The sequence below is a fragment of the Brachyistius frenatus genome, unplaced genomic scaffold (genome assembly GCF_029030835.1).
Source record: "Brachyistius frenatus isolate BFR_SWC_R1_liver_20210118 unplaced genomic scaffold, ASM2903083v1 Contig_49, whole genome shotgun sequence".
Classification (NCBI taxonomy): domain Eukaryota; kingdom Metazoa; phylum Chordata; class Actinopteri; family Embiotocidae; genus Brachyistius; species Brachyistius frenatus.
The window spans coordinates 1265776-1842491 of record NW_027210648.1 but is presented as its reverse complement, the minus strand read 5'-3'; the positions used below and the strand labels follow the sequence as shown (position 1 = coordinate 1842491).

General features: G+C 41.5%; 26 protein-coding genes and 2 non-coding genes across 62 annotated transcripts; 8 read left to right on the top strand and 20 right to left on the bottom strand.

Moving 5' to 3' along the window:
* Window positions 1–2532: 2532 nt before the first annotated feature.
* On the top strand, window positions 2533–18775 carry bcl6aa (BCL6A transcription repressor a). Of its 3 annotated transcripts, XM_069704061.1 has the most exons (10): window positions 2533–2707; window positions 10410–10502; window positions 14338–14509; window positions 14644–14865; window positions 14948–15907; window positions 16251–16432; window positions 16515–16682; window positions 16802–16932; window positions 17227–17364; window positions 17459–18775. In XM_069704061.1, the coding sequence occupies exons 1-10, from the start codon at window positions 2680–2682 to the stop codon at window positions 17600–17602; spliced, it is 2238 nt and encodes a 745-aa protein (XP_069560162.1). In that variant the 5' UTR covers window positions 2533–2679; the 3' UTR covers window positions 17603–18775. The 3 variants fall into 3 exon arrangements, with proteins under 3 accessions (XP_069560162.1, XP_069560163.1, XP_069560164.1); XM_069704062.1 differs by lacking the exons at window positions 2533–2707; window positions 10410–10502 and adding an exon at window positions 12077–12124; XM_069704063.1 differs by lacking the exons at window positions 2533–2707; window positions 10410–10502 and adding an exon at window positions 12637–13016.
* A 2322-nt stretch (window positions 18776–21097) lies between these two features.
* smx5 lies at window positions 21098–22967 on the bottom strand. Its single transcript, XM_069704068.1, has 5 exons — window positions 22908–22967; window positions 22662–22729; window positions 22262–22292; window positions 22092–22151; window positions 21098–21248 (listed from the first exon to the last, which is right to left on the bottom strand). The coding sequence occupies exons 1-5, from the start codon at window positions 22908–22910 to the stop codon at window positions 21123–21125; spliced, it is 288 nt and encodes a 95-aa protein (XP_069560169.1). The 5' UTR covers window positions 22911–22967; the 3' UTR covers window positions 21098–21122.
* A 3768-nt stretch (window positions 22968–26735) lies between these two features.
* inpp5d (inositol polyphosphate-5-phosphatase D) lies at window positions 26736–41051 on the bottom strand. The gene is given in 28 exon segments (XM_069704060.1): window positions 26736–27439; window positions 27508–27944; window positions 28072–28272; window positions 28359–28422; window positions 28506–28652; window positions 28736–28823; window positions 28910–28989; window positions 29075–29185; window positions 29267–29356; window positions 31148–31229; window positions 31592–31680; window positions 31857–31965; window positions 32199–32337; window positions 33026–33122; window positions 33219–33336; window positions 33411–33607; window positions 33691–33793; window positions 33910–34016; window positions 36547–36670; window positions 36776–36853; window positions 36944–37021; window positions 37106–37196; window positions 37289–37337; window positions 37340–37428; window positions 37761–37893; window positions 37997–38132; window positions 40163–40226; window positions 40714–41051. Coding segments are annotated over 28 exon segments (3300 nt in total). The 5' UTR covers window positions 40872–41051; the 3' UTR covers window positions 26736–27398.
* A 701-nt stretch (window positions 41052–41752) lies between these two features.
* On the bottom strand, window positions 41753–49705 carry gpr17 (G protein-coupled receptor 17). Its single transcript, XM_069704058.1, has 2 exons — window positions 49470–49705; window positions 41753–45038 (listed from the first exon to the last, which is right to left on the bottom strand). Exon 2 carries the CDS (start codon window positions 45028–45030, stop codon window positions 44023–44025), a length of 1008 nt encoding a protein of 335 aa, XP_069560159.1. The 5' UTR covers window positions 45031–45038; window positions 49470–49705; the 3' UTR covers window positions 41753–44022.
* Window positions 49706–51838: 2133 nt separating this feature from the next.
* Window positions 51839–79045, bottom strand: LOC138624117 (unconventional myosin-VIIb). Its single transcript, XM_069704056.1, has 46 exons — window positions 78947–79045; window positions 78699–78851; window positions 77970–78154; window positions 76600–76721; window positions 76366–76508; window positions 76164–76277; window positions 75903–76056; window positions 75720–75796; window positions 75524–75643; window positions 74105–74244; window positions 73810–74020; window positions 73591–73726; window positions 72616–72791; window positions 72390–72527; window positions 72130–72288; window positions 71947–72039; window positions 71091–71185; window positions 70921–71005; window positions 70614–70832; window positions 69514–69723; window positions 69219–69431; window positions 68959–69123; window positions 68563–68862; window positions 68322–68482; window positions 68115–68241; window positions 67897–68016; window positions 66003–66176; window positions 64415–64642; window positions 64161–64328; window positions 63940–64057; window positions 61425–61551; window positions 61151–61317; window positions 60870–61051; window positions 60644–60759; window positions 60383–60537; window positions 58867–59020; window positions 58146–58301; window positions 56400–56505; window positions 56181–56294; window positions 55967–56054; window positions 55770–55876; window positions 54581–54766; window positions 53528–53641; window positions 53265–53348; window positions 53051–53170; window positions 51839–52962 (listed from the first exon to the last, which is right to left on the bottom strand). The coding sequence occupies exons 1-46, from the start codon at window positions 78992–78994 to the stop codon at window positions 52867–52869; spliced, it is 6624 nt and encodes a 2207-aa protein (XP_069560157.1). The 5' UTR covers window positions 78995–79045; the 3' UTR covers window positions 51839–52866.
* Window positions 79046–80830: 1785 nt separating this feature from the next.
* Window positions 80831–91567, bottom strand: sap130a (Sin3A-associated protein a). 2 transcript variants are annotated; one of them, XM_069704054.1, is made up of 21 exons: window positions 91455–91567; window positions 90696–90824; window positions 90335–90600; window positions 89298–89465; window positions 89089–89215; window positions 88848–88963; window positions 88627–88751; window positions 87961–88108; window positions 87779–87869; window positions 87558–87662; window positions 87300–87441; window positions 86535–86650; window positions 86087–86386; window positions 85814–85985; window positions 84877–84975; window positions 84428–84789; window positions 84088–84333; window positions 83877–84002; window positions 83680–83783; window positions 83095–83208; window positions 80831–82205 (listed from the first exon to the last, which is right to left on the bottom strand). In XM_069704054.1, exons 2-21 carry the CDS (start codon window positions 90805–90807, stop codon window positions 82047–82049), a joined length of 3198 nt encoding a protein of 1065 aa, XP_069560155.1. In that variant the 5' UTR covers window positions 90808–90824; window positions 91455–91567; the 3' UTR covers window positions 80831–82046. The 2 variants fall into 2 exon arrangements, with proteins under 2 accessions (XP_069560155.1, XP_069560156.1); XM_069704055.1 differs by having other exon boundaries at window positions 90696–91567.
* Window positions 91568–101707: 10140 nt separating this feature from the next.
* Window positions 101708–109928, bottom strand: amotl2a (angiomotin like 2a). 2 transcript variants are annotated; one of them, XM_069704052.1, is made up of 11 exons: window positions 109739–109928; window positions 108027–108830; window positions 107750–107903; window positions 107177–107321; window positions 106992–107084; window positions 105410–105705; window positions 104706–104896; window positions 104492–104593; window positions 104227–104387; window positions 103768–103926; window positions 101708–103525 (listed from the first exon to the last, which is right to left on the bottom strand). In XM_069704052.1, the coding sequence occupies exons 2-11, from the start codon at window positions 108752–108754 to the stop codon at window positions 103449–103451; spliced, it is 2106 nt and encodes a 701-aa protein (XP_069560153.1). In that variant the 5' UTR covers window positions 108755–108830; window positions 109739–109928; the 3' UTR covers window positions 101708–103448. The 2 variants fall into 2 exon arrangements, with proteins under 2 accessions (XP_069560153.1, XP_069560154.1); XM_069704053.1 differs by having other exon boundaries at window positions 107750–107900.
* A 26441-nt stretch (window positions 109929–136369) lies between these two features.
* On the bottom strand, window positions 136370–142853 carry cep63 (centrosomal protein 63). Its single transcript, XM_069704049.1, has 14 exons — window positions 142769–142853; window positions 142445–142622; window positions 142155–142250; window positions 141869–141985; window positions 141696–141776; window positions 141418–141591; window positions 140136–140281; window positions 139829–139972; window positions 138984–139080; window positions 138693–138890; window positions 137733–137819; window positions 137404–137597; window positions 136994–137330; window positions 136370–136901 (listed from the first exon to the last, which is right to left on the bottom strand). The coding sequence occupies exons 1-14, from the start codon at window positions 142807–142809 to the stop codon at window positions 136707–136709; spliced, it is 2085 nt and encodes a 694-aa protein (XP_069560150.1). The 5' UTR covers window positions 142810–142853; the 3' UTR covers window positions 136370–136706.
* A 703-nt stretch (window positions 142854–143556) lies between these two features.
* Window positions 143557–143628, top strand: trnap-cgg (transfer RNA proline (anticodon CGG)). Its single transcript has one exon. It is a non-coding gene; the product is annotated as a tRNA-Pro (tRNA).
* Window positions 143629–144052: 424 nt separating this feature from the next.
* trnap-ugg (transfer RNA proline (anticodon UGG)) lies at window positions 144053–144124 on the top strand. The gene has a single exon. It is a non-coding gene; the product is annotated as a tRNA-Pro (tRNA).
* A 316-nt stretch (window positions 144125–144440) lies between these two features.
* Window positions 144441–146392, top strand: LOC138624053 (tripartite motif-containing protein 3). Of its 2 annotated transcripts, none has more exons than XM_069703923.1 (4): window positions 144441–144532; window positions 144880–145417; window positions 145815–145919; window positions 146016–146392. In XM_069703923.1, the coding sequence occupies exons 2-4, from the start codon at window positions 145044–145046 to the stop codon at window positions 146059–146061; spliced, it is 525 nt and encodes a 174-aa protein (XP_069560024.1). In that variant the 5' UTR covers window positions 144441–144532; window positions 144880–145043; the 3' UTR covers window positions 146062–146392. The 2 variants fall into 2 exon arrangements, with proteins under 2 accessions (XP_069560024.1, XP_069560025.1); XM_069703924.1 differs by having other exon boundaries at window positions 144441–144536.
* Window positions 146393–148660: 2268 nt separating this feature from the next.
* rab6ba (RAB6B, member RAS oncogene family a) lies at window positions 148661–203014 on the bottom strand. 2 transcript variants are annotated; one of them, XM_069704050.1, is made up of 8 exons: window positions 202744–203014; window positions 179691–179749; window positions 169559–169612; window positions 169012–169138; window positions 166708–166819; window positions 161676–161769; window positions 159222–159288; window positions 148661–151069 (listed from the first exon to the last, which is right to left on the bottom strand). In XM_069704050.1, the coding sequence occupies exons 1-8, from the start codon at window positions 202811–202813 to the stop codon at window positions 151005–151007; spliced, it is 648 nt and encodes a 215-aa protein (XP_069560151.1). In that variant the 5' UTR covers window positions 202814–203014; the 3' UTR covers window positions 148661–151004. The 2 variants fall into 2 exon arrangements, with proteins under 2 accessions (XP_069560151.1, XP_069560152.1); XM_069704051.1 differs by having other exon boundaries at window positions 169012–169117; window positions 202744–203012.
* A 1894-nt stretch (window positions 203015–204908) lies between these two features.
* slco2a1 (solute carrier organic anion transporter family, member 2A1) lies at window positions 204909–225111 on the bottom strand. The gene is made up of 14 exons (XM_069704047.1): window positions 224901–225111; window positions 218816–218953; window positions 217489–217651; window positions 216729–216941; window positions 213312–213410; window positions 213061–213200; window positions 211279–211351; window positions 211024–211188; window positions 210583–210787; window positions 209418–209565; window positions 207304–207467; window positions 206638–206702; window positions 205740–205860; window positions 204909–205637 (listed from the first exon to the last, which is right to left on the bottom strand). The coding sequence occupies exons 1-14, from the start codon at window positions 224958–224960 to the stop codon at window positions 205517–205519; spliced, it is 1875 nt and encodes a 624-aa protein (XP_069560148.1). The 5' UTR covers window positions 224961–225111; the 3' UTR covers window positions 204909–205516.
* Window positions 225112–228122: 3011 nt separating this feature from the next.
* On the bottom strand, window positions 228123–268155 carry ryk (receptor like tyrosine kinase). Of its 3 annotated transcripts, none has more exons than XM_069704044.1 (16): window positions 267473–268155; window positions 252707–252828; window positions 252510–252609; window positions 251653–251784; window positions 250170–250235; window positions 249387–249528; window positions 248246–248346; window positions 246021–246104; window positions 242063–242188; window positions 238457–238543; window positions 237103–237172; window positions 235698–235830; window positions 233558–233667; window positions 233255–233414; window positions 231176–231312; window positions 228123–229406 (listed from the first exon to the last, which is right to left on the bottom strand). In XM_069704044.1, exons 1-16 carry the CDS (start codon window positions 267741–267743, stop codon window positions 229295–229297), a joined length of 1953 nt encoding a protein of 650 aa, XP_069560145.1. In that variant the 5' UTR covers window positions 267744–268155; the 3' UTR covers window positions 228123–229294. The 3 variants fall into 3 exon arrangements, with proteins under 3 accessions (XP_069560145.1, XP_069560146.1, XP_069560147.1); XM_069704045.1 differs by having other exon boundaries at window positions 249387–249525; XM_069704046.1 differs by lacking the exon at window positions 246021–246104.
* Window positions 268156–269814: 1659 nt separating this feature from the next.
* sned1 (sushi, nidogen and EGF-like domains 1) lies at window positions 269815–297038 on the bottom strand. 4 transcript variants are annotated; one of them, XM_069704040.1, is made up of 32 exons: window positions 296422–297038; window positions 289554–289841; window positions 288538–288678; window positions 288252–288414; window positions 288039–288164; window positions 287629–287742; window positions 286946–287059; window positions 286287–286400; window positions 285173–285220; window positions 284969–285076; window positions 283472–283564; window positions 283200–283331; window positions 282715–282834; window positions 282270–282386; window positions 281072–281215; window positions 280486–280659; window positions 280257–280370; window positions 280052–280165; window positions 279844–279957; window positions 279162–279278; window positions 278757–279044; window positions 278423–278606; window positions 278087–278199; window positions 276487–276765; window positions 276116–276257; window positions 275926–276008; window positions 274469–274567; window positions 274127–274243; window positions 270924–271011; window positions 270744–270823; window positions 270602–270629; window positions 269815–270498 (listed from the first exon to the last, which is right to left on the bottom strand). In XM_069704040.1, the coding sequence occupies exons 1-31, from the start codon at window positions 296638–296640 to the stop codon at window positions 270604–270606; spliced, it is 4173 nt and encodes a 1390-aa protein (XP_069560141.1). In that variant the 5' UTR covers window positions 296641–297038; the 3' UTR covers window positions 269815–270498; window positions 270602–270603. The 4 variants fall into 4 exon arrangements, with proteins under 4 accessions (XP_069560141.1, XP_069560143.1, XP_069560142.1 ...); XM_069704042.1 differs by having other exon boundaries at window positions 283251–283331; XM_069704041.1 differs by having other exon boundaries at window positions 283200–283328.
* Window positions 297039–297801: 763 nt separating this feature from the next.
* On the bottom strand, window positions 297802–328579 carry crocc2 (ciliary rootlet coiled-coil, rootletin family member 2). Its single transcript, XM_069704039.1, has 36 exons — window positions 327663–328579; window positions 326777–326930; window positions 326503–326618; window positions 318179–318346; window positions 317996–318079; window positions 317089–317192; window positions 315873–316017; window positions 315328–315434; window positions 314584–314790; window positions 313651–313747; window positions 313379–313468; window positions 313145–313279; window positions 312851–313050; window positions 312277–312459; window positions 311732–311876; window positions 311484–311630; window positions 311173–311400; window positions 309533–309726; window positions 308932–309059; window positions 308411–308580; window positions 308119–308298; window positions 307710–307844; window positions 307469–307612; window positions 305307–305545; window positions 305035–305194; window positions 304776–304943; window positions 303100–303484; window positions 302880–303010; window positions 302660–302780; window positions 302390–302553; window positions 301862–302302; window positions 301144–301293; window positions 300866–301057; window positions 299634–299765; window positions 298629–298808; window positions 297802–298499 (listed from the first exon to the last, which is right to left on the bottom strand). Exons 1-36 carry the CDS (start codon window positions 327717–327719, stop codon window positions 298416–298418), a joined length of 5865 nt encoding a protein of 1954 aa, XP_069560140.1. The 5' UTR covers window positions 327720–328579; the 3' UTR covers window positions 297802–298415.
* A 36-nt stretch (window positions 328580–328615) lies between these two features.
* klhl30 (kelch-like family member 30) lies at window positions 328616–333397 on the bottom strand. Of its 2 annotated transcripts, none has more exons than XM_069704037.1 (8): window positions 333181–333397; window positions 331562–332409; window positions 331274–331475; window positions 330619–330705; window positions 330324–330479; window positions 329855–330043; window positions 328999–329144; window positions 328616–328865 (listed from the first exon to the last, which is right to left on the bottom strand). In XM_069704037.1, the coding sequence occupies exons 2-8, from the start codon at window positions 332333–332335 to the stop codon at window positions 328617–328619; spliced, it is 1803 nt and encodes a 600-aa protein (XP_069560138.1). In that variant the 5' UTR covers window positions 332336–332409; window positions 333181–333397; the 3' UTR covers window position 328616. The 2 variants fall into 2 exon arrangements, with proteins under 2 accessions (XP_069560138.1, XP_069560139.1); XM_069704038.1 differs by lacking the exon at window positions 333181–333397 and adding an exon at window positions 332954–333131.
* A 757-nt stretch (window positions 333398–334154) lies between these two features.
* Window positions 334155–358541, bottom strand: espnla (espin like a). Its single transcript, XM_069704036.1, has 11 exons — window positions 358089–358541; window positions 356588–356778; window positions 353717–353903; window positions 353452–353634; window positions 353176–353307; window positions 346690–346851; window positions 346454–346595; window positions 346159–346331; window positions 345887–346051; window positions 336591–337546; window positions 334155–334793 (listed from the first exon to the last, which is right to left on the bottom strand). The coding sequence occupies exons 1-11, from the start codon at window positions 358380–358382 to the stop codon at window positions 334262–334264; spliced, it is 3117 nt and encodes a 1038-aa protein (XP_069560137.1). The 5' UTR covers window positions 358383–358541; the 3' UTR covers window positions 334155–334261.
* Window positions 358542–358954: 413 nt separating this feature from the next.
* On the bottom strand, window positions 358955–365580 carry scly (selenocysteine lyase). Of its 4 annotated transcripts, none has more exons than XM_069704033.1 (13): window positions 365490–365580; window positions 364739–364840; window positions 364467–364576; window positions 364187–364287; window positions 363896–364073; window positions 363626–363753; window positions 362437–362592; window positions 362243–362349; window positions 362108–362144; window positions 359896–359979; window positions 359687–359786; window positions 359451–359526; window positions 358955–359348 (listed from the first exon to the last, which is right to left on the bottom strand). In XM_069704033.1, exons 2-13 carry the CDS (start codon window positions 364831–364833, stop codon window positions 359195–359197), a joined length of 1326 nt encoding a protein of 441 aa, XP_069560134.1. In that variant the 5' UTR covers window positions 364834–364840; window positions 365490–365580; the 3' UTR covers window positions 358955–359194. The 4 variants fall into 4 exon arrangements, with proteins under 4 accessions (XP_069560134.1, XP_069560132.1, XP_069560135.1 ...); XM_069704031.1 differs by having other exon boundaries at window positions 365044–365576; XM_069704034.1 differs by having other exon boundaries at window positions 365331–365576.
* Window positions 365581–366429: 849 nt separating this feature from the next.
* Window positions 366430–404820, bottom strand: kif1aa (kinesin family member 1Aa). Of its 18 annotated transcripts, none has more exons than XM_069704011.1 (50): window positions 404658–404820; window positions 397397–397470; window positions 397085–397267; window positions 396914–396979; window positions 396642–396820; window positions 395511–395622; window positions 395179–395256; window positions 394943–395008; window positions 394834–394851; window positions 394651–394729; window positions 394488–394566; window positions 394102–394244; window positions 392658–392696; window positions 390859–391061; window positions 390190–390269; window positions 389271–389346; window positions 388575–388654; window positions 388304–388410; window positions 388105–388185; window positions 387830–388010; window positions 387532–387604; window positions 387013–387103; window positions 386774–386922; window positions 386496–386674; window positions 386046–386183; window positions 383710–384006; window positions 381508–381626; window positions 381317–381423; window positions 381085–381220; window positions 380666–380828; window positions 380471–380561; window positions 380261–380379; window positions 380090–380145; window positions 378248–378356; window positions 378052–378118; window positions 377876–377960; window positions 377695–377800; window positions 375829–375855; window positions 373919–373942; window positions 373344–373458; window positions 373096–373229; window positions 372943–373004; window positions 372718–372863; window positions 371554–371742; window positions 371290–371361; window positions 371069–371190; window positions 370739–370882; window positions 370458–370650; window positions 369693–369811; window positions 366430–369594 (listed from the first exon to the last, which is right to left on the bottom strand). In XM_069704011.1, exons 1-50 carry the CDS (start codon window positions 404761–404763, stop codon window positions 369552–369554), a joined length of 5505 nt encoding a protein of 1834 aa, XP_069560112.1. In that variant the 5' UTR covers window positions 404764–404820; the 3' UTR covers window positions 366430–369551. The 18 variants fall into 18 exon arrangements, with proteins under 18 accessions (XP_069560112.1, XP_069560113.1, XP_069560120.1 ...); XM_069704012.1 differs by having other exon boundaries at window positions 381317–381402; XM_069704019.1 differs by having other exon boundaries at window positions 390859–390992.
* Window positions 404821–410854: 6034 nt separating this feature from the next.
* Window positions 410855–421350, bottom strand: LOC138624102 (tetratricopeptide repeat protein 39C). The gene is made up of 14 exons (XM_069704010.1): window positions 420645–421350; window positions 419818–419866; window positions 418085–418213; window positions 417576–417690; window positions 415425–415785; window positions 414813–414981; window positions 414422–414515; window positions 414216–414323; window positions 414026–414135; window positions 413805–413928; window positions 413598–413695; window positions 413402–413506; window positions 413265–413303; window positions 410855–413139 (listed from the first exon to the last, which is right to left on the bottom strand). Exons 1-14 carry the CDS (start codon window positions 420788–420790, stop codon window positions 413050–413052), a joined length of 1737 nt encoding a protein of 578 aa, XP_069560111.1. The 5' UTR covers window positions 420791–421350; the 3' UTR covers window positions 410855–413049.
* Window positions 421351–422497: 1147 nt separating this feature from the next.
* On the top strand, window positions 422498–428521 carry LOC138624101 (allantoinase, mitochondrial). The gene is made up of 11 exons (XM_069704008.1): window positions 422498–422682; window positions 422836–422987; window positions 424034–424148; window positions 424246–424392; window positions 424508–424553; window positions 425138–425231; window positions 425340–425526; window positions 425642–425780; window positions 427964–428136; window positions 428216–428248; window positions 428332–428521. The coding sequence occupies exons 1-11, from the start codon at window positions 422536–422538 to the stop codon at window positions 428479–428481; spliced, it is 1383 nt and encodes a 460-aa protein (XP_069560109.1). The 5' UTR covers window positions 422498–422535; the 3' UTR covers window positions 428482–428521.
* A 2827-nt stretch (window positions 428522–431348) lies between these two features.
* On the top strand, window positions 431349–436593 carry agxta (alanine--glyoxylate and serine--pyruvate aminotransferase a). The gene is made up of 11 exons (XM_069704007.1): window positions 431349–431608; window positions 433104–433296; window positions 433804–433868; window positions 433949–434049; window positions 434127–434197; window positions 434318–434402; window positions 434483–434581; window positions 434698–434767; window positions 435881–435976; window positions 436058–436186; window positions 436277–436593. Exons 1-11 carry the CDS (start codon window positions 431450–431452, stop codon window positions 436382–436384), a joined length of 1176 nt encoding a protein of 391 aa, XP_069560108.1. The 5' UTR covers window positions 431349–431449; the 3' UTR covers window positions 436385–436593.
* Window positions 436594–437378: 785 nt separating this feature from the next.
* dtymk (deoxythymidylate kinase (thymidylate kinase)) lies at window positions 437379–439618 on the top strand. Its single transcript, XM_069704006.1, has 5 exons — window positions 437379–437629; window positions 437796–437904; window positions 439011–439101; window positions 439191–439388; window positions 439470–439618. The coding sequence occupies exons 1-5, from the start codon at window positions 437500–437502 to the stop codon at window positions 439578–439580; spliced, it is 639 nt and encodes a 212-aa protein (XP_069560107.1). The 5' UTR covers window positions 437379–437499; the 3' UTR covers window positions 439581–439618.
* Window positions 439619–439702: 84 nt separating this feature from the next.
* atg4b (autophagy related 4B, cysteine peptidase) lies at window positions 439703–447853 on the bottom strand. 2 transcript variants are annotated; one of them, XM_069704004.1, is made up of 13 exons: window positions 447803–447853; window positions 445799–445900; window positions 445593–445664; window positions 445376–445474; window positions 444896–444997; window positions 444721–444793; window positions 443943–444022; window positions 443290–443486; window positions 441775–441853; window positions 441509–441654; window positions 441312–441368; window positions 440516–440609; window positions 439703–440424 (listed from the first exon to the last, which is right to left on the bottom strand). In XM_069704004.1, exons 1-13 carry the CDS (start codon window positions 447810–447812, stop codon window positions 440351–440353), a joined length of 1185 nt encoding a protein of 394 aa, XP_069560105.1. In that variant the 5' UTR covers window positions 447813–447853; the 3' UTR covers window positions 439703–440350. The 2 variants fall into 2 exon arrangements, with proteins under 2 accessions (XP_069560105.1, XP_069560106.1); XM_069704005.1 differs by lacking the exon at window positions 439703–440424 and having other exon boundaries at window positions 440519–440609; window positions 441312–441354.
* Window positions 447854–449093: 1240 nt separating this feature from the next.
* boka (BCL2 family apoptosis regulator BOK a) lies at window positions 449094–458811 on the bottom strand. The gene is made up of 5 exons (XM_069704003.1): window positions 458640–458811; window positions 458022–458355; window positions 456267–456395; window positions 453849–454012; window positions 449094–450593 (listed from the first exon to the last, which is right to left on the bottom strand). Exons 2-5 carry the CDS (start codon window positions 458233–458235, stop codon window positions 450468–450470), a joined length of 633 nt encoding a protein of 210 aa, XP_069560104.1. The 5' UTR covers window positions 458236–458355; window positions 458640–458811; the 3' UTR covers window positions 449094–450467.
* Window positions 458812–463409: 4598 nt separating this feature from the next.
* On the bottom strand, window positions 463410–493345 carry farp2 (FERM, RhoGEF and pleckstrin domain protein 2). The gene is made up of 27 exons (XM_069704002.1): window positions 493266–493345; window positions 492444–492666; window positions 485932–486036; window positions 484174–484216; window positions 484013–484091; window positions 483500–483597; window positions 482717–482831; window positions 478557–478704; window positions 478365–478460; window positions 478082–478245; window positions 477882–477950; window positions 477678–477735; window positions 477254–477527; window positions 472208–472392; window positions 471834–471923; window positions 471525–471658; window positions 471338–471419; window positions 471004–471241; window positions 469697–469827; window positions 469538–469606; window positions 469349–469438; window positions 468615–468697; window positions 467642–467760; window positions 467277–467440; window positions 464976–465083; window positions 464724–464875; window positions 463410–464632 (listed from the first exon to the last, which is right to left on the bottom strand). The coding sequence occupies exons 2-27, from the start codon at window positions 492642–492644 to the stop codon at window positions 464539–464541; spliced, it is 3189 nt and encodes a 1062-aa protein (XP_069560103.1). The 5' UTR covers window positions 492645–492666; window positions 493266–493345; the 3' UTR covers window positions 463410–464538.
* An 8253-nt stretch (window positions 493346–501598) lies between these two features.
* Window positions 501599–520268, top strand: hdlbpa (high density lipoprotein binding protein a). 2 transcript variants are annotated; one of them, XM_069703999.1, is made up of 28 exons: window positions 501599–501704; window positions 503803–503874; window positions 508832–508946; window positions 509043–509209; window positions 510254–510469; window positions 510577–510783; window positions 510896–511111; window positions 511199–511405; window positions 511486–511593; window positions 511704–511808; window positions 511925–512003; window positions 512848–512987; window positions 513071–513175; window positions 513275–513388; window positions 513523–513609; window positions 513696–513827; window positions 513917–514135; window positions 514573–514794; window positions 514893–515111; window positions 515238–515376; window positions 515751–515902; window positions 515986–516090; window positions 516180–516314; window positions 516582–516725; window positions 516954–517133; window positions 518376–518492; window positions 518614–518754; window positions 518842–520268. In XM_069703999.1, exons 3-28 carry the CDS (start codon window positions 508871–508873, stop codon window positions 518929–518931), a joined length of 3822 nt encoding a protein of 1273 aa, XP_069560100.1. In that variant the 5' UTR covers window positions 501599–501704; window positions 503803–503874; window positions 508832–508870; the 3' UTR covers window positions 518932–520268. The 2 variants fall into 2 exon arrangements, with proteins under 2 accessions (XP_069560100.1, XP_069560101.1); XM_069704000.1 differs by lacking the exon at window positions 501599–501704 and adding an exon at window positions 501997–502015.
* Window positions 520269–576716: the final 56448 nt, after the last annotated feature.

The following is a 576716-nucleotide window of genomic DNA, read 5'->3' as shown; positions in this document are numbered from 1 at the left end:
AAACGACCTGAACACGCTCCAGGAAACTGCAGCGAAACGATGCAGCAGGTTGTTTACAGTAAGAGGGCTGTTGTTTCAAATCCATAAGTGTTGGAAACAATTTATGTGGCAGTTACACACTTGATAGATCGATTGATATATAATCTATACAGGCAAATTGCTTGACTCATTTCACAAGTTCCCCGAAGGCCCTTTTACTTCAAGGTTTTGCTTGGAAGATAAAGTAGGTGTTAAATCCATCCGCAGACAGTGCAGGGTCACTGTTTTCAACTTCCTGATAATATTTTTTCCCAGACTCCGCTGATAAGAATTACTACTCGGCATGAATCGTTGGTCTTCTATTTCCAAGGGAAAGGCTAGAAATATGTTTTAAGTTTGTCTGGACTTGAAAAAAACCTCAAATAAGCACTTCATGAAATCAAATCAAGTCTGCATCTAGAAGGTTGCAACAACAACAACAACAACAAACAAAAATCTGTCCCTTTTAAAGAATTTGGTTGATCCCTCTTTTGTTAATTTGACGCAGGCCGAAATTACATCAGATGACAGCGTAATCCGACATCATTATCAACATCAAAATGTGTTTGACGCTGCTTGGCCCGGGGCTGATGGCAGCGCAGCCTCCGTAACGGGATGATATGGATTACACTTTGCAAACCGACCTTGCCCCCCTCGCTTCTTTTATGCCTGCCAGTCGAACGCAGTGATGACCGCATGCGTTGCATCGCTGCCAAATAAAACCCAAATATCCCTCTGATGATTAAGGTCACTCATACACTGCTCTACAGACGTCATCCCATAAGCCTCACAGAGTAGGAGAAGAGGGGGGCTGATGGGAGGTGGGGGGGTAATGGGGTTTGACCATTTGGACTCCAGTGAGTCTTTCTGTCTCAATTGTTTCCGTCTCGTCAGCGCTGTCCAGGTTTCTCTCCGTCTCGCCGCGGCTGCCGGTGATAGGATGACGAGAATGCAGTAATCAAAGTTTTCCTCCGAGGCTGTGTGACCTGTTGTTGGCTTTCATTTGTGTGTCAGTCCAGAGGTATAAGCTTCTTCATGAGAAGTTTATCCCGGATCACAGGGATCTGCGGGGCTCACCGGTCATTTGCTGTCACTATCCCAAGAGCTCAGATTGTTAGGGGCTGCTTTATTCTGAAATATGATGGAAATGTGTTGGACTAATTTGGCTTTAGCAGGATTGGCTGAATATTAGTCCACTCATCCAATGGATTATCCCATGGCCGCGACGGACATACTGTACATGGACAGATCTGTCAAACACCCATATACGTCTCATTTCCCCCTCTGATATTTACTTTCCTCTCATAGAAGTGTGCGTTCTGGTGCGTTCATCTCGTGTTTTTTCCGAAACGATGACAGCATCTCTATGGTGGCTGGTGCTGACACAGTAAATCTGTGCGGCATGTAATGCTGGTAATGGTAGGAGCTTTGGGAGTTCTTACCCGCCGAGGTGAGCTTATCTGCGCAGACAGCATGTGTATTCATTTAATCTGAGTTCAACATCAGGTGTCAAGTACGATTACACACTGATGCACATGCATTTGGCAAAATGCTTCAACATTATGGATTCACATGCACACAAGTACTTTATCAGCAGTAATAAAGAACGGCTGGTGTTCTGCTTTTGCAACCACATTTTGATGACGTGCAAATCCACTCAAATTAGTTGATATTTCCACAACAATAATAAAAACAAAACAGTAATTTAACATTACTATTAGCTTTTTATCCAAATACTGCTTCATGTTGTCAGGATATTCCCCCTAATTTCCTCTCCAGCAGCAACATGACTGACCTTCCTATTGGCTGTGCCAGGTTGAAGTGACAGCTGGTGTGATGTAATAACACCCCCTCCACTAGACAAGTTATAAAGAGCAATATCTAGTTCCATGGATTGAGATAAGCTTATGTAGATTAATGCTCCGGGACACTGAAATGTTTGTTGTATAAAAGCTCTGTTTATAAAACAATGTGTCATTGGCATATATGAAAAACTCTGATCTGGCAGATGGCCTGAGCGCCAAGAGTTCCTCCACGTTAAAGGCACTGCTAGAATGGTTTGTGCTCCTGTGGCTTAATGGGATTTTAGACTCTTCATTGAAATGAATTATATATAGAGAAACTGGGATTATTTTACAGGCTGTTTAATCTCTCCTTTTTTTTTTTTTTTTCAAAAACGGAGCCTGCCCCACGGTTTTAGCATTCGTGGAAAAGTGGAGCGATTGTGAGTGCTACAATCAATGAACGCTAGAGTGCAGGCGGCCTATCAGCTCAGAGAGCCAGAGAGATGCCCTGTGGACCATTTCACTAACATGAAGCGTGCTCAGTCGATTTGACTCACTTCAGCCCCGCTGCCGTGCCCGCCTTTCCAGAAGCGTTCCCATCCTGCTCGACGACGACAGACACGAGGCTTCACCGGAGCTGCTCCGCCACCGCGAGATACGGACTCAGTGCCCTTTTGCACTGAAGAAGCGGCTTCATCCCTCCAAGCTTTAACTGCCACTCAGGGGACGAGCCCGGGCACCAGTCAAGCCTCGGCATCCCGGATCATCCAGCTAGTTGCCAGACAAAGCTCTGGTGAAAACAGCAGGAGAGGCCCCCCTTTTGCATCCTGTACTCAAGATTCAGCGCCGCCACTTGACTACCACTACAGATCCCATAATGCCTCACTCCTTCCAGCAGAAAAAAGGTGAGACTTCTCTCGTCTGTTTCTCAGCTTCACTTAAAAAGACAGGAACTCAGTGCTGATACAAGATAATGAATGTGGATGGCAGCTTTGCTGCAAAAGAACGAACATTTTAACAAACCCTTACTGAACAGAACTGTGTTTAAATTTTTGAAACTTGACACATGACTTGATGACTTTTGCAATTCAGAGAGACACAAAGTTTTGCCTGGTTTGTAAAATGTTTTAACAAATCATATCAACCTTTGAAACACTGCATTATATTTGTTCTATTGTTACTGTGAGAGGGATTATTTTGTCTTACATTCTTCAGGGAGATAAACACAAGTGCACGTAATTTCGTCTCTGAAATCAGACAAACAAAGCTTAATTTCCCTTCTTATTGCAGTTATTTAGAAGTTCTAGTGGGAACCTCATACCTCAGGCGAGCACTCACGTCATCCGAAGGCCAGAAACACCTGCATTGATAAATCTGTATATTTCCATACAGCTTTTATGTTGCTCAGACAATCTATGAGATCAAGTATTGCTTGCTCTGTCACTACAGTAACAAGCATGCAAAGCAACAGTAAAGGACACACAGTGGGCACAGGTCGTGATAAAACAAACTGACATCTGATAAGCAAATAGGAGTCCAATAAATAATGCCCTCACAGTTTTTATCTACCATATGTAAAATCATGTAAAACAGACATTTAACACCAGCCAAAACACGATAGGAGCAATTTGAGAGAGCTTCTTGGTTCACTTTTGATTTTCATGCCAGTTGCACACAACATGACACTAAAAACAAAAGAGTGGTTTGGTTAAAAAAAAAAAAAAAAAAAAAAAGCCTCTTTTTTTTTTATGTTTGAATTTAGTTAACACATCGTTAAAGCTCAACGTGATCCTCTCCTGGGTTGGAAAATTTGATCGTTTGTTTTTCTGTTGAAGTCACACACTCTGAATCGCTTTGTGGTCCCGTGCATGCAAAGCACAACATATTTCAAAGTGCAAGCGGATATCAGAAGTGGTTGTCTGCGTGATGTAGACCAGATAACAATTATGTGAGTATGTGGCACACGGGAGCTGTCACAACCTGAACTCCCACCTGGCATTTCCTGGGCTGCAGAGATGCTTTTAATGAAAGCACAGAGGGACATGGTGAGTGTTAGTGAGGCGATCGAAAAACACATTCACTGCGGAAAAGTTTCATTTTCAACTTGCAGGTTAATGAGGCTTGATGCTTATATGACTTGATTTGTTTCTAGCAAATATAAACCGTGGGAGGTTTCCCAGAGTTTAGAGGAAGAAAGCGCTGTCAGGCTTTATGTATTAACTGGAATAAGGGTGTGTAGGCGCTGATGATACAGCTTCATGAGAAAATTAAATCAAAACAGATGCATTTGAAGTGAAATCGACACAGATTATTCAGGAATCGTATGGGGGAAAAAAAGAAACAAAAACGGTGTTTTCTTTGCTTGCAAATTAACAATTTAAATGTACTCGTGCATTTAGCGCATTATATTCTGCTTGATATTTTATTTAAATAACATGCTACAACTATCTCCTCCTCTTCAATCCATGTCAGCACCCAGAGTTTGAGGTTGTTTTGGGTTTTTTTTTTTTTTACTTCTGGGGGTTGGTAGGATTGCTTTCATCCTCACCAATCCCATGTTTCCATGTTGGATTTAAATCCATTTACTACTTTGGCTGGAGGAAACCAAAGGAAGAAAAAAAAAGCTGACATGAAAATGCACCTATATATTAATGCAGGCTGGGAACGTTTGATACAGATGGAATCTCCTCTGAAATCTGAGGGCTATTGCCAGATTTCTGTAAAGAAAAGCTCATCTTCAGCTCCTCATTTTAGCATTTTGGAAAACACTTTTATATTTGTAACTGCTGTTAACCTGACCTCTCATATCTGGATGTGAGATCATTAAAAATGTATAAGTGTTTAATAGAATTTTAACAATGCTTTACTCAGATTGCATTCATATTTTAGGGTTTTCCTAGCAGACTGAGAGCAGACTGCAGCGGTGGATGTGCCGCAGCTTTTGTGCGCGGCTCTTGTCGAACCATTGGCCCGGAGCGAGGTGTGTTTAGTTCCTGTTTAACGAGCCCTGTAGACCAGTATCAGCAGTTGGTATTAGATGCAGGCAGCGACTTTGACCTGGCACTGGAAGCAGTGTAACATGGGAGAATTTGATATGGTTGAAATTGGGCCACAGCATGTCGGAGTGCAGGGGCAAGAGAGAGAGAGAGAGACAAACCGGCTGTAACGTGGGGAACGACATGAGAACTGAGACCCCCACAACACTGCATCTGTGTGGAGGGAGTGCCTGCTAACTAATAATGTGAACATCGACTGAGCACTAGAAAATTCACTGTGCAGCTTCCAGCACATGCGATATCCAAACTGGTTCAGCAGCTTCGAGCCTTGACTGTTTACATCACCACAAACTTGTTGATAGGAGCAGATTCCACCAGCACGCATGGAGACGCACCCCAAATGTTACCTTTATTGCCTATACAGTGCTAATGGCAGGCTTGAAAGGAATTCTTCACAGTCTGCAAGCTCATTTAATGCACAAAGCTCTATTTTCTTTTCTTTTTACGACGTATCGGTGGTCATGCGAAACACTCAAATCACTGGATGTCATTTATTGAAACAGCGTGGTTGTGTTTTCTTACGTCACCAAAAAAGGCGGGCGATGTCGTAATTTTTACCCGGTCGAAACGCCAGTTTAAGTCAAAGCAGGTGTTTTATAGAGCTACAACTTGTACTGTGCAGCAGCGCTTCCTTTTCGTCTGATGTCCCTCCACATCTCCGTCACATACATTCAAGTCCCTCTTCATCGATGCTGCCTTCAATTCTACAAACGTCTTAATTTCAGTCACTTTTAAAGTGAAAGCAACACTGGAAAAAGTGGATATTGTTGTTGATTAGTGTCAAACAACCGAGGTGTCACTGTTATAGTCAGTTTACTTTCATAATTGTAGTAGCTAAAGCTTTTTATTCATTAATGTCTGTTTTAATAATATATTCCACTTTCAACTAATAAATTCAACTGTTGTTCATTACTGTTAAGTCTTTACACACCGAAGGCTTCTTTTCTTTTTTTTTACGTGTAATTAAATCGTTCGTCAGTATATTTAAAAAAAAAATAAAATTGTTACGAGTACGTTTACGCAGAAGGTGAATTTTATGCGGCAAGAAAGCGACTTACTTTTTTCTGGCAGGAGACAGTTTTTCTGAGCCGTCTTACCGCGACTAAACGCATCAACTGACACATTTGGTGGAAATGAAACGGACATCAGATCACAACCAACAGTGCTGATTGTTTGTGTCTACAGCCACACCGTGTTGTATGTCAAAGGTCACAGAAGTTACAGACAACAATCTCAAGGACGACGTACGAAGCAGCTAGAAGAGTAAAAAAATCTCCTATTCTCTTGTCGAGTGAGGAAGAGCAGGACAACATCTTCATCACTGGATGATTTTGAATTTTGAATTAGGTGACGCGAATCTATTCAAAACTTTTTTTAAACAACTGTCGCAAATTCGTACCGCTGCCGGTATGAATAAGTCTGGTGTTACCAGACCCAAATTCATTGCACGAATATATGTGTGTCTGGACACGCTCCATAGGGAATCGTCTGCAGTCGTGGCATCCTACTGTACGTCGACCTCGGGGGGGATTCGGAGCAGCTTTGAACAGACAGTGTGCGCCGAAACTGGCCAAAACTCTACCGCCGCTACATTTGCAACAAAAATTCTTGACTAATGTTGTTCCTAACTAGCTAACGTTAAAGCGAAGAGGGTACCCAGACTGTAATCACAAAGAAAACTGTGAAGCTGTGAGTGGCGGTGTGGTGGAGCCGGGCGAGGGATGAACAGTTTCGATGCGAAATATTCGCAGGCGAGCATTTTGTATTTTCCTGTTATTCGTCACATCCGATTCGTTACTTTTAGCTAGTTATTTTAAGACTTTAATCAAGGAACTTCAGCTTAGTTTTTAAAACTGTTTCTTCATTACTTTTTGCGAATCATTGTAACACTAGAAGCCTATTTCCTTCATTTATCCATTACATTTAACTATTAAACCATTACAATTGTCTAATTATATCAAATGCTTATAGTCTCTCTTAGCCAGCTACAGTATTGCTTCTGTTTTTCCTTTACTGGTAACTAACTATCATACTTCCCAGGTACCAGTACCCTGGTTGGGAACCCCTCCTGTGCAGTATGGCTACATTTGCAATTAGCAGCATGCACGCTCCTAAAGTCAAAGGCAAAACCAAACTGCTGTGATATGAGGAAGGAGCCTTGCATCATTTACAGCACACACCGAGCATATCAAGATGTACAGACTGATGCTAACTAATAGGTGTTGTGACAGCACAGCGGAAAAAGGGGGTTGATTCAGACACTTGATTCTTATTGGATCATTATTGAGGGTGGTGCAGAGAAATAAGAGCCACTTGTTTACCATCTGAATCCCTGCAATAAAGCTCCCCGTTAGAGAGTGGATACCTCTGTTAAAATACCAAACTAAACCCACATGGAGACACATAACGAGGCTTTGAAACTATTCGGTGCACAAGTTGTCCCAAATTTAACAACTCCTCCTCATGTGCACTTGGAACTCCTGCGTTTTGCAGCCCTGGGCGTGTGAAAGAAAAGAGGAAGGCAGAGCAAACACGGAGATTGTGAAGATTTGTGAGGATGGTGGCGATTGCTGCTCGCTTTCACTACATATCCTTGTGTTTTGGTGGAAGAAAAGTGACCCGTCATCCAGCAGATGGCACACTAGTGAGGGCCTGTTTGTGGTATGCGTGGAATATTCCATCATGTTGGGCTCTGCAGGCTGCATTCCTGGCTCCTCTCAGCTGGCCCTGAGAAAGTTCTGAATCTACATGCTTTGATTCGACGAAATTGGAATTCAAGCCCACTAACACGCCTCTGCGCTCACTATAACCTTAGCATGTCGCTCCAACAGGCAAACCGGCGAACTCAAGGTTACTCCACACAGGAGTGCCGCACAAACTTACTCCAAAGTTATTTTTGTGAGTGCGGTTTGGTTTGTTTAAGAAGTAACTGATGATAAAGGCATCTTTAAAAACGCCTGCACGTGTCCAGAGTATAGCTCTGAACACTGAAACACATGCTCAGACTATGAATACGAGTATTTAGCAGAGGACCCTGAAACCTTTTGAATAAACCGCACTGCCAAAATGATCATACTCACTTTTTTATTTTTATTTTTATGAACACACAATCATAGTACTTCTTTTGGATAAGTGTGAAGCTCTGCGAGCTCCTTATCTCTATTATTCGGAGCTGCTGGTAATCTTCCTGTGTGTGTGTGTGTGTGTGTGTGTGTGTGTGTGTGTGTGTGTGTGTGTGTGTGTGTGTGTGTGTGTGTGTGTGTGTGTGTGTGTGTGTGTGTGTGTGTGTGTGTGTGTGTGTGTGTGTCTCGGTGCTCACACACTCCGGTTGAAAGTTGGCTTTCATCCCACTTGACAAGGTTAAACACACACACACACACACACACACACACACACACACACACACACACACACACACACACACACACACACGCGCGTGCACGGCATCATTGTTGCAAAACAGACACGATTTCGCGTCAGAAAAAGTCTCGTCTGCCTGTCTGTTAATTAAAAAAAAAGCAGGAGGCGAAGCATCCATCATCACCTGCACTGAGGAGCTTTTGAAGTAAATTTTTCACTGCATTTATTTATGACACCTTATGTTCTTTAACAGATCCTATAAATTATGCACGCCGTATTGTATGTTTTCAATGATCTTTTCAAATAGATGATCAAGGAAAAACGCATGAATACATATAATAAGACGCGGAGAACAAATCTTTTTCTTGACAAACTGCAGTTGTGCCATAATTCAGACCTGCAGTTGTGATGCTGTTTAACAAAGAGCAACTTTAGTTGTGGACAAACGCAGAAGAAAAAAAAAATGCTTCTGGGATGCATGGAGTTAAAAAAGTGAAACTTAACAATATGAAAAGAAATTCTCTTAGAGAAAGGAACTAAAAAGACCTCTGTAGCTAACAGCATTATCTGTTTGGTGTTACAGCGTGGTTGCATCATGCCTCTCAGAACAAAACTCCACACTCACATCTTTGCTGACAATGAACACTGAAGTTGGCAGAAATTTGCTGTGAAACGAGACAAAAGTGTGCAGTTTATGAAAAAAAAAAAGTGAGGCAACCTCCGGGCCTCGGGCTTTTGTCAGTGGGCATTCCTATTCAATGACCTATCATGCACCAAGTAGAGGCAATGATACGGCTCAGAGATGTTTCACACTGTGTCAGAAGTGTACAAGGAGGCTTTTTTTTTCTTTCTTTTTTTTTTTTATGTGCAGCTGTTTCTGGCCGGCAGAACTTGAATCGCTGTCACAACCTGCTTCGGCTCTGATTGTTTCTGAACAGCGTGCCACTGAGACAAAGAGACAGAGAGCCTAACGTCATGACCGGTTGTTTAATTATACAGCCTGAATGGAGATCAAGGATTAACCGATAATGTGATAATGTACCCCCGTCAGTTCAGACGGGAGCATATTGATCAGCTGCTCGGCCCTCTTTCTCTGTCCTCTATTAAGTGGGTCATTTATTTTTTGCCAGGAATTGGTTGAGTAAAAGTTTGCCAAGGATTTGCAGCAATTATCTCCTCTTTCTATAGCTGGGCACAGCGTGGGGCCTTGGTAAATTACACATCTCTCTCCCAACTCCTGGATGGTTTATGGCCGTGCATTATGCATAACTGTGAACTGGAGCGCCTTAAACATCCCCCAAGTGGATTGAAATAAAGTTGACGCTGCTCTTTGTTTGGAGCTCAAGATAGTCTTTATTTGGCAGTGCTGAATCGGAGATTGCTGTAAAAGCGTGCATCTTAATTATTTTGGAGACTTTTTTTTTTTTTTCCCCCAATGGTTTGTGAACACCTGGAGTGTTTTTAGTGGGATGCCGGATCCAGATGGGCGGATGCTCGTACAATCCACAGGGAGATGGTGGTTATATTGTAGCAGTGTGTCGCCACACAAAGGGTTAAAAAGAAAGAAAGAAAAAGAAGCGCAGGCTGTTGTTCTCTGAACGACAAAAGTAACAAGCTGCTCTGAAGCTCCTCGTGTCGATTCGTCATTAGTGTGTAATAACTACGGTATCAAATATGTTTTTAAATCTTTAAAATTATTTTCTCTCTCAAAACTGCGACTCGTGGAAGATTACAGAAACATCTTTATCGTGCTCATAATTTTAGATGAAAGTATAAGATCGTGAGAATTTGAGGACTTTAGCTGCGGGTGTAGAAAAGAAGCAAAATATTTCAAGTCTTATTGGGAATAGCTTTTCAAAATAAAATACAAATCCACAAAACTGTATGTTCCAACACCAGACAATTATTAACAGTAATAATATTGAGTAGAAAGGCTTCAGTCACTGTTTGCCCACTGATCTTTACAACAGTCGGCTTCATTATTCAAATATTGAATTGATACTCGGCCACCGCCTGATTCAACACAATAAAATCCGTATTTTATCTTGAGAGCAAGAGATTTTTTTTAAATATTCAAACGGCTGAGGAAAAGGAACGAGGAATTTGACAAGATCTGAGCTGACACTTTGACTCTTTGACGCAGTCTAATTTATCATGTCATTCATTTCATTTTGTTGTTTACATTCTGCAGCGCAGCAGATGCTCCTCCTGTGCCAGAGTGTGAACGGGATGAGAAAGGACGGGGAATCCGTGGTTTGGAATCACCACAAACAAAGTTTCCAAGGTGAGTCACTGTCAGTAAATGCGTGCCTACAACTGATTAAATGAATACAACTTTTCAGATGCAGTCATACACGTCCTCCAGTCATTTATTAACCGGTTAATGATGTGTAAATGCACACCAGTTCTCCCCTCCATGCAGCCACCAAGCAAAACACAATATCACCGGGCTGAGGAGTAAGAAAGACTTAGTTTATTCTTGCCCAACTCTGAGAAATGATGCAACGGGGAGTACACATGCCTTAAATTAAATGGCAGAGTGGAAAAGAAAAAGAAAAGAAAAAAAAAAGTCAAGGCAATGCATTCAATTAATTTTCCAGGAATCTTTCACTTTGCATTTGTAAGTGTGCACATCACCTGGCGTGGACAATTTCCGAGGCATCCTCCCCTGTTCCAGTTCATCACAGTAATCCAATCAATAGGATCATTTTCAGGAAAACATAAGAGGCCGTCCACATAACAGGCAGGAGTCAGCCTGAACCGAGCTACAACAGGCACATTATAATATAAAACACCCAGCCATGACCTCGGTGTTACGTTTTGCAACGTGTGCACTGAGTCTCACAGCATTATTTTAACGTGATTTAAATTCTAACAGGAAATAAGTGCAGTCACATTCACTTTTTTTTTTCAAACTACACCCTCTGCTCATGTTATGGTTTTGGGTTCGTGATGCGCAGCTTTTTAATGCAACAAGTTTTCTGTGCGATCCTGAAGTTGCTGTACTCAACGTCACACCTGCAATTAACCCACATCTCTGTGTCAGCGACAACCAACTAAAACCACCCGGTTGTAACGCGCTGACGGCTGAACGGCTGACGCACAAGACCGTTACACGCGCAGATGAGAATATAAAACAATGTCTCAACCTACCAAGTGCTCATTATAACGTGCACTGAGATTAACTGAGAAACCAAAGTCACATCCGAGCGCTCAACTGACTGCCTACAGACACGTGAATAATAAATCTATTAAAGCTTTCCGTTTTCAACAAACCCCCCGATGGTGATTCGCAGCACTCTCCGTCTGTGAAGTCAGCACCTGCAGGAAAATGTGGCTACAAAAAAAAAAAAAAAATGAAATTGTGGATGAGAAGAAAAGCGAGCGTGTCTCGTCGACCTGTCCGCCTGGGCCTAATTAAGAGGCGACCCTGTGTGCTGTACATGTACGGTCTGTGTGTTAAATGCGACGAAAGGCGACCAAACGATCCATTTCTTAAGTCATGGAATATAAATTAGTTCTGAGAATTTCGGGGGCAGGGTTTAAGGAGCTGGTGACGTCGCCGGCTCGACGTCCTGTGACTGCGGATTCAACCAAGAGCAGGGGGATTCGGATCCTCGTGAAACAATATAACGTGTTATTTTTGCAAGTTTGACTTATTTTTGCACTTATTTTACCATCGTGCTTTCGTTATTTTTACTGTAAAAGTTGCTGTACGTATTACTTGTCGGAATAACCGCTTTTGAGAGCAGTTGGTGTCCTCGCTGGAGAAACAAACATCTCTCCCCTGCTGTGGGAAAGTGGTACGGTCTCGGGCTCAAATTCCGAGAATTGTGCTCGTCTGATTCTTAGAACTGGGGTTCTTAGAAGTGGTGATGCAAGAAGTTTCTAGGAAAGCGCTACCAGGTGATTTTTTAAATTCCTTTTTTTCCCTTTAATTTGGCGCGAAGTTTGTTATATACTATGTGTTGCTTGTGTTTTTAGACGAAGCTATTTGTCCGTTTATGCTGTTGGAAGTGTCGGTGAAGCCGGGGCTGTGTGTGACCGTGGCGGGGCGAACCGGGGAGAGAGTCGGAACTCTGGAGCTGCCGGCTGCGGCGGTGACAGCCGGAGCGCCGCGCTCTCTTGACAGATACTCCGCCTCGGCGAGCAGCGGGGAAAGACGGGCAGCCTCCCTCCCTCCCTCCCTCCCTCCCTCCCTCCAGCTCGGGCTTCCCTTGAGCGCTCTGACACCCGAAGTCATGTCGCGAACGTGTAACTACCGCTCGGGGGTTTCAGATCGCCACAGCGGCGACTGCGGAGGCTTTCCCGAAGCGCTCGTCCGGAGCCCGGGCGGCGGTGCTCGGGCGGACGGGTCGGCCGGTGTTGGATGCGCGCTCTGATTTAATGTCAACACACGGCGCTGTCACCCCAACTTCGCCGGCCCGCCGCTCCGGGACGTTTTCACTTCGCGCTCGCGGCGACGGTCATTTTGCTCCGACGGAGCGCAAAAAAAAAAAAAAAAAAAAAAGGCTGCGCCGAAACGAGCCCTCCTGTTACCGCAACGATGGAGCGGAAGTATCAGTGTTGAGGGGTGTGAGTGTTTTTTCCGCGGTAGAGGCTGCAGAGCGCGTCGTCACACCAAGTTGTCCCTGTGTTTCCACTGTGACAGCAGCGTGCTGCTGCGCGCCGAGTTGAACCGAGATGCGCGGAGTTGTCTTTCTGCTGAGTGTCGTCTCGTTTCTGTCGCGGGCTGAGAGTTTCGGTCAGCCAGCATTTCTGCTCCGAGACCGTTATGAGTATCAAGGCGGCTCATAAGGTGAAAATAAAATTGTGTCCTTGTCATCGAAATGTAAGACACACACACTAACTCGGGCATACTTGACCGAAGTTGTGTAGTCTTTGTATATTTAGTTCCACGTAGAAACATGACGTGAGTCATCAATAGAGTTGCCACGACTGGTTGTTGTCGTTACGCGCGGGAGGTCCAAATTCGCCATCAGTCACTTTCAGGTGCATTCTGTCCTGCTTCTATTCTCGGACGTGTTCAGTTACAGACTCGAGTCTTGACATGGAGTTCAAGATACTGTCATTAATCCGCCAGCGTGCTGCGAAGCCAATTCTGCCTCGACTTGATGAAACGTTAGTTTGCGCTGTGACCAAGTGATTGACCCGTCACAGAGTTCACGAGCAGCGCTGCCGGGCTTCCCAACAACCACGCGGTCTGCGCGTCTGCTCCTCGGCCACCAAGGAGAACCGTTACTTCTGTAACTTTGTCAGCTGCGACGGGTTATTTGGTAGATTGTGTCATCACGGGGACGTTTCGCGGTTGAAATAAAAATAAAAAAATAAATAAATAAAAAGAAAAGTGATGGTTATTTGTGCACCAAAACAAGTCTTAGTAATAAGTCAGCTGCTTGCCGAAATAATTTCCCTTTTTCTGTTGACCGACAGTGAAGTGTTTCAGGATCCGACCCGCCGTGCTGAATGCGGACTGAACTTTCCTTTGTTGCATTTTTAGTCAGAGCTGCAGTTTATTTTTATTGACATGTCACTAATTAATAATATTCAGGTGTTGATTACTTAAACATGTGATTTTTGTTGTTTTATTATTAATAAGTCGCGACTTAACTTTTTTTTTTTTTTTTATTGCTGAAAAATATATTTAGAAAATAAGACAATAACAGAATTATATCAATGTTTACGTCTGCTCCATTCAGGCAGAATGTGCTACACATTTTCTAATAACCTAATACTAACTTCATCTGCTTCATTAAGCTGTCAACCAGTGGTTGAGACAGACAGACAGACAGACAGAGAGAGAGAGTGTGAGGGGGAGAAAAATGAATCCAAAGGTAGAAATTTAAATGTCTAGACAGTGTTTATTTAATAAATGGCGCCGCCTTCTGGTGATCTGAGCATCTGTTTTTTTTGTTTTTTTATTCTGCTACCTTGTGAGGATCATAAATAACTTGAGCCCAGTCTCACTAGCAGGTTACTTGTACTCCTGTTAAAACGGACCAAAAAAAACCGTGTTACTTTGTGGCGTAGCAGCAAAACATCAGCGACAGTCAAGGCACTTCTTTTTCTTTTCTTTTTTTTTGTAAAATAATCTTTATGCTTTTTCTTTCTGTTTGCAGAATTTAACAAAATGGCTTGCGCAGCAGACAGCTGCATACAATTCACACGCCACGCAAGTGATGTTCTGCTCAACCTGAATCGGCTGCGTAGCAGAGATATTCTCACAGATGTCACTATCCTGGTGAACAGACAGCAGTTTCGGGCACACAAGACCGTTCTCATGGCTTGCAGGTGTGTGTGTGTGTGTGTGTGTGTGTGTTATTTAAGCCAAGATTTAAGCCAGTTTTTCTGCTGCTGTTTGAATATGAAGTGACTGATGTTTGTGCGCTCTTGTCTGTGTCTCTCTTTGTTTTCCTTCCCTGCAGTGGGCTGTTTTACTCCATCTTTACTGACTCCCACAAGTGCAACCTTAATGCCATCAGTCTGGATCCAAAGGTGGACCCAGAGGGCTTCGCCATCCTGCTGGAGTTCATGTACACGTCCCGTCTCACACTAAAGGAAAGCCTGATCATGGCTATCATGAATACAGCCATCTACTTGCAGATGGACCATGTTGTGGACACCTGCCACAGATTCATCAAATCCAGGTCAGTACAAAAAATCACGACTCGGTATGAATCCGTGATAATCAGCGTCCGCGTGTTTGTAACCGTCTCGTTCTCCTCGCAGTGATCCGACTGTCAAGCTGCCCAGAGATGAGTTTTTGGTCAGTCCCTTGGTTTTACCTCAGGATGTCCATGCCTACCGGCCGCATGATGTTGTTGACAGTTTGCACAGCCGCGTAGCTCCGTTCAGGGATGGGAGGCCCTACGGCACGAACATGTTCAGCGGGGTCAGCAATCCCAGCAACTACCATCTCTACGGGCAGTTTCCCATGCCAGGATTCCCTTTCCCTCTCTGCAAGCTGACTGATACCAAAAACACTTTTGCTGACCTCTCAAAGAGTGGTATCCACCACAAGCATTGTTCTCCACACGACAGCACCAACAGCATCAGGGCAGAGTACGCCAGGTCTGTGGGGCCGAGCTCCTCCAGCATTATTCACTCCACCACCTACGCTTCCAGGGAGGTAGGGAGAGATGACGAGATGAGGAAGGAAAACCACGAGGGGCTCAGCCAGTCCGTCGTGCTCGGCACGAGGAAGCGTGCGTTTCCCGTGCTGACCCTCGAGCACCAGAAAGATTTGGGCAAAGAGCACGCTCCTCAGGCAGAGGAAGACCTCATACATCAGCACCTGGGAATCTCTTCTGCTGGACGCAAGAGCCTCATGAGCAGCCCGCAGAGTCCCCTCAAATCAGACTGCCAGCCCAACTCCCCAACGGAGTCCAGCAGCAGCAAGAACGCCGGGCTCTCTCAAGCCGCCGGGGTGCAAGTCCCGCAAGGTACGCAGGATCCCAAAGCTCGCAACTGGAAGAAGTACAAGTTCATCGTGCTGAATCAGAGCGCGAAGGAAGACGAGGTGGGAGCGAGGGATCCCGGACTCCGCTCGCCCCAGCGCCTCGGCCTGCAACCCTACCTCCACCCCGGCGAGTCGGAGAACCTCGACCCGCAAACCACGAGCAAGAGCACCGATCACAGCGAGGATCTACCGGTTCCGCAGGCGAGTCGTCTCAACAACATCATCAACAGGTGAGGTCGCTCTCAAAAGCACGGCTGCATTTTTTTTTTTTTTTTTTTAATACAAAAGGAATAATTAAGCTCGATGTGTCAATAAATCGACGTGGCACGCTGGGTGCCGTTTATCATAATCTGTGAGCGGTCGGATTTTTATTCATTTTGTTGTTGGTGTTGTTGTTTTCTTAAAACTAACCAGGCTTGAGTTGCAACTTTCTGTTAGAAATTGTTGGACATTCTGCAGGTTCATTTGTTTTGTCACTGTTTTTTATGAAATGACATTATTTTGACATTTTTTGTTCCGTCCGAAGTCAAATGTTTGTTCACGTCTGACTTGAAGTATTTGTTGTTTGTCCAGTGCTCTGGAGGGGTCACTGAGGAACGGCGACGGCCACCCTCCACACTACCTGAACCGCCTCAAGTGCTCGTCCTGCGGCTCCCAGTCGCCTCAGCACTCAGGAGTCTGTCCCAACACCTCCAGGTCCCGTCTGTCAGAGGACATGACGGAGCTTCACTCAGAGTATTCAGACTCCAGTTGTGGTGAGTTTGAGATTCACATGAAAAATGATTCTGCGTTGTTTGGGACCGGACGTTAACTTCTACTCGGACTTCTCCCGAACAGAAAACGGAACGTTCTTCTGTAACGAATGTGACTCCAAGTTCGCCGAAGACGAGGCTCTGAAGCAACATATGCTTCAAGTGCACAGCGACAAGCCATACAAGTGTGACCGCTGTCAGGCTGCTTTCCGCTACAAGGGCAACCTCGCCAGCCACAAGACCGTCCACACGGGTAAGAACATTTTAAATCAACTCCTCCGATCCAACACACTCATTTATTGGCTTTTAAAGTGTGCGTCTCTTTGTTGCTGGATTCTAAAAGGCTTTTCTTTTTTTGTTGGTATTTTTCAGGGGAGAAGCCGTATCGCTGTAATATCTGTGGTGCTCAGTTTAACAGACCAGCTAACCTCAAGACTCACACTCGCATCCACTCAGGAGAGAAGCCATACAAATGTGAGACGTGCGGAGCTCGTTTCGTACAGGTAATGACGCCCTTACGTAAACATCTGATTTGGCCTCTCGGCTATTTACGGGATAACTGCGCGACCGCTTGATTGCGAGCGACAACAACGGGTTGCTGTAGCTCCGTTCAGCTGGACAGAAGGAGCTGCGAGAGCATTTGGGCTTTTTGTACAATGGACACGTACGCTGTCTGAAAAGCTCCACCAACGTGTGTAATGGCGGTTGTGGTTTGCGTCGCTTCGAATGCTGCTTTTTGTCCGTCAGAAAGTTTTGATTCCTCCTAAGTTGTGCTTCTTCGTCCGTTCACGTTTCAGGTTGCTCATCTCCGCGCCCACGTGTTGATCCACACGGGGGAGAAGCCATATCCGTGCGAGATCTGCGGAACGCGCTTCCGTCACCTACAGACGCTGAAGAGCCACCTGCGTATCCACACGGGGGAGAAGCCCTACCATGTACGTCGACATCTTTCAGTCCGCAGAATTCAGTCAAAGCTTCTGAAAGGTGGTGAAACGATTGAAAGTGACGTTGCTCTGCTTTGCTTTCCAGTGTGAAAAATGCAACTTGCACTTCCGCCACAAGAGTCAGCTCCGGCTGCATCTTCGACAGAAGCACGGCGCCATCACTAACACGAAGATCCAGTACCGTATGTCTACGGCCGACATGCCCACTGACTTGACGAAGGCATGCTGAGTGAGATGAAGCGAGACGGTTTCGACGGAGGCAATCTTGACCTTGGCATTTATAGACCCCAACTTGTACAATCATCCAAAATTGTAGTGCCACACTGTGTTCATTAGACAAACAAATTGGCTGTGTGCCATTCTAAACGGGTTTCCACTACATGTGAACGTAGAGCCACATACGGCATCTTAGTCACTTTATTGTTTCTATATAGATATAAATATATATATATGTATGTTGGGAGTGTTTTTAAGCTTTGAAGGTACGTATATAAAGCTTTATTTTGTTGAGAAGGATGGAATGTAAACAATCTGTTTTTTGAAAATACAGTATTTTATATCAGAGAACTTAACTTTTCTGAAAGTATTGAAAATTTTGATTGACGGGTGGTACATATATTTTAAGATAACGAGATTTGCGGCTGTATAGAGTTGTCTATACATTTTTATGTAGATGTACGTACATGTTGCACCATGTCAAGTTGCCATATTCACGTGAAAGGAAAAAAAAAAAAAACAAAAAAAAAAACCGAATTGGATTTAGTCTAAATCATATCAGATGACTGCTGCTGTCTGATGAGGATATGCATGAGGAACTCTTACCGTTGCCAGCGTACACAAAGTGGGCAACTGCATAAATATTGTGACATATTGTGTAATTATATCTGTGGGATTGCTCTCTGCTGGCAGAGCCAATCCAAGTGTTGAGATGCATTTCAAGGTACTGCTTTGTAATGACCAAGAAAACATTTTGCTTCAAATGTATTTGTATAGATGTGACTTTTGTTTGTTAATTTGTTTTTCATAAGTGAAGGTTTACAGTTTTGCTCATTGTTCTAGATCTTACGGTAAAGTTGTGTAAGTGTCAAGGTTTTTGTTTGTAGATACACTGTGTATTCAATGTGCCTTTCTCTATGGTGACTGAATTCCTCTCCGTTCAGCCCAGCTCTATTAAGGTACAACTCAAGGACACCACTTGTCCCGGATCCCCATGTGTGTGTGCGTGTGTGTGCGTCTATATATTTTTAAATGCTTGTCACCAACCTTAGACCATGCAAAATTTCATCATTGTACATCTTCAGGACTTGTTTTGGATTGGACTTTTTTTAACTGCATTAAAATTATTGTACAACGTTATAGATGTATGAATGTAAAATAAAGGTATTGGATTTCTATGTATTAACAGCTGAGTGGGCGCTTTTCATTTTCGGGGAGCTTATCGTTCTGAATGTGAGAAATGACCCTCCCTTTACGGAAACACAGTTATACTATTTATTTTCTTGAGTCTAAATGGCCGTAATACAAAATTTGAGAAAAGAACATCAAGATAAAAAAAAAAGAACAGAATTTACCAACTATTTACAGCAATACACAGAGAGATATGAGTCTGTTTGATCTGCAGCATTTTAAAGAGTTCAGGTCAAATTTAAGGCTTTTTAAAACATTTTAATACCACAAAGAATAGTTTATTACCTGTTTTATACCAAAACCAAAGTATGAAAGACAATCAGGTCTGTGTAGCAAGTACATAAATCTACGACGTATTTATGATGATTTGAATCCACACCAGCTGAAACAGTTAGTCAATTATTCTCTTGTGAATTATTTAAAGAATTTACAATGTTTATGTAAACATGTCAAACATTTGAAGGTTCCAGTGTCTCAAATGTGATGCGTTTGGGCTTTTTCTTGTCTCACATTAAAATAAATTGAATATTTTGGGGGTTTTTGTACTGCTGATCGGAAAAAACGGGGCATTCGGTGACATCAACACAACATCGGCTTGGAAATAGCAACGCGTTACTAGTTTGGATGTTTTCTGAAGTTGATCAAACAATTGATAATGAAAAAAATAATTACAGAAGACATTGTATCCTGCAATGTTGTGATTGTAATTTTTCCAAAATATTTTGACATTTCATAGAGCAAATGATTAATCAAGAACGAATATGATAATTCTATTAATCATTAAACACGACCGGATAAGCCGCAGAAAGTGGACGGATGAATGAATGAAAGGATGGATTAATTAGCAAATTGAAAAATATAACAAATAAACTAAAGATCCATATATGAATTATATATATATCAGTCTGAGGTCTGGAAAAGTTGCACAGCAGTTTCCCCGCCACGTTTTGCTGAAATATTTTATAACCGTTACTCCTACAATGAAAGAGAAAAATATTGAAGAGCTTTGTAAATGAAATTTCAGACTTTTATCAAAGCTTTTTTAAGACCTGCAGATACTCAGCCGCAAGAGAACGCCACCTTTCAAAATCGAAATTGTAAAAAATAGCCCCAGCTCTGATCTGTAAAACTACTTTTAATTCTATTTTATTTTATTTCCATAAAGCCAAGCCACAACACAAGTCACCTCAGGGCACTTAAGATCATAAGGCCCTTATAATGTTGTAGAAACACCACAACTCCCACATGTGCAAGAGTTTGGGGACAGCAGAGGAAAAAAGTCCCTTCAAACAGGAAGAGACCTCAGCACGCTGCGAGGCGGGCGGTCGTCCTGCCTCGGATGGTCGGTGTGGGAGGAGAGGGGAACTACAACAACAGAAGAAGAACTACACTGTTACTGCTCTACTTCACCGTTTACACCGAGAAAACCTTTTACTGTTTCTGCACACTCGTATCACCTGTTCCAACAACCCACAAAAAGACCACCGCCCACGAGAGATCCACCTACAACACCTTCAGATATTTAAAAGATAAATAAAAATCAAAGCAACCCTGTGTATCAACTCAATGATGGAATAATAGACACTGTGGCCACAAGTGACAATTACAGGATGAACTGTAGAGTAACTGCAGCACAAACGCAGCAAACTGACTGCAAAGTCGGCCTCCATGAGTCATAACAGACCAGTTGTTAGGATTGTAAAAAAAATGCAGTAGACTGGAGTCGTTTGTACTTTGATGACCTGCTGGTTCTGTATCTAAAGCTTTCAAAATCTATCAATCAATCTTCCATGCAAATCCAGCAGATAACTTCATTTAGTCACTTAACGGCAATTTCTCCAAAGACCTCAAATCATGTCACCAGAAAAAAAACCAAAATAATCTTTACAAATCACAAAAACAGCATCAAAATATAAATAACTTTTATTTCCAAGTGGCATAGAAAAAAAGAAAAAAAAATCCAAAAGTCATGACTTTGACAGGTTTAGCAAACAGTGCTTGTTGTAATGAATCATAAACATCACAGCAGATCTTTAGCTCTCCTCTCTATTCTGTGTAGTTGTATTTCTCTTAAACAAAACAAAAGAGAGGATGAAATGAAGACTCCTACACAGCCGGGAGGCAAAGAAACGTTCTAATAATTACTGTTATGCTAAATATTGACCACTAATGTCAGGAATGCAATTAAATCGCCTGTGATAAAGTAGAGGCTAATGACCAATGCTGTTCAACGACAAGACCCTTGTCATCTTTAAGTGGACTTAAATCCAAACTTCTCATTACATCCCCCCCACCCCCACCCCCCCACCCCTCCCCAACTAAAGCCCATCCCAGCAGCCGCGTCACTGCTTCTGCTGCATGGCTTCTTTTCGCGCCGCGTCCTGCAGCAGCTGAGTGTCCACTTCATCTGCGGGCAGCTGAACATAACGGACCACCGATCCACGGATGAAGCAGTTCTTCACAGACAGCTGCAGCAGATTGAAACAAGACATGCGGGAGTTTGAGGACAATCATCATTCAAAGTGTGTTGGAGAAGATGCAAATCAGTTTGAAGAAATACAGACCGTGTCTTTACGTTATCAAAGTTGATTAAAACAGTTGTTGTCTCGCAGCTTTCAAATTAGTATCAGAAGTTTCGCGGGTCGTTCGTTGACATTGTTTGAAGAACAATAATAGCAGTCGCAAAATGTTCACGTTTTCATTTTTCACCCTCATGACCTCATTAAAACCCAGAACGTACAAAAGGGTTGAAGTGGTAACTCTGTTTGTACGTTTCATATAATAAGAAATAAGTTTAATACAATTACAATATTCATACATCAGCAAATATTACTTTTAGAAACACCTCAAATGTGGTTATCAACCACTTTTGGCAAATATATGTAATGAAGGCAGAAGATATTACAGTTCACTGACATCAGTGTAAACTTGACTGGGAATGTGATCATTATAAAAACAAATGGAACAATTGAGAATTCACCATCGGCATCTTTATATCGGCCAACATATCAACAGATCTATAAAAGGCAAATATCAGCCGATTGATTATTATTTGGGTGAGTTTAAATCAGGTTTATGAGTGAACCACGAAGGTGATTTGAACGATTATCATGTTTTCAGAGCTGATAAAAAGGACTCATAAGCAGGAAATGCCTGAACCAAGACGGTTCAACAACCCTTGAACGGACAGAAAACGTTCATAAAAGGTTTCTTACGGAACAATCGACAGAAGATACGTTAAGTATAAACTATAAAACGACCTCAGAGCGAGGACAGGCCTGCGGAGGACAGGCTGACGGACAGAAACTTACCATGTGTGGATATTTCTCCGGGTCGGTGACGCTGATGTCCGTGAGCTTGATGTTCAGGTACTGAAACAGACAAGTACAGGTGATGAGAGGAGGACACGCCACAGGTGGGCAGGAAGTACAGCAGCTGAAGGGTCACTTCAAAATGAGACCCGTAGATTCGTATTTCCAACCTGGTCGACAGAGTGAAGAGTTCCACAGATGCTGAAAAGGAAGATGTGAGAATAAAAAATGAGGACAAGCAGCAGGTGGACGGACAGACAGACAGACTTCACACCACCAGGAGAGATGGTTGTTTTGGTCATAAAACAGACTGTTGTTGAGCTCTGTTGTGACACTGGTTCCGTTGTGAGTGTGATTCTGTACTACAATGAATTTATGAATGAATATATTTACACTTTATTCAGTTATTATCGCGATAACATCATTTCAAAGGTTTTTTTTTTTTTTTTAAAGCCTCGATAGCTGACCACCATTCACTCCTCCTCCTCCTCCTCCTCCTCCTCCTCCGATGCTTAGTTCCTTTAGTCCCTGAACCTAACGCCGTGCCGTGGTTGGGTGTAGCAGACGAACCTCAGGTCGTTCTTCAGCTCCACCACCACGTCCTTCCCCACCAGAGACTTGAAGAACGAGTAGAAGAGCTGCAGCAGGGCGACATGCTAACGTTAGCGGCGGGCTCGGTCAGCGGGAACAGCCCGAACTCACCCACCCGCCGCCGGACACCGAGCTCGGAGTCCGGCGGCAGCTCGCTGGATGCTTCGTGTTTGTTGGGTGTAAAACGCGAAAGCAGTTTTATTTGGTCACAAATATATTTCTTACCATTGTTGCCGCTGCTGTCGTTTGGTGGCGTGCGTGTGTCTGCTGTTGATGACGTCTTGCGCCTGCGTAGATATTGCCGCGCCGCGCCGCGCCGCGCCGGGGGGTGCAGTACCTAAGCAGCTCCGCGCGGGGGAGCCGGAGTTGCGCTCAGTGTCCACAGGTGCGTAAACAGAAGAGAGCTTTCCAAATTGAGGAAGATTTACTGGAGCTAATGATGTGAATAGTATGTCAGTAGTGGGATATAAAGATATTACGTCATAATGCGAGATATAAAATGTAACATAGTGTCACATAGACCCCGCGAAATGAGTTCAGTAGGATTTCTAGGGAGCCTTTCCCAGCTCACTTTGGGCAAAGGGAGGGTCCACCCTGGACAGATCACCCGTCCATCACAGGGCCAACACTGATAGACAGACAGAATCAAAGACCAGTCACGCTCTCATTCACACCGAACGGCAATTTGTAGAACCACCAATCAATTAACCTGAGGTGCATGTTTTTGGATGGTGGGAGGAAGCCGGAGCACCTGGAGAGAACCCACGCAAGAACAGGGAGAACATGCAAACTCACAGAAAGGCCCCGGGCCAGATTTGAACTCTGAACCTGCCCACTGTGAGCCAACAATGCTAACCACTGCACCACTGTAGTGGTACAACTATCCAATATTTTGAAAGATAAATTGGAAAGCTGGTAACAAAGGTAATCTCTTGTTCTGTGACCCCTCACCTTAATCCTGCAACCCTCAGGCTTGGAACAGCAACACCGCTACACGAGTGCCCAACATAACCTTCTCTGTTCCTTGATGGTGTAGGCTACGAACTGGGCTGGCAGTGATGGCAGTCGCTGTTGTTCCATTCATTTCAAAGGGAAAATATGTGCAATTTAAAAAAAACACGTGCATTTATTGAAAGTGCATGTCAGCATCTACGCAACCTCGACGATGACCAGATCCTAACAAACCAAATGGCACAGAGCAGGAATTGTTTGAGTAGGACAATGTGGGACAGATTACAAATACTGAGAGGAAGTCTAACATTTTCATATATCAATCCAAAAAACACACACACACACACATAACAGACTATGCAGGTCACAGGTTAGGCCTTAAGCATTTAATTTAACTTTACAAACTCTCATGCTAAGTAAATACAGGAAGCATAAAAGGAAGTTAAAGTTTCACAGTAAATGTACACTCACCGGCCACTTTATTAGGTACACCTGTTCAACTGCTCATTAACGCAAATATCTAATCAGCCAATCACATGGCAGCAACTCAATGCATTTAGGCATGTAGACAAGGTCAAGACGACCTGCTGAAGTTCAAACCGAGCATCAGAATGGGGAAGAAAGGTGATTTAAGTGACTTTGAACGTTGCATGGTTGTTGGTGCCAGACGGGCTGGTCTGAGTATTTCACAAACTGATGATCTACTGGGATTTTCACGCACAACCATCTCTAGGTTTACAGAGAATATTACGAAAAAGAGAAAATATCCAGTGAGCGGCAGTTCTCTGGACCAATATGCCTCATTGATGCCAGAGGTCAGAGGAGAACGGCCAGACTGGTTCGAGATGATGAAGGCAACAGTACCTCAAATAAACTCGTTACAACGGAGTTATGCAGAAGACCGTCTCTGAACGCACAACACGTGGATGCTTGAAGCAGACGGGCTCCAGCAGCAGAAGACCACCGGGCGCCTCCTGTCAGCTAACAACAGGAAACTGAGGATACAATTCGCACGGGCTCACCAACATTGGACAATAGAAGACTGGAAAAACGTTGCCTGGTCTGATGAGTCTTGATTTCTGCTGTGACATTCAGATGGTCGGGTCAGAATTTGGCGTAAACAACATGAAAGCAAGGGTCCTGCCTTGTATCAGTGGTTCAGGCTGGTGGTGGAGGTGTAATGTGTGGGGGATATTTTCTTGCCACACTTTGGGCCCCTTTGTACCAATTGAGCATCGTTGAAACGCCACAGCCTACCTGAGTATTGTTGCTGACCGTGTCCATCCCTTTATGACCACAGTGGACCGTCTTCTGATGGATACTTCCAGCAGGATAACGCGCCATGTCACAAAGCTCCATTCAGCTCAAACTGGTTTCTTGAACATGACAATGAGTTCACTGGACTCCAACAGCCTCCACAGTCACCACATCCAATAGAAGCTTTGGGATGTGGTGGAACTGTTTCCAGCACCTCGTTGAATCTATGACACCAAGAATTAAGGCAGTTCTGAAGGCAAAAGGGGATCCAACCCGGTACTAGAAAGGTGTACCTAATAAAGTGGCCGGTGACTGTATTCTTATGTGATGCCAGCTTCCTACCACTAACACAAGCTCATGATATCAGCCGGTCCTGCTTTCTTCACAGTGACAAAAGCACGATTTTAGAAAAGCATCCAGAGACAATCAGAATGTGGAACATCGTCTCATTATGTGGAACACAGAACAAAAAAAACAGACCGGGTGTCCCACATCTGGTCTAATAGAGTTGATGATGATACATACAGGATATAATAAAGTCGAGTGTCTCCTTGGATAACGTGACTCTGAGTCTGCCTGCAATTCTTTTCAGCAGCAGAAGATGGAGGCAAATGACTGGAGGTTTCTACGTTGGTCTCCACATCAGACTTTGGGCCTGATTTACTGAGATCTCAAATAAAGGCTACTAAATTCGTGTTCCTTTCAAAAGTTTGCACATTTTTTTTGCACCCGTTATGCGGGGGATTTACTAAAAGTAATTGCTTCATTAAAATCAGGTTCAAATCGCTGTTTTAAATGAGGGGTTTGTGTGTTAAAGTGATTCCAGCAGTGGAAAACAGAACGACTGCAAAAGGAAAAGGAAATCTGATCCCATTGAAATTAAGAAATATAAATATAACGAGAACAAAACGCTTTATAGGAGATTATCAGCAAGAAAGTCAAAACTGTGGGAAAAACAAAAAGGCCAAAAAAAAGGCTTAATAATAAAAAGTCAGCAAATAAAACTGGAGGGACGATGGATGAGATCCTCCAACAAACAGCGATCAGCAGGTCCAGATCTTTCTGTGATGAGCAGGTGACTTTTCATTCAGTGCCTCGATAGTGTTCGTGAACCTGATGAAGCTACCTGTGAATTCTGCGGGACACATTCAGGACCTGTGACAGCTCACCTGAATAACGGGACTGGGGGGGATATCCAAGCAGAGATACGCTGGAACGACCCAGAGGCAAAATGCTGAGAAGTTTTGACATTGCTGGTATTTCGTGGCTCCTCCTTGTTGATGTTAATCATCATTCAGTTCATTCAATAACTCAGAAATGTCATCGCTGGACAAACGATATGTCTGAATAATTTGTAAAACCACGTTCTCGTATTCTTTAGTTTCTCTGCGTCTCCTTCTCACCACAATAAGAGCAGCAGTCTCTCCAGATTTGTGCATCTGATTTAATACGTTCCTTTCAGTCGTAGTAAAATAAACACGCAATCACTTCTGTTTCTACGTTCAGGTTTAGTAAATATCGTTGCGGGTGTTAAATGTACGTATTTGCAGGTTCCCTCCCAGGATTTTGCACCTTCAAGCAGAAACGCTCAATATGACATATGCATGCAGGCAAACACACAAAATGGACAACGTGTGTTAAATTGCACATTTGAAAGATGCAATCCTCACTGCACATCATTAGTAGGTCTGCTTGGATATTTTTTTGCGGGTGGTGTGGAGTTTCACGTGATTTTACACACGCAAATGTTTAGTAAATCAGGCCCTTAGTATTTATTCACTGCTTCACAGGAAATGATTGTGACATGAGGGAGTGAAAAAACCCAGAGAAAAACAAAGCCTGATAAAGCTTTTAATATTTGAATTTATTTAAGCATTTATTGTACATCTTAAAGACAAACATGTAAATATCTGTGCAAGATAACACTGTGTGGTAAACATTCATTAGCTATTGTATAGTGTGAAACTCAACATGAAATGTAAGTTGTTTAATCTCATACCAAAGTTGTAATGCGAGCTCAGCGGAAAATAAGTCTGGAAAAGTGTTTGACTGTTTGACACTTCGGGATGTTGGCTCATTGACTGTCTTTGTTAGACGGTGATCTGTTCGTTTAATATGGAGCTGCAGCCACCGGGCAGTTAGCTTAGCTTAGCATAAAGACTGGAAACAGAAGGAAACTGCTAGCCTGGGCTCTGTCTCATTACATTCAATTTGTTAAATAGTGAACTTCACGGGGTGGAAGGTGGATTTTTGTTACTTTTACACAGATGCTAAGTAAAGCTAATTGTTAGCCGGCTGTAGGTCCATATGAAAGTACTGAAATGACCTGGATAAAACAGAATTCTCCAAAATGCAAACGAATGAAAAACAACTCATCAGTGACCACACATTGGGGGGAGGAGGGGGGTGCTGATTGGCAGAATGAAGCATTTAATTTGACTTTATTTTCTTTCAAGAAATGCATGACAGGAAGCTGCAGTCAGTGCTGACCATCGTTGCAGACTGATCTCACTTGACAGGACGACCCATCTTGGGACCTTCTGGATGCGCTGCAGGATAAACAGAGTTAGCGTCATCGTGTGTTGTATTTGTCTAGAAATCGAGGCGCGTTGCTTACCGTCTTTGTGCGACGGCGGCTGACCAGGTCTTGCCGGCAGTCTGTGTTTGCCGGGGAGCTCGGAGCTGTCCCTGTAGTCTCTGGGTTTGGGGGTCTGCGGCTCCGGCCGGGACTTAGCGGGCAGAGGGGGCCGGATGGGTGCCATCCCGCCCTCGGAGCGCGAGGGCACCACCGGCTTCTTCTGTACCGATATTTGCAGGTTGACGGCGGCCGGAGGCTGAGGTTTCTCGGAGCAGGTGTAGGAGCGGTTGCGAGGGGTGGGCACCGGGGGCCGATCGGGGTCTCCGTCTGCTGCTTTGGAGGATGCAAACTGTGGGTCTGGGGGTGCGAGGTGGTCCTTCTGGGGATGGTCTTGGTCCTTGGCCCGACTGTGTGGTTTTTCCATCGAACCATACAGTGGATTGTCGAACATCTCTGACTTCTTTTCATCTTCACCCCTACAGACAAATTACCGCTTAGCAAAGACTTAATTTCACTTCCTATTAAATCATATAAGCTACAGATGTTATGGTATTTTTAAAGAGCGGTTTTCCTCATTGCTGAAACGAAACAGACATTATTTACCCAGAACAAGCTTTCCCTGTGGGACCGTGAGCGCTCGCGTCATATGCACCCTTCTTGGAATCTCGACCACCTTTGTCGATGGTGGGAAGGTTTCTTGGTGGCATGCTGTAACTCCAGCCCTTATCGGTCACATTCCCACTTTTGAATGACACTCCCATGTAATTGGGGTTAGAAATATCAAGTGCATGGGCGACGGACGACCTGTCAGCCAGAGGAAAGGATACAAGTCACACGCTGGAGTCATGTTTGAGATGTTTGAAGTAGCAACCGGGTGGACAATATCTTACTTGCTGAAGTCTCCACCTTTGCCTTTCGAGGTGACGGAGTCATCCTTTTCAACTTTGATGAAATCTGAAAATGGAGTAAAATAAAACCTCAAGATCTGCAGCAGAAAGTGTTTCATAAGTAAATCCTGAGCTGATTTCCAGCCTCACCGTATAACTTCTCAGTTGGTTTGCCCTCAGAGGTGCGTAACTGGATGCCACCCGTCAAAGTGCCCGTCTTCTCTCCTTGGTGAGTCAGTGTGATGTGAAACTCTGTGTAGCAGAACTGGGCGGCTCGCAGCGCAACACACCCCTCTCCTTTTGGGAGAAACACACCGGCAAACTGTAAGCGCCGCTCAGCTCAGCGCATCTGCAAAACGAACTGTCTGGGAGGTCATTACCGTACGACTCGTCGCAGTCCGTCGACTTCACACAGATGAGGATGTGCTGGTCCAGCAGGTACTCGGGGTCGGAGATGATCGGGGTGAGCTTGAAAAGACAGAAAACATTAATGATGACTGACTGACGCCACAAGAAAGTCATCATTCACACTGAAAGCTGCGTCTTTATTTTACCTCAACTTGGTTTCCAAACCAAACCTTGATGGACCCGTTGGCGTTCTCTGTGTTTTCTCCCTCTGAAGTCTTCACAGTTTCTGTTGGAGATGTTTGTTTTGATCATTTTAGCCCCTTTAGAGCAGAATCAAGCGAGCTGTGATCGATCAAAATGATGCAACCTACTTTCCAGCCAACTGGAGTGGAATTCGATAAAGAACTTGGTCTTTGATTTTGTCAACAAGGTGGCAAGACAGTTCATGATCTGTATTCCACCCTGAGGTGCACTGTTTAGATCTGAAAAATAATTTGAGAAACCCATCAGACTGCAGTTTTGAAGCAGACTACATGTGTGCGAAGGCTGACTGGTGGTCTCACCTTGTTTGGAGACAAACTGTGAGGCAACTCCGACTTCAAATGAGGCAAAAACCGGCGAGTGGTCACTGGTCATGATGTCATTCGTGCACCCTGCAAGTTTAACAGTTTGGTCAAATGGGGCGTCTCATCATGTTTTTACAAAACATAATAACACTGTCTGTAATTACTCCATAATTTACTTGACAGAAAACCTCCGTTTTTACAAAAGAACAGTTTCATTCATTTCAGGGTTTTTCTTCATTCTAACAATTTTCTAGTGTAGAACAAAACTGAAGACATCAGAAGTATCGTAATATGATAAACAACAAAGTCCAAACAAATTCAAATTTCTAGAAGTTGCCACTGCTTGTGCAGATGACAATGTTTTTCTGAATGTATTTGAGACCATCCGTTATGTGTGGAGGTAGTGTTATTATAGAGCAAAACGTTTCATTCAACGACAGCGGTAATCCATATAACTTCAAGAAGTGCTCATCTAAGTATAGAGAAGCAATAGTCTATAATCGCTTTAAGACATGAAGGTCAGTCCGTCCAGAAAATGCCAAGAACTCTGAACGTTTCTTTGAGTGAAGATGCAAAAACCAACAAACACACTGAAGAAACTGTCTCTCATGAGGACGGCTGCAGGGAGGGAGGACCAAGAGTTCACTTAGCTGCAGAGGAGAAGTTCATCAGAGCTACCAGCCTCGGAGACAAGCAGTAAACAGCACCTTAGATTTAGTTGACAGCCTACGTCAATGCCTCCCAGAGTTCAAGTATCAGACACATCTGGCTAGCTGTTTTGAGGAGACTTCTTGATGGTCAAATTACTGCAAAGAAACCAAAACTTGGGAAACCAATCAGAAGAGGAGAACTGCTTGGACCAAGAAACAGTCTGCAATCCTGAAATCTGGACTTTGTTCTGATGAGTTCAGAGGTGAGATTTGTTAGATGTACAGACCGATACTGTCTGTGTGTGTGATTCCCACCATGAAGCCTGGAGGAGGAACTGTTGTGTGTGTGTGTGTGCTTTCCTTGTGACACTGCTGGCAATAAATTCAGAATTCAGGGCGACACTAAACCAGCGTGTCGACAAAAACATCCCGCAGCAACACACCATCTCATCTGGTTTGAGCCGAGTCAGACCATCATTTGTTCTTCAACAGGACAACAAGCCAAAACACCTCCAGCCCCAGTCAGAGCAGTTCGACCAAGAAGCAGAGATGGAGAGCTGCATCAGATCACCTGACCTCCACAGTCACCAACCTAAACCCAGCTCAGATGGGAACTCCTTCAAAAGCTACAGGAGATGACCTCATGAAGCTGCTCGAGAGAACAGCGTCCAAAGCTATCAAAGCAAAAGGCGGCTACTTTGATCTAAAATTTCTGACATACATTTTTCTTTGTTTACATTTTGTTTGCTCAATATATAATTCTGTATGTGTTATTTCAGAGCCTTGATATTTGATATTTGATATTTTGTTCTACGCTGTAAATAATGAAGAGAAACCCTTGAATGAGTGAGTGTGTTCAAACTTCAGACTGGCATACTGGACAGAATCATTCATTATTCATTACTGTTTATTTATTCAATTATTGGTAACTTTCCTGTCGGTGTTTGTTTAACTGTATGCTCTCCTGACTGCAAATTTCATACGACAGCCTGACAGGTACTGGATTTCTGAGGCAGTTTCTGGTATAGATAAACACAGTAAATTGAGTCCTTTTTAAAAACATAAACAAACAGCATAACACAAAAGATTGCAATCAAAATGTTTTAAACTAAATTGGATAGTTTTTTTTCTAGGCCCCCCTTAGATACAGTTAGTGGAAATTTATCCAGGATTTATGGATTTGTCAAGCAAAGAACTTGCAAAAAAAGATTAATGGGGAATTACTCACCATATGCTTGGCAGACAACATGAACCAGAGGGTATGACTTCCACAGGACGCGATCACACCAGGAGGGTAAATTATATTTGGTCTGTAAAGGTAAATTTATCACAAACACATAAATACTGACAAGTTTTCACAGACAAGGCTGTAAAGCAATTACATTTTGGAGAGCTGAACCAGAATGAATACATGTTTGCTTGTAAACAGATTGCTGTTTGTAAATAGTCCAACATGAGGCGGTCACGTAGTTCTTGGTAGAAACACAATCAGACATTCTTTCTGGTTTGGATCCATTCAAGAGATCAAACGTGTGCATGAACTTTTCAACCTAAATGTCTCAAAACAGGCGTGTCAATTGAGATTTGTGTTCATTTGCTTTCACAGTTTCTGCACTATGGGGTACGACAGGAGCCATACAGGGAAAAGACACCTGACTAAACATGAGCTTACCCCCGTAGCTTTGGCCTTTGTGTAGGCATACTTCTCTCGCGTGTCTCTCTCAAAGCGGTATGTGGGTGCGAACGTGATTTCCTCTTCATCTACGATCAAAATAAAGATTTTTTTTTAGTTTCGATGTTTGCTGACACATGCTGAATGAACGATGTCATGAACAGAGCACATTCAATGTAGAAAATCCCGTTCTGACCAGCATAGGCAGAGTTAAATCTATTTGCTGTGTTCTTGTATTGATCTGGGTTTTTTTTCCAAAGCTCACCAAAATGCAAGAAGATCTTTCCTTCATTCCTCTCCATGCTGAGCTGGTCTTTATTGAGGAGTTCCTGGTACTGCTGCTGTTTGATCTTCGTCACAATGTACTCAGCTTCCTGTGAAGGGAAACAGTGTGACTTTCCCTGAGAGAAAGAGTCAGCAGCTGAGAGCTGAGAGCCCTGACAACCAGCGCACTCGTTTAGAGCACTGCTGCATATCTGATTCAGGAGGAGATAAATATATAGTTTTGAAAATGTATATAAAAAGCAGACAGAGCTGACAGAGGTCAACTATTCCTGTCATTATTAGGATGGTGAGTTTATAATAACAAATATTCTGTACAACTTACTGTACATGGGAATTCAACACGGTAGTTCAGATCTCCCAGCCAGAAGAGGTGCGTGAAGCGATGAGTGATGTCAAATGGATTCAGCTTCTTATCTCCCAGATTCAGAAATCGCAGGATGTTGGTGTAGTTTTGATTACGTCTGCAAAAACAGAAAAAAAAAAAAAAAAAAGAATTGCAGAAACATCAAAAATATGATTTCAGGAATTGATAAGGTTTTCTACAGACTACTTATTGCTATTTTGAAACAAAAAAGAATTAAGCACCTAAGATTGGTTTCAGTAATTGGGTGATGGGTAGCGGATCATCAAAACACACACACAGACCAAAAATCCCCAAAAACAAAAAAACCTACTCCAATTAATGTCACATTAGGATGACATTGGTCATGCTCTCCATAATAATGGTAGCACATAAAACATTTTAACTTTATGTTAATATCAACGGAACTTAAACATCATATTTAATGGTAGAAAATGTTGTACTTAAGCTTCATCTTTGAAGACTTAATGAGTGGAGGTATATTATTATTATTGGTGTTCATTATGTAGTGGGTATAGTGAAGGAGTGAGAGGATGATTTAGGACATAGTCATAATGATTACGGCAAAATAAGGCCTGAGAGGCCGTCTCCAGGGAAACAAGCCCAGTTACTCCCAAAGCTTTGGTGTATCAATTTACCTTATAATGAATGTGATCCACATTCATTCTCAAAACATTAGCATTTTGAAAAGTGAGGGGAAATATATCTCTCAATCCATCATGGAAATGACACCATTGGTTATAATAGTGTATAGTGTTACTATAATACTGATGTCACATGCTGCTCACCTGAGCTTCTTCTCACTTCCAGAGGTCAGGTGACTGTTGACGAAGCCAAACGACGTACCGTTGAACATGAAGGACACTCCCACTGCTCCCTTGTTTCCTACATATCAAACGTCACAGTGCGCCGATGGGTAACTGCTCAGTGAACTCTCCTGAGAAGTCATCAAATGCTTTGTGCAGAAGTGGAACTGCTTACCCAACGTGTTGGCGATCCCCGTCTTCACGCTGTCTGAAAAAACATGTGAGATCCTGTTTTCGTGCTCGGGCTTGACCAGCACCACGATCCGAATGTTCCACAGTGTGTGAATCGCCACCTGGAAGTTTGGAGATGAACCGTTTGATTTGTTTCATTCAGTTATAACTACTTTACTTTGTAACGGTCACTCACCTGTTTAAAGCTAATGTTTGTGATGTTCCTCAGGGCGCCTTTCACCGTGTCGGCCCACTCCCTCTCACCCAAAGGATCCTCCTGAGTCCCGATGACATAGAAATCATGTGGAATATGATCTGCGGTGTCGTCTTGGGTCTTCCCTTGACCTTTACACTGAAACCAGGAGCTCATGCTTTGGGAAGGACCGGCATTTCCTGCGGGTTTGTGGATAAATTGTTAGATTATAAACTACATCAATCCAATTGTAGAGAAGCACTGGATATGTCATCAGATTTACCCATGTTCCAGGTGCCAACAAACACCGTGATCATGTCTGGTTCAGGCTTCTCCGAGTGTTTGTTCTTCATTTGTTGAAGCAGTTGACAGAAACCTTCTCTTTTCTAGAGTGACAGGGGAAAAACAAACAACACATGACTGAGGACACAATGAGAAGCAGGCTCTTGGACAGATGTTTGTCAGACAAAAACATCAGCAACACATTTATGAAGATAATTACCTTTGTGTCATCAAACACAAACTCCTTTCGCTGAATCTTCTCTTTCTCTGTCTCCACCACAACAACAAGTTTGGCGTGCATTTTCTGGGATTTCACCAACTGCAGAACTGAAACATAATCACAGTAGAACTCTTATATATAAATATATATATATATATATATCACATGCTGCCTGTCTTGGCCAGGTCTCCCTTGAAAAAGAGATTTTTAATCTCAATGGGACTCTCCTGGTTAAATAAAGGTAAACAAAAATATATATATATATATATATGACCAGTGCTGATGGTTTACAGCAGTTAAAAAGGACAAGAGTTTACAGCCATGCTAGCAACATGGTAAGGCTTTTAGGTACAGAGCTAAATTGTGCTAAATTGAGTTAAATTGAGCTAAATGCTGGTGTCCACATGCTGCTTACAATGTCTTTAGATAGATAGATAGATAGATAGATAGATAGATAGATAGATAGATAGATAGATAGATAGATAGATAGATAGATAGATAGATAGATAGATAGATAGATAGATAGATAGATAAATAGATAGATAGATAGATAGATAGATAGATAGATAGATAGATAGATAGATAGATAGATAGATAGATAGATAGATAGATAGATAGATAGATAGATAGATAGATAGATAGATAGATAGATAGATAGATAGATAGATAGATAGATAGATAGATAGATAGATAGATAGATAGATAGATAGATAGATAGATAGATAGATAGATAGATAGATAGATAGATAGATAGATAGATAGATAGATAGATAGATAGATAGATAGATAGATAGATAGATAGATAGATAGATAGATAGATAGATAGATAGATAGATAGATAGATAGATAGATAGATAGATAGATAGATAGATAGATAGATAGATAGATAGATAGATAGATAGATAGATAGATAGATAGATAGATAGATAGATAGATAGATAGATAGATAGATAGATAGATAGATAGATAGATAGATAGATAGATAGATAGATAGATAGATAGATACTTTATTAATCCCTCAAAGGGAATTTTTTTTTTTTTTTTTTTTTTTTTTTACACAGTACACATGAGGCTGAGGGAAGGGCTTTTATTTTTTCAGGTAATAAACCAGGTAACCTTTCTGACAAACTGAGGTTTTGACCAGATGTTAGCGCTAACTAAATGAGTATTCACATGACTGTGGTGAAATAGCTTTTCCATTTTCCTCTTCATTTATTGAGCATGTGGCCTGAGGAACAACACTGGGATCTGCCATTTTGGTTAACCTAACCTAAAATGCATTACCTACTTCAACTTACACATTTATCACTAGATGCACACAATCATTGGAAAAGCAGCTTCTGTTAAACCGTAAATAAAAAATGTTGAGCTTCACAAATCCACAAAATTACTCTGTTTAAAATAAAATCAGAATTTAGTCCATTTGGTCCAATAACATTTTGAAAGTCTTGAAGATCTGTATGAGTATTTTCTTTCAGGCGATTTGTGTGTGCAGACAGCCAACAGGAAGTGAGCTGGCTCAGTTGTGCAGGCTGTCTACAAGCTTAACGGTGAAGGATGTTAATGCACACGCTCAGTGGGCCCAAATAGAACATTCAGGGTTATTGTACCAAAAGCTTAGAGAACCTTTTAAGGGTATATGCACTACCGAGCAACTTTCACTTGAATGGATGATGCACTATTGTGTAATCCACTATCTAGTTCCCTTTAACACATCCTTAGTTCGTGGTGTTGTTGAACCAAAAGTTAAAATCTTTTTTGAGCACAGCTGTGCTACCCATCGTGGGCGGACCACTGTTTTAACATTCACGAAAAAACTATGAGCCTACTTTGTTTTTTGAATTTTCGGAGCAACACAGTGACAAATGAGATGATGTGTACTATATTCAAGTGTGGGACAAGAAGAAGTCAATGAAGGTACAAAATAGTGTCAGGTCACCAAATTACAGCTCCCAAAAGAAACAGCATTTCGAAACGTTGTCTTATTGTAGTCTGGGAACTAATCCTTACATCAAGACCACACACACACACACACACACACACACACACACACACACACACACACACACACACACACACACACACACACACAGCCTAGAACTGTCTTGGGGAAATACCAGCTTGCAGGTACAGATACCAGGTTTGTTACAAACACACTGTGAGAGTCTCTGAATTGGAGCGATTTACTGCTAACGCCATTAGCACTGTAGCCAAGGCGGCGTGTAGTTTTGGAGTGAATACTGCGAAATACTGCAAACATATTGCACTGCCCAGCACATAACATGCACTGCAAGGCCTTTGTTCTTTTGCTGTTATGTGAAAATTGCTAAAGAAGCACCGGGTTCACCAAATTGGCTAATCCTGAGGATGGACATGAAAGTCTAAACCGAATTTTGTGGCAATCCATCAAAAAGTCGACAAGACATTTCACAAAAAACAAAAATGCCAAACTCATGGTGGGGCTGGATGAAAAGCTGTCAGAGGGATTCATCCTCTGGGGATCATGAACAAATTTATTGGCCATCCATTCAATAATTATAGACATTCAGTGGTGGACGGACTGACTGAAGGACCAATGCTCCAGTCATATTGCCAGCATTGATAAAATACAAAGGAATAAAGGTATAGATTGCTTACTTTTATTGTGCACAAAGTATTTGTCTTCAGGTCCGTCTTTTGACTTTTTAAAGAAAAGCTTCCCACTTTCAACATCCACTTTCAGGAACATCTTTGTGGAAATACCGAGAGATTCTTGCTTGACCTGCCAGTGAAAGAGGAAACCGATCAGATAAACTGCAAGCCACCAGACATTATATGTCATTTATTTTTCCCGCAGTGTAATGTAATAACTACTTTAGGGAAGTACCTCAAATGTAAAAATCGGTATGAGAGAATTCCTGTGACCTCCTTCATATCCGACTGACTCAAAGATACAACTTTTAGCCTGAAAAAAAGAAATAGAGATCTGCGTTTTAGTCTCAAACCGACATCATCTGTTGGTATGTCAAAAATCAAACACGGGTAAGTACTTTACCTTATCTTCTATTGAGTAGAGCAATTTTGTCAGTTGCTCAAGCCTATAGGACACAGATTGACCTGAATCGACAAAACTCTGAAAACAAAGGAAGTATTACATGATGAGAATGTCTTTTTGTGTGTGATTATAATGCTGAAAAGGATCGAGGGTGCTACTCACCTGCTTTGAAAACTGTCCAATCCCTGGGGAGAGCTGCTGGTCGAACGTTCTATGAAAGACCTCCAGAGTTGGCAGGAGGCGGGAAACTTCACTGCCTCAGAAAAAAGGTCAGAGCACGGTTAAATCAACCGTGTTCAATTCTCCCAATATAACAGTATCTATTGAGTCGACTGGTAACTGTACCTGTTTAGATTTTTGCAGATTGCAGTGGTTAGCTTCCTCAGCCCGGGGGGTTAGGGTTACCGTTCTGTACTTGTTCAACATCAAAGCAGATTGAGTTCCTGAAATATTCTTGGATGGCCACTTGATGTTCCTCCGGTAATCTGGAAATATAAGACAAGAGCACTTTAAACTGTCAAATAAATCAAATCACCATCTGAAATCGTAGGTATTATCGCACTCTACACAATGTAACCTGCCACGATGTCATGAGAAACGATAATTCAGGAATCTGCAACTAGGGTTGTTGAAAAAAACAACATGATAATAAAATTCTACAGATGTGTTGGTACTTGTTTTTCTATAATGCCAGAGGTACCATACATGAGGTAGGTACTGGAGATACTGGATTATAACATCAACATATGGATTGGTAACCAAATTCCTGGTCTTGTGACACCCCCAGTTAAAACTGGCTATGTAATGTTAAGCATACATGGCCAGGTCCATATGCTGCAGTCTCGTCAGGAAGGTGTCTGATAAGGATTTGCAGGCCAGCTCTGAAGTCTTGGAGTCACTGTCGGCTGTGAAGTTCCTCGGTGGAAGCTGCGGTGGAAGATTGTTGGATTCTGCAGCACAAAGATATAAAAGGATGTTTAGGATATTTTTAAACAGGGAACTTATTCTGTTTTATATCGTAGCCACAAAGCAGATGAAGTGAAGGTTTTTGACCTGTGTCCTCGTCTACCTCCTCCTCCCCCTGGACGGCGTACTGCAAATGTGTGACCAGACCCATGTTGGGACTGTAATACGCCTCCACCAGCTCAAGCAGCATCGTGAAGAACCTGATAGGAACTCCTTCAGACGCCTGCAGAGTAGATCACATCAGAAGCATCATTTTCTCATGTTTCTGAAGATCTGAAATGTCACGTCTTCCTGTTGTGCTTAAAGAGGTTTGTTTTGGTCTTTTGTTACTAAACAGGTGACATAACCTTTACATGTTACTTCACATGACGTCAGACGTGTCTACTTGCTCTGTCTGTGGCTTTCACAGCTGCAGTAATGTCATCAATCTAGTTCCCTAAGAAGTTCCCTTCAGTGCTGTTTTTTAGTTTCATTTTCTATGCAAAAGAATATATCATTACCCATATATTTACCCAGTTTTTCCCACATTCAGGTATTTAGGAGTCACTTGCTGTACCTTGCTGTAGAGATTGTTCATACACAACATTGAGGTGGTTTTTGATATAATGGTCCTTTGATTCAGCTTGTTTTCTTTTTTTTTTTCAATATTTGACAGATCATTGGAATCCTCTCTTATGACTATTTTCAAACTTTTATTCTGAAAGTCAAAGTTCATGGGCCTTTACAAGTGAAGTGATCCAGCTCACCAATACAACTGTTGATGTTACAGTATACATATGTAGAATTGGGAGGATACAAAAAGAATAGCTATTAGGTAATACTGATGTTAAATAACAACAGAAATGAATGTGCACAAATCTGGAGGGACGAGCTTTTAGACTGAACAACACTACTCATTGCACCTCACACAGTCGCACATTTTTGTCAGGTTTTTGAGCAGGAAATGGGCTCCTTTTGCCTCACACATGCACCATGAGTACTAACATGAAGTAGAAAGTGCCAATGCTGACTTATTATCACTCTTGTTGCTCAGAAGTCTGAGATTCTGCTATTCCATACAAGCTCCAGCACTCAGGACATCTTTACCCTTAAAGGTTTCTATTTCAAGCCACATTCTGTGCATATCAAATGAGCTTATACAATTTACTCAAAACACAAACCATTTACTTAAAAACATGTTAGGATGTGGAATATGAACATACTTCCATATAATAACACTTTATCTTAAACAATGTGCTGTTGACACTTTATATCTTCCTAAACTCTAGTATATTCTCTCAAGCACAACTTTTCAACCGTTGCAATGATGACAACGAAAAGATATCAAGCCTCAACTAATCTGCAGCATGAAGTAACCCAGTTTGTTTGTTTTTACTTTTGGTGGTAATAGGTAATAGGTCACTGTGACTTCACATCTGTCCGGTCCTTGTGAATGTGATATCTCACCAGAAAACCTTGAAGGGATTTCTTCAAACTTGGTGCAAGCATTTACTTTAACGATGTTGGGGGTCAAAAGTCACTCTGATCTCATAAAAAAACCACATTTATTGCTAAAAGTTAATGCTAATTATGAATACATTTCACACAAATGTCTAACAGGATGAAATAATGATGTGATGACATTTTATATCCAAAAGGTTAAAGGTCAACTTCACTGCCATGCAAAAACACACTCCTGGTCATTATCCAGTGTCATAAATCAGGAACAGAGGATGAGAAGATGACCATGTTTCCTGCTGTTTTTCTACTTTGGGGATTGTATAGATCTCACGTGCTGTCAGGTTGAAGATGTGCGTGAATCACCCACGTTTTAAAGTTTATAGCTTCATTACTTAAATGTCTATATCTGAAGCCATGTTTACTGTCAGTCAGCTTTAGTGGCCGTAAAAGGATTTCTTAACACGGACACAAACAAACAAACAAAATATGTGTATATTTATATATGGGCACATGTGTGTGTGTGTTTGTGTGTGTGTGTGTGTGTGTGTGTGTGTGTGTGTGTGTGTGTGTGTGTGTGTGTGTGTGTGTGTGTGTGTGTGTGTGTGTGTGTGTGTGTGTGTGTGTGTGTGTGTGTGTGTGTGTGTGTGTGTGTGTGTAAGAGAGTCAAGACAAGACAAATATAACACATATAGATGTAAACTGCAACTTGACTGTTTGGCGGAAGCATTCAGCTGCCTGGTAGTAATTACACATAATTACTCTTCTGACTTTGTAGCCAAAATAATGGTAGCCTGCGTCAAACTGTGGACCTACCTGGACTGAGAGCTTCTTATCCTCATTTGGCAGGATTCTGTATGTGTACACACAGTTCTGGTATCTGTGGTCGAAATAAAGAAATGCAAATATCTGTCACAGGGATATGACATGTATGAAGTGTAGAAACACATATTTGCAACCGCATTCATTGTGTTGAGTATGCATTCAGTGGCATTTTAAATGGAGGTTATGCAGAGCAAAGGGTGGTGCTTTGTATAGAGGCACAGTATGCAAATAAAGAGGAACTAGCGTGTTGCAGTGTGCAAAAAAATGTGATGTGATACAGTGTAAGACAACAGGGGGAGTTTTAAGTGTGTTATATTATTTATGCATAATGATGATGTTTGGAAGATTTTTTTCTCACGACTGAAGCCCAAAACATACAGACATCTAACATCAGTTTTCTTTCCCTTAGTCGGGGTCCAGAATTCACATTATATGTTATGAAGGTCTAATCGACAAGGAACAGGAATCAATATTAGCAACAAGAAAATGAATTAATATCAACTGCTAGCTTGATGTGTAATAGTTAAAAACAGGTAACTTACAGTACACAGAGGGCGTACGCTCCCAGTATGGACTCACTGGCCCGGATAAGGAAGCTTCCATCTCTTGCTGCTTTGGAAAGTAGATCCTCAGCTTTGGATCGAGTTATATTGCCATGGTACCATGGCATCCTGTTTGTCACCCAGGACCCCAAGCTCATAGTTTTGCGTCCGCTCTCAAAAACAATATCCCAACGAACTAAAGTAGACTCAGTCTTTCTTTCTGGCTATTTCCATTTTTTGACTGTGCATACTTTTAAGTCCTTTCTCTCACTTGTTCATCCTCTGCCTCTGCAAGCTGTTAAAGGAAGCTGCGACTTGCTCGGCTCTGAACTTCCTCATTTTAGAACTTCAAGTACAGCCTCCACAGAGCTGTTCAATAAGAATACAGACTGCTGCTTGCGCAGTACAAATCTTTATAACATTAACGTAATGATTAACCAACACACACGGCTCTTTAGTTTTTGTATACCTTTTTGTCAACGTGAACTGTTCAGAAAATAGTTAAGTGACATAGAAAAACTTGAGCTGAAAGAAGTGAAAAGAGGAAGTACAAAAACAAAACACAATTATGATAACTCTTAGTTGTTAAAGTGAAAGAATGCACTGCTTGTGCTTAGTGCATTTTTTTTTTTATGTTCGAATCGTCTTTGTACTTTGACCTACAGTGAAACAAGCCCTCCGGACCAGCCAGAGTGTAACTGCTACACTTTTAATGATCGCATGAGTCAGAAGAGCTCTGGGCTTTTCTCAAATACATATGTTCAGGAAATGCACGTTTAGAATGGCTCACCATGTTCATGTGATGGACAGGAAGTTTTGCAGAAATAGGAGGAAAAATAAGCTGCCCCCACAAACCACAACACGGGTCACATGATATGAAAAGAGAACTACACGGTGACAAGTCACTGCAGCCTCGAAGGTTTCTGTCCTTGTTTCTGCGCTTGAAATAGTTTTGACACTTTCACAGAGAGCGTGTCAACGCCTCAACACAAAAGACGTAGAATCACACTTTTGCTTTCAGAACACAACAACTGAAATGTTGAGTTCATGTTTTTGTGTAAGCGCTGACGAGAAGATGTTATCAGTACAAAAAAGAAGAAATGCGAGTCAGACATTATCATGTAAAGTGAGTCAAACGGTGGTCCATCTTTATAGTTTAAAAGGGAGAAGGAAACATTTTCACTACAGAGAATAACTGAATAATTATTTACAAGTTAAAACCGCAAAGTAATCTGTGAGCAGCGTGTCTTTCTGTCTCAAACGTAAGCATTTTTCGCAAATCACGTTCGTGCTGGCTCTCAGTAAAATAGAACAGCAGTTAATAGTTTGTCATACTACAGTGCGATAGAAGTGCATAGTATAGGAAAGCGGGATAATGAAGAATACATGGAGAATGGAGATTTGTCAAGCACATAAAAAGTAAACATAATACTGGTGTCATGCAGCAGTTTAAAAAAAAAGTCATGGGTGTGTCCTCATTCGCTCATTCATGGCCGCCTATGTAAAGAGCAGTAAATTAACATTACAGATACTTACAAATAAACATTCGCTTGCACCATCACTTCTGACGAGATCTATGCATTGCATTGTGGGATTTTTAGCAGAAAGTGTATGTGCCATGAACGCTATTTTTGGTTCCATTGTAGATTTTCTGAGGGGGTCTATAAATTAAATACATGCTGCATTCAAATGGGGGTTGTTTTCACTCTGTTCACATGAGTCCATATGAACTTGTATTCACGAACCTCAGAATTTTCTAAAAGCTCTGATTTCCTGAGTTGTGACGTGTTTGCTGATGTTTTCGGAAATATCGGAAGATCTGACAGTTCAGTTTTCGTTGGATGGTTTGTTAAAAAAAAAAAAAAAATTTACATCTGGAAAACGTTGATGTTCCCACTGCTTCATTTTCCCTCTGTCATTCTGCCTCCGTGGTCCCTGCATTACGTCACCCACCTGTTGGCGGCGCTGTTCTTACACCCAAGCACACCGTGCACACGAGTGTCGTAACCTATCGCTCACGAGTCCATTTGAAGGCAGCAACATTTACAATGTCAGAATTCAGACACCGAAACATGAAGGCTCAGGGCAAATATAGTGCACTCTGCTGTGTAGCGTGTGATTGTGGACAACACTAGTTTGCAGCCTTGCTTGCAGCTCTGAGGCAGTGGTGCTTTGACATACAGTGATGATGCAAACATGCTGATGTTTAGCGAGTTAAATTTTTACTGTATTCAGTGTCTTAGTTTAGTGCATTAGCATGCCAGCATTTGCTAACTGGCACTGAACACAGTTTTGAAAGCAGATGGCCACCAGTATTGGACAAATAAACATTTGGACTTGACGGCAATTAACACTTCCGGAAAATGAATATGATAACCAAAGTTATTACAGTTTCTATAGAGATCATGGCAGACACAATCGAAACTAAAAAGGTTGAACACGGAAAAATGCTGCTCGCACAGCTAAATACACCTTGAAAAAAAAGCCATACACCTTAAAAAAAAAAAGCAATAGTACTGACAATGAGTATTCTTCATTTTTGGTGTATATGATACAAAACAGCAACAGGAAATATACATGAAAAGTTGACGATGTACTTATTTTGTTCAGTCTTTTGGTGTTTTGGTTTCCAACCGCAATGTGAAATTGACGTTGGAAAATGATTCCCACCTCCCACAGGCACTGGATGGGAGGAAGATGTTGTCAATACACAATAGAGGGGGAAGTTAAAGAATAAATTGGGATAGTCGGGTCCTTTCGGAACCACTTGGGTTATTGGATGTATTGACACAGACCCGAAACCCACGACAATAAAACGAGACCCTTTTCAAACCGATTAGACTGAGTAGACTTTGGACACAGTTGGACCACCCGGGTCAGTGAACCCATGAATGCCTCGAATGAGAACTACCCACAATGAATGCAAAGTCAACGACGATGGCGGTGGAATTTCAGAAGCAAAGACAAAACATGGAAGAAGTCACTAACTAGCACAACTTGTTAGTTTAAGGATGGTAACAACAGTTACTGATAAATATGGTGATTCCATCCAAAAGTACCTTTTTGCTTTTAAACTGTTAGAAACTGTCTTTCCAATTCATTAAATTGCTCAAAGTGCAATCCACTGGCCGCATAGTATACAGTATTAGTCCTGACACCTTCCTTTACACACAGACGTGATGTTTCAGTCTGTGGAGGTTCAGTGAATACGGGGAAGGTTGGACGCTGGAACTGGGTCTTGGTCTCAAACTTCAGCCACCGCTCGTTTCGTCTCCACAGTTCTCGTGATCCACTTCGAATCCCTTTTCCTCAGAACTCAGACTTGGCACTCACAGAGCTCTCGTGTGTTCCCTTCAACTCTCCACTGGTGGCTCCTGACACCCCCAACTTATCTTTACAAAACAATCGCCTCAGCGTGCCGCGGAACTTCTCCGCCCCAAACAGGTAGACCAGCGGGTCCATGGCGCCGTTCAGGCAGGTGAGGGAGGAGGTGAGGCGGTTGGCCAGACTCAGGCCTCTGCGTATCTGGCAGGAGAGGCCGGGGTGGCTGTAGCCCAGGATGAAGGTGGCCCTGCTCATGTGATAAGGCAGGAAACAGACCACGTAGATGAGCATGACCAAGCCGATGGTGCGCAGGGCCCTCAGCTTGAGTGCCGGCTCCAGCCTGGAACCCCGATGGAGGCTGTGGATGATGAGTAGGTAGAAGGACAGGGTGGCGAGGAAGGGCGGCGTGAAGGCCACAGCCAGGGAGATCAGTGCATTGCGCGAGGCCTTCTCTCTGTACAGCTGCAAACACACCGTCACGTTGTCCACCGCCGCAGTCTGACGGGTGACGAGCAGCGGTGCCATGGAAACAGTGACCAAAACCCACAGACAGAAGCTGATCACGTGAGCGTAGTGACCACGACGAACTTTCAGCGACCTCACAGCGTGAACCACAGCTAGGTAGCGATCCCCTGCCACACAGGCCAGGAAGTACAGACTCGCATACATGTTGATGTAAAACAAAAAGCCCACCACTCGGCAGGGAACCTCGCCTAAGGGCCAATGGCCGCCAGTGAAGTGGTAGACGGCCCTGAGCGGGAGGATGATCACGTATGATAAGTCTGCCACAGCCAGATGAATCAAGAAGACGTTAGCTGGAGAGGAAACCCCACGCTGGTGGCAGAAGATCCAGAGAGCCAAACTGTTACCGCCCAGCGCCAGGACAAACACCACCATGTAGAACCACCCAAACAGCTGGTTCTCAAGCGTCGCCTCCACTGCAGCACAGCTCTCTGACGACTGATTGGACAGCTGCTCCATAACACGCTCCATTTTAGTGGCTAAGGAGACAAAGAAATTGTTACAAATTTATTTTACAAGCATTTTTTTGAAGTACAACTAGAGATGTTTTTGTATCTTAATATTGTAACATATGAATGTTTGCAGGACAGATATGAGATTTTTTACATGGCAGGCGACAGAGCGGCTCTAATTTCTGACCTTCGTTTGAGTCGAGTACTTTAGATTGAAACCCCAAATAAATAGTTCACTGTTAGTATTCAGACAGCAGACTACTCCAGTGACAGGAAACCATGCTAGCCCAGCCCAACCCAGCCCCCCCCTCTCCCCCCCACCACACACACACACACTGAACAGACAACAGGCAGGGAGAGTGATTGTCACAGTGCCAGTCTCTAAGGTAACAATGGAGGTCAGTGTAATTTCTATGTAACACAGTAGATTTCCTGTGTTAAGTTTAGGACTGTCTTTAGGTCGCTCTGGGAGTGAATGAAACACGGCAAATGTTTGCAGTTTAAAACAAGGAACTGAACTGCAATTTATTATAGTTATTAACACACAGAAAATCAAGGGAACAACATAAAGAAAAATAACAAATTCAAATAATAACCCCAATACCAGTATTTCTCTCAGTCAGTCAGTTTCAGTCTCTTGTCTTCCAGTCTACTACCCGGTAGTTTATGTCTGGAGGCTCTCAGACTAACTCTGATCTCAATCTTCTTGCTCGTCGGTTCCTCGGCAGGAGAATCCAAGAAGCCCAAATGCAGCTTCACCCACAGAGAAGATGATCAGGGGTCACAGGGTCACTCAGCTCCAGCTCTGTGGAGGTTTCTGGGGATCGCTGTCTCCATCACAGATCCATACAAAAAAACCAATCTGCATGCAGCAGAATTTAATACGATGTCAGTACTATAATTTATAAACTCTATTGTTGGTGTAACAGTAAATAACCAGTAATATAGTATTATACACACTATATAATATTCACTATGGTCAATATTAACATATATTTCACACACACATGTCCTCATGTCTCAGTGACATCCATCACTTATACCTAACAGACATTATTTAAACGTCCACCGTTACTAAGCAACACAGTCAACAGCTGTTCTCAATCTGACCGTTAACTTCTGGCGCTAAAAACAAGAACATGACGTCATCGTTCCCGCTCGGTTCAACAGGTCCCGACGCATTAACCCCTCAGCGCTTAGCTAGCGCTTAACTAGCCCCGTCGGTCACATGTAGCTCCACAATCACAGATATCAACCACATAAAATAATATTCATCAACAATTTAATATTTATCTCCGACTGTTTTTTTTTCTGTTCTCTCCTGATAGGTATCTTTAGCCCAACTAAATAACTGTGGCTGTACCGCAAACGGCTAACTGTTAGCAACGCATCCGTCACTCACCGGAGATTCTTCTCAGACTTAAAACAAACTTCTTCCTTCGGAGTCGGTCTGGTTAACGACCAAATAAATAAACATCCTCAAAAGCATCGAGCAGAAATCAACCAAATGAGATTCTTCATGGAGATCATGATGCTGTTTCCTAGGAGACGTAAAGGCTCGTCTCCCGGGAGACGGCTTTGATCTCCCGACGTGCACGAGAGCGCCCCTCTGGTGAACGTCGGTACTGCATGTGTGAGTTAACCCTTTAGTTGCTGGTAAAACTAATGTGGGTTACATCAGTGTCCCTGGTTAATGTGCAAATGCTCTCAGACAAATAATTACCTCATTCTGACCTCTACAAGATCTACACTTCCTCTACAAGCTCGGGAAGTCAGACCTATTCATTCGATCGTCAGTCTAACTGGTCTCGAGTCTGGTTCATCAGCAGGTTTCATCTGGGCTGAAGGGCAAAATCTGTGGTGTGAAACTCACAACAAAACATAAGCAGCAAATTTCAAAGTTACTTTGTAATGCTAACGCAACAGAAATGAATTCTGATGATGTGCCTGTTATTTGTAACACTTGAAACGGATTTGACATTCAAGGAAATTTGTTTTGTTGCTTTGATGCTGATAGTTAAATGAGAGAATTGATACTTTTACGTGAGCACATTAAATGTGACGTTAGAAACAGGAGCTGGTTATCTTTTGGAAGTGAGAAAGTACAGACTTGCCTATGAGAAAATACACGAGTGTCCTACAAGGAGAGTGGGAGGCTTTAAAAAGGTCAGAGAAGGAGAAGTTGAAGTTGTTTGTCATCTCTGTATTCTGACAGCAGAAATTGAGCACATTTTCTGGGAGCTGCCATGTTTCCTGTTTGTGAACGCTCACAACTCAGAAATGGGACTTTCCTAAATAGGAACTTTCCCAATTTCCAGCTGCCTGAATGCACAATTAGCCAAGCAACAACAAAAAAACAAAAATACAACTACCAGCAAAGCTAATTAAAATATCCTTTCTTGTTTGTTTTATTCCTACAACTGTACAACCTTAAACTGTTATATAAAAATGAGAAGTTGTGGGTTTTTGTTGGTTGTGTGTCAGTCAGTGATTTTTTTGGGGAAAGTTCCAGGCTTGTTTTTCCGCTTTTCACCAGTCTTTGTGCTGAGCTAAGAAAACCGTCTTTGGCTTTAGCTTCACACAGAAAGGACCGGCACAACAGTATCGATGTGCTCACCTAACTCTTGGCAATAGTTTTAGACCTATTTCACAAAATGACCAACCGGCGAAGGCACATACAGTCAGTGTTGTCATTTGCAAACCAAAAAAAAAAAATCATACTAAGACTCCAGAATAATTGTATTTCAATGAAATTATCTGTCAGAATCCAGACTAAATGAATCGTAGCGAGCATTTGAAAGTGTGTTCCAGTTCACGGTCCATATGAGAGGTTATCAATAATTGCAATTGGTCTTAGACTACAGCGTTTATAAGAGGTTGTGATTGTCAATAATGTCTGACTCACAAGATGTTAGCAGAGATCTGATTGGATAATTATTTCAGCTTCAGAATCAGTTTATTACTGACATGGTTACACACGATGTGCTGCTTTCAAACCAGCTCTTAACCATTCTCATGGAAAATACTCTGCAACTATGACACGTCGACATAATCGTACAATTATTGATCATATGTTGTGCAAAGAGCTACATTATTATAAAAATATGATAATCGGTGTACATCTGGTAACACTGCAGGACAAGTCATAAAAAGTGTCTATGGACACGCAAAGCACAAGAATTTTGGACAAATAATCTCTCTGGTTTGTTTCACTTCATCATCACTAAAGTTTTAGTTTAGAGGATGAAATTAATCAATATAGTTTCCCACATTCCTCCTTGGATTTGCTCAGTTTCCCACTATTTAGACAATATTATGATCACCCACACCCCCGTCCAACTCTAACAAGCTCCAAATGTCCACTCCTCTTTTCCAGTATTTATATGTTCTTCTTCTTGTTGTTTCAGCCTGACATCTAAACACATGCATCAGCGGGGCGTGAACTGATAAAGTCTGATATTAATTACTTTAAGGCGAGGATTCTCTTTGTCTTGCACTTTGGTATTTCTGGTGTATCCAACACAAACAGTGTGTGTACATGTGTAACTGGGATGAACTTGACATCCCACAGATGTTCCTGTTGTTGATGGGACACTCCCAACACACGACATAGAGACAGCTCACCAAGCAGTGAAATGCGATTAAAAAACGTTGCACAATTGCAGGGCTGCTTCACAAAAAGAAAAAAAAAAAAGCGAAGGTATTGTCCATCTTTGTGTGACTGGACTAAATCTCTGCTGCGCCAGCTCACCAGGCTTATGGCCCATTAGGAAGCAGCCAGATGTAGCAGCGTGGCTCTTTTCAGTGAGCGTTGTGAGACCCGCATGGAAGGGCATTTCTCAGCCAAAGCTTTAGACTCCGAGCGCTCGGGAACGCAAGTCCCCCCCCCCCCTAAAGAAAAGAGGTTTCAGTCCCAGCAGGGATAACAAACCAGGAGCAGAGCGGCTGAATGAGAAAGCTGCCATAAATACGGATTCCTGAAAGATTATCCTGCAGGGAGACAATGGTGAAATATGCCTTCATCGCAGGGATCTGGTTAAGCAGCTCTGTGTAGGCGTTCCCACGTGTAGAGGAGAGCGAGCATCCTGGCGTTGGTCCTTTACACATAATAGCAGTGACATTTGTAATGTGTGCAATCTTCTATTGTTAAATGGGATGAAGTAAATGTGAAATAACAGAATTAAATGAGTCCACTTGGTGATCAGGCATCTGAGTTTAAAAGCTGATCAAAGTTTGCCATCACGTCTAAAAATCAGCAAAACACAGATCTGTTTGGGTTTACATGAAAAAAAGTGACAATAAAAAAGAGGTTTACTTGATAAATACTAACTACACCTATCAAGGCAGTTATTTATTTAGTTTTCAGCTACTTTACACACACACATACACCCCTCTTCTGCAAACAGACTTTCAATAAAGTTACCAAAGAAGGAATAATTAAATGCAAACAGGACTTACCACAGCTCTTGAGATGAAGTTTGGCTGCTCAAAGACAAAGTGGAGAACAATCAGCGGGAGCGGGGAGTTGTGTGTGGAGCAAAGTGAAGACAGGGAGTTCGTCTGCCACTCTGTGGAGGGACTAGTGCTCTGACACGAAGAATGCCGTCCTATAACCCCCTCCAGTCTGCCTCAAGATGTCCTTGGGAATGAGACTGTAGCTCTTTTTGTGTCTCAACAAATTTGATAACAGAAAGGGAGTCCCGATGGGAGCCTTTCGTTTGAACCCTGACCCCACCCTTTCTCTCCATCCCCTTCTCCTCAGAGAGCCACTTGTGCGCCCCACAATAGCCTGAGTCAGAATAAGTGGCGCATTTTAGCAGCGGCAAGAAGAATGGCATGCCTCAGTCGCAGTCCGTTGTCGGGTATGACTCCATGGAAACCGAGCCTAGCGGTGCACCGAGTGCCTTTAACGTGAACTCCCACCCTCCCACTGATAGATAGAAGATGGACTGTGCTGTTAATTGAGAAGTTTAAGACTAAAGTCTCAGAGATGATCCTTTGTAGACACTCTGTTGAGTTTCTACAGAGGGCCCCATGCCCTATAGGGGAGCCAGTAAAAAAACAAGAGCAGCGGGTTGGAGGGGGTGCTGGGAGGAAACAGAGGCCCTTGTTGCTCTCTTGCCTCCTGGGGCCATCTTCAATTGGAATGCCCAAAATAATCAGTCACATAGCCGTCGGACAGATGTGGAGGGAGGACCCACTGGCCGAGGGGGGATAATATTTCTTTCATACATGGACTTCACAGCTGTGTGTCAGACACATCGGCCCTTTTTCTTCTCTGTATATCGATATGCAAATGGTATTCTGTAGACTTGAATGGCGCCACTATCTGCGCAGGGCTGTGGAGAAGCTTTGACATCACTACCTCGTTAATCTACTGCCAACCGCTAATTGGGACGGGCCACACTGCTTTTGTTCGGCTTCTCCACTTTGTCTGTTGTACGTCTTGTAACCCTGAAGCGAAAACATTTCTTGTGTAAGTGCTTACTATCATAAATATATCATTCTTCTTGCTGCTGGGAGGCATCGGTGGAAAAAAAAGAAGTCTTTCTGCCAGCTGCAGAAAGAGTGCGAGAGAAAATGAGATGCTTTCATATCGGAGGATAATTCTGCTGTTGAATTTAGCTGTTGGGACTCACACATGTAAACAAATCGGTGAAAGTATCCTCAGATCGAGTTCACTCATTCAGCTCGGAAAAAAGGGGTAATTTCTGTGTTTAACTTTCGCTCAGACTCAAAACAAATGTTTGAAATGATTCATGTAAAAATCACGTATTTTGGAAAGTTGATGGGAGCTTGCGCTTATTGCCCCGGATATTAATGGCCTGTTTTGTGCGACGGTGGAGAGGTTACATTATGCAGCAGGTTGAAATAAAGCAGATTTATTCTGCAAGCCAGGGGTCTGAATTTAATCACATAGCTGAGCTCCACCCAAACCAGCTGAATAAGCTTCTTTTATGTGAACAATAAGAAAATTCGATACTCAACACATTTTGTATCACAACAATGTAAATTGAACAGCATGCTTTTTCCTGTTTGCTTTTATTTTGAAAAGTCGTGTCAGTAAGCCGACCAGCGGTGTAACTTTAATCTCTCACTGACTCAGTGACAGACAGCTCCGGCCCCGCTGCTGCGGTCCAGCCAGAAATATTGTATTCATGTTTTTTTTTACCTAATTTATGAGCACTCGTTGATTTCCAGCTCAGTGTGAGAGTCTTTGCTGTGTTTATGTCCTCTGATCTCTGCGTGTTTCATGAAGGGCGGAGCTCCACCTGCACCGTTACACTGGCCCGGTGCAGAGCAGACACAGGTGAAGGAGAGCGATGGGAGATTGTTCACTCGTTAATCGATCGCGTTGATATCGTCGTTCTCTCGGGCAAGTTAAAAAAATCTATTTAAAAAAAATCCTGAAACGGATCGCCAAATAAACTTGGATGTACAGCCGTGGATGTACCCGAGCAGCCCGGCCAAGTAAGTCTATGTGGGAAACACTGCATATTGTTTGAACCTTCAGTGAGCTAGCAGCAAGCAGTTAACCTCTCCAACAGACTGTCACTGGGAAAATGTTTTATTTGATCATTTTAGCAGAGAAAAAAAATCAACAATAACTTTTTAAATATTTTTCCCTTGTAAGAGCTAAATCCTTTTGAGCACCAACTTTTTACATCTTTTCTAAAGATGGGCTCACAATGCGGCTCGATGTTTTAATAAGTGGGCCTCCAGTTTGTTTATGGAGTACATGAGCAGAAAGGGGGATGCAGCTCACATCGTGCAGTCGGGTTTCACATTATAGGTAGGTAGGTATTTACTTTATTAATCCAGTTATTCCAGTAATCCAGAGTTGGTGGCAGCAGCACCAAGAGAAGCTTAGCGATGCTCCGACAAAGGCGGTGAAGACGGCAACATGCAAACAGTAAGCTGGCAAACAGATGTAAATAATGCACGATTTAAAATTGACCAAAAAATGTCTTTATGAGAAAGGAAATTAGAGAAACGCTAAATGTCAACATAAGTTTTGTTTACATAAAAATTCCACTGGGCACCATTAATGTCGGGTAGATTAAAATGCAGAAGAATTATTCTAAATCGTATCTACACATTTAAATTTGTGGTGATCCACAACATGATTTGCAGATGTATATGACATTTTAAAAATAGATTATGTTCTCAATTGAATCTTTTTTTACCCACAAATTCCACCAAACTTGAATAAATATCCAAAACAATGCTTCCTGTGCATAAAATATCTGTGAAAATGTCTAAATGTTTAAATGAAAAAGTCTTTTTCCAAATGGAACTTCTGAACGTAATGAACTGAGTTTTACCACTCAACATACATTTGTGGATCAGAAGAGAAAAATAGTCTCAAAACTCCACAAACAAATGTGTTGCAACATTTCAGGAGCAAATATTATTAGATTAATGATCTTTAAATTGGACATCGGAAACTTTATCGAATTTGAGTTGTATTTATTTGAAACTCTGGTTTACATGACAACTGCGGGGAGTTTCGGGTCTCGATAGGAAGACCAATTGGTGAACACCATTTAAAGATCCTTAAAAAAAAACCCAAAGAGAATGTTTTGTCTCCGTCGGTCAAGAGCTCCAGTGAATGTGTAAATATTTCTCTCTTCTGATTCTGTTATTTGAATACACACCGAAGGAAAAGAGCTTTAAATAAAAAAAAAAGTGAGAAATCCACAACCACTTGAAGAAATAAATCGACGTCTTATTTTTGACAAAGAACAGATCAAGTTGATCGCTCCTTCAAAAACAGACAACTAATCCTGCCCTGTCTCTTTGTGGATACGTGCTTTAATCTGCACGAGTTTGAATCGCTGTCACGTCTCTGACTTCACATGTTGAAGTGCTGGTTCCTGGTTTGCGCCGGCCTCCTCTCTCTGAGGTACAGGTTGACATACGAGGTTATGAGATCATCCATCTTATAGCCCTTTTAAACAAAAGAAGACACACAGGTAAAGAAAAGTAAATGGCGAGAGTACACTTCCACTCAGCGCGTGTCTCGTGACAGATCTCACCAGTGAAGTTTCACACAGGAATTTGCTGCCCTTCACTAAGCTGCCCACAGTCATGTGAAAGTAGGTGCTTCCACTGCACCAGTTAGCGATGCGATTGAACGGGTGATTTTCCAGAACGTCCTACATAAATAGATAAAAAAAAAAAAAAACATGAGAAATATGAGCAGGATTTTAAATTGAATATTGCTACTGAAAATATTTGACTCAGTCCAACCTTGGTTCTGGGGTGGATGATCGTGAGCCCTTGCTTGCTGATGGCTATTCGCACGATGTCTGGGAAATTGGGCTCTGACGTTTGCTGAAAAGAAAGTTGAAAAGGCAAAATTAGGAAACTGTTCTTCAGCGTCGTCGCGACTATTTGCTTTCTGCAGCTGGAGTACGCAGGTGTCGGAGGCTGCGAGGGGCGGAGAAAGAGCATCAGATAAACACACCAGCCTGATCACAGACGGCAGCATAAACGCTCGCTGCAGCTCTTACCTTCACGTCAAAGAAAGCACAGCCGAACGTCGGCCAGCGGCAGACCGCCTTCAGAAATGCCACCTTCGCTTCTTCAACAGTCACAGCTTGTTTGTTGAACGAGGCCACAATACTCTGAAAATGAAAATATATATATATCACACTCCGATAGAGGACTCTTGTTTCGGGGGGAAAAAAAAGGCTCGGCACCCCTTTTAATGAGGGTAATGATTTTCTAACACCCCCGCAGCCCTCTGGGTAAATTCTAATCGAGCCGAGACAGCGATCTGAAGAATGCTATAATGGTGATATTGTTCATACGGGCCATTCAAAGGAGAAGTCTCATGATATTCTATATTTTTCTCCCCATAAAGAAATCCCCAAAACAGATCAAATCGAACAACGGATGTGAGCTTCTTATTTCTCTTTGCCACAGAGCTGCATCAAACGAACAACTATCAGAACACATCAGTGAGCATCATCACCAGTCCTCCGGCTGACATGTTCCTGTATTACCATGAATACACACTGAAGTCAGTCCCACATAAACTGACCTGCCACTTGTACACCACCTGTTTGTTTATTCATCCCAACAAACGCACCATTTCTACTTGTTTGAGTCATATTTTCTAAAACCTACAGTGCACTCCAGTTTTAGGTTAAATACTTTGGATTTTGTTTGTTTGTTTGTTTGTTTGTATTATACTGTGCACAAACATGCATTCTCACCAGAGGATGAAGCCTGATGACATTCCCCTCAGCCTCAGCTGTACTTTGTGTTTAGTCCAAATTAGCAAACGTGAGCATGCTAAAGTATAATTTTGAGTTTGGTGAATATCACCTGTCAGACATGAGCATGTTAACATTTTTATTGCGTTAGCATGATGACATTAACATTTTTGTCAAAGTGCTATTTAACTATTGCCTAACTGAGCTGGAGATTTACATCTTCAGAAAGGATGAGGAAGTCTGAACATGGACAGTTGTTGGTTTTGGTGTTTTTATGAATTTTCTTTACAAAACGACAACAAACAACAAAGAGTAATTTGAGTTTTCTCCTTTAAGCTTTCCTACCTTCTTCCACTCATTTTCAGACATGGCCTTCAGTTGGTCAGCCGGCACCAGCTCCTTCAGCATCTTGGGGACTTGGACTAACTGGCTCTTGTCATTGTTGACTTTTATTCTGAAGAGCAGAGTCCCAATGTTGACCATTTCCTCTTTGGTGCAAACATGATAGCCTCTCAGGTACTTGGGCAGCTCCTGGAAGGTAGAAAGACATATGAGGTCGGTTTTTTTGTGGCGTTTTCAACAGATCTGGACCCCAGTTTGACCTTTGAACCTTCGACGTAACGCCCCTTTTTACTGCCTGTTTTACTGCTCTATTCTATGCGACTCTATTTCCTTTTGGTACCCGGCACTTTTCTGGATGTTGTTTTCAACTGCAGATAGTACCGCCTCAGTGTGGTATTGTTGCCATAGCGATGCTGCGTGAAACTACCACAACTGCTGGATAAATGGTAAATGGTCTGTACTTATATAGCGCTTCATCACCTTTGCTGTCTCAAAGCGCTTTACACGGTTTCCCATTCACCCAATCACACACACATCCTCACCAGTGGTGGTAAAGCAAATTCAAGGTGCTCGCCCTGCCATCAGGAGTAACCTGAGGTTCAGCATATTACCCGAGGACACTGCAGCATGCGGACAGAAGGAACCAGGGATCCAACCGTCAACCATTTGATTAGTGGGCAACCGGATCGCCCGCTCTACACAGCTGCCCCGATCCTTTGGATCCTTTTTGTCGGCAACCAAACAGAGGAACGCCTCTTCAACGGATCTCTGCGGTTTTGCTGGTTGCCCTTAATAAAGTTTATCCAGTGAATAAAAAAGAATTGTGGTCGCTTTGATAGCTTGGCTCATTAATAATGGCAGGTTTGTGACAGTGATGATTTTTTTTTCTAAATAAGCAGTTCTCTGCAGTGTTTTCACATCAAAGGATACCAAGACTATTAAGTATGTAAGTATGCAGTAAGTAATATCCACAACTTTTGCCTCAAGGGAAACAAAACAAAGCAAGTAGAGTTCAGCCAAGCCAGTAGCAACAGTAGAAAAGGGGCTTGTAGCTTAAATTTGTAATCTGCAGCATTGATATCATCTCATATACTGAATATGTCGGGAAGAGCTTTCTTTATGGAAATATTTGACTTTCGTTTAGGTGGATGAAACTAATCAGCCTGGAAAATGTGATGTCATTGAAATGCACCTGTGGGAAATGGAAGATGAGATCGGCTTCCGTGTCTCTGCCGGGGGTCACATTGAACCACAGCTTCCTCATGAAAAACACAAGGTAGGCTATGTTGACCGCCCCACCTGCAGAAAACACACAAAGAAGTTTTTATAGGTAAATATAAACAAGCATCTCCAAGCAAGTCCTGCTGTCACTCTGATCATTGTTATCACCGTCTTGGATCCTCTTGGCTTTCTTGGACCAGTCAGTGATTTGTCTCAGACTATCGAAGAAGTAGTCAGTGTCGTTCAAACTGAGAACCTGGAATAAATAAACACAAGAGACTAGTTTTAGTTCATTGCAGATGGTGGAGAACTGATGCAGAGCCAACATTGCAAAATCCCAGATCAAAATTTGATGTTCAAGGTTGTAAAACGCTAAATGAACCTTGTCCTGGGTTTTGATAAAAAGGCTGAATCCATCTGCTGAAGACAGGCTGAGCTTCGTGGAAATGTTCTGGATGAGGTCCTTGATCTTGGTGTTCGTTGCCACCTCAAATATCTGCAGGAGAATGAGAGGAATCACTGGTTTTACTGGAAGAATACGGATGAGCCAAACACACCGTGACACCCCCGACCCGGGTTCGTCTGAAGTCAGTGTTCATACCTCCTCTGTGTCGTTGGGGAAGTGGATTTTGTGGAAGATCTGGGTGCTGTTCTGTTGGATGGCGTCCACCTCCACCTGGTGAGGTGGCAGCTTTCTGGGCTCCATCCTAAACCAGAACATCAAATACTTAATCCCGTGCTTTTTTTGGTTTCCTTAACATTTTGCCTCATTTGAACAGATGCTGGAGCGGTGAAGTGTTTCTAATCCACACTTGTGTTGATAATTGTGCCCCGATTCGGACTCCTTCCCTCCCTAATCTCTTCTGGAAATAAGGCTTAAGTGCAAAATAAATGATAAACAAGCTGAAAGAAAAATGTAATCTTGAAAACCAGATGGACTGAGGGCATCAAATTCCAGATGATAAATGGTTTGAAGCAGAGGTTTCCAACCTTACTTAAACTCACACCATGTACCAAACCAAATTTCAAATGTGCCACATCCCACTGCAGACCAAATCATTTTCATAAAGTAAAATTCAGTTATTTAAACATGCTACCGGCTCAGAAAGGCTAAATACCAACAACATAGGCTTATTGTTTCAAAATCAAAGAATTTACATTTACATCTGGTTGTTAAAGAGACGCCGCTCTGAGGCTCCACTGACGACTGCGACTCCTATTCAGCACAGACAGGTTTGTCTGACCTGTTACTTTGCTCTCGACTGTATTTTTGATCTTGTAGACGTTTATAAATTCCACTCATTCTGCTGACTAAAATCAGCGACTTGGTACGAACCCGCTAACGTCAGTATTATGCTATGTTGGACATGAAGTCACTTCACCTTAAGTGGATAAGCACCCAGATTTTATTTCTAAAATATTCAAATGTTTATATTTTGTATAATAATAACTGTTATTCATAAATTAAATGAACATTTTTGGCCTTAGCCAGCTGCAGTGCAACTGTTCATCCTTTAAGCGAGGCCCTTACATACAACTGGAGGAGCCTTGCGTATATATCATAGTTTGGAAATCACTGGCAAAGAAAATACTGTACACGTCATCAATCTGTCTTATACATGTTGTTATTCATTCACAACTCGTTCATTCCACCAAAGTCAGATTGCCGACATTTGACAGAGACCTTGACGTAAACAGTCTCTCGCTACATTACTTCAAATGTTCTCAACACGTCCAAATTTCCAAAAATGAGTTGCTTTCATCACTGCATATGATTATATTCAGGGTTCCCATTGAATGGGGGTTTGTTTGTAATACAGTCCATTATTTTAATTGTTGGCCATCTGTGACTTAAGAAAAAACGTTGATGAAAAAAGCCTGTTAGAGGCTGTTGTCATTTTGTAAATAACCCTGAATGTAAATCAGATGTATTTATAGAGGCCATGCAAATGCTGCCTCCGTGTGAAGGTGGTGCAACATGTGTATGAAGAGATCTGCTGTTTGTTGTGCAGCTGGTTCTGCTTCACTGCACAACTTTCTCTCAAACAAAGAGGATGTCTTTAAACCTCAGTTTAACTTTCAGAGAGACATTCAGACAGCTCAGCATGACATTTCCTTTTCTCACCACACCAGTCACTGTTTTCTGTCTCTATGTCGTGTCATTGTGGCTGGTAACCGGGGAGGAGTGATGCGGCATCCTTGAGCCTTTCAGCAGGCGACATTAGCAGCGCTGTAAATGGTCTAAGTTTGCACATGCACTGAAATCAGGGAGGAGCAGAAACTATCAACACAGTCTTCATCTCCTACAACCGACTCCTCGTGTGTTGGTGATACATGTGACACAAACCTCAGAGAGCTCTGCAGCCGCTGCAGACAGTCGGAGGCGAGCGTCTCTCTGCGCCGGGTCTCCAGGAATCGCTGAGTGTGTCTCAGAAGAGACTGGCTGGGAGGAAACAGGCCGCAGCAGAGCCACAGCAGCTGCCAGCCCTGCTCCAAGCTGAACCTGGAGGACGGACAAAAAAAACAAAACAGATTTAAGATGTTGAAATTAGACTCAGAAACACACAGAAACAAAGTGAGGTATCACTTCAGATCCAACACTTCTAGACAGAGGTTCAAATTTCTCTTGTTTTGTTTAGGGACATAAAATATGAAAATCCTTTGATTGAAAAAGGCTGAAGCACCAACATTTTCATCATTAATCAAAACTGTTGCCAGTTACTTTTCCAGACTTTATGTTGCAGCTCTACATTTAAGATGAAAGTTTCATTGCAATAAGAGAATGGGCCAAAATGTTCAACCTTTAACAGCTTTAAGTGTCCTTTTTTTAATTCCAGTGGGTCATAATAAATGAAAATGTTACTAAAGAAGCTGTACAATGGAGGAAAGCGATGTATATTCATGCCCATCATACAGTATCATACAGATGTTGGGTTGCACATACAAAGATAAATCAGAGAACCTCTCTGTAAATCTGAGATGATTTATGTTATGATTTGGCTCTATATTAATAAAATAAAATAAAATTGAACTTGTGGTAGTGACAGGAGGAGAAACAACATGTGTACCTGTTGTTGTTGCTGGTCATCTGCTTCATGATCTGACAGTAGATCTCATCTCTGAGCGTCTCTTTCTGAGTGGCGGGGCCGAAGATCTGGTCGGTGAGCTCGAGGGGACTCTGCATCTGCTTGGCAGGGTAATCTCCCATATACTTCAGGATCGGTATGCAGCAGTCAAGGAGGAACAAGGATAAACATCCTGGTTTCATAAACACTCGGAAAGATTAGCTCGAGCCGATGTTGTTAGCTGGTGGTGTCTCAGACAGAACTGATCACAGATATATATTGGTATCTGCGTTTATGTTCGCTGATATGAAAACTTTTTGTTACAAAACATAATAAAGAAAAATATCCTTCAGATAAATTTGAAATCGTTCTATTTTTTTTTAGTTATTTATAGTTATTTCATTCCCAGTGAGGTTCAGTTTCAGTGCTCTGAGTCGCAGAGGACAATACGCTGTAAGATGTGCTGCCTCTATCACATCTTTGTTACAACTGTCAAAAGAGGTATTTCAATATTGGACTTTTCTTTTTACTCCCTAATATTGGTATTGTCATCGGCCCCAAAGATCCAGTAACGGTCGGGCTCTAATAATGATGAACTTTACATGACAGAAAAATGTCTCTTTGAATTTCCAGACTTTTCCTGACTTACTTACTGTAAAGGATGATTCTGACTGATCCTGTCTCCATGTTGGAGATAATGAATCACAAATGATGTAGCTGCTGTGCCAACATCTGTAAATGCCCTCAACTCTCTCACTTTGGAGACACACATTTGGATCCTGCTGCTGTATGTTAGCTCTGTGTAGATGAGTTAAGAATCCTACCAACGTCTGTAACCAATAAAAAAAACTCTCCAGTTCCTCAAAACGTTTTGGCAAAACCTGGATAACGGTGTGTGTGTGTGTGTGTGTGTGTGTGTGTGTGTGTGTGTGTGTGTGTGTGTGTGTGTGTGTGTGTGTGTGTGTGTGTGTGTGTGTGTGTGTGTGTGTGTGTGTGTGTGTGTGTGTGTGTGTGTGTGTGTGTGTCCTAAGACGTGAAAGTGTGCGTTACGTGTCATATTAGAGTCTCAGTGTGTGACAGTTGACAATTTTCACTTTCCACACGGCGTCTGAAGCCTGAAGCAACTGAAACCATTTGTTTTTGTAAGACGGGTCAAGCGACATGATTGATGTGTGAAAGGTTTGTGACACCAGAGAGGTTGGATGAGTTCGTCGACACTTTGTGGGCAGCCCAGTGTCTGGTCTCTGCTTGGTTAATAGTAGAATTCAAAGACACTTAAAGGTACATTAGGTGCTGCCTGTCATACAGTCCCAAGAGATGTATGACGACAGAGTCTGATAACCACTACAGTAACAAACCTCCTTTAACATCGGTGCTGGTCTTCCACGGGGAGGCTCACTCTCCCTCTGGCACGCTTCACCACGTGTATCAATAAATATTTGTTTCAGCCAGGAGACACCCAAAGCTGCATCGGTGTAAAACCCAGTAAAAAGTGCTGCTTCCAGTGTGTGGAGGATATAATTGAAGGCCAGACAGGCTTTGTGGCTGAGCTCTGAGTTGCCCACCAGCTTCTTGAGGAGGGGCTGTCTGATTGGCTCTCTGGAGTTGACCCACAGCTTCTCGGGAGCAGCGTTTCTAGAAATCACCTGTTGGTTCACATCCTTGGTGGGCTGCCTGTAGGAGACAGGGAACAGGGTCGGTACTGCTGTTGTCAGAACTTTTCCACTAACCAAGAAAACCATGCAGACTGCAGTAAAATGAAGAGGACTTTTGTGGCTACCTAAAATACTCGATAGAGAATTCTCTCAGTGTGGCGAGAGTCAGTCTCTCCACTGTTCCTTTCTGATTTGCCTCTATGATGTTCTTCCTCTGGTTTGGAGACAGGTTGAGGAGGCTCTGGAATAAAAAAATAAAATAAAAAAAAAAACACACCCACCATATTTAATACTGCACAGAAGTGGGGCACAATAACTCATCTGTCGAGGATGTCGCTGACAGCTCCGTACCATGACCTCGTTGGTGGGTTTGCTGAGCGTTGGCAGGATTTGAATGGCCTCAGTTGGGACGGCTCCGATTTTCTTCGTGCTTTCGTTTTGGCCCTTTAACCAGCCGCGCTGCTGAGAGAACTCATCGTCCTTGATGATTATAATGAGCTCTCCTTTCTTGAAGCTGAGGAGTGTGGGGTCATCTGGAAAAGAGAGAAAGACAAGAGAATCAGAAATCGGACACATTTTCTGAAGGACAGATCAGCTGTGACGACGAGAGAAAGAGAAATCGGGGCTCTGACCTTGCCTTTCCGCTTCCTTCAGGGTCACAGCGTACTGGGAGCGCTCTGTCAGTCCACTCAGGAACTTGGTGATCAGTTCGACCATGTCCTCTGTTGTGGATCCACTCAGAGTGAAGTCTCCTTTCAGTGTCAGCAGACACACAGCCTGGCTGGACGCTTTACCCTCCCTGAGTCACACAACAAAGCAGGAAACATAAGATTAATGATTAATAACATGTCCCAGTAAACTTTCTTCCCTCTCTGTTTTTCTTGGATCAATAAAAAGCATCTCTACCTTATGGTGTTGACTGCAGCGACTTCTGGGAAAGAGAGTTGCAGCAGCCTCTTCTCTCTCTCGTCCAGGAAGGTGATACCAGTCCAGTTTATGGCCACGATGAACTTGCTCTTTGGCAGTGGAGGACCTAAAAACATAAAAACAGGTAAGGAACCCAAGAAATTAGGACTCATGGCAGACATGATGGGAATCATGAGATATGTTCCGGACCAGCAGAAAAGGGTTATTTGCACTTTCTGTGTCAATCCTTTTCAGAGTTTCTGCAAAGAGTTATATTTCAGACTTTTTTTTAAGGCATTTTAAACATTGCATAAACTAATTAAATAATTGTTTTTATACCGGCTTATTTATGAAAGATACAAATGAAAACCACATTTATTTTATTGATGTTTGTTCCCATATTCTTCTTCCGATCATTATATAACAATATCAGGACATCAGTAGTCAGCTAATTAAACGATTAGCTGTTTGAAAGATTATCGACTCTATTTTGATGACCTAAGTACAAAGTCTAAAGCACAGTGCAAGAGTGCATTTAGTGTGTGTAAGAATCCACCTCTGTTAGTTTAACAGCAGATAATCAGAATTTTTAGACTGCAGTAATTTTAATTTTACTTAAAGAAAGAACGTGAAAACTTTTCCCATCACTGGCAGGGTGGAACTTGTGTGCAATAAATCCTGGAGTATAAACAGGGTTCGGTTTGGGTCAAAAAAGAAAACATGGCAGTCGTGGTGCAGAACAGAGTTACATTATTTCTTACAAGATGTCATGACATCAGAATGAACACCGTGTGTTTAGGTTGAAATAAAGAATAAACAGCTCAAAATGATTAAAATGAGTTAACTTCATTATACATGTTATATTGTGACAACTTCCTGGCAACGAGTAAATACTTTCACCTTCCCAAAATGTTGTAACTTTAGCCAATTAAAAACAGGAACAAATATAAATAAACTGCAGGTTTAATGTGTTTAAATAGACCCCCTGTGTGATAATGACATCAGAGCTCCTCCTTATTTAACAGCTCGCAAGACTCAATTTTACAAAGTGGTTGTTCCCAAGTAAACAGAGAAGTGAAATGTTGTTCCTCGCCCACTTATTCCCACATAATCAACTACTTTACTGGAGTCTCAACCCCGGCGGTGTAGAGCGTCTATAAATATCTTGTATATTCCAGTCTGACATAGATACAAAAAGCAGCAACAGCTAATTGCTCGGAGGGCTCTGGTTAAAAGCAGCAAGGCTTCACTCCGGATTATTCACTGTCTCCATCTCACCGAGGGAAATGGAGAAATGTCTGTTAGACAAGATTCAAAATCAGCTGTGTAATTCAGAACTATATCATACTCTGTGTAATTCATTCAGTTTGTCTTAAGCTCCCTATTATTCCTCTATATTATATACTACATATATTCCTGAAATATTTTGCTTTAACAGTATTCAGCGTCAAAATGTAAAAAATTATAACAACTCTTTGTTTTTCTAATCTTTCTATAAAAAACAGCATGACTGAATTGATAGAGGACAGTGTTTTAATTTCCATTTTGACCTCAAGGTGGGAGCGTTGCTATGCCTTAAACCCGACACGATGATAAAGAAGCGTGTCTCGTTGGCTTTGGTCACCATGATGTTGCAGCAGCTGGGTTACACGTTTTGCTCAGAGCAGCATTCTTTGATATTGGAGGGTTTTGATGACAACAACTCCGCAAAGGAAGATTTAATTGAGGCTGCTGTTGATGAGGAATTACGTTTTGTGTCAATCATGCATGAGCATGAGAATGACCATCAAAAATGAGTGGTTAACATGAATCTAGTTAGCAGTCCAAAGAGAAGATGAGGAGATCTTGTTACCTAAACTGCCTCCATTATGTTCCTATAAGCACAAATGTAGTTTTCAAGAGCAAATTTCCAACTTGGGAAGACAGTGGGACATGCTGGTATATCTTGGAACACCTCCTGAGAGGTGATTTAAAGACCACCACTCGACCAGACAACCTTCTTATGACAGGACTTTTGCTGATTGGAGTTTTACATTCTTTATCTGGAAAATTCTGTGTCTGTGATGAAGTTGCTTTGTTATCTCTGAACAAATCTTGATGTATAGATCTCATCCAGTTTCCACCAGGAGTTTCAGAGCACCATCCACTGTCACCTTAGAAACCTTCAGTTGGGCATCATTTAACACTGAAAAGGTCCCTCTTTGCTCAGAATAACAATCTGACTTCTGACACTTTCACTTAGTTCTGATACCATGTTTCTTACTGTCACAATGCTAGAAACCTCAGGCACGACCATATAGATATATATATAACAGCTTAACAAGAGCTGCTTCACTAGAAGGTACTTGGAACTTAAGGAAGTAAGACCTTTTCTAACAAGAAGTTAACATTTTGCAAAGTCCCAAAGAAGGTCTGATAAACTTACAGTCCAATATGGAGAACACAATTAGTATCACAATTAGTCAAACTATAAACTTACATACAAAACAAAAGTTTCCTGTGAGCAGATGCCTACCTGACACTTTGACAACCTCGAAGAACCTAGAGAAGAACATGGGCCACTTGTCTCGGGCGTAGTCCACCATCTCTGCCTTCACTGAATCTGCCTTCTGTCTTGAACTCAGATATGGACCCTTAAAAAGAGACACATAGATTAGATCTCTTTCAGGCTTTGTTAGAGCTTTTTTTTCTTTTATTCTTTCCAAGCTGCACAGTCTGATAAAGGATGTCACAGACCTGAGCATGAGCAGTGCTGACAAGCTGCACCCATTTGGCCTCTGACTTGGCCTCCAGCAGGGAGCTGTTAAAACACTCCAGTACAGCTTCCTTCACATGTTCTGGACTGCTGTCTGAGTTGTGCTGGATGTACAAATGTTTTGCAGCAAGCTCAATGACATCATCCTCCTGAGAAAGTGAAACATGGGGACAGCAATAGTCAGTTTTTTTTTTCCCCACATGTAGACACTTGTTTACAACCAATGCAAACCTACCTTTCCACACTGGTACTCTCCAAACTTCAGACCGTGGATGATCTGTTTGTAAATGAGGTCTGTGCTGATACCGTCCTCACTGCACTCGTGCCAGGGGGTGAAGACCTCCTTGCGGAAGAAAAGACGCCAGGGAGCGTGCTGCTCCTGGCCTCCTCTCCTCTTCACCTCCTGCTCGCATTGGGAGATGGCGTCCATCACATGCTCCCGGCCGCTGCCCAGAGCCCACACCTTCAGGACAGATCAACAAATCAAGTTTTAGTATGTGTTCATCTATCCAGTCACATATCTCTACTAGAATCTACCCAGCAATATCATCAGGGAGGCATCTGGTCATTCTGTAGCAGGATCCTGATGGAAAAACTGTGTATGAGTGTAACTGGAAGAAGGACGCTCACATCAAATACTGATTTGATTCAGGTTTTTTTTGTTCAGTGACTGCAGATGGTATAAAGTTATTTGATTAATGTGGGTGTGAATGCAGTCTTGTCATAAATCCCTCTTTCATGTAGGTTAACATGTTAAAATTGTTCAGAAACTGTTTCAGAGAAGCGATGATTCACCTGCAGGATAATTTTACATGATGCAGTTTATGGTGTTCTTTAAATCAAAGTGTGTTTCTCATATTTATCCCAACCTGAGAGATTTAAAAGGGATGGACAAAATAACAGAAACATCAGTCAGTCTAAAACCTGCAGCCTCTAAAACTTATTATACTAATGTACTGTATATTTTGCTGGATGAGTGCTGCCCCCACAAATTTGTTTCGTATAAATAAGTAAAGATCAGTTAATACATTCCAACTCTGAGCTGCTGTTCCTCCTCTGTATATTTGAAAAGCCTCATCAAATATGTATATAAATGAGTACATATGTAAAAATTCAGTCTTTATGCCAAAAGGGGCACACGTTAGGAATCTTTTGGAGGTCAGCAGCATGTAGAAAGAGCATGAAAAGTTAAGTGACTGTAAGCTGTAACAATCTCCACTGCACCACACACATCTAAATTAAAAACATTTTAGGATCAGTATATGTTTTAGCTAAATAATTAAACTACTTGTTTTTCCATTTTACCCAAAGAACAGAAAACAAATATTTTTCTTTCTGTTCATTTAAACAAAACCAAACTGTAAGTTTCATTATTAGATTGTTTGATCTTTCCTTCTGCTGTCATTATAGCACTGACACCATCAGGCACGGCGGGTACAGGTTTGCAAACCTGGTGCTTTGCGCGGCTTTGGTCAGGAGGGTGAAAAAGTCCTCATTTTAAAACCCATTTTAAAATATTTTGTGTGTTGTATCTTCACCGCAAATCATGTGATTTATTGCAGAAGCCTCAATTTGGATGCTGTGATTACCACACGGGGTATTTTTCCCATTTTAGAGAGAAAGACTTTGGATTTGACTGTTCTAGTGTAACTCCAGACTGTAAGCCCATCTTGGGATATTGGTAGTGTTGCTCCCGCAACAACGTCTGTGGTAAGCTGTGTACTTGTATTTGCTTGTAAACACTGATGAAGAAAATGCAATTTGTGATAGCAGATCTACTTATCAACTGTTATACAATACGCTTTAATGTGAGAACTGTGTACCTTTTCATACAAGGCGACATAGAGAGAAAAGCCAAAGGTGTCTTTGAGTTTGACTTTGTTGGAGAGGAGATGGCAGATCTCTTTGGATGTAGATGCCGAGTCGACAGGAAGGTTGATGCAGCGACCGTCCATCAGAGTCACAGACACAATCATGGGCTTTTTTGTTTTGGTTGCCTATAACAGTGGAGAGAAATCACCATGTTTATTCAGTTGGAGAGACACATGTTGTACATGTATGTTTATTAAAAATCTACTCACAAAAATATTCTCTCACCTTTAAAGGTATCTACACATGCATTAGTTTAGGTTCAAATGCATCTCTGAGATTTCAGCTGACACCTAAATACAACTCAGGCCAAAGGAATTTTGTTTGTGGTGCTTACAGCATAAAATAATTACATCAAGTTTTCATTTCACTCTGAATTATACTTGTAATTATAATGTACCACCAAAGAAATAGTCACTATGAAAACTGTGGACAGTGAGGTCTGAGGGTTATTCTGAGGTCTGAGGATTATTCTTAGATAGACTGTTGTTGCTGTCAGAATGCTTTAAATATCATTGTTAAATGTCTTGAGCACATTAAATCAAATTGTACCTCCACTGAACCAGTGACATCAGAAACATTAAACCTCCTACACTTAAATATACAGTGCATTCAGGAAAAATTCTTTCCACTTCATGTTTTAAACACTTAATTTTGTTATAAATGTAATTCTAAATTGATGCAATTGATACTTTTGTCCACCAAGCTGCACTCAATAGCCCATAATATAAAAGTGAAAACATTAAATTTATTAAACTTTCATTGACTAAAGTAGTCTGACTCTGTGGGGTCTGTGGGGACTCCAGTCCACCTGAAATAAGCTGAATAGACTGGACAGGATTCAGGAGGGTACACACCTCTGTTTATAAGATCCTGCAATTCCCACTACATGTCAGGACAAACACAAAGCATTGAAATCTGAGGAAAGTCTCTGTAGACCTCTGCCATCAAATTGTATGAAGGGAGAGATCAGGAAAAGTTTTAAAACCATTTCCAAAGCTTCAAGTGTTACCGGGAGCACAGAGGCCTCAACAACTGTGACATGGAGGACGTTTGGAACCACCAGGACTCTTTATAGTTGGCTGATTGAGGAACCAAGCAAGATGGGCCTTTGGGATGTGACCAAGATCCCAGCGGTCGCTCTAACAGAGAATCAGACACCTGCCAGAAGGACAACCGTCTCAGCAGCAGTCTATGAATCTGGCCATCATAAAAGAGCATTTAGACAGAAGCCCATATGGAAGACCACTTACCACACAGTGTTTTAAGGACTGTGGGAGCACGAGGAAAACAATTCTCTGGTCTGATGACACTTTGTCTGGCAAAACCCAGGCATGACTCATCACCAGCTAATACTATCCCTATGGTGAAGCATGATGGCGGTAGTATTATGATATGAGGGTGCTTCTCAGGAACAGGGAGACGGGTCAGAATAAAGGTGAAAGATGAATGCTGCCAAATACAGAGCGGTCCTGAAATAAAACCTGTTGCAGAGAGCAGGTGACCCGAGACTGGTGCAATGGATCACCTAATGAGAAGCATGAAAATAACCTGAGGCATACATCCAAGACAATGCTGGAGTGGCTTTAAGATAAGTATCTCACTGTCCTTTAGCCAATCAGAAAAATCCAAGACTTAAACCCCAACAGAACATTTGTGAAGAGACCTAAGGTTTGCAGTTCACAGACAGTTCTCCATCAAAATACTGATTCAGCTTCCGTTTTAGATTTTTAATAAATTAACTAACAACTTAAAAACCTCTTTTTTTACTTTGTCATGAAGGGTTATCTAGTTTAAGATTGATGAATTCAGAACACACTGCATCATTGACAGTGTCAGTCAAGGTACCTCCAGCTCCAGCCAGGTCGGAGGCTCCCCTCGTTGTCCGTTCATTGCGGTGCGCCGCAGCCTTTCAGCACAGTAGGTAGCATAGCCGCCCGGAGCAGAACGGATGAAACTTTGGAGGTACTGTCGAGACAAGAGATGAAAAGGGGATGAGTAAACCATCACAGCAGGCCGTACACTGTTAATGAGACAGAAGCAGGCAGTACGACTGTTGTACTTGCCTTCATGAAGCGCTCACTGGGAGGAAAAACACCCAAACAGAGCGACAGCAGGATCCAACCACGGAAGTAGCTGTTGCGAATGTTGTTGTCCTGAAGCTGCTTGCAGATTTGACAGTAAATCTCATCCCTGGCATGACAACACTGTATTAGCAGAGGCTCAGACAGAGGTAAGCACAGCAGAGCAATGTGATTTGAAACTCCTTTAACCTGAGGTCACGTCTGACGATCGCGTATTCCACGATGATGTGGAGCTTTTCAAGAGCTGTCAGCGGCCTGTCCAGGGTGGGTCCCTCTTCGGTCATGATATCACTGTCCTCCTTCACCATCTGCAGGGTGGGAGGCTTGGACACTTCGGTGAGATCCTCTGACTGTGAGACAAAACATAACATTTCCATCAGTGTGTTAAAACCACAACGAGGCTGAAATATTGTCTGGAGCTCCTCCTCACCTCCTCCATGATGATCGAGGGCTTCCTCAGGCTAGGGTTGGATTTTGGGATTACATTTTCCTGAACAGAGGATGATTTTCTGTTTCTGGACAGCAGGTCAGTGAATGTGGATCCCTTCCGTGCTCGGGGGCTGCTCTCCGGTACAGTATAGACGTTCGGGTTTTGAGCTTTCTCGCCGGGAACGGCAGAGGCCTTCCTGTTCCTTGTCAGAATGTCGGTGAAAATGGAGCTCTTCCTGTTTGGTGTCGGCTCCTCGGGAACTGTAGAAGGCTTGCGCTCTTTTTTATTCCTTAGCATCCTCTAAAATAAACAAAGACATTTAAAGATATATTATAAATTAATGTTAATATAATACAAAATAATCTAAATTCATCACCTTCCTGTGAGGATATTTACCTGATCCAGGCCCACCATGTTGCTGAGACGTCTGTCTTTTCTGGAGATCAGGTCCTGCGGCAGAAATCGTTCCTGTATGGAACTTCCTTGAACTTTAACCTGCTTCTTTGGCTCCGGGAGGTCTCCCATGAACCTCAGGATGACCCACCACACCGTCAGCGATGCCTGGTGAAAATCCAACACAAATGCTGTTGTAATTTTATGAAACTTTAAGATCAAAACAACTAAAATTAGGAAGTGTAGTGGTCTAAGTGAAGCACCATAACATCTCCCTCGTCCTCATGGTAGAGGAGGGGCTGTCGAAGCCTCTGACGGATGTGGGTGGGGGTTGCGGCACCCTGGAAGTACATGGAGGCAAATTTGGAGAAGGAGTACTCGTCCAGGTCATCGTCATCATCTTTGGGTTGTTCTTCCTCCATGGGGAGATCATCGATGTCTATCTCTTCAATAATTGTTTTTTTCCCCTCAAAGTTCTGGAAACACATACAAATATTTGTGATTTATCTTATCGACTCTTATCAATAATCCAACAACACAAACTGTTGGTTCTCGAACCTCAAATCCCACAGGCGCCTGCCCCTCCTGCCCTCCCACGATGTCAGGCAAGAAGTCGAAGGCGGTGTCCACCACCTCCTGCTCTGTGATGGAGTCAGACTGTGCTTTGGCCTCCATCTCTCTCTTCTGCCTCAAGATTTCATCCAAGTGTTTCTGTTTCTCCAAAATGGACTGCTGTTCTGCTTCTTTCTCTTTGGCAGAGAGATACAACTGAGAGAAGACAACACAGAGGATAAGGAACCAGAGAAAAAACAAATTGTCAAAAATGTTTGTCAAAAATTGTACAAAAATGTTTGTAACCTGGGTGCTTTTCTTGATCAAGTAACGTATGTTAGAACATTAACATAAAAAAATTTCCCTCTGAGGGATTAATAAAGTATCTCTCTCTCTCTCTATATCTATCTATATCTAATTCACAAAGGTTAGAGCTTCCTGCTGCTCTGTGCACATTAGAGTGCAGTGCTTCATTTGCACACAACAGGAGCAGTCTCAGAAAATTTTGATCCACCCTCAAAGTTGGTAAGTAATAATTAAACAATTAGAATGATAGCCTAAAATTAATCAATGAACATGTGACATAATGTGATCAAATGAATGGATAAATGGTTGAAATATTGTGCGGAAAGAGATCGGGAAAACAGTTGAAAAAGAAAGCTGAAATTAATGGATAAACAGGTCATGTGATCATCCCTAATACACTCATATTAAATCCAATATCCAAGTCATGGATAAACAGTGGAAATATTTAGCTAAGAGTTATGAATAAATGTTTGCGAAAGAATAGCTAAAAGTAATGTATAAATATTTGATGTCATCAGCTACAAGTACCTGGTTCAAATAGCTAAAAACAAGTTAAATGGTTGAAATATTAAGTTGAAAAGAATAACTAAACAGGTGACTTAGCTTCAGTAATTCATAAACAGTTCAAATAATTAGCAGAAAGCAATAGTTGGGCAGTTGAAACATCTAAAAGTGAACATTTAGAAGATGACGGGTGGTGTTGATGGAGGGCTTCTGTTATTATACTGGGAACAACTCTCGAACTTTCCCTCAGTTGTTACAAAGAAAAGGTTCCTCGTTGTTCTTCCAGTCAAACTTACATCTGTCTTCGTCTTTCTGAGAGCTTTCCTTGCCAGCGCTCCCCTGGTGTGTGCCTGCAGCAGGATCACAGCGTCCCTCTTGCGCTTCCATTCCTTCCTGGCCAGGTATCCTCTGATTTGGGTCTGCAGCACGAGGGCCGCCTCCCGCTTCTTCTTGTACTGGAAGTGGAGCTGACGAGAGCGAACCTGAGCCTGCAGCCTCGCGAAGCCCCGCTGCACCTACAGTCAGAACATAAAAGAAGGCTTAGCGCCAGCCGGGCCAGCACTCTCCTTTCAGTAAATACTGATGTTTTCAAAAGAAACTCACCACTCTGTACAGCTTCCTGCCTTTGTGTCCCCTCCAGCATTTCTGAATGACGAGTGCGGCTGCTTTTTTCCTCAGGAATTCTCTCCTTTAGAGAACATGAATCATACAGACATGAGGCAACAATTCACATGAAAAAATAAAAGCTCATTTTGAACGTTTTTGTTACATACCTGTATTTGTAGCCTCTCAGGACTTTCTGGATCAAAAGTCCTTTCTTGTATAGTTCTTTCATTCGCTCCACTTCCAGCATTGTGTCATGGTTGTCCTGCGAGAAGAGCAGCGTTTATTATTTTATTGTTCATTATATTATTATTAGTATTATTATTTACAGTATCCTTTTACAGACAAAACACAAGCTTCCCATGTTTTCTACATGGGCCACATGTGAGCACATGTGCGACACATGTGGCAACATATCATAAGATGGGGAAAATATATGGAAAAGTTGTCGTAGGGGAATCTACATGGGCTTCACACATTACGAGGGTGGATGGATAAATTCAGAGACTGCTCCTGTTGCGCAGCACTGTGGACGTGCACAGTGGAGGAGGAAGGCATAATCCGAATCACTAATTGTTACAAATTTACACGTTTTTGTGAGCACTGGTCTGTGTGCATGCCGATTTCTCAGTAGACATGGCCAAATTCTCGGCAACAGAGACTCTAAAGTGCTTCAGTAAGCCTACAGCAACAAGGTAATGAGCCTGTAGAGGTGTTTTGAGTGACATTTGCATTTCCGAGGGGCCCAACGTCACTGTCAAAACCCAAAAGAAGCTGTCTCGGAACATATTGATCCACCCTCGTACACCATGAAAAGGTTTCAAAACCACATGTGGTCACGTGATAACAGGAGTTTTTGCACATGTGAAATTCACTTGGTTTTTCTGTAAGGAATGTTCAGTATATCAATCAGAATTTATTTATTTATCTATTTGCTCACGTCACTCATATTTCTTTGGCTTTACATCCTTCCACACATATCCCTCACCACAACAACAGACTGTACATTCAAACGCGAGGCAGTACCTTTAGGAATATCTTTGTCTTGCCCATCTTCCAGTCTCCCTCTCCACCTAGCACCGATTCACAAATGCTTTCACAGCACTTCTCTTTGCTTTCCTGTCAAAGCAAAATCATCATCATACAAACAGGAGATGCAAGAAAAGTTGAGAAAAGGTGAAAGCTTTCCGTTTATAACGTCCATCTCACTGTTTTGGGATCGCAGATGTAAGTCTTGAGGAGGACGCGGTAGCGACCCAGAAACTCATCGAAGGTGTAGCGTACGGGATATCCAGCTTTGCGGATCCTGATGGTCTCCATCATACCGGAGTAGCGGAGCTGGCGCAGGCACAGATCTCTGTCAAACAGCTGAGGCATAGAGGCATGACATGAGCTTTTCTTACAGCAAACTGTTTCAGATTTGATACGGTCCTGGTTTTATTCAGGCTGAGTGAATCTTCTCCCCTCACCATGGGCTTCTTGAAGTCATTGGGTTTAATGCAGCGAATGAAATAAGGCTTGCACGCAGTCAGGGTCTTCATCAGGGAGTCTAGGGACTGACGGAACTGGCCGGTCAGTGTTGGAACACGCTTCTTATCAACTTTTTGCTGTCAGACACAAACAAAGGTCACAGTGTAAATAATTACATACAATATTGACTGATTAAAGTTTTGGGTCTTGAAAAGCTGCACTCACCTTCATGCTGTTCTTGGACATGGTGATGATCATCTTGGGGTTGATGTTGCTCTTGATCGCAGTGGAGTCGGAGGACAGCATATCATGAAACATCTGTTTGAGGAGTTTGTTGGTGGAGGTGTTCACCAGCTGAATCAGGTCCGAACTGAGGGCATCTCGATTCTTTTCAAGGAAACCTGAAACAAAACAGAAGCAGTAAGAACAAAACGAAAAATTACAAAGTTGGATCAATATATTCTGAAACTGCTGCTGCTTGGTCAAAATCAGCATTCGAGTATAGCATGTTTTCATGTGCGCTGATCCGACACGTCTGCGATTTCCCCGTGGACATGACCAGAGGGCATACATCAAATTTTGTGTACAACTCTGAAAATCGGCAACAGAGACCCTTAAAATGCTTCAGGAAGCCTATTTCAAAGAAGCTATCAGCCTGGGGAGGTGTTCTGGGTGTCTTTTGCAATGCTGAGGGGCCGAACGTCACCGTCTAATACCAAAAAAAAAGGTGCATTTTGCATTTGTGGGATTGTGCACCATTCATTTTTTGGCAGACTGTCAACAGCGAGTTCGACTGTGATTTTTTGAGGCGTCTGAGGGAAAATGTTTGGTTCAAATGATCTGAAACTGTGGTGCGATGGCACGTGGCTGTAAAAAAATGACAATGCATCCGCTTATAGCGAATTAAAAACGCACCATTTCTTTGCCCACAATAACATAATCAGAACTCCCCACCACTCCTACTTGCTGGATTTGGCTCCCTGCTGCTTCTTTCTATTTCCCAATAATATGTCACAAGTTTTGATGTGGGCTCTCTGCTCAAGTTTCAGGTGCATAAAACATCAGACGCACCCCCATCACTGTTCACAACAACATGTGTAACTCAAGTTCTGACTTCGATCAAGCAACAGTATGGCCATCCAGACTTATATTAAAGCACGCTTGTATTAAAAGAACGATGTGTTGTTTTTAAAACGGCACCTTTTGAGTCGTAGTAGACCACTCCTGCAAAATGATGGATTCCAAACTTTGTCTCATAGTTGTTCTTTGGGGGGATGTAGATGTCTCCTTTTCCATGGACCTGGTTCATCTTTTGGAGCATGGTGGTATCTGTGCCCTGAAAATGAATTAAATTACACAAATTAAATCTGCTTTGCTTTGTTAAAACAGGAAGTAATGCGGTACATTGAGGGTAGAGACCTTCGGGAAGTGGCTCTCCTCGTCAATAAGCGCCAGCATGTTCAGAGGTTTGTTGGCCAACAAGTTCAAGGTCTCCTGGTTGTCCTTGTAGTCAATGCGCTTCCAAACGATGTTTTCACGGGTGTACTCCTCCTGCTCAAGCTTGAAAACGTGCTTGACGAAGAACTGCTGCAGCTGCTCGTTGGCGTAGTTGATGCACAGCTGCTCAAAGCTGCACGAAGCAGAAAGATGGATTTTAGAATTAAAAGAGCAGCAACAGAACTCTGAAGTCATGAGCACTGCTGCAAACACTGACCTGTTTTTGTTGAAGTTCTCAAAGCCAAAGATGTCGAGAAGGCCTATCGACTGTCGGACATCACTTTCCTCCTCAGGCGGCTTGTAAATGACAGTGTTGATTTTGTCCACGACCCAGATGAAAAGTTTTCCATACATAGCCTGGACAAATAATACAGAGAATAGCAATAAAAGCACCACACAACAGATGATACTGGTCATAACTCGGCTTTCTGAAAGGGGTGGGCATGAAAATCAATGGCTTCAGCCTCCACCTCGTCAGTCGTGTTTGATTTTGATTCAGTTTTTCAGAACTCTCAGACATTTCTGTTCAGTTTTTATAAATAAATATGAACTCAATCAAAGATAAAACTTCAGGTATTTTCCTGTGAAGCTCCCAAAAGTCAAAATGTCCCCTTGACCAACAATTTAGTTAATATACCATATGTCAGAACACCCTGCACGCTTGTTAGCCTAAGCTGTATTTACATTTTTAGATGTGCTGGTAAATGGATTATGTTTCCATTGGTCAGAGCCAAGCTGGTTGTTTTCCCGTTTCCACTCTCTGAGCTAAGCCAACTGCCTTTTAGCAGTAGATTTATATTTAATGTACAGATATGAGAGCAATATTAGTCCTTTTAAAGAAGCATATTTCCTAAAATACCTTAATGCAATAACATTTGTACAAACAAAATGATAACATATCAACATAGTAATGTGCTAAAGGCTATTATAATAACGTGCTAATGTTGACATTGCACCATGCAGCAGAATTATTAAAGTCCCTCTCCTGGCATGAACTAAACCCCTGAAAACGATCCCAGAAAAAACATCCCTTAAAGTGGCTTATATATTTCTCCAAACCTTTGCCATGATTTAGTACAGGAAGTATGAATATGTAAATGATCTCCGCCTCTATCTCCACCCACGCTCTGTTGCTACTCAAGCTGGCAGCTCACTGATATGGAAAGCTCCACCTCGCAGGTTGACAGGATTGGTTCCTTGGGTATGTGATGTCAGAAACCCTGGATGTTGGAATCGGTGTATCAGTTGTACACAACAGTTACAAAGTGGAAACGTTAAGCTAAGCGTTTTAGCTTGTCATAGTAGGAAAAGCAGAGGCGTTAAATTAGTCGTGGCTCTGTTCTATTCAAATGAACCTGTATGCACAACACCAGGACCCTGAAACCAAATCAGCTTTATGGAATTCAGCCATCATTACTTCTATTATTTACCCATACGACATGTCAAAATATCTTCCATGTAAATGCCTTTCTTTCTGTTTTCTTTCTCCTTTTTCAGCATTCTCACTATTTGGTTTCCTGTTGTGTGGTGAGCATTACAGACTCACTTCGCTAAAGTCTTTTTGTACATTAGCTGTTCAAATAAGCTTAATTTACTTTCTTTGTTAAATGTGTGTGCCCAGTGTGACTTGTTTTACTTTGATGAAGGCGTCCCTGCCGTCCACAGCTTGATCCGAGGTCAGAGACTTGATTACGCTCTCTCTGGCGGTCATGAAGGATTGCTGAGTCAGACTCTTCTCCAGCGCTTTGGGATCCACCTGAGGTAACGAGACAAAGCGGTCAGACGAAGTCATCTCTGCAATCTGTGTATCTGCAGAGAAAAACTGCACGTGCCTCCAAAAGCTGGCTGGCCATGTTGAAATTGGAGGATTCAAGGATGTCACTGCCCTCCAGGTTATTTACAATGGTGGCTAAAACGAAGAAAATAAAAGTCATCTATTAAAAAGATGCAATTATTTCGAGCATTTGAGAATAATATCAAAATATACAGTACATAAATCTTATTATTGCCTTTACCCTCAAAGTCTACATTGCCCAAATGAAGCATGGCAGCGAGCAGTTTGGAGATTTCCCAGGAATCATTCTCTGTGAACATGAGGACCTTCAGAGCTGAGCGGAAGTGAGCGTACTGCTTCACATCATCACGTCCTTCACAGCTGGTGCACTTCCCCTGGTGATATGGTTACATGCTTTAATGCTGCATATAATAAGCCCTCATTATGATTCACACTCCATGAATTTAATCAGTACAGGCAACTTTTTATTCAGATTTCACACCATGGTCAGAAACTTGTACTCCACAGCGTTGCCGAGGGAGAGAATCTTCTTCTGCTCTGCTGACATGCCCATCAGCATGCAGTAAAAGATGTGGTAGTTTCTTTCCTCTGGCTCCTGCATATAGATGCACATGTATTTTAGTACAAGAAAAATTTGACTTGTACCACATTACTGGAAATATTTAGTTGACCGATCTCCCCACCTGACGACAAACTCTGGACTTCTCCAGCAGGTACTGCTCAACACGGGCCCCTTCAATGGCACCGCTCTTAGTGAAGTACACGTCAATGTATTTCCCAAATCGACTGGAGTTATCATTGCGAACGGTTTTGGCATTACCAAAAGCTAAAAGGAAAATGTATGTTTTCATTAGAGCAGATCAGGTAAAAAGGGGGATCAAGGTGATTAAAAAAAAACTGCCTTTTAATGCTCATACCCTCTAAGATGGGGTTCGCTTCGAGGATCTGCTGCTCTATCCAGGAGTGCTGGCCGCTCACTGCTGCCAGGAACTGCAGCATCAGCTTGGTGTTTTCGGTTTTCCCTGCTCCTGATTCTCCACTGATGGGAAAAACAAAGAAGTAAGCAAGTGTGAATGACAGGTATTTATGAATGTCTTTTGTGTTGCATGTTTTATTTTCATTCTTGCATGGTTCAGAAATTACTTGAAAAATAGATCTCAGTCTGTTGTGGCTGACGATTTGTAACCTTAATCTCTCAAAATGAACAAAGGGATTCCACAAGGATCCATTTTAGGTATTGTTCTCTTCACAATCAGTGTTAATAACCTCAGCCTGTATGTTAATAAATGCTGACTTCCTTTCTTTGCAGATGACACTACTTCTTGTGCAGATGTCCTGTCTAAATTTCTCCCAATGGTTGACATGGTGATTTAGTTTCATGTGATTTATAGGCACAAATCAGCTTCATTTCTGATCTCCTAAATGACATCCCCACTAGTTTCAGCAGTGTCACCTTTACAAAACTGTAAACTGGACATCGTTTCTTGACAAAAGTAGGATTCTTAATCTGAATTGCCATCACTTCTTTGTTTCTTTTAGGCAATCTGTTTTTTGTTTGTTTCTTAAAGGAACAGTTTGACATTGGACCTTCCCTGTCAAGACATTGTCCAAACATAAGTGTGGAATAAAATGTTCACATATGACTCTGCAACAGAGTGAATAAGTGAATGTCGCAGAATTATAAACTATGCCTTCAAATACTAGCTTTAATGCTTTATAACATAATTCCAACATGTAACACTCATTAATATAAAACCAGAAGGGTTTTCTGAGTGTAAACCTCCACCAAGACCAATAGTCCACAGTTCTCAAATCTGTAATCACAACCATATAGTTCTGGATACTGTAGTTCCCAAACTGCTTTCTGTATTACATTTGCACGAGTACACTACATGTGTATCCCAGAGGATCATTGGTACCATTGAATGTGGGTTGTAATATGGAGTCATCTATCTCCACAATGGTGTTTTGTCATTATTAAACTTTACTACCATTTTCTGGATTTTAAGATGTATGGAATTCATTACGGGGAATTGCATCTAAATTTTTGTGAAAATAAAAAATTATTAAAGAACACGCCGTTTGTTTTAAGATGCACTTCATGACTTCATTTTTCTTTGTTGATTTCCAGTTATACTGCTGACAGACAAACAAGCAAACTGCACTGAAAACAGCTTGAGTTTGTTCTTTCCCTCATTTGAATAAAACTTTCAATCACATGACAGTCTAAATGAACAAAAACAATCTGGAATCTGCCTGAGTCTCCTGCTATGTGTCAAAAGCACACCTGATGACACAGCACTGGTTCTTTCGGTTGCGCCGCATGTTGAAAAAGCAGCTGTCTGCGATGGCGAAGACGTGCGGCGGCAGTTCACCCAGCCGTCGGTCTGTGTACATGTGCACATGGTCGGTGGTGTAGAGGGGCAGCAGCTGGTAGGGGTTCACTGCCACCAGAATGGAGCCTGTGTATGTCTTAAAACAGAGAGGGATGTTATCACACAGTGGCACACTTCTTTAATGTGTGTGTGTATGCGTACATACATGAGCATAAACAAGCTATTATGGTGGGAGTATGACCTCCAGCCAGTAACCCCGAATGACCCCGTGTTTGGTCAAGGTAGCATTTAAACATTTCACGGATTAGTCAGGAAAATCTGTGCTAAATGCTGACGCTGATAATGATTGCAGAGTGTAAAACAAGAGAATAACCGTTTGTATTTTTTGCCCTCAGCATTCAGCAGTAGTATTTTTATATACTATAAAATATTTCGATTCATAATTAGTCACACTGTTGAGCTTTAATGTAGTGACGCAGAAACACCGAGAGTATTTGTCAACAGAGGCTCATTTGTCTCTATGGAGACAAACAGCAGTGTGATAAACTGCAGGGCAAAGTCTAAGACTGAGAGCAGCTCAAAAGCGAGGGATGACACAGGCGAGAAAGCAGTTTCACAGCCGGTTATGGACACCATAAAACAAGGCGGTTCTGCATTGTGTTCAGGGAATAGAAACCTACATAGATGATGCCTTCTTTGTGCCGCACCAAAAGGTTCCTGAGGAGCCCGGCCTCGTTGAGATCACCGAGCCTTATCATGTCATCCACGCCTTTCACGGAAGTGGGGTGCATCGGCCTGATGCTACCTTCGTTCTTGCTCTTGATCTTGTGCCCCTGTATGTGAAAAATGTTATTAAAGAATTGACATGATAAAAATGGATAACACTGAATTTTTCTGGATGTGAGAGAAGTAGTAATCAGTTGTGTACCTTTCCTTCATCGTCGATCAGCTGAAGCTGCCCCGTGTCTGTCACCATAACCTCTGCCCCGATTGGCACTCCGGCACCCGTGTCCACCCATACAAATTCCCCCTGGTGAAGGAAACCAGAAGTTGTGATTAAAAAATGTGCCAAAAATTGCCAAGCAGTTCTCGATATGACTGTCCGAGCTTCATGAATTTTAGAAATGATGTGTACATATACATACCTTACTCAAATGCAGCATTATAGAAATGTGGATTAATTCTGCATAGAAAATGAAAGCAATTATTGTAATTCAGATTCAGCAATTTTAGTAGTTCTACTCAACACACACACTTGTTAGCAAACCAACGTAAGTTTAGTTAGGCCTGCAGCACACTTCAGTAGGTGTTATATGTGTGGACATGCTTCACCTTGATATTTATAGAGTAGTAACTCTGTAGAGAAGTTAAATAAGCCCTACTTACAGGGTTGCACTATACACAAGCTGTTAGGCAATTAAAATTAAAACATGCGAAGTGACAAACGCTTGTTTGTGACTTGATCACCGATTCAAATATAATTTACATTTTCAAAGGACATGATGTCTGAATTTACTCCTCTCACCATATGAGCAGGACTTCCATGAGTTTATACTGAATGTCATAAAATTAAAATGAATTACTGACATTTGCAAAAAAATAAACAAAATATCCTCTTCGGGGGACATTTTGTAGTATATTCACCAAGTTGAAGACACCGTCGTGTGTGAATTGTGTCAGCTCTTACCTGAGAACAGCCGTTTGTGAGGTGGCAGCCCGTGCTATAGCTCAGGGAACCTTTTTCTTGGATCACTGTGAAGCAGGAAGTTCTCCCAGCACAGCCGCTTTATGGCTCTTTGACTTTGCTCCTGCAAAGGTAGAGCCACCCAGTGTCACTAAATACCAGACTCTAAAAACCATCTACTTATATCACAGAGCACCAGTTCCAGTTGGGTTTAAACAACGACTGCCTCTAATCTGCCATTGAATATGATGATAATTTGACAGAAGTCGGATAACTGAAAACTGGTTGACATGTTAAAACAAGGCTATAAAAACACCACTAAAGTATCCACTTCAAACAATTACTATACAAACACAATATTTCCAGTATAAAAACATCTTACATAATCATATTTGACATTTTTAGTCTTTCCCAAACATAGATGGTTGAAAAAAAAGAAAAAAAGTATCTATTGAATAAACCTGAATGCAGGAAAAAAAAAAAAACATTTGTTGGCTAAACCTCCAGTAAACTGGTGGGAAACGTTGTGCTCAAAGTAGAAAGTCAATTACCCAAATGTCAGCAACTCACTTTTCCTCGTCATGGTTCATGTGACGTACTCGGAGGCAATTATGTTGTAAACAATAGTAAAGAGTAACAGCTGCGCTCACACAGGAGATGTTGGAAGGTGGATAACACAGCTCATACCAACTGTACCAGCTGTATGACAAATTCATTACAGACAGATCAGACTGAGCAACATAACTACAATGACTTCTACAAGTAAAACCTTAAAAGGAAGAAATCCAAGAGTTTTGGTGGCTTAAAATACCATCAAGACTCATTCACCCAAGAGGATAAAAACAGGGTTGTATAATAGGTATCTTTTCTTGGTTGTGCTGTAGCTTCTTCATATTCAATAACAATGAAATGAAACCACATGATGTGAAGGTCCTTGAAGACCAACAATGAGAAGACTGACTGTACTGTGTCACTATCTGCCCTCAGGTGTGGTCTGTTTATGTTTGCTTGACAGAATGTGGATTCAGTCTAATTGGATGCAGACGTCGAGCTGGCAAAAGTAACGGCAACAAAAACAGACAATTAGCAGACAGTAAAAATACAAAGGGAAAATTACAGTGTACCCTGTGTTGTTTAGGTATCTTTACTATAATTACACAGACAAAAACAATGTACAATGGCTGGATGTTTCAGGCTCGCTTCATCTGACTACGCCAGTGTCGTCACACTCTGCAACACAAAGCGGCACAACACACAGCACACATGTCCATTGAGTACAAAATGTGAAAAGAACCCGGTCAATGGAAAAACCAAAAGCACATTTACAGTGATTTACAAGAATTCAATCGGCCATTGTGATCACGAGGATAGTCACTCCTCCTTCTGCCGAAGGGAAATCAAAGTGATGTCATCGCTGTCATGACATCCATTCATTTGGGATTAAATGGTAAGTGATGGCAGTTTTGAATGTAACGTTGACCTCTCACTCTCAGATCAAAGAACATGGTTTATTCCTTAATGGCATTTTTTTTAATCGTAAATTCAATCCATTTTCCCACACTTAGGTTCTTTTATTTATTGCAACCTTAGTACTTCTCAGGAACAAGTACTTTTTCGATTACACCTAAACTTGGGGCTGATAAAAGGTAATTATTCATCCACACCAGTTGAATGAAAAGAAAAGGGGAAGGAGTGAAATTGACCTGACACTTTTCTTTGAAGGATATTTTAAGAGTATTTCGACAGCATGTGGAACATCGTTCAAAGTATTTGTCCATTTCATGTACACTGACAAAATGAAGGCACAGACTGATGAAAAGAGCACGACTGAGTTAAGTCTTTATACACAGTTTGCTAAAGGAATCCTGTTAAATGACTATGATTTACTCCGTTCGATAACTCTATGGTTGCTCACTTTTAACAGAAATCTCTCTTACGGGACGTGCTGAGATTCAGATTGACTGCCCCAGCATTTAGTGCCAAATATCACACATACACAATGTGCCAGCTTCCAACTGTCTTAAAAGAAGAGGCAGATACTAAGTTAGTAAAAATGGTCTCAGGGGTCTTAAAAAAAAAAAAAAAAAAAAAAAAGGAGGGGTGGGGGACTGTGGCCGTCCACCTACAATGTTCCACGCTCAATGTGTGCGTTGTGTCTTCAATGAGACCCTGTTCCTTATCTGCTTCCTGAAGCCCTCCTGCCGCTTCTCTCCGTCCGCTCTCAGGCAGATAAGGAGGGTGCGTGCGATTGTATGCAGCAAATCATAGCACCAAAAATTCAGAGCAGCTCCTTCACCCCTTCGTGGAGGGGGGCAGTGGTGGTGGTAGTCGACGGACGTGAAGCTCATGCCCGTTCTTTACGCTTCAGTTTGGAGGACTTCTTGACGGAGCCGTTCTTGTTGAGCAGCTTCAGCACTTTGTCTTTGTGGTCGAGCACTTTCATCATGGTGTCTCTGGCCTCGGTCACCTGGTCCATCACCAGCTTGCAGCGCTGCATGTTACCCTGGCAACCAAATGCACGCATTACTTCAGCGGTGGAAAGCAAATTATTGGGAATAGAGGTTACCTGTTGGATTGTACCGAGTCTGCTGAGCATCATCAACGCTACTAAAATGAGTTCCGAAAAATAAATAAATTAAGGCAAATTGACAACCTAAAGAGGAGAAACTGTGGACTACAAGTTGTACCCAAACTGATACATGGCTCTGCACAATCAGCCCAGAAAATGTGTGCTTAGAGTTTACAAGAGACCCATTGGTTTCAATTTATTTTAATAGGCTACCGAAACCAACACAGCTGATGCATTTATGCTGGTTTTTATTAATGGTATTTTATTTCAGAGCTGCATTGATTTAAAGTCTTGGGAGTGCTCTGTGGATTAATCTTGAATGTGCATTCATGTGCTGAAGTAAAGATCTGTCCACAGACAGGGTTTCCTCAGGAACAGAGCCAAGTGCGCTCTCACAGCATCTAACCTGAATGAGAGAGAGCGAGTGGGTGTGACGGTGAGGTGACTATGAAATTTGCAGTGTAGCTGTGTGAATGTAGCAGTGCCGTGTGTGCAGTTTAGGCTGTTTTAGTAATTAAATGCAAAACCTCTTCAAAACCAAAGCCAAGTTCCTGTGTCTAGCTGGCCACAAGAAAGGGAAGGGGGTTCACTCTGAAGTTAGCAACAATGCGTTAGCCTAATCTGACCAGGCTCACTTAAGGTGGACAGGTCTTTAAGGTGGACCAACAATGTGACAATCTCAGTCACTCCTAAACAGAGAACAGAGAAATATCTGCCTGCTGAGTTCAGTTTAGTCTGTAAAACATATTAAATTATTGTAAACGTAGCTGCTGGCTGAAACAGCAGCCTCCTCTCTCAACCCAGCCTGCAGTAACAACCTTACCTGTATAAGTTCGTTGATTCGGTGGAGGTCATCATCAGCGCCCGCCCTCTTCTTTGGGATCAGGCCCTCTTGGAGGGTGGAGAGGCGGCTGTACACATCATGCTCTAAACTCGACTACAAAGCAAGTAACAGACAAAAACTATGTTTACAAAAGTTCAGTCAAGACATGTAGGAAAAACAAAGTGCATGAGAACGATTTTGTCCCTTCAGAGCATCACTTGGAGACACGAGTGGAGTTACTGTTCAATTAACATTATTTTAAAGGGGCTATTTTTGTCTAATTGAGTTGATTTGGTTACAAAAGTCAGTGAAATGTAATTGTAAATGTCACTATACAGTGTTTTAACATTATTTTTAAATGTTTTTAATCTTTTCTAAAACTGTGGCTCTTTATGTCCTCTAGATATCTAAGAGTTTAATCAAAATAATTGTCATTGCTCAGTTCGATGCGAATATGACTCCACTGTATCATGCGTTATTGTTTATATATTGCAGCACAATGTTCAGCGTAACCTCTCTACCTTCAAGACTAAACAGTATTAAATGGGCCAATGTAAATACACATTTTTGCCCCCCTGTACTCACCAGCTGCCTGAGCTGTGCAGCACACAGGTGAATTTTCCAGCCTTGTGCTCGGCATGCCACTCCTCTCTGATTGGCCATATCCTGTAGGGTGCCCTTCTTCTCCTCTGAGAGAGAGAGAAAGGCAATTAGAGTTAGAAACAAAAAGCCACAAGCTGTATAAAACATGTGTTTTTGCCTGTAGGTAGTAAGATACTGACCTTTGACCCGGATGTCGCTGTACCTCTGGAAGTGGTGGTAGGCAGCCTTCCAGGGGTTTCGGTAGTGCCGCAAAAGGGTAACAGGTGGCCGAGGTCTGACTGGCACGTAACGCACTCCTTCTTCATCTTCAACACAAAAGCAGGCATTAAACTGGTGATACTGCCGACAACACACATCGTAATCCTCACGGCAAAGGTTGGCATGACATACCAACATATTCCCTTGGTGGAGATTCACGCCTCTCGGCCCTGCCGGTGATGGGCCTGCCTGGGGCCTTCTCTTCATCTGTGCTGTTGGTCTCCATCATCTCGCTCTCTTCAGTAGAAATAACATGCTGCTGCTTGCGGGGCTTTTTCCTTGGGGAAGCTCCAGTGATCAGATCCCCTGTGGCAGGAGTGTTCAGGCTGGAGGCCTGTGTGGTGAGGGCCGGTGCTGATGACATGTTTGCAGTTGAATCTGAGAGGATGTAAACAACATTCATGTGTGTTTTTATTTCCATTTTCATACAGATTCCAGATCAGATTACCGATATATGAAACATGCTCCTCACCTGGCTGGGAGGTGTCCATTGTCTCCACCTCCTGCTTGATTTTCACATCTGGGCAGGTGGAGCTGGCAGCACAAGCTGCAGTGCTACTGGCCGCAGGCTGAGTGGGCGAGGCCACAGTGTTGGCCATCGAGGCAGGAACAGGGGGCGTCACTGCCATGGCTGCTGGCAGGGATGAGAGGACAGTGGAGGGCTGGGATGGAGGTACAGGGCCCGGCGTGGCGAGCATGGTGGGGATGGCTTGGGCGAGGAGCTGGTTGTTAGAGGCCACGACCTGTTGTTCTCCTCCCTGAGAAGGCAGTGCTTCTACTGTGGCCATGACAGGAGGGGCCACTGCCATGTGCACCTCAGCTTTGGCTTTCACACTGAGGGAGGAATCACAAGCGTCAGCTCATAGACTCAAATCAGAACAGGAAGTGAACATGGATGAGAGCGGTGTGACACAAGCTCACCCTGCAGGTCGGGGAGATCCTGCTCCTCTCACACCACTATCAATTCTGCCCCCACCGGGTTCACTGGGCTGAGCGGGGATCAGGTTCTTACGAACACACCTGAAACACCAAGACAGACAGAGGCTGTTTGTTAACAGAAAACATTTAAGAACCTTGTAGGAACTTGTAGAAGTTTATGAGACTGTATTTGGATAATCGACTGCTGAAAGAGTCCGTGCACTATGACTATGTGCCACTGTAAAGCCTAGTTTTGCAAATAAGTGCTACATAACTGTACACAAAGCCATGTCTAATTTTAGGGTTGGGATAAGTTTGAAAAATTACATCATGTTTAACGTTACTAAGGTCTGGAATTATTCAACAAATTAGCAACAGTAATTTAAAGAAAGAGGGTTTGCCTGTATGGTGGCACCAGCAAGTGAATTATGATAGATAATTACTACATAATATTTTACTAATTAAGCTCCATGACTGTCAACTGCTTCTCATCCAAGTCATTGATGGTTCACTTAATTAAGTGTTTTTCTAGCATCTATCTTGTACATTTCTGTCAACAGTACTTCTCTACTCTGGTGGCACACTGTTAGCAGCGGTTGTTGATATTAACGGTTTCAAGTCCCCTGATTCACCTAATCTGTGAAATGTTTTTTTTTGTTCATGTTGACAACCTTACCTACTCTGTTTACTGTAAATTCACCCGTTCAGCACTATTTTAGGTAAGGTGTTATTTACACAGTCTATGCAGATGCTCACATCTCAGGGACAAGCAGCTATTCATAAGCAAGTGTATTAACCAAGTTGAAACTTTTGTGACGTTAAAGTTCGCTAAATCCGATTAATAGAAGCAAACCTTACGGAAAAGGTAAGAAAAGAGAAGAGGAATATAGAAACATCATTGCATGAAGCCCACTGCTTCATGTGCCAGTGTTGTACACACCCCTCATTTGCAGGCTTCTTGCGGAGGATGCTGGGTCTCGGGGAGGAGACCAGTGTGGGAGCTCCTCCAACTCCTCCCTGGGTGTGCGCCTGCACCATGGTGGCTACTGGCTGGGTGGTGCTGAATGTGCTGCTGATGGGGCTCGCTACAAAGCCATCAGCCAAAACAACCCCTGAAATGAATAAAATGTTCATTAAAAACAGCCCAAGTCTCAGTTTAGTATTCATCAACACCATGTTGTTGTTAATGAGGTAAAATCAGATCAGTAATTACCAGGTTTAGCTTCAGACTGCGATTGTTGCTGCTGCTGCTGCTGCTGAGTGACGATCGGGGCCTGCTGTATTCCTTGTGTGGTGATCGGTGCAGACGTGTGTAGGCCCTGGACTCCTATCGGTGCAGGCTGAAGGCCCTGCGCAGTGATTGGTGCTGGCTGGATCCCCTGGGTGCTGATTTGTGCAGAGGGCAGACCAATCCGGTCCACTGCCATCAGCTGCATGTGGTTCAGATGGACAGTGGTGGCCACGCCCACTCCAGCCTGAGTGGGCAGTGCTGAACTCGGAGCTTGAGGAGTCACTTGGAGAGAAAAATTAAAGTAAAATGAGTTTGTAAATTCTACTAGATTCACATTTAGAAGACACAATTCAGCATTTTACCAAAATGTCAATTTGTCACAATCCAAGCAGTGACTGCCAGTGAAACAAAGTTGGTTAGCAGTGTTTACCGGGATACTGGCGGATGGTGGACACAGAGCTGCTGATGGGGGTGTAGGTGTGTGTCAGAGGGTATGACGAGGAGTAGGCTGGCAGGAAATACTGGAACTGCACGGGCACGGAAGGCCTTGAAAAGAAAACATGGACGATGAATAAAAGATTCATATTCATCTCAATAAAGTATTGAGTTTTAAGGTTAATTAATTAAATTTGTCTTCATTACCTTAGCAATAGATGCTTTTATATAATATTTTTTTCATAATCGCAAGAAATAGATTATAAACATCCTTAATTGTCATATTCTTGGTCAGTCTACCATGTTGGTCTGAACCAAAATAACTGGACAACAACTGGAGGGATTGCCATCAGACACTCATGTCTTCACTCAATATGTTAAGATAACTTTAGTGATTCCCCTACTTTCCAACTAGTTCCATCATAAAGTCACTGTTTTAAGTGATAAAATCCCACTAAAATAAGATGGGGAACCACTGTATACAGCAAAAGAGCTGCAGGAGGGTTTAACTGACATGGGAGTGATGGCTGACTCTAATCTGGCTTCATAAACTATTTGCACTTAAAACAATTAAGGTTTAAATTAGTTTTTTGGTTCATGACATTTAAAAAAAAAAAAAAGGCTCATTTGCTGTTCCCTGCAGGTTTTGTACTGTATTTACTTCAAAAATTTGCTAAATATGTAATTTGCTCAACGTTTGCATCCAACTGTATAACTGTATCAATGAGTCACACTAGATTCACCACCACTGTGCGCTCACCTGTTGTCACTTCTTGCTTCCATGGTGACGGGGTTAGGAGACGACCTGTGGCCTGGGATTGGGATGAGGTTGGCTCTCTCTCCTGGGTAGTCAGGCTGCACACGGGATGAAGAGTGGGCGATGGGCTGAGGGACCACTTTAGCTGTGAACAACACCATAGGACAGTTAAGACGACACACACTGATCAAAGTTAAGAGAACATATGCACTGGCAGCACACACCAGTTTCAAGGCAAGTGAAACAAAAGAGCCAACTTACCAACAGGGATAGCAGAGGTGGTTACTGCTGTTGCATGAGAGGAGTGTGAGGCCATTGTCATGGTGACAATGGTGTTACTGGCCATTTGGGAATGTGGCACAGCTCCTAGAGATAAATGAAACTACTTTAGAGATATTTGTGTAAACTACTTCAATTTTAGTTGATTTCTGGAAAGTTTTTTTGACAAGCTGATACAGTTTTTCTCTACAAAAAGCTGGTACCTATTGTGGTTGTTGATGGTACAGTGTTAGTGGCAACAATTGGTGCCACAGTTGCTGCAGCAACTGGTGTCACAGTACTGAAGATGGGCTTCTGTGAGAGGAAAAAAACAAAACAAGGAAGAATTAGCCAATGTCTATAATTACAATAATAGTTTTGCAGGATGTCATCAAGAAGCACTAACCTGTGCCATGGTGTGTGGAGGCTGGGGCTTTTGAGCTCCAATTGCAGGGTGTGATGGCAGAGTAATCCGTGTTGCAGTGTCACGGGATGTCTGAGGCCTTTGAATACTGACGGTGGCAGGAGGGGGGTGAATGGTCAGGCCTGGACGCCTGAAACAGTCAAAGAGTCAAATTACTGACCTCAGGGCACAGTTTTGATAAAAGATCAGAGTGCATCCTCATTTCCACACTACACTCAAGTACATTCATTTTTCTGACTTATGGTTGCTTTTTTTAGCGTGTAGTGTACTGGACACCTTTTCCAGCCTCAACGGGTCGACTCCCACTCAGCGATCCGTCCCATGCTCCGGCACGTTTTACCCCTAAAGTCCAGTTCGTACCGTGCCCAATTGAAAAGGTGCTTCTGTTTCTGTTGGACTTGTGCACAGTATGCTTCTAGTGTGATTGCTAACTGAACTAAAACATGACATCAATGATGCAAATGTCCCATTTAAGAAACATCTATTACTAAATGACAGCTTATTTGAGAACATTTGGGTAAATAACTGGTCTGGATTTCCTTTTATGGATGAACCTGAATTATAGTGTGGTTAACTGGTTAACTGAAAACCACTGCGTTGCATAATGAATCGAGTTAATATCAACATCATCATTGCATTACTACTTACCCATGTGCTACCTCTGCAGAGTGTGTGACCGTTGGACTGATGACGGGGGACTGAGTTCTCGTCGCTGAGATCGGGGCCACCACAGTTGGGAGCACGGCTGTAGAAGTTGTTACAGTAGGGCGGGACTGCAGACAGAACAGCACAACACAATTTATACACAATGCTTCTACATTTCTAACTCAATATTCACATTCCTTTATGTTAAAGTAAATTTAGAGCACCTGAATAGTCTGGTGGATGATGTGCTGCACTGTGGGCTGGCCGGGGCCCGCATTGGTGCCGGTGGCTGGCCGCAAGACAGTTTTGGAGCTGGACATGACAGCTGCTGCAGCCGCCCCTACAGGGCAAAGAACACACTGATATAGGAAACTACACTGCAACAAGTGAGTGAGAAATGGACTACTGTTTCAAAGACAAGCAAACATCGAGCCTGGCAAACTGTTCTTGTTACAGCATGCATACCTCGGGGTAAATGGGATGTAAAGGTCTGGGGAGGGACTGCAGAGGCCCCGATCTGCAGAGCAGGAGCACTACCCCGGATGATCTGAATGTTAGCTGGCATCAGGTGGTGCAAGTTGCTGGAGTGACCCTGAAACATTATGAAGGTGTTTAGTAATCAGCAGGAAAAAGACAGATAATACACACTAACAGCCCATGTACAGTGTTCTCACCTGCTGACCACTGATGGTTGCCACAGGGATAGATGGGGTCGGAGCAATACTGCTCTCTATGGTGACTGTAATGTGACTGGGGACCTTGGGGGGGATGGGTATATGAGCCTGGTTGGATGCTGGTGCTGGAGCAATAAGACGACTTGGCATAGGTGACTTCAGGACAGCCTAAAATAAGACACAAAACATAAATGTTTCTGGGTTTCTTTTTATCTTGGAGGGAATAACAAGGAATGCAATTTAAAAAAAAAAATTGCTATATGAAACATGGCACAGTAGAATCCTGCAGAATTTTTATAAAGGAGTTTCTGACTGATTTATTTTAAAAGAAGAAATGATTTGTGGAGTTCAGAAGGTTAAGCAAAAAACAGTTAGCTGTCAGAGTCATTTCAGATTAAGTCCTCTGAAATTATTTATTTTGGATTCACTACAAATTAAACAAGTGTGTGCATCCATATAAAAAAAACAAAAACAATGCTTGATGTGATTGTCCAAGTAAAAATTGGAAACCTGACCACTTAGCTCTCAACTTGGGTCTTTAAAAAAGAAAGAAAGTATTATATACTTACAAATGAAATTCAAGATTAAAAAAAAAATACATTAAGCTAGAATTACCCATCAAGAAATGTTCTGTTCATTCTGTTGTCTAACCTGCCCCTGGCTGCTGCCAATTTTGCTCTCAGATTATAAAACCAAACATACTAATAAACCTTGTGATATTAAGCCCGCACATGAAACTGTCCAACAGTTTCTGCAGGGCATGAGAATGAGAAAAAGCGGGCAAATCGTTACGTAAATGTTAAGACTACCGGTGCAAACTATGAACCGTGGCTTGTCCCAACAGCAGGTTTACCTGAGCATTCAACATCTGAAAAGTTATCTAAAATAATCTGCGGGTGAATAAATATACATCAGTCAGGGACCATCTTGTGTTCATTTTACTCTGGAGATGGTGTAAAAAAAAAAAAAAAAAAAAAAAAAAATATATATATATATATATATAAAGCTCGTAGAACAGTTAGAGATGTAAACGTCACCTTCATCTGTCCCTCAGTGAGGACTGCAGGCTGGCCCTGTGGGAGGTGGACAGAGGGGGCAGGTACAGTCACAGGTGTGCCCGGCTGGATGGACACGGTTTGGGGAGAAGCTTGCGGCTGGCCGTGTGTCTGCACTTGTGGATAAGGTCTGACCACCATGGTCTCCTGTTTGTCGTCTCTGAACGCCAGCGTGCCTCCGCCCCCCGCAGGTTGATGATCCTGAGGACCGCGGTCAGCATCCCGACCGCTTTCTGCATCTGCACCGGCTGGAGGAAAATAGTTTGACTCAACATCAATTCACGGTCGTCTTCTCTGCCACGTGTGAGGTCTCCTGAGACCGAGTGCAGTAGCGGTGTGTTACCTGCAGCGTGTGGAGGCTGATTGACAGGCACCAGGTTCCCAGCTGCAGGGATCTGTGGTGCTCCCCCGCTGGAGGCAGGCAGTCCGTGTCGGGGGAATTGCTGGGAGCTCATTCTTGACTATTTACGGCCTAGAATAGAGTTAAGCTTGTACATTAACACCAGAACCAGCCGTGTTGAAGAGCAAGTCTGTATGTTTCTAGTCCTGACGATGATTGTGAACGAGGACTAACGGTTAACTCGTACCGGGCAGCGCGCGGACAGAAACCGTCACAGCTGCTAGAAAAAGAGCCAGGAGGGACGAGGTGACGGAGAACAACCGGTTACATGAAATAAACGGGATGCAAACGGCTGCGTTTGATCACAGGAGCACGATGTGAACCTTTGTTTGACGTTAAGTGGTCAGTAATCACAACAACAGCAGATATCGAGTGAACGTGCAGAAACAGCTCGTTGACTGCCTGCGTCAAAACGACCAAACGCGGTACCGGTCCGGTCGGATAGTGTTCACCGCGGTACCGGTCCGGTCGGACAGTGTTCACCGCGGTACCGGTCCGGTCGGACAGTGTTCACCGCGGTCACTGATTTCGCTTCGGTGAGCTTAAAACTGAAGGCTACCTTGTTAGCCAGCTATCCTAGCTAGCAGCAGGCTAACGTTAGACTCGCTTTCATGTTAAATCTTCAACTTCCCGAAGAGCACGAAGGCTTCGTACGGAGAAACAAACAAGCACGTTTCTGGATGTGTGCAGACGTTACCGTACCGCTGAGTTACTAGGCAATGGTCGCTTTTTGGAGTACAATTTTTTTCCATTCGTCTTTTCTTTTTCTTTTTCTTTTTTTCCAACATGTAAGCCGGAAGAACACTCAGGAAGAGCCAAACCTCCTGGCTTCAATCCACCAATCAGACAAAAGACTGCCGGATCGCTGACCAATCGGTGCTCCGCAATGTTTCGCCCGACCCGAGCCTCGCTCCGGGAGGGGCGGGGCTCTCAAAGGCGACCGCTCCGAATCTGCAGCACCGCGGTCACGTGGTTGACGGAGATAGCCGAAGTAACTCTGGAGCGAACCTGCTGACATGTGGAGGACCAGCTGACACAAGATTGCGTCCTGTGTCTCAAGATATAGTGGAACAACTTGCAGCTGAGCAAGAAGTCTGCAGGTTCTCCAAAACATAGTTTTGCTTAACGATTTATAAAATGTAATAGTCAATCAAATCCTTCACAAAATATTAAAAGAAGAGTCAAAAACACCAAAACTGTCAAGAATTCAATGTATTACAAGATTTTACTTAATATCAAAGGTCAACACAGTGAAACCGGGGACTGTCCATGGAGAGTACCTAAGTATGGTCTCCTTGAACACCTTGCAAAGTCTTACTATCAGGAATGTCTCATGAGTAATACAAATAAATGACTCGTGGTCTCTTGGGAACTTAAATGACTCTGTCTTACTGTTCTGTCTCATAAAATGATTATCATTAATTCAAGAAAAATATAAGCCAATCTCATATAGTCCATAACTCTGTAAGTGGAGGAACAACTCAGATCTTTTGCATATAAAAAAAATAACAAGAAGCATTGTTTTCAAAAGGTTTCAAAAGGTACATACAGAAGCACGCCCTTGTCCTTTGGTTATTATTATAGATAATGTGGGAAGCATTTCAATTATTAAAATGTTTTCATTCTACTGTAAGATAAGTGTAGGCAGCTTCCAGTATTACCCTCGGTGCAATAAATAGTTGGATAAGTTGTTTATTCATCACTTATACAAGTTACTCCAAGTAGCCGACTGATGCCATCGATGCCTTCGGCTCTTTCCGTCGATCACGTGACAATCGCCTGGCAAGTCATGGCGGTCCGTCGAGTCTCCCGCGCTTCAAACTGAAACCGGAGCTGGCTGGCCTCCTGGTTCACTCGTGCTACGGCAATACCTTCACTGAACACTAGAGAGCAGCAGCCAATCACAGAAATATATGTGGACTCCACAGGGTGTCTTCACCTGCAGGTCAAGTCTATGTGGAGGTATGGCTTCTCATTTTTTGTGTCCAATAAGGTACGAGAGGTGTCTCTGAAAGTATTGCACAGATATTATCCAGTTAATTCAGTTATTGTTCAATTGAGATTGAATGTTGACCCTCTTTGTTCTTTCTGTCACCACACTCATCGTTTCTGGGAGTGTACCTTGAGTCAGAAACTGAAGAGGAAGGCAGGAGAGGGAGGCAGAGGCTGGTGAAGGCCCGTGGTTGAGACCCATTCAGGTTTTTGTTGTTGCTGGATGCAAATAGGAGGACATGGGTGGTGCAAGTGGTGGATAAATCAGGTTTGGGACTGGAGCTATAGTGTTTTAAATACTGACACTGCAGGTGGAGGCTGTCAAAGAATGAGGCTGCAGCTGGAGGTGGAGGCTGCTGCTGGCTGTCTAAAGGATGGCTGAGGCTGGGTGGAGCAGATGGATAGTAAGAAAGCAGATCGATGGAACCTGCATGTGGAGACTGTGGCAGAGGCTTGTTTGTCCAAGAAGCTGCAGGCTGATGTTGGAGTTGCTGCTGAACGGCAGTAGCTGCAGTTTTCTGCTGAGACTTGGTGCTAAAATGAACAACAGAGACTCGTGATCCTGCAGGTGGAGGTTGTTGTTGTTTGTTTGAAGATTCGAGAAGAGGAGGCTGTTTTTAATCCTCTTGCTGAGGCTGGATCTGAGACTGAGTGAAGTCATGAAACAGTTCAGACTGCAGCTGGTTGAACAAAGCTGTAGGAAGACCGACTGAGTTTGAGAGTGGTTTTCTGGAGGCAGTAAAGGCTGCAGGTGGAGCGTTGTGGTGGACTTTCTGAAGGCTGACGGTGGATGCTGCTGGTGTTCAGAGGCTCTATTATGGAGGTTGAGGCACCGATGGGTTCTTTGTAGTTTGTAAAAGGACTTTGGATTTGAAGTAGAAGAATCACAGTAAAGTAAACTAAAAGTCAGAACTATGTACAGTTTCATTTATTTACAACGATTATGTAGCAAGTCTGAGCTACCGTGGGGGTTCCTTTGAGGCAGACGACAACACGCTGAGCCACAGAGTTCGGTTTATGGTTTTGTTTTTATTGTTCACTCCACACTGCGGCACACACTCTGCTACACACAGTGTTGGCGCTCTCCTGCCCTGCCTCCGAGCGTCCGTTCCCAGGCTGCTTCCTCCTCCCCTCCTCACCAGGTCCTGCTTCCTTATCAAAGGAGAGAAACCAATTCCCCCGATTCAGATCAGCTGCGCCAATTCTCCTCCTTCCGGCACCGTTCCCTGAATCACTCTCTCCCCCCTGCAGCTGACCTAACCACGCCCCGCCACCACAGATTACTTTCCCAGTAATAGTATGGACTTTAATTTCCTTCTTCTCTTAACTTGTTCATAGGGGCCCGGTTTTAACGAAGGTGTCCACATCTTTATGTGATGGATAGACTTTTTTCCCCAGAGACTCTTTCTCCCAGAGTCCCTCAGGGTTTTCCACCGTGGTCACGCTGCTTAATGGTTCTTCCAAGCTGCAGGTTGTAGGGGCGAGGTCTGCCATTGGTAAACCTGTGAGGATAGGAAAACACAAAAATGAAGTTATAAAGATAAAAGTTAGTGAAAGCTGCCTAAATTTGAATTTACATTAATTTATCAGTCTGTCTGTTTGTAATCTCATCATAGTGCTGGAGATTTCACTTCTCTAATTTCCAAACATACTCCAGCATGTCATCCACCACAGAGTGGTAAATTGTCTGGTACTCGTCAACAGAGTAACCGTGGATCCTCAGCGGAGCGTCACTGACAGACCCCATCAGGACTCAGCTCAGGGGTGGAAGACTCGGACTTGGGGATCAACTCGAGGACCTGGGTGGGGAAGGGTTGTTGAAGACTGACAACTGTATCTCACAACCTCACAAGCTGAAGAAAAATGTACATCAGAGCAGGACTACTCACAGACTGTCTCCATTTTACAGGTTTACAGGAGAACTGCTTCTTCGTCCCTGAAAAGTGCCTGATTTAGTTTTTTGACAACTTCTAACAGCAGCAGTGAGACCCAGTAAATACTGAACTGGATTTGGGAAGCAGGTCTGCTTTACCTGGTTTCTGCAGACTTCAGTTCTCACCTGACGGCTGCTGGTCCTCTTCCTCTTCCTCAGGTTGTCAACAGGGACTTTGTCACATTGCAACCAATCAGTGCTTATCCTTCTAAACTCTCTTGTTTTTATTTCATAGTTTGACTTTATCCTTCAGCGACCTCTGGTGGTCGTTTTGGACAGAATGTGTCACTTTGGCCCAATGTCCCAACACAGCTTATGATTATCTTCCTCTAATGATAGTCACTATGACAGAGGCAAAGGAGGAAGTCAGGTGATGTGAAGGGGTCTCTAATATGAACCCACAGAGAATCACCTGAACCTGCAGCTGCAAATGTTAGCATGTAAACATCCTATAAAAGGATAAAGACTACAGTATATCTGCAAAACATTTTCAATGTTAGATTTGACAAAAGTACAGTCTCACAAAAACTGTAGCTTGGCTGCAGACTTTGTGTCTTATTTGTAAACAACAAATATTGAAGCAGTTACATTTATAGGGCTCAAAATTGTCATTTATTATGGTTTTGCCATCCATCCTTTGCACTATTTATTTTTGTATTTATTGTTGTGTGTTATTTCAGTTGTAAATTCTTAGAAATTCTTAGAAGATTAAAAGAAAAGAAAACAATTAATTTCTTAAAAGTAAATGTAGCTTTTATATGAATGTCCAGTCAATGTTTATGGTAAAAGTCAATGGAAGTAATGAATTAGGCCTGCTCAATAACTTCCCTGTTTCTGGTCGTGTATATTGTAGCAGAGTAAATGGCTGAAAATATTCAGTGCAGAGTTTTATGCTGCAGCTGCATTCACTGTACGAGAGGATACAACCAACAGTTTCCATCCAGGAACGGAGCTGCTGAGAGCAAACAGTGACGAGTGGTGCCTTTGCTCCAACTGCTCTCCGATGCCAACAGAAAGAAAAAGATTCTGCTGCAATGAATTTCAGCGTGTGAGGTTTTTGTTGGATACCGTCTTCATCCAACTGCCAGAGCCGTGTTAGTATGCATGAAAGTTTACTCCTCACTTGAACAGAGGGATAGTGGAGATCTTCAGGACACCGAACTAAAAAAGACAACCTAAACCAGCAGGACCGAGAGCAGATGACCACCGTTTGTCATCTAATATGATGTTTTGGCCGAGAAACTGGGTGAACATGGTGACACACGGCTACGCTCTCTTCTCAACACATTTTTTTTGTATTTACAGTAGCTGCTAGTTATACAGTAAATTATCAGTTCTAATAGCTTCCTGATGAATTCCTAAGAATTCTTTCTGTCTTTTGCTCTGTGTGGACAAGATCATCCTCCTGTTTGTAGTTTTTTTGTTGAGTGGATGCTACAAGGGAAGAGACCTGGCAAAGACAACTGAAGGGTTTGGGGCTTCACAAACTCACTCGCAATGCATTCTGGTACATGTAAGCACTGACAGCACAGCTCCTTTAGCAAGAAAACCCAGCTTTCTCAGTTAATATAGCTCACATTGAGGAATTCATTGCTTTAACTGATTACATTTACCATTAACACTGAGTGGACACATAAAACACGGCAAATATTTCCTCTAATATCACTGATTGTTCCGTACCTCAGTGCCCAAGTGCTATTCACTCCACAATCCCTCAGATTGAGCACATCATCATTCACGCACATACACCTGGGCCATAAAGGCTTATATAAACCATTCCTCCACGCTGAGGCATGCCCACTAAATTCCCCAGCTGTGCTCACTCACTCACTCACTGACACACACCTGATGGTATGTTGCTTTAACTGGGAGCTTGTGAAACCCTCATGACAAACATTCTTTGGATACTATTGCTGACTAGTTAAGAAAATGGTGTGGGCTCCCATGAAATGCAGATTCCAGGGAGTTTATTTTCACTGAGAGGTAAAGACGCACGGAAATATTAACAAGAAGTTTTCAAAGGTGGGTATGAATTACACAGGAAAGACATACAATACACATGGCTCTCCTACCTGTGCAGATTTAATCTTCCATTAACTCATCTTCTTAATCTGCCGGTGCCCAAATTATTTCTATTATTTCACAGACTAATTTCCCACTTACTCACATTGTTAGTCACTCATTGACATTTGTAGACTTAAAGTAACTGACTTTTCACAGTTTGGGTGGTTGCACCTGGCTGTACAGTGTCTGATTGTTACCACTGACTCAGGTTCCAATTGTTTTCAATCAGCCTGGAGATTATCCTCTGCTCTCTCTGTCGCTCCAGACATCAACTGTTTTGACTCATCTACTCATTCCTCTCCTGAAGTGAATCACTTTTTCTGGATTGTAGAGTTGATTCACTAGAAACCACAAGCAGATGTAGACTAGTGAAGTTCTGTGCCTAATGCATTTTTTACTGATGTACACTGATGTATACACTGATTTTCCTCTGGGGGAGGCCTGGGACAAAAATGTGTCATTGGTCCCGGACTGACCCCTTTTTTATATTCCAGTGTCTGTATCTCCCCGGGAACCCAGGAAACAACAAGTAGTGTATGGATTAAATTTAGTTGATTGATACAAAATATAGTTGGCAACAAGTTTGCTGAAAATGAAAAAAAATCCTCTGGTACTAGTGTTTTATATGTGATTGTTTGCCAGTTCTCTATGACAATGAAGTCCACATTTGAGGGTTTTTGACTGATGAAACAGCAAAAAAAAAAAAAATAAATAAAAAGCTATTTGAATATGTTAACTTTAATAACGGGCATTATTTGTACTATTTTTGTTATACACTAAACCAAACCAACCAAATGAGTATCATGGAAAATCATCTTCTGTTCGACTGCAGCGCTGCAGTTTTCTTATGATGGAATAATATTACATTGCTCCAAATTTTATCTCTTAATTTGTTTACAGACAGAAATGTAATTTGATCAAATACAACTATGAAAATAAACAGTATATTTTAAAGTTGATGTGAAATAAACAATATAAATTAAAGTAGAATCCCTCTGCACAGCCACAAGATGCAGGATAGCAGACCTGTAGTTGTACATTAGTGGGGGAAATTATTAAACCTGATTTTGTTCATGAAATGGTAACATCATGTAAATTAGACTTTTGAGGTCTGGGGAAGTTGCCTGATTTGCCCAGTTAGTAATACAACCTTTTTTCAAGAAATGGTTCATTTTAAACGTAAAAATAAAATGACTGACAACACTCAGACATTATATCAGAATAGTGCACTTTTGGCATTGAATATGCCTCTTTAGACCCAGATATAAAGTGATCTGTGACAATGCCTTAAAGATAGAGTAAGGTGTCCCAACACTTGAAGGGAGCTCAGAGTAGAGCCGGTCCTTCATGTAGAAGGAGCCAGTTGAGGTGGTTGACCATCTGATCCCTCCTGGGTGCCTTCCATTGGAGGTTTTCCAGGCATTTCAAACTGGTAGGAGAACCAGAACATGTTGGCTCTATCATCTATTTCTTCTGGCTTGCTACTGCTATGGATATGTCAGGAAATGGATGGAAGGAACAGTTGTTGAGAAAAAGCACTAATGCAAACTTGTCTGTCTCAATTGTCAGTCACATGACCCGGCTCAAGGTCATAGTTGTTGGTCCAAGAGTCTTCCATACTTAGAAATACTTCAGTCAAGGCCAAAACAGTGAATAGAGAAGGGAGGATGTGGGATAAAAACACACTCATAATCTAGGTTACTTTTGTTGGACATGCGCAGTTGAAGTTTCATGTCTGTGGTGCAGACAGTGTGTACAGAATGACAAAATTTAGGTCACACAGACTTATGTCAAAATCATATTTCTTGGTCACAGGAAAACAAATGAGTATATTCTAAAAAATGTTCAACTACTCCTTTAATTACAAACCCTAAATCACAAGGCACACATGAGCTGATTACATTTACCACATGCTGTATTGTCCTGAAAGAAAAATAATGGGAGGTGGATGGGCGAGAAGTGGTAGAAAGGTGGCAGAGGAGCAGAACAGGTGTAGTGCTCTTTGTGCTGTTAGACAACAGTCAACCTTTCAAGCAAAACACCCTCATACCTTTGGCCTGCCAGCCACCCAATGCCGCAATTGACACAGACGTAAACATTTTGCTGCAAGTGTCCTCCTATGAGAGATTTGCGTGGTCTCGGTAACGGCCCTAAAATTAGAAGACGGTGCCCTGATTTATGTGGAAAACTTCAGGGGGCGGGGGCGCATTCCTTCAGTGCTGTAGGCAGGAAGTTTTGGAATCTCCATGGATATTAAAGCAAAACACAGAGCGCCACAGTTATTTTTCCAAATATTTCGCACAGGCTTTTAGTATGAAATGTGCTCAAGAGCCTCTAAAAGGAGACAGTTGATTTGTTACCAACTGTCCCCTCTATCTCATGACATGTTGATTGTATCTCACATTGTGACATACATCGTACATAACTTTAAAAGTGCTTAAACTGCAGGTGAAGCATATGTGAACATGTGGATAAAATACAAAGAATGCATACCATTTCACATGACTGGAGTTAATTGACCGTGTAAAACAAACAACAATAAACAGAATGAGCTAGCTTCATTGACATCTGTTCTTGATCCACTATGACTGATGTTGCGGCTAACTGAGAACCATTCACAGTTGCTGGGAGTCAAAGTGATGAAATCATGGTGATAAATGCAACAGATCTGACAACAATCATAGTAATTCATGCAGTTGTCCACATGAGTGAGGAATGCATACATGTGGATAGAGTTTTTCTCCATCCCAGCTGAATGATGAGGAGTTCAGGGCACTTGAGAGTCACCCATTATTGAATCTCCCTCTGTGAAGCTGTTCAAACTTGGCACCGTCCGGAGTAACGTAATTCTAACCTTTATGTACACAGGTCGTGTCTCACATCACTCACAGTCTTAAATGAACTGACATCATCAGAGGCAGGATGATATATCTGAAATGTGATCTGTGTGAGCACAGATAGGCCCAAAATAATGGGAAATCACCCCGCGGTGCCACATGTGTCCCAGCTGAAAACGGTAATCAACGGATGGAGATATATTATCGCAGCTCTTCTTGGCTGAGAAAAGTGGCACTCGGCTACAACAAGTAAAGGCAGCAGGAGGAAAATGCGTGGCAGCTATGGAATGTAATTCCAAGCTCACTCGGGGGAACAAGGAGGGCAAAAATATTTACATTAAAATTCAAAGTTTACAGAGGAATTTTTACACATAAAGACTTATTGGAAACATACCAGTAAGAGTCAGACATAAACTCCTACAAAAGAAATACAAAACAATTAATGACATTTGATTTGATTTAAACCAGCACAGGGATCATTCACATTTAATATCTGAATTTACATTTGTATTTGCGCCCTTCTTGAATTTGTGTGACATTGCAGGCTCATAACAACATTCTCAGAATTCATACTTCATCACAGTCAGCAGAAGAGAGGCTGTTGTGAGTCTAGCAGGTCTGAAATTATACATCATGTGAGACAAGATCTTCGGTTGATGATAAGACAGGCAGAAAGTCTCCAGAGTTTCTTCATTTTCTCAGGATTTGATGCACAGAGCACATCAAAGCAGCACAACGCTGCTGATGTGAGTCTGTCAGAGACTTGTTGGCCCGATGACTAATGAAAACCAGACTATAAGGGCCATACTGTGGCAACAGTAAACCGAAGGTAGTTTTTACAGTCACGCAGCACAAAGATTTTAACTATTTTGGAATTGACAGAACATGCAGCGGTACCATTCAAACATGCAATGGACAGCTCTAAACATGTAACTTCCAAGATGAATCCATGGATTCTTCGATGGATATCATGGATATCTTATAAGGGTTCCCAATTAGTAGAAACCATCTTCTCAGCAGCGGTTAAACCACTAACAAGATCTTTCTTGTATTTTTTTTAAGAAGCCTAGAGACTTAAGTGTAAGTTAAAGGACATATCCTGTTCCAAAATTACTCCAAGGTTCCCCACAGTGGTATTAGAGGCTGGCAGTGCCAACCAAAGTAACTATATGGTTGGATAATAAGTTTCTGTGGTGTTAGGGCCAATAATCATGAATTCAGTTTTTTTTTTTAAGTGATTATCTCTGTTTGTTTCAATACGAGCAATACAAAGGTATTGCAATGTCTTTTTAACTACCTATTAGTGCATTGAAACTTTCTAAATTTCAAGAGGTGAACCACAGTTTTGTTTTGAAAATGTTACATTTTGTTAATTACGTTTATTCCAAACACTCACGTCTTTGTAAAACTATCACTGAAAACTCTGTCTGCGTCTCTGTTGAGACTTTTGGCAGCACAGACTGGTCACAGATATAAACTGGGAAGTGGATTTTGCTTCAGAAATGCTTTATGGAGTTTCTGTGGAAATGCTGATACATCTTTCCAGTATTAAAACGGGTCACAATAAAAGTCGTCACATCTACCATGCTTTAAGTCGACCACAGTCTCCTCACAATGAAAGAAAGAAATTCACAGTGGCTGAGCGTTTGACACTGACAGACTGAGGATGGACTTTAACTTTAAAATTAGAAATAACATATTCCAATTCCTTGTTGAATGGATTCTGCTGGTATTGCTTTACTTTGTCCGGTATGATCAGCAGCTTGTAGCAGATAATGTGAGCAAACTTTAGCTGACTGTGTAGCAAATGAGTCATTTCATTTATTTTGTGACTCCTTTTCTACTGTAACACTGTTACAGTAGCTTATCCTGTCTTTCATCCTTAAGCTTCATAGACTTGGTGTGAATATGTGGTTCAGATCACAGTGAGTCTGAGGTACTATATAATATGGTTACTATGGTAAATGATGCCTAAGTTAGCTGTAGAATAGCATTCCTTTTATGTCTAACTTTAGGACTAATGTTTTCTTCAGAGGTTGTTTCTGAGTATTAGCACTTCACATTATGCTATACAATCCATTTCCAATGCATATACAGTTTTATGTCAATAATAGAGTTCAGCAAATCAAAAGAGAAAAAGGCTTTTATCAGACATATATTAAGAATTTTAATCTATTATTGTGAAATGTTAAGGCATACATACAAATGCTTCCTTTACAAAAGTTCACAGCAACATCAAATGGGGTCAACCAGTCAAAGCAAGGCACCTCAACAGAAGCTCTTGTATTTGTCATCACTTATAACTTAGAAGTAGAGTACATCTTTGGCACCAGGAAACAACACAATTACACACATATATAAATGAAAAAAAACAAAAAACAATACAAAATATATTAACTTCTCTCACTTCAAATGGCCATTCATGTAAACACATTCCAAAACAAGTGAAGGGCGGTAACTCAAACAAACATGGTGCATTGTCCAGCAAATGCATTGTGACGGGAAATATGGTGAACAAGCTTGAAGGGGAATGACAGTCAAATCCGAGGTTTCGTGTGCTATGTACACTTGAGACAATACACCTGTTGATAATGCTGTCAGTGCTAACATTTCAAAACTGGATGATCTCATTTGAGCTTCAGAAATCCATTGGTGTTGAACTTCAGCAGCCTTTCCCTCTAAAGAGCAGAACAAATCTGAATTGTATCACATTCCAGTTAAATAAAAAGCACATTCCTTGAAAACACGAGTCTACATTCAGCAGTGTTCAGTGATCTTACATCACGCAGGGAGAAATAAATAGAAAAGTCCATGTTGAGCATACAAGTCTGCTCAGAAATACGAGATACTGGAGCAATGGAGACAACACAGCTGAATATAACAGTGATGGGGACAACAAATAGAGTAGCAAATGCTGGCCAATTATAGTTGACCATTTCTGCGCTCATGGTGGAACCAGCCTTCACGGCTCAGAAAAAAAATAAACCAGCCCCAGAAAAGGAATCCTGTGGAGAATGCCTGCCATTTTAACAAGGGCGAGGGGTCAGACTTTAGATAGCCTTTTTCTTTAACGGGAGCATTCCCTCAGGGAGGAATGTGAGAAGATTAGCTCCGGTGTGTCGTCGGAAGGGGAGCGAAAACGCTGGGCCGTCGCCATCTGAGGCCCCCAAACATTAACCCGGGGTCTGGAAAATTAGACCTCGAATGAAACGCTGTCAATCCTCGCAGGCTTTTTTAGGAGAAATGAGCAGGCGTTCTGCAGGCTCCGCATTCAAAGGAAGATTCCAAATCCTCTGCTGAGCTGTGAGCAGGGCCCCCAAATGTATTTTAAAGAGAGGAACAACTGTTAATTTAGGTTTGAGTGTTCCTGCTAAACAGAATAATCCTCTAACAGGGCATGAAAGCATAGAGAAGTTATTTTAATAAATATTCCCATTCATTTTGGAGGGCATGGTTGTAATAGGAGTGCTACTGGAAATTCAAAACGATCTAAAACAGACTTCTCACAAAGATAATTCTAAACACTTGTATATAACTTAAAAAGTGGAGCATGCACCTCTGAAACAGTCACATCACAATATGAGCAGCATTTACAAATATAAATATACATAACTGCAAAAAAAAAAAAAAAAACACATGCACAACATATTTATATGCACAATCAGCAGTCCAGTTCCTATCGTAACGCAGAATACTGTCCAGGTACCTTGAAGAATCGCAGACAGTAGGAGGAAAGCTCAGCTCTCCTCAACACACTGTACTCTTTCTGGACTCTGACATCGAGGAAGGCTTTTAACAACTCAGCCAAATGTTTCTGTCATCGTTGGCTGTCACTGTTCAGTGTTCAGTCGTCTGAGCCAGGCTGAGCGCTCAGATCAAGATTTCAACCACCTCTGCATCTGAGTTGTTGATGCTCTTCAGCGGTGCCTTCGGCTCCTCCGAGGTGTCTAAAGTAGAGATAGAATTAGCAGATTAGAAAAACGTGTGTATACTGTGAAGTGCAAACGACCTTGTCTCAATTTTACAGACAAAGTTTTAACTTATTAGTATCAGCTGTACATCCTCAGTCTGCTCTGGGTCTGGTTACAGTTTAAATAATGATCAAAGGACAGGAGTCTTAAAATGAACAGCACAGGAGGTTGTGTGGTGGTGATTGGGTGTCAGATGCTTAACTAAACAATAAACCCACCGGTGGTGGCTGCTGAGATCGTCTTTAGCTCGCCAGGCTCTGCTGTGACCTCCGGGTCCTGCGGGGCCTCATCACTTTGGGTGCTGCAGTCTCGGCGCGAGACAAAGGGCGGGGCTTGCAGTGCAGCAGCACCTGTCTGGTCATCCGAGAGGCTCTTTGCTGCAGACAAAGAGAGAACGCTGCTTAATTGTCCGCTTCCATCCACATTTACACACTCCTGAACATCTGCCCTGCCGACTTCTTCCCATGACTATTCTGGATGGGGCTATTCTGGAGTGAGAGATGATATGCATTCCAGTTTAAAAACATGTTGTCTATTTGAGAGAGACGAAAGGCTTGTCTCTTGCTCCCTACTTTTTTTTTTTTTAGGATGTGTACATTCTGTCTGGCGACACCAACCAGTCTGCCAGTTGTCGCTTGATTGCATGTGACATTAAAGATGTCCTCGGTGGGACTCACCTTTGTTCCCCGTGCTGCCGGTCACGGTGTTGATGGAGGGGACGGATCGGGCTGGACGGAGCCCCTGTTTCTCCAGTTTGCTCTGCTCCCATCTGGAGCGCTGCTGGAGGACTTTGATCACAACGTCCTTCTCCAGGAGCTGAGAGTGAAGCGCGCGGATCCTGAACACATGAAATACATCATGAATTCACAACCCTCCACACATCAGGCATTAACAAACATAAAAGGAGACAGAGATATCAGAGGGACATAGAAAGGCTGGTACCTGTTCTCCATCTCCTGATGTCTGTGATTCGACGAAGGCAGGTCTTCATTAAAGCTGTTGTTCGGTGAATGCCTGGGTGAATGATTGATGATGGTTGTATCTCTGAAAATTAAACAAAAAGCTGTTGAAATACTTCATCCATCCCTGAACTTCACTACATTTATTATCAGCCGATGTCTTTAATGTTGCAGTGTTGGTACATGTTTCATCGTACCTCTGTGCTGCAGCGGTGGCAGCTGCATCCATTGCAAACTGCCTCATGGTGCTCTCCTCCAGGTACTTCTGCTCCCACTTGGTGATGTCAGCCTCCAGGGCCAGAACACGCTCCTCTTTCTCCCTCAGCTGCTGCTGCAACGTGGACGAGCTCAGTCCTGAAGCCGAGGAGTCGGCTGTCTGGTTCTGGGACTGAGATAACAGAGGGGACACAGACACATTTAGTTTAATGAATCATTTAACTTTTTGTCATGCTTATACCCCATCCAGACAGAGCCAGTGATGTGGGTTAAAGAGGACTGTAGCTGGTGTATTCATTCATTAAATTTATCATGCACTTCCATATTTGAGCAGTGAGATATAGACAGGTGCACACAAGTTGAAGACCTTTCACTAGGTTATGTGCACTTCGGCTGTCTGAAAGTGGTTTTATCTGCTTTGTTTTTGAAAATCAGATGACAAGACTGATACCACTCTCCTATATTGTAGAATATGAAGCTACACACAGAAACCTCAGACAGAATCAGGTGCTGTTTCCACTTGTTTCCAGTCATTATGCAAAAGCTACGGTTCATGTTTAGCACACAGACATGAGAGTCATATCAACTTCTCATTCAACTCTCAGCGAGAACACAAACAGGCACATTTCCCCAAATATTCTTTCAAGATGAAACCCATCTTCATGCGAGGACTTCCTCTCCTTACCTGTTGCGCCCTGAGGCTTTTCAGTTCCTGCTCCAGCCGGGTGCGCAGCCGCATCTCCAGCTCTTCCCTCTTCTCGCAGGCCGCCTGCAGCTGAGCCAGCGCGCTCTGCAGCCACTCCACTTTCTTCACGTAGGCCCTTTTCCTCTGCAGTTCTTCCTCCAGCTGCCGGTTGCGGGTCTGCGCCGAGGCCAGCGCCTGATCCAGCAGCTCGCGCCGCCGCAGGCACTCCTCCCCGGCCGCACGCAGGTGCTGAATCTGCCTCTCCAGACGATCCCGATCCCGCTGCTGTTCTTCATCTAAGATACAGAAAGGAGAAAAACATATGATTTAGATAGGAAAAGTTATCATCTCCTACAAAGAATAACAGCCTTCTGGGAGAGGTCAAAGAAATGCTAAAAAGACTCTGATCATTGCTGGATCAGTCAAGCGACTATAAAAGCAGTCACCTCTGAAGCTGTATTTTGGATGGAATGTGACCCAACAGGAGACATTTATACACACAGCTATCAAGGGATGTTGTTCAACAACAGACCACGTGACACCTTGTCTGAATCACAGAACTACAACCACTTAGCTGTACTTGTAAACTTGAAATCAAATTAAAATAAAATGTGTATTAATTTACTGAGTAAAAATTGGTCCATGTTTGAATGAGCACTTGCAGAAAGGCGAGCCAGTTTATCTGAAGTTGCACTTTAAAAAAAAAAGAAAAAAAAGAAAGGGGACTGATTACACAACAGGAGTACATGCCTGCAGAGGGAATGCAGACTTCCTCTTATCCACTTACGCACACAAGCGTAGCTTTATTCTGGCAAAAGCTCTGGAATGCTTCTGAGGACTTGAAGTAAACAAGCAGCTCAAAATGTATTTCAAGTGGTTCTTCGAACAAAAATATATAAACTACACAACCCACTAGTGTAAATTTACTTGTGTCAAGTTTATTAAAGGCAACATTTCCAATCTGTCATTTCAGTCAATCCTTGCTGTCAGGTGAAAGGGAAACTTGATAATAGTATCTGGCAAATAAGTCCTTTTCAGGAGGAAAGCGATATTAACAACCAGCTGATCATCATTAAGAGACACGGTAAAGAGATGCCCAAACAAGGAGAGGGAGCCAGCCAGGGGTCATGCTGAGTTAGGTCGGGGCGCCCTGGAGTCACAGACTTATTAGTTCCCCTTGAGGAGGGAAGTCAGCAGTGATGCAAAACTGAGCAGGGGATTTTGTGTGTGTGTGTGTGTGTGTGTGTGTGTGTGTGTGTGTGGGGGGGGGGGGGGGTATTCTTAATGGCAGAACAGCCTGAAATACCTTTAAAAAAAAAAAAATGGAATCCAGCCCACATATACGGCAGCTATGAAAAATAGCTGGCGTCTAAGTGCCAAGAGTAACTCTCGACGTTACAGATGGAGCCGTTTGTGTGCTGCTTGTATAACGCACCGCATCACTGAGGGAGGAAACCAATCCCTGCTCAGCTATGTTCCTGCTATTGTGAAGAAGTGCTTCTCAGGAAGTGCTATTTGTCAAAGCAGATCAACTTTCTTCAGTCATGAACGGCGGTGTGAGAGGAGTTTCTGTTACACTTACTCTGCTCCAGGAGTTTAGCAAAGACATGCTGCTTCTGGTCCGTCCACTCAGCTTCTTTGGCCGCTCTGTATCTGGTAGCCGTGTCAAGTTGCTCTGGACAGAGGATGACAAACACAACACGACTGTTACACGCTGTTCCATTAAGGAGCGGGCAGTTTTGCTCCAACAGATAAACGGACACATACCTCTCAGGTCTCTGTTAAAGTCGTGCATCCTCTTAATCTCTGCCTCTAGCTTATTCCTCATGGTTTTCTCCAGGGTTTCTCGCTTGGCAGAGCCTTTCATCAGGGTCTCATAAGCCTCAGATATCCTTTGAATCTCCAACTCCAACTGGGAAGAAGATGTAAGAAGAAGATCAGTCTCTGGGAGAGAGGCATCTGCATTCATTGTCTGGACTGTGTTAATGCTGCAGTTTTTATTATCAATGAGGCTAATTAGTCATTTCTACAAAGGCCACCTACAGGCAGCTTTTTAACACTATGCGGAAGTGAATGAGGGATTCAACATTCCTGAAGACTTGTAGGTCGCAGGTGTCGAGGCATTTATCTCCTTAAACGGCAAAATTTGAAAGACAAAAGGGGATGGGATGCATTGTAGGCATACCAGAGTCTGAAATAGTGAGAAAACTTTACAGTGCATATGAGAAAATAACTACCAGATAATTTATCACGCTGACATGTACCGGCAAGAGACCATTGTTTTTCCACACCCTCTATGAGCAAACAGCTCCCTTCGCTGCATCCACCCTCTGCTCTCACCTTCTGCAGCCTGGCGGCCTTCTCCGCATACGCCTCCAGCTCCTTCCTGAGCCGCTCGTTCTCCCGCATCAGCACGTCACTCGGAGCTGAGTTATTCCCGCAGGCTGCTGTGATGCTGTTGTGAGCCACCTGGGACTGAGCAGACACATACCTGCTAAGGAGAGACATGAGTGACTCATTACAACACTGATAGGAAAAACAAAATATATACTTTAAAAAAAAGTTGATACTCAAACTAAATCATTATTCCATAAAAGCCTTTGTTTGTGGGGGTTACCTGTGATGCTGTGAGTAGAAGGGGGGAGGGGGGTCTCTGTGGTACTGTCCATGCTCCTGTGCGTGGCTGAGAACATATCCAGGAAGTCTGGCACAGAAAGGATAGTCCGGGGGAGGTCCGCGCAGGTCCACTGCACACTGTTGGAGCCCTTGTCTGTCCGGTACCACAGCGTTCGTGATATTAATATTATTATACAGCTGTGGGTAGCTGTGTGAGGAGCTCATAGCCAGATTGTCTCTATGTCCGTTTCTCTCCAGAGAGAGCTGCATGAGCCTCTCACTCAGAGAACGAGCATGCTCTCTCTTCAGATCCCACTGTCCCTCACTCTGACTTCCCATTATGTCCATGCAGGAGCCGTCCTGCTCCGCCTGCCCCTGCTGTGAGATCAGGTACTGGGAGTGGGCTTTGGCCTGCTCATAGGTCGGCAGCTCCTCTCCGTGGAGCTGGTACAGATGGCACACGGGGCTTTCGGAGTGCAGGCAGTCCCCCTGGTGCTCCTGACCCTGAGGCTCCTGCCGCGTTGACATCTGGATGTACTGGGTCTCCTCCTGAGTCAGGCTTTCCAGAGAGGAGCGGGGGCTGCCGGTGCCCCCGCCGCTGCTGCCTCCACGCAGGGCCTGCTGCTGGATAGCCAGGAGGGTGCGAGTGTCTCTCAGGTTCCCGTAGCGAAGCTGCTCTTGGATGAGACGGTGCAGGACCGTTCCAGATGAGCCCTCAGCAGTTCTCATCTCAGTCAAATGGAAATAAGTTAAAAAAAACAATAAGCCTGTATGTGGCAGTGTGGGCCCTTCACTAATCTCAGATCTGAAAGAAGAACAGTAATCATGATCAGACTCTGCACAGCACAACATTTGCATTTCATTTTATCTAATCAACTCAGATTGTTGGGTTGTATTTCAGGTGTGGACCACAAGAAGAAGCCAACATTGACAACATTCCTCTGTTTTACAGTTTATTAACGTTTATTGTACAATGCCTTGTAGTGTAAGTGCTTGAGCTGCTGCTGGAAATACCCCTGACAGTGATATCACTGCAGAGACAGTTTTATTGCCCTTATACTGCAATGCATAACGTTCTCCAGTCAGACATGTAATACTCAACACACTCTCACAACACAACAAACCACATCTATAGATTAGGCCCAATTTAAATTATTTTTAATTTGAATCCCTGTTCCTGTATATCCTCCTGTGTTGTTTTGGCTTAATTCATTTTTATTATCATTCATTTCATTGCTCATTTGTTTTTAAAGGCTAAATTTCTAATTGTAAAATGTACTGTGTCAATTTAAATTGTGTATGAATGTGCTGTATAAATCAACTGTTGACTTGAAAAATTATCCAAAATATGTTGGAAACATCTTAAAATCTTGATCTTAAATCTCCCAGCGGATTATTTAAAAAAAATTATCAAATGGAATATAAATTGAGATTTGCATATATGATCTCTATTTTGTAAATTGGTTTGATTGAAATCAGGATTAAATTCAGGAAAGATTTTGCTTTTAACAAAAAGAAAATATATGAAATCCACCAGAAATCCGTTTCAAACAAAAGCAGAAAAGTCACACAGTTCTCTGCATAATCCAAAGACTACAAACACTGCGCCATCCGGAACACCAGTGAGGCTCCTCGTCATTAGGCATCAACAAAAACAGGCTGAAAGCAAAAAGCAACAACAACAACCCTACAATGTATAAATGTAAAACTTACCAAATTATAATCTCATCACACAGCGAACGGTGTTGTCGTTTCGATTCAGTCCTCTGCGCTTCTTTGAAAAACGTCCACAAGTTCCCAGAGCTCCTTTCCTCCATGTACGTGTGTGTGCGCACGCCGACGGGCTGCAGCAGACTGAGCGGACTGAAGCTGCGAGCCGCACTAATAAATAACTGAGGGCCGATTGTTCGCTGCGGCTGGAATGACTGGAATGTAAAGGCTCCGAGTCCCTGTGGGATCAAAAGCAGAGCACAGGGGAGGAGGAAGAGGAAGAGGAGGAGGAGGAGGGGGAGACGGCCAGAGGGAGGCGGGGTGAGGACAAAAAAAAATAAAAAAGTTGGACTGCGAGCAGCAGCACCACCTCAGCTGGCTGCTTGTGTCATGTAAAAGAGTTCCTTGTTGTTTTTGTTGTGCGGTTTTAGGAATTTTAATTCTCCGCAGTTCCTATAGTCAAAGAAGATTTAACTCCTTACAGTTTTATGTTCGGGACAACACGGGGAGGTTATTGTGAGAATTCAGGAGATTAAAAAAAAAAAAAAAAAAGATCATAAAGTAATCATAAAAACATTACAACCTCACCCCCACTTTATTGAAATACTTTAGAAATATGATATAAACTCTGAGGTATTTCTGAGTTAAAAAAGAATGAGTGAGAATATACAGAAAAGAGGAAAATCCACATTTAGGCCTGAAAATTTGTCAGAATAAAAAAATAAGCTATTTTACTAAACACAAATTGAATTTCCAATCACAAAATATTGTAAATAGTTTTGTTTTATTATTTTCTACCGCAATCCGTGAGTTGCTTAGTCTCTAAAATATCAGTAAAGCATTAAAATGCTCATCAGACTTTGCCAGATGATGTATTCAAACACTTTTCTTTGTCCAACAAACAGTCTAAAACTCAAAAACATTTAGTTTGTATTATTTCAAACACAGAAGAGCAGCAAGTCTTCATGTTTGGTTGGTGATTATATTGCAAGGATCAATAAGGAACTCCAAACAGCTGACAAATATCATATTTAATGTGAACTGTCATTATGATTTGTGATAATTAATGCTGAACTCTATTGCAAGGTGGATTTTGCATGCTTTATGATAGTAAACAGTAAAGAAACTTGGAAACAGATCCCATTATAACTACCACACTGAGGGAAGGGTGCTGTCATATAATTGAGACATGGATTCATCATTATTTCTTCAACAACCTTTTGTTTGCATGTGCCTGGTAAATATTTAAGCTGTGGCCCGTGCCAGTTAATTGCAGAGTGTGTGTCTGTGTGTGTGTGTGTGTGTGTGTGTGTGTGGACATGGAGGGGAGAAGGGCGGGTGCAAGGCACGCTGCCTGCCAGCTGTCCATGTACTGAAATCCCCTTCCCCTCCTTTAATAAGAGCTCTGAGAGATGCATTGTTCTCCCCAAAAAGCAGACATGATGGGGGCAGCCCCGCCATCTGCTGTTCTCCCCTCCACCACTAGCACCAGCTATACACTTCATTCACCCTCACACACACACACACACACACACACACACACACACACACACACACACACACACACACACACACACACACACACACACACACACACACACACACACACACACACAGATGGAGACCCTGGAATCAGCTGGCAGTGGGGGCTGGGCCACGGCACTGTTATTGAGTGCAGCCTCTTTTTTGTTGTTGCATAAAAGCCACATTTTAAGGTGGTGGTTTGAGGTTGTGGGGAGGTAAACAAGTCTCTTCTTGTTCAATGCAGTCAGTAGATAAACTGCAGTTTACTTAGTCTTAAACCCTCAGAGGCAAAGGTGATGATTTGCATAAGGCAGTTGAAGTCAACAGTTGCTAAAAAATGTTGAACGAGTGATGACAATCAACAGGTTCTACGATTTCCATTTTGTGGTTCATCTTGGTCGTCTCAACAAACATCGGGTCAAGATATTGTTTAATACTGATGTAGAATCTGTAATTTACTGTATGGACTGAGAGTCTCATACCTGTACATTCAAAAGTAGCCCAGCTCAGCACAAAGACTGGAAACAGGAGGAATCTGCTCCTCTCCCTGTACAAAGCATCGCTAACACCAGCACCTGTAATACCCACTACTGCCACTACTCACACTAATTATACACCCGTGTTGGATTAGTCTGTACAAAATCATAAATTTATGTTTGTACAAATGCTTATGGTATTTCTTAGCTCGGACCGGTTGCCTCCTGAGTCTTGTTACTAATGTAACGGCCCGAATATATTCCCTGGCAGACAGCTGCAGACATCACAGTTTGGTTAACTACTTTTTGTTGTCCACTTGGCAAACGAGTTTCACACATGAGCAGCAGATCGGCATCAGGAAGATGTAGTCTCAAACTCTGGGAAAAATCCCTTCATGAATTGTTGCACATTTGACTGTCTTCAGTCATGTTTTAAAGATGAATTAGATGCAAGTACTCACTGACGTCTTTGAACAGGCTCGCTTAAAAGTTTTGTGTAAATTTAGCTTTTCCGGCACATGCATACTTCGAGGCCCTGCAGCTGCACGGACAAGTCTGCACGGTCACAACAAATTGGGGTATGCATACACCCTCTGGTGACAAAATTTTACGTGGACCAGAGCAAATCATTATAGATGTGAAAAGTATGATACCGTCGTAAAGCAGCCGAAGTCACTGCTCCCACCCATCAAGAGAAAGTCAGGCACATGGCCACTCTAAAACCAATCATGTTGTTTTCACCTTTTCATTTTTGTACACGTTAAACAAGATGAAACATGTCAATGATCTTGGCCTTTTTAAATGAACCAAGCCAGTTGTTTGCCCCTTCTAGTCTTTATACTGGGCTAAACTAATCCTGTACCTTCATATTGAACGGACAGACATTTTACACTCTGCATAAAAAACAAATCTGCCAGAGTTTCTGTGGACCAGATTCATCTCCTGACAATGAGGGCAACTACACTCACAGTAACACACTTTTACAACGTGGAAAATGTGCCAGGCGGGCAATATGTAGTCTCTGTAGGATGTAGTTTCAATATGACTGATATCTAAAAATACCTCTGCTTATGGTTGTATGCCTTCACCAAACAGTCAAATTGCATGTCTGATGAGAATTTTGATATATGTCATGAAGACTTTCAATGAATACTTGTATGTGCTCACATGATTGGCCAATTAAAGCTGATTCCAACAGAACACAAAGTGACATCCACGACAGGAGACGATTTTTCAAATATGGAGGTTGCTGTAAAGAAGCGACACATTCAGTGCAATCATTATAGTTTCAAGGTGAGTCTGAGAGATTACTGTCTTGTGTTATGGTGTTAAATAATGACCAGAAAAGTATTAGGTTGAAGTTGATCTTTTGACCTTTTGGATATAAAATGTCATCATTTTATCATTTTATCCTATTTGACATTTGTGTGAAATTTAGTTATTATAAGCATATAAATAATTGAGTTATGGCCAGAAACATGTTTGTGACCTTGTCACAGTGATCTTTGACCTTTGGCCGACAAAATGTAATCAGTTCATCCTTGAGTCCAAGTGAAAACTTGTGGCAAGTCTGAAGAAATTTCCTCAAGGCGTTAATCACATATCGTTTGTGGAAGAAAGGGATGAATGAGGTCATTGCGACCTTTGACCTTAGACCACTACGGTCTATTTGGCACAACTGAATGTTTGTGCCAAATTTGAAGAAAATCCTTCAAGGCCTTCCTGAAATATCGTGTTATTAAGAGTGTGATGGGCATCTTGTGCGTAATGCCCCTGTTATGGCATGAAAAAGATGATTGATTCCGGTGTCAATAGTTACCAATGGTCAAATATAATGGCAGGTTAGAGGAGAAAATCAATTTCTGAAATTTTTTTAGGTCGGTTTCTGTGTCTCTTTGCCAAAAACAACATGTGAATCAGTGCAAAGCCTTTTTATAACACCACCCAATGTCAACATCACCAGGTTTACAGTGGACAAAAAAAAATCACAGGGTTTAGAGTCAAAAACTCAAATGAGTGACTGCACGGTTCTTTTTCATGGAAATGACATGAGCGAAATGTATCCTACGCAAAACTCTGGTAAGATTAGCATCATATCCTGCTGCCAAACATTTTACACGAGAAGTAAATTGTGTGACTTTGAGAATCAGACTAAACCATCACACAGCATAAGATGAATCACTTGGTAATATGACTCAGCAAATACACACACACACACACACACACACACACACACACACACACACACACACACACACACACACACACACACACACACACACACACACACACACACACACACAAAAAGAAATAGGAATTGTTTGACGTGTTGGGGAATACAGGAATGTAACTACTATATCTCTGAGTCATTGGCTCAGTTTACTATCGACACTTTAAGCAGGGGAAGCAGTTTCCCCTACTTCCCATTCATTTTCTACACTAACTAGCTTTATAGATTGATTATTATTTGTTATTAAGTGTTGCTACTTGTTTATAGGCTACATCTGGTGTTACTTATTGTTTTCTAGTTTTTTAGTTTTAAGTTAAAACTGCTGGCGAGCTGTAACTTAATATTGATTATTTACACGTGAGAGTGATATCTGTCTTCTAATTTAATTTTCAGCTAAAAAGTCTATTTCCAAAAACACAACAGATTTTTATCAAAGAAACGAATCTCCTATAATTGTTCAAATCAGTTCATAAATGAATGTGTAGAAATCGTGTCTGATGTTTTGCTGAGAGAACAACAAATGTCAAGAATCAAATTTCTAGTAGGTGACGGACTCTCTGAGGGAATAGGTACAGGTGTGTTTTTGAACAGCTTGTAAAAAGGGGGCGATTTACAACTGAAGTATCTGAAATCTCAAACAGCACATTTCACTCGAACTTTGTCATCATGGCTGCACATTTAGCTTTGTCCTGTAGGACTTTTTTCTCTGCTTTCCTCTGTTTCAAAGACAATTACCATCAGGAGTGACATTTAAGTTCAGCCATTTGAACCTGTTGGTGGCGTGGCCAGGGCTGACTGGGTTAATACAATTCAGACTGTGATCTGGGAGCCGGCCTTGTTATGTGAGGTGGGACAAGCTAGGCGCTTCAGCAGCTCCTTTTGTTTTCCTGCAAAGGAGGAAATGGCCGCATTCCTCACATTACCATGTGCATGGGGTCTAACTGAGCCTCCAGTCTGCTGTTTTACTGGGGACAACAGGAGGGCAACCAGCAGCCACTCACTTTTTTTTTTTTTTTTTTTTTTGGCAGAGGGGGGGGGGGGTTCTCTAAAGAATAACACTACTGCATGGCTGTCCTAATTCATAACCTCAATCCTTGTCTTAGTAGACAATAGCTATGAATGACTTATGGGTTTGCAAATAAAGTGAGCTGAATATAATTACAGCAGCAGGCCAACCTAATTCTGATATGTGTTTATTTGTTGTTGCTTCAACTGGATTAACAGATTAAAATACTGTTTCTAAATATAGTGGATAATCTTTTTGTATAAACTGGTGTCATTTCTGAAAGCAGCGGACATTAGAGACATTATATATTCACTTTCTCTTCCAGAATAAAAGTGCTCAACAAATGTCAGTAGCTATATTTGGGGACTGTTAAACAACTGGAGGTGAAAAACATTTACAAAAGTCGGACTTGTTGCAGGTCTGGTAAAAAACGGTGCCCGTGTACTTGGTGACGCAAGAAATTCCTCACTTCCCCATAAAAGTAAACAAGTGACACCGAACCAATGAGGAAATCCACAGAGGACTACGCCTGCGGCTGATACTGTTTACAGATAAGACATATTTTCTGCATTGCCCCGGGAGCTTGTTGCCACGTTGACTTTCCCTCAAATCATCTTCAGATTCAGAGCGCTGGGATTCAAGTTGACATTTTTGTCTCAGAAATAGACAGGGAAATTAAACTTTTTCTTGAGATTCAGCTATGACAACAAGTTTATAAGTACATACAACAGTCACTAAGATGGTATAACTTTTTGATATTCAAGTGTTGCTGTTTTTAATCCTGTGAGCACAAATACGACTACATCAACTTCTATGGACTGCACGTGCATTTATCTATCTTTATGAATATATGCAGGTAAAACAGCAGAGAGATCAAAGAAAAGTTACACAATAATGCACTAACTAACTAATGACAGGATTCAAGCCCTTTGTATGGATTGGTAAAGTCTTTATAATAATTTTCTAATGATTGCTGTAAATCCTCTTATGAAATATTCATGACTGCTTTTAAAGACTTGACAACATAACAAAATTGTTCCCTGATATACACAAATCCTTTGTTAGTTTGTCTCTAACCTCTGATTCAGCCATGAAGGCAGGAGATCTACTACAGAAACAATTAGAAATCTCTGTAGAAAAATACATGATGTGACAATAGTATGGTAAAGGTTTGGTTAGCTTTAGAGCTGAAAACAACTGCTTAGGTTACAGTCCAATGTTATGTCAACCCGTCCCTCCACCCCAACCTCCTCCTAACCCTGTTTTCATATTGGGTTAGGGTTTTCATATTGTGGGGCAATTCGCTCTCAAAATATAAAACTTTTTGGTAGCGGGAGCTCTGTTTCCATGGCAACACATGGGTATGACTAACATCTGGGAAACAATCTGTCGCCTCAGTAGTAGTGAATGTAATGTATGCGATGTTTACTACTCCAGGAAGTAGGCCGGCCCTTAGCAACAGAGACCAGATCTAGTCCGTTTTATTGCTTCCTAGAGATGGTTTCTCAAACTGAATAAATACAGCAAATAGCTCGCTCAGTCTTGTTGTAAGTAAGATATCCGTTGAAAAAAGATATCGATGGTGTCATTTATTTTCAAGATTTTAGCACCGTGTCATGTGTTAAAACATAATCGGTCAAGCTAGCCGCCGCTAGGATGTTAAGTGCGCGACAGATAGGGTGCGCCGACAAAAATGGATCAATAGGAATCAATAGGGATCAATAGAGACCCGATTTTTGCTGAATGGGTGACAATTAATAGGCCTACAACAAGTAAAATCAACATTATATTGCACATTATTGAAATTCAATTCCAATTATATATTGCTATTGAGAAGGCGGAGGTATATTTCAGGTGGTGAGCAGGGTGTGATGTCATGCTGATTTGAGGACGTTCCAAATGTTCAGTTGACAAATCATATCGCCAGATCAGAACTACTTATTGGGTGATAAGAATTTAATAACACACTAAGGATTGTTCACGTACATAATTTTAATGAAAAATGTGTCCCATTATTTGCATGAAACATCATTATAATCTGTTTTAACCATTTACATGGTGTTTATATATGCTTGTAAATAAAGAGTATGGATTAAAATAAAGTGTCCCACTCTACTGACGGTGTCCAGTGTGACATGTCTGGTGTTGACCAGAGGCTGTTGGCCATCTGCCTCAGCCACGGGTCAGAGGGCAACTGCTGTGGTGATAGTTATCTCTGCAGCTACACCAACATCCTGCTGTCTCATTTGCCTAAACAAATCTGTTCGAGCGTGTCTGGTATTGACTAAGGTGCTCTCCTCGTGGCCGTGTAAGCACATGTCATATCTCCAAACCGTCACCTGGTTCGCTTCACTTTATCAGGGGTTTCTCAAACAATTCACCACACATGAATAAAACCTGACACCAGGTGCTTAGAGAAGGAGACAGCAGCCGTTTTTTTTTTTTAAATGCCTCCTTGTCTGTTAAAGCTCTTTGAATTCGTACTGTAGCCACGGTGTCTCGACGGTCACCTTCAAAGGCAGGTTCAAACCGTCTCTTTCTCTTTGCCGCATGAAACACAATGGAAGCTTTCATGTCAGCTACTGCGTCACATCCACACAATAAACGAGGCATGAACCCGAATCAATTACTGTTTTCCTTGAGAATGTGTCCCAGGGTTTTGGAGAGATCTCAAACACACCCACATTTTTTAAGTTTCAAATGAATAGTTAATAAGACAAAATAAGACTTTTTAATCCAAACTATTCATGTGATATTTTGATGTCTCTGTGTTTTGACAAAACAAAAGGTACCAATATGACATCTGAGCTGTGTAAACACCCAGAACAGCTGATGCCCAAACATTCCTGGTCGTCACTGTTGCAGAAACCTTTGAAGATATTGAGCTCAATTTGGTCATTTCTGTGAAACAAGCGATGTGTGTTTGGCTCACAACACAGAACTTGTGTCAACAGACAACATGAGCTTTCATTTGAATGCTCGAGTTTGAGTACTGCCTTGTGTTTACTGAAGAAATAACACAACTGAAAGGTTTAGGAAACAAGAAGCGGCACAGACAAGTTAGAGCTTACGAGGAATAGAACTAACTTTTAAGATCACATGTATGTTAACAGCAGGTGAGTTTCGTTGGCATTTTAATGACTCATTGACTAAAGGATGGAATTCAGTGGGATACCACAGAGCTTCAGGCGAAGAGGCAGATGTTTTGCGGAAAACAAAGCACAGCACAGACAATCTCCTGCCCTCCAGCTTAGAGGCAGATGCACCTGTCGGCCCCCCACCATATGGACTCTGGCAACAAGAATGTAGTGTATACAAAACAGAAAGCAGACCGAGCGTACAGTCAACAACTCAAAAACGTAAAGATAAAGACTTTATATGTGTTGTTGCATTCGGTACAGAATAAATCAAGCACCTGTTTTCTCGACACAGAAGACCTATTCAAGTGTAATCTTCCCTTTCTCTGGTCCAAATTCTTAAAACCATTATGCTGAGAGCAGGTGGAGCAGCCGTTTAGTGTCCCATCAGCTGCAGTTCACTTACAGCTGACTGTTTAACAGGCCAGCTGTTGCTGCCCATCTCAGAAACTCGCCACTTTAATCCACACCATTCATTTGTGGATCCAAACTGATAGTCACAACAAGCCTGAACAATGAATCTCATGTTACACACATGCCTGTATGCGCTTGCGCACATATTAACCCGCCTGCCCATCCTCCCCGTCCGTGCAGGCCCGGGGCAGGCCCTTTGGAAACAGATGGCAGGGTAATAGCACAGCTTCCAGGCCAGATAAAGATGTCTCCCAGGGCCATGCTGAGTGGACACCCTTCAATCTGCCCATCCACCACTGAGCAAAAACGGATATCTCAAGAAACGGCCCTGCGTCAGATAGAGAGCAGGTGGTGGACCTCTGTGACCGAGGCCAAGTAGTTCACAGCCCCCGTCATACTGGACGGAGAGGGTGAAACACCGGGATTATCATTTTAAAAGTGGGAGAGAAGGAGTGCATGATCACAAATAAATAAATAGATACATTTAAAAGAACAAAATAAGGAATATCTTAATAAGTACACTGAATGAGGCAGCAAAGTTAATATTGTATATAATTTGTTTTATTATTGCTTAAAAGTGTACGGTAAACCTTTACATTTCTTTATGATTTTGTCATACTTCACTCTACTCTGTACTCTACTTTATTCCACTGTAATATACTCTATTGTATTCTACTTTATTCCACTGTAACCTACTCTACTCTACTGTATTCTACATTATTGCACTGTAATTGACTATATTCTATTTTACTTTAGTCCACTGTAATCAATTCTACTCTACTGCATTCTACATTATTCCACAGCAATCTACTCTACTGTATTCTACTTTATTCCACTATAATCTGCTCTACTGTACTCTATTGTATTCCATTGTAATCTACTCTATTCCACTGTAATCTACTCTACTCTACTCTACTGTATTTGACTATATTCTACGTTATTCCACTGTACTCTACTGTACTATACTATACTATACTTTATTCCACTGTAATCTACTCTACTGCACTTTACTCTACTATACTCAACCATACTTTATTCCACTGTAATCTACTCTACTCTACTGTATTCTACTTTATTCCACTGTAATATACTCTACTGTCCTGTACACTGAGATGATTGTTCATACTGTTAATAAAGTTATTCTAACTTATAAAAGATGTTCTGTACACTGTACAACATATCTGGCCAATAAATAAATCGGATTAAAAAGAGCTGTAAACTAAATAGTTTTTAAGGAGACATTTTTAGTGAGTCGGCGACTGACTGCCGCCACAAGAGACATCAGCGAACTGTTTGAAACAGCGATAGCAGACTATGAGGAGGAACTTTCACTTCTACGAGAAAATGGCCGACAACAGCAGCAACCGGAAGCCAATTCTGAACCTCAGTTGTGCCGCACAGGTTTGTACATCTTATAGTTACTCACTCAATTTACAGAAACTATCATTTTTCACAAATACAAACTGCCAGTTTACATTATATATAATGCTAAGACAAAGCTCGGTAAAATGCCGACAGTCAAATACTCCTGCTTCTGTTAAAACTGTTTTCAAAAACTGTCCATTCACCTTTGTGTTCACTTTGGGGACTAGTCTCTAGTTTTATTGAATTGCCTGTGCAGTTTGAGAGGTCTTTCTTATATTCCCCCATTTTTGAGGTTCGACTTAATGTGAGTACACAAGAGTGTCAGTTACTGGTATTCCCATCGAGCCCTTTTTTTGTTAGCCTACATTATGTGCTATGAACATCAGAGGTTAAGGTCAGTCTCAGTAGTGTACAAGTCACAATGAATGATATCAACTTGTCAAGTGTGTTGAGGCTTTGGCTTTGTCCTGCTGAATTTCCAGGCCTATTACAGATCATATCATTTCATTATCTGATGGGTAAAATGCCAACTAGAATTCTCACTTCATTTACATAGAAGCAGAGTGAACGCCCGCATTAGTCACATCTGTGTAATAATAAAGTCTCACTTGTCCATAATGGGTGTGTAGATGACCAGCAGGTGTCGGTGGTGAAGGAAGAGGTTCCATCTGAGCCGAGCCCAAGTCTGAACCAGGAGGACCCAAACAGCCCACACATTAAAGAAGAGGAGGAGGAAGTCTGGAGCCATCTGGAAGGAAAGCAGCTTCAACAGCTGGAGGACGGTGGTTCTATCAAGTTTCCATTCACTGAGAAGAGTGGCGATGATGAAGAGAAACCTCAGTCCTACCTCCTTCATGGTGTCATGACTGATGAGAGCAAAGAGGTGGAGCCTCTAACCAGCTGCTCAGCTGAGGGCACGAAAACGAGAAGCTGATGGAGGATCAGAATGCGCCAAGAACTTCGTTTCACATCGTCATCGACAACCAATAAAAAGAAGAGCAGTCATCAGAGCTCTCTGAGACTGACGACATTGAAGACTGGCAACGACCTTTGTCAGGTTCTGATTCTGAGACTGACGACAGTGATCCTGCTTGGAAAGAGACAAGTGCACCTGAGGCAGGTTTAAACACTCTGAATAATAATGAAGTCAATGTAAATGATAGAAGATGTAATACTGGCAAGAAATCGTTCAGCTGCTCTGAGAGTGGTAGATTATTTGACCAGAAGTCCAAACTGCACACGAGAGTCCATACAGGAGAGAAACCATTTGGTTGTGATGTGTGTTGGAAATGTTACACAGCAAGGAGATATTAAGACACACAAGAGAGTTTTACACAAATAAAAACCTGCTAATTACGCATCAGAGTCCAGACCAGAGAAAAACTGTACAGTTGAAGTGTTTTTTACATTAATCAATAGACACATATGTTTTCAGTTTTTGTAAGTTTGCAGCAGTAGTAAATAGAGTTGTTGAGGTTATTTTTAAGCTGTTCACCGTAAGAGTTTGAATCTAGAGCTGCATGATGGCTCGTGGTGATTTAGTTACACAGCACTTCATAGCATAGTTCCACCTGGTTTATAGTAGAACTTTAATGTTGACGTTTTTATGACTGTAAGAAAAATGTGTTGGTCATTTCAGGACCTTGGTGACTAGTTTGTGGTTTTATGTAATTGATCATTTCAGGACATTTTTTGTTATGTTTTATTGTTGGATTGTATTTTCCTATGTTGTAGGCTATTTTTAAATACTTATAAATACATTTTCTCATCAAATTCTGCCTTTGTTGAAGTCTTTTTTTTAAACTCTGCATTAAAATTAAAACAATTTTTTTATATCGATTTATATTGTTAATAGCGTAGCAGATACCATCATCTTGTCATAGGGTGAATGTTCTTTTTAGGAGATTTCTGCTGTTTCAACATTGAACATTTCACAGGTAGCAAATAGACTTAATCGTAGTTTAGCTTTTGAAGTCATGCTAAAATCACAGATATAAAATCACTAAATCTATATATATGTCCATTTGCTTTCAGACCACAAACAAACCTCATCAGACTTTGTTTGTTATGATTGTTAGTACAGTACTGTATTATTATCCCAGAATCCTCTCTTTTTCATCTATTACCACACCTGAACGGGAGCAGATATATCAGCATACAGTTAGTGCAGTGATTTCAATCATTGAAGGAGAATTACTTCCTGCCTTAAAACTGTTTTAATGCAGAACAATGAGCCTCACAATACTGCACTGACAACAATGTGGTTGTCCGAAATCCACTGGTATATATTTAATTTGATCATTTTAGCAGAATAGAGGATGATGTGGATCAGACGTGTCGTCCTCTCGTGTTTAGGTTTTTTTGGTTGCATTTCTGTGTTTTCTCAGCCATCACAGTTTCCACTGTTTGATTGGAGTTTTAAGTTGGAGCTCTGACAAAGACACAAACACAAATATAAAAATGATCCTACAACATACTATGACCTTCAAAGGCATTGACTTCATGGGTGTAGTGCTGCCAGGGCGATGCTCCACCACTTTTTTTTCTCAAAGTGAAATAAAATGTTGACTTTTGTCTTGAGCTCTTCATGTTTGTCCTGTTAAAGTTGCTGCACTACGCTGTTGATACAAATAAATCATTTCTGTAAGAATTTCAAAATATTAGCTTTCTTTCACGTTTTAGTAGACAGGAACCCCTCATTTCTCTGCGTCTCCTTCTCACCACAATAAGAGCAGCAGTCTCTCCAGATTTGTGCATCTGATTTAATACGTTCCTTTCAGTCGTACTAAAATAAACACGCAATCACTTCTCCTGTTTCTACGTTCAGGTTTAGTAAATATCGTTGCGGGTGTTAAATGTACGTATTTGCAGGTTCCCTCCCAGGATTTTGCACCTTCAAGCAGAAACGCTCAATATGACATATGCATGCAGGCAAACACACAAAATGGACAACGTGTGTTAAATTGCACATTTGAAAGACGCAATCCTCACTGCACGTCATTAGTAGGTCTGCTTGGACATTTTTTTGCGGGTGATGTGGAGTTTCACGTGATTTCACACACGCAAACGTTTAGTAAATCAGGCCCATGTGCGCTTGACAGCTGCATGTGTGCGTCCATTGACCCGTAAATACAATGATTGCAGATACACTGTTAATTGACTCTTGCGGTTGCAGATCTTAATCATGTTGTTTTATCATAGCCTGTAATGCTAAATGTTAGCATCCATTTGTTCTGCACACGTGGCTTGTTTATTAGCACACTGTGTGCTTTCTTTATCGCTCAGTTGAGAACTTGTCTAGTTAATCACTGATATGTGTTCCTGAGTTTCATTGTTTCAAGTATCCTGGCTGTGTTTTGTTTTCGTGAAGTGATGTCGGCACCTTGTGTTAGTTTATCCCACGTAACGTGGAGTTACAATGAACTTAATCTTAATTAATTTATTCTTTATTAAGTGACATTATTCGTACACACACACACACACACACACACACACACACACACACACACACACACACACACACACACACACACACACACACACACACACACACACACACACACACACACACACACACACGGACATGCAGACAGACACACGCAATACGAACGTGAACAAAGCAATCCGTTCTGTATATGACCAACTAAGTTTGAATAAAAGTTATTTCACTGGAACCTCAGTGGTGATTTGACCAGTCACTTCAGTGGTGGGCTGTGATTTTCCAGATCAGCCAATCTCTTCATTTCAACTGTAGACCCCACAAGCCTCACAGAGAAGGGGAACAACAGGTCACACCTGTCAGGGACACACAAGGCCATAAATCTACCCAAAATTAATGGATATGACAAGCAAATGCTGCAACACCCTCATGACCTTTGACCCCAGGTAGATTATAGTTAACATTCACAGAGCCCTGACCCTGTAAATCTACTCTACCCTATTCTACTGTACTCTACTATATTCCACTGTAATGTACTCTACTTTATTCAACTGTAATCTACTCTACTGTACTCTACTTTATTCAACTGTAATCTACTCTACTGTACTCTACTTTATTCCATGGTAATCTAATCTACTGTATTCTACTTTATTCCACTGTAATCTACTCTACTATATTATACTCTATTCTACTCTACTGTACTTGGCTGCACTCTACTGTATTCTACTTTATTCCACTAGAATCTACAGTAATGATATTTTTAGCTTTCCGATAACGTCAAAGAACAGCTTTCAATCAGTTTAAGGACAAAATGACTTGAAGTCTCAGTTGTAATATTGTTCAAATTCCATGCAAATAATAACAATCAAAATCATGTTTTTTTTTAAATTAATAACAAAACCACTGACATATTTGATTAAGGTTTGAAAAATAGGCATTTTGTTAACTAATCATAGTTGAAAAAAATAACCTTGTCTTTTCTAATGTTACCGATATAAATAAACCTTTAATGGCCCCAGAAAATATATCAATTCATATTTTAGTTTATGTGTATTGTGCACATTTGCATTTTCCTTCTTCTTCTTTTGCATTAGTTCATTTATTGAGTGCATTGAATTTGAGCACATGCTTTTTTGTCTATTATTAATGCTAATGATGATAATTATATACATATAGGAAATACAATAATTATCATTAAGCTTGCAAGAAAACTGAGTGCTCAGAGTTGATATAAACATTTATTTATATCTTGTGACATTTCTTGTATTCACACATTAATAAAAGTTGAGTAATTCAACATTTCAACTTTACTGTAGCTGTAAAGCAGCTGGGGTTATTCTTAATATTTTACCTTGACTTATACTTGGATATATTTATTATTGAATCTAAGTGTGGTCGCAAAGGTTATTGTATGAGAGCTGACACAGTTTCCTCTGTCTGCCCCCACCTCTGTCCCAAATGTCTGACTTTGTGTTTCTGGCAATTTGCTCCCATTGTGCAGCACTTCCTGATAGGAGGCACTCTGGAAGACTGGGCTCAGTCAACTGCAAAGGAATGTGACATTCCTTTCTAAAATTACGGATGTTTCTTTGGATTTCTGAGGCCGATTTCTGCCATTTTCCCCGTGGTGTCTGGAGAAAGTGTTTCCGGACTGACACACAAGTGAACACAAGAGCGAATATTCTAAACTTCATCCAGGACAGACTGCAGCAGAGTATTTACTTTCACTGGAAACACACCCGTCCATGTTGTGATTGTTCTTTTGTGCATGTTTGACAATATTAAATATCTGGGAGAAAAACTTTTTTACCATTCATAAATAAATAGAAATAAAATTAGAAATATGCTGCATTGCATGTTACTGTCATGCTCAAAGCCTTTAACATTGAAGCTACTGTGCTTGAAAAGACTAACAAAGCTCTTTGATCTTTGACCTCTCACCACAGGTTGTGAGGAGTTAATCCATGGAGTCACTTTTGCATCTCCTGCTGATATTTTTGGCAACTTGGCAGCAGCGGAAACAACCTGCGAAAAGTAACAATGTGATTTGAGCTGGCAGATGAATGATTGAGGGGAACTGCAGCATTGGGCAGAAGTTTTTCTACAAGCAACTCCTTCAACATAGAAGTAGTCATGTGGTCCACTCTTAAAATAAAAAGCATTCATCAATTAACATCTCATTTTAATAATAAGGTTTTAAAGGTGCATTCTGAAAGAAAGGGAAATGAAACCTTCCTTTAATCCAGACGGATTGACCGCTTTTGTTATTCACCTCAAACAACATCTCTTCTGTAACCTAAGTTAGTTTATAGCCAGCAGCAGATGTAAGACATCTGGTAAATGTTTTACCAAAAACATTTCTTTGTTTCTGTACATTTTAGAAGCAGTTTCATGATAGTAAAAGATTTGTCTGATTTTGAAAAGTTTAAACATTTTCAACTCGCATCAGCACACTTTTTGTGCTATATGCTGACAGTGCAACCTTTTCTGCCAGGCAGCAAAATTATCCTCAAAACTTAGAAACATTAAATGATCAACATTAGATCATTTAATGTTTAACAGTTAGTTACTCAGCCTACTTTACAGCTGTCCCTGCTGACAGAGTACGCCCTCCTCATTGTTTGCATCTTTCAGGGCTACAGGAGAAGATGAATCTGCATTCAAAGTATATTCATCTGTTCCCGTGGTTTATCAATCTACATGCACAGTTTATTAATGTATGCAGATGGTTTATTGATCTGTTGCTTTTTCTGTAGTCACAGTTAAACTTCAGCAATACACATGCATAATTGATCTACTTGATTTACTTAATGTGTAAAAGTATCATTTTTACTGTGTCTTCTTTTATTTCTCCTTAAAATGCTTTTATTTTGTTTTAGGATTCCCTCTTGATCTTATTAAGGGCATGAAGAGCCCTATGTAAGCAGAAGGCTTTGATAAAAACAGGTCCAACTAAACGGTCCTACAGAGGCCACAGGCTCACCTTGATAACCTCCATCTCCAGATGGCAGACTGGAGTTAAAGGGAAAAGGGAGACAGAGGGGAGAGTGGAGGGGTCAGACGCCAGGAATGAGGAAATCCCACCCTGGCCCCAGCAGATAGAGGACAGGAAGCAAAGCCGTTTGCATACAAATTCACCCTCAGTGGTGCAACATGTGCAGCTCAGGGTGAGCAGCGTGGGAGGAGACCTGCAGACCACTGATAGTGCAATGTCAGGTGGTGATTATGTGCCTAATGACATCCACAGGCCCCGACTACAGAGACAAGGGGGGTAAAGATAGATAAAGAGGAAGCATTTATTTAGAGTTCAGAACTCCCATTCATCATGAGGAGCTGAATGAAATGTACATCTAAATAAGCATATTAAGAGCAAGAACACAGATGTGAAGGCAAAATCTGTGAAAGTCCATCACATTTTAAAGATCCTCCTTTTGATGGCTTTCTCCTTTTGCAGGAGACCTCTGCATAATCCAAAACTCTTTTTTAAATAAAGGCACATTCTGTCAAAAACATGTGATTTACTGATGTCAATGTATACACACCATCATAAGATAAATCATATAAAGAAATGTCATGCAGATCCAACACAAACTCATGTTTGTGTGATTAATAAAGAGCACATACTGAATCAGCACATGAAGAGAAGCCGCGAGAGCCTGTTGATTTATGATGCGGTCGCCAGCAGAGTGATCTCCACAGGTGACAACAGTTTTCTCTGTGATCTCCTGCAACACTGACAACTTTATGACTCGTGTAAGTAAAGACTTAAACACACAGAAGCAGCAAAGTTGACTCAGGCATGAAAGGAGTCGAAGCCATTTAAGGGTCAACAATGGTTTTAGTCTGAGAAGGCATTTAAATTGGCTTTTAAGATAAAGTCGAAAAATACTTTTTCAAACTTCACAAATCCTCCAAGCTTTGTTAAATGCCATTAAATGTGGAGTTTCATATGAGGGAAGGTGAAGTCAGGGAGGAATACGGAGAGTTGTGGTGTAATCGGTTTTGGGTACAGAGAGATGATTTCATCTTCCTGCGTACTTCAAGGGGACCGGGAGGAGGTGGGCGTTCTTGGAATGGACAGATAACGAGATGCATTTCTGAGTGAGAACGATCTTGATAACACTGTTGTTATCTCCCCCACCTCCTTGTCAAGTGACAACAGCTGCCTGAAAGTAATGCAGCGTGAAAAGTCCTCCCTCTCGAGAGCCAAGAGTGTACACAACCTACGACAGTATCTGATTTCTTGTCACCATGTTTGTTTAATGTGAAAACATACATATTCTGGTCGGTATGTGAGCTAGACAGATAAACTTTCTCCGTGTGTTTATTTATCCACTTTTCTCAGTCATCAGTGATTGCAGTATGTGGTCAAACATGTTATTTTGGCACTGAGGGACTTGGACATGACGCAAAGGGCAAATAAATGCTGAAATAATGTTTTGGTAGAATATCTTTAGTAAAAGTTTAATCTGAAGTAACACTTAGAAAAAGCACTGACCTCATATTTATTGTGAAGAGATGCCTTCTCCTATGTGTCACAATTCACATATGAGGTTGCAACAGTAAAAGTTCATTTCCTTTCACTTGCAGATGTAGATAAATTTGTTGTTTCCCTTTACAGCTCGTAGAAACGATGCTTCGTTCCTCCCGAAAAGTGATGAAAATAAAAGCAATCGTCTCACGTACACCTGCATGTCACAGGAGAAACACACAAAAAATGTGTAAAAGATCAATTATTGCTTCTCCTACAAAGATTTTTCTAAGACGGTCTCAATAGATTTGTTGGTACCACAAGAAACAATTATAAAAAATGTCAGTGATATTTCCAACTAACTGTTTTCTTTGATTAGTATCACACATGTTTTTAATCTTGTGATAAGTCCTTCGGCCTAAACGTGCCTCCCAGTGTCAGAAAGCTCAGTCTCGGTCGGAGGTCCTGGGTCTACAACAGGATAATGACCCAAACCTCACAGCTACTGTAAAATTACCCAGGAACGACTAAGAAACCAAATTCTTTGGACTATTCTGAAGTGGCCCCTATTTCCTGATCTGAATTGAACATCTATGGAAACAGGTGAAACATGCAGTCTGGAGAAGGCACCCATCAAACCGGAGCCAGCTGGAGCAGTTTGCTCTGGAACGACCTGCTGACAGCTGCAGAAGTTTCAGAGAGCTGCAGAAGTCATTTGTTTGCAGTGATTGCATCTGAAAGTTGTGCAACAAAATATTAAGTTAAAGGTCCCATCAACTTTTTCATTTTCATTTGTTTTATTATTTAAACTATTCCATTGAATAAAAAATTGACAGCAAAGATTTATTTTTTTATTAAATGTGGAATAAACAAGGATGAAGGTTGTCTCAATTTAAATCGGGGGTTTCTTCTTTTGTGGTGAAAGGGTACCAACAAGGACAGTATATTTTTTCAGTTTGTGCCTTCTTGTTGACAACTTATTTGACACTAAAGCCTCGTTTCCAACATGGACTAGCGTTCCTAAAATAACACCATCATAAATCCAGAAGTCAGCATGCTCACAATAACAATGCTAGCATTCTGATGTTAAGTCGGGATCATGTTTGCCACGTTGAGCATCAAGTGCTGCTTTCAAATGTGGTTGTGTTTACCGTGTTCACAAGAAGAGTCCATATGAACGTATTCACAACCTGAGAATTTTCATAAAACTCAGTTCATGAGTTGTGACGTGTTTGCAGATGTTTACACTCATGGCGGCATCATATGAAGGAAATATTGTGTCTTTATTATGCATGGGAAAAAAACCTGTTTTGAGAGCAAATTTCTCGCATGGATCAGGTGAAGAGACCCCCTGACGTGTCACTGATGACCACTGACTCACTCATAACTGACACCTGACTGACATTTGGTCATGTCAGTCCCACAAAACCAATGCTGCCAGCATTAAAATTAATATTTGAGTGAACAGATATATGCGAGTATTAAAAAAAAGATCTTCCACAGGGGTTTCATGTCAAGACATCAGCCCTCTAAAAGCCCTTTAAAAAAAAGAGACTCCACTACACTAACAACATGAAATAAGAATAATAGAGATAATTACAAAGTGAAGTGCTGCTACATTTAAAAGAATTTCAACAAAACAGAACAATATAATGTAAACTGACCTCCATGTTGCTCAACACAGTCATCTCCCGTCGAATGTACACAGTGGAAGCGTCCCAACTCAACTCGTAGGTTTTTGATTTGCAACCAAAATGTCTGGTTTCATAAGCAAAATTCTTAATTCTGTGACCAAAACTGTAAGAGCAACTTTGTTTGTAACGCAAATAGATTATTCTCAGTTTTTATAGTTTTACTTACAAACTTAATTTTTGATTGCAGTGCAAGAAACAGTTTTTTTGTTTTATTTGGCTGATAAAGACACAATAATACTTTCATAGTGATCAGACCGTGAGAGAGGCAGGTTTATATTTTTATACTTACAGCTTTGATTTACACATTATATTTCCATAGAGTCATGGAAAGATAAGAGAGGAGTATTTAAACTAGAAATGAGGAAAGACGTCACTTCTGCAGGCCTTTCTCCTGAAAAGAAGTACAAATCAAAACATGTTCAGCTGTTTATGTCACTACTGCTGAAAGAATGTAAACCGCCTCTTCCCCTCGACAGTTCATCAGTGTATTCCAGGATGTTTGTGGGTCAGAGATTATAATCAGCTGCTGTACATTGTTGTTTTTTTCCCCTACTTTCTTTTGCAGACATGACCATACCGAGCGTATCACAGCTATCTCAGACTGACTGGCACCCAGCGTTTAATCTCAAACAATCTTTTCATTTGGGATGTGGTCCATTTTAAGCGTTTCATGCAATTATGCAGTTACAGCTGAAACAATATGAAAATGAGAGGATAAACCATTTACCACGTCAGTCAAAGTGCCTGCTTCCCACTGTTTTATAGTTACGTCATCACTCACACTGAAAACACAGCGTAAAGGTCACACTCCGATCTGTGCATGTCATTGCGTAAAACGCAGAGAAAGAATTAGGCGAGCCTGATGTGTGGTTGCAGGGGGGAAATGTGCAAACTAATTACACCAGACGCTGCAAGTGGATGGCCTCATTAGCCGTGAATGAACAAGGAATGCTCTAAATAGTTTTTACATAAGAGAACCCAACATCAAAGCACGTGCAGAAATGGCATCAAAGAATCTCTGTTCAGACGGCACTAAATACCAACAAACAGCTGCTCCAAGAATTGATTTTATTTTGCTGAGGCTTTGGGGCCACATGAGAGAGAAGGAATTTAAACTTCATGTACACACAGGTCACCTTGTTAAAGGTACAGTGCCTGATTTGGGTCCGAGACTGTGACTACACTTTTACGATGTTTAGAAAATGCCGCAACCATTTCAGAAAATGCAAGAAGTCCTTTGTGACAAAGAGCAGTGAAACACTGTTGACCTGGGATATGTGCATCGTGGACTCTGGGGTCAAAGCCTCCCCGCCTCCAACTACATCCTCTACCAGCCTTTTTGATCCCCAGACTCCACCAACACCGTACATCAATCAGCATCCGGCTAAACAATCAAATGTTTTCCATCTTGATTTTTAACATATATTTTTGCTTGTCTTTTTATACCTATGGTCAGGTGTTACCGCTGTGAATGTGTAAATAAATTGACTTTAGCTAAATTGACTTTATTTAATTTCGAAAGACTTGTAGTTTCTCCCTCAGATCACCTTTCATGAAAGACATATCCCTCCTTAGTGCTCTTACATGTTAGGACTCTTACTTTGTGTAGTACTTGAATTTCGACAAGGTAGTATTGTTTCATACCATACACAGCTGTTCTGCAGTGTATGGTACGGAAATAACAGTAAAATTTGAACTCATCACCTGCCAACATATCCGCAGGCTTTAATTATTTTACCCAGAAATGAACGTAAACACTGATCCGGATCTGTCCAACAGCAGTATGTTAGTACTTAATGGAAAATAAACACTTTCATGTGGTGTTCTGCAACAGCTGCAGCTTTCTGACGCCTTCATTTGAAAATTCTTGACATCTACGTAACCAAGATGGAGACCGTTAAGGGTAAAAAAGTGTCCGGCGTTTCACACTTAAATTTTTGGACTGGTATTTGTAACGCACATTTGTAAACCTTAGGGAGGCCATGAGAAGTGAAAGAAAACGTTGTAAGCAGGGCTTGTGTTTGAGTATAATTATGATACGCTGTTCCTACTTTCACAAAAGGTCCCAATTCCTCTTCCACCGTTGTTTACATGCTGCAGTCCGATAATAAAAGCGTACTGTAACTGGGGCACTATGTAAACACACTCATTGTGTGTTGGAGGAATGAGTGTTTTCCTCTCTGGCACTGTTCCCCTGGCACAGAGCGGCTCGATAAGAGCGCGGCTCGATAAGAGCGCGGCCCGCCGTCCACGCGGCATTCCAAGAATCCTGCAGCGAACGTCCGTTAGCACGAGGCGAGTTCAGCTGCAAACTGCACCAACTCCCTGTCTCAGCCACCCTCCAAGAAACGGGCTCAGACTCCAAAAACAACGAGACATACCTGTCATACGAGGAGTAATGGCTGGAACTAGAAGTGGGACAGTGACACATTGCGAGGCACAACAGGCATGGGATGCACAACAGAGTGAATGCAGGCTGAAACAATTCTGGGAAAAGTCAACTTCTCTTGTGAAGAAAGTTCAGCGAGTCATAAAAAGACGTTACGTCTGACATCCATCAGGGTATAACAACCTGTGAGAGGAGGAGGTAGTCACACGAATCATGCTGCGGAAACATTTCACACTTACTGTATGTGGCCTTTTTAATGAACACTAAAGCAACCCGTAGGCCCTGATAAGTGCCAGCAGTAAATGAACCACTTTTTGAGGATCAGTGGTATCCTTTAATATGCCCAAGAATATGCAGGCAAGTACATCCAGTCTGGTTGAAGAAATCCCCGCCAACCTGCACTGCCTTTGAGCCATTCTCCAGAGATAAATCAGCCCTCTACACGGTCTATTGTCATCTTTACTCCCATGACAAGTTGTGATCACAGTGATAAGAGATAAGATTCCTCAAACACATACCTCAGATATCTCAATCCATCAAGATGGGTTGATCATGTGAACCGATATTCCCACTGAGTATTCATTAAGTCGCTGGTGTATTTATTGATTTGGGCTCAGAGCTTAACATCCACTGAGATGTCTGGTTAGTGATGAGACATTCAGTGAGGTGTCGGACTGCAGAGACGTTCCTGTTCTATGAGAGCAACAGACCTAAAACCCAGAAACCAGCGTCTGCATTATGGGCAATGAGGAGCATCTGACTTGGTGGCTTCATTACTGTTGACTTTAGTGTGACAGAAGAGTATTTAGTGGCTCCCTCTGCTGCTTGGTTGTGGTACAGCATGTGTATCAATGAAAACTCAATCGTGTCGAACCATCATTGCACTTAATCTGTCAGATATTCAACAGATCAACAATATCTACAAACAACCATTAATCAGTTGGGGTGATGTTTATGCTTAAGTGAGAAACTTAAAGGGTCATAATAGTTTACAGTATGATTTAATTTCCCCAGATGATTGTTTTACATTTCACTTATTTTTAATCTTACTGTCTCATTGACATGCTGTACCAAAACCTTCATTTAAAGCCCTCCTAGACTCAATAATCTGTTTAGTTTACTGGAACATCACTTGGATGTCAAACCTTCGTCCTGCAGAATGATGAAAGTGCAGAATCCAACACTGGAAGTCTTCATATTCATCTACTGAAGGGGGAAAAGTCTCTTGCATGTTTCAGAAAAAATAAATACACAATAATTGAACATTTGTCAATGAAAAAAAATCCTGTCAGACACAATATATCAAAGCAGAGTATTTATAGATATCTTAAAATGTTATTTAACTAAATATCTGGGTGAACTGCATCTCCTATAAGGAAGGCCACCGAAGTGTGGCTGAATGCTTTGGAAACTTTTGACAATTATATTATGCTAATGCACATCAAGAGCAGTTTACTTCCCACAGAGAGACTGAGCCTGTGAAAACAGTTGAATCATGTTTTCTGTGGGTCTGGAGGAAGTCTGACCCTGTTGATGTCATCAGGGTTTCTCAGCTTGGGCTTGTAGTTGACAGTTTTCTTCATGGAAATAAGTTGCATTGTGGGAAATGTATGAAGCAGTGTTTTAGGGGCTTGGGATATACATACGTGTTATTTTAACCAGTGCAGCATCCATAATGACCTTTTATTTTCATATATTATTTGTTTTGCAGGTCAGACAGTGTTATGGAACTGCATTACAAATGCATGTTGGATGTCCTCTGTTTACATCACTCTACTAATTGCACTTTTCTCATGGTAACATTTCATTTGAAGGTTAAGTGGCAACAGTTCATTAAACTAATCAATTTACTTAATCAGCTTAAACCATAAATCATTTTTTTTCCTGTGAATCCCTCCATAAATAAAGTAATCCAAACTCTCCCTGGACCTGAATTGGCATCACTCCTCCTCCCTTTTCCTTGGCCCCTTCAAGGAATCTCCACATATAAAAACCTTTTCACCTCCCTCCAGAGAGCCAGAGGAATTCCTGCCTTGCCAAATTCCTCAGTGCTGTTTGTTGGGGCTTACAGTGTGAGTAGCACAAGCGACCAAATACCACAGCTAGAAGCCAGATCATTACTTGTTTGCGCTCTCTAAAAATGAAAAACAGATTTATTTTTTTTAAGATTTGTTTTTTGCTTTATTTCCATTCTATCAGGGCGTCCTTCATTAGGAAAGCAGTAAAATATAACTACCCCCCCTCTTCCCTTCCCCTCGGCTTTTCAGTGCTCCACATGGTTGATATTAACATTCCTTCAGCTTTCTAATGATGAGGACAAAGCAGGGCGCAGGGGAAGGTTCATGACAGCATTGGCATGGTGCTCACATTCCTGCGCTGGAGGAGCTGGAGGGCCTCTGCAGGGCGGGTGGTGATGATGGTGTTTGGGAGACGAGCAAATGAAGGAACTAGAGGAGCAACGGTTGAAGCTCTCCCTCCCCTAAAGACACGATGTTCAGGACACACGTGCTATTTTCTCAGCTCTGACAGCCGTGCAGGGAGGACGGACACTCCTCTGGCTCACAGCAACATTCTTTTCTCTGGATGGAGGCTCGTTTTAATGATGCCTTTCCAGACCACTTGATGAATTGGAATCTGCAGCTTCTCAAAGGAAAAATGCAAAACTACCACTTTGTGTCAGAAGTCCAACGAGCTGCGCAGGTGAAATTCAGCAAACCAAATGGTATTTTATGTGAAATTTCAACAACAGTCTGGATACAATGGCTAATGAGACCGACTCAAAGAATGGTGTTATGGGTATTCGAGGCTCACAGAGGAATTGACATGCTCACCAGCTCATTGTATGAACCTGCACGTTAAGTGAACTGGTTGGTTGATCACATTCCTGTCAGGAAACAGGTGTGAGGAGTCAAAACTTGTGGCCTTCAGCCCTGATGAAGACAAAACGCATCAGTCTATCAATAAAGTTCTTCTATACACTGAAAGTGTTGCTGGAGTTGTGACTTTTCTACATTCTTTTTCTTTTTGGCAGCAGGTGAAGCTGTGCCAGAAACCTCCGTCCTGCTTCCACAATACACTGAGATGAGACCTGACGTATTACATACGGCTAGAAAAGCATCCGAGGGGCAGATGTGTCACCTCCACGCAAGCTCATCTATGTGCATCATGAAGAAGTACAACCCACAAAATATCAGCTGAGATAAAAAAAAAAGTGTCTCTATTCAGGACACCAATCATATTCCTGTCATTTTTACAGCTGGATTTAAGAGCCTGAGCGCAAAGTGTAAAACTTCAGACATGCCACGACCAGTTAGCTGATGAATTTATGAGTTATGTGTGCAGTGTTGAAATGGCAGTGGAGATTATGGTGTCCCAGAACTACTTCTTACGACGTGCTGTCCGACCACGTTGGAATAAATGTGTTTATAGTCGTTGCCACATCGGAGGGCGGACTGAAAAGCCAGGGTAACCGGGGCAACGGTGCATATTTTCAGATAATCTTTCCGGGAGGACGCTGAGTGACAGTGATGCACTGGGTTCTTCACATGCAATGTCTCACGTACCACAAATAGTTGAGTAACAAATAAAAAGAGATAAGACAGCTTGGAAGAGGAGAACAATAGTTGAGTCCTCTCTCCTCCACGCAGCAGGACAATCACGGCATGCAGAGCGTGTGAATGTTGGATTGTTTGGTTTGAAAGCTACAGATGACGCCACAGAAACCTCCATCTGATCAAACATAAGTATCACACATAGGTGTGAGTGGAGGACAGAGCAGAAATCCAGCTTCATTCACATTTTTTTGTGCAGTTATTCATTACAAGCTGACAGGAGCTGACACGATAACCTCAAAGACTGATTAGAAGAGCAGCAGAATATTACACTGTGTCCATAAACGTTGTGATTTATTACTGGCAGCAAAATTGCCAAACTTTAGATGATTGAAGCATCTCAAATACTTGTTCTTGTCTCAATAATGAAAATATTGTTGTGTGTTTAGGGTTATAAATTCAGGCGAGTGAGCCCGTTCAGACCAAAATATTAGTTCTGGGTGATCCGATCCCAAGGGAACACCTCAAAGCACAGGTGTGATGCGTTGATGATGCATTGAGATGCGATCTGCGTATGGCCACGTTCTACTAGCAGCGTGAACTAAAATACGACCCGAGACACAGTAAGGGACCACCAACTCAACCGACACCCTCTAAGTAATAGAAGTAACATCCAATAGAAAACATCCCTGTTACTTCAACTCCTCTCTCCTTCTGGTTCTGTATGTGTTGCCATGTTTTCTTCTTCGAAATGTTAATGTCAGGTGTGAGGACACGTACTTGGAGCTGTGCCCTCGTGATCGGCTCCCCCAGGAGGCAGGTAGATGTCAGGTGTGAACAGGGCCTTTGTTACCTTTATTATGAAGGCACAGAACATGTACAGCATCCTTCACAGCAGTCAGTTGTGGTCGTGGCAGTACAACTTCCAACACAAGATGAAGGTTGGTGAAAACAATTTAATATTTACAATTATTATAATGCCTCAAATTAAAACGCATACAAACTGAAACACCACATCTCAGTTTCTGCTGGCACACGGACAAATACATCATAAAGAAAAAAGCTAGTGGAGCTAATAAGCTATAAAAGGTGGCATTTACTGCTGACAGCGTCTAAGAAACACTCTAAGCAGCCATACTAATGTTAAATGTGCAAAACATTGTAAAAATAGGGACAGATGTCTCCAAAGTTCCATCAAGTGAGGCTCCATCCTGCCCATGTGCTGTCATTCTCGACAATGTACGAAGGCACGAGTACGTGAACACATGCTGAGACTCACTGGCTGTCCTGCACAGAAGAGGACTCGGTTCTGGAGCCACTGGGCAGGTACTTGGACATGGTTCTGAGGTTGTCCTCTCTCATACCCTGGATGTAGCTGTCCAGTCTCTGCTGCATCACCTCACACTGCAGGTTCTCCTCCTCCAGGAAACGCCTGACCATGCTGTGTTCCGTTGACACCGACGGAGGCTCCTGGGAAGAAATCAAAAACACAACTGTAGGATTTTCCTTAACAAGAGCTCAGTAGAACATCAGCTCAGGTCAGGATATGTGATGAGCCTCACCGCTGAAGAGGACGAGAGAAAGCCTTTTTCTTTGGACCCTGAAATCAGAGAGTGTTTGGAGCACGAGTTTTGTCCCTCATCAGCTGATGCTTCGAGACATATGGCTGGCACTGAGTGTGTCCTGAACATTCTGGTGGAGTGGGAGGAGGGGGAGGATGATGATGATGATGATGATGATGATGAAGGAGGCCCGGCGTCTGTGGCCAGGCTGCACGTCTGCTCTGTGGGGGTCCGGGACAGAGTCTGGAGCTCTTTAAAGAGCTTCTGGATCTCCCCTTCACAGCGAGTGGGGTTCTCCTGCTGCACAGCGTTAGCGGCCTGCGTGTCCTCCTGCAGCCTGCAACAACAACAAAAAGAGGGTTAGGTGTTGAGCCTTTGTGGATGTGTGTCTCTGTGTATGTGCTACCTACCTGTACTGATCCTCACTCATGGTGTGGCTGGGCACAGCTCTTGCATATTGGTCCTGACAGGTCTGGTTGGAGGCCTGAAGCTGTGACCTGGTCTCAGCCAGCTCCTCCCGTACCTGCCCTTTCTCCTGTTCCAAGCTGCTCAGAGACGCCACATAACTGTCCTTCAACGAAGCCGGCCCAAAGGAGTCGGCCCTCTGCTCAGAGAGACGTGGTTCAAGGTAAACGCAAAGAGAGATGAGTCCGATTTAGAGACAAGCGCCGAAGCCACATTAAGAAAAGAGTTGTTGAAACTGTGTGATGACGACATCAATCTGTCCGAGCGGACAAACCTTGTGTGCGTGAGGCTGCAGTCTCTGCAGCAGACTTTTCAAATGCTGGTTCTCAGTTTGGAGAATCTCCAGCTGTGCCCGAGCCGTCTGAGAAAGTCAATAAGAAAAAAAGATAAATGACCCCCAGAGGAGCCAGTAAGCTTCAGCAGGATGCAGGCTGCATTAACTTATTAAAGATAAGGAATAAATGCTAAAAAAATACACATAAAATGTGTAGGAACCCAGCGTACAAACGAGAACGGGTGCATTTACTGGGAACTTTCCCCGCGAACAAGAACCTGAGAATCTCAGTTTCCGCCCAGAGGAACCAAATTATCTAAATTAAGTTCCAGGGAAATCGCTTTATCACCAAGAAAGTTCCAGCTCATGTGAACAGAAGCCCTTTCTGGAGGTTAAGGGACTTTCACACTGATGCTTACAGTACTGAACTGACTGGTCAAATATGCCTTTTTTTTTTTTTTTTTTCTGCTGGCATTTTAAAAATTCAGGCAGTTTGTAGCCGACAATAATCAGGATGGAGCTGCACAAGAAGTTTCACAACTGAAGGACAAACAATGAAGTGCAGACTCTGCTGTCCACGTAAACAGAGGATGAGTCAGATGGAGTTTGAGACTGTCACACTTCTGATACATCAGTGGACTGATTAGCTTCATCCTCCTGGTGTTTTCACTCTGCTGTGGAAACGACCATCAAAGAACTGATGCCAAATGAATAAAGAGAAATCTCACAGATCACAACAATGACAAGTAGAAATCAGCTTATGTTTTCAAACTAATTCATCTGTAATGTAAGAATTGGTTTACATGCAACTTAACCTTTGTGTCACAGAGCAGTTTGTTGATACGCAGCCAGCAAATGTGTACGTGTTCTCAGGCACAAGAAGAAACCGGATGAATCCGCTTCTATGTGCCCCTTTAGAGTAGATTGGATCATTTCATGGTCAGACTGTTAGTAACTCACTTTGAGCTCAGCTTCCTTCTGCTGTGCTCGCTCCACCTCACCACGGAGCTGCTGCGTGATGCTGGACGAGGAGCCGCTCAGTGTGGCGATGGTGATGTCGCGCTGATGCAGCTCGCTGGTCAGCTTTGACACCTCCTTTCTCATTCCCTCAACTTCCCCGCTGTGAGTCTGCTTGGCCCGTTGGAGCTCCTCTCTGAGCTGCAGAATAAATCCAGAGAGGAGAGAAGTAAATGTGTGACGGAGCTGACGACAACGACAACGATAACAACAATATCGGGGGAGTTTTCGGACCTTTTTCGTTTCAGCTACAGAAGAGTCACATTCTGCTTTGAGGTGCTTCAGCTCCATCTGTGAGTGGTCAGATCTCTGTCTGCTCACCGTCTCCAGTCTGAGCACAAACAAATGAAGAAAATAATCTGGCAAATTCCAAAATGGAATCAATTTAACTCTCTGCTTTTAAGACTTGGTAACTCACTGTGGCGTAAATAAACCTTCTCTCTTCTACTTCAAGGTGAGATCAGCTTCTAAAACTTGTGGGGTTCCATTGAGGTCAGATTCAAAGCTTCAAGACGAATAGTGACTTAGATCTCTACAAAACTTAATTCCCATAAATATATTCCAAGTCCAGGACCGGACTCTTAAATTTAGACATCGAATGAGTGGCAGCAGATCTATTCTGTCCCTTTCTGCCCCGGCGGTTCTTCTCTGATTAATAACTTCTCATAACTAACTGGAGCACAAGTTCCAGTGGAACTGGACAACTTTACGTCCTCTGATGAATGATAACTGTCCAACAACACAATCAGAGGGGCTGGTCTGACGGCTGCCAAGAAGATTTTAGTTCAGCGTTGGAAACCTCTGCATGATACACTGGTTGGTCACTGGCTTCAATATTTTCTAGACTTTTCATACCTGGAGCTACCTTCAGGAATCATCAGAAATGTTCAACCAAAGACAACAAATCTGTGGTCAACCACAATACAATTTTTTACAAGATCTTATGACCAAAACGAGTCGTTCTGGTTGATTGATTCTACCGTTTGAATTATTTGTTTTTTTTTCCACACAAAAAAGTTAATGTCAAAACACCCACAATACCGATCTTATATTGTTGTTATAAAGACAGCAGCATTCACCTCTCTCTGAGACCTGCCAGTTCAGTCCTGAGATGGACCTCACAGTCCCGGGAACACTGAAGCTTGGCTGCAGACTTCTCCAGATCTCGTCTGAGGGTTTCCACAGCAGCGCAGCCCCGAGCTGCCAGGCAGTCCTCCAGAGAGCTGCGTACACAAACAACAACCATACACACTGGCAGAATTGGTTTTCTGTCAGACTGCTAAAAGCTGACCGTTACTTCAGTCCATCCCGCTCACAGTGTTGGTAAAGAATGCCCCCTTGTGTGTGATCGGCTGTACTACATCATAATATTGGAAATCCACCCACCGGATGACTTGATCTTTAGCTTGCAGCGCTTGGTTGAGTCTGGCAACTTCATTATGATGCTGCTGGCGCTCCAGACTGGCTCTCCGAACAAATGTATCCTGGGAGCTGAGTGTGGCGTGGAGCTCCTGCCGCTCCTCTGAGTGCAGCTGTGGAAGAATATTTGACTTTATTCCACCTGTTGCAGATGAAGGCTGACAGAGGCCCCCCAGATTGGCTAGATTCAGTTCAAATGATTTAAATTTGGTGATTGGCAGTGGTGGAGGAAGTACTCCGATCCTTCCCTTCGCGCCAGTAGACCATGTTTATCAGCAAAATGTACTTCACAAGTTAAAGTACTCACTCAGTGGTATTCTGGACAACAAATTAGATGGCTAAGGCTGATGTATCAATTAAACATGCAGCATTTCTGTTTATTTTACATGCAGACAGGTAGTTTTAGTTACAGTGGTAAGAAGAGGTAAAAAAAAGTTCTGCTTACAAAGTTGTATTGTTTTTATCCTTTTATTATTTGTATAAAGTTTATGGGTTTTTTTGCCATCTGAAAAGTTTAAAGGGGAAACCATTCTTTGGTGAAAGTGCTAACAACTCAGGCATCTGAACCTCTAACATACTAAACTACATTATACTACAAATATAATGCTATAGGAACTATATGAAGCAGACTGTCCCACTGAACTCATGTTGAACATACTGCTCAATGAAACAGACTTTTTTACAGAGACCTTCTACAATATTCTCCACCGTACTGTCTACATTGGCTAACGGAGGACACCAACTGTGAGTGATATGAAAAGGTTGTCACTCATCACTGGGGTACCGGTGTCTTTCTTCATAAAGGTCCTGCTATGGAAGCTGCCGGGATGTTTAACATCCCTCGGTGAGGTCAGAGTCTGGACCTCCATGACTGTCTCTGAAATGCAATGTTACAGCTGAGGGTTTGTTGTCTGACAGTCTATTGCCAACTTGTTATGCTGCAGGAATGAACCTGCCAGTGAGTTAGACTAGGAGACACTGAAGCATATGAAAAATATATCTAATATTAAAACGTTTTTTTTTTTTCATTAATATTGCCTCTTAATAAAAAATGGGTAACTTTTTTGAAACTATTTTCTTCTAAATTTTGATACGAGTCATCATTAGGTAAACCATTGTACTGTTTATGTGTGTTCTACAGTTTCTTTCTTGTTTTTTTTTTAATACAGGATAGTAAGGGTGCCTAAAACGGGGTCCAACATGATCACCTTTATCTACCACTGCTTGTACCTCCTGTCTGTGTGCCCACCTGCTGCTCCGTCTGGTACTGTCCCAGCCACATCTCAAGCGGGCGGAGGCGCTCCAGCTCCAGCTCCTGAGCGTGCCGGCCGCCCTCGGCCTTCTCCAGCTGAGAACGCAGCTGCTGCACCTCTGAACAACACTCCTTGTGCGGCCTCTCCACCGGCCACGATGCCCGCTGGGACTGCAAACACAGTGACAGAAAACACGTGTCCAAAAATGACCTGCCTCCGCTTTGCTTTGGCATCAAACTGACTTTACGTGTAAAGGTGACAGATTTGCTTTTACTTTCATGTGTGAGAGTTCATCGATCAGGCTCTTATTCTGGGCCTGCAGGGACGTCAGCTGTTTGTGGTGCTCCACAAAGCGCTGGTAGGAAGACGTGAGGATGATTTTACTTCACAGGAGCAGCAGATGGTAAGAATGGTCACTCAGGAAACAAATGCAAAAGGGAAGCAGACCATAGTGTCTTCACGGAGTTGGGTCTCCTTTGAAAAATCCGTCTCTTTTGCGCCTCCTCTCGTCTCCTTGAGCTGTTTGCGCTGAAGCTTGTGGTAACTTCTCTGTAATTTATCCAACTGCAGAAGAACAGATTTATCAATATATTGAAAAACTCTCTTGTAAACTACAACTTTGCCCAAGCAGAACTGAAGAGATTTGTAAAATACAGATGAACACCCGAGTCTACTTAGTGACTGATGAACTGACTACCGGTGGTTTAACTGTGTAACAGACAAGCTGTCTCACCTCTTCTCGGACATTCAGCAGTTGTTGCTCATACTTGGCAACCGACATTTGTCGACCGGTCTGGACATCTTTTAGCTGCTTGTGGAGCAATCCGATCTACAATCAGGGGTGGTGATGTTAATGGGGGAGAAAAAAAAATGGGAAATACACATCACCATTTATTCAAATGCTTATACTCCTCATGGCATAACATTGGATCCCTCTCAGTTCACCTCAGCTCATAAAAAGAGGAGCTGTAGCTGCTTTAAGAAACACTAGAGTCTGACTTTATTGTGGCAGCTCTACTTCACCTCCAGGTCCCTCTGCTCAATGATATTCCTTGAAGTTAAAAGCTCCTCTTCTTCTCTCGTCAGCTTGAGCTCCAGAGCCCGGATCGCAGCCTCCCACTCCTTCTTCTGATGAGTGATCATAATGTCAATCTGTCGCATCAGCTCCTGCAGCTCTGGCTCACAGGATGACAGGACGGAGCTGCAAAACACAGACAAAAACATGATGATGGTGTGTTAAAAACAACAACTCGTGAACATTAACCAAGAGGTTCTCCTCTCTGCAAGAGCTCATCGTCACTGGTTGTCAGTGATTCTGAAAAACAACCTCAGTTGTTACCGAGTTACCTCAGATCAGGATTCTGCATCGATCCCAGAGAAGCCTCCATCTGGTGTGTGGTTACTAAAGTCTTTTTATATATATTTATATATATATATATATATATATATATATATATATAAAAGCCCTGTGGACACTTTAACCTGTCTGTCCCCACGCGCTCAGTTGATCAACCTAGCAACCTATAAAATAATCAAACTTGGCAGCAACGACGTCCGCGAAGCCTCTTTTGTTTCGGCTTCAATCACGTATTTCGGACTACAGCGAAGTTACAGTTCCTAACATGATTAGCGAGCGTTAGCAGCTAACCTTAGCTAGTTTCAGTGCCTCCAAAAACAGTTGTTTACATCACAAACAAAACTACAGTGTACAACAAACTACTATCTGAGGCGCTGAGGGTTTCCTGACGTAAGGCGGTAACTCCACCCCCAACCTGTGACGTCAGCACGCTGTACGTAACTCCGGAGAAATGGCGCTCAGCGATGGGCTCAGTAAACAGCTACCGTATAATTACAACTCTTGTAATAAAACCAAATTACAGTATTAACCGATCCGTTTAGAGATTAAAGTATCAAGATGGTTCCTACAATGATAACACATACTTTAAAAAAAAAAAATTATACCTTTTGCACACTTAAATCAGCGGGCTACACCGGGAATAAAATTGCATTGTTGAGTGTAACGATAGATATCGCGACTACCGTTAATATTAAAACAATAATAATATATGAAAGTATACCGTTTACGTGTTTGAGAGTCTTTACAAATATCCTTTTATTTCCCAACTGGAACACGTGGCTCGTTGGTCTAGGGGTATGATTCTCGCTTCGGGTGCGAGAGGTCCCGGGTTCAAATCCCGGACGAGCCCAATTTTATTCGCGGTAGTAAGTGTCGTTAATCAACGACAAACCCGCCTGTCACTTCACATCTCCTTTTGCAGTAGATGTAAACACTGAAGCAGGGAACATTCCTCTTTTGCAGGTACCATGTTTTTAATTTTTTTTTTAGCTCTGTGACTAAATAAAGAGACACATGTTTTGTTTGTAGAAACATGTGAGTTTCCCTTCCGGGTTTTACCCTAACATGAGCGTTAGCTCGCTAGCAGGTAGCAACTGTGTGCTATTCGAAGATCTATTTCACCAGTGTCATGGGCTCTCCGAAAACAGACAGTGTAAGGTCATACATACGTACGCACATACGTACATAATGAACATAAATAATTACGGATTATTATTGGAAGGTAGCAGAGAGTAGTAACATACAAATTCTCAACAACTCCCTGAACCATGCATGGCTCGTTGGTCTAGGGGTATGATTCTCGCTTTGGGTGCGAGAGGTCCCGGGTTCAAATCCCGGACGAGCCCAACTTTTTAATTCCCATCTTTTCATTCATTTGAATGAATTCACATCCATACTGATGTGGTTCACATTTTGAAAAGAGCTGCAGCTTGCGAGGTTCGTTAGCGCAGTTTGCCCCCCCCCACCCCTCCTCCCACATTTCTCCACCTGCCCTCCGTCAAACACCGAACAAAGAGCATCCCCACGGCTCTGCTTCCCCAGCTGTTGCGTTCGAGCCGTGAGAAAGAGAGAGACGTTTCTGTTCCGCCCCCACAAACGCAACAGACACTCCTAACAGGCGGCAGACGAGCCGGCTCCGTGTCACCATTCACTGCAGTGAGGCTGAGCTGCACAGTCAACCACCTTCAACTCTGAAACACCGATCTGAGGACTCTGTTTCGCAGTATTTCACGCGTTATTTGCAAAGGCCAGCTGTAAGTACGTTTTTTTTTTTTTATTATTTAAAACTTTTTCAATTATTTGTATTGGATCATACTGGTTTGTTTTTCTAATGTCAGGATTAAAACAACCACACTAATTGCACTACAAGCCTTTAATCGTTATTCAACTTCAATTTTCTAAACTACATTTTTGGGGTGTGACTTTTGTCTTGTAAATCCAGTTTAGATTATGCTCATAAATACACATCACTGTGATCTGTGAAGTCGAAATAAAAATAGCATTAAGGGATAATCAAATCTAGAAACTGCAAAATACATTTTTAGTTTGATATGACTCAAATAGCACCTCTAACTATTCAAAACCCTATTTCATTTATTAGGGAGACACAACCTGGGAAATTGGGACCTGCTGCTTCCACGAGCACTTATCATCACTGCCCGTTTCTAAACAGTGGACGTCTCCAGGTGGACTCTTCGTTGAGGACTTCCAGGTTCCAGATCATCCAGACAGAGTTTGGTTGATTTTTGTGGGGAAACTTTGACCATGGTTCTGTGTGAGGACGGTGAGTGCAGCGTCTGCCTCCTGCCTTACTCCCGGATGGACAGGGTCCCCCGGGTGCTCCACTGCAGGCACACCTTCTGCGAGCCGTGCCTGGAGACTATGTCGCGGGTCAGGAGGGAGCTGCTCACCGTAGGCTGCCCTTTGTGTCGCCGGGTGACCTGCATAGGCCGTGGCCTCAGCCTGCAGGAGGCTCTGTGGGTCAACAGCAAGCTGTGGGAGCAGATACCAGAGGAGGTAGACACAGAGGGAGAGGAGGAGGAGGAGGAGGAGGAGGAAGAGGAAGGAGGTGGACCGAAGCAAAAGCCTGAGCAGCAGAGGATGGAGGCTAAACAGCAGCCCTCATTACAAGCAGAATGGTGGGTTCATCAGAGCACAAGGGAAAACTGGTTTCCCTTTTTGTCTACAGGCATTGTGAGCATCTAACACTGTTGTGCCATGACTCTTCGTACATAAGCAGGTGACATAAACAAACATGAATAAGGGAGTTTGTTTTTTTTCCTCCAAAACACTAAGATAATGCCACAGGCTGCTGCTGTAAGGTGGGTGAGGGCTGAGAGCATTCAAAATAGAGTCAAAAGAGAACAGGAGCTCTTCAGAAGCAGTATTGTATTTGAATTCCAGCCATACCGAGAGATTCACACATCCGTGCTAAGCAGTCCATTTGTCCACAAAGCTTCTCATTAGCACCTCGGCTCTGCAGCGCCGCATTCTGTTGCAGTGAAACTCTGTCTGACAGCAACTTCTTCTTCTTAGTGTCTCCTCGAGGTCCGCCAGAACGAAGCTGAAACTGCCTGCCTTCTTCAAAAGGTTCAGTTTGTCAAAGCAGCACCAGGAGAGGATCGTCCCCGGCAGCAATGTGTAAGTCCTGCTGTCTGTGTGGTTGATGTCTGCGAGGACAGCTGGACTAAGAGTAAGAATGTGGACTAATGTTGTTCTGGTTGTCTTATTTTGAAGGGAAATGAAATCCTGGCGCAGACTTTCCACTGAGGAGACGTGTTAGAGAAGAGAAAGGAAGCAGCTGCAGGATGATGTGATGATGCTGTTTGTGGACAGTAAACAGCTCCAGAAGACCCAACTCATCTTTGGAAAGTTGAGGCGGTTGAGGACTGAGAATCCATTTGTGCTGCTGTCACGACATTGTTTTGTTCTCAGCCAAAGGTGCCGTGTCTCCCTATTATTTATTCTCGGCTTAATTCTCCCAGCTGGTGCTGTGGGATTTAGTTCAGCTGTCCCGGTGGGGCCAGCACCCCGAGCCCCCCTCCCAACAGATGGTCCCCTCTACACCTCAACCGCTAAACGCTTCTTGTTTTCTTTATTTATGATAGCTAGTGGACAAAGTATTTAATAAAACTATTTTTGAAATGATTTTTTTTTGTGTGTTTTTACTAATGAATGCAGGAGATGATGTCATCTGAAAAGAATCACGAGCTCAAAGCAAAGACGTGACGCTTTCCTCACGTCACCGTTTACATCATTCATGATTCAAGTGACAAAAAAAAAAAGTGAAGCCAGCAGGAGATTTCTGTTGTTGGATAATGTGAATATTACTTTAGTGGGAACGACACAACAACAAAAACCTGCCACAAAAGACTCAGTCAAGCAGGAAAGTGGATTATAAACTCTATTCATCGAGCATCTGGCAAGTATTCTGCTCTAAGATATCAGAAAACTGGATCTTCACTTTCATGGAAATGGCCTTGTGTTCTTTTTGTGTTACCTTATGTGCACGGATCAGTTCAAAACATATATGCAGCATGCGCCACTGTGAGAAAGAAAAAGGGTGTGTCGAGCAGAATTGAATCTCGGTTGGAGGTCACGGTTAAATCTCAATGTGTCTGTCATATTAAAGTCAGTATCGGTGGAGACACTCTGGATGAAGCAAGAAGTCGGTTAGTTGTCACGCTGGTTTGGTGAACAACTGCCAGAGGCACACACTTAGTCATGTTTGTATCGATGGTGTTATTTCTCCTTTATTTCCACGCTTATAAGTGTGATCGTAATGACTGACATCATCGCCTCCATAATGCTAAACACAGAGCTGCATCCAGGTTTTATGAGCTGGCAGCAGCGGGGTTGGCTGTCCCAGTCTGGACCGGACCACGTCAGGGAGGCAGCAACCCTGCAGACAACAAACAGCAACACGGTTGTGAAAGTGGCAAAGAACCAGTTTCAGTTTCGCAGTGTATTCCCAGGCTCCCAGTGCGCTGCTGGTGGAAAGGAGCAGGAAACAACTGGTGGAAATGTGTTAATACTAATATGAAAATAATCCATTACAAGTAAGAGTCCTGTGTTAGAAAAAGTGTTATCAGAGAAATGTATTATGACTAAAAGTACTCTGGCCTCTTTAACAGCCGTGTGTTTTGCGTTTAAAATCTTCATCTGCAAAGTAACTTTTAACAAAAGCTGTCAGATAAACGGAGGGCAGCAAAAAGTACAAGATTTCCCTCTGAAGTCTGGTGGAGTACAAATATACATTAGTGTGAAATTGGAATACTCCAGCAAAAGTACAACTCCCCTCAATTTGTTTTGAGTACATAAGTACACTACACCTTAACAATGGCAAGTTGTTTTTGCTCAGACTGATTAATGAGCCATTTATTAGAGCAGGAACCACAAACATACCTTACAGCAGGACTTCAGGCGAGGAGTCTTTGCAACAAAAACGTGGGGCAACACAGTTTCCTCAGTCCTGCTAATTACATTAAGCAGTAGTACATTCCTTTTAGTGTACGTGTATTACACGCAAATACTCTCAGTACAGTACAGGGACGGTGAGACTGACAGCTAAACCAACCAGAACAGAACCGGTGCCAACACTGAAACTGGATGACTGACTGCACCGAGTCACCCGGTTTACCTTCTGAAGTAATTGATGACTTTCAACGTTGGTTTTTGGTGCTCACAACTGATTCACAATTAGTTGACCAATAAAGTGAGAGCTCGTAACTTTAGACTAAAATATTAAGAAGAGAAGAATCATGAAGTCATCCGACTCACCGGGCTGCTGTCGGCTAAAACGCAGTTCTATAAAGTCAAACATATAGTTTTTCAAAATTAAGACTTGAATTGGACTTTCTGACATTTGACCTTAGAAGCCATTGTGATGCATTATGATGCATTATGATGCATTATGATGCATTATGATGCATTATGATGCCAGGGCTGAGAGTGGCCGAGTGGCCCATTTCTACCCAGTGACAACCTTGTGGGTTAATCCAGGCCCAGCCGGGGGTGAAGGTGAATTACATCCAGTCATCAACTGAAACTGGGAATATTTGTGAACTAAAAACCAAGCACGCTCGGTACTTCATGGGCACAACTATTGCATCATTATTGGTAACCTACATAATCACAGAGTGCAGATCATTTTGACATGAAGTCAGGACAGTGCTGTAACTTTGCTAATTTTGTGCCCTTTCAGGGATTTATTGTGAGAAACGTCCACTCAGTCTGTCCCAATTAAAACAAATAAATCAAAACTAGCAAATGAAAATGTTTTACAAGAGTCCAGGAGTAATAAACATGTACTCTGCATGTATTGATGTTGGTAAAAAGAGACAGTGTAACAGAAAAGAAAGAAAAGAAGCAGCAGGCATGAATTTGGTAATAAGACATCTTTATTAATCATTTGGAGACATGCTAGATCTCTGTACACTGTGAATGGAGAGCCAGCTCTGGACTGATCCGGTCTGCTGCTCAGAGCTGTGACAGAACATACACACCCACAGGGAAAGGCTGTGGACCCCCACCCTCTAACGCAGACCCCCCTTATCCTCCACACGCTTAAGACATTTGTTGCATTACTTGGTCCGTTTCCAGGGAACGTTACCTTCAGGAAACACAGGTGGACTCCACTCTCATATCGAAGGGGAATAAATACAAAGGAGCGCCTACAGCTACCGATCAATCATTTTGGTCTCGTTTAAAAAAGAAAGACCCACGAGTCATTTCCCAAAGAGTGCTCTCCTCCCAAGGCTGGGTGGTCGGTATGGAGAGCAGAACATTCCTCTTTTGTTTATAGGCAGCAACACAGCCGGCTCCAACATTACAAGACCGTTTTGTTTTTATTTTCTGGGGATTCAAACTTAAATTGCAACTTGTCTTTGTCGTTCTCAAACCCACGGAAATAGCGCGTTCCTATCAAGATCTCCGGCGATATTTAACCCAGCTCTGTCTCTTGTTATTGTTATTATGATTATTTGGCTCATTATGTGGGTTAGAAAGGTTCACTAGTTTTCACAAGAGTGCTCCCCTTTTTTTTGGACAGGTGTGAACAATTCCTACAACATTTGACTCTACTCTAAGACACGACACCCCAAATGTTCTGAAGTTTTTTTTTTTTTTTTTTTTTCAACCATGTTTCTAAGACTTACATCGTCACTCTAAATCTAAAACATGTTCTTAAAAAGTGCAGGAAAGATTTCACTTCAAAGACGAGTCAAATCAAAGTAGTGTTCTCGACGCTGGCTGACTTCACCACCAGGACGTCACGAGACCTGGCTCAGAAAACAAAGGCCAAATTTAAACACCATCGCAACATTGCATAATGCCAACGTCAGTAGTCAGTTCAAACAAAAGCAGCAAAGAAAAACCTCATCTCAGCGGGAACACGTCTTGTGACAGTTTCTATGACAATCCAACATGTCTTTGAATGGAGTGACTGTACATTTACAATGAAGCTTGTCATAACTTCATTTTAACCTGAAAGGTCTACATGTGCAAATTAGTCTTTTGTCAGGAATGGAACCGATTTGGGATGTTTGAGGTCTGTTTTGATCACAGAACCTGCATCACGGTCTACAGATCACCGCACGCTCCCGTTCCTCTGCGACACAAGGCGAGGGCTTCGATTCTCCACTGCTCACCTGCAGTACACTGTATGTGCAGACTATCATAATCACGAACACCAAAGTATCACACGATGCAACAGCAGCTGGCACGTTGTTGTGAGTGTGGGGGGGTGAAATCGAACGGTGACCTAAAAGGTGCCGCGATGTGGCGAGGATGATGCGGATGACTCGGCAGTGGCCCTCTATGTAACTGCATCCTAACGTTGCCTATACAGAAAGCACACATTTACACACACGCACGACAAAAAGATATTCTGAAGTCAAGTATACAAATCCAGTTCAAAAACAAAACGACTCGCACGAGTCATCAGAGTGCATCAAGTCACTGGTGTAACGGTACCATTTACATTTTCAAACTCGTGTACACGGGTAGACAGTACCTATGCTTAAAAACTAGGCATGCATTAGATACTCAAGATGTTCCTGTTCAGTTTGTCCTGTAACGTGTGAAACGCAAAGTTATGGATCCCAGCTGGGTTATGGGCCGGAGCGCTGTGATTGGCTGCGGACGGTTAGGTCATCATTAGCCCGGACATGGTTACGTATAAAGTTGAAAAGAGCTGTTAAGAGTAAGACATGGTTGTGGTTAAGGTTTGGGCAAGAATGGGGTCAGGATTTCCGTCGTTGCCCATAACAGCAGTAGCATCCATAAGAATACGTCTAAAACCATCTGTTCCTCTCAAGCTCTCGCATAGAGAGCTCACGTGTGCATCTTTTTAAAAAAACAAAAACAAAAAGAAACACAACCTTTCCAGAGAGATTTCCCTGAATATACAAAAATACAAAAAGAAACTGGGGAAACTAACTTCTCTACTTAAAAAAAATGTATACACATATCAATCTGGGGATATTTCTTCACATCTTTGAAAGATTATTTTTTCCTGTCTTTTTTTTTTTTTGGCAGTTTCGTTAACAAAGTAGACGACACTACTTTACAACCCAATTCAGATATTGCTAGTTCCAACCAACGACCGATAGTCAGGTGAGGAGGCCAGATTCTCGACGTGCAAAGTCAACTGCAGGGTTAACCAATAGGAAGCAACAGAACAAGCATGTGATGTAAATGATGGTTTTCCAGGACCGGCGCTGAGTATTAACAGGAGCAGCTGCCTTCGGTGGTCTGGGGCTCCTGTGGTTTGTCCAACTTGATGTCGATCACTGGAGAGAAACACATTAAGGAAGCTCCGGACTAATGATCTACTGGTGCAAACGTAATAACAGACGCTGTATATCATTCATTTATGAATAAATGTATGTGGACAATTTGAAAGATGAAATACAGGGAAAGATGTATTTAATGAGCCAACACTATGCAGTTTGAATGGACTGCAGTACCACTTTACAACCACTAGATGATGCTATTTAAAATGACTTCATTTATTTTCTAATTATCTTCCAACAATTCTGAATACAAAAATACTCCAATTAATCAATAATACAAATTTAAAAAAAAGTTATTTACCTGTGAAATACATTTTGAACCTTTATTGCAGAGTATCTATTTCTAATTAATTTCCTACAGCAGTTTTTGGACATGATGGGAGACAACATGTCCTAAACAGTTACTCAGCACAGAGGAGACTTCTCTATTGTTAGTCGGGTAATAAACTGAGAATGGATGCTGGATAAATTCGCTGGCACTGCAGTGCAACAGTTAATGCTGCTGCTGCTGCTGCACAATGGTGTGTTAATGAGTAGCTGCTGGAAGTCAGAATGATTTGGCAGTTTTTTTCCATAATGCAGATAAGGTGTTATTCCTGGTGGATCCTCCAGGGCTTTTTTTTTTTTTTTTTTTAAACTCTACATGAGAAGGAGCTGCTCTATCTTCAGGAGACAAAACGTGCATCATGACTGAGTGGTTGGAAAGACCTGCTGGTAGCTGGTTACTTATTCTTCATTTTTCTGGTGAACATTATGCGTGTGTAAGCAGTGTGGCTTACATATTGTATGCCAGTGCGATTGGAAGCGTTCCCACTGTGCCTCAACAGCTCATCTTTCAGTGGGGTTGCCACACACCGTTCCAGGCAGCAGTTCATGTGTTTTTTTTCTCCATATTTTATGGTAGCGTGTCATCATAATATAGTGTCACATGAAGGGCAGCTTTTAAATACAACATACACTTGAGTGTTCCCTGTTGAATTGGTTTCCGTCTGGAATCTGAAGGCTCATCTCAGCTGCCAACATCACCAAACCAAATGAGCCCCCCTAGTCCTGAATATCTGAGTTATCTGATAACCGTGTGTATGTGTATGTGCTGTGTAGTTGGTCGAAAGCATCTCCCCAACAGGGATCACTGAGCCACCAGCAAACATATTTTGACATTATGTATGGGTTTTCTAAATTAGTTTGTGAGCTTAAAATAGCAGTCTAACAAAAGATGAATGGATTAAAGGCCCTCGAGAGACGTTATTTTGTGGCAGCTTTGTGTGGATGTCCATATGAAGCACAGGTACATCAACTATCCATGCTGCACTGACCTTTGTGGGCGTGGCCAATCACTGCTGACAACTGCTTAAACTGAATAATGGATGAAAAAATTATGACTTCTTTTCAAATTCCTAAAATATAGTTTAACAAACTAATTTACTCATATCAAGACCAGAACAGAAAAGATATTTGGTTGGAGAAGGATAGCAATGCAGCTAACACTGCTCGAGTCTCTGAAACCTGCTGATGCACTGCTGGCATAAGTAGCATCGTATCGAAGGTGACGCCATGCAGTGCAGCACCAGCAAGTTTATTGGGAGTTTTTTTTTTTTTTTAAAGCAATTTTGATGTCTGCCTTGTTTTTAATTGTCTTTAAATGTAATTTCTTCCTAAAATCTTCTTCCGAGTGTATCTGCATGCCTCAGTAAAGCACCTGTGTCTGAATAGTGTTATATAAAGAAACTGAACTGAACACTGAACAAAAACAGTAAAGCTGCAGACTGAGAACCAAAACAAAAAGCTGAAATAGCTCAAAAAGAGAAGAGGGTGCCGAGAGAATAAAGCGATAATAACCTGCAGGGTTATCACTGTAACGTCATCTGTTCCATTGTTTCATAAATAACACTGACTATAGCAGCTTTAAAAAGCGACATCACATGATACAGGATGAAGAGGCCGTAGACGTGACATTGGTGAGTCCAGGTTTCTCTGAAGAGAGTGTGTTACTGTTATTGTTTAAAATAGAGCAAAGTAATGGGCACATAACTGACAGCAATGTTCTTCGGGGCATATTTGAGTCCTTCTGTGGAGCCTCAATTAGGCTGAGAAACAGTGCTGTTCTCTGTTCTAGCTGCATTTTGTGATTTCTACTGAAAACTCAGAGGTACAGTGGGTATGGAAAGTATTCAGACCCCTTTAAATTTTTCACTCTTTGTTTCATTGCAGCCATTTGCTAAAATCAAAAAAGTTCATTTTATTTCTCATTAATGTACACTCAGCACCCCATCTTGACAGAAAAAAACAGAAATGTAGAAATTTGTGCAAATGTATTAAAAAAGAAAAACTGAAATATCACATGGTCATAAGTATTCAGACCCTTTGCTCAGTATTGAGTAGAAGCACCCTTTTGAGCTCGTACAGCCATGAGTCTTCTTGGGAATGATGCAACAAGCTTTTCACACCTGGATTTGGGGATCCTCTGCCATTCTTCCTTGCAGATCCTCTCCAGTTCCGTCAGGTTGGATGGTGAACGTTGGTGGACAGCCATTTTCAGGTCTCTCCAGAGATGCTCAATTGGGTTTAGGTCAGGGCTCTGGCTGGGCCAGTCAAGAATGGTCACAGAGTTGTTCCGAAACCACTCCTTTGTTATTTTAGCTGTGTGCTCAGGGTCATTGTCTTGTTGGAAGGTGAACCTTCGGCCCAGTCTGAGGTCCAGAGCACTCTGGAAGAGGTTTTCTTCCAGGATATCTCTGTACTTGGCCGCATTCATCTTTCCTTCAATTGCAACCAGTCGTCCTGTCCCTGCAGCTGAAAAACACCCCCATAGCATGATGCTGCCACCACCATGTTTCACTGTTGGGATTGTATTGGGCAGGTGATGAGCAGTGCCTGGTTTTCTCCACACATACCGCTTAGAATTAACGCCAAAAAGTTCAATCTTGGTCTCATCAGACCAGAGAATCTTATTTCTCATAGTCTGGGAGTCCTTCATGTGTTTTTTGTCAAACTCTATGTGGGCTTTCATATGTCTTGCACTGAGGAGAGGCTTCCGTCGGGCCACTCTGCCATAAAGCCCCGACTGGTGGAGGGCTGCAGTGATAGTTGACTTTGTGGAACTTTCTCCCATCTCCCTACTGCATCTCTGGAGCTCAGCCACAGTGATCTTTGGGTTCTTCTTTACCTCTCTCACCAAGGCTCTTCTCCCACGATTGCTCAGTTTGGCTGGACGGCCAGGTCCAGGAAGAGTTCTGGTCGTCCCAAACTTCTTCCATTTAAGGATTATGGAGGCCACTGTGCTCTTAGGAACATTGAGTGGTGCAGAAATTATTTTGTAACCTTGGCCAGATCTGTGCCTTGCCACAATTCTGTCTCTGAGCTCCTTGGACAGTTCCTTCAACCTCATGATTCTCATTTGCTCTGACATGCACTGTGAGCTGTAAGGTCTTATATAGACAGGTGTGTGCCTTTCCTAATCAAGTCCAATCAGTTTAATTAAACACAGCTGGACTCCAATGAAGGAGTAGAACCATCTCAAGGAGGATCAGAAGAAATGGACAGCATGTGAGTTAAATATGAGTGTCACAGCAAAGGGTCTGAATACTTATGACCATGTGATATTTCAGTTTTTCTTTTTTAATAAATTTGCACAAATTTCTACATTTGTTTTTTTCTGTCAAGATGGGGTGCTGAGTGTACATTAATGAGAAATACAATGAACTTTTTTGATTTTAGCAAATGGCTGCAATGAAGCAAAGAGTGAAAAATTTAAAGGGGTCTGAATACTTTCCGTACCCACTGTAATATTCACTTGTCAAATTGAACTGCTTTGGAAGCATCAGTGACAGTCATGTCAACAAGGTGAAATCTAAACAGCAAAGCTTTGCCTTCCAAACGATCTGAATAGAAGCAGCATGATGTTCTGTTTCACAAATTAAACATACAACTTTTAAACACAATTTATGAACACAATGAGGCACTTTCCTTTGACTGTCCCTTCCTGACCGACGGGAGTCCGCCGTGATTTATTTTGCTTTCTGGCTCTTTCTCTTATTAACATGGATGACCCCGGCACTTGATCTGGGTCAAGCACCCTCTTTACTCTCCCTGTCTGCAGACCTGCAGTCGCAATGACACTCCATGATTACGTAAGAAATTGTTCTCAGAAAGAGAGCAGAAGACTGCCTCATGGGCCTCGACATCCACCATAAATCAGTGTGACCTGTCCGTCCTGCAATTAAAGCAAACAAAGAACATATTGTGAACACTGTTTAAAAAGCTGCTGAAATTCACAGGTCTACGACTCAATCTGCTCACTCAGTTTGTTTTTAGCCATTTTGTTGGAAATCTGCCTTCAAAAGAGTCCATAAACTTTATTTATTATGCTGAAAAATATCCAACAGGTGATAATAATAGAGGCACTTTCAGGCTACAAAAGGCACAGATATAACCCGGACTGGGCCTATTCGTGGCCCTCTCTCAGTGAGATCAATACTATTCACAATGCAATAACAACAGAGGAGCTGCTCCATTAAGTGACGGTGTCAGCAGAGGCACAGAGCTGCTGAGGAACTGTCATCCCCTGCCATCCATCACCACACCTCCACCTTGCACAGCTCGCTCCCACATCCATTACGCCTCATTAGGACAGAGATGAAAAACAGGAGCAGAGATAAAGGTAATTGGCTGGATGCGAGTGATGCGTTCCAACCAGGAAATATGACCGACTGCGATGAAAGAAACTAAAGGCTGATCTTGACAGCTGAGAGTGCAGCTGGGTTACCGAGTTTATTATTGAGGCCATGCAGTTTGCAACGGCTGAATCACTTCCTGTGAGTGACGAGTGGGCTTCAATCAGAGATTACCAAATGCAGGAATTCATTCACTCCAGTAAAGCCATCATTTGACTTCAGTTTAAGTTACAGTAGATAAACGCTGCAGCGTTACTCAGAGCACAATGTGAAGGAGGAATGACGGCAATGCTCTGTGCACATGGTAAAACCAAAAGCGATTTTATAATTCATCCACAGTTACCATAGAGATGGCACAGCGCTTTGTGTGTTGAAAAGAAGAAGGACTGGTGCTGTCAGGGGACAAACAGTGACAAAATGAAATTATGTTGATTCACACACACACACAATCCAAGGATTGTTAACATTACCAGGAGAATAATATCAATATTTGACAATAGCAAAAACTGTGGATACAGCTCAGGGGGGATGGCACGATTAAAAGACCACATTCTTTACTCTGTCTGTTAGGTGACAGGTCTTGTTTACCTATGATTTCTCTCTTATCGTTAATTCAGCTGCTGTATCATTAATTCCATCTTAATGTGAGTGTACAGAACGGGTTACATGGTTCACTCATTTTCGAGCTCGTCTTAAACAAACATCTGTCTGCCGTATATACCCTGAAACAGGTTCCATCATTCCTCCTGATCCATTCCTCACCAGACCCTCTGCAGCCTGCTGCTCATCTCGGCTACGTTAGCCGCTACTCGCACAACACACCTGAATCTCTGACACGACTGTTAGTGGACCAGCAGCCCTGAGGACAATGTGAGCACCAGGAGTAAACGAGCAAGAAGAACTTATTGAAATAAAGAGATATCTCTACATCAGTCCATCAGTCCAACGGTGTTATCGGAGTCTAAGGCCAAGTACTCTTTTAATGGCCAATAAGACGTGGAGGAAGTATTAAAGAGAGGCTAAACCCATTTCTGTGCAGACAGCGTGCCAGTATTGTACTACTTGGTGTCAGCTGTCTAATTTCAGCTGAATAAGCCACACAGTTTATTGTTGGGTTATGCTAATCATTTATTTTGCCTCATTGATTACTTTTCTCCCTGTATAGATCCACATATCTATTCTTTTGTATGTGCCGGCCTATATACTGTGGAAAGTATTAACAACCCTTCAGTTGTTGCACTCTGTATTGTAGACTAAATGATAAGTGGATAAAATTGGAATTGACATTCCTGTCAATCAATATAAACTAAATAACCCAAAATGACAAAGTAAAAACTAATGTTTAGAATTTCTTGCAAATGTATTAATAATCAAAAACTGAAATCTCTCATTTACAAAAATATTCCGACCCTTAATTCAGTACTAGGTAGAAACCCCTGTGGCAGCAAATAGCTTTGTTCTTCTTGGGTCTTGAGTCTTTACAGGCTTTGCACAGCAGGATGTATCCGACTCTTCCTGGTCAATCCTTTCAAGCTCTGTCAGATCGGACAGGAAGTGTCAGTAAACTTCTTTCTTCAGCTCTCTCCACAGATGTTTTTTGTTTCAGCCTGGGCTTCAGTTGGGCCACTCAAGGATAGTCAGAGACTTGTCCTGAAGCTCCTTCAGCAATGTCTTTGTTTTACACTTAGGTTACCTGTCACGTTGAAAGGTCCTGAAAGGACCTCTCTGTATTTCACGGACCAGTCTCCCTCTCTCTGCTGCCTACAACAAGCCCCTCCACAGCATGATGCGACCACCACCATGCTTCACTGTAGGGATGGCATTAGGCAGATGATGAACTGTGGCTGGTTCTCAACAAACATACCTGAAGTTCACAATAGACCGGAAATGAGTTTTCCTCATGCTTTAAATGCAGTTTGGGCTGTCATGTTCCTTTTTCTTAAGCAGCTACTACCATCTACCTGCTCGAACGTAAAGCCCTGACTAAGTGCTGCTGAGATGATCATCCTTCTGGAGAGTTCTCCCATCTCTGGGTTCTTGGTCACTTTCCTGACCAAGGTCCTTCTTGAGTCCTGGTGGTTTCAAACTTTTTCCATCTCACAATTATTTGGCCCATTGTGCTCCTAAAAAAACTTTTTTACTATCCTTGGTCTGACCTATGCTTCGCCACAGTTTTATCATGAGGGTTTACGGAGAGTTTCTTGGACTTCATGGCTTGGTGTTTGTCCAGACATGCAGTGTGAGGTGACTGGAGTCTAGAAAGGCACAGTTTGTAACAGATGGACTTCAAACAAGTTCAAGATGCATTTCAGTGATTATTAAAGCAAAGAGAATGCACCTGAACACAGTTTGAAGTGTCACAAATTTCTAAAAAATTTGCAAAAAATTTCCAAATATTTTCACGTTACAATTATGGCTTATTGGATGTAGATTGGTTAACAAGGTTATATATTCCATCCATTTAAAATTAGATCAAAATAAAAACAATAAATGTGCAAAAGGGAAAGAGTCTGAATACTGCATTTATTCAGTGATCCTGCCATGGTTGTGCTTTTGGTTTCATTGTATTGGTTTTACTTGAAGAGAAAAATCTAAAGTCGAAATCTAAATGTGTGAAAAAGTCCACATCACTGATACCCACTGGATATACTGGCAGATGTAGAAATCAGTGTAGGAGCGAGAGAGCAGCTCAGACGGCCGGAGGGCTCTCTAGTTATTGATGAAAATTACAGACAAATCTGTCTCAGCTGCTGTATTTATCTCCTTTAACTTCAGATAAAAACACATACGTTTCTGCAAAGTGAATTATTCCATTGAAAGCACATTGTGGAAATTCACTTGTTAAATGTAATCAAAACTAATAAATAATACACTGTTGTCAGTTCATATTTCATAAGAGAGGAAAACCGCCTGTGATGCTTTTAATAACTGTGATTGTTGGGTTGTTTAGCAGCATTAATGCTATTACCTGAAAAAAGAAATAGAATATGGTGGTAGAGTTGTTTTGCTGACAAATTGTTCCTCAGGTGAGACTGTCTGTACGATATGATATGAGATATGAGGAGCCAGTGAGGAGAGTCGTGTACAGCAGCAGCACAGTCTGACTGATGGCTGGTGGCTGAGGCTCCTGTCACTGGTTTAAATGGGCCGATCGGCCCCCCCCACTGTAGACAAACCTGCAGACTGTCTGACCGACCCCACCAACCCCCTCACACACGCCTCTCAGCCACCACAGCTGAAACACAGCGAGCAAGAATGTCATGCTGAAAACACATTTAATTAGACAGGTAGCTGACACCTATTTAAATAGATGCCAGAACACAGAGCTCAGTCCATGAACTCCTTTCATTTAAAAAGTGAGTGATGCTATCACATCAGGATTAAAATGTTCGCCCATGCATTCAATCTCTTCTTATTGAAATATGCATTTCATAATAGAATCATTTTCATGCTATTATAATGTGGTAAAAGGATACTCCCCTCTTTGCTTGTTTCTTGCATACTTTCCATCCCCGGAAGAGCAGCTGCCACACGCCGAAACAGCTGGAAAAAACAAACAGAGTGAAATCCAGGATACACAACATGAACACTATTATATCGAATCCGTCTAATAGTTTCTTGATATAATGTTGCTGAGTTCAGTTAAGGCGAAAACACAATCCATTTCATATCCAGACCAAATGAATGTTTCTGCACAGTTACTCCAAAATGTCTATTTCATACTTCTATAAACAACCTGTCAAAGTATACTATCGAATCATTTCTTACTATTTATTTTGTGTGGCTATTAAATGACATGAAATCACACACTGGAAAAGCCACAAAATGTTGTGTCAAAATTAAATGATTATTATTATAATCATTATTATGTGGTAATGCAGCTGTCACCACATTTTAACAAAAAGGAAAATAATATCACCATCACTGTAACGGCTAACTTGACTTGCCCCAAGTCTCTGATGATACGATATGGAAATGAACAAAACCTTTTGCAAACCTGTTAATAACAATATTTTTGTTCATGTGCTTTTTTTTTTAGTTATTATCTATAAGTTGGTCAATATAAAAATGACGAAACTCTCAAAGGACAGAACCAGAAAGTTCAGATTATGTCCCCTCTCTGTTCCATAATAATACATTTGTCATTTGTAACGACAGGATGTTTTGAGGATTGACATATCTCACTTGGACATGCACATTTTAAAACACACTGCCTAAAGCCGACATGTTAGCGCTTCTGGGCAGATATTTAAATTTCAGTTTTTGTAAACAAAGATAGTATTATTCATTATTATTATTATATTTAGTTAAACTGAAAGCCTAAAATCTTGACTTGGCTGTCACCGTGTTTCAGAGGGTGAGGATGACACAGCAGTCTGAACAGGAAGGAACGTGACCTTTGTTTTGCAGGTTTCACAGCACAATGTTCAGCTCTGGTATTTTGCTGTTGGTGTCCACAGTCCTGAAGTAAGGTGAAGAATAGCCTCCTCTGTCTGTGTTGCTATGGCGTGAGAGATGCGGCCGCTGGCAACACCATTCACTGGTAGACACAATGCAGCTCGCCTTCATCTCACCACTTATTAACTTCACAGACAGTCGTTGTTTTGAACAACAAACATCTGTTTGGAGACAGAGCACCTTTGTTGAACCCGGCTGTGCTTCTCTTTGTGTCTGCAACCCCCAAATCTTACTAAACATTAGAGTTACTAAGTAAATGTCATTTAAGGAACGAATACATGTAGAGTTCAGCCTTGATCCTGGTAGAAGCCGCGTGGACGTCTTCTGTGTGCAGTGTTGGGATGATAAACCTTTAAAGGTCATACATGTTAGCGCTTCTGGGCAGATATTTAAATTTCAGTTTTTGTAAACAAAGGTAGTATTGACCACTGGTAGGGATGAAGTGAAAAGAAATGATTTGATAAACAGTTCTTTGTTTTGTTTGTATCTCATAAACACACACACAAGAATGCACAGGCACTTACACGTTCACATATTACTGCCGTCTGCTTCATGCTATACCGCTAATCCACAGTTGGTGGCACCAAAAACGCGGCATTTCACCAGGAAAGGCAGTGAAGAAGAAGAAGGGCAGACACATGCAGGACGTGCTGTCCAACCACCAACAGCGGTGTGAAAATGGATGTACATGACAGATTGTTGGGTTTCAGACAGTTACAGGAGCCCAGAACCAGTCACAAGATCAGACGGGTTCTGAGGAACGTGGTTTCAGACGCTATTCAACAAGCATGCTGACACCTGAAGACTGACAGCTAACAGACATGAATCTAAATCCTGCTGGTTAGAAAAAGAAATGTTTTTTGAAGAAATTCTTTTTGCCACACATTGCCTTTTGATGAGAGCAGTGAATGAAAACAAAGCCCTCCACAGGGTACCTTTAAACTGCCTCAATCAACTGCCTTCATAATCATGATGCCATGATCATTACCAGTTAGACCAAAGAGGTACATAGTTGATCGAATTCATACGTCGATGTACGTTATCTGAACTAACTTCCGTGCAAGTTGCACATAATTTGTTACTCATACAAAGTAAGGCCGATGAAAGGTATCACATCTAAGCACCAAACTTCTAGCCTGGCGTGCCCAGATTGCATCAATAAATAAAGCATCTAAGTACACTCCACAGGGAATCTTTGCATCCTGCTGGGCGTAGACCTCAGGATCATTTTGAAACTATTGGAGCAGCTTTAACCAATCAGTGTTGACCACCATATCCGCCGAAACTCTGCCACCGCTGCAACTAGATTTAGTAAAAAACACTTGACTTCATTGCATTGAACCACCGACACTGGTCAGTAAGCAAACGTTAATGCCAACAGGGTTTCCAGACTATAATAACAGGAAAGAAAGCAAGATTTGAGCAGTAATTTGGTGGAGCCAGGCCACCAAACTTTCTCTAAAGTCACTCACCTGTTTGACGTTGTAACCCGTCTTGGCGCTGGTCTCTATGAACATGACGCTCAGTTCTTTAGCCCTCTGCTCGCCTTCCTCGATCGTGATTTGCCTGTAAGTAGAGGTTAATTTACGTTGAAACACTAGATCAATGGATTGCAGACAATAATGTAGCGTTTACAGACTCTGAACACAAAACAACGGCTAATTGTCCCATATTAACGTTCATAAAAGACAAATAGATGCAACACAAAGACACTGTAGTGGACGATTTGCAGCTGACGCTCTTGTTATTTTAGGCTAGCAAGGATACACCAGACCTAATTGCGTAATTGGCTGAGAATAATTAAATTACATTGTCCTGTGCGAAAGTATTAACGGCTAATTTGCATTACATTTGAATGAATCTGGGAGTGCCTCTCTGGCTCTCGCTGTGAAACGGAGACCTTGACAGGTGTCCATTAACACAAACAGAGAGAAGAGAGCAGTCCTGCTGACTCCACAGCCGCACAGCCGGCAGGTTCATTGAGACGACCGGCTAAAAGCAACCTGCCACTGATCTGTTGGGAAACGCATGACGTAACCGGTCGGTGCTCTTCAGTCTTCTTCACACAGAAAGCGTCTTAAGTGTTTCCTCGCTCAAAACTAACACTTCTTTATTTCCAGTTTAGTGTGTTTAGTCTGGTTGTTAAATCTGACTAAACACACATTCCCAGTTACTTTCAGGCTCCTAACTGAGCAACGTTACATTTAACGGATTCATCTCCTTCAGTAACGCCTCTTTTGCTTTACAGCACAGAAGAAAGAGAGCTCGAGCCTGTGTGAGATGGGAGGAGAAGTTTCCACGGCGAGAACAGAAAACACCACGCTGGAGATGCATTTACGTAATAACACCACCTGACAGATTTGCACCAGTGCCTTTGTGACTATTTCTGGATGCATGCGTCTGAGTTACAACTTAAACACGCAGCCCGATTCATCCTCAGGCAGACAATTGGCAGGAAAATTACAAAATGGATGTGCAATATGTGGTATCCTAGCAACATTTAAGCATGCTAGGAAAGTAGTAGCATTATAACAAATATGTGACATGAGCTTCCACTTGTGCAACTGATGGCCACATCTGCTCAACAGTATAAAAGAGATGTATTATACATCATGAATTCAGTTACAACATTCACCAAAAATATTGATTTGAACCTTTCCTTCCTTTTGTTTACCTATTTATTTAACGTATTTGACGTGATACCGTTAAAAATCCACTTGAGTGGACCCAGTGATTTTCATCCTTTAGCAGCCAAACACTCAGGAGCTGGTGAAGACCAAAACAGAGCTTCAAGGAGCGTAAATACTGGAATGACATTCATCAGGTGTCCAGAAATACAACTCCAAATGAATGCTAACAATGCTAAGTAGCACAATGTGGGTAATATTATGTCAATGTTGTATTTAGAGCCCGTTTCGCTGCCACCAAGTGGCCAAAAAAAAAAAATCAATGTACACAGGTTTAAAATGGCCTCAACAGAGTAGCATTTATTACATTATATCGTAGTATTTGTGTCTACTTTATGTATGAAAAGCATGAGAATAAATCTGTGCATTCTAAAAATCATTTTCCTTGTATTAAAGACATTTATTAAGTGGAACCTGAAAAACCAAACCCCAAACTATTATAGTAGCAACATAAAAGAAAAGAAGGGAAGAGAAGAATAAACTGCATTAAGCATTGTTCAGTAGTCTAAAAAAATAATCCCTGAGCTACTTCCTGTCAGTGTACGACACTCCAGGCTCTGCTTGGCTGATGCTGCCTGCTGTGTGATGCACACTGGATTTCCCTCGAGCAGAACTCCAGGGACTGTGCAGCACCTAAACTGTACATACTTTAACTCCCCAAAGCACCGAGCATTGTTAAAAGCTCCACCACACACGAATGCACAATACCAACAAACACGGAGAAGGCTCGGCTCATAGAGGCGCTCCTCCAAATTCCATTTTACCACAGTAGTGAAATACACAGAAATCTCTGCTTCTTCTCAGCTCATGTCAAACATTTGTCGTTGACTTAAGTGGATATGATTTATATGTGTATGTTTGGAAAAAACACAACGATATCTATAACCAGATTTAACATACCACAGAGAGAAACAACCCTACCAGATTTCTACCTCTAAATATAGAAACTCCACTTAATCATATTCAGATTTCTTTCAACTTATATCTCAGTGTCAGATACATTATTTACAGTGATGCCATGTGCCGCATGTCAGACCATTTCAACACACACTCACATACGATGCACATGTACCATGTTTTCTTTACCATTTAATGTACATTTTTACATGATCATGAGGAGAATCCAATTTACAACCATCCGTACCAGTGGAGCTGCTACTGAAACCTCATCTCATGTCGCAGGAGCCACTGAACACACAGAACAATACCAATAGTGAGCGTAATATTTATCATGTCTTGTATGTGAGATATTCACTGGCATGTTCAACCATGCAGACATGAGGAATGTCACTATAATCAACCTGAATTCAGGTTCACCATGATTGCATTGAACATCTGCATGGTTAGATGCCATTTTTATTGTTCTTTTATTGTTTTAGATAAAAACCTACAAAGCTTAATAAGACTGATTTACCTTTAGAAAGAAGTAAATTAGTTGAGGACTCTGAGGTGACGTTAATGGAGTAAACAGCCTCCACTTCTTTGCCACGGAACATTTACTGAGGCTTTAACTTCCGGACCACTATTAAGAGCCGACTAAATTGCAGTGCAGCGAAATTACCCAGAAATTACTTTCTCCTTGCTGGAGGCGGCCATTTTCAAAATTATTTCAGTGGCCCCTTATTCTGTAGTTTAATACGACATCTCAATCAGTGAGATACTTTCAGCCAAAACCCAAAATTAAGGGAGCTAATAGTGCAGTTACAGTGTTTAGTTTTGAATAGTAAATGGTATGGATGGTGGGCGGCAACACGGGAAGAAGGTTCGAACGTCGGCTGTGACTTTTCTGTGTGGAGTTTGCATATTCTGCCATTGGCTATAGGTGAGAATATGAGTGTGAATGTCTGTCTGTCTGTCTGTTATGGACTGTGAGCTACCCAGGGTGAATACCACCTTCACCCAAAATCAGCTGGGATAGACCCCCAGCTCCCTCTGAACCCCGTTCAGGATGAGGTGGGTATAAATAATGGATGGATGGATGGATGGTATGCTAGTCATGAAACCTCCATTGACAGATCTGGTGATATACATCCTGGAAACTGCCATCACCAGCAGTTTTCCTGCTTCCCCTTCAGTTACTGACATGCTGCGAAGTCAGAAACAAAGATGGCAAATGGGAATTTTTCTCTGCAGCTGTACAAGTTATTGTTACCACGTGGGAAAATAATGCTGACCGTAACAATTAAATTACTCACAACATGAAGATATTGCATTTGTATCAAACCTGACATTCGGTATGGCTGCAGGGAAGGAAGATACCTGGAAGTCGTATTGTGTAAAAATCAAGCTGAGATCAGACAACTATGCAGAAGTTGATGCTCATTTGCTTAAAAAAAACCATTCTGCCTTGAGAATGTCTCCAGCTTCAAACAGCTTCTGTTCAAACTAAAATCAAGGATGTCCCAGATGACTGTCATTACTTTAGACAGCAGACAAGCAATAATAGAGCAGAAATATGTTTTAATGGAGCTGTTTTTCAGCCTCCTAACTCAGAAATATAGTGATATAAAATATAGTTTATTTTAAGAAACAGAGACAAAAGAGACATTAATGTGTGTTGTGCAAGAAAGAAAATAAGTAATTAAGGTCGGAAAAAGGTTTGGTACAATGATTTAGCAACACTACACATTAACCCATTCATTCACGTGATTTTTGCTAATTTTATATGTAAATTGTTTTTATGTAGTTCTATGAGAGCAGACTGCATGTTAACTATAGAAGTCCTCCTAGTTTTGTCCAGGTCTGCCTATGTATCTCAAGAGACTTTTTCAACCAACAAAGGTTACATGCACTCTCATAAAACACGACTGAAAATACTGCACATCTGAATATGATGTGAAAAAACAAACACTGTGGATTATCTTCATTTTCTGAGTTTCCAAAGGATTTCAGGAAAATGATGTTTACACTAAAAAGGAAGCAACTTTAGAAAAGAATAGTATGTTGGAGGGTCATTTTCATTCAGTTTTCACTTTCTAATGATTACTTTACATCTGAAATTTATCTCTTGAATGTATTTTGTACACATGCACCATTAACACATTATATCAACAGGAAAAAAGTAATTTAATGCTTCAGTTCTCCTGTTATTTTCTCCAGTTCTTCCACTACTGTATATTTCTGCTGCATGTCATTTTTCACGCTGCTTCTCTAAGCATTCATATCAATTTCTTTTTCCACCTCAGCTTATTAAACATCCCGCCTCATCAGCATTTTATCACCTTCTTTTCACTATACAGTTAATGTACCTGCACATACAGTGTGTATGCATAGAAAAGAAATCCCCTGTGCACACAGCACATGATGCTCAAGTGTCACCAGAGACTAAATCACTGAATAATTTCCTCAAGCAAGCAATCATTTTCTCATTTCAAAGCAAGTGGTCTGACAGCAAGTGCTCCGATAAGAGGCAGCTGAGTTGCCTAATATCCTGACATAATCACTATAATAACACTGAAAATAACCAGTTATGCTAATGAGTATATTCATTAGAATATTTTATATATGATGTAACAAACTTTAATTTCTCCTACCTGTCTTCCTTTAGCAGGGAAGTGGCATGAACATTAAATTATTAAGAAGTTATAGTCGTATCGAGATAATCAGCTCCATCTCATTAATATACAGATTTATTCAGAAAGACGCTCCCACTGATCAAATCATCTGCTCTGCAGGGAAAGCCTGTGGAGCCAGCCTGCTGTTCCTCAGCTATTGACAAACTGATGGTTGCCATGGTTTCAGGACATAAGAAGAGACGCCGACGAGAAGACATAAATGTGACACAAGTTTGGAGGCAGGTTCTGTAGTGACGACATACCTTTTGTCTGCCAAGTCTGTCTTGTTGCCGACGAGCATGATGATGACATCACTTCCTCTCTCTGTTCTCACGTCATCGATCCACTTTGACGTCTGCTGGAATGAATTGACATCTGTTGAGAGAGAGGAACCAAAGTAGAGTGAAATAATGACACTGTTTGTACACAATACACTAACACCTGTCCTGCTGTTACTGTTAGAAACTATTATTAACAATCAGTCTGGATTTTTTTAAATACTGACATACTTGGTATCTGTTTGTATAAAATGATTTACACACTTTGAAGTATATGATATGAATCATCTCATACTATTGTATTAATAACCAAGATTAAAACATGATGCACACGGTACTGGAATTACATTCACATTCACATTCACAGCTCGGGAGCATGTTAAAGGTCTTAATAAATGCCTTTGACCTTGCCACGTTCATTGAGTATGCAGGCTTGCTGCAAGCAGACGAAGGGTTGTATGGCATTCTTGGACTGGGAATTTGACGAGACAAGACTCTTTTTCAAGGTGAAAAGAGAACATGGTTTGGGGGGGTTGGGAGGGTAACCTGTGTGTTTACATAAAGTTAGGAATAAAATTCAGTCCTCAGGGCAAGTCGTGTTCAGTATCTTGGTCTTTTCTCTTTGAAACTGTTAAATGAAAGGTGCTGGCAGATTTGAGAGAAGGTAATATCGCTATCTATCCCAGAACCACTTGGGGAACATTTACATCATTTTTCAGGTTTTGAGTTTTGTGATGGCCATTTTACTGTTTCACTGTCCTGTGAAATGAAGCAAATTATACCATGATCCCCGAATAGTCTGGATTCTGATTGGCTGGAAGGTGTGGACCAGCATTCACAGTAGAAACAGTCTAACTGGACGCCTGTGATGTTGGTGCCATTTTAAATAAATAAAAGATGGATAAATTGCCCCTAAGAAAGAACCACACACGAGTCGTTTTAAATGCGTCTCGTATTTGCGCACATCCAAGTCCAACTAAGAGTAGGAAGGCGAACTAAATCATGTTTCACTCTCAGGTCAGGGTGAAAGAGACAATGAGTGTGTGACGGCCGTGGGAGAGAGAGGCAGCCAGTGTGTGTGAGAGAAAACGCATAATCATGTTATTTCCACTGGAGAGTTTTTATAATCATGTAGCAAAATGCATTGTAATTACCTATTTTTGTGATTAATAGTGACAAATGAAAAAAAATGAAAAATTCGTTTAGCTACATGTTGCCTAGCAACGCAAGCAATTTTTGAAGTTCAGGAATTATATTTTATAATGTTTAAAATAGCAAAGCAAGTTAGTTAAACAATCAAAAATGTAAAATGTGTTAATGTAAATTAACCACCATTATTTTCAGTTTGATTGCATTTACCATTTTGTTGGAAAGTGGCGCTGCTATGAGTGGGACGATAATCTCCATTATCCCTTACATACACTCACTCACTGGGAGACAGAGGGATATTCAGCAGAAGCAGAAAAAAACTGAAAGTGCAACAGAAATACAAGACATTCTTCACCACAAGCAAACTAAACCAAAAGGAGATAAAATGAGGACCGTGTGGAACAGAACAAAGATCCCCCAATGGACCCTTTTAGGAGAATGGGTCTTGTCAATGGTGGAAACAGAGACGGGAGACTGGCTGAAGAAATCAAATTTAAAGATCTATATTTGTTTCAGTCATGGATGCTGGCTCTTGAACCTTGTTAATATGCCCATGTGGTGTTTTTTACATGTTAAAAGACAGATCATATGTGAAATAGGCAGGCGACACCATGGCTGAGCATTTACACTTTGGTACTGCAGTGAGAGTCTGACAGTCAAAAACAGAGGTTCATACATCAAAAAACGATGGAGGCAACCTGTGAACCTGCGGGGGGAGACAGGGGCAGGGACTATTTGCATATTCATCGCTATGCACGTACTGAATGAAAGCAAAGGTTTAGAGTTACAGCTAAGCCACTTCAAGGCATTACGAGGATTTAATTTTTGGAAAAAAAAAACACGTCTAAATATGTAATTTTGATGAACAGAGATTAATTTTGAGGAGTTTAATGAAAGCCAGGCGAAGGACTTTAAGAGAACTTGAGAAAGTGGGAGGTTAATGTCATGAGTCTTATCTCACTGTGGAGTGTATCCAATATGTTAATTTGAAATATCAAGATTATTTTATTTATAGAATCTCCTTTTGGATCTCTCTGCTGTGAGAAATCCATCTGTCACACAGTTTTCCAAGAGTGACATTTAAGAGTGAGATGAATATTTGCTGGTATGAAACACAACCATGTGATTAAGGGCACTAACTTGTAATGTCGTAGACCACCACGGCCACAGTGGAGTCCCGTATATAACTGGGGATGAGGCTCCTGAAGCGCTCCTGTCCCGCTGTGTCCCAGAGCTGCAACCTCACCTGGGGTTCAGAGAGAGCAAGCTGAGATTATTCCGATAGTCAGAGAGCCCGGAAACTGTCGGCTCCCTCCACACTCCCCCGCGCACACGCACACGCACACACACGCACACACACACACACACACACACACACACACACACACACACACACACACACACACACACACACACACACACACACACACACACACACACACAAAGAGACATTATTTATACAAGCGGAGCCTTCATTTCCAAGGTCGTACTGCTGTATGATAGATTCTCTAAGAAAGACAGATAAACAGCAGACAGATTCGATTGTATTCATCTAGACTCCTCACAAGCTAGAAAGGTGCTGAATAGTTTGAAGTCTGAATGCATACCACACATTATTTTAGTCTGCTGACACGTAAGCATTTAACATTTCTGTCATGACATCATACACTGTAACTTGGGTCCTTACCGTTCGATCTTCTAAGTACATGGTTTTCGACAGGAAGTCAATTCCAATTGTGGCCTGGTTTAAGAAAAGAAGACATCCAGGAATCAAAATCACTCTAAATACCACGAGAAGCAAACACAGAGGAGCTGGGTAATGCACAGATTGTTCACACATTGCATCATATCACCCTTATGTGTGCAGATAATCAATATCCACACAATACAATATACAATATAAACCCTTTATAAAGCCTATAATGTTCAACTTTAGCAGTCTGTTGATTCAACTTTGATTATTTTTGTGTTCCTAATGTCTATTCATTGATAATTAAAAACAGGTCACAGTATGTCTGTATTGTTGTGCAAATATACCACTTAAATAATCAGAGAGCCTGTATTATTTCAATATGTAGCTTTTGGATTTTGTATGGCTGCTTCTAATCACGCCTCATATCATCCACATTATCCACTTTTAGAGCAGTAGCAATCTAATCATTCCCTTATTGTGTCACGAGGCAGATGGCACTGTGTTATCTCTTCGAGGGATGTTTACTTTCCACAGCCAAGCCCACGGCTTTCTGCTTTGCTGCCTGCCATGATATCATCAGGAGCGGCGACTCAGCCAAACCAAAACCAACAAATCGATGTTCAACGGCAGATCTGTGTTTCTCTCTTTTACTGGATTTTGGATGCCAGAAGTTTTAAAAGTGGGAATATAAAATTTAACATCTCAAATATCGCTTCTTTTTAAAATGGAAAAACACATATGCCATCATTTTACAGTCACGGGCCAACTGTTGGGAATCATTCTGACATTATATAAATATTTTTTAGGACAAATTATGTGTGAATTTTGTGGGAACAATGACAGCTGGTTTAGACAGATGTGCTACGAGCTCCTGTCAAGTAGCACATCCAGATGCTTAGTGTCTCAGTGCGCATGTGAGTAAAGGGCTCAGAGGTAGCTGGTGTAGGACCGATTCCAAAAATTGCAGCAGTCCCCAGCTGCATGTCTAAAGCCTGCGTGACCCCAGCCTGCAACCTGCAGCACTGGCCAGCTGGAGCCACGGCCGTAGATAGGTGGCAGGTCTGTCAGACACAGTGCTCCAGGGAACGATCGATAGAGGATGCAGCTTCCTTCCACTCATCCACTCTCAGGGTGGCGTTTGTCCTAAGATACATTTGTAAGTATCTGATGAAGCTGGTGGATGTATATGTTGTGGTTGTCTGTGTGAGGCGGGCCAACAGGGTGCCTACTGCCCACTTTGACAGGACTGGGCATCAGCAGCTTGATCACGCACTCGTTTCCTTGGCGATGCCAACTACCACAGTGGACTAACTCAGAGAGTCTGGCATGAAGACAGGACGTCATTTATACCCTTCTTTAGACTCAGTCAGATCAAGCACTGCTAGGATGAAACTAAACAGCCTCAAGCAGTACAAAATATGAAGTACTTGATACAAAATGACAGGAAGTGAAATACATTTTTTTTTTTTTTTGGATGTATCAGCCCCAAACAGACAAGCAGGTTACACAAAACTCAAAAAGAAATCCCATATCTATCTGGCAGAATATGCTTTAAAAATATTTCACAACTTCAAGCTGTTGCTGGATACAAAGAAATCTAAAAATCCTTTTTAAAGTCAAGAACATCTGAAAATTCTTATATTATGCTACATTATTATTGACATAGTAGCTTGAGTTAGGTTAAAAGCATAAAGATGTTTTTTCTTGGGGAATTGCAGAGATGCTGTAGATTCATCCTGTTCTCAGTTTTAAATATAGAATCCCACACACAGACAACCATACATGAACAGATTAGATCACGAGAAATTATTAATATCCCTTTTACATTTTTAACTAGCACACATCGTGAGAAGACACACCATGACTCTCCGGCTCATTCAGCTGGTAACTAAGGATAAAAAGCTAAGTGTGCACACCACACTTACAGTGATAGATAAATATACAGAAAATAAATATTGCAAACAACATTTCTATGACGAAGTCAGGATGAATGAACTATTGTCTTATGAAATCAGCAATGTAAGCTGACCAAAATTAGTCTTTCCATTAGTATGATTATCTCAACATTGATGACATTTGTAGTCAATCCTGTACACTATAGTACGAGCAAACAATTGATTTGCAGATGATCCTTTGTCATGGTATAGAATAAATCATATTTGTATGTGAATGTATGGATTTCCCACAGTTATCACAAACAACATGTCCATTTTAAAACAATGAATGACAGAATACAAGTTAAGACAAAGGCTGAAACAGTTAACCCATTGTCAAAAAAATTATCTAAAACTATTTATATCATTGATTCATTGTTTTAGTCAATTTTCAAGCTACATTTTCAGATAATTTTCAGAAGCAGTTTTAGATTTGATGTGTTTGCTTGTCTTATGTGACTGAAATGAAAACAAGACAGTTGAAAAATGTCACATATCAACTATAATGTTCAACCCTCACTATTATTTGACATTTTACAATCAAAATAAGATAAATCCATCATGAAAAGAACTGTAAGTTGCAGCCCCATGTAGTTATTTTTGAGCAGTTCTATTAAATATAAATTCTTGCTGAAAAGCAATTCAATTTATTTTTTGGTGACGAGAATAGTAGAATTTCATTGATTATTTGTACCGTCCAAATTTGTGGTTGGGACACCCCTGTTTGTGAAAGTCCTACTTTGCTGTAAGAGTCACATGATATGTCGGTAACTACACTGTAAACACTATATATGTATTCATGAGTGATAAGAAGGGAGGCAGGTGGAAAAACATGGGGGTTAGTCCACTCAGTGAAGCCACTATAACGGTCAGGGTTTAATCCTTCCACCTGATCCAGTGATGTAAACAGTATAGTATGTGGGCTCATACACATTTAAACAAGGCAAGGCCACTGTTTTCCTTGCCATTATAACACTCGGGTGCAACCCCCTGCAGTTAAGCCACTACAGTTTCACCATAAGCTTTGTTTTACCAATGTTTGTTGATCATTATTTTTATGGCACAAAGAAGTGCATTTTAAAATTAATATTGTAATGATAATAGTCCAAAATTTTTAGTCAAATAACTGCCCACCTTCACCGCTACCACAGCACCTAAGCCCGGCAGAAACCAGGGAAAACCCTGAAGGCCACACACCTACCTATCGCCGAGGTAAGTTTCAGGAAGTTTATCATGGAGCATTGACAGTTGTTTTTTTTAATCACCTTGGGCTCTGAAGCTTCATCCAGGACATCCCAACAGTTAAAGTCATGTTTCAGTGTATGATGGATGTAGTAGTGCAGCAATTGAAGATGTTTCCAGACAAATATTACTCAACCAGATAGAAATGGAGGCACAAGTTACGCTTCTTGGCTGACAAAAATCCCCACTCTTGATGAAGCCACAACATTAATTTATTAAATGTACGTGCAACTGTTTCCAGCAGCAGTGAGCACAGTGAGCACTGTCTACAAGGGTATCACATAATGAACTGAGGCCTCACAGTTCACTAGAAGTCAGCATTCACCTGCAGGTGATGAAACATCCTGTTAAACTAAAGTATTGGGTTGAATTTGCAACCAGATAGAAGAGCCCCATTTGGCTGCATGTAACTTAAATGTATAAATAAACAACTTCACCCTGTAATATTTTTGATGATTGCTTCCTTTAAGATATTGCTGCTTTCATGCGAGTAGAAAACCAGAAGACTCCTTCCACCACTGCTGCTCCCAGCAGGACTCTCAAGGTCTTCTATTTGGCAGAGACGCTGTTAAACCAACAGACCTTGAGTCACAGTAAGCATACTGACATTTACTCACAGCGCTGTGTTTGACAGCAGTTTCTGAACACACAAAATCTGATTAATTTCAAGTTTAGTGCCAGCATGGAGTGGGGTGGGGTGGGGTTGGGGGGTCGTTCAGTCTGTCTATGATCAGATCTCCTTCCTCAGACAGCAGGCATTGTTTTGAATAAATACAGAACATAACAATTACAGCATGCTGAATATTAAACTACTAATAAGCCTGCGCAGATTCATAATTGTTCCATTTAACTTTCATTACTCATGTTGCCAAGCATTATGGCTACTACATTAATTTAAGATTTAAACAGTGTGACACCTGATAAGACACGTTACTGCAGCAGGAGAGAGAACAGAAGTGGTTGGTTTTAATGAGATTTAGAAGACGGAAGATTAATCGTCAATTATTTTTTTAATTCATCATTTAGTGAACAGAACGCCCAGGCTGACATCTTCAAATTGTTTTGAACTTAGTGATACAAAACTGGGATGCAAATTTAAGTATCCGTGTTTGATACTTTGCCAATTAATCCATTAAAGATTGTTGGTATAATCGACTAATGGATGTAATATATAAATGTGTCTTCTGTAGCTCTGACATTTAACAAGCGTTATCTTTAACAGCGTTTACTGATTCTTTTCATCCGGAATTCATCTGTTCATCATCCTATCAATCAATAATAGATCAACTGTTTGGTTTATAGAGTGTCAGAAATAGGGTAAAATGCCAATTGCAATTTCTTCAAGTCTGAAGTGACGTCTTCAAAATACTTGTTTTGAATGACTAACAGCTTAAAACCCAAAGAAATTCAATTTACTGTTTCATTAGACAGAGAAAAGAATCAAAGCATCACAGTTTAGATGCTGCAATCAAGGAGGGTTTGTTTCCGTGAGTATTGGCTGAATTTTTTTTTTTTTTTTTAAATGACTTTATTCATTCATTTTAGTCAATGGTCCTTTAATGTTGTGGTAATACACTACATTTTTTTCCAAACTGAACAATGTTTTCAGTGTAATGAAGAACTCAGCTGAAATGCTGAAAAACTTCACGTGTTTATCGTCTCATCCTCGGTGACACTTTCTATGAATTGTCCAATAAATCAGATTCAGCACTTGCTACACTGAGCAGCAGAATATTTGGGCAGAGCAGACAGATGGAATCGCAGCCTGGTGGCCAGGCCTGACTGACAGCTCCACCACAGCTGACAAAAGCGTTCTGCCTCCAGAGGCCTCCGAGCCCTTTAGCATGTGCTGCCAGGCAGTGAGGACGCCTGCCTCTGTCTCTCTCGGCTGGATGGCTGCTTGATGGGAGACTGCTGCTTCAGAGGCACCGAACGTGGCTCGCCTCCCTCACATCCTCCTGCTGACTAAAGCCACTGCCACGCTCGGTTTCATCTTCCTGATGGCCCTCGGTCTCTAAATATACTGCTGCTCTTCCTTTTCAAGGATTGAACTGGATCTGCTCCAAGCTCCAAGCTTCACGTACATGAAAACAAAAACAAGTGGCGGTACTGCATCCAAGCCTGGAAACCACGACTTCAGAAATCTTCTCATCAGGACAGATGTCTCCTGCAGGCTGCATTCAGAGCATTTTTACACCCTCACTGGGCAAATCTAGGTTCCCTGCTGTGCAGCAGCATAAACACTCTCACTGATCAAATGCATGCCGCATTTTAATTAATACTCAAAGGTCTCAGGAGCTGAGCTCCAAAAAAAAGACTGCAAAATCTTTTACAGCTCTACCTGTCACTGAGCCAGGGAGGGGAAGAAGTGGCATTAAGGCAGAGGGCAGAGGGGGGGCAGCAGACACACACACACACACACACACACACACACACACACACACACACACACACACACACACACACACACACACACACACACACACACACACACACACACACACACGGGAGAAAACACATATTCAGGAGAGACCGAGTTTTGGCTTTGCTCTTTGGCTACGAAACAGAGGTTATGGCACCTATAACAAAATCATCACTCCCCTGATTGAAAAAAAAGTACAACAAGAGTGTGTCAGAGGGGAATGAAGAGGCTGTTTTTTCTGGATCAGGGTTCAGAGGTCGACTCAAATGGCTTTATTTTACACACAAATGAAATAACCATCTCATCTTTATATTCCTCGCTGCCATTACAGTAGTGTGGGGCAGACTGGCATTAAACAGCATATGGGGCATTTATTAAATAAGCAGATGCTATCTGTCCAGCATCTGTCCTCCACACATGCAGCCGGCACCCTAAAAACAGGAGGAGAGCTTTCGGTCCCTTCAGGTCTCATCACCATGAGTCCGCTGCAGACGGCCATTTGTCTAGAAAAGCCTGTTCCCACGATGCTCATCGGAATGACTGCACTTTGTGCTGACTTTGACGGCTGTGAGATTTCAAAGCTGTAATTTATCCAGCCGCATGCAGGCTGGGAATTAAAGCAGTGGCCTTGGAGCGAGACCAACTGCAGGCAACAACAGATGCCCACATTCACTCCAGGTAATGGTACTTAAGAGAGTGCCGCTGTCTGAAAACGATGCAGGAATTAATGGTGTCACATCTACTATCTGTGTATTACAGGCCTCGTTGATGAAGATATTAGTTGGTCTGGAACAAACCGCGTAATGTTGGATTGAAATAGAGGAAGGGATTTCAGAGTTGGACGAAAATTGACACAACTGTGTCCCCCATCAACCTCAATATCCCATCGACCCCGTGTAGATCCATAAACCATCCTGACACTCTAATCATTATGTCAAAAATACTGACACGATTGATCTACTGTATATGAAAAATTCAAGGATTTTTGGCCTCTCAGCTACTGAAATCATCCCACAGAATCTCTCCACTTTAACATGAATCAATACACGGATGAATTTCCCTTTCCACTACAGAGACCCTGATAAAGGTAAGATGTTGGGTAAATAGCTGTCATAATACGCCTGCTTCCCAGTCATTCCGACCACAGCAAACTTTGCCCAAAAATAAGCCTGTTCCACGGCAATTTGTGAGATTGACTTTAAAGAAACATCTGTGCATGGTGGAGATTCAGCAGCTTAACAACAGAAAAGACATGAGCCCCAACAGTCAGCGTGAAATGTCTGTAAGTCTGTAGGCTTTCATGACTTATGAATGTAGAAATATAAGAGGATAGAGAAGCGACTGTGAGAGCGCAGCATCACGGAGCCACCACAGACAATTTAATCCACACTCAATGAGCCAGCTAAATCTCATTACAGCACAGTGCTTGTGTGAACACTGAAGAATAGAGACTTGTCTTTTTCTCGTTTTCGGGGGGAGTTAGCAGGAAGCAGTGAGCTCGAAGAAAACATGTCTTTGTTCCAACACTGATAATATAACTAAAACCAACTGAAGAGAAGATAAACCGTATTGATGACCATGTTCAACACCTCTACCCTATTTAGCAGACATTGTGCTCTCCGAAATATAAAACTCCCCTCATAGCAAAAGTTCAACATTTGGGAAACATGCTTGTGTTTTTTGCATGACATGAGTGTTACTCATGAGTGCTGGTTAGCTTTGTTTAGCACAAAGACTGGAAACAAAGGGAAGCCTGGATATGTCAAAAGGTACCATAAACTGGCATAAAGTACTGTCATAAACAGTACCTACCATTAACAAGTTAAATCATGCTGATTTAACACAGAAATACACTGTTTTGCGGGTCATTTGGCAAATTGGTTCTTAGAAATAAGTGAAAAAGTACTGTTCACAACCCAATAATAGTCTGACACATAATAACCCCACATAAAATTGACCTTTTCCATTTTTGGTTCTTGTAAAGATTACACACACACACACACACACACACACACACACACACACACACACACACACACACACACACACACACACACACACACACACACACACAATTAATATAATGTGTTAATCTGTGAGCTTTACAGCTGGTGGATTTTGTTACTTTTGGTCTGAGCAAGGTGACTGTTTCCATCTTTCCAGTCTTATTGTTCAACATTAAGCTGACCTGCTGCCAACACTAGCCCTATACTGAATGGACAAATACGAGAGTGGTATCAGAATGTTCCTATCAAAGCCAAGAACAGTTTGTCCTCAAATGTAAAACTCTTCAGTAAAACTACTTGGTGATAGCCAGTTTAAATTCTGTGATAATACAGCGGAGGACAAAAGAGTCACAATGGATGGAAGAGGTGAGGAAAAAGGAGGCGCACCTTAAACTGAGGTGTTTCTTTAGAGACTGCTGTAGATGTTTTAAAGGCACGTTCAGATTCAAATTTGGGTTTGTGGGATCAAAGCCGCAGGGCTCCAGTTTTAGGAGCAAGAACATTATTAGCTCTGCTGGCCTGCTGGCCGGTTTAATACCTGATGGAAACGGTTCTGTGTTATAAAATGAACTGAAGCTCAGATTGAATATAGGGCTGCCCGCAAACAGTCGACTAAGCATTAGTCTTTGTCAACAATGTTTACATGAGACGTTCAGTTGCAGGACTAAAAGAAAAAAACGTTGTCAGAGATGTTGTCAATAACTGAACCTTCCCCTTTAAGGAAGGTGGCCTTGTGGGTAACCTGAGGGTGACGTAGGTCCAGTGGGCTCCTGTTGTGGGAAGTGAGAGACTCTCTGTGATGAGTGTGTGAGGAGTAATATTGAGGAGTAAATGCTTACCAGTCGGGGGTGATTAAGCTGCTGTTATCAGCCATAACGTGTCTACATATACCCTCGATAGTTTCAGTACAACAGATGTCCAAATGTTGTTCATTGTGTTCTCTGCCACGCAAAACTAAATAAAGGCCGGTTCAGGCAACGTTAGGCCTCTGCCTCTGCCTCATCACTGCACAGTTAGTCCGGACTGTAAAAGCTGCCAGCCGCGATCCAGTTAAGACAGAGTTGCGTGCACCCTCTACCTCTCTTCCCCTCTCTGTCACCCACCGGTGGGTGCAGCTCCTCTAAAGCCCTGGCTGTCAATAATCTGTTCGTACCTACAGACACTATCAGGCTAAGATACAATATCCTGTGTAGAAATAAATGAAGTAAATCTTCAGCATCCCTGCTGGTTAATCAGACATATTCAGACTCACTGTTGCTTTTGCTGCTCACATTGTCGTTAAGCGGCGGCTCACTTTGTGTGTGTGTGTGTGCTTGTAACTGTTATATTTCAAAAGTTCATTACTACAGTTTTGTATTTCCCGAATTCAGCACATTGTTTTACAACATTTTTAAATCATTTTCTGATGCCCCAAAAATATTTAATATCTAACAATTGATATCATAAACGTGGGACGTCGAGTTGACTATTGTCTTGAATTAATGACTACTAGCTGAATGTTTGGTTGGGGGAAGCCCTATTTAAATACAATGCTTTGTTTTCACAACACATTATGTACTAGCAATGTGTTCTACACTGAGATGTGTTGAAGAGCCTATTTTCCAGAAATATCCAGAGATGTGCCTCGACACACATTTATTATTTTGCTATTATTACCAGGATGATAAATGATAATAAGTGATGAATTAAATTGCATTTCTTCCGTCAAGATCAACCAAACAAAAGTTGCCGCCAAAGTTTTCTTTCTTCCCACTGTTCTCCCATCCTGATGTATTTCAGTATTTTTAAGCTAATCTGCTTATGGTTTTTCACATATTACACAGGCTCATAATAACACTCCCGCAATAAAGAGCCAGAGTGAGCTAAAGGGGACACACACACACACACACACACACACACACACACACACACACACACACACACACACACACACACACACACACACACACACACACACACACACACACACACACACTACATCACATGAGAGGGCAGGAATAGCTTTGTAAGATTTATTTTTAATTCCTTTTTTATTACTATGCAGGTTGATACTTTTTGCTTATAAAGCAATAAAGCTGTAGGTTTTACTTAAGAGTCCTGTGCGTGTCTGTAGATGCTTGCAGAGACCTCTAGAAGTGCTGTAGCTGCAGAAGCAATTTGCTGTTTTTAGGATGGCGAGTGAGATTAGGCTGCTTTGGAGAACAGGGTTAAAAATACTCAGCGCCTGAGGGCCCGCAGAGCCCTTGATGTTGTTCAGCTCAAAGGTGTCTGTTTTAACAGCCATCCTGACAATAACTTCCTCGTTTTACACTCGCACACAAACTGCTATTTCTTGTGACTTCATTTCCTTGATTATTATGCTCGAAACTAATTTTGCTTGAGCATTATTTCTTTATTGATTCATGCGCAGCCGCGTGTTTCCCTATTAAAGGAACAGCCTGCAGCCCAGTGTGTCTGATCAATGGAGATAAAGTTGATCATTACGGACAAAACATTCCTTCTCTGCCTGCAGCGGCACTTACCTGATATGTGTTGTCAAAGCTGTCATACATGAACCGTGTGATCAGAGACGTCTTTCCAACTGCAAGACAAGAAGAAGACAGAATGCATTAAATGATGGACACGAGGCTCCTGCAGTCTTCCTGCATCCAGACACTCAATGAATGTAACAGCAGGATTGGTGGTTGTAGTTTCTGCCATGGCTGTCACTGCTGCCTGGGGAGCTCATTAGTGTGTGTGGGGGTGACCAGGAGGTCAGCAGTGGCATCAGGTCCAGATGTAATTGCAGCGCTGCTGCGACCAGCAGTACATGCTCCCCAAATACATACATTTGATTTATGTAATTGGGAGAAAAGGAAGATGGAAAGGTCCATTTTACCAGAACGAGAGAAACCTGCGTGGAAAGTCAACCACTTTCTCAGCAAAGACTCCAATATCTGAGGCTGCAATATGTTTTTCTGACGTTTCTGTCAGCTGCACAGAAAAACAACTAGCCAACAGACTGATTAAAGAAGGATAACAAGAGAGCATTTGGATTATTCTGAAGGACCTGAAAACCTACATCTCTGTAGGGATGATGGGTTCCAAAAGAAAAATATATATAAAAAGAAAAAAAATTCCCTATGCTTTTCTCACTGGTTTAAAGTGGGAAGTTTTACAAACACTGATTAAATGTATTTTGCTGCACAGTTCTTGAATTACAACGTGAGGATAGTGTTTACATTAGAATTTCAAATGAATCTGATCAAACCACACCCCGACAGTCCTGGTGAAGCAGATCAGCTGAGTGTTTGACTGTTAAAAGTCTTAATAAATACCTAAGAATCAATTTTTCGTAATATTTACTTTTGATTGTTGTTTATTTTGGTCGAATTTAGGGGCTTAAAAGGTTTTTCTTGTTCTAAAGGCACAGTATCCCCAAATCTGTCTAAAACAAAGCACAGTGCCACAGAGCAATGCAAACAATAACTTACATTAATCTTGGAAAATATATTTCATCGTGTAACTAAACAAATGTTAGAGGCTTTGAGTGGTAGAAATATTCTACTTCACTAAAGTGTTATGTGACTGATAAATGACTGGAAAACAGCCACTTAAATTCAATATCAATTCAATAATTAATTCATCATTTTAGGAGCATGAGGCATGTTATGCCAGAATTAATCATTTAAAGAAGAGGAGGCTGCTCAGACCTGGTTCACTTATTGATAGATGGTGCATATGTATTTCAATTTTTTTTTTCCCTCTGGAGGTTTTATTAACGAGGAGGATTGGAGCAAAGAAAATGCAGGAGCCAGCAGGAATCAATCACAACCTCTTCTTATATCCATTTATCAGCAGTGCAGATGGTTGGCTGAGAGCCGCCGTCTAAGTCCGATGGAACAGATCCAAAGTGCTTCAGTTAAGTCCAATCAGCCGCTCGCAAGACTCTCTATGTTGCTGACGACCACATTTCACCTTACCGACTCCTGACTTAATAGATCTACGTCAACTTATCTCCATACACTCCAGTCCGTGGTGTTGTGCAGCCGCCATCCCAGAATTTGTTGGTTTTAAATATTTGTCAAATTGTTATTCATTATTCATGTGAAAGAAATGTACTGTAACTGAATACGCCCCTTCACTCAGTAAACATAACATTCACAGTTCATCAAATGGGCACCCGGTTGCAATTGTTTACGGAAAGAGTTTTAATCAGGCAGACTAATTACATGGGTCTGTGCACTCACTTGGTTTCCATATCTGCCAGGCAGGATCTGATGTGCTGCTACTGATTATGCTAATGATCTTGCGCTAATTTATCAATACATCATCCTACTCACTTAGCTCCGGCGCTGTCCTACTTCAGTCGGATACCAGCTAATTTAACAAGTTCCGCTAATTCAGTCATGGTCTATTTGCAATTAAAACTCCGTCACGACTCGTCTGGTCGAGGCCGTCTTTGAGTGCATAGAGCTGTGGTAAAGTGGTACTAAGCATTCAAACAGTATTGAGGCTGGTGTCTTCTGCTCTATCTCTTTTCCAAAATAAAAAATAATCTGATCACACAGGCCTGGTAACTAGTTGCCTTTAGTGACTGATGACCTCATGGTCCTAGTGATGACACAAACAATGTGGTCCTACTGAATGCTTTATGAGATGTGAGGGTAACATTAGCAGCTCTGTCCTGATCCGTATTGGATTTGGGAAAGTTTTCTCCAAGATCATGTTTGTCCAAGAAACATAATACATTTAACAAAAATATCAACGCTGCTATAATCACTCCCACTTTGCATGAGTTGAAGTAAAGATCTAAGACTTCTTCTGTGCACACAAAAGGTATACTTATCTTAAATTTTGCTCATAATTAAAAAAGAAAAATCTGTGTTAGTGAGCCCTTCACCTTTTCCAAGATAATCCCTCCACCTGACAGGTGTGGCACATTCATATGCGTATTAAACAGCAAGATCATTGCACAGGTGTTTCCGGGACTGGCCACTCTATAATGTGCAGTTCTATGTTGAAGTGTTTTTGGTTTACAATATTAGGCACAATTTCAAATATGGCGACAGATGTGCACTTTTTTTATGGGAAGATGGGGGGCAGAGAAGCAGTCAGTATGTGGTGTGACCCCCATTTGCCTCATGCAGCGCGACATATCTCCTTCCTATAGAGTTGATCAGGTTGTTGAATGTGGCCTGTGGACTGCTGGGCCACTGCTTTTCAACGGTTGTGCCAGGTTTCTGGACATTGGCAGGAATTGGAACATGTTGCAGTGTAAACTGATCCGGAGCATCACAAACATGCTCAGTGGGTGACGTGATCAAGTAGGATAGGCTAACAAGAACTGTGATGTTTACAGGAACTCTGTACAGACATCTGCAACATGGAGCGATGGCGGCAGATGAACGATACAACAATAGGCCTCAGGATATCATCACGATATCTCTGAGCATTCAAATTACCATCAAGAAAATGCACCCGTGTTCGTTGTCCGCAGCTTTTACCTGCCTATAACGTAACCCCGCTGACACCGGGGGAGTTCACATCAGCTGACTGCTCGCCCACACGATGACACAGAGACCGTTTCTGACAGTTTGTGCAGAAATTCTTCGGTTGTGCAAAACCAACTGTTTCTGTCTGTGTGGCTGGTCTCAGACGGTCCTGCAGGTGATGGGCTGGTGTGGTTCCACGCGGTCTGCGATAGTGAGGCCGGAAAAATGTACCTCCAAATTCATAGCAAAGGTGTTGATGGCGGCTTACGGTAGTGAAATGAACATTCAATTCACGAGCAATCGCTCAGGTGGACGTTCCTGCAGTCGGCATGCCAAAACTTGTCACATCTTGGGCATTGTGTTGAGTGATAAAACTGCACATTTTAGAGCGACCATTTATTATGGCCAGTCTGAGGCGCACCTTCAGCTCTCATGCATCATTACACAACTGAGATTGAGCATTGTAACATGGGCTGTACGTAGGAATCAAATGCATATTTCCAACCCTTTTTAGGTTTCTTATCTTCATAACAGTCAAACAGAAGCATTAAATTCAGCCTTGGACAAAGGTTTCAACCATCCTACAGACTTAAAGGGCCGGATTACTCAAAATGTCAAACGGAATTATTTGTATGACAATTCTTTGTCAACTAAAATTTAATGATTGTGACAGCATGCATTCACATCAGCGGTTATAAGAGAGAGAGAGACGTTAGGACTCAGAGTTTGATCCAACAGCCTCACTGCTGAGTCATCCTCCTCAACGACGAAGCGACATGAGCCGGCACTCTCCGTTCCTCTCAGTCACTGCTGAAAGCTTCAAAACTCAGGGACAGACAGCTCGTCCTTATTTCTCCCTCTAATTCAAGTGGTAGCTGGAAGAGTTCATCATGAGCGAAATCTGAAGAGACACCAAAATTCCTCCCTCAGAGACGAAAGGAAGATAAACTTTGATCTACCGTGGAAGTTTATAAAACAGTATGAGGATGGACATTGAATTATACAGTCGAGATGTCCCTCCAAAGCACTGCAGGGAAACTAAACTCAATCCAATCCAACAGATCCTAATCTTAAAAGGCTGTTTTGAATGTGGTATAATTTTTATAAATATCTTTAGATGTAACTCCAGGTCTGTTTGTGTGAATTTAATTACCGAGGTGGAAGCAGGAAGCTTAGTTACGCTCATGGCTGCAATAATTTAGTGAATTTTCTGTAAGGCTAAAAAGAAATGATTAACAAGGCAGATTTTTGATTACATTTTAGAATTAGCTCTGCATTTCGGAGCATTTCCTCCTCCTAAGCTTTTCATCCCCTTTGCCATTAACACTGAACACTACTTTAGAGATTATGATGGGATTCAAATGATTAGTAGCTTTAGTCAGACATAAAAGTGAGATCCAAAGCAGCGGTAGCGATAGCACGGCAATAACCTCTTTTCATTCAGGTAATAAAAGAGGTGTGTTCTCACAGGACAGCGGGTTCACAGAAAAACACGTAGCTTATTAAATTCAAAAGGAAGGAAAACATGGATCTGCAAGAGGTTGAACTATAATTTTTACTGCCCGGCGACAAGCAAATCAAACCTGAAGCAGAACTAATCATGTAATGAGAAACAAGCGTTAAAACTGACTGACGCCTTCATTTTAATCAGATTGTTTGAATACGACATGTAGGTCTGCCCTACAGGAGGTTTACTGAGCTCTTATCAAATATTAAAAAGGTGAACTGGTATGGTAATAGCGCTATATAACATATAGGATTATCCTTCTCTGTAAATGCAATTATGCTACATGTTCGCACCCATTTTCTCTTTTTGAAGAATTCTGCCACAGATTTCAGGCCATCTTTGCAAATGTTACATCTTGACATTTAGGCTATTCAGAGAAGCTTTTTCTTCCGTGTCTGGCATCTATTGATTACCATCACACTCTAATTGAAGTGGATAAAGTGTTCAAGCACCTCTTGTGCAAATGGGCCCCTTAATAAGAGCTGAAAACTGTCCACTATTCTCAACCATGTCCTCTGACAACGGCAGACTATTTCACCCGAGCTGCCTCCATGTGGCTCTCACCAGCCAACCTGCAGCTGCTAGCAAAGACCCAGTGGGCTTGTTTTAGGAACAGCTTATTTAAATCCTGATCTGCTACTGGATTTAAAGAGAGACCTCAAAATGAGCACGCTAATGTCCTTCTTTTGTGTTAACCTTAATTAGTGCCTGGTCTGTGGAGGGACGGGATGCTTCATTTGTTTGTCGTGATTTCTTGATAATGTCCCGATTAAGACCATTGCCTTCAAAAACACGAGAGATTTTTCAATTAAACTGACTATAGCTGCAAGCCTTCATTATATTTTTTTTGGAACAACAATTATGACTCATGCGATGCTCAGCTGTGTGTGATTACATACAGTTTTTGGCTGTGGTAATTTTAGAGGAGTTATTCGTCTGTTACGTAGCTGCAGCCGGGGTCAGGGAGGATGAATTCATGCGGTTACATAAGGCGTTTAAATCTTTAACAGTTGTATGTGAACTTGACGACACCATCTTCCACTTAAACCTGCAGTTAGTCCACAGCAAGCATGGAGATAGACGGTAGCATCTGAGGGGACTGTGTGATGTGAGTGGACGTCTGTCCAGGACGTGGAGGACTCACAGTATTCTATTTGTGTTTCAGCTGCAGTGGAAACTTGGTATTGTCACACAAACCCCTGTTATTCTGTTGACAGCATCTTCAACATGTTTTTAATGGAAATTCTGTAATTTACTATTGTACTACCATAATGTTGGGTGACTTGCCAGATATTTTTCTTTTGATCCTTGTATAGCTCTAAAACTCAGCATCCAACAATTCCCATAATGCAACTTTTATTGCTGTTTTAAAGGCCCTCACCTTTCAAACTTCCTGTCAAATATGTAACCCTCAAAGGGAAATTCCAGTTTATTTCAACATGGAGTTTTCCCCAATTCCTCTGGCTGGAAAACAGGCATCTAAAGTTTATCAGTGGGCCTTATTTAAAGGTAAATCTTTAAAGACTCAGTCACATATTTTCAACATTACATCATAAAATTACTGCGCAGCGGATTGACTCAGTTTGAGTAAAATGATAAAAAGCAATAACAAATGTCAACCAAAGAATGACAATCATCCATCCATTATCTATACCTGCTTTACCCTGAGCAGGGTTGGAGGAAGCCGGAGTACCTGCGTTACAGCTTTAAATGCAACAGGTATCAGCGCGAGTCCAGTAAGAAATGTCTTTTTAATCATGATTGTTGACTTATGACAAAAAACATGGTATTGAAAAGTTGAATGACTAAAAGCTACATACTCAGCTAACAAATTTAGATGCCCAATTTGAACTTTTGTTTTTTTCAAGTTTTGTTATACCATAAAAAAGTTTAGTGATTTTGACAAAGCTTTTTTTTTTTTTTTTTTCAATCAATTGGCTTATTTTATCTAGAAATAACATTCCTGACTTGTATGTTTGTGGGTCTTCATTGCTCCTGAACTCCAACCAGTCCTGATGACATCGTCAGTTTTAACATCGGGGTAAAATAAAATCAGTGGAGTCCCCATTTAATTACACTGCAGGTTACTACATAAATACAATTTACTGACTCGCTTGATGTTCTTAAACCAGAATGTTCACTGAAAACCAGTTCGTATTATTAAATTCATTGATGCACATCTCGCCACAGAAAACAATTCAACATGCAACAACCAATCACACAATCCCTGTTAATGGCATAGAGCCACACACACTAAGCCAACAATTATGCAGCCAATTTATAGACATCCTAATAGCAACACAGATAGGGGAGTCCTGGTAGTGGGTTTCCAATTACAGCCTTTGTTTTAATGAAGTCTCTACTAGGTGTGATGCTTCAAAGAGTTTGCAGAGTGAGTTAGCAACATGAGGGCCAATTAACAGAGAGAACTGGGCACCTGCTGCGGCACAACCTGCACTTTCACCACCAGGACTCTGCTGAGCAGTCAGCAGACACCTCATCAACGCATCTCTTAAGAGCTCAAAACGCAATTTTCCGGCACGTTAAAGGCCCCGCACAGTTGGGCTCACATTATCTCCAGCCTCCTCCTGCCATTTGTGAACAATGCAACCACAAAATGAGTTAGTTAAGGAGTCTGTCATCGCTACACCGACACAATCAGTGACAAAGAAACTCATGCGTAAAAAATATGCACAAAAGAAATCAATACATCCCTATAAGATATCATAAGAACTGTGGATAATTGTATTCAATGTGACTGAAATTAATATCCTTCAAAATAGAAAAAGTCACACTTTAAATGACAATATGAAGACTGTGGGTTTCTTTTCAGCATTATGAGAACATTTAGACAGTTTATACTGTACGTGTGCAAATACGTTTTCAACAGCAGGCTAAAATAAACCTTTTCAAAGGAAACGCTAAGAAGTGAAAGTTTCTCTCCAATTAAATTTTTATTCTGCAAACACTTGCAGTTTTACAAAACACTATTATGGCCGATGCTATAAATTCACAAGTTACACGTCAACATCCTTGTTATTAATCTATATATCCAGACAACATACACACACACGACCACACACACCCAGACATATTATAATAATCAATTTCTGACTCCCACGTCTTGTTGAGCTCCATAAAGCTGTATTATACACTAAGTTGTCCATTCATCCCTGAAGCTATGTGCCAAGTATCCAGGTAAAACCACTGCTGGTCATTTGGCAGCAGACAATATAGAAAACCCTTGAGGGGTTGGCAGCCAATCAGAGCATGGCAGTGCTTTCTGCATGGGCCCAGCTCCCACTCGCAAGGAGAAGGATAAAAATAAAACAGTGCATGTCACTCTTTCGCACGACACTGGGATGAGAGCTCGGCGCACAGGAGAAGTAGATATCTAATATTTATCAATGAATGAAGTAACAGAGAAAAATAAGTGGTTATTTATGATTGTCGTCTCTAAAGATGGAGAGCAGAAAACCCGAAGAAGATACAGACCAGTGGGAGACATATTGACTTTTGCATCTGTGTACTTGTTTATTCATAGTTACAACAGCTAGTATACAAAACCCAATAGGATAGTGCCAAAGAGCAGATGGCCTCCAAATGAATTTCCTTCAATTCAAGTTAACAGATTACGCGAACATTAACAAATTACATTACATTACATTTCATTTAGCTGACGCTTTTATCCAAAGCGACCTACAATAAGTGCATTTCAACCATGAGGGTACAAAACCCAGAACAACAAGAATCAAGAAATTACATTTTCTTCAAGAAAGCCAAACTAAAAAGTGCTATCAGTAAGTGCCATTTTAAGCGCTACTAGAGTGCTACCTATTCAAGGTAAAGTCGGAAGAGGTGTGTTTTTAGTTTGCGGTGGAAGATGTACAGACTTTCTGCTGTCCTGATGTCATTGGGGAGGTCATTCCACCATTTAGGAGCCAGGACAGCAAACAGTCGTGATTTTGTAGAGTCAAAAATAACTGCCACACCAAAACTGTTTCTGCGAGGAAACTTTCTAGTTTTACTCCTGCTTTGATGAATAACTGATAGTCACAACTTTGACTTGATGTTGCACAAACATTAACTTCCTGCTTTTGAGTTAAATCCTTTCAACAAAATGCTGCCTTAGAAAAAAATATTCTAGTTGACACAAATTTGGGGGTCACATGCTGTGCTCATGAGCATCACCTCAAACTGTAGTTTCCTTCACCTAAAGCCATTCAAGTTGTGTCCCAGGATGAACCTCCAATTAGAGTAAGAGTCAACATCTTGCATTTTTCATACTGACAGGTCCCAAGACAAAGTCATGATGTTCCCTGGATTCAAGCCAACAGAAGTGAAAGCATTTCAGGCAAACCGCATGACCCTGCTTCATCGTCACACATCTGGAATTATGCACGAAGCAAACTAAAACTATGTTTCCTTCATTTTGTCTGTCAAATGTTAAAGAACAACCTGCCTCCTTGTTTTGTGAAACTGTAGGCAGTTATACTGTAATGATGCTCCTCCATCATTGGGTAGGTCTGATTATTTCTATTTCTCTTGCCAGATTATAAATTGGCATGTTTGCTGTTCATTTTCCTTCAATGATAAAGTATGCTTGAAAAAGTGTGATTCATGCTATTGTCTTCTCATTTGATGCGCAAAGAAAATGGAGGAACTACTGAAAAATGTATGGCAGTGGTGAGACAGACAGATCTTGAAAAAAGCACAACAAAACATAAAATACAAACGATTTGCTTTGTGAAGTGTAACTGGCAGTGGCAGTTTGTCATCCGATAGCACACCTATTATCTTCTTGACAGTATAAAACAGGTATGTTGATTTCTTGGAAAACCACTGCGGCAGTATTATGGTGGAAGATTAGTCGGTGTGTTCAGAGCTTGAAATGGGCCGGTACTCACCGGTACTTCTACGTTCGACTCCATTGTAGTACCGTGACTTTTACTTGTTCACCAGTACTTCTCACAAGCTACGCGACTACTGCTAAATACGATCAGTGGGAGGGAGGCTCTTAAGTGATTGTGTGTTACATTGTGGGGGGATAAAGGTTGGGGATAGGGTTTGGGAGCAGTTGATTGACAGTGAAACAACCAATCACAGCAGCGATTGAGTTTTGCGCGTGCTTCCCTCTTCCTGTTTTAAACTAGCACCAACCACGTTGCCATTGTTGCAGCCTACTTTACTATGTTGGCGACTAGTCTTAAGTAAGGTTAAATTATCCTTCCAATGATGATGGCCTGGCTCTTAAAGGCCACAAAGAGAACACGGAAGAAGGTCTACGGTCTACTGCTTCTTATAAACTACGGAGTTCATATTAGAAAAAGGCTAAAGTCACCATTGTTCGGGTGAATGCTGTGACTTCCTGTATATGTTGAAAATGAGCAATACCTCCAAATGATTAATTGACATGTCAACATGTGAATAAGGGGAGAACTAGCACTTATTTTTTTTAATTTCCCCATATTCAAGAATGTATTGTTGGGACCCAGAACAAGTCTTTACCCTGTACAATAACACTTCTCTGTGTAAAACCCCAGTGGGCTCCATTTTAATGAACATTAGTAAGGTGCTTTGAAGGGTCTACTATATCTTAATGTTAAAACTAAAACCAGGCTAAAGTTTTTGAACCATCTGCTATGTTACAGCATGTCAAGGGCTACCACTGTCTAAAAGGTCTTTCAGCATGTTTTCATTTGTGTCAGGTTTAATAAAACTTGCTGTTGCTCATGGAAACGATAAAGTCCTGGTCCACCCACACAGGTGTTTGTAATTTGCATGATTAATTAGCCCAGTCCCCACGACTGTGTGGGCGTGTACAGACTGCTTGATTGACATATCCCTGCACCTGTTAGAGCAGGACAACTCGTACCTCTATTGCTCCTTTAGGCAAGGTCTAGTCAGGTGGGATTGAAAACACGTGTGCCTCTATCGGGCATCTTTCATAGCACCTTCAATTTAAGACGAGATTTAACCAACTTACTTTTGTCAAACCTGTCTCACCTTTAAAGTTTCAGATTTAGTAAGTTATAACAATTCTTGTAGCTGGCTTTTGACTTCTACTTCCTATGTCTAATTTAAAGTCTAACATTATAATTGACTTTAACCAAGTTGACCTTAGTCACGTCAGGCTCAGAGGACTGGAGAAATGACGCCTTTAAGATGTTTTTTATTTGTTTATGTTCACTATAAAAGTCCACAAGTTGATTTCCAAATAAAGAGAGCTGGCGAGCACAACCGTAGGGTTGAAAAGGGATGAACCAGTACAATTAAACTGATGTATAATGGATGGTAACTGTTTCTGGTAAATTGATATTGAACCTCGTGGTTTTTAATTACAACAACAACTTGTGGATGGGTTGCCATGTCATTTGGTGAAAAACTGCAATAACTTTGCCATTCTCCTGACTTTCCTCTAACACCACCATAAAGTCAAAATTTGTATTTGTCCAGTATTTGATTAATGACCAAATATCTGCTAAAGACTAATTACATACCAATTAGCTTCAGCTGTACTTTGTGTTGAGTGTTAATTAGCACATATTATGTTAGCATTGTGTCTGTGAGCATGTTAACATGCAAACATCAGCATTTAGTTAAGAGAGCGACAAGCATGGCTCCAGCTTCTTTGTCTTGTTAAACAGCTGACACACAATAGCTGAACCAAGGTACTTATGGGTTTTAAAGGAACTTTGTACTTTCAATTTTATTTATTCATATTTGATATGTATTTTTTTATTTATTTAGACATTTTAGAGTCTATTGGCACCACAGGACCACATCAACCCGTGCAGACCAATCAGAGTCAAACAACAACAAAAGCAGAAATAATATGAGCTTTGCAGAGAGTTACTGAGATGGTATTAAGAATCTGTGCAGTATTGATTACTTTTACAATGTGCGTCACATGGACTGCACCTGTAGAAAAATTGCAATGTGAACTCCTAACAGGACCCATCCATTTACAAATACCTCTGAATAATGGATGAACATGCTTTCAAATGCAACAAAGGCTGAGTCTCCCATGCACACATAAAGCACTCAGAAAGCCATTTCAGCTCTTATGCAGCCTAATGAGGCATTTGACTTAAAAGCAACAGCAACAACGCACACAAATACATACACAGTAAGAACACAGTGACAAATCCACCAAGGTGTGACACCACCTTGGAGATATATGACTCTTATGGTGTTTGTGATTGCTTTGGGAAAGAAGACAGAAGTCATATGTCTGCTGCTTGAGGCCAGAGGGCTTCACAGAGGACAACATGACGTTTTAATGTTTAAATTAGATTTCATTCTGAAAAGGCAGAGGGCAGCTGGAGGCTGCACAAATGAAAACAGCATCCTGTCCGAGAAACAGGCCACAGTTTCATTTCCAGTCTTCCAGACATATGTGTGATGTAATAACTCTGCTTTTTATTACCAGACACATTTATGTTCTCAGTGTTTGATACAAAGGTTAAAAATCCTTATCATATTATACACAGAGCTCAAATTAGTAGTTGTGGGGCCAATACAGCAATTTTTTTTTTAGCTGACTGCAAAAGTACAGAGCAAGTGAGTAAATGTCATTACTCAAGTTAAAAACACACTCCCCAGTATGTTGAACCAATCACTCATCATCCCTGGTGTGAAAGGAAACAAGCAGAGTGTTTTAACATTGCATAAGATATACAGTAAGTATAACTGTTGTTAATATTCCCTAATTAAAGAGAAAAAGTCAGAATATGAGTTGCTTACCATCTTGGCAAACAATTTCTTGTGGAAACCCTATGATCAATATTTCTAGCCTTGCTTGTCCAACCAGATCGGAGTTTTTCCAACATTAAGGCAGCCTTACCAATGGCAGCCTCAAAAAGTCCCACAATACCTTTAACACGAAATGCCAACAAAATGAAAATAAACACAGAAACTGCTGAAAGTATCATATTACATTTTACAAAGTCAGAGATTGTGCCATTTAAAAGTTGCCTAAAAGTCTCAAACATGTCGTTTTCCAGTGTTCGGCTGCACCCATAGTGGTCCAAATTCTTCACCATTTTGTGACGTTTTAAAGACCAAACACCTAATTGTTTAATCAAGAAAAAATTGCCGTAACAATCGATAATGAAAATAATGATGTGCAGCACTGAATTAAACACTGATAAAATAAGTTTATGGAATATGTTTGGCTGCAACAACATTCAATAGGACAGCAGGTCCTCAGCAGGTCAGACTGACTTGGCCTCAGCTTTTTGTTTACAAACTCTTTGTGACCAAAACAATTATTTTCAGTCAATTCTAATTCCAAAAACAACTTCATCAAATGTACGACCAATTTCTTAAACAGGATCTGGTTAAACAATAGGTTGAAACCATGAGTGACTACATCAAAGGCGTAGTGCTCGCTCCACCCAACAACTACAGAGCTGCACCTGCTATCTATCAAACTGCTACTTAAAAATACTGACAAATACGTCCCCAGACCTGTGTTGTGGTTTTTTTTTCAATGACCTTAAGACAAGCAATTTTTTTCCTTTGTAATTATACATGTAAATATCTCAGGTCAAAATGAAAACAGGGAGTTGAAAAACGAGGTGTAACCACTTGTAGTTCTGCAGAAAAGCTGCACTCTTGTATGTTAGCATGGAATCAGCAGTCAACAACAAAATGTAGTTTTGATATTTAGATACTGGTCCCAGCAAAGAAATGCTGATTCAAGGTTGATCTCATCCTCTACAATTCGAGTCTGTTTACCTGTAGATCTTTGTTCCACAGCTGAAACAAAACAAGCATTGTAACCAATGTGCTCTAGATCAAGGATCGGCTTTGCTCCGAGGCTAAAATCTCTCATAACTAAGAGAGTGTGCAAGACAAAATCCATCAGCTTGTAAAGAATCGTTCAGGACCCAAGAAGAAAATAGACAGAAAGATGAAAAACAAGGCCTGGAGATGCCTTCCTGTCCATGAAAGTACAAACACAAGATGAGCTCTAAAGGGCTGCGGAAAAACAGAAATACTCAGCATCTGGTTAAAAAGAAAAAAGGAATGTAATGTTTCTAAGAATAGCCATCCCTGAATATGTGGACATCATGAGTAAGCATTGGAGGCATCAGACTGGTTGTGCATTGCAGCAGCCCACAGCATCTCTGCCACCTGTTTCTCTGCCAGTCGTCTGGTAGTGATTCATTTCTTTGCCCACTGAGTTGGATAAAATACTCCCCACTGCATTAAACTGGAGTGATGAATGTTCAGAGTGCCTCCACGCCATAACTCCCTGCAGGACCTTCTGCATGTTGCTTGCACAGGCATCTCAATGAGACAATACATTCTTACAGTTACATCTACTGTATTAAACAGCGCTTAAAGACGGGAGGTATTATTGCATCACATTAAAGCAGGTGAAGCGAAGGGCTACCGCGGCCCCCATAATGAGGGCTCATCTGGGGAGCTGCAGAAAGGGTAAACACTGATGGAGACCTGCTGAACTCAGTGAAGTGTCACATCCCATGCTGAGTAAATGACAGCCTTCCTCCACGGCAGAGATTTTATTCACAAAGCCGTTCTGTTTGAGCAACTGGGATTATGTTTAAATGAGATTCTCGGTCTTTCTTCTTCGAAAGATGTCACATTAAGCAAGAACCCAATCTATTTCTAGGACACACAATTTACGGAGAATGGTCTGAAACAGTCTCGCCAGCTGAATAATGTGAGGCCCTTTCAAAGTTCCTAAATCCTTGTTAAAGTTTGTTTTAAAACAAAAGGGGAAGAAGTTACGTTGTAACAAAGCAGCACCCACCCTCGCCATTTTATTCCTGCTCTTTGTAAAACTGTGTCGTCAGACGCGGCTTCCAAAACCTTTTCACTGGCACACAGGCAGGCGGAACTGAATCAGACCGTTTCTCTACATCACTGCATGGGCAGCAGACAGATTTGTTTTATTCTGGGCAGAGTGTATAAGTGAGGCTGTGCTTTCCCATGGGCCTGTGGGAACACACCCACTCAGCTGTGCAGCATATGTATATAGAGCTAGCATCGCTCTGCTTGGTATTCCTTGGCTGCAAACCAGCTCCTGCACGACTGAAAGCACCTCTTAATAAGTCAGAAAATATGACGTACAGTTTAAATTACACAAACCTGCAGTTATCAATGTTATTTTAGGCCCTTCAATTTCCAATGCACCTTCAGGGTGGTGCAATAAATGTAATGTGAAATGTGCTGCAGCAGAACCGTGTGTGGTACCTAATCAGACGAAGATCAAGGTTCTAGTCTTGTCCAAATTAGGGGAGGACAAAAGCTGGGTTTACGATCTGTTTAAGTGGCAACCAACTGTGATGTCACCCGTTAGGTTGTGAACTGACATTCTGAAGGCTCGAGTTCAGATTTTTGGCGTTGCAATCTTGGTATTTTAGAGGCAGAAGTGACCATATTTACAGGAGCGGTGGATCTGACTGAATCTGATTGGAAACCAAAGAACAGGAAACCTGACTGCACCACAGGCCTGTCAATCAAACAGACACGCCCCACGCCCCCCAAACATGCCGCCCGTTGAGGCCGTATATCGAATTAATATTACATATAATATTTTTACTAAACTAATAAGAAACAGTGGCTTTCCCGAATGACACCAATATTACTCCTAGAAAAAAATGTATTGACCTTGTATCCCACAAGAGAAGTCGAATGGAAGTCTATGGAGCCAAAGCCTTTTAGGAGCCGACTCCCAGCAGCCCTTAGTGGTGTTACAGCTAAAGACACGTCCTCCCTTTTCTGACCCAGAGGCTACATCCACTTTTATATACATAATAATCTACGGATCTATTAAAGTGGTCATTGAATAGTTTTGGTATCCCCCTTCCCCATCACCTGTGTCTGTGTCACCCATTATCTGTAACTTTCCAAAAAAACAGCGATCAAACATTCACACCTCCTTCACACTGTGATCGGCAGCAGTGCAGAGGTGATGGAGGAGCTCAGCACATTAGCATGTCATAAGAAGGCTCGCTCTGGGAGACCGCTACCTAAAGGGTCTACAGTCATGCTCGCTGCTCAGTGAGGATGTAATGAGGCACAGTGATGCTCCAGGCTAAATGAAAGCACCAGCATGCTAAGGTACACGCAACAGTAATGCTGACATGCAGATGTTAAACAGGTATAATGTTTGCCATGTTCCCAGTCATAGTTTAGCATGTCAGCATGCTAATGCTACAAAGCAATTAACACACAGTACAGCTAAGGCTACTGTGAATGTTTTCTAGGTATTTAGTCACAAACCAAAGTACTGGACAAATTAAAATATTGACCTGATAACAGCGCCACAGGAAAAGACATGAACAAGATATTCTATTTCATTCTGAAGACATGAATTTTCCAGAATTGAAACCAACCAAATTTCATTGTCATTCAATAGTTTGTGAGACTCAAAACCACATAAGTGGACATCATGGTGGTGCTCGAGGAAACGCTAGAGGATCACCACAGTCAGCAGGATGGATCCTGTGGGGAACATGAATGTTGTACAAAATGTGATGTCCATCCATGAAGTAGATATTGATATATTCCCGAGCAGCATTCGACTAATTTGACTTGCTGGTGGGTGACAGGAAACGTCAGCGTACCACCAAAGTCTTTAGGAATCATCTTCTTTAAAACTGTCTTTGCAATCCATCCAGTGGGTTGTTAACCAACCGATAGCCACCGATTGACCTTATAGACCAGCGTTGACATCCCTGGAGCCGTGCCACTGGGGTGACTGGAAATCAGGTAATGAGGTTCTACTGTTTAGTATATAAAACTGCGCAGGGTGCCGGGTTGACAAAACATCTGTTCCAGCCTTGAAACTGAAGACGAAGGTGAAGAGCTCGGCTGCCCCACTGACGGGCAGCAGAGCCGATCGATAGCAGATCAAAGCTGTCGGTGAGCCGTTTCCCCCAATCCATAAGAGAAGAAGAACACTTGCCAGGAAGATGCAATTACATGCATTGTGTTCATGAAAGAAATGACCAGTTGTCTTCAGACGCAGGTAAAATGTCCAATGTTACTACAAACACAGATCCTGCTCTGGGGCTGGAGGTTGGACTCAATCTTTGAGTCAGTATCAACAGCCTATCTTCAGTCCATCATTCAGGACAAATCATACAAGCTGAAGCTCTGGTAACTCTATGTACTGCACAGCTTTTGGCTGGAAACACTTAAGGACTCAGTTTCAGAGGGATGGGAGGATGCCGGGACAGGCGGACACCTCAGAAGAACAAATGCTAAGACGGTTGAGAGACTCAGACTCAAAGCAGTATTTATCTTTGGCATCCTTTCACCTAATGACAGTTTTAGTCAAATCACAGATCCTCAGAAGAGCTGATGAGGTCTCGTACAATAAGGCAAGATTTTGTTTTGAATCATTTTCAAGACATTGTGGTTTTGATGTCGACTAAGATACAATTTGCAAAACACGATCGCAGTTCTGTTGAAACATGTTATTTTTTTGGGCGAGGCATCATATTATCCTGGTTCAGTTACTAACTGACCGAGCTCATGTGGATCATATGTAGATTATATCCTAAACTTTAATCTTCAAAATGTCCCAATAATATGACACATGAACATGTTTGCCGTCTAAAGATAAGTCAAACTAAGTTCAGATGTTAAACTCCATCTGAGGGCGTATCTTTCCTTTCTCGTCATCTCTCCACCATTGAACGGTATAACCATGTGATGGTTCTGGATAGTGTACAGCAGTATCACAAGGTGCACTGTCAATGCATCATTTCAACTTTTTGCAATAATACAATAATGTAAATAGAAATATTAGAAACAACTATTGCCTAATAGATGTTAAACAGATCAACACCCTCACCATAATAACAACCAGGAAACATTTCACACATACCTTCAGGATGGTTTCACTGTTTCAAAGCAGCTTTAAACATTTCTGTTCTTCAATCTGTCATTTATTGGTTGACATATAATACTGATACATTACATCTGCGATGAACTAATTTATCAGCCCATCAATCGGTCAGCTCAAACACAAAATATGATCCGACAGAATCGACCAAAAAAAAAAAAAAACACGACAGCAAGCCGTGTTATATCAACATCCAATGGGTTTCCTATATAATCATATACGTGATATACATGATTATATATATCACATATGATTTGATCGTTTTTCATATCCATCACGTAATTGGACAAATGAGGTTCGTATCAATGATTTACTTACGACATTTTAACTAATATCGTCATGATTCTCGTGATATTGTTGCCAATGTTTGTTTCTGTCCCAGCAGCTACGATAACAACGAGTCCTGGTGGCGAACACCTCATTTAATTTGCACCATGTAAGCTTAAATTATTGAAAGTGTCTTTATCTGACAAATCTACCAGAAATAAACATGTTTACTAGCTTAACATATTGGTCAAATGTGAAAATTGAAGTTAATATCTGCTCATACAGTCAGTAAAAAGAGGTCAGTCTGTCATTTGGCAGTTATTTGTGGCGTACAATGTGATAAAGGGGATTTGACTTTTCACTTAAAGAGGGTGGCTGGCATCTTTACTGTTGTTCAAACGATTTTAGCCTTGACAGACTCAAAGCAGATCAGTAAAGATCAGTGATTCCTTGGAGGGGAAGATGTCTGAATGGTGAAATGACTTCTAATCATCTGGAGGTGTCTTACAAGAGCCTCGGTGTCAATGTCACTCCCACCAGGGAAAATTCAAGAGATTATGAACTAGTCTTACAAATAGACAAGCAGGTACGTTATCCTGTTTAATATCACGATGTTAAAAGCAGCTAGATGATGAGTTGAATACTTGACACGCTGGGGGCTTACCGAAGGTGTTGCATTAAGTTTCAAGCACCTGGAACCTTTGTGACAACAGGAGCACAACAAACAAACCAAAACCACATCAGAAATCACAGCGGTGTTCTTTACAAAACTTCATCTACAACCTGCTCTGATTCACACAGCAAGAAATTCTCATCACCGAATTCATGTCTCAGTGTCTGTGGAGAAACGGGAGCACACACAGGCTTCACATCGACACATCCAGTCCCCAAAACAGCTTTTAGAAATCAGTTTCAAATCAAACTTGACAGGTTCTTAAATATACTGGGTCAAAGCCGTGCACGGTTAACACATGGAAATATGAGACATTCAATATTTAGTGAGAGATCATTTCACTGAGCGACCCACTGTATGCAAAAAAAACAACACATTATTGTCCTCAGTGGTGTGACTTGGGCTTCTGTTGCAATTCCCTGCTTATCATTGTGCAGTTTCTGCATAAAAAGCAGCACATTGTTGATGTGTGCATGTGTGTGAAAGTATGTGGTAGCTATCTGCAATTGTGGTTTCAGGGCCTCAGTGAAGAAATGTGTCGGCTGCTCACTGCCAGGGCAAACCAAACCCCGAGTTTCATTTGCTCAGACAGCTGTTTCCGGGAGATTCAGTGATTGATGCATTAGACAACCAACTAAAGCCTACTTTGAAGCAGACGGTGATTCAGCTCTATTTTTGAAGCACTGGCTTGTGCGATGGCAATCTCTGTGCAGTGAAAGATGGAAGATGGCATTTGGATTCAGTGCACAAAAAACTCACAGCAGCCAATGCGGATGCTTCTACCAAATGTATTCCCATCTGTTTGTCTGAGGTGAAATGAAGCATGCAGCGGGGGATTACCTCCAAACAATTGGCTTTAACAAAGTACCAGCAGTATTGTTCCTTTGCAAACTTGCCTCCAGTAAAACATCTACGACCCAATGAATGCAGATCAGTTTTCTGAGGTTGTCCTAACAATGACCTGGTTGATTGCTCTGAGGCTGAAGCTGGCAAGATGCTCCTTCCACCAGGAGTGTGGGCACACAGACTTGGAAACAGCTGATTGGCTTGCTTAAAGCCTTGAGCTTTGTCGAGGAAATCTTTAGCCGGCCCTCTTTGTACAGAGTGTAGAAAACACCCTGAAGAAGTATGCAGGAGGAGAGACTTCTTGACAGCTCATTTAACATTCTGCCTGCTTCCACCCACTTAATCTGGAGCCGCCACCTCTCCTCTCTGACGTTAGCTGACTCTATTATGAAAAACAGAACATCATGCCATCTTTCCCTTTATAGACACATTTTTCAGACACTTCCACCATTATGAGCCTCCACTGTACACAGGAACTCTCAACCCAGAAAGAACAAGTGATCTTTTCACAGCAGCCCGTGTTCCTGACATACTCGAGTCCAGTCGTGTACATTAATAAATGATAATGGCAGAGCTGATGGGATTCACGCCCGCCTGGGCACCAGCCGCAATTATCGCAGACATGTCAGAGAGACCCAGCTCCACCGGAGACAACCCAATCAAACACGAGGCTGGCGCTGCCGCTGTCTGGATGGTTGACAAATAAAGTCCCCTCGCACTGATAACAGGCACAAGCTCCTCCAGACTGGTTTGGACCCGTCAGTGCAGACTCACGGGGTCTCCAGTGACTTTGGAGCTCGATAGGCCCAGACCATTTTACCAAAGACACTACAGAATGAGGTCGACCGCAGCATCTCACTGTCTGAAACCCAACCAACCTCCAAGATTACATTATAAGCCAGTGCCTCCAGGATTTTGCACATTTCTTTTGCGTTTGTTTTTTATAAAAATGCTTGATTTTGTAGCAGCTTTTCTCAAAAGACTGTGATTTTTTTTTTTGTGGTAATATTGAGAGTCATCACTGTCTCTGATAACTAAAATGCACATCAAAGATAGCTGGACGTATCTAAGTTCTTATCCTTTCTGTGTTTTTGAACTTCTGAAATAATTGCAGTCTTAAAAGTGACAAAACCGTCTTGTATCTGTATTATAGAATACACAGCCTTCATTTTCTGAAAAAAAATAAATAAGTGCTTTTAAATGTGTTTTAAATAATTCAACACATACTGGAGACAAAAAAACAAAACAAAGTGCAATCTCTTCCAACTGGAAAGCTGTATAAAATTCATGTAATTGAACACATACTGTATGATCAGAGTGTGACGATTAGCCTCATTCTCATGATAGGACCACATTTCCCATAAACCCCTTCACTTCCAGTTTTGCTATTGTTTCCAGTCAACCAGTCTGATCCTTTATTATGTGTCATGGGTGCAATACATGTTTCATTGCAATAGAGCAGGCGGAGGAACACGAGAAGATGCCGTCCTGTCCAGCAAGTGAAAACGTCCCACAACTGCGTCTTTTAAGACCAGATACTAACGAGCAATGAGTGCAAGCTTAACAGAGATGAAAGAAGTTGCACCGTTGTGGAATTTAATTACTAAGTGGCCCACATTGCTTATGATGACAAATGATTCATTGATAATAAATGCTCCTCATCAATAATTCAGACCTATGGCCAGTTAAAACCAATTTATGTTCATATAAGACACGCGTGTCTTCCAGATGATAAAGATCAAAGTCTATACAGTTCTTGGAGTGCTGAAAAGGTCTCGATGCACAAAACCATAAGACAGAGTCAAACTGAAGAAGCGGTAAAAGACTTTCATTGGGAGGAGGAAAACGGCATAAAACCCAAAGGCCACCCAGCTTTTTGTTGGCTTGCAGCAGCCTGTGTGGCTCCATGCACATCCCGTGTCGGCACCTGAAGCTTCTGAATACGACTGCTCATTCTGACAATAAAGAAGAGCCTCAAATTTAGCTTAGTATGACACAGAACAACTGAAACATTTTAATTAAATCAACATACACTCCTGTGCTGGATATTTTATTTGTGCAATTCAATTCCAAAACCTATAAAACCAGTTTGGTACTTTGACTGCAGAAGCAATGATGTCTCTCTCTTTATCTGCCCCGTTTGACCATAATTCATAATGTCAAAACATGCTGCCAGCTTTGTGGTCTGGTGAATACAGGACACTCCCTGGTATTATGTTTGTGCAATCAAATCCCCTTTGGCTTGTTGCTTGGTGCTTAATACCATAAATTGCCTGAGAGTAAAGCCAACTAACAGCCTTATGTTTGTATATATATACACACACACATATATATATATATATATATATACATATATGTGTGTGTGTGTGTGTGTGTGTGTGTGTGTGTGTGTGTGTGTGTGTGTGTTGTGTGTGTGTATATATTCACTTCATCTAATTTACTTTCATTTAGAGATAAAAGGACAGTGAAAAGATACATGCTGTAAGTTTTAAGGTTACAAAGAGCAATCTGAAGCATCACATTTAATAACGAACCTCTTAATGTACTGAAATCTGGTCTAACTTGGCCTGCAACTCTTCGTGCTATTTTTTTCTAATTGATTATAAATTATTAGTTTTTTCTACAAAAAGCGAGATATTTTTGAAAAATGAACATCACATCTCCCCAAAGCCCAATTTAATATCTTCAGATGTCTCATTTTGTCTGACCAACATCCAAACCCAAATAAAATCCAACTGCAGAGAAAAGCAAAAAATACTCACTCTGGGGTGGCTGGATCATCAGCCAGACCACCATTACTGATTCTAGATTAGTCCAGTCCCTCATGTGGCGTATTATTAGAGGACATAAATTTACTGTTATTTAGATAATAAGTATGCCAAACTGTTGTAAATTAAACCATTATTCAATTTAATGCATGACCCCACTATACTGGGTAATCAATAGACCCTATACTGGAGGACTAAACCACGACTAATGTGGTTCATTTGGTTGCTCAAGGCCACTGAAATGGACAATAAAACAGTTCAAAAGAACAAACACACCTAGAAATTCAAATCATGTCTCTGCCAGCTTGTGGAAAACAATTTTGTTGCCTCAGGAAAGGAAAATCTTTTGACAGTCTGAGGGTGTGGACAAGTGAAGCGAGGATGGAGGCAGAGATTTAAAAAAAAAAAAGGCAGATAAATCAGAGGATGAGTTTCCACGAGATTTCACATCAGTGTTGGATTTTTGTAGCTTGCTGGGATTCAAACACTCAAACACAAATCCACAGAGCAGGTCAGCACGCGGAAAAAAACACAAAACTTGGTCACCATCAGCAGGCAGACTGGAACAATACCAAGGCAGAGGCTGCAGCCACACAACTTATCTCATCGCCGCTGACAACCTGGGTGTGTCTCAACACAGCAATATTTACCAACTTGGACCATCCACAGCAGCATCAGACCTCAGGCTCCTGCATGCGCGCATTCAGTCGCATTTAACAGCAATATTAATTTACAACTGATGCCGTATAAATCCTAATAACTAGCGCGGGTTGTTTTAAACTAACGCCCAGCTGAAAGGCGTTAGGAGGCGGATATTAAAGCCCTGCTGGTGCCTCAGTCGTTTACTGCTCAACTTGGGAGACCGCAGGCTACAATTCACGCACTCCGGACTATTGTGTGAAGCCTCACAGGCTGGTAATTTGATTAAATGAATGCCCCCCCCCCCTCCTCCCTCCCACGAACTGAAAACACACATTTCACCACTAAAGACATTTTCCTCTCCGGTTTTAAAGCCCCTCAACTCCTCCGAGCCGCTCCCCGGGCGGACGCGCTGGCTGCACGTCTCCAACAACATGAACTTGCAGGTGCAGCGGCTTCACTTTGACACACGACCGAAAGCGAACTTGTCGGGAGAATTAAACGCGTCTTACCACTCTGCTCCCCCAGAAAGACCAGTTTGAATTTTCTTAAAGGGTTCCCAAAGTCACTGCCCACGGACATTTTCGAGGAGGAAGAGGGGAGGACTGCGGACGCCGGAGGACAGTCTGAGTGGACTTGTGTGTTCCCACTCGAGTTGGTCGGTGAGGATGCTGGAGGAAAAAGGCGGCGGTGTTGCTTCCCGTTCAGCTCGGTCTCCTCTCTTCGTGATGGGAGCACACTGCTGCTGCACCGGTCCGTGACGCGAGGGCTGCTTTTTCCTTTTTTTTCCGCCTCACCCGAAGACTTGTGCGCGTGCGCGGCTTCGTTCTCCGTTGAACTGACAGGCAGCCGTGATATAAAATGACGTCATGCGAGTCGGAGGGGAAATGAAGGGAGAGGCTGTCGTGCCGCCTGACTCCACTTTCGTCTGATTTTCTGAGATCAACACGTATTGTAAATTCACTGGCACGCGTATCTGTAGCTACCCGACGAGCAGGTATGTGTGGGAAACCATTTTACACTGCACACAAAGGATTTAGTGCACTTTCATAAAGTTGGGGGACTTAATTAACCAAAAATGTTCAAAAATGACGCAGAAGAGGCTCAGAAATCTTCAATTTAAAGCCCTGGATCCTACACGACCAAAATAAAGCTGGATAGCAGTATTTTTTTAAAATCCTCCCTGCTTCTTAACACCTCTTTTAACCTCAGCGCTATGAGCTTGTAACACAGCTCTAATGACATCATCAGGTTTATTATTTCAGATATTGAAGTCAATATGTTGTGGACTCAGTTTCCAGTTGAGATTTTAATCATGTTATTTATTTTTGCTGATTCATTTTGTTCCTCTGTACTTTTGTATCACTGATAACAGATATCTCTGTTAGCTATCAATTATATAACCTGTCAATCTATAAATCAATCAATGTTTTGTGAATTGAGACACAATCCTCCAACCCTATGTGCATTGTGTAAGACCCTGTCAGCTCCAAGTTCCCATAAAGTAAATACTAATTGATCTGCACTTATAAAGGCTAACACCTTTTTAATTTCGATAGGCTACAACAAAGCAACTTTTTCCCTCTTTTTCACCCATTCACGCACACAAATGGTGACAGAGCTGCCATCCTCACCTGCCATCCACAGCAATTTGGGGTTCAGTGACTTGCCCAATTATATTTCAGTATGTGGACAGGAGGAACCAGGGATTAATCCACCACCAACCTTATGATTAGTGGGCAGCCTGCTCTGAGCCACAACCTCCTTTTAATGTATCGTACAGTGCACACACCAAAATACACTCTAATGCTAGAATAATACAATAGCCAAGGCTAAAAGATGACTAAAAATGGGTAAGACAAAAGACCCTCATTAAAAAGTCATCTAGGATTCTTTAGGATCCTTTGTAACCAATCCTATAGTATTCAACCCCATTGAACTTTATCCAACAGAATCCTAAATCCATTTTAGCTGATATTAATGGCTATATTTGTGACGGAGTTTCCCTAAAACAAACATGCAGTTAATTAAAATGTCAAAACTAAACAACGGGACATTTGAGCGAGCTGTGTTGAGCATCCAGCCTTGGAGACATGAATTAATAAAAGACTTCACACTGACTTGATTAATTGTTCTGTATATTTTTTCAGTAGCCAGTAATGCTTACACTTGTATGCACTCCAGATAACCACACCAGTATATAGCATAATGTGTGTAGTTAATTCATTCCATTATTACATATTGTATAGAAGTGAGTATTACAGTTATCACAGATGTCTCCATGTATGAGACAAACATCTATAAAAAATGAACTTAAATATTAAGCTACACAGTTAATTAGTTACAGAATATGTTCCCATTGTGAATAGAAACCCAAATCGATTCCTTTCTTTTACGAACACGTAATATACGAAGATATTTAGCTGTTTGATAATCAGTCAGAGTTTCACCATTGTCTTGGATGCATGTTGTGAGGTACCAGACATTAGAGGTGTTTTAAGATATCCTGTAATAACTTGAGTCAACCCGGTGTCACAGCAAAACGTGAAATGGACACACTTTGGCATGTGTAGGCGCGACAGTTACTCGTTTTCCTCTCGTGGATGAAAATGAAACCTACCGCGTGCGTGGAGCCATGTGATTTACAGGAAAATGAAACTTGTAGATAAAACACGTGGTTGGGGTTAGGAGAAAGAACATGGTTTGGGTTATAAAACACAAAACGACTCAACAAAAACGTTGTCAACTGCTGGAAACGAACCTCATTGTGCCCTCATCTGTGACTAAGACCACCAAGCCACCCCTCCTTCCTCCTATTACCGTGGGAAAAAATGTCCTTTATTGCCTTTGTTGCAGGACCTTGGTCACATGACATTTATGTGTGTGTAAGAGTCATGCTTTCAAAACGTGTAACTGTCACGCCTAGACAGGCCAGAGCTGGGCTATTTCACGTTTTGCTGTAGTGGACCGGCTTGTCTATTTCACGCTTTGCCACGATACTGGGTTGAATGAGTATGTCATATTGTCAGAGCGATTCCAATCATAAACCCTAAGTGTATCCAAAAAGTTGAGGGAGATTTTCCCTTTTGGAAAATGGATGTCCTCAGTCCAAACCGTGAAGCACCAGGTGTGGAAGTGGACCTCCAGGAATTGAGGTCAGACTCAACCTCTCAACCACAGAATCCTCTGACTGACACAGCTTTGCTCAACGCCCTCTTCTTCAAAGCATTTAACGCCACAGCAAAGCTTTGACAGACTTTGGATCAACAGGCAGTCTCAACAGGATCACAGTAGTCCTTCGGGCCTCTTCTCCAGACTGTACTCCTGGGTCCGCTGCACCTTCCACCCCAGCATCATCAGCAGGACGATGCCCATGACCTTATAACCCAGCTGTAAGCCCAGGTACCTGCAGGGGGTCGGATGAATGATTAATGAACGGCTGTGATGGGAGACGAACTGTGAACATCTACTCTACGTGATATGTATTCTGAATCATGAATGTTCTCACCGGTTCCGCAGGATGTTGTTGTCGTAGTAACCACAGCTAAACTTCTTTCCACACACACGCTTCCACCAGATACACGACGTATCAATGGCCATCCCGAAGAGAGCCGGAGCCGGCAGCCAGGCTGAGGAACAAACAGAGGGTGTTCAGGGTAGACGCATGTCGGTTCCTACAGCCTGAGCGTTCAGGGAGAAATCCAGCATTTCCTTAAGAGAAATCTACATGGGAAAGTATGAATGGACTTGAACATTGTTTAAGTAATTAATGTCATTTTAATTGAACTTCCTGGGAGATGGGAGCAAATTTTAAACGTAACTGCGCTAAACCACAATGTTCATGATACAAAAAAATTATAATAATCACGAATTAAATGAATTAATTAAGGAAACTCAACCTACTATTATGAAAAGCAATTCCTTTATTCTTATGTCCATATTAAAAGACTTTTTTCAGGGTATTTTTTTTTTATTTCTATACATTTTATTTCAAAATTCCCTTTTAAAAAGTTGTAACTATTAATAGGAGGTTACTTTTTCTTCTGACTCATATTATATGACCCATGTTACTTCCTTATGTAAATTTTGATGATGTCATTTTACATTGTATATAAAAATCAAAATAAGGAATTTAGTGATGATTGATGTGTGATTTATGATTAAATTACATTAAATTAGTAAAAAAAAATAATAATAATAATAATTTATTCATATATTTTCAATGATATAATTGGATACTTTAGGCCTCCATTTGTAATATTTCAAAATAATGGGGAGATATGTTAGGATTTAGAGCAAGCACTGGGCAGTTAACATAACATAAAGAAGTGTATCATTTATAAATATGAATTGTTTTATTTCTGCATATAGCACCAAACGTATCGAGTATATGAATCCTAACTTACCTAACAGTCTCATGAGTAAAAATTGAATTCCGATAGCAAATGACTTTTCTTCAGAGGGAACAGATCTGAAAGAAAAAGGAAAAGAGGTGAGTGGTGCATTACTGTCTGGTGTGGCAGTATTGAATCACTGTTTATATATATCAACGACAGTCTCGTATCAAGAAACACACAACTTCCTGGACTACTGTCTCATTAGTTCATTATTAGCTTTCATACAAAAAGGATACATTGATTTAACTTTTACAGTCGAGTTTTAGGCGACTTTTAAAGGAGGCTGGAGGAGACTATTAAAAACAAGAGCATCTCAGCGTTTGACCGCAGCAGTTACTGATCTGGAAATACATCAATGCCTCTTTTTCTGAATCTGAGTATCAAACACAACAGAGATACAAAGAGAATTGGGCGAGAGGGGGGGTAAAAACTTGTTGGATGTTGTGTGTAATTAACATGAAGCTTTATAAGAACCAAAATATAATAAACAGTATCACCTATTGTGTTTTTTGTGGATGACTAGATAGCTGTATAAGGTTAATAGAATCATTAGAAAGTGACATGCAGATTGTATCAAACCATTCATTTGATCAATATTGGTAGTTTTGAACTCATTGTAAACACATCAAATACACAACAAATGAATATGTAAATATACTGTGATCCTTTCCTTACCTGAGCACCATCATGTACATCGGGTTGTGACTGAGGCAGGCGATCAGTGATGCTAAAGAGATGACGAGTATGACAGGGAGAAGGAAATGAGGGCAGTTGTTTGGACATGGAGCTGGGCGGGCGTGACTCTGACTCCCTGATATACACCTGCAGTTGGTATACACCTGTGAGAGCACAGAGAACAAAGGAAATCTGAGGAAAACTTTTCATCTCCTTCTTCGGCTTAACCTTTCACACTGAGAGGATTAGCTTTTACATTATTATTCATTTTCTTGCTGAGATGAGACGACGGATACCACTCATGTCTGTACGCTGCACAAAGCTACACCCTATCGTCGCCATGGTGAAAGGACTGCAGCAAGTGGCTGCGCCTGACCAAGAATAATAAGCTCTGACTCCCTGTGAAACCACAGCTTCATTTTTTACATTTCTTCACATGTTAATCATTAGCTTCAGAAATGCTTGTGGTCTGATGAATCTACCTTTTCCCCTCTTTATGCAGAGACATTCAGCATCTTGACTTAAGAGTGCTGCTGATTGTCTCATCAAATTCTCAGCAACAATGTCAACAAGCATGTTTTCCCCCCAAAAAACTATAAAAACTACATAGTAGCAGATTTAAAACCGGTGTTTTCATTTTTGTAATGGAAAAAACTCATTTTGATTTCCTTCAAACAATACCATATATGTTTATGCTAAAGTAAAATGCAGAATAATATCTCGTGAAAATGTTTTTGGACATTTTGCCAACTAGCTGACTGGATTTCACCTCCAACTCTTCACTTGTGGACGTCTGAATCCACACAGAAGAGAAAACATTCATCCTCTGATTTCTTAACATTAATCCGTTAATCTGGCTGTCGCCTGCACTGTCTGTGTTTGTGCTTCATTGTTACACAGTGGGATTACATGTTGAGTCAAAAAGAGTAATACTTAATCAGAAGTCACGCAATCCGCCCACCAGAAGATTATTCACAAGCTCTGACATTGAAACATGGAGATTGTGTCCCATTTTAAAACACCTCCTTCATGCTCTGTGACTTGGAAGCATTGATTAGGTATCGATTGTGAGCTGCTTGTGTCCTTTTAGGAGCAGAGGACTCTGACTGCTGTGACTGGAAGCTACTAGTTACGAAGCGCATACCATTTCTTTTTACGTTTAGTACGGACTGCAGCTACCCTTAAAAAGCATGTAGTGTTGCATGTAGTATGCTGGGACATACTGCTCTGTCATAGAAAATCTGCATTGACCTTTGACCCTTTTGGTCATATCCGTCGCGATGGGCAGCGCAACATTTGAAGTAAAAACAAAAAGGATCCAATTTGGAACGAGTACGCTTCCTTTTGATGCCTCTTCTTCTTCTTCTTCTTCCTTTTGTGGGCGGAGCATTAGTGCCACCAACGGTCTTGGTGTTTCAGTCGATGTGACCTATCTTCCACCGCACAAAGGATTGTGGGTTGGACTGATTATGAGTAACATGCTTGCCTGCATACTGCAAAATAAGACCGGATGTAGCAGAACATCGTGGTACTTTTGGCATTCGTCTAACATACTAAGTATTGGGACATACTTCATATTTTTCTGGCATACTAAATAGTGTGGATATTGGAATACAGGGATTGTGTCCGTCTTGGACTCTCACTGCCCCTGTATGAGATATTATTTCAACAACCAAATCGCAAACACTATGTATATATAGTCTAAAAAAATGGGACACCAAACCAAGAGCTTTAAAAAGGTATTTAAGGTCAAAGATACTTCCTGTTTCAAGTAAATACTTAAAACCAGGTCAAAGACAGATATTCCCTGCACTACTCTGCCCTGAAGTACAGCGATCATTAGAGAATAAATGATATCATTAGAGGGTAATTGACATATCCACGCTTATTCTTTCATCCCACACGTCCCAAAATTATAGAAGAAAATTGTCCTAGTTTTGGCGTAAAAACTAATTTACTCATTCACTTACCTTACTGCCACAAAAGGCAGCTGAAAGGCAAATTGTCTGAATGACTCCACATACAGCATCATTGTATGCTAATGTTACCTATATGACAGCCGAACCTGCAGCTATTCAGGAAACATTGACGAGCTGCTTCGAGGAGGCACTCACCTGAACCCTGTGGGTGTTGTTGGGATCTTTGGTGAAGTTGGTGCAGCCGGCGTGGCACGGAGAAATGTACTCGACACCATCAGAGCCGCACACGGGGTGGAAGGCACTGGCAGGACAGGAGCAGTTTGAATAGCACTTGGATGGAGAGCTGGGGAGGGCAGAGAGAGACAGAGTTACGCTGGGACTGAGGTTCAGAGTTACATTAAACACTACTCAGTTCAGTGTTGAGGGCACAATGCCATGCAACAATAGAAAAAGATCATGACAGGAGTCTCAGTCAGTGTTTAAGCTGCTCAGTAAGATTTTCAGTTTGTACGACGTTTTTTTATTTGGTGAATTTCCCGTCCAACTCAAGCCAGGATGTGTTTTCATTGTTTTGCATGCAGTTTGAAGTGATGTTGAAAGGTAAGATTTGCCTACTTTAAGCCAATTCTCGGCCAATACAATCTGTAACATGAATATTCCTGAAGACAGAGCAAACAAAGGAAAGTGGTCGTCCTGTATCAATTGTCCGGCCTGCTCTCTGTCTAATGAATCAATTTAAAAACATATGTAGCCTGTTATAGTAATAGTACAGTCCCAAGTGATTGTGGAAACTGAGTGGATTTGTATGGACTTGGTCCAAAATATGTTAAACATACACTAATTCATTTTGAAATAACACGGCCAACACCAATAATTTCCCATATTTCCCAAACGTTAACTGCACTGACTTTCATTTCAGATTTTGGGCGATAAAGTGTTTTGAACAGAAACCCAGAATAGCCATGCTTGCAATTATTTTTTGAATGACGTCATCTCAAGATCACAAGTTACTATTTCGTTATGTCAAGCAAACAAACGTTAGTTTTCTCTTAATAACCTTTAGATTTATCTCGTAATGCTGAGAAAACCAAAGGCTGGTTTCTGCTGCACTTCCAGTGGTTCAATTTAAATGAACTACATCTTCTCTATTCCTGTAATTATATTCATGGTCTGCATTTATTTGGCACCCTTCCACTTTAACGACCTCAAAGTGTTTTCTTGTGATTTCATTGTATTTGAGCATTAAGTATTAATCATGAACGAGGTCAAAATGTGACTGTACATAAATATAGAGAAACCTAACTCTCCTTTGACAAACAGCACTGTCCATATAAAAACTTTGTGATATCTCCTCACTCACCCGTACTGTCCAATCTGGTCACGACTGACCTCCGAGACTTTCTGTGTGGGACAGCCCATGAAGAAGAGAGGGATGCAGAGGAGGGTGGAGATGGTCAGCATGCCAACGGAGAAACGTGGGATGGTCTTCAGCGAGAGACCCGACCTCTTCATGATGACTCCGCCAATCAGCATCCCCACCGCCACTGCTGGCAGATTCACAGCACCTGGGAACCATGAACAGCTGAGTCACTTATCTCCAAGTTAAGATGGCATCTATTTCCTACAAATGTTTACAACTGTTCTGTACTGTTTCACTTTGTTTACTGACATCCTCTTGTCTGAAAATAATGGCAATGCTGCAAAGGAGGTCATTTGCTTAAAAACCCAAATAAGATTTTGGTTAAAGAAAAGATGACAGCGCTATGTTCCATCGATACATTCCCACTCCTACAGTACCTACCTACTAACAGGCTGCTGTAGGCAGCTGAAGCGCTGTACTGCCGCTCCAGAAACTTGTTGAGGAACGTGGCGAGACCTGCAATCACGGAGGAGAAGCAGCACTGGGCCAGAACCAGCATCAGGAACAGAGGGCTCAGCAGGAGGTGGACGAACATCCTGGGGAACACTGAACACACACACAGATCACACACAAGCACACGGATCAGCACACTGGTACTGGAAACATGAAGAGACGGTCTGAACGGAAGACACTTACTTTTCAGGAAGTCAAATAAAGAGATATCAGGCTTCTTGAAGTCATTGTTCAAATCGGTCTCACTTCCTATCACCTGGAAAAGAAGACGCAGTAGAAACTGTTATAAGGAGCATGTGTGAAGGCTTTTTAATATAGTGTTTATTTAGTTAAAATAACCGGACAAGTTTAGAGTTCATCATATATTTGGCGTGTAATAAATACAGGGGCATTAACGTAGTGTATCTGCACCTGTGTCAGACCTACAGGATGGTGTGTGGAGTGTGTGGAGGACGGCTTATAAGTCACATCAGCCTCGTTCTTACACTTCTTTCAAGAAACATTTTACAACTGCTTAGGTTTCTTTCTCCCTCCCTGACGCCCAGCGAGCCCATTTCTTTATGCTGCATTCATGTGACGTGGGAACATTTGACTGACAGCTCTGTGCAAACGCTGCGCAGTGTTCATGCATTCAAAATCAGACGCAGCTGTCAAACAGCATAATGGAAGATTAATGCAGAGTTTCTGTCTCAGCAGAATTCTTTTGTGGCTTTTTTCATACTGAAATTCATGCTCTTAATGTGGGTTTTACAGCAAACTAAATATTTAAATTTCACCAAAAAAACACATTGCTATCGGGTGACTTCACTACCCTTTCATGACCACCACAAGTCACCTTACAAAGGGGATCATTTCTCAAAAAAGAGTTAAGTACTTAAACCGTTTATCCATGACTTTTAGCTCATTATCCCAACTGTTAATCCATTTATTTTAGATAAATAAATGCACCGTTTATCTTTTAGTCCATTAGTTCACATATTAATTCATTACAAACGACATTTAGGTATTATTTTGAAAAGGCTTTGAAACATACTCCAAGAGAAGCATTCACTGGTAGAAAACTGAGATTTTTTTTATACACTGAAGATGCCCTAATGGTTGTTTCAGCCTGTGTGTGTGTGTGTGTGTGTGTGTGTGTGTGTGTGTGTGTGTGTGTGTGTGTGTGTGTGTGTGTGTGTGTGTGTGTGTGTGTGTGTGTGTGATTTCCCACCAGGGGTAAGTATTTTTTCTTTTCAACATTGGGTTTTCCGTTCCTCTTTTTTTATTTCCCCAGGTTCTACTCTGGTCTGGTAATGAGCTCACAGTAAAGGTTACACAGCCTGATTACATTCATGTTTCCACATGAAAATTCTCCTGTTGATAATGGTGAAGTTACACCTGAACTAAAATCTGTTCACTTTACTTTTCACTGTACTTTACTACAGTAAATAATGACCTTCAGCCTGTTAAAAGACATTGTTTAATATTGAAAAGGCAACTTCTTATTGAGATTTGTATCAAAACGACACATTTAGATCTTTTTTTTAGTTGCATATTTTTACAGGGTCAAGTTCTGGTCAAAGCTGGAATAGTCAAAAGATGGTTAAACAAACATGAGGTGTCATCCCCTGAGAGTAACTGGCTTTATCTTATCTATGACTAATATGTTGAGCAGACTGTTTCAGAGGTCACAGCTCTTTGAAACTGAAATAATTCAGTGACATGATACGGTGTGTTGTTTTAACATCGAGTTAAATTATTGTTTGTACCGTCAACATGGTAAAAACGCAGAGAAAAAAAAAAACTTGTAATGCTGACATGAAGCCAGTAGGTGTCAGTAACACTGTAGTTAAAGTCTTTTCACACTGACTTTTACAGCAATACTTTTCAAAGTGTAAAATATTTTTATATAAGACACATTCAGGGAATGTTTAGTCACAAACATGGCTGCACTGAACCAAAGACCTCTGTGAGACTGATACTTACATGGTCTTCTGAGGGCATCCTGCGAGGGAAGAAGAAGTAGGGGATGGAGGTGAGAACCAGGCAGCCGGTGGCGATGAGCAGGCCCATCCACCAGGCTCCAACCCAGCGGGGGTCGCCGTGCCGCAGCTCCTGTTCGGCTCCTGCAGGACAGCAGTGACCACTGAATCACCACTGACGACAGTGAAGCGTCTCTGCTGCTTTCACCCGACTATAAAATACATTTAGGATGCCTTTAAAGACCAAATCTTTACCTAAGCCAGTTCTGTCCACGTCCACGTAGATCTGCAGCATGACTGAGCCCAGCAGGTAGCCAATGGCAGGCCCGAATACAGATAATGCAAACAGGATGGCTGTGAATGATAAGAGCAGAATTTGTGATGCTGTATTCTGCAACGCAAAAAGTTCGACCTCCAAAATCTTTCTTCAGTTCTCAGTGGTGGAAGAAGAATTCATATCTTTATTTGAGTAAAAGTTACAATACAGCATGTGTGTAAAAATACTCCGTTACATATAAGAGTCCTGCATGAAAAGTCAAACTTAATTAAAAGTACTGAATAATTAGCAGCAAAATGTAGTTAAAGCAGTAAAGTAAAAGTGCTGGTTCGGTCCCTCTGACTGATAAATTATTATATATGGCATCATCAGATTATTAATATTTAAGCATCATTGTGTAAGCAGCACGTTACTGTTGTAGCTGTTGCAGGTGGAGCTCGTTCATATCCAGTTCTATATCTAGGGACAGCAGATAAATCTGCAGGGTTGTAGGATGATTACTGAGAGGAAAGATAAAAACACAAAGTTCTGACCCATAAATCTGTTTTGAGTTTTGGACTTTTTCCCTCTAATCTTAGATTTTTGGCGAAATATTGGATCATTTGAACTTGTATTGAACTGAAACCATGTGAGACATTTATGAAGGGAAAAATTCCTATTTGATGGAGCTGTTACTAATAGAAACATGAAAACATTCCCCCGACTACACTGATGTTTGCAAGACCTCAGAGACCACTGGTTTAATCTTTAGCAATGTGTTGTATTTCAAAAGATGTTACATCATCTATTGTGTCTTCATCTGAAAAGTAACTAAAGCTGTCAGATAAATGTAGTGGAGTATAAAGTAGCCTACAATATGAACATGTAGAAAAATGGAAGCATAAAGTAGCATCAAATGGAAATGAGTACAAGTACCTCAAAACTACATGTGGGTACTTAGGTACTTAATAATCAGTGCAAAGTACTTCATTACTTTGTACCACTGCTAACTTGGTTCTTCAAGGTTCCACCTGTAAAGCACTAATCAGTGGTCAGACTGTGCAAGGAGGATCCGTTTTTTTTTTTTTTTACTGTTAGCTACGATTGCTGAGGTTAATTACACAGCTCATGGTGATGTTTGTTAGCAGGAATTAATACTCTTATTCACAACTCAAGTTACTGTGATTACTTCGGAGATGACAGCAGCGGCGGCCAGCATTTTAATACGTAGGGATCTGAGGTGACTTCAGGTTTCTAGCTTCTGGTTGCTGAGCATTTTAAGTGTTGTGATGCTAACTCTGCTGCACTCCAAACACAACTTGTGCGTTGCAGCAGACACAGTGAGGACTTGATGAAGAAAAAGGTTATTTCATTGCTCTCTTCTGCCTCAGCAGGTAAAACCTTGAAAAATGAGTTTGACCTTTTCTGTAATCCACCTCATTAAAAACATAACAGGATGTTCTCAGTACATATTTAGATTATTTTGATCAATAAAAGATAATGTTACTGTGAACGATTTCTGCTATCTGGGATGTGAAACCTTTGAACCTCAATAACCATCCCATCTCACATTCTCCAGTCTATTGCTCCTGACCTTCTTCCTTTTCTCACCCATCTTATTAACACTTCTCTGTCAACTGGCTGCTTCCCGAACTCGCTGAAGGAGGCGAGAGGGAACCCTCTCCTGAAGAAACCCCCCCTCAACCCAGCTGAAGTAAACAACTACAGACCGTCTCTCTTCTTCTCTTTCATTCCAAAACTCTCAAACGAGCTATCTTCAACCAACTCTCCTCCTATCTCCACCATAACAACCCTCTTGACCACCAGTCTGGTTTCAACAGACCACTCAACAAAGACGGTCCTCCTTCTGTCTCTGAGCAGCTTCACACTGCTAGAGCAGCCTCTCTGTCCTCTGTCCTGATCCTTCTAGACCTTCTGCTGCATTGGACACAGTGAACCACCAGATCCTTCTTTCCTCCTTCAGGACCTCGGTGTCTCAGGCTCTGCTCTCTCCCTGTTCTCATCCTACCTCAACGACCTCACCTACCGGGTAACTTGGAGAGGATCTGTGTCTGAACCTTGTCCTCTCACTACTGGTGTCCCTCAAGGCTCCGTCCCGGGTCCCCTCCTCTTCTCTCTGTACACCAACTCTCTCGGCTCTGTCATTCACTCACATGGCTTTTCCTACCACAGCTATGCTGATGACACCCAACCAATCCTCTCTCTTCCCCGATCTGAAACACAGGTAGCAGCATGAATCTCTGCCTGTCTGACTGACACCTCTCAGTGGATGTCCTCACACCACCTGAAAATTAACCTCGACAAGACTGAACTGCTCTTCCTTCCAGGAAAAGACTCTCCCGCCCTCGACCTGACTATTACCTTTGACAACTCTGTTATCCCGACCCTGACTGCTAGGAACCTCGGCGTGACACTTGACAGTCAACTCTCTCTTACTGCCAACATCACTACAACAACACGTTCCTGTAGATACATGCTGCACAACATCAGGAGAATACGTCCTCTTCTCACTCAGAAGGTGGTCCAGGCTTTGGTCCAGGCTCTGGTCCAGGCTCTGGTCATCTCACATTTAGACTATTGTAACTCCCTCCTGGCAGGTCTACCTGTTAGTGCCATCCGACCTCTGCAGCTCGTCCAGAATGCAGCAGCCCGACTGGTCTTTAACCTCCTAAATTCACTCCCACTACTCCGCTCCTCCTCTGCTCCTCCTCTGCTCCCTTCACTGGTTACCAGTAGCCGCCCGCATCCGTTTCCAAACATTGGTACTTGCGTACCGCGCTGTGAACAGATCGGGTCCAGTCTACATCCAGGACATGGTCCAACCCTACATCCCAGCCCGCTCCCTCGACTCTGCTTCTACCAATCAGCTTGTTGCTCCTCACTGAGCTAAACACTCAACAAAATCACGACTGTTTGCTGTCCTGGCTCCTAAATGGTGGAATGAGCTCCCCACCGACATCAGGACAGCAGAAACTCTGTACATCTTCCACCGCAAACTAAAAACACACCTCTTCAGACCTTACCTTGAATAGTAGCACTTAAAATGGCACTTACTGATAGCACTTTGTAGTTTGGCTTTCTTGAAGAAATTGTATTTTCTTGATTCTTGTTGTTCTGACTTTGTACCCTCATGGTTGAAATGCACTTATTGTAAGTCGCTTTGGATAAAAGAGTCAGCTAAATGAAATGTAATATGTGAAAATCCCTCAGTATGCAAATGCAACTGTGTAAATTTCAAGGTCACAAAATAGTGATGTTAAAAAATCTTTGCACTTGTATAATAATGAGCTTTTCTCCATGCAGACCTGCAGAATCATCATCAGTATCCCAGCATGACCTGTAAATTGTTCCCGTAATGTAAACAGATCCTTTTGTCTGAACAGCAGGTCATTCACCTATGTAAACAGGGGAGTTGCCAGGCCCAGCGAAGTCATCTATGTAGGAAATCCCAAAGGGCTGGATGGGCACCGAGCCCACGCCGAAGAGCAGCTGAGCGCTGGCCATGAGCAGCCACAGGTTGTTGGTGTCGGTCAAACGCCTGGTCTCATCGCGGCCACACGACTCTGCGACGCTCGAGTTGGCGTGCGGGTTGCAAATGTCGTGGCGATCTGGGTCGCAGCAGGTGGTCATACAAGGAAGGAGAAAAGGGGGTAAAAAAACCAGAAAAAAAAACCCAGTGATAGTTAACAAAAGGCCGGCGGACACAGATGTCCAATTTCTTTAATTTCCTGCAGCTTCTTTGACCCTCCACTGACTCTGTGCAACGCCAAGACACTTCGTCTGAGGACAAAATGAAAGATGGAAGAGGGAGATTTGTTATTGCACATTAGAGGCCTGAAGGTAATTCTAATCTCCCAATCTTTCAGCGAGAACATAGAGATTATAAATGACCTTCTCATTTGTACAAAAGTTTAACTGGAGAACATCAGAAAAGCTTTCAAAAAACCTCATTTGTTGCGGAACACAGTAAGATATTTGTTTCACTCCTACTGAGTTATTTGGCACTGGCAATATTTTAGATTAAACCCGAAGTAACGTCTCATAAATTCCTTTGACATATTGGTGCGTTTGGGAGTACGCTGCTCATTCGCTGTCACAGAGGTACCAGTGGAGACAGAGAAGTAATGTGTCCTTGTACTCGTGTCTTAGACTTACTGTGTAAAACGGAGTCGTATTCGTAGGGTTGGGACAGGAAGTGAGGTAGCGTCAGGATCATGGCACTGACAGCCATCAGCAGTCCACCGACTCCGATGACGCGAGGACGGTGAACCCGATTCCCAAAATAGCTCACAAACACGATCAGCGCACTGTTGCTGATCTGAGAGACAGACACAGACATGTTTCAAAGAGAAGCCAGAGGGAACATCTTACACTTTTAAAATCAATTGTTTCACATTTGATGCGTTGAGCCGCAGGACTTTCGACATTAGAAGACTCTTAAAACCAAATATGGAGGTGGTCAGAATTGCAATCCGACCGTGGCACAGTTCAGGTTTACTGTTTAAGAAATGTAATGAAATGTGGAGCCAGTTCAAAACAGCTTAAAGCTGCATCCACAGATCCTTCAGCCACTCGGGGGCGCTGGAAACAAGCTGGAAACACAACACTGACATATCATCGCTTTCTCAGCTGATATGGACAACAAAGCAAATGGTTGCATAGTAGCATCATCATCATTTATCAACAGTCATGTTTCCGACCATCGAAGTTGCAGTTTCACTATTCGTTTTGCTGTTTTCCTCCCCGCCAGCTCTCTTTAGCTTCTAAATGCTCTGCTATGTTCAGCAGCTAGCTGCTAACTTGTAGCGGGTTAATCTGATCTTTTTCACTTTCACCGAGTCACAGTGACAAAAAAGGGCTTCCGCAAGGAGCCCGAATGAAAACTGATGACAGTGAATCAAAACAGTAACGTTTAAGGCCACAGATCCAAAACACTGAGCTGAAGAAATGCTAACAAGCTTCATCTAGCTGAGAAAAGCTGAAAAAGCTTGAAAGCTGAAATCTGTGGGCTTCTCACTTTGTATGAACCTTTTCACATGATACATAGTTATGTGATCCATTGTTTCTATAACAAAAACACTTCTTATAGCAGCTTTAATGAACCACACAAAGAGGTGATCAAACATTTAAGTGTTCAGGTCTCGTTTGGTCTGTGTTTTCATGAAATATTGCAAAAATCCAAAAGATAGCAAACGTCAACATGTTCGACAAATGGAAAACATGTACGTGTGTGATGCATCTAAAGCCCACTTTAGCACAGAAAAATGGAGCTTCCTCTGTGGTGGGCTCAATCTCTCATCAGTCCTGATCCAAGAATCTACAATAAAACCGTTCCAAAATACTCCAGTCCCTCTTGGATTGTCAGGAAGTGTGATTTTGATATGTTGCTTGTACTTCAAATTCCTGCTTTGTCATCAGTATCCTTGAAATAAAGCTGTCAAGAGCTCACACTGTGTGAGGGTATGTTACTGCAGGCTCCCACCTCGTTCAGAGAGGAAATGGTTCCAGAGGAGTAGCTGCTGAGGCCGTAGCGTCTCTCGATGGTGGTGATGGTGCTCTTGAAGTAGGCGCTGTACAGCAGCTGAGAGAACTGCAGGAGGCCGTGGCACAGCACGAACAGCTAGGACACAGGACAGGCTGCATGAGTCATTGAAAACAGAAATACTAGAAGGTGAAAGGTTGCAGACAGAAATGTAAAATCTGTAATTGTCATAGGCCCAAAGCTAAACTCAGCTGGAGTCTTATGTCCTCTGGGGCATCTTCAGCCTAGACAATATTCCTCCTGAGAGGTCCAAGTCAGAGGAACCACATTTGCGTCCCATAGCCTATGTTTCAGAACAGAAACTGTTAGTCATCACACACACTGCCATCCTGCCATCCCTTCCCGAGTGTTTTCACACCGATTCACTCCGTGATGCCTCCGACTCTGATGATGCCACTCAGCGGGAACTGGGACTCTCCAGCAGCCACCGAAGAAACCAAGAATCACCTTCAACTCAACAACCCCAGAACAGCCGAGGACGTCACTGTGACTCGACATCTTTCTGAGGACGTCGCACACAGGAGGTGTGGAGAAACTAGTCTGGTGTTTCTGATCTGCATTATTTAAGGGAAAAAAATAGCGATAACAAAAAGGAAAAGTACTAAATGCCAAGACGAAGAAGTTATGACTTAAAGTAAAGACGTGAAGTTTTATCTCCAGAATGTAGGCTACCAAAAGTAGAAGCACTCAGACTGGATCATTATGCCGCATAATATTATTATTATTATTAGGAGGTCAAATTCATGTTTTCTTATGTAAACTCTTGAACTGCATAGTAACTGGTAACTATAGCTACAAGACAAACAGTGAAATAAAAAGTCAAAAGGTTGGAACAAATTTGTTTCCTGCTGAGTTTCAAGTTTTAGCTGTAAATTCCAGAATCCTCAAGTCAGAGGCCCAGATAAGATATTTTATTGTGTAATCTCACGTGACTTTGACATTTTGGAAAATAGGGATTACTTCACAAGAGGACTCATACCACAACACATCTGTACAGCTGTCAGCCAGTTAGCTTAGCATAAAGACTGAAACAGGGGGGGAACATCTAGCTTAGCTCTGTCCAGAGGTAAAAACATCTGGATGCCCTTGACCCCTAAGGCTCGCCGGGACGTCACCGTGTCCAGCAAATAAATACTTTTTCACATAAAAACCAGCAACTTGTTTTTCACTTGTGTTTTGATAAGAATTGAACCAAATCTAATGTTGATTTGTGAGCTTCAGAGCTTCTCATGGGTAGATTTTGTGATCTTCGGAAAGAGCCAGGCGAGCCGTTTCTCCCGCTTCCTCTCTTTGTGCTTGGCTAACCGCATCACAGTGGTATCGATCTTCACATCTGACTCTCTACAACAGAGTGTATTTCTCAAAATGTTAAAGCCAATTGAGGTCCAGTGGTGCAGCAGTTAGACCTCAACCAGTCTGAAGGTGCGAACAACCACAGAAGAGGTTAAAGGCCAGGAACTCCCCTCCAGTCAGTCAGAGCTGAAGAAGCCTTTCAGACGAGACGCGAAACATCTTCAAGAAACTCAAACAAGTCCTTTGGATAACATTTAGATCTCAGACATCTAGCATAAATATGTTCAAGGCTTTAAAGTACAAATCTCTCAGAGATCAACTTAGTTAAAGTACTTGAGTGACTGTATCTTGTTACCACCTCTGGCCTCAGAGGCTCATTTGGTCCTTTATCAAAATGACAAATAGAGGTGTGTTGGGTCAATAGTAATTCATGTGGTCTTTCTAAAAGCTACACAACACGGCTCCAAACCAGCACTGATCGCTTCACTTCTGGAGATACTTCACAGTTCGATTGCGTAAAATGTCTCTTGGACTTCCCTCCTCATACCCAGTCAAACTGGACGGACTCCCAGTGATCTGGAAGAGGAGCCGCTCGCCCAAGTCTGTGTTTCAGGAGGCGTTCGGAAACACTCTGTGCACGAGTTTATTGGCTCGGGCGGTCATGAATGACGCTGAAGATACGTGTTGAGATTAGATGTGAATTTGCTATGAAAACATTGATAAATCCCGGCTTTCAGCTTGTTTACCAGCTGCCAGATCGGCTGAGGGAGAATAAAGTACACCTTTGGCTCAGAACAGTTAATGCTCCTATTAAAGCCTGGCTTCATGGTGTGTGAGTGCACACACACACACACACACACACCCACAATAGATGCTTTTACACTGTTGCTAATATTTCATCTTTGTTTTCCATCAGAAGGGCTTCAATTGTCCAAACGATCTGACAGGAACTCTTTGCTCATGCAGGCAAAGAACTTCTTTTGTTGGTGATTTTGATTAAATGAACAACTTTTAGATCAACTTTAAACCCACTTTAGCTTTTAACGAAAACAGATTTATACTTCATGTTTCAAAGACAACTCCTGGGCTTTGGGACAATTTGGCTTTAATGCTGGAAACACAGATCCATTAAAGTGCAAACTTTTCCTGACACATGGCAAAACTTGTGTTTTCCTGCACCTAATGAATATAAATACAGGTCAGTTATTCTTTGATGAAGTAATGTTGCGTTATGTTGAAACCTTGATAGTTAATTTATTCACAATTACAAACTGTAGAAAGGAGAAGCTGCACAAAATAAAACAACACTGATAAGATAAATAATTTAAGCTCCTGCTTCAGGTGATGTTTGTAGGGAAGGAGAACTGGCTGTGCAGAGTTGGATTCTGCACACTTTACGTACATCTTTATCCCTTTTGAACACTCAGCTGCGTCGGCCTGGAGGTTATTGTCCCAGCTTTCAACCCTGCTGCGAGGGGAAGAATTGGGGGAAGTCCACACTTGAATTTCAACTGCTTTTATTTCAGGGACGCGTGTTGTGGCTATGTCACTAGGAATCCTTTTTTTGTTTTCTGAAAAAAAAAAAGTCTCGCCTACTTTGTCAAAAAAAGAAATAAAGGAAAAATGTATGAAGTCTCCGAGGATACTTAAAAGAAACTCTGACCACAGGATCACCTCCCTTCATTGTGCAACAAACATAAAACAGGTTGGCTGCACAATAGCATCGTGAACAACGGAGCGTTGGGACATATTTAAAGCCGATAGTTAGAGGATTGATTCCAATTTCATATCTTCCAGTTCTTGCGACCAGGAGAGATTGGTGTTGCATTGATTAAAATCTGGGGGAAACAGTGAGCCCTGCTTTATCCAAAGGTAACAATCTACCTACCTGTAATACACCCACCAGTCCACTAGAGGACAGCCTGTCAGTGTGATGGTTTGGTTTCACCTGGCCATGAAACACCAGGTGTTCAGGTTAAAAGAAAAAAAACATGTGGCTCCATTGATGTTTAAATATAAAACTACTTGGTTAGGATTAGACACTGCTTGGTTAAATTTAGTAATAGATTTAGAAATAGAAATCCATGTGGCTCTCTTGAACTCTGGTCTCCTCAGTGAGTTACCATATCCCAACACAGACGTTAGCACTTTTGTACTCGGTCAAAAGGCATGTGTCCGTAGGCTGTATATAAAAATGGACATAGCTTATAAGTCTGAAAAGTGAGGCCAAAGTGGAATGGCATTAAAGCGCAATACCACCAAGGACCACAAGGGGCTGCTTCCAAAAAGCTTCAGGCTCCATTAACTCCCATTCAATATCTCTCATGAACAAAGTCAATCCATTTTTTTTCCCCCACAAGTCATAATGATGTCATTCGCGAAATTCACTTCTTAGTATCAATGTTTTGGTGGTTCCTCTGTAAATAATTCCTCAACTAATTAGATATTGTGGAGATTATAAAATGGGGATGGCCAAAATGCCAAACACACGCAGGTTCACAAACCGATGGGTGACATCATTGTAGGTTGGTTATATCTGACAAGGCCAACTGTCACACACTGACCCGCTGCATTAAATCCGTGACCGTCTTCTCGCCCAACACTCAGCAGCTGATTTAACTCCACGTGCTCAGGTGCAGCGGGGTGTGGAGCCGTCCCGCACCCCGTCCCGCACCTCGTCCCGCACCCCGTCCCGCACCTCGTCCCGCACCCCGTCCCGCTCAGCCGAGATATCTTTACAGAGACTCTGTAGGTGCAGCTCACAGGAGACGAAGACATGAAAAACACACACGGCGCCCCGGTGAACTACGTAAATAGTGAGCAGGGCACCGTGCTGCACATCCTGGAGTCAGGACAAGACGGATGGACGTGAACGCACCCTGACAAACGGTCGCTGACCGACTGCACTTCTTGAGCGCAAAGTGATTTGCCTTCACGTGAAATTCGTTCATTTTCTTTCTCTTTATGTTGCAGCTGCCAAACGGGAGGCCGACAGTAAAGCGGCGAGAGATGAAAAGACTCACGAGATTTCACTTTCAAATAAACCTTCGCCTCCTGGAAAGTAGTTGCTTAAGAGACTTGTCTCGCCGTCCTCTCCGAGCTCACGGGACATACGTGCGTCCATTTGTCGCCGAGTTTTTGAAAGCAACCACCAAAGTGCAACATGGAGTTTTGCCTCCATGATTTCTCCCAGTCTCTCCCGTTAATGTCCCCCAGCCCTGGAGCAGACCGTCTCTCCCGTTAATGTCCCCCAGCCCTGGAGCAGACCGTCTCTCCCGTTAATGTCCCCCAGCCCTGGAGCAGACCGTCTCTCCCGTTAATGTCCCAGTGAAGCGCAACGGCTGCTTCTGGTGCCCGGCGGGGTGACACTTCTCAGTGACCACACACTTTTAATATCAGAGGCAGGGGTGCAGAAAATACACCCAGATTGGATGCAGTGAGCAAAAAAAAACCAAAAAAACAATTTTTCTTAATGCTAGAAAAAGAAAAGCTGTCAAAACCCATCTGCTCATCTGAAGCAGAATCATGTTCCAAGAGCTTCTATGTTTAGTCGACTAATTGACTAGCCAAAGATTAAAACATTAATCAAACTACAAACGTTTTGAGAACTGATTAAATCATTTTTCAAGCAAAAGGAGGAAAAAAAAAATCTCAAGTTCAAGGCTCTCAAATGTGAGAAAATGTGTTTCTTTATTGGTATTCATGAATGTAAATTGAATATTTGCGGGGGAGGGGTTTCCACCTTGAGCTTTTGATCATTGAAGTTTCTCACCAGTTTTCTAATTACAGATCAAAACAAGAAAGTAAATCAGCAGATTATTGATGATGAAAATCATCAATAATCTGCTGCTATTTCTGGCCCAGAATTTATTTTGTGTTTAGTTCTTTGAGAGTTTTTTTTTGTTGTTGTAAATTTAGGTGTTCAGTATGACAAACAGATTCTAATAAAACACCTGAACAGAGTGATGAAATAACTAAACAAACATATGGCTCTGAACCAGGTGTGATCAAAATATTAATACTATATTGACATCAAGATATGAGACTCGGTATAATCTTCAATTTTGGATATGTAACTTCAGTATGTGGCATAAGTGTAGTCTTTTCCTGGTTTTAAAGGCTGCATTAAGAGAGTGCTGTACATTTCTGAATTAACCGTCTGTTTCAGCTCTTCTGTTATTTCCTTTTACCCTCTTAGTCATTTGATCCATTACTGATGATTATGTCAAAAAAACTGTTTCAATATTTTGTGAAAACACCAACAGTCATCCTTACAATATTGTTGCAATATTGTCACTGAGGTATTTACTCAGAAATATGTTTACATTTGGGTTTTTTTTTGGTCCAGATTTGAGATAAAGAAAAACAGTTCCTTCATTTTGGATCAAATTACTCTCAAACATAAATTCCAAGCAGCTCATTGCATGTGTATTAATAACGACTACATTTAAACCTGTTAAGATTAGTTTTGATTGATTGATTGATTTTTTTTTTTATACAAGCCACAGCACCACTCAGGAAACTATCCTCGGGGGGGGGGAAATGGGAAATGACTTGTCTTCTTGAATTCCATATTATCCGTGTAAAGATATGCAATCCTCTAAAAATAAATCAAGTTCAGATGGTTAGATAAACAGCGGGGGAACAAGTGCTGCAGGCTAAAACAAGACATTTCATAGTAACCGAGGAGCCCGCTGCTCTGTGATGCTTGCCATAAACTCGCTATGCTTACCTTGATGCTGCACCGGACCGTCCTGGCTTTCTTCATGTTTTTGGAGGAATGTATGTCCATGAATTCAGCTCGTGTCCTCACGCGAGTCCAGTTGGTAGAAAGCGGAGTTTTGTGTCCGCCGTTACTGTCTCGGTGCGCCGGAGTGCCGTTTTATGGCCGCCGGTGATGTAACAGGACTCAGCCCACAACTCCACGCGCAAATGTTTTGAAAGTTTTTTGAATTGAGAACAGGGAGTCTCGCGCTGATGGGCTGAGTCACGCGCGAGGCTGTGCAACGCTCACCTGCGAGAGAGCCGAGTGAGCGTGCGTCATTCAGATCATTAAAAACGACGACTCACCGGGTTATTTACCCACCGAGTGTTATTTACACACATGCGCGTGATAAGAAAACAGTTATTAATTTGAGTCCCGCGTGCTGTCATCCCTTCAGTGAACCCCATTTTGTTCTGCAGCAGCTCCAACAGGCTGATCGCTTCATTAATTGCGGTATGCGGCTCTGCGAGCTGTTTCCGCCTCGAGCTAATGAGTGGAGAGAAGCTGCAGCTGATGAATGGAGCCGCTCAATGAACGTGGAGTCTGTCCGTGTAGATACTGGAGGCCTGTCTTTCCCTACAATACCAACTATGCGTTTACTCATTCAAAGGGTGTTTGTAGTTTGTTTCTTAATTCATGTTGAGCACTTTGAGCTACATTTTTGGTGTTAAAAGTGCTGTACAAATATTTATTCATATTTTTTTTTATTTTTAATCATTTGAGGTATACTGTTAAGGGCTTGGATAAACTTGCTTTTTAAGACAGACGGACAGATTGGAGACAGTCAAGCGCATAGATAAAGCAGTGGCCTTTTTAACAGCAATCATTATGTAAAGTTATTACATTGATCAGGTCAAATATAATTACTCAGTGATGTTTAACAACCCAGATGGTCATCTATAACGACTCAGCCTCGCTCTGAAAGAATTCCCAGAATCCCCAAACACTTTTCTAACATGAATGAACAGAACTATTTGTGAACTCCTCTCCCTGGAGCTGGGCCACAGCCAGGATTTAAGGAATGCTGAGTCCCGAGGATCACTCAGTTAGTCCACTAACAACCTTTTTTTATTATTTGACTCTTCTGATTTAATTTCTTCAGTGAACCGATTATCAGCTTTTTTAGGCTACGTGTTATTTTCCAACATGAAAGGTCTCCTAAAATTCAGATGGATAATCATCTATTATTTACTTTAGTTTACCCCCTTAATATTTGTGTATTTCTTCAGGTGTTTGAGGATTGATCATTAGATGAGGCACAAATTTGTCAAATTTATCTTTAATTCCCCAATAAAGAACCACCATTATTGAACCTTCCTCTCAGATTGCTGAAATTTCCATAAAATACATATCAAATAATCTTAAACCCAAAGCAAGCCTGACTACAAGTCTGATAAAAAATATAAAAGGTCAAGAATCATAATGCAAGCACACTTTAGAGGTGTGTTTTTTTTATATTGTATATACATATTTCCCAATCTGTAGGGGCTGAAAAGTCTTGTTACTTACAGCTCATTGTGTGCTTCACATAAAGTTAGTACATATTGCTATTACAGAAGATATTCTGCTGTTTATGGTGTCTACAATGCAGTCAAAAACTACCAACGAGACAAAATAAACCAAGAGGTCCGTAACTCGGTTGAATCAATATTGTCTCCACAGGACTGTGCTTCTATTTCTACTCCAGTGTGGGACATTAATGATTTGAACATTGGACTTGAGGCCTTGAGTCAGTCCTGAAGACAGTACAAGACAGTTATTATGCCTTATAAAAGTATCGATAAGACATTATTAATGTGGATTTCACAGAAAACTCTGCCTGTGAATTAATGACCTTCTGCATAATGCAGAACAAACTCACTGGTCAAATAAAGGTGTTGCTAAGCGACACAGATATGAGAGTTGAACTTTGGTTCAAGTATTTTACTAAGGCATCATGACTCAACCAACAACGCTGACAACAAGAGGTGTTCCAGTCAGAGTCACATGACTATGGGAAAAAAGAGGGGTGGACAAAATAATAGAAACGCCGGATAAAAAAAAAGAAATAAAGAAAAAGCACCTAAACTCTGAGGAAACTGAGGACAATGACAAAGGTAGTTGAAGAAACGAGTCATCTTAGGCAACATCAAAGCTGGAGGCTCTGTGGTAAATGATTCTACAAACAGGGACATGTTCCAAGAAACGAGTTCGTAGAGCAACTCGTTGAATAATACAGAGAAGCCCCCTCAAACCTGGGTTTTCCTTTCAAATTTGAACCTGAGTAAACCCTGAAGGATTGTGACAGCAGTCTGGTAATGACAATGTCCACTTACTCAACATGTCGTGCAGCTGCATTGCAATGCTGTCTACGATGACTGCTGCTGCTGCTGGTGAGGAAACTGTAGAAAAACTGTGCAGAACTGACACGGCCTCCTCAGACGGTGACGAACTGAAGCCGGATGTCGTCTACAGGCTCTACTGGAACCTGTGTGGAAATGTGACTTCACATCTCTGACGTAGAGCTGGTTATACACAGAAACAAAAGCCACCGCCTACAGGTTTAAAATAAATGCATTTTTGTCAGTATTGAAGTGTTTTTAAGCGTCATTTGTTTTTGCAGCAGCCCTGCAACAACAGCGTCCTTGTATGCTATCAATTATATCTGTGGCCAATATATATGCTATCAATTATATCTGTGGGGCCACAGATATAATTGATAGCATATAAGGACGAGGACTTTGTGAAGCGAGGGATTTAAGGATTCGGAACACATTCGATTTTACACAACTTTCCATTATGACATGGTGAAGAAGTGCAGTGTTTATGTGACATCAGCTTTAGCCTGAAGCTAAAGAAGCACAACAAAAGCAGCTCAAATAAAACAATGAAAATTAAGAATCCACAACAGCCGACTTGTGTTACATCCACATAGAAGCTTATTTGATAAAGCAGACACTCGAGCATTATTTACTGCAGCTAAATACCTTTTACTCGTTGGGCTTTTTCCCCCTGCGAGCCACAGTGCAGCGGGCATGTAACCGCAAAGGCTTCAATGCGGTCTGAAGCTCCACAGAATAAAAAGAAAAACATTTCTTTTACCAAACACTTGACTTCTGCTGTGGCTTTTGTGGTACAAAAACATTAAACTGATACACTGGATGCTTCTGATGAGAGAGAAAAAAACAACAACAGATGAAGTCGGCCTGCTATATTCAAAAGATCCCATTTAATTTGTGGATATTGGGGAAGCAGTTTACAACCTTATTTCAACATGCAGTGACCATAAAGACACATCACAAAGATGTTTAAAGGTGTAAGAATACCATTATAGACCAAGCTGGTTGGAAGTCGTGTGTTCACAGTGATTATTACTCACAACAGAAAAGGCTTGTGAGGTGTTCTGACGCAGAACAATCAAGCTTATAAAAAAAAAAAAAAAAAGGGGATTTGGGGAGGTTGTGATCGTGGAAATAAAATGTACAAAAGAAGAAGAAGAAGTCTGTGGCATTCAATTATAATGGTGTACAAAATTCAAACCAGATGTCATTTAAAAAAAACCAAACAACTGGTTTACAGGTAGCTTTGCAGTGCTGGTCATGTTCGAGCTGCGGCGTCCGCACGGCTGATCCACTCTGCAAACATAAAAACCAGGGCGTGACATCTCCGTTGAGTGTTGGCACGGTTATTTCGCCGGAAAGGAAACTCATCTGTGGCGCAGTTATTATTGTCGTCCAGAGGAAACAGTGCGCCGCGTGAAGAGGTCTCGGGAATCATCTCGACAAATCTGGTTTCCAAGCTGCCACTCGTACCAAGCGTGAGCTCACCACAGCACAGCGAATGTCTGAGAGGATGGTTACACGCTGGATCCTGTACATATGAAGCCCTTAAGTCTACGTTGGTACCTAAATCTTTCTGCTGTAGAGTTACTCTCATCCAAAACAAATCTACAATTTACGCTACGTTACAAAACTGTAGAAAATACTGTTCTTTAAAAAAAAAAAAAAAATTGTTCGATGGCACATTAATGTCCGTAAATGTCGATGTGTTGCGCGGATGAGGACGTCTCTCCATTGTGCCGGTCCTCTTGGTGGGAGGACAGAACTGTTATTGCCCCTTCAAGGTGCTTTCAAAGCACACGAAAACAATACTCAACAAAGAGTCCTTTTACTTTGCTATGTTGTAAAAAGGTAATTCAACTATATAAAAACTCCAAAAGAGCTGTACAAAATAAAATCATCAGGCTTTGAGTCTGCGCTTGAAGTCTGATAAGGCACAAATGTCAAAACATGTATTCCTTATGAACATCGTCCGCCAGCCTTTAGTCTTGCTGCTTTGGGAGGAAAAAAAAAAAAGAAGGAAAAAAGAAAAAGCTTTGTTTTTCACACGTAGGCGCCCAACGCTGCGTGGAACTCTGTGAGACACTGAACAAGCTGCTGAAACTTGGGCCTCTCCTCCGGGTCCAGAGCCCAGCAGCACGCCATCACTGCAAACCTGCAGCACAGGACACAAGAGACGGACAGAGATCAAATATCCATCCACAGGAAATCCAAGATGTTTTCTCTCTGTGTGTGTGTGTGTGAGACAAAAACTGGCTTCATACTGAGGGCATTGTATTCATCTGGTTTACACTCCATATGTTTATTCAGTCCACGCTGGATTGGACAGCTGTGCACAGCTGATATAAATGAGAGAGATATGATCATTTGTTTTATTCAGAGCATGCCTTTAATTGTTACAACTTCTAATATTTTGGAAAAGGAAGCCGTCCCCTCAACACTTATTGTACTTCCACGTAAACCGTGTTCCCTCATTTAACAGATCTCAGCCGATCAGTTTCTGTTTTCCTTTTCTTCCAAGAATCACGTACTCTAATTAGAATAGAAAAAAAACAACCGTTTTTGATCTATTAAAATGAAAAGTGGGTCCAAAGCATGTGTCATCAGCGTATTAGGACAATGCAATATTTATATGTATTAGCTACAGAAAAGACATTAAAAGGGGAGTGAAGTTATCTCTTTTCTTCGTTTTTTACTGCAGTAATTTTAACATATATGATAGATTTACTCTCACTGATCACTCATCTTAGTTGTACTACTTAAGCCTTGCTGTTACATCGAGGTTACAGTCAAATACCACAGATTGTTTTGGAAAAGGGAGGAAAGGCCTGAGTTTGTTTGTACAGATTGACAAAGATTCTAAAGTATTTTAAATTGAATAGATGTGAGTGAGCAGACATGCAGGTCGTCTTTGATGGTCGACAGACAAACAGGGTTTACTGGGACGTACAGCTGTGTATCATCAGCACGAGACTTTACTCGCTGGTTTTAGTCAATCAATACGTCACAAACTAATCCGCCAGATGGGCCGAACACTGCAGGTCTGCTATGAGCTGTAAAAAACCTCCATTACAAATATTAGTATTAATCAGATGTGCACGAGGAGACTGTTGCTGTTATTGTGATGAGAAGGAAACGCAGGAAAGCAAAGAATACGTAGAGAACGTGTTTTTACACCCGTGGAAGCATTTCTGAGATGCCAGAGGCAAAAATTGTATTCAGACATATCGTTTGTCCAGCGATGACATTTCTGAGTTATTGAATGAACTGAATGATGATTGACAGCCATCAACAAGGAGGAGCCACGAAATACCAGCAATGTCAAAACGACTCAGCATTTTGCCTCTGGGTCGTTCCAGCGTATCTCTGCTTGGATATCCCCCCCAGTCCCGTTATTCAGGTGAGCTGTCACAGGTCCTGAATGTGTCCCGCAGAATTCACAGGGAGCTTCATCAGGTTCACGAACACTATCGAGGCACTGAATGAAAAGTCACCTGCTCATCACAGAAAGATCTGGACCTGCTGATCGCTGTTTGTTGGAGGATCTCATCCACCGTCCCTCCAGTTTTATTATAAGACTTTTTTTTTCGCCTTTTTGTTTTTCCTACGGCATCGACTTCCTCGCTGGTAATCTCCTCTATAGCGTTTTGTTCTTGTTATATTTAAAGGTTATTTATGAATTCAATGGGATCAGATTTCCTTTTCCTTTTGCAGTCGTTCTGTTTTCCACTGCTGGAATCACTTTAACACACAAACCCCTCATTTAAAAACAGCGATTTGCACCTGATTTCAATGAAGCAATTACTTTTAGTAAATCCCCCGCATAACGGGTGCAAAAAAAATGTGCAAACTTTTGGAAGGAACACGAATTTAGTAGCCTTTATTTGAGATCTCAGTAAATTATGTGTGTGAAAATCAACTCACAGTTCATCTGGACAGTTGATAGGTTGTGCTATTCTGTACCCATCCTTCAGGTAAGCAGACATCTCGAACGGGTCGATGTCGACGTAGGGCGTCTGACCCAGAGTCATCAGCTCCCACAGCGTCACTCCGAAGGCCCACTGGGAACACACAGCGCACCACAAACACCGAGACCTACTGTTTAACATTCATGTTCATACAACATATTGTAACAATGATCACCACAAGCTGTTTTCTTTAACATGTGCTCTTTAAACAGGATAAACATGAGCAGCATTTCTACCCAGACTTTGGGAAACCAGCGGTGCCCACCAGCTTTCAAATACACAACGTTCCCATGTGAACAATGCAAGGAAATTATGTCCAAAAAATGATTTGGAGTATAAATCACTGCTGCATGTTTCTGTTGAGATACTGAGAGTATAAACAGCAGGGTGGTCGTTATGTTGGGGGAAACTAGGTTCAAGCTCCCATGTCCTTGTTTCTGTTCACTGTGACCTGTGAGGAGAAAACAGATGAAAACAACCATTTCCCTATTTGTGTGATGAAGTGTTACTCTCATTATTAACCTATAAATAAGGTCATTCCCAAAAATCAAAATGCTAACAGTAGGTTTTTGTCCCCGTGAGTGTTATTTGTGATGTTGGGAGTTGTGCTGGTTCTTATCTAAAGTAAAACTGGCAGCTCTTGCTAACCTGACCCTGACTCTCACAGAATGCACCGGATGCTCCGAGTTTGTGTTGTGTTGTGTTGGTGGGCCATCGGCTTCATCGAGGTGACACCGGCCTTTAAAAAGGAAGTGCAGGGAGTGATTAAAACCAGAGGTCAAGGTGACTGGAGGGCTTCTGGGAGGAAAAACGTGTTGTACAGTAACCCACCCTGTTCCCACATCAGGCCGCTGCCAACATTCCCAACGAAGCCTAAACATGCCAACAGTAACCGTCTTCCTGTCGCGCTCCGTCTCCGTGTGCGTAACCACCGACATAAACGGCGTAACGGTGATGCCGCGCGGCTCCAGCTACTTGTCCGGACTTCCCCGAGAGCTGAGCCGGCTCCTAACGGCAGGCCCGTGTTCAGACTATGTGTGCCGTGATTGCCATGAAGCGGCTGGACCGTAAGAGGAATGCGGGGGGGTAGGGTGGACATCTGGCTGGTGTCCGAGTGCCGTCTTTGAGGATCTGTTCAGCTTCCCGAGTGTCTCCGCCCGCTCTGCTATCCTGAGACAGGAAAGAGGGCAGAGGCAGAGACACACGGCGCTCAACGCTGGACCTCCCTTCCCTTTGACACCTCGACCGAGTGTCTCAGAATGGCTTGAATACAATCGGTGCTATTTCCTGATTCGCCTCCTCTTGTCTCCTGAAAATATAATATCTATTAATATCTCACTAGCGACAGGAAAAGTGACTTTAGTTCTTCTTTAGTGGTCATTACCCCACAGATACACGGTCACCTGGTTAAATGGAAACTTTGCTGATTTTCAACAAGCTTTCTTTCATTAGAATATGGGCACTACATGCAAATGTTCAACTTCCCTCCATGTTGCCTGCACTGAGAGCTCCTCGCTCATTTGCAGACAAAAGTCTGAAAGATGACATGATTTTTTTTGACAGCTCCAGTGATGTTACTAGATTCTTTTGTGTATGCAGCCTCCACAGAGAGTCAGATTAAAAGAGAAACACCTCCACTCTGCAAAATGAAAAGAGCCTGCCCGCCATGTTGTCTACTCATAACTGACAACCACTTGATGACCATGGCAGAGGGATGTTCCTGTACATCTGGAATAATACTGTTTTTATTTTGTAATGCTGGAATCAGACATTTGGGACTACTTCTGTGAGCCAGACTACAACGAGGAAGAATTAAGAGGCTGCGCCAGCTGAGTCAGGCACCAGCATGTGTCACGTTGTGCCAAAGCTTTGGACACGGGAGACTTATTACCCTGAAGAAATGTTTCATGAGCCCCAAAAACACACTCGGCACTGCACAGCGAGCCCAGTTTGATGAAAAGGCCATCTTTCCTGCAGAGATAAACCCCTTTAAGCTGCAAGAAATAAACCGTGTATGTGGTTCTGTCGTTCTTACCACGTCACTTGCACTAGAAAAGTCGTTGTTGAGCAAGCTTTCAAGGGCCATCCAGCGGACGGGCCGGTTCTCATTGTCCCCCAGACAGTGGTAATCCATGGGAAAAAGATCTCGAGCAAGGGCATTGTCTGTAATCTTCACCTGCATGTTGTCGTCAATGCTGTCGGTGGGGGGGGGACAAAAGAGCAAAGTCGGCGTCTTTATTTTTCATAGTAATTAAATTCCAAACCAAATCTTGTGAAAGCTGCAGGGGACAGCTGAGGACAGACCGACGGCAGCTCGGAGACGAACGGGGACACTTACACGCAGTTCCGAGCAGCGAGGTCTTTGTGGATGACCTCCCTACGAGCCAGGTAGCTCATTCCACATGCAATCTGGATGGCCATGTAAACCAGGTCTTGTTGCGAGATCGCCTGAAAGGAAATGGGGGGGGGGGGGGGAGAGGTGAGAGGGGGCAATGTGCATTTGAGAGAAAGGAAATAAAAGAGAGGAGGGAGCGGTGACAGGAGAGCACAGCTCTCACGTGAACTTTACGGTGGTGAAATTGGTGTTCCGTGTCAAATTGTTCTGGTTTCCTCAGAATTGGGACACAGTCTACTGCAGGTCATAGATGGGCGTTACATACTCTATAGATTACTTTGGTCTTTAGATACAAGAGTAAGGCTCATCAGCTGAAAAACAAGACTCTGGTGCCCGGGAAAGGGGTTCGCTTAAGAACATAAAACACCTTTTAAAGGTAGTCGGGGTGCATAATTATCAGAATGCTAATAAGAATAAACAATATCCAAAACTTTATTGAATAAAAATACAAATGAAATACATGTTTGCAGCATCGCTCTAGAAAAGGCAATGTTTGGTTTGTTGGCCCTCCAGCAGGTTCTTTGGTTTTACTGGACTTCCATGAAACTTGGTACAGACAACATGTCCCCCTCAGGATGAACTGCAATAACTGTGGAGACCCTTCAACTTGTCTTCAAGTACCAGCAGCTACTGAGTTACGCTGTTTAGCACATGCTCTGGCATGCTGAAGCTTTTTTTTCCCACCAACATGCTAAACTAACTCAAACGTGGTGAACATCAGGATGTTAGCATGCCGAGCGCCGCTGTGAGCTGCAAACATGGCCGTACACCCTCTCTCTTTGGTCCGCTGTAGCAAAACCACAGATTACGTTAGTTTTGAAATGTACGATCACATTATGAATATTGCTTCATAACTTTGTACACAACACAAGGAGGATCTGACGCACGAAGTCCCTTCCTCACAGGTTGGAGCGAGTCTGACATTAAAGAAAGTTGTTTGCTTTGCGCGTGGAGCTTCTGAAGGTCTTCCAGACAATAGCTCGGCCAGCAGGAGTGCCGGAGAAAATCCTCGGCAGTGCGCACAGAAAAGATCCCTGACTGTTAACAAAGTGCGGCAGCTCCTATGATGTAAATAAACATCCTGTAAAGCTGAAAATATCCTTCTGAAGAGCTTCTGAAGTGACAGCGGCATATATTAATGTGGGTATTTATAAGTTTTTGTGTCTGATCCAATTCAGTCAGAACAATCGCTGGCTCAGACACACAATGTTTTGGTTGCTGACAACTGAAATGAATTACTCCACAACATAGGAAAACAAGGTCTAACGCAACAGTGAAAACAGATAAGAACATATGAAGTAAACCACTCAAACAACAGCGAGCTGTGTGTAACCGTCAGCCGTCGCTGGAAGAGTGACAACTGTGGAAAAGGTCGACGCTCAACACTTCTCTCTCCTCACGGTTGCACCTTCCAAACCAGATGTTCACTTTCACAACGGCTTCCACACTGCAGTGTTGTGTTCACTCACTAGTGCGTTATCTCCCCTGCTCCCATACACTGCTGATTTATGGCCCCGTGTTTACTGCAACGGCACAACTTAATGACTGTGTCTCTGTCACCTTTTACTGCCAAAAGTACATAATGAAACTGTCGGGAAGGAAGGTGCTGGTGTGTTACCTGAAACTTTACAAAGGGGTTTTGATGAATGCAAATGGATGGCAAGCTTCGTCTTGTGGTTGCGAGTGTTTTGCTACATCTGTGGTGTGGAGCTGATTGATTGGTTGGATCTGCGCTGTGGCTTTGCCAAGCACTTCAAAGACTCCCCGGGGTTAACCTGTACAAAAGCCTGATTGTCTTTTACGTGGTGAATAAAAATCTCAGCCCTGAGCACCGGCTTCATGACTATATCAACAGTCCTTCTAATAACAGTGTAAACACTGCAGGTGTTACTTAGCGGTGATCGCCGCAAACACACAAAACCTCCTTTCAGGTGGAATCTGTCTTTTCTTCCAAGTTGAGGGGATTTATTGTAATAGCTTAATAAATGTCTCAATGCCACACGAGTTGAATCGGTGCATTTATCTTAATGGTATAACAAGTAGCTGAAAGCTCCAGAAGAAGTATCCTGAGATGAAGCCTCACCTGTGGGTTGTTGGCTTCTGCCAGCTTGCACTGCCGCAGGAACAGCTTGAGATTCCCCCAAGCCATGAAAGGCAGCAGCACCATGGGCTTCTCCCCCTCCTCTGTGCACACATGACTGATGGGCAGCAGATTTCTAGAGGTGGAGAGGAAACGGCGTGTGACAGATCGTATTTACAGCGCGCGTACATGTGTGGAGGCTCGCAGCATATCAAAAGGGTCTTCGGAAGACGGCCGGAGACGTTAACGGGGAACATCAAAATGAAGAAGAGGAAGTGTGAGAAAATCTTATCAATGCGCTGACCTCAAAAGGAGGAAAAAGGGAAAACGACAATACTTTCCACACAAAGAAAGTACAGTGAAGGTGCATTGCTGCTGTAAGTCTCGGGTCAAATCTGCTTTAAGAACGCTGCTGGAATCAAAAACAAATTCAGAGTTCGATATCAAAACAGAGACCACACGTTTAAAACGCGAACAACCGTCACATGGCAGAGCTCGAGCGCCACGTCGGCGTGCCAGCATTTTTTCTTCGTCTTGTGAATGTTTTTGGTTTTTTTAATTTTTAGTCGTTCTCTGATTTTTTTTTGGTGATTGTTCTGATCAAAGCTGCTCTGCAGCAGCTTCTGTTAAAGTTTTAAGAGACTTTTTTGCGTTACAATTACATTATTGTCAAAAATTGCAAGTCGAGGAAGAAAAAAAGGCAAATTATAAAAAAAAAACTAAATTATACCTTATAAAGAAAGAGTCATATTTAATGACTTCACAATAAGCAAAATGCACATCACATAAATAGCTGGAAACATTTTTAGTTCAGAATTTTAAGTATACAAAAAAAAAAATTCCTGAGTCATTAAAGTGTCGCAGCTAACAGTGACTGCATTACAGAGCACATTATATGCTACAACTTCAGTAGAAACAAGTGCTTAAAATGCTTTTGAAATTGAGCTCATGCTGCACGCACAAAAACAAAGTGCAATCTCTCAACTGTAAGGGTGTATGAAGTACAACTCAGGCTCCCTGTAATATTCTCCACCATCCTAATTTTCGAGGAGCCTCATTCTCAACCGTGAGGTTTTTGGGATGTTGAGATGAGAGGTTGAAGAGACTTGCTGACTGTAAACAAGGAGCTGTAGTTGTTGATAAGCCAAGTTTTTTTTTTTTTTTTGGAGGGTTTACTGTGTGCCATAATGCCTTCGGCAGTAGTTTGAACGATTAACTTTAATGTGGAGCGACTGCGGTAATTTTGCAAAATTGCAAGCTCCCGCAAATAATATGCAGGTTTTTGGATTTAATTTAATTACAGCAATTGCAGGATTTTGCGGAGGGACTGTTTTTTCTTTTTTTTATTCATTTGAAGGAGAACTCCCCCAAAACCCCAACAAACTGTGATGCGTGTTCTTCCACTCACCTGTGATGAAGTCCACGAAGTTTGCAGCTTTCTGTCAACATCATGGTCACCTGCACCTCGGAGGCATGATCTGAAGAAAAGAAACAGAATACCATTAAAAAAAAAAAAAAAAAACTGGAGTGACGAGTGACAGTTGAAACAGAAAGGAGACATTTTCTCTCTGATCCCATGTGGTGTTTGATTTTGATCTGTTTCATTGCGCCATTTGCCAACAGTCATTTGTAAAAGGAAACTTCAGAGGAAAACTGACTTTTGCCAGTTTTTAATCTGTGATTGCAGCTTTGCCATCGTCTGGTACTTATGGAAAGCCGTATTGTTTGCTTCCCCAAAGGCATATGAGGAGGAAGTCAAGAGTTTAACAAAGCCAAAACTGGCATGAGGATATTGTTGGGCGGGTGGTATGCACCCCTCCCTGAGTAAACATGAGAGAATGAAGAGGTCAGAAGGCAACTAGCAGAGAACGCTGACACATGCAGCAAACAAAGAACCTGAACGCCCCACATACGGGAACCCTTCACTGGCATGCAACCATCAGCACGAGTAAGACGTATGATTCATTTACTGTCATATCGGTTTGCTGGATTCAAGCCATATAGGCACATCTGCTGCAGCCATCAGAGAGGCACCTACTACTTCTAAAAGACAGTTTGGTTAACCATCATCGGGGCTCAATTACAAAATAATAAAAAAAAACCTCTGTTTGAGCCCGTTGACCTTCTTTGGCGTTACAATTATGTTTCAGGCCTGATGACGTTTATTGAGCATTCGAGTTTTCCTTCTTAAAAAAACACAGTGACAGTTTACATACACCTAAGTGACCAAGTTACAGTTGGCTTTTTCGTGTAAGCTGATTTCTGAACTGACATTTAAATGAGGAACTTGGTTTCTGTAGTCGGGGTATATCAGGAGAAAAGAAACCTGCTTTGACCAGGCACATTTCTGGATAGCAGCGATAAACACACTACGTGATATATCCTTTGATTTAACGAAAGTCTGCCAAACGTCAGACTAAAACAAATGTAATAAAAAGTGGCGCAAGTTGGTTTCCACTGCTACACATTCTGTCCGGTGCTGCATCAGGAAGCAGTGTTGTCTATTGATGTGTGTTGATGTGTGTTGATGTGTATTGATGTGTATTACTACACCATTGAGTCATGCTTAAAAAAGAAGTTGGGCGTAAAAAAGAAACCTTCGTCGATCTGCTGCTAAAGATTTGCAGTAATCCGGTTACTTGAGTGCATTTAAATGCAGATGAGTTGCTCATCGACAGCAGGGACAAACCTACAACATTTGACTTAATGACGTTTTCAGTACTTTTCCAAGTGTGCGTACAACTGTGTGTTATAGTGCGTACCTTTCACTGTCTTCACAAAGACCTGCTTCTCCTTACTGGGGTCCTTCTCGTCCAGCAGCACGCCGTGGAAGATGCGGCCAAACGTGCCTGTCAGAGACAAACCACAGGTTTTATCTGAGGAAAAGGGCAAGAGTAAAAAAAGCCAGAGGCATCGCTTTCAAAGATCCAAATGTCACTTCACTCACTGACCACCACGCCTGGCTGGTCCGTGGACACAAGTGGACATGCTGCCGTTTAAAATGCTTTGTCTCTAAATGGGTTTAGACAGTTTTGGCTTCTGTTTCACAGACAAAAGCCAAAAGAAGATCAGCTCAGCGGAGCCCAGGGGACCTTTCATCACTTAGAATGACTCTGAAATACATACGATGTGAAGGCTAAGTGAGCACGTTCATCATTTTCTTTGTCTAAACTGTCACCCCGTTGCTCCAGGACTTTTCTGAGGTGAAATGCCATTTCAGAACATAAACCATCAACATAAACTTAGATAAAAAAAAAAGAAAAGAAATCGGGAGCCCCAGGGCTGGCTGTGCCATATGTTTCAACAGGAAAGAGATGAAGCATAACAACAGGGTTAGTGTTTAAGTGTCCCTCCTGCTCCCGCCTTCTCAATCGAGCCTGTCTGGACCTGCTGCCTCCCAAAAACAGAACTCCACTCAAAGTTCACCGCTCTGAGACGCGGCCTTGAACAGCGAGTCTTGTAGTTGTTGTTTCACCTCCCATATTTTAAATATAAATATTATGTTAGAAGTCATTTTGTATGCAGGGCATGACGTATATATCTGACTGCTGTAAAATTGATTCACAAACACATTTATTTGCAAGTGTGTTTTCTTGCAGATGTGGAGAAGAATGATAACAGTTTCAGTACTTAGAACTGTGTAGCTACTTTGCATTATCTAGCATCAATATTTACATTCCGACATGTTTTCCGACTGACGTGAAAGAAGAGGAATGAAAGTGAAATCAAAACAACTTTAGCTGCACAAGGCAACATCATACGTTGGCTGTCCACGCTGGCATCTGTGTGAGGCTACACTGGGGTTGATATGGGCTAATGCTATCATGCTCACAGTGACAATGTCAATATGCTGAAACAGGGAAATTCCCCTTTTGGGACCCATGAATGTCTGCACAAAATCTAATGGCAATACATCAATCAGTGGTTGAGTTATTTCAGTCTGGATCCAAAGTGGTGGAGCGATTAATCAACACTGCCTGGCTTTAAAACAAATGATTGAATATTTTTTCCAGACTGACAACTTCAATTAGAGCTTTTGTTTGGTAGTTAGTCACATTGTAAAGTAAAACATCTCTGAACACAGAGTGCTGTCTGTGTTACATTGCTTAAACAGAGGAAGTGACTATAAACCATTGAAGGCCGTTAAGTGACATTTAAAAACAGAACACCCACACTTTTTTCCTCCATTGTGTAACTATTACATCATTCGCACCCACACTAAACCCCAGTGTGGGCAAACCTCCAGAAATTGAAGTACAGTCTTGTTCAGTACCATCAATCCGTGACGATGCTGAATTGTCTCCAAAAGTCCCCAGTGTCTAAAGCGAGACGACTGACAGAGCCAAACTGAAGCCCGAACAGTTGTTTGGCTTTGATACGAAGCCAAAGACGGATATTTAGAAACGTCAATATCTGGGGCTCTGTCGATATGTAATGTGCCTCAGCAGGAATGAATTTTGTGCTATTTGAGGATCTTAGCAGGGTTTTATTGACACTGATCTGATGAGGCATGCTGATACTTTGCAGGGAAAATAAACAACACTCGTGTTCATAGGGCACTGCTTCCTTTTTAGGTTTTGTGTCTCATTGTTGTTGTTTAAAAATCTAAGAATGAAAAATTAAAAAAAAGTACTTGACCCCAATTGTCCCTCAACTTTGTGTCCAGTCTGTCTTGTGTGAACTGTTTGTCTTTTCAGGCAGGAGTCTTTGCTAGATCTGAATTTTCTTTAGACAAATTTCAAAATGTCAATATCTAAGCTCATGAATCCTAACAGGTGTGAGAGGACTCGAGATTTACCAGGTGAAATTTAAGAGCTTTGAAGAACCTTTTAATACCACACAGCCTGCGATATAATACCTGTTCCATACCAGCCAAAGTAAATCCTTGAATTATGTATTATTATTATAATACCATAATTGTTCAGTACTTCCCAACAGTTTATAACAATAACAAGTCCTATCAAAGCAATCTGGACCCAGATAAGCAGCACACAATTGATGGATGGATTAAAAAAAAAAAACATAAAAATGTTATTCCCATGAAGTTTCTGTAAAAAATAACCCCTTGCCTATTATGAAATAAAAAGCTTCCCACCCGCTGTTACTCTCGGCTGACGCAACAAAAAAGGTTTGATCAGTCTACTGTTGGATTAGGCCAATCCCACCTCTGGTTTATAAATATATACAGTAATGTCTCCCGAGAGGCCACAGTTTTGTACCAAAACATAAGAAGCAACATCACAACCGACAGCAGGCGAGAAAATCTATTTAATATCAACCTTGTAAGGGTTTCAGAAGAGAGTAATGGATGTATGTGGCGTGGGGACAAAGCTGAGCCCAGTTGGAGGCTACTTAACTTAAATAATTTGATTATCGGTAGAAATGTTTACAGGCTCACGCTGAGAAGAAATACATGAAAATCAAAGGATTCAGCAGAATGTGGTCATTAAAAATGTGGGTATTTAATACATTTATTTAAAAAAGCTACAGTAACTGGATACAGGCTTAATCATTGAGTCCTACTGGCTGTTCCTCTATTTAGTTTGTGATAGCTACTGTCAGGCTGTCAGGGAGCCTCCACTCCTCAGTTCTGAAAATGTAACGTACTTTCAGTACAAAACTGATTTTTAACAGGAGTGTGTTAATATACAATCTTCTGTCTCCTGTTAGTAACTTCAATATTAAATTCATTCCCAACCTGTTTTTATATGATTGCTATAAGTATGTCTCTGTTTATTTTGAATGTGTAGTTTTTTTCTTTTATTTTGCATTTATTTATGCTGAATACTTTGTTTGGTGAAGATCTGCTGAGTAAACCTTCATTCTGACTCAACCTGCTAAATTTTTTTAATTGTTTGAATTTTGTCTTTGTCCGTTTTCATGTTTGTGTTGGTGGAAATAAAGAAAATCCTAAAAATAAAATGAATTATGTCTCATTCTTCTGAGCAATTTCAACTTCTCCAATGGATTTTTAGAGCAATCTTTAGAATGTAATTCTCACAAATTAGATAAGGCAAATACGCAAAAGAAACATAGACCCTCAAGATGTCTGTGTAAGTTTTATGTGACATGAGATGTTATTAATTTCAACCACTAAAAACCTCTCCATCATTTAAAACCACATCTCACATACAAAGAAGACTCCTCCACAAAGCAGGGGGAAGAAATGTTCACCACACGACGCAATCTGTGATCTTTGCTCTTCAAAGAAGTGCTGATCACACTCTCTGAATTTGTGTTCCACTTTTCTGTGAAACTCTTGAGGTAATGTCCACATTCTCCTGAAGAATACAAAAGTAAGTTAGGAGTTTCTGTTAGAGAAACAGAGAAACGGACAAAAGAGGAAAGAGAGCACGAGAGGTAAATACCTTCATGTAAGACATCTCGTAGTGTGACTCTCTCCCTTGAGATCGCTATGTCTTTCACTTTAGCTTTGGCCTCCATCAGAGTAACACTCCTCAGGTCATTCTTCTCTATGCGGAGAGATGGATAACCTGTAAGGACAGAAAAATACAAACATGATCCAAGTCTAAACAAAATTCCTTCAAAGTGATTGACAGGTCTTTTAACCCAGATTAACACCAGAGAATACCCTGGAGGCTTCTGCCTTGAATCACCTCTGACAGAGACCCGTTTCTTATTCAGGGGGAAGGTTTCTTCTAAAACATGAAAATTCTTCATTTGAATTCAAAGAATTCTGGTAATTACAGGAAACTGAGTCAGGAGGACGTAGACAGTAATTTACACATGTTGCATCAAAGCAACTTCATTCAAAGTCCTGTATTACAGCACTTCTGTTACATTACACCCCCCCCACACACACACACACACACACACCATTAGCTGCTGGCTGACTGAGGTAGGAGTTTGGACATACACACATACAGTACACAAAGTTGGCCACAGTGTCTGCACAGAGATGAACATCAAAAACACAACCTCTTTCTATCAACACTGCATGTGTACACAACATGTCAACGATGAGAGATAAGCCATTTGAACCTCTTGCTTCTGCTGCTGAACTGTGCACAGCTGCTCAGACAAACTCCACATAAACCAGAGAATGGAGAGAAAATACAGAATCACCTAGAGCTCCACTCAGCCAATCTGCCCCTCAGGAAACAGCAGCTTCCACTTCAACCGATTTGATTTAAATTCACTTTATTGTCAAAATAATCTTTCGAAATCTGTCTGGGATCTAAAGCAGTACACTGTTTTACATATATAGTAATCACATAACATTTAACCGAGCAGATGAAACAAATACTGTCACATCTATTACACTGGGTATTATAAATATGTAACTGCAGTGCATCAGTTTCATCACTTCTCTCTTTCACATTCAGAGCTTCATCACACAGGATCACTGAAACCTGTTTTGAACTCTGATTTAACAGTTTGACAGACAAAGAGTTCAGTGGAGTTTGTGGGACTCTAAATCTTCTGAAAGCTGATAATCTTCAATAAAATATAAGAAATGTTAGATGTAATATTACCCACCAGAGAAAACTTCACTCAAACATCTGACTCAGTCTTACAGCAGATACGCAGCAGTCTAATTTTTAAGCTGAACAGAGACAGCTGAACCGACAACTGAGTCCATACTGCATAACACTGTATTATAAACTGCAAAAACACAAACAGGATCTTCTGCTTGTTTGCTCCAAATGACCTTCGTCTACTAAGAATATAAATGTTGTTGTACCTTACTACAAATATAGTCTACATGTTTACTCCAGGCTAAAGCAGCCTTCACATAAATAACCAAATATTTACAGAGGGAAACTTCTTAAATTATTGTGTTGTGGACAGAAACTAGCGGAGGACACGAGTCCACTGGAAGACCAAACAACATTTCTTATGTCTTCTTTGCATTAATGGTAAATGGTCTGTACTTGTATAGCGCTTTATCACCTTTTGGTCTCCAAGCGCTTCAACATGGTTTTCCCATTCACACACTAATGAGACAGATCACCATGCAAGGTGCTGCCATCAGGAGAACATTCACACACCGATGGTACAACATCAGGAGCAACTTAGGGTTCAGTGTCTTGCTCAAGGACACTTAGGCATGTGGACAGGAGGAGCTGGGAATTGAACCACCAACCTTCCGATTAGTGTTCAACTCACTCTACCGTCTGAGCCATAGCCTCATTAATAATGAGTGTATTCATTTTACACCACCTCCACTAATCTCTCTGAACAATACTGAAGAATATGGATCATGTTCAGGGCCTAACAAAGACATGTGTCAGTTTTACAATCATTTGTATGGAGTGTAAAGAGTGGCGGTCAGTTCCCAGAACCTTGGGGTGCTCCTCTGTTAGTAACAACAGAAGTTGAATATGTCAGATTAACTGAGGAATGAGTAGAACCACAAAATCAGATGAAGATGAACCTCTACGTGAACCATAATGCAGATCCAAAATCTAAGAAGAGAGCCTGAGCTGTAGTTTTAGGCTGGTCTAAATGCTTCAGTGTTCGGTATATCAGAGGTAAAACTGCTACGATCCTGCTTTTATGCAGTCTGGCAAGAGTTCGGTCCAGATCACACTTTAACTCCAAGATGATACTTGAAAAAAAGAGATGAAAAGACTCAAACAGATCCAAGTGAAAAGATGCAGACGTGTTGTAAGCGTAAAGATGAAAAGGTTTAAATCTCTACTGTGGCATGTGAACGGTGTTGTACAATGCTGCCCCCTAGAGGTTAAATTATGAGCACCCTTTATTTTGAACAGAACTTGTAAATTAACAAACTTTGAGACACAGCAGAGAACAATAATCCACACCACAGCTGTACATAGTACATGCTATAGTACACAAGAAGTCAAACTATGTAAGCATGCATAGGCATGGTAGAGTGGGTTGAACACTAATCAGAAGGTTGGTGGTTCGATCCCCAGCTCCTCCTGTCCACATGCCTAAGTGTCCTTGAGCAAGACACTGAACCCTAAGTTGCTACCGATGTTGTACCATCGGTGTGTGAATGTTCTCCTGCCGGCAGCACCTTGCATGGTGATCTGTCTCATTAGTGTGTGAATGGGTGAATGGGAAAACCATGTTAAAGCGCTTTGAGACCAAAAGGTGATAAAGCGCTATACAAGTACAGACCATTTACTTAACTGAAATGACACAATACTTTATAAAATACGACGACTTTGGAATTATTAATTTATTATGAATTAAAACATGTTTCCAAAACAAACGGTTATGCATCTGAATGAATTCTCTTATGAAGGTGTTCCGGCAGCTGACAGACAATCAGTTTTCATCTTCTTCCAGCTGCGAGGAGCTCTACCATTTTTTTGGTGCATTGTATTTTGAAATAATAATGTCCTTTAATATACATTATCAATACTTGTTTAGAATTAGTTTATATTATTAATTCTTTCTTTTCAATGAATTAATGCCCTGGTGCTTTTAATATTAACTCTGTACTCTCTCAGTTTGCGTGATTATTGGTCAATATAACCAACAGCAGAGAAGCCTAAATGATCCTGTGCTGTAGTTGTTGGCAGGTCTCTGACAGGATATCCTGAAGAACAGTGTTATCAACGATTTGAGTCACACAAACTAATTTGGAGTAAAGGATGTGATCAAAATAGTGTTTTCAATAACTATAAAGATGATTGATGATCACATCTGAACTGAAACACACAGCGTCTGTATTCGTCTTAGACTGGTAATAGTAGGGCTGCCATCAATAAATGGGACTCTGCATTGATTCATTTGTCAGTTCTTTTTACAGAGTAATAAACATGATTATGGTTAGTGTGTAAAATAAAATAACAAAAATAAAATGTGCCAATTTCATGTTTTCAGACCCAAAAGTGACAACTTTACTCTACTTGTTTAAAAATTCAGTCTACAAAGACCTAAAACGGAGAACAGCAGCAAATCCTCACAGCCAGGAAGCTGCTGCCAGAGAATGTAAATGACTCATCAGTTAAAATTGTTGAATATTAATTTTATGTGGACACTAAAATAAGTATCTGTGTAATTTACAACACAAACAGACAGAGAATGTTAGTACAGAGCAGGTGAGAAGCGTAGGCCGGGATACTGAGGCTTGAATCAGCCACCAAGAGGGAAGGAAGCCTGAATTTCTATAAGGAGGTACTTTTGTCTTGATGCTCACAGTGCTTTAACTGCAAGCAGGGACTGAAGGTAGATAAATATAACGATACAGTGTTAACTTCAGACCAAGCAGTGTTAACTTCAGAAGATATGGATAAAATATGGTTGAAGTGGTTAATGTGTGACAACAAAATCGTACCGAAGAGCACTGAGACCTAAGAAGTCTCTCAGAGCTTCACTGGAACTTACTTTTGGTTTCATGAGGGGGAGCACCGGGGTTTTGGAAGGAGGAGGCAGCAAGCTGGAGTATGGGTGCAGAACCAGGGTGATTGTCTGATGACCAGAGACAGGTGGGGAGTGGAGGGTGGGAGAAAGTGAGAAAGAGGTGGTTTAATGGAAAGTGCACACTAGTCACAACATGACCTGAATGAATGAAAGGATGTCGAACTCTTACTGCAACTTTTCAGCTCGTACACAAAACACAGGCATGCTTGAGAGTCGGATGGCGGTTCAAACAATCACATTCAGTGACACATTAGACCAAAGGAAAAGGCAAGTGGTCAAACAGGATGCACAGAGCGTGAGATGTGAGTTGTATCCACAAGAGGGCAGTAATGGATCATACATTGACAATAAGACAAACACAGCTGCTGTACTTTTCCAGTGGGTTTTAAAATGACAAGATCTCCATAATGAAAAAGATCATCATCATCATCATCATCATCATTTTCTTTGCACAGATACATCACCATACACAATATGAACAGCTGCCTGTCAACCAAACTGCATGCAGCATCTAACTGATTGTCTGAGTAAAGCCTGTGGATTACTGACATCAACATTTCTTTTTTTTTTAAATTTATTTATTTTGGTTTTTTTAAACTTACGAACTGATCATTAATTATTTTATCTAAAAATGTTGCAAGGGTAAAAATCATGATGATTTTCCCTCTATGATGGCAGCATTCATCTTCAGGTGAGAATGTTTCAGTTTGTAAGATCCTGGACACTGAATGTGCATTATATATATATATATATATATATATATATATATATTTTTTTTAAAGACAGCCTTACCTCCTTTACCTTGCCATCATTTACATTAGCATTTTAATATATATATTTTTTCTGTTTGTTATGTAATTTTGATGCTCTAGGCATGAGCTCAAAAAGCGGCTGTCTGCCACCAGCAGAGACTACAGGAAGTTACTGCCCGCAGGCAGGAAATAGTTTGGCACATGAGCCCCTGTTAAAAGTAAAATTGTCATTTTAGCACTTTTTGTACACATTACACAAACGAGGTGCTAATTAGTTAGCTTTAGGGGAGAGGGTTAGCACATTTTGTTCCTGTTAGACACAGCCAGACTGGCTGTATTCCTGCATCCAGTATTTAGGCTAATAGGCTGCTGGCTGTAGTGTTATATTTTACAGACATAAGAGTGGTATCATCTTCTGATCTGACTCCATAAAAAGACCACGACTGTTGTTGGCACAAAGTAAACATCAAGAGGATGCAATTGTATTGTTTAACTGGTTTACAACATACAACAGATACCAAGGTGTACAATGTTCAAATATAGAAAAAAGTTAAATGGATTTGAAGAGTGCAGGAAAAGAGCCTTCAGACTAATAAAGCAATACTCAATATAAGAAACGTCTTTATCTGACGTCTAGAAATTGTTGTATAGCAACACTAAATCTCATTTTAAATTTGCTGCCCTGAGAAACTGCTCAGTGCAACAACAAAAAAAAAGCACGTCAGATCATTTTCACTTCAAAGAGTTACCCATAATTACAGTAGGTGCCAACCAGGAGACCAAGGGCTGGGTGAGTAATAGCACTGCTACCTGACACCATCAACAACACAGAGGAGATGAGATTCACTTACTGCTTATGAAACTGACAGACTGGTAAAAGGTGACAGAGAGTGAGTTCTAATGCTCCTAATGCAGCCCTGACGTACACAGGTATAATCTTCAGACTTCACACTTACTGTAACGCTGTTACCGTCTTATCTGCCTTTTCCCACCACGTTTTATATTTACATCAATTCAGAGTTGTTCAGTGCCAGTTCCAATATAACAGACTGCTTTCTCTCCTCTAACTGCTGCCTGCCTGCTGTTTACACATCGCTCACACAGTAATGGGTCACAAGGGTGGTAGTAACAAAAAGAAAGACCCCATCATTGCAGGAACTGTGTGCTTCATTACAATCTTATGAAACCAGTTAAGCTAATTAGGTCACTCAGTGGATTATTGCATTTGGACAAGCATGCGCATTTAGAGATGCCAGTGCGAGAAAAGACAAAAGATGACGGCACACCGAATCACTGGATGGACTTTAAAGAATAATCTGCTATGAGTGTTTTGTTTTTTAAAATGAAGCTTAAATTCTTGTTGTATCTTGTAGCAGAGGAGCCTGAAGGATGTGTTTGTTTACTGTTATAGTGGGGAGAGGTAATAAGATGTCTTACTGGTGACCGGGGTTGCGTTGTTCGGAGTGTCGGCCCTCAGGTACTGCGTGGTCTGGGTGGACGGCTGAGAAAGGCCCTGCGAGCTTCCACTGTCACTCACACTGAAACACACACAGGAACAACATGAGGTCGTTATGTGAAGGTACACACATCAGGCTGCACCATCTATTAGTTTAATACATGATATCGTTCCTAAAATTTAATTACTATGTAGTTTTAAACAAGTGATTGAAGACCTTGTAAATGGATTCTTAAACTTGCACTATTTGTGTAACGTAGAAAAAGAATTAAATATCTAATTTCTCCATTTTCATTGATTCAAACTGTAATCATTGGGAAATAGAACTGAAACTCTTTGCAGTTTACTTCATTTTAAAAGCACTTTTTTTTTTGTATCAAACTTCAGGTCAGATGAAATGGCCATGTTCCATTCACTCTCTTACAGTCTTCACTCTTAAAAGGGTCATTTACATACGAGCCAGTATAAACAGTTGGTTTTAATTTGGTGATGCGTGAACCAAGGCTTAAAAACACGTTCTAACTAGGCTAATTTTGATCTCACAAACAGCTCATTCAATTGAATTGCTGCTCTCCATTATGAAAGTATAATAATTTATAAATATCAGTTTGTGCTACTCAGAAACCTCAGTGATAAAAACAAATCAAGTGACAACATTTGACTCCACAATGTTAGAGCTCGTGCAATTTTCTGCAACTAACAAACATAACAGCAACTATATGTAGGGAAAATATGTCAGATGTTTTTCCACGACATGCTATCAATCTTTGGACAATTTAAATTGGCCATTGTCCTGACGGCCAACCTCTGCTGATTTGATTTCTCACGGAAACATCTGATGGCCTGTGCAGCTGCTTACGTCCATCTGGTATGGAGATCACAGACTCTGAACAACAGGAGAGCTCAAGAGCAGGTTTTAACTTGATATACAGTAATCCTCTCTCACCTATTTCTGTTGGTCTTTGAACTGCCCCATTCTGCAGAAATACTAACGTGGCTTCAACAGGTGACAGATACAAGACTGTAACTCTACTGGTTTTCACCAACTATCAGTGTAACACAGAGTACTTCACTTTACTGATATATAACAATGAATGTGGTTCCTTTTGAACCAGGACAAACCTGTCCTCCATCTCCACTCTCTTCATGCTGTGCAGGTGCAGGATGGCCAGGATGATGGCCACAAGGAAGATGACAATGCAGCAGACGCTCACGCTTATATAAAACACCTGGGTGGAGGTGGTGGGGGTGGTCACACCGTCTACTGACAGAAACAAGACACACGTGAACAATCAGACAAAGGAGCAACTTGGAAAAATGGACATCATTGTACACATAATACCATCATCATTGCAAAAAGCGCCCACAGTTTGCTACAAGCAGAGAAAAAAATATGAGGGAAGGCAAATGGATAAAGAGGTGAGTGAAAGAGAAAGGGGGAGAGAAACTATTAGTGCACCGATGGCTCCACTTAGAGTTAATGGAGGCTCGGGATGATGGAGGCTGCTCCCGGGGATCCAATGTCTGAGAGCTTTTCTCATCACCTCTCTAAAAGCCTCACAGGGCCCCAGGTTCCTCAGGCCTACCCAAGCAGAAGGGAGACAACCCACTAATGGCACTTTGCTACTGGGGCTCACAAAGAGTCTGACTAAAACCCACTAGTAGAGGGAAAACCACTCCAGGGGGTGCGTGTGCGTGTGCGTGTATGTGTGTATGTGGGGGGGGGGGGCTGACAGAGTGCTCTTCAATACGAGAATGAATTCTTCTCTTTGAAATCATTTGTTTGTTTACGGAAAGCCTGACTATAAGGGACAGCGATCGGTCCGATGCCACCTGTGATAAGACAATACACGGAGCTGGTAGAGGTGGAAAAGTAGAGCAGAATGTGGGGGTCAGATTACTTACAGTCTGGCCGTGGAAGAAGAGTGTTGTTGTTGAGAGGAGTGGGGATCTTTTGGTCATTATCTGTTTCTGTTCACAAAGAAGGAAAGAGAATTACATCAACTCCAGTCAATGTTTAAGTCCTGTCAGTCCTCATTTATACACCTATGAAAGTCAGAGCAAAACCTAATACTGAAAGAGAAAAGCTGGTGCATTTAGTAAAAGCCCAGAAATACTGTTTTACTTTTAGTCTTCTCTGACCACACAGACCAGTGAAATAAAGAGCCTTGAATTTTCTACCACATCTCATGAACTTCCAAAGATAAAGTAATTTAGTCCAATGCCACAATGAAAAGCAATGGCCTGGTGTGAGATGCAATGTTTACATACAACATGACAACTCAATTGAATTGAATTGAATTGAATTGAATTGAACATGACAACGACACAGAAAATGTGGTTGGAAGATAAGTTAAAATGTTGTTCTGTGTAATTTAAAGAACAAAAAGAGCCTGTCTCGTATGTAGTGAGGATGTGGTTAGAACTTTTTTCAGATTTTTCAGGAAGTAAATGCAATTTAAGTATCAAACATTAGAGAATGTCATAGAAAAGAAGTGATGAATGATCAGTATATAACTGTTATTTAAATGTATAACAACATTAAACCTACAAAATCAACAGTGAGGACCGTTCTTTACTAGTCAGCAACATCCAGTATTATGAAATAGTGTTTAAGGTTGCCTTCCTAAAAAGCATTTTGAGTCCCTTGAAAAGTTGCAGTAGTTAAAAATGAGAATAAGTCAGTAAGTTCAATGTGTGACTATGAAACAGCGAGCATTCACCATTGTTTGTCCACTGCTGTGACATTATATGAACAAGCAGAGAAGAGAGCTGCCAGGGATGATTGCGCAGCTCACATTCGGAGCACCACTCAGGCACACAAAGAATCTGTTCATGCTGCTAATTTGACTCCTGCTTAAAATAAGATGGGAATAAATTGGTTTCCATGGGGCATATGGCAAGAAGCCTCTTGGCCACATGTAATTATCTGCCGGCAGTTTGAAAATAGCAACAAACTGTATACAGAAAGCTGCACATCTTCCACTGTAACTCTCAGTGCTGACCAAATTAAGAAAATCCCTCAAACTAGAATAAAATCTAAAATCTACGTAGAAAATATTTACATGTTTTTATTGTCACAGAATGTGATTAAAATGAGTAAACCTAATAGACCTTTTTCTCAGATGATATTTTGACTCGTTACAGCAGAGAAAGCACAGGTGGGATTAAGAACACAAACGAGGAGCCGGTCCCATCGTTGGTGTTATGTGTGTTATGTTACCGGACTTTTCCTGCTTTTACATAATAGGATGTCTGCTATGAAAAAAGGTTGATAGGCAAATTCACAATGATTTCCATGAGAAAGTACATTCAGTATTCACATTTTTGTTCTGTACTTCTAACCACACATACGTTTTGATTGTTAGATGTTTATTGAGATTCTTACTTTTATAGCACATTTTCCTCCTCTTGAAGTTGAGCACTGTGTAGTTGTTGGCATGGATGGTCAGATTGAGCTGCATTGTTAAAAATGCCTCTTCATCGACGTTCCCTGAACAGAAGACGTCCACCTTGAAGACTGCAGAGGAAGCACACACACACACACACACACACACACACACACACACACACACACACACACACACACACACACACACACACACACACACACACACACACACACACACACACACACACACACAATTAATACATACATGTGATTTGCGTTTATTAGAAACATACAACGCTGTACAGAACTTGAGAGTAAAGGTACATTTTAGGAAGTACAAGACTTTGTCTGAGGGTCACAATATGTGGCTATCAGAGCCTCAAAGCCAAGTTAACAACACTGTGTTGTGGGGGGTTATGTGACTGACTACTTTTGGCTCTGAGTAGTTGCCAGGCAACCAGTTACCATGCCTGGCCAAGAAATATGCTCAAAATCACTGCCTATTTACCACATAAGTCGCTGCGTTTACTGTCTGTTATTTTATTTGAGTGTGTAAATGTATCCACTGCATCAGGACCTAAATTTCCCTTTAGGGATCAATAAAGTATTTCTGATTCAGATTGTATATAGTGCCCTAAAACATTCCCCAAATTAACAAAAAAATGAGTGTCAATGGCACAGACACAGCTTTCTGTTAATTATCCCACAATGCAATTCACTTCACTGCATTAAACAAATTCCAAAAGGCAAGTTCTCAGCATGAATTTACAGACACCATTTTTGAAAGTCTACAAAGGAGAAGCATGTAGGAAGAGGAAGTTCTTGCTACAACTAAAAGTGGATATTGGACAGACCAGAGGGAACATGGGGCACCTCCCCCTGGTTGGAGATGTTGCTCTGTGGTTGGTTCAGGGCAACCGGGTTCTCCATGTAGAACGCAATCCGGTAGTCAACCTTTAATAAGAGTGATGGACAGATGTAAACATCCACATTTCCCTTGCACGTGTGAACAGTTCAGTACGGTTTAAAAAAAAAAAATGCTGAGTCTCACCTTCATCTTGGAATACCATGTGAAGTAAAGGCTGTTGGTGTCAGTGGGCACAGGCATGTTGAAGGACAGCGCGTAATGATTCACCACATCATCTCGCACGTAGTACAGCTCTGCATCGAGGCCTGTGAGGACACACAACGTTAAACTGTAGCCGATGGGAAGATGTTGAGATCGCTGGACAGACAGGACAGTGTATAAACAGATTTTCTCATCTAAAGCAGGCCTGAGGAAAATATCCACTCAAACTGCCAGCGTGGGTTGGGGGAGGGGAGGATGAGAGAGGGGGTGGGGGGTGTTTCCCTCAATAAAAGAGATGGACTAACCACATCTGTTAGTACTTGAGAACGCTTAGTGCCCAAGTGAAAAACTTCAAAACATTCAAGCGAGACGACATCCAAAATATGACCATCATTTTCTGTCCAGGAAACAAAGTTGGGCAGACGAAGGGTTAAAAGGAGGGGAGCAGAACGCCTCGGATAAAAAAAGCAAACTAACATCCACAATCTGTTCAACCATTCAGTCTGCAGTGAACGCACAGCTTAAGAAATGCCGTAGACCATGAATATCAGAGCGCTAAACAGGCTGGTACAGTATTTAGTTTAGGGTTTTTTTGTCCTTCACTTTAACAAAGTCAAGCCCCAAAAAGCCTTTTTTCTGCACCAAAAAGTGCGACGTGTTCAAAAAAAAAGTGCGACCCTGGCCCGGGGCAGTGCTATCAGGCCTTGAAAGCGTCCGTCTGGCAGAGTGGGGTCTGCCTATCAGTCTCTGAATATCTAGTTTAAAGAGACGGCAAGAATGTGCCCGGGCTCCCACAATACCCCGGGGCTGTCAGAGCGCCGGCTCATACAGCTTTCTAACACCGGCCCAATTAAAAACATTCTCAGGCGTTTGCCAAACGAGAGAGGAGACAAGTGGTGAATAAAACTAGTATCCAACAAGCCCAAAGAGAAATATGGCGGCCTTTTTCCCTCCCTATCACATACAGTTTTACCAAAGTAGATAGTTTAAATTCAATTTATCGCCATGAACGTAAAATTTGATGTATAATTGACAAACAGTAACTTCCAATATATACTAACAACAAAGGACTGTTGTGTAAGACTATAAATGACGTTTATGATTGTCGAGTTAAGAAACACAGACTGAAAGCATGAAAATTTACTTTTAACTTTGTAAGTGTCACAAAAACAAAACGAGTTAATCTATGAGCTTTTCAAGAGTTTCCAATGACATCTCATGGCCTCAGCTGCCATGGAAACAGCTCATGATACATTAACCACGGATGCAAGAAGAAGCTGGGAAACTAAGTTTTATTCTCAACTTAATTGGACTTTGTTCAAATTGGTCTAAGTGTAGGCAAAGACAAACCAATAAGAAGGAATGATTAGCTTATTCTTGTCATCAATTACACCCCTTTTTTAAGGCAAAAAATGACATTGTTTGCAAATTGTACTTATTGTACAATATATCTTTAACCTGCTTGGGAGCATTGTAACAAGTGTAAACAAAGTTGACATGACAAAGATATCATCGTATATACAAATGAAACTGACATGGAACAACATCAGTGTTCATTGGGATTTTTGTGTTTGTTATTCGTTTGTCATGTGGTGCTGAGCAGAAAACTACGGTCCAGTTTGAAAGCATTTCTGCTGAAACGAGCCGCCGGCTGCATCTGAACACCGAGCTGATTGGAGCTGTGAGCGCTCAGACACACTGTAATGTAATAATTGCCTCTCTCGTTTTTAACTCTGCGTGCCTCCCTCGTCTCAACATGTGGCCACGCAGCTTTTACATCAACGACGCTGGGCAGCCAGGCATAAAGCTAGCGCGGCCCGAGTTCCTCTTTCACCTCGGCCATCCACACAAACTGCAAGAACTTCAAAACAGGAATCAGAGGCGAAGGCAACAGGAGCCTGTCGGTGGACCCACAGACTGAGGACCGGGAGTAAGAGGTTCCTGAGGTCCAGGAAGTTGAACCACGCACTGCACTGACTCACACAGTCTGCTCTCTGGAATGGGAAAACAGCGTTACGAGGAGGTGTGTCTGTAAACAGGACTCATGTTTAGTCCGTGTTTGTTCCCAACATGTAAAGCGCCACTTTACATCCTCACACTGTTCGCTACAACAGATACAAACATCTCTGATGCTAATGGACTTCTTAAATGCTAATGGAAAATAACATGATTTTGAATTCCAGCCACGACTTGGCAACATGAAATGTTTGGAGGGATTATTTCCTGCAGGACGTTTCCATTTCTCTCTGTTGGTGTCAAGTGATTAACAACGGCCAGGGAGGGGCACTCACTGTGTCACCCACACTGACCTGAAAACACTCCCTCACACTTGAAGACAATGAGATGGCAGTGACACAAGGAATCTAAGTCCATTCTTCATGTGTACCGTAATGAATCGGTTAGTTTCAAATCCATTTTTCATATTGCTTAAAATACATTCTATTGGTCAAATAAACCCAACAATGAAATCGATAGAGACATTTGCAAAGACAGATTTCTGGATACATTCATATTTTTTCAGCTCATATTGATACCTCACATAAATTAGACCATTTTTCACGACTGAGACTAAATAACAGGTGAGTTAAGTGAATCAGTCACAGAGAACAGTGTTTGGATAAATCAACTCGGCTTGCAGTGGCAAAAAGCAACAGGAACAATGTGCTCAAATCTGTGCTGCGTTGCACCGTTTATGGTTGTCATGCACAATCACATGACGGGGCAATTTTTAGCGGAAAATATGGTGACATTCACCATCCTATATCGCCAAGGAGACTTGATGAGCTAATCCTACTGTTGCTAAACCAACAATGACAAGAAGGGCTCAAACCTTGGCCAACACTGATCTAGTTTCTGTTCCTCACGGCAATGTTTGACGTGGAACAACAAGCTGCTGGAAACAGCGCTGTAGATTCACATACAACTTTTGCAATCCTTATGGGAAGTGCCAACATTGTGCACAGCTAAATAGAAAAACCCATGCGCAAAGAGGAAGAGGAACCTTTATTTTTCATTGCTTCACAGTTTCTAATGCTTGGGTGAAAAAAAGTTTAAGAGAAAGTACCCTCATTCAAATATGACAGTTCTGCTTTAATGACTTCACCATAAAAAAAAAAAACATTGAGCTGAGAGAATGTGACAAACTCGCTATGAAAGGATGGACCTACATCAAAGATAGCAATGATTGATATGATTAAAGCTATTAGGCAGGTAAGGAGGTATGAAATGAGCGCACAACACAACACAGCAATCTGAGAAACACAGGGACTGCACAAAAATATTATTTTGAAATATTACTGTGTGGAAATTCTTTTAAAGGATAGGTTTTGGATTCTTTCAAAAATGTCTCACGACTCACAAAGTATTATGTATTGTAGTATTTTAAGAGAGTTGTCACTGTAATTGATTCTCTTGTCCATCCCTCCACTGAGAAACTTAATCCACATTCCCTGTTCCTTGCAAAAATGGTTCAGCCAAAGCTAATGAAAGGCTTCAGCTGATTAAGTAAGCCAAATCAAAAAGCTATTTTTCAAAGCTGCAGTGTACACAGAGGTGGACTGAGGATATTTGTCCTCATCTCTTACAATGAGTCAGACCAGGAAGGGATTGCTGCGTGGCCAGTAGAGGAGAGTAATGAACACGGTGACCAAAATCGCTCTCAACATATGTGGAGCATGCGAGTAGAACGGCAATGATTCGTCCATTAATCAAACTAAAGTCAAATGAAATGGCAACTAATTTGTTATTGATTAATCATTTACAAAAAAAAAATGTTGGTCAGTCGAAATAAGTCGATTGAAGACAGTCCTGGACGGGAAAAACAGTGATGGACATTTTTCTGTATTTTGGATATTTTGTAGAACAGATACATGAATTGATCAACAGGAAACACAATAAGTAGATCACTTGATAATACAAAAAAAAAAAACTGTTATTTGAAACCTTGCAAGTGCTGCAGGCTTAAAAAAGCAAACACTTGAACATCTCCTTGAACTGTCATGCCACGTAAAGTGCATCGTGAGCATCAGCATAAACAACTGGATAACCACTGCAGCTGTTACTGTCACTGACAGATCCCAAGTTTCCCTTGTATGTTAATGAAAACATACATGCATGTCATGTAGCTGGCTGACAGACAGACAAGACCAACAGATGAAGAAATAATTAAAGATAAAAGTTGAGGAGTATTTCAGGATGTGGTCCCACTCTGATACATTTGTGTCTGATAGGATCACATATTAATGTTGTAAAAAGAGAAATCATATCGATTATAACTGTGATTACATGTGGACAAACCCCTTTAAAAGCCTGTTTGATTTGATGTACAAGGCACCAAAGCTGAGATTGAACTCGGATGGAAATTAGTGAAAGATTCACAGACACACAACTTCTTTGGTTTTTACTGAGATTCCACACTAAACTAACCACATGCTCTTTGCCACTAAACACCGTGCTGACATTCCTCGAGTAACGACACATTATCCTTCAGAGCAGCCCGGTTCGATCAGTCCTCTGCTGTCGGCCACTGAGCAGCGTCACTGGAGTCGAGGTTAAGTACCTTGCTAAAGGGCACATCATCTTTCTCCAGTGGGAGGGGCGAGAGGATTGCTCTCTCACCTTCCTCCTCCCACAGTTATTTGACTGGTTCAGACATTGAAACTGACGTGCATACTCAGTTAAACCTTTTAGATAACTTTACATGCACAATCAGTCATATAAATGCGCCGAAAATGGCCATTCTTATTTATAGAGATGTCAACACAAAACTATAAATCATAGCAACAAAGCAGGAGTGAAATATGGCTTTCTAGAGCTCTAGTTCTGCATGCTGGGTTCTCTCGCGAGCAGTGGATCACGTTGCAGACTTTGAAAGAGGAGAACAAAAGGTGGTAGCGGCCAGGTGGCAAGGTCCAGGACAGATATAACAAAGACCCTCTTGTGCGCTCGGTTCGACACTATACCTCCCAAAGCCTCCATCCCCGAGTGCTCGGGAGATAAACACTTCCCCCCCAGCCGCTCACTACGAAGATACTAGTCACAATAACCGAGGAAGGAGAAAATGAGAGTCCACGTGAAACTCTGTCAAATGGAAACTCTAAATAAATCCAGGAGCATGTGAGGCAGGAGAGGTGGAGCGATGTGCGATGGTCTACGGCAGTGATTCCCAAACGTTGTTCTGCGTAGATTCTGCCGAGTTGTACACAAAAGCGTTTTCACATCTCAAACTTCGGACCAACGTCCTAACAAAGGTTCACGTTTTTGTTGTCCCTGTATCCATTTAATCAGTTTGTTTTGGCTTCACGTTGCAATTTTGCCAGCACTGAAGCACTTTGCATGACATACCGACGTGTTGCCGTCATCGCCTACGTGGGCTGCGTCTCCTGTACTTGACACTGACATTGGTAGATGGGATGTGGAGCTCGGGGAGGTACTCGGGTACATCGTGGTACATGGTGTGAAAAGTGTGGGAACCTCTGGTCTAAGACATCAGACACATCTTCGTCAGTGTAAAGACCTGATTGAGCATGTAGAGTGGTTTAATGGACATATTAGAGGTATCGTCTTTCAGTCAGCAAAATGGTAAAATGAAGACATGGCGTAAAGGGAACAATGTCTTCATTGCTTCTGTCTTCACTAAGTTAGGGTAATTATGGCAACCAGGATACTGCAAACACAAACACGTGCAGCATATTACCAGGGGGTGCACTCTGACCTCTTGATCAGAAGTGTAGGAAGATTGTATTTTTTGCATTGCGATCCCCAAACCAGCAATGATGCAATAAAAATGTTGACAACAAGCTTCTCTAAGTAACCTCAAATAACAAAGTGAGAGGGAGACAGGGCACATTTATAACACAAAATGATGCAGTTATGAGAGAGATACAAACACAACATAGGTGTTTGTCAATGCAAAGTGTTTGTAGAACTTCTTCTGTCAAAACAAATGACGACTATAGCTGTTCTCGCTCACTGTCAGACGTTTACTTACGGGGGCCCAAAGGAGTTATTGACAAATTGATCAATTAGTTAGATGGAGGTGATGAGGGTCAGAGGTTCGTCCTGTCCATGTCCAGACGATGCTCAGACTATGTTTTGACTGCACTGGATGGGGGGAAATGACTTGTGTGCCTTGGAAGACCCACACAGCAGCCTCAGGTACAGTAACCGAGGGCAACAGTGCGCTGCAGATCTTCTGATGACCAGAGAGTCGATATGAAAAAGGAGAAGTTTTACGAGATTTGATAAGAAACTGCAAGATGGTACGCTTTGTAACTAAACGCAGCTTGTTTGAGTAACACGCTCCAATTAACAAACGACATATAATAGTCATGTTTGATTTTGGCTTTCAATCTTCAAACAGCCATTAGTTGCTTTAATAACATCCATTAACACAAAGCAGCAAGTTTCAACTAGAAGTCACCTGACAAGCTTACAGTTCATTTGAAGGGATTTAGGACACACTGGAGCTTTTTGCTTCGTCTCAACACTTGTCTCCAGTGTGTCCCATAAAAGGTCTGCATAGTCTAAACATTAGACAACTCTGAGATGGGGTGAGCATTTTGCCTTTTTGAGGAATAAACAGCACCTTTTTGAGTCAAATGGAAGCGCATGCATCAGCAGTAAGCCAAGACAGACGGCTTTACACTTACAGGAGAGGATCGAGATGATTTAAAAAGACATGAGAAAACGCGACATACAAAACCGGAGCACCTGAAACGTTTGATGATGACTGCCTGAAGGCCCAGCGCTACAAAGGCATCACCTCGGCCAAGTATACGGGCCACGTCATTTCACAGTACCGTGGAAAAACAGAGGAACACATCACTGAACGTGAGCCGAGGTGGCTGCGAGCATGACACGCCGTAGAAAACACAACACTTCATAATAACCAAGTCAAGCTCCCTGCTTTTTCATGCATTTTCAATTCACACAAATAAAAACCTGAGTGGAAACACCAGAAATGCAGAAAGAAAATGCCATACAAGTGTAATAGAAACAGATTTAGAGAATAAATATTGACAAACAGGAAACACATGACTTATTCATCACCGCTATCAACTTTAACTGTGGCGGCAAAAACATCCGGTTTGTGACAAACAAAAATACTATTTTTATATCACGACACATTTCATCTCGAGTTGCACTCTTTATAAATATAATCTTGTCTTCTTCTACGATGGCTGAATGGCGCCCGACTGGAGCGCCAGCATCACCACGCATCCCAATGGAATCTATTTCTAATCACAAACAACATACAGTGTTGGATGGAAACATTAATTCGGGCCCGAGCACCGATGGTGCGAAAGTCCTGTTGTTATTCAAGGAATTATTTTTCTCGTTCCTTATTATTATTCTTACGTAAAGTGATTTGCCTTTTTGGAGGCTTTATCATATTCAAAAACTCATGAAAGTGAATACACACATGTCTCCCGGCGAAAAATTTCGTATTCTGGTGGAGTCGAGAGTGGGCGTGGCCAAACGCCTCTAGAGCGCCCCCTAAAGAGATGCCCCGGCGGCCACATTTACCTAAATTCACGAAATCCGGTGGACACGTGTATCACACTGAGACGCACAAAAAAGTTACATTGCAGCATTACGTCAACTCGACAGGAAGTCCACCATTTTGAATTTAGTCGCCATTTTGGGCGAGTTGCTTTAAATCTTATGTACATGGACCGACCTTCTCCAAACATCACAGGTATGATAACAGCCCCGCCCTGAAGACCCCTGTGGGGTAATATTCGCTCATAGTCATAGCGCCCCCTGGTGGACACTGGAAATGACACTTTTCATACTTTCACGTTCTACGTCGAGCTGGTTGATCCCATGAACGTAAAGTCGGGTCACAATAACATAAACATGTAGTTGATGATATATTGAAACTTTCGTTCAACTTTGTCAATGGGCGTCGCCGTGACGATGCGGCAAAGTTTGATGTCTCGCCGTGACACAGGAAGTTGATGTTTAAGGTCCAAGGATGCTTGAAACCTCACGAAACGTGTCACATACATCCGGCGTGGTGAGACGATACATCTGATGTGTTTTGCGAGTGGGCGTGGCCAAACAGCTCGCCAGCGCCACCTAAACTGCAGCTCCGGCACCTAGTTTCACCTACATGCACCAAATTTGTTGGACTTGTGTATCACACTGAGATGTACCGAAAAGTGTCTCAGCATTATGAATTTGTTTTCGTGGATCGGTGTGACCGTGTTGTGGTGGCCATTTCAAGCGTCTCGCCATGAACCTGCAACTGACTGTAACTTTTATGAACATATTCCGATCTTCCTCAAACATTACATCTTTGATAGCAGTCCCGCCCTGAAGACACCTGATAGTAATATTCCGTCATAGTTGTAGCGCCCCCCGCTGGAGACAGGAAACGAGACAAAAAATAGCAACTTTAATCGGGGATATTCGGCCCCTCGTGCGCTGCAGTTTTAATTCATATTGTTTCTGCAGATTTTCTGGAATTTCGGTTCAAATCTGCACAACATTTTGACCACAATTTGACCTGAGAAGACATCTCACTTAGTCAAGCCACTGAGCCTCGTCACAACAACTTCTTCACTTCCTGCAACCAAAGAAGAGCTTTAGCTTCAAAGTGTAAAATGAAAAGGAAAGAACAGCAATGATGTGAAGTTACAACAATGTATGTTACCAAAGCACAACCAAACACCCTGACCAAAGACTCCAGCTATTACACGAACTGTCTGCAGCAGCAGCATGAGATGCAAAACATAGCAACGTTTGAAAGTATCTTGCCGCTAAGAGAAAAAAAACACACGCATTAAGTCACAATCTCTGTGGTTTTCTTTGATTCACTTCAAAGAGACCATACGTCAGTTTCCCTCTTTTATTCCTTCAAGTGCCCCGAGGGCAGACAAGGATGAAGGCAGGAAAAGGAATCTGAGCAAGACTGTCTGCCGCTTTATAAATTATAAACACCTCATTGATGGTTATTTGTTGCTCAAGGAGGCTCCGAGTTTACTCAACAAATATCAACTGGTTTACTAAAAAAATTATTAGCTGTTTGTGGCAGAATGATTTCATCCTGAGGCGACTGAAGGGTCATTTAAGAGGTCTCACACACACACACACACACACACACACACACACACACACACACACACACACACACACACACACACACACACACACACACACACACACACACACACACACACACACACACACACACACCATCGTCCTCATCTATTTTTGGATTACATGGGCAGCTTTGTGAGTACAGGAGCGGCTTGAAAAGCCGGGCTGTGTGCGCAAGGTCAAATATTTTTTGTATTTTTTCAGTTGAGCAAGGTGTATTTCCTGACAACGCACACCTCCTTTAGGAGAGGCTACAGGAACCAGAAGGATCTGAAAATACTTCAGCATCTACTCCTAATATTTCTTCATTTATTCAACATAATAGAATGATTCAATCACAACTCAAGCATGTCAGTGCTCCAAACAGAATTAGAGAAAAGCTAAAAATCGCTGCTGTCAAATGAACATGCAAGAACCAAAAAAACATGACCGTATATTTCCAATTTTAACAGAAGGGCAGCGCTTTATGAAACGGGCCGGTGCTTTACAGAACCTCTTGTGAGCGCAGCAGTTCTTAGACAAAAGATGTGAAGGCAGGGGCTCCTCTTTTCAGCCACAGGATCCTTGGAGAGTGGCATGAAGGAAATGAATACTGCTGCCAATCACTCCTCACTGGTCACAGGCTCTTTTTCAAAGCCCGGGCTTTGCCTTTCAGCTCTCTGGAGGAGGGGAGGGAGGCCCGGTATCCGACATACGCTGAGCTCTTCAGAATACATTTTACTCACTGGCTCACAGTTTTTCATGAGAACTGATTTTTTTTTGTTTTTGCATGGCCGCCCGCAGGAAATACACCAAACTTTTATCTTCTCATCTGAATGGGCGCGTGTAAAAAAGTTCCACGTTGGTAAAATGGTTCTTGTTCCAAATAAAAATAAAAAGTAAAGTATCAATGTATTTTAAGATTGTGAAGTAGAGTTAGTTGTAATACCAGTTGGAGATTGTCTGACTACAGTCTGTCAACGACTGTGGCTGCACTAAACATCTTTCCCCTTCTCGAATGTAGAAAAAGTTTCACAAAACTGATTTTAATGGGAAACTGCTTATTTTGTCTACACAGTTCTAATTTGAGTTGTGGACTGGAGCGCTTTGGTTTTACTTGGCCTGGAAAAGCCCAGCACTAATACAGATGGCAACGACTAGAAAACACAATCTTATAGTGCTTACTTTCCATCAGGAGAAAATCTTTAGAGTAATGTGTCAACGACTGAACCCACTGGTGATTCTAGCCTGGAAAACTGGGTCCAAAAATGTTGTTATTATAGGAGACAGCAAATGAATGTGCAGAGAACTTATTTTTGCTTTATCCTTCATGTTCTAAGTGATCACATGGACGGTCCTGGATGCCAGGAAACAGAGAGAGAAAGAAAGCTATTGAGGCCTGTAAAACCAATGTCATAGCGTGGGTCATGGGCCATATGGATGTAGTCTGAGGCTTGCTCTGGTGTTTAGCTGATGCAGCGTCTCTCTGGCAACTGAGCAAACAATAACTGTCACACTGATTTGAATTGGTTTCCGAACAGTTTTTACAGTAAAACACCTTTTGGAGTTTTAAAACCTACATGGTGAACATTGACATTTGGTGACTGATGGTGCTTTTTAAAAAACTTTTATCAGTTAATGAGATAGTTGTTTGGAGAGTCATTATTCAAGTAGAAATGTCCAAAGATCTCTGGCTACAGCTTTTCCAAGGTGCCGGTTTGCTGCGTTTTCTTCTTTTACATGATGGTAAACTGAATAGTCGGTTTAGAGTGTTGGTCTGACAAAACAAAGCATTTTAACACATCACCTTGTGATAAAGAAAATTATATGGGCCTGTTTCACAGTTTATGATGTGTTAAAAGACAAAACATTTACTCAATGAACTGACTCTCCCTTCCTTCCAGCCTCCTACACCTGAATAAGAACTGTTGTGTCTTTACCAGATTTGACTGTTTCTCTGCTAAAATGTAATTTCTTAAATGCCCGAGTCATTGACTGGTTTTTAACCTCTGTGGGCATTCATTACACTCCATATCAAAACAACTGGCCATGCTTTATGTTTTGTTAAATGAATAAAAAAAGATTAGGTTGCAGGGACTCGTAGCATTTTTAACTAATCCTCAGGATTGAGTTCAATTATTGAATTTGCGCTGCACAGCTGCAACACAATTCAAACCCAAGATACGGGTCTTAAGACAGAGCTGATATGGAAGATGAGGGTAGGAATGCACGAGGAGTCTTGCGATGGACACATCACTACTCATTAGTCATATGAAAAAACAATCAGGGATGCTGCCTGCCCGTCATCCACAGACTAACACACTAACACACTGCGTATGCAAAAGCCAGTTTCAATTCAGCCATGACGTTTTCCTGTTGCTTCAAGCCCCCTGAGAGTCCGACTGTTTGGTAAAGTTATCAAAATGAAACAGTCCTGAACAGACAGTCCATCTGCTTTAAGAGCAGAGAGACCAAAGCAAGACTACATTAACTGGTATTAGCATGGTATTACCTTTTCCAATTGCAACAATTTCTCAATGCTTTATTGGCAAATATAATTTGATCACGGTAGTGTGCGTTGCCCAGGCACAGCCGTCCTCACATTATAGTGGAAAACATTAGTCCGTCTGATTAGCTAACGGAGAGATTCAAAGTGTCTTCATCCCAAAGGTACCTTTTCAAAACCACAACACAAACACACATTTTCTGTGAATATAGCTGACAAAACTAGATCTGTTCACTTCTTATTGTTCATTGTTAATAACATGTCCAATATCCTTATTTCAATTTTGTCTCTTGAAATTGAAAACTGCCCCCCTTTCATCATGATTTTAATCATGATGTAATGGTTCAGCTTTATGTGAGTTAGCAGCAGACGGACATGTAATGAAACAGCCTCATGCCACAGCGTTCTCGTGGCAGTCTGAGGCTCCTGCTACAGGCTTTTTTCACAGGAAACATTTGTCATTGTAAAAAAAGAAAACGGAAAAAAAAAATCAAAGGTGTTCCTCATAATATTAGCGATGGCTCAAGTGTCCCAGTAAGCCATGGCAGTGGGACAGCGAGACAGCACGCACAACACCAGGACACTGAACCTGAAGCAGGGAAACAGAAGCCAGCCATCATACATGTCATTAATTACACCTGTGCTTTCCTGCACGGACGTGTCATCATGTCACCCCTGAAAAAGGTCGACTGTGAATGCTGACTCAGTATCGCGGCTTATTCACTTCATCGAAATAACCGCGTAATGGAAGAGTTGGACACGGGAAGATTTTAAATTCTGCACTCACAATATACACTGTATTCATTAAACTTGCATATCATTTAATTACATGTTATAATAGATGAAGTAAAAACACTGAGCAAATCTTAACATGCTCAAACACAATAGACTGAACGATGTTCCGCCGTTGGACCGACACGCTCAGCGCTTTGCATGCTTCTGTATCAAATACAAGACTCCCCAGAAAGTCGAGACAGTGTTGTGGTTTGGAAAACAATTTTAGGAGATTATATTCCTTTTTTTGTCAACAGGAAGTCGTGGCCGTGTGTTTGCACAGAGGGCTGGTGTAGTGTACTTCTGAAGACCTCCTATTTGGGGACCAGTATACTGTGGGTTCAATCAGGAAACCCAGTTGCAGTCAGACTGAAATCAGATCATGATAAATAAACCTTTTAAAGACATTTCCATATGGTGTTGTGACATTTGTCAAATCAAATTACAAATTACTGTAAACGTGATTCCACTATTTCTTCTAACTCGAGAGTGAAGCGTGCCTTTCTCTTATGTAATGTCTTAACGACCCACTTTATCTTCAGCTCAAATAACTGGCGAGTCAGAGGTTATAATACTGTTACTACAAGATGGTCGGTACCACCTGGTTTGAAAACTAAAAGCAAACTTTGGGTCTGTACAGAATCTGCCGACAGACTCCCCAGCAGTCTGCCGGCTTTATGAGGTGGATGCCAGTTTCTCTTCAAAATGTTTAATTCCTACAGTCGCCGCTGCATCATGGAAGTTTCTGTCCACACATACTTTTAACTCTGCAAACGTAGCTGTCAAACATTAAGAGATTTCTCCACACGACCAGATGAGGTTTCGGGCAAACCGCAAGAGAGGCCCTGGTCTGGCAAAAGAAGATTAATTATAATGTGATGGAGAACAAGAGGAACCAAAAGGGACAGAGTCAGCCCACGGTCCAACACCAGTCAGATTATAGAGAGGAGAAATGGATTTGAAACAACACAGTGATACTTTGGTGCTCTTGAGAAGAAGCAGGGCCCCAAAATCACTTTGTATGTTTATACATTTTAAAGCATATAGCATTCAACTACACATGAAAAATATTTGGCATGTTTACCACGTATTTGGGTAAATATGATGCTCTTGATTGAGTTAAAACATCAAAGAGTAAATTTAGTCACAAGCAGCATCTTTGTTTGATGGCTGGCGACACTGAATAACTGCATTTATCTAACATGAGGAGGTGAGCCTTTACAACCGCCTGGTCAGACACGGGACACAGCTGCTACTTCCCAGATGAACAGACAAGAGAAAATAATTTTGCTAACTGAAGCTCACCTGATGCAAACATGAAATATGCTGATGCCACTTGATGTAGAGCAGGACATTGGGTTAATGTGAGAAGCAGCAGCTTTGGGCTTCCTCCCTCCACAAAGACATAAGACACCAGCATGTCTACCCCTTCATTAAGACTGAGTCGGGACACTCACGCTGGGAGTGACTAGTTTCAAAGTGCACATTCAACACATCTTCACTAAACCCTGAATTAACAATTTAGGACCAATCCATGCTGACCGGCTTAATCTTGGACCCAGGATGGAAGATATAAACACACTTGTTTTGATACGACAATTAGCTCAGTCACGAAGTAGAAACGGCACAAGTCGGACTTTATTGGTGTGCCATGTTTTTAATCTTAAAGCACTAATTTAAGATTAGGTTCCAGCCCGTCCCCTATTTTACATAAAACACTTGATCAATCCTCTGCAGCTGCATCATCCAACCAAATGGAGGAATCAATACAGCGGACCAAACACACCTCCCAGAAACTCACTTCATAGACACTCCAACCACAACTATCCTGTCCTAGTTGTTGTTAGAAATATATGGATTAGTCACTTCCTCCTCTCCATCGTGCCCGGTGACACATCAGAACACTTTTCTCTGTGCGATGCAAGGCTGAAGAAGCCTCAATGCTTAACTGTTCAAATGAATATTATATAATAACTAGTGTAGGGCCAAGCGCATGTAACAGGTGTGCTGATGGGAGATACAGACTCACGAGATATTCAATCCTGAGACACATAACCAGGGAAATAACTACATCTCAGCTTATAAAAGAATACCACCAATTAATGCGGTATAATAGGCAGAGACAATTGAATAGGTAAGGAGGACTAGTCCTCGGACTGGACGGTCCCACGGAAACTTCACAAAAGTATTACAAAGCCAAAGTCCATTACCAAGAAGTGACCACAGGAACACAGCGTGCTGCTCTACAGCTGCTCATTAGGAGGAAGTTGTAATACAGTAGAGGAGCGCGCGCACACACACACACACACACACACACACACACACACACACACACACACACACAAAGTTTGAGGACAGCTGTCTTTGCACGCAGGCCTTCTTACCCAAAAGCTTCTTCACCTCCTCCACACTCATGTATATGTTGACACTGGGGTTGTTGTTGTTGTTGTTGTTGACGCCTGAAGGGCTGCTCGGGTTGGTGAGGCAGCCGGCCCCTTCCAGCAGCAGGAGCAGGAGCAGGAAGAAGCCCCGGAGCCTCCACCGCGCCGAGTGTGGCCGACCTCGGGACTCAGCCGGGCTGCCGGAGCCGAGCGTCAGCCCCGACATAGCGCTGGTGGTCTGGCTCGCTGTTGTTCTCGCCAATGTGTTTCTCATCCGTATCTGAAGTTAATCCCGGGAGGCAACATTACTAATAACTTCACGCCGCAGCGTCACTTTGAGCCCTGAACTCCCTTTTTTCCCACCAGCCGGTTTTTTTTGTTGTTGTTGTTTTCTTGTTTTTTTTGTGTGTGTCCTTTCTCGCTAGCAGAAACAGGCTAAGTTAGCCGGAGCGGGCTAACTTCAGTCGGGTCGTGCTAGCCGTCAGCCCGCCGTTCAATGTTCGGGAGATTTACGACGTTTTCCAGTCACATAAAACAAACGCCGGGTTTCGCCGCTTTGACTTCTGCTGGCGAAAAAAAACAAAACGAAAGAAGGAAGAAAAAAAAAGTGCCTGAAAGTAGCAAAGTAACTAATACATCCAGCTTCCCCCCTCCATGGTCGGTCCTCCCGTTGCTTTTTCCTCTCGGTTTTCACCCGGAGGGGGAGGAGGAGGAGGAGGAGGGAGGAGGAGGAGGGGGAGGCTCACTGCTCCCACTACAGAGGTGGAATGATGCCTTCAGGTGCTGTCGGGAATATCTTCTAAAAGGGAGTATCACCGTCAGGAAGCCTTCGGCCCCGTTCGTGCTGAATGAGAACATCGAGTCTTCTCGTGCCTGGAAACTTAACAGTGCGTCATCACTTCTACGTCACACGTTTAGTCTTTGATGCAGCTTCATTCAGTGCCACTCGACAACTATAACGTCTGCGTATGTCAGATTATGAAACTAACTGTGTGTAGCAAATTAAATCTATTTTCTGATTTTTCTATTTTGGAAATATACTATTTCCCCAATGCTGACCATTTGGTTCCTGAAGGACTCCAGCGGGAGGTGGAGAGGCACATACAACTGGGTGAAATGCCGAGCTTCAGTGAAGGCAGCCCAAACTGCAAGTCAACCTGGAGAGGTGGGATGATTATCCTAAATATGAAATGTGCAAATACTGCAGACCAATGAGGAATCTGAGACCTGCAATTTGAAATAAACAAGCGTTACTTTAAAAGGTCAGATCAGCTGTTTCCAGGCTCGTGCCAGGAACTGTGACAGGTAATGAGCAAGCTCCCCTTTTTCTTGGGTGTACAGTTTCCATTTTTAGCACGCATTACATTCACAGTAATACTTTTTCACTCATATGTCACGGAAGCCTTTCATCTGGCCAATACCTAACTAACTAAATACATAAATAAGTGTTCAAAAGTGAGTGTTAAAATCATACAGCCTTTTTTTTTTTTTTTCTATAAAAAGCAGCTACTGCCTAAAGTCAGAGGTTGGAGCTTTTTAAGCCAGTTATTTGCCATAATAGTCAGTACACAGAATACACTGAGATGACCAAAAGCCTCTAAAACTGCTCTTTATTCCCTGAAACTCTGGAGCGTGGCAAACCTTTCATGCCCTTATATTGATGTTTGGATGATGAGATTTCTCCAAGTCCTGTCACAAATGTTCCACTGGGTTCAGATCTGATATATGTCAATGCCATAGCACATCATTTACATCTTTTTCAGACTCAGCTAGCCATTCAGTAACCCCTTATTTCTTTTCACTCTTTTCTTTTTCAGGTATAGCAGGAGAGTCATCTTCAGCAGCTCTGGAGATGCTTCGGATTTGTCGCAGTCATCTTGGGTGACATGTTAAGAAGTGCTGGTTCTCAGAACATTGTTCTTTCTGATAGGAGTTGTAGGGATTCATTGATGTGTGCAATCACTGCCGATCAAAAACAGATCAGCACAGGAATTACGTTGCTATCAGCGTCATTGGGATTAAATTTAGAGCTTTGGTCAGGGGTCTTTATTTTTCTGAGCCCATCACTGTACTGCCGGCTTCAATTAGCCAATAATTCAATATATACTTGATTCGTAACAAGTAGTTTAAACCTCATGTAATGAAGTTCACATTATTCCGTCTTTAAAATGTTGGAAAGAATAGTTATTCCCTCCTCTTGTTGAACTTTTGTTCAAATACTATTTGGGCTTTGTCCCAACAGGCCGACTGACTAACTGACAACATGATAGAGTCAACACGGCGTGACCAACGATAGCAAGAAATATCAAACTAATGAACAGATACTAGAAAACCAAAACATTTTAACATTTTTATTATTAAAATATTCACCTACAAAATGGCCTATAAACACTATTTACAGAATATCGAGCAGTGATGCCTGCTAAGACAAAGACAGATATTTTACACTGTGCATCATTGTCAGAGGAGGAGATCAACCAATGGGGTGTGGTGAAAACTTTCCGTCATCTTTATAAGGACATCAAGGGGCTGGTGTGAGGAAAAGATCGGGACTCTGAACACTCTACAGTTACTTCCCTGAGGGACAAACCTGCAGCTGAACCACAAATAAAAACCTCTCCTAATGTGTCAGCACGGACCTGGAAATGAGGTATATAAGGTCTCTGATGCAGCGCAGTTGACTGCTTACCATTAATATTTGCATACTTCATGTGTTTGTATGGAAAATCAGTCAGCAAGCACCCCAAATGATGACGATGTGGGCCGTTTTTCATCTGATTGATCGCCCCTTGGTGAAGCGTGGAGCTACAAACACAGCTCTGATGAAGGAGGACACAAACACAGCTGGTTTCTCAGATGGATGATGATTTGTTCCTGACATGTTACAGTGGGTTCTGACAGGGTTTTTCAGCACAACAAAAAAAATGACCATAATCAGTTACTTCAAGTAGATTATAAACACCAAAATTGAAGTTAGGAGGTTTTTCACATGACAGCGATGACAGTCCTTTCATCAGAATCCAAGTGCTCTGCAGGAAAGAAAGAAAAGATTCATGCTGCTGGAAATCTCATGATCCACTACAGGATCACCACAAAAATGTGATTTTGTTGATTTAATTATCAAAAACAAACCTTTATTGTTGTCTGTTTGTTCTTCTGACTGGGAAGAAAAGTTGATACCAGTGTGTGAAAAGAATGCCATTGATTTATTTGCAAAAAAAAAATTAAAAAAAAAAAATGTCATCACTGTGTGCGGACAGATTGTTGAACTTACTCGGACTTTTCTTGGGAAGCACTGGTTCGCAAATCTCTCGATAACACACATCCTGCTGTACTTTATACATCCTTTTGTACCTGCGAAAACATACTAATTTATTCGATCCATTGAGTTATATATAATTACCAGACCTTAACATCAGTCACAAATAGTGTATCTGCGCCTGGTGTGACTTACAGGTAGTGGCACACTCCACCCTCCCAGACAGGCACGCTCTTGGTCTCGGAGTAGAGACGGGTACAGGGGTGAGGCACTCGCTGGCACACTGCAAACAGCAGTAACACAACATGAACGTTTGAAGTAGCGTGAGTAGAGAAAAGTGTGCCGGGTGGTTTCGGAGTCGTGTGGGATGGAAGTCGTCGCTTCTCTCTGGCTGATGGATGCTTTCAGGAAAGGAATGTTTAAACAGTCTGACGCTGGATGTTTGGGTGAGGAACAACATTCAAGAGGGGCGAGGGGATGTCCACTGTCTGCTCAAACACAGCTTCATCAACATGTACTTATTAGTGGGATCAAACTCACATTTACAGCCTGGGTTCAGAAGTATGAATTAGAGATCAGGCTGAATTTAAGGAAATGTCTTACATACTTCTTCATGTTATTCTGCAGAGAATATTTTTCTCACCAGTAACACAAAAACCATTAATCCTATATTTACTGTTCATTCAATGATGTAGTTTCCTGTATTTCTATGAAACACTTCAATGCTTTTTCAAAAGAAATACTTTTTTTTATTCTATTTGATTCTTTATAGATTTCTGTTGTAACTTTTCTTATGGTTAATGTTATGTTAGTTCATAGTTTTAAAAACAATACAATCCCACAGATATCCTTGCTGTTTATATCACAGCCAACATACTGTGTAACAAACGCCATCAATTTTTGAAAATGCTCAGTAGTTCAGAGCAATCATGATATGATGGTGCAGTTGAGTTATAAAACCAGAATGTACTAAAGCCTGCTAAAATGTTTTAAAAACACCGTTCACTCCCATCACAAAAACACACATTTCAATCAATCATCTAGAAATCAAGCTGGTCAGCATCCATGAACACAGAAACGTGTTTGTCAGCTTCTGCTTCTCTAATCTGTCTTTGTATGCTATTGTTTTTCACCACATGGCTGCGATTTGTGCACTGAAACATCTGAATGCTTTGATGGAAACTGTTTGCTGTGACAGATACATCTGTACCAGGCTGCAGTCAGACTGAGAAGTTGTAATAAAAGTTGTTAGAAACTGTCAGTCAGGTTGCTTTTACATGACGCTCTGGATATTCTGTTGACTTTTGGGTTGAGAAACAAGTCACACAGGCAGCTAAATGTTTTCCAAACAGGTGAGGAAGAATTAACATTATATTCATGCTCCTTAGTGAGAGATGTACACATGTATTAATATTGGCAGCATATGATCACGTGTATATAAACCTGTTTTCTTGTTCATTAACTTCCATTAGGCTTTGGACACTGTAGATAATACTGTATATTCCTACTAAGAGTCCTTCTTATTAATTCAGTAATAATGGCCAAAAGACTTTCCCTCCAGGCTCCTATTGACATGTTGTCATGGATACATTTATAAGCTGTCAGTTTAACTTGCACCGTTCAGTAGGTCTTAAAAGTCAATTAGTCTTTCGCAGGTTTGGGAGTTTGGACTGTTAATGGACTTAATTTTACAAGAGAAACAATACCTCTCTTTAAGGGCAGAAACCTACTATCTTCATCTTAAATATCTGAATTTGTTATGATCACTTTTTTATCAGCCACAAACCACAAAAATAGAATTTTCCACTTGCTACTATTACTTTGTTACTTTTTCGATTCATAAGTGGAAAACTTTTGTCCTAAACAGAGTTAAACAGCCGGGCTGAGGATCGTCCTGTGACAGAGGAAAGATGAAAATCAAAAACAAAGCAGCACACTGTGTGCAGATAATATACTGCTGTCTTATACATGGAGCACAATCCTCCTTTCAGAACACTCAAAGGAAACACAGAGTTATAAATGCAACACAGCTCCCAGAAAAATGGAAGGAGCGTGGTGCAGTGCAAATAATGCGGCGCTTTGTGAATTCATCAACAATGTAATAATGTTGTATAATCACGCCCCGAAGCCTTAAACTTAACCAAGCCATTCATAAATGTCAGAGGGGTCAACTGTCAGCGGAGCGTGTTTCCTGCTTTAAGGAAAACTATACATAGCTCAGTGCTCTCGTGGTGACAGCGAACATAACGGCATGCAAATCCAACATAAATGATGCTGTGAGTTCACACCCTCAGATGCTAAAGTTACATGGAGAGGAGGGAGAAATACAACTGTTGGGATCACACTGACCGGAGTGTTAATTCTGCACTGACACCCGTGACACTTGAAAATAGATGAAGTCCTTTTTTCTGTTCAGGGTGACAGACGGTCTAAACATATCTTCGCGTGGATTTATAGAGTTCACAATTCAGCTGACTGGCACGTTTTTTTTATTTGGGCAGTGGGAGGAGAGAGTCTCAGACATGGGGAGAACATTCATGGTCCCCAGAGGAGGAACCCTTACAAATCTCTCCACCAAGCAGGTCAGAGTTTTCACTATTCACTGATATACAACAATCATCATCATCATCATCCTCAACATCTATTGGACAGGTTGCCAAAAAAGGTCAAACAAATATTTATGTTCCCCGGACCACATATCCCACCGATCCCTTCACACCTCCTCTGCTGCGACCATGAGGTGGACAAGTGATTGCTACAAAATTTGGTAAAGATATTCATGTCACTCTCAGGATGAACCTGAACCACACTGAGGATGTCCTGGCTTTTTTTTTTAGCACCATCATCAAGTCCAAATTAGATTTTTTTTTTCCCCAGTACAGTAGTTATTCATCACAAACCTGCAGAACATCAGCCTGAGCTGTACTTCATGGTGAGTGGTACTCAGCGAATGTTAGCGTGCTAAGAACCTCAGCTAAGATGGTGATCATGGTGAACATTGTATGTTCACATTGTCACTGTGAGCATATTAGCATGAGGATATTGGCATTTACTTTGAAGCACTTTTGGGGCTAAATTAAGTCATCCAGAGCTGCTAGCAAGACTGTGAGACTTACAATGTTTTACTGCTCTGAAGAAACTATTTATATAATTTCTATAGATGGTACTGACGTTACTGATCAATATGTAGATCAGGTGTTTAAGACAATAATCAATCTACCTGAAGAAACCACGAATTTAAAATTCTTGTTCGATGTCATCATCAACCTACTTTCTCTGAACCTTGCGTGTGTGTGTGTGTGTGTGTGTGTGTGTGTGTGTGTGTGTGTGTGTGTGTGTGTGTGTGTGTGTGTGTGTGTGTGTGTGTGTGTGTGTGGAGAGAAAGCACACAAACTTACACAGTTCACACTGTCTGCCCTTGAACCCCGCTGCACAGTCGCAGATGAAGGAGTCGCCTCCATTCACACATGTTCCTCCGTTCTGGCAGGACAGACTGCGACAGTCCTGGGGCAACTCTAAAAGACAACAGCTGCCATTAACATCCTCAGCGCAGAACGAGTGGCGAGTTCAGGTTTCAGGCTCTCTATTCCACATTATCCACAGCTGATAGTATGTGTTGATGGCCTCCAGCTCTACCCCCACACAACAGAACAGGAATCTCATGTATAGAAGAGGCACATCACCGGCTGGGATCAGTTACAGATGTGCCACCTATTGGAGGAAAACAGCCAAACACCTACCAGGCTTCGTTCGTAAACCTTCATCTTGGATCTCCAGTGCAAGGCTGATTTTGTTTGTTGTTTCCTCCATCTTCTCTAATCTAATTGGGGGGTCTGGTTCTGCAAGGCAAAATATTTCCTGTCATGAATCATCGTGAAAAGACTAAATGAATGACAGACTGCAGCATGACTCCGGTAAGATGTAGATGTCCCGCTAATAGAGATACTTAAAAGGTTTTGTGTACATTCTTCAGCCTGAAACAGTAAAACTCTGACTTAACAAAACGGTCAAAGTCATATTATGACATCATGGGTGTCAACATCATTAAAAGGGGCAGAACAATCTTAGAAAGGAAGCTCACTCTCAAGAGCACAAGATAACATCTGTAAAACTGCTTTTCTGTTTCGGTGAAAGGCCAGAAGCTTCTGCACGGGGATATATGAAAAGAAACATGATACATCATTAAAAAGTGGATTGCTGAAAGTCATCGTTCTCTGGGTTGTCTGGTTTTATCAAAAGCTGCTCAATAAAGTGGACTACCTGTGTCAGATTACGTGAGCCTGTCCAGAGAGTCCATTCACATCAAAGGATCATTTATATTTCATCCAGACAGGTGGAGTTTAGGACCACATGGTTATAGAAACATGTAATAAATTATTGCATCAGTATCAGGAGATGTAAAGAACATAACTTTTATTGTTTGGACATGCATTTTGAATTTAAATGTGCTTTTTTTTTTTTAAAGCACAAAATCTATGCAGTCTATACGGATAACAAATAGTATACAGTGCAGGCAGAGGCAAAAAAAAACCCCGGTGGGCTTATTTGAAACTTTCACCGAGATAATGTTAAAAGTTCCCAAAGTTATAGAAAACACAGAGTTTACATACAGAAATAATATGACTACATAAAAATAATGGAAAACAAAGTGTATATGACGACAACAGCAAAAACAATAATATCAATTTAAAAGCAGAAAATAAGAGTATGATGAGAGTGTATGTGCATATGTGATGTTTATGTTACAGTTGTTGGTTTTTAAGCACCTTTTAAAGCATTTTATAGAGATTCAGCTTTTTGCCTGATGGGAAAAGCCGCTCCATAATTTGGTATCCCGATATCGTATCGAAAACTGACCTCTGCGGGGAGACGTTTAAGATCTAAAAAAAATTAATGAGTTGAGTAATGTGAATTTACTTTTAAGTAAGTTTTGAACTATTCAGGAATATATCCTTCATTTGAGTGTATTTTATAAATAGAAAACACATTTTTGAATATATGAATATCATAAATAGTAAGAATCTGGAATTTCTGAAATGGAGGGATGAACTTTTTAAATCCTCAGCAGATAAATGTGTCATGTAGCACGTCAGTCTAACAGATGTTCAGAGAAATACAGTTGTGTTCTGCTGAAGTCATCTGACCTTCATACACATGAAACACAATTGTGTCAAACTGTGTGACTGCTTTTACTTACTAGTACGATGCCGAATGGCTTTTCGAGGCAGGTGAGTGAACTTCGCTGTTATCTTTCCCCTCCTGTCAATGAGTTCTGTGTATCTGCAAGACAGACACAAAATGTTACCTGCGTTGCACCAATGGCTGGATTTCCATTATTGTTGATGGTTTTATGCCATTTTGAATAATAAATAAAATCCTACTGGTACCTGGATAATTCCTCTGAGTTCTCTGTTTCTACGGTGCCTCCCAGGTCTTGAGGTTGAGATGGAGGAAGTGTGCGTCCGCCTTGAATCCCCTGTCCAGTCAGTGTTGGCCTGTCTCTCCTCCCCGGTCTGGCATGCATTGGAACTGAGTCAAAGAAAACGAGTTCAGGAGAATGCTTCAAAAACAGGCGAGAAGGTACATTATTACTCCCCAGGCCGAAATTCCTTAGTAGCAGCAGCACGGGAAATAACTTTTATGACGTGTTTGTCATCAGACACATCAGACACAGATTCACAGATTTGAGAGCAAAAGTTCCATGCCATGCTTACAGGTAATGTAAGACGGGTTGTGGAAAACTCCCACGGACACTCACAGGTAGTGAAGGCTAAGTGCTGAGGTGTGCTGTGGATCTGTTCCTGCCCTGTGTTCCTGACTGATGTGAGGGACACGTTGTAGTGCTGTCCTGGCGTCAGTTCGCGGAGGGTGTATGATCCCATTTTCCCGCTGGGCAGGAAGCGACTCCTGGTGTTCAACCCTCGGGTCACGTTCACCACGAAGCCGTCTGGGATGTTTCTCGGGTGGCGGCTCCAGGTGATCAGCGCCGAGTTAGGGGTCACGTGTGCCAGGGAGAGGTTCTGTGGGGGGAGAGGCCCTAAGGGTAACACATGAGGGTCAGATAGTGGCATGGATGACGTGAAACATATTACTTTGCATTGTTTTATTACTTTGCATTGTTTTTTTCCTTCCTCTGCTGGAGGTTTTTCTCCTTTAAAGGGGAGTTTCTTCATAGGAATTGTTGGGTTCCTCTGTATAATGTTGTAAAGACTTTACTGTGTTAAGTGCCTTGAAATAACTTGTGTTGTAATTTGGCGCTATATAAATAAAATTACATTGAATTGAATTTACCGTAGTTGCCTTAAATTGATGTTGGCGACAAAAGTGATTCTTTATTTATTTTATGTGAACATTTAAATGAATATTTCTGTTTTGTCAAAGCAGAGTATGTGTTAGACTACAAAGCAATGCAAAATCTGGACTGTTCAATTATTTTGCCATATTTTAGTGTTGGACTATTGAAACTAAAAGACCTAATTGAGTTACAAATATGATTAGTTATTTCCAGATCAAAAACCAGAATGTTACCAGAAAATGTACAAAAATGGTTTGTTTTTAGTTCAGAGGATGAAGACCATAGAAAGAAATTTCATTTTAAGCACCAGTATGCACAGACTACTTTAAAGCAGATGTGTATTTCAGCAGCTGGTGTCAAATTGTGGAATTCTCTTAAGAGTGATTTAAAGTGCTGTAAAAATACATTCAGTTCAAGAAAATGAATTATTATTATAGACTCTTATTAAAATAATTATTAGTGTATAAGGTTTGTGGTGAATGACGGTGAAGTACTACGAGTGGCTCTTGATTCTTTTAATTCGCATATTAGTGTAAATATTGGTTGTAAGTAGCTGTAATTGAACAGACTGTCTATCTTTTCTGTTGTTAATGTTCTGGGTAAAGGGGTGGGCAAAATAAGATGTATCATGATGGTCATGAAAGATATAAATAAGAGTTGTTGCTCTGATTGGAAATTGCTTTTCTGTTTATATTTTCTACAGAAATTTGTGCATTACCATGAGCAGAATGAATAAAAATGAAATGAAACGAAAAATAAATCTACTGTATATTTTGTCTATCAAGTCCAACAGACCGGGATGTCTGGCAGACATTTTAAGGAAAAGCTTCACTCCAGGATAAAGATCAATAGAAAATGTGCTGTAGAAAATAAAATGCACTTAATTCTAATCTGACGTCAAATTACTCAGCGGTTACTTTCTGTCATGAGTGACATATTATTCAGGATGGTAAATGTCCCTAATTATATAATATTTTGCTTACTTGATATGTCTTTATATTTGCTGTTAGTATTCAATTAAATGGTGTTAGTATTGTACATGGTGTTGAATGATGTAACCTACTTGTCCAGAATTGCAGTGGTCCAGCTGAGTGGCTCGTGGAGGGAAACTCATCCGGTCTGATTCCACTCTGAGTCAACACATCCACCGTGTACATCTGACCAGGCAGCAATGAACTGGGAAGCAGACGGAGGAACGCAAAAAGTGCTTTTCAGTCACAATATTACGGTAAGTGTGATGAAACAGGGCCCTCTGCAGGCTGAAAGGTAAACGACCCAAAATCCTTCCAGATACAACACTTCAACAGCACCATGCAGTGGACACGAAGGATGCTGCAGGTGGGTGGATGGGCACTGCGGCTTATCAGTGTTGTTGTTGGAGCAGAGTGCGGGAGCTGACCTGAAGGTGTACTCAGTGGTGCTCGTGTTGAGCGCAGCGGTGCGAGCCTCGCTTCCGTCTGAAGGCAGTAAGGACACGTGCACCCTGCTGACCGCTGCGTGACGAGCAGCCTGAACCAGCCAGCTCAGCCACACCTGAGAGGAGGCGACGTTAACCACCTGCAGCTGCTCCACCCGCCGAGGTCCTAGCACAGAAGCGCACACTTTACTCATGGAAATGCATGCAGGTATGTATGCACGCAAAAGCACTTGAACTCAACTGAATACGCCCGGAGGTGCTCTTTCCAGGAGCCTTATCGTTACTACTGCTGCGTTTCATTAAAGAGCGTGCTCACTGGTGCGGATCAGTGCGGTGGCAGGCTGGCTCGTGTCGTTGCCGTTGGTCTTGAGTTTGATGGAGACAGTGGAGATGTTGTACAGCAGGCCGGGCACCAGGCCTCGCATCACGTGGGTGGACTGCTGCCTGTCCAGGTAGTCTGTTTTGGGATTGCTCTTGCCCAGCGGAGCGTAAGTGACGGCGAACATGCTGATCAGGCTGTGCGAGGGCTCCGGCTCGTCCCAGCGCAGCTCCACCTCGCTCTCCTCCACGCGCAGCACATGGAGGCCAGGAGGAGGCAGCAGGTCTGGGAACAGTGGCAACCTTACATGTCTAATCCGTACGTTAAATAATTACAGAGTGGTCTTTGCTATACATCGGATGAGTACGAAGAGGACAGTGTGGTGGGATTCTCAGAACCGACCTTTCTCACAGTCTTTGCCGGTGAGTCCTATTTTGCAAACACAGTTGTAGTTTCCTCTCCTGTCACTCCAGCAGCGGCCACGGTTCCCACAAGGTTTCAGCACACATGGGTCCTCCACTGGGGGGTGACAAAGATAAACAGTGAGCAATTTATATAGTGTAAATCCAGAAAGGGCTCCCCGGTCTATGCATATTTACGATGCTGCTTTTACCTGCTCTGTAATCCTTTATAATTGGAAAACGAAAAAAAAAAAACTCCTTCTCATATCAGGTAAAAATGACCATAAATTACCAGTTTGGGAAAAATCAGATAATGTTAAGACACTTTTATATCCATTTTTTTCATGGTCATTCCAAATTTGACTGATTATCGTATTTACGAACATGTAAATCATTTTTTTCTGATTTAATACATTTTCCATTGGCTTTACTTTTGACCCATTCAGAGTAGTGTTATCCCCTGTTGGGAGAAAGCAGGATGAGCTGGGTGGGGGATGATTTTCCGAGTGCACAGTATTATGTATCGCATTGATTGTTTTTGTTGTAATTGTGTATGTGATACAGTACTTCTCTTGGAAAATTCAATAAAGAGAGTTATTAAAAAATTCTCCACCAAGCAAAAAAAAAAAAAAATCAACTGATAACATCAACAACGACTTGTGAGGAAGTGCGAAGCCACTTACACATCTGGCACTGGTCCCCAAAGAAACCGTCTTTACACGCGCACAAATAATTGCGTCTGTAACCTCGACACACACCTCCGTTCAGACAGGGGCTCGACTCACACCCGTCCTGCTCTGCACACACATATTTATAGGTTGGTAGAATTTGTTGTCTTTGTAAGATCTGAATGTTAAAATGTATAAATATAGAAATACAAGAACACTGCACCTATTTCACAGCTCTGGCCTCTGAAGCCTTTTGCACAGTGACACAAGAAGGAGCCCAGCTGGTTCTCACATGTCCCCTTGTTCATGCAGGGCTCCGACCGGCATTCATTTATGTCTTGAAGGAGATGAAACACACACTCACATGTACTGCATATGTGCACTACATTTCTGTGTTTAAATATCAGAGGAGCTTGTTAAGGTCTTACCTGTCTGACAGCGGTTTCCACTGAAGCCGTCGCTGCACACACACTGGTAGGAGCCCATCTTGTTTCGACATGTACCGCCGTTAAGACACGGCTGTGATAAGCACTCATTGATCTCTGTAAAAAACAGGATATTAGTATGAGTAAATACCAGACTCTAAACTGTTGCAGTCACTGGGATGTTTTCTATCTGGGCTTTTTTGGGGGATCTACGTGTCGATGTGTTACAGACCCTCACAAACGGGCGGCTGGCTCCAGTCTCCCTGAATACCACAGATGCTCTGAGTGGCTCTGGGCACAGACATGAAGCCTGGGTGGCATATATACACAGCCACGGAGCCCGGTGTTGTCGAGGAGAACTGGACTTCGGCGTGCTTGACTTGCGGAGGCAGCCCACAGCCCAGCTCTGAAAGGAATACAAACATGTTGATCATGTCAGCAGGGCTGCATAGTAACACAAGCTGACGAACACTGGGGCTTAAAGGAGCTCATCCAGAGCATACTAATGGCAACAGAGGTGTTTTCCATCCAGGCTCCCTGTTTCTGTGCTCCTAAAATTACCTCCAGCATGCTGTTAGAGTGTGTAGACATGAATCATCAGGTCTGGTCAGGTCTTACTTTATATAACAGCAGTTCTAAATCTGTAAATGTTGGGCCTTCAGTGCAGCAACACCGCTAAGATTATCCTCAGATGGAAAGCTAATATCTGTGTACTTACAGCCTGGGATATCCCCTGCTAGCGCCAATCTATTAAAGCTAAAACTGTACAAACATCAGTGAGATTGAGACACTGTTGTGCAATGACGCGGTCTGCTTACCTGCAGAGTCATGTACTGAGCTCCTGTTTATCTCACAGTGCCGGCCGCTGTAGTCCTCAGTGCATTCACATTTGTACTTCCCTATGTAGTGAAAACATGTCCCGCCGTTCAGACAGGGGCTGGAGGCACACGGGTCCGGCTTCCCTGCAAGAAAACATCCACATATTAATAACAATAGTATGGATAGGTATTGATTTTCTTTTTTTTTCTTGATTATCAGGCGTGTTTGCTGTTGTAACATCTCGGGATGGTATTCCACCACCATAAAGACAAAACACGACTTTTAGAAGGACGTCTCAAAGAAAGGCAGCAGAAGATACAGTATGTAAGATTGGGTTAAAACATTAAATAAGGCCGACCCATTAGCTGAGTGGTTCGGGTGAAAATCACATGGGTGCAAAAATTGTCAGCAGTGAGTCCCTGGCTGACCGAACCTTTACAGCCTGACTCTCTTTCCCCACATTTCCTGTCTGTCATTATCGTGGCACTGACGTGAGATGGTGCAAGGTTACAAACAAAATCATGTAAAAAGATTGCTAATTGCTAATTAATGCTAAGTTTTGATGTACTTTATGCTAATTTACACTTCTATTTCACTACATTTCAGAGGGAATTATTGTACTGTTTACTTTACCCCATGAAGTCATCATGCACTAATGAGATTGATGAAGTTGTAAATCGTCCCAGACAAATTATAGGTCATTCCCAGAAGTCCTGAAAAACATGACTTTCTATGTTGACTGCAAATGATCAGAACTAATGTATAGAGAGAAAATATTATTTTGTGTGTACAAGATGAATAAATAAATAAAAAAAAAAATCTTTTGGACACTTTGGAAGCTCCATAAGTGATTTTAGTTGAGTAAATGATTTGAGTGGGTACCTGTACTTTTGATTCTTTAAGTACTTCTGGCTGGTAATGCACTTTTAATAATGACTTCTACATGTAACAAAACATGTTTACACTGCAGATCCTTTTACTAAAGTAAAGGTTTCTGTTCTAAAAATATTCAAAATCTAAACATTTCTATCAGTAGGAAAGGTAACTGGGAAGAACTGAGATTATATGATGATTTGATTCCTCACCATGTACAAGTATTTCTACACATGTAATTTCATGTTTTCACGCAAATCTGCAAGAAAATATTTGGGCACTGCGCAGACAATACTCTGTATATAACTTTAGGGCTTCACTCACCCACTTCACAGTGTTTTCCAGTGAATCTGTAAGGACACACGCACCGGTAGTTCCCTGCCTCTTCCTTACAGGAGCCTCCATTGCGGCAGGGACCAGAAGCACAGGTATTGAGTCTTACTGGAAAGAGACAGGGAAAAGGGAATCCTTGAAGCAGAGAGAACCTGAGTTTTTAATCGTACAAAATAAATCTGTTCCAGTACATTGCAATTGAAGTCATAATTCAAGAAAATTGCCCATAACTCAGTCATAAGTATAAATTATCCAAAGCCTTTCAGCATTGCAATATTTCAAGCAGCATTCCAGTAATGGCATGTTTCCTGGTGCATTAAAGCTGGAGCTGGGCTTGAGCCGGAGTAATAACGCACACAAGTGAAGGATGTTTTGATAATGGTGCTTCATGAACTCATATGCAGGCATTCCTCTAGCTTTTTAGTAATTCTGCTACCTTTCTCACAGTGCTTCCCCCAGTATCCGTATTTGCATTCGCAGGTGTAGCCTCCATCCCGCTCGTAGCAGTAGCCCCCATTCAGACAGGGAGAGGAGTCGCAGACCGATCGGGGCTGTACTGAAAAACACACACCGAGACTTGACTGTGTTCCATTGCACTGGGAAACGGTAAAAACTCCTCAATTTCATTTAAGCACATGGCTCGGTCCAACCTTTTAAAAAACAGATTATTTGTCATTTTGTAATTGGATCAATTACAAAAGTCTTCTAAGATGACATCAATCATTCGTGACTTTCTCCCCACGTTGTAAATGTAAACTGCAAATGTGATCATTCTTTTTTAAGTAGAAAATGACACTTGTCAAGAAGAGTGTGCTTTAAAAAAAATAATAATTGTTTTTGCTGCTATAGCAACCAGCTGCTAATGCAGTAACACATAGCTGCAAAGTGGCCAGTTGCTGGGTTGGTGCCTGAGGCTCTTACCATAGGGGTAAAAGTCCTTATGATCTAGCTCTGCTCCAGTCTGACACGTACATAGGTAGGATCCTCCATACTCCAAGCAAGGGCCTCCGTCAGGACACGGTCTGCTGTGACTGCACGGCGTCTGGGTTACTTCTGAGTGAAAGGAACAGTGAAAGACAGGTTTACAGATTTTTGGGAAAAATGTCTTATGGTTTGAGACCTTTGTGATCTTCCAGTGATCTGATGTTTCATAAAACACTCTTGTGAGGTAGGATTATACATATCATACCCACCAAACTGACAGTAGAGTCCTGTGTAGCCTGAAGGGCATTCACAGGTTCCATTGATGTCCACACAGACACCCCCATTCTGGCAGAGACATTCCTCTGCAGACACACAGAGAAAAGAGTGAGTGAGAATGAGAGAGAGAGAGAGAGAGAAGCTGGAAAGTTTGCTTGAGCTAATTGAAAACAAGTACTCGAATTAAGTGAAGTTTTCAGAATTGGCCAAAGTGTAAACATCGACAGAAGGTATAAATGGTCGACATGTGCACCATATGCAGAGCGTCTTTCATCTGCCATGCTGTAAACCACGTATTGATTCGCTGTCATTTCTCTTTCTCTAATCTTTTCCAACAAAGTTCACAGGACCAAACGATTACCAGTCAGCACGCTGCACATCCGCTCTGTACAATTTGTAGAATGTTTTTATTTTCCTCTCCTTCCTAATTGCAGCAGTGGATCAAAGGACACGGCCGTATCACAGCTAAATGGCTCCCCTTTGAAGTCCCGGGAGCTTGGTGGAGGGTATTATTTTTCTGATGATATGGAGCATATTTTGTGACCAAAATGTATGGCCCCGAGGGCAATTAATGGATTGTTAATTTGCGAGAGCCACTTTCATTGGCCACCTGTGCGGCCCGGACCCTTTGATCTGACTGCCTGATTAGGCACTTCAGAGTCCCACTACTTTCTCTTCCTCGGAGGATCGTGCTCCTTTTTCCGCTGTGCCTTCCAAGTGAGCCAGGCAGGAAAGTATTTGGGAGATTTAAGAGAGCCTATATAAGCACTGATAGTTATTTCAGCTCAAGGGTGAGAAGTAGCATGCATTTGCAATAGCTCAAATACTATTAAAGAGCTTTTAGTAGGGGGGAAAAAAAACCTTGCAGCAACTGCTATCAGTGGGTGACAGTAACCTGTAATGAGAGCCTGAATTAACTTCCCTAAAATAGTTCTCCCCTAAAACAAATGTACCATGATACAGATATCAAATATATTACAAAATGACTTGATATATGCCTTTATAAAGGAAGATATTAAGCGAGGATGATAGTGTTTTACACATTTTGTGTTTAAATTGACTGTACAAGCAGCAGCTGTGTTTGAAACTATAGTGTGGTACGATGGCCAACTTCCAGAGGAGCAAGTAGCGGAGTGGAAGCACGCATATTTCAACAGCTCTGTCTGAAGAAATGACCTGAATACCAAAGAGCAGCTTTGACTCATAAAAAGGCCTTTTTAAGTCTAGACAAAGCACTTCCTCTTGTTGGTAAACTAATAAAATGCGCTATAAAACAATTATTCACAAGATCAAGCGACTGGTTCCCGTAGTAAACTAGGCGAGGCCGTGTCAGTTTTGATAATTACAATGATCCATCATCACAGCAGCCTCTTCCAGGGCACAGCTCCAAATTCCTGTGGGATAGCACAGCTCCTCTTCAAATGCCCCAGACTGCTCTCTACCTGCCCAGCTGCCTGTAGTCAGCGTCAGGCAGGCCAAGCGTACGATACCTTCACACTTGTCACCGTAGAAGCCCGGAGCACACGTGCAGTTGTGGCTTCCAGAGCTGGTGTGTTCACAAATCTGGTGCTTCTTGCAGTCGTCCTCCACACACGAAGCTGGGGATGGAAAAGCATCGCATGTTGAGATGGAAAAACCAAACAATAAGCGAACATTTTTGGCAGAGCTTCAGCTGAAGCTGAACTTGCTTTTACCTGTTTGGTTTTCTGCCTCAGTTGAATTGACCTGAGGTGCTACCAACTCTGAGAAAGGAAGACAAGAACGGGCTTTAAAAGGCTGGTTCATAACAACCAGACGAACTGTACATGTTTCCTCACTTCACTTACTTTTAATGGTATCTAACACTGAAGATACTTTTGGATTTATTTGCACAGGGTTGGACATACCTTACATATCTATTTACTACCACCCGAATACAATGGAGATGATGGAATTTATTATTATTTATTTTCATAAAAAATGAGAGATAATAACGGTCTGGAGCATTCTTATCCCCCAATATTAGCTTTTCACAAATATATCTGTATGGATGCAAACAGTGCAGAGGTGGAGAGGTAACAAGGAATTGCAGTAACAAAACCGCAATACTGACTGATAGACAGTATTACAGCTTATATTTTATCAGATTTATTTTGTAACCATTAAAACAAGACTTTTGCAGATGTTCAGAGGATGGACAAACAGATGTAAGAAACCTGCATGTGCCACGGTCCTACAGTCAACTGGCCCTAACTCGAGCAAAAACTTTCAATGGCAAAACCATTCCCATTTCATTCAGACACCTGATTGGTAATGTTAACTAACTTCAAATGACTAATGCAGACATTATTTTTTGTTATTAAATATGGGGGATCTATACTATCTAGATAAGGATGCAAACTATGATTACAATGATTTTGGGATACCAAAATTTATGACCAGATTGACCTGTCTTAAACCCACAACTATCTACAGATACCTGTACACTACAGTTTCTGCCAGCACAGTTTAAGAAATGTTAAACTTAGAGTTCAACTTGTATTTACACCTATCAGGATTTATGACTATAAAGGCAAATTTTTTTGATCACAAAAAATAAAGTGTGTGAATAGGAACATGAAATGTTTCTAATGGCAGAAAACTGGAGAAGCAACAGAACCACTTAACTCAAAAAAAGTTATTGAACCCATGTTTTACTGTAAAAGACATAATGTGGGTTTTCCATTTATGTTTGTCCCAGTTTGAAAAATGTTAGATTACAGGAAGCCAAACAAAAAGGCTCTGTAAATGTTTTCTATCAAGAACTACTTTTACAAACATGCTCTTCACCTGTCTCACAGAAGGTTCCAGTGAAGGCAGCGGGACACGTACAGATGAAGTTGTTCACCTGATCGATGCACTCTCCTCCATTCAGACACGGCTGCGACGCACATTCATTTATGTCTGGGGGAGACCAAAAGGTCAATTTGTCAATAAAACATCTTATGATTAAGATTCATTGTAAGATTTTTCAGTGCTGAAAAGCAAGAGGTTGTTGTCTGAGACATGAAACTGGATTAGGAGCTTTGAACTTCCTTTCTGAAAGCATAAAGATTCATTGAGCAGGTGTCTGGTATTAAAAGTAGTCTGTCAGAAACAAGGATTCATGAACTGTGCAGAACCTGATAATTTAATTCCCCACTGGGTTCAAGTTTCATCAACAATCAATCCCAAAAGAAGTGAGATTAGGAAAAGGACTTTTCTGGATACCGACCTGACTTCATTGAACTTTCTCACCGTGGTTCATTGCTACGGTGTGTGACGGAGGAAATGAAAAAAAGTTGTTTGCAAATCTATTGAAGCATGACCCATTTGTCGAGGTAGACTGGGAAACTCTTTGGACAGAAACATCTGCCAAAAGACTGAGTTTGATGTAGAAAGCAGCAGAGAATATTTCCTCTGGAGAGAGATGCCTACTTTCCCCCCGGACTGTGAAACACCCCGCTCACCTGTCTCACACAGGACACCAGTGTAACCCGGCTCACACACGCAGGTGAAACTGCCAGCGCCTTGTACACACGACGCGTTGTTGAGGCACGGCCTGTCTTTGCACTCATCAATGTCTGCAACACACACACGCACAGGGACACGCTCATGGAATATTTACTCAGCTGATTAATATATCCGCCACACGGCTCCCCTCACTCTGCAAGTATGTGCTGCTGGCTGCGAAAGGTATTAGAAGAAGTTTGATGCATCTCCACAGGCTGGACTGTGGGAATAGGTACAGAAGCTGCAGGGAGGCTGGACTTAAGATATTCTACACATATTCTCTTTTTGTGTGGAAAGAGCTTAAAGAGGCAAAAAATACTTTAATTGATCAGATTTTTTTTTTTTTTTTTTACAGTTCATTAGCCTATTCACTTTATGCAGAAGGTAGGAAGAGAGATGTGGAAACTGTAAAGTGCAGTGAAAAAAAATAATGGATGAACTGTTTGGGGTTTTCAATAGTTATAAACTACATCTCTACATATACAGTAAACATAATGCTTTTCTTGATCATATTTTCACTTTTCAAAAAGTTATTTACAATTACCACATTTCCATATAACTTAAATGAAACTTTATGAGGAGAAGGAAATGAAACCATAACTCCAATCGATACCAGCGTGAGGCAGTATGTCAGTTGTACCTGTTTCACACTGAGTCCCAGTGTATCCAGGAGGACACTGACAGGTGAAACTATTAATCTGGTCTTTACAAGTCCCTCCGTTCCGGCAAGGATTAGAGCCACACTCATCGACATCTACAGCGACAGGGAGAAACACAAAGGAGGCAGTGTGATATTTTTAATTAGAAGGAAACATCTGGCCGAGATCAGTAGATGAGATAATGTCCGAGGAGAAGGCAACAGATTGAATCTGATACAGGTATTCAGGAAATGTCCAGGTGTCCCAAGGCAAGTCAGCTGATATGTATTATTTTCTTTACAAGTTGACATCAGTTTTTTTCTGGGTGATCTCAGGTGGACAGGAAGTCATTCACAGTGTGTAGTGTGCGCCGAGCGCAGCAGAGGAGGAAGTGGTGTCAACCATAACTCACCGATTTGGCAACGGCGACCGGTGAAGCCGGCCAAGCAGGAGCAAGTGAAGGAGGGGTTGCCTGTGATGCAGTCGTCGATGCACTGGCCTCCGTTCAGGCACGGGCGCAGGTGCGGGCACACAGACGCTGTAGAAAGACGTCAACGTAACAGAAATCTTAGAAACAACAATATTAAAGCATTGGAAGAACTGATCTCTGAGGAGCAGCTATCACCTGAGTTATTGCAGCCACCCACTTCCACGTTTGCATCATCTATACGGAAGACCCATCTGCCCGGGTAGCCCACGTTGGTGGTCAACTCAACATTGACCACATCAGCTGTGCGAGAGCTGGGGATGTTGAAGTAGCGCTTGCCATCACCAGCATTAAAACCTGCCTGGGAGGAGAGTAACAGAGAGGCAGACGTGACAAAAACGTCGCTGAATTACAGTTTCAGGCACATGAAACGGGAAAGCAGATCATCCTGGACCTTCCACGCCAGATAACCACGTGATCTTACCTGCGCTGCGATCCCTCCCAGCCCGGCCAGGTTTCCTCCGCTGCTGGCGTGCATGCCTGTGGTCCAAGTGATGTTATTGTACTGGAATATAGTGAAGGAAAGCTCTCCGTCTGTAATGAGCACCACTTGGAAAGTATTTACCTGCACAGATGAGGATTAGGCTCGGTTAAACCATTTCCTGATTTCTAGGAAATTTCGCAGTAATGCATGTATGTAAGAGAATCCTCGTATTAACAGTACAGACTGAGTCAGGCTGGAGGAAAAGGAGGCTTTTTGTGGGCCTGCTGTTGGGGCATATGAGCAAAAAATTACCAGATACCATTAAAATGAAACTTGGTAGCTTTGACTTTTTTTTTAACCACACATTATGGCATGATTTTAAAGTTAACAAATAGACTATTTCCTGTGACTTTGAGATTATTTAAGCCAGTAGTTCACAGTCATTTACGTACCCGAACCTCAGAGGCCCTGAGTTCATTTCAGTTGATTTTAAAGTGGCTTGTATGTCTGGTGGCAACAAGTGGATATAAAGGGTATCGTGTATTTTTCATAGTTGATTGTGAAGGTTGCATTCTTTCGACGAGCACTTCAAGAGGCAGATCTGGATCTACTTTTAGCAAACTATTTCAGCTTCTCTGGCAGCATGTCAAATAGTTTGCCAGCTCGCTCCCATTCAGTAGCAACATGTGTGATTCAGGCTGGTGGGAGGTGCTGTAATAGTCAGTATATTGTAGCTGGTAACTTCCTGGTTATTGTTAGAATACATTTTCTAAACATCATCAGCATATAAATTTGGATGGTTCTGTTTGAGTGTTGATTTTCCTCTTAGACACAAATATGTTGATGTTGATTAAAACTTTTTGAGCTACCTCACAATCTTTCTACACACATCCTGGTGACTGCAGAGGATCATTGGTGATCATTCCTGGTTGGAAATCACTGATCCCGACCCCAAAGATACTTAAAACAGTAACTACTGTATCAGGACAACTGTAAAGATCAATGAGAGTTTGTACCGGTGTACGGGAGTTGCCTCCAAAGAAAGTAACTTGATGCCACGTGGAGATGAGGACCCATGTTGCGTTGAAGTTGGGGAACTCTGAAAAGTATGTCCGGACGTCACCTGAGGCCCTCCACAGGATGGAGGGATCCTGGCTCTCCCTGTAGAACACTCTGCCTGCTCGACGGTTGTCCACGTCGGCCCAGAACGGCGCCACAACCCTTCTGTCCCCGGCGATGGGAAAAGCTACAGGTGTGAACTGAGACACCTCCCTGAGGAAAGACACAAGGCCATTGTTGTTGACCTGTGGAGGAGACACAGCTGGAGTTAGAGCATCTGAAGAAAAAGCAGTAATACTGACAGATTTTCTTCAACACGTCAGATTAAACCGGCGTGACTTGTTTATAGGATTAGGTGGGGTTCGAGGGGAAGTGCTGAGGAAGAGACGTGAAGGTGGACAAACAGAGGTACTCTGGCCTCGCAGGGCAAACAGCTGCATGGGGCAGCGAAAGCTCCCATAACGGATGTTTGCACTTCCCATGTAGCACACAGACGCTACTTTTATTCCGTGTAGTGACAGCAGCTGAGAAAACCTGCTTTCTGCTGCTCATGCACCTGCAAAATCCTCCCGCTAGGAAGAACGTTCACGCTCTTTATATCCACAGACATCTGCCAACAGTGAAGTAATCAAATAAATGAACCCGTCCTCCCCTTGTCTACATATCTCCTCTGAGAGAAATGCACAGTCATGTGCTATTGCGTGGTGGAATATCAGCTTCCCCCAATGTCAGTGATGGGTGTACTGCTGAACTATTTACTAAAGTAATATATTAGTAAATCGACAGAAAATAAACCAATAACAATAACTCTGATGATCGTTGAAAGTTAAAGTCCACATATTGCTTGGATTTGTTGGGTATTTTCCTGTTTTATATCATTACGATCTGAATATCTGGATTATGGACTGCTGGTCAGACAATTTGACAAAACAAAAACAACTGAATTGAAGTATAATTGAAATTATAAGAAAAAAGTCATTTTTAATTTCACTCTTTTTTTTTTTAATACAAAATATTTCATGAATTAAAGTGTAACTACTAATACTCCCTTCTTTAGATTTTCTTTTGGATGTTGTTGTTATTTTGTGATGTGGGTGCAGCAGAACTAGCTGTAAACAAAACTGACACATGACCACATTATAAAAGTTATATGGTTAATGTGAACAAACAGTAGCCTAATACAGCAGAGATCACAGGGCAACAGCAAATGTCCAATGTACATCTTAAGCTCTTTCCTGAACTCCAACTCCAGCAGTAGTATCTTTTTAGCTGCTACATGATCCTCTATGTTCACCAGCTGGTTGTTTTTGTTGGTGCTGGCTGGTCGTATTCAGATGGTTAATTAGAGCGTTTTTTTCTGTGGGAACATCACCACAAGTCGTCACTTTCACATTACACAAAGCCATTCAAGCTGTTGTTAAGATAAAAGTATTGATTCATTTAGCTTTGAGCTCCAATTTGAAAAAATGGATTAAAAAATTGCAACAGAGGAAGAATAAGCACAGGAACTGCGAGCTGGAAGCTGCAGAGTCAAGACAGTTACTGTGTCCAATGTTCTTGTTTTATGAGACAGGAAGTGTGGTACAAATTATCAACGTGAAAACGATCCGAACACATGTAGAAATATAAATGAAATTATTGAAGAAGAGAAAAGTTTTCTGTGACTGATTGTAAAATAGCACTGTAGTAAATATAGAGGTCATTACAACGATAGATTGTGAAATAGAAGAATCTGATACTATGGCATGGGGAATCTTTACATCACAAACATTAGGTGACCAGTCACTGCACTAAAGTTCGACCATCCTAAGAAACAAGCAGCTAAACCTGAGTGGAGAGGAGAGTTCTGCCGGCTAAAGGGTTGAATCCCCATGAAAGGTGTTCATTCATGCATTATTTCCGTGTATTATCGGCATGGAGAGATTCGGCCTCCCACGGCACCTAAACTCTCCCGTGAACTTTGCCTCTCTCTTTGCTTTCCGGGCCGAGTGGCATGAGACAGTGACAAAGCTACGTCAGATGGCTCAGCTCTGCTCCACGCTTGTATGAAAACCAAAATTTGAAGGACTTTGCTGTAAAAACAGTAGAGGAAGTTTTGTTTGGCACATGCAGCACGGGGGCTCAGTTAATTGCCCGACCACAGTCTTCCCCTCTGCATCAGCGTGATGTGGCGAGAACGTGGCCGATGTGGGGAAAAGGAGGACCGAGTGCAGGGGCAGGGCCCGCCGGCCAGCCAGAGCGCCATCTGATACTGGGAGAAAAACAAGAGAGAGGGCACTGGGCTGCATGAATGGAAGGATGTACATGAATTACAAACCTCCCACACCCACATGCCCACTAATGAGAGACCTGCGGTGGCAGCGGTCTGGAAGTCTCCCATCCTTCAGCAGAATTAGTGTAGGAAGTCATGAACACTAAATAGAGTTTATGTTCCAATGCTGGAATACGTTTAATCGTCTAATCCAATCTTTTGTAGCATCTGGAAATGTTTAAACAAGTGTATTACTCAAGATTTTTACATGTTTTTTTCCGGCTACTTTGACATGGAAATGACCTTCGAGGAATTTAAACTGAACTTGGGACCTTTTTCTTTGCATCATATCACATACTTTTCTTGTTCTCATGGATTCCAACCGGGCTTTTAGCAGCGTGGACGTCCAGCGAAGGGTGGTTCTGCATCACACTTATGTGAGAGAGTGAATGGGTTCAGAGCTGCCTCGTGTTATGCTGTAACATGACCAAGGTCAGAATCACAGGGGAGAGAGGTGCGATCAGTCAACCTTGTAAGAAGCATCTCTCTCCCCATATTTCTTTCTCTCACTCTCAATGGTGCCACTTCACTCTACAACACCCTTGTTATTTTTTTTGGGAATTCTTTTCCGGATATATGCAGGATTTTGCTTGGGTGGTTTTTCTTTAGAGCCAAGCAATTTATGGACTAAAATAAACTTTCATCTGGCTTAAGTCAAGCCAAAGCAAACCCCTAAATGAAAAAGGTGCCCATGGATCAACTCAGGAAAACATTAAGTTTCCCTTGTCAAGAAAGGAGGTTTCACAGCTACAAGCTTGTCCAATTATTTGACGAGAGCAAAGGAAGTGACTACAGCCTACAGTCTGTGCACTTGGCCTGGAACTCCTTAGCCCCGGCTCACCTTTAGCTACAAAGAGTTTAGATTGAGGCAATAAATCCTGTCTGCAACCGCAAGGAGGGACTCAAATACAGCCTCTATTGCACAAGTTATATGGAGGGCTGGTAAAAAGATATTAGTGCAATGCTTAACCAGATTGTATGATGTAGAAAAATGTAGAAACTAAAACTTTAAGTTGCAAGTCAAACAGTTTAAATTACAGAAGAGTTTTAAAAGTTATCCAGTAATTATATAGCCTGGCCGCGCCGACTGTCACTCACAGCTTCAGTTTTCTTCACTGTGAATGCAAACTCGGCTCGTATTAGCCCCTCTGAAGGGCGGACCTATCAGTGACCAGTGTCGGTGTTTAACCGTGTTTGTCCCGCCCCTCCTTCACTATCAGTGGGCGGCTGGTGACAGTGACGAGCGCAGTGTAAACATTCTTCAACTCTCGGTGACCAAAAAAAATAATTTAAAAAAAATTGCCAAAGGTTCAGCACTCAGCACAAAATAAACGCTCAGCAACCCATCAAGCTGCTGGGGTTCATTTAAACAATTAGAAAAAATATGCCGTACTCAGGAAAAAAACGCTCTGTTGGACACAGGCCGTATGTAGCTGCAGCGGTGGCAGAGTGTCGGCCGGTTTTGCCACATGCTGATTGGTTAAAATCAACCCGAGGTCTACGCCCAGCCGGGCGGGAGGACTGCAAACGATTCAGGTGACCAGACACATATTCACGCAGTGAAAGTAAATGTCCATATTGTATATTGTAAGAGTTGTTACACGGCATGAAATGAAAATTTAAAAATAAACAACAAAAATAGTTTGACATTTTGTAATGTCAAACACACACACACACACACACACACACACACACACACACACACACACACACACACACACACACACACACACACACACACACACACACACACACACACTTGTTATTTTTGCACACAAAGGCTTCCAGCGTTTATGCTGCACTCAGCTCACCATATCACATTTAATGGATATACATAAAAGTAGTATCAATCTCCTCATCTAACTCTCAGCAAGAGATCAAAGATACATATTCAAAAATGTCACATTGTTCTATGAAAGTGCATCATTTCACTTGAAGACTTCAGGCTTGAAGACTTTTTTTTTTTTTTTTTTTTTAAGTATGTGCAGATATATCCTCTCCATGGTGGATGAACTACTTCTAACATCACTCTGTCACATCTCTCATCCCACACATGCATGTAAAAAGCACCCATGCAGAGTACAAAGAATCAAAGTTGACGCGCACATCTTTGAGCCATATACACAGTGGTGAGTGAAACTGAGTGAATGAAACTGCACAAAGTCTTGATGCTCTTCAGAGGAACTGATGAGCACTAGCAGATGTGTGATCTGTACAGAGTGAAGTTACACTGTAGCACGTTTTTGGCAGGAGCCTCTCGAAATATATCTGAATTTTACTTGCGTGTATTTTATGTTTAATTATAGACAACAACTCCACATTATCTTGTGTATTTTAATCTCTCGAAAAGTTTGAGTTATTTCTCTGTCCGTGATAGTTTATCTACCTGCAACAAATGCCTTTGATCATAACATCTATTCTCACATCTGCTTTTAAACTTGTGTTCTTTCCTCTCTGACCTTGGATGTCCTCCTCCATGTTCCTTAAACCAGTCATCCGTAAGAGTAGTTAATCCGTTAGCTGCATTGTTTAGAAGCCCCTAAGATGCTTTGCAGATCCATCTGTTCTGTTAAAGTGATTGGTCATTTCTCACATAAAGCAGCTGGACAGTTCCAGGGGGAAGACCCCTGCCATCTTATCTGAGGCGTGGGAGGAGGGGAGGGGAGGACCTGGAGGAGGAGGAGGAGGAGGAGGAGGAGGAAAGATCCCGGCAACATGAGAAAACTCCCAGACACAAACCATAACAGAGGGACAGCCTGGTTACCATGAGGCAGGAAAGGGACCGGAGCCGGATCAACAAAGGGATTTGTAGGTGTCATTAAAGATCAGTTTAACCAAGTGTTGCATGGATGTGGCGATCCTTGAATCCAATGCTGGATTTGTTCATTAAAATTGCTAAAAATCAGACCCTTTGCTTCAAAAAGGAAAGTTTTAGAAGCATGTGTACAGCTATAAAGAATCAGTTATGATAATGAAGTAAGACAGCACCTCACAAACTATTTCAAATCAGCTTCCATGTGGTGGTAGCCCAGAGGCTTGGAACAAACTCCTGGGAGAAATTATTCATACAAATTTACCCTCAGCACTCAGTGAAATATTACCTGTTCAAAGCAGCTCTCTGGCGGCAGATATCACCCCGTGGCCCGCACGCTTTATAACACATGTTTAATGGATTCAGGTGAGGCATTTAAAACGAGCGTGACTGTAATTTCAAGTGTCTGCCATAATCTGTTACGCTTTGCGTGACTACAGAATTACAGTTGAATGAGATGCAGAGCGAGCTACAGGATATCCCATCACCGGCAGCACACGGCAGAATGTGCTCTGCTCAGATTTGTATCTCTATCAGATGATAATTCAATCTAAATTCAAACAAGCCGAACAACCTGTAACTTGTCTTATCTTGTCGCATTTAACCGTTGTGTATCAGTATTATTAGAGGAGAAGAGATGTTCTGGAATTCATTGAGAAACACAGTGTGTCAGCAGTTGAGCTGTGAACAGTCAACACTGCAGTTATAAACATGGTGTCACTGTCTATACAGTGTGTGTAGATGCAGAAGAGTTTTAAAAATCTCTTCATCCGGAGACTGACCTCACCCCTTCGCCACGAGCGCTTAGATTAGAAAGGCAAACTTTGACCTTGCCCATTGTTGCCATGGTTCCTCAGCCTCCCCTGCCCACGGTTCGAACAGGGAGGAGGCAGGCGGGGCTCCGAGCGAGGAAGGGGAGATTCGGAGAGCGAACGCGGATGCATAACCACAACAGGTGGTGTTGATTTAAGGGAGTTCTGCCTTTCCATGCGCTGGAACTGAACCCAATACATGACAAAGGCAGATCAAAGAGTGTTTCACTGTGGTGCGCGAAAATCCTTGTCAAACCATTCGGCTTCCTCCCATGAGCACTGTTTCTCTCTCTCCGCCGTGCATACTTTCCCCCCGCTCTCACTTCTTCTGAAAAAGAACTGCTCGCAGATGCTGTGGCAACAGTAAGAACACAAACTGTCATTTCCTTGAACAGCTCTTTGCAGATTTATTACAACATGGGTTACCACTGTTCTGCTAATAGTTTGTCTCTCGCTCTCCCTCGGTGAACTTGAGAGCCCTCAGAGTGTGAGAAGGGCAGATGTAAAGTGAAGAGAAAGTCAGGGAGGATTGTGATTCAAGCCGAGAGGGGAAAACGCGATATTCTACAAATGAGGTTACACACCAGAGCCTGTGAGAGCACAAGAACATATACAAACTCTCAAAGGGCGCTGCAATGTAGTGTTTGGCTGCGTGCCAAATCTCATCTCCCTGAGGTTCTTATATAATCCACACCATGTCAGTTTCAATTGCCAACTGCCAAGAGCATGCACACACACACACACACACACACACACACACACACACACACACACACACACACACACACACACACACACACACACACACACACACACACACACACACACACGGTGACATACAACAACATAAACACACACACATCAACAAAAACATACTGCTCTGTACTCACATAGAGTCCTGTGTGCCTGTCTCCAAAGAAGGGGAAAGCAACAGAGATCTCCAGGAGCCTGGAGCCCCCGTCGTCCTGGGCGACGGTCTGGGAGTCCCCCTTGTCCTGGCCAAAGGGGTAGAAGTCCTCCAGGGGAACGGTGGGTTGCACCCCGGGCAGCAGGTTTAGGGAGAGCAGGGTGCAGAAGCAGGGCAGCAGGGCTCTCAGCACCAACACCATGGCCTCAGCCACCCAGGGATGGAGCTGACAGCAGGCACCGCGGAGGGGAGGAGCACACACACCTGAAGCAAGAAGAGCAGAGCAGAACAGGACAAGACCGTACGTTCCTCCTGTGAACCACAGCAGTCTGAATCCTCCCCTGACTGCTCTCTGGTTCTGCCTCTGTCTCTCCTCACTTGTCCTTTAGTCGTGAACTGGGCTTCTTGTGTGAGACAGGGGAATACTGTAGATTCCTTGCATTCTGCTTGCTGCTGGGCACTGCATGAGCTACACTCCGTCCCACTGAAATGAAACGAAGGAAGGAATGAAAGAGGGGGAGCAGCGTGATTTAGCTGTTTTTTTTTTTTTTTTTTTTTTTTTTTTTTAAACAATCCAGCGATTTGGTCCCTGATGGTCAGCTTAGAAATATCCTCAATAAAAGCTCTATTCTGCTTGCCAAAGGAGTTCTTTCAGCTTTGGCCCCACCTCCCCCACAGGGATTCACTACCTTGCATAATTAGCTCCTTCCAGCCAATAGCTAAGAAGAGGCCGGTAACTGGATAACCACTGGGCGGATCTATGATAATCAAAGGGCTGCTTTAAAGAAATTCTGACAAGATTTTCCCCCTTTCAGTGAAACTCCCACTATGTACAGTTACCAAGGCAAGCTATGTTACACAGTGAGAGGACATGCATGTGCACTGTTGGGAAAATAAACTGTGCAGAAAGAAGGGCTTACTAATACTTACACACAGCAGATGCAAGTATGAATGAAAACAGCCAACATGGAAAAGACAGCACAGTTGTGGTTTCTAATCAGCAAAGAGAAGATCACATGTTATCTCAGTATTTTAAGGGGTGTGGAGGATTGCAGGAGTAAAGAATAATGATCCCCACAGACCTTGGAGTCCGCAACTAACTTTGAAAGAAAACACTGAAGACAGCACTGGCAACAGAGAGTGAAGGTCAGTCTCTCACCCACAACACTAAATCCACAAAGGCTTTTAATGGTGCGAACCAAATGCTAGAACTCACATGCCATGAAAGGGCAGTGCTGTCCTCCGCGAAGGTCACAGAAAACCTTTTCCATAACAATGTTGTGTCGAGCAGAGTAATCATCTTTAAATGTCACATCTCAAAAATCTTTTGTGAAGCAAAAATGTATAATTGAGCTCTGATACACTCAGTTTTATTGAAAACGATCAGACATGTTGCACACACACTATTGATTTCGTCAAATACAACATCATACAATTCCATTGTAGGGCTCCACTACGTCTTTATGACTGTAATACTGTACATCCACAGCAGCTCAAATCTGAAAACAATTATTCTAAATTCAGATATTTATGTTATCATTAGGATACACACATAATTACCACATTTAAAATTGGTATATGATCAATATGACAAATGAGTATACAAACAATTATAAGAGTAGAAGAAAGCACCAACCCAGAAAACTTTTCATCACTATTTCCTAAAAAATGTACACAGCATAAGCAGACTTAGAAATGCCAACTGCAGAGAGCCAGAGGAAATCCTTAAAACAATTTGGCACATCCAGTACACTTATAAACAAAACACTCATTGTTTGTTGTTGTTGAGTTTTCCTGCAGATTAATGTAATCCTGTGTGCACATGTGCAGGGTGGGAGCGAACGCCCTGGGAGTGTTTGTGTGCGTACGTTTCCAAATTGTGGATGTAGCTTGAAACATAATGCTGTTGGGAGGCTGCCAGAGGAGCAGTGAATGAAGGAGGCAGTGGTACTACATACTTCACTGCGGGGTCTCTGCCTACACACCAGGTTGCAACATCTGATTGAAATAGGCCTGTCGTCTTCTCGTCTCCTGATCCAGCTGCTCTTTGAGAGTCAGCAGCTATGAAAAAACAAAGACGCAAGAGGATGAGAAGATGGCTTGTCGAACACCAAAAGTAAGACATAAATCTGGAGGAATCGGAGGAAGATGATTTCTCCAGCAATTTACCCACAGTTAGAATTATAATACCTGTTCCTCCAGGCATTTGACCCTCTGGCGATGAGCCTTCTCCCTCGTCTCCAAAACCTGCTCTGCTTGGAGCTGAGAGTCCCTCAGACGATCCGTCTCCAAATCCAACTCCTGGTGATGACGGGCTGTCACCTCCAGGAGGCGCTGTGCATGAGCGTGCTCCAACTGGGAGATTTGAGCCTGAAGACATTTCACAAAGGTTTACATAATTGAAAATAGAGTGCAAGAAAGATAAAGGGCAGCATTTTCTTATGTTGTTGTCGTCTGTTGTTGTAATGGGGCACTGAGGTTCTTTACCTGCGTATGTTCAACTAGAAAACACGTGTTGGTGGAAGGCAGCTTTCTTTACGTTCTGATGTAAACAATCAAACACTATCTCTATAAAATGAAATGACATTGTAACAGTCCTTTACACTTTTCAAGTGAAAGATTATGCTGCCAAAGTTATCTTTAGCTACCAAAATCTTTCATTTGTCAGTGCTTTCAAAAAGTTCAGGGATATCTGGCCTTTATGCAAACAAGAACACTCATCTCATGACATTACATTTTAGAAAAAGAGAGGAAGGTTCAGGTACATACAAAAATGTTTTAATATTCTTCAGTATTACATGAGTTAGCATTTTGAGTTGTGCCTTAGTCATTACATAAATAAAAAAGATCCAATGTACTACTTTTGAACGTATCTCCTGATGTCACATTTTAATAAGTGACTGTCTGATGTGACGTGCTGTAAGTACTAATGTCCTATTTGAATCTGCTGAAGGTCTTTAGAATATCTGATGGGAAGCTGTTTTCTTTTTCTTGCTTGTGAATGTTATTTGTGCCTGATTGACTGGCAGGGTTTGGCAATGAGTAGTTAATTGTTCTGTGCCATTCATTAATATCAATGTATTTTAGTGGTAAACAAAAAAAATGTGCGATGTCAGAGCCTGATCCAAATCATTTGTGTAACTCCTACAGTGTAAACCGTGGCCCATCTGTGGCTGTAACCCTGCCACCTCTCACCTGCAGAGTCTGCACCACGTCCTGCTTCTCAGCCAGCTGCTGCTCCACGCTGCCGACCGTCTGCTCCAACTGCTCTCTCGCTCTGGCTAAAAACTCTGCCTCCTCCTCCTTCCTCAACCTCTCCATCTCCACCTGACAACAGCACAAGGGTGACATAATGGGAACGACTTTACCATGATTGTTCTTCACTCATGTGCCTTCCTGTAATGTGTGTAGCAGAGAGCGAGCACAGAGCCGCTCGGTTCCCACAGTCCACCGACATGTTTCCATCACTTCAGGACCACTTTGGACAAAGTAGAAAATTGAAGAAACAATATGCTGCAAAAATAGAACAGTCATCTCCTTCTGCAAGGATAAATTGAACTGCTCATTTATGTGTCTTAATGCTTCGGCAACTGCATGTCTTCACTTGGTCCAGAATGTGGCAGCAAGGCTTCTGACCAACACTAAATGCGCATTACTTCAGAGCTGGCCGCGTTCTTCCGAAGACTTCCAGCAGCTGTAGAACTGACTTTAAGACGCTTTCATTATATTCAAAAGCAATTGTGGTTTGGCTCCCAGATATATTTCAGATCTTTTACCTCATATTCAGCACAAATACCTTTTAGGTTTACTGACCAACAGCAGTTTATATTTTGCAGTCCAGCTTATATAAAGGGAGAGATCAAGCCCGTACTGTCGGAGCTACATTCAAAATATATCTTTTAAAAACCTGTATGTACAATATAATGCTATTTTAAATCTACTGCAATAATTCTGTGCAGTAATGAAGAGTCATATTACTTTTTATTATATTTCATAGTGACCCATGTGGTTTTGTAAATGTTATTAAGGTGAATGCTACTTAATAAAGTTAATTTTGTTTCTTCCAAGTAAAATAGTTTTGAGAAATCACTGTAGCTAATGCATTAATTGTCCCGAATATGATGTCTGAATAAGTAACACTATTGACTTTAAAGGAGATACAGGAGAGAATGGCAGCTATTTGAACTAATCTTAAAGCATGTGGGGAAAGCAATTGATGTTTTGGGAAATACATCAGCTGTTCCCCCTGTTGAAAGGCAAAGCTAAACTAGCCGCCGCTAGTGGCTTTATATTTACTATTCAGACATGACAGTCGTCTCGATCACTTTATTTAACCTATGAACTTTCAGAACGAAAGATAATACGTGTATTTAAGTCAGTATTGTAAGTATTGTTTGAAACCATAGTGCAGAAGATAGTCAGCTCACCTTCTCCAGTGTCTTCCTAAGAAGAGACTTGTCTTTACCGAGGCGCGTCAGCACCTTCTCCATCTCCACTCTCTCACTCCACAGCTTCTGCAGAGAGCTCTGGAGGTTGGCCATCTTTTCTTGGAGATCGTCCCTCTCTCTCTGCAGCTGCTGGGAAGTTTGCAGTTCAGCTTCCTGCTGTTGCTTCAGGCTCTGGGATGCAGTCAATCAAGCACACATCAAAATGGAGCCTCAACCTTTGTTCTTTTGTTTAGTTACACTTTAACAGTGTGACTCACCCCCTTCAGTGTTCTGTTGTGTTTCTTTAGCTCAGAGATTTTAAGCTCCGAGTCATCCTGGGCTCTTTGAAGGATCTGGGTCTGCTCTGTGAGTTTGTGGCTCAGCCTCTTACTCTCTGAGAGCGCATCTCTTGTTTTATCCAGACGCTCCTGTGGGCCCACACATATTTAAATACACTACGCACTGTAAACATTGTGATTTTGCACTCAGGCTGACTTTGTATTTCTCACCTTCCTCTATATTATATACACGTTTTGACATAATGTTGGAAGTTGCAGACAAGAGTAGAGATTTTTCTATCCATTTTATTGCGATCGGTCAAGATCATCAGCTTTTGTGCATATCAAGGGATGTATATGAAGCATGCCGTGTTTTTGTTTTGTCATAGTGTCATAAGTGCAGTGCAAAACTAAGTCCAGTTATCCTGAGAAGATGTTAGAGAATGAATGAGGTTGCCTGAGCAGAATATAAAAAATTCCCTGTCTGGAGCTTAGCTGGCTACATAGCTGCACTGCAAATCAAATTCCTCTTATTTTGAAGGTTCAAGTAAACATCTGTGTGTTGAGAATACACAGTGAAGACATGATTTGTTTAATGCAACAGAAATCAAGAAATATTTTTCCTTGAATAACATTCTACCCACAGCTTGTTCCTTCACTTTGCACTGACAGCCTTCTCCGAGTTGAGTAGTGAGTGTAACTTGGTGACAGACTGTACCTGCAGCTGCCTCCGGTCCTGCTCACTGACCATCACAGCTCTCTGCAGCTGTGTTATCTGCTCCTGCAGGGCTCCAGTGTTGCTCCTGTTGTCAGTGAGGGTGTTTGACAGTTTGTGAATCTGCTCTCTCAGCTGGCTCTCATGCTGTTCAGCTTGAGCCAGTGACGTGGCCAGCCTCTCCTCACTGACCCTCAGCGCCGCACACCTGCATTCACTGTCACCCAGCGTCCTCCTCAGGTCTGTCAGTCTCTCCTGCAACGCCCCCACCTCCGCATCCAGCTCTGCTGCCCTCAGCTGGGCCCTCTGTAGCTCACCCTCAAGGGTGCGTTGGCAGAGCTCCAGACGGCTCACCTTGCTTTCCGCGGCCTCCAGAGACTCTTTAAGCTTCCGCTGTTCTACATTTGCACCAGATTCTAACCCCTGCAAGATCTCCAACTTCTCCTGTAGAGAAATTGGCACTGGATTGTCTCCATCTCAAAGAAGATGCTGTACAACATTTCTCTCAATATTTCTTTGTCTTTTACATACCTGCAGTGCCCTGGACTCAGTCTGAGCAGCTTGCAGACTGGTCCTGAGCTGAGCTTTCTCCTCCTCACGGCTTCTCTTCTCCCTTTCAGTACGATGTGCTACTTCTTCCTGCAGGGAAAGGGAAATGTGCGCCTTATGCAGTTGTTCTGCCATCTCTCGTTTTCCTGAAAGAACATGGAAATATGTAACATAAGTCAATATGTCGCTTGGCCAAACAATTAACTCCTGATAATTTCTGTAAACTTTCAGGATTCAGTGGCTTTTTTTTACCTTCCTCTGATTGCTTCAAGGACCTCTGTAGTTGCAGCAGCTGGGTGGTTGACTTTTCCTGGCTGCCTTTGAGTCCTGTCACATGTTGACTTAGACTGACTGTCTGAGCTTCGGCTTCATCCTGAAAGAAGAAACAAAATATTTAAGTGCAGAAACTTCAGAGTTTAATTTTTGCATCTTTGAGCCTATATTCAGTTATTAAGACTTTTAAATAAGATACCCTTTCTCTTTGTGCATCCCTGAGTGCCTGCTGGAATTCCCGTAAGACTGTGTGCACTGAATCCACATTCAGCTCTTTGTCTTCACTGTGAGACATGGACATCGCAGATCCGTCTGTCACACTCTCTCCCCCTGACCAGAGACTGTCATTAATTAATCTCTTTATGGTAGAGAGAAACATGGCAGCATGATACATCGTCATGAAAAGTGCTCAAACAAACCTTTCACATGCATGCGGCTTCTCCAGGGAGATGGAGACCGTCTTCTCGAACCAGGTTTGTCTGAAAGCCTTGTTAGCTTGATGCCAACAGTGCGGCGCAGAGCTGAATACAGTTCTGCCAGCTTGAGCTCCAGGTCCCTGCATCTGGCGTCGCTCAGGCCCAGCTGCTCTTCCAGGCCCTGGGCCTTGTTTTCAGCAAAGCCAACCTGCCTGGATAGCTCCTTGACCTGGGACCTGGCATCCTCTAGTGCTACCTCCAGCTGGGCAGTGGTTTCTCGCTGCTTCTGGTCGCTGTGCTGCAGAAAAGCTTTGTTTTCCTGCAGCTGCTCCTGGTTCTGCTGCTCCGCTGTCTCCAGTTCCATCACACGACACTGCAGACCTGCAGCCTGTCCAAACACGCACAACAGAGTCACAACACAAACCTAACGTTTCTACTGGTCATTAATGTATTTATCATATACAGCAGATTATTTCATAAGTGGTGTACAGGTCTTTACTGTGGAACTTTTCGTACTATGAGAGAATCTTTTACAATTTGAAAACACAGAACCACTTGCCAACTTACATGACGCTGCTTTGTAACCAGAATATAGACAAGCCCACTATTAATAGCACCACTAATAGCTCACTAATCAGACTATTACACACTATGCTAATCTTGGCCAATTTAATTTCCTTGCTTTAGTTCTTTTGGGTTTTATCAAAACAGTTGCCTTCGAGTATATTTACAGTTGTTTATTTACAGAAATGTAGACAAGAGGCTGAATGTATACCACTGGAAAACAGTGATTAATAACACAGTAGTTGAATTCCTTCACACACATGCCCTGAGTGTTATCTAGCAGCCTACATTTACAGCAACTGTGTAAATAAAAGGACCTGGACTCCATAAAGTGTGAATGTATTTTGAGATGACAAGCTTGTCAACTTCACTGATAAGAAAATAATTCCTAAAATATATCATGAAGAGTTATAGGAGTTAAACAGTATACTTAGGAACTGTGACCTTTTTTCAACCCTTTCCAGCTTCTCATGCTCATGCACTTGATGTGTGATAAAGTAACAGCATACTTCCAAAAGTGGTGTAAAGACATTGTTGCATTTAGTTTAAAAAAAACATACATTAACCAGGCTTTTAATTTATCATAGTATTGAGTGAGTCATTCTGAGTGGCCTTCATGCTACACAGAATACAAAAGTATAACATATGTTCACTTGTCAACTCAAGGACTGCTGAGGTCATGAGAATTTGGGGACCCTAAAAATGAAGCTACTGGACAGAAGAGGTTAAAAACTTGTTATATTTTTCTATATTTTTAAGCATACTAACATTTGGACTTTTTACTTAAGGGAGTTTGGAATTACATTTACTTTAATTTAATTATATTTATATAGCACCAAATCACAACAAAAGTCAGATCAAGGCACTTAACATAGTAAGGCCAAGACCTTACAATATTACATAAAGTTATGGTTTTACATAAGTTATGTTCAGCTGTATTCACTGATCATTTCCAAATTAAATTCAATACTTTGCATCTAGCATCTGTACAGTGCACTATGGTTCATGCTCTCTGTCTCTACCTGAGTATGACAAGTATTCTTCAAGTATGTATGCAAAGGTGGAGTGTTTGCTCTAGCATGTTGTTAACGGACTAATTCCTGGAGGCCTTCTACCTCATTTAGCGCCGCTTCTCTGCCAGCCTCACACTCCAGCACTCTTTGCTTGAGGGTGAAAGCCTCGCGACGTGCCTCCTCCTCCTTCTGCTCCTCCTGACATATCCGGGCCTGCAGCTCTCTCAGTTCCTGTTTCTGCTGGCTGTTCTCGCCTTCAAGGACCTTTACCTGCTCACATTAACATAGCAAAAAACACTTGAAGGAAATTCTTTCTTTGGAATAAATGGGATGGAAACCGGTGCCCTCAGTCGTCTCTCACCTGTCTACGCAGCTCCTGCAGCTCTCTGCGTGCCTGCAGACGAGACTTCTCCAGCCCTCTCATGCTCCTCCGTAGGGCGGCTGCCTCTTGGTTCATTGAGCTTCGACATTCCTCCAAGACGGCCACTTTCTGCTCCTTCTCCTCCACAGCTCGTCTCAAGCTGCTCAAGATATACAAGATATATTTGATTTGTACACAACAGATCCATTGTTACTAGATGGTCCCAACAACAGCCTTTATAGGAAATCTGCAGCCCTGTGTGACAGCTGTACCTGCTGTTGTCGCTCTCTGCTCTCTTGATGAAAGCTCTTAGCTCCTGGTTAGAGACTTGGATGGCCTCTTTCTCTCTGGCCTCGTCACCCGAGAGCCTTCTCAGGTCCAGAGCTTCTTTGCGTAGCTGGTCTCGCTCCTGTGCACAGCCCTGAAGCTCTCTGTGAGCCTCAATCAGTTCCCTTTGCCTTTTAACAAGTCCGTCCTCTGCCTCCTGCAGCTGCTGACGAAGGCCCTCTAACTTCACGGCCACATTTGGGAGAATTAAACGCATGGAGATGTCAGTGAGGGTAAATTAGGAGGTCTTATGGATAAACGATGGTTAAATAATAATCAATCAAATGAAAATTTCGTGTTCTGGGTTCATTGACTGGGTGTCAATCCAATCCAGAACATATTTGGCAACAGAAAATCCATCAGTGTACTGTAACAGATTTTGGATCAGATAATGCATTCGAGCTTCACTGTTTGAAAGCTAAACCTCGACATCTCCAACTTTAAGTGCTATGTGCACAATCTCAAGATACTCTATGGCCTATATTCTGTTTTATAGCAACATGTTATGTGTAGTGAGGGAAGTAGGGAGGCCTGAGTTTATCTGGACACGGATAAGAGCCGTTTGGGCCCGTAGCCAGGTGCTATCTCTCCCTATCTCCTTTTTGCAGCTTGCAGTGTAAAGACTCCACAGAGAACAACATGACAAACAGCATCCCCCCCCCCCAATCGGTGGGGGAGAAGGAGGGACGGAGGGAGGATGAGAAGCAGGATGAGGAGGAGGAAGAGTGTTATGTTTAGAGGCCACACAAGATGGTTCCTTCTCATAAACTATAATGTGAGAAAAAACAAGCCAGGGCTGATCTGGCCAATTAAACTTTATTTTATCAGATTTTTTTCGGGTGGGGAGCCGAGGAGGAGGGCAGAGAATATGAGGGCAGCGGTGTTGTGTTATGCGGATGGGAGAGGGGGACCTGGAGTCCCAGTGGAGCCAGCCTCTCGCTGCTGCAAAGGAGAAAATAAACACTCCCCCACTGGCTTATTTACACAAGAGGTTAACTCAAACTTTGATTTCACATTATGGTACCAGGGACCGTGTGCTTTCTTCTTCTTTCATGCACTCTTGTTCTTTGTCACACATTCTCACTCCTGCTTTGTAACTCTCTGACATGAGAATCCTGGGACGGGATTACAGAAAATAATCAAACAAGAAAACGAGCAGGGGTGGCAGCCAAATATGACACCGCTGCTGAAGTCTGACTTGATATATGTTTAGGGAGGGCTGACCAAACCTCAAAACTTTTCTGCTCTGGCTCCACACATCCTCATTCACTATGCTTTGACAAGACCAAGGAGACAGCGCGAAGACAGGATGACCCTAATTTTTGCTTTTTTTTTTTATTGAAACCAAAAAAATCCCTCACAGATAAACAATCCCCTTTTTCAGGAAATCCAGGCTTTTAAATCAAGGCATGGTGGGGCCCTTACAACTCTTGCAGTTACATCTTAATGAGGTGAGTGTGAGCTTGTTATTTCACTAAAACGCCCTGCGACCCTGTGCCTGGAATCCTGACCTCAAGCAACCCCAAGAGATGAAATTTACGGCTCTCATTTGGCTGAGAGGTATGTCACTGGGCCAAAATTATAGTCTCTAATTGCACTTTTATGTTTATATTAAGGTCAACAGAACAAAATTTTCCTCCAGTGGACTTGACAGGGAAAAGGACACGTAAAATGAGAGCTGAGTAGGAGTCTTAAGAGGACACCGCACCAGCTCTCCTTGTAGGATTTGGCCCAGTGTGCTATGCACCTGATGGTACCCTGATGCTAGTAAAGCTCTGTGACACCGGCCAACGTCAACACAGGCCTATGGTAAATGGCTCTCCCCTGCACTGGTACTAATTGGTGCAAATGCTCCCTCACAGTAGAAAAAGATCAGAGGTCTCCATTCCAACGCCAAGCCAAACAAGCCTGCAATTTCCTATCCATTTCTGTGATCCCCCTGTAAAAACAACCCCTGCCATGTATACAGTGACATCCGCCCTATATATTCTGTGATTTTCTGTTTGAGTCATCACTGCAGAGATAACACTGTATAGTAGTCCCACTGGAGAAACAGGCATGATGTTTGTGTTGAAAAAAAACTGTTGAGGATTTGAAAGGTTTTCACCTCCTGTTGAGCATGTTCTCTCCGTTGGTTCAACTCTCTGACATGCTCAGTTAGACTCTTTTCAGCACTCTGGTGGGAGTTCAAAGACTCTTCAAACTGAGTCCGCAAGGCCTGCAGCTCAGACTGAAGGACAGCCGTCGCGTTCTGAAACACAGAAAGACACAAATTGGTTGAGCTGAGATATATTCACAGAAAAAAAAGAAAGGTGATCAGAGACGGTATGACTCTGCTATATGTTTACCTTGTCCTGCTCCTGTTTGCTAAGTGCCTCCCTGTGCATGCGCTCCTTTTCCATGTCCGCTGTTGCCAGGTCCTGTCGCAGGGACGCTAGTTTCTCTGTGAGGGCGGACTTCTCTGCCTCCTTCTGAGACAAAGCCTGGTCACGACAGAATTATCAATATATAGCTCACAAAGAGAGGTTTGGCCACAGCATCTTGGACATAGAAACTATCATGCTTAGATAAACTTCCCCTAGAGCGTCAAGAAAGGACATGAAACTTTTGATACACGCTTTCACAAATGGGGCAAAATTTGGGATGTTATTAAGACAGTTCTTTAATCTTTGGCCTACCGTAAAAAAAATCAAACTTTTCAAAGTTCACTAACAATCTGAACAAAAACAACAAATCTAAAAAGACCACCTCACACACCTGCTGCTTTTCACTCTCAGCCTGCAGGAGGCTGCGGCTGAAGTCGTGCTGCAGCCTGGACAGTTCCTCGTGCACCTGCTGCAGCTCCTTCTGGCTGTGCACACGCAGCTCCTCACACTGTCTGTGCAGCTGCTCCTCGGCCTGGTCCCGCTGGGCCATCATCGCTGCAAACTGCTGCTCCTGTCACTCCCCAAACACAAACACCTTTAGTGATTATAATTAGTTAATAGATACCTAAAACTTCTGATTGGATTTTGTCGGAGCCAACCGAACCACCTAACTCATACGGCACCTTTTGCTGGCGTTCATCTTCTAGCTGCTCTCTGTGATTTTGCTCTCTGTTGTTCAGGGTCAACAGGGCATTCCTCTCCACCTGAGCCAGCTTCTCCTCCAACTTACTTCGCTCTTGTGCAGCTTGCGCAAACTGCTGTTCGGCATCAAAACGCATCTGAGCAGCATCACCTGCACAGAAAAATGTACTCCAGTTAAAAACTACAAATGCAGACAAGCTTCACACACAAATAATGACCCAGGATCAGCAAGATTGTATATGGAGTTTTATTTATAGGGGGATACTCATCCATGTCTTTACGTGGAACGTGCTAGCTTAACGCCCCTTATCTGATCCATGTGTGTTTGTGTGGAGTGGTGAGACCCTGGTCAGCTGAAAAAGCAGCTCCAGTGATGCTGCAGCCCAGCTGCTGCAGAGCTCACAGCTGAAATATGGATCTCTGGTGGGCTGCTGGAAAGGCTTCATGGCCGTGGGGCTTGGCACGGAAAACACTGGGGTCTCTGAGGGAGGGGGCCACTCACGCGTCAAGGCCTCGTTATCCAGCAGCAAGCCGCGCCTCTCCCCCTCCAACCTGGTGCACTCGGCCTCCAGTGACGAGACAAGCTCCTGGCTCTCAAACAGAGCCGCCTCCAGGGACCCTTTCTCCGCTCTGGAACACAGTGGTAAAGTGGTTGGAGCTCTGAAAAAAAGACCTTTGAACATCTAGGTGTAGAAGGTCATAAAATCCAATAATCCATCATGAGCATAGTTTCCAAATAAAACCATGTTACTTAAAGACTCTTGTTTCATGAGACTTGCTGCGTTTTAGAGAGAAAATGAGCTTAAAACATCTAAATGACCCCAAATACATAATGGCAATTGGTGTTACTTAAACAAACACATACAGGCACACACACACTGGGTCCAACCTTGACGCTAACAATTGTCATTTATGCTGAATGAAACTGCTGAAAACAAACTGGGGAAATCTGTTTTTTAAATATCAAATTGGTCCTAAGAATTTCAGAAGTCAGACCACACAAACAAATACACACACGCACGCACGCACGCACGCACGCACACACACACACACACACACACACACACACACACACACACACACACACACACACACACACAGACCTCAGTGAAACCAGCTCCTGCGTGAGACCACAGGCCTTTCGGTCAGCAGAGTTTAGCTTGACATCCAGCGCTGCCTTGTCCTTGGCCAGCTCCTCCCTGTCATGGATAGCTCTCTTTATGGCTGTGGTCTGTGTCTCAAGCTCCTTCATGCACGCACACAGCTTCTCTGTCACAGCCTGCATCTGCCTTTTGACCTGGAAACCAGCATGCACAAATAAACAAGGCAAACTTTTACTTCAAGCTGTCATAATAGAGTATATAAGTATATGCATTAAAAAATACAATATTTTTACGTTTTACAAAAGAATTACAAGGCATTTTTCACGAAGGGGAGCGTGACCTGCCAAGATTTAGAATGAATCATCCAGCCTTTACATTTTACAAACACTGAACTCTACATCCTCCTCTTTTTGCTGTTATGAAGCATAAATTAAACAAACTTGAAGTGCTTTGTGTTGGCGTATAGGAACTACAGAGTCATAATAAATGCAATGCCTGAAGCAAAACAATAATGATTAGTGGGATAAGGACTTTTTTCTTAACACTTCAGTTACTACGACACACCACAAGTGCTACAGAATAGCTAGAAATAGAAATAATAAGCTGGGAATATGTTGATGTGCTTGCTGAATTGTTTTAAGCATCTGTTAGACTTCAAAAAATAAGTATTAGAGGTGCTGAGGAGAGGATTCATCTATGCACCCACCCACCCATCCATCCATCCACCCACGCATCCACCCACCCACACACTCATCCATCCATCAACCCACACACCCACCCACCCATAGACCCACCCACCCATCCATCCTCGTATTGTTAATCAAACAAAGATAATGCTCTATTTTGAAACCGATTTTTTTTTTTTTTTTTTTTTTTTACTCTAATCATCTTCTTTATGTTTTTAAACAGAGGCTGCCAATCAGTGTTCAGTATAATCAATAAGCTCTCAAAACAACCTGGTATTTAATATTTGCACACAATGTCTGTCAGCCTCTCTTTAGGTAAATATTAAGGTGGATGAATTACACCAATGTTACGGACATGAGTGACACCCAATAAGGGGACGAAACATGAGCTTAGTGCAGTGGAGGCCACTCCAGAGCTTGTTTTATCCGAAAGTGATTTATTTTTACAGAAAAGCTATCTGAAAATGTTTGGATGGAATTTGTAAAATTATTTAGGTTTGCTATATTCTAGCTCAGATCAACATGAATATCCCAGCTTCACATTCAGAACAGATAATAAAACAGGAAAGGATTCCTGTCATTCTTTAGGGGACGGAGCAGGGAGATCTGTATCTGCTGAGGACGAATGGGAATACTTTAGGTGTTAATTTATCGGCACATTCACTAAACCCCAAATGGATATTATGTGTCTATCTATTTATCTTTTCCAGTTCACATTTGTTCATGAAGATCCTCTGCTTGTTATTTCCCAAGTTACTCATAAAACACACATCGGGGCTCAAACTGCTCTCCACATCCCATTTGAAAAATACACGGCAGATGTGTGAAGCAGCTCCTATACATTCTAATGTGACAGCGAGCTCCATGAACCTGCTGAAAGCTATTAATAACATCAACATAGCTCTCCCGGGTGGTGGCACCGGGAGGAGTGTGAGTGGCCGGAGGGTCCCTGACCTGGGAGTGCTTCTCCAGGGCCTGAGCTTTCTCCCTCTGCAGGAGGCTCAGCTCTGCTTCGAGCCTCTGGCAGACCTGTGAGTGGTTGTGTGAGATCTCCAGGGCTTGTTTCTCAGCAAGCAGATTCATCATCTCCTTTTGTGCCCGTGCTGTGTCCTCTCTGGCCGCCGTCCGCTCCACTTCGGCTTCCCGTCTACGCTCGGCAAGCTCAGTCTTCTCCCCTTCTGTCTGGAAAGGAAACCAAATTATTTCACTGCTGTTATGTTCACTGCCTTCCATTAGTGTTTCAGGGCGAGTACACGGATACTGACCTGCAGCAGAATTCGATTGAGCTCCACCTTGTCTTGGGCTAAGCCTTCACTAAGGGCAGCCATTTTGGCGAGAGAATCTTTCAGGGCACCCTCTTGTTTCTGCAGTTTGGTGAGGGCGAACTCCTGTGCAGCACTCTGGGACTCCATCTGTGGAGTGAATCATTAATATTAGAAGGACATAAACAATCAAAACCCCGGAGAGGGCCGTCCAGTATCAGGATAGCTGGAGTAAAAGCACAGCAGTTGACCTTCGTGAGAGCCAGAGCGAGGCTGGCCTTGTCATCCTCCAACACCTCCTTCTGCAGGGCGACATGACTCAGAGCCTCCTTCACTGTCACAAGTTCCCTCCGCAGATCTGAGTGCTTCCCTTCAAGCTCTTGCAGACTTCTCTCACTGAAACATAAAATGTATCACATAATAACTTTCTCACACTGTTTCGGTCCCACACACAATCCTAATCTAACTTTGAAAAATGGATAAATGTTGGTGCCAAAGGCTTGAACGCTGAGTTTTGTTTTTTTTTGTTTGATCGCATGTCCTGCTCCAATTCTCAGTTAATCAAATTTTTTAGCAAAAGAAACCCCAAAAAAGAGAAAAAAGTATCCCTCTTGCATGAGTGCAGTAATGCTATGTAAATCATTTACATTTTCCTCCAAATGTCATCTGGGTGCATTGCCGGCCGGAGAATGACATGTGTTACTGATCTGAACTCTAAACAAACGGAGCTTGAAAACAATCACGCTTGACAGGATGTGTGTTGTATAATGGTCATTCTCTGGGCTCGTGTTTGTACCCTCTTTGGGCCTCCATACGCTGGCGTGCCAGCTGCATCTCCAGATCCTCCCTCTGCTGCCTCAGGAGGTCCCGCTGTCTCTGGAGCTCCAGCGATGAGCTCCGCTGCACCTCCAGCTCGGCGTGCTGGGAGTCCACCTCCTGCTGCAGCCCTGAGAGCAGCTTCTCCATGCTTCCTTTCTCACTGTGGACCAACAGAGAGGCAAAGGAGAAGAAAGAGACAGTTCATGTGTAAAGCCAGTTATTGCAAAATTCATCATCACACTAATAAAACCATATCAAACCACAAAACACTTAACAACAAAATAAAACTTCTTTTTACAATTTCAGTACATTTAAATATGTTCTGATAACGATCTGCATTATTAAACATCCAACATTTTTTTTAAAAGCAACATTTAGGCATAATGGCAATTTCAAGATTGAAGGAGAAGGATCGAAGTTGTGCTCATTTCATGAAACTCTTCTTTATTCGGAAAACATTACGCTTCTTCGTGTACTAGGAATTTCAGAAATACCACAGTCACAACGCAGTCTCATGAAAAAGGATAAGAAAGTGCTTGATCACGGTGTACCTGGAGATGAGCTCCACTGAGCAGCGATATCTGCTGTTGTCTCTGAGGCTTTCCTCCAGAGCTTTCTTAGCCTCCTGACTTTCCCTCCTCACTTCCTGGATCTCCTGCTCCAACCTCCTCCTCTCGGCGTCCCTCTCCTGTAGGTGATCCCGCAGCGTGTCCACCTGCTCCAGAGCAGCTTCCAGACATGCACGCAGGTCCTGCGGTTGTATGTGAGTGTATGATTGATTAAGTTAAATGTCATTAAAAAGTGTTGAGAATATTGTTTCTCTGAAATAGATACATTTGTTATACCTGTGTTTGTTTCTGGTGCTTGGAGAGAGCGTTCTGTACAGCTATAACGACAGGATTCCTCAGAGGAGGCCGGCCGTGGAGAGGTGAGGAAGACACAATGTCAGAGCCACAGCTCTCACTCTCACTGCCAACCAACTGGAAATCAGTTAGAGTGGAAATAGAAAAGGATTTATGTCCTCATCTGCTAACAAAGTGCACAATTTCCTTAGGTTCAGTACTTAGTTATGTTCTGACCTGTTGAACATGGTATAAAGTCTTTTGGAGGACTTGGACCTCTGTGTGAAGTATTTCCATCTCTGCTTTATCCTCTGTTCTCCTCGTCTCCTGAGCAGGAAACCATTTAAGTCAGATAAGCAGCACACAGAGAGCGAAGTCCGACATTCCCCAGACAGGAGCCCTCTAGACTAGGAAGTTGTGGACTTTATCAAAGCCTAAAGTTCAGACTAGAGCCAATTTAACCCTCTTAACCACCCGTCAATCTGCCACCTCCCACTGCTGATTCCCACCATCCTGTCCAGACTGATGTGCATGGTGTTGAGGCTTGCATCCTTCTCACTGTTCTGGCTCCGGAGATGCTTCAATGTGTCGGTCAGTTCTAGGACTCTACACAGACCAACGGGTATGGAAATGGACAGAGAGAAAGAGAAAGAGAGAAAGAGATACACACACACACACACACACACACACACACACACACACACACACACACACACACACACACACACACACACACACACACACACACACACACACACACACACACACACACACACACACACACAATTCCTGAGACTTTGAAAAGAGAGAGAGATTGGCATGTATTCTTCCTACTAGACCATCAACACTATCATATTCTGCACATAGAATAGTGGGATTAACAATTACTTTTGATGATGAGATCAAAAGCAGTTTAGATCCAGAATACAAAAGCAGAGACATTCCTGCAGTCGTCTAACTAAAGTGCACAAGAGATGGTAGAAAGAACGTGATTCTTTTATATCAGCACAACAGCACCAGCTCACTGAAACTAGCTTGAATGTCTACAGCATGTGTAGTTCTGAGGTTTCATCTAGGGGATTAAATTTGGCTTTCCTTTCAGGCAACAGAAGAATGTGATCAAACGGTTCCACTATACATGACCTCAAACTCAGAACTTCTATTTTAGTTTGATGTATATTTCAGTTTATTTCATTCTGACAGTCCACATCAGTTCTATTAGCCCACAGACTGTAGGAAAATGAGTCCTGAGTTTATGGAGAAAAAATAATTACATTCCGAGAGATAAGTTTTGGGCTTTTTCAATTAAACTTCCAATATTAACTTTAAAACTATCATCTAATGGCCATTAAACGAAATTAAGTTATTTTGGCTGCCATTTCCACAAGACTCCTTATTATAAACAGACCCAGATAGATAGATAGATTCGGAGATGACGTTACCTGGAGTTCAGTTCGACTTTCTCTGCATCCCAGCGACCCTGAAGCTGCATGGCCTCTTTTAAGCTTCCTTTAAGCTGCCTCTCCAGTGCTGACATCTCCACACCACTACAGGTGCTCCCTTGTGTTACTCTGGCCTCTAAGTTCATACAAGCAACATGTAGCCGCCGGCTGGCAGCGACGCACTCCCCGCGCACATCGGACAGAGTTCTGTTGAAAAGGGTACAACACGGATTACAGAATGCCCCATAACATATGAAAGATCTGAAAGGGTAAGGAGCAATGACATGCTGGTTTCATTCATACAGTTGTGAGCTATTAGTCTAATTAAAAAAACAGTCTGTTTGTATTTGAAGATGATGGATGTCTGCTGTGATTAAGCTCTGGGATCAGGGCTCACTTTGAAGTCTTCAGTTTAAATTACAGTACAGCCTCTGACACGACAAAGCTTTTACAAAAAAATGACTCTTCAATACAGTGGTTCAACTTTATAAAAGCCAAGTGTTCCTCAATTCAAGAGTTCAAGCTTTGTCCTGATGGATGATTTCAACAGTGAGCCCAGGCACCTTAAGCCATCTGTCCCCCCAGTGAGGAAACAATAAGCAGGGGGACCAGCGACCCTGCTGACCTCTTCCACTTTGATCTCTGGCTGAGAGATGGATTGTAGTCACAGTCTTGAGTGTGAGACACAGGAGAGGTGGAGGTTCTTGTGTCACCGGAGGGATTCTGGCAGCGCGCCACACTCACCTGTCAGTGAAAGTCCTTAGCTGGGTGAAAGTGCTCCGCAGGGAGGCGGCCTGGCGCCACAGTGCTCTGACACGAGCCTGTTCACAACTCGACCGGGAGGCACACGTCTGCAGAGACGAGCAGACGAGGGGACTAGAGGCTGGAGGGTAGGTGGGAAGGTTTGCTTGCAGCAACCTTTCATGTGATTGTGATCCCAAACAGATGCAACACTGGAACTCCTGCACTCACACTGGCACCCATACAAATAATCGGATTTCCCTGAATCAACAGATGTAGCCCATTTACAGCACGAACGCCAGATTGTTTGTACAAAGTTTTCCTCCCCCTCAGCAGTTGGAATGTTTTCACAGGAAACAACAACTCAAAAATCATAGCAATGAAATGAACAGGGAATGAGAGTGAATTGCCGAAACTGGCTATGAATGGAATTCCTACCCCATGTGAACTCAACAGGACTTTAATTGCACAATCTGTGCGCAGGAAGGGATGAACTTGAGCTCGGCCTGTTTTTTTCTTCCCGACTTCATTTTTGTGGTTTTTCTCACCTCTTGCTCTCTGCGTAGACGAGTATCACACAACTCGACGTCTTCTCGGGCCCTCCATAAGCTCTCTGTCAGCCCCTTGTTGACGGTGCCTGCCTGCTCCAGTTGCTCCCGCAGCATGGAGTTCACTTGGCTGAGGTCGGCACACCTGGAAACAACAAGTCTTATGACACAATGACAAATGATTGTCTTTACATCCTTCTATAAACCTCGCCACAGCACCCAAACTTCAGCACATCACTCGTACATCTCTAGCCTTTAGATCCACCCTCGCTAACCGCACTCACAGGGTGAACATGTGCGACAGTTTTATAATGTCTGTGTCAACTTAAATTTAATTTCAACCAGATCTACTTGTAGAGTCATTTACAAAATGTTTACATCATTTTCACACTCAACACACACCCAGTAAAGTGACGCACGCCACATTGTTGTGTTGGGTTATCTGTCTGAGAGAGTGAGACCCATGTTTGCATGTTCGGGATGATATTGTGTTTAAAGGGAACTGAGATGTGATGAAAGAAGGATTCAGTGATGCCACTGTGTAAGTAATGATTGCGGACTTATCGCTACAATGTACTTATATTACAAAACACTTTAGTGGTTAGCACTAGTTAACTCCACAATGAGTGATATTTTGGGGCAGTAAAATTGATCAGTTCCTGGCAATGTTTCAAGCATGGGTATTTGAAATAAAGCTCCATAATTGTACAAATCATGGGGCATTAAAATATGGCGTCAGCTCAAGAGGCTGGCCCACACTTAATGTGAAACATTATTAAAGTGCTTTGGAGAACAGAGCCAACAACAGTCCCACAAATTTTCTCTGACAAATTGGATGCTGAGGTTATCTGCCAGGGGCAGGTTCTGCCTTCTCCCTGCAGCAAGGGCAGCGGAAAACTGCAGGGAAGCTGAAGCAGCTGCTGGGAATAGCTCTGCTCCACACATTTCTCAGAAATATTTTGACTTAACTTCTTCTTCTCCACAGGAAACAGACAGAAAACAGGAGCACATTTCTAATAGGCGTATTCATGAATGTACTGTTCTAAGTGTGGTGCCAAATAGAAACTCCCTGCTGAGGCAGGTTTTCTGATTCCTGCATTCTAAACTTTGTGCACTTTTCCCCTGAAATGTATTATTTATGAATACAGAAGCTGCACAAGTTTCTTTATTGGCAGGTTAACCTCGCTACCTGCTCTGCATAGTGCCCATCACTCACCTCTTCTGCTCCTCCTCCAGCTGGACACACTTATTCTGGAGAGTCATGTTGAGATCCAGCTCTGCCCGCTGCTGACGCTCGGCTGAGTCCAGGTGGGCCTGCAGCTGAACACACACACACACACACACACACACACACACACACACACACACACACACACACACACACACACACACACACACACACACACACACACACACACACACACACACACACACCACCACTACTACTGGCATCCTGATAACACTTCAGTATATGGCAGCAGCAGAAGGTTAGCAGCACTGAATATTTATGAAACAACATAATTACAGAGTAAATCTACTAATACAAATATCTGCGGGGGCTACGCAGCCAAGAATAATATTTAGATGAATTAAACACATTTAAACAAAAGTCCAAATCTTATTCACAACATGACTGGTCTGTCCATCTGTAAGTCTTAAATTGCCTTCTATTTACAACATAATGCAAATATTTACTGTCATTTATTTATTATTTGAGTGGCCAAATTCACAACGAGAGGACAAAACCAATGTTTTATTTTCCAGTTAAGTATGATTCCTTTAGTCATTGTCTAAATGACTTTTATAGTTCATAGAAAAACACTTGACAAAGTATGTATTTGTATTAATTCTTATACGGAGATATAACGACTGGGCCGTTTCATGTTTAAATTAATTTTAAGTCACATTGAAGTGATAAACATGAGTTGAACACGTAAACATTGTTTAGAATTTTTTGTAAATATTATAATATCAATTAGTTCAAACCATTTCAGTGTGTTTGTATGTGAGGAGCAGACTTGCGTCTAGATGAGCCTAGTGAGCCTATTAGACTTAAATCTGGACATTAACTGTATATGTAAACAATACTAATTATTCACGGTGATGCTGCCGTCTAGACGCACCAACAATCTCGTCCTTTCAGACTCTGAAGTCTTCTCCAGCACCTGATCTTCTAGTTCCCCACACCTCTTCTTGTACTGAAGAACCTAGCATGTACAAACAAAGGTAAGGTGCACTGTTAAGCCAAAGGAACTCTAACTCTCACATATGAGAATGCATGAATAGTGAGATCCATTTCTAGCCACCTTGGTCTGCAGCTTCTGAACAAGTTGGGCTTGTCTCTGCTGGGCTTCCTGGTAGACCTGCAGTTTTTGTCTGTAGGACTTCTCCTTGTTCTGTAGCTGCATGGATCCTGGTGGTACACTGTCCTGGTCTGAGTCCGCTGCTGACTGCAGCATCAGTATCTGATCGAGCTGGACAGAGAAGCAACAAGGGGGCTTTAGCAGGTTGCACATCAGTGTACACCAGCATACATGCACTTTGTTTTGTTTATAAGGTACACCTGTATAATCTTGCAATCCATTGCAGAAACTGTGCCATCAGTCTTTCCTCTGCAAAATGTATCATATTCTGTTTAACTAAAAATGGGTCAGAGAGACATTGATGGACTCTAATCAATTTTTAATGCTAATTTAATGCTACTTTTTAATGCTGTTCTCGTTGATGGTGTTGAACTGCATTCCAATAAAACAATATGTCAACTTCACTTTTCCGAAAGATAGGGTGTATTGCATAACGCAATAGTTGGGCTAAAAGATAAGTCTGAGTTCAGATGAGTCAGTTTTCCAATAGTCCACTGTGAAACCTGTTCGAGAGCAAGTAAAGTTAGTGCATGGGAACTTTGCTGAATGCATTTTTCATGTATTCTATAAATGCATGTTCATGCTAAAAAAAAAACAACACCTTTCTGTACAATCAAACATTTGTGATTACTCACGACATGGTTCAATGCTGAATTTCATTAATACTTAGGAAAATAAATATTCATATTGTATGTCCCCCACAATAACAATGATCAGCATTTGATTGGATAGAAAAATCTAGAAAGCAGCAGTATTGGCAGGGTTAACAAACAAACAATGGCTAGTTTTAAAGATGGGGTTTAGGTAGGACACAATTCATGTCAGGCTGTGGAGGTCTAAGTGCAGCATGTTTGTATCTTGGTGTTTATGCCTGGATGGGTGTATCTGTCAAATGCATCTAAAAACACAGATACAAATGTCCTGGTCTTTCTCAATGTGGATTCTCATATTCTCTCCCATATCTGAAATCCAAATGTCCTGTAACCTCTCAACCTCATACAACCTAAACTCCCTGTGCACCACCCACTCTGTATCCTGGTGCCAGACACCCTGTCCTCACTAATAGAAACCACATGGCCCTGGAGCACTACAACACTGCGTGCCTCCAGCTGCCCTTGCCGACTTCTCATTTAAAAAGAGAGGAAGAGAGCGAGAGCGAGGGAGCCCCCTCCCCTGTAACACACTCCAAACCACCATCCAAGCCCTTCAAATCAACTCTGCGACCCACCCCCTCCCTCCTCTCCTCTGTACCTCATCTCTTCTCTGGGTGCTTAATCTCTCCAGCAGGCTCCAAGAGAGCCAAGACAATAGTCTCACTGTTCAACACTGGACCCAGCCACTTCGCCACCATTATTAACACATTTTCAAATGCCCTTTTCAGAAATTTATACTACAAACTACACCGACGGCCATCACGCACTTGGCTCTGCGCCTTTTGGTGTTTTTCTCTGAGGACCCGGAGAGCACAAAAACTTCTTTTACTGCCCGTTGTTGAGGTGACAGCTTTAGGGACTGAAAAGGGAAGAACAACATGGGTGGAGTGTTTGAAACACACACAACTGCAGCAGCTGTGTTTAAAGGGACTCCTGGAAACAGCTGTGTGTGGAGCCTTAGTGATTATGCATCTTTTCAAGTATTTGGCACAACTATAGCAATAACATGGACTTACTAACAAGCGTGCATTTAATAAATACACCTTGGATGCATAGCCATAGAGCACAAAGCTTACCATAGCACATAATCTACAATTAAAGACTTGTAGAAAGATATAATGCGGATGCAGTGCAACTCATACAAATATATCCAAAACTAAATCAAACTCATCCTGATAAAAAGACACTCATAAACACAAAAGACTCAATGATCTCCACATCATTTCTCTGTCCCAGAGGTACACAGTCAACATCATGGCTCAAATACAATTGGTGACGCTAGTGCAAAAACAAACAAACAAAAAAAGTTCTGTAAAAGGGCACCAAGTGAGCACATCATACAATAACACTTTGATAAGGTAGATGTTCAAAATATTTCTACGAGAAGGTGAGGCAGGATTCAGATGAAGGATCCTTGTCATTTCAGTTCAGGTTGTACTGATACATTTTCAACCAGCAGCACAATGGAGAAATATTTTAACAAGTGTGTCCTTTCTTGTTTGTGCAGACAGACAAATGCACACCTGCATGAGCTGACACAGGCCTGCTATTTGTTTTACATTACTACAATGATCAACAGTTGTCGGCAGTAACACGTAGAGTAACAAAGCCCCAACGATGTATTTTAGTGAGTAATACTGAATATAACAAAACTTTGTCTGCAAGAAAGTTCCAAAGTGCACCTTCACCAGCACATAGCCCCCAACAAACTTGTAGGTAATCAAAATATTTAAAAAAAAAATCATACAAACAGTGAAACTTCTAGAGCTGCAAACTGCAAACTGTCATCAGGTCACTGTCATATCACAACTAGACATATAACTTTGATCATTTCTCACATGTCCTATTTTTTCCTTTGGACTGTGGGGTCTGCAGGGACACACCACATCCTCAGGAGCTGGACGGTCATGCAAATCTCACAGCTCTGTTTCTACATGGGCAAACTGGGATATACATTGTCATCAGTGTTTTACAGATTAAGTATGTGCAGTTCAGATCTGTAAACAACTGTCACTGCTGTGGACTGCACCCTCCCCACAGTACCTTGCTGTGCACTCAATGACCAGGTGTCCCTGGCAACTCCTGAGGGTCCCCGCCCTGCCCTGATGTGGCGGCTTGTTTGCGCTTTTTCATACATGGCTGCAGTGTGTGGGCTCCCTGCCAGCGCCTCACCCCTACACCGCACACTACAGAGATGACGCTTTTTTATGGTTTCTCCCCTGTCAGCTATAAAGCAGGAGGCCGGGGGCTGCTCTGGATTAGCCATGCTCCGTGCAGGAAGCTCCCAAGAGGGCGCCATAACAGTCTGGTGAGGAGACCCCCACCTTCACGAAAACTCTCCTACGCCACCATCTTCCCTTGCATCATTAAATCTCATCACCCACAGCTCCAAGTGAGCTTGAACTCCTTGTTCTTCACAACACACCCATACAGTGGTGACTCTAAAGGCAAAAGAGAGAAGCCAGTAATCCCAGTCCTCCATCTGCCCTAACTCCAGGGTTTACAGGGCTTACTGGGGGCCCAGAAGTGTGCTCACTGAACACCCTTTGCTGTTTATGATCTGCTTCAGAGTAAAATCACTCTTGAGCAGCCTCCACGGCTCCTTAAAGAGAGCTGAGCTCAATCCCACTGTAGCTGAATCCTTGAGGTCATCCGCTGCCATTCTGCAATGATGTCCAAAATGCATTTCATTCAAAAACAACCTTTATGTCATGGTATGTTTTATGCCTCCATATGGTTGCTATGTTTTTTTTTTTAATTTTTTATTTATTCCCAAGTATCTGTTTCTTGAGCCCTGCTTATGGTTCCAAAGTGTAAGAATTTTTTTTTTTTTTTTTTTTTTTTTTTTTTTTTTTTTTTTTTTTTTTTTTTTTTTTTTTTTTTTTTTTTTTTTTTTTTTTTTTTTTTTTTTTTTTTTTTTTTTTTTTTTTTTTTTTTTTTTCAGGCTCTTAAAATGTGCTTTGAATTAGCTTTTTTTTTTTCCTTTCTTTTTTTTTTTTTTTTTTTTTTTTTTATATTTCTTGATATTTATGATTTGTGCCACTCCTTGTATTGTCTCTTTTGATAAATATTTCAAACAACATCAAGGGATAATATCGCTTTGATTCATCTGCCAACAAGCAACAAGAGAATCATTTTCAAGGCCCTCATGAAGGCTTTGGTGTTTGGGCCAAATGTTGCTGCCTTGCTCATGTGGTAGATCAAAATCCAATCCATCCAGTTACCAAGTTATGATTACAATATTCTCTAACTGACCTAATGTCACAGCATATGGAGATCTGATAGCTCACCTGTTTATCTAACAATTCAACTGGGTTTTGTGAAAAGTCTTAAGATTTGCTTTGCATTTCCAAAGTTGTTTTTTAAACACGTGTGGATCTATACCTGTTTTTAAGACGGATAAACACTTTAAAGCACATCCAGAATCCAGTCCACGACCTCAGACCTCTTTCTTTCTATCTCTGGCTCACCCAGGGTGACATCTGGCCATGTGTGCACAGTCCAGCCAGCATGTGAAGGGTTACAGCTGCAATCGTTTTCTCTGGCTTGGCCTAGGCCCAGAGGCTTAATAAAGGGAATTAATGGAGTGCACTATCTGTCAGATTCCTAAACACAGCTGGAGCGGATGTCCATCGCCCCCAAGCTGCCCAAAAACTTACTATCCTACTTGAACAACATACCCGCTCCCACCCCTCCCCTCACATTACCTCCTGAGTGCTGACTCCGTGAAAGAGCCCCAGCTGATTGTGAAAGCTGTTTATGTATCATCACTGATGGTAATTACACAATGTGGGATAACAAACAGGGAGAATAGGAGAGAGGAGGAGGGACTGCTGTGAGCATGTTGCTGTGTAGTGAACTCTTTGGTCACGGGGACGGCTTCTGTAATGGCATACAAGCGAGCTGTGTAAGTATGGCAAACTAATAATACATGCTGTGTACTCACAAGCATGTGGTCCTGCAGCACTTCATGTCCCCCCCCTCGGCAAAGACAATGTCATACATACAATCAGTTCAAGACTTCACATCTGATTAGACATTTTGGACATGTGAAAAAGAACTGAAAAGTGTGCTTTATGTTTGCCTTTAAAGTCAGGTAACACGAGAAGCCCAGCGTCAAATGCTGAAAGGTTTAATGGAATACTTTCATCACAAATTCAGTTTTCAGAGGGGCTTTTAAGCATATTTTCTCTGGGGAGGGCAATTAATTTTTACAATTTTCATTGATAGTTGAGAGAGTCAGACTTTTTGGCAGTGTTCCATTCAAACTGCAGCCTAAATGAATGGGTTAGTGCCAGCAGGGAAAACAAACTGGAAACAGAGGGGGGTAGCAGGGTAAAAGAGGACAGTAACACAATCCCTAAAAACAGACTTTATCTGCTCCAACTATGTTTGACAGGCTTCTTATGGGGAGACTCAGGGGATTCAAGATTCCAGAGGGCAATGGCAAATGGCAGTTGGTGTCAGAAATCATTCAGCGGGAGTTATCTTTATCCAACTGACTGCCACACCGCAGTATTGTGCAGGCCGTCGCTTAAGTGTGCGGGGAGTGGAGTATGAATGTCTACGTCTCAGAAAATGCACAGTGGCAGGGCTCCAAAAGCAACACAGAGGGTTCAGAATTCACCCCGACATGTTCCCGAGGCCATCCGACTCACAAACTGGGTCAAGGTTTATCCTGGTTCAGGTGCAATTTTCTGGGGTCACCAGAGATCACGGAGCATGACAGAGGAAGGCTTTCAGAGTTGCCTTAATAGTCTTCTGTCAGCTCAAAGAGACCCAAGAAAATCTGGGGGGAAAATTGGGGATTATGGATGTTTCTAAACTGTCGCACATTTTTTGGAGGATCAACTTCCACTGAAATTATGACATATGCGCTATCAACGGGGGCAACTTTGTTTCCAACTGAAAAACAACACTTTAAAGGAATAGTTTGACATTTTGTGAATATTTGATTTCTTGTGGAGAGTTAAATGTGAGGATCGACACCACCCCCATACCACAACATAAGACGTTATAGCCAGCAGATGCTTAGCTAGGCTTAGTAAAAATACTGGAAGCAGCTATCCTGGCTCTGTCCAAAGTCTGCCACCACCGATCCAGCACCTCTAAAGCTCAATAATTATCACATTATATGTCTCTGCATTTGCGTAATATTTTCCATAATTTTGAAAGATGGGATTCCCTGGAGCCTCCTCATCATTGAAAGGTTGTCAATTGAAAGTCCACTGTCACAAAATCTGCGGGAACTTTACTAAGTAACAAATATATAGTAATGTTTTGTAGATGGGAAGATTAAACCCCATGGAGAAAATAACACCTTGTGTTTTGTATTTGTCTTGGCACTGTATATATTGGGTTTGACAAATTGGAATGAAAAGTACAGTCATGTTGCATCAACCTGATCACAAAAGGTAAAAGGTAAGTAAATGGCCCTGAAGTAGTTACAGGAGCTGTTAGTTTGGCTTCCGGAACTGCAGGGGGCATACTCCCGCTGTCAGCCTGCAACTGTATATGGCTATTACTGTATGGGAATGGTCATATCTGGTCCCCACTTGTATAGAAAACACACAACCACAAACTGTAAAAAGAACATGAGCGATCCACTGGGCTTGTACTTCTATCCTTGAGAGAATGTACAGAGGAGAGTTGCAAATTATTAAGACAAAGTCAATTACAAAAATCCATGTAAATTATCTAGGAAAGAAAGTTCAAGCTTGGGTCAAACTGGGAGAAATGCTGACTGAAGCAGTTCTCATGGAACCACAGAGGTGTCAAGAAACTATACGCTGAAAATATGTTATCATTTTAAAAGATAGAAACAAAATGTATGCAGTTCAAGGCCAGCAAAACTAGATTTATGTTTATATTGATATCAATATAAATACTGAATGCCAACAAGCAGAACTAAATTGTCTAAAAAATAGGCATTGAAATACAATGACAAACTAAATAGATCCTACTGTGACATATTCAGTGATTTGATCCCTTCAGCAGTAAATGTTGAAGGAGAAAGCTGAAAACATAAAAGACGGTTGGCCTGAACGTTGGCTTCATCAATTTGCCATAGTCAAAGCAGCATATTTGGCTCCCGGGCACTGGTTTGCACACTGCATTAACATCACATACAAGCAAAGCTGCCAAACAATCATGCTGTGTTTGCAGAACAGAAAATATTTGAGAAAATAATAAGGAGAAGACAGGAGCTTTTACTTGAACAGACGAGTCATGACAGGAGTCTCGTAATGAACCGCTTGACCTGCGAGACACTACCACATACAAAAATGCAGATTCAAATTGCTCCTCTGATGTTTGAGCATGAAATATCAGCAACACTTGCCTCACATTTTTCTGTTTAGTGCTTTTTCACACATCTAAAAATACCAACAAAATAAATAGGCTATATATATATATATATATGCCAAGCTAATTAAGTTATATTTATAGCCATAGTTTTAAAATAAGTTCTCAGAGCAAAGCAAGCAGTAGGAGTTCATTAGATTTAAGCAGCAGAATGAGAGCAGTGTTATCACAAATGGCAGCTTTGTGCACCGTGAAAAATGAGCTTTTTCTTTGACAGCCTCGAGGGAGGAGGCCAGTGACCTTCACAAATTTCCCCAAAACAGCAGCCGCTACACGGAGGGGCAACCATGGGGGGGCAATGGAGGGAGACGCCGGTCCTCGTGAGCACAGGGGGTCTGAGTCTACCTGAGCAGACCACAAGGAAACCCTTCATGAATCACCCTCCCCTCTCTTATTTACACTTACAAACACATACACACACGCACATGTATCCAGTCGCACCCACACACACTCACCTGCACAATGGATGCTTATACAGTACTAACTCTCATTCGTAAACTGTCATACTGCAGCCACCAATTAATTACAAATGTATAAAAATATGTACAGGTACATTAATTCAATCGTGACTTTGTTTATTCTGTCCTATTCCCTGTTAAGTTTTCATTACAGTACATGCAAAGTTGTTTCAATCTTCCTGCACTGTTTGTTTGTTCAGCCTCAAAGGGCTTTCCCCGCTGGAAAGAGTTGTGCTACACTGATGTTGACTGTAACTTTATTCCATTTAAAAAACATGCAGCGTTTTTGCAGTGAATGCTCGAGTGTTTCTGACCTTCCTGATCTCATCTCCAAACACAACTGCATCAAATTTACCCTCGACAGTTCTCCAACTCCTCTAAGAGCTGCCTTAACAAGTGACATTGTAAACAACATTTGCCACAGCTAGGGTGGGAAATAGTAAACATCTTCCGAAGAAATAAGTATTCAGAAATACTAATTGATGAGGTGTGAGTGGTTACACGCTCTGACAAAACACAGAAAAACGACATTTTCCGTGTATTGCAAATGAAGAATGGGTAGATAATATATGTTTCAGCAGCACTTACCTTGGTGACTCACCTGTGCATTCCATGTGGTCTGTTATATAATTTTTGGTGACATAGTTTTAGTTCAGTTAGTTTTTTTCCTTTTGGATTACAGAACAAACATCCAGCTAGAATAGCATGGGTGCAACGGATGCTAAAAATGTAAAAATTGTTCCACATCTTGACCTTGGCCTGAGAGTGTGTTGCTGCCCTGTGTCACTCTTACCCTGTCTGTGAGACTGGTCTGTTTGACTAGAGGCTGGTCACGCTCCATCTGGCTAGGAGACTGCAGCTCCCTCCGGGCCCCGATCTCCTCCAGCTCGCTGACCTCAGAGCTCTCACCTGGGACAAGGAAACAGATCATGCATACAGAAGTGTCAGTCTTACCACATGGGACAAACAGTCATGAGAACTGATATCTAACAAGGCAGATTTTTTGTTTGCACTGGAAGCATTCAGTGCTTTTGTCTGGCAATTACAATTAAAGCTCTCTCTCCTACCAGCAGGCTGCTCAGTCAGGTTGCGGGTGATGATCTGGCGTACGCGAGTGGAGATAGGCATGGCTGCAGCTCCAGATTCATGTCCATCACCTTGTAGTGTCAGGCTCTGTTCTCCTGAGCTCCCGTCAGAGTGACGCAGAGACTCTTCCAACTTCTACAATCACACCAACACATCACTTAGCACAAAACTTTATTTTTATTTTTTGGGGGTTGGACTACAGTTGTAGAAGAAATGTCTTATAGTTAAGTAGCAATAACAGAAATTAAAAGTACCACATTACTTTCTAAATTAATCTCAAGCAAAAAAAAAAAAACAGTGCTTAAAGTGTTAGAGTAGATCCTTTCACATGTTTAAGGTATTAATTATTAAATTATTGTATTATCATGAGTAGAATTTAAAGATTGCAACTGGACAAGTTTTTTTTTTTTTTTTTTACAACTTTACACATTTTTCATCCTTAACAATTTAACATATTTTAGAAGATGAGCATATGATGTGCATGACATGTTTTATAATGTAAAGTGACTACCACCTGTAAGTGCTACGTAACTACAACAAAAATTCATATAAAATGTTGTGGAGCAGAAGTATACGGGAACATGAATAAAAAAAATACACAAATAAAGTATCTTTGAAGTGTACTTGGGTACAGTACAGAAATGTACAGAAACAAATATGATTACTTTCCACTGGAAAATAAAATGCTCTGAAAGTCTACCATAATGAATTTAAGTAATTGACTTATTTAATTCTATATTGTGATACCAGCGATAAATGAACGCGTTGTTGTGTACAAAAAGAAATTCGGCCATCTTCAGTCTAATTACCAACACCTGTCTTCCGTTCATAATAATGTTCTGAATAAATAAAACTGATGTTACCGACCTGAATCACAGCCTCCAGTCCGGGTGAGTGTGCACCTTGCTCCCGCTGACAACTCATTGCAAAGCGGGCCCAACTTCAGCGATGAAACGTGTTGTCGTAACATTAGACGGTGAAAGACCTCGCTAGCTTTATGCTAATCAGTTTTTCGCCAAAAAGCCCTCAAATGTTGAATCAAACAAACAAACAAACAAACAAACCTAGCACGTCATGAAATAATAAAATAAATACTACAGATATGTATGTTGAACAAAGTTAGTACCCGCACTCAGAAAAGGTTTTCGAGTTGGAAAAAAAAAAAAAAAAATCTCAAGACAGAACTTTAAAGTCTGAACTGCAGCCATGCGGCACTACTATAACCCCAGTCGACGTTGCCATGGTGACCACGCGCTTCCGGGCCGTTGCCACAGAAACAGAATGCTGGCTTGGGTGTTTCCATGGCAGGACAGACGCCATGAGCCGACCCACTGGATTCCAGTGGGTTAATGATCAAAGGCACTGAAGGTGAACCCAGCAGTGGTTTGGAGAGAAGATTTACATCTGGTTGACCATTTTTCAGGAACACATTTTATTCATAAATAGAGCATTTCCAGTTGATTGTCTACACAACAACACAAAATAATAATACTTAAAAAACAGTAGCCCACAAACTAGTTCTACTAAGATGTAATGATTCACAAGCACAATTCAATAACGCAAAAGGAAGTCAGATCTCAAACACATGATACGAAGTGTAAATAAACACCTGCTGAGCAGCCAAGCACAACCCTAAAAAAAAAAAAAAAAAAAACCATCCAAGAATACTTGCGGATCAAGTAACACACTATTCTAAGGCACAACGACATCCTGGGATAAACATTCCAATAGCATTATAACATGGATATAAGGGGGACAGGGGGACAGGTCCCTGTGACCCTGAGTTTAACATTATGTTAAATGTGTGCATTTCTGAGTGCATTATGTTGACTCTACGGGGAAAACATCAGGCCACTGGGATGGATCTAGGAAGATGGTGCAGACTCCACTGTAGAACCAAAGTCTTGGGAGGAAGCCCTCCAACTCCCAGGTGTTGGACGCTCGGTTGTAAACCTCCACTTCCACCCCGTAGTCCCCCTCCATACCTTTCCAATGGCCTCCGGTGACAAACAGCTTTCCGCCCAGGGTTACGAGGCCACCGTTCTCATGGAGCATGTGAAGAAGCTGCACCTAAAGAGAGGGTGAAAGAATTCAAATTAGAGGAGTAAAAAACTGATTATTTTTGCTGTGTTATTTTTAAATTAGCATTTACACAGATGCGTGTATTACTTTTCTTGCAGTCAGCAGTGATTTCTGAACCTACCTTCTGCCACATGTTCACCTCTGGATCATATGAGTAAACTTTCTTCGTGTTGTCAGCAACCAGATATATAGTTCCATCCACACAGACAGACCGAGGAGAGGACAAATACTTTGGGATGAAGGGGGAACATATGCTGATCCAGTTATCTATAAAAAAAATTTTTTTTAAAGTTTAACACATACATCAATTAGCAGACTAAGTAAAAAAAAAAAAAGAAACAAACATCCATACTGAAATATATATCAAGGCTGGATTCTGTAAACTAGTAAAAAGAGATGGAAACAATAAAAATGCCACTTCAGACTGATTAAACACAATAACACTAATAATCCTTTCCTCACAAAACTGCTTTATCAGTAAAGGCTGATCACTAATGACAGGCACTCAATATAACATGTATACACACATTTATAGTCCAATTGAAAAGAGAGCTTAACACTAAGAGATCAGCAATCACCATATGGAGAATCATTTTTCTTTTAAATGTCCGACAAAAACTGTTTTACAGCCAACACTAGAAAATAAAATCTCTGTGTGTTATTTCTAAGTTCTAAAGTAAATATAGAAGGAAGCGATATTGGGCAATGCGAGGGTTAAAATACTATAACTAGCAAAGTACAAGCTTGATAAAGAATTGGGGACAAACAGCTCTTTTGACACACACGCAATGGAAAACTGAACATTATTCAGAAGATTGTTACAGATGAATCCACCAGGACTGCATACATTATGGAAATATAAGAACAAATGTTCACATATTTTAAAGATTTGTATTAATATTTGAGTAATAAAAGTCACACAGGAGACATTGTGTTTTAATCTGGCAGAAGTGATACAGTGCTCAGAGCCTCCTTACCTATAACAGGGTTGTAGCACTGCATGGTCAGTGCATTGTATTTGACTGCACACGACCCAATCACATAGAGCTTCCCGTGACACGCTGTGGCGGTGAAGTTTGTCACATATCTTAAGGCGGGGCACGTCAAGGCCCAGGTGTCGTTGTAAGGGTCGTAATGTTCAACCTCAACCCGGTTCGACGTCGTTCCTAAAGGGGAAAAATGAGGTGAAATCATGTTCTCATTGACATTAAATATTCTATCTACAGAGAGATGCAGCACCATGTAACCTTCCCTGCTCTCAGCACCTGGCTGTACTTGACAATATTCCACCACATGGGAGAACTACAAGCCAATTCTTAAAAAAATCACCTCAGAGGAGCGGACGTAAGCAACTGAGGAGCAGATGAGCTCCTGGAGTTTATCAGGCTTTTCCACCGCACTGCAGGTTTGAGGCACCACATGCAAGGAAGATATTTATTTTCTTACCTCCGATGACGTAAATCTCCCCATTGAGCGTTGCCGAAGTGTGGTTAGTGCGAGGCCAGAGCATGGGTGCCACGGTAACCCATCTCCCCTCTCTTGTGATGTACTTCCAGGTCTCTGTGGTCGACCAGGTGTTTGTATTCGAACCTCGCGAGCCCCCTGTCAGACAGACAAAGAGCACTTAGTGAAAAGTGTGACGTGGTTTTGCCTTCCAACACTCAAAGCTGTTTGTTTTTACTTCTTTGATATTTGCCTTAAAGGTTTTTTTGTATAAAAGTGTTGCATACACTTGACTCACCTGTGACATACACATCGTTGTTCAAGCAGACCATGGAGTAACCCCACTTGTTGGGATTGGGGAAATTAGGGAGCTCATGCCACTTTTCTACACGGAAAAGACAAGATAGTTAATGTTGAGGACCAGAGAGTAAAGCAAACTACTGAAGATAAAACTATTCCCAAATACAGTGTGTACATGACAAATGTATAAGAGGAAAATTAGATGCAAAATGTCCTCAAGGACCATTTAGGTCAAAGTAAGTGACTGCTAGTTTATTGCTCGGTGGCCTGAAGCAGTCGTGAAACGTAACTTTTCTGGCAGATGTTCAACTTCTGGCCAGAGCTGTCGTGCCTGCACATAAAACCAGAAATTCTAAAATGGGATGCAACAATCTTTTCCTTAATATCCCATGCGAAAAACATAACGCTTTCCTCAAGTCTGCCCAATAAAACGTTCATTTGAGGAACTGAGAAGATGATCCAATTTTGTCACATCCAGACCACATTTCCGCAGAGCCATTTTTCTGTTAACGCTGCATTTAACGACCATTGACATCTGCCAAACTGTTTTGAGGAATCAGACAGGCATTTCACAACAAATTCGGGAATTAAAATGGAATCTGAAACCTGAAATCTAGCTTGAAATTTTGATAGGAGGAGGATTATTTTTTTACTAGTCTTTGTGTTGTAGAAAGCACAGTTCCTGTGCAGCAGTCTTTGCAGTCTGGGGTCTCGGTCCTCATTTTCATCTGAGTCATCTTCATCATCCGAGTCATCCAGTGAACGACCTCCCATGACAAACAGAACTTCTTGCAGGTTTGGTTGTGGACTCTGAGAGCTCAGTCTGTCCAGATATTCTGGTGCCAAATCCATTTTCTAAAAAAGTAAAAGTCAGAATTGTTGTTGGGAATTTACTCCGATTCATCAAATATAAACGAGAAATTAAGTGTGAGCTCACAAACCTCTCTGTGGAGTTTTTCCACAGCCTCCCTGCAGCTGGGCGAGGCCTGCACCAGACTGTCCTTCAGCAGGGTGTCAGCCAGGTAGTCCAGGCTGAGTAGAAAGAGACGGGACAAGGTGAGGAGTTCAGGAAGGTGGCAGAGTCGAGACTCCTTGTGGTGACTAACCCATTTGAGGATGGCCTCCACACGAGTGCACTCTGACCGGATTTGGAGTCTCTCGTCAGACAGGCAGGACACCAGCCTGTCTTTTCCCAAAAATAGAAACTCCTCACCTTGTTGCACAGACTCCAAGTTCTCCAGGAGGAAGGCCCAGGCTTTGGCCACCACCTCGGGGCAGCCGTGGATCTCCCCAAACTCCAGGATTCCCAGGCAGTTGGTTGCATTGATCTGGTGCTGGAGGTATCGGCTGCACACGGATCGAACGGTCTGGAATTGCAGCTGGCTGGAGGTGCAGATCAAACCCTCCACGTTGCTCTGGTTGATGGTCAGCTTGCCTGTGTAGGCGAAGTCAAGCAAGCAGCTGAGTATATCAGGGTCAACATCTTGAAGCTCCACACGGGCAGCGATGCTCTCCACGAAGTCCCCCGAGAACATGCAGCGGAAGTACATGCTGCAGAGAGCCAGTACGCCACGGTGGCAGGGGAAATCCCGGCCGCCAGCGCTCAGTGTTACGTCGATGAGTTTGGGGTGAGAGCAGAGGGAACGCAAGCCCTCCAGGATGCTCTGAGGATGGGAGGACAGGCAGAAGTCCAGGTCATCCACATTGCGGACCATGATCAACTTCAGCTCAAAATGTTGGTCAGATATTGTTTCAGCAGGGGCGGTCAACAGTTGAGTTCAGCTCTTATCTAAAAGTACAGACAAAACATAAACATGAAGAACAATATCTTTAAAACAATATGAACAATGTTTATTTTTCATAAAAGTTCAGAAATAACTTTACCATTAAGTCCAAAATCCCAAAACTATTGAAATGATTGAGCCTGAGAAAGTGTAACAGAGATTACCAATATCTGGCAGAACAGTCCAGCTAGCATGTCATGGTCTGCTGCCACTTCCAGCTTTTGAAAACAAAACAGCTAATAATACATCCATGAAACAGAAAGTTCCCGGTTGCTAAACACAGAACCACACCAAAACATTTAAAAAAAAAAAAAAGTATTGTTGTTTTTGTGGGGTTTTTGCACTGTCTTTGGTTTCTGTTGGTATATTGTTTGTAAAATCGCTATACGAGTTGAAAAGTAATAAAAAAAAGGTTTAATAACAAAAGAAACCATGGAGCCCAACGGGGTATTTTATTTGGAAGAGACTTTTGAAGTAAATGCATCATACAGAGAAACAGCAACTTAGAAAACAAGCAAACAGCAGGATTATTTTGTTGGTTATAATTACAAAAAATGGTGGTAGTTCGAAAACATGTTCTCCTTATCTATCACCGTCTTAAAAAATGTCTTGATTATCAAACTGTGGCACCACTGTGTAGTTACAATGAGCACAAAGTACCCTTGGCTGCTCTTTGGTGTCATAGTATGACTCATATATTGCCTGACTTACATTTCCTGTCATTATTAACTGTAAAATTAAGTGAAGAATCATCATCAATGAGAAGAAAAACTCACCAGAGAAGCAGAGAATTAAAATGATGGCTCATCCTTCCAGTGGAAAAAAGCTGATTGGAGCGGCTGCTTAGATCAACATGGAGTGAGCAGCATGGCGGAAAGCTTTTGCCAAGTCATTGGGGTGGACTGCCTGTCGTTTCTGCAGTTATTTTTAGGACTGACAGCGACACTGGGCTGAAGGCAGATTCAAAACAACATGTATGGGACCCACAGCTGCTGCTACAGGCACATATTTAGGATTTTCTCAACAGGCCTGCAAGCCAGCAGCGGAGATCATTGAAGGAGTACTGATCATTTTAAATGTGACAACAATGAATAATAATACTGCTGTGATAAGGCAGAATTGTTGTTCGTTCATATCGGGGTTCAAATTTGATTTAGGGGGCCTTTAATAAAAAAGAAAATTTTTTCATGAAGTGTAATATCAATGAAATAAATCATTAAAATATAATAACAATGAAATAACTGAGATCTGTGCAGTGATTTATTTTGTCATAATGTTAGTATTGTTTCTCTTACTGCCAGAATGCATTAGTAATATTCACCATGTTTCTTAGTTGGTTTTTTTTACCAAAGAGAATAAAAACTTTGAACCTCAAAACAGAGATGTTTACTCTCAGGAAACACACTTTAAGCACTCTCTTTCGTAATAGGGCTGGGTATGGTTCAAAATGTATTAATGTTGTTGACAATTTGATACCAGAGTTTTAATACCAGTACTAAAATAGCTCAATATTCTATTTAACTATAAATAACTCTCAGAATCGAATAACTATAAACTATACTCTTTCTAACGTGCTTTTAAAAAATTTAACAACAAAGATTAAACCTCTGAGATTTGCTGATGTTTAATTTGTAAACACAATAAAATAAAACAGCATAAAATTAACAAAATTATAATTCTCATCAGGCAATATCAGATCAGATGATAAGTAAACAAGGCTAAGACTTGTGGCTAAGCATTCTGTGTCAACTTCTGGTACTTGACAATGCTACGATTCACAGTTCAAAAAGATACCCAGCCCTAAAGTAATCTAACTACAAACCATAGAAAAATATATATAAAAAAAAAAAAAAGCAACTACTCAAAATCAAAAATCTCTGCCTCCTTCTCTTTCCAAAAAGCAAAACTTCTGTCGATGTATTTACAAATTTCATCATTGCTAAAACTGGAAATGTCGGTTCCACGGTTGAGCATCCCCTCATCGGGCGTAGGTGTCTGCACAATAACTTTAGGAACCTGTCTGCACTCCGGGAGGCTGTGCTTCACCACGTCCACAGGGCTTTCAGACGGACTCACCACGTTTCCAAAGAACTTTACTTTAATGTCCTCAAAGCCGTCCTTCCACTCGCGGTTCCCGGCCTCGATGTCCTGTATGACGGCCTTGTGAAAGTCCCTGACCATCTCCCAGGGGAAGCTGCCCACGTGATCGAACACTTCGAAACACAGCAGGTGCCTCATTTTGCGTTCATCCACGGGAAGCTCCAACTCCAGGATGTGAAAGTATCCCAACATGAAGAGGTCCAGGGTGAGGTTGTCATACTCTGCAGGGACGCCCTCCAGACGGGGTAAGAACTGCTCGGGGGAGTAGAGGGCCTTCTGCCTGTGGAGCCTGTGGACAACACTGCACAGTTATACAAGCTGCAGAAACACCAGGCTGCGGCAAAAAATTATTGTCATTATCTATGAATCAATAATGAAAACATGTCCATCAGGCCAAAGTGATGTCTTCAAAGGTTGTTTTTTTTTTTCTCGAACTAATGGTTAAAAACTCACAAATAGAGAGTTTACACTGAAATAAATGGAAATAAGGGCATGATATTTAAGATTTTTAGCCTCGCCACTGTGTCTGGGGATACAATGTCAGTGCAATGTTTTGTGTGGAGCTTCGTGATTCTCACAGTAATGTACCCAAACAACTTGACCTTCAACCGAGCCTAATTGATTTACATTTGGGGTTTTAAGGGAAATGTCTCAACATCTGAATTTAGGAAGAATTTAGGGTACACTTAATGTCTCTCTGAGAATTAATAGAAGTGATGTTTCTGATCCCTACACTTGTCTTCCAGTGCCACCATAAAGTCACAATTGCCCAAAAACCTGTAAAACTAGTGTTCATTAGCAGCATTCTAACACATTTAGCATTGTAAATATTTTACCTGCTAAACAACAGTATATTAGCATTATCATTGTGAGCATATTAGCATGCTGACATTAGCACTGCTGTGCCTCAGTACTGCCTCACAGTGCCGCAAGCATGGTTGCAGGTTATTGCTTTTTGAAAAATTACTTCGATAACAAAGCAATTATCAGAATTGCTAATTCATTTTCTCTGTTTGGTCTCTTCAAATAGTTTCAGCTAAATGTAGTGACTGAATTCAACACTTGTTTTGTAACTTGAATGCTGGATATTGAAATACATCTTTCATTTTAGTGAAGTAAGAAAATCCCAAATTCAGGAAACTTTTTTAAAAGCTGCATTTCTGTTTTTCCACTGGGGGGCTGAGTAAAGCTAACAGATACAAAAAAGAAAAAAAAAAGAAAAGAAAAAGATTTACTAGCTTGCAGAACTGATAGCATTAATTTGAAGTTGTATTTCTGGCCAGTGCCTCCATCTTATAATGTCCAATCATAACTAATTATAGCTCAACCAAAGCCATTAAAAATATTAAAACGGTATACGTCTTGCACAGTTGTAGCTATTCAATACCTCTGCTATTTATTGCTCGGCATGTCGTGTGTAGTTGTGGTTGATCAGAGCTTATTTGTTGAAAAAGGTGTTGATGAAAGAGGTGAGACTGAACAAAAGCACAAAATATTATTTAGCCCTAAAATCAAAACAATAAAAGAAGAAGTTGAGCGTGGTGGGGGAGCAGCAGAGTTGTGGCTCTTTGTGGGTCCTTCATGAGAAGGGACTCCTTTTACTTTACACATTGCAGTTTCCATTGATAATGTATAAATGTGATTTATGCAACTTATTATTTGGCTATCTATTAATATCCTCAGGTCATGTTTTTTTTTTTTTAATCAAATTTCATAAAGGGGTTGGTTATGGGCAAGAAAGACCTATTCAACATCAGCTCTAATTAATTAGTAGTTATGATCTCAGCAGTTCCAGCATAAACTTACAAAAGATCAAATATTATCACAAGCAAAAGCAAAAACTTTTGTAAAACTTTAGAACTCTCATGAAGGCAAAATAGACTTAAAGTGTGAAGAGTCTCAATCTGTACCTGAAGATTGGAACTTGTAATTTGTAATTTGACCAAATAACAGATCACCTTTCGGTGAACATTTGGCATCTAAACCTGTCAGAACTTGAGCAGTGCAGGTAAAGGGGACTCTGATGAACGCCTGGCATGAACACACTTTGTTTGACAGCGAGTTATAAAAAGACGTCGCGTCCTACCTGCGTATCTGTCTGGACGGCACGCTGGAGATCATGCTCCTCCAGTTTCCCAGCATCTTGTTGACGGCGCTCCTCTGCTTGAAGAAGTGTCCCAGGGAACTGTTCATCATGTTGGACTGGGCACTCTCCATGCCGCCTCGACCGTCAGAACCGGACTTGCCCGTCATCCCCAGGTTTCCGCCGCTCATCTTCCTCTCCACTGCGTCCTTGCTCTTCAGTGTCACGGTGTAGGCGGATTTCTTCCAGTGGCCTAAAAACAGAACGACAATGCGCTCCTTTCTGAGGCTGGTGGTCTCCAGAACATCGGCGACGTTTTCATTGTAGTCAATGCCGGAGTCACTGTTCTGGTCCGTTTCGGGGGCTGGACTCCACACTTTGAGCTGATTGTCTGAATTTGTGGCCTCGATCTGAGGGGAAGAACTTAACACGACAGCTTCCTCCGGCTCGTCTGACAAAGAGTTCTGTGTCTCAAAATTGGACTTCAGAGTCCTCACAGACACGCCGAACTGATGGATTTCATCCTCGATCCTGTCCCTGCGTCCCCTGGTGGAGGTCTGCCTGTCGGGCGTCTGAGAGAACACCGTGATCAGGTCGGTGTTGGGCATCTTGCAGTAGGGCTGGTCTGTCAGGTTGGTCATGAGCAGAGACATGCTCTTTACGATGCCCGAGATGCGGCCGCACCACACAGGTAGGGGAACCTGACTCGAGAAGTTTCTGAACTGCGTGTTGACGGTGATGTTGACGATGGGGGCCGGCAGGATGTGCCTGAGCTCCTCGGCCAGACGAGCCAGCTCCAGCTCGTAGCCCGCACAGTTCCTCTGCATGGAGACGTTGGCAATCTGCTGCTCCAGATAGATGAGATCATCCTCGGTCAGCAGCTCACCAGAGGGCCCCAGGATGGCATTGTGGGCTTGGGAGTACCTCCAGCTGACTTTGGCATATCTGTTCCCGTTTTCCTGTAAAAGAAGAGGCGAACAGCAGGCAGATAAACATGCAGCTTGTCATTTTAAAGTCTTTTTAACGTTTCAAATGGTCTTGGCGTGTGAGAAGAAGAGTAATGGTACAGTATAACTGCAATCCAGCCCTCATCCAAACCTCAGAAATATGACTTGACTCGTAATGTGTTATGTGTTCAGTGATTTGTTATGAGCAATTAAAAGTAAACGGTGACTGACTTTCCAAGTGCTTTTTAAAATTTTCAGTAATGCAGATTTAGAATAGCATTACAAAGTCAGACCACAATTTTTGTTTTTCTCATTATGGTCAGGTTAGACTCAATAACTATTTGTTTAGGAGAGGGTTTAATTTAAAGAAGACTGTACAACATAGAAGTGACTCTCCCACGGCGGCCACTACTGAGACAAGTACTTTCATCATTGATTATTGTGGCGATTATTTCTCGAACTGAACTTCTTCAACTGAGAATAGCAAAAAAAAAATCCTCCAAAAATCCTCCAGCACAATTTCCTAAAGCCAAAAGTTAAATATTTAGACTGCTTGGTTTTCAACAAACAGCCCAAAATTTTGTTACTTTGTCTTTGGAACCAGAAAATGTTTGATTGAATTTATCAGTTATCAATGAAATTAAATTTTCTGTCAGTCAACTTATTGATTAAATATATATACAGTGCATCCGGAAAGTAAACACAGCGCTTCACTGTTTCCACATTTTGTCATGTTATAGCCTTATTCCAAAATGTATTAAATAAAAAAAATGTCCTCAAAATTCTACACACAATACCCCACAATGATAACGTGAAAAAGGTTTTGGGGAAATCTATTAAAAAAAAAAAAAAAAAAAAAAAAAAAATCACATGTACATAAGTATTCAGTCCTTGCCATGACACTCAAAATTGAGCTCAGGTGCATCCTGTTTCCACTGATCATCCTTGAGATGTTTCTACAACTTGATTGGAGTCCACCTGGTAAATTCAGTTGATTGGACATGATTTGGAAAGACACACACTGTCTATATAAGGTCCCACAGTTGACAGTGCATGTCGGAGCACAAACCAAGCCATGAAGTCCAAAGAATTGTCTGTAGACCTCCGAGACAGGATTGTATCGAGGCACAGATCTGGGGAAGGGTACAGAAACATTTCTGCAGCATTGAAGGTCCCAATGAGCACAGTGGCCTCCATCATCTGTAAATGGAAGAAGTTTGGAACCACCAGGACTCTTCCTAGAGTCGGCCACCCGGCCAAACTGAGCGATCGGGGGAGAAGGGCCTTAGTCAGGGAGGTGACCAAGAACCCGATGGTCACTCTGACAGAGCTCCAACGTTGCTCTGTGAAGAGAGGAGAACCTTCCAGAAGGACAACCATCTCTGCAGCACTCCACCCAGCAGGCCTGTATGGTAGAGTGGCCAGACGGAAGCCACTCCTCAGTAAAAGGCACATGACAGCCCACCTGGAGTTTACCAAAAGGCACCTGAAGGACTGTCAGACCATGAGAAACTAAATTCTCTGGTCTGATGAAACAAAGATTGAACTCTTTGGCCTCAATGCCGAGCGTCATGTTTGGAGGAAACCAGGCACCGCTCATCACCTGGCCAATACCATCTCTACGGTGAAGCATGGTGGTGGCAGCATCATGCTGTGGGGATGTTTTTCAGCGGCAGGAACTGGAGACTAGTCAGGATGGAGGGAAAGATGAATACATACATGCATACATACACACTCACTCACTCGCTCACTCACTCACGCACTCATTAGCCACTTTATTAGGTACACCTTTTTCGACTGCTCATTAATGCAAATATCTAATCAGCCAATCACATGGCAGCAACTCAATGCATTTAGGCATGTAGACAAGGTCAAGACGACCTGCTGAAGTTCAAACCGAGCATCAGAATGGGGAAGAAAGGTGATTTAAGTGACTTTGAACGTTGCATGGTTGTTGGTGCCAGACGGGCTGGTCTGAGTATTTCACAAACTGCTGATCTACTGGGTTTTTCACGCACAACCATCTCTAGGTTTACAGAGAATATTACGAAAAAGAGAAAATATCCAGTGAGCGGCAGTTCTCTGGACCAATATGCCTCATTGATGCCAGAGGTCAGAGGAGAACGGCCAGACTGGTTCGAGATGATGAAGGCAACAGTACCTCAAATAAACTCTCGTTACAACGGAGTTATGCAGAAGACCGTCTCTGAACGCACAACACGTGGATGCTTGAAGCAGACGGGCTCCAGCAGCAGAAGACCACCGGGCGCCTCCTGTCAGCTAACAACAGGAAACTGAGGATACAATTCGCACGGGCTCACCAACATTGGACAATAGAAGACTGGAAAAACGTTGCCTGGTCTGATGAGTCTCGATTTCTGCTGCGACATTCAGATGGTCGGGTCAGAATTTGGCGTAAACAACATGAAAGCAAGGGTCCTGCCTTGTATCAGTGGTTCAGGCTGGTGGTGGAGGTGTAATGTGTGGGGGATATTTTCTTGCCACACTTAGTACCAATTGAGCATCGTTGAAACGCCACAGCCTACCTGAGTATTGTTGCTGACCGTGTCCATCCCTTTATGACCACAGTGGACCGTCTTCTGATGGATACTTCCAGCAGGATAACGTGCCATGTCACAAAGCTCCATTCAGCTCAAACTGGTTTCTTGAACATGACAATGAGTTCACTGGACTCCAACAGCCTCCACAGTCACCACATCCAATAGAAGCTTTGGGATGTGGTGGAACTGTTTCCAGCACCTTGTTGAATCTATGACACCAAGAATTAAGGCAGTTCTGAAGGCAAAAGGGGATCCAACCCGGTACTAGAAAGGTGTACCTAATAAAGTGGCCGGCTCTACCAGTCTGTTGTGGCCAGTGCATTTTACTTCGCTGTGGTCTGCTGGGGGAGCAGCATTGGAGCCGGTGACACCAACAGACTTAACAAACTGGTTAAGAAGGCCGGCTCCATCATCGGCTACAAACTGGACAGCCTGGAAAAGGTGGTGGAGAGGAGGACGCTGAACAAACTATTATCCATGTTGGATAATCCTGTCCACCCTCTCCACCACCTGCTGCAGGGACAGCGGAGCACTTTCTCCAAAAGATTCCTCCAGCTCCGCTGTCACAAGGACAGATACAGGAGATCATTCCTGCCGACCGCAATTAGACTGTATAATAACTCACCTCTGGCAAAATACATCACATAACAATAATACTGTTGACTGTGTTTCTTGGTTGTTTGTATATAATATATATACTGTACTGTATATACTGTGCATTTTATATTTTTACTGCTATTTTATTGCTTTTCTATTGTTCTATTATTATCTTATTGCTTCTGTATGTCCCCTTGGGGATTAATAAAGTAACTATCTAACCTAACCTATAGATTCAACTCCTTTTGCTTTAATGAGAGCAGCCTTTGAGTAGAATGAACTCCACACGTTGGTTCAAACCTGAAGACACATGTCATCCCAGCATCATCTGACAACGATCCAAAGAGCTTCTCGTGATGTCAGGAATATTTGGCTTTCTCAGTTTTCAAGTGCCCCATAAATGTACAGTGGGGTTGAGGTATACGAGTCCCTGACAGGCAGCTCTCGTTGGTTTACTTTGGTCTTCAAGTATTTCTTCTAATCTACAAACCAGAGGGGTTAGTATGTCCATAGACTAATAAAAAAGATTTATAAAAATGGACGTAGTCTCTGGGTCTGAAAAGTAAAGCCAATGTGGAAGTCCCTCAAAGTGCAATACCACTGACGACCACCAGTGGATTTTCCAACATCCATTGTCACATGCTGGTCTATCTCAGCCCACCCCAGGCGTATGTCCTTGTTTCCCCTCTTTAGAAGTGGTTTAGACACTAGTCCTCTGAGACAGCCTTCTTTCAACAGAACTTTAGCTGACTGGAGTCTTGTGGAGTCGGTTATGAAGTTAATGGTCCATCTCTCAGTGAACAAATCCTCATGTATTGATATTCTGATGGTGTGTTCATTTTTTGGTCTGTCTGCTTTGGATACAACTGGTCCAGTTTCCACAAAGTGTTTCAGAGCGCCATACACTGACGTGTGTGTGATTTATTTGAACAAGCCTCTGTTGAGTCGATCACATCCACCTCAGTGTCATCTGATCGCCGCTTTAATGGAAGGATACAATTAAAGTAAATAATGTTAACTCTTTTAAAATAAAACCTTTTTACAGGAGAGAAAAAAAGAGAAATAGTGCAGAATCTGAAATATTTCCTGAAACTTTCAGATTATTTCCAAGTTAACATGAAAATATGACAGATTTCTGATGCAGTCACAGACTTTTGGTACAAACTGTAACACTGCTGAGACTGTGAAATAGCATGGAGTGTGTTATTTTATTGATCATATCATATCATTAAAACACAAAACTAAGGAATTTCCAGTGCAGCTGTCCTGCAATGTAACCAATATGCAGCATAAACAATAATGATTAGCAAGTAGTTAATTTACTTTTTTTCACTTACCTAACTACATCATTTCTTTGTTTCATCTTAAAAACTTGATTAGGAACTTAACTTCAGCAACAGTCCTTTGCTTTCAGTACCAAACTATGAAGGACTTTCTTGGAAACATCCTTGCAACATACAGCCCAATGCCAGATCATTTTTAGGAAATGATGAGAAAGGATTCCAGGAAATTGGCTAGAAAATACAGGAGCGTTAGAGACCTCCTGTATTGAAAGTGGAAAAATGTGTCTTTATAGGACAATAGAACAAAAACATCACTGTGATTATACGTGTGAATGTTTCAGCTTGTTTCTATGATGTCCAGTTAAAAGCCTAATTGAAAAAGATGCACGTTTTCCTTTCTATCTGTAACTAGTTTTTTTTTTTTCTCTCTTTCTCTCGTGTGTTAAGTTAATGGTCCGTAATGGACCGTAATTTTTCCACGTTTCTGGATGGGGGCACTGTTATTGTTTACTCGCGTGATCAGCTGATCGCGCTGAGTCGGCCCCTACTGCTGCTGCCCGGAGCGAGGCCTGAGATCCCTGTTGAACTTCGGAGAAGACGGTGGGGTTGCAGAGCTGGAGCTAAGCTGAAGGCGGAAAGGAGGAAATACAAACCAGCGGTACCGGCGATCTTAATGGGGAACGTGAGGTCGTTGGCCAACAAGATGGACGAGCTCGGCGCGCTGGTAAAGACCCAGCGGGAATACCGGGATTGCAGCATCATGTGTTTCACCGAGACACGGCTGCACTCACATTTCCCGGACCACAGCGCGGCCGTACCGGCTTCAGGACTGTTCGGGCGGACGGAGACGTTGTTCGGAGCGGCAAGAAGAAAGGTGGAGGGATTGTAGTCTATGTGAACAAGAGGTGGTGCAATCCCGACCACGTGTGTGTGAAGGAACGTTTCTGTAGCCCAGACATTGAACTTCTAGCCGTGGGGATGCGCCCTTATTATTTGCCGAGGGAGTTCACGTCCGCCATTGTTATCGCTGTGTACGTTCCTCCATCAGCTGACGCAGAGGCAGCAGTGGACACCATCCACTCCACGGTGGCTAAACTGCAGACTAAGCATCCTGGTGCATTTTTGGCAGTTACTGGAGACTTTAACCAGTCTGGATAAAATACTGCCAACTTTGCACCAGTATGTGAACTGCCCCACACGGAACAATAAAACTCTGGACCTACTGTATGCTAATGCCATGGATGCATACAGTACTACTGCCCTTCCCCCCCTGGTAGATCAGACCACAACCTGGTCCTGCTGACTCCCAGGTATGTCCCCCTGGTGCAGAGGCAGCCTGTGACCACCAGGACTGTGAGGAGGTGGACACAGGAGGCTAAAGATGCCCTGCAGGACTGCTTTGAGTCCACGGACTGGAATGTGCTGTGTGGACCACATGGGGAGGACATCAACAGCATGACGGACTGTTTCACAGAATACATCAAATTCTGTGAACACTCCACCGTACCATCCAGGACTGTAAAATGCTTCCCCAACAACAAGCCGTGGATCACCAGTGACCTGAAAGTTCTTAATAAGAAGAAAGCAGCTTTCAGGTCTGGGGACAGGGAGGAGCTCAGGAGAGTGCAGCGCCACCTGAAGGAGAAGCTCAAGGAGTGCAAGGACTCCTACAGGAGGAAGTTGGAGGCCAAACTCCAGCAGAACAACGTGAGGGAGGTGTGGACCGGTATGAAGGAGATTACTGGGTTCAAGGGGAGAGAGAGACAACCAGGGGGAACCTGGAGAGGAACAACCAGGGGGAACCTGGAGAGGTCAAATGAACTAAACTGTTTCTTCAACAGGTTTAGTTCACCACCCTCATCTGTCTCCTCCACACCTCACGCCTCCCAAACACCTCTGCTGCCTCCCCCTCCCCCTCTGCGCCCCCTGGTGAACTGCATAGAGCCCTCAATCTCACAGGGCTCTTCCTCCATCGACCCCCCCACACCCTCACCACACACTCTCTGTGACGACTGGCCAGGTTAGGAGACAGCTGGAGAGACTCCACCAGCGCAAGGCTGCAGGACCTGACGGCATCAGCCCCGTGGTCCTGAAGACCTGCGCCGCCCAGCTGGCTGAGGTCCTACAACACCTCTTCAACCTGAGCCTGAAGCAGGAGGAGGTCCCGGTGCTGTGGAAGACGTCCTGCCTGGTTCCTGTCCCCAAGAAGACGACTCCATCTGGCCTCAACGACTACCGACCGGTTGCCCTCACATCTCATGTGATGAAGGTGCTGGAGAGGCTGGTCTTGGCCCACCTCAGGCCGCTGGTGAAATCTTCACTGGACCCTCTGCAATTTGCGTACCAGCCTCGTGTGGGAGTGGACGACGCCATCATCTACCTGCTGCAACGAGCTCAGTCTCACCTGGATGGAACCGGTGAATCTGTGAGAATCACTTTCTTTGATTTCTCCAGTGCATTCAACACCATCCAACCACTGCTGCTGAGTAAGAAGCTGCGGGTGGTGGGGGTGGACGCGCCCACCGTCTCCTGGATCAATGACTACCTGACAGGCAGACCACAGTTGGTCCGTCTGGGCAGTGTGCTGTCTGATACGGTGGTCAGTGGTACTGGAGCTCCTCAGGGAACTGTTCTGTCTCCCTTTCTGTTCACCTTATACACAACTGACTTCCAGTACAACTCAGAGTCCTGCCATCTGCAGAAGTTCTCTGATGACTCTGCAGTGGTCGGATGTATAAGGGATGGACGGGAGGATGAGTACAGGGCAGTAGTGGAGGACTTTGTGGAGTGGGCGGGTAGAAATCACCTGCTCCTGAACGTGGCCAAGACCAGAGAGATGGTGGTCGACTTCAGGAGGAAGGCGACGGCTCCACAACCGCTGAGAGTTCTGGGAGGGGAGGTGGACATGGTTGAGGAGTACAAGTACCTGGGTGTGTCCATCGACAACAGACTGAACTGGAAGACCAACATCAACGCTGTCTACAAGAAGGGGATGAGTCGACTCTTTTTCTTGAGGAAACTTCGATCCTTCAATGTGTGCAGCGAGATGTTGGAGATGTTCTACCAGTCTGTTGTGGCCAGTGCATTGTACTTCGCTGGGGTCTGCTGGGGGAGCAGCATTGGAGCCGGTGACACCAACAGACTTAACAAACTGGTTAAGAAGGCCGGCTCCATCATTGGCTGCAAACTGGACAGCCTGGAAAAGGTGGTGGAGAGGAGGACGCTGAACAAACTATTATCCATGTTGGATAATCCTGTCCACCCTCTCCACCACCTGCTGCAGGGACAGCGGAGCACTTTCTCCAAAAGATTCCTCCAGCTCCGCTGTCACAAGGACAGATACAGGAGATCATTCCTGCCCACTGCAATAAGACTGTACAATAACTCACCTCTGGCAAAATACATCACAATACAATAACACTGTTGACTGTGTTTCTTGGTTTGTTTGTATATAATATATATAGATATATACTGTACTGTATATATATATGTTGACTGTGTTTCTTGGTTTGTTGTATATAATATATATAGATATATAATGTACTGTATATACTGTGCATTTTATATTTTATATTTATATTGTTTACTGCTATTTACTGCTATTTTATTTTATTGCTTTTCTATTATTATATTATTCTATTCTATTCTATTATTTTATTCTATTATTTCTATTATTATCTTATTGCTCCTGTATGTATGCTGCTGTAGCGAAAAAATTTCCCCTCGGGGATTAATAAAGTAAATACCTACCTACCTACCTACCTAGTGCTCTTAAAAGTCCCATTAACCTCTAAACAATCATTTCGGTTCTGTTATCCAATCCAATGTGTACATTGTCTTGTAAACTCAGCAGATTCATACTGGATGTTTAAGACATGTTATATTCTGTTTAACCCTTAGAACGGCGTTACCTTTCTCCTCTGATCCTCTTCATCCAGCAGCCTGGCCTGCAGCTGCCTCACCATGACCTGCCTCTTCCACTCGGCTATGGGGCGGCCTCTCTCATCATGGGTGGGCACCAGATAGTCAATGTCTGACAGGTTGGCCTCCTCAGAAGGTAGGACCACCATCTTGTTCTACAGAGAACACGCAGCGGTAGTCTCCAGTTATCAGCATGTTATCTAAAAGGAGGAAGCGCCTACGAAGGCAGGATATATATTACAAGAAAAATAAGGGTACTTACTGCTTGTCCAGTGAAAGCCCCAGATATTCCCGACTGTTTCAGAGATTTAATGGACTTCATGTCGCCCAGGAGTTTTCTTTCAGCCAGGAGGTTCGCATCAGGCAGCATCGTCTTATCAGTGGAGGCAGTTATCTCACTCCCTGCAGCCTTGGGTTGATTGAAACCTTTAATAACTGCAACACAAATCAGACGAGCTCTCCATTTCTATCAATCCAATTCAGATTAATAAACATTAACAACTCAACTTTGAGCAATGACCATTAAAACATTCGTGCCAAAGAAATGTTTCTCTCACCAGATGTGCCGATCTGAACCTGCTTGATTCTGCAGACAGCGGTCCTGTCCGGATGAGCAGGGGTGGATGGAGCTGAAGGTAAAGGCGGTGTCGGAGGAGGCGTAGGGTATCTGGCCTGCGGGGACTCCTCACTCTCAGGTTGCTCATTAGGGCAAAAAGCGGAAAACGGTTGCCTGAAGTTATAAGAAACAGTGAAAGGACCGTAAAACCTCTTCTAGCCTAAATTTGGCGTTTACCTTTAAACTATCCATGTGTGCGTTCTTGCTGTGACCGTCCATGCGTGTGTCACTCAGGCTCCTGTAGTAGTCCTCCCTGTTGCGCTGCAGAGACACAGCCGGCCTCACCTTCACTTCCTCTGGAGCGGTTACCTCCTCTATGGGCTTGTCTGCACAGGGGGTCTACAAATATTTCACAACACCAACTGTCAGACATGGAGGTCTCAGGCCCTTCACATGTGAGGAGAGCTGCCTTCACTGAAGACAGACGTCGCAAAAACACCACAATTTCTTCCATTTGCAAAACATCAAATTTTCACTCCAAGAGGCTCCGTGTTCAGGAAATTCTTTCAGGCGTACACTGATCTTTAACGAGAAGACCGTGAAGGAAGAAGAGCTGTTTCCTACTCCTGTCATTTAAATCGAGTCTCATCAGACTTCTCTCTTCACCTCACCTGAACTGCTGCTGGAAGGAAGCTCACATTTTCCAGCATGACACTGCAGCACATGTGGATACCTGTTGTCCCTCCGTAGAACATCACGGACTCGACAGCACAAAGGCTTTTCCTACTCTCTTTCATTCTTGTGTTTCCCCAGAACACATCATTTAACAAACAGGGTTTGGAGTCGAAAGTTCGGTACCGTGGCGAATGAGTCAACACCACAGACACAGATTTATCTTTACTATTTACATTAAGAAAACTTTTTCTTGTGTTTTTCTTGGGGATTTTTTTCTGGTAATTGCAGTGTGAATAGTACCGGGTATCATTAAGAGTGAATTTATTTTATCCCTGCTTTGTAATCTTTGAACTCAGTTGTGTGAAGTGCATCAAATCCATCACAAAGAGGATGCATTTTTTTCTGCCTTAGTTCACTCAGCAGTCAAAAACTTACATTTATGACAATGTTTTGAGATTTTATTTCACATTTTCATGAAGTTCCTTAAAAAACAAAACAAAAACAAAAAACATATTTTGACCTAAAAATCCTTATTTGTCTTTTAATTCATTGTCAAAAACACAACATTTGTCACTCAATAGTATTTGAGGTAAATGTGAAAGCAAGCATGTATTCAGGTCTGCAGACGGACAGCTCATTGTAGAAGACATCAGGTTTCAGAAGAGTTAAAAAGGAAATAAAAAAAAATAAAAAGGTAGAAATGAACAGTGTATCACACAACGAAATATTTAATACTCGTTTGGATAGTTCTCTCAGGTCAATATGGCATCTTTTCTCAGCAAATGTGTCTAAAATGTCAAGAATATTTGGGTAAAAATGGAGGAAAAAGCTCTGTTTTTTTTGGTAGAATATCAACAATAATATTAGGCTGCTAATTGTTTAAATTAGAAGGAAAATAAAATGAATGATTAGGCTAAAGAAAATGAGTTAAAATGTGTAGACTGAGGTTAACACGTTAAAACATTCTGAAGCCTGAAGACAGGAACGACGAAAGGAGCAAACACATGGTCGAACCAGCAGCAGCATTTCACACCGCTCTAGGGAGGATGTATGGAAACATTTAGGCTCCCTTTAATGAACCTGCATTGTCTTAATGCACTCCATACAGAATGCATATCAAATTCAGCTCTCCAAGGACATTATTAGTAACCAAAACATCAAAGGCGGGCCTAATGTGCTGCTGCATGCTGTTGTGCTTTATGTCCACGAGGTGGTCCGTGCCATTTCCTCTCACTTTGATGTCGAGCAACACGAAATATGCTGTGACACTGCTCGGGCGGGGAGATAAACTTCCCAGAAGTTGTGCAATCCATAAATAGATAAACAACACGAAGGAGGGGGGGAAAAAAAAGGGGGAAGGGAGCCTGATTCCTTTGTGACCCTTCTCGTAACAGTTCAATGTCCTAAAAGCTACCATGAACCTCCTGTGTGTGTGTGTGTGTGTGTGTGTGTGTGTGTGTGTGTGTGTGTGTGTGTGTGTGTGTGTGTGTGTGTGTGTGTGGTGTGTGTTTAATTAGACGCATTGGCCAGAGAGCATTTGGTTTTCATCAGCACCCCCCCCCCATCCCAATTGCCACGCAGATACAGATAGCCTAACCCTGTTTCTGGCCTGGATCCACTCTCCCTCTGTCGAAGACCACAAAGACCCCGATCACTGCAGATTAGGAGCCAAGAGTTAAGAAACAGCTACTCAGCGCTGCCTCGTTGTCAGACATGCTGCACCAGTAATCTGCGCTCCCTGCGGGTCGAGCCATGAGAGGGTTGAAGTATTTTAGAGCGCCATGTGTATTTAAGAAACATGTCTTGTAATTCTGCGCTCTGGAATCAATCATCAAAACAACCTGCTTCCACGTGAAATATTCACGTTCCGGTAATAAATTGCAACACGGAATGTATACAGCGGGTGTACATTATACACAGAGCACTGTAGCGTAAATACATGTCCACTCACATGGCAGTAAAGTTTCCTGCATGGAGGTAAATGCTTTGTGTGGCTAATACACACGGTTTCTGCCAATAGTAACAGAATATTTTTCATGCATCTGCAGCAGCTAAGCAAAATGGATCTATATGTAGAAACAGTGCGAGGTTAAAAAAAAAAAAAAGAAAAGAAAAAAAAAAGGGGGGGGGGGTGCATGTCCAATTTGCAAAAATCAACAATGACAAAATAAAGGAAGGTCATGGGACTGAAGTATTAGTCATGTCTGACCGTAAGAGGCTATAACTGATCAGAAAATAGGTAGGACGCTGCCAAACGCGGCTGCCAGCTCGGGCCTCTTGAACAGAAAGTACAAAACTTTCCTTTCATTCTACAAAAATAATTACTCAGCCTGTCCAGTCACTCACTGCAGTTCAGAGAAAAAATAAAGCCATAAAACACACACCAAAAAGCCCCAATAACAGTGTGATCAATAGAGCCGGAGAGAACTCACTAACCTTCACCTTGTCCGGCTCTCCCCGCGCGCGCCCGTGGGACTCCTCTCTGTCCTGTGACACCGCTCGAGCACCGACTCGTGCAGCCGCAGGGAACCGGGGCGACCGCTCCCGCGCTGGGGATGTGACGCTATCTAAAGATCACCGACCACTTGTTTGACACCATCATCTGCATCCTCTTGCCAGTGGCCAAGGGCCGCCGGGCAATAAACAATAAACTGATCGGAGAATGGCGTTAATAATTAAGGGAACGGATAGGATGGCCCGGTAATGTCACTAATGCAACGACAAACCAACGGTCGCGCTGCTGCGCTGAGGGAGGTATCAGCGGAAGAGTTGTCAAAGCAGCTGGAAAACAAGACATTGTATACACGCGCGCGTCCAGGTGAGTTTTTCCACCTGGGAGTAAATGAATGGAAGTTTACGTTGTTGTTGTTGTTGTTTTTTTCTCAAGTCATCCACCAGAAATGATTAGTAAAATGTGACAGTGGAAACACAATGTGACACCGTGAGCGGAACAGACAGCTTGGGCTGTTAGTGTGGAAAAGCTGGCAACAACATGCGTTAAGCTGGGACAAACTGTGGCTCCAGTGTTCAGGATTCAAGACGCAAATCAGAAAATAAAACTCCTTAATACATATTACATTTGTTTAATTATTGATTCATCTGTTGCTTTTTTTTTTTTGTTAGTGTATCTTTCGGGTTTAAAACATGTCAGTGAGATATTGAATCTTGCGTTGACAGCAGAAGTAGTTGTGCTGGCATAAAATGTAAATGTACACAGTGAAGCATACACAATAAGTTGTCAGTATATTAGGTACACCTGGCTAAAGGTAACTATAACAGTCTTGCAATAAATCCAACCTTCATGAAGGTTACAATGTTCAGCTTTTTGTAAATGTCGTAGAGAAAGGATCGCATGGTCATTTTGGATGCTGCAGTTTTTGATACCGATGAATTGTGTTGTTATGTCCTGTGGTTTATATCAGTGAATGTGATGGAAAACCTTTATTTTCTGTGACCAGTGAGTGTGAAGACCTTCCCCTGAAACTGGCAGAAATGGATCAACTTCACTGTAAGAACGGAGGACTCATATCTGAATCTGAATAAATCCAAGGATCATGTTATCAGAAGTTTAGTAAATCAAGAAATGTATACCCCCACTTGTGGGTCACATGTTTCGTTGATGTCTTTTTTCCTATTCTTTTATAAAAGGTAAAAAAAAAATGCTGTAAATATAGAGAAAAAAAATGCAAATCACAATTTCCCAGAGTTCAAATCGACATATTCCAAACATTGGTTTTAGTTTTACACTCATTAAAAAAAACTAAAAAAGAATCAGCAAATATTCACATCTGTAACCAGTTACGTTTTGGTATTTTAGATTTTTTTTTTTTTTTTTTTTTTTTAAAGGACTCATCAATAAAGCCCTTCAGCTGTTATCAGATTTCAACACAATGACATCTTTTGAAACTGAATATATAAAGACAGTATTTGATATAGATTTCATAATGCTGTAAAATATCTCCCAGTCTGCCACAAACATGCAACTGTGACGCAACCAGACTTTGTAATTCAGACTCACACTGATGTGAGAGAGGAGGGAGAGTTTGATAAGAGTCATATCTTTGGATCCTTTTATTTCTGATTACATGAAGAACACAATAAATTCATTAGATTCTCATCAGTGATAATGGAAATTAATTATCTTAATTGGCACAAATGCAAAAGGTTGTTTAGCATTTCCGGAAACTTCAGACGGTGCTCTAAAAAGCACAGTAGCGTAATGAATGGGAACGTCAGTGTGTTTCTTCTAAAAAAAATACCTACAGTCTCAAACTAGTTATCTCTGCCCTGATCGCTGTGAAACATGTGTGAAACGTGTGTGAAGTAAACCTCCCTCACGCCACACACACTGTTTATTTGATTGCAGCTGTTCCTGAGATGCGAGTTGAGCGAAGGGCGGTTGACAGCGCTGAACGAGTCTGACCTCGTTACGAAGGATCCAAATGAGCCGAGAGGCCAAATACGCAGCTCTATCGGGCCAACGTCCCGATCCATTCAGGTCGCTGCTCGGAAATTAGATGATCTGACTGACACCTAAGAAGCGATGCAACCCGCGATCTGCGCAGCACCTTACAAACATGAAAGCACCACCAGAAATGTAATTAAGGCACGTCTACTTGTACGGATCGTCTCTGACACTGGCTTTTCACAGGCTCTTCCACAAATATGATGAGGGTTCAAATCATGTATCTGTTATTACAGGTTCTTTATCAGATGACCTCTTTGTTCACATCAAGCCTCAGTTTGTGTATCAACCCATGCATCGCCAAGAAACACGATACACCCTCCTGTCTGCTATCCAGAGGTGACAATCATAGCACTTCCAAGACCCTGGAAAAAAAACAAACATGACCACAATCAAACGTGTGTTTGAAGCCGGTGACATCCTGCTCTCCAGGTCCGCCGAGGGATAGAGTTGCCGGTTCCAGGCATCAGAATGGTGAAAACGCTGAAACTTAAGCCTGTGGATCCCATAACGGGCTCAGCCCCTGGGCCCTCCACCTGAGCCGCTGGAGAGGGGTAACTGATAGGCCCTTAGCTGGCGGCGGCTCCGGCTGCGTCCGACGCCGCAGCGGCCCCTGCGCTAATTAGCTCCCCATTGTTGATGGGAGGATTATTTCTGAAGGGGAGCTCGGCAGCCACGCCTCGCTGCTTCCCTATCATCATCCTCTTCATGTATGAGTGCTGCTCTTCACCCCTGACTTATTCATGGCTTCTATTGGCCGACAGCTTTGGTTACTCTGTGTGCATCCTCGTGTCGTCTGCGGCGACGGGTGCGCGAGAGAAGCGTGACGAGGAGGAACAGGTAGAGGCTGCAGGTGAACCGCTCGAGAGGCTTTAAGGTTCAACAAGTGTGCTGACAGAGTGGGCCCCATAGCCTCTTCCACTTAACCCCAATATTTCCTATCTAAATTCAACTCCACAACCACCTGATTTCAGCGTCTGTATCAACAGTAATCCGTTTACACCTAATTATTATGTAGCTTTCTGAAACCAGATATCATGTATCAGAGCAGGCCGAGTTCAACGTGGGCCGCTTTTCCTGCCTTCACCCCTGACTTGAAGAGGCAACACCGGCACAAACAAGGTGTTAACACTAAAATATTCATCAATCCCATTACTGAGTGCCGTGCTTTCCACACAAAACAAAAGGGCTAATCTCAGAGAGTCCTCCGTGGCAAACTGAGAACGTACAATCTCCTCCGCCTCTCACACCATCATCCTCCTGTAATGCCTTATTAAACACAAGAGCCTTCATCTTCCACTTTCTTAGACCTCTTAAACACAACACAATCAGGCTGAGTGGAAAAGAAGAGCTCCGGAGAACGACAGGCTTGACCTGAGTGAAATACATGTAACAAATTAACAAAATGATTCATCGCGGATTCCGAGATCTTCCAGATGTTTTTTGCCGCTGACCGCGCGCACCACGCTCCAGCTTTGATTTCCATGCCAAGGCGAACAGCTGGGCAGTGACACAATGAGAGGATGCAGAGCAGGGAGAGACGTGCAAAACAAAATATACTGGAGGTGAGAAAGAGAGCTTACAGTTTTCTCCATGGCACGGAGGTATCTGGCACATTCATAGTGTCCGTTGTACTCTGCCAAGTCTGCTGCTGTGAAACCGTCAATGTCTGGATGTGAAGGGTCCGCTTGATTGGCCAACAGGATTTTACAGCACTGAGTGATCAAATAGGACAGTATAAGTGGACAAGGACACATTATGTGTAAAACAGTGTTTTATGAACACAGTTAAGATTATTTAGATAATAATGACATTAAAAAAGCAAATGAAAACAAGATAAATAAAGAAGTAATCCCAACCTCCATCTCTCCAATCTCTGCAGCATCATGAAGTGGGGTCCCACCCCAGTAATCCTTGATGACCTTTGAACCCATGTGAAGCAGCTTCTCCAAGATGCAATAGTGCCCCCTGCTGGCAGCAAAGTGTAGAGCAGTCGCTCCGTCTCTGTCCTGGCAGGACAAGCTGGCCTCAGTGCAGCTCACCTGGTTGGAGTTCACTCGGTAAAGATCAAAGAAAACAACAGATGCAGGAATCACTTGCGTGTGTTTCTGCGTCTGGACTGACCAGCCACGCCACCACGGCCTGGTGGCCCATGTGAGCAGCGGCGTGCAGGCAGGTCATGCCATCGTGGGCCCTCAGGTGGATGTCGGCCCCACAGTCCTTCACCAGGTGCTCCGCAACGTGCAGGTGTCCTTCCTGGCAGGCCAGGTATAAGGGGGTGGCACCCATCGCTGTCTGGTGGTTCACACACCTGTGCTCACACACACATCAACGACAGGGTTGCAAGACGTTCAGTTACAACTATCAACCGTTAAAAAAAGCGTAACAACATGCCGTCAGTTGGGGATGATTCAATAATGAAAAACAAATACAAAAGATATATTAGAGCTAGAGTGAATTAGAGCTACAATGAGTTAATGAAATGATTAATCAGTTAGTTGATTGATAAAATATGCTATAAGGGGCTTATGAGTAGCTTGATAAATGAACAAACCTGAGACCTCACGGGATAGAGTATGATATAAGTGCAGAACATTTACCATTTTGTTTTTTTAGACAAAAGTGCAAAATGTCACCTCTGCTTGTTTTTATTTATAAAAGGCAACTTTCACAATTTATTAATATTTTATAGACAAAATCTTTTAAAGCTAAACTGAGGAAATAATCAGCAAAGTGCAGGCTGCCATAGTTAAAAGTGTTACTTACTTTGAGGAGAAATTCATGTTGACACCCTTTTTTGTATTTAAAAAAAAAAAGATTATTTGGTCAAATGATAAAACAAAAGGAGTAGTCAGTGAATATCAACCAGAAAGTAATAATAATAAAACAAAACATTTAGCACAACCCATCTATAGGTACATACCACACTGATATGGACCTCTCTGTGGGTCTCTGGGAATACTCAACAAATTACCCCATCTTTACATTTAAAGTGATGAATAAGCTCAAATCCATATTCATATTTTTACTGTCTCATATGGATGACGTTGTGGAGATTTTTTTTTCCCTTTATCTATCTTCTTTTTCGTTGTTGAACCAAAGATCCAAACGGTTTTGATCTTTGATTCATCAACAGAAATGCTGCATTTACACTGATGTACATACAGCACTAATACAGCCGCAGGGCTGACACGTGATCGACAGCATCTACGTATGTATTATTCACAGAGTTACAGATGGTCACGTGATGGTCTGAAGCCATCACTCATCATGCTCCCTCATGTAACAGGGAGATGAAGCAGGAAGAGACACGTCTCTATTAACTTCTTACTAAGAGTCACTGTCTCAGGTTTAAGACATGGACGAGGGATGACGTTCACTGGTGGTGGTGTTGCATAATGCAACACATTCTTTAGGTTTATTTAGAGTCTCAAAATAACTGTAAATGTGATATCAGGCTAAAATATACTAAATGTGAGACCTTTTTTATTTATTTATGAAGGATCATAATTTCCAATGTGAAATGAGTTTGTCTAAATGCCTTCTCTGTTTCCTCATATCCACAAAGTCCTGTTTCCCAGTATTATCATGTGTCACCTTTACTGTGGTGAAGCCTTTTTTTTGTTGTGCTTGTGCTGCGAGTCAGATCATGTGCTTCATCTGTGTATGATTAGATCCTCTAAGCCTGTAATTGTGAACCAGGTGTATATGTAACCCTGAGGGTACCGTGGATAGATTATTATGCGGCTCAGCTAATATAGAAACAAAGCTTATGGCATGATTTAAAGTAATATACCACGTATTTGTGATTCGGAAACATATATAATCTAATAATGCTGGCCTTCAATGTATACATCTATTTAACAGGTAAGCAGCCAGCTAACAGGCTAACTGCACAATACACCAACCAGCTCCTGCCAACTGCAGTCAGTTGTGATACACTGAAACCACAGGTTGCAGTAGTGTGTGTGTAAACAAGATAGCAAGTAGAGAAGTTAAATGTTTGAACTAAAAGAGATGGACAAACACTTGGAATACTGAGTTAGAAAAAGCTGGCAGATAAATGGTTGAAGTAGATAAATCTGTGGAGCAGAATTCTGTAACTCCAGGTGGAAGTTTGTACCAGATTTTTCAAACTACATCAAATGAAAACTGCTGGAACAACTACTCATGAGACGTGCTACTGTAAATTGTTAAATCTGTTATACTCATGGTTGTGGATAAATTTGGATTAATACAATACATAATACATAACAGTAACCCCAGCAGGTGACAGCCTCCAGTGACAGCTTCCAGTCAGGTGAGACTGATAAAGGTCACTGCTGTTTTGAAGGTGGCAGGTTTTAGTTTTCCCCTCAAATATTAACCAGTTTTAACGCGTCCTGCCGACAGATCTACTGTAAACTCTTCAGCATAGTAAACGGAACATCTCTAAAATTCAGGTGTAACTATTCTGAGGAAAATTTGGAAAACAATTAAGCTTATTTTTTTCAACACTATATCAAAGAATGAGACTTCTAGTTTAGTAGATCTGTGGCCGATTAAAATCTCATGAGTTGTGCCAAAAACCAAAGTATTGAAGAAAACAGAATTTGCCCTCATGATGGAACGGGAGGAGAAGTCACGGAGATAAAAAAAAAAAAAAAAAAAAAAAAAGTAGTTAGAGTTGATTGTCTCGGGACCTCGTGAATATTTGGTGTAAATTTCGTGACAATCCATCTGATAGTTGTGAAGATATTTCACTGTGAACAACAAATGTCAACCTCATGTTGACTACATCATATGGTGTTGACTTGCTTGGCTAGAGGAAGTCAGGATGTCACCCAAGTCAGAGGAATTCATCGTCCTGGCACCATGAACGTTTTTCATAGCAATCTATCAGATAGTTGTTCAAATATCTCTGACCCAAGTCGACTGGCAGGGCGTCAGAGCCTACTGCCACCGTGGCTGAGATATGAGGGACGTACACCGGTGAAACACAGGCAGTGAACTCACCCAGGCGCCTCCTGGATGAGCAGTTTCAAACAATTGAGGTCCCCGTTGGCGGCAGCGTAGTGAGAGGGTACAGCTCCGCAGTTTGTCTCCACCTTGGCCATTCCTCCAACAGACAGCAGCCACTTGATGACGTCCACACAACCGAACCGAGCTGCGAGGTGCAGAGCTGTGGCGCCGGCTGCATCTCTGTCCTGGAAACATGAACACAGAGACGCGAGGGAGATGGAGACAAACCGAACTCCACTCCTGTAAGGGATCACTCCTATCAGCTCATTCATACAATAAATAAGGTGAAAGATAAAACAAAGCTACAGTAGAGATTCTGCACCACCAATCAGGACATTCTCTTAATGAACTCTGCGGAGTCAGTCATCACAGTTTGTCATTTTGAGGGATGCAGGTAGATTTTCTCTGCACTTCATAGCTTAGTTCAAGTGAGAGCTCCCCTCAAGCATCTGGACATGATTACACTTGCAACATAGTACTGATGGATACCAAGCTAGTCAACACCATATGATGCAATCAGCGGGTGCTCGTACAGGAAAGGTACAGTACAGTACCTTTTACAACTGCAGTGATCAGTCAGAGAGCCGTCTTAAGCCATTGGCAGAGTTCAGACTCACACACAGCAAAGTCAGCAGTGGTGGAATAAGTACTCAGATCCTTTGTGATCAGTGATCTCTGACTGATCACTGCAGTTCATACTCAAGTAGAAGTATTAATATCATATATTGTAATACATAAAGTACTCCAATACAAGTAAAAGTCCAGAATTGCAAATGTAAAAGTATGTAAGTGTAAACAGAACATTTTAAGAACATCCCTTGTGAGTTTTACTCATGCATTTATGTGTTTACAGCGTGTTATGGTTGTAGTTAGTTCAGATGGAGCTAATTTAAAACTATTTTATGTCAGACTGTTACTTATTACTTTCCTACTGGTTTCATCTGCTGATAATTTTCTCATTTAATTGGTTTGACTGAACATTTGGCTTGTAAAACGTTTCAAAAATGATTAAAAACAGATTAAAATAAATCAAGTGAAAAGCTGCAAAGCCTCAGATTTGAGAAGTTGGAAACATGAAATGTTTGACATGTCAATATGAAAAATGGTTTATTACTTTAATAGTTCATTGTTTATTCAAATGGTTTAATTCTGTCAACAGGATTATCAGTTAATCAACTATCTATTTCACCTCTATTTGTACATATTGTTAGCTACAGCAAGAAAGCATCGTATTTCCTAAACTTTTCATCTACATTGTGTGACCAAAATCATAACGAAAGCTGCCAGATTAGCAATAGTGGAGTGTCAGTGCAGTATAAGTACCTCCGATTTGTACTTGTGCAGAGTACTTGGGTAAATGTACTGAATTACTTTGGAATACTGAGTCTGTATTGCCAGGAAAGTTGCACACGTGGCATCTCTCCAAGGTATTTGAGCTGTCGGGTAGGTTTCTCTCTCTCTCCATGTACAGATTGCTCTCGGTGGATAAACTTACCTCGATGCTGCAGCCTCCTTGAACCACGAGCCACTGCAGCTCCCGGATGTTGCCAGTCGCTGCGGCATCATGTGCCGGTGTGGCACTGTTGGAGGCCCGGGGATCAGCTGCCAGACCCAGCTCGCCCACCAGGTACCGCAGACAGTCCAGGCGTCCACACCTGGCCGCGTGATGCACCGGGCCGGCACCTTGACCATCCCTGATGGCTGGAGAGAGGTGGCCGGAAGATGCTAGATCCCTCAGGGTCGCGAGATCCCCCGCGCGAGCCGCCTGCATGGCCCGGTGAAGCACCATCCCTGGCTGCTATCAGTGGGGTAATGGCACACACAAAGCCAGCTCCCTGGAGCTCTTTGCATCCCTGCAGGTTACCATCACGCTCTCACATGCACAAACTCAAATACAATAACAAAAAAAAAAAACACAAAAAAAACCCCAACCCCAACACCCTCATGCACTCGCTGCCTCCTCCCGGGCCAGGAAAGCGACACCTGAGCATCAGCCAGCTGGCCAGCATGGCTGCCGGGGAGAGAGGAGGGGGTCAGAGCCGGCGAGATAGAAAGGTAATGAAAGACGGGTGGAGGCGCAGCGCTCGTGGCCTCCTGCTCTCTCTTTGTGTGGCACTGACCATATGTTGGCACGCGCACCTACGCTTCACTGGAGATGGGGGAGCTGAGGCAGCACGGAAACTTAAGTAATGGGAGAAGTCAGAGCCAAGACATTCTGGATTACAACAAGTGTTACTTTTTACAACTATTTTCAAAATTAATCGGAGTGGGGATGACTGAACAGCGGGTACATATGTGGGCTATTATATTTTAAAAAAAATACTTCATGGTAGAGTAGAGAAAATATTAAAAATGTATGTAAATATTTTATTACAATAACACTCATACATGTCTCCCAGAGTCCAATTAGCTGATTAGCTACTCACATGACGTGATGGAAGCTGAGTGCATTCGTGTCTCCATAACATCACCCATCCGGGCCTTTTATTATTTATATGAAATATTTTATCCATTTTACACGATAAGTTAATGTAACAATAAAACACACGGTGCATGTTTACTTCTGCACATCCATAAACTTGACCGTGCAGATGAGAGCCATCAGTTCATGTCTTCCAGCAGCTGCACCGTCTCCCTCAGGTCCTCCACGACTGCATCCACATCTGCTCTGCTCGTCGCCCTGCCCACGCTCAACCGCAACGCGTTCACCGCCACCTCCGAGGGGACGCCGCAGCTCAGCAGGATGTGGGACGGCCTGGCGGACATGTGCAGCGCAGTGCAGGGGGAGTTACATAACTGCAAAAACAATAAGGTGTGCGGACAAAAGCGCAACAGGTGAAAAGAGGGACTGTTTTACCTGTTTCCACTATCTGAGTGGCAGGCGGCGCCGACGCTGGCCAGCAGCCTCCTGCAGGTGGACAATACCCTCCAGCCTGCAGCGGCAGAGAGAGGGATTAATCATTCAGAGCCTTTGTAGTTTACAAACAGGTCATGAACTGCCTCTGACAAGCATTGGTGTAGGGTTAGAGGACACTGTTTGGACTCGCGGGCCAAAACAGACATAGGACGGAGACGGACGAGTCATGACGTCACCTTGTAATGCCGGGCCCAGGATGGACACGTTACACGTATTAGGGAGGATGTCGCAGCCGGGGTAGTGGCTGTTGAAGTGGATTTTGTCTTGGAAGACGGCCTGAGGACGGAAACACACGCATGATGGTAAAATCCCTGGTAACTACAATTTAAAACTGCCTTATGGTTATCATGTTGTATTATTTAATATCTGATGGAAAACATTTTACCTGCAGTCGTTCTTCCAGGTAAAGTTTCGTACTTCGCATATGACTCTCATAATCTGACAGATTAGAGATCACCAGTTCTGCAGCCTAAAACACACACATAAATCAGTAACTATAAAGTTACAGTTTAGGTGTTTAAATGAACTTTTTGACAGAAATGTTGCAGTTGCACTTACTGAGCACTTTATTAGGAACCTTTACACCTGCTTTTTCATGTGGCAGCAGAGCAGTGCATAAAATCCTGCAGTTACAGTCAGGAGCTTCACTTTATGTTCAACATCAGAATGGAAATTTGGTGACTTTGATTGTTGTTGCCAGATAAGCTGCTCTGACTATTTTTTGAAACTGCTGACCTCCTGGGATTTTTACAAACAAGAGTTCACTCCAAATAGTGTGAAAAACAAACAAGAAAAAGCCAAAAACAAGCAAAAATAGCCTGAACATGTATGAAACACTAGAGGGCTTTTAATTGGAAACAGATACAGGAAGTGACATCATTTAGCCAACCAATGGTGCAACTGTACCACTCAGTAACTCTCGGATAACCAGTCTTTACAGTGAGGAGAAAAGCGTCTCACAATGGACGACATGTGAAACAGGAGGATGAGCTACAACACCAGAAGACTCGTCAGCCAAGAACAGAAGTCTGACAAGAACCGGGCCGTTGAAAACTGGACATCAGAGCCTGGTCTGTTGAATCTCCATTTTCTGCTGAGGCTGCAGATCAGAACTTGGTATCACCATCACAAATCCATGAGCCTTACCTGACCTGTGACACCAGCCCGGGCTCGTGGTGCTGTCGTGGTGTCGGGGATGTGTTCTTTGCCCTTTGGACCCCTTAATACTTTCTCTGCCTAAACTCAACACCACCACCAAAAGACTAAAAATCACCGTGATTTTGGTGAACATTAAACATGATCTGCTTTGTAGAAGAACCATTTATCACAGGCTTGTGTGCTGCATAACAAAATAATATCGGGTGTTCCTCTTATTTTTCTCAATCCACTGCAGTTTTAATCAAAGTAATAGAAAATATCTAACTGGAAAATAACGACTTACCTACCACTACTAAGATGACTTTTTAAAAATGATTTGGGTGAAAATTAAACTAATAAGTCAACCTGTTATAAAGGATTTAATAAGGTGTAACTAATGATTTTATTAATGTTTCATGAATAATTTACTAAAGCGTCATAGAGCCGTTTAAATCAGTTAGTAAAACTTGAAGCCTGTCTAAAAGACATAAAGGCCTGGATGACCAAAAACTCCCTGCTTCTAAATTCAGACAAAACAGAAGTTCTTGTACTTGGTCCTAAACACCTCAGAAACTCTTTCTGTAATCACTTAGTTACTCTAGATGTGAGGAAAACTGTGAGGAACCTTGGAGTCATCTTTGATGATGATTTGTCCTTTAGCCACCATATAAAGCAAATCTCCAGAACTGCCTTCTTTCATCGACGTAATATTAATAAAATCAGGAAAATCCTTCCTCAGCGTGATGCAGAAAAACGTATTCATGCGTTTGTTACTTCTAGGCTAGATTATTGTAATTCCTTGTTGTTAGGATGTCCAAATTACTCATTAAAAACCTGCAGCTGATCCAAGATGCTGGAGCAAGAGTACTGACAGGATTTAACAAGAGAGATCATATTTCTCCAGTTTTATCTTCTCTTCACTGGCTTCCTGTGAAATCAAGAATAGAATTTAAAATTCTCTTGATGACTTACAAAGCTCTTCATGACCAGGCTCCATCGTATCTTAGAGATCTTATAGAACCATATAATCCTAGCAGAGCACTTCGCTCTCAGTACGCTGGTCTACTCGTGGTTCCTAGAGTTTACAGAAGTAGAATGGGAGGCAGAGCTTCAGTTTTCAGGCTCCTCTCCTGTGGAACCAACCAGCTCCCAGTTTGTGTTCGAGGGGCAGAAACCCTCTCTAGCTTTAAGGTTAGACTCAAAACGTTCCTTTTTGATAAAGCCTATACTTAGGGCTGGCTCGGGTAGACCTGAACCAACACTTAGTTATGTTGTTATAGGCCAAGGCTGCTCGTTACATGCTGAGCTTCTTTTCTTTCCTCCTACTCTTTAACTGACTCATACCTCACCATCCTTTTCTGCTTTCAAACTGCTCTGACAGGAAATAAATCAGGAGAAAATAATCCACCTTTGTAGTCACAACTTCAGAAACACACGTTGTATGTGGGGTAGAAACATACCTTTCCCAGACCAGCGATCATTGGTGTGTTTTCAGTGCTGTAATACCGAGAAAGAGAGAAAATAGACAATTATATTTAGATCTGAAGCTCTCTGATGACGCAAGTGCTTCATGAACACTCTTAACGCTTCATTACCCTGGTCTGAAGTTCCTCTCCTGACCTCCTCCGAACAGCATGGGGTGCAGTGGTGTCCTCGCTCCGGGGCCGTTCACATACAGAGCACCGATCCGAGGGGCATAGAACTGGAGATGTGATAAGAGCCTCTCGATTACATTTTCTGCCTCGTCTTTAACTGCTCTTAAGATATTTCTACGCGACAGATTCCCCACCTTGTGTCCCACTATGGTGAGGTAATCCACTCCCAGTTCCCGGGCGTCCACTCGGACTTTCCCCAGAGCCTGAGCAGCGTCGGTGTGGAGCAGGATCCGGAGCCGCCCGCGCTGCTTGTTGAGAGATTTCACTCTTTGGCAGATCTGTTGGACTGGCTGACAACAAGAGGATGTTTCAGCACACGGGGATCACAGAGTATACTGTACAATACACAGTGACTGTACTGTACACAGAGCTGCATACAAACCGGTCAATTTATAAACAGAACATGGAGTTGTACATCAGCTAATGTAACCGTACGGAACCGAGAAGGAAATAACGGACAGCTTCTCACAATCAGCATCAGTTCCTGCTTTGAAAACAGACATAAACCCCCTTTTCCCACCTATGTGGTGCCGGTGCCAGTTTCTAATCTAGAACCAGTTTCATGCATTTCCACCTAAAAGAGACTGTTGCCGGTGTCAAGAATCTCGCACCGTCACGGCTCCACCGAACTATTGGTCCAACAGCTGAAACAACTGCCGTCAGCAGCTCAGAGGCTTCAGGAGGAAGAGTAGAATTCGCAATTGGTCGGAATTGCAGTCAAATGAGGCGTTCAGGGACACGCAGAAATTCTACTGTTAAATATTCAATAGCTTTGAAAATGATACTAAACCAGATTTTCTAATCAACATGTTATTCTAATAATTGGCTGCATACTTTGTTTTATGTCTTACTGTGAAATTCAAAGGAAGTTTAAATTACAGAGAAACTGAGCATTTTTCAGAAAAGTCATTGTATAAATTGAATGCAGTGTCAAAATGCAGAGTTGGAGCAGAGTCCACTAGCAATTATAAACTTTATTTAAATATCACACCTTTTCAGTCTTTAAACAGTGCATGTCCTATCAGTCCCTACAGATCCTCCTACTGAAGTTCCTTTACAGAATTTATGGGGAATATGTTTAATGGAGACTACAGTCACTTCTCATTTTCATGAAATTTTTATAACCTAGCCGAGTCCCAGGTCCAAACTATTTATTACATGATGTCGTAACGGTTTCCAAAAGGCACCAGCACCGTCCTAAAACAAAAGAGGGTTTTAGTCTAACATATTTTAAGATAATAAAAGTCAAATTGATCTATTAATAGCACTATAAAAACATTTTCAGGTGGACACGGAGGAGGCTGACGGGCTGTCTCTTCCTACCATGATGACTCCTGTCTCGTTGTTGGCCAGCATGATAGAAATGAGACAAGTGTTGGGACGCACCGCAGCCATGATGTCCTCCACCTCGACGCGGGCCGTCACCTTCGACACGGGCACAAATGTCACGTCTGTAACAAAACAAGTTGAGATACACAGTTAATATAAGGAAGCTACGTTGGCTTAGTTACCCTTAGTAAAGCCATTGTTTTCTCCCCCCAAAAATCTCCTCCTGGTCTAAATCAGTGAAAGCTGTACAGGAAGGCCTCCGACCTGCCTCTCCGTCCATCTGTAAGTGCTCAGCTGCGAGTTTCACGGAGTCATGTTCCACGTTAGAGGTGATAACGTGAGGCAGGCCGGTGCGTCCGGTCTGCCGTCCTTCACCTCGTTCCGCAGCCCTGCAGGTTTTCCTGAAGTGCTCTACGGCCGTGTGCAGCACCAGGTTATTGGCCTGAAACACAGTTGCGTGCATGCAAGTGCAAATTGCGTACGAAATCTTTTTTTACAACACAACACTACTAATACTGTTGTAGGTTTTCAAAAGCAGAAGGGAGCAGCGGTTACCTCTGTTCCACCGGAAGTGAAAACGATGTCCTCGGCTTTACCTCCGACCATTCTTGCCACGTTCTGTCTGGACTGATCGATGACAGCTTTGGCTTTAGCACCTACAAACACAAACGATGTCCACACAAGTGTTGTTTGAATCCAACATTGTTGACCGTTGCACTGTGAGAGCCATTAGCCCTCAGACACCAGACGAGTTTCATCTGCACACACTGCATGCTTTGCATTTCCTGCTCCAATTAATAACAGTACAATGATGAAGGGATGAAGTGTTTCTCACCTGCTATGTAGTTGCTGCTGGGGTTTCCCCAGGCATCCTGCAGGGCCTCAGAAATGGCCTGAATCACCTCTGGCTCCAGAGGGGTAGTAGCATTGTAATCCATGTAGATCCTGCATTGTATATAAACGCATTTGGTGTATTGCGCTATGTCTACATATTATAGTACATGAAAAAAACAAAAACATGAATGGCATTTACGATCAACAATCGATCAACCGATGCTGCATCCACGCTGCTCACTTGACAGATGAAATGTGACCGAATCTCCGTACCTGTCCACGTTCATCTCTGAATAGTGATGGACGGTGTGGTCAGTGAAGGTGTGACCCGTTACCAAGGGGACGTCATCATCACCTTTGTGGGCCATGATACTCCTTAAGGAAAAATAAGATGACTATCAGGATGTCTGTTTAGATCAATTACAGTCAGGTGAAAAAACAGCAGTGAGTCCTGAGTCCACTGGATTCGTGATCAGACAGAGAGGCTTGTGTTGTTTGAGCTGGTCACACGTTTCCACAGCAGTGAGAGGAACTGAAAGTAAAACAGTGATGGGCCGGTTCCGGTGTCAGCTACTTACATCAATAATTACTATTCTCATCATGGTTTTATGTCATAATGCGTTATTGAGAATCACGTGCGCGGAGAGTTATGACACGCTGGAAGCCAACAATTAGTGTTGACGTGGTCCAGCGTGTCCTCGGTGTCTTCCTCTCCATCCGGGCTGTCACGTATCAACTCGGCCAGCCGGCAGCTTCCTGGTACCGACCACACGGACCGATCATTCACAAGTTCTAACCGTGACGTGAAACCGGTGCAGAGACGTCGCCTGCCAGCTCACAGCTGACCGAGCGGACGCTGACTTACTGCAGAAAACACGTGGGAACACCTGGCGGCTCCAGTTCAAGCTGGCTTGTTCAGCGGACTATATTCGCCACTGAGATTACATTTAAAGTGCTTTCAGGTTGAGTGTGAGTCTGAGTCCGTGTGAGACGGCCGGCTGACGGTCTCGGCTCGCTGTCTGACCTTGTAAATTGATGTGAAGATGTCCAGAAGGGATTTACTGCTGTACGCGTCAATCATCAGCTCGCTTCCCCGTCGTTGTTTCTTTTTTTTTTTTTTTTTTTTTTGTTGAGAACTTTATTGAACAAGATGTACATTTACAGTGTATACACGCAATGTGGAAATAATAGGACAGTAGAATAACAAATAATAAAAGTTAAAGATAAATAAATATAGATGGATTTAAATACCTAAATTCCCTTGATGCAAAGATATCATAGGAGAAAAAGACATAAAAATAGCATATTATTCTTCTTCAAGAATTTCCTCATACAGTAGGACAGTTTTGTTACTTCTCTCAGTATTAATCCGTTTGAGAGTCTTAAACATAATCTTTAAATTCACTCAAAAATCCGGTGAAGTTGGGGGAGATTTTACATTTACATTTGTGAGTGAACATTTTGCCATAGAGAATTAATAAATGTATAATGAACTAAAAATTGTGATTTTCGTTTTTAAAATATGTGATACAATTTTTACATTCCATTTTAATATGTACATTTATTTTACCCATTACATAATATCCCATTCTAGACTTCTTGGTTTGAAAGATCATGAAAGTCAGGAATTTTATAACGTCAAAGAATTTGACAGACCGTGTTTTAGAGTCTCATACATGAGGATTTTGAAAGTTTATAATAAACAGTAACGCTTTAGAAACATTCCTAAAATGCGGTCATTGACGTGGACATGGCAACCTGCTGCCATGACAACACCTAGGAAACTAAACTGCAATTCAGAGAATGTAAAAACATCCTCGGTCTGCTTTTATCAGACAGCCTACTAAAATAAAAGTTATGCCGTCCAGCAGCTGATATATCAAATATCTGGCCAGAACTCAGCTCATGTATTTGTTTATAGTTTTCCATGATAAATACGTGATCGGTCAAAGAAGAGGAGCCCATTTCTTTGTGTTGCATAATTTCCATGTTTATTTAATATATGACAATGTGTTTAGTGTACACAAACATTTGACGCTAAACTCCAACACTCAGAGACACTGACTGAACTATTGCCCATTTCAGATTTTGTAAATGGGTGCAACTTTATAATACACTGTTCACAGCAATCATGTTTATATACAATGCAAAATCATTTGAAGAGGAAAAAGAAGAAGAAAAGAAATGTAACAGTGCAGAAAAAAATAAAGATCAGATGTGAAAGCACGAAAATGTAAATGATATTCTTTCAAAGGGGAGGGATTAGAAAAAGTAGATCTTGTTAGAGCGATGACGGTGAAGATATTGAAATAAGAGTGGAAGTGTGACAGCAAAGTAACCTACAGCATTACTCTGTACAAGATGCAATGCCTAACTGGGCCGTAGTGAACCATCGTCCTCCCATACATTAGCGGACAGATTATTACAGGAATGTCCTACAACCTCCGTATGGTTCCCGGATGGTAACCGACCTACAATCAGTAAGGAACCACGACGTGAAGTCAACACGGCCGTTTCAGCAGAATAAGTATTTTCAAATATCAACGTACATTCAGAGTGAACTTCACGTGACTGCACCAACAAAACTTTGGTTGGCTCAAATGTGATGCACATGAAAAGACCCGATGAAAACAAGGAAGAATCTCAACATAGAGCCCACTTTTTTTTTTTTTTTTTTTTTTTGACGTAGCGGATTTTAAAGGAAATGAGATGAGACACAAATGAGTGTTTGAGACAGTGTAATGTACAGTACAGCATGGTGCTCCCTCAATGATGATGCTAGAACTGGATAAAATACATAAAGTCTCTGACAAGAAAGTTTTTGATCATAACATTAATCAACCAATTGTTACACAACAAACAAAAGATTTGAACAGACTCGAGTCTTTTAATTTTTGATTTGATTTCTTTGTCCACACGTGGTGCTGTAAGAAGTTTCGACTGGATCACTTCAAAATATGTCCACAACACAGAATACTTTTCAAATCTCAGGAAATATGCTGATTATTAGGTATTGTATGGATTACATCAGCAGCAAAACATAAAAACATACTGAACTGGTGTCACATTTGAATCCCTTGCTAAAGTGCACTGTGTCATTAGATGGAGAATAAATCCTATTTGTACAGCTGTAGTGCTTTGAGATGCGGTCCTTTCATACGTGTAACTTTCCCGTCGGTCACTGAGCGTGCTCTGTAGGCTGGCTGACCTGAGGCGTGCTCATCCATCCAACTTCACACAACAACTCACAAACTGTATCTGTCAATCTGAGCAGGTTCATTAAGCTTCAACGACATGCACAGTAGCATTTTCATCCCAGATTAATTGAAGGGATTAAAACAAGAGGAGGAGTACATTTTTTCAGTTTTGTCAACAGGACTGATTTTTTTTTTCATTCGAAGCGATCTCTAACAAATCGAGCCGTATATGCTTGCTGACAATCCTGAGATATGTTAAAGGAGGTTCTTCATTGTATGAACATTAAATATGCTTTGTGTTATGGAAATTCCACACTTTATGGCATCTGATTGCCATATTAGAAATGTAACATTACCATAAATGAAACCTTTTGTCTGAGTATGAAAGTGATAATGATAAAAAGCAGGAAGGTGATGTATGATCTGCAGACACTTCCAGAACAGTATTTTAGCAGCATGAAGGATGTAGTTTCAAAGCAACAGAGGCATACTTGTACAGTATGACTGAAAAGAGAGGCACTACATTTAATCAATATACATATCATTCAGAAAACCAGCTTCCTGTTCTGTACTGTGAAGAGAAGTTTATACTTTTAGATTTAACAAGGTAGCTCTGTGTAGCTGAGCGGACAGACCACCTTAATGTTACCTGCCTAGCGATGTCCTGACCTTTTTTAGACGCAAGTTAGTGGGGTTAAAGGTCAAAGGTGCGACTATCCTAATCTTAAAGGGGACTGTAGTATTCAAGTAATGTTCAGAGCAGAGAAACCAGCCAATGTTCATTATTAAGTTATGAAATTATTTCAGTAGAATTAACTGCGCGGGGACAAGGTTGTATTATTCAAATATTTAAGGAACTCATTAAAAAGTGCAGTGTGCAGAAATTGCACTGTACTACTACTTTAGAAATATAAATGTCTTTGTAAATAAATACATGCAGAAATAAATAATAAAACTGTTAAATATCTAAATATATCACATTTGAAAACAAATAAAACGCAGGTCGAGAAGGAGATCAAACTGGGAGAGTTAATGCCATGATATTTGTTTACTTACTGTACCCTTCAGTGCTCCTACAAGTAGCTAAAGTGACATGGGTTTAACCAAAAAGCCACGAGAACATGAAGTTTACGATGATATGCCGTTCCCTCGCCCGGCTGTGTGTGCTAAGGTTTCGAAGAAGTTTTCAGAAGAGGAGGCAGATTATTCACTGTCAGGATTTAATAGACCAGAAAGAAGAGAGAAATATTCTAAAGAGAGACGCTCGACTGTTGTTGTTTTTTTTGTGTTTTTTTAAATTATTTTAGCGTGTATTTTCTTGCTGTATGCAAACCAGTTTAAACACCGTATATATAGCTGTAGAGTAGAGTAGAGAAGAATCTGCATGTTTTTCTATTTACTGATGCAAATGTAGCGGTGTGATCCTCACTGACATGTCCGCTCTATGTAAAGACACGTGTCACTGCATTTTTTTAATTTTTTTTTTTTAAGGAATAAATGTATAAGGCTCAATGTGTCACTGACAACAACTACAGTACATTACCATACGTATGTAATCTGACATAAGAAACTGTTGCTACTCCCTCCATTTTTCTTCAACCCTCCAGCTATGAATAAACTCCGGTACAGTACGGTGACGGATCTTTGAGGAGTTTCTTCAGACTAAGAGACTCACACCGCAGCAAAGGCCTGACACGAGATGGGCTCTTTACAGTGGGTGCTGAGGACACTAGTGATAAACTGAAAACGTACAGGGGAGAGATGGTTGTTGGTGACTGTGGTGGTGGGAACGGGGCTCAGCACAAGGAACGGGTTAAGGACAAGGATCTATTTACATCTGAAGTCTTTACGTTCATCTTTCGCTCATGAGATTTGTTCAGAGTCTCGTTTCACATCCTCATCTGTCCAGCTCGTCTTCTCGACAGCTTTGACCTGAGAGGGCGGGCGAGAAGGTGAATATCAAATACACAGCTTTTTATTTTTTTTGACTTACGTCTATGGAAGTATTTTTGTGTACAAAGACGGCTCACCTGATCGTTCCAGCGAGGAGAGGATTGAACGCGTACAGCCAGTCGTGCATCTCCTTGTCGTTGGTGGCTTGGAGTAATATCCCACGATGTTCTGTACACACGGCGAATGTGTTTGGGGTCTGTTGAAAGAGACAAAAAAGTTTATTACAGCAGTCCAGGCGTCGTATTCACAAAGATTCCTCGGAATAAAAGTTCCTCCCAGTCAAGTGTTGTGACGTTTTCTAAGAAGTAGGTCTTTATATAAAAGGAATTCACAAACATCTTAACTCTTAAGAGAGCAGAGAAAACTGCCAAAATACAGCGAGGTAAGAGAAATATCCTTCAATGAATGACGGCACATTAAAAGCGCTACAGATGATATCGTGCAGGGATGATGTTTGCGGTCGATGTCATTTGAGACGCTCACTTCTCCCACTCAACACAAGCACAAGATATTTGGTGACCCGAAAAATGACTTGAATCTGTTACGATCTTCATCAGCAGTGATCACACAAACAAAAACACATTTTCACAGCCTCATTTTGGCACACAGTTATATCATACCTACAACAGGGTCAACCACGCCTCCTCGCTTAGATTAGGGTTTCTGTCCTTTCCTTGCTCAGTGTTGCTCTGAGATGTTTCCCAAATCACTCTCCAAGCTAAACCTTTTCAGGATAAATAAAGAGCTCTCTGAGAGGATTCTAAGAATGTTTATGAAAACGGCTCCTGATGTTTTAATGTGGGAGCGAGAAAAGGGAGTTTGGAGTTTGTTTGGTCACCAACCTTCAACATTGCCTGCTGGTCCTCGCTGTACTCCACCTGGGCCAAGGACAGATTGAGAATGGCCCGCTCCACAGTGTCTCTCTCCGTGTTGTAGATGTAGACGTATGGCCGCCGCACAACAACGTAGCGCTTCACCCATCCGTTGGTGTGTGGCTCCAAGAAATGTATGTAACCCTTCTTTGACACAATGGGGCTGAAAAATACAGACAAACATGTAGAGAGAAGATCGTCTTTGCAGCTCAAAGTGATGAAACCTTTTGGAGTTGTTGCTGCAGACTCACCTGACTCTGATCTCCTGGATGTCGGGGACGTATTTGCGGGCCCGAAGTTTGGCGTCTGAGGCTCCATTCACGGCCTTCTTGGCCTCGGCATCCTGCTGTGTCTCCGGACCGGGGCTGACGGCTCGAGAGCGAGGCGCGGGAGGTCTAGAGTACAAAAAAAAAAGAGGTTTTAAACTCGGGTAACAAAGCAGCTCCTGACACTGTGGGAGGCCAAATGACTTAACAAGTTCAAAACCACACACGACAAAGGTTACAGCGGCTACCAGGGATAACAATTAATGCATCACAGCGTAAACAACACATTGTACATACATAAGTCTTTGGACTGACCTTAATTCAGCGTTGCTATAGCAGCCCTCAACCAGTGAGGGGCATGTTGAGGAGGGTGTGATTGTGTTGAGAGCAGAGATTGAAGTGGAGTCTCTTAGCATTGTGACAGACATCTCAGAGATCTGTAATACACACAAACACACAGGTGCATGCTGGATAAGCAAACAGCAGTCAGATTTCCTTCATGTATATGTTTAGGTGGGAGTCTTGTAAAGCACTACCTTGCTTTCACTGGCGCTGACACACACATGACTGTATTCTCTGTTAAAGGAGTGAGTGAGCAGCCGCAAACACTGTGTGGGAAAAAGGAGACATCTTAAAGTGTCCGTTTAGACGGTTGGACACAAAAAAGTAATATCTGCAATATCATAAAAACCAAAGCACTGCTACTGCATTTCTAATTGACAGGAATGTGCAGTATATATGAAAGGCAACTCTTCTCTGGCAACAAAATGTCACATAATCCCAAACTAACGATGACTGACCTTGGCGGCGAGCTCCCTCTGCCTCTCGGTGGTGATCTCAGAACCAGAACCGACGTCCTGGTCTCCCTCAGGTGGTTGAGGAGACTCACTCAGCTCCTCCGTCACGCAGGACTGAAGGCACTCCTGGCCCATCAGCAGGGTGGACTCCAGTTTCTCCCTCAGCAGGAGGTAATGTTTGGTTTTCTCCACCTGAGAATAGGGACCAACATCACAGTCACTGACAACAGAACACATCCTTCTTTTAAACCTAGAGAAAGTTGTCTTTTGGAAATATTAGACAAAAACTGTTTATTTGACTAATAGTCTAGTCTGGTTTGCCACAGAAGGACAATACAATAAAATAAATCTTAATATTTTTAAGATAGTGGGAGGCAGTGAGTTGGGCCATCTGGTAGACTATAGCTCTTTATTCTAATTTTACTAATTGTAATTAATTGTGGTAACAAAGTTCAGATTGTCCACTGACCTGTGGAGTTCTTCAAGGGTCGATGCTGGGTCCTTTTTAACGCTCCCTTTATATGTGCACTTAAACAGACATTTCCCTGTCTCTATTAATGCCACACCACTGATGTCTATTTTCATGTATTTGTGAAAACATTTTGTAATTATAGAGTCCTCTTATTATATTTAGGTAACGTGAGAAAATGAAAGCAGAACCGGTGTGCAGGATTATAATTACTTCATAATTGTGCTGCAGGGTTCCTGAGACTTCCCAGCATTCAGATTTGATCATCTCGTATTTTCTCAAGAGTTTTCCTTTGATAATCTTTTAATGGTTGGAAAAATCCTAGTAAATGCTCTATGAAGTAAATAATTACTTATTTATTGGACATATGAGAATCTCTGGTAACTGTGGGATAAACACAGCAGGCACATCCATTTGGCTTCAAAGCCTTCTATGTAAACACACTTAGAGAAACCACATTAGTATAAATGAGTGGATTGTATATTAAATGTTCAGTAAATTCTATACTGAATCCAATTAACCATTGTGGACCAATGACTATATATCTGTACTCATTTACAGATTTGAAGCCAATTGTCATTAAATATCTGATTTTGAGGCATGTGCTTGGCTACATGTAGGTTCAACCAATGAGGGACGGTGACCTCTGTCCTGATGTGTTGATAAAACTAAGTGACTTAGTAACATGAGCATCCTACATCTTGGAGGAGGCTGAGCTTCTCCAGCTCCCACTGGTGGTCCAGAATGAGGCTGTCACTACGTGGCCTCCATCCAGCCAGGTTCTCCTCCCCACGGACGTACGCCACTGAGGTGTCCAGCACCCGCCTGCGTCTCCTCTGCATCCCTGGAGGTGGACGGGTGTGATATTAGACATGTTGCAAGGGGGAGCTTCATGGCTAAAGGTAATTTTTCTGGACTCTCACCTGGGCTTCCTGCATCTGCCAGGTGACATAAGCTGACCTCATAAACTCCAGTTATACGGTTTCTAGAAAAAGAAGAAAGAGAGGGCTCTTTATCATTTTAATACTCAACTTTATATGAACAGAAAGAATACAGGAGCTTAATAGTGCTCTCACCCATCTGCTGCTCTCAGGCTCCCAGTACCAAAAAGGTTGCGGATTGAACGGGACGCTGAAAGCTTTGTGTCCCGGGAGTAGAACACCATGCAGATATCTTTGGTTATGACTGCCGGCTGCGTGCAGTTCTCCATCTGCAATTGATAAACGACGAGCGATTTCCAACATTGTTCCTCCAGAGTAACTCGCACGCCACCTCCGATACTGTAAGAAAATTTGTATGCCTCTTATGAATGCCTGTACTGTACCTCCAAGTAAGCCGAGAGGGTCATGTAGATCTTCTCCCCGTACGGAGTGACTCGGTTTAGGAGCAGGGAGTTGTGCATGGAGCTGTCCCAGGCAGCCTCGAAACGGTAGAAAGTCCTGGAGAGGTCCAAGAAGAATTTAAGTTCTTCTACCAAAACAAAGAGCTGTCAGATAAACTCATGCTGAAGTCAATTAAGTTATTATATGAATATAAAAATCAGGATACATTTAAACAAAATTTCAATAATAATAAAAGAAAACACAGTAACAAATGCACTAAAATTTGACTCGACACATTGAGAAGATATCATGATTAATAAACAAGTTACCAATAACATTGCATAATAATTAGACGTTGTAAATGTATGTCTCTAGTTCTCAATAAAACAATAGTGCTGATAGAAATATTTTGCATGCAACAGGCTGACTGAGTTGATGCTCTGCTTTGTACAAAACACCACAGAGAAGCAAAGAGAGCTGAGATGACAATTAGTACAGAAAAAAAGGAAGTGGGGACGGGGTTGGCGGGGGGAATGAGGGTCAGCCAGACAGAATGAGGGGCAGGGCAGTGAAATACCTATGGTCAACTCCCAAGGAAATGCTGTGAGAAAGAAGAAATCAGCAACAGAATAGAGAGTGAGAGTCAGGAAGTATGTTGGCGGTTGTGCGCTTGTGTGGCTGGGATGGTGTTTGCTCCTTTTTCACACTGATACCTCATTGTGCAAACACTGCCATGGATAGTACAGCTCACCCGTCAGAGACCACTGAGAGAACCAGTGGACGGCGCTGATCTGCTCAAATACCAGTACATGACCATTCCTCAAGCAAAACAATGCCGCTCTCTGTTGCACAAATAATTTAGTCCATACGTTACTGTACACAATTTTCCCCACGTCCCTCGAGGAGAAATAATCAAACAATAAACGCAGTTTTTTTCTGGCGTGCAGCCCAGCGCTGCATTAAATCTGAAAAAAGATAATCCAAGAATTGTGAAAGCAAACTAATGTTTGTGTGAGCCATAAAAAACAGGCTGAATGGACTCTTCATGAGGTTCAGATGTTGGTCCCACTGGCCTTGGACTGAGGTGACCTTGTGGGAAAGTGAACAATGTGTCACCCAGAAGAAAGCAAACAGAGAACCCACTGCTGCTCTGTGTGAACAAACGGGATTTGAGATGCCTTTTTTTCCCTTTTGATAGTAATTAGCAAGTTCATTAACACGCACACAAATTCACACTTGCACACATGCACACTTCTTTCCCAGTCCGTAGAAAAACCTGTTCGCTTACACTACAAGGAAGCAATTTCCTCCTCGCGCTGTACCAACATGTGCTTCTCTGCATTTTACTGCCTCCTAAAAATGTGGGAGCCAGCATTGAAGTCATGCTGCTGGCGTCACATGTGAGGAGCCGTTTGTTTCTGGTGTTTGGCAGAGTTTCACTGAGGTACAAGCGAGATTTAAAAATATTCACAACATCGCAGCGATCCTGGGTAAAGTGCTACTGCTGAGGTAATGGTTCACTGGATTACATTTTAATAGCCGCATTTGAATATCATGCCAGAGTGGGTACTGTAAATGATGTGATCCGTATTACAGCACTTGAGTAATAGTGGTTGACTGTTAATATTCTGTAGCTGTGATGGGAAATACTTCGGCTCCTGGGATTAGAGGTAAATAACAAAATCATATCCATGGATTCAAAATATTGCTTCACTGTAAAGGTCAACAAAATCAGAATAATAAATGGAGTCCAGAGAGAAAAGCAGAAAATGGCAATATTTCAGCAGCTTAGAAATGTTTTTTGTCTCAAAATGAGTTTGTTTGAATAATGGATTACTGCCGCCCTCTGCTGGTCAGTAGCACCAAAGCCCATCTTCCCCATCGTGAAATCAGTCAAACACTGCAATTTATTGGAGTTTAATCATATTAGTTACAACTTTGCAGCCTTTTAAATGTAATCTGCAAATAATTACCATCTATATAGAGACAGAACTTAAAAACATTGGCAGCATTTTAAAATTCTCTATTTCTGTCCACACAAACAATACAACAGTGACCAAAGATGGATGATACACTTTCTACGATCAGCCTTTTGAAGACAGTTCCTGCAAGAACTGCTGAAGTGGAAACAGAGTTTGATACTGGCCCCACGACACCTCCAGCAGAGACACAGTCAAAGACAGTCCACGTGAAGCAAAGCAGAGCCATGCAGACCCTGTCCATCAGCAACAGTAGCCCGATGACAGCTCAAACACACATCCAGCACAGCAAGAGAAACCGGGGACATGCAGAGAACCACATCCCTCACTTCTCATGAGGGGGAGAAAAACAAAGAGGCACGGATGAATCGCTGACAGTGATGACAGAGTAGGAGAGAGGGTAACAAAATCACTAGAGGCCGACGGGGAATGACAGGGTGTACAGGACGTGAGAAAGATGAGGTGTTTGTGTAACTTAAGAGCATGAAAAGAGAGGCAAATAATATACCTAGGCATGTCCGAATCAAGAAACTGTCTGCAAAAGCAAAAAAAAAAAAACATTCCGTTAGTGGATTGGAGGGAGAAAAATGTTAGCATCCATATATAACTTGTTGTTAGTTTCTGCAAGACTGAGCAGCGACCGCACTGGACCACAACCTGACCTGGTGCTGAGCCTTTACACTAAATTCTGGGCCACGAAAGGCCGTAACAGGACGAGTAATTAGGGTTGAAAACCTAAATGGTGCAGCATGATGGTCAAAGAAAGGCTGATCCAGCAGGGAGCCTGATCAGTGCTGCGTGGAGCGCTCGCTTCCTTTAGATTGAGATGCGGTAAACCAGAGTCTGGGTGATGACACTGTTGCTGTTGTTACTTTTTGTCTGGGAAAGCAAAGGGATTAAGCAATGAGCCAAAACCAAAGGGTCACAAAAATCAAGCTAAATGGCAAAAAATACTTCACAGTTTTGATAAATATAACATGAATAATAACAATTTATAAGCATCATAAGAAGAATAATAATAATAAGAACAATTTTGGACAATGGACATCAATAGCAAATTTACAAATATACTGTGCAGACATGCTACTACCTAAGAGTTATTGTGATTTTAGGTGTTAAAAGCCAAACCAAAAAAAATATTTAATTGTGTATTTTGTGGCCGTAATTACTTATTTTCTGAAATAAACATGCCATCTACATAACAGCTGCCAGAACACAAATTCTCATTTTGGGTCCAGGAGTCTTAAAAGAAACTTACTGCCCTCTACTGGCTGGCTGTAGAACAATATTAACCAGTAAACACCTCATAATGCAAAAATGTGGCACCGAGGCCAGTTATTGTGTTTTTCCAAAAGCCCAAACATGTTTAATTTTCTTTCGGTCACAGCGATTCCTGCTAACATCTTTCCTGGAGTGAACTTTATGATGTTAGTAAAACTTAGGTTTAGTAGGTTTTGTAGTGAATACTTCTCTACAAATGACCATAAAATCTTTCAACACGCCCAGAAACGCAGTGCATAGTCAACAAAATGTGTTCTTTATCTACAGTTCTTAAATATCAAGAGTCAATCCAAGAATTTAAAAAAGTGATGATGGAATGTTTGTCCAATGATTGACATTGTATTAAGTCCAAAGACAAATAGTAATACGTGTGTTAGTGATTGTACACTAGACTGCAGATAGACATGCTTCTGGATAGGTTGAAAACATGCGTTTTTATTTTGTATTGAGGTGCTACAGTATTAATTCATGAAGATCTGTTATACAGTAAAACAGTAACGTTAGAGTGCTTAGTTTGTTCAAGTCTATCAGCCGTATTGAGGTTAGTAGATCTCATGATGGTTGAGAGGTGAGAGGATGAGGTGATGAACAGGGTGAGATGCAACATGTAGGTGCAACGCTGACAATTGACAACAAGAGCACAGATTAACACCAAGGAGGGTCGTGCAGCCAGCATGGACGAGTGAAGTCGTAAGTATTGGTGTGGCAGGTTTAACTTGAAGAGATGCCTAAATACACTGTGCTTACGGTCACTGTGGATGTGACCTCCTGCAATTAGAAAGGGAGAACTAGATTCATGCAGACACAATAATAAAGACAAGAGCAAAGAAACTTGCTGATGTTTCTTTCAGGTTGTGCGTCCGATGCCATGCGTTTTGTGCACCAGTGTAGCTGGTGTGCCATGCATTTCCCAGTGCAGGAGCTGCCACAGCAGTAATAAAGTGAGGTCTTCAAATACGAGTGTTGTTGACGCTAAATTCAGAACCATACAGTGGTTTCCAAATTCAGTCAAGCTGCCACGTAATTCAAGAGCTTATGAAACGGAACATTTCAAAGTAATGTATTTGCATCAAACGTCTGAACCAGTACGTACCTGTCATCATGCATGGGCCTGACATACCCAGCAGACAGGATGTTGAGAGACAGAATATTGGGGTCGATGATGGTCTCATCAGATTCAGGCGTGTTGCGCAGACGTCCTGGGAAAGCACAAGTGCCTCAGTAAGAAGTTCATATGAAATGTTTAACTTTCAGGGGTAAAAAACTAAACTTACCCACAACAAGCTCACGGACTTCCTTCCAGTCCATGTCACCTCCGGATTCATGTACGATGGTCACAGTGATCCTCCTCTGGAGGCCCTAACAGAAGGACCGAGGCACATGGTTATCTTCAGCACATTTACAATACTCCAAATATCGTAATTTATTTTTCTAAGTGTGACAGACATACCTGGTGCAGTAGGAATGTGCCATGGCACGGCATTCCTCCTCTGTGGTCCACCACTGCAGGGATGTAGCTGGGAGGACACAGATGAAAACAAGCCTCGCTGATCTGGTCGACCACCACTGATTTGGTCCAAATTTTTCAACAAATTACTCTAAACATGTGCTGCACTCGATGCCGGGTGAGACGACAGGATACTCACTCTCCATTGGCCTCCAGCTCGCAGATCTCAAAGAACACCATGAGATCGTATTTACAGTGGCAGGGTCCTGCCTGCGGACGGGTCATGGCCGTCAGCTTGGTGGCTGGTACTGTGTTGAAAAAAGATGATGGAGAGTGTTATAGGGGAAGACAGGGCGAGGAGGCCGAGAGCATACTAGAGGCTAACAGCAGGGAAGTGGGAGCAGCTACAAACCCTACAAAGTAAAAAAATGGGCAGAAGAAAGGAAATCAGTGATGCAGGGAAAGAGAGGAACCACTCTATCATGTAGGAGGCGCTCCTTTCCTTCAGCACATTTGTAAGCAACTCTGTAGTCCTCTTTTTAAGGAGAATACCGCTAAAAGTAAAGGTACTCTGAAACCTTTACTAGCTCTGGCTCTGACGGTACTTTGGTGTAACAAACAGACTGAACCATCCCTGGCATGAGAGAAGCATGTACACAACCTCCTTCCAGAGCAACCTTTGACATTATGGATGCTGTTGATCATCACTGCTTTGTATAAATGATTAATGATGATACAAAGACTGTTTACGAGTTAATTGCATTTCTCCAATTTCAGGTAGTCCCCCAAAAGGAGTTCAGAGTTAAGAGAGTGTGCAGTAAAAACATTCACATGCCACTCTGAAGTTTGGCCCACGCTCAAGCAGAAATATATAGTTCTATATTATAAGTATATGTAGTATGTTATATAACGTGTTGTACAAAGCACAAATCATGTCTAAACTATGGCCTAAATAATATAGGTGAGTGGCTTTTAAATGTCATCTACTTAATTCTTATTTTGTTATATTTATTATTTTAAAAAAAATGATTTATCTGTTTTTGTACCTTGATTGATTCATTGGATTTTTTTTTTTGCTGATCTAAAATGAGATCTTAACTTAAAAGTGTGATAAATAAATATGCAGTATGATGTATCGTGTAGTTAACATTCCCATCTAAATGTATTATTTATGTCTGACGACTGGAGGAGAAAGGCACTGTGATCCAGTTCAAGAGGAGTTCAAAGAGGGAACTGTAAGGAGAACGCACCACATAGGTCAACAGTGAACACACGGTACACCAGAGAGCCGATCCAACTGTCGAATCCTGACACGGGAAAACTCTCTTTTTATATCAATGCACGTCATTATTAAACAGTAACTTGTGACTGTGATATAAACCCCGGTAAAAAGTAGACTTGAAAGACACTGAATATTAGTTCTTCTTTGTACACGAGTGTGATATCACAGAGTCAGTTATAGAACAATGTCCCGACACCTTGAAGGGCTTCAGTGTTACATTTGTAGTAATACTTCAACAAAACGGACGCTTGTCATCACAAAAAGCGAGAATCTCTACGTCTGCAGCTCACTGTATATTCTTTGGAGTTGTAGTTATGGATAAAGTGCAACATGGCATAAAATCCAATATAAACGCTTGATATAAAAAAAAAAGGTTTCCAGTCACAAGATTCTCTTGGATCAGACATGAATAACCAACCCGGCTTCTGAGCTTTAATAACTGAACAGATAGAGGTGGGTGGAGCTTGCAGCTGAGCTTGCTCATTTCCTTCCAGTAGGAAGGAAGCAGCCAAGCCAGCGGCAGACAGAGCGTGGCCTGACAGCGAGTCCACCAGCGCCCCATTGAACACATCTGGGACCAGGTATCGGATCAGCTCCAGTGATTTCTCCCGGTCCGGCGAGGCGTCAGAGTCCTCTGCTCACACCCAACAACATGAAGCTAAGATGACACGACTTGCAAGCAGACCAGTACAAAGACAATACAACATAAAAATAATGGTGGAATTCAAGCAAAGCAGCTCCAACCTGGAGGTTGTTTACCTGGTTTGGACAGAGGCATCACTCGTGGGAACTGTCTTCTGCAGGGGCGGAGTGGGCTGGATGTAACGGTACACAATCACATTTTAATAACACAACCACATTCATCATATCTGTGTCTGTACAATAAATTGTATTTAGTTAATTCATTCATTTAAATAGCAGACATAGTACCTGATAACATCTTTACAAAGAGGAAGAAAAGGCTGTTTCTGGTAGTGTCCGAACACCTCGAACACGATGGGCTGAGTCTTGATGTAGTCGACAAAGGATTTAGTAACCTCAACAGCAATCTACAAAAAACAATACATTGATGTGTGAGTACTTGGCTTATTAAAAGCTGCAACAACGTCACTGTGCTGGATGTGTGAAGATGCTTCTTACGTTCTGCACATGGTAGAAACCAAGAGGAGGACCACGGCCGGTGTTTTTCAGGGGTTCAGTAGAGAAGGCCTCATCGTGGCGGTGGATGAAACTGGAAAACACAACAATTCACACGTGAAACTGTAAAAAAAAACAAAAAAACATGATACTGGCAATCGTGAGGAAATTGATGCACAATGGAGATAAAGTACTTACTTGAACTGGCAGAAGATGTCAGCATATTCTGCCGAGATGCTGGAGGCCTGCAGGACCGTCACCCTGAAGGTGAAGACGTTACCGATCCTGAGGTGCTCCAGAGCTGCATCGAGTGCGCCTTCCAGACCGGCCTTCAGTGGATTCTCCGGCTCGTCAGCACCGGCTGTGAAGGACAAAAAACACATATGGGTTTAAGCTTGCATTCGAGGTAGCGGGTCAAACTGAGCTGATGTTGGCCAAGAATCCAGCCCTCTGAACTCTGAGCTGTCACTACGGTGAGTTACTACCTGAGAATTCACCAGTCGAGAGTTCACCAGTCGAGCATCCACGTGTGCTCAGCCGAGAGGGACATCATAAACACGCGTACACACACTTAAACACGTAAAACATGTGTCTATTCACTCATAAAATACGGTTACCCGCACATGTGTTGTTGTTGACCTCGTCAGCTGACGGCCCCATCTCTGCGCTCTGCCCCTCGCCCTCCACGATACGGAGCTCCTCCTGGGAAATCCCCGTGCGGGACAGTCCGACAGAGCAGGACTCTGACTGGAACTGGAACAGCAAGGAGCACAACAGACAGGTGAGCAGGTAAATAAATATGGTTTAATGAAACATGTGCTGTAACGACTATAGTGTGACCTTCTCTACCTTTTCGTATTGCTGGTCCTCAAATGAGATCTTGGCAGTGCCGGACTGCCTCACTCCTGATCCGTAGTCGGGAGCTTCCTCATCAGCTGGAGGGAAACACAAAACACCTTCACTTCACTCCCTCCAGAAGTCACAAACAGCTTGTCCTGTCCAATGGCTTTATGCAGTTTGGCCGAGGATCCGAGCCTTACCTGATATGGCCTGCACGGCGACTCGGAGGAAGCCCTTCACCTCTCCCTTCTCACTGACGATGGCCACGCGGTGGACGAGAGGAACCGGGTACAGCAGGTTGCTCAGGTAAACGAAAGCCCTGGACAGGAAGCAGAAAGAGGGGAAACAAAACATTTAAAAACAAGCGAGCCAAGGAGACGTGTCACACACGTTTCACTGGACTGGACAACAGAACACAGAGCTGCAAAGCAACCAAACAGAAGCTGGGACTGCTCTTGCGATGGCCATGGCTACCCTTTACTATTGCTTTGTAGGGGCTTTTCCTCAACATCCACAAAGGATAAGGACTAATATGGGTCACATGCAATGTTCCTAAACGTTTGTATTGTGCTGTTGAAGGCTTGGCGAGGCTAAGGAGCATGTGTGGAAGGGTCAACTTGGATTTCTTTAAATGATGTCAGAATAATAGAAACCAGCTCAATACTTAGCTGCAGAGCTGATATTTTTCTTGTGAGCAATGAATTAATTAGCTGAAAATAGTTTTTTTTTGTATTGCTTAATGAGTTTATGCTACTGCTTCACAAATGTGCCTCAGTATGAAAACGTTACAAGTCAATTATATGGAGCTAAACTGAGCACTTGAGGCACTTTGTTCATATGTTACAGTTGAAAATGCTGAATGTCGTGAGGATTGAAATATGGGAACAACTGCATTTCACTGTCTTGCGTTCAACTTCAATACCTGATCTTGTAGTCAAAGACCATTTTTTTTTCCACGAGCCAATAGGGGTAGACATTTAAGGGTGGAGAGTGTAAAAAAGGAGAGGCTTATGACAAGATTGGTGAGGTGCAAATAAGGCATGCTCAGGACAAAAAAGGTGAACAAAAATGCTTTCAACTTCTCGACTCAAAGGAATCAAAAGCAAATGGAACAGAAATCATCATACGCAACATGGCTCAGCTTGAAGAAAAACTGCCAACAGCTTGATATATTGTACGTTACACCAAAAACCAACGAATGACATCAGAAATCAAAGCGCAACGTCTGGGTCGAGGTGGTATTTTTTACAAAATAGGGGTACTAATTCATCACCAGACGTATTCAAGTAAAAATTGACAAAAAAGGTCAAAATGAAAAGACTTGTGCTCTGGCATGCCTAAAAGAGACAGCTGCAGTAGAAACCAGCTCTTTCATCTTGAGATTTTGAGTCTTCCTTGAACACCACTTTGCTACTTCATATGAATAATTTCCAGACTCTTTCAGAATTATTCAGGTTTCACAGCATGGTGAGAACATTTCGCTGTGGGTTCCTGTGTTATGCAAATCAGACCTCAATATCCTCCGTGAGATATGTCAGTGCTTTGGCTAGTGAATAGTCTTTTTTTTCTTTACCAGCCACAAACTTTGCATTTAGCCACCAATAAATGAGACGCACACCTCGAGCAGCCATTCAGCATCAACATGGATTTCAGTCGAAACAAGTGTCATGAACTGACCTATCCTAGGCTGACTTTAAGAACTTGTTTATAGAGTTGTAATATGAGCGAGAAGCATTTTGTTACTATATAACAACAGAATTATTTTTTAAAAAGCAAATAAAAACAAGCGTCTAATTGAGATGAGATTTAAGACAGAGCAACAGATAAACCTTGAAGCCCAGAAATGTCTACTCCAGCGTTCATTCAGTAACATGTTCAGGAAAACAGTCTGTGTCACGGTGTAGAGGACGTCTGTGAACATCTGTGGCTCAAACATCGGAGACGCCGTGAAAATCGTAACGTAAACAAGAAACCAAAGTGTCTGGTTTGAATTTGAGCAGTAAGTAAAAAGGGAGTGTTTAACAAGGTAAAATAAATGAAAATCCAAACAATATAGTTAGAGTTGAAGCCATCTAACTGAGATGCCTCGGCTGCATGTTGACAACACAACTACATGTGACCGTCCTAACTGGACAGTGTAATGTCTGTCTATAAGAAGATACATTATGTGGATGCCACATCAGAAAACAGTAAAAAAAAGTCTTCTTCATGTGTATATTCTGTGTGCTCATGCGTACCCAGTCCAGTACAGACTGAAGACTTTGTTACTGTGTCTGTGTTATGTGTTGCATTTTCTATAATGTCCTTCATCTCTGCTGATGTCTATCAAGGGAAACAGACCCTGCGTCTCAGCGTGAAAGAGCTAGTTTCCTCCATCAGCATGCTCCTGAAACCTCACCAACCTTCCCACTACACTGAATAATGGTGAGCGGTCGTAAAAGGGATCCTGGCCTTCGCTGGAGCCTCGGCAGAACTCTCCCTCATCATCATCATCATCATCATCATCATCCTCTCCCCCGAGCTCCGAGCTCGGGTCGTCCAAAAAGATATCATCGTCCAGGTCCTCCAACTCCTCCTCCTCCTCCCCTCGACCCTCCCGCTGCGAGTCAGCCAGCTCAGTAATTTCAGAGTTGGAAAGGGTCGGGGATGGGGTGGGGTCACTCATGCGCTCGCTCATGCATGTCTTGAAAATGGGGTTTCTGGTGCAGCCAGAGACATGGGAACTAGGTTAGTACAGTTAGATAGAAAGCACACACTTGTTTCAACAAGGGGGGGGGGTTGAGAAACATATGGACTGGACCACTGGAGAGAAAAAAAAAACCTTCCTCCCTTTGAGCCCAAACAGATCTTACTGTCTGTGTGAGTGGAAATCATTCAGCGGAGACAGAGAGGAGAGACAGGAGAGGGAAAGGAAGCTCCAAATGTTGGGAAAGGTCTTTGTCCACCTGAGCTAGAAGAGTGTATCCTGAAGTGTATCAGACCATAAGCATGATGATGGGCCGTGGATACACTCAAAGGTAGAGACATCTTGCAGCCGATGGATTCAAGTCTAAAGAGGTCCATCACTGCGAGCTATCACAGAAGCCACATGTGTGTTTGTGAGGATAATCCTATATTTATTTATTAATTTAACCCTCTGAGAGTGTTCCAAATGACGTACTTCCCTCAGCACACTAACAAATAATATTCTTCCATGTTAGGACTCTTACAGGTGTAGAGCAGGAGTTTTGACAGAGTAGTGTTGTTTAAAATCGCACGCGGTCGTTCTGCATTGATCGGAAATGACCTCAGCATGTCAACACATCACCTGCCAAATATCTGCAGCTTTAATTATTTTTAATATTTTGAAATTAAAATTAACACATTTTTGTGTCCTCTGTTTAACACACTCAATAAACACACTGGTTCTTCCATCCAGCAGCAGTAGTGAAAAAGAAAGACTTCCTCAGCTCCTAATTTGAAAATTCTTCACACCGGTGGCCCCGCCCCCTTCCTCTACGTAGCCAAGACTGCCCGTTTAGGGTTGAAAGTGTCCAGCGTGTCACACTTCTTTTGTGGACTGTTTTTAGTGCGTCATCCTGGTACTTGTAGTTCACTGCATGTTTCTGTACTTGACAGTGTGAACGCGCTTATGCACTCAAAATAGTGACTGTTAGTGCGCAAGTACGTCATTTGGAACTAAAGCACAGTTATACCTAAAGTAGGACATTTTAGTTTATTCTAAAATTTTGTTAATTTATTCATAATTTATTTACTCTTCCATACAACAGGCTGCTCAGGTTTAATTCAGAAAAGACCAAAGTAGTGATTAAATGTAAGAACAGCCTTCAGTGTCCTGACAACCAATTTTTACCAGCAGTAACTTCTGTGTCGAGGATACGTATAATAAAATCAGCAGCCCCACATTACGTCTAAGTTTAAAGACTACTTGTAATGTCTTTGGACAGATACAATTAAACATTTGAAATAAAACTGCCACATCCACCTTCAACTCCATATTTCCAAGGGAACATCATGTCATACATTGAATGTGGTGTATTTGTCTCCTGTTGTAGGGACAGATATTATAAATGAGCTGACAAACAACATAATTCAACAGGATATTTTCAGATTATTTTCTGTTCATTTTTGCTTGTGTTGCAGGAGCTGCAGTAAATTACATTAAAGGCTTGTTATGCTGAATATTATGTAAGAGGTGCACGTGACTAAGTAGGGACCCATCTGCAAGAGAGAGAGCCAGAATTTGCAGGGAGAGCTGCTCAGAGAGATTGAGAGGCCGTGTGACAAAGTGGGAGGGAAAGAAAGAAAGCGCAGGCTTTGAGTAGGAGGACTGAAGAAATGTCGTTCACAAGTCTGCCACAGCGGATTTCCCCAGTAAAGAAGATGGGCCTGTCATCAAACACCATGTACCATTATCAAATTTGATCATTACTGTACTTCATTGGTAAACATAGTATGTCCTTCACGAAAAATACCTTTATACATGAGTAGAAATGGAAAGATTTGATGATCGTGGTCCACTCAGAGTAAAGACGGGGACTGAATGAAGTGGGCTACAGACTGCTAAATGCGGGTGTCTCCATCATTTTGGTCCATTAGTTGACACCATAAACAGTTATGGCTAACAGCCTCCCGTTATCCTGAATGTACAGGTTTGACTAACACAGGGTTTGTTGATCTTTGTAAGAGTTCAGGAGGAAATCCTTTCTGTCCTGTATTGTATGGAGCTTGCATTTACCTGCCGACCAGGCGGAACCAGGGGAAGCGATCATAAAACGGGTCGCCTCCCGTCATCACATTTTCACAATCCTCTGTGGTATTGTTGGGCACATCAGCAGCGCGATCATACATCTCTCTCATGAGGTCGAGTCTCTGCCTGCAGAAAGAAGCAATGGCACATTAAGACATTTGACTAAAAAGACACAGTATGAAGCTCATGAGAAATGTTAGTGAAGAGTGTGCTTTTTGTTAAATTCATGACTGAGCTCGACAGTCTTTTAAGTACTACTCTATATCAGAGGCTGGCTGACATTTATATTTGCTAGACCCATTATTTAAAGGAATGTTTCTAATGAAATAAACTCACTTCCAAGCTTCAGAGCAGAGCACAAGAATTTATGTCTTTTGATTATTAGATTGAATGAATATGGAGCAGCTACAGTACAAGTAAGCGAGTGTGTTCACCTACCTTAGTTTTTCTAATGTCCAGTAGTGAGTGGCTCCATTCTTCTGATCCTGCACCTCCACAGCCACAATGGTGCGTGGGAAATGTCGCTTCTCTCTGTCTTTAGACGCCTCTGCGGGCAGCAGGTCGGGAGGCAGCGGGGAGTACAGAGTGTCTGTCAGCAGCACAAACTGGAACTGGACCTGCAGGAGAACAGGAAGCATCATGTGGTCAAAGAGCTACATTACAAAATACTTCTGTGGAAATCCTGATGGAGTGTGATAGACAACGAGATGTTGGACCTTCTTCTTGAGTTCGACACTGATGGCATTGGCCTCCTTGAGGAAGATGGCGTTTCCCCACAACAGGTCTCGGAGCGAGGTGAACTGGTAGCACCTCCACTTCCGGAAGCTCCACACAGCCAGCTCTCTTTCCCTCTCTGTCCATTGCACTGTCGGACAAAATAACAAAAGATCATCATTTGGTGAAGATGTGTTTACCACAGACGTGGATGTGAAAACTGTCCAGTCATTTGCTCTACCTTCCTCTTCTGGTTCCTCCTCTTCTTCAAGGGCTTCTGGGTAATAACGGTCCACTTGCTTCTGAAGAGCTTCCAGCTTGCTCTCATAATCCTAGACAAGTGATAATTAAAGACACATGTTAAAATGTTTGGTTTTAGCACATTAACAAGTTGTTCAGGATGATGTCAGCGAGAACACTATCAAGTCAACTGATAACCAGTGAAATAAAGTAACTTTTATATTTTGTATTTTTAGTAACTGTAATCATTGATAGTACCATGTATATAATATATAAAAACATGTCTAATCCATTAATTGTATTAACACAGTTAATGAAAAAAAAGATACATGAATACTCACAGTCACAGTGCATACAACATGTCAAATATATACCTACAAGTGTAATATACCTATAGATATGTCAGCAAATACCAACATTTAGTTAGATGTGGATTTTTGTAGCTTTAATGATTAGTGTGAACAGTATTCAAAGTTAGACTACCTTATTATTAGTTTAGTAGATAAACTTATTACTGTACCAGTCTTTGCTGCTCCAGAAGGTTGTTGGCCTCCTCTCTTTCTTTGCGGTACTGATCCTCCAACTCCTGCAGCCTGAGGACATAAACACAAGTGAGCAAAAGAGGTTTGAGGGAGGTGATGCACCACCGTAAAGGAATCACTATTTTGAGTTTTGCACCGGTACCATAAGGTTTAATGAGCAGATCTTCAGCTATGAAGACTCCAATTAACAGTTTTACACAATTTTTACGCTGCACTTCTCTGTTGTTGCTGTTTTCTCCAACATGTGGAGACATCCTTTCTATTTCTCAGAAGCACCTTTGTTCCATTTCTTGTTTCATGTCGATGCCCTGTTTGTCCAGCAGCTCCCTCTGAGCGAAGGCCCAGTCCACAGGCTCAGCGGGAGCCTCAGCACACGGGGTCCTCTCCCTCTCGGCCCTGGCCTGCACGGGGTGGTTGAACCGGAACACATGGCTCTTCCCCAGGATGATGCGGTTTCCTGCAAGGGTATCACAGTTAAATGTTTCTGCTAGTTACTGTTTAGAGGGGAAAGATTAAATGAAGGGGGAAAGAGAGACAGACAGTGTACTGACCTGATATGAGAACAGTGGGCTCTGTCACTCTCTTTCCATTGACATAAGTCTCAGCTCCTTCACAGGGCTCCAGGACGACTGCTGCTTAGGAACACAGAAGACAATATGAGGTTTTACTTTCTGTAACAAGAGCAATAAGCAATATTAAACTCTGGTGTACAGTGCTACAAGTCTGTACAGTGAAATAAAGATAGCTCACTTTCTCCTGTTGGGCTGGTAGAACTAGTGAAGGTGCAGTGCTCGTCCTTTATGAAGTGGCCACTGAGGACGATATCCTGACGACTGCTGGCATCTAAACGACCAACCCTAAAATGATAAAAGGCAACATTTGAGAGCAAGTAAACAACGCAGTTCATCCATATAGTATTTGCTCCCTTTTAATTGAAGTTACTGATTAAAATTACCATTAAAAAGCGTTTAATTTATTCCTTATTACACTAATAATACATTGTATAATGTGAATATCAAACCTGGTGATTCCGTCTTTAATGTAGTACAGCAGGCACTCAGACATCAGAGGATCCTCATTGAGGTTCACCAAATGAGGCGTCTGACACAGAATAAGGACTCATTTACTGACTGTAAACATTTGGTGAGTAATTAAACAAAAATAATGTAATATCCTTATGTTACTTGTAATATAACACAGATATGTTGTGCTCATCAGAGTTGTGAAAAAACATTTTCACCCAGGAAGAAACATCAGTTAAAACCATGCAGTCAGATTCACTCCCTACAGCTTCCCAGCATGAGCGTTTAATGAAGTCTTACTCAGATGTTACGAGGCTGCAGGCAAACAGCCATAAATCACTGAAATGGGGGGCGCCGCCATTATCTTCACCCCCATGTTTACACCCAGTGCAGTGAGGAAGTGTTTGAAGTGAGTAATGAAGTAGATTTGGGATAACGGTTAATGAAAAAGAGAAACCCTTCTCTGCCTCTGCGGAGTGAGACTCAGAGCACTCAGAGGAGACAGCTTTAAACACTTCAGAGCTACAAACCTCGTTGGGGGAAAACAGCCCGACTGTGTCGATAAACACAGGCTGGGGCTTTCTAGGGCTATCAGGGAGCTTTGGGGTAAATAAATACACATTTTAGTGAATAATGTACATGACAAGTGTTAGATCACAGAGGAGTTTTCGAGATGTTAATATATATTTCTTTACCTTCTTGGGAGAGAATACACCAACAGTGCCACCATCTTCTCGCATTGCTACGCCCATTTCTGCCAGCAGGGCCTCTCTGTGGAGGAAAATCAGACTCTGTATACCAAGTGTGATTTGTTTGTGTATCAAAATAGTTCACTTGTATATACAGTTTTAATTAGAACGTTGTTGTTTTTCTTTCCTACACAAACAAGTGCAGCACTGATACTTTCTACCGTCGTTCACACTGCAGAAATGCCGTTAATTCCTCTTTACTAAAGTAAATGCTCAAACTTCAGCCTGAGGGTGGACAGAAAAATATCCATGTTTCCTATGCAAATATGTTAGATTTCTGCACCATAATGTTAATAAAAGTCATGATAAATGTTTTACAGATTAGGAAACAGGATCAAGTATTTAGTTTACTAAAAACAAGATTTGATTTTACGTTGTACTCGTAAATCAATAATCTTAAAGAATGTATGCGTCTCGTTTCTTATGAGGTTAAATTCATGCATGTCAGTTATAAGTTATAAGAGATTTTCATTTAAATAAATGTCTGTTAAGTCACTATCTATCACCAAATGAGGTAACACAATAGTGTTGAGCCTGTGGCCCACTGATGAAAGCCCTTAAATCTGAACTATAACAAACCGAACGAGCTGGACGTCGGTGGCAACATTCCCGGGAAAATCACAAGCAGCGTAGAGTTCAGTGACGTGATTGTCATCACTCAGAGCTGTTTGTTCCACCAGACACTTGCTCTTCAACGCACTTGTGTGCAAACTGAAATCTAACTGGTGTCACACAGACGACACTGTTAGGATCCCTGACAGTTCGGTCCTAAAACACAGCTGAAATTGCAGCTTATTGCCAAACCCTTAAGCCTTTAAGCCCGCCAGGATAAATTAAAATAAGAAAAACGTATCCTTTATCTTACCTTTCCATTCTAATGGCTTCCGTTCTGCGAAGTTTCTCTTCCCAGGTCTCATTGAGCTCTGCAATGATTTTCTCTGTTTCCTGACATTTAAAAAGATAGTGGTCATTTTAGTCATTCAGAGGATAGTCGGGTGATTGTGCACGATACTTTTCTTTTTTGTAGGCACAAGTCCTGAAAAGTCCAAAATCAATCAAACAAGGAATACATTTAACTAACAGATTGCCTATAAGGATGAAGCTGCATACAGCTTGTTCTCTGTGTTCTCTCTCTCCATTGTTGTCTGCAAACAATTAAAAATGCAGCAAAGAGCCACACAGTTGCGCTGGAGGGGGACATGTTCCTTTCTTTTGCTGAACGTGGCAACAAGGTAATTACACACTGACCTGCGGCTATAGTGTACCAACAAGAGCACCAAATCGTCCGTTTAAAAAGAAATTAGCTACTGGAGATGTCCTGGTTGTTCAGTGTGTTTTAAGGGATTTATGTGTTCAGTTAAAATGAATGTTTGAGGCTCAGGAAGTCGGAATGTATTAAGAAATTAATTTGGTCATGATGTTTTCATCGGATTTGTAAACTTTGTATGCATATAATCTGACTAGATGCAACTGATGGGTGTTTGGCACAAGCAGAACCCACTGTGTCAGTGCCAGGATGTTATCCAGCGCTCACCTTCAGCCTCTCGATCGCCTCCTCGCTGCCCGGGCTGAACATGATGCGGTCGTGAAGACTGGCAATAGATCCGGCACGGCTGGACAAGGCTGAGAGAGACGGAGAGGGACTCATCCCCGTCATGGCATTGGTCACTGTGGAGAGATCATCCCTTTGATTCACAGCTTGGCCTTTTTTGTTATTGTTCTTGTAATCGGATAGGTCTGTCAGGGGGGATCGGGGTGTGGGGGAGTGGACAGGAAGTGGGGTTCGGGTAATCGATAATAGGGAGTAAAAGAGTGGAGAAATGCAGACAGGAAAGGATGAAAAGAGAAGGGATAATAAAAAAGAAAAAGAAAGAAGATATGTGGCTTGAAACAAATCTAAATCACAGAGAGAAATTTGAGCTATGAGTATAAAAGCGAGGGCAGCACCAGCGGAAAGCCACGCACAGAGAGGATCAACTTAAATGATGCAACAAGGAGGCCGTCCAGCCACAAGACGGCTCAAAGAAAATGAAGCAACGATACAAAACTTCAAGCAGGGCATCTTACACATAGTCATACAAAAACAAGGAAATACAAACATTATCTCTTATTAATTATAGTATTCATCTGCCATTTCAGATTGTAAAACCAGTATGAGAGAGGAATTATATTATATATATTTAACATCCAAAATAAAATTTGCCATCAGTACTGGAAAACAAAATTCGTTAGCTGTGCATTCCTACGTGCAGAGACATAATAACTCATTTGCAATTGGGTCTTATTTTCTGCAGAGAACATTAAGAAGCCAAAACTCTAAATTAAGATGCTTATCTTAAAGCAGCAAGATGCATTTACTGCTCAGTGTGCTTTGCTGTTCGTCAAACTAACTACTGAAAGCAGACATCCATTTCTCTGGCAAAGCATCCAACACAGTGTTCAGTTTGTTTGATTAGCCTTCAAAGTCCTCATTGGAAATGTTTGAGTCATAATTAGTATATTTTCATTTCTACTTATCAAAATAGTTAACAGCATGCTTGCAGTTTTCTGTTCAGCGTTTTATCTCTGTGTTGTTGTGGTTCCTCAGCGGCCTATAATACTTCTACAGCATGAGCGTCGTCCACCCTGCAGCTGCTGCTATGGCAACACAGAGCAATAAATGGGCAAAGTGTATCACACACATCCATCTGGACAGGCTTTAAGCCCGCCAGGATGAATCACATAATATTGCCTTTGCAGCTAATGAAGTCACGTATTACGGAAAGACAGTAAAAGATTTATGGCATGAAGTAAAAAGACGACGTCAAAGATCCAATATTATGCAAATGATGGTGCTCCCTGTGGCTGAAAGCTACATCATCGTGTTGTGGTTACTGTGTGCTTTCTCATCATGGCTGCCAGCAGGAGGAAATAGAGCCAGAGAGACACTACAGTGTCTATATCAGGAGAATTAAAGTTTGGGATGAAATGTGTCCCGTAATGGTCCCTAATCGTCCACATTGTATTCCTCTGATTTGTTGATTCATGAACATATTAAGCTTTGCCCCAACATTGCCACATCTAAGAAGCCATACACAGATCTCTACACCACCATGACATGGCACATATTGTATAGCTTACGAAGCCAAAATGAATGAGCCTGTACAGACGTGTACTACGTACTTTTTGTATTGCATTAAGATTAGCGACTACTATTTCAGTGAAAACCACCTCAAACAATCAGATCAGTTCCTTTGCTGTATTGTGGTGCTGCAGAAGCTACTATTCATTGTCACAGTAAGCGGCTGTGATGCTGAGCTGCAGAGCATAAAGCAAGAGCCAAAAAAAACACACATTTCAAACCCTGTATATCAGCACCAGATGCTCGAAACGCTGGAGAGGAGCAGACAGGGTGGCAGGGAGAGAAGAAGAGAAAAGAGACAGCACAACACCTTTAGATCAAATGTTCACGGATGTAAATGTTCACTTATCTTTGGCTGAACATCTGCTGAACACCTGAACATCTGCGCTCACTACAGGATACACTACCCGACATAGTTTAGATTTGTGATCACATCTTTCTCTGGCAAATTACCTGTTTATGGTTTCAGACAAAAATATGAAAAAAAAAAAGCCCATGTAGCCTATGGGATAACTTTAGAGGTGCTTTCACATTAACTATGGCAGCATGGCAGTGAAAGTGGCATCAAGATGTATTCACTACTGTATGCTGTTTGATTTCAGTTTCAAGAAGTGGGGTCAGGGTGGTCTGCTGATTGAGTGCCAACTCAGGATTAAAGATGGTGTTTTTTTACTTAATATTCTAAGCTAATATTTGCTGGCTTGACACACTAGATTCAGAAGATAATGCTTGAAACCATGCCTACGTCAATTCTCTTCCTTCCTGTCACAATATTCAGTGGGAGTAAAATGTATTTTGCCAGTTCTGCTGCAACTGGCGTCGAAAAATAATCTGTATCTGTTTATTTCCATTCATGTCTTCCCATTGATTTTGTTGCCCTGGTTCTTAATTTGCTTTCTGATCTATCTAAACACATCTCAACTCAGACAATTGCTGCGTTCCAAATGACGTACTTCCCTCAGCACACTAACAAATAATATTCTTCCATGTTAGGACTTTTACAGGTGTAGAGCAGGAGTTTTGACAGAGTAGTGTTGTTTAAAATCGCACACGTTGTTCTGCACTGACCGGAAATGACCCCAGCATGTCAACACATCACCTGCCAAATATCTGCAGCTTTAATTATTTTACCCAGAAATCAACGTGTTTTTGTGTCCTCTGTTTAACACACTCAATAAACACACGGATTCTTCCGTCCAGCAGCAGTCGTGAAAAAGAAACACTTTTGTGTGGTGTTCAATAACCGCTGCAGCTTTCTGCAGACGCCTTATTTTGAAAGTTCTTTAAATCGGTGGCCCCGCCCCCTTCCTCTAAGGAGCCAAGATGGCGACCTTTTGGGGTAGAAAGTGTCCACACTTCTTTTTGCACCGTTTTTAGTGCGTCATCCTGGTACTTGTAGTTCACTGCATGTTTCTGTACTTGACAGTGTAAACGCACTTATGCACTCAAAATAGTGACTGTTAGTGCGCAAGTACGCCATCTGGAACACAGCAAATGTTTGTGAGCACAGTGACTGTGAATGGTGCTGTGTGAGTTAAGGCTTAGAGTGTATGATTGAGAATAGCATGCACTCTTACAAAAAAGGTGTAAAACTATTACAATTTGAAATGAAACCAACAGATAATGGTCCCATCAATCCAATAAATGACCCCTTACTCTCAATGATGTCACCCAGGCCCTGGGCATAGAGGAGATCTTTCAGGCGAGACACCTCCTCCTTCAGCTCGCGCACCAATCGGTTGTTGGGATCCTCGTTGATGACGGCGTTACAGCGAATCTGTTTGGCACGGTCAGCATACCTGAGGATACAAAAGGAGAGATCATTGAGAAGACAGCAAGACCTTCACGCGCACGTATTCATAATTCCCTTGACATCACACACGTGGAACAGCAGCTGTAACTCGTGAAGGGGGTTTGAGGTGTGACGCAAGCCGCAGAGGAAAACGTGCATTATGCAACAGCATCACTGTCCTTCAGAGCAACGATAATCAGCCATGTGGGAGGACAAATATGTAGCAGAAAATGTCCCGTGTGCTCTCTACCTGAGTGTGCTGAGGGTCTCATCGTAGTTGATGTCAGCTGGACTCAGGGCAGCAACCATTGCAGTCCGGGAATTTCCACCTGAAACGGCGTAGAAAAGATTCAGTTAGTGGACAATCGATTATCACTAAACATGATCTGTTAAAACAAATACAGTGTTCATACCCAAATTTTCTCTCAGCAGCCAAGTCAAGACTGAATCTCTGTAAGGGATGAAGCTTTCCACTTTCTTCTTCTTCTTATTCTGTGTGTTAAATAGAAACAAAAACAAAAATCTAAATTTATGCATTTATCTGAATTTAGGTTGAGAGATACAACAAATAAAAGAATCGCATTTAAATCACTTACCTTATTCGGCCCGGAGTCCTAAAATAAAGTGAAGAGGAAATTGAACATGTTTATCCACCATAAATTCTACTTTATCGCACAACGTACAATATACAGATATAATACGCACCACTTCTGCCAAAGCAGAGATGACTTTCCCCAGAGTGGTTAGAGATTTGTTAATATTTGCTCCTTCCTGTGATTCAACATAAGGCAGATCAGAATTTAAAATGAAAATAAACACACAAGTTTACTGCTATATTACGGATTTGGTCATATTAATTTTTGCCCACGGAGGCAAGTAAATGTGTTTTCAGGTCTGTTTTTTTTTAATTTAAAAAAGGAAGTGTAGGAAAACATGTTCACCTTCAGCCTGGTTCCTTTGGCTCCAGTAGAATCTGCCCTCTCACTGCCGGCCAAATCCACCAAACTTATTTTGCTGACCTGCAAAAATACACCCAATAAATATAATGACACACATTAGCTGCCTACTAAAATCTATCAGTATTTATCTTTATTCTAGAGGTAGGTTTAAGAAAAAAAAAAAAAAAGCTGCGGCGTTATCATTATGACCTTCAAGCAGTCATTGTTTTCCACTTTACGACAAGATTGAAATCAGTGCCATCATTCAGTGTACAGATAAGCAGAGGCAACAGCAGTTAAATAAATTGAGTCATGAAGTGATAAACATCCTCTACCTTCTCAGAGGTGTTGTCCGTCTCTGCGTCTTGGCGTTTCTGAGTGAATATGATGTTAAAGACAGCGTGCGAGCGACTGCTTGTCTCGTTCATGTTGGTGGCAGCCACAGTCCTGGGAATGAATTTTAATCAGTTAGTATACTTCACACTGGATTAACAAGGACATGTCTTTTATTATTTCAAACTGAAGGACTGCATGACTTAATATAAATGAACATCTGTTACATTCAAGCACTCGCCAAGTGAGTTAACACAATGTTGATTAAACCTATTACTGCCTGATAAATCTCTGGAGTTTTTAAATCAAATGTCTGGTGAGATCTTCCCACGCTGGCCGGAGGATTACACACCGGCAGAGCAGGTGCTCCACACACTTACACGGGCTGAGCTGGCTTTCTTCCATTTTAGCCCTGTGCAAACTACAGCGAGGATAAATTAACCTATCTTCCATACTTTTGAAATGTTATTGGAGCGAAAGGATCGAATTCTGATAGAGAAAAATCATTCCAGGGAGTGTGCGATGTTTAGAACAATTTATCCAGTTTCCAGTAGCGGTGGCAGGTAGATTAAACTCTATAGTTAAAGTATGTGGTAATAACCAGACACATCAGGGATGTAGCAGGAAAAAGTGGATTTGCTTCTACCTCAATACGTAAAGTAAAAACACAGAAAAAAAAATCAGTGTGGATAGATTTACATCTTTCCATATTTGAATTCCTGGTACATGACATTTACTTTTGTGTTTTATTTTAGTTTTGAGATTTCATAGATTCCCTGCCATCAAAGGAGAATTCCAGATATGTAGTATTGCACATCCATTAAGTCGGGGGTCCAAACTGAAGCCGCAAATGGCAATATATCCAGATTTTTTGTCTTTGATATAGGTTAAGCTATCCAACTTTTCCCATAATGCAACTGAATAATGCCTTTTACTATGCCTTCCTTATTTTAAAACCCCACACCCTCAGTTTATGAAGCGACCTTAAGTTGTTATTCTAATCTAAGTGAATATTTTAACAGGGTAACTCCTCCAGGGATACAGAAGACATGATGAATGAACCAGTTCATTCCCTTTCTGAGAGGCTCTCAAACTGAGTATCAAGTAACTGAATAAATGGGTGTCTCCATCACCTGGCCTTGTTGCCGGAGTCCATCAGGTCCTGGATGTCGTTGTATGAGGTGACAGCCAGCTTGGACAGGTCCTCCACGTAGGGCCCCATCAGAGGATGCTCTCGCACACGCAGGTTCCCTTTGTTTTTGGGGTTCAGCAGGTCCCGCACACGTTCACAGTAAATCTCCATGTAGCTCACCTGTTCAAATTCATAATCAGCTTGAGCATTTATAAAGGTGACAAGCTACTGCACAAAGAGAAGAGGCAAATGACAGAAGCCAGCCAAGCTTACCTCCACAGAGTACGACATGCTGTTGTCTGTATTGTCAATGATCTTAGTGAAAAGATCTTCACACAGCTGGAAAAATGAACATAACATCATTATTTCACAAACTGTATCAGAGAATCATTTTTCATGTATTTCAATATCTGCACTGGTCGAGTCATGATAGTATGTCTGTACCAGCGGAATGATTCCTTGTTGATCCTTGACATCCTGTTTTCCCATCATGGTGTACGACTTCCCAGCACCGGTCTGACCATAAGCGAAGATGCAGACGTTGTAGCCTTCAAAGGCGTGAAGCAACATCTCCTCTCCGATGTCTTTGAACACTCGCATCTGGGAGGCAAAATTGACATCCTCGGGCTGTGGACGGAGAGCAGTGATCAGCCATGTAAACATTTTTCATAAACGTAACAAACGCAGCACAGAGCGATCTGTAGTAACACAAATGTAGGAGCGTGTTGTGAGCTGTGGGGGTGCAGAATGAGTTACCGAGGTGTGGGACCAGTAGGAGTAATCAAAGTTGAAGCTCTTGCTGTCTTTGGCCTGCTTGGGGTTGATGATGGCTGAAAGACAGGACAAGGGACACAGGTCAGAGGGAGGGTGAGAGCCGTCCCGTGAAACTGGATCTGAGCTGAGTCATGTTGAGCTGGAAAGGCCTCGGTCGCCTCTTCTTTCTCTACCAATAGCTATTTTTGGTGTTGAAAATGGCAGGTGCAATAAGCTGTGTTTATTTTAGAGGAAAAAATGAAAAATTATTGCCCTTCAAACTTGTGTCAAAACAGTGTCATTGTTCACAATAAACTGAATCTACAGGGATGTACATACAGAAGAACAATGATTATTGCTTTTAAACCAGATAAAATCATAGCTACAATGCAATATCCGAGAGTCATTTCAGGACAGCTCAGACTCTGCTTGCCAAACTCAGCTCATCGTTCAGCCGCCCAGTGCTTGGGACAACCAGCCGCCTTCAGCTGCATTTCGTCGGGCTCAGTTATCCTTTGTTAGGCCTCCAATAAATTCTACCTTTGTCATTGTTATAATATTCATCCTTCCTGTATGGCCACTGAAGTGTTGATATGATTTGATGTCTTCCTGTGTCTGCTGACTGTTCAGTAAATCACAAAGCACAAATACACAACTTCGTATCCGCCAAGAGCCAGTCAAACGTCCGGCTTTGTACTCAAACAGGAATAATTTGCCATTTCCCATTAATTACTGCATTGACACCTATTGATATATGGCAGTCAGAATATTTTTAATCTCAGTGTAATAACGAATAGAGAAAATCTAGTTAAACTATGATGCAATCAGTTCCTCCTGATGTCTGACCTGATTTCATGTTACACATTGTCTGCACCTGCAACCTTTACAAATGAAATGGAGGTACAGTGAACCCTCGCTATAACGCGGTTCACCTTTCACGGTCTCGCTGCTTCACGGATTTGCATCGTGCATTGTGTTCTGCATTCTGATTGGCTAAACAGTCTCTCCGCTTCTTCTCTACCTGTTTGTCAATAACGTTGCGGTTTAATATGTACACGTACGTAAAACAGCTTGCCAAATTAAAAATAATCGATGGTGGCATGTCGGTTTATAAGAATCTTTTTGCCCAGAAGAAAAAAGAGCGACAACAACTACCGATAACTATGTTCTTCTCTTGAAAAACCACACCTGCACCGCCGGCTTTAGAAGAAAGAACCGCTGCAGAGCGGAGTCAGGATGCAGCGGCTCAGTCAGAAGAGCAGTGAAATACACGAGTCACTATTTGTCCTACTGTACTTTGTATTTGTTTTCATAATCATTTTTCATTTCCTCCCGTTCTAATCCAGTGACTCGGGTCGCAGTGGGGCGGTGCCGATCTCAGCAATTTGAAGCCTTCAGTTCGTATTGATGATTCAAATTATTATTTTACAGTACAGTAGTTATTTGTAAAAAAAAACATTTATACAGTACTTTTATTTGTTAAACAAATGCTTGGGCCTGTAAAAAGATTTTGTTCTTTGGTTTCAATGTATTATGGAGTATTTCATTGTATAATAATTGTAAAAAAAAAAAAGGTTACTACTTCACGGATTTCACCTATCACGGTCTCTATTTGGAACGTAACCCCCGCGATAAACGAGGGTTCACTGTACTACATGATGATAACGATACGTTGGTCTCTCTGGCCCACTTCAGCTGTTATTTATGTTACTGAGACAACTGAGCTAGAAAAAATACAGGAATAAGAAAGACACTCCGAGAACCAAAAAAGCCTGTGTGATGGGATAACGGGTTCTAATTCATTCTCACACACTTTACCGTAACAATGGATATATGGTATATAAAGTGAAATATCAGATACACAAAATGCATTGACAATGTCCATCCACCTGTACAGCCCCAATTCAGTGGATTGTAACACATTGAAACCCAGTTTTTTTGTATGAATACTCCATCACCTGCTCATTTGCCCACCCAAAGACAAAATATCTGATGTACTATAAAAATGCTTCCGCCCTGCTCCCAGAGCTCCAGACCATTTTCTCTGCTAACGCAGATGCGGTCGATGATAGAGGAAAAGGCCGAGGGCTAAGTACAATCTCAAGTGAGTGTACACACTGTTATTTCCTCTGTACACTGCTACTCCATTACCATCCCTGAAATATAGGCCAGTGTGGCTGACTTGGGTCTCAGATTCCAGGCCCATTCCTCACCATGACAAAGAGATGAGGCCTCATTTACTGGCCATGACTCATGCAGGTCCTCTGGAAGAAGGCCAGATATGAACATAGATGCACTACAACAACCTATTTCCTATTAGCTGCTACACACACAGCTGCAGCAAAATCAATTTCATTAATTGGCAAGAAAGGTTACTCCTCTTCCGCTAATGTTTCCTGCCACAAACTGTTCTCTATCTGATGTCATGATGACACCGTAATGCGTCACGGCATCTGACATCATCAGAAATTCCAGTTAGATGTATCGTCTTAGAATTGGATGAACATCAAGCAATGATTATTAGTTGCTCCACTCATCATATGTCAGTGATGCCGTTGTGTTTGCTATGCCAGTGGTGTTGCTGACCATTACAAAGCTACACGTGAAAACAGAGAAGGCACTTGTCCTAATAAATAACGCTGACTTGGTTCAATAAATTCTGGATTCAGTCACTCAAAAGAATCCTGTCAACTAGATCACATTTAAAAAGAGACATGGATAACTTTACAAACCACTAAAATGAAAAATATATTAAGATCTGCAGTATAACATCCTCTTGTGGCTTACTCATTTTTGATTGTGCTGTGATTGATACAAGATGAGCTCCCACCCTTCCTTTAGCACAGGAAAGAAAAGCTTCTTGCACTTCGATAAGGTGATTACTTTAGAACGGCAGTGATCGGTAGCGTGTACGAGGGTTACAGAGAGACACAGGGCAGGATTGTCTTTTTAAATTGCACTCAGTGGTCGCCACTAATCTCCACAGTTTATGCATCACTTTAAGTACGCAGGGCAGTCTCTATCATTTCCCATTTTACTATCAGCTTTTGTTTTTACGATGGAAACACTTTTTAATTGCTCAATGTTGGGTTTATAGATGATGGCGGGGCTGGAAGTCGTGTCATGAAGGCCAAACGTAATCGTATGGGGAAACAGCAGCAGATCATTTTTCTTTTGTACTTATAAAACCTCGACAGCAGGTCAGGAGTGGATGCGAGTGTACGCCCTACCCACTCTTTAATAAGCTGAACGTCGGCACACACTGACTTCTACGAGAGAGTTTAAGTGCACACCGCGGACATATTTTCACAGAACACATATCACGTCGTGGAAAGAGAAAATATTCATATAGCTACATGTTATTTTCTGTTTTTCAGCGCTAATTTGTAATTTTGTGGCCAAAGAGTTATCAGCCAAGAGTCCGTGTTATTGCACAATATAAAGAAGGAAAACGCTCTGATTTTGTTTAAGCAGAGGGCAGAAAAATCCTGCGTTGTTGTGTCAATTAAAAACAGACACAAAAAACACACATAAGCGGGTTTGTTAGAACAGAATCCCGAAATCTGTTAAAAAAAATAACCTATTATGAACTATTCATAAATTAAATTCAGCTCTGATATGTTCCTTAATAGCAGGGCTAATAATACTGACTTCATTATCAAATAACCTGCCAAACTCTTTTTCTTTATTATTTCATCAATCATTTAGTTAATAAAATCTCAGAAGAAAAATAACATGTAAATTAATATTTTCCACTGCCCATGTTGACTTCTTGAATAATATTTTGTTCGACCAGTGGTCCAAATCCCCCCCCCAAAATAAATTTTATTAAATTGTTTAGTTTACAAATATTCAATGATCAAAGATTCAACTAATAGATTAATCGACTACATGTTTCAATTATCCTCTCTGCTTCATGGAAACTGGTAAGTGTCAACTAAATATTTGCAATAAGTTAACAGAACAACAGATGTGTAATTATTCACACTGTTAACGTTTTATTTCGACAGTTTCACAAATGCCACTTGTAATACACAGTTTTAACAACTGTGTATAATTACTTTACAAATTATTATAATATAACAACTTTGCAATATCCACATGTTGGTATTTTTAAAGCAATATTTGACAGTGTTTAACATCAAATTTTCTATTCTTCAATATATTGGGATCTAAAAAGCCTTGAATGTATTCCTAACAGAAAATAGTGTGCACCTCATGATACACACAGTATTCATCACCGTAGCTGTCAGTAGTGTCCACATCTCACGGCATTTTTCCTAATTATACAGGCGATTATCTGCTGCAGTTTAATTTTACTTTCTATTCTGTCATCTTTTTTCAGCATCCTTTTATGGCATATTCCAAGTTTGTCTTTGTCATAACTGCTGGGTCTTCATAATTGTGACTGAGTGATGCTGGTCCGACTGTCACGGGTGACCTGCCCCAGTCAATAGAAGAGGAAATGTGGTTGCATCAGCAGGTCTGGCAGGGGGGACGTGAACCCACTGACAAGGACTGGAGGAAAGCCACGTAGCTGCTATATTCAGCAGCAGCTGTTTACTGCTTTAAGTTGGACTTCCATGTGAGTTCATAAAGCCTATTAGAAGAGTCTTAGCAAGATGCACTTTTGCTGTCTGTGTTGTACGTCAAGCTTAGCATGAAAGAGGAGTAAACAAAATGCTAATCAGGTCATTAACTGTGCTAAAAAAAAAGAAGCAACGTAAATCCACTGAATTTGCCTTGAAATGAAGGTTTGTTTGAATTTGTTTACAGAGAAGTGCTGCAAGATTAAATTATTAAAAAGCAACGCAATCAGAGGTTCAAACTCTCCCAAGTTTATACTCATGAAAAGATTTAAGTAGCCAAACCAATAAAAGAAACCAAAATCAATTTCACTTTGGTGAATCTACATAAAAAGACACAGAAAACATGACAACAACATACGTTTGCCAACATGGTGGGATATAAGCATTTATTTTACAGACAAGGGTTCTCATGGTTTTTCATCCAATACTGAAACTTCAGACATATTCATAACTTTTCTGTGGCAAAATAAAAGTAAATCTAGCCACCAAGTATTTGCACCAACTACCCCCTAAAGAGAGGCCCCCTATTCCTTCAGGTCTATCCCTTGCATCTTAATTAAGGTCAGCGTGGGAGGGAAGACCTATCAAACAACAAGATTACTGCCATTCTCCCGCTTTGTGGGAACCGGGCTATTGACCCGCACATGAGCGTCAGAGAGCACAAAGCAGAGAGCGAGACACACACAAAACATCCAGAACTCCTTCTTCTTTTTCCTTTCTTCAGCCCAGACTACAGAATCACAAGGGGGCATTTATACCCTGCCTCTGTACCCCCTCCAGACACTGCAACCAATGGGCTTTTTCATGACATCAGCCTGCTCACATCCTCCAGCCCACATCCAGAGCCATTGACTCAGTTTGGAAGAGAACAATCTGCTCTGCTGAAAGACCTGCAGTCTCACTGAGAGCGGCTTTGTGTGTCTGAACAACATCAGTTTTCTAGATTGTAAGGTAGACTGACTATACAGAATCGAGCCAAATTAAAAACTGTATATTCACATCTGCTTTTGTCTATAAAGTGATGAGTTTGGAGGCGTCCCTTCAGTATGTTAAAATTAAATATTAACTCTGTGTCTGTGTTTTAGCTTTATTGATTCCTCTTCAGTGAAGCTTTACTGCCGTTTATAAGTTTACTAGCCAGTAGAAAACTTGAAGAGTAAAGCCCAGAAGCTCCTACATTTTTGCAGGTCTGAGGATATTTTAGCACCTTTTCAGTTCCATTTTTTTTACATTAGATTTGACTGTAAAACATCAATCAGAATTTTTTTTATCACTTAATTTAAATTAGCATAAGATCAAAAATGGGTTAGGTAAAGAAAGACCAGGACAGCACGCCAGTGAAATTCAAAGGTGTTTTTAAGTCACATTTATCTTAATAACTTGCTTGATAAAAATCTAAAAGGATTAGTTAAAAATCGAGTTTACAGATTAATTCATACGTCTCCAAGGACAATAAATTAGTGTGCTGTATATACTGTCAATATATTCCCAGAGGACTACAGCACATCTGATCTGAGTTTACAAGAGACAATCTTTGTCTATTGGTGTAGAGACAGAGGAGGGAGCCAGGGATGTAACACACCTCTGTAGGGAACAAAGTTTTTGTTTATAAGCTGTAACAAAATTACAGATAAAAGTATGACGGCCCACAATGGCCACCCGGTTTGCAGTCTAGTCACCCATGACATGAGGAGGGAGGAGGGAGATGGCTAAATTAGGCCAAATGGTAAATATTTCAGGAAGTCTCATCCATTATTGATGAATGGCTTTACCTTGCTAAGCAGACTACATATCGAGTATCTTTCCAGTCTCCTCACTCTGTGCTATGCAAAATCCAAAGAATGTGAAATACAGTCTTTAAAACTGGGATACATGTCAGAACTAAAAATAATACACTAGATTTATGAGAACATTTTTAATTGTAATTTAAGTGTGTAAAAATTAGGTTTCTTCTGAATGTTCATGCATGCCATTGTTATACTTATTGTATATTACACATTAGTGGTTGATTTGAATAGAAAGATTAATTAATAAATGTTGAATAAAGAGCCATTTTTAATCTGGCTTAGTCCGGCCACATAAATAAATAGCAGGCCTTGCCCTAAATAAATGTTAGGTCACATTTGGTGGAGATTATGTCACCTACAGTGTGATGTTGAAGAGATTTACAAAGTACTTGATTTACTAACTCCTTTATTGCTTGCTCTGTTTAGTGACTGAAAACATGGACCCTGCAGTACTTTGATAGCTGTCAGCCTTGCAGTGCAGCAAGATGACATTTTGTCTCAGATCGAGTCAACGTGCTTCCTCTGAAATTAAATCTGATTCTGTTCTGCTCGTATCGTGTATCTTGGAAGAGGCCTTTATTGTTTACCAGAGATTTGCAGAGTCACTCCAGATCCTATGTGGAGGAAATCTATTTTTTAGTAATCCAGTCGCAACGAGAGGTTGGAGGTCAAGATGAGCAACAGCACAGCTGGAAAGGCTTGAACTCAAGCCTCCTGGTTGCTCAAGGATCCCCCTGCTGGAGCTTGCATCTGGCTGGCTACCTGCCACTAAACTATTCCGACACTTTTTCTGCCTGTGCAGTGTGTAGCTGAAATTCACCGTATATTTAAATACAACCAACATCCATGCTGTCAATTCAGTGAAAACATTCCGGTTTGAGTACTTACTTGTTGTGTTTCCAGACATCTGAATGATGCATTTGCTATCTTTTCCGATCTCTCGAGAATTGAAGGGGCGGACCCGCACCGCCACCTTCACAGAGGCCGCTGCCATGGTGCTGTCTTCCTATAGCACCGTGGGGTGCCTTCTTTAGCGCCCAGATGTGGGGCCTGCAGAAGGGAGAAAAAAGGGAATCCTACTTTAATACCTAGTTTTATTAATGTGTCAGTTCATATGCAACAGGCTTCTGCCATCATCTCTGGCATGTGACATGTCGTGTTACAAAACACATTTTTACATTTTTGTTTAAAATGGTAAAAGTGGAATATCACACCTTGCGGTTGGCGTGATCAGGACAAAAGAGGAGGGTAGGGCTCTTACATGAAAAGACCATGCATGGTCAGCTACAGCCAAGGGAGATGGATAATAAAGCTAGCTGTGACAAAAGAAGTGCAGAAGCAGCTAAATGTCAGGCTATTTCTCCGGATGACAATGGCACTGAAACCAGCCACAAATCCAGGGCCGGGCTCCATTCAGCAGCTCAGTTTCATGGACAGCTCCCCTCTTGTCATACTGTCTCCTAAATTATTAAAAAATGAACATTAAATCACTGTGATTTTAGTGTGTGATGGCATCGTGGGTGTATCAAGAGCGACCGTGACTCATCAACAAATTTATATGTTTTCCTCAATAAGCTCAACGGCGAGCAATTCGATACAATTAGTCTTCACTGCTGCTGTCTGAGGTCTGACTGTGAATATTATCAAGCAATTATATTATAGCATAGCAATAAGTCATTTATTTTACTTCATATATGCCCACGATTTGGGACAACGTTGGATTCGGTAACAACATTCGGTGTATGTTCCTTCAGTTCGTGACTCAGATGGCTCTCATCATAACTGACTTTAGTAAATTTGCTGTGTCACACTGCTTCCTGGTCCATCCTCTTCAGCTGGCAATCTGAACAGCTTCATTTTGAGAGGTATGAAGGTAACGATGTCCCAATGTGAAAACAGCAAGTACGTTTTTGAGGTGTAACCACACTGCGGGCCATACTGAGGACAAATTAGGATTCATAAATGAATGCAAAATGTCAGCAATGAATTTAATCTTGTTTTGATATCTGAAAAGTGAAGAATATAAAACTGCCTTGTTTTAGGATATCTTATGTCCACCCACTGTGCAACATGATCGCATGTGTAAAATCATTCTGAAACAGACTAGTATAGGCTAAATATGTTTTTTCCCTACAACATCCATGGTCATAATCTGCTGCTCAGACCAATCAGCTGATGATGCAGCTCAGCTGGGCGGCCACCATTTTCCGGTGACAAATACTAATGTAATATATATGGTGTGTACTTGACAAAGATTTAATGCAATTTTACCTCATGACCTCTGAGTGTAGATACATTTCATTTTGGTATCTTACTGAGGCTATTTGATAACATAAAATCCATAAACCAGAAGTCAACACATGGCTTACGGCCTATATTTGGCAAAAATTGTGAATTCATGGTAGTAATTACTTCCTAAAAAATTACTTGCGTCATTTTCAGATCTGAAGAATAAAGAAGAAAATGAAGGCGACGCGTCTTTTAGTGTACTTAATGACACTGCATTTATTCCTGTCGTTATGCTCACACACACACACACACACACAAAAAGCCATTTTATTGAAATATATACGCAATAAAATAACATGACAGTACATGAGCCGTGTAATAAGAGCAGCTTCAATGTCATTGTCGCTGTGGGTTTCTGTCTCAGCGACACTGACAGCCTCGTCAATGGCCGCACCCTATGCCCATCTCTTCCCAGGAGATTCAACACTAAGTAAATAAAGACTGTCTCATTAAAACTGCATTAGCGGCGGGACAATGGAAAGAAAAATGCTACCCTACCTAAGCAGTGCCAATAACGTCTGTCTCCGGTGCAGAGACCCGGTCGGTCGTGCTCGTCTGTTGTGTTATCCAGCTCCGTGGATACCTCCACCTCCGCTGGTCTCCTCCAGGTCCCGCTAACAGCCTCGCCTCTCCATGAAAACGGGTAAATGCTGAGGCAGTTAGCGCCGAAAGTACCCACCTACCCAGCCCCGTCTGCCCCGCCGTGCCTTGCCAGGGGCCGGGACCCAGGAAGGAACGTGGCCGGTCGGTAGCTTCGGGAGGTCGGCCGCTGGTTTTCACAAACCGAAGCGGTCAAAATGGCTCTGTTGTCTCCCTGTCTTTGGCAAGGATGCTCCAGCTCCACTGAGCCGGTGACATCATCACCGAGGGAAGTAACAGCATCAATGCAGTGGTGGGAAGAGAGAGAGAGAGAGAGACCGGAGGGGAGGAGAGGGTGGAGGCAGGGGAGGAGAGGAGAGGAGAGGGTGGAGGCAGGGGAGGAGAGGGTGGAGGCAGGGAGCAAGGTTAACCCACTTCAAACACCTCGTATGGAAACTGCTGCTGTGCAATCCTTTTGATTTACAGTTAAAAAAACAAACAACAACAAAAAACAGATAGCAGGGTTAAGGGGTAAAACTATTCAAGGTTACTTTTAGGATTGTTTTAAATGCAGTGGGTAGAAGGGCTTTTGTATGAATAAGGTTTAGTAGGTCAGCCAGGGACATCAAGCTGAGAGGAGACAAACTGTCACAGAGCAGGAAACCGTGTTTAGTGAAACACAATATATATATTCTGGTCAAAGAAGATTATATTATAAATTATTATTTTGTTAGTTTGTACTTGCAGATGTGCTGTTCTTTCTGAAGGGATGTGAGCTGCCTGCATTGCTGCTTGAAGTTGAGTCCCTACACCCTCCGTTTACTGCAGCAAACACCAAATGTTAAGTGGTATACATACTGTAGAGTACTGTATAGGCTTTTCCCCACTGCTGACATTTTGACTTGAAAGTGTAGGTGTAACAAATAACATGAACCGTGTCTCCCAGCATTCACAATTCCAGGACCCAGAAACTGAAGCAGCTAAATGGACATGCATTCATTTTATTATCTACACTGGAGCTTTTACTCTCCTTCTTGTCATATGACATATTTGCTACACCGACAACCTATTCAGGTTGACACAACTTAATCATGTGGGATGACAATAGTCTTCTTTGATAGGTAGCCTATAAAAAGAGTGAAAACAATAATAACAGATGCAAATTGTTATTAATATGACATAAATTATGTGGAATAGAAGAGTCTTGCTGGAAAAGCACAGGTAACGCACATATTTTGTTAACCAATGGCTCTGGTCCATCAAGTGTTCCAGCAAGCCAGCTTGCATTAGACCCTGGCATTAGCTCAGTCAAATTGCATGCAGGATGATAACAATTACACCTGCACATTGCCAAAAACAAGACATTTTGACATGATACAGATGGGAAAGGGCAAGTGTGAATGATATAAATAACTATGGCTGAATTCCATCCAGCTGCACAATAATTCTGGTTCACTCTCACTGTCATGACAGAGACATTAAGAATGTTATTAGTAGAACCTCTGTTTTTTTATGACAACTGAAGATGCCATTAAAAAGCTCTATTTGAGTGAAGTCAGATACTTGAGCAACCAGGAGGAAGTTTACTCTCAACAATTTAAAAAGTAACACGCTTTTCATTTTTAAAGCAGAGTGGGGTGTGTTTACAGAAGAAATATATATAATTGATGTATTTAGGCCAAATGCAAGTATTTCTAAACACTTTTAAAAAAGGTTTTATTTGGGGTTTCCATTGAAAAAGAAAGGAGGGAAGGAGTTTCTCCTGATACAAATTAGTACAAATCTGGTGTGTGTTAATTTTCCTCAAAAGCTAAATGGCGCACAGCATTTGAAATGAAAATCTGCAAATATTTTAGCATCTAAAAGGTTCTGATCTTTTTGGGCACATTTGGGGGTCAAAACTCTGGTTGTGAAGTTTGATTAGATTGTATTCACCATTATGTTGAGGAATAATTGCGGGAAATTTTTAAATGTGTTTTTTAGCAAATTAAAGTACATTTACTGAAAATAACAGTAATGGAGCCATGATTTGATCTGAGAGGAGAAACAGTGTGAACAGACCTGATGAAGAGCATCACCTGAGAGATGATTGGTCGAGAGGCTCTTAGACAGTGATTGAACTGATTGCAGCGAGAGGTCAAATAATGTCAACGTGTCCTTCTGTGAGTGACCCCACCGACACTACTGGACCATAACAGTTTACAGCTCTTTGCGACCAGATCAATATCAAGACTTATTTAATTAATCTTGACACAATCAGTGCTGCATAGAAATATAATCTTGTGAAAACACAGTTTGAAATCTCAACAGCAGCTTTTTGCATGGATGTGTGCCTGTATGTTCAATTATAACTTCAAACTGAAATGGCTTAGGAGCAGTAAAGGGTGGTGAAGAGGAACTCTCTATCTGGTGGTAGGATATTTCTGCTGATCAGGTTTCAGCCTGAGTGAAACACAATGCAATTGTGTTTTTTGACCTTGCTCTTTGCACAGTCCTACCATTCCTACTGCTCTCTCTCTCTCTCCCTCTCTCTCTCTCTCTCTCTCTCTCTCTCTCTCTCTCTCTCTCTCTCTCTCTCTCTCTCTGTCTCTCACACACACATTTAGTGATGATGTGTAACATCTCTCTTGGGCCCTCTGTCTCCTCCACTTCTGTCTAATGCAAATGCTTTATATAAATCATCAGCATTAAGATTTAAAGGTCTTATCCATGCACAGTGAGGCCAAGCAGCAAACGTCTTGCTTTGAACACCTCACAGAAAATGTCCGAAGTGTGAATCATCACATCTTAAAAAAGGATGATGTCACCTGCATGAATCACCACATACTAAATGAGGTACCCCACATACACCCCTGTTTTCACATTTGGTAAGCCCAGCAAAATGCTGTTTTTTTTTTTTTAAGTGGGTAGAAAGGGAAATGTTTTGATTATTAATAGTACCGGCATCTATTAGAGGAAGCTGCAGGAGGAGTCGTGGCATTGTTTTAGTCCAACCTTCCAGTGCTGGTCGGCCATGTCTAAATTCAGTGGCAAAGGAGCCTGAATAATTTATGGGCAGAGTGAGCTGTTGCCTTGAGCCTAGTGTGACAGACATGTTTTCTTAAAGAGACGCTCACGGTGTTTATCTGTAAGAGGGTGTCGAGCAGACTCCCACCCTAATTACATTCAACATGGAAACAACAGAAACAATAATATCATGGAGTGAATTATGAATTCTAAGACAAACCAATGAATTGTGGAGTTCAAACCAGTGCAGAGATGATAAGCCAAATTCAAGAGTTATCATGAGGTATTCTCAGATTTTATTTATTTTTTACTGAAGTGAAAATAATAATGGCACAGTGTAAAAGTACTAATATAAAAGTGAATTGAAGTGATTTAAATAAAAATATATTTAATTGTAATAGTACTTATTATTCAGAACAACCACGTGGATGCATTAATGTGTGAGCATTACTTCAATGTTGCAGCTATTAGAGACATAAGCTCATTTTAACTACTTTATATACTCACGGTAGGCCTAATCTTAGTATTTGTTGATTAAATTAACATCTAGCTAGAAACTAAAGCTGTCAAATACATTTAGGGTGGGGTCTTTTCCTATTGTCTGGTGGCAGGAAATGGCAAGACTCAAATGTAGTCAAGTAGAATACTCAAGTAAAGGGACTTACTCTTGTGACTTTCCACCCGTGTGCATCCCATCTAGCTGAAATTACTGTGTGCATTTTCTGTGTCTGAAATCAAGGTGTGGGAAAATACAGTTGATCACATCCAGCCTGCTGTCTGTGAGATAAGCTCCCCCTGGTGGAGTAAATGTTGACAGATAAAAAGCAAAGTGGATGACAAAGAGATATTCCACCCTGACTAAAAATGCACATTCAAGCTCCGACTAACTCATCAGCTCACGTACAACCATATTCACTGCTTGCCTGCATGTCAAAAACAACTCAGTGGGTTTCAACTTGTAACCCAGTCAGGTTTGATTGGCGCATTACTATTTGTCAGCGTCTCTATGGACGTCTTCTGCTCTGTCACGGTGGTTCCAGACCACAAAGAAGCTTCCCACATAAACATTTTCTGAGCATTAGTGTTATTTCTTCTTAGGAATTATTTGCAGTGATGGTTGATATAATTGCTTTTGTAGAATCAACAAATCGACTGTCCAACATGCAGTTTCAAAAGAAAGGAACTCGGATGCAGAGAACAAGACCAACTACTTTCCGAGATTAATGGAGAACAGTTTATTGTAGAGTTTAGTGACACACTGGAACAACATCATCCTGATTTGTAACCTCAATTTCATCAAAATCTCATGACAAAAGGAAAAATACTTTTCAGTAACAGAAGTATTTGGTACAGCAGCTGGGTGACATCTTCTGACATTTCACTGTTACTTGCGCTGCACCAACTGCTTGCACAGTTGTCACCTCAACATTTACCACAATGTACATCCATCACAGCCACAAAGGATGACTTTACCAGATATGTGTGAGCAAACTAAAATCTGTAAGTCCACAACTGTGAACAGGAGATGAAAAATACAGCCTCTGTAAATTACCACATGATACCCTTCATTTGCTTATATTGCTTGGATGAGAAAAATTCTTGAGTGCTCATATAATAAAAGGCAATGCCCTGCACAGATTATTTCATATGCTGAGTGTGAAACTGTTTAGAAAGCTCAGTAAAAGGATGTTAAAATTTCTGTTACCAATGCTCTTTGTCCAATACAGTATGTACCTTTAAATCAGCTTGATTGCTAATACTGGCCGTCACAGCACTCAAATCAAAAAGCATAAATAATGCTTGTAAAATTACACCTTGTGGTATGTACTAAAGAAAATTGACACTATTATGAACTAATTCCAAAGCTTCTATCACTAAAACACTATTAAAATAAGTCACTAGTAATACATGTTTATTAGGCTGACATTTAGCAGCACCTTTCAAGAGGTAACATTACAGTACTGAAGAAAACCTTCATGCTTATGCAGGAATGGACACACGGGTACATCTGACTTCAGTCGTCTTACAGCCACTGTAACCCTGCCATACCATGCATAGTGCACAGGACCAATGCCCATTGTCACATAAAAAAACATCATGAGGGCATTGTGAAGTGTGGTGATCTTATTTACTATAAATGTAAGATGTCCAACTACTTGAATGTGACAATCTAACTCACATCAGCCTAGTTTTTTTCCTCTTTGTGACTTTAGGTGACCAGTGATTTTATTTAACTATTCCTGTGGTAGCTAATTAGATCATTATTTTTTCCAGTTTTTTTTCCAGTGTGAATATAAGTAACCAGTGTGTGATATGACTCATTTTAATGTCCATTTGCAATATGATAAGTAGATTTTGAAAATCTAATTTAAAAGCACTACTTAAGTACTTAAACGTTTCAACATTATCAATGGAGTCATTTATAAGAATATATAAAATCAAAAACAAATTCTCTTTCATGATATGTGAAAGAACTGGCATTAATTTAGCCTATTATATCATATTGGAGTAATGTGCACAAATGGCATGAATGTAAATGACACTATTACCTGTAAAGTTATTATTAAGGGAAATATAATCTCATTAAAAGGTTACTTTTATGTGCTGAATTGCTCGCTGAGGGGAGCGGCATAATGAAAATCCTTCAAATACACAATAGCTGAATGAGTTAGCTAGCGAACACATATGGGTGAAGAAAAGATTTGAGGAAATATTGTATGTCTGTTTGTTATTTTGACTTGGGTCAAAGGTTTTACATCAGTTTCATCTCTGTGCATCCAGTCCACACACAGAGGAGGGACATGTTAGCCTTGCTTAGCACAAACACTGCAAGCAGGGGGAAACAGATGGCATAGCTCTGCCAAACAACATCTTCTTAAATCTCCAAAATTGTTTTTGTTTATATGGTATATTGTCTATTATTCACACCGCACAATACAAATGCGAAACCTCAACCTCATGGTTTTACTATTTTCTTGACCAACAACAGGATGCAGCTTCTCAACAGGTCTGAGCGTTAGTGGGGTTGCCAGGTTTGCACCACCGAGTGACAAAACTCTGGTATGAATTGGTGATTCATTTGCTTGCTAACGGAACACATAAAAGAGCCTGCCAGAGTAGTTTTGGAGATTTTCAGCATAGTTTTGATCTATTAGCCACAGCTACACGGGATATGTCTACCTGCTTCTAATAGCTATGTGCTAAGCTGGTATGAACACGTGCCTGTATTGCTGTCCAAAATGCACAGAGATGACACTTCATTATTAGTCTGAGTGCGTAAAGTGACAAACATGAGTATGTGTGTCCAAAACACACAGGAGTCTGCTCACTAGGATGTCAAACAGTAACTTTGAATGGCTTGAAACTTTGTGCAAAGCTTGAACCATCATCATTTCCCTTCCTGGAGTCACTGAGGCACGACTTCCTTCAAAGAGGCCAGCGCTGAATGGATGCGCACGTGAAGCCGGTTCTCAAAGTCGTAGCCTGTAAAATCCTCCTAAAGCATTTTAAATACACTGTTAGACTTTTTTTTAGGATAAAAATGTAACCTTGAAGATTTCCAACATTATCTGAAAAAATTAATTAATTCTACTTCAGATGGTGATTAGTAATTATTTTTACCTTTGCTTGAAGAAGCAATGATCGCCCCTTTCCCACCGTCTGAATTGGAATATAGAAACCACAGAGTTATAAATGAGCAAGCGGACACACCAGTACAATTTAGTTACAAATCTGAATGCCTCATGCAGCAGACTGACCTCGGGTTTTGCAAGGAGTATACATCCCAGCTCATAGACGGCATACGGCTGAACATATGAGTTGATCTGTCGTCCGTACTCGTCCCGAGCAGCCAGCTGGAATGACTGCGTCACGGGAAAAATGAATAGGAAGATAAGTAAATGGACCTGTGTAGATCAACTGCAAAGTCATTGAGTGCTCTGTTTACATTGATACCTGAACAGCATCTCTCATATTTCCATGACATTTATGAATGGCACCGAGAAGGAGATGTTTCAGGCCTCTGCACGCAGCGTCATCTAAACTCTGTAACACTGAGCACAAACCAGAGGAAATGATCAAACGGGGCAAAAATTAAATTCTTAAAAATCTGGCAGCAGCTGAAGGGTTTATGTTGGTCTGAGTCCTGCAGGTCAAACTCACCCTGATTCATTATCTGTAGTTTAGATGAGGAACAGTTTGGAAGCGCTTTCCACAGATAAAGCACTTCGATTGCGCCGAGGATGCATAGCTCTCTGGTGGGTGAGATCTTTCTCAGTCTCTCAGCCTGCAGATAGGAATCAGACCGAGTAGAAAAACTTCAGTCACACACTTGTGATGACATTTAAAAGAAACAAATGGAGTAAGTTGGAAACAGGACTCACCCTTTTGACAGCAAACTGCTCTATCTGGTTGTTTTTTCTCTTGAACAGCTTCTGCACATCTTTGAAAACTCCACTTGCTCCGTCCAGGTCTCCTGAAGCACCCTGGCACACTGAGAGAAGAAACACACAGAGGATCATGCAGATCATACAGGAGAAGCATCCCATCAGTTTAGGTGTTTGTCAGACTTACCTCCCGTCAAGTAGGCATAGTAGCACTGTGACCAACGGGACTCATTCTTCAGTCTTTCGAAGGCCCTGAACGCATCCTCAAAATTCATCTCGATCATGCTACACCAGCCTTATCCAAACACAAGCAGAGAGAATACAATGACTCCGTCGCTGCAGTGTACGCCGCCTGCCAGGATGTCACAACAAACGTGATGAGAGAACACGTACCAATCTCATAGAGACACACATGCTGGATCTCTCTTTGGTCTGATGCAAGCTCTAATGCATCATGGAAACAGGCCAAAGCACTGTTGATATGGCACTGGGGACAGAAGAGAGAGCACACACACGACCAGGTCATCATGTTAGACACACACTACATGCATGTGTTGAATGAGAGAATTACATCAATAGATGGCTGATCAGACAGTGAGGTCATGAACTGTCGAACATGCATAGTAACTATACTATGCTGTGGGGATGAAAGTTTTTTTTTTTTTTTTTTTTAATTTTACCATTAAACATTGCTTAGTCTACTGTATACACTTATTTCTCATCTAGTGTCTTAATCCAGTTCAATGTCACTGATTGTGACCAATCTCCAGCTTACTGTACATACCTCAAGCCTTTGAACTCGTCCTTTAAAGAACATGAAGAGAGACGAGTTGGGGTAAACCACTGACTTTCTCTGCAGAATAGCTTTGGCCTCCAGCAGCCCCTCCTGCGTGTTAGAGCCATCCAGAGCAAAGAAAGGCAGCACTACTGTGTGGTACCACAAGAGGGCCAACCTGAGCAACAAAGAAAAAGATTCAACCAGACTGCTGTAATATAGTTTTCAATAAATCTCATAAAATACTTTTTTAATGCTCCTGTGCAGCTATTAAATGGATCCAGTGGTGAAATTATTTTGTTAACTGTTGTTTCCAAGGTCAAGAAAAGAACTTGATCGGATAATGAGGATTATGTGATGGGATCAAAAGTCCCAGAATAGCTATTGAAAGAACTTTTGTGAGATTGTTTTGTCAATTGTACTACTCCAGCTATAATTTTTTTTAAAAAGGAGCTTATATAGATAAATAAAAAACGATATATTTTTATATTTTTCATAAGCAACAAAAAATAAGGTATGACGCAATTAATCTTAAATTGACTACAGTTGATTGCAGTTTTGAATTAACTGTGTTTTATTTGTCCCTCTTTGTAAGAAATGATGAGACCGGAGCCGACTCACGTAGCCAGTGGTGCCTTCATGTCCTTGCTCTCGCTCGCATACATAAGGGAGGACAGGCCCTGGAGACGGTCGCCGGGGAAACCGAGCAGGTTGATAATCTTGAGCAGGTGTGGTGGCACCATGGAGATGCACAGGTGGAAGAGGCCATAGCCGAAGCTGACGGAGCCCTTGAGCCGGTCCAGGGCCTCGGCCGTCACGCCGTTCTCCACCGGTGCGTTGTGGTTGGCGTTGTCCGCTGAGAGGGACTCCTGGTTGCCAGAGGACCTCCTCTGACAGGTCTCCTGCAGCTGACTGATGTCACTGTGGCACTTGTTGTACATTTTCCAGGCCTTACGAAGAATCCAGCCTCCTTTGATATATGCTGTTAATGGAAACCATAAACAACTTATTTTAGGAGGAACAAGACCAGGATTTCAGTCATAGGGTTGTTAATCATTTTAATTGGCTGAGGACTGAAACTACTGAAAATCTTCATTATCAGTTTACCTACTGGATATTTCTTTAGCCACGCAAGCAGCAAAGCTAATTACATTCCCACCGTTCTCAGCAGGACTTAGAGTTTAGTGATACTTAGCCATTTTTAGCATGCTAAGATGTTGACCGTTACCTGCTCATTGTTTTTCATTTTCATATAAAACTTGTATGCATATGTTCTGGCGTTTACATGTACCAACAGATTTAAATGGAGAGTAGAGTAGGGAAGAGTCTTCACAGAATGCAAGTGGGAACAAATAACACTGAAGACAGATATCTATGGTCTGTTCACTGCTGTATTTGCCATCATTGTGTTGCTTTTATTTACCATTTTTTTGGAAGTGTGGGGAGAAAGGTTGGTGATAGATTAGATCAGTCAGAAGGACACACACTCTAAACCAGAGGTCTTCAACAGGGGGCCCGTGACCCCTAGGGGGTCCGCGGAGGTACTGCAGGGGGTCCGTGAAATTTTTGGTTGATTAGATCATTTTTCATTTTGTGATTATTATTTTTTCCCCACATTTTTTTTTCCATCAATTTAAATGTCTTTAAATACACATTAACATGAATCCAACATATTGTAGCAAATGGATAAATGGAGGCAGAAGATGTTATCTTCCAGTCAGAAATGCACACATTCAGCGACACACAGGAGTTCTCTCAAGCTGGACACCGGTTCACTCACAGCGTGAGACGAGCCTGGACCCGTCCGTCCAAGCCTCCTGCACTCCTCCAGTTGAATATAAAACACAATTTTATACAATATATATAGTAGGGGGTCCCTGCTCCATCTCTTTATTAGTTTGGGGATCCTTGGCCTGAAAAATGTTGAAGACCTCTGCTCTAAACTGTATGCTGCTGTGATTGGTGGTTTCAATGTCAGTCACCTGGTCCCTAACGCCATCCCTAAACCTTAAACCTGCGACAACGGAACAGTCAATCTCCGGCAGAGCATCCTTCCCACTGATCCAACGCAGCACCAGCCAGGTAGAGGAACTTACATCCCCATGCAGATACGACAAGACAGAGGGCACGTGCAGAAATAACGCAGCCAGATATCAGTTTTATCATTTACATGGTATAATTTTTCTTTTGATTCGCTAATTAAAGGTTTTAACTCCCTGTCTGAAACCGACGGAAATTTAATTCTGTTCTTGGCTGTTTATTCTGATTTAGGTGTTTATAAGGAACTGTTTTATTTTAATGGGCTTTTAAACGAATTTTAATTGTAATATCAAATTCAATGTAAACATGGCTATCGTAAACAACATACAGTACCTGCTAAATGTCAGCGGGTTAGCATTGTATGTTAACACTTGATGTTTGTTTGAAACATGTTCAGCTCAAAGTGCTGCTGTGCGTAAATTCAGTCTCACAGAACCGTTAGTGTGGCGTAGATTCTTATCAGTATACTTTTTAAATCTATCAATTGTTATTTAAATTGTTTGTCACAGGGGTGTGACACATCGTATCTTTCACAATAATATTGGTATAATTGTTTATATGATTAAAAACTCATTCATATCGTGACAATGGCAGTCTTCCGGCTGGCTGACGTAATGACATCATACTGTTATGCAGCTTCAGGGTATGACATACATAACGTGTGAGTACGAGTTGTCATGAGAGACGTACGTTAAGGTCATCCTGTTTGTCTGTTGGTTCACTTTGATTTACCTGAGAGTTCCTGTTTGACGAAGGAGAGCACAGCGAGGTACACCTGGCAGTCAGCAACAATGATCTGTCTCTGGAGGCGGTCCACGATAACGACGCCTGACCTCTGGGAGTCCATCTGTAAGACACAGACACACACATTCAGTAAGCAGTAAGCATCCTGCAGCCATTGTTTCTCCAGCGGTTGGCAGGCAGACGACCTCCACACTCCTCACCCAGTTTGATGATTCAATTTCACAGAACTAATTGAATCTGGGAGTGGGTTTGGCATGATCTCACTGCTGCCTGCATCATTACGCCTAACACTGAGGATCTTAACATTGTTATCTGAACTGAAGTCAGTTCTGGCTGTGATATTAGGATAATGTCAGCAACAAAGGAATCCATCTAAATCTGCAAATCGGTGTTATCAGTGTCACTGGATTTCAACTTTAAAGGAGGCTCGCATAGCAGTTTGGGCTATAGGTTTCCATTGCCCTCCAACAGTCTACACAATACACCGTTGCTCTTACACTCTTTTTAATCTTGTTTCTGATTGTCTCGATCACTCCGGCGCTGTCGCTCTCACACAGTTTCTCAGTGGTCTTCAGGTCGTCGCAGGCCGTCTGCATCTTCTCCTCCTCAAATGTCATCATTGCATTCTGCAGGGAACGCAGAAAAAAAGTCTGTCAATGATATAACTTAGTGGGAGCAAATTAAAAAACATTGTATCACATGATCAGTCTGACATTAAATAGTCTTGTTTCACAAAGCAGATTTATGCTTCAGCTAGCTTAAAATCGTGAAATAAGAGCAAAGGAGTGTTATATAATAGTCTTAAAAAGCAGGCAAGGACAAAGGGCCCTTTCTGCATAACAGTGAATGGAGGAACATGGGGACATCTGTACAGCCGTGTGTGTGTGTGTGTGTGTGTGTGTGTGTGTGTGTGTGTGTGTGTGTGTGTGTGTGTGTGTGTGTGTGTGTGTGTGTGTGTGTGTGTGTGTGTGTGTGTGTGTGTGTGTGTGTGTGTGTGTGTGTGTGTGTGTGTGTGTGTGCGCGCAGGAACGGCAAGATGCTTCACAGCTGACAGAATCAGGAGATCTCTGCTGCTCACACTGTTGGAGATCACTTTGAATGAATCACATAAATGGCGGAGGAAGTGAGAGAGAGAGAGAGAGAGAGAGAGAGAGAGAGAGAGAGAGAGAGAGAGAGAGAGAGAGAGAGAGAGAGAGAGAGAGAGAGAGAGAGAGAGAGAGAGAGAGAGAGAGAGAGAGAGAGAGAGAGAGAGAGAGAGAGAGAGAGAGAGAGAGAGAGAGAGAGAGAGAGAGAGAGAGAGAGAGAGAGAGAGAGAGAGAGAGAGAGAGAGAGAGAGAGAGAGAGAGAGAGAGAGAGAGAGAGAGAGAGAGAGAGAGAGAGAGAGAGAGAGAGAGAGAGAGAGAGAGAGAGAGAGAGAGAGAGAGAGAGAGAGAGAGAGAGAGAGAGAGAGAGAGAGAGAGAGAGAGAGAGAGAGAGAGAGAGAGAGAGAGAGAGAGAGAGAGAGAGAGAGAGAGAGAGAGAGAGAGAGAGAGAGAGAGAGAGAGAGAGAGAGAGAGAGAGAGAGAGAGAGAGAGAGAGAGAGAGAGAGAGAGAGAGAGAGAGAGAGAGAGAGAGAGAGAGAGAGAGAGAGAGAGAGAGAGAGAGATACCAGATAAATGAAAAAATGTATGATAATAAAGATTTTCTGACATGTAGAGATAGCTGTTCTGGTTTTATATTAGCTTATAATGATGTTTGCTGCGCCGCATCACTGGACATATGAATATATGCCGTGGTGGTCAGATGTCAGCACCCCCACTGCCTTCAGGGCCGTTTAGAATCAGAGGCTGACATCATCTCTGGCTGTGTGTCGGCGAGCGTCGACATGAGGCAAGTGACGGTGTGCGTTGTTTGTGTGTGTGTGTGTGTCTGTGTGAACGCCACGCTGTGAAAAATCTCCCTCTTCCATCGATGATGGACACACTGTGTCAGTAATGTGCTCCTCTGTAAGAGTAATGCTGTTCTTGAGAGGAAGATGCATTCATTATGTTAAAGTGGGAACAGCAGAGCAGAGGATGCCAGTGTTAACATTGATGCAAACATTGACTGATTGGGTCATATCAGGTCTCAATACTTCAGTGCTTACCATCCGTGAAAGTACATTGGTTTGATTCTATCTCATTTACACTTCTTCACGGTGTTGCTTTGTCTTCTGGTACTTTACTTGATAACAAGCTAAAAGGAAACTCACCAGAAAACTGACAAAGCTGGCCCCAAAGCTCATCAGTGGGCTCTGGGTCCTACCGAGAGAAGAGAAATGAGGAAGAAGAGACCACAGAATGAAACAGATACAAAGTCCATTAGGTATTTTTTTTTAAATTATGTAATTCCAACTAAATATCAATCATGCTGCAGCTCTGAGCACCACTCTATCTCTGCACCCACACAACTACTATTTCTTAAAGCTGCCATGACTGATGTCAAGGACACGCAAGAACGACAAAAGCAAGTGCATAAAGTTAACAGCGCCATTTAGAGCTGCGACACATGAGTGTTTTCACTATTGATATAACCTGCCAATTTTTTTTTGTCATTAATCGATTGATCGCTTACCCAATGAAATGTTACGAAATTATGAAAAAAATGCCCTTCAAAACTTGGCAGAGCTTGTTTAACTTAACCAACAAACCAAAAGCCACTTAAAGGGACAATGATAGGACAAGGAAAAGTCCTGTTGTTTCACCATTTTTGCTTTAAAATGATCATCAAAAAGTGGCCATGCAATTATTTTTGTGTTATTTGACTAATGGAGCTCTGTGTCAGAGGTGATCTCTGTCAGTGGGAGCCTTCAGGGACTCTCAGGTAAGTGAGACACCTGGAGGCCGTGGAGTCTGATGAAAAGGCTCTAAAAGCAACAACCTAAAGTAGTCAAAGCATTCATATATTTTCTGATTCATGTGGATGTTACAGTAGTGTCTACATGATGGACTCTATTAAAAATGTTTTAGCCACTTGCAAAATTATTCTTAAGGTTTAAGCATGTAACCTGACTGATCATGGGCAGGATGACATAATTACCTGTATCTCCTGAACAGCTCGTCGCTCTCTTTGAACCCGTTGTTGAGCAGCATGTTAATACCTTGCAGAGCCATCTCAGCATCATCTATGTGCTCTGCCTTCTCCTCTACCTGCTGCGGCTGCTGGGACTGCTCGGGACCCGCCATTGTTTATACTACAGCTCGGTGGCTGTTGGATTAAACCGGTGCACTGAAGAACACGAAACGATCCTGTTTCTTCTCTGAAACAAACCCGCATTGGTTTATTTCCGCTGATAGGAGAGAGATGTTTAAACAGAGACGCGCCTCTGGTCGCCTTTAAAAAGAGAAAGATGTGCAGCTTCCGCAGGCTCCAGACGTCTGTACACTCGGGGATAGGCCACTGATGCCCAGACGGGCTCTATTACACTGCACTCCTGCGATTTACAAGACGCATCGTTCTCGCCGACAGCAGCCTTCTCTACGCTCAGTCATAAACCAGCACACCGTGATTCGTCCCTTAAATCCGCCATCCGTCAGTTTGTACCTGCTCCTCTGATCCGTGCAGCAGCGTCCGACACATTACATAACGAGGCTGCTGTGCTGCTCTGCCAGTTCCACGTAATGCGCTCGTCAAAACGGCCTGGCGTCACAGCGCACAACGCACAGCGCACCGCCGGGAGGATGGAGGGATGAGGCCCGCTGAGGCGAAGCTGAATCCTGTCAGCCTCCATCCTTCAGCCTCCCTCCGCACCCAGAGCCGCCCCCCCCCCCCCCCCCATCAGCCAATGGACGCGCTGCAAGCGCAGCCTGCAGCCAGGCAGAGGACAGAGCTGCAGCCTCAGGTGAAATTAAAGGCGACCACGGCTCATCTGTCGGATGTGTTCTCAGCTCATATTTGAGATCTTATCACTTGTCTAAAATCCCTTGATCAGGAGAAAAGGCACAATTAAAACTCCATACCAAAATGAGCAAAATAACAGAATAAAACTTTTACAAATGTTTTATATTTTCAGATTAAAAGATTGGTTCACAATTTCTCAAATTTCAGGTCAGGATCTCGTATGCATAATAATAAAGAATGTTCTTTGTGCATATTGGTCACAGATTCAAAATAGTCTTGAAGCTTTCCTAAGGGAAGAGATAGTAAATCCGCAGTCTTTAAAATGTGACTTGTGAAAATATGGCCCTGTCCTGAGGAAGAATATTTTAAAATCAAGCTCAAGCTCATTTTTGGTGTTGTTATTTATGCCCCTCAAAAAAAAAAACACATGCGTTTCCCATGTTTTCCACATGGGACACATGATCACATCTCTGACACGTTTACCACATGCTGTAACATTTGATAACGTGAGGAAAATATATGTAAAAGTATGTGCAATCTACATGGACTTCACACATTTCACCATGAAAATGTTTCCCAAAATAAATGTTTCACGTGCACAATCACGTCCCGGTTCCGAACCACGCACTAATTCTAAACATTATGAAGTGGACTCATAAAGAGGACTCAAAGATACCCGCATGAATACAATATCTGCATCATTTTTTGACTGTGCTGTTGATTCATATTTTAATACTCAGTAGAATAGAGAAACTAGGTCCAGCGTGAAAAACTGTTCCTGAGCTCATCAAGTCTGTTGACAAACTCCTGAGTGTTTCTCCACACCACAGCCAAACACATTCTCCACAATTCTTCACATCTCTTTTATGCTTCATGAGTTTTTCACAACCTCCCGTGCAGGATTATATCTGAAATTCAGTGTGTCACACAGCCCAAAAAAGTCAACAAATGTTTATCCTACTCCTGATAAACCTGTTCAGAAGGGGGCGGTGTCTCAGCATGAGGCCACTGAACTGCCAAGATTATATCTGTGGTAGAGAGGCAGAGTTAAAAGAGTCCACTGCACTCATTACCACTCATAAACACAGACATGGAGCTGGGATCAACAGTTAGTGCTGTCAGGAGTAAGAGGGTGCTGGTTGGTGAAGAAGTCCGTCCTGCTGTCGTAGTAATAAAGGATGGGAAAATACACCAAATACTGTCAAGCAGTAGCTTTTCTGACGATGTTGGCTGTGAGGTAAGCTGGCTCTCAATGCTCTGAGTTTCAGGATATTCCCTGTGGCGGGATGAGAACTGATGTATCTGTCTGTGAGGTTGTAAGGACCAATGCATTGATTTAACACTCCTAATGATCCATTTTCAATCATCCTGAATATCTGTGTGATTGCAGGTGTTGGATGTGGGTGACAGTGTCGTGATGCCAGGCATCGTAGACTGTCATGTTCATGTGAATGAACCGGGCCGCACCTCCTGGGAGGGTTTCTGGACGGCCACCAGGGCTGCTGCAGCTGGAGGGGTGACGACGATCGTGGACATGCCGCTGTAAGTTGGAGAACCCCCCCCCCCCCATCCAGAAATCAATCAGTGCTCAGTGTCTGACCTCACGGGGTCGCTGGGGGAAGGTAAAGTCAACAGGGTAAACAGATTGTGAAATAAATGTAAATAAAAGTTTAAAGAGGCAAACATCAAATGGATTCTAGAGTTACATTCATGAATAACTGAAGAAAAAAAAAACCCATAATTTTCTTCCATATAGCCATCACGTCACGTGATAATCTAAGTTTTGGATGATTTTCATTTTTGAACATAGTATTTTCATTTTCATTCTTTTAATTTGCAAGCTATTTCCCGTATGCCTTAAATAAAATCCAATTATAAATTTAGACAAAAATATTAATTTAGGGATTTTGTGTAAAAAAAAAAAAAAAAAATAGAAAAACTATATGGCAGTTCATAAAAGTATGCAAAAGCAAGAAAAAAAGTATGAAATACCTCCAATAAAAATGTGTTTTGGATGTCAATATGTACATTTATTTAAATTTAAATTTATGTCAAAAGTAAATTTCCAAAGACACCCAATATGACATACGTAAGTGTTTTAGGTGCCCTTTTATAGGACCAACACGTCTTCACAACCAAACTACAGAACAGGTCGTTTGATCATTGCAGAGTACCAGCCACAGCTGTACCGGGGCTGTCATGGTAACAATAATAAACTGTTTTCATCCAGCTGTGCTGTTCCTGGGTTTAACTCTCTTAGCTTTCAAATAGCTTTTGTCTCTGCTAAGCTAACATGCAACATTAGATTTTGATAGGTTAAACTATGTGAGCTGCTAAATTTTGCTTTATCATAAATAATTTTTGACTATTAAGAAAAACTTAACTCCTGCATAATTCCTCCCAAGACAAATATGTGTTTTGGGGCTGTAAATCTGAAGTCCTGTTTCCCAACAGCATCTTAAGGTTAAGAGGATCTTAGCCTGAGGAATTTGCCACAGAACAATTTAATTTGGGAAACATTGGTGCTGCTGCATTTTTTAAGTTGTGAGCATTGATCTTTGTTTCTGTATTAATTAAAATACCCACAGAAACAGCATCCCTCCAACCACAACACTTGTCAACTTTCATGAGAAGCTGCGGGAGGCGACGGGGAAGTGTTTTGTGGACACGGCCTTCTGGGGAGGTGTGATCCCCGGTAATGAGGTACAGTGGAGCCGCTTTAATGAAATGATCTCTATTACAACCAGATTGTGCAGGATTAGGACCAAAACAAACCCAAACAATGAATCCCTCCTCACAGCTTGAACTTCGGCCCATGATCCAGGCGGGAGTGGCCGGCTTCAAGTGTTTCCTCATCCATAGTGGGGTGGACGAGTTCCCTCATGTGGCTGACTGTGATCTCCACTCAGCCATGAAGCAGCTGCAAGGCACAGCAAGTGTCCTGCTGGTAACTGACAGTCCTGCATAACATGGAGCACAGTTACAGTGTGTCATTTGTCATTATGATATCTAAGTGCTCAGAAAAATTAACAATAATGTATTATTCACTCTGTGTCCTCCAGTTTCACGCAGAGAGGGATGTTCAGGAAGCAACAGAGGAGACTGGCGGTAACAACAATTTTGTTATATTTTGCTTTTAAATTGAGTTTAGTACTTAAAAATCCAACATATATATATTTTTAACCAATACCTTAATATTGTGATGAAATATTTACCACCAAGACTGAAGTTTTAAAGTCTTGAAGCAAGGAGATTTGTAATGTGATAAACATTTAACAAAGTTTTCAAAATTGTTTTAAGGTTTCACTTCACATAAATCACGAAAACATATTTTCACTTGCACAATAGTAGCATCGATTTTTAGTATTTTTGGTTCAGTCCGCACATCATTTTAGAAAACTATTGCCAATAAAAAGTATGAATAGTTGTGATTAGTCCCAGTGGTCAGACCCACACATTTGTCAAGCCTGAGATTGTGTTACCTGACATCACATAATTAGCAATATTCAACCTAAATCCTCTAATACAATATCCAAAATCAAGTTTCACAATAACACAGTGTTGATATACTGATTTTTAGCCTCCACCTGGTTTGGTTGAACTCTATGAAATTATGGACAAGTAGGAATTTCTAAAAACAGTTTCTTTCTTGTAAAATAAAATAAAAAATGTCACACTCCTCCCAATGTTAGACCCCTGTGAGTACTCTACCTTCCTGCAGTCCCGGCCTGATGTCATGGAAATCGAGGCAATTCGCACCGTCACAGAGCTCTGCCTGCAGTACCAGTGAGAACATCAGCAACTCAAGAAATGATATTCATATAGTTATAGTTGATGTTTCTGTATAAGATTTGGTTTGTTTGTAGCAGTGACAGCTACCTCCCTCTGCACCAGGGTGCGGTGCCATATTGTCCACTTGTCCTCTGCAAAGCCACTGAAACTGATCCAGGAGGCGCGGCAGGCTGGAGCCCCCTTAACGGTGGAGACTACCCATCACTACCTCAGCCTGTGTGCAGAATCCATACCAACGGGGGCCACACAGTTCAAGTGCTGCCCCCCCATCAGAGGGTCTGTTAACCGGGTAAACAGAATATGATGTAAAGCTGACTACTTTCAGATTTGGTATCAATATAAAACAGGGCAACACTTGTCATATCAGTTCTCTGATGATAAGTTGTTTAATTCTGCCTCACCAGGAGGAGTTATGGTCTGCACTGAGAGTTGGTCAGATCGACATGGTGGTGTCTGATCACTCCCCCTGCACCCCTGATCTGAAGAGACTGGACAGTGGAGACTTCACTCAGGCCTGGGGAGGGATTTCTTCTTTACAATTTGGTACAGACTCATGACACACACACACACACGAATATTACTTTTCTTATGGGCAGCAATCAAAACTAATATTACAACATAATGTTACACTCCACTGATTATTGACTGTAAATGTTTGCATTCAAACTACTTCCCTAAACGCTGTATACGTTCTCTAGTATAGCGAACTGCCCAGCAATCGGCCACTTTCTAGAACGTCTTGTTGTCAAAATCGGTCAGTGTACTGGACAACACGCTTCCCAAAATGTCCCAGAATGCATTTTGGTAACTAATTGTAAGTACTTTTACAATGCTGTGTTCAGGTCTTATCAGAGAGACTGTACATATACAGTATACCACTTGGTGGAGAGAAAGGCGAACTGTCAATTAAACTGTGGCAAAATTGCAGAAGAGGAAACGTGTTCATCAAGTCTTTGAACACATCATAGCTGCTCTTTTTACATTCACAATAGCTCAGATGACTATGTGTAAAACATTTAAAGGAGTGTTTTAGTTTCAGCTCATTGTTTTTGGGTTACATCCAGCAACTTTATAGTTTTCGGTTAATTTACAGTTCAACCTGATTTCAACTGCAGCAGGCAGCTGTTTAAAAAAAAAAAAAAAAAGCTCTGATAAACCCACTGTACACAACTAACTAGCTAATGAACACACTGGAGCCTTTAGCAGCTACAAAGAGAGAGAAAAAAATGTCCCCGTAACTATTGCAGCCCACACCAACGCTAAAAGAAGAGTCGTTATCAGACATAGATTTTCAGGTGGCCAGAAATATGAATCAGAATGAATGCTGATGTTGGTCAGTGTTTGCTAAAGGAGCAAATATTTGCTAACAGTTTTGCCATATTGACTCAATAACATGATGCGTTTACAGCTTCTTCTGCCACTGAGCAGATTCAGACGATGAAAAGCTGCACAGTTTGCTTCTGTGCAGCTTAACGTGCGATTTACTTTTTTTAAATTCTTTGATTTGACTGTATGTAACTATTTTGAAAAGTCCTTCTCAGTCTGCTGCTGAGGTGTGAGCGCAGCACAGACACAGCTGCAGCTGATAAAATAATGATGCATGTTAATTGGCACACCTGAATCAGACTTATCCACAGACAATATACTGAACTGTGCTTGTTCATGAACTGAACTAAATCAAACACAGCCATCATTCATTTACTAATTGCATCTGTCCTAAAAAGCTTCCCTGACAAGGCAATGTACAGCAGCTATTGTTTCAGCTGCCAATAATAAGCAGTATATTTTATTCCTCATTTCGTCTCACTAATATGTATGTTTCATGATATACTATCATCATGCTGTCTCTAAATTGTGTCAAAGATAATTGGCTCATCAGTGTCTCATGTTCACTGAATCTGTAATCAGTCCTTGACTCAGTTAACTGACTAATCAAAGACATGTAGTGTGATTGATGATCTCAGGTGACACTTACACAATGTACTACATCACATGCTATAGAGTACATGAATACACATTCTAAAGAGTGTTTTAATATATTCAATAAATCTGTCTACAGAGCTGCTACAGGATTTGTCTCTGCATGATTTATCCTCTCTGCTGCTCAGCTGGTTGAAACGTTGGATAAAACTGACAAACCAAAACTGATGTGTGGAATATTACACAGATAATATAAGATAGCTTTCTTTTTGGGAGGATTAGCTGTCACCACCCCTCATAGTGGGCAAAGTTCACCGGGAGGTAAACAAGAGCTGAGTGCCAGTTTAAAGCAATCATTTACTGTTTGTGCCACAGTGAGAGAGGAGTCAAAGTCTGACACCAGGATGATGGCAAAATGCAACGAGCTCAGTCTCACCTGATATACTCTATATACTGTGCATTTTATATTTAATATTTTTTACTGCTATTTTATTGCTTTTCTATTATTCTATTATTCTATTATTATCTTATTGCTTCTGTATGCTGCTGTAGCAAAAAAATGTCCCCTCGGGGATTAATAAAGTAACTACCTAACCTAACCTAACCTAACCTAAAATGGTTCAGTATCACATCACAGAATTGTACTTTTAAACGTTTAATGAATGCAGAAGTGAGAAACTATTAAAAAAAAAAAAAAAAAAAAAAAAATTAAATAAGAAACTTTAAAAAAAAAAAAAAAACTTTGTGCAGCTTGTCAGGTATGTTTGCAATGAGCTCAATTCTTTATAAATCTCACCGCTTCTCAGGCTTGCCGCTGTTCTGGAGTTCAGCCAGTAAAAGAGGCTTCCAGCTGTCAGACGTTGTGAGGCTCCTCAGCAAAAAAACAGCCCAGCTATGTAGTCTTGACAACCAGAAGGGCAGCCTGGCTCCCGGTTACGATGCCGACTTGGTCATATGGGACCCAGAGAGAGAATTTGAGGTTCGTATATGAAATTTAAAAACCATGACCAATCTTCAAACCCTGAATCAGCTGCTTCATCTTCTGTTCTACTTCACAGATTCAAGAAGCAGGCATACATCATAAGAACAAGGTAAATAACATCAGTATGGGACATTTAACATACAGATGGTACGGTGATTTGACGTTTGACTTTGTGACTGTGTGTATTTGTAGGTAACTCCTTACCTCGGCCTCACACTGCAGGGAACTGTGTGTGCCACCATCCTGAGGGGCCGGCTGGTGTACAGAGACGGCACCTTCTGCCCCGAACCTCTGGGGAAGCATCTCCTCATCCCTCAGAGGACGAGTCAAGCACAACTGTGAAGCATAACATGCTGAGACAATAAACCTCACCAACTCTTGAGTTATTGTGTTGACTGATTCAGCTGATAAGAGTGCACCATATTGTTTTTTTAATTTGTCTCTTCCTGAAAAAAATGTGTTTCATTATATTTTATGATCTTATAAACAAAATTCATTTTAAACAGAACAATCAATGGGAACTTTGGCTGGTTTAACAGCTGGATTACAACATTTTATGACCTCATAACATAATTAATTTAAGGGTCAATTAAAAACTAAATGTTCAAAGTAAAGTTGAATAAAACTATTAAACCAATAGCAGCTGAGAAAATGGAATTAATGGAATTTAAAAAAAGGGTTTGTATTATTGGTTATGTATACAGTGCATCCGGAAAGTATTCACATCGCTTCATTTTTTTCCCCACATTTTGTTATGTTACAGCCTTATTCCAAAATGGATTAAATTCATTTTTTTCCCTCAAAATTCTACACACAATATCTCATAATGACAAAGTGAAAAAAGCTTGTTTAAAATTTTTGCAAATCTATTAAAAATAAAGAATGAAAATATAACACGTACATAAGTATTCACGGCATTTTCTCAATACTTTGTTGAAGCACCTTTGGCAGCAATTACAGCCTCAAGTCTTTTTGAGTATGATGCTACAAGCTTGGCTCCTATTCTTGGGCAGTTTCTCCCGTTCTTCTTTGCAGGACCTCTCAAGCTCCATCAGGTTGGATGGGGAGCGTCGGTGCACAGCCATCTTCAGATCTCTCCAGAGATGTTCAATCAGGTTCAAGTCTGGGCTCTGACTGGGCCTCTCAAAGACATTCACAGTTGTCCCGAAGCCGCTCCTTTGTTATCTTGGCTGTGTGCTTCGGGTCGTTGTCCTGTTGGAAGATGAACCTTCGCCCCAGTCTGAGGTCCAGAGCGCTCTGGAGAAGGTTTTCATCAAGGATGTCTCTGTACATTGCTGCATTCATCTTTCCCTCCATCCTGACTAGTCTCCCAGTTCCTGCCGCTGAAAAACATCCCCACAGCATGATGCTGCCACCACCATGCTTCACTGTAGAGATGGTGTTGGCCAGGTGATGAGTGGTGCCTGGTTTCCTCCAAACATGACGCTTGGCATTCAGGCCAAAGAGTTCAATCTTTGTTTCATCAGACCAGAGAATTTAGTTTCTCATGGTCTGACAGTCCTTCAGGTGCCTTTTGGTAAACTCCAGGTGGGCTGTCATGAGCCTTTTACTGAGGAGTGTCTTCCGTCTGGCCACTCTACCATACAGGCCTGCTTGGTGGAGTGCTGCAGAGATGGTTGTCCTTCTGGAAGGTTCTCCTCTCTTCACAGAGCAACGCTGGAGTTCTGTCAGAGCGACCATCGGGTTCTTGGTCACCTCCCTGACTAAGGCCCTTCTCCCCCGATCGCTCAGTTTGGCCGGGCGGCCGACTCTAGGAAGAGTCCTGGTGGTTCCAAACTTCTTCCATTTACGGATGATGGAGGCCACTGTGCTCATTGGGACCTTCAATGCTGCAGAAATGTTTCTGTACCCTTCCCCAGATCTGTGCCTCGATACAATCCTGTCTCTGAGATCGACAGACAATTCCTTGGACTTCATGGCTTGGTTTGTGCTCCGACATGCACTGCCAACTTTGGGACCTTATATAGACAGGTGTGTGCCTTTGCCCCCAAAAAATTATTTAATCCATTTTGGAATAAGGCTGTAACATAACAAAATGTGGAAAAAGTGAAGCGCTGTGAATACTTTCCGGATGCACTGTATGACCCAAAATATAATAAGCAAGACCCTGATACAGTCCCAAATAGAGATTAAAATAATACTACACAGAGGCTGAAAGCCCCTCAGACCTTCTGTGTCAATTACAATTCCAGAAAGGGACAAATTAAACACTCCATCTATCCTTCTGTTGCAGGCATTTGAGAAGAAGTTGAGGGAACGTGATGATATTATTAATGTGACTCTTCTACTTCATTCAAATCACACAGCTCACATATTCAGTTTTCAGAACCTCAATAGACAAAGGAAGAATACCTGGTCATACTTTTGTTGATATGCATCTACATGCCTAAATTTGGGATTTGGCAAGATATTTAACACACATTTTTCCATACCAGTCTCCTCAGAGACAGAGTACATCTCGGCAGCCCATGGAGAATCTGCACATGTTTGGCTTATTGTGTAAAAACATGTGTGCAACATAGTAGAACTACTAAAACATGCTTTTGAAAATCCTGTTTCATTCATGATACCTTGATTTTCTTGGAGTCACTAAAAAGGTTATGATTCTGATGAAACACAACTCTTCAGTGGGATCAAGAGGACAAGTTAAAAGTTTGAATATTGCCCCTGAAATAACTCGCTTCACTTTTAGCAAAGTTTGCAACATTTAGCTTTTATACACTGTCCTAATATTAGAGAGAAATTATGCATATTATAAATACAAACTTGTCACCCCAACTGGTTGAGGAAAACAGACGCCCACTCTGAGTCTGCTTCTGTTGGAGGTCTCTTCCTGTTATTAGAGTTTATCCTCACTTGTTTGTTGGAGAATTGTTGGGTTTCTCTCTATAATACTGTAAGGTCTTGTCCCGACGATGTAAAGGGCCTTGACATTATTTATAATGATTTTGCACATTATAAATAGATTTGAACTGACTTAAAAACTTTAAATTCGTGGATTTAAGAAGCAACTTAGAAGTTAGGCCAATGCTCAGCAAGGAAACACTGTTATTGGGCCAAAAAACCCAAAACCAAAACAGTGCAATAGTTAAGGCTGACAGTCCTTCCAGAGTCAGTCGTCAATAATTAACATTTGAGGAGAGAGAGATAAAAGCAGAAAATGTTGTGACAGACTTGAGACCCGAGGACTTCACTGGTCAGACAGAGGGGTGTGCTCAGCCGAGGCTTTGCTTCACCTGCTTCCACAGCTCTTTGTGGCTTTACTTTGTTGGTTCACGCTGCGGAGAACATGTCGTCCGTCTCTGTGCCTCCGCCGACATGCCTGCAGAAACCCCTGGCGGTTCCTCATCGTCACATGTTTGGACCGGGACCTTCCAACGTTCCCCCACGCATCCTGAAAGCTGGAGCCAATCCTGTCATTGGACACATGCATCCAGAGATATTTGAGGTAACACAGATGATGAAGCGTATCCAGGAAGAGATATAAAAAAAAAAAATGGAAGAGCAGGGGGGGGTGATTAAACTCTTCTCTTTTCTCTCCTAATCTGTGTTTGGTTTAGATGGATTTGAAAATCATTTTCATTTTGTAGATCTTTCTGTGAACTCTCTGTCAAAGAGGAGCAGACAATGTTACCCTGTACTCCAGATCCTGTGTTAGTTGTAACAAGTACTGCACCTAAATAGTACTTAACATTTCTATTTAATGCTACTTTATAATTCCATATTCCTTTACATTTTAAAACAAGTTCATCTGTTGAGCTTTATACACAATTCAATATTATTTATTTAATATATACATTATTTATATAGTGCCAAATCACAACATAAATCATCTCAGGGAACATAACACAGTAAAGTCCTCACATCAGGAACCCACCAATTCAACAGAGCTCACATGAGTGACAGATGGAAGGAAAAACAAACTTTTAACAGGTAGAAACCTCAGAAAGAACCACGATTAGATGTGAGCGGCCATCTGACTCAACAAACAATAAACATGGGAGAGGTTGAGGGTTCCAGTCATCGCAGATCAGAAACATGCAGCTCCAGAGCCAGAGACACCTCCAGAGAAAGCACAAAACTACAGAGAAGAGAAATGCACGTCACCACACTCCCTGTATCCGACAGCTGTATTTATTTTACTGCATGATATTTAGTTGAATTAGTTTCAACTTCACCATCTTCAACATCAAAATGCTCCTTAAACATGAATGCATCCTTAATAATAATCAGTACATGACACTCTGAAAGGGCTAAATCTGCATAAAGATGAGCTACTACTTTCGACATAAATGATACTATAAGTATATTTTGCTGACATGCCATATTTAAATAGAAGACTTTTACTTTTAAAATGATATTTCTACACTCTAATATGCTACTTTTATTTATAGGAAGGTTCCAAGTAAATATTTCACCTGCGAAAACTGCTGAACTGCAGCAATTCGGATTAAAACTTTTTATTTAACTAACAACTATCCATAACTACTTGAGTCACTTTCTTTGGGAAGACCAATTCCAGTTTTAAATCATTATATTGAGGACATTTCTACACTTTGAGGACATTTGGTTGGTCCTCACTACTTAAAAGGCCTGTTTAAAGGTTAACACATCAGTTAGAGGTTAAGTTAATAATTAGGTCAGGGTTGGACTTAGACAGTGATTGCAGATCACATAAGACTAAGAAAACCAACTAATATTTCCATTTGAAATGCTGGATCTGAAAAATGTTTGCATTTTTTTTTTCTTATAAAAATGACAACTAAAGAATTTTCAACCATCATAATTGTTTCCATTGACTGAGCTGATTTAATCTATGGCTAGACCATGATTGGTTAAATTTGGGTTGCAGCTACCTGTATTAAAACCACTTTCATTCTGTCCTTTGTTTAAAATATATTTCGATTTAAACCTCCATTTCTTCCACTTATTTCACATTACAGATAATGAGTGACATCAAAAGTGGAATCCAGTATTTGTTCCAGACCCAAAACAAAATGACTCTTGCTGTGAGTGGCACTGGCCACACGGCTATGGAGTGTGCCATCTTCAACGCGGTGGAGCCCGGGGACAGTGTGCTGATCGCAGTGAACGGTATCTGGGGAGAGCGAGCAGCGGACATGGCAGAGAGGATCGGTGAGGCTGTACTGACAAATCCAAAGAGAAGACCAAAGTCAACAACGTAATGCTGTTAACTGTCCTGGATTTTAGTTTTATCCTCACTTGTTAAAAATGAGGGTGTATTTTGATCACCGTCATTTCCTACAACAGGTGGGCACTGGTTAGTTTAATAAACAATCCCAAAATTTGATTGGGACTGTTTTCAGCTGTAGATTAATACATATTTAGTGCTCTAGTATTTACATCAGCAAGATGGCACAGACTACAGTGCCCATTGTATTTTAATTACCAATCATAATGAACTGTCATGTCAGCTGGAGCAGCAGTGAGGCTCATGATGTGTTTTTGGGCAACAACTGACCTCTGTGACACAAATAAATAAATTAAAAAAAAATCCTATCAGTCCTTTCACAGGATTTTACGATGATAAAAATACATATTTCACCACTGTCATCCTTTAAAATCAGCATCAACTGGTGGAATAGAAATGATTCAAGACCATTCTGCATGTCAATCCAACAGGTGCCAGAGTAAATACCGTAGTGGCGCCTCCTGGTGGCTACTTAAGCAATGCAGACATTGAGAAGGTACTGTTTGCTGCCACTGCAGTTAGGTTACTTAAATGAATTGTGTCAGTCTGTGTAATCCGGCTGTCGTCTCCCCGCAGGCTTTATCAAAACACAGGCCGGTGCTGCTCTTCCTCACACACGGAGAGTCTTCCACAGGAGTCCTGCATCCGTTAGAGGGCATTGGACAGCTGTGCCATAAGTAAGACGCAGCGATCGTCATCGCATCTGTAGCAACAGACAGACAGATGACTTCAGCGTTGTGATCTGTCCCCACAGGTACAACTGTCTGTTTCTGGTCGACTCGGTGGCTTCAATAGGAGGAGCTCCTCTCTGCATGGACCAGCAAGGTTTACTGATAAATCTCTGTGGTGCATCTGATGAAAAAACTGAAAATATCTGTCCTGTGTGACATGATCTGTTTTGATGACACCACATACGGATGTTTTTGTGCATGTTTGCTCTTGCAGAAATCGACATCCTGTATACAGGCTCCCAAAAGGTCCTGAATGCCCCACCGGGTACAGCGCCCATTTCCTTCAGCGAGAGAGCCTGGTGAGAACTGTTCTCCATGTAATCTACAGGCCTGTAAGTAACAGGGTGACATGTCTATATAACGCTCAATTTATCCACAGTGAAAAAACATTCAGCCGGAGGACAAAGCCCGTGTCTTTCTTCTTGGATTTGAGCTGGCTGGCAAACTACTGGGGATGTGACGGCAAACCATCAAGAGTGTAAGAGATATTTTCTCCTAAAAGCAGGATCAGATCACACTACAAACATTCATCTCATTTCTGGCATTAGTATAGCAAAAGCATTGTATATTTCTGTTTTCATTTCCTCTCCATAGATATCACCACACAGGACCAGTTACTGCTTTTTACTCTCTGAGGGAGGGCCTGGCTGTCCTTGTTGAAGAGGTACGATGGGATACAATGAAATATTGTGATCTTGCATCAGTTCAAACTTCTACATTTCTGTGCAGCCATTGAAGCAGAGTACAGTGACAAAAAAATAGCGTTCCCTGTCTGTGTCACATTTGTATGTAGAATGAGGCATGAATATGAATTAGTTATTAGCTGTTTTTTGTTAAGAGGCATCACCTACAAACAAGACAAATCTGTTTTATAAGCTGAACACTGTTTGTTGTTCGATCGATCACTTTAGTCCAGAATGAAATGTTTCAGTCCTGTGCAGACATTCATGTTCAGACGATGAACATCTCTGAGTTTGGTGTTGGAGCAGCCTAATTTAGGGCCAACCTTCTTTGTTTTAAATCTGGCTCCCACAGACCGGTTAGATTAGTTCTCTCGCTTTTTACAGCTGGGTACAACATAGTACTGTTAAGCCTCCCTATTAAATCACATTGGGCCTACGTCTCATCTACAAAGAACGATGGTATTCTTTCTCTCGCCTGCTGATGCTCACGTGCTGTTAGTGTGTCCTACATCACGGACTTTGAGCTGCCAGTCAAGATGAGCGATCGAGGCGGTGACACACTGACAAGAGAACTTTTAGAAAAAAATTGTCGAGATTACTTTTTTTTTACCTTAACATTTCTGCAAAATATTAAAATTACTATTACGAAGAGTATTTTAATCATTCTGAATTGATATTTAGATTTAGAACATCATTTTCTGTAAAACATATTAATGAAATGTAATTTAACATTACATAGACATTGATTTTTGGCCCTTCACAGGAAAGACTGTTTTTATTGTTTCTAGTCGCGCAATGATGGCCATCTTTGATGTCAAAACTTTATCTGACCAATACTGTGTCTTATGACCAAACTCATGACATTCCCATCTGCCTCAGCTCTACTTTTTGTTGAATGCTAATAAGCAAAGATTTGCATACTAACATGCTAAATTACGCATCATGGCGTTCAGCTCAATGAACAGCCTCACAGATGCATGGCGGTATTGTCGTGTGGAAAAATTTACAAAATAAACATGTGCGTTAGGTGTAAATGGTCAGCCATCCCATAATGTTCCTACTGTGTGTTTTTAATGCCATTTTGTTAATCTAAGGGTTTGGCGAATTCATGGGAAAGACATCAAAAGGTGGCGGAGTATTTCCATGCTGGCCTGGAGAACATGGGCCTCAAACTGTTTGTCAAAGAAAAAGTGAGTTTTAAAACAATCATGTCATTTAATGATTAATGGCTGTTGATCAGAACAAATTAAATGATGAATGGTTTGTTACAGCGAGCCAGACTGCCCACAGTTACCACCATTGTTGCGCCTCATGGATATGACTGGAAAGAGATCACGAGCTACATCATGAAAACACATAACGTAGAGATTTCTGGAGGACTCGGACCTTCAGTTGGTCTGGTAAGAGAAAACGGTTCTGATGTGCTGTTAGTTATCAGCCTCTTGGCTTCTGCTTGAGTGAACTATTGTATTTGTTTTTGGTCTCTTCAGGTGCTGCGTGTGGGACTGATGGGATGTAACAGCAGCGAGGCCAAAGTTGATATGGTGCTGGCAGCACTGAAAGACGCGCTGAAACACTGTCACAAGAGCAAAGTGTAGCATGTTTCCGTCTGATGCCGCAAATATAAATCTGAATCAACGCTGCTGTCATAAGGAAGAGATTGTTTGATAAATAAGTGATTATTCTTGGTAAATGTCCTTGTGCTGATAGACCTCTTCTTGAATAGGTGATGCTGAATGCTGATTGAAGCCTTTTCTTGTTATTTTAGTTTTTCTAATTTAACACAATAAAAACTGATTTGACATGATAGTATTTTAGTTGCTATATTAGATGCATTTCACAAGCACAACAAAGAAACCCCATGCAACCCCTTCCCAGCTGATGTTACATCAGTGGATTTTCTTATGGTGAGCGTCTTATTGTATTCCTGAAAACCTCCTGTTCTGAAAACATGGTCCTGTTGTTTTCTGTCCATATCAAAACCACAAGTGTGTCATCCACGGTACTAATTACAGTATAGAACATAAGCACCTTATTTTTTATGAATAAATATAGTTAATTTCATTCAAACACGTTCTATGAGTGTTTTAGCCACAGGTATTCTGTCAAAGGCAAGTGTGAGCTGTCGTTGTTGATAGTTTTCATCCTGCTATGAGGACAACTAAAAGTTTAAACCTTGCCTTTGACTTGCTAACTTCTAAGGTGAGAGAGCTCAGATTATTCCTGTTATTATAACCTACCTTTCATCCTAAATACAAAAAGTTTGTCAATAATAATTACGCTTTTTTTTTGTAAACTTAGCGGTGTAACGTCTGTGAATTGTGGATTTATTTATTCAGTATGTGCACATATGGATTTATCAAATTTATCGAAACAAATTGCTAAACTGTGTAAAAGGAAACTTATAAAAGAAAAGCTATATCAAAGTTTTTATTTTAATATAATGAATCAAATTTATTTTGTATACTTTTATACAGTTCCTGAATTATGTTATCGTTCTGCTGTGCAGAAATATTTTTGTCATTGTCTATTCCTTTCGTTTCAATAAAGTTGATTAAAAAAAAACAATCGCAACAGGAAGTGCGTCGTTGCACTTCCTGTTGACGATTGTTTCAGTAAAAGGCGGGTAAACGCTGAGCAGAGACAGCGATTCTCCGTCTTGTCCTTTCTGTGACCTTCAGCAGAGCGCAGACAGACAGACAGACAGACAGACATGGCGTGTAAAAGAGGAGCACTCATTGTGCTGGAAGGAGTGGACAAGGCCGGGAAAACGACGCAGTGCAAGAAAGTAGTTCAGGCCTTGCAACAGAGCGGCCGGCCGGCAGAAATGATGAGATTCCCCGGTGAGGCGTCTTTTCTGTTCGGTCACTTCAAAAGGCCTTGACGTCAACATGACGTCGGCATTTGGGGTTTCTCTGTCCCAGCTCGTGCAGGTGCTCCGGAGGTATGTTACGTAACTCTTGTGGCTCACGTTAACATGATGTGCCGCGGTGGGTTTTCTGGGTGCAGACAGGACCACCACCATCGGACGGCTGATCAGCTCCTACCTGGAGAAGAACAGCGAGCTGGAGGATCACGTGGTGCACCTGCTGTTCTCCGCCAACCGCTGGGAGCTGGTGTAAGAGTCCGTTTCATGTGGGCAACACAGGCGGCGACGCACCGACAAGTAGAGCACCGGAAGGGTTAGATGCAGCTGTGTGTTCAAGTCGAAGCAGAGGTCACTCTTTCATGGCAGGATTCAGAAACGGAACAGGTTGTGTTTAATGCCTTTACTCGATGGCTGCATAACGGTTAGGGGAGGTTTTGATGTGTGTGTGTGTGTGCTGACATCTTTAATTCCATCAGTACAAAGACGAGTGAAAACGTCAGGTGTGAAAAAAGGTTTATAAGATGTGATGAAAAATGACACCTTAAAGGGTCACTTCACCAAAGTCAGAAAAAGAAATGGTTCGCTGACAGTTTTGTTATTGAAACATCACTGGGTGGACAGTGGTGCAGGTCAGAAAGGGCAGAGATGTATTTGACACAGGCTGATGGCAGGTGTGTACAGGTGTTTACGATCTGCACCCTCATTGCTTGATGCCACTGAATCCTAAACACTGCTCCTTTAACTTAAACTCTGGGGGAGTTTTAAAACCTGTTCTTCCTACTTAATTAACTGGATCAATACACGAGTGAGTTAAATCACAAGTGTGACTTGTGACATTCTATCATTTTCTTAGTGTCAACAAATATGTAAACAATAAAACGATCAATGAATCGATCATCCAAGTAACAAGTGCTTTCTCTGTAGTCAAAGCCTGATATGTATTGTGTGTCATAAAGCTCCACTGTTGTGTAGAAACTTGAGCCGGTCTTGCAGTGAGTCACCTGCTCCTTCATTACATGAACAGGGTGTTACCACTACGTTCAGGTGCTAGGAAATGACGTGGATTCTTTTGTTTTAAGATTGTGAATGCAGCCTCGAGCCACAGACAGGCCGAGGAAGTAGGAACATAGCATGTGGGATTTCTTGATAATGACTAAACAATAGAATATCACCAGTCAGTCAGTTTGATAAGAGCTTTCTGCTGCTGGCTGTTAACGATGATGCAAACTCTAATCTGAACAAAACCCCAAAAAGCTCTTCTTTAGCAGCCTCGAGACATTCCCCCTTGCCTGGATATCATATTGCCAAAATGTACTTGTGCAGAATAATAGAAATGATACTGTGCTGACCTGCAGGCCTTCAATGAAGAAGAAGCTGGAGCAGGGCATCACTCTGGTTGTTGACAGGTACGCCTTCTCTGGAGTGGCTTTCACCAGCGCCAAACCTGTGAGTGTTTATTTTGCCTTTCACACGCTGCAGTATCATGGTGTGTGTGAGCAGAGATCTGGATGGTTTGAGGTCCGTGTCTCCTTCAGGGTTTCTGCCTGGACTGGTGCATGAAACCTGACGTGGGCCTGCCGAAGCCCGACCTCGTCGTGTTCCTGCAGCTGAGCCCTGCAGAGGCTGCTCTCAGAGGGCAGTTTGGACAGGAGAGATATGAGACCAGTGTTTTCCAAAGATCGGTTCAACAGAAGTTTGAACAGCTGATGAAGGACCCTTCAGTAAACTGGCAGGTACGAGGACGGCTTGGATTGAAGTTTGGTCATTTAAATCAATAATATTAAAGCGCTAACCATCGAAAGCGTCTGTTTCAGGTGATTGACGCCTCGCAGGACGTTGAAGGAGTGCACAGCGACATCCTGACTCGCAGCCTTAACGCCATCAACACAGCGGAGAACCAGCCGCTCGGAGAGCTGTGGAAGTGAACCTGAAAGAAACACTCTGCCCCGCCCACTTCTTTAGTTGTCTTGGTTACAGGATAGGAGGTTACTTTTCTATGTTTCAAATCTAACATCACACTTTCTTTATATTGAAGAGAGGTATGCAATTGTCAAATATCAGATTCTGATTTTATTTGTTTTGTTTTTTTAATCCTCTTACATGTGTATTGTTCTGTCACCTGCCTATATATTGTTTAGATTAAATAAATAATCTTCAAATGAACTAGTGTACATGTTTTTGACTTGGCAAGGATACTTCGCATGAACAACTAATACAACTTGTCTTCAGGTTCAGCTAAATTTGGTTTCCTTACAGGCTTGTTACAGACTTCAGATATTAGTGACAAACCGCGAAAGCCATGGGCATCATGAACCTCTGTGTTTCTATACAACATAAAACTGTTATGGCAATTTAACTTATGGAGTCAAGGAAAGGCACCATATCACTTCAGAAGAAACAATTAAAGTGTTAAGACTCAAATGAAAACACATGTAATGTGAAGATGTGCATACAGAATTGATCCTGAGCTCCTGCTACAGCTTCCACCAGGCGGTCTCCATGTTGGACACAGAGAGCATTCAGAGGCTGCTGAGAAGATCGCTGTGTGACGCACACGGACTACACCATTGGAGCTGGACTGGCTCAAGAGGTCTCCAGTTATTGTTCATCCCCTCAGGCTTCCCTTCCGACACAGAGAAGAGACAGAAACGTTCGCCCACTGTCGAGAACAGCAAATCATTGTTCGTCATGTTCCTCACAGGGAAAGGATCTCGAACTCTTCGTCCTCTGAATCAAAGAACCGCTCCAACCTGTCCGAGTCGGAGAAATCTGTGGAGAGAATTTAAAAACATATTGAAGTTTATATTTATGAACAGAATTTGGGGAATTTATTTGACAAAAAAACATGCAGTTGATTTACCAGGAGTGAGGTTGAGGGCGTCCACGCTGACCATGTGAGAAGGCTGACTGTCGACGAGTTCAAACATGGGCAGACCTCCTCTGTTGCAGGACAGCTGGAAGACAGGGAGCCTCACTTTATGACATACAAATTCCTTATGCACAAAGTTATGCTTTATGAAAGCAATCCGGCACGATTGCACAAACATTGCATACATTACTCTTGTGTAATGTATGCCGACCCTTAGCAACGACCCTAGCAACAGAAGCGACTTCTAGTCCGTTTTATGGCTTTCTTGAGATCCGTTTCTCAAACTGAATAATAACAGCACATAGAGACATTAATCTGCTTAACTAGCTCAATCTTGTAAGTAAGATATCTGATACATATCGATACACTCGTGTTTTTAAGATATTGGCATTAGTATGTGTTAAAACCAAACCGGTCAAGCCAGCCGCCGCTAGGATTTGGAGTGCCGACTATCTAATTTTACGGTACGGTTGCTCGGAGAGACTAAAAAGTACCAAAAGAGACCCGATTTCACCAAACGGGTCACATTTAATAGACCTATAACGAGTAAAAACAACATTATATTGCATATTATATGAAATTCTACTTTAATTATACATTGCCATTCAGGAGGCGGAGGGATATTTCTAGTGATGAGCAGGGTGTGACGTCATGCTGATCTGAGCACGTTTCAAATGTACAGTTGACCAATCAAATCTCTGGGTCAGAAATACTTGTATAATTTAACTCCCCTTAACGTCGGGAGTAAAAATAAAATAAAATAAAAGCACAGTGTTCAGAGACATACCCTTCTGATGCGCATACACCAGTCGTCAAACTCGTCCTCTGTTCTGCAGAAGAAACCCTGGCAGACACCAGAAAACAGTCAGCTACAGAACATCTGAGTGACTGTAAAGATTGCAGCCTCTCTCACATTCATGTCTAACAAAGAGCTTTAGTTTGATAGACACAAGCTGTGCGTTATAAAATCCTCCCTGGCCCTACCGCTGCGATGGACGGGTCCAGCTCACAGATGTGCATGCGGCAGGGTGGGTGCTGACAATGGTACGTCTCATCGGGGACCTGACCGTCTTCACACGGCTCCACTGCAGGCTGAGTGGTGTGTGGGTCTAAGTAGATGAGCTCCTCTCCTGGAGACAAAGAGACGCGTTCAGAACCAGACTGCTCCACAACCAAACGGCGTGATGAGTATGAGGTGTTTGCAATGCACTGCTGAGTGTTTATTTCACAAACACAGAGACCAGACATACCGACATAACCAATGAAGTAATGGGCACTGTTGGGTTTCCCCCCAATAACACCCAGGGACTGAGGCAGCATGAAGCATTGCTGTGAAGAGAGACAAGAGGGTTTATCTCATCCCCGCTCCGGTTGAATTTATCTCATTGTTAATTTAAGTACTTATTTCTCTTACATTCAATTCCATGAAAAAGGTGTTTGAACAGATCATAATACTTTTTCTCAACCCGCCAAAATGATTCTGTAGCTCCAAATATTACACTGTCATGTACCACAAGCAAATTCTTATTCTCTGATCCTGAAATCATATCTGTGGTAATTTAAGACCATTATATTTGAGCAAAGTTCTTGTATGGCTGCATGTGTTTAAGTCTGTCAGACTCATGATGGACAGTTGTGATTTTTTTTTTTTATCCAATGCATTCTTCTTTGTCTAAAACTGGCCCCCACATCACCCTCAATGTAACAATGTCATGCAGTGTGAACAAAGATTAAGATGTGTTACGCTAATAGCATCTAATGTCTCCTCAAGCCTTGATCAGAGGTGAGGAGGGACCTACGAGGTCTGATGAGCTCACTGTTTTTAAACTCAACACCTGCAGATATATTTATTTACTGGACCGGTGAGGTGAGCTGAATGTCTGGTACTGACTGAATGAGTCACTAAGTGATGACGTCACCAATGGTTGGCCGAATGCAGCTTAACTGAGTTTTCAAATTAAAAGCTCTTGTCTTGTCTCTTGTAGTCTTCAGCCTTCACATCACTTGCCATTATATTACATTACATTTCATTTAGCTGACGCTTTTATCCAAAGCGACTTACAACACACCGATGGTACACCATCGGGAGCAACTTAGGGTTCAGTGTCTTGCTCAAGGACACTTAGGCATGTGGACAGGAGGAGCTGGGGATTGAACCACCAACCTTCTGATTAGTGTTCAACCCACTCCACCGTCTGAACTACAGCCGCCCGGTCAGTTTCATGGAGCTAACCCTCAAACAGCAAAAGAATTTGTAAAATTCTGTCACACATGCATCAGTGATCCACCTGAAAACAGACTTTGATGTGTAATTGTTGGAGTTCTCTTTAAATAGTTAGCTATTGAAAACTTTGCCTTTTGTTTTTGTTGAATGAAATTATAATATATTGGAGAGAAAAAACAAGTCTACCAGCCAGCCAGCCATTGATTTCCATTCATCTCAGCACAGTGAAAATCACAGTAGTAGTTGTAAACTGTAGTTGATGACCTGCCTCAAGTTTAAGTGAAGGGCTAATCATAAAAGCTGTAGTTTTTGAAAATGGTTGGCAGTAAATTACAAATCTGTGATCTCTAGTGAATTAGCAAACATTTCTAGATCATAATTATATCAGTTTGTTTGTACAGAACCCACACAGGAAAATCATTCTTCTCATTCTGTAAATCACATCTGCAATGACAGTGCCAATGTTTTATGACACAACATCCATTATTGCTCACATAAAAAAATGTAAGATTGAGAAATGACACATGCCAAAGTGTCCTACCTTGAGGGTTTCGATGTAGGCCTCGTTTATATCGCTCAGGCCCAGCCTGAGGGGGATGAGCAGGACCAGAGGTTTCCAGAGAGCCATCTCCTCCTCGGCCAGAGCACACGCTCCCTCCAGGCAGCCGTTGAGCTCCCCCGCCCCCTCTGGTTCACAACAGGACCCTGCAGCATCCAGCCAGGGCATACAGAGACGCTCTGCGGGGGAAGAGACGGCGACAGAAACACAACGCTTCTCATGTTACTATTGTCTGTGGTGCCAGCGCATGTTTTCGGATCAGTTTGTGGTCTTACGTCCATCCGGCCAGCATTAGGCCATGCAGTGAATAAAAGGCAGGAAGGACTGAGTCAGAAATGCCTTCGGGTGAAATACTGACACCGACCACTCAGCTATTTTGTGTTTTAAATGACATGTGATGGAGGCTTTTATCTCTTTAAATACTGGCAATCTAAACAGTACCATCATACTGTCTGAGACTGAGACCCACATTTATTCCTGGTTCACCCTGAAACTCAGTCTATAAAAACAGCAAGAAACACTACGTGTAAGCGACCTGACAGTCCACAGTTTAACCTGAGGTGACATTTAAACTGCTCATACAGATGGAAGATAACAGGAAAACGGCTCCGATGTTGCAACACAGCTGCACTCACTGATCTCCTCGATGACCACCGTGTTGTCCATCGCCACGTGTACAACTAATCTGCTCCACGTATCAAACACTGCCAGCTTCCTGAAAGCAAGACAGCACAGCACACATTTGGGTTTTAATAAGAAGCTAAACAAATATTTCTTTAAACGGTTATTCAAACTTCTTCAGTTCAGTGTCTTATCTGTTTTTGTTAACTGTTTGACAGGGATGTCAATACACGGTGAGTGGAAAAGCAAGTCAAGGCAAAGAAATATGCAATGCTTGCAACAACATACCACACAGTGGGCCTCTCAGTGTGACTGAATGTCTGCTTAACAGGGTTTTACTCAGCATATTCATATCCACACATCACTGTAGTGTTCTGTCTACAGGCATACAAATGTGCTTACATATAACAACAGTTTCAAAATGAGGTGTGATCAGAAAGTTCAGAGACATCTTTTAGACCTCAAAGACGCTGAATGCATTTCAGAGAGGACTGAAGTGTTTTTTTTGTTTACATAAAAAGCTCCTTAGCGCGGCTTGAATCTCTAATTCATCAAGAAAGAAATGACAATAGTTTATTGGTTTCAGCTTTCCAAATGTGAGGATTTGATTTTGGTTTGCTTTGCAAATGGAATATGTTTATTATGAAGCAAAAACAAGCAATGTTAAAAAGTTTTTGATATTATTTGCAAAAATTATCAATACAGTATTTAATAAACAATAATCATTAGTTGTGGCCCTAAAATATAAAGTCTAAAAACAAATAGACTCATTTGTTACGTTCTAGAACTTACTTTAGAACCTGGGCGACAGTGTTCGGTCCATACCACTGGCCTATAGGCTTCCCCTCGCCGACTCCCATTTGAGCTGCAGCATTTAGGAACAAAAGAACAATTTTATTCAGACTGTTTCAGGGCTGCCTGAGTGAGCCATTGATATAACTGGAAGGGTTTGACACTCACTACCTACCAATCTGATGGATGGAATAATAGCTGTCTTTTTTGTCGATGAAGGCGTTGAGAATACTGATGTACTCTTCTCTTTGTTCCTGGCCTCTGGACCATCTCCAGTCTGGAAACAAAAGGACAGTTATGAAGCCTGTTTAAACCGAGTTGGTTCAGTCTACTCACAGGAGAGGAGCTGTTAGTGCCACACAGCGACTTTCATCTGTATTTTTGCTGTCTACGACACATCGATGTCTATATCTTTGTTTTCGACTGTTTTTTATAGATTATTTTCTGCCATTTTCCTTCTATTAGATAGTACAGTGCAGTTCAGATAGTTACATAGGAGAAAGACAGGAAGTGTGGAGAAAGCGAGAAGGGAATGACATGCAGTGAAGGTTCAGCCAGAGAGAAGGAAACTAGGGGCTCAGCATTTTCGTCCATGTGGGGTGCACCACTCTGCCAATGGTTCGCTCCTATATTGGTCTTTTCAAAGTGGTCTTACCTCTGCCTAAATGTCTACACATCAGAGCCTCGCCGAGGATCATCTGGCCGCACCGTAACATACACCCCCATCCTGTGTCTGACGTCGGTCCGGTGCCCCCTGTAACACATTCAAGAACCTTCAATGGCATCCATCTTGTGTAACTAGAAGTGAAAAATGCAGATTAACCAGACCTCAAGAGCAACAACTAAAACACACACTTGTTGTGTCCACTTACCAATCGGTGGGAAATTTTTTCTGTATGTGAACCACAGTCGTGAAGTGACGTCTGATAAAATCTCATCTTTCTCTACATGAAGAGCAGAAATCCCCACGTTACAAAACATCCACATCAAAAGGATGACGTACGCTGGCTGTCTTGATGGTTTGATTCTTTATTAATAAATGACTCATTCAACTACACTACATGTTCCAAAATCCCACCTGTGAGAGCGCTGTATTCTTTCCCCAGGATCCACACAGGGTCTGAAGTTTCAGGAAAATCTTCAAACTCTCCAAAGCGAAGTGTGTCGTACGTCAAGGTAGCTGCAAAAGAAAAGAACTGTGAGTCTGTGGGAAGCTAAAATGGAGAAATGCAGCCCCATTATTTCTGTTAACCACTCGTCACTTGTTGCTGCTGCTCGATGTGAAGCGATCTATCAGAGTTAAGATGGAGGATCCATTAGTAGCTTGAGCAGAATCACAGTCACTTCCAGGAAACACATTCTATATAGAGCCATGTTTAATATTTCATATCCATGTTTTTTTTTTTTTTTATTCAGCACGGTCTAATTTAGAACGCAAGCAAAGAAGACATTTTTCTGTCCAATAAATACATTTCAGTTTTAAATGAACACATTTAGAGACAACTATTACAAAGTTAGGAACCATGGAAGGGAAGACTGGGATATCCTGACGAGCAAGAGTCAGCCTCTCAAAACACTGTTTCCTACACTTCCCACAATGCAACTGGATAGTGTTATTGGTTGTACATTGACCTTCCCTGCCCAGTAAACATCTTTTAAACTCCACAGCCTCCAGTTTTTAATACAGGCTCCTGTCAAAAATTAGTGGACATAAAACCCAGACTGATGACTTCACTGTGACATCATCGGGGTTATTTTCTCAGACTTCAAAAAGCTCATCCACTTTACGCCTGTCTTCAGAGGCTGAGTTGCATGTGTCATGACAGGTGAACTGAGCCTAGTGTGTAAAATATGTGGCGTGTGCCTTTTATAACACACATAAATGACAGCACACACAATAAACTGACCGAGTCAATCAAATAAATCACTTTACATACCAGTTAATGTACAAAAGCAACAACAAAAACCAAAACGTACGCCCCAAAGCTTTGGCAGTCTTTCCGTGTTGCACTGATTCACACACAGAAACATTTCTCAAGTCTGAACTTCAGCAAAATAATCAAGCAGAGAGCACACAGAAGCTCGAACAATTTGTACTGAAGCTTACGTGATCACTTATACCCCTCAGGTTTTTACTTCCCAAACTCTCCCCACTGATTCAACAAGAACTTCATGTGTGTGAATGTTGAAAGAGCTGAAAGAGCATCGTTCAGCTTATGTGACTGGGATTTAAACGGCCAGTTATGACCGATGAAAGAGGACATCCAGTGTGTCTGACACCGTGCGCAGAAACACTCTGTATTTTCAGAGGTTTCAAGGCTCAGAGCCAAGTAGAAAATCAGATTCAGCACTAATGGACACCATGAAAGGCCTCAGGTCTTATTATGGCCGCGGGGGTGTCTGTTGATATCCGCTGGACAAAGTGGTGAAAGGGTTGTTACGTCGAAATGAAGTGAAATCAAAAGTCTCCTGAGGTTTACACCAACACAACAACAAACAGGAGAGCTCGCTCGGCCGCGGAAAGCTGTGATTTCAGGGAGCTGAAGACCGACCGGAAGGTGTTCACAGCCGCCGGAGGAGCACATGTGAGAAGTCTGTGTGCTGCAGCTCGACCGCACACCGTGAAAAACCCTCCGAGCAAACCGCGTCCCGGTGCTAACGGGACGGTGACAGTGCAGCCACTGGGCGGAACAGACTTTTAGCATGAGCAGGCAAACGGACGTTATTAAGAGCGACACTTCACAACAACACATGACATTAACATGCGTAACACGCGGGTACCGCGGGGGACGTCATCCGGCGGGACGTCATCCGGCGGGACAGCGAGCTGTCAAAACGGGGAAATCAGCACATTCAGCAAAAACAGCAGGCTAACGTTAGCTAGCGGTTAGCTTTAGTCATCACTTTAGCAGGCTAACGTCACCGAGGCTACAAAGCACTCCGGGTCGGTGGCAATCCTGCCACGACGAGGCAGGAAATGTGTTGCCAGTTATCAGATGGCGGTTCTGTGATTATTTTTGTAGTCAGACTCGGTTAGTAGGGGAGAGGAATGTGTTTATTTCACAATAAAAATCTCGCTTACCTGCATCCATCCCGACGGTCTTCACCCTATCTTGTTTGTTGTTCTCTGGACTTCGACCCGCTCGGCCAATGAGAAGAGAGTCCTGCTTCGGCGTTCGGAAAGAGGCGGGACATGTCTGACGACATCCAATAGTATCCGACGTGGCGGGGCTGTTTTGCCCCCAACCAATCAGTAGTGGGTGACGTATCCCAAAACAGTTTCACGGTGGGATCGAATTAACATACAAAACCGGTACAAACAAACAGAAAACAATTTCATAACTAATAAGATTTCATCTAAAGTGAAAGCATTGTGGAATTCACAGTTAGATACACTGGCACAAAGCATGGATCAGTGTAATTCCTTTTAAATACTTGCATAATAGCCTATTTAACCATGTAATAGTGTTTTCCAAGTGTTTTGATGTGAATAGGTTATTCAATTAACCTTTAGTAGTGCTAAACCAGAAACAGTCATCCCTTTATTTGCCACTGCCTCTCCTCATTTGGGTTTTGGTGAGACATTGAGAAGTTTACTGAAAATGAAACTAGATATTTTATAACATCAAGAAATTTATTCAAGAAATGTTGAGTTACAGGACAAATCTAATAGGCTGCTTATGATGAAAAGACGCATGATGTCCTCCCTAAATAATAATTTTTAAAAAAAAGTTTAATTGTCAATTCACCATGTCATTAAATACTGCTGGTTAAATCTGTGTGCCTTCTGATTCTAGTTCAACCACTAGGTGGTAACAAATAGCTCACAGTGTCTCTGCTGTCTCTTATTCTGAAAATCCAATCATTCACAGAAACGTGCTATATTACACAGAAGCACCTGTCAGAGTAGTGTTGCTGTTACAGACCAGCCTGTGTAATAAAGAAGAAAAAAATGGAAGACATATCCTGGATTAAAACAGTAAAAAAGTATTATCAGACCAAACTGTCAAAATAAGATTCTCAACACATGCAGCAAGCAGAAATGACACTCAATATTTGTATCATCCAAATGTTGATTGCTGCCCTTCTTAAGGTATTAAATATTATCTTCAACTTCACTATCCCGATATATTACTTAAAATCTGGTACAGCACATGCAACAATAGCCTAAACAAAAATTGATCAGTTCTCTGAGGTGGTAAACATATAGTGCACAATAAAACATTGAAAATAAATGTAACTCCAGGTTTTAATTTGCTGCAAATGAGCCTCATGGTAACGCTGTCAAATAAGGAGCTATTTTTGCAGACTTTACAAGACAATACCTTCTGGAAAACGGGCGCAAAGCAAAAATCTTTTACATATGTATCAATAAAGTGCAAAGATATTTTTGTAAAAATCATTTATTAACAATAATATTTATAGTTGCAAATAACTCACTTTGTAGGTCATGTAGTGCTACATGCCATATAAAAGTGAAATTATTCATGGAATAAGTTCTAGTCATAAACAGAAAAGTTATCAAAGTGCTCAGAGAAAACCTGCTGCAACCTGCATGACTGAATACAGTGCAGAGTTCTAACATACAGCCTCACAGTGAACAACGACATGAAGAAAAATGTGCATTAAATGACTCATTCTGGGCTGTGCATAAAATATTAGTTTAGAAAGGCGCTCTTCACAAATATATAAACATACGTTGTAAGTTAAAAGCATTGTGTGCATACTACTCTTTTCACTCCCAATAAGAAGTAAAGCACAAATAATTTAAGATAATGTACCACAGTTTAAACAATTTACAGGCTGAAAAATATATGACACGTTTAGTTCACTGTTGTGATTCACAATGACGTGAAAGAACAACTGTGCGCAGAGAGCAGGAAGTAAAAATCTGACAGCTACTGGTGACTGAGGAGAAAAATAAAGCTCTGAAATACAGAGAAGATTGTTGTCCTTTTTTTTTGAAAAGCTGAACTTTATAACTACTGTACCAAAAAATATTATTATTTTTCTAAAATATATATTTTTTTATCCATTTTATTTTCTATATCTCATAATTATTAGTAAATTTGTTCATATTGTGTGCACCTTTTTTGTCTTTTCTATGCTGTTATGATAAGTACATTTTCCCACTGTGGGATGCATAAAGTCAAATCTAATCTAAATCTCAAACAAATTATTTCTAGGATTCTTTAAAACAAACAAAAATCCATAAATGTTCCCTTTTACTGAATCATTATTCTCTAATAATTTTTGTACAGACCCTTAGTTAGCAGAAAACGTGTTTTTTCTTTTTATCTAACATGTACCTGATGGGCTATCCAGCTGAGAAGTGGAACTTTTTTGTCACACCAAGTCCTTATGATGGCCTCAGGATCTCCAGGAATATTCTCAGCACTCATCAAGATACAGTAGTTACCATTAGTTACCACGAGGGGCAGCCAATTCTCTGCCTAACAGGCAGCAGCACAGTCAGTTCTGTGGTTTGTGGAAATATGAAAATCTATAAGCGTCCACAGAGGGTGATTTTATGCATTCACATCAAACGTGTGCCTTTATATACGCATTAACAATAAATAGAAGCCGAAGAAGCGAAGACAGTTCATTGTTCGTGAAATAGATGGTTGTTCACAAAAAATAAAGCTCTGTGCTCTGTGCAAATGAGTGTAAACATAATCCAAAGCAGGGGATGCTTTTGTGGTGGTGATAGATCAGTCTGCTCAGAATCCAGTGTGTCACCAAGTCTTTCACATCTCCCTGAGGAGGTACAACCAGACGGCCTTTATGTAGTGTCCGAAGGCACACACAGCTGACACCAGCCAGTGAGAATGGAAGCTGGGATCAGTGTTCACCACGCATTTAGTTACATCCACCTGTGAGGGGACACAAGGGAGATTTTTGTCAGTTCAAATTCAAAAATAAAACAACACAAAGTCACATTTTATGGCAAAAACCCTTAAAGTATGTGTTTGACAGTGGCAGGAAGACCTTTAAATCTAACGTGTTCTCGGCTTGTCTCTTTTTTGAACATCTGCAGTGAGAAGATGTTCAACAACCCCGCAGGAATGTTATTTCAAAGCCAAAGCCCACACTGAATTCCCAGTAATGCTTACAATGTGTACCAGGCAACTTGTATAACCAGAAAACTTTCATAGACAGTTAAATCTGACAGACAGCACAGTTTATTATCGGTCCTGACACTGAACACATACATCTCCCTGTTCAGCTCCTCATGCTTCTCCTGTGATGACATTATCTCTGTGTATAAATGTCTGGGTTTGGACTGCGGCAAAGAAAAACAGGTCTCTCGTTTGTGCTCATGAGGTCAGTTATACAATGTGTTTCTCTTCATTTTGTCACACTCCACTGATCTTCCAAACAAAACGGGCCCGGCTGCCGTGTTTCTGAGCAACCGGGTGCTCATTTGTGCACTTGTTACGCTCTTTCCAGCAGAGCAGCACATAGATAGAAGCACTATCTGTGTGACTGAGTTTTTACTTTCTTGTTTCTGCAGGACTTTATCAACCAGGGTTTTCCCATTAACAGGACTCTACAGAAGATGATGCATCGGTCTGTCAAAGGCCCAAGCTCTATGTTATGTTTAGCTCTTCCTTTTTGAAAGCCAATAGAACCAGTCTGGATCATTTCATGTCACTGTGACATGGTAAGATGTGTTAAAAAAGGGAGATCCATTAACATTTTGCCTGAGGCCTCTAGTTTCAAGGTAAAATGCTCCAGCAGAGCTCAGCCTGAAAAGGTTGACCGTAATTAAAAATAATGAGCTCCATGGGTCGTCCACCCACTAACAATCTCTGCTACTGATATCATGAACTTATCAACCTCTACTTTTATATTTACCTACAGCTCTGATAAAAATCTGAGGAGAAACACACAGTCAGCTTAAAAGGAGGAACTGTGTTGACTGTGATGATCCTGGGTGGCCATATTCATGTAGTAAATCATAATTTTCTTAACATACTCAGAATCAACAATTTTTTTGAACTTGCAATTTGAATTTAATGACAACACCAGATGGTAGAGTACAATATTAATACATATCACATTCACTCTTATTGTTTCATTCTTTATCCAGTTCCCAGCTGGCTTCCCATCTTCGCAACGTATGAGAGCTCGCATTGCTCCATTACTAGTTCCTATATTTTTTAAATCATGACAACGTCCCTCCAAAAAATATGGACAGTTAAACTGTCAAAAAACTCTCATGAGATTCATAAGGTTACTTTATAATATACAATGCCTATAAAAAGTATTCACCCCCTCAAATTATATTGACCACGATTTCATGTATAAAAGCAACAAAAGGGTGAAACATCCAAGGGGGATGAATACTTTTTATAGGCATTGTTTAAGATGAACTGGTATTGGTTCTGGCCTTGCTCCGGCCAACCATTGCTCCCAGCTTCTGTCTTCACTGTGATTGTAGTCTGGAAACTCGTATTAAGGTTTGCTCGGCCAATCTGCCCAATCAGCAACCAGTGGGCGTGGCTAAGTGATGTTTAAGTTGTCCTAACATTGGCACCGGTGGCAGAGTTTTGGCACAGAAGATATGTCATATGGAGGTCAATGCTGATTGGTTAAAGGCTGCTCCAGTAGAGGTTCATGTCATTAGACATATGGATGCAACGACTGGAAACGATCGTCAATGGAGTGTTCCAACACCCGTATATTCACACAGTGACTTTGGGTCTGGTAATACCAAACTATATTTGATCCACAGAAAAAACACTTAGCACAACCAGATCGTCAAATTCAATGAAGCATGTCTATCAGTAATATGATGAAGTACACTTTTGGCTACTCTGCTGGGGGCACCTGTGTGAACTTAAAGCTAACTGGCTTCATACAGCCACTTTAAATAACCTTGGAGCTGGTTAGTTAAAACCAACTGCTAAAATAGTGAAGACAAGTGAGTTCACAAAAAAAGGTAACACGTTGTTAGTTTGCACACAAAAACTCACTCTCCTCAACAGATCACCAAAAAACTGTCCGTCCTCTACAGTTGAATATATTGTCAAAAAAACAAAAAAAAAAACAGAGGAAAGTGGCCGTGGCTGAAAACTGAAGGCACTCAGGCCGACCTAGAAAGAGCAGCAGGAGAGTGAACTGCATCGTTGTGATTTTTTTTTTTTAGCTCTCAGACCTTTTGGAAGAGGATCAGTGAATACAGAGGAAGAGCGATAGAGCGGAAACCATTCAGAAACTCAGAGAAGTCAGCCAGGATTCAAATCTGCAAAAGAACAGACAGAAACACACCAGCCTTTGGAGGAAAAACCATCCAACTTAAACCTACATAGATCTGATGGTACAAAGTTTATTTGGAGAAGCCACGGGACGAATAGAAACCAGACTGCACTTAAGATGTCGTAAAAAGTGGAAGTGAATGATGTCGCTGAACTTTTATTCACTGATGAAAACAGTTGTTAACTGTTAAGTTGTTCATGTGACAAAAGTGGATCTTTCAGCAGGACGGTGATCCACTGACTACCAGCCGCTTGTTAGAAGAATATTTTGCAGCCTGGCCCTCCCACAGCCGTGACCTGTATCCTATTGTACACGATCAGTCTGGCTGTTGGTGGAGTCCAAACTCTTTAGAGAGCGTTTTGTAACCTTTTCCAGCCAGAACTCTTTTTATTTTTGTTCGTGCCATGATGCACAAACTCATTCTTGAAAAAAGACTTTGACAGATCCCTGTTTTTTGATTAAAACAAGGCACCCACTCACACCCGATCATCATCCGACTGACAGAAAACACCTTCCTTTAATTTCACCAAAAATGATCTCAAATCCTAGAGGTTAACATATTGTTGCCCCTCACATGTAATACTGGATCATTTTCCTCAATAAACAAATAACTAAGCATATTATTCTAATCTAATTTTCTTAATTGGGTTCTCTTTATCTACTATCTAAAAGAGTTTGTATGAAAATCTGATGATGTTTTAGGTCCTATTCATCATTTTAGAAGCTTTTATTGACCCTTATTCGAGCCCACAGATGCCGGTTGTTATATTTAGTTTTTTTCCCTTGTAGTTGCATCATCAGCAATATTCACACACACAGATGCAGCCAAACAGACAAGTACTTAGGTACAAAAAAGTTTATCTTACCCAGCCTCCTCTCCTTTTCAGCCAGGAGGTCAAATTCTTGCGAACAAACTCCCCCATGCAGTCGACAATGGTATGGACCATAGCGGGATGACTGTGGCGTACGCAGTCGACTGCCAAGGCGCCTGCCACCGCGTACAGGGAAACCACCTTTCCCCATGTCACACCTGATGAGAGACACACAGGTTGTAGAGTTCTTAGAGCAAAAAAAAACAAAAAAACTGCATCCTTACTTAAAGCTCATTCACATTCAAGTCCTGCTGTCTGATGTATGAACACACTGTTGAATCATACAGATGATTTGCAACTAAAATAACATTTGATAATTTGGGGGTTCTATGGAAAGAGTGAAGAAACAGTTGAATATGTGGAGTAGATTTTTTTTGTGCAGCAAATATCTCTGTCAGCAGCTCTCTTTAAAGATGGTTGTACAAACTATAAATCCTCAGCAGCAGCCAGGCATTAGGCCTGCATGCCTGTCTGTCCCAAATGGAAGAAAAACCCAAACACAGGAGATGGCAGGCAGGCAAAACCCCCTCACTAGATTATGAGAAGAAAATTTGTCAAGCTTTTTGTGTGCTCTGAGAGAAGTTTTTTGCTGCCACAACGTTTACAGTGAAAGCTTCAGACTATTTCTGTGGTGTTTATATGTCCAACACATACAAACTGAGCCTCAGCTCTGTCCATCGTAACTGTCGTCTGACTCCTTCCTAGAATCTCATAAACGGAGGTCAGGTTTTTCTTTAATGGTGGAATCTGGAAGTTTCAGGATGGTACACTAACTTATCAGGAAGAACACGTTCAAATTTAGTTTTTTTTCAAACAGACATAGTTTTTACTGCTGAAAAAACGGCAGCAGGATAGCTAAAATACTGTTGCACTAATTCTAACGAAACATGGTGGAACAAGACATAAGATCAAATTACGGCGGGATACTAAAGCAACATGTTCTCTGCTGGAACAAAGACAAGGTTGTGTCAGCTTGTAGAGCACAGAAATTCAGATAATTCAATGAAGTAAACAGCTGAAGTTGAATAAAAGCTTGAGTCAGTGGTTATAAGGCACACAGTGTTCCACATGAGGTGTAAAAATATGAATTTCATGCATTTTGAACCAAAACTGACAATTTACTGAGCTCAGAGAGTCATCAGGAAAGTCATTGTGCGTATGTTAACCATTTTCTACCTTTGCTAACTCCCATTTGTTGCGGAACAGGACATTTACTGGAGGTTTATCTGAAATGATGAAAACGATGAGACTGAACCGTTTCGGTGAAGTTATGGTCCGGAGAAGCAAAACAATGAGCTGAAGTCATTAAAACGCTCCGCAGCGCTGAGGGTAACTGGGAGTTGGGTGAAAATTCTCTGTGGTTTCGTCACAACTTTCAGAGTGCAGACAGTCTCTGAAAGTTCACACGCTGTTCATATAAAAATATGGATCACAGCAGCATTAAGTGCTGAAGCTTTAAAACGGGGCCCGGCTGTCCTATCGGAACACACTGCTAGGTATTGTTGAATGTTGGGTGCCTGAAGATACTGTAGCTGCAGTTTATCTCTGCGATGTGGACAGCAGCGTGACATTTGTGACTGAGCTCATGCACATTAGATGAGTTTGTGGTCATAATCTGCTGCTGCTCAGGACTTCCTCTTCCCACGGGGACTCGTCTAGACTGTCAGCTTCAGAGTATGTCCATATTTACACTGTATTCAGTGATGGTTTTATTAGCATCAAATGTGATTCCCAGCATCAGTTATAACAACCATAAGAAGGTGTCAGAGTGAAGGTAGATGATCCTTAATTTCACTTTTGTTTGTTTGAACTATTCTGTGATTTTCCACAGTAGCTCTGCTCATTACTGAGGACCAGAGGAATTGGATTTTCTCCACTTTGCTGCTGTCTCTTGATTACTTTTGCAGCAGATTGCTTTGATATATTCCCTGAGGAGCTGAGACTCATGACTGAGCTCCTTGGGTGGGGTCCAAACTGTCTAAAACAATCACCCGCTCTGGCAACATGTTAACCTAATATGGACTGAATGTTTTCCCTGCACTTCCTTTCCTGATGGGATAATGGCAGCAACAAAATGTTTCTCACTAATGGAGAATCCTTTAGTCGGCCTATGTAAGAGGTGTTTACGTGACAAAGTGGGCTGGAGTTTATTTTAAAGGGGAAAAGTTTGGAATCGCTGTAGTAATTCAAAGCTTGAATAGGAGAAGTAACACAAGTTCTCCAAACTTTCAATAGCTTTATCGTATTTGCCTCAAGCTGTGAAGTTCCTCCTTCCCAGTGATAACCAAGTGAACTTCCTGAAAAGGACAAACATCTTCCTTTATTTTCGAGACCAAGATTGCGCAGGTCAGAACTGATATGATAAAGGCCTGCATGTTTGGCTGGATTTACCAGAACCGGATTTCGACATACCTGTGGAGAAAATGTCTGCGGCGACAGCCAGGAAGGCGTCAGACACCACGCTCTCTGATGCCACCGTGATGTTTAGCTGTCGTGCTACATTACGGTACACATTGGGACGAAGGTACTCCAACTCGTCACCTGGCCGAAACAAAACAAAAATAAACTCAGTCAAAACTGATTTCTCTTATAATTCAGATTCCTCTGACTTCACCTTTTAGGCCATACACACAGTTAAAACAGGACTGTGTAGCTTTTAAAAGAAGCAATAACACAATATTCCTCTTACAAATGAAAAGTTTAATTCATAAGCAATTAAATGCACTAATACTCAATTCAATACATTCAGGGGTTTTGCTGCTCCGGCCATAACTAGTCAGGTATGACTAGTCATAAGGGGGCTAATATTAGTGGTTTTGAATTTAAAAGTGTTGCTATAGTGAGTAATAATTTTTACTTGTTTTTTTTTTTAACAAATGATAACACTTAGTGGAGAGGAAGTTTGACTTGTACATAATTAAATAGATAAAATGACTTTGTTTTGACCAAAAGGAAAAGCATTTTTGCTGAGAGTATATCAGAAGACTGATACCGTTCCCTTGTCTGTCAGCTTTGCTTTGAAGCAGGAGAAACAGCTGTCTAAAGATACCAATAACTTCCTGGAGTCTCGTTGCCGGGCAGCTGGTTCTGGCCAGGAAATATAAAGCACATACATGTGCACTACACCATTTTTCTTATGGGATTTAAAGAAACAAGATGGCGGATTAAGGTGTTTTTTGTTATGTTTGACAAGAGCCAGAGCAGGTCGCTCCCCCTGTTCCCAGTCTTTGTGCTACTTTTGGCTGCAGCTACACATTTACTGCACAGACATGACTGATATCCACCTCGTCATCAGAGCAGAAACGTGTATTTCCGTATTTTTAAAGCATGAGCTGCTTATATTTAACTGAGAATAATATGATTTACAGACATTTAAGGAAATAAAGTCCATAAAATATCTGAGTTTTGCCAAGCGTCTGCTTTGACAAGTTTTTTTCCAAAACATTTTCATTTGACTTCAGTTCCCCATCTCAGTTTCTATTAAATCAGAGTTTTCAGTGAACTGCATAACTACCTGGAAGTACGTTAATGAAACCTAAGAACTATCTGTGGCCTATGAGTTTTCAAACAGGGCAAGCATCGAAGAAGGAAATAAACTGAACTGTGCCAATTTTTCTTCTTGGGGATTCACAGAAATGACTTCAAGGTCTTCCACTGAAAATTAAAGGTAAACTGTCGACGCATTTCTAAATGATGAGCAATGTGGCTGGAGCCAGGATTTTTTAAATCCAAAACAACCACCACACACCCCTGACAGTTTTGAAGACCAGAGAATTACTTTACAACTGAATAATTTATTAAATTTTTTGTTAAAAAAACAAAACAAACATGATTGTTGTTATTGACCCTCTAAATGAGGGTCTAAATTACTCTCGTCTCCACCAGAAATCAGTTGTTTGTTTTAAAAATCATCTATGCAGCCATTCATATAGCCTATTTCTTTATCTTTATTTGCTTAAAATGGTCAAATTTAAGTACAAGTAAAAAAAAAAAACACGAGCATGTGTCCTATAAAACACACTATTTGCAACTTTAAAGTATAAACAACAAGAATATACTATATATAACGCCTCAGGTTATATATGGAAAATGAAACACACAGTGAAGGGTGATCATGAAGCTTTATTTGAATACAGACTACTGTAAGGTTTGTGGTCAAAAACTCACCCAGCCACAGGAGCACCGACGAGATCTCCCCCATCGTCCCACCTGTTGCAACCAGCCCGTGTTCCGGGATGGTCCTGCTGATCCCGGCACGGTTCAGCCTGGAATGGATGAAGTCCCTGCACAGGGCTTTGGCCTGGCACACCAGCTCCTTGTCGGTGGGCGAGCGGTCGAAGACTTCGGCTGCAAACACAGAGGAGCGGCGCAACATCTCCATGCCCCTGTCATCCGCCGCGGAGTGCGCTGCTCTCCTCTCCGCCTCCAGCGACTCTCTCAGCGGCCACTTCGCCCCACCACCCCGCCCTCTCTTCTGTGGAAGACCTCTATAGAGATTATCCTGCAGAACAAACACGCGGATTAGACAGTGATCATCATTTGATAGCCTGTATAAAGCTCCCGATGCAAACGCAATCAAAGTGTATTGAAGGTTATAAAGTACACACACACACACACACACACACACACACACAGAGACAGAGAGAGAGAGAGGGGGGGGGGGGGCATTTAAGCGAAGAAAAGTTCGACAATTTATCAGAAAAGTTAAATATGAATACATAAAAATGTTCTCATGCGGCATGTATATCCTTAGAATGAAATTAAGGCCAATTAAATTACACTTACCCGAGATCTGTTTACAGGACAATGAGCCCCAACCTCCAATCATCTTCGACGGGCCGCACTTGAACTTGTCACTGAGCAGAAAAGTGGTTTTGACACGGACTTTGATGGACTGACGATTTACTGGAACTCTAAAAATGCTCTGCAGTGCTCAGTCTGAGAGGCTTTCCTTCTAAGGGCACTTATTGTGGAGTCCAAAGGCGGAGATAAGCAGCGGCAACACAAGCCCCGCCCCTCCGCCCCCCCATCCCATCTCAGGCAGCACACTCAGGACATGGGCCACTATCTCAGCTGTTAATCAATTACTGGACTTATTACAGGTGGGTCAGGAACAAAATCACATCATTTAAAATAATACTATTCAACAGAAAGGCCACAGGAAGTTGGTAAAAGAAAATGTTAATTTCTGCTCATTCATTTCAGTCATTGGATTGTGGAAGTGGTGTGTTATCGATGAAAAGCAGGCTCTAATACAGAGATTAGTGGCTGATCGAAAGTGACCACAGTGAACATAGACTATACATTAACTCACAATAGGTCACAAGAGGAAAACTATGATGGATAAATAAAGATTTGGCAGATGGAGGCCTTAATTGCTTTTAATTAAACTCATAAATAGGTATTCCAGTGCATTCCCTGGACAGGCCAAATGTCCTCCATTTAAAATCTGACTTCAAATTTGGGCAATTTTTGGCAGTAGCTATGATGCACTCACATGGTATCTGTCAATCACAAACTATTTCTGTGTTTTTGTGTTTTATTAGTGTGAATATAGCCTCCTTTTGCATCTAGTATCACAGTTACCATTGAACACAGAGGTCATGTCCTCTGTGTTTCTTCTGGGAAGGTTTATCAACATAGAGTTGACATTCTGCAATTATTATGTTATATATGATTTTTTTTTCAACATTTGAAATGCTGTTTCCAGTATGTTTTGGACTCACTTGGTTTAATATTGACAGAATACAGTCAGCCTACACTCACTGGAAAACAATGCCAATCTGTGTGCACATTTACACCACTTTTAAGACAAAAGAGAAACAGACCTAAAATGTTGAGAACTGGGAGCAGCTGAACTTTGATCAAAGACCAAAAACAGGGAAACGGATGCATTTTTTTGTTTGATAGAGCGCACCATAAAAATCCAATGACATTGTCATGAAAACTTTGAATTCATCATACTAGTTTACCTGCCAAATACAAGATCTATGAAGAATTTAATTCATTTTTTCTTTTCGTTTATTTATCTATTTTTCTGTGCTGCTGAGGAGCTTCACCTCCACTGTTACGACAGAGCTCCTCCGCTGGAAGGAACCAAAGAGCCTAAGGAAGGGGATATGAAAACATGAATATAAACATATAGAAAAATACATTTGGTTTCTGATTTTTATCATTAAATCTAATTAAAACTTTTACTGCCAAAACAAAATTTAACTAATTCTATAGTAATCAAACATAAAACAAATTTAGGGGGCATGTGTTCCCCTCAAACTGAATGAACAACGCCTCTAATGTAGACCTGCCAACATGTCATGTAGTGAGTATTAAAGCTGATGTAGGCCAGGCATTCAGAGGCAGACGAGCTGTTTCATTTTGTTTCCAGTCTTTGTGCTAAGCTAGCTAACCAGCAAGAAAGTAAAAAGGCATATTTCCCACAGTTGTAAACAATACTTAAAACAATCTTTATCTTTTGGTTTTGTGGTAAACCTGATGAGGTGGGTGGGGCTGTGGGACTCATGACTCAGTGTTTTTTTACGGCCCTGCTGGTGTTGCACCTTTCACAGAAGGAAATAAACTGAAAGAAAACAGCCTTCTTGTCCCGTCATATGAGATGAAACATGTTTATGAGAAAGGCATAAATGTAAAATTGTAATCTTGAATTTTTCTATTACCTTCAAATAAATGTATGCAGTCCAGCAAATTAATGACTTATATTTGAGGCAATTAAACAACTGTCAACAATTAAACACATTTTGACAGCCACAATGACTCAGCTGAAATGGAGGAGCTGTGTAGCTCTGTTGTTTGGAGGTGAGACACCAGACAGCAGACTGATTAGTTCCACACCTTCTCCATTCCACAACACAAAACCGTTTGAACAGATCTCCTTGGCAAAGGAGCAGTATTGGCATTTCTGGGGAAGCCACCACACCCTCTGTTCACGCTGTTTGGGCATGCCTGAGGAATGCCCTGCTGACAAACATCAAGGTTTGCAGATCCCTGTTAATATTGTAGACACAAAGGCCAACTCTACAAACGACAACTGACAGGAAGGCTCAGTGAGATGTGATTTTGTCTTGCAGGGACATGTGGACTAAATTCTCAAATTTTGCTGCACAAACCTTCCCGTAATATACAACATTATATTTCCCAAGTTCACAGATGAGGTATTGTGCAATGTAATATTGCTCTGACTCAGGTTATGCATGCATTTGTCTGTGTTTACATTTCCCAGTTTAGCATCAGTGTAACAGACATGCTGCGTCACCACCTGCCAAACAGTGCAGTCAAATGCATCTCACTAGTACAAAGCAAAAAAAAAAAGCAAAAGATGGGCTAAACACTTTATTTTTTATTACATTGAAAATGTTGCAAAGCTTTGAGCATCTGTTAACATGTTGTAAATTGTGGGTTAAGTTATTTCAAGCATTAAAACCTGCCATACACTCAGTCATAGTTTACTGTTTATTAAAGTACAAGTGAGCAGTGAGTGGACCCTGAATGAAAAACAAACTGTGTTCGATACAGAAGAGAACAAATGAACTAAAGTATACCCGCTGTCATCACGTCTTTAATGTGGTGTTGCTGCTCAACAGGTTTTCTGCATTATGTCTTCTGAGCTGTGATTGGCTGGGCGCTGTTGGTGTGATGTGTGTGGTGAGGAGGTAAATCAGTTATACAGGAGTGGCATTTTAGTAAAGACAATGCCCTCATTGGTGTGTATGGATGTGCAGCATCAGTAAAACATGATGTTAGTAGTAAACAAGACATCTTTGATTGGGGTATTGTTTTTCGTAAAAAATGTTCTGAGTCGTTCGTCGTTAGTCGCTCTTACGTAAAGTGATTTGCCTTTTTGGAAGCTTTATCATATTCAAAAACTCATGAAAGTGGCCAAACGGCTCGAGAGCGCCCCCTAAAGAGATGCCCCGGCGGCCACATCAACCTAAATTCACCAAATCCGGTGGACACGTGTATCACACCGAGACGCACAAAAAAGTTACATTGCAGCGTTACGTCAACTCGACAGGAAGTCCACCATTTTGAATTTAGTCGCCATTTTGGGAGATTCTGACACGTTGTACTTTGTCGAACTCCTCCGAGGGATTTTGTCGCCCCGACTTGAATTTAGGGTCTATGGATAGAAAACATGTTTGGGATTAAAAGTTGTATAAATAATTCGTTTTCGTCGATGTGTGTGCCCGTGAGAGGCGGCCATTTTGAGCGTCTCGCCATGAAACTACGAGTTGCTTTAAATCTTATGTACATGGACCGACCTTCTCCAAACATCACAGGTATGATAACAGCCCCGCCCTGAAGACCCCTGTGGGGTAATATTCGCTCATAGTCATAGCGCCCCCTGGTGGACACTGGAAATGACAATGTTCATACTTTCACATTCTACGTGGAGCTGGTTGAGCACATGAACGTAAAGTCGGGTCACAATAACCTAAACATGCAGCTGATGATATATTGAGACATTCGTTCGACTTTGTCAATGGGCGTCGCCGTGACGATGCGGCAAAGTTGGATGTCTCGCTGTGACACAGGAAGTTGATGTTTAAAGTCAAAGGATGCTTGAAACCTCACGAAACGTGTCACATACATCCGGCGTGGTGAGACGATACATCTGATGCGTTTAGTGAGTGGGCGTGGCCAAACGGGTCGCCAGTGCCCTCTGCTGGAGACAAGAAATGAGACAAAAATAGAAACTTTAAGCGGGGATACGCGGGGATACGCAGTCCCTCGCGCGCTGCACGTCGGGGAGACGGCTTCGGGGAGGTGGCGCGCGGGAGTGCGGGGGCCCGTACGTCACTGCTTGCAGTTTTAATTTTGTATGGTTTTGATGCCGTCACTCTTTTTAGTACTTGCCTGAGCAGGTGGTAGGTTCTGGTCAGGTGAGGCTGAAAGGTCAAATTACTTTCACTGGAGCAGGAAGAAGAGAGGAGGCTGCATTGTTCCTTAATGTATCATTTTGCTTCATCCTAAATTAAAAGTTTTCCTGTCTATCGACCTGCTTCAACATCCCTTTTAAAGCCTCTCAGTTGACATCATCTGCTCTCTATATGGAGAGGGTGGGGGGGGGGGTAACACAACATAAAAAAAACTCAGTGGACATACTTGTTGGGAAAATAGTTTTGCTGCAGAGGCTTTCATTTTGCACACTGCGTGAGAATCTGAGTCCAGTCGGGACGACAGCATGTTGTTTTGCACGCTGAAAGTGTGCTGTGAAAGCATTTGTAAGCTATTGTAAACAATTCAATAATTTTAAGGATGATGATGATCAGTCAATTTACAGATAAACATCAGCAAGATAATTGAAAGATGACTATTGAGTTGCTTTAAAGTTTTAGATGGAGGCTGGTATTGGCTCACTTTCAAAAATTGATGCAAAAAATAAAATTATAGTGTTGCATAAACAAAGGTTCAAAATGAAGGTTCGTAAGCTGCTGGACTGTAAAAGAACTTATGGTAAATATCTCAAATGTAAGACGACAACATTAGTAGCGAGAAAAGTAAAACTAAAAAGTATCAACAGCACAAAGCTGCAGAAAGTGATTGAAATGATGTTTTATTTATTAGGTTTTCAATGGAATAACAAAGACTACATGAGGGCGTTCAGGAGCATCGACATGACGGCATTCTACACAATAAATAGGAGTAACATACTGGATGTTAAACTGTTCAACACAGAAGGTCTAATGACTTCCATCATCACTTTCTCTTATAGCTCCAGAGGAGGAAGGGAAGGGTGGAGGGGTGGGAGGCAACGACTACATGTTTGGCTTCTCCACTCACACTTTCACACTCACTCACACAGAGAAAAAGATTCCAGTCTTCATAAAAATATATATACCAAATAATATCATGCTTTCATGTAACTGTCATTTGTGCCTCCTACAGCCGGACACACAGAAAGACACCTTCGCTTCAAAATATGTTCTTCACTTCTGCTTTTAGAAGACAAATCTGACTTTTACAGAGTAAACACTAGAGTATCCACTGCACAGTAAACTGCCCTGCTGTTATCCCTATGCAAAATCAAAACAGGATACACTGGATTACGTTTGATATTAAAGAGAGAAATGTCACACCAAACTGACTCGGCTCATACCGACTGTTCAAATGTCCGAAGCCCAATCGGTTGTCGTGACAGCAGCATGAATTCCTCAACACTTCCCACGCGTCTCCCAAAACATCTCCTCTTCAACCTGCTTCAACATTTCACTGACTTTCTTCTCGCCTCCATCTCACACACATCGATACCTTCATGTCCCACATACTGTCTCTCATCTGTATCCCAGTCATAGTACAGCACTGAACCCGGCAAAGCTTCAGTCGTGGGAAAAGTCCTTCCAAAGATGCATGTAAAAGCCCTTTGTGGTGCCGTTGGTCCCATTAAACAGTATTTTCCCCATCAGTCTATGCGAACACTAACACATGCAAAGAAGCTGATCATAATGTACACGTCTCCCTTTCAATATATCCTGTATACTGGAACAAATGTTATCATTTACATCATTAATTAAGAAAAATGCACAGACTGTTAGAACGAAGCTGAGAAACGTTAACACTGAAACAGTTTCTTTCAGTCACCAGTTGGTATTTTGTCCAAATCTTTGCTTTGCTCAGAGAGTCTTCCTGCCGTGCCAGAGGCCCAGCCTCCGGACACACGACGTCCGCTTCAGTTCCCGTTGATCTCCATGGGACCTCCTTTAGGTATGAGCAGGCTCATCCGGCCCGTGGTGCTGGCTGCACTCTTGATCACCTCCATCCATCTGTGAAGAGACGACAGCAGTTGAAGCTACGCACTTTCCAGTCTGACGCGGACGCGCTGGGATGCTGTGGGACATTTAAATAAAAACGTACCTTTCGAAGGTGTACTCGCTCTCCGCTCTGAAAAAGTAAACGTGAGACTTGAACTGCAGCTTGAAGACGTACTCCTTGTGGATGCTGTCCGACTCCTCGGGGGTGCTGACCGTGTAGCCGAGCAGCGGGAGGCTGGCCAGCGGGAAGTCGTCCTGTGAACAAGACAACAACAGACCCTGTCGCCTCAGTCACATGTTTCCACCAGGGCGTGTATTCGAGCAGAAACAATAACAAACCCGTATGTCGGCTGACCTGGTGAGTCTTGTAGAAGAACAAGCAGAAGTTGGTGAAAACCACCCAGAGTTTCTGCCAGCCGTTACTGTTCTTAAACTTCCTCAGGAGGTAACCAGAGAGCTGGTTCTACACAGAGGGAAACAGGAGAGGGAAACACAATGATGACCGGACACAGGGCTGGAATTAATGAGATATTAGTCAGTCATTTGTAGCTTCACTGATGACATTGAGGATATGTTTATGTGTTAATTAAGATTGTTAAAGGTAAGTGTTGATGCATGCTGTCACTTTAAAAGTAACTTGTGGAGTTTATGATATATATATATATATACATATAAGACTGCCAGAGGTCATAAACTCCACAGGTTACTTTTATATATATATATATATATATATATATATATATATATATATATATATATATATGTATGTATGTATGTATGTATATATATATATATATATCTTCTGTTTGGCTCCCGCATGTGCATGTAATATACAGCCCGACTTAGGGATGGGTATTATTGGGATTTTATCGATACCGATACTTTTAGAAACTCTTTATCGATAGTATTCTCCATTATTTGTCGCAAAAAATAAAGACATAACATGAAAAGATGTGACAAGATTCAACAATTATTGTAGTATCACTTTTTTGGCTGAAATAAGTTGAATTGCTTTTTGAGTTTCCTGTTTTTTGGGTTGTTTTTTTTTAAGAGAATAAATACCATATATCATGTACTGTATTGTAAATGAACATTTACGAGTAGCAAACTGCAGAGGCATTATTATAAACAGGAGTTTTTCGTTGAAAGTATTTTTCCTGTGCAGCAGTTTCCCTGCAGCCCGCTCATCTTTAACGATCCGCCGCTGCTCTGAGTGAAATGAAACTGAAACGGAGTTTCTGAACAACAGCTCACATGAAGCTCCGACCATTCCACATGGAATTAATGAACGCACCCGTAACCATCAGCTGGTTAACTTTTCTTTGAATTGTGAACTCATGTTTGTAGGATTTAGCCGACTCGGTGTGTGTGCTGCAGGAGCAACAACAGATGAACTTCTAGCTTGGCCAACGGAAACTTTGCATCTCTTCGCCTGGATGTGACGGACCAGCTGGATGTCTCGACAGATTCCCCCTTAGATGTGGCAACGCGCGTTGTTGGCATCGACCGTTGTGAAGAGTGCCCAGAGTGTTGAACGGTAAGTCTCTCCTCCACCGTCGGTCGGAGCAGGCCGGTCTGCTTATCGATACTCGGCTTGATTAATGCCGAGTTTTGACACCCATCCATAGTCACAGCAACGGTGCGAGCTAATATGAGCAAACTGAAGGCAAATATTGTTGTTTGTTTTTTGCAGCTCTGGCCACTTATTCTGTCTGCCCTGATATGAGATCTGAAGCAGTCACACAACCATACAGGTTAAAAAAAAAATATATATTTTAGTCAAATTGATTTGATAAAAGAAAATGAAGGCGTCACGAATACTTTAACGTGTAATTCCATCAATACATGAACAAATAAACACTGACGATGTTTGTTTTTCACTGACTTTCAACATATGAATAGCTACTATTAACTCGGTTATGCTTTCTGTTCTGACTTCAGGGAGAATCACTGTGTATATGAGCGATCCATCGCGGCCTGTGGATCCGGTACCTGGTTCATGCGCAGGTAATCAGTGAGAGAGAGGTTCTGGTTTCGGTACCAGCACACGTGTGTGATGGTGTTTGGTCTTTGGCCCTGACCGAGGAGATAGCGAGGAGGAAGCTCTGGTGAGACAGCCGAAGAGCCGCAGACTGAGAGGGAGAGGAGAGAGGGTGCAGAGAGAGTGTTAGCATGTTAGCTTTGAGAAGAAGAGATGGGGAAGAAGAAATCCTCCGGGTCTGTCGAGTTCAAATGTCAGAGAACATTTCATGCATGCACATTATCAAAAAGGACAGAAGATGTTATATCGAGGAGAAAAGAAGCATTAGAGCATTACAGAACACGCTTCAGTAGAAAAATAACAGACGGTGGAAACGCAGAGGAAAAGAGGAGCATTAAAAGGAAGGTTAAAAGGTTCAGAGGAAAGAGGTCCAGGTGATCCGTTCATCTCCCCTCCACTGAGGACCAAGAGTGTTTACATGTGTGAAATTGGTGGTGGTTTGTGTCTGCACATACTGTTGTGTCTTCAGAGAACCTGTGTGTGTGTGTGTGTGTGTGTGTGTGTGTGTGTGTGTGTGTGTGTGTGTGTGTGTGTGTGTGTGTGTGTGTGTGTGTGTGTGTGTGTGTGTGTGTGTGTGTGTGTGTGTGTGTGCCGTTGAGGGCGGAGGAGGAGTACCTCCACAGCCAGGCTGTGATCTGACATAGACACGCTGGTGTTGCGGTGCCAGCACACGTGCATGGTTGTGTTGGCACGGTGGTGCGTCTGCTTGTCCAGTGAAGTGCGGGAGGAGTTCATGTCATCCTCCGACTCCTGCTCCAGAGAGACCTCATCAGATGAGCCTGAGGGGGGAGGAGGAGGAGGAGGAGGAAGAGGAGGCAGGGCAGGAAGTTGTGTGGAGGAGAGGGATAAACTGAACATTGGGGTTCATTGTGTCCGAATGAATTTTCTTTTTACTAGAGCGGAGGGAAATATAAAACAGACACATAAATCAGAGGTTTCTACTGAAGGTTCTCTGTTCACAGTCGATGGAAAGCTCTTACGGTTGGAGCGATCACTGAGTCCAGGGTCGAGGAAGATGCTGGATTTCTCTTGAGACTTCTTGGCCATGTCGATAGCCATGTTGAGATCCTCAATCCACTTCCCCATCTCCACTTTAGAGCTGAAATCACAGTAATGGCAAAAGTGCGGTGGATTACTTGCCGATATAAAGTTAGGAATGCATTTATAAAGTAGAACACATAAAGTGTTTCCAGAACATCTCACATTTCTTGAGTCTGCATTACATGATATAATCTATCAAACAGTCCCTCCAGGAAATCTAAATCTTCAATTGTATTAATCAATAAATTCGACCAATGTTCACAATATTTGCAGGAACGATATTTGCAAAACATCCAGTGATTTCTCCGTAATAAAGATTCTCAATAGAAGATCGACTGAAAGTGTCCAGAAAAAAAAAGTCTTTCCAAACAAAACTTTATTTATCAACAAAAATAACTCCTGATTTACAGTTAGTGAAGCTCTCCTCTCATCTTTAAAACAAACCACATGATAGTTGACTGAAACAAAACGCAGAGCGACTGGGAGAGTGGGAGAGTGACTGGGATAATGTTACGTAATGTAGTCCTATCATAAGAACTAGGCTACTAATGGATGCACTTCTTTGCGTCAATGTAAACATACAGAAGGTGTTAAATTACACGAGTTTCAAACACCCACACAGCTTAAAGACATCGCTTTGTTTTTGTATACAGTGTGTGTTGAATTTATTGATTGGTTGATTTTTCAGTTTTTTGGCCCAGAATTGACTCATTATTTGTGGTTTACTTTGCGCCTTTTGATCCAGATGTGTGTGTGTGTGTGTGTGTGTGTGTGTGTGTGTGTGTGTGTGTGTGTGTGTGTGTGTGTGTGTGTGTGTGTGTGTCTGTCTATGTAATTGCATTGTATCCATCATGTATGTTTATATCTAGACCCAAATACAGTAGCTAGCGTCACTTGTTTTTCGCGCCTCACCTGGCAGCCACTACGACGGTCCTCTGAGCAGAGTAAATGGTGAAACAGTGGGGGACTGACCATTCGTTTTCACTTTCCTCAACCTGCAGACAAAAGAGAGAAAAAAAAGTTTCAGCTAAGTGGAAAAAAGATTTTAATGACAATTTAAACAACTTTGTTAACCAAGAAAGACTTAAGATTAGGAACAAAAAGAAGGGAGACAAATTCAAATCCTGCCAAAAAAGCCTCTACTGGAGCATCTACATGTCTGAGGAGGTGGGGTCACGTTCCTCCTATTAATGATCCAATCTCAAGTCAAAGCAAACCTACCAGTTCTGAAAAGAAGACACCAAAACAAGCTCTGCTTACATTTCATCATTTTAGGTATATATTTATGTATATATATTAAGAATACCAGACAGCTGAGCCATGTTTGTGTCTCTTGCCCAGTCTGCTAAGTGTGCTTTCTGCTTGGTCTACACGGGTAAGGGAGAAGAAGGGTCGGGTTTGGGCATCCGAGCCGGCAGAGCTCAGCGGACTTACCGGTGCGTCCAGCACTATGAGCTGCAGCCAGGAGTAGAGCAGACACACGTTAGGACGTTAGGAGACCCACACCATCCCTTCTCAACACGTTGTAGGCGCCTTTTTAACATCCTACCCCAACACCTCACCGTCACAGCGCGCCCGGAGTCACGGCGGGAGATTTACAAGACTGACGTGGGTTAAAGGGGGACAGAAGATAGAAGAGCACTCACGATCATGCCGTGAAGAGGCAGCTGTCCGTGCACTTTGAACTGATTGGTCGCCGTGACACCTTTGCTCGTGTAGAGGAGCATGTCTGAGAACTGAAACGATAATAACGCAAACATGAAAAGCCATTTCACAGTTATTAAAGCTTTAGAGTTGAAGCAGTAGAATTTTTTTTTTTTTAAATTATTACTAACCAGGAAAAACATCCGCTGCTGCAGCCCCTTCTTGGTGAGCTTGTACAAACATCCTTCTCGTATGAACTCCTGAAAACAACGAGCTTGTTAGACACTGTTTGTGCCTTCTCCCCGGTGTCCCTGCGCCCCCTACCCTCGGCTGCGTGTCACTGCACTCACCCTGCCAGGTGCGGTCAGGTTCTCGATACCGATCAGGTCTCTCTGCAGCTCTGTGAGCTTCTGGAAATTCTCCAGCCGGATGAGACTGCTCTGGAGCTGAGTGGCGATCTCTGCCACTTCCTTTAGAGCCTCTGCAAGGAAAGTGGAAAATGAAAATCCCCAAAACAATTTTTATCATTGACATATTATCATGTGGCTACGTTGGTGTCAAGAGTAGAGAAAAGAGGAGTTTTCAAACATTCAAAGATGGACTTGAGAACATAAATATTTTTGTCTTCTATTTTGTTTGTTTTTATGCCCCCAAAATATAAATATTTGTGTCTCTAAGAATGACGACCTTTTATTTTGATAGCACTCAGTCTAAGACAGTAAGTACAATTTTAAAGTCCTTGTTGTGGAGTATTTCTCACTCCCCACTCCACTAAAATCAAACAATGTGCCTTTCATGTATGTGAATGCATGTTACTTTTTTATATTTTCCATACAAAACAAACTGTGAGCCTTTAACAACGCACTTATCCAGTCTGCCAAACTGGTATCAGCGCCAAAGCTGGTCGTTTTAAACAGATCCAGCCTCAGCCGGACATGAAGGATCAACATTAAATACAGTTTCTGTGTTAATTAGTCTTGTATATGCTCTTCTGTTATTCTGCTATAGACAGTATTCACCCTGCACTTCCATGCAGTACATTTGTAAAACAGCGGGCACTAATATCGATTACCCCGTACAGATAAGTTGAGTTTAGGTATTTAATTCTGTAATGTCAAATCAATGCACCTCTATTCAACATATAGTGAAGGAAAAACTGGTTCCACCTCAACCAACTAAAACATTATATTTATTACTATGTGCTAATTCATCCCAGTTATATAGTACATTAAAACTCAGAGGGGTCAGCATGAAGAGGGACTACACTTACTCATGATTCTGTACTTGTAATTGTGTATGATTTTTAATGCGTAATCAAGTGCTCTTACGTTCTGATATTGGTATTTCTTCTACAAATATGAGTCATATGTGTTTAAAGAGTATATAAAAATCAGACCAATAAAAACCCCTCCCGCACTTTCTTCCTTCTCTTGTTTGACATAATTATACCTTAAGATTTTTTTACATTTAAATATGGCAACGCTGCTACATTAATGTAAGTAAAACATGTATCCTTCCCCCACTGGGAAGCTCCATTTACTGTTCCCATATTTCATGATGTATTTGGTTCCACTCTGACCAGAAACGGGACGTTGTGAGAGGCTGTGGTTTTATCCAGACTGTGATTAGTGGAGAGAAGTGAAGCTGCAGAGCTCACCCTTGCAGTCGTCGTGATCGCGGTGGGCAGGGGAGTAATGCTTGCACAGCCTCTCCAGGATGAGCTTGTAGTGCATGAGGCGCTGGATGGGCTTGAGCAGGAATGTGTTGAGTGGCAGGTAGCAGACCTTCTGCAGCTCAAACTCTTTGTACACCGTCTCCAGCTTCTTCAGCCTCTTGGAGGCCTTTTCCAGCTCCGTCAACACCTCGTCGTGTTTCTGCAGATAGCTGGTGAATTCCTGAATATGCGATCAGAATAGAGGACATGCTGTTTGTTGGATAAACATGTAAAAGGGCAGAGATGTTTATTTCAAGTGATAATAAAGTATTCTTACCTTGAGAGCGCACATGTTCTTCAGCATCACATCCCCAATCCTCTGGTAGTCACCTTTGACGTGAGCGTTTGAGCGCCCCTCCCTGAAGGAAACAAACACATTTGTAGATTTTGTGCTTGTGACCATCTGATCATCCAGGAGCTTCAATGAATATTAACACGCACAGAAAACAGGACGGAGCACCTACCAGAGAGCCAGCCTCTGGTCCAGCTCCTTCAGGAAGCCGCGGTGGAACTCGTAGATGGGGTCGATGTTGGAGAAGAGGAGGTTCATCAGGCCTTCGGGCATGGCGTTTTCTTTGATCACAGCACTGCGGAACCACTGAGAGCAGCCAGAGGACCATTAAATACTGAGTGATTTATTTTGACTATTTTTATTAATATCATTTAATGCATACTGTTTAAAGTGTAAACAGGAATCACTCTTGTTGGAATGACTACATTTTTGTACTTTATTTTGTTACAATTTAAATAAAGCTTAAAGGAGAAGAACTCACCACGGTGATGACCTCCAGGTCTTTCAGGTATGTTCGCTCTGTGGTCAGAATCTCTTTGGCAATGAAGTAGGCCTTGTCGGTGGGATATCGCTGAGGAAAAAGTGGGATGTTAGTTTTTGATAAAAATAGAGTGATGGACAACACTTCCCACTGTGAGGAAATTTAACCCTCTAAAGCAAAACTCACTTTCCCTCCACTGTATTAACAAAAACTTCCCTTCCCATCAGAAATGACAAGGAAAAAGTAGTGTGTGGTGTGTGTGTGTGTATACAGGGTTGTGTGTGTGTGTGTGTTTGTGTTTGTGTGTGTGTGTGTGTGTGTGTGTTTGTGTTTGTGTGTGTGTGTGTGTGTGTGTGTGTGTGTGGGGGGTGTACCTTCCTCCTGCCCTCCTCCTCCTCCTCTAGCCTGGCATTGCTGCCCACCTCGCTCAGGATGGGGCTTTGCAGGGGCGACGGGGCCTGGCCCGGCAGGCTGAGGGTTGACATCTGGAAGGAGGGTGACAGGCAGAAGGGCCCCTTGGAGCTGAAGGGGGAGAGCTGAGGACTGTCAATCACTGAATCTGTGGAGGAGGGAGAACGGAAGTTAAAAACTGCATGAAAGAGGTGTTTTGATAAGTCATGTCAAATAAATATGAAGATTACTGTGTAAGTAGTCGGGAAAGTGGCAAACAAAGAATAAAGGAGTTAAAGGACCGTTCCCAAGCAGGGCAAACATTATCTTTTGAGGGCGGAGTTTAAGTCAACAGCTCTAGTGCAGAAGCACATTTGTAACAGTTGTTGCATAAAGTCACATATAACGGCTAAATTCATCTTCACCTAACCTGTTTTTTTTTTCTGCAATCATCTTATTTCCTTTCAGAGAAAAGGACATTTCAACAAACACAGTGCAATACTTCACACACATTGGCCACAAATGAAAGGGAAGACTGCAAAGTAGACCGAGGCAAGTAATGGTTCCCACATTTTCTTCCCCTCCCGCCATTGTTTTCAAAGCCCTCTACGAGGAGGACCAATGATTAATAGCAACTTTTACAAGCCTGATTCACTGAGAGAACTCAGCTCTGCTGCTTTTGTTCTGCTGCTTTTCTACACAACAAATCAGAAGACAAAACAAAGCAGATGAAACTCCAGGCCCGTTCTCTTTACAGAGTCACGGGTCACCACAGCTGTTCTTCCACTTCTATTAGAGAGAAAAAAAGAAAGAAAAAAAGAATGGGGGAAGGCCGAGAGAGAGAGAGAGAGAGAGAGAGAGAGAGAGAGAGAGAGAGAGAGAGAGAGAGAGAGAGAGAGAGAGAGAGAGAGAGAGAGAGAGAGAGAGAGAGACTCACTACTCGACCCGGAAATAATTGCCCACGCAAAGACTGATCAGGAATGTGGCTCGTCTGGAGGGCAAACAGTTGTTTATAGTTGATTTGAAGTGGCCCACAGGGAATGACACGAGAGGGGAAGGGGGGAGCCGACGTGGGTCGGGCTCCACGCGGGGAGGACGGGGGTTTGCTGTGGAATGACTTGGCACCAGGCCTGTCCAAACAGGGAGCACACACACTCAGCTGGAATTAGGTCGAGGAATCTTGTGTACGAGTCGGACCCAACCCCCAACAGAATCTGAGTCTGTTGCCCCAAATATCAGGGAAAACTACTGCGTGGATGGACTTGTTACAAAACCACACAAGCCTCCTTCTTCTAATGTGGTATGGACAACTAACTGCAATTTTTCTGGAAGGGCAGAGGAGGCTGGCAAAAAAACAACAACACATTTATGTCACCTCATGTTTTAAAGATATTTTTGACACAAATAATCAGAAGTTGTTCCTGCAGAGCTTCAGCTTTAAATTATTTAAAATACACTGAGGAAAAAATAAAAATAAAAACATTACATGTATTCACACTACTTTCTTTCCTATCCAATAGCAACAGGAAGGTGGAATTTGGTCTCCATGATCTGGACCATTAAACTAATGTCTGACACCAGAAAGGCTTCAGTTAAACAATTACAACACTATTGCTGCTCTGCTTTCAATCTGCATCTCAAAAAGAATTTTAAGTCTGACATTCATGGTACCCAAAAGTGATTACTTTATTCTTGAGAGTAAAACATACAAACATTAAGTACACGTTGTTTATAATTAGTAAATATACATGTTCAGGATTAAGTGATGATTACTTGGGGCCTAAGTGCAGTTAGCTGGTTATAATCATCAGCCCGTCATGAGTTAAATCTTTAAGTGGGAAATGGGAAGAATCACATGGCAGAAAAAGGCAAAAAATAATTGTTAAAAAGCCACCATGACAAACCCTTCATCAGATGAGTTTAACTCTTCAAAGTTCACTGATGGCATCTTAGGAAAAAAAAAAAGAAGTTCCATGCTCTCCAAGGTGACACAGAAACACCTGTCCACACGTGACAGTAGAGAGATTGGAAAAACACTTCCTGTGTGTTCTGGCTATTTGCCATCCTTCAAAATGACAATGAGAACAGGTACGTATCAACTGTTGCTTCATTCCCCAAAAAGTTCTTAATTAATATATCCCCTATTCCACAAAGATGTCCGGCAGGACGTAAACATGCCCCTCAAAAAATAACCCGAAACGTACACCTGAGATCAAAGCGTACTGCGTGAACGGAGTGAAAGTTAAGTGCTTTAAGACCCTGTGGTGCAAGTGCTGCAGACAAAAAGAGATTCTGGGACGTGCAGAAAAAACCCTTGCAGTGAAGTCTGACTTCAGGCACGTTTAGGTGAGTTTAGACTGTAAAGAGTTAAAAAACAAAACCCTACTGATCTGAACCGCACATAATATCAGCTCCTCGTGCTCCATGTCCAATCGTTTCAAAACAGACTCGACAACACCCGACACCAGATCAATCTCTGAGGCCTGAAAGGTGAACAAAAATAATAGAAAAAAAGCTTTATGCATGCTAATATGTTAGTTACTGATTACTCCTATACCAATACCTAAAAATTGACATGAAAATATCCAGCTAATAAAAAAAAGTACTGAAAAATGAATGTGCAAAAGACCCCTGATTGCTTCCAATACCCAGAATATCATCTGGTTGGTTTTCTGAAAAATGCTCAAGGATTGACGCCAGAAAACAGACAAAAACTAAACCAAAAGGATTTCCTTGAAGTTTTAACTTTGATCAAATGTTTGAAAGGTGCTACAATGCTCTGCATATGAAGTTGTATCATTTAGGAAATACTCCTGTATCAAACACTGTTACACGTGGTTTACGAAAGCCTTACGAGAGTAAGATGATACATTCATTTTGTAGAAAGTGTGGTTGACAGCGGACTCAACGGCTCATTAGTTCACCGTTTACATTCTTTAACTTAGCTTAGCATGAAGCTAACATGTTAGGAGGTGTTAACTTTGGGGGAATATTGAACTTCATGAGCCCACCAAACAAGACGGTTACTGTGGACGAGTGTGACGTGAAGAGTGCTGATCACTGCTTCAGCCAGCAGGTGTCAGTGAGGCACTGAAGAAGAAATGTCTTGTTCTTAAATACAGAAGGCCTGGAAGGATCACTGAACCTGGACCGCTATTGCTTATAGTTTTACCCTGAGATTACAGACGGATCAATAATTACTATCCACTGGAAAACTGCACGAAAATGCCATCTAACAGATGAAACTTAAAAGTGATTATTTTTACTGGTAATAATAAAATCAGTAACTTGTTGAGTACATCTCATTTTTAAGCTTAAATGTTGATCAAAATATAATTAAAACTCTACATTTCTTACAAGTTTCCTTTTCCCAAATGGGAGTTTAATGTATTTGAGATAGGTGATCAAATTAAAAGGTGGATGGAGAACATTGGGATATGAATCTATTAAGACATTGCTGTGCTAATCTATTCGTTGGCGTTTCAAAAGGAAGCAAAATATCTATTAAACTAAATAAAACTTCCAAAGAAAAAGCAGAAAATGATTTCTGAGAACTGAAAAAGACAAATAAAAAAGAAAGATGGCATTAAAGTCTCATGGAAATAAAGGCCAACACTTGATGGGCCAGGTTTCACGAGAAGGGAGGAGTGATTGTAAAGTAAGCACCATGTTAGAGGTAACAGGGACACCGGTCCAGTCACTGATGGAAACAGAAATAACAGCGCCGCCTGCAGTTATTCCAACAGTTTTCCTCCACCTCTCAGTGGAGTTCAAAGAAACGAAAGCGTGTGGCATCTACACAGATCTGCCTCAAAGCTGATGAGTGTGCAGGCCGGTGGAAACTCAATACAAGAACAAAAATAAAGATGGCTGGACACCAGCAGTAAATGTAACAAGCTTATACAAATTTTCACATACTGCAACCACCTTTGTGAGAATCTCTTTTCCAACAGCTAAAAGCATTTTTAAAAGGTGTTGTTGAGACCAGAGGTAAATTGTATTATTTCTAAATGGTGAAATGTGTTGTTGTTTATATTAATAATAATGGCACAAACTGGTTTCTCTACAGCTGGACAGGAAGTCTTCAAATGCTATGAGGGCGCTTGTGCTTTACATTTTAATATGGGGGGTTGCAGAGGGGTCTGCGAGTGCCAGGGCCTGCAGGTTGTGGCACTGAAGGAGGAAACCTTCGATCCCACTGCTCCCTGTCAGAGGATTACTGTAGAACAGGTTCTGCTCAGGGGGGAGGACGCTGTCAGAGCCCCAGTCGGAGTCTGAATCCGAGCTGCCGTTCCCAGAGCCTTCAGTGGCAGTGGGCGGGTAACTGAGCTGCTCGAGCTGCTCTACCAGGTCACTGAACTGCACCGCAGAGCTGCTATCAGAGCGCACCGAGTATGCTGGGAAGTTGACCATGGAGCTGGCCTCTGACTGAATGTCAGACCCAGGCAGGCGAAGTGAGGAGGAGTCGGGGGCTCCGTAGCCCAATGACATGGACTCGCCTGCAGAGCTCAGCCCCAGGTTATCCAGGGAGCTGCACTCGGAGCGGTTATTCACCAAGGAGCTGGTCTCAGAGTGACCGACGATGCTATCGGGGAAGGGATTGGGATTTCCGTTCAAGTCCTCAATTCCTACACTAAAGATGCTGTTTTTACCGAGGTCAGATTCCTCCACAAAATCAAACTGATCGACTTTATCGTCGAGCCCATAAGAGTAGGCCTCTGCCCCCCCACCATAGAAGGAAATCTCAGTGGGATCATCATCGATGAACTCCTCAGAAACCTGCAGTGGTGAGTTGCACATTGAGAACATGGGATTCTGTTTTGTACGCAAGAGCTCTGCCTCAAAAGCCTCAGGTGTAAGGACCCCCTTCCTCTTCCCCCCACCCCCTCCCACAGAGCACCCAGTCCCCCTTCTCCCACCACGCTCATTATCCTCATTGCCATTTTTGGAGGGCTTCGATTGGGAAGTGCCACTCTCTACACACACAAACAAGGGGCTGCAGTGTCCTGCTGCCTGATCGCTAGGGGCACCTTGAAAACCGTAGTGTGACGGGGAAGCAGCCTTGACAGGTTCTTCCTTCGGCGGGCTGGGAGGTCGGGAAGCTTGCAGAAGGGATTGAAGCTGCTGCTGCTGGTTCTGGTTCTGCAGGGAAGGCGCTGGAGACTGGCTCAGTGTGGACAGAGGTTGGGGCTGAGGTTGGAGTTCTGTTCGTGGGAAAACGCTGGAGATGTGAGCTGGCAGGAAGGACACGGTAGCAGAGGAAGGAGAGCCCGGGACCCTGAAACTGTCGTTGAATGACAAGCTCTGAAAAAAGATGCAACAAAGACAAGAAAAACAGAGAAAGAAGGAAGACAGTGGAAAAGGAAAAAAGGGGAGGAGACTTGCATTAGTTTTATGCAAAGTTTTACTTTCACACGTTGCACAAAAACACATTAACCCAGTCGCTCCACGTACCTGTTTTGGCACATCGGTTGCTAAGGAACGAGCAGACATTCGTATTTTACTGTTCCTCCTGAATAAAAAAAAAAAAATAAAAAAAAAGGCCTGTATGTCAGAATTATTATTATGAATGCATATGGAAATATTTTCTCGTGCTTAAGAAGAATTATAACTTCTGGTCCAATCAAAACAAACAGTGTATATATAACAGGCACATACCGCTGGTAAGGGGTTCTCTTTGCTCCATTTTCCTTGACATAATCCACAAGCTGCTTCTGGGTCCTTCCACTGATGGAAAGAGTTTTGAATGAAAGCAGTGAGTAGTGACGTGAAAAAACTGGCTTTGTTTGATTGTACATAAACTGCTGAGGTGTCTATAAACAAGCATTAAAGATGATTGACACCTTTGTTTTTAATACCTGTATCTGAAGGAGGAGCCTCTCGTGAAGAGGATAGCTTTGGATTTGGGTTGGGGTTGGTCAAACAAACGGAAAAACGAGTGGTACTCCACACAGATCTTCCAGAAGATTTTACACTGGTCTCGACTGGCCATCATGAATTCGAGGGTATCCTGGTGGGGGCCCTAAAAGAAAGATTAAAAAGAAAAAGAATGAACATATTCTGGTTTCCTTCATAGTGGATGTCAAAGAACCTTTTTTCCATTTTCTGAACAAAGACACGGATCTCTTCATTAATACGCACATGGACCTCTGGGTGGAGCTTAATCAGGAACCGTTTCCTCTTGAAGCTCAGTTTGCGAATCTTGGACCAGTTGAAGGTATTTATTTTTGTGTAGCCCTGGGGGAGAAATGAACATTAATAAGAGAGAAACAATAATCAAGAAAGGGGATTAGCGGTCATGCACACAGAAGACCGCATCAGAGCAGTAATCACCTGAAAAACTTGAAGGCCCATGTGAGCCACAGCCAGATTGATCTTGGTGCCTTCCCGGTCAGCTGCTGGGTGGAAGCGGACGCCGTACATTTCCAGTTTACGGACGATCTCCAGGATTTGGAAATCTGATTCGGCGGGAGTCTGGCCCCTGGTGCACACAAGGTAATAAACACATACACAGTATGAATAACATGTCGTAGTCATGCTCGTAATCTCGTGAGATTTGTTGAACTGAACCTCAATCGTCTGATCTCCTGCGTCACACATGAAGGCCCGTTAGATCTTAGTGCTGTGGCTGACCATATGACAACTGTACAGAAAACAAAGCTGATGAGGTTTCCAACACCACCTGCCACTGGTTTATGATTCCAAACAGGAACAGGTTTTATTATTCCTTGAGCCTCTTATATTAAAAAGGTGCGCCGATCAATCAGCCACCGATTGTTATCAGACCACACGTGTTCTAAATAGTTTGATCGGTGATCTCTAGAAAAGAAAAGACGATCAAATGATTCATAACGATTTCTCTACACCGAGCTAAAATGGCATCACTGTTTTAGCAGTTCCAACAGGTGTCTGAAAAAGTAAAGATAAATACAGATATTTCTCAGACACGCCGAGGCCACAGATACGTGGGTGTGCTTCCTGATGTCCCGCCTACTGGATCGCAGCGACAGAATGGTCAGGTGAGTTTGTCAGCAAGTGTCTCCGAGCCACAGAGTAAAGCACGGCGAGCTGACTCCTTGCGTGCAATGTATGCTGACTTGTTGGATGGAGACAGGGAACATAGTGGCGGCAACATCTGCAGCTCAGCATCACCACAGAAGAACCTCCACCTGTCTGAGCCAGTTATTCCACAGACACTTGTTTTTTTGGCAGGACAACAGAAGCAGCTTCCACCGGTCTCGCACAATCAGCACGAGCCTACTTCGATGCAACGTGCACAAGTTTGGATACAGAGCAGCTTTTCAGCACGGCAGAGACTATTGTAGATCAGAAGAGGAACAAGCCGTCTCTAAAAATGCAGACATGCTTATATATGAAGAAAAATGCCCCATTGATGATTAAGAAATAAGCTTTGAGAGATATGAATCATACTGATCTCTATCCCCCTCCTCTTTCTTAGCTTCCTGACTTGAAACAGTATTTAGCCAACAGTCTATATTGTTGCAGTTTTTATAGTCTAAAGTTGGAGTAAACTGAGAAAGATTCTGTGCTCCATTTATTGGAATTAATCAATTGGTGGGTTGCGCACATTTAGCTTTTATTCAAACTTTTTATTTTGTTTATTTTATTCCACAGGAAATCTAGATTTATGAAGCTCTCAGCTGTTCCCAACAACCGAGCAGCTGCTATAGTTTGACTTCTATCTCAAGAGTGTTACTTGACAATAAATAAACAGTTCCCAATTCATGACACTTTATCATCTCTTAATTTGAATACATAGTATATACGTTTGTTAAGAATAGTTAAATTAATAAATGCTACATGATAAATAGAAGGCTTCAAACAGAGCCAGTGATCGGTATCGGCTGATACTGCTGCGAGTTATCGGTGATCGTCCCCAAAAATCCTGATCGGAGCACCTTTATCTTTCATGTAAACTTGTCAGGATTTTACCAAATTATACAACACAATGAAATTACCTTTCACAATTTGGCACAGAACACCCAAAATAACTAAACACTGACTGTCTATACTTCAAAGCTGAGACAAAAAGAAGAACTAGAAATTGGAGTGTAATCATTGACTCTGAACTACATTTTACATCTGCATACAAGAACATCTATAGATAAAGTTAGAAAAAAGAACATTGTAAATGTTAACCATCTCTCTGGTCACTGGACTGAGTTTAAAACACTGCTGTTCAGCTATAAAAACAGCCCAACACCACATTTTAAGCGCTTGGCAAACACAAACACTTTGAATACAAGTAGATCGCGCTGCCTTCTGTCAATTGTCATATTTATTCATTGAATTAGATCTCATGAACTTGGATATTGAATACACATTATCTGCAATACAGTTTGATTCAGATTTTCTGCTATAGTAGAACATGTTTACATTTTATTTTACCATGCCTAAAGTACAGTTACATAACAAAACTATTTCAACAGCTGTTCCTGGCGATGGTACAACTTTTCCTTTGCCACCTAAAATTTAAACAAACTAATACGGCAGATAGTGACTTGTATGTGGAGTAGTGTGGCTTTAAATCCTTTGTAACTTCGAGGATTTCAGAGGAATTATCTGAAACCATGTGATTACAACCAAACAGCATGTTAGAAGACATATCCATCCAATCATCAACCCATTCTAATTTTGTTCATCCGTTAAGAAGTGAAATCTTCTTAGGGCCCTCCCCTGCCCTACTGGCCTTATGGCTAATAGACCGTCCAGAGCAAGGGATTAGGCCAGGGAACTCTCTGCTTGTGCTTCCATACTGGCAACCAAGAGAAGAGATTAGCAGAGGTCTTTGGAGCTGCTTAATACACTGGGTTGAAAGAGCCTCTATTGGCTATAGGATAGTACAGTGCTCAAAAGGAGGCTGGTGGTGGGAAAAGTGCAGTGAGTTTTTTTTTGGGAGACTGTGAACTCTAAAACAGGGAGAACTCCCTCATTATTGTCGTTTAGAAAGAACACAGTTTTCTCAGTTCAGTGACCTCATCACAGTTAACGCTTTGTCTTTAAAAGCACAGAAAACGGGCACAGAAATGTACCATTGCTTACAAATTCAAAAAAAATTGTGAATATATCTTTTGTAGGAAGAATCAATCAATTTCATGTCGTCCAAAAGATTGGAATCAGAAAAATGGAGTTAAGACTCAACATCAATAGCAACCTTCTGTCATGCACCCTGACAATTGCTTTTAAGTCTGAATAAACATTCTGGTCACTCATCTGCAAAAGTCATGACAGCAATATTTCTAGGTTGGACTTGATGACATTTCTGTATCACTTTCAACACAAAACAAAACAGAGTGAATGCGGGAACACCGGCGGGCAGGCACGCGCTACACTACAAAGTACTGACGCGGGATGTTTTTATCGACAGGGCATCTCCCATTCAAAACAGCTGCGATAATGAAACTTTAAAAAGTTGCAACCTAATTCCAGCAGGTTGGACTGCAAACAGGAATCCAACACAAGTAAAAAATATTTTGGCAAAATGGCTGGAAATAAGTGAGAGATTGGGACAAGATAAGCCTGAAACATCACAAACAACTTCCTGTACTGTCTGGTCTCAAGAGCTACATGCCAAATACTATGCGTGTAATACTGTGCGTAAAATGGTTCTGGCATGCCTGAATAAAGCCAGAGGAAACATTAATGAAAATGAATGGCTTGATGAAAGCAGAAAAGTTACATGTTTCAATTCCTGAAAAGGGCTTCATTTAAAACAAAAGCTTACCGAGTCGGTTGGTGTGCTGCTTTCATTTCAGGACTCAAACACAATAAAAAAACATTAAGACTTGAAAGATGAACAGCGTGTGCATACTATGTACGTGTTATTTTTCACCTATTTCTACATCTGATTTTTTTTTCTACTTTTGTAGTGTAACACGATTATGCCGTGATCATTTGTATTTCCACTGCATCCTCGCAGCAGGAGAATCCCACTAAACCTCAATATTACAACCCTGCTCGGGAACGAGGTCAAACTGGGAGAGTCATTGTTCTAACTGACATGTGTTGATGTCAGGCTGGCTTGACATGTGGTCAGGTGTAGACAGTAATGAATACTATTAGCTCACGTGACCTGTGCACAAGGGAGTTGAGCAGAAGTTCCCAGTCAGCAACTGCAACAGAACAATCTGGTGTCCGGCTGGCACTCAGCTGGTCTGATCTGTGGCTGCAGTGAGTCTCTACTTTATGACATTAACAGAACCATGTGAACAAACTGGAAGAGCAGTTAATGGAGATGAGGGGGGAGGGGGGATGAAAACACTCCTGGTTCAGTTGATTGACCTTATTCAACATGTTTATGTCATTAGGTCAGAAGCAAATATTCTTAGAGTAAAATGGAGGAAAAGATGCAGCCGCAAACTGAATTTCCTCAAGTCAAATGGTTCAAGCAACACAGGAATGTGACAATAACGTCCCACAGCTTGAGCTCAACATGATAGGAGTGGTAGGACGGACCAGAGGGGAAAACTTACAGATGCCGGCGGTGGAGCTCCATGATCCTCTCTTGCACTTTCTCTTGGTAAGGCAACAGCTTGTTTATCCTCAGGAAGTCGCTGTCTGCTACATCGTCATAGTCACCGATCTCCGCTGTGGTTTATGGAGGGAGAGCAGAAACATCAGTTGTTCTGTGTATATTTCTTTTATTTCAAATGATTAGATTGTTGATTAATAGCAATGATCTAACAATTTCTAATCTTTTACTTGAATGACCTTTAGTCTTTGTTACTTCTGATCATTCTCGGTATGTTATTCAAAAATATACTCTACCAAATATACTGTACACTTCTTTTTTTTTAATTTTTTTTTTTTTTGCTTTGAATTTGTCATAATTGTTATTTTATACATTGAGGTTGTCTTATGTGATCTCACTATAAGCATATTTCAACCATGTGGTTTGTAATGGCCTGGTAGGAGGAAGTATTTGGGATGATCCCACATTGAGCTTTGGGACTTGAGAGACCACATTTCTTCTGAAGATTATCAACATCAACAGCCTTCAGTGACAAAAATAACTGGAGGACACCTCATTTATGAATTCTTGTGTGTCTGTGAGCTAGTGTGTTTGTGTTCTGTAAAAAGTTGCAATGTGCAAATATAAATGTCACTGCAAATGTTATAAATACAAAATTATGAAATAGATTTTCAGTCATATTAGAGGTGAAGTGCATTTTTCCTCTCAAATTAACAAATAAAGTCTTACAATTAAAGGCAATTAACTATTGTAGTTTAAAAAAAAAAAACATCTTAAAACGTACATTGGACGAGGTGAGAGACCAACAGGGCTCCAGTATTTTCTGTGCAGATCAACCTTCCCTCCATCAGATCTCTTTTCATCTGCAGGGAGAATAAGTACCTGTATTTAAAAAAAACAAAATAAAAAGCACAGAAAGTTAGTGTCCATCTGTTTATGTTCATGAAAGTAAATAAGAACAAACCCGATTTATTGCAGATTAAATTAAGTCTCTTTAGAAACATTAATGTCATGTAGTAGCACTTAACCAAATACATCTCTGAATCACAAATCTGATCAAATGTCAATTTTAAAATACACAAGTCGAAACTTAACTGCAGCCAAGTATGAAACGAATTTCAAAAACATATTTTGGGGAGGTCAAAATACTATAATCCTAAAAACTCTCGAAATCCATAATTGTGAGCTTCTGAGAAGCAAAAAAAAAAAAAAAAAAAAAAGTCTGTTTGGTTTCTAAAGCTCCGCTACAGAGCCATGAGATAAAAGCAATATCCAGTAGGAAATTACAGTCACTGACCTGGTGTACTCCTCCTGCAGCTGACCAGGGTCGGGGGGGAAGAATTTCACCGACAGTCTAAATAGTGTATTTGTGGGTCCTGAAAAACACGAACATGGATCATCAGTGCACATGCACATTTCTAAGAGGTGGAATTTCATAAACTATTTGACCTCACTTACGTCTGACTTGTTTTGCTATGGGTTTGGTGGGTTCCAGCCAAACCTGAGGAGACAGAAACAGTATCATCTTCATGATTTATGAGCGCAACATGTGACAGGTGGTGGCAGCGAGAACTTAAATGACTCCCTCACCACACAGTAACTGTACGCCGTGTCATCGTCTTGACGACAGCAGAGAGATGTCGCAATGTTGCTGGTAAAAACTGGCTTCACTCCCTGAGTGTAGGAGCCTGCCTGCCCTGTTACATCTGGGCCTGATTGAGGAAGGAATGCTCTCGATCCAGATACATATACTGAGAAATTGGTATGAGCTGAAATCTGCCTGCACTCTCCTCGACTTGTAGTTACACATGTGCAAAATGAATCCAGGGAAGTGCTGATTCTATGTCTTCTGATTAGTAAATCAGATGACAGATGATTCCACTGACAATATTTTGAACATTGATTTATCAATTGAGTTATTGGGCCTTGAGACTTTAAGCTAAAATCCCAAACATCAGATGGTTTAAAGCCACAAAAATGTAACAATTTGCTGCTTTCTGTTGTTTTACTTTATCAAAACATTGAACATCTTTTTAGTTTTGGGCTGTTTGTTGGACAGTAAAGCTAAATTGAGCAGCGCACATGAGGGCCACCTGAGAAGCTTACACAGAGGAAATGAAAAATGACTCAGTTGATGAGTTGATTTTTTTTGACAGCAGCCGTCAATTAATAACCCAATTGTTTGACCGATAACGTTTTTTTTATGTTTTGCAATAATCCCTCAATTGTGCTTATCAAACACTTTTGACACAGGATATTTTATAGATGTCCACACTGACATCAGTGCAATGAAACAGTAAACTTCATTTGTAATATAATAAAAACACACAAATAGAACAATGTCAAATTTATCCCAAGCATCTTTTTCTGCGATATGGTCTATAAAAAAAAAAAGGTTTTATAGCGGCACAAATCGGCCAACATGACACCGATATACACCAATACTGATAACTCTGTGATAGGCCGATATTGGCCTATTGGGCTCTACTAATTGTTTCACCTCCAATGTTGTTCACCGAGATTTTTCTTTGGCTGAACAATGAAATATTTGACATGTATTACAAAAGTATTTTTCATTTCATTCATTTTCTGGTTCAAACTGCATAGGTTAAGGACATAGCAACTGTCTCCAAAATGTCTCATAGTTCATATATTCTAGCTGCTGGGTCACCGACAGCTCATGACTTCAACTGATGTTAAGCAACTTTCATATGATGAACGAAAAAAACTAATTTTGCATGTGAACATTTTGTTTCTTAATGGAAGAACAAATGTAATGAATAAATGTAGTATTGTTTTGAGTGCTCATGTGGTTGACAAAAAAAAAACAACAACAAAAAAAAACTTCTCAGTGGTCTTGAGTTCCTCTTATGTTTCTGGAAGAATAAAAACAATGGAAAGTCTGACAGCTGTATGTGTACACAAGTGCCAGACAAGTTAAAAATATTCCTAGATTATATACTACTCAAGTCCAGTGAAAACAATACTAGCTCAGTCTGTACTGCTGCACAGAGCTGAAGAAGAGCAAGTAACTGAGAAATGAATTAAAAGTAGATGTTGCTCCCTGACTCACTGTTGTCATCGGACTGTGACCTTTGACCTTTAAGATGCTATCTGCATAACCGAGTTGTATAATGAAGTTGCGTGTCAGCTCCTGCATATACGATGTATCCGTTTCAAACAGGAAATGAAGCACACAGTTGCTGGTGTACGTACCCAGTTCATCTGCATGTTCTGAAACTCAAGGCCAAAGTAATCGCTCTCTATGAGGTTGCCTCTGTGGAAAACCTCAGCGAGGAGAGCCTGTCCAAAAGCTTTGGCCTGAAAGAAAAAAAAAATAAACAACAACAGAAGAATGAATCATTATTTTCATCGCCATGTCGATTTTTTAAGTTCTCTGATGATACATCTTACAATCTCAATGGGGAGAGACATTGCATTGTAATAAATAAATATTGAGACCGAACACAGTTGACCCACAGACAGAAGTCATTAGCAAAAACAAATTCATGCTTAGTCTGAGGCAAGGAAGGCCGTGCATGTGTCCAAGATGAACACTGTATAAATGATGTCTGTCTGTGTGGTACAGAAAATATTTGGCATCTGTGTGTTTTACGGCTGCGTATGTTCCATCTGTCGATTCAAATAGTTTCCTTGACTTGGACGAGCAGGCAAACTGCTAAAATGTGTCCTACTGTACGGCACCGTTTTCTGGCTCTGAGCAGAGAGCAGCAAAAATCACAGGCAGGAAATCTGCTCCAGTTTACCTTCTCAACGCTCTGGGGTTTGTTTTCACTAAACGAAGAACTAATTACTATGTACTAAGAACACACTGCACTTGAGGTTTGGAATCCTGGCCTGTTACTTTTTGAGAAAATTATAGCCCGAGACATCTGGTTGTAATGTGAAATAGTATTTTTAAAAGCCTTATAAAAAGAACTGCTTTGCATTGGCTAAAGGCAAGCATTAAAACTCGAATAGCACCAGGAGATTTACTGTAGTCTTTTCATTACTTTGATACCATCATATGTTCTGCATTCAGAAAATCTATAAATTTGCAGGTGAAACCTACTGACACAACATCCATAAATTTAGGAATCTGTTGTAAAATGTCCCATTTTCCACACGTTCACAGCATCTGATTACAGCTGATCTCAAGCAGAGAACAAAAAGTGGTGTTGAAATACTTTGTCTGGGTTGCCTTTGAGTAGAGGCCAAACATACTATCAAGACAACATCAATACGTATTCAAAGTGAGTCAACAGCCAAATGGAAGGAACATCGAGGTATTTTGTAAGTTTGACTTGTTCAGTGAATTTCAACATCGTTACAGTGTGATCATATACTGAACTCCAAACGGACAGAAACGTTGTTTGAAGTATCAACAAAGTTATCAGAGCAAAACTAAATCTTCCCTGTGGTGAGACAACATTTCCCTACAGTAATCCCTCAGCGTCCTCTGAGCTTTACAATGCACACCTCCTTCTGTCGTAACTTAAGAGTAATAAACCCAGGGTGAATTCAGGCTAACCAACACACAAACTGTGGACTTAAAGCTTGAATTGCAATGTAAAATAGCTATAATGAGTCTAATCACTAGTCGATCAAAAATAAAAAAAATTTAAACAAATGCTTTTTGTAATCAGGCAAAAATTATAACCCAGAATTGGGGCGGTTGGTTGGAAACCAGAAGCCAACAGAAGATTTGAACTGTTGAGGATCATTTCCTCAGTGAACAAACTGTGTTTTCAGAAGGCCTAACTCTGTGTCACTCATTAACCATCTGCAGGAATATAAAACTGCGTTCACAGCACGATAATCTCGAGGGACAGTAAAAGCAAACTGTGACATTCAGCTTTATCTGCTGCAATCTGAGAGGGAGGGATGACATTAGAGACCGAATTGCTGCCGGACAGCTAGCAAAAAGGAGCACATACGCTGCTGCAAATCTCCCTTCACCCTCAGGAATAAGCATACAGTGAGTTGGCTGCAGACAGTTTAGTACGTGACCTTACTAATTTCATTAATATCTAAATTAAATGTCATCAAAGCCGAGACTTCTGCAGGAAATATTTCCTTCCAAATAACTCTGTCTTACTTCTGAACAAGTTGTGTTATTTTGATGTGAAATCGTTTGCTTACATTGTGGGCACACAGTCATTACGCCATTGCCGGGATGCCACCCGTTAAATATGCTATGACGATTTTGCAGAAGCAAAAAGTGAAATAAATAATGCCATGTGAGAGAGGCAATGAACACAACCTGAATTTAGAGCAACATCAATAATTATTAATACTACTTAACCAATCACTTGACTGATATTGCAAACAGCAATTTTGGTTAAAAACTCCTCTTTAATAAAAGGCATGCGCTGCTGGCTCCAGCTGATAATCTGCTGCTTTTATAGAATTATTATGATGTTGTATTGGAATAGCTTGAAGTTTTGGACCATTGGTCAGACAACACCTAGAAACCTAAAAATGGAAACTTGGCCACTGGAAGATAATATTCTTTTAAATTTGTAATTATTAAATCTATAAAGTTCTACACTTTACTGACAAAATAAATAATAAATGAGCTGAAAAATAATTAATAACAAAATTATTTGTTAGTTGCGAAAACGATAAATGAATCCCTGTCTTACAGTTTAGTCATTAAATCACGTTACTCATGATTTTATAGTAAAATTTTCACGATACAAACATCTTCTGAAAGCACAAAAACTCTTCCAACCAAAATTGTAAAATTGCTAACGGAGCCTATTTGAATAACAATGAACTTTTATTTGGTGTTTATTTTATACCAAAATGTATCTGCTGTACACACAAATGTGTCAAAAATCAGGGGGCTCCTCCCTAAAAGCCTGTCTGCCATTTTAAGTCCAGGCACATGTGTGATGTGACACAAAGATCACGCTGAGTTTGTTCACACCCAACTTGTGGTACAGACCATAGTGTGATCTTCGCATTACGCAGGTCAGTGGGTCACCCAATCAAGCTCGGAAAACAGCAGGGATTAATGACAAACAGATGTTTCTCTGGGAAACAAATCTTCCCCTGTGTGTGGTTGTGTACTGGTGTGTCTGTAGTTGGGTGTGGAGGGTGGAAGGTGGTGGTGGTGGTGTGTGTGTGTGTGTGTGTGTGTGTGGGTGGGGAGGAGGGGTGGGGGGGTACAAGTAGGAGTTTGAAAAGCAGCCAGCTATGGGGGAGGACTTCTCATGAACAGAGAAAGAAGAAAGAGGCAGACAAAAAAACAAAAAAACACAGGTGTAACCCAAATATCCAACCCACTTGAAAACCCAGGGCTTGGTTATACCCTGCATGACAGGTTGAGCGTGGTTTACAGCTACCGGTGAATGGCAGTCCGCTCTACGAGAACCTCCTACTGACAGCAGGGGTGTGCTGGGGCTTGTATTTGGCACAGTGGGATATACATTGTTTCGACCTTGCCACCAGGAGATTTTCCTCCTGATATACATTTTAAAACTCTGCTCACCAGTGGCCACTTTCACAAGTCTGTGAGGAGACATTTCAAAAGTCTTTGATGTCTTTCTTAACTTAATGGCATCTTTAGTTCTCCAGAATCACTGCTGGGTTTCTTTGAGCTACGAGGCTTCAGGAGACACCTGTGGACGGTTGGCAGCATTTGTTGGCAGATAAACGCTACGTGGTGGTAATCAGGATCAGGTGTTTTACAGTGGGCCTTCTGCTCGGCTCATCTGTGTAACCTAGATATTTCTCAGGCTCAGCTCGGCTTCCAAAACATAGAAAGAAAACTTGATAGGTGGGTTCTCCTTAGGTGGCAGCCAATTACCCCGAGCAGGAAAAAAAAAAAAAATACAGAGGAGTAAGGAACTGCAGATATCAGTAATGAGCAGAGGAAGGGATTGCTTAAGATGTTTAAAAGGTCCTTCAAGGCACAACCACTAGATTGTTTAGCTTCTTCAGTACACAGGGATAGTGTGAGTGCTTTGTATGGATGAAAGCCGAGTGCCTCTCAGCCGTCGTGTCTGTAGTGCCGAACAAGAGCACTCCTTTTTTGAGCGTGCACATGAAATAGATGCCCAATTCTTCTCCATCCATTACACAGATAATCAGACGTTTGTACTGTACTAGCTAATATTACTAAATGTCAAAATCTACTTTTGAATCTGCTTTTACACAGTTTAGTGTTTTGTAAGAACATTTCAAAGAGGGAAAGCAAAAGTAACATTTATGACTGACTTATACAAGTTTTAGGATTTCTGCAACAGGCCAGGGGTTGAAATTTCTAGGCCAAACTTTCAGCAGGGCTTCACTCCTGTGTGTCCCCTCCCCCACCTCCCCAGCTCAAACTTTGTACTGGCCATGACTGCTCCCTCTGAACTGCTCTTTTAACACCAGAAACTGCCCCTCTCTCCTGCCCCCCACCCCCAACCCACTTGGTGATCAACCTTGCTATTTATGTGCTTGTTTGCTAACAGTAAAGCAAAGCCTGCCCGCATTCCCTCCCACCAGTGCCCCCGACTGTACTGCGTTTTCACACAGCTAGGTTCCACATGCCACCCTCAGCCTTCTGCTGAGTTTTGAGCTGGAAGTTAAGGCCAGCGAAGGGGCTGGCTGAGCAGGATAAAAGGAGCCTGTGTTTCCCTGCCCTGCCGGCCCTGCCTCCCTGTCCAGAAAACTACAAGGCTGAGCTTTCTCCTGTGCAGGCAGTGGGAGGGGTCTGTGGACAAGAGCCATGCAGGCAAATGTCTGCTGACGATGACCCATGCCAGGTACCTGCAGCAGACGAAGGCCAACAGATCAAAGCGCAGACTCTCTGATCTGATTTGTCTCTGTTTCAGGCTAAAGCCATTATAAGGCCGTACACACGCTCTCTCACATCATGTGCAATTACAGATCACGATTCCCACAACAGATAAAAAAATGTATTTGATGTAATAAAAATAAAAACAGGAACGGGGTGCTTTCCATGTGTATTAAGACCACAGTTTTGAAACAACTGTATTTTTTTCTTCACCATACAATGAGAGCGAGCGGGCAGCAAACAGCAGGTGGTGAAGACTGTACACAAACGTACAAGATATTTGGGCAGCTGAGCAACTTGAATGCCACAATGAGGGGAGGCAGTCACTTGAAGGCCACAACTATTGCAAACATTCCACACTGCAATTTTGTATCTATTTTTGCACACACTCTTTGTGAGGAAAACTACAATTACAGAGTAGAAAAAGTTATGCTGCTTCAATCATTTTTCTTTAAAGTAACCATGGTCAGACGGAAGTAAAACTAATAATGATGTAGCATCGTGGATGTTCTTTCGACTGAGGATGGAACATAACTGGCATAGCTGATGTATTAGGCAGTGCAGCCAGTCCATACTCAGAAATAAATACTATTCTCCCACCAACCCACCACTCCTCAGAATGAATGAACAGCAGTATTAATCAATGCCGGCCAGTGGTGAACAACAGAGCTTCTCAGAGGCCATCTTAGTCTTCACAAACCGCAGTCTGCTCGACAACAGGATTGCCGTCATTCTCCTTTTGCAGCCATGTATTTCTGTCTGCCACCTCCTATCAACACCATGTGTAGCGCTACACACTCAGCTGAGCGGGCCAAGTTCACTTGTCTCTCAGTACTTAGGGCAGAATATTTTCTTCAAATTGTCAAAAAAAACATCTTGCAAGTTTCTTTTCCTGTCGACTGAGCAGCACACAGACCCGCTTCCATACAAATTAAACTTGTGTCTGTCACACTCTATTAGCTTAAGACCTTGGGACAACATATGGTGCATAAGATTATGAAATGTCTGTCTCAGCAGTGCCCCCAAACTACATCTGCCAGAACTCTTATTGTTGTGGCTACACAGGGATTTAGAACAGATATAGGACAGCATGAATATACAAACCTATTCCAAGACATTTAGCAGCCGGCAGGTCCATCAATCGACCATTGAATTGGGAATTTAATCATTATGGAGAGACACCACTTGGATCACTTTGATATTTTCCCTCCACAGAAAAAGGGCAGGAAACATGCTCTGATATAGTGGCTTCCTTATTGCTTCCTATTTGCCTTCTGAATGACTACAGCAGCAACTTGGCAAGTAAGCACAGGAAACCAGTGCAACCGTGTGGATGTAAAAGTTTGTTGAAACCTGTGGCCAATCTTTAAAAGGGATTGCCTTCTCTGAAAAGTAATTACAATAAAGAGGAGGGGGGCAGGAGGGAGTACGATTTTGTTTCCATGATTTACTCACAATGCTTCATGATTTCAAACATTTCAAATGTCCAATTAGCACCGTATTTCTTCAAAATTTCCATTTCTTAAAAAAACAATAGAAGGAAACACACTAGAAAAAACAATAACAACAACCTCCCAACATGTTTTAATGTCTACTTCTTTGTCAGTAAACCCTTAAGAACAGAAAAGACAACTACTACTATTACTACCACTACTACAACTTGGGCTTTGAACAGAAATCACAGCCAGGAAACTAAAAAGTGCCCTGGTGAGTTACACTAAGTTGACCGAATAAGAAGCCTTAAGAAAGAAGGGATTTCAGCAACAAAGCCATGTGGCAGCTGTCACCAACCCAAGCCACACGCAAACAGGACAGCCCAGGACTGGAAGGTAAGATGTAGCCTGCTGTGTCACAAACTGCAGACTTATCTCTGAGCAAATAAAAAGAAGTTGTAAACAACACCGCTGTTGCGCTGTGCAACAGTTGAGAGGAAACTTACGTCCATATCAAAGTACTCCTGGGAGTCGTCCAGCCCCTGCACACGGATCTGTAGTCCTCCTCCATGGTATTTGCTCCCGCTGACCGTGTTGCCACTGAGGCTCTGGCCCGGCTCCAGAGTGCTGATACCAGCATTGAACTGGGCTCCCAGCCTTGTGCCGGGGGTCTGCAGGACCCGGTATGAACCCTCTATCTCCCCCATCACCGCTCGGAGCAGCTCACTCCTGTACACACAAAAAGGACAACAGCAAAAATCAATGCAAACCACGAACAAACTGTGGTAGTTCAAATGTCTTCTCTAGTCTGGGAACAGTTGTCACGAAACTTTTAAGTGTTGTAAGTTGCGAAGACCGGACTGACTGTCTGAGGCTGTTTGTGGACATATGAGGCTCATTCATTAAACATGTAACACACTTGAGTTGACATATGCGAGAGCAAGAGCTCATCTCCCTCTGGGAGGCTGTTCCACGAGACAAGAGGTCGAAGCCGAGCAGAGAAGAATACCTCAAATACCGGTCAAAACGACCGTGTGCGGATTTGTGCATTTATCAACGAACATTACATGCGGGCCCAACTGGGTCAACCAGACGTGAATGTTGTTCTTGCCAACATTTTAAAGCGAGAAAACAAACGGGAAGACACCCAAGAAGTACGTAACAATGTTTAAGGTGAGGTTTAATTTCGTTTTGAGAAAAGGAGCTCAGTAGAGACTACTTTACCGACGAGAAACGAACCGGAGTTAATTACCGAATTTTTGCCCGGAAAAAGTCGACATATTTGAAGATAATGTGATAATAGCCGCAAAAACTTGTATCAAACTTACCGTTTTGCCCGAAATGAAACTTAACACTAAAAGTTTGCAACACCGAAGAGGACACTACTCCAGTCCATGGTCGTCGTCACCCAAAGCAGTGCGCACTCACACTGGGTTATCATTGGCTAATGCCGTCACGTTCGTGCTATCATTGGTTGAAATGTGGCTGAGGATTGTCGGCTGTGGAGCCAAGATTTACCTTCCTTTACTTTAAATAGCCTTCATGGATGGAGAAGTCTGCAGAAGTCCCGTTTTTTGGTTTTTTTTTTTGCGTTTCATAAGACCTCGTGGAAACTTTGTAACAATGTTACGCGCGTGTTTAATCTACAGACCGATGCTTGTCAAACACGCAGAGGAAATAAAATGACTGTTTTAATTGTTCACATAGGCCTCTTTAAGTTTGGCCTAAACTTTGACCCGTAGATAATATCAAATAGACACGAGCTCCTCCGTAACCTTCCAAGTAACACACATGTAGTAACACACGTGCAGTAACACACGTGTAGTAACACACATGTAGTAACACCCCGAGCACATTAGACCTACTGTGTGCGCGCGCGCGTGTGTGCGTCACCTTATCCTATTTAATCCATATGTTTCTCAATGCTTCAGAGCTCAATCACATCAATCATGATGAATTTGACTGTTTGCACGATACAGCTTCACTGTTTTACTGATGAGGGTACCTGAAGGAAAAAAAAAGAAGCCGCTTCTCACTTTGTAATGGAGCTCCCCCTGCTGTTCTCTTTCAATTAAAGTTGCATCACGCTTCAAAAATGCTTAGATAGATTCCATATACTGTACAGAAAAACTGATGCACATGCAAGTATTTTCACCAAATATCTTTTTGTTATTAATCAAAACAATATCTGCTATCAGGTATCAGAAATATTTGTAGCCTACATATTAAATTGTGATTAGGTTGAAATACATGTATTTCTAATACATCTGTTTAAATATCTGCAAAATCTTCAACATATAAAAATACGTCTGTCATATGACATTTTAATTATTACTATCCATTACTTCCTAGGTGTGGACAATGTGAAGAAAAATATAGACCGCAATGAAAATAGAAAATCAAAGGTATGTTTGGTTTGTTTTTGTTCTTTTGACAAAATACTGGAAAATTAAATGTTCTGAGGTAGTTAGGTATAGTATGTATAACATGTTAAGGAAAGAATGCAGTGTTTTATTTCATCAATGTATCTATATTAACCAACATATAGACACAATAATACAGATTTTACATACATATAGGCCTATTAGAAAACTATTAGATATTTGTCCCCTTAAAGTAAATATGTATAAATATATATGGGACAATGCTTAAAGTTGTACAAATATATTAGACACAAAAAAATGTTGATTTACTATATTTTAAAGTAGCCTACTGGAAATCGATGACATATATACATTTACATATACTACATACTAAAAAATTATATGGACATGTTTCAGATTTATTTATTGAATGGTCAAAGAAAAGCTAACAGATTTCCAGATTTGAAAATGTTAATTCAGTTACTATACATCCATCCATCTATTATCTTTATCCGCTTTATCCTGAACAGGGTCACGGAGGGGCTGGAGCCTATCCCAGCTCACTTTGGGCGAAGGCAGGGTTCACCCTGGACAGGTCATCAGTCTGTCACAGGGCCAACACATAGAGACAGACGGAAACAAAGACCAGTCACGCTCTCATTCACACCTAAGGGACATTTGTGGAATCAGCAATTAACCTGACATGCATGTTTTTGGATGGTGGGAGGAAGCCGGAGTACCTGGAGAGAACCCACGCAGGCACAAGGAGAACATGCAAACTCTGCACAGAAAGGCCCAGGCCCGGTTTTGAACCCTGAACCTTTTTGCTGTGAGGCGACAATGCTAATTCAGTTACTAATATATGATAATTGTAATATCCTCCACACAACAGAAAATGTTGAAATCATTGTTTTTGACTTGCTAATTGATTTTTAGAGCCAAGAAGTGGAGCCTATCCCAGCATGCATTGGGAATCACTGGTCCATCATAGGTTTGTGTATCTGTTTAATGTCTGTACAGAAAGCATAATTTGTTTTTGCCAGTCACCCCACTCGGTCTTCTTTCCTTATTAGATGATCACATGCTGCTTTTGTCAAAAGTCACCTTGTTAGAATTGTTTTCGTCCCCTGAGTTTTAGTTATATGTTGTTGTTTTTTTGTCATGGTTGTCATTCTGACTGAATTTCATTGCTTTAATGCATTGTTTTCCTATTTTCATTTAGCTGATCTTCTCATTCTTTAATCTGTAGTTGATGTACAGCATTCAAGAGAAAGATAAAGACGGTCCTTAACTGGGACTGACTGACTTTTCTATTTTCATATGGTCTTTTGATCTGTCTTCATTATCTTCAAAGAGCCCTGGACCTCCTCACTGTGCCCATGTGTGATGAAATTACTCTGGTAGATGTATGTAGTAGTCTTGTAATAGTTTGAGGTTGCAGATTGTGGTGTTTTCTGAAGGCATTATATTAAAACAATAACCATGGACTGAAAATGAGTACCTCTAAAACAGCTTTATCAAACACTGACTATACACTGACAATATAATTTACAAATATAATTGACAAAGGTAATTGTTTTTGTAGATTTTGTTGTATATCTCATGCCCTATTTACACTTTACCACCTTCAACTTTTGGATGAAAAATAAAACCTCATCTGTCTCCTGCTGTCTTTCATGAATCAGACACTGGACACCTGCTGTCCCTGTAGTGATGGGGACTAGAGATGCAACCAAAAATATTTGAGGTGATCCCCATTAGGCAACAGGCCGCTTTGTAGAAATGGAGGGATTTAAGAAACTCAGCGAAATATGCAAATTCCATCATGTTTTAATGGAAATTAGATAGCAAACAACACTAAATGCTTCACCGACCACTGCCCCCATAATCCAACATAGTGAACAAACACCCTTAATGTCTGTGACTACAGCTGCATTCAAAAGTTTTGGCATCAAAGAGCATAATTGAATTTTGAAAAGAAGTCATTACAAACCTTGCAGTAAACAATGATTTAGAATATTAATGCATTTATATTTTATATCATGTTTCATACAACTTAAAAAAAAAAAAAAGAAACAATCTGTAACTGTTGCAAGAGCCAATTTTAGGGATGAATGTCCTGTTAGAAACCAGTCTTTTTTCAGTTTCACTTTCTTAACCTCATCTGTCCAAAACTATTCTGTCTTATCCAGATGTTGCTTTGCATACTTCAGATGTTGACTTTCATGAAGAGGCTGTGAGTAAAGTTTCTGCTGATGATTCTTCCATATAGACCCTGTTTCTGCACCAACACTGCACCATGGTGCATTCGTCATTTAAACCATCCTGCAGTCCCTCTGCTCTCATGTGGGGGCTTTGCTTTGTCTTTCTGCCCAGCAGACATGCAGCTTGACCTGAACGTTTCCTTGTCCTGTCAGATCTGGTCTTGACCTCCACAGTTCCCCTTAACTGCCATGGCTTACAGATATTTTAGACAGTGAAAATGACAAGCTGGAAGCACCTCTCTTTTTTGCACGGATCAGTTAGCTTCATTTTCATACTCTCAGTCAGTTGCTTCAAGGAACCCATGTTGGTGAGTGTTACCACAAGAAGAGTCAGAGAATTGATTGGCTCTAAAGTCATCAGCTTGTTAACAAATTTTAATGAGTCCTGTCTCTTTATCGGTAGGTGGGTGAACACACTTTTGCACATGGCACAAACACAAAAGTAACAGTAACAGTACATTAACCTTTGAAGCTCATTTTGAGATGTCTGTTTGTTGCAGAGGTCTAATTTACTTCTTTTCACTTCAAAAAGCAAAAAACTATTAATCAAAGGTGCCCAAACCTTTGCATACAACTGTATAAGCCATAGATAACCATAGTCACAAAAAAGCCCATATAGGCAGAGAGAAAAATCCTTATTTCTTTAGGGATCAGTAAAAAAGGTAGCAAATTATATTTACTTCTGTTCCATAACAAACATTGTGTACTTGCATTTTTTTGAGTATTTCAAAAGTCACGTTCTTTTTTCAATTTTACAAGAGTATTTTTCAATCTTAAATTGTATTTTGCTATATTTAAAGTCATAATCATCACAAATTAAAATCAAAAGTCACATGATAAAGTCATAATAAACTCTGCAACTAGTGGTGGGCTGAGCTCCAGAGATGAGAGACTCTCAGACGCTCGCAGCTGTTATTCTGTAAAATATACTGTTAAATCTCTGTCAATGATATACATTCACTGAATGTGGGTTATTGACAATAATCCAATATGATACGGCTCATTAAACAGGTGTTAACTGCAACATATTGTGATATGCTGCCATTTTTAAAATCTATTTTTGTGAAAACTATCATAAAGAATACACCATCAAATGCACCACTGCACTTGTTTTTTTAAATTTTTTTATATATACTGTACATCAGTGACGCTGAGCATGTTTCTGCTGGGCTTTTAGAAATGTTACTCTTGCACTGAAATGTTTACTGCAGACACTTTTGTGGTGTTCTTGAGTCACAGACCCACAACACTTGTCAAAGAAGAGATGCATGCTTCAGTCTAACAAATAATGAATTCAATGTTAAGCAATACTCTGTTCAATACTCTGAGATTTAAAGCACTAACCAGTTCATTTCATATATTTTATAGTGGTTTCCAGGTGTGATTGGTTATTTAGATGTCACTCATATTACTATCACCTCTTCTTCAATAAATGACAGACATTTTGTTTATAGAAAGTCTTTCCATACGAGTAAATAGTACATTATATCACAATTCCTCCTATTGTAACTGAAAACACTGCATCCTCATATTATCATATGTGAGTTTCATGGTTACCTGCTCGGTAACAGAGGGTTGTCCTGCCAGCCCTGTTTGCCGACCCCTTACCCTGATCTTGAGCCCGGCATACAGCAACTAATATTATAACCTGGATCACTGATCACTGAAGCAGAAAGCTCAGGAAGAAATGGTCATTGGGATACTCAAGACCTAGTTCCAGTACCTTCGTAGGCTCCAGGTGACCCCAGAATCGGCATGTGACATCATTTTGACAAGTGTGATTCTCAACATCAATGTCACAATAAGAGGAGAGCGAAGTTCTTCTCAACCAGTGAGAAACATAATTTCTGACAGACTCTGCCCCTCCCCGGCATCAAATAAGACAATATACCTTTCTTTCTAAGAAAACATTTTTATGTTAGGTTAGTACAAAAAGAGAACAAGCTTTGTTTTTGTTTTTTTATATTGTTCAAACAAGTAAAATCACCTTCAATAGATGCTGCAGGAGTTTTATTTCTATTTATGTCTTTTGCTGCTGGAGCCTTATGTGGTCTGTTTTTATGTGAGATTTTTCAGCTTGATTCTCTAAGTACACCTTCACAGGAAGTGGAACACATAAAAATCGCTTTGAATTTCACAGCGCCAGGTTTTTTCTACATTGTAAGTCAGTGACCAATGCTGTGCAGCATCTACTGATGCCAGTTGTGCTGTGGAGGTGGATGGACCCTCTTCCTCAACGTGATTTTTTATCATCAACTATTAGATGTTATTTTTAAGATGTAAACCTCAACAGGCCACTATGGATCTTCCCTGTTTGAACAGCTGATAAGACATCTTCATCATCCCCTTGTAATGAAACTTTTTTTTGTTTTACTCTAACCCATTATGTAAAATCCACACAGTTTTGATATTGCTTACAACTGCATGTTATGGCAAAAATGTCCAAGAGACAAATTACACCTCCAGAAACTATTACTAGATGAAGGAGAGTTGATAGTTAAACAAAAACTTGACCCAGAAAAGTGCCCTATCACATCTGTGTTACAATATGGAGGTTACATCACATTTTTCAAAAACACATCCCTGAGTCACCTTCAAAATATATTAAAATGTCTAAAGGATAACCAATCTGACAAAGTAACACCAGTCAATGACAAAGAATTGTTCAATAAAAATCTGTGTTCAGAGTTGTGTCTGATATGGATGAGTGAACATCACCAAGCTAACACTGACAAGAGGACGAATATATCATTCATTTGAAAAACTAAAGCTCTTGCGTGTGGGCGGTGGCTCGATCAGATGACCTTCCTTCATAGATTTCTTCCAGCATGGTCCCCACTGTTTTGACTGAGGACCAAATTTGCAGCCTCTGTGAGTGCTGTTGGCTGTCCACCTGTTTTTTCAAGGTTCAGCCCTTTTTCTACTGGCTATAATGGAGATTAAACTTGAACATATCCAGAAAACTAAAATGACTGTAGACTTGGAGCATTTAGATGTTGCTTTACAATAGACAATATTAAATACTAGCAGTGTTAAGATGGCTAAAAATGGTTGTTTTGGTCGAGAAAATGATTACATTGATTGTAGTCTCTGAATGCTGTCCAGTTCGGTAGGGTAATCATCACAAATGCTTGTAATGAAATTACCTCACCTGTTTGAAGTATATTGTTGGCTGGACCACAGCAGGAGGCTGCCCTATAAAAACAAACATCTATCAATATTACTGGGAAATAAAGTTACATCATTAGTAAGCCTAATGCAACAACTTCCTGTATTTGTTTCAAAATAACAGCCTTCTTTTCAAACTAAAAGCCCACTAGAACCAAACTAAACCATAATTGAACTAAGTGGCCTGACCTATATATTGACCTATTTCCAGAATTGCTCACACAGGTTTGGCATACAGTGCATCCGGAAAGTATTCACAGCGCTTCATTTTTTCCACATTTTGTTATGTTACAGCCTTATTACAAAATGGATTAAATATTTTTTTCCCCTCAAAATTCTACACACAATATCCCATAATGACAATGTGAAAAAAGTTTGTTTAAAATTTTTGCAAATCTATTAAAAATAAAGAACGAAAAATATAACACGTCCATAAGTATTCACAGCATTTTCTCAATACTTTGTTGAAGCACCTTTGGCAGCAATTACAGCCTCAAGTCTTTTTGAGTATGATGCTACAAGCTTGGCACCTATTCTTGGGCAGTTTCTCTCATTCTTCTTTGCAGGACCTCTCAAGCTCCATCAGGTTGGATGGGGAGCGTCGGTGCACAGCCATTTTCAGATCTCTCCAGAGATGTTCAATCGGGTTCAAGTCTGGGCTCTGGCTGGGACACTCAAGGACATTCACAGAGTTGTCCCGAAGACACTCCTTTGTTATCTTGGCTGAGAGTTCAATCGTTGTTTCATCAGACCAGAGAATTTAGTTTCTCATGGTCTGACAGTCCTTCAGGTGCCTTTTGCTAAACTCCAGGTGGGCTGTCATGGGCCTTTTACTGAGGAGTGGCTTCCGTTAAAAACAGACCATGTTATGACACGTACTGTAATAATGAAGAATTCCATTGCAGTATGTACATACAGTCTGTAACATTATCAACATTGGGATCTGTGCATCTCCACTTATTTCTGCTTGCGGTAGCTGCTGGTCCAGAATCATTTACACATAACACACTAATAACTAATACAATCATTTTTTAACGCTATGAGCGGCCTTCTGCTCAAGGACAACAAATGCAAAGTGATTGAATGTTTAATGCACACAGTTGAGATAATAAATAATCCTTCAAGTAACATCAATAGTACTGTATACCCAAACTCTTCAAGTCTTCAAGGCTATCATTGACATATTTCATTGGTGAATTATTCAGCTGTGGTTCTACATGTTCAAAATTCAGTCATTACTATAAAAAGTAAAAAGAACCCATGTCCACTGACAGCTTAAAAATACTTGTGGCACTCAAGCTTGGACAGTTTTGAGTTTGAGTTTAGCAGTGATGGGGTAGTGTCTCTACTGGGTAGTTTCTATTCACAAAAGGCTGACTTTGATTTGATTTGTACGATTGTATGTTGAGCCCAGCAGTGTCGGCTATCTACTAACAACTAGCTGAGAAATGACCAGGAGCCTCTCTGGAGGCGCCTGGAGAAAACATTTCTGCACATCCAGAAAAGAACAGGTTTGTTTGAGTCTGTGTGTGGCTCTCACAAACACAACACGAGTGTGTGTAACCTAAAAATGGACTGACACGGGGTCACGATGGTCTCATTTGACCTTCGTCAGTTATCCCACCTTTATTATCAACGATAAATAAAACCAGCATGTGTGCATCCATACTCTCCTCTGCATGGGACACCGACTTTAGTCAGGGAAGGTTTGCAAGTGTGCAGAGAATAGAGCACGAATCCCCATTTAATCTTCCATGATGTCAAGATGGATAAAGATCAGCATTTATACGAGGCTCTGTCACTCTTGGATATGAAAAGAAGTTATTTGTAATCGGACTCTTTGACGTGACGTTGGAGGCCATGATTGGTGGGCGGCTCCGGTATATATCCGTCCGGCTCCGGTCCCACCTTCTCGCCAGTGGAATTTCATCTCAGCTTCTGCACCTTCAGGGCAGACGAGGACGGCAAAGAAGTGAGTATTTGGTGGGTTTCTGCCGAACACGGCTCCGTTCATCCACACGGGTCCACGTCCGCGACACGGAGGCGCTCCTCGCGGAGGCGGTGCGCCGGCCGGCCGGCGGGGAGCCCGCGGGCGTCGCGGTGGCTCCGGCCTGACTCCGTGTCACGTCTCCGCCGCTCAGCTGTATGCCTACGTGGACTTTAGCGAGCTAGCGCGACCGACCGTGTTGCGGGCTAACGTTAGCGCGCTAGCCGCGAGGCTCCGCTTGTACTTTTTAAACGAGCTCGTCGGTGTCCGCCGATGATCCGTCGAAGAGGCAGCAGGTCAGCGGGGAGAGCCCGGGGAGGGTTTCCTTGTCTTTTGTTTTTGATTTCCCCGTCACCTCCGTGTGGTTGTCCGGCTGAGGGACAGCCTGGAGCTGCGCGGCTAACTTCACGCTGCCTGTTAGCTGAGCGGCTACGTGTCACAGCACGGGCAAAGTTTTTAGCAAGTTGGCTAACTAGCTCTGGGTTTGAAGCTAGTGATCCACGCTGCGGTCATTTCCTCACTTCTACTAAAGAGGCTCACACGTCGAGTCTCCGTCCAGCGTCCTGCTGGTGTCCCGGACACCGGAGCTCGTTTTACTTGGTTTCGATCTCGGTATTTTTTTAATGGTTGATCGGTGTTAGCCGATATGACGGCAGCTAGCGTTAACTGTGATGCGTCGCTGGCAGCTGTCAGCTCGTTAACTTGATCTCCTGTCAGCCAGCTCCACGAACCAGCTCCTGAAACCCTGAACCTGGGATCTGGGTACAACGTGGAGGTTGTCATGCTGCAGCTAACGTCCATCTACACACAACTAGCTCGACGAGCCAGTCAGCTGATTAACACCGATGATCTCTCGGGTTTAGTTTGGTTCCCTTAAATCACGTCGTTAACTTCTCTGTGTGTCTTTTTAACTCTTCATCGGTCCAACTCCTGCTCACCCATCAGAGGAACAACCTGGAGCTACTGGGTTGTAATTACCACGACCATTGATGTACTCTTTATATAAAGCTTCAACCTGTCACCAGTTGATTGAGTGACGTCAGGAGGACATGCCACCTGACGTCACTTGTGCCAACAGTAATATGTTATATTACTTGTAAAATTGCAGTTTATCCGGTGCATCAATTGTAGGTGTTTCGTGTGCTCAAAACGGGGCCTGGCGGTTTAAATGCCTGTAGCCGAACAACAGCTCAGGGATTTATAAAAACAAACTTTATGAGAGCATGTGAACACCTCTGTGGAAACTTTGACCCACGCTCATAAATGTTGTGCAGCGGGAAAGGAAACTGGGGACACCGGCGGCAAACTGGTGAAATAAATCCACATGTCCTCAAAACTTGGGCACAAAATGTCACGTCATGTGAAATCACACGGCCTTTAATGAATCGCAACCTTTTATTAAGAGCTATTCATTGTGTAATCTTGCACAAGAGGACAATAACCTATTTACCTGGCTCATCCACAGCGGCAGCATCATCAGTTGCCAGGTCCGTCCTTCTGTTTGACAAGGCAGTGTCCAATTATAGAAGCCAGATGCTCGTCAAGGAGAGCGAGCTCCAGCGGCACCTATACTTTACTGGTGTTCTGTAATGCACTTCTTGGCACCTACGTTATCTGAACACTTCTTAATTTACGAATGGTTTTAGCTGTCTGACTCGGCAGCATTTCGGCAGCTGTACGATTTTTTTTTTTTCCTTCCAAGTTTACCGTAGCGAAGACTATCACAAAATATACAAGTCAGGCCTCTGCAATGGCCACTTCTGTCGAACAGAAAACTATGACTTAGTATTTGCTGCCTAATGTCTTTTTAAAAAAATTTTTTTTTCTCTTGATATATCCATCTCTCAGCTGTTTGTAATTTATCAGTGGTTTAAATTAAGAGAGAACACATAAACAATACTGGAAATCGATTGCACAGATCAACAACATGAATATTATAGATATATTTGCGAACACTGTTTTCTCCTTTTTTTTTTTACACAAAACCCCAAAAGTTTTTTTTTTCGCCAAGTCATCTTTTCATATATAATTAATGTCCTATGGTTGGGTTTTAACGACGGATCCCTTTCTTTGTGAACTTTAGGCAAAAGCTGGCAGGCTGACGGGAACTTGCATCTTTACAGGACGGATTATCTGGTAACTGACCATTTAGCTGGTAAGTTTTTACAGTTATCGTATTAGCAATGTAAGCACCGACAGATTAAGTCCTTAAGGAGCAGTGGGGAGGATTTAGTGGCATCTAGTTTTGAGGTTGCAGATTGCAACCAACTGAAAACCCTCGCCTCCCTTCAAAGCGAGAATCTACGGTGGCTGCATAACTTGCGAAGAACGCAAAAGGCCTTCTCCAGCACCAGTGTTTGGTTTGTCCCTTCTTAGCTGCTGTATAAACATGGATGTGCAAAATGGCGTGCAAGAGGCCCTGCTCCCTGTGTAGATGTCAGGGGCTCATTATAAGGAAACAAAAACAACACGTTTCTTAGGTATAGGTGATTATCCCTTAATGAAAAGATAATTTTGATTATTATATTCCATTTGTCCTCACTAAAAACTTATACACAGGTTCTTAAGTGTTTAGCAGCATTTTCTTTACCAAAAATGTGATTCCCAAGACTTGTTAAACAGAGTTAGATTTGGGACGTTGCTTTAAGCTTTCATCATTCAGTCTCTCAATCCTACTCTTAAAAGGAGAAAAACTGAAATATTCCTCCTTAAATGTGCGCATTAACGTGGAAGTAATTTCAATAGTGCAAATATTTAACCCGGTCGGTTTTGTTTTGTTTTCTCTCCATCGTGGATGACTTTAACTTTGTTATGGACCTTCTCTTGGTGCTAAAAATGTCAGCAAAGCGAGGGCAACCCAAATCCAAAGCTACATGGCTTTTGCTTCACAATAATGACATCCATTTTAAAAAACAGTATTCAAGCAGAACAGAACGTTGCTTAAATGCCTCTATACAAACAACAGAGCCTTAATTTGGAAAGATGCTTGTTCATACCAGTGGATAAATGCAGGGTATTCGTAGACTGGTACAGTGTATGCAAACAGTTGTGAGTACTGGGCACTGCAGCCTTAAGTTTACGAAGCCTGACAAGGAAGAGGCCACCGAGAGGGGGTTCTCTGAAATGTGTTGGGGGGTGGGAGGAGGCAACAGCCAGCTAAACTGACCACCACCATATTTAAAGCTTGAAGCACTTTTTTTTTTTTTTTTTCTGTTGCCTGGCTTATGACAAAAAAAACCCTCTTCAAAATCAGCTATTTCTCCGTGACATCATGGCGTTGTCTTTTCATTCCTTCAGATGAATTACAGGCACGCTTGAGGGCAAATGCACTCGCATTCCTCTGCTTGTTGGCCAGCATTGAAGTTTCTTTACCAGCCAGAACAACAGAGTGGAGACTGCATATGATGTATCAGATTTCATCATTGATAATAAAGTGGAGTTGAGCTTTAGTCATGGCAGTCATTTATGTCCTCTTTTCCAGAATAACACAATTGTTGCTGATGGAACTCAACCAATACCTGCAGGTTTATATAATTCAGAAGTCAAAATTACCAGCAAGGTCTTTTTATACATGTCATAGATGAGCGGATTAGCTTTGTTCTGGGAAAGAATGATTTAGCTCAAAGATCCTGGACAGGGCTACATAGTTTTCTGTCAGGGGATTTTTCCTTTAATCCTACCCAGTGTGGACATCCAGAGGGGTCAGTGGGGTAAAATCCTCTTAACCTTGGAGCCTACTCGCCTAGCTACAATTCTTGAAATAGCAGCGGACAAAGGCGGTTAAACGGAAAGCCAGTTTTTCTTTGGGGTGCTCGGGTTTAATCTCTAGACTCCCCACTCAGTTGGAGCATGCATTAACACAGTTAACGCAGTTAACATGCTAATGTGACACGGGTGATTGTTGTGAGAGACATGGCTGTCTTCGATAAAGCTAGTGTAGATAATGGTGTAAACCCCAAAGTCCACCTCTGATAAGCTTGTAGAACATGTGCATGTGACACCTCACATGCTTCTACCATTTAAAGAAAGGACCTCCAGTATTGACGAGTGAGTACATGCAAAACTCATATTTCTTATTTAAATAAGGAACCTATTATATCGCTATATCACTAGCAGCACTGAAGTTTATACACAGGACCAACTGATTTGTGAAACCCAGAAGCGTTGCTGTAGCCAAGATTTGCAATAACAATACAGATGATGTTTACAGACGTTGTAAACGTTTTGCCACTATTAAAAGTTACCGTTTCATTTCGACCATGTTTTTTTTTTCTTAATTTTATCCATGTTTTTGTTTTTTTTCTAACTTTGTTACCTTGAAAAATGTTCGAGATGAAAAAGAAGTTCAAGAAATTTCATGACTTCTTTTAAAGTCCTTTAAACGTCCCAAAATGTGTGATTTAAGATCACCATTTCTTTTTGTATTATAAAGCAGGTCTAGGTGCTGTATAAATATTCTAAACACCGAGAAATGCATATAGCCGAGTTCAGTAATTGTGTAGTTTGGATGCGTCGTTTTGTCTTTGTGATGTCACAAACTCGCAACATGTCACGTGTCCACCTTCAGCACAGCCCACTGTCCAAGCCTATACATTTGGAGGAAAACACTGAGTCAATATTCTGTCATAGAGCCAACAAGCTACATGACCAAAGAAAACATGTGGTTGGCCTTGGCGTGGGTCACTCGGATAAAAGTCAGCCAATCAGAAGAGAGGGTCATTGACATCAATGTGTCTTAAAGACACAAACAAAACAAGCTGTTCTTGGTAGCGCTCCAGAGAGAAAACTTGAGAGATGTAAAACTACACCACAATGTTCTTTTGCTTACTTTGATATCTTCTTACAGATATCAGGACTGCAAATAATACACTGGAAAAGTGTAAAATATGGCACGTTTTAAGATCATTTCCATCCATCCATTATCTATACCCGGACAGGGTCACGGGGAGGCTGGAGCCTATCACTGCTCTCTTTGGGCGACGGCAGGGTACACCCTGGACAGATTGCCAGTCTATCACAGCGCTTTTAAAATCATTTACTACTACAGTACTTAACAAAATAAGCAACAAGCAAGGTTTAAGTTTTGACAAATACATCGTCGGGTATTATTTATTGAGTTTAAAATTCAACTAATCTGCTCTCTCATGACTGTGATGAAAGACACACAACCTCACAACAGTGGTCAGATTTAGACTGCTATATTGCTAAACACAGATGTGCTCAGGAAAAAATATGAGATTATCTTTTCCCAAAGGAATGTTTTACAGTTGAACCAGTGAGGAAAAATAAATGGTGATTTCTCGTCTAACCAAAACTAATTTTGGTAGAAAAATGTGCTAATGTGGGACCACATCTCTCACATCAACTTGTTAAATGTTTTTAAATAGATTTTTAAGACATTTAAATGTTGTGTGATCACATTTCTTCAGACATGGACTTTTTTTTATTATTGCACTTCATGATTTGAAATGATGTCTTTATTTTATGTTTGTGGGAAGACTGTCTTTACTTTTATTACTAATAGAGCTTCTAAACCAAAATAATTTACTGCTATAGCAATTTTCTGACAGTAGGTGAGGCTGTTGTTTACCCAAGCGGCAACCCTCAGTGATGTCACCTATTGGTTTGTGAATAGCCCTTATGAAGCCTCAATTTGGAATTTGGCCGGCGCCATTTTGGTAGTCCCGAGTGGGTTGGAGCTGGTAGTGACCATATTTGGGCAAGCTGGGGGGTCTGACTCGATCTGATTGTAAACCTGGCGATACTATGTCCCCCCCCCACCGATAGCCGTAACCTGAATGCACCACAGGCCCCTGTCAGTCAAACACACACGCCACCCCCCAAAACCCAGCTTTTTTTTTAGGCTTATTTTCAAATTAATGAAAGAATTATTTTCAGATGGAACACCAGAACAGTAATCTGGTAGAGGGAAATTAGCGAATGATATACAGAAAACTTCTAGAGAAATGTTATTGACTGAGAATTTTATGAGAGAAGTTGACTGGCAGTCTATGGAGCTGGAGGTTTTTTGGAGCCGACCTCTAGTGGCACCCGGTGGTATTACAGTTTAAGGCACTTCTGCATCAGCCTAATTTTTTACTTTTATATCCAGTATATGGGTTTACCCCAGGGACTGTAATTGAGAGCACATGTGCTGTTTCTCCTCACTATGTTGGAGAATTTAGCAACGGTATCGTGCCAAGGTGGTTATCCCTGCTAAAAAACTGTGTAGTAGCTGGTTAAAACCTTTCTGCAATTGCTGTAGTTTGTTAGTAAAGGCCAAGATATATATTATATATTTATATTTTATAATTTTACTGCTGTTTTATTGCTTTCTATTCTATTATTATCTTGTTGCTTCTGTATGCTGCTGTAGCGAAAAAAAGTTCCCCTCTGGGATTAATAAAGTAACTACCTAACCTAACCTAAGAGATGATTTTAGTTCAAATACAAAATTAAAATGAGCGCTAAAAGAGTTTGTTTTCCACTTTTGAAAATATGATGCCTGCCGAGAGTAGCAGTAACTGCTGATTCTGAACAAGCTAGTTGTTATGCATGTTATAAAGTTAAGGTGATGGTTGGTTTCCATCAATTTTGTCATTTTCATCCTGACTTGTAAATAGTTTGTCATGTTTAAAATGTCAAACATTTGTTTGTAAATGATATTATTAACTATTCAAACTTTGCGCTTACTGGTACTGCTACATACTACTCTGGGGGATATACTTGATAGTATCTCTGTATTGGGGCATTTATCATGCAGTTATAGCTAAAATTGATTTGGAAAGATGAAGGTAAAGATATGAAATTGACTTATAAGGAATGTGTTTGTTTTGGAGATGATATATTCAGAGAGACAAATAAATATGCAGTACTAGTAAATACTGGATAAACAAAACAGGACGATGTCAGTGCACAGTGAATGATGTTGACTAAACGCTACGTTGGAGAATTCAGCAATGGCAAGCGACGTCTCCATGTTCCATCCTTTCTTTCCTGTATTTCAGGACACGTATAGCTGTTTATGGGTGCTGCAGCCCGGTACCTGTATGCACTACTTGATTCTTGCACTTGTTTCCAAACTTGTTAAATAACGAAAGCTCTTTTTTCAGTGGCACACTCGGACTCTGTGTTAACGTGGGATTTCGACCATGAGCTCAGTCGCTGTACTTACGCAGGAAAGCTTCAATGAGCACCGCAGTGGGCTCTTGACGGAGCAGAGTGGTGGTGAGTATTTGGACTTTTAAACTGAGTTTTGCTTGTAAAATACTGACATGGTTGTAATTTCACTGTCAACCTTTCTGTCTTTCCCTCTGTATTCAGCTGCTGGGGCAGGACCCAATGCTGGAGAGGAAGAGGAAGCCCTTCCTACTTACAAGGATGCCTTCCCACCTCTGCCTGAGAAGGCGGCCTCACCTGAGGGGACCCAGGAAACTGCCAACGCCTGGACAACTAAGATCCGTCCTCTCAAGTCTTCAATTATCACCCAGGTAGAACTCGCACTAAAACCACACAGGAAGAGAAATGTTGCTCATTATTCTGCTTTTAAATAGCCTTCTGTGTTCTCCCTCATCCATCTTTTTCTACTTCAGTCAGTGCTCTCAGAACCTGCTGCAGCATATTCCCCAACATGTATATAGGTGGAGAAAGTCAGAGTGTATTGGGAGAAAAAAGAATTCTACTTCACAAAACTCGATGCCCCGTAGGTGAAGAACGGTCACATGTTGCACCACAGAGTATTGAGTTAATGTTAATGCAGAAACAAAGTGTCTCTGTTTGTTTCTGTCTGCTCATTTTCTGTCTGCTGCTTTTTAATCCTGAGTTTAGACGACATGGTAATTGCCCAACCTGAAAGATGCAGGCAGTCACGACCAAAACTGGCTGACGGGCATGATAACTAATTCTGATAGCCCTTTGTTGTGGAGTGGGTTGTAGAAGACGACGTTGGATGCTGCAGAAAGACTAGCCTCAGACAGACAGACAGAGAGAGAGCGAGAGAGCTTCCACAGTGTGTTCTGTGATATTCAGTAAAAGGGGCACAGAGCACATAACTGTAAACGTGTCCAATGGAAACACATACAGTCCTCTTTGTGTGACTTTCCTATTTTAGGCCTGCCGTGACACCTGGAGCATGACCACTCATTACAGATCACACTAAACACTCTAAATGTATAAATAGGAGATTTGTATGGTTTTACATAGTTGTCTGTTGAGATTAGGCTTCACGAGGCACACTGAGGGGTAAAAATAGACTTGGAGTAAAAAAAACATGGGAGGGTCACAGGTTCAAATGGAAGTCTGTGTTCTGTGATGAAGTGTCAAAAGTAGACTTGAAGTAGATGCCTGGCGTGTGCTATAAATGCATTTATTATTCACCATTGTGTTTAGCCTTACTTTTGTGTTACTAACTGTACTCTTGGTTCTCTGTATTATGTAAAACTGTGCCAGAACGATCAAACATAAAGTAATCCTTAAGTAGCAGTTGGTCTTCATATCAAACTGACTTTTGATATTTGCTCTTTCACATGAACTAGGTTTTCCATGTGCCGCTAGAGGAGCGCAAGTACAAGGACATCAACCAGTTTGGGGAAGGAGACCAAGCCAAGGTCTGTGTGGACATCATGCACAAGACCGGAGCCCACCTGGAACTCTCCTTGGCAAAAGATCAGGGGCTCTCCATCATGGTTTCTGGAAAGCTGGATGCCGTGATGAAGGCCCGCAAGGAGATCGTGTCCCGACTGCAGACTCAGGTCCGGAGATTTGTCTTTGTCAATGATAAATGCACGACATGCATGTTATTAGATAGTTACTGTTAAGAAGAGACGGTAATACCAGCTGTGCATTTGAACCCCAACAGGCCTCAGCTACTGTTGCCATCCCCAAGGAGCACCATCGTTTTGTCATCGGCAAAAATGGGGAGAAGCTTCAGGAGCTAGAGCTCAAGACTGCCACCAAAATCCAGATCCCACGACCTGAGGACCCCAGCAACCAGATCAAGATCTCTGGTACCAAGGAGGGCCTGGAGAAGGCAAAGCATGAGATCCTGTTGATCTCTGCCGAGCAGGTAAAAGCAGAGCCTCCTCACACAAAAGGACTGTTTTACTCTCCTGAAGCTGTAATACCTTCCAGATTAGTTGTAATCTTCATTTTTGTTTTCACTTGTTTTACTCTTTTAGGACAAGCGTGCTGTTGAGAGGGTGAACATTGACAAGGTGTACCACCCATTCATCACTGGTGCCTACAGCAAAGTAGTAGGAGAGATGATGCAGGAGACCGGAGCACGCATCAATGTCCCCCCTCCAAGTGTGAACAAGACTGAGATTGTCATCACTGGGGAAAAGGAGCAGGTGGCCCTTGCTGTGACTTTGATCAAGAAGGTTTATGAAGACAAGGTGTGCAAATGGTTACTAAGAAAGTGGGCAAATGATCAAGCTTTACACACTGCTCAAGTCCTTAATCCGTTTCTTTCTGTATTGTAGAAGAAGAATGCCACCACCATTGCAGTGGAGGTGAAGAAGTCTCAGCACAAATATGTGATTGGCCCCAAGGGAAACACCCTGCAGGAGATCCTGGATAGAACTGGTGTCTCAGTCGAGATCCCACCTTCTGATAGCAGCTCAGAAACTGTCATCCTTCGTGGGGAGCCAGACCGTCTGGGTCAGGCCCTCACTGAAGTTTATGCCAAGGTACAGTTACCGTCCAACGAGTACTAATAATTGAAAAGTGTTGAGAATGAGGAGTAACCTTAATACCTTTCCTTTCATAGGCAAACAGTTACACTGTTTCCTCGGTCTCGGCTCCTTCTTGGCTTCATCGTTTCATTATTGGCAAGAAGGGGCAGAACTTGGCCAAGATTACCCAACAAATGCCCAAGGTCTGTTTAACTCTTAATTATACTGCTTTAAAAAAAAAAAAAACACCAAAAAAAACCCCTCCTTTTTGCTTCATCTTAACTTGTATTCTTGTCTTGTGTTTTGCACACAGGTGCACATTGAGTTCACTGAGGGAGAAGACAAGATCACCCTGGAGGGTCCTACCAAAGACGTGCAGATGGTGCAGAGCCAGATTGAAACCATTGTTACAGATTTGGTGAGGATTTTATTACCTGTACAATTGGGCAAAAAGTCTAACTGACAAACAAAATGCTTCTTTAAAGTCAAAGCCATGTGTAAATAAAAGGTATTTTTATGTTTTTGTCTTAACAGGTAAGCCGTATGGATTATACAGAGATAAGCGTGGACCCCAAATTCCATCGTCACCTGATTGGAAAAGGAGGTGTCAACAGTAAGTATAGAGTAGGGCTGAGTTTAAGAAACCCATTTTCCAATTTACATCAATCTTCACTTGAATAATCTGAAATCGATTCATAAATCCCGAGGTCAATCTTTTGGCCACATACCATTCGGACGGCCCACTCGCATCAACTTCCTCGTCTAGAGTGCTAAAGTTCATGTGTATGCGAATGTTAGAGGTCTTAGATTCTTGCGGTTCGATTGATATGAACCATTTTAAGATACAATCACCCCAGCAGGTTCAGTAAACAGCTTTGTCAAACTACCACCGAACAAAAACACAATTACAGTATTGACGTAACTCGCCTATCAAGTCTGACAGTTCAGCAATGTTTAGACAACAAATGGTCTAGTTAGGTCGAGTAAATCCAATGCAGCGACGTATTTAGATCAAAACACATTTTTACATCCATAATACACGAGCTGCTGTTTCATCATTTGAAACTTCCCGTCAGGCGTTTTTAATTTTCAACATAGTTGGCAGTAAAGTCAAATACCGTTTTACACTGCTGGTTTGATTGGCATCTCACTGATCCAGAAAGAGCTTCAATATCCTGTCCAATCAGTCTGTATCGATCGGAGGTGTTGGATTCAGCCAGTCTGAAGTCACGTTGGCGATGACTGACGCCTTGTATAGCCAATGACATTCTTGACACAAGTACATGCAGCTCCAGTGTGCTGAGCAGAGAGAAAGAGAATCTTGTTGGAGAAAAGGTGCATCAATGTAACTTTTTAAAGCTTTTTTAAATAATGCACTGGCTCAGGGGGTCCTTTGTACGATTTACAGAATTCTCAGAGCATTCTCCTCAATGTCTGTATTTTTGATTAATTTATAGTCAACCGCATCAAAGAGCTGCACAAGGTGACTGTCCGCATTCCCCCCGACAACGAGAAGAGCAACCTGATCCGTATTGAGGGGGATCCTCAGGGTGTGCAGGAAGCCAAGAAGGAGCTGCTTGAGCTTGCGTCACGCATGGTGAGTACGAACCTGAGTTGACAGCTGTAAATTACTTCCCGTTATGCCTCGTGTAAATAAACGCTACATATCGTGTTTTGCAGGAGAATGAGCGTACAAAGGACCTGATCATTGAACAGCGTTTTCACCGAGCCATCATCGGCCAAAAAGGGGAGAAGATAAAAGAAGTGCGCGACAAATTCCCAGAGGTGAGTTGGAAACTATTAGTATTGGTTGGTATTTGCTGTTGATTTGTCTGCACCGAACATATTAAAATGTAAAAAATTACTAATATTTATTAATTCCAGGTCATCATCAACTTCCCTGACCCAGCACAGAAAAGCGACATCGTTCAACTTAGGGGCCCAAGAACTGAGGTGGAGAAATGCTCTAAGTTCATGCAGAAGATAGTGGCTGAAATGGTAAATATTTGTAATTTGTGTGTCTTTTCTCATGTTTTAAAAAAAAAAAAATGTTTAATTTCAAATGCTTTTGTTTGTATATATTTTAAGGCACAGTTAAAAGATTGTTGACCTTAAGTGATTCCTTCGGTCAGGTGGAGAACAGCTTCTCTGTCTCAGTCCCCATCTTCAAGCAGTTTCACAGGAACATAATTGGAAAAGGAGGCTCAAACATCAAGAAGGTACTGCATATGGATCACAAAGTTAATATGGTTGACGCAAGCTGTTCATCTGTTTGATTTGACCGTTACTTCTTTGTGCTTTCTAGATTCGTGAGGAAACAAACACCAAAATTGACCTGCCTGCTGAGAACAGCAACTCAGAGATGATTGTCATCACCGGGAAGAAGGCAAACTGTGAGGCAGCACGGAATCGGATCTTGACCATCCAGAAGGAGCTGGTAAACAAAAATGCACATATTTTCCTCTCCAGTGCTTTGGCGGATCTAAAACTTGTATGTTTGCTTAATCAATGCTTCATTGTGTCCAGGCGAACATCACAGAAATAGATGTATCCATTCCCTCCAAGTTGCACAACTCGTTGATCGGGTCGAAGGGCCGTTTGGTGCGCTCCATCATGGAGGAGTGTGGCGGTGTGCACATCCACTTCCCCACAGAGGGCTCTGGGATTGATAAGGTCACCATCAGGGGCCCTCTGGAGGAGGTGGAGAAAGCCAAGCAGCAACTGCTTGCCTTGGCAGAGGAGAAGGTTTGTATGTCTCTAATAAAAAGTTGAACTTCGGTTGAACCCGCTAGACTGACAACCATTGGAAGGGTGGAGTCAGTAGGGGTGTAAGAAGGCAAAGAGCTGCTTCTGTGCCTCATTGGTAATACTTTACCACATGCTAAGGCCGTCTTTCAGTGTCCTTTCAGCTGTCAGAAGAAAAACGGAATGCTTTGAGCATGGTTAATGTCACAACAGCAGAAATTGGGGCTGAAGTCTTTTGGTTGGTGCACTTTCCTCCCTCAAGACTAAACTCTGTTAAACCCTTTAAAACTTAGTCATTGGGGTTTCAGTTGAACAGCAAACATCTCTTAAAAACCTACAAGTTTGTAAGAGCGTCCATTGAGCTGACCTTTAAAACGGAGGATGTCTTGTGATAAATTCTTTCTCCTGTTTTTTTTTTTTTTTTTTTTTTTTTTCAGCAAACAAAGAGTCACACTGCTGAGCTGCACGCTAAGCCAGAATACCACAAGTTCCTCATTGGAAAGGGTGGTGGAAACATCCGTAAGGTGCGTGACAGCACAGGGGCCAGAATCATCTTCCCTACGGCGGAGGACAAAGACCAGGAACTCATCACTGTGATTGGCACTGAAGAAGCAGTGCGGGAGGCCCAGAAGGAGCTGGAGTATCTCATCAAGAGTTTGGTAAGGCTCCAGATGAGTTTTGAACGTAACAGGATAATCTAAACCAAGGCTATGCTTCTCTTATAATGCCTGAAATAAAAACATATTTCGGGTTACAGGACAACGTTGTCGAGGACACGATGAACGTTGACCCCAAGCACCATCGCTACTTCGTGGCTCGCCGTGGTCAGGTCCTGCGGGACCTTGCTGATGAGTATGGTGGTGTAATGGTGAGCTTCCCTCGCACAGGTTCTCTGAGCGAAACAGTCACCCTCAAAGGAGCCAAAGAATGTGTGGAGGCAGCCAAAAAGCGCATGCAGGAGATTGTTGAGGACTTGGTGAGGAGATACAGTTTTGTTTTACAAAGACAGCCTTCTTTATTTTTTATTTTAATTTTTTTTCTCCCGTCTGTTTGAAAAGTAACAAGTTCTTTTCTCTCCCAATGTGAACATTTTAATTTCCAGGATGCTCAAGTGACCATCGAGTGTGTGATTGTTCAAAAGTTCCACCGCTCCATCATGGGTCCAAAGGGCTCACGGATCCAGCAGATTACCAGAGATCACAACGTACAGATTAAGTTCCCAGATCGTGAGGACCCACAAGGTAAGACCAGCGTGAAGGAATGTAGCTCTAACACCAAAATTATTTATTTACTTTGTCAATTCATCTGCACAGAAATAAATTTTGTCTACAAATTATCACAGTGGTGAAAACTGAATTTGTCAGAGCCAAAACAGGCATCCTCAGCTGTCTTATTTTAGTCTAAAACCCTGAAATATTTACTTAAAAAGGATAAGCATATTGTCCCATTTGAGAAGCTGCAAGCAGTGAACTTTTAAAAAAATGTTTTTTTTTAACCCCAAAAGGATCATTTATCAGTGATCAAAATAGTTGGGTCTGCCAAACAACTAGTGGACTAATCCTTACAGTGCAACCTTTCTTCTGACTCCCCTCAAACTTTCTGATTTACTTTACAGCAGCGCCTCCCGCAGAGGCTCCTATTCAAGAGAATGGAGAGTCCAACGGCGAAGTGAAGGAGCCAGTCGATCCAAACGCCCCCAAGAAGTGTGACGTGATTGTGATTTCTGGCCGCAAAGAGCGGTGCGAGGCTGCTGTGGAAGCATTGAAGGTTAGAGTTGACAATGAAGCTCAACTTTTAGTTCTCAAATTGTTTCCTGTTCTCCCTTCTAACTGTCCTTTTTTCTTTTTCAGGCCTTGGTTCCTGTCACTATTGAGGTGGAAGTGCCTTTTGAGCTTCATAGATACATCATTGGACAGAAAGGAAGTGGAATTCGCAAGATGATGGATGAATTCGAGGTGTGTTCCAGGTTTCGTGTCGGCATAGGGATGCAGAGAGATTATGCGTTTTGCCTCTTATTTGATGCGCCCTCACTGTCTCCCTCTAGGTTAATATTCAAGTGCCTGCTCCTGAACAGCAGTCTGATAAAATCTCCATCACCGGCTTGGCCAATCACCTCGATCGCGCCAAAGAGGGCCTCTTGGAGCGCGTCAAAGAGCTGCAGGCCGAGCAGGAGGATCGGGTCAGTATTTGGAGTACCGGAGTGCAACAGTTGTCTAACATTTTATGCCTTTTGTATTTAAGGTATTCACTGATGCTGAACTCTTTCTAGTTGACATTGTGGTATTTTAAAGTTTTGAAGCAGTTATGTTTAAGATTAATTTGAGGAGGAGAGAGCTTAATAATGAATTTACTCCATGTTGGTGATCTTCAGTTTTAGCAGAAGTTTGGAAAAAAACAAATCCTGGTGTGCTGGAAATCTAACGTGTTTCCATCGAACCCTCTGCAGGCACTCAGGAGCTTCAAGCTGACCATCACTGTGGACCCCAAGTATCACCCCAAAATCATTGGCCGCAAGGGTGCCATCATTACAAACATCCGCACGGAGCACGATGTGAACATCCAGTTCCCAGAGAAGAACGATGAAAACCAGGTGAAGCAACTGTCCTGCAGAAATAACATTTGAGTCTCTACACGGATACTTTTCATGTCATTACAAATCAAAACAAAAAGTGAACCCGGTGTTCTGCATCAGTACAGCAGGTGGTGCCAAATTACCAGTTCATTCATCCACCTGAGAATAATGATAATCTTTTACCCAGGGTTCTGTCACTTCTGCATCTCCCCTCCACCCAATGTTAAATTGCTGTTTTCTCCACAGGATCAAATTACTATTACAGGGTATGAGCACAAAGCCATAGCTGCACGTGATGCCATCCAGGCTATTGTGGACGAGCTGGAAGAGATGATTTCTGAGGATATCACCCTGGACAGCAAAGTCCACGCCCGCATTATCGGAGCGCGTGGCAAGGGCATCCGCAAGATCATGGATGAGTTTAAGGTGAGGCTGCGGAAAGGATGGGGAATGTTCTCAAAATAATCATTAACAAAAGGGTGTCTTGGTACCAATAACTTAAATCCACAACTAACAATCTGACAGTAGGTATTTCATAGCCCAAGCACCTGAAGCAACTAAACCAAAGGCCTGCATAGTTGGGGGACCCATGAGAGCAGGTGGTTTAACCTGCAATCATTTGGGCCCTTTGGCAATTTCAGATTAGGAAAATCAAGCTTTCATAGTTGTTGAAATTCAGAGAATTTGCGTCTCATAACGCTGCTTTCTTGGAGGCAAGTTACATTTCGAGATGGTTTGACCAAACTCCTCTGTGGCCCGTGTGGTAGGTGACCATGCAAATTGTAAACATTGGTAATCCAAGGTTTTAACTTTCTTGCCAATTCTTCTTGCTATTAGCATAAAAATATTGATAATAGTAGTTGGTAATGATTGGTTAAGGAGCTTGGAGAAGATTGAGCCACTGATACTTTGCGTCAAAAGAGTCCACTAAGGTGGCTCGGGCATCTGATCAGGATGCCTCCTGTGCGCCTCCCTCTGGAGGTTTACCGGACACGCCAAACTGGGAGGAGATCCCGGGGTAGACCCAGAACACGCTGGAGGGATTATATATCAAATCCGGCCTGGGAATGCCTCAGGATCCCCCAGAATGAGCTGGAAAATGTTGGTGGGGAGAGGGGAGTCTGGGCTAAGTTTCTCGAGCTGCTGGCACTGTGACCCGACCGCGGATAAGAGGGATATGGGCTAATAGTATTAATGATAATGTAGTAAAAAGAATACTAACAAGCTTAACTAACTAGCATTTTTTTCTTTTTTTAAATAATATTGCATTTCATCACACATGCTCACTCTCACACTGTGCCACCTATAGATGGGGATGACTGTGTTTGGGGCCAGTGTGGTGTTGATTTCCACTCTTGGGGTGGGCTGGTTTGGAGAAGGTGAAGGATTTGTGACTCTTCTAATCCCATCAAATCTCTACTCTTAACAGCTAGACATGAACAAGCTTAGCAAGGGGTTTCTTTTTACAAGTCTGAAAGTGTTGAAGGTGGACAGTGAGCTTTGTCCCATAGTGACCTATCTCTGTGTGATGGGCTCAGAGGGTACTGAAGGACCGAATACCTAAAACTAACACAGATTTACAGGACAAAACAAAACGATCCCTACCTGTCAGGCTTGTCACCAAGAAAGATACTGCGTTTTACACGGCTTCATCTCCATCTTTTTCAGGTTGATCTCAGGTTTCCCCAGAGTGGAGCTGCAGACCCGAACCTTGTGACAGTCACAGGTCGCCCTGAGCTTGTAGATGAAGCCATCGACCATCTCCTTAACCTGGAAGAGGAATATGTAAGCTTCCGCCTGCGTGATGGTTGAATCCCCCCCTCCAGTAATATAATAAAAGCCTGAAATGTGTTTCAGTTTCCTTCCTTCCTAGCACTGATGTATTTTGTTTTTGCAATTTTGCCAGCTGGCAGATGTTGTGGAAAATGAGGCGAAGATGGCTTACATGAGGCCTCATGGCGGTAGCGCTGCTGCCATGGATGAACACCGTGGCCCATCCAAAGGCTTTGTGGTGAGGGAGGCTCCCTGGACTACCGCCAACGAGAAGGTGAGCCTTTTCCCCACAATTCTGACCCTGAAAATTGAATTGGTCACACCTTCCATTCTTAATCCCTGTTTGTTTGTCTCCTTTCAGGCCCCTGATATGAGTAGCTCTGAAGATTTCCCAAGCTTTGGAGCCCCAGTGGCAACCAAGACCTCACCCTGGGGACCCAAGCGCTTCTAAGCCGCGCTGCTACCGATGGGCCTGAACTTGGACACATTCTTCCCCGTCATTGTCCCCCTCTTGACCCGGACTGACCGCTGACCCTAAAAGTCTTCAGTTCTGAGAACGTCATCCTTCTCTGTCTACTTATCTCGGTCTACCCTCGCAGATTCATCAGTCTAAAAGTGCTTTCAGATACTGTAATTGACTTGTGAGCTTCGTATCTGCATTAAATAATACTGTTTTACGCTTAAAAAAAATTAAAAAAAAAATGTGACTGGTGTTGCAGTTAAGTCTACACGGTCTGTAAAAGACTGCTGTTTTAAATGTTGATTAGATCTGATATTTCATTGTGGTTTGAACTGTTATACCAAATTCAGTGGTGGCCAGACATCAGTTGTTTTTTTTTGAGCTGCCCTTATCTTAGTTGCCTTCGCAGGGTGCGGTAAAGGGATTGAATTACTGCTGGCGACCTATTCAGACATGACGCCTGATCAACGAGGCCAGCCGTTTCAGTAACCCACACCCCTCCTGCTTTATTCATGTAGCTGAGTGAAAATTGTCAGTCATTAGCCCTCAAGCACACTAGTCGTCGTCCTCTGTCACATCCTTCCATTTGCTTGTAACTGTGCTTCTGTGAATATGGTCAAGTAGTGGCACATACCTTGTAGCCTTATGAACTGGTAAACTGTACAAAGGGGGCGGTTTCAGCCACCGCAGAATGGCACCCACTCAAACTGCCAGATGCTTTGGAGATCATGCCAGAACTAAACCTCTTTACAACACTAGGCCCAGAGCTCCAACGTATCAAACCTCACACTAACTGTCGAATGGACGTTTTTTTTGACATTCAAAAGTAAAGCACTCTACAAAAGAAAAATGACTGTGTTAGTGAGCAAAACAGCAGACCATCTTGTGCCAACTATCTGTCTAGTGATGTCCTGTGTTCCTCATCCTCTGTATTGGGTCAGTGTCCAGTCCCTTCGTCTTCCAGTTGCTATGCAGATCACTCTGTTAAATAGCAATGGCCCTTTTTTATCAGCCTTACAACTAGAAAGATACAAACCAGGTAGAGTTGATGTCAAGGTGCATTTTTTATGGACAACTGGAAGGTATGTTTACTGTTGCCTTGAAAGCTCGGAACATTTCCCCTCCAGTTATCGTAATTAGTTTAACTTTGCTTGAGGAGTGCAGATTTAGCTTGCTAGCTGCTAATTCAACATATAGCATCAGCCTACCCTGGTTTATATCCTCCTAGTATTGAATGAAAGAATATGCAAATACCATTGAAGTGAACGGTTATGGATGACACTGGAAAAGAAATTGTCCAAAAAAGTTAATAAAAATTGAAAATCTTTTCTTGTGCATCCTTCTGAGTCTTTTGTAGGAGTGCAATCTTACTCAACAATCCATGAAATATAACAGTAAAAATGACAAAACTGATAAAGCTGAAGCAGCTGTGGTACCATAATGTTCTCACATGAACAGTGGAAGAGTTTACCGGACAGTCTTGTTTAGTGTGGAGCGAGTCACAGTCTCAAGTGTTAATAGCAAATATGAAAAAATTTAAAATATGAATTTAACATCGGCCACAGTAGTAATGTCTTGCGCAAGTATTTTGTATCTTTTAAACACTTTTATTTTTTTTTTTTTTTTTACTGATAACCTGTTGGCTAAATGTCCTGTCATTCAAATTTAAAAACAACCAGCGAGATCAAAGGTCTGCTCTGACAGGCAGCAGAACTTCAGAGGGATTTTACCAAACTTTGGTCAATTTTTAAGTTACCAAAATTCGCATCTTTTACCGTCCACCTTCTCAGGATAAATGTATGGCCAATGTAAAAGGAAATCATTGGTTCCTGCCAAACTTTTATGAGGTGAAAAATTGGAAAGTCTTTGAGATCCTTCACAGTCCAACAGGAATGTCCAAACCAAAATGTCCTGGTTATGTATTTAATAGATAAACACAATGTCTATAGTGCAGCCATTACTTTCTCCAGAGTGAAACAGCGCCCCTCTGGGTTGTAACTGGGGTGTGTGTGTGTGTGTGTGTGTGTGTGTGTGTGTGCTAACATAATTTAATTGAAACAAGCCTGGAGCAGCGAGCCAGATCAAATGAGTTGTCATGTGTTGCTAACATCAGTTAGTTTACTTAGCTTAGTTAACTAGTAGCAACGAAGCAAGGAGGACTTGTTTCCACCACAATAACCTAAAGAGCAACAAGTGCAGTGGAAAGACGAAGGACGGAGACCTTCGACCTTCGACCTCCATGAAGAGCAGGAAACAGGCCTGACACTAAAGACTACACCTGTCTAACATCACCTGTAAATGGCTGTGTTCAACTGGGTGTTTGTCTTGTTGATGTGGTTGTTTTTGGACAACTTGATGTGTCAAAACCTGTTTGCCTGCTGAACTTTGACATTCTCAACCTTTGCCTTTATTGGGTTTCAGTCATCTGCCTCAAGGTCTGGTTGTGCTTGCAGTTGTTAAAGTAGGCAAAAACTTTACAGAAGAAAAAGTACTTGTACAGCAAGGTAAAAATACCCGATTAAAAGTCAATGTACTGCAGTAAATATATCACTTTAGTAAAAGTAGGCCTTACAGAAGTTTTAGCTGCAAAATGAAGTTAAAGTGTTAAAGTAAAAGTTCTGGTTTGGTCCCTCTGACTGATATATTATTATATGACATTATTGGATGATTAATACTGAAGCACCAGGTCAGCAGCACGTTGCTGTTGGAGCTGCTGCAGGTGGAGCTAGTTTGAAATGCTTACATAGTATTAAAGGCTACACAAGGACAGCTGATAAATCGGATGAGACATGACATGATTACTGAGAGCAAAGAAGAAAAAAACCTCGTTCTGATCCACTAATCTGTTTCCTGTTTCAGGACTTGTCCTCTAATGTTTGATTTTTGGTAAGATATTGGACATGAACATTTATTGAAATGAAACCATGTGAGGAGTTTAGACGGAAAAAAAAAACACAATTTGGTGGAGCTGTTAATAACTCAGACATCTGAAATGTGACCCAGACGACACAGTGCTTTTTGTAAGATACCAGAAGCCAAACCAGTTGGAAGCCACTGGTTTAATCTTTAACAATTTGTTGTATTCTAAAAGCTTGTTATATGATCCATTGCATCATGAGTGAGCTTTAATCTGTGACTTTGGTTCCTGCAGTGATACTTTTTTATATGAACATACATTTTTATTCTTTCAGTATTTAGTGCTGATCTGTGCCTGCTACTGAACTAAGTATATGAGCCTAACACTGTATATTATTTTATGGTAAACCTGAGAAACCTGTGTACGTTATGCATCTGATACAAATCCTCATGTTGGAGGAGCTGGTACCAGCAACTGTTTCACCAATGACTGAAATGATTATAGAAATAGTTGATTAGTTGTCTTCTGAGCCATCATTCAGCTTAGTTATATTTATTATTGCTCAAATCACACATTGTCATGTCTTGTTTCTTTAGATCAGTGGATCCCAACATTTTCAGAGCATGTACCACTATTTACCAAACCAGACCCCCCCCCCCCCCAACAGTTGTTATTTACAATATGAAATTCACTGATAACCATGTTATAGCATCCAACGGGATAAATCAAAACAACCTAAAGCTCTAAAAGAAATCATAAGAATAGATTTATTAATCTGACCAGATGGATAAATAGGATATTATACTGATTTAAAATGTTTCAAAAAAATGTGTTTTGTGATTTTGGAGAGGTATGTTTGCGCACCTCCAGCAAATAAAGGCACACGATATACATGCTTATGCATCGACATTGATGCTGAAATGTGGGAAAAGCCTGATGTTCAGACATTATCCCGTGTGCAGAAGAAATCCTGTTTAACATATTCAAAGAAATAAAAGAAATAGTTCCATAAATGAGGTGCTTTTAGGCAGAGTGAGACTGAAACAGGTGCCTCATACCAAAAGAGTGAGTGTCAACAGCCCTGCTGCTATTTGTGAAACAAAATCACTGAAGTGAAAGTTCTGTCACAGAACTATAATATTCTGTATCCTTGCACATTTTCAGGTGGTAAATCCTGGAGGTGCACGTTGTCGCCGACACCACGCCTTTCAGCATGGCTCTTGTGTACCACCAGGTGGAACCACTGCTTTAGACAACCTGACTTGGCTGTGCCTGCACTCAACAGGCACAGTCAAAACAAGTTTTAGATGATAAAAGAATGTTTTCCTAGATAGGTCCCCTGTGGTTGAAATTAACCACTGATGACTTAGTATCTCTCTAACATAATGCACATGTGTGCGTGTGTGTGTATTTATTCATTGGTCTTTTATTTTTTTATACCTCCCCTCCCCCCAATTTTTTGTCTCTATCTCATTTTGATTGTAGGCATATTTTGAATTTTTTCCTTATCGTGTGTAGCTTTTTTCCCCCCTTTTCCTAACTGCATTTCTATGCTGCTGTGACAACTAAATTTCCCCACTGTGGGATTAATAAAGTCTTATTTTATGTGAAATGTCTTGGCAGATCAGACTGAGAAACACTGGAGACATGAGGTGAAGTTCAAAAAGGTAAAAACACAGGCTTACACAGGAAATCAATCCAAATCCAACCAGCAAACGCAGGTGAGTAGTAATCAGCTTTGTTCTCTGGTTTTGGGTTTTTTAAATTCAAAACCACAAAGACTACCACTAAGAATCAATGGTGGAAAGCGATGAACAAAGACTGAGTGGCAGGAGAACAGGAATCCAGGGGAGAATATGCACGGGGCTGACTGATGATGAAGCAGGGGCAGGTGATTGGAAGCAGGTGTGGATGATTAAAGAAGCACGAGGGCAGGAAGTGAAACGAGAGGGTGAGTGCTCCAAAATAAAACGGGAAGGATGACGAGCAAACAGTAATAGGATGTTCCAGTGCATGCTGTCTCCAAGCAGAACAAAGTGATATTTACCCATTCTCAGGTAGCAACAAATTACAAATGATCTTTAAACTAAACACGTAACTTCCCTTGATACCCCTTAGAAACTACCAAAAGGGCAGTTTGGAATCGATGTTAAGTATGTCCTCCCTGTTAAGCTGTGTCGGTATCAGGAGTTTGGGAATTCTCCTCCTTTTTGTGGATTACACGTGTACATGTTTGTGAAGCACTTGAACAGACAGAAAAGAGTGGAGAGGAATTTATTTTCCTCTCATCCCGTCTCCTCTTGAAAGCTGATAGAGGCGCACTCTCAGCACTGGTGAAGCGCTCCTGCGTGTTTGAAAGGAGCAACGTAAAGCTCTCACCAGAGCTTTGAGGCATAATCATGACACAATTAAGATAATTTCCCAACGACTGCTGGTGGCGAGAAAAGCAATTTTTACGCCTTGTAATCGAGTCTGGCTGTCAGATTAAGATAGCAGGTGATTTGAGGGAAATTGTCTTGGCTAACTCTTTGGAGTGAGATCCAGGTGGCCTCAGGTATCTCTTTGCCCACTGAGGTTGCCCGGAAGGTAATGCAGTTTTGATTTTGAAAATGAAAGAAACATTTGAGTGGTGGATTTGTGTCTCTGGGCATTTGTCGTCCTATTACCTGCCTCTGCTGCCATCTACTCCTGCATCTTGCGACATGAAAGAGCCAAGTGGCCCGTTATCTCTGTCTCACTTTCTTTCTCTGTCTCCTTTTTCTGTCTTTCACTTGCCATCCAATGACAAATTCAAAATTCAACACATACTGTATGAGATTAGCGTGTGTGTGCGGGGGTGGAAATCAGAGCAACATATGTCAGCTTCTTGTAGCTGATCTTTGAGTCAATTTTTCCAAATTTCAGTAATGAAAAAAGACTGTCCTACTTACTGAACAAAGTGAGTTCAAAGCAAGACAAGGCAACTTCATTTTGACATCACCTTTTAGCAACAATGCAATTCAAAGTGCTTTACATAAGAGCTGTAACGATTAGACTAATTGATTAGTTGATTGACTGAACATTAATCAGGAACTAGTTTGATAATTGATTGATAGTTTTAGTCTTTTTTAAGCAATATGCCCCCAAAAATCGGATTGTTCCAGGTTCTCAGTGTGAGGAATTACTGCCGTTGTAGTCATATATTATGGTAAATTGAACATTTTTGGACTTTTTGTAGGCCAAAATGAAAACATTTGATGAGGTCACATTGGGCTTTAGGATCCTTCACACTATTTTCTAACAAATGTCATGCAAAATGACAGATCCATTAATCAAAATGATTTGTAGATTAAATGATAAGTATAATGACTGTAGATGTACTTTACGTGAGACAAATAAGTGTTGCGATGAAGGTGGTATAGAAAGACGTACAGTAGAATTTAAAGAGTCAAATGAAAGAAAGATGAAAATAAACAAAAAACAAAACAAATGAGTAAAAAGTGAGTGAAAAATTTACCGTGCAGTCACAGCGTCGTGCACCACCATCCCAAATTCAGTTTAGTACAAAGCAGTGAAAACTGTGAACAGTGAGTTTGTCATATTTTTCATAAACTTAATGTATGTGTTTGTTTTAGGTTGGAAAGAGTTCTGCTGGGGTCATGCTTGGATTATGAACTACTGATAATAGCACATAACTAAACACATTTATATTGTGAATTCATGAAAACAACACAGAACAACCACTAATGTTGTGATCTGGGTTTACAGGGATTTTGATAGAATTCAGACCCCTTATTGCACACTTTACCGTGTCATAAATTCATTGACTCTTTTGACCATCAGTTGCCTTGCAATAACCCATACTGAAAAAAGTAAAAGCATGTTTTTTGGACAAAATCTTACTAAAAAAAATGGACATCTAAAATCTTTCATTTTCATTCAGACTCTGCCCAGGTGACACGGGTCCTTGTGTTTAAAGTCTCACTATGCATTGTGCTTGTCAGACTAAAACCAAGCCATGAAGTCCAATCAACTCTCCACAGATAGCTGCATTCACAGAGTTCTTTTTCATAGCAGACAGTCTGATTTAAAAGAAAAACCAACTGTTACTAATAATATTAACGATGGCCCTGTTCCAGTGTCCCAGTAAACCAGGTCAGGATGACACAGCCGTCATGCACAGTGCCAGGACCCTGAAAATGAACCAGCTAAATGAAATTTGACCATAATTTATTTTTACACCTGTGGTTTTCTTTTTGTCACACGACAGCATGTCTACACCGAAAAAAGTATATATTCTGTGAAGGAATAAATCTGGGCGAAGACAGAAGTTTCAAACTACCAGAACTCTTAGACCTAATTCTTGGTTTTGACTGTGTTATTAATGATCCACAAGGCAGTGCACAAAGGAGGTGGAAGAGCTGCTCACAATTTATTTACACTCGCAAAACATTTTCAAAAATTTAAATAATTTGTCAAGGTGGCAAGATTGCCCCAACAATGTTAATGGTAATAAAAAAAAGGATTAAATAAGGTTTTAAATTTGTGAATTTAAATAAAAGAGCAGAAATTTCTGTTTTGCTTCATCATATCTTTTTATGTGTAGAATTATTTGGCAAATTAATCCATTTTTAATATAATCTTTAAAACAACAGTGTAGAAAAAAAAAATCCTCCAGCTTTTACTATTTACTGTCATTATTATGACAGCATATGTTGGTATATATGGGATCAAACAGTCAAAAGTGTGTACTGTGTGATGCAGAATGAAAGGGCAGGGGAACCATAGTTTACCTCCATCCACTAGATGGCATTGATAGACTTGAATTTCATATTCTCTCAGTCAGCACCAACCTCCATACTCAACATCAGCTCATTCAGCGTCTCCAACACTCCTCATATATCTCATACACGTTTGATGTTATTCCGTTTAATATGGACAAATTTGAAACAGAAGTACAAAAACCTCCCGTTTACTGAAGACCACTCTTCAGTTGGCTTGTAGTGAAGTACTGTTAAGGAGAAGCAGGATCATTTGAAGTCATCTTTGAATGTCACAATTGAGATCAGGTAACATGAGTATTACTTCCCGGAAATATTTCAAGTATAGTTTCCTTTCCTCCTCTGGCTGTTTGCTTCTAATTTTCTTTTTTAAATTTGAATGACTGACTCCCGAGTAGCTTTAACAGAAAAATATATGAATATATGTTTTGCAGCAGAGATACATCAATGGAAGAAAATGTGTGTGGGCACCATAGATACATAAATGGCTCTATAGCAATTTGTGTTGAATGTGGACATTTCACATTCTACATTCCTGTTTCAACAGATTTATCAAACTAAATTGTTTGTATAACAGCATCATGCAGTAGTAGAGGTTGACATTGTACATCCCGTGTGCTAGAATTCAGCCACAAGGAGTTGAATATTAAAGCTGTGGTATTCATCTTAAACTTTTCTATAGGTTTGAAACTGAAAAAAAAGAAATTGAAAGTGTCTTCTGCCTTGACTCTAATTTTCACATTTTATTTGCTAAAAAAGTCTGTCTGTCTTGGTCAATTTGGATTTTAGGGCCCAGGCAGGAAATGGCACAGGCAGACTGTGGAATCCCCTTGCGATCGAGACTGGCAGGGCTCAATGAAATGATGAGAGGCGACACATTCATGGCAGTGAGTACAATGTTCCCCCAACACACACACCCAGAGAAGGCGTCGCTATATTAAATTTTGTTGAACTTAAAGACTTCCATAAAAAAAAAAACCATCCAATTTGCCTTGTGATTTGTCCTGCATAGGGTTTGGCTCGGTCAAGTAAAAAAAAAAAAAAAGACACCAACAACCACATTTCAGTGCATTCTTGAATCTGTTGACGGGACATGAGTACCGTATCCCAAGATTTGGGGGAGAGAATGGGCAGTCCACATAACTCAAGTATTTGTTTGACTGTGTCAGCACTTCTCCAGTAAAAAGGGGGAGAGAAAGCAGGCTGTGTTGGTGTAGACTCAGTAGGGTGTGACCAGTAGGGGTCACATATGGCCAGGGAATTTTTCTGTCACCTAAATGCACTTTCAGCCATCAACATGTAAGCAAACATCACCAAAATTTAAAATCGTAATGTTTATGTTCTTTATTTTTGCAGTCTAGTGGCTAGCAGGTCTTTTACCTTGCAGACTAACACCAGTGAACAATTTCTTATGTTAATGATCCCCTTTACACATGTTTTAAGACATAAAAGTACTGGTTCGTTTTAAACTTTAAACTTACATATTGGACCCGGATTGGCAGCTAGACTTCTTGCGATGTCACAAAACCTAGGCAGCAGGAACACATCTTAAATTCTGATTTAAGGTAAGTAAAGATGTACTATGGCCCTTCTGACTATACATTTGAAAACTGCCTACTTGTGCTTGCACGTGGCAGTCTTCACAGTGAAGCTCAAACATTCAAGTAAAACAACAAAAAGCAAAACACTTTTTAAGAACGGGGGCTTTAATGTTTTCTAATGCTGTTAAATGTTTTCTTTTCCATCAGAAGGGTTTTTAGTTAGTTTTTAGTTAAAAAAACCCACACAATCTTTTTAAATCTGGCTTTTAAATGATACATGACTATACTATACCTTTAAAATGTTAATGTGGGCTTTAATGCTATATGTTAAAACCTACAGATAAAAATCAACTGAAAAGTACAAGTGGAAATTTAAAGACCACAGTTTGTTGAGGGCTTCTTTCCTGTCACTGTTTTGCAGTCATTTTGTTCACAATCTGGCTCCAGATCAGTGTGCTGTACCCAAACACATCTGGGTGTTGTTCTGAACTTGTTTTTACCACTTCAACAAAGCACAGAAAGAAAAAAGAAAAGAAAAACACCTTCAGGTGAGTTCCTACCTAAAAAGGTGTGAAATAGCAAACATCGTCTCATGTTCCTGCACGCTCCGAACCACAGCAGTTGCTATCTGTCATTGCCCAGCCTTGTTTTTAAGACAAACCTTACCACAACAAACTGATGTAGAGACGAGATGGCACACAACAGCAGTGTTTGTTTTTTAATCTCGAGCTCATCATTTTCTCTTTCTTGGTAACATTAAAGGCAAAAGCTTGAATGTAACTCGTAACTAGTAAAAGTTATTGTGTGCTCTTCTGTAAATTGAGCTGTTCATTACCATTAAAAATTAAGTTATATTGAAAGCCGCTTATAGGTTGCAATATTGTTCTATTAATGCCATTATTTTCTTGTTTTTGTTTGAGCTTCTTGTCCATTTTTCTTCAACAATGTTTTGATATAATTTTTCGATCAGGCATCAGTTCCATTCATTTCTGTAGTTTTTGAAAATTCTATAGTCCATCACAGCGAACATCAGCTCAGCTCTGCTCTGATATAGTTAACAAAGTTTCTCTTTTAACTCTTAATATATCTTAATGTTCATAAAATAATAAATAAATAATGCAGGCAAACTGTGTTAATAACGCAAACTCAAGCAATTTTTGAGAGTGTGTTAATATATTTTCATATTGTACAGAAATGGAAGGAAACCAGCGTGAATGGTACATTTAGACCATTTATTTAAATACAGTAAAGTAGAACATGCTACATAAAAGGTGTAAATTCTGTGTGATTTTGAGCAAATTTGGGCTTAACATGTAAAATATCTGGGAACGACCTTTAAAATGAAAGCTGCTCTGTGGAGTTCCTGATCTTTAGAGCGATGTTTTTATGAGCAGGCCCCTGTTTTGTTTGTATTGCACACACGGTCAGATGACATGATACACATTCCTGGTGTCAGGTTAACACTATTCCATGACTGACACTTTGTCAGTGCATTTTTTCACTCGTTTAGTGCCACTTAACATCTTTGCAAATGTGGTTAGGTGTCACGATTGTGTTTGTTCATAATAAAACTCCATAGAGTGCTTTTAATCTTCTGGGCTCTGATGCGGTATCAGACCTCTTCAGCACCTATTCCCTCGTCCTGCAGAAGGTTCATGGTAGCTAGTGATGAGAAATGACTGCAGGAAAGGGGATCTGGTGATGCGCTTCCACACAATGACATTGTCTGAACTACAGCCTGCTCGGCTTGCCGTGCCTCAGCGACAGCCCTTTAGTATTTCCTGTCAAACACAGCATTGTTGCTTTTAGTTCACCTTAAGTGTCTAGACAGTGGTTTTCCTGCTCCGTTGGTTCTCTTGGATTGAGGCCAAATCTTCACTCTTGGAGGTGATAAGAGTCTTATCTTGCTGTTAGAGGGGCTAGAGACTGGAGCAGAGCTCAAGTGAGTGTCACTCAGGTGGGAGTGTGGGCACCTTTAAGAGCAGTAGGGATAGTCAGCCGACTTCCACCTCTGACAATGTAATATGCAAACATCACACCTGAATATTCATTTGGACTATTTCTCTGAAGATTCATTTGAAATTAGAAGCTGAAACTTTAAGCAGCGATCCTGTGTTTGTGTGAAAAAGATGCGAAAAATCGTTGAATGTTCTTTGAGCTCTACAGACAGCATGGGTATTATTTATTCCATGCTCATCATTGTTATTCTGTATTAGTAACACATTGTACAACAGACAAGGGCAAGTGAAGGTGCCCAGTATTCGTATATGCTAGAAAAGTTTCTGAGTTGTAAACCACCACGCAAACAGCTTATGAACAATAGGCAACTATTTACTTTCTAGCACCGCGGTGGTAAATTATGAGATTGAGGTCATCCATTGACGTAAGATGAACAGCCTACATTCTTCCTGACAAAGGGCAAGAGGGTAATACAACGACTATTCAAAAGCTTTCCTTTATGCTTGTCTTTGCTGGAAACTGTTTGTTGTGAAAAGTCCAAGGTCCCTCAAGTAAAAATCAGTCTGGATTTTACGCCGGTCCTTGTTTGAAGTCCATTGTGGCTATATTCCCCAGCCAGGTAACACAAGAATGCCGCTTTTATTCTCAGCATAGTTGATCCACAATATTGGCAAATGGTCCCTAATTCCTCTCTATGCAAGGTAACTCTCCAGCTTGAAGTAATTCAGGCTCTTTTCTTTCCAATCTGAATGGTGGGCTTGTGTTGCGAAATGAAAAGGATTCAATAGATGTGGATGATTTATTCAAGGAAAAAGCACTAAGACTTTGGAATGAGAAGCATGACTGTATTCTTGTGCGAAGGACACGTTATTTTCTACAACACAAGGCAAAATCTATGGCTGCTCAATTCATTCTGCACTGCACAAAAGAAATTGAATTGATAAAAGGGAGAGAGGGGAGGGGAATAAAAAGTTTTTCTGAATTCATAGATAGTCCCCCATGTTCGACCGGTTACCACAGTAATGCACATTTCAAAGCTGATAGCCGTGTGGTCTATTTTGGGCCATTTGAGACGCAGGACAGAGCCCTGGATGTCAATTTTGATTCTGATTCATATTTTCTTTTCATCATTTTATATGACTGGATTTTTTTCAAACTTTTTTCCAAAATGCAGAATGAAAATAAATTAAATGTTGGAATAATGACACATATTCCTCTCCATTTGTCACCTTTCATTTCACTATTTGATGAGGAATTGGTGAGAAAACACATTTGAAATTGCTTAAGATTTGATTCAATTTAAACTTGACTTTATATTATATCCATAAATTCTGTTTCGTTCTACTGCATGCTCTGCTGTTTTTATTCCCGCCATATGTGTTGTATAATCATAGTGTTTTGATGCTTCAGCGGCTCTGACATTTGATGGTGCAAGCTGTCAGGCCTTGTCTTGGATTAAGGGCAGCATCAGGCAGACATATGTCCTTTCTGCTTTTGTAATGGTTGGTTTTTTTATCTGGGTGAAATATAATTTTTATCTCACTTCATTCAGAATGACAGTTCCTCAAAATCGCTCCACACCAAGGGATATTCATTACTTTTTGTAGACCTGCCTGGGTAGCCCGTCAACTTTTCATCTCCCCTCATCTCTCATCTATTTCACTCTCTCAGAAAGCCTGTTTTTTTTCTTGGCAATTTTCCTGCTTTACTTTGCTATGACCTTCCTGCTTAAATTGCTTGGCTTGTGTTATTCACAGTTTGAGATTTACAGAGAATAATATTGCACCATAGGATTTCCCACACTCTTAGGTGCCCAATAACTTGTGACAGAATTTCTGTGACCCGGTTGTCTGTATTTTCTCAGCTTAGGTGGAGGTGATGGGGGGCTGTAGTTCTCATCTAGCTTCTCTGAACAAAATGCTCAGCCTGTCATGTGTAGCTGAAACTTCACCCCGAGGTCACAGGAGCCGATTCATTCGAGAACACGCGATGAGAAACAGAATTAACGAAGCATATTTTTCAGTTTTATAAGTCAATCAGGGGCAGCGAAGACGTGAAGGAGCGGGTCCGTGCATGCGTTTGTGTTGGCGGCACATATTGCGTGGCAACGGAGAGAGAAGAGGCCAGCATGACTTACCTTGTTGGAGCTGCTGCACTTGCAAATGTGGAGGATAATAACAGCCATAATGGGTGATGTAAAAGCCTCTTTAGACGTTTTACTTCATTTAAGACAGTGAACGCTTATCTCTTGTCTTGTCGCCACAACACAAAATATATGAAAGGGGATGTGTACAAGTAGCCTCATTCAAGTTCCTTTCCCTCTATCTTGCAAAGAGGCTTTCACATTGTCACTCCCTCATTTGTGGCACATAATAGTGTCTGGAACTCTGTGGTCCATTGTCAACTACAGGACTGGTTGTCCATTTGGAACATCTAAAATACTGGGAGGGCTTTAATCTTTCTTCATTATTTTCCAATTTTGGATAAATGTGCTCATAATACCTCTCTCCTCTCACAAATGAAACTCTTTGACTCTCTCCCCATGCCTCATTTTCCCCTCACCACACTTTTCACCTGCTTTCATCTTTTACACAGGACAAATAAGTAGTCCAAGTGTACCGTCCAAATGCGGAGATAGAAGGATAATTGAGTCGATAAACATTAGGGTCAGGGTGAGATCATTGTTAGGACTTGTTCAGGAGGTGCTCAGTCCAATATCAATACGCATATTACCATATTTTTGTGATTTGCCATAAAAGGGAGAATTGACCCAGGAAGGGCTACTTCACAAAACTGTGATTGTGAAGATAGTTAACAGGACAGTTAGGGTCACACTGTGACTGCCTGCCTGCTATAGCATTTTCTGTGTAGGGCTGCATCTTAGCATACAACTTGCAATTTATTTTGATATCTGAGATGAAAAATTGAAGAAGTATGACCGCTCTAATTCTGTCGCAGACGACATTTATGATGTGAAAATTTGTATAATTTGCGACATGCTCAGGAGAAATAGGCCACATGAAATATCAATGTGCCTTGATCTGACCCCAGAGAATGTTGCGACTGTGACAGATGTGATTGGTTACGAGTATGCGCATCAGCCTGAACGCTCGGGGCTCTTGCTGTTGGTCACCAGCACTTAGCAGCTGGCTAGAACCGCAGATGCAGAGCATAGTGACACTGAGGCATTGTGCCGTGGTTTTACAAAATTATAAATTAAGCTGTGAACAAGAAAACCATAATGTGTTTGTACATGCTTAAGTAATATGGACCCATGAATAAATGGTAGCAATGAGGAGTTATCTCCATCCAAAATGAAAAGAAGAAGAAGAAGAAGAAGAAGAAGAAGAAGAAGAAGAAGAAGAAGAAGAAGAAGAAGAAGAAGAAGAAGAAGAAGAAGAAGAAGAAGAAGAAGAAGAAGAAGAAGAAGAAGAAGAAGAAGAAGAAGAAGAAGAAGAAGAAGAAGAAGAAGAAGAAGAAGAAGAAGAAGAAGAAGAAGAAAAGACAGCCACAAGCTAATGCTCTTCCACGGCCTGGAAGTATGATTTTGGAAATAGACTGAAAAAAACCCAAGAGATGTTCATTCGATGGCCATGTCAGCCATGTTGATTAAACAACTGCGTTGAAATGGTTATCATGCAGAATTTCACTGTGACATGCACATATGCAAAATTATTGTATCATTTTTCTATAATATGAGCTAATTTTCTATCCCCAAACATGCTTTCACTCAATATTGGGAAAATATCTATGAGAAATTTGGAACTATTTAAAATCACAACAACCAGTAAGTTAAAGGGACAAGTGATCAGTTTGTTGTAAAAACTGCTTCACACATCGACACATTTTAAAGGCATGATGTGTAACTTTTCCTCCTCATACAAATTCTCCAAGTTTTTATTCAGAAATGAACATTTAATCAATTCAGTGGACACATTTCTGAGCAAAGGCATCAGCAAGAGGCACGCGTACCAAATTGGAGGGTCTGAGATCTTATGAAAAGATCGACACCAACGCAAACAGCAAAAGTAATGCATGGAAAATGTTAATTATTCCAAACCTCAGAGTGAATAATTGCCTATTAGCTCCAGAGATCTGCTCAGATTACTGGACTTTGGCAAGATGTTGGATGGAGGAATAAACACCTGTTTTAAAGAGTGCAAACGTATCTCAGGTTCTGTAGCTGATGCTTTGCTGATCAGCTTTACAGACAGTATGTTAAGTTGTGTGGTGATAGCTAATAGAGATTTACACTTCTGTCTTAAATATAAAATACATTGTTATTACAGCTTTTCGGAGAAACAAACGCCACACTCATTGCAGTCATCTCTAATAAAAGTTTTGTGCTGACCTAAAAAATTTGACGTACTGTATGTCCACCGTGTGAAATTATTAGAGGAAACATCAGAATTTTCACACTTGCGCAAATGTTTGTAACTATAATAAACATAACGAGTCAGAGGGCCTGAATTTCATGCTGACATCACTTTAAAAAAAAAAAAAAATGTTGTATGCTAACTAGAGATGAGCTTTTCAAGTAAAAACGCCTCAAAACTATTTGATTCTTATGAGAGTAACACATTACAACCAGTTAAAAACAGGGGAAATAATGAAGAACAATTAGTTGCACATACTAATTGATTTTTTTAAAAGTTGAATGACTATTTGAGTGTAACAAAATCATGACCCATCGCTAATGTTAACATTACACTTGTAACTCGTTTTAACACGCGTAGTTCATTTCTCACAGACTTTAGAGTTAGCCTACTTTGGCTGCTGTTTCAAAACTGGAATTTGTGTCACGTTAGCCTAGAACTGTCATATGTCTGCCAGAGGTGGCGTCTGGCAAAAATGAAAAGCTTTGGAAATGCACTGATGAGCGTTGCATACAAATTCACCTCCAAGCAGTCATTTTACTGTTTCAGTAAGTTGCTTTATTTCAAAACGCTGAAAACATCTATAAATGAACTATTCTGATATTGTGGATGTGAGCTTTCCATTTCTAGGAAACTGCCGATACCTGAACTGGTAACTAATGTTAGATAATATTAGCTAAAGATTGCTGTGTGACTAATATTAGTGAATTTGTCTCCAGGTTTCATGTCTATTCTGTAGTTGTGGTGCTGTCATATTGTTTTTTAATTTTTTTTTTTTTACCTTTGACCTTTATTATCTTGTTACTGTCTCACTTTAAAACTCTTCTGATTGCAGCAACAATACATCGTTTCCCAAAGCTAGTTAGGTCAGCCAAAGTGAGTTTTTCATCCCATGCCAACCAGGTCAGAATCCTTATTGAACATACCTCTAAAGATTAAAACACTAAGCATATCATAGAAACCCAGTGTCGTGCAAGCTGCTTCATGTTTTACACAGATATAATACTGTAGAAAGAAAAGAGCAGGCACCGTTCCTGTTCTCTTGAGTTTCTTTCTTTATTCCTGGAACTCTGCTTGTTAAACATCAAATGATAGTTAAATGACTTTGATGAGACAGAAACCAGTTTTATATCATACGCCTAGTAACTGAGTCAATAGCTGTTTGTTGACTCGTCTCATTGAACTCACACAATACCGTCCTGCGGCTTTGTTTCTACACCACCTCACAGTTTCTTACTCCAAATATTGCTGCTGCTGTTTAATTTTCTGCTTTTTCCATTTTCACTGCCTCGTTTCGTTTAGTTTAGCCTTCACCTGCTCGAGTTTTAGAGACACATCAAACACCTTGCTGCTCACAGAAATCTGAAATTTTGCCAGCAAGCTGAGGGCTGTATAGATGTTTCACCATGGTTCTCACTATGAAAATGATTTGGAAAATCTACATCACTATATTCCCACAACGTGATCTGAAACAAGTTTAGCCCTCGCAGTAAAGGTGAACTCACTTTTACACGTACAGTTTGTTAAACCTTTGTTCTTTAGTGATGTAGATCTTAACGTAATAACTTCTTATCAATTTGAAACGCTGTTAATGTAAAAATCTAAATGTGGCATTCGTTTTGCAGATTGATATTTTTCTATATTGTCTATATAAAAGTTTATATTCAAATTCATTTTGTGTGTGGTTTGGGAAGTAGGCTTCTACATCTTCTATGTATTATTGTTTTTCTATGACAACACTACCAAGACAGGGCCACATCTTCAATTTTGTTTTCTTCTGTGGAGCATGCATTCAAGACCTTTTTCAGAAGCAGCCAGTCCCTCCATTATTTCAGTTTTTTTGTGATTGTTGCAATCAAAACTGCTTTATTTAGCATCAGCTTTTCTCAAAAATTGCAATGTAATTTGCACACTGGTCAGTGATATTTTTTATTTTTTGTCCTAAAATTGTGGGAATTAGCAAAAATTTAAAGTCAAGGAAAAAAACTACCACCAACTAAGAAGTCATATGTAATCACTTCCTATGACGATAGGCATTATACACATCACATAGATATTTTGGTGCACATCTTTAAAAATAAATTAAGATTAATATTTTATTTATATTTATAAATATATTATTAAAACATTTGAGAACAATGGCCTCAAAGTTACAAAAATTTTAGAAATGATGTAGCTTTACACAACTGTCTATGACTGGTATAGAATACAAAGGCTAAATATTAAAAAAAAAAAAAAAAAAAAAGGGTTTTGAATGCTACTTGACTAATACTAATTCAACATATAGATCTACTGTACGCCCAAAAACAAAATGCAGTGTCTTACAACTGGAGGTGTGACCACATTTCCCATAAATGCTGTCACTCCCGTATTTTTCTGGTTGTTCTGTTTTCCAGTTAGCCAGTATGTGGTTTGTTTTGATGGTGAGAGGAGAGGTTGCAGAGCCTTGCTGACTGTAAATAGTTATTTTTTGGTTTGGAAAGGCTTTATTTGTGCTGTTATACCGTCAATAGAGCTTCAATTGAAAACCTTGAATTATTGCAATCACAATTCCCTCGAGGGACTGAACAGTGGTGTAACTAATTACAGTTTCTCAAGTACTTTACTTTTACAGTTTTAAGGTACTATACTTAATTATTTCTATTTTATGCAACTTGACTTCATTTTGAGATGAAGTGCTGCATAGTCTACCCTGTTAGACAGTTAGACAGTTATAGATAGTAGTAGTGCTGGGTGGTATTCCTGTTCATCGGGTCCTTTTCAATTCCTATAAACTATGAATTTTTCATTTACTGCTACACTGGTACGGTTTTAAAAATGTTTGCTTCAAACTGTAGAAGTTGCCAAAGATACACATTTGTAGAGCTGAAATCCCAATTAAGGGCCAATCCTTTCATTGCCCTCCTACTAACAGCTATAACTCTGTAACACAACAATTGAAGACCCTAAACCAACTTTTTTTTTTTTTCGGGTAAAACACCATGAGACTTAACAATTTTGTAAAACATTAACAATTTGTCACCCTAATAATTGTACACTTACATAATTGCACTGCTCAACCGCATGCTGGGCACAGCTCGCTAGTTAGTCGGGCAGCACAACAGTCTATTAACATCTGGCGGAGCCTCCAGTGCGACTGCTCTTTTAAGGACAGAAAGAGAGTTTGGAGATGCATCAGAAGAACTTGTGCCCAAGAGAGACTTTTTGGCTTTTAAAAAAAAATCTGTCCTAGATGAAAAGGCAACATATTGTAAAGTTTGGCGAGTCACTAGAAACTTACTGCATCACCACAGCAGAAAACATGTCAGAATACCAAGATTGTATGCAATTACGATCAATGGATCATCTGACATCACTTTAAGAGGCATTTTCTCGAAACATTACATGTGACAGAATAAGTCAGTGTTGAAATTACATTACAAACACAATAACGATCCACTTATACAAGGACGCGGTCCAGCTACAGACAAAAGTTTATTATGCCACAAAGAGAGAGTATGTCCTTAAGTGACGTCCTCTGTCAAGTCTACACAAAGGCAAGGCACATCCAGTGCAAAGAGAAAGGCTGGAAAGAAACGTTGAATATTGCAATATCTGTACAGAATACCAAGTCAAGAAAGAAAAATAATAATTTCAGACCGAGTCTTAATTGAAGTGTGCATAAATCACATTCAAATGTTATGTATATTTTGTACACTCCTACACTGCAATAATGCAAAAGAAAACAATAATCACAAAAAAAACCCCATAAAAATAAAAAAATGAACACATAAAAAAACAACATGATATACTGTGAAACTGCCAGAATCTTAAAAAACAAACCCAAAACTCTGGCTGTATGTTTAAGGTAATTGTCTTGCTGCAGAATGAATTTAGGAGCAAATTTTACTGTTAGTACTTTTGAACTTTCCAGTAGTTCAGGACTTGTAAAGTAGATTTATTCTTCCACTGCTGTATATTTAAACTTTGTTTCTGAGGAATCATTTGGATTGATAACACTCAAATTGGTGCATGTAACCACAGTCATTTGAATTCTTTCTCTTCTGGACGTAGAGACTTGCACAAAGGGTGCATGGTACACTGGATGCCTCTTGCTACAACTCAGTGCTGTAGATGTACAATTTCATGAGATGCAACTGAAAAAAGGCAATACATTATTCATAACCTTAAACTAGTTTCTTCTTACATAAACGTTGGTACATCCATCAGTATTGTCATATATCCTCCTCCTCATGAGCAACAGTGGCTAAAAAGTAGAGTCATGGTTTTACAGTAGAGATGACTGAGCTACACAGTCTACCCCCAGTGAAGAGATAATAAATGTATCATACTGTTTGAATAATGGAATTTTTGTATATACCATCCACTCTCTGGACAGTAGAAAATTTAACCATATAGGTTGGGAGAGAGACATTAAGTGTCTTTATTAGCACTTATATGGGTTGGAAAGTGAGTTTGGAAAACTACAAATCTCCTCTTTTTGCAAAGCAGTCATTGAGTCATCGGTATTGATCAATAATCCCACCAATCCATCACAGATATATTCTGAGCTCAGGGGCAGTAAATCTGACTCATTGCCCTTAAAGCCTCTCAAAGGGATAGTGTGTGAGAAATACATTTTTCATGAAAAAAATTCCACTTTAATTCTTAAAATATATTTTTTTTATATAGTACGGTTTTGGACTACTTATCAGATTTATATACTTACACTTAAAAGGAATCATGATAAATGTTTCCTTGCTTTTTTCATACGTTAGCATTTAATGATAAATTATCATTATTTTCCATGTTTTTTTTCTTCCATATTATGTTATAATGTTGCATGTTGACATTAAACATGGCCAAAGTTTTAAATAATGAGCTAAACTTGTGTAAAAATAAGTTCTTTGAGAAAACAGCTCCGGCTTCAGACTGCTCTGAACAATTTGGAAGATTGGTCACAGCGCCCCCACCAAGTACAGACCGATGGTGCAGGGAGATAACAACACGTACAGTCATTTGGCCACCGCAGATGAACATTTTAATAGCTACATTAGCTCATTCCCCATTAACAGCGGCATATACGTTTTTTTTTAATTTTTTTTTTTACATTTTTATTCATTGTTCTACCATCACAAAATAGGCAAGTAATGAGCTTAATATTTACCAAACAGAGACATCCTCCTGTAATTTTTGTTATGGTGTAAGCAGGCTTTCAGGGAGGGGGGTCTTAAAGAGACAGCATGTAAAACTGCTTATTTCAGACTGAAGATGCATGAAGGGCCAGTGTAAGATAAATACAGACTTTTTTTTGAACTGGGACTCATTGAATGGTGAAGTCTGAGAATATATATATGTAACAAAAAAAAATGAGCATAGTAGTTTCCCTTTCATCATGAACACCTTTGACCTACTACCTGGCCTTCATGTTCGACTGCTCATCAGCTCCATGGAGCTGGATCTTAACTAAAGAAAAGAAAACTTTCTTTGCTCCCTTACTGAATTTAGTTTTTACCTCCACTATGTAGATTATGGTTTCGTTTTGTTAACTGCGCTTCTTTAGTTGTTTTTTATTGTCTATTTGTTAGCAGAATTACTGAAAAACTACTCGTCCGATTATCATGAAACTTGGAGTGAGGGTGTCCGACTCATCGGGCGGAACTTAGTTTTTGCTTTCATTGTCACTGTGAGATGGGGCATTCAACCCAGTAACATACATGTTAATTTTGGATCCTGTGTGTCACATCTGACATAAACAAAGTGTGTCACTTCCTGTCGCCAAGGCACTGTGCTGTTGTTCATGGATTTATCTCATAAATCTTAATTCCCAAATCCAAAATTTCTCAGTGACTAATTTTGAATTATGAAATGCGCTTGCTTTATTAAAGAATTTATGTTTTAATAGTTTTGAAAATATATTCAGGCATATATAGTGGTGCAGTTGCTGATTTGCATATCATAGATAAGTGGAGTCTTGGCCTTGATGGACGCCTGTGTTCTCTGAGTGGTCCGCCAGTACATTTGTTGGATTTGTGCTGGCAGGTCCTGCGATGGCAAACCCAAAGCAAGTCAAATATTACAAAGAAATATAAAGAATAAAACACTTCCCCCTTAAATAAATAAGTGAGCGATCATGGGATTCATGTTTGATGTACCTCAAAGGATAATTTTCTTGTGTAGATGATTTTAGCCTGGTTCATACGTAAGAATTAATACAGTTATTTAGATCAGTGTTCATTTGTGGTATATCACATCTTTCAACAAAGCAGGAGAAAGCGTGAACACACTCGTATTTTCACCAGTGCACGTGGTGTTGTCTGTCAACAACATTTTTACCTAAAAACGTCTGCATGACATGGAAGCTTATAAAGCCGTCATGAGCCACGGCAGACAAATTATCAATATAATATGAAGGTAAAGATGAATAAACTCAAATGAAAGCTGGTGTGAGGCAGGCAGAAGGAACGGGGAAAAAAAAAACAGTTTTGAATTAAGCAGTCATTGAAAAAAAAAAAAAAAAAAAAAAAAAAATCTGAATTTCTGGGTCCTAATCTTTCGCTCCAAGCACTGCACTGCTAAGCTCTGGTTTGGGATGACAGGTCCCCCACCTGGACAAGCTTGGACAATGTCTCTGCTATGTCTCATTTCTGTGGGAACAGTGCTGCACAGACAGCTAATCACGTCCGGAACCAAAGGCACCTGCCCTATCTGCCTCTACATTTGGTCGGGAATCTTTAAAGAGGCTAAACCTCACTTTCATGCTTGTCTTTTATTCACGGTAAGTGCTTATCGAAACCGAGCTGTTGCCACTGCCCCATCTTCCCTCCCACAAGCTCTGAGAATGCTTGACGTAAGTACAGCCAATCTGGGTAAATACGAATCTCTCCTTACTGTCACTGCTGGCATATTATGCCCCTGAGGGAACATTCTTTTCATAATATCATAAGCTGCTTAGCGGTGTGCTTCTATTTAAGGCATACATATTAATAGCTATAAGGAAATCATATTTGAACTGTTCCCTGCAATCAATGTCTTTGGGTTTGCTGTTATACTTTGTATAAGAAGGTGCTAATAACTTGAAGGCACTTACACTGGGCAATCTAATCCTTTTGTATGATAAAGACTCGTCTTGGCAGGAGAGTGTGCCAGATCATAGGACAAGGTGCTGCAGAGGTTTAGTCCCTCAAATCACAACCCCGCTCTTTCTTTCCCTCCTCTTTTCACTGAGAAATACAAGCAATCTGAGCTCCAGCAGCCAAACTTATTGCACTAATACAAAAACTTGTGTGATGCACTTGACAACAGCTGATTTAACCCTTTCCTGTTGTATGAGAGAGGGAAATCTGCTGCCTTGTTGTGGCCTCTTCTTGTTTCACGCTTGTTGCGGATTAAATGATGGTAAATGTGAGTGAGAGCATTTGGGTGGAAATAATGGGACAAAAGTGCATTTTTATGAAACGACTGTAGCTACCAAATCTTTTCATGATTAAATAGTCTGTCAATTATTTTCATGATTAATTGTTAGGTGCATAACATATCAGAAAAGAGTGAAATGTATCTTGTTTAGTCTCAACACCACTCAAAATATAAAGTATAAAAAAATATGAAAGTCTGAAAAGTGTCAAATTGGAGAGGATAGAATAATACAAGTTTTTACTCAAAAAATTATAAGTCTATGAGCATTGTTGCTGATTCATTTCATTTGTAATTTGAGTTATTGTCCTTTTACACAAAAGTAAAGCTAATTAACTGTTTCAAATGTTCTGCAATATCAGAGGTACTTTAATATTGAACATAAAACTACTACTGCCCGTACACTAACACTAACCAAAATGTAACAAAAGTATTATTTTCTAGTGAGAGATTAGACTCTTCTTTCTCCATCACAATGAACACAGTGAGGATGACTTCTCAGCAATTAAGTCCTTAGAGAGATCACACACATAAGTTATCACACAATGATTGAAGTCAGTGGGTTGTAATATTTGTTCTTTTTAAAAACACATTTAATTTCATTTTTTTCTTAATTGTAGACTGATCTTTTTTTTTTTTCAATAGAACTCAGTGGAGCTTTTTAGGCTACAGGAATCGGAGCGGTGGAGGTGGAATCTGAAAAACTTCTTGGGTCTTAAATATATTAAAAGTATTATAATAATCTCCTCTCTAGTTCATATTTACTCCAAAATTATTATATTTTTTTTGAGTAATTGAGTTGTAAATAAAAATAAAGCTGTAGTAAAGTATTCATATTAACAAGTTAAAAACACTTATATATGTCCCGTATCAATGCAGTGTAGACATTTAAAAATATCGTGGTGGGAGGAAGGTGGATGTTTACTGCTTATAGTCAAAGTGAATGGAAGCTCTTATGGAGTTGGCTCTCATGTGGCACTGGTGAGCATGCAGGCTGGTTTATTTTGTCGCATCACAGCTCCAGTATGTGTTTAAACAAAGACGTGGACAACAAGCTAAAAACTTCTAGTGGGCAGAAAAACTCTCCAAGCAGAGCTTTCTGAGGGCAAAAACAGAGTTTTTCCACACTTGACCCCATTTTTATTGATGCGATGTTAAAGTCAAGCAGACGGAATTCAAAGTTAAACATGCAGATGAGAAGAGCATTGTAACGTCTCCTGACTACTGGCTGATGAGGGCTGTGGCAGCACGTCGCTCGTCCAGCAGGGGGTGCTGGCTCACAGGGCTTAGAGTCAGCGAGCAGGAGGAAGAATTTGGCGCTGGTTGCTGGGGCACAGCTCTCTGAGCCCAGATGAGTGCTTCAATTGTAGGGATATTTTCCTCTAAGCCTGTGGTTGACAGCAACACAGTGCACTTATTTAAAGCAATTTCAAACATGTCTTGTCTGACAAGTTTTAAATCCTACTTAACACCCCGTAACAGCCACGAGTTTACTGTCAGAATTAAAGAAGAGAATTCTCAAAGGGAGAGAAATTATCACTTTCATTTTGTTCACCGCTGTTGTTTATAAAGGACATGGCAGGGATGTTTACCTAGGGATGAATATATTATTACCATTTTGCTACACAGTGTTTTTCATGCTGGAGAAAAGGCTCTTTAAAAGTTTACCTTAAATGTTTTAATTGCTGCCATTACAGCTAAAGGAATAAAGGCGAGCCTGAGCCTCAGTGGCTTTCAGACTAAAAGCTCACGGAACATTTTTATGGAAATAAAAGCCCTTTAATGCTTTATATGAAATAATAATAAGTAAAGATGCATATGATACTCTATACATTTTCATCTTTCTTTGTGACAGCTCGCCTTTTAAAAGCAGAAAATGAAACTTACAAGAAAACCTTCTTTTTACAGGCTTTTCTATCTTAGATACACTATCTATGAAATGTAATCTAAATTTCAGCATTTCCATGAGATGCGCCCTCTCCGGGTTGCACCTTTTGTGTTTGCTGTAGTTACCACCCAACAAAGCATTTTATTTACATTAAGACATAGGGGAGCAAATCTAGACCCGCCTCAGTACCGGCTCATGTCGTGCCTGCAGAGACGAGCTTTTCCTGCTCAGATTCCACATTCTTTATCAGTCCCCAAAAGCAAAAAAAAAAAACAAATCACCAAATGTAACAATCTTCCCCCTGTCCTCCTTGTGATTGCATGTTAGGCACTGAGGTGATAAGCACACTGGTACGTGTTGTTGCTGTGTGAAAGACACCCTTTATCGGCTCATACCTCTGACTTGTGCTTAGTCTAGTCAGCCGGAGAAATATGACGGAAATCTGATATGGGAATGGTCCCATCTCAACATCAGCGCAAGTGCACGCCTAGCAAGCCAATGTTTATGCTTCCCGGGCCTTGTGTTCTCAGGGGAAAAATGTCAATAGAGTGTCACAGGGAGCATCTTGCCTATGAGAGGGTGTCTCCTGACCTATACAGCAAACATATGACATTCTTATTTGAGGGTTAATATTAAGTAAATTGTGAGTAAATGCCTATCTAGCCAGATTAGTACATCTCTGTGTGTTTTATTACGTGAAATATGTTTGCAAAGGGCAGAATTTGATCATCTGTGGCCAGTTAATGTGTGTGTGTGTTTGTTCGTGTGGCTGTAAAGGATATTTCTCTTGTGTTGAACGTCAGGATGACAGCAGGGCTTTGAGCTCAGGACGGAGCATCTCTAATTACAGCAGCGGTAGAGGTCATCAGCAGGAATGTCACACACCTCTCGCCTTTACTGCGTCCTCGCTGTAAGACGAAGTGTGTTGTCAGAGCGCAAGATTTTGAAATCCAAACATTGCTTTCAATTAAGTCATTTTCTGAAATATAGCATATGCAGGATAGGACAGTTTTCTGATTTATTATGTAATTCTCATGTGAAACAACGTACTTTAGTATTTTTTGTCTGCAGTATCAATGCAATTTTTAAAAGATCGCTGCCTGATATTTTTGTGACTTATTGTTTTTTCCTTCTTTGATAACTTCTCAAAGGTTATCTTACTGTTGGTCTTTGCACCTCTCCCTGACTTCAAATCATCTCCTTGAGCACCTTTTTGATTTCCTGGCTCTTTCGAGGTTTGTCAAAAACGACCGGGGAGGTCTCGGAGAAAGCCTGAACAAAGACATTCGTTTCCAGCAATATTGCCACCATCAATGGCAACATCTTGCATGTTAGCTGTGCAGAGCGAATGGGAATGTGGATAGGGGTATTTGGAGGTGGAAGAAAGAAGATGCTATCCGGGCTAAATGAGGGAAGATTCGCACAGTATAATGAAGGCTGGACCCATGGCTTCACAGCTGATGTGTATCTAAAAAGGCCTGGTAAATACTGTTTCGGAAGAGAAGGCTTTATCTGCAGATATACATATCCCCTGCAACCACTGGCCCCCACATGAGGGCCAGAGCTATCTCTTGGATCACTTTTATTCTTTTTTTTTTTTTTTATCTGAAAGGGTGGAGGAAAAAAAAATGTGAGAGTTCAGTTTAACTCTTTGAGAGTTTGTGTGAAATTTTTGTAGATTATGGAAGATTGGATAAATTCGACACATGGAGTAAAATGGGCAAATTCAAAGTGGAAAATCATTTCTAAACATTTTTGCTCTTGTATTTAAAATCAAAATTTCATGATCACAGTGCATCAGTTATCTCTGTATTAAATAGGGAGTCAACGTGTATTCTGGAAACCAAGTTTCTTGCAAATAGGTAGCGTTAATGTAAATTGTAGATGGAGGTTCGAAGCAATTCGGAGCATTTCATTTTACATAAAATTTACTCTACAGGGGGTGGGGAGCATTTCTACCCCAAAAGTTGTCCTATTTGAAATGACCATAGCTAATATATACAGTATAGTATTTCAGTGTGCACACACTTTGTAACCCGTCCAGTAATTTTTTAATCGAAGAATGAACACGAGAATTTGCACTGAATGACTTTCTCTCATGTACACAGTTTATGTTACGAGAAATTCTTCACTCCCCGAACAGAATTCAATGTTAATCACTATAATTAGTTATATTCTATATTGAGGATTATATAAATTGGCAGTAGGCCTGAGTCTGTCCAAGTGTGCAGTTGTAAATTATGTAAAAGATGCATTTCTTCCTCGTGTTCTCTTCTAATGTCACTTCAAATCAACTTTATCTTTAGTGACCTGTAGAATTATGCTGCATTATTAATAGTACATTGTAAAAAGAAGTAGAGACAAACTCAAAACTTTTCGGCAATAAACTACATTTAAATTTGGAATCATCTAATTTATTAACATTTTCCAAATGAGAGTCACATATTTTACATTTTCACAAATCAGAATTCTTTGAGTTAAAGTAACTCAAATCTATATGCTGTATCCACATAAAATTCCTTTTCTTTTCAATTTTGATTTTTTTGGTGTTTTTTTTTGTTGTCAACTCTAATGCCCAGCCCTCTCAATAATCCCAGAAACATTGTCCCTCATTATGACTGTGAAGTTTGCATGTTTCAGTTTTGATCAGAGAGAAGTCTTTTAAACTTCTCTGAGATGCATTATGTAAAAAGACACAACACCCTGCAACAATTCTGTAATATTTTAACCTTGACCATCTCCTGCAGTGTGTGGACGGCTGCATCTACAATGTGTTCACATTTGAAAGAAGTAGCTAATAACCAAAATATTATCCAAATATATCATACAAATACATTTGCAAAAATGAGTAGCATCTTATAAGCAGCAAATATGAAAAATCAGTTTAAGTTTCAAGTTCAGAACCAGTTCTGTTTTTGGAACAAATAAAATATCTTCTAACCCACCCTAAACATTTTTTACAATTAAATACCTTTAAATATGTCATTTAAAGACCATTTAATCACTCTTGGAACATTTTATTTCACCACCAAAACAATTACAATGTGAAAAAACCGCCTCCCCCCTAAATATGTACCACTATTCTCTTTTTCAAAATAGTGCGTATTCTATTTAAATACATTCATCATAGTTGTATGTGAAGGTTAACATGCAATGTTATTATTACAGGGGATGTAAATTCAGGTGGAAACCTATGGCAGAAAGAGGTTAATCTGATACATGTGGAGAACTGTATAAACTAAAAGTCTAAATAACTTAATGTGTTAAATACACGATTTGTTGGACATTTAATCAGCTGTTCAACTTAAAACAAACTCATTTATCTAAATAAATTAATAGCAAATGAGAAGTTCATTGAATGCAACTTATGATAAGCTTTAAGTAAATATGAAATGGAAATTGGTTTGTCTGCATCTAAAGAATTAAGTTAGCAGAACTTAATCTGTTATAAATCACACATGAAGGTTAAAGGTTTATAAGAACTTAACCCATTGTTGAAGTAAGAGACAGCTTGATGCGATGCTTCAAATTACATTTTTATTTTACACTCTAATCACTTAAGTTTCTAAGTCCTAACATCTAATTGTTGCAGTTTTTAATGTGTGTCTGCAGTTTATTGGTTCTGGATGAACAGGTAAATGTTTCTGGTTAAAGTTTTTCAACTACTACGCTGTGATATGCAAACTTCACCTTCTGGCTAGAAAGGACAGATCCACAGTCATGGGAGGCGGTGGGTGGGTGGGTGGGTGGGGGGTGGCAGTGATTTGTACCCAGCGGCTTTGAGAAAACACACCAAATTCAATTTCAAACTTAGCATACCGGAGTCCTTACAATTTCCTGGTTCAGCTCCTCACCGGGCATCAGAGGAACTCCATGTGTGTTCACACTCTCCCGTGTGAGGCTGCTTGGCTTTTCCAGGTTAAGGAAGAGTGGGGGGGACTGAAGATTTTCATTGATATCAAGATTCTATTATTCAGTGTTTCCCGTTACTGTCCAGTAATTAATTGTAGTCAGTCAAAGGCAGGTATACGAGCATACATGTACAGGTAGTGAGCCTGGTAGGGCAAGTGTTAATGTTCATAACGTTTACTGTTTTACATTCTGTCTGACTGAGGCGAAGGTTGGTGAAGTAAATTCTTGGACTTTTCATTTTAAGGCTGCTCAGTCAAAGAGGTCCAAAATTCCAGTAAAAACACCCCCAAGTTATAACATCCAAAAAAGTAGAGCACATTACATGTTGTGTTTTAAGAAAAGAGTCATTTTGGCAGTGATGAAGTTTACACAGCCTCGTCATCACCACACTGAGTTAAGATGGGTGTCCTTTGCATAAGGATGCTGTACTAATCAGACAATAACTCTCACTCCGGTTTTACATCAATCTGTGTTTTACAAAAGGGGAGTTTCATGTAGTTGTCAACGAACAACGAACTCTTCAAATGGAGGAAATATAAAAGCAAAGCAAATCTGTCTGCAGTATAACTGTCAGCATGCTTGGTCAGTTGTTGGTTCAGCTCATGTCAAAAGTTTTTTTTTTTCTTTTTTTCAAGTTCACTGAATTCAGGTTTTACATTTTCAAAACTCTCTAAGCAAACTACTAACTCATCTTATGTTCAGGAAACTCATTTTATGGCAGCAGACATATTTACAGTAGGTTTTTAAGTTGAACCAATGATTTACTATGTTTGTCTTTGACACTGGCATGCTGTCCAAGTGGCAACCAGCAGGGACGTCACCTATCGGTTTGTGAACGGCCGTTATGAAGCCTTGAGTTCGGAATTTGGCCGATGCCATCTTGTTAGTCCCGAGCGGTTTGGAGCCGGTAGTGACCATATTTGGGCGAGCGAGTGGTGCATCTGACTCGATCTGATTGGAACTCCGGTGATACCACGTCCCGCCCACCGATAGCCTTAACCTAACTGCACCACCGCCCTGTCAATCAAACAGACACGCCCCCAAAAACACAGCTTTTTGAAGCTTATTTTATAATTAATGAGGGATTATTTTCAGATGCATCATCAGAAAACTAATAAGAAGGAGCGACTTTAGTTAGCAAAACTGAGATAACTCGTGGAGAAATATTATTGATTGAGAATTTTATGAGAGAAGTTGAACGGGAGTCTATGGAGGCTTTTTGGAGCCAACCTCTAGCAGCACCCGGTGGTATCGCAGCTTAAAGCACTTTAGCATCGGCCTCATTTTTCAGAGCCGGAAGCTGCGTCCGCTTTTATAGGCATTCTATGCTTGTGTCACATTACATACTTATCCTACCCTTAAATCACCCAAATTACAATCGTTAGTCATGTAGATTGTTTTGGCAGTATTTTCCCAAGTTTTTGCAGTATCTTTATTTGAGATCAGCCTTAATTCTGACAAGTGGAGATGAATTGAAATAGTTTGAGATGGCATTGAAACATTACATGTGAAATTTCAGTGACACATATTTGTATTTTTAATGGTAATTTTAGCAATAAAGTTTTTACAAATACTTAATAAGATCAGACAATGTTAGAGAGTTGTTAAAGTGCGAGCAGATTCATTCAATAACTTTCTGCCTGATATGTTTCTCCCAAAACATATTTCAGGAAGACGCTGTTACCTGTTTCTAAGTAATATTGGGGTTTGAAGGCTTTCAACTTTGCATCGAGCTTTCGAGTCTTTACAATATATTTGTAACTCTGCCTATAAGGTTGTTTTTATATGTTGTACAAAGGACAGATAAAATTGAGGATTTTCAGATGTCAGCTTGCGGCCCACTGTAGCTCAGAGACCTGACTGTCTGGAATCCCAGCTGTAGGCAACAAGATGCAAACAGATGTGGAAATTGACAGACATAAATAATGAGCAAGCCCTGGCAATCGCTTTTAGGCCTGGTGGGAATCACAGTATTGGTTGCAAGGAGCCGAGACTTTGCCATTCAGTGCACTTGGGCCTTGGCTTAGATGGTGCAGGTTGTGTGTCCTCTACAGAACAGATTGTTTCCTTTCCTCCTGTCACTGCAATTGAGCTATTGCGAAGGACGAAAAAAAGAGTAGGAAAAAGGTCAACTGGATGTGAAGCTCCTATTATCAGCAATCTTCCCCTGGCTTCCATAAGCAGCTTGTTTCTAAGCTGCAACCTAGCCAAGCATGAAGAGAATATAATTTCAGCCAATCTCCTAGTAGCATGGGTGCACAGAAAGCCATTGTAAGGCTAGCAAAATAGTCACAATAGAGTCACTGGCCTTCCTGATAAAGATCTGCATAGGTAATGCAAGGGCAGCAATGAAGGCAATTTTTGCCTCCTCACATTTAGCTCAACTCCCTGACTCTGACCACTGTCCCCTGGCAAAGAAAGAGATGAACAGCAGGTTTTATTGTATATAATTATAAGTGGTACAGGACAGTGAACTACCAGCCTCTTCTTCACACTTCATCTGGCAAGTTGCCTGGACCTTTGCTTGTTTCACAGATTCATTTTTTGAATCTTTAAAAGGGCTGTCAGGTGAGAAAATGTCCACTTATTTTCATTTTAGTACAATAAAGTTTTGATAAAGGTTTTCTTAGTGTGTGTTTTAACATTGTAGAGCTTCAATCTGTAAATGCTTTATGTCTGCAAAACCACCTCTTAAAAATCAACTTATTAGAGCATTAATCACCCCAAAACTGAAACAGCAGAATTACTTACTATCATGCTCTGTTTACAAGGAAACCTGTTGCTATTATTGTAATGAGATCTGGTTTCAAGCTATGATCAGTCAACTCAAAGCAGACAATATCCGAAAGACTATAAAACCACAAAACCACAAGGAAATAAACAGAAACTTTAGACACTGTGATTTGACATTCTAATGGAAACATGGAAAAGGATGTGTCCTGGTTTTGTTTTCAGTGTTTTTGTCCATAATAACTATCACTCAAAATATTAACTTTTAAAAACTCTACATTTAAGTACGAGGGTGGATCAAAAAGTTCATAGAGTGTTCCTGAGGTGTGCGAATGGGTCGCAGCACCGTGACATCCACAGAGCTGGGGGAAGCTATGACCCTTATGAATTGCGTCGCTTGATCAATATCAGCACCAGTGTTATACACGCGATTTTGTAACCAGTGCCACGTACACATTTGCAATTTCATCTTAGACATGAGCAGAGATCACACATCAAATTTAGTCTCAGACTGGGAAAATCAGCCCCTTGTAATGAAGCGCAGAGCTGGATGAGGTGTTTTGTGTGACATTCACATTTCAACGTTTCCAACACTGAAGAACGGGGACCAGGACAGGAGCAATCAGGTGGGTTTTCTTTGACATTTGCGAGGTTGTGTACCGTGAATTCGCCCTCCAGGGTCAGACTGTCGACACCGAGTTGTACTGTGATGTTCTGAGGTGTCTGAGGGAAACATTCAATGTAAACGACCTGAACTGTGGCGCAATGGCCTTTGGGTTCTCTAAGACGACAACGTGCCTGCTCACAGAGGTTATTGCTCTCAACAACACAATTGTAGTTCCCCTCCACCTCAACTCGTCAGATTTGGCGCTACCTGCAGCTTCTTTCTATTCCCCCAAAATTTGACAACATTTGATGTGCGCTCTCTGCCCAAGTTTCATGTCCATGGTGAAATCACAAATGTACACGCACATGCACAGGTGCCGATGTTGATCCAGGTACATAGCTTGCATGTACTCATGAGGGTCTGTGGATGTCATGGTGCTGCGCTTCATTCACACACAACAGGAACCGTCTCAGAACTTTTTAATTACCGTTTGTATTTAAAGTTTGATTCAAAAGGTGGTTAACATCAGCAAATCAGATGATTTACAATAGAGCCAGAGGTTCTAGAATAAGTAGTTATTTTCTAACAATTTTATCTGGTAAACTTTTTCCTCCATTGTAATTTGGCATTTAGCTGTCGTCTTATTTATGTGGTACAACAAAATCTAAATTCAAATTTCATGAAACAAAAACTGGATAAACTAGCTTTAGCTAATGCTAAGGCAATCCCTGCAGTGCATTTCCCCCTGTTTAACTTACTTTTCTAATCAAGCAATGTAGCACACAGCCAACAACTGACAGCAGATGTTATGCTGGTTGATGGCTTAGAGGATTTGCTGTTCTGAAGTGCCCCATCCATGTTCACAGTTCCCTGAAATAGATATACCATTAAACATTCAAAGTAGTAATGAATCATTATGTTTTCAGAGGAGAACCATTAACTTGGAAAAACAGAGATCAGAAAATACACCTACTGTCATTGTTGTATTTAATTGTAAAACTATTATTACTGGTTTAAACAATCGGTCTTGGTCTAATGCAGTACACCCTGTTTCAAATAGTATGGTATAGAGAAGTCCGATTACAATAAAGAAACAATAAAGTGTATTTATACACCATTATGGTCAACCAAGGCCACTTTAAATTGCTCCAATTTTTAATTAAATATTGATGTGACATTGCCCTTGGACAAGAGAGTGACAGCTATCTGTTCTAGTATGAGATAAGCACTGCTTATTGTTTCACAGGATGAACTGAATGCTGCAGATTTCCCTCCATACAGTAGGACTGATCACACCAGGTATAAACCCGATAAAGAACCCCCGCTCAAATCGAACACGATTAATTCTATCGCTGCTCTCCAACAGCATATTTTCTCCGATTAGCTGTGTAAAGAGCGCCCAGATTAGAATGTATCTGACGTTGGCTCGGCCCAAATCACAATAGAGAAGATGCCCACAGAAAGCTGATGTGCAATTCATTTCAATGTCAAGGAGGAGCTGAGAAACGAGCCATGGATGAGTTCTATCGCTGATAGTCGGGAAGACAAAGCAGCCTACTGTGCATCTCCTGTAGCTCTGGGTCACATTATGAAAAAGCACAACTAGAAACACATTCAGTTATGTAGTCTTTGCTTGTGAATTATAGATGCTGGATTTTTGTTTCCCGGTTGTGAAGTGGACACTGCAAGATATCCACATTATACAGTCCTTTTGTTCATCTTTGAATCCTCTCAAAACAGGTGAAAAACGAACCAGTCTGTGCAGTTAAGAGTTCAAACCCGAGGCTGAGACTCCACCTACACCTCCTGCGTGCTGCAGTTTCGTGCCCACTTGGCACCTCCACCTGATGAAATAATTCATTGATCATGCTTGCGTGCCATGTGAGCACAAAAGATGAGGCCCTGCTAACTTCATCTTCTGAGTATAGCCATGGTCGACTCCCACATTGTGCCTCAAACAATGTACTGTATCTCATAATTGAGTCCAGCACTTTCATCCTTTTTAATTACACAGGCACAAGCTGGAACACCTCACCTGGGACCCTGTGCTTCTGTCTTTTTTGTTGTCTTCATGTAGCTGCAAGGCTTCACTTAACCAGCAGGAGGATGATATAGGTCATTGTTGGTATTTTTTAATAAGCAGAAGCTCATTCTTCTTTCACCTAATAGCTAAATCCCACACTACAAAGAAGCAGCCTTAATATATAGTCTACATTGTACCTCAGGCGTGCAGATTTTGAAGCCACAGTTAAAACAGATATTTAAAGCCAAAAGTATTTTTAAGGCAAGTCATTTTCCTGCAGTATGGGGTGGCTTATTACAGATGCTTTATTTTGTAGAAGTAGCCTAAATACTTATGGCTAATCTGGCCAGCTGCTTTCCCTTGTACTTCATCTGATGAGCTTGTTTATATTGGTGGATGTTGTTCAGAGTGACACATTTAAATCCATGTAACCTTATGTGTGGTGAAGGTACTGTCAGCAGTGTGTATAGTGAACCATACTGTGGTACATCACACTCTGGAGAAAATGTAAATGTTGTAACATTAGCATACAGTATGACAGCAGACATGTTGTTTATGCTACTGACGTGGTTTAAGAAGCTTCTTTTAATATCTTGACACATTGTAGACTGTAGCTATAACAGCAGAATTCAACAGCATTAACTTAATTCGAATTGATTCATAAAAACATATTTGTTTACATTAACATTAACTCCAAATTAAATATGCTACTTATACCACTGAGGTAAACAACAATTTGCAACTTTCCGTACCTTTCAGAGACTAGGGATGCAAACTTTAAATAATACAAAAAATGAATAGTTGGACAATTTAACTGGTGAATATTGGTCTTTATGAGTCCTTGTGACAGACATTTAGAAGTTTTAAGTTTCCTGCTCTGAAATATTTACATAATTAGAAGCTATAAACTAAAATACGGCTGGTCTGTTAAAAACAAAAAGTAGCATAATTGATGTTATCCTCCCTAGAGGCGTACAAATATTTTTTGTATTTTGCTTTCATTTGTCTTCATTTGCATTCTTTTTAGGCCATTTTCCCCCACAACATTTAAGCTTTTCAATTGTATCAGTGACATTTATGATTTCAAACTGGTAAACGATAACGAGGTAGTAAGTATATTAACTTGTAGAATAACATGTCCCCATGGTAACCACAGCTTAATTTTATTTTAGAACAAAAACTACATAAAATCCCACTGATGTTACTGCTGATTTACAGCCAGTGAACAGAAGGGCGCCAGACATTGAGTTTACCTATGAAAAAACATCATGGACCAAAAGTGCCCTCATGCTCTCTTGTCTAGATTCTTGCTTTGTGCTCAACAAACATGAAATTTGTTCTAGATACACATTTTGCTGGTTATTAGCACTCTGATGCAACTTTTCTGACTGAAATAACCTTTAATAGGGTAATAACTTCAAATTATGAAACATGACTCATATTTAAAAGTAGTTCGGCTGTCAGCAACATTGACTCTGAGGGTGTTGTTCCTCCTACTGTGCCTATCTTTGCTACCACTTTGTTACTGTCCACATTGTTGCATGGTATTACATATATCATGAACTAAGTATTTGACAGAGCAAAGCACAGCAGCCAAAAGAGTGCAAACACATTATCAAATCAAGTCCAGTTTTATTTTTTAGAATAGTTTAGTCATAGTCTCAAAGGGATTCATATTCCCCACATTATGAAAGCAATGAATGAAAATGACACAATTAAGCCTCAGAGTCTCACTGAGAACAAAAAACAAAAAAGCCACTGAACACTTATCCAAATAATTAAGCTTTTGCCTTTTTTTGAAAAATTTTTTTTTTATCTGCTTTTACCTTTTATAGCAAAGAGTCAAGTGTCAAAATTAATTTTTGTGGGTTCAATCATAAAAGGGACAGCAAATTAGCATCGGCACAAAAATGTTGAATGAGAATAAAATCATTCAACCCAATCCATTTGTTCTTTTTAGTTTATTCTGTTCATGAAAGAGTTTGCTTCATGCCGCTGGCGCTACGAGGCAGTTCTGAGTGAGAGATAAAGACTTTCCACTCATACCTCAGGATTCTTTTAGCCGTGCTAACAGCAGCTTTCGAGCTTTGGTGACCCCTTCATTTCTCATCTAACACCAGCAGCTCAGTGTTTCAGCATTGAAATATGAAATATCAAAATGTATTGTGTCCAATTCTCTTTATTACTAAATATTTGCAAAACAAAAGATTTTGCCATAAGCCCCAGGTGGGGTTTGTGTCTAGTGGTAATTAGCTAATGTTACCCAGGGTTCCAGACAAACCTTTTGCACTGGCTGCACTGGTGTTTAACTTTTTATTTCGGAAAGCACATAATTTAAGTGCCTCCACAATTTTTCTCAGGGCCTTATGGCGTTGCAATAACACATTTTAAGTGTTACCTTTTTTTTTTTTAATCAGTTCCTATACACATTGGTAGTATCTTAAAGGTATAGCGCAGGACTTTTACACATAAATGAATGCCCGCCACATGCAGGCCCTTCCCTAACGAGATCATACAATGCTCCCTAAATGCCTGTTGCAGTGCACACAACTTTGTTCAGCGTTCTAATATATGATGTAACCAGGAAAACCGTGGTTCCCCTTTGATTGGGACCCTCTGCCCCTCCTGACAGAAACACATCTACTGTATGTCAAAACCTAGTATGTGGCTGAATCACAGCATTCAGCCAACCAGTGGTGTAACTTTGATCTCTGATACACTCAGTTACAGACACTTACTTTAAAGCTGTGGCCCTGCTATTTCTGTCCAATCAAAAATATTGTATTTATGTGATTTACCAAATTTTTGAGCACCACTTTCTTTTCAGCATGGAGTGAGGGTCTTTGCTGCGTTTTGCAGGCATTGACAGCCTTGCTAGTTTCTGTCCTCTGATCTCTGTGTGTTTCACAAAGGGCGGGGCTCAACCTCCGCTACATTCACACAATGTGAAGCAAACAGAGGGGAAGGACAGCGAGGGGAGATTGTCACCTTGTTAATCAACATCGTTGTTCTCTTTGACAGATTAAATAATAAATGGGGATTAGCATTTCAAGAAAAAAAACACTTGGATATTCTCTTGGAACTACTAGAGTATTATTTGACTGTTTGACGTCTGTAGTCGTCTTTGCATATTTGTCCTATTCGCACTGTGTCATCTAATCTCACAGCACCACACAGTTTTACCTGGAAAATCTTCAGAGCCTGGTAGCAACATGTTCTTATTCTCCTCATGTTGTTTATTGGTGTTGGCCGACAGCTTTCAGGTGCATTACCGCCACCTTCTGATTGGAGTAACACATTACTACTAGGAGCCTTGTAAAAGCAGAGAAAATGAGGAGGGACCATAGTTGCACATGCTATTTGATTTAAAAAAATAGATATTTTAATGACTATTAGACTATTAAAAAATCATGACCTTTTTTGTTTAATGGAGAAAAATAAACAGCTTCATTTTGTTGCCACTATGCTATTATCATTACGGCATTAATACCAGCACTTGCTTTCCTCTCAGAAAGTGCAACATTTTTATGCGTTTTTCCAAGTTGACTTTTACTTTCCCCATTGGACCAAGTTACAGTAAAATACTTTACCCCCCTTCTTCCCCATGTCCTACCGCGGATATTTTTTTTTACTTCTTTCTCAGTTCTTTTGTTTAATTGGTAACAATAGCCTGCCTCAACTTCCTGTGTCACACTGCAAACAAACCACCTCTTTTGGTGGTAACAAATTTTGGTTCCTTGATCTGGACTGTTGCCTGAGGAACCTTACCCATCTGCTATTTTGGTCCAGACCAAACAAGATAGGTGTAACACCACCCATAGTCTTTGTGTTGATACATTTCACCAGCTTCAGCCTGTGTGCATGCAGCATCCTGTTTTCCATCCTTTTATGTTCGGTATCAAAACATTAGGAAGTGAGGTGGAAAAAAAGTTTGGGATTTGGGGCTGCCATTGTGTGCTGTCACAAAACTACTGAATGCACATTTGACCTACCCTACCCATCACGGAGAACACAAGTATGTTGTTTTTAATCATTTTTCTTGCACCTTTCTAACGGAAAGTGTTACATACACACTTCTCAACTAAAGTATGATCTAATAAAACTGCAATTTTATTAGATCTTGAAAATATCACACTGCCATCATTATCTTACCAGTTTCTGTATTTATACTATATACTGTCTAGTATGTCCAGATTATCACAAAGACCAAGTTGGTGTTTGAAGATAACTCACAGACAAAACAGTGCGAGGTTGATGTGGAATTCCAGCAGCAGGTACAGGGAAGATAAAATTCTCGAGCTCTATAAAGTATCACTTCCAGCTGTTGTTAAATCCATCAGAGCTGTCTACAGTTAAAACACTGTATTGTCTGATGCAAAGGCGGTTATAATAGAGGGCTGTGATTGTAGCCACAATAGAGATTCCATCTGGTCTGTAATCTACCGCAAAATCTCAACAGTACCAGGAAGGTGAAGTTGAAGGGTGCAGAAGAATGTTGAGATTAAATTGTTTCTGTGATTGACTGTTTTGAAAAGGAATTAACATCTTTTATGTTCCACCACAATATTGGATTGTTTGTATATTTAGTGGAAAATGTCTTACAGCTACTAGACAAACCTTGTGAGTGCTAAAACTGAAAATGTTGCTATTCCAATGGAAAGCAGTGAGCGGTTCTGCTCTCATACCTTCAGACTCGAAAGACGTGTGTGTATTTTATGTTTTCGGAATTTTGCAAGGACGCACCAAAGTGAAAATAGGGCTAATTTCCCAATATGCAGTGTCCTATCTAATTAAGAGCTAATTATTTGAAATAAGCTTTGTAATAGCGAGTCTTGACCCTTTCAGCAAACAGTAATAAGAAAGCCATACACTTACAGTAACAGGATGTTTTAGAATTATCTCAAAAATGATTTGTCCTTAACCACGTCAGACACAGAGGTGCTATCTCACCATTTTTGTTTCCTTAGTTTTACTGTATTGCAGGGTTCACAGGAAGAGGTCACCATTTTGTATCAGCATGGTGGGAGGAATTTTTTTTTTTTTTTTTTTTTTTATAAAGATAAACCATTTTTTCTCCTCAACACAGAAAAAAATAAGCGTGCGCTCACACATCTTGTGCAGCATTGGAAAAAAAAAGCCACATGCTCTCATATTGGCTTGTCTGAGATGGAAGAATGCTGCTTTGCTTGAGGTAAGGAGAAGCAATGGCCATTTAATTAACCTTTCCTGCCTCAATCTGCTCACAACAATTTTTCCTGTGACTCCCTTTAATAGTTTAATGACCTTGCTGTCAGTAAGACTGAGAAGGACTGAGTCAAGGTATGATTTAATTAAAAGAGTCCACATGTTTAAGACTGTACCTCCGGAGATGCAGAAACATTGGGGTTCTTGGGAATGACAGAACTGACCTCGCTATTGAGTTTCAAAATGACAGCATGCGGCGTAGTGTAAATAACTGAACGGGGAAAGCGAAAGAAAAGCGTCCTTTGAATAAGGCGTGTGTTCGTTTGTCACTAGCGTTAGGTCGTTTTGTAATCAGTGTCCAGTAATGCTGACTTTATCCACAATATGGTGCTAGTGTCCCTTTCAGAAAAGACACTGCTTCCATATGCAAACCAACTGCATTAAAGAATAAATACAGATCCTCTCAAGCTTTATGCTTGCAGTGTAAGAGCCAAGTTTGTCTATGAGGAGGGTAAATGTGCCCAAGGATACTTTTCAAGGGGTATATGATATCAGACATATTATGTTTTAGAGTTGACTAGTTTTGTTTTTAAATTCAAGTAAAGAAAGAGATATAATTTAAATTAGGATTTCATTGTGCTACAGTCAAATATTCCGTGTTTTACTTCTAAACCACGTTACTGTTGTTCATATTTAATGAAAATACCAACATTATCGAGATCCCGAAACATACTTTTTCATTCTTCAAATCTTTACTAAGTGAGTTTAAATTTAGTGATAGCTGCTGTGTAGTTTTCACAAATGACAAACTGTGTAAGTACTGTCTGACAACTAAAGCTGATGATATCATGTGTGACCTAAATTTATCCTGCTGACAGTTGGCTGCTGAGCTAATTTTACGAGCGAACAGCATCGTTTCGTACATTAACAGGAGAAGCTGCAGATGTCTTATCAAGGTGATTTGACTTTTAATGTCAAGTACGTAAAGTAAAACTGAGGGATTCTGACTTTTGCTTATTGTCTGTTGAAGTTGGCTTGCAGTGCCCGACTACTGTCTGTCTACAGTGAATGGAACATAACAGATGCTGATTGTTGGTGGGCAGATTCATCATTTTGTTGGTCCTCGCTAACTTTTTAAACATCATCATCTTTGGCAGCGCATGTTTCCTGGATTATTTTGTGTTTTGTCTCAAAATATTTCTAAATAAATGTTGATAAAGGTCGAAAATGAAAAACCGGATAACAGCATTGACTCTGCTCTTGATTTTATGTCGACAGGAGGGTGCAGTGATGTTGTATAGTTTAATGTTGTGTAATGATATGTCATGACTGCAGGACTGTTAGACTGCATTGGTATTAACCAATTTTACCTAATAACCTGGCAACTGAGCGTATAATTTGTAATGGGCACATATTAACCAAGTCTCTTTTTTTTTCCAATTAGTGCCTCTTCTAAGCTTCATTCTGGCGCAACTGTCATTAATGTAATGGCTAAACACTCAGCAGGCTATCAATTACTCAGTCTGTTAAAATAGCTCATTTTCATTTACTATCACCAAACACACTAAAAGTTGTTGCAGAAATCATAGACGTTCCTTTAAACACCATGTTTGAGACAATGACCTCAGCTTCTTTATCTTTTCCATTTGGTGGTTCAAATGAAACACTGCCTCTCTATCTTCCTCCTCAGCAGCGTCTGGCAGCTCAGCGAATGATGGAAGACTGCCATGGTCACCTGTGACAGCTCAGCTGACTGTCACGCACAGTACCGGTCCACTGATGAGAGCGAAATTACTTCATAATAGTAGGGGTGTTCCTGGGTTTATATAACGATATGATAATCCTCTTTTCACACAATAATGATAATGATCATTATTATAGCAGGGGAGTAGGGGGCGAGGAAACCGCTCGGAATGGAGACTTTGCTGCATAATCCTCCTGCCTTGAAAGGTTAAATACGGATTTGAATATTATGATCCCCCACTCTGAAAATGATAGTGCCGTATTTGAAGCAAATGTGCTCATTGTGCACTTTACCTTGTGGAGCAGCATGAGTGGCACACTCCACCAAAGAAGACATGCTTGCAGTGCTGTATTTGCACAACTGCTAGTGGAAAAAAAAAAAGCATTAAGAAGAATGACTGACTCCAGAAATCCACTGTTCGAGGCACTGTTGTTATACTTAAGTTTAATTGGGACTGTGGTAGCCTAAAGGTTAGCAAGGCAGGCTTTGGACCAGAATCACTAGAGCAGAAAAATGTGGGTGGGGAAGTGAATGTGTAATGCTTTCTGCTCCTTAACTGTTTCCCTACAGCATCTCTTTATTTCCCTTAACCTCTCGCTTAACTCCAGCAGCTTTGCTTCTATCAACAGAAGACATTAGTGGACAATAGTGTGATGGCAGCTTCCAAGTGTTAATGGAACCACTGTAAAAATACTGTCATTTATGTGATGACCCATGCTTATTTTGAGTATCATCAAGCCAGTTATCTACAGCCAGGAAGTGATGTCACAATGCACCCTGGAGTACAGTTTGATATTGCTGCAGCAAGGTGAGAAGTTAAACCAATGTGAAAAGATTTTCAGCCACTGTTAAGTTTCTCTTTTACAACATAAATTATAACAATTGATAATAATATAATAATATTGATCTGTAGAAGTTGAAATGCTTCATGTGGTACCATTAAACCACAGCTGAAGAGCGGCCATCATCTTGCTTTTTTTTTCTTCCTGAAATAATTACTCACATATGTCCCTGATTTTATTTATGGCACTCTATAATTTAATCACAATTTACACACATCACCTTTTGTTAAAGTATGGAAGATTTTCTTTTTCCAAATTTAAGTGTAACTCAATAATTATGCCTAATGGAGTTTAGTACATCCAACAGTTTCTATTCTAACAAAGCTGTTAAGGCATTCTTCTTTTCTTTTTGTGATAGTACATCCATGGTGATAAGGGTAGCATCACTCACGTAGTCTTCCTCTTCGAACATCAGGATTACTGATCAAATATGTAACGTAAGACGTGGTATTCTACATAAAAGATTCACTTTTCAAGGACTTCATATTTAAGGAGAGACCCTGAACCTGAAACAACTTCATCAATGCGTTTCTTACTGATTCTGACTCCGTCTACATGAAGCCGACAGTATATTTCATGCTGCTTTTGCATTGTTATTTTTGTGATGTGGCATGATTTGATAGCTAAGTGCTAATTAGCAGTGCTAGCACAAAAAATAAAACTAAGCTATAGAATTAGCCGACTTCAGGAGGGATTTAAATGTCTTTTTGCCTAAATGAAAGAGAACTGCCATGTTTTTGATGGTCGCAGACAGAATACCTGGAAAAAAAACAAAAAACAGACACATGTGTGTAAGTTTTTCTTAAGTACTGATTTTCAGCTGAGAAGTTATTGACTTTTGTCATCTGCAAACGTGTTGAACATCCAGACAAGTATTTCACTTAAAGAAAAATTGAATGAACTTCAGGCGAACCATTTGCATGTGTGAATGCAGTGTGTTTGATGTATATTTTTCTTTCAAATATTGAGTTATATCTATACTTTCCACTCCTGTTTGTCCTAATCTGAGGGTAAGGCCAAATGACATGTATATATAGTTATTCAGGCTGGAGGACTTGTTGGTAATTATTGCACTTTGTTACTTTTTGATAGTTTGATCATTTAGAAACAATACACAGAGCTATAATCAAACATATAAGCTTTTACTTGTTAAATCAATCAGAGCAATATGTCATAAAATAATGCATTCATTCTCTGTGCATGTCCTGTAAAAAGTAAGACCGATGGTAGAGGTTAGCAATAGTTATTTAACAATCACGGTAAATTCTGGAATCCACACAAAACTAGGATGCTCAATATATTTGTTTACACCGGCGGTATTAATAATTTTTTCTCAATAATTTAATATGACAATAAAAGGTAAAAATATCACATAGTGTCTCTGGGCCTCCACTTAAGCTGCTGAGCTAATGTTAACGTTTGCTAACAGTATGACTTTATTAACTGACAGGACAAGCAGCTGCTCTTTAGTGATCAACGATCCTAATTAAGATGATTAAATCATTAATCAAGGTGATTGAATCATTTTTGAGATGTGCTTAAAGTAAACTGCGGTATCCTCTTGTTATCCGTCAGTCAGTATTTGACTGCTGTGCATCTAAAACATATGAGGTAGATAATGCTAGATGGTTTATTGGCCGACAGACTCATTACTCTGTTGGTTTTTGTGAAAAAGGAAAAACAGACACTCCCAGTTGACCTTTTTAGAAGTTAAAATAATATGACCAAGAAACATATGACAGAGTTCAAACTGACACTGGTTTGCAATGCATGTTTAGCGAATAACAATCGACAGAATAATTTGTGGTTTGACTAAATCTCAAAATAGGTGTTGATATAGCTTTTACAATTACAAAATTTGAAGGTTTGCTAACAGCTTTGAACCTTTGATTTTATGGGATACACTCATGGATAAATTATGGGATAACAACAAATGTTTAAAAGGCCCTCACTCTTCCTACAGAGGAACAAAACAACCAGACTGATAGAGACCAAAACTAAATTACACAAATGTGTTTTTTTGTAAAGTTTTTAGTGGTCGGTGTCTGTCTTTGCAGTCATTTTGTGAGTCTTTGCACGTGTTGTGCACTTACTTGTGTCCTTTTTTCTTGGTTAGCCTCTGAAGTAATTTTGTGGCTCTTTGTTGTGATTTTAAGTCATTTTTTTTGTTTCTTAGTCATTGGTTATGTGTCCTGTGTTGGTTCTTTGATTTTTCTTTCTAAAAGGATATCCTGACCCCTTGAACCTCTGAGCCTGTGGTCAGTCGGTCCAATCAGTAATCCTCCTGGTGGTAAATTTGGGTGTAACGTGGCATTTTACATTTAAAGAGGTCATTGTCGCACTGCTGCACTCTGGCTCAAATATATGCTCTCATGTATATGCAACGGCTATTCTTATATTACTGTAAATTACACAGTTATACACAGTTACACAGTTATACACCAAGATATTACCTCATTATTAAGACTGTAGTAATGAGGAGGTAATAACTTAATAATTATAGGGTGATAATGGTGTAATATTTTGGTAGCTAAAGAGGTGATAATGTTGTATTATTTTTGTGGTACAATTATTTTTTGTACTAGGATAAGAATGATTGGTGATGGCAGTGCCAATGTCTTTCTTTTAAAGTGCTTAAAAGTGCCATTTAAAGTTATTTAATGGGGCATTATAACAGTATAGTAGCAGTAACTTATTAGCAATATACAAACGTGCTTCCAATAACCAGGTTGTGTCATTTTTCACTGACTTTATATGTTTAGTGTAATGGCTGTTGCATTTCTATATTTTGCCATATTTTTCTGATTTCCTTTTTCCCTGAGATCAGTGATAATTGGAAAAAAAAAGAAGTATTCTCTGTAGCTTTTTCACAAAATTACAACCTAAATTTTAATTTGATTATCCAATATGTAGAAATTATTTTCTTTAAGACAAAGAATTGCAGAACATGAGGAATATTTTGGTTGCTGAATATTTCTTCCTACAGATCCCCGGCTACAGTAGGCATGTCTACATGCGTGCACGTGTTCCCCTGTGCATCCTGTATGTCTGTATAATGTGAGAGTCGTATGTGCGATACAGTGCGAGTGAGAGCAGCAGCAGCTGTGTAGTTTGTGCCAAATTTCAAACATGATTTACATTCTCAATGTAATGTATTAAAACGTTGACAGGGCAAAAGGGATTCACAAGATGCTGCATTAGAAACTCAATTTCTGTGATGAATTGCCTGAAGCCACTGAATTACAAACTGCTCCCTACCACCTTCCCCGACTCACCCCCTCCCGTGGCTCAGAAGTTTTTTTTTTGTGCGTGTCAAAATCTTCTTAAACCTCTCTCTTAATCTGATCTGCTGAATGTGAGAGGGTGAAAGGATTTTCAAACTAAAAAGCATTCATTTTTCGTCTTGTTGTGCATTGCCTTTTCCAAGTGCTGGGTCAGTAATATTCAAAACTTGCTGCTTTGCTCTTCCGTTTCCCCAGCACGGCTGCACTTGTCTCGGGCTTATGGATGTCCTTTCCACACCTGCTCTTTCGTCATTATGTGTGACTGGTGAAAAGCTGCTACTATGCTAAACTAAGTGTAAGCATTATTTACTAAGTAGTTCAGGTTCACGGTGACAAATATGTATGTAGGGTACTAGCGTGGCTAATATAAAGCTGTGATATATATACCTTTTATAGACAGTGTTACTTTACTGGAGTGCACACAATGAACAGATGAATATAACTCTATAGCCCATCGGTCATTTATCTGTTGCAAATTTGATGTAACAAGTATGCATTTTAAGGTAATATTCCAACCAAAGTCTATAGCTTCAGTGTTAAAGACTCTTTCCCTGCAGGCTAAAAAGTCACTATGAAAAGATTGAAGAATTTCTTCCACAGAGAACTGTGATCAAGTCGAGTCAACTGAATTGACAGTTTGCACCACACAAGAGTATTTTTAAAAACTTAAACAGTTCTCTTTCTGAACTCAGTATAGATTTTGAAGTGTCGTGAAATTCGAAGTTTTTGTGTTGTGTTTTCATTCTCGTATGACACAATACATTTTTCAAGTGTATTTTCTTGACAGTACAGGTGTTTGGAACACATTGAGTTTATGGAAGGACAATGGAGAAGTGGATGTCCTTGTGGTTGGAAGAGTTTCAGTGATGCCTTAGAATTCATCACAACTGTCTGAGTTTCAGATAACTACAGATGCTGCCAGTGAGACACTGCAGCATTTTTAAGGAGTGAAGCTATGAAGGGAGTCCATGCTCCTCAATTTTATCTTTACGTATAGAAATAATATGCAGCAACTCTGAAATATGTGGATGGGGTTTAGTTACTAGAGGGATTTCAATTGTATCCGTCAGATGTGATTGGATGCTTTTTAAAAAAAATTTTTTTAAGTCAGCGGCATTTAGAAAATGTTGGAGAAGAAGACTAGCTGTTAGCCTCCACACACACCTTCATCGCCTGGGCTGTTAGAGGACAAGGAAGAGGGTGGCAATAAATATAAATTAGACCTCAACCACATTCTATATTTTCACAAGTTTACCAGCTAAAAACCAAACACACATACCTCCTCCTCTTACCATAATACTCTGCTAACTAACTGTCAGCAAATGGTCAAGTGTAGTTTTATGTGACAGGTGGATTAGCAGGTCACGTTTGATTCTATATAATCTAATGTGAAGTCAGTCTATTTATAGAGCCATTAGGATATATAGAATATATTATCTTGAGCTATAGTTGTCTTCACTACAGAATTTGTCTTCCTTCAAGAAGTAAGGCTGAAATGAAATTTCGAACACAACATGTCTTTACTTTCACCCGAGTAGGACTGAGAGGAGGAAAGGCAGAAGTGAGACGTAGTTATGAATCACTGAAGATATAGGGAGGAAGTCTTGGTGGATAGATGCGTCAACAAAATGTGTTTTTCTGCAGACGTGGGTAACATCAGAAAATGTGAATTGTTTTCAAAGTTTGATGACAAAAGATCCTGACTGGCTGAATTTTTGCGGAATTTTAGTCATGTATGTAAAGGCTGATTGCCTATACAAATGACTTTGTTAGATATATGAAAAATGTCACAAAATGTACAACAGAGGTCTGACTATTCAAGTATTTACAACATGTTTGCTCCCCCCTCTGCAGATCGGTCCTTTGTAGACTGTTATACCTCCTGGTCATGTTGGGTGCCCACCCAGGAAAACTAAATGTCTGCTTTTGGATTTATTCTGGCTTTGAGTCTGGTGTGTCAGAAATAGGATAATAAAAATACAAACATTGAATGGAGAGCTGGAAGATAAACACAATAAATAACTGGAGGAGGAAAGTACTTTTTCACACGAGTGTCTGATTCATTGTTCTTTGGGTTCATGTTTTATAAGGATGATGGTGCCGGCCCGCGTGATTGTGCCTCTCCTTATTGTTCTTGTTGATTTACAGCACCAGCACAATGGTGTAATAGGAGTTTGGCTTTGCTGCTTGAGAAGAGGTTTTGAGTAATGCAAGCGGGGTCTTTTGTTTGTGAGCTTGATTGCGAGGAGTGGGGAAGCCTTGGAGCTGTCATCCCAATAAAGAAAGCTCCTCTGTACGGTGTTAACACCAACATCCAGTCAAAAGAGGGGGGAAAACAGATTTAGTTCACTGCTGTTTGCTTTTCACACAGAAAGACCATGCATTAATGGAAATCCAAATATTCCAGCATTACCAGAGGATGATAATGTAAATTCAAGTTAATATTGGTACAATGTGTGTGTGACAGTTTGCCATAATGCGCTCTTCTTGGATTAGTCATTCATTAAACAGGTTTGCCATGCAAAGCCACTGTCAGATTTTTGTCAAGGAGGACAGAAAAGAGAGAAAACAGTGCCAGCAGAAGCTCTTACAATTAAAATCTGCAGCCTGATTATGGTGACCAGTTTAATCTCGAGCATGTGAGTTCCTCTGTAGATTTGGAGCAACAATTCTTTGCAATAATAGAACAGAAAGACAGGCGAAACAAAAGATTGTATTAAAGCGCTCTGTTTAGTTTAAAAGAAGCTGGGAAGCATTGTCAGGAAAATTATGTTGTTTCACATTAGATGGTCGAGAATAACATCTATTTATACCTCTTTTTTACTGCTTCAATGTGCCGTCTGTTCACTTTGCACTGGTCTATAATGGGAGATATGAGAAAAGGATCAAGTGCTTTTGTGTTTAGTGTGCAGAGATCTCACATAGATGGAAAGCTTTTGTCTGCAATAAGCCTTTATTGTTTTCACATATTTAGAGTGTGTACTTTTAATATTCAGTATACTACAAGTATTCATCAAAGTGGTTCCTTCTCTTACTGTGTAGTCAAAATTCCCCACTGAAAATATAATACATGTTTAATTTTAAGTCATTGACTTGGATTTTTTTGGTAATGTGTCTTCTTGATTACTGTGAATAAATCTGGATGATGCAAGAAATATTTATTAAAATACAACATGAAGGATTACTAGTACAAGACTCCCTTTTTTGGGAAGTGCATGTATGTTTGTTTTTTTTTTTTTTATCTGCTTATGATCATCTGTTTGGTTATAAACCCTTATGTCTTGTAAATGTAACTTTCGAGCAGCCTTGATGTCCTTAATTTTAACTGTGCATAAATTTTCCTTAGAATTTTGTTTAAGAGCAACTACAAAAAAACAAAACAAATAGGAGTAAATGTTTTTATATATGTACAAAACTTGGTTAAAAAAGTTTATGATTGTCATGAGTTGTTGGTAAAATTACCAGTACTCAACATGATAATTCACAGCATGTCCGCACCCGGTATACGTGGACCTACTTCATTTAGAATGGGCCCTGCCTTAACATTATAATGCATGACTTTCTGATATTTCTATTTTTGTTTTGTTTTATTTTGCAGTATCTGTCGTCTCCATATGTGGATTTATTACATCTACAAGAGTCTTGCCTGAAAGATCCTCTGTAGTTTTCCTTATTCAAAACTCATTGAAACACTTTCCTCATCAGAAAATGTCACATTTAGATAAATGCAGTGGCTCTACCGTCTGTCTACTGAGCTCCCTCTGGAATCAGCCGTGAATGTGGCCTTACATGTTGGTCTTCGCAGCATCCTCAGTTTCTACACAAAGCTTGGCCAGGCTGTCCTTCTGAACACCAAAACACTTCACACACTATGAACCATTTAAATCAGCTATTTTCCTTCAAACCAGATTACAAGTCTGATTTCAGACTCTTAGTCTGACTACTCTACACACAGCAGCATGACAGTCGCACACACACTCAGAATGTTTAAGGATACAAATCACTGATGGAATACAGAAATCCACACAGCTGCCATGCACTAGTGTGAAATAAAATGCCATTTTGGCTTGTTTAAGTGATTAATGATACAAATCAGTAGCAGAGCAGCAGTAATAGTCACAATCTATACCGTAAAATCACTTGACGTGAGAAAAGCTTTAAGAACAAATCATCCACGATGGCTCTGAGTGGTGTGAATGAATTTTAAATTGTTTTCTTAATCTTAATTCTTCATCATTTTTAACTATATGCCATCTGGTATCTTACTGAACACAGTAGGGCAATTTCTTCCTATCAAAGACAACTTTAGTTTGAAAATGTCTCCACAGATGTTTGAACTCTGAGACATCAGCAAGCGTTACATGTGTACGACTTGATCCAGTGAGTAGAATTCTTTCTTCTTTTTTTTTTTTCCATACTTGTGCATGTCGTGAGAATTTCCTCCTAATACTGCTTTTTACTTTGACTAAATTTGAGAAGGAGGTGTGCTTGAGTACCATAACATTATCTATGTCAATAACCAACAGCATTTAAAACAGTTACAATTCGCAAAATCTCAGCATGACAAAAAAAAAATAACCCATTGATTCAGTCATTTTACATACAAATTATATAACATTTCTGCACTAGAGAACTTGTACTTTTGTTATTTTTAGTATATTTTGCTGATAAAACTTCTGAATTTAGTGAACCTGTATTAACTTATTTGTTCACATGGGGGCAGTAGAATCAAGATGTAAATTGACATATTATAAACATCTAAGTTTATATTCTGCCCTTGAAATCCGAAACGCACTAACTGCATATTTATTTAGAATCAACCTTTTTTATGCGTTCTGTTTTATAATTTTTATGACTAATCATTTCTTGGGACTGTGCTCCTTCTAGTTTTGTCCGGTCTGTCAACCACACATGCAGCTAGCATTAATGAAACTTAATTAGTGACTTTTCAATGTTTCCCCAAAAATGTAGTTTTAGCTGCGGCAGTGAAACATGCTTGTGCGTGAAAAATAATTGTGTGCGTTCTCAAAGTGTGCCCTGCCGAGAGGTTTCTATGTATCTGCCGGCACCAGGAGGGATCTCGAAGCCTTTTTGGTCGATATAGTCCATTTGTGGACAGTAAACGTGATTTGACGAGGAACCGTTTTGTTTTTTGACCCGCGTGGGTCCCCATTTACATCCACTCAGTGTTAGCTAGCGGCTAGCTGGAATGACACTTTCAAAGATAAAATAACTTGAATTTACGATGTTTCCTCAAGGAAATCCTGTCTAAATAATATGTAATACAAATATCTCTGCGAGGGAATCTGTCAGTCCGCTTTGAGATTGCCATCTTTCATGCATCACGGTGGCCCTCGAGCATAATAAGGCCTGCCTCCAGGAAGAAGTAAACAAAATGGATCTTCCAACTGTTTATTTCACAGTTCGTGTTTCCATGCGTATTCCTGCGAAACACACATGAAGTTCCAGGACTGTTTTCCCTGCGTCGAATAATAATCCTGAAAACGTGATCAACGCTTCATTGTTGACATTTAGCCAGCGCTTGTTGTTTCAATCGTAGTGCTGTCACTATCAGGTCAATGTCAAGTTTGTTGTGTTCATGCTTAACTCACAAGTGCGTGAAGTGACCTCGATATGAAGCTTGGATGTGAAGTTTGTGAAGAGGTAAGATCGAGCCCTCTGCTCTACTCTCATCAACTAACTGGTCCTAGTGATGGAGTACAATATCATTTTATGTACCAAATACCAAGTTTTTCTTTTTGAGGAATAATCGTCCTAAAAATACTTGCAGTGTGTATTGTTTTTTTTTTTGCTTTAGCATTTACACTTTGGCCTGCTCACCAACGTTACATCGTATAAGAATAGGCGTTCAGGAGTGGGAACGAAAGTAAATGAAATATAAGTTAGTGTAGCATCAAAATGATACTGAATCTGTTATTTAATGATAAAAAGATTAAAGTTTGAGTTTTAGGTAAATAATCACTCTCTTTTAGGTTCTATTAGCTGTACATACATATCTGGCTAAATGTTGACCAGCTAGTCTAAATTTCTACAATTAGGTGCTGAAGAGAGATTTGAGACCCAATTCAGCTCTGTTGCGTGAAGTGAAACCAAAACAATGAGCTAAAATATAAGCTGAGGGGAATTCGAGTTTGGGTGATTGTTGAGTCCATAAAAATGTTAATTATAGCATCTACCAGTGAACATTTTAATGAAGGACTTTCACTTGTAAATTTATATTTATTGCTGGTTATTTCTTCTGTTAGTACTCCTTCCATCACTAAATTACAGTATTTCCTGTTTCCTTTCTGCAAGTAGTCAATGCAATCATTCTTGTTTTTTATATCCAGTTCAAGCATTTGTTTTATTGCAGTCACATTTGCTCAAGGATTTTCTGTAGGGTACAGTTGTGCCTCATTTATTTTGAAAGAAATAACGAGATACAATGCACCTGTTTGGATAAAAAACGGTAGATAGTAATATAAGTTTGTTTGACTGCTTTTGTCATCACCACCTTCCGGACGCACAAGCATCATAAATACTCCATACATACTGTCATACAATTCGGGCTTTGGGTGTGCACTGTTTGTCACTCTTTGGAATTGATAAAAAAAGATTGGTCTCTGGAGAATGTGTTGTTACTGTCATAAAGGGAAGGCCATGTCCACATTATTATTTTTCTCATTGCGGGCAGCAGTGTGCGGCTTTTCAGAGGACTTTAATCTGCTCTCCAGCCAGACATGTGGGACTTGGCCTTGCCCCCTTGTCACCCCCAGCAGACTCGGGGAGGTAAATATCAGATGGGGCCTCTGCCGCTGCGCAGACACGATACAGGCAGCATTCAGAACAATCCTCGACATAATAGGAGTTTTTCAACTGGTGGCTACAGCCCAAAGTGGGTTGAAGGACCATTCTGACACACAGGCATGACCAAGAAATAATAAGAAAAGCATCCTCCCAGACTTTTCTATCACTTAGAATGTGGATTTTGTGAACTCTTGTCACACTTTCATCTTTGAGTTATTTTTTATTTTTGACCTCTCAGCTATAGCAGTACATTTCCTTTCTATTTTTTTTTAAAAAACATTTTCTCACAAGTTTGAAGATGTTGTTTTCTTTGAATAAGAGCCTGTATATTTTTGTTTTACTGTCATCACTGTTGTGATGTCACAAATCTTGCTCACACAGCAGATTTTAGGTGAGCCCTGACAAGCTTTCCACTTTCAGCAGAATAATTAGTCTTTTAGTATCAAACACATGCATCATTGTGCACAGTGAAACTTAAACATCCAAAAAAAGGTAACATTGACAAAAACATATTTTGGAATTGTAGGAGACTTTAAAATTGCAAGCTGCTGAAAACTTCCTGGGCTCCAAAGTGTTTTTGTTTATTGACCTCCATGAATATCACATGATGTCCTTTCCAAATTTCTTTTAACAAGCATTAAGAATTTTTTTTACCAACTGCCTTCTATCCGATAAAATTATCGTCTTTTATCTGTTTTTTAAATACCTGTCAAATGGTTTGCATGTGTAATACAGTGCAATTTAATTGCAGGGCTCAAACAATTTGAACAAAAATATTCAATACAAATTGTAATAGTCAAGTATTTGTTTCAGTCATTTAAGAGAAAGAGTAAGATATTTGCACATAAAATGTCTTAATGGGAGATTTTGTTGCTAATCAGTTTTATATTTATTTATGGACATTTTTCATACTTATTTTTCATCATTTATAGATCAGTGAATAGAAAAAACAAAACACTGATCAATCAAAAAACAATCTACAGCCCACCTGTGTTGGATTTATCCAACAAATTGGATCTATAAGATACATAAAAATGTAGGAAAGGTTGGAGCAAATTTTATATAAGATCTTGTTTTTTGTCATAAAACCAACAGAAAGCTGCAAAAACAGGAGAAATGCTGCTGAATAATTGTTTTCCTTTCATACTGACTGACACTTATTGTTATTCCTAATTGAGCACCGTTTTGTCATTAATCAGTTAGGTCATGTGGTGAGTGCTGTCACTGTTGAAATAGCTTTAATATGGACTACCCCTCTGGGACAAACTTGGTCATTAACTCTAATGCCATTTTCTGCTACAGAAACCTTCCACCCATCCCTTCTCACCCCCTTCATTGATTCCAAAATCAAGAGGCAAACGACTCCCAAGACATTTAAGCACACTCAATTCCCCTCCTTGGAAACTAAAGAGGCTGGAACGAGTCTTTTGTCTGAACTCTGACCTGCTATTCCTATGCACATAATCTTCGTCAGCCTTTGGACATGAGATTCACTTCACCTAGACTGACTTAAACAATTTGTGTCTCATTAAGAGCATGTGGGCACATCACTTACGGCGGTAAGGGAGGGGTGAAGGGCATTAGGAGAGAAAGCCAAAAAGCCTGTGATGAAGACGAGGGGAGGACAGGTCAGATGGCAAGCTGCATCTTTAACATAGCTGCTATTGATTTAAAATTTTCCCCATGGGAGAGACAAAACACCAGATACACAGTGTGAGCAGTTAGCACCTCTGTTTGAGTCTGTGTGCGTGCGTGTGTGTGTGTGTGTGTGTGTGTGTGTGTGTGTGTGTGTGTGTGTGTGTGTGTGTGTGTGTGTGTGTGTGTGTGTGTGTTGGGAGGTTGGGGGGGGGAGGGCAACAGCCTGAATGCCTCAGGTACACACAGCACACATTACGTTATTTTATATCTTATGAAGGATCACATAGGAAGCTGCCAGATTCTTTATGCGCCGTTATTGTGTTTGGGAAGAGTTGAGGTCATATGTATGTGGCATGACATAAATCTAAATTCTAATTTATTGGAATATTTTGAAGGGTTTTGACATATGTATCTTTTTAGTCAAAAGTAAAAGAGGAAAGCGTGATTCATTTTTCTGCCGTGATAGTGTTTTTCAGGGTGTGGAAATATTTGGCACGTGACAATGTAGCTAGAACTTGTGATAATCTGATTTGTACAATAACAGGAAGGATAGGCACCAAAAATACTTTTAACCAACAGTAAACCAGGTAGGGTGTGTGTGTGTGTGTGTGTGTGTGGGGGGGGGGATTTTTAGGTTACAGAAGGTTACAGAACTACCTGATGCAATAACTTTTGACAGTTGGGTCATTCAGGATTTCACAACAACTATACCCATGAAAGCTGATGCTAGTTTGACCCCTTTATTTCTATTATTTGTAACCAAGTTACAAGTTATTGGTTAGTGTTGTGTTTAGGTTAAAGAGACCACCACATCATCATGGTTTGAGACGGACCATGATCAACTTTTCAGCTGCCAGTCAGAAGTTGAGGCCACTTACCCAGTAAAGGCGCTTAACTCTGCCTGAGATTTTTTTTTTTTAAATTTTCTAACGTGACAAAGCCGAGGTTATGTCCTGCTTGGAGATGATGTTTGCATAGTTGGATTCTGGTGCAGATGGATCTAGCTTTTGCCTTCAGCACTTAATTGTGGCACCGCACTCGAAAGGCAGCAGTCCAAAATGTTCTTCAAGGAACCTCTTTTCAGGCATGGGGGACATGTCGGGGTGTTAGCTAGACCCCAACAGGATGGATGGGCTTGGGAGGACATTATACAGTAACTGGATCAGAAACTTAGTTTTACTGGTTCAGGCGTCTTACAGGCCTTACCTGCTGGTAAGGTGCCCAGCTGATCTCACAGGCATGTAAGGCAAGTGGGACCCTACAGGTGAGGTCCTAATTAGTCCAAGCTGTCTGCTTATGCATAGCCATTGTCCAACTGCAGTGTTCCTCCTTCACCTCAGCACGAATCTCTCACCGGATTAGCTGACGTCTCTCTCCCAGGCTTTGTTGCACTTTTGTGTAACTGCCAAGCCACATCTGACTACCACAGAGCCTAACAAGATGCTGCGTCTCAGCCTCTGTTCTGCCTGTTGTACTACCTCCTGTACCCACCACTTCCTCCCAATCACTTACTGTAATGCCTACAGAGGAGATTCTGATGTCGATCGAGTCTCTATATAGTAGCATCTCTCAGGTTCTGGTCTACTCAAATTCTTTTTTCAGACCAGCGAAAGGAAGCTTCAGCTTGTTGGCGTGCCCACAACCAGCTGTGCTATTTAGGCTTAGACATCAGTAATATAGGGTTGATGTGTGCCAGATATGGACTGGAGGCCTCTAGAGTCTCCCCAGGATCTTGGTCAATACTCTGACTGTATTCCTGACTTGTATCAGGGTGGGCTCCTTGATGTTGAACAGAATGGAGCGTTCAGGTGCTATATCCTGTTTATCCTGTAAACGTTGCTGAGGTGTCATTTGGGCATGCAGTGGTCCCATTCCACTTCTGCTGAAGCAGAGTGAATCCAAAACTTTTGCTATAGGCAATCCGAGGCCTTCTCTTATCCACCTTAACTATGCCACTCAGTGCGTCAGAGGGAGATGAACTTCCGTTTTAGGAGGTTACAAAGCTCCGCGAGGATTGGACTGTCCTCTATCACCCTCCTGTACTGATGTTTTAGAGACTTCAGCTCTTCCCTGTGCTTAGTGATCTTGACCTCGTGCCAATTTGGCTTGTCTTTGTTGTTCATTGAAATTATGTATTGAGCCAAAGACGAAAAGCATGTTGAAATGCTTACCTTTCATTAACTTCCAATTCACTATTGTATCTTGAAGGGGTCAAAGAGAAATGCCTGTACAAGTGCTAACAACATATAGAGTGTAGTAAATAAAGCATGAAATCCCTCTTTGAAAAAAAAAAAAACCTACCGTCTGTTGAAGTAAGCAATGAGGCATTGAAAATGATGCATTTAAGAGAAAAAAATATTACCATTTGAAATGGACTCAGCTGTTTTCTTTTAATTAGATGTCCTTGAGAGATAGAGGTTGCCTTCAAAAGCAACAATAGATCTTTTCAACATGTTTCTATGGCTTTGCTATTTAGGCCTTCCCTTCCAGACTGTTCAAGGCAACCACGAGCCCATCTTTGGACTGTGCATTTTTTTTTGTCTTCATCATTTTGCATCATTTAGAGTTACTGTTATCCTTATCTAGATATTTCAATTACATGGCTTCTTTGCTACAATGTCATTTATTGAATCACTGGTTTGTCCAAAATTATTGGTCCACTGTGTATCAGTGATGCTTTTGCTAACCACAAAAACCTTCACTCGTACGTAGGTAGGTAGGTAGATAGGTAGGTAGGTAGGTAGGTATTTACTTTATTAATCCCCGAGGGGAAATTTTTTCGCTACAGCAGCATACAGAAGCAATAAGATACAGTATGTGGATGCAGCCTAATTGTGGATTATTTCCATAGTAATCCATAACTTCCAACAGGAACATTATATATATTATTATAACAAAGGTTTATTTACCATTCATATGCACACATTTTTCAGAAATATCCCCTTGAAAGTGAAATTCCTGCATTGAAAATGTATTTAAAAGTAATCCGTTTTTATCAAATCAAAGTCCATTTTTGCTACTATTGAAAGTGTATTTATGGTCTGCATTTAATCAACATTAGCCATTCAAAGTACAAGGTATCTATATTCAGCAATTATGTGATAGTTTGCATTGTTAGTTGCAGCGTCCACCATTGCCTGGTTGAAAATTACAGAAAATAATACATGCACAGAATCCAGTTTTTCTGCTTCTTTTTATCTCCTTGATATCAGAATCATTGTTTTCTGTTAACTTTTTCGAAAACCGTATCAAAGCGGTATTAAGTTACTAGTAATGCTAACTCAGCATTTCCTACAGCTGCTGTTTCACATTAAAAGCATCTAACATATCAACCAGGACTGAATTTTACAGATTCTAATTTTAAATGTTATTAGTAAATTATATTTATTATTAATTATATTTTATTTCATTGTATACTATATCCTTGGATCATCAGTGGTGCATTAAAATGTTGGCAGCATTTTTATTTTGTGACTGTTTCGGCAGCTAATTTTACTATATAATATAAAATGCTGTTGGGCATTTTAACGTATTCATACTTGATACAAATATTCTATGATGTTATGTTTTGTATGTGTAATATGCAAAGTAACTTTAGCTGTCAGATAAATGCAATGGGTTAAAAGGTACAGTGTAGTGTAGAGGAAAATGAAGCTACTCCAGTAAAGGTACCTGATGACTCTACTTAAATAGAAGTTGTAATTGTGCTTTATTTCAGTCGATTCTACCACTCGTGACAAATCCTTAGTCAAGCTCGTATTTTGAATGTTATAAAATGGAGTCTGATTGATGCTTTGAAATGTGTCATATGTCCTTGATTATTGAGTACAAAAAAAAAGGACCTGCTTGTATGAAAATGTGTACTAGATTAAAGTTGTAATGATGATGGAAGTAACCACTGTTAGCCTAGCAAGCAGACCAGATGGTACACCCAGTGTTATAAATACAGTAACCTCTTTATTTGGGTTCAAACACTTGTAAATCTTTTGATTCCACAACTACAAAATTTTTAGGGGCAATGTTTAGCTGTTTGCATCAAGAACCAACTTTCTACTCGTGGAGTGAGAGAAGAGACTTGACGCAGCAGTCTGGTGTGGATAAGAGGTTTCCCTTCCCTGAATCAGTAGTGCACAGAGCAGGTTAACAGTCCTGCGCCCAGGGAGATGAAAAAGCATAAATTAAAGCGCTCCCTCAAGGAGAAGAGGGGGTGCTGGGTTACCAAGGCATTATCA

Bases quoted from the DNA above. Each gene is read 5' to 3' on its own strand.
- LOC138624102 (XM_069704010.1), bottom strand. From the start codon at position 420,790: ATGGCGGGTCCCGAGCAGTCCCAGCAGCCGCAGCAGGTAGAGGAGAAG. The intron at 418,214-419,817 runs GTGAGTTTCCTT...CGTTCCCTGCAG, and splicing joins CCAGCTTTGTCAGTTTTCTG to AATGCAATGATGACATTTGA. The intron at 414,516-414,812 runs GTATGTACAGTA...TTCTGTCCCCAG, and splicing joins GACGAGTTCAAAGGCTTGAG to TGCCATATCAACAGTGCTTT.
- atg4b (XM_069704004.1), bottom strand. The intron at 444,023-444,720 runs GTAAGTTCTAGA...TCTTGCTTTCAG, and splicing joins ACTGTCGCCCAGGTTCTAAA to GAAGCTGGCAGTGTTTGATA. The intron at 440,425-440,515 runs GTAAATCAACTG...TTCTCTCCACAG, and splicing joins CGCCCTCAACCTCACTCCTG to ATTTCTCCGACTCGGACAGG.
- klhl30 (XM_069704037.1), bottom strand. From the start codon at position 332,335: ATGGTCCGCAATGTGGATGACCTGGACTTCTGCCTGTCCTCCCATCCT. The intron at 331,476-331,561 runs GTTTGTGAGCTC...TTACTTTTTTAG, and splicing joins TGGAAAAACTCCACAGAGAG to AAAATGGATTTGGCACCAGA. The intron at 330,480-330,618 runs GTGAGTCAAGTG...TCTGTCTGACAG, and splicing joins CAACGATGTGTATGTCACAG to GGGGCTCGCGAGGTTCGAAT.
- amotl2a (XM_069704052.1), bottom strand. From the start codon at position 108,754: ATGAGAACTGCTGAGGGCTCATCTGGAACGGTCCTGCACCGTCTCATC. The intron at 105,706-106,991 runs GTAAGTGTAACA...TCTGTATCTTAG, and splicing joins TGCTAAACTCCTGGAGCAGA to ATGAAGAACAGCAGCGGGAT. The intron at 103,526-103,767 runs GTGGGTTTATTG...TCTCTACTTTAG, and splicing joins GATCTCAGCAGCCACCACCG to ACACCTCGGAGGAGCCGAAG.
- cep63 (XM_069704049.1), bottom strand. From the start codon at position 142,809: ATGGAGGCTTCTCTGGGATCGATGCAGAATCCTGATCTGAG. The intron at 142,251-142,444 runs GTGAAGTAGAGC...CCCTGATTGTAG, and splicing joins TTGAGCAGAGGGACCTGGAG to ATCGGATTGCTCCACAAGCA. The intron at 140,282-141,417 runs GTGGGCACACAG...ATTCTTCCACAG, and splicing joins AGTACCAGACGGAGCAGCAG to CTGCACTCAGAGGAGCGGCA.
- ryk (XM_069704044.1), bottom strand. From the start codon at position 267,743: ATGAGAAACACATTGGCGAGAACAACAGCGAGCCAGACCACCAGCGCT. The intron at 237,173-238,456 runs GTACGCACTATA...TCTTTTCTTCAG, and splicing joins CTTTGTGAAGACAGTGAAAG to ATCATGCCTCCGAGGTGCAG. The intron at 233,415-233,557 runs GTAAGTGTCCCC...CCCCACCGACAG, and splicing joins CTCGCTGCTCGGAACTGCGT to CATTGACGACAACATGCAGG.
- boka (XM_069704003.1), bottom strand. From the start codon at position 458,235: ATGGAGATGTTGCGCCGCTCCTCTGTGTTTGCAGCCGAAGTCTTCGAC. The intron at 456,396-458,021 runs GTGAGTTTTTGA...TGTTTCGGCCAG, and splicing joins GTCGGTGCTCCTGTGGCTGG to GTGACGAGTTGGAGTACCTT. The intron at 450,594-453,848 runs GTAAGATAAACT...GTCCCCTCACAG, and splicing joins TGAAAAGGAGAGGAGGCTGG to GTGGATGTAACTAAATGCGT.
- hdlbpa (XM_069703999.1), top strand. From the start codon at position 508,871: ATGAGCTCAGTCGCTGTACTTACGCAGGAAAGCTTCAATGAGCACCGC. The intron at 511,406-511,485 runs GTACAGTTACCG...TTCCTTTCATAG, and splicing joins TCACTGAAGTTTATGCCAAG to GCAAACAGTTACACTGTTTC. The intron at 511,594-511,703 runs GTCTGTTTAACT...TTTTGCACACAG, and splicing joins TTACCCAACAAATGCCCAAG to GTGCACATTGAGTTCACTGA.
- scly (XM_069704031.1), bottom strand. The intron at 362,593-363,625 runs GTAGGAAGAGAC...TCTTGTTGTCAG, and splicing joins ACGAGACAGGAGTCATCATG to CCAGTCCAACAGATCTGCCA. The intron at 362,145-362,242 runs GTAATGAAGCGT...TCGGTATTACAG, and splicing joins GAGAGGAACTTCAGACCAGG to CACTGAAAACACACCAATGA.
- dtymk (XM_069704006.1), top strand. From the start codon at position 437,500: ATGGCGTGTAAAAGAGGAGCACTCATTGTGCTGGAAGGAGTGGACAAG. The intron at 437,630-437,795 runs GTGAGGCGTCTT...TTCTGGGTGCAG, and splicing joins AGAAATGATGAGATTCCCCG to ACAGGACCACCACCATCGGA. The intron at 439,102-439,190 runs GTGAGTGTTTAT...TGTCTCCTTCAG, and splicing joins CTTTCACCAGCGCCAAACCT to GGTTTCTGCCTGGACTGGTG.
- rab6ba (XM_069704050.1), bottom strand. From the start codon at position 202,813: ATGTCCGTGGGCAGTGACTTTGGGAACCCTTTAAGAAAATTCAAACTG. The intron at 179,750-202,743 runs GTAAGACGCGTT...CTTGTCTTGCAG, and splicing joins CTTTCTGGGGGAGCAGAGTG to TTGGAAAGACGTCTCTGATC. The intron at 159,289-161,675 runs GTGAGTGACTTT...TGTTTTTTCCAG, and splicing joins CGGGTTACAACGTCAAACAG to CTGTTTCGGCGTGTGGCAGC.
- agxta (XM_069704007.1), top strand. From the start codon at position 431,450: ATGTCGTCCGTCTCTGTGCCTCCGCCGACATGCCTGCAGAAACCCCTG. The intron at 435,977-436,057 runs GTGAGTTTTAAA...GGTTTGTTACAG, and splicing joins AACTGTTTGTCAAAGAAAAA to CGAGCCAGACTGCCCACAGT. The intron at 436,187-436,276 runs GTAAGAGAAAAC...TGGTCTCTTCAG, and splicing joins TCGGACCTTCAGTTGGTCTG to GTGCTGCGTGTGGGACTGAT.
- sap130a (XM_069704055.1), bottom strand. From the start codon at position 90,807: ATGAGCTCCCAGCAATTCCCCCGACACGGACTGCCTGCCTCCAGCGGG. The intron at 88,964-89,088 runs GTATGCATGCTG...TTTGCCCTGTAG, and splicing joins TACATCCCATTTACCCCGAG to GGGCGGCTGCAGCAGCTGTC. The intron at 84,003-84,087 runs GTATGTCATGCC...TTTGTGTTGAAG, and splicing joins TCCACCAAGGGAATATGTTG to ATGAAGAAGGAGTGCGTTAC.
- LOC138624053 (XM_069703923.1), top strand. From the start codon at position 145,044: ATGGTTCTGTGTGAGGACGGTGAGTGCAGCGTCTGCCTCCTGCCTTAC. The intron at 145,418-145,814 runs GTGGGTTCATCA...TCTTCTTCTTAG, and splicing joins CCCTCATTACAAGCAGAATG to TGTCTCCTCGAGGTCCGCCA. The intron at 145,920-146,015 runs GTAAGTCCTGCT...CTTATTTTGAAG, and splicing joins ATCGTCCCCGGCAGCAATGT to GGAAATGAAATCCTGGCGCA.
- LOC138624117 (XM_069704056.1), bottom strand. From the start codon at position 78,994: ATGGTGACAGACACGGGGCAGCTTCAGCTGATCGACGATGAAGGAAAG. The intron at 72,289-72,389 runs GTGAGGGGAGAA...TCTATGCCTCAG, and splicing joins ATGACTTCAAGAAGCCCATG to CTGTTTGACAGAGATCTGTG. The intron at 53,642-54,580 runs GTAGGAAAGCTT...TTTCATTTTCAG, and splicing joins CTGAAAATGAGTGGAAGAAG to AGTATTGTGGCCTCGTTCAA.
- kif1aa (XM_069704011.1), bottom strand. From the start codon at position 404,763: ATGGCAGCGGCCTCTGTGAAGGTGGCGGTGCGGGTCCGCCCCTTCAAT. The intron at 381,424-381,507 runs GTAAGGCTCGGA...AGTGAAGTGAAG, and splicing joins CGCCGTGCAGGCCATATCAG to GTGTTTTGTGTTTCCCTCCA. The intron at 378,119-378,247 runs GTGAGTATCCTG...GTGTCCTCCCAG, and splicing joins GAGCTGGAGGCCAATGGAGA to CTACATCCCTGCAGTGGTGG.
- smx5 (XM_069704068.1), bottom strand. The intron at 22,293-22,661 runs GTTCGTCTGCTA...CTTCCTTTTCAG, and splicing joins GAGCTGAAGAACGACCTGAG to CATCTGTGGAACTCTTCACT. The intron at 21,249-22,091 runs GTAAGTTTCTGT...AATCTGCTGCAG, and splicing joins CGGAGAAATATCCACACATG to CTGTCTGTGAAGAACTGCTT.
- LOC138624101 (XM_069704008.1), top strand. From the start codon at position 422,536: ATGGAGCTGGGATCAACAGTTAGTGCTGTCAGGAGTAAGAGGGTGCTG. The intron at 424,393-424,507 runs GTAACTGACAGT...TGTGTCCTCCAG, and splicing joins GCACAGCAAGTGTCCTGCTG to TTTCACGCAGAGAGGGATGT. The intron at 428,249-428,331 runs GTAAATAACATC...GTGTATTTGTAG, and splicing joins GCATACATCATAAGAACAAG to GTAACTCCTTACCTCGGCCT.
- crocc2 (XM_069704039.1), bottom strand. From the start codon at position 327,719: ATGAGTTGTCAGCGGGAGCAAGGTGCACACTCACCCGGACTGGAGGCT. The intron at 326,619-326,776 runs GTAGGAGAGAGA...TCCTTGTCCCAG, and splicing joins CCTGACTGAGCAGCCTGCTG to GTGAGAGCTCTGAGGTCAGC. The intron at 307,845-308,118 runs GTGTGTGAGGTG...TGTCGTGACCAG, and splicing joins CTGAGAGTGAAAAGCAGCAG to GCTTTGTCTCAGAAGGAGGC.
- farp2 (XM_069704002.1), bottom strand. From the start codon at position 492,644: ATGGGGGAGATAGAGGGTTCATACCGGGTCCTGCAGACCCCCGGCACA. The intron at 478,246-478,364 runs GTGCGTATTAAT...TCTTTCTTTTAG, and splicing joins AGCTCCACCCAGAGGTCCAT to GGCCCCCACCAGGATACCCT. The intron at 477,736-477,881 runs GTATGTGCCTGT...TTTTTTATTCAG, and splicing joins AAGAGAACCCCTTACCAGCG to GAGGAACAGTAAAATACGAA.
- espnla (XM_069704036.1), bottom strand. From the start codon at position 358,382: ATGGTGCTTCACCGGGCCATGCAGGCGGCTCGCGCGGGGGATCTCGCG. The intron at 346,332-346,453 runs GTGAGAGAAACA...TTTGTGTTGCAG, and splicing joins GGTTCAGATCGGCACATCTG to TTATTAAAGGTTTCAATCAA. The intron at 337,547-345,886 runs GTAACGCCGTTC...CTTCTTTTACAG, and splicing joins AAGAGGATCAGAGGAGAAAG to GAAAACGGGAACAGATATGC.
- bcl6aa (XM_069704061.1), top strand. From the start codon at position 2,680: ATGCCTCACTCCTTCCAGCAGAAAAAAG. The intron at 10,503-14,337 runs GTGAGTCACTGT...TTCTGTTTGCAG, and splicing joins CCACAAACAAAGTTTCCAAG to AATTTAACAAAATGGCTTGC. The intron at 15,908-16,250 runs GTGAGGTCGCTC...TTGTTTGTCCAG, and splicing joins CTCAACAACATCATCAACAG to TGCTCTGGAGGGGTCACTGA.
- slco2a1 (XM_069704047.1), bottom strand. From the start codon at position 224,960: ATGGACATACATTCCTCCAAAAACATGAAGAAAGCCAGGACGGTCCGG. The intron at 213,411-216,728 runs GTGAATGACCTG...TATCATTCACAG, and splicing joins CAACTCCCCTGTTTACATAG to CCATCCTGTTTGCATTATCT. The intron at 205,861-206,637 runs GTAAGTTAGGAT...TTTGTTCCTCAG, and splicing joins TTTACTCATGAGACTGTTAG to CCTGGCTGCCGGCTCCGGCT.
- gpr17 (XM_069704058.1), bottom strand. From the start codon at position 45,030: ATGGAGCGTGTTATGGAGCAGCTGTCCAATCAGTCGTCAGAGAGCTGT.
- sned1 (XM_069704040.1), bottom strand. From the start codon at position 296,640: ATGGTGTTGGTGCTGAGAGCCCTGCTGCCCTGCTTCTGCACCCTGCTC. The intron at 281,216-282,269 runs GTGAGTGAAGCC...GTTTTCTTGCAG, and splicing joins TGGAAAACACTGTGAAGTGG to GGAAGCCGGACCCGTGTGCC. The intron at 276,258-276,486 runs GTGAGTGTCCGT...TCTTTGACTCAG, and splicing joins GCACTTAGCCTTCACTACCT to TTCCAATGCATGCCAGACCG.